We start from the raw sequence: 555535 nt of genomic DNA on the forward strand, positions 1-555535 counted from the left end.
CAGGAAGAGAGGGCTCAGCTGGGAGGTCATCAGGATGGCTGAGTCCACCACACTGGGTGGTGAGGAAAGGCAGGGGTTTGGGGTGGGTTGGGAACAGGGAGCCCTGCTGGGAGCAGTGCGGGGTTGGGGTTGGGAGGAATGGTCTCACACAGGTGAGAGCTAGAGTGGGGCTCCCTGGGCAGGCAGGAAGAGCCAGCAGGGCCCTGTCCCAGCAGATGTGGGGCTTTGAGGGCAGAACTGAGACCCAGGGAAACAAGCTCCCTCCTGTCCCAGTGTGCTTCTGCATCTGGGAAACAAAGCAGAAGGTATACACATTCGTGTCTATTGGTGCTATCAGTAGCTGATGAAACAAAAAATAAAAGTGTAAAGTTACAGCAAGATAAGGACCATCAGTAGTGGTACACTAGGGTGGATGGGGAAGGGGAGAGAGAAGTGTGTCCACTTGGAGTGTGGACCCCAGCCAGGGATACGGTCGATTAAGCCTGCTTAAGACATTTCCACAGCTTAAGGAGTTAAGAGGATTCCTTCAAAGGAGGGAAAAGGTGGGCCAGAGTGAAGACCAATTACTCATATCCTCTATCCAATTTGCATTTGTAATTGTTTTGTTCTGATTTTTAAAAAATCCAAAGTTGTTTTAAAATATTTTAGCAAATCATGATAGACAAATGTTGGAAGTTTGGTTTGGAGTGTTACATCTACAGAGCCCCGCCCCCACACGGCGCCTCACCTTCTTTCTTGCTCACCCCTCAGGAACCCCAGGGCTTGAGGAGATCCTATAAGACTCCCTTGAACAGGCACTGTTCTGGAGTGTTGAAGTGACTTACCAAGGCTGGAAAGGGATGGAGCTAGGATTGGACCCAGGCAAGAAGGGAGGCTGTTCTTAGCCTGAAAGGGAACCAGTGGTTTTCCCTGACAGCAGTCCCAAGGGGGAGGGCATCAGGCGTCTCATCCTTGTGGTCCCCTGGCACTCAGAGCAGCACGAGGGTGTGTAACAAAACAAGTCGCCCATCTGAACCCTGCTGTGTTCAAGACATTCCAGTGCTCTAGAAAGATAAATGTACTGACCCTGCCAGCCTGCCAGGAGCTTCCTGTTTACCACCTTCTCCCACTTCTCTCCACCTGCCATCAGGATCACACAATTTACTGTTCTAATTACAGGCTGTTTCCCTTTCAAAAGCCTTTTCACCCTCAGAAAGAAAAGCTGCCTTTAGGACAAGATGCCTCCTCTCTTCTGGTCATGTCTGGCACAAAGCACAAGGGCAGGACTCCAAATGAACTACCCGACAGGGTCCTGGGGCCACTCAACAAGTCATTGACCTGCAGGTTGCTGCCTGGCTGCAGGATAGGGCCCTTTCTAGCACCATGGAGTGTATAGCTCCATGGCTGCTTCTTCCCTCCTCCACCTCCAGGTCCAGGGCAGGGGGGAGCTCCATAGAAATAGGGAGCCAGGACCCCCAGCAAGGGAAACACAAGACAAAGAAAATCCAAGCCAGGTTACATTCCATTCTCTGAAACAGAAGTGTTCAATGGAAATAGGATTTTCTAGCAGCCACAATAAAAAAAGAAACATGGAACAGGTAATATTGATTTTAATAGTATGCATACATCTAAAACATTATCATCTTAACACATAGTTAGTACAAAACTTATCAGAAAGCTATTTTATACTCTTTCTGTGTGTGTGTTAAGTCTCCAAAATATGGTGTGTATTTTACACACTGACAGCACATCTCAATTCAGATGAACCAGATGAAGTATACTTGATGCTATATCAGAGAACAAAATAGATAGCGTCTCACAAAGTGTATGTTCTAGTGCAGGTAGAAATGCCATATGAACATAGATGCAGGTATAGATGTAGATGCACAAGTATGTGTAGATACAGATATAGATCAGCAGATGATTCCTGCTAGGAAGGAAAACTGACTAGAACAGCCAAGTAGGGAGCGAGGAAGATGTGAGAGGTGGCATTTGAGCATAGTCTGAATAGTCTGAAGGGAACAAAGTGACATCAAGTACAAAGGCCCTGAGACAGAAAAAAATAATGCATGGTGTATTCAAGGTGGTCAGTTGGCAGAAACAGAGCAAGTCAGTGAGTAGGCAGGAGATGAATCTGTGGAGGTCAGCAGGGCTGGGTCAGTTAGGGTCTTGTAGGTTAGGGAAGGACCCTTGGCTCCATTTTGAATGAGACTGGAAACCACTGCAGGGTTTTGAGCAGAGGCATGATGTGGTCTGGATTACATTTTGCAGCAGGTACTATGGCTGCTGAGTAGACAGTAGACTGGAGGGGTTAAGGACAAGGGAGAGAGAGGGTGATGGCAGCAGAAGGCATAAGATCTGGCTGGTGGTTTGGAGATAGATCCACAGGATTTGGGGATGAACTGGATATTTATGAGAAAGGGCAAAGCAAAGACTGACTCCAAGATTTTTAGCCCAGCCTCAGAAAGGAGGGAGCAGCTCCTTGCTGATATGGGAAGACTGTGGGAAGAGCAGGTTTGGAAGAGGGAGAGTGTGCATCACCAGGAAGGAGCTCAATTCGGGCCATGTTGAATTTGCAATGCCTACTGAACACCCAAGTAGAGATGTCAGAGAGCTGACATAACTCTGGAGGTTGGGGAGAAAGGAGAGCTGGACAAGTGCATCTGTGAGTCATCACGTTAGAGCTGGCATTGAGCCCTGAGGTTTCCTCTGGGTAGGTTCTGTATGATTCTTGTAGGAATCTCAATGGAATAGAAGTTCCACAAGTGAGAGCAAAGGGCCAGTAAAACCTTGGCTTACCTGCAGGAAGCACTGAAGTAAATGAGGCCAGCTAGATGATGATTCCTTGTTGGGCTGAAATAGCTAAGCCTTTCTGCAAAGGCCCTGAGACAGAAAAGGTCACTCAGCCACTGGTACAGGCTGCTCTGGGAAGGGCAAGGCTTTAGGTGAGCTCTCTGTGACTTAGGCCAACCTTGAACGTGTTGACAGCCAAAGGTCATGTGCTGAGTTGCACAGAAAGTCCATCCTCAGAGTGGGGAGGATTGCCGGGCAGAGTAGTGCCTTGGAAACAATGAGTTGATTCTGCAGGTGGGAACACAGACACAGAGAGGTGAAGTGACATGGGCAAAGTTACCCAGGGCAGCATCCTTCTCTGCTCCAGTGCCAGGGGAGTCTGCTGATATCCATGCCAGGAAGCACCCAGCCTTGGGGTTGGCACTGGGCAGGCACAGGTGAATCCTCATGGCCCCCAGGAGAATGGAATTTTGTCTGTGCCTTTTCAAATAAAAGAATGTCTTTTCATAGCTAATATACACACCAGGTAAGAATTCAAATCACAGTAGTAACATTATGATTACAACTAGGATTTATCGAGGAAGCAACTAAGTGCTTTACCAACATTATTTCATGCAATCCTTATAAGAGCTCTAGGAACAGAGCATTACTCTTATTCCTATTTTACAGACGAGGATGCTGAGGTGAGAGTGGGGAAGACTCCTTCCCAGGCTTCCCTGGCTAAGTGTTGAGCCCTGGCAGCCTGAAACAAAGCCCACTTGCTACCAAAGAGTACAGACAGCTTATCTCCCTGCAAGTCTTCCACAGACATTACCAGCTGCCGACCTCCTGCTCTCTGCGCACATTGCAACACATCCCACACCTTTTTCCCTGGAGTTTGTCCCACACAAAGGAAGCATGAGTTCATATCAGCTTGCCCCTTTGTTTCTCTTACCAGCACATACCCCACTTGTGAGAAAACTGAGGTTCAGACAGCAAGGCTAGTCACTCAGGGTTGCAGAGCTGAGGCTCGGGGCTGAGCTTCTGGAGCTGGATTCTCTGCCTTCCTCACTTCCCCAAGCAGCCTCCAAAGCCACCAGACTCCCTCACTTTTCCTCCACCAGCCAGCCTCCTGCTCCCAGTCCTTCTCCCTCCCCCATCCCCTGTTCATTTTTTCCCTTTTAGGGCATTAAGCACAGAAGTATTAAAAGGGATTGTTCAGGCCAGTTAATTAGCTCAGAAGAGGCCTCTGCAGCAGCCCAGGTCACGGCCATCCACCTCTCTTTATTAGCCGAATTGATGGAGACAGCAGGGCCCAGATGGGAATAAATTGAATCCGATGGCAAAGAGGCTCTTGTGCAAGCTATTAACGGGGAGAGAGCAGGCCTCACACTTTATTCACCAGCTTTTTTATAACACTTTTCTCCTGCTACTGCCAGACACTTCCAGATGCCCACTTAACAAGGCCCCCCATGGGGGGAGCAGCTGGGTTTCAGGAGAGCTCCACCTGTGCCCTAACGTCCAGCCATGGGTTGCAGGGCAGCAAGGGATGCCAGCCCCAATGAATAAGTGAGGGACATGTTAGCCTCCAAGGAGAGAGGCCTTGCCACAAAACCAGAGTTCCTGAACCCCACCTGACTAAGATTGCAAAGGGCCAGGGAGCCAGTATCCCTTGTCCTTGGGGGGAGAGGTGCAGCTTTGGCACACACACGCACCCTCACCTTGCCTTCCTGGCATCATGCTCAGGAGGGATCTTTGTCCTGGCATCTCTGTGACAGGTGACAGAATTGGGGCCCAGAGAGGGTGAGAGACTTGTCCAGGTGGCACAGCTGGGAAAGATGGAGCAGGGCACTAACAGCCACTGGCATGTGGGTCAGGCCTTCCTCTTCCCTAACAGCCGAGGGAGTGGAGTGCTGACTGTCACCCCCATGCTGCAGAGGAGAAAACTGCTCTCGGAGAAGCTAGAGGACTGAGCAGTCACTCAGCAGCAGGGGTAGCGCCGGTTCCCCGCTGACCCGGGCGCGGCTCCGGGCAGGCCTTTCAGCACCCTGGACAGGGCTTGAGAAGCCGCCGAGCCCAAGTGCAATTTACCTTTCAGGATAACACGCTTCAGAGGGTAGCTGTCCTCTGCCCACAGCTCCTACGCCCCCGCCTCCCGCCCACCACACACACACTACTGCCACGACCGCCTCACTTTTCTAGAACGTGCCAGCAGGTTTCTGCCTCAGAAGCAGATCTTCCTTTGCAGCCACAGCTGCCTAAATGCACCCACTCCCTCCCTCTACTGTTGGACAACCCCTCCCCCAGGTGAGAGAGAACAGAAGAGAGGGTCACATCCAGGGATTCTGGACTTTCTCCCAGGAAAGCAGCTGGAGGTGCTCCTCCTGGGAACTGGGCCAGCAGGGTTAATTGCTCATACAATTTCAGCTTGCACAGGGGCCTCATTCATTACCGAGAAGCATTTCCTTGGGAGTGTTTACAAACCACCTGGAAAACCAGCAACAAAGAACCAACTCCCCACATTTTCCAACCAGCTTCCCACAGAAGACAGAACCAAGGATTGAGGGCAGATGGAGTCCAGAACTGACTGGGGGGGGGGAGTTTCTGCTCCAAAGACAGCAGACCCCAATAGGGACTGAGGGCTGCCTAGAGGACAGGAGCATCTTGATTTCCTCAACCAGGGGCTGCATTTTGGATGACAGTTTGGATGAGACAGAAAAATGGTGCTTGTCCAGTTCAGCTGTGGTGGGGTAGAGGAGCAGAACAATAGCAGAGAGGCAAGCAGGGGGCTGAGATAAGCCCAAGGGAATAGGACTACTTAGACATTAGAAGCCACTGAGGCACACAGGACACTCCCCTCCCACCAGAACTTGTCACGGCCATTCTATAGGACATCATCCTGTCTTCACACTGGTCTGATCAAACTCAGCAGGTACATCAACACATGTCTAAACTCCACTGGATCAAGAAACAGGAAAGAAAAGGGTAAGGAGAGTATGAGAAGGAATGGGGGAGGGCCTCAGTCCCTGCTGGTGAAGGGTATGTTGCAGAACCACTCTGAATCATGACTGGCCATTATTCTCATCCCTGAAACTCACTCCCACATCCCCCAAAACTTATGTGACCCAGGAAATGCATCTAAGAAAGCTCACAATAGCATCGTTCTTAAACAGAAAAAAAAATCTTGGAAGCGATCCATACATCCACCCACATTAGAATGGACAAATAAATAATGGTATATTCAACCAATAGAATTCCATACAACACTGAAGATGATTGATCTGTAGGTACACACATCAATGTGAAAGAATCTCAGAAACAATATCACCCAAGAGAATGAAGTCACAGAAAAATGCACAAGTCTGATTTCATTTATATGAAGTTTTTTTTTTTAAAGTAAAGCCCAAACAATACGCTGTTTAGTGTGTATTCATAAGTGGTGAGCTCTACAAAACACAGGGGTGATGATTACAGACACTTGAATATGTGATATATTTCATAATAAAAATTTTTTAATAAGAAAAAATATAAACCTGGGGGTGGTTTGAAGAAGAGTCAGTATCAGAGGAGAGAGGAGCAGAGGAGAGGAAATGACAGAGAGACAGAGCCCACAAATCACAAGGTGCATACACACACACACACACACACACCACACACACACACACACACCTACAGCCAGACATCCTTAGAAGCTGAGACATGGCCTGATCCCTCTTCTCTCTCACCTGCCTTCAATCTACTTCCTGCCAGAATTAGTGTCTCAAGAACTGCCACCTCTACACACCATTTCCCAAGCCAATCCTCAGTGTGTAGTGTCCAGGCATTCCCACCTACCCTAACCATATGCAGTGGCTTCAACTCCGTGTCAGCCCCCAGCCCCATGATCATCTTCCCCCTTCCCCTTCTTGCTTCCTCAGTCCTCCTCTCAGATGCTGCTGTGCCCTGCACCTTCTCCTGCATGAAACCCTTTTAACTATGGATGTCTACCTTAGCTGGGCCAGCAGTCTATTCATACCTGTTCAGCATCCCAATATTGGCACACTTAACAATATTTAAAGAAGACCGTCTGTGCAGCCTTCACTGATGGATGGTGTCACTATCTCCATGGTGTCACATGACTCCATGGACAATGCACCACAGCAGGTAGGACCAGAGCCTCTCACTGTGCCCTCTTTAGCATCAGAACCCCAGCAAGGAAAGGAAACCACAATATCTTCAGAAGGCCAGGCTGAAGGGCAGGAGTCCCAGGGAAATCTTCCACCCCCACACTACCTCAGCCAGTGACTCTTGAGCCTCTGGGACTTCAGGGTCACTCCTTCTACTGCCCTTCCCTGTGCCAGTGCTTGCCCATTGCCCTTTGAGCTATGGCATAGGAGCCCAAGCCAGCATACACAGCTATGTAGTAAATGACATATGACACTAGAGTCCAGCCAGCTTTGGCCTGCCTCTGCTCTTCTCCAAAATGCAACTTAATTGGCAAAAATGTGCCCCATTCAGGGATCCCAGAGAAGCACATTGGTTGTGCACATCCTCAGGGAGCCTGAGGTATCCTTACTCTACCTAGCCGCCAGCTTCTCCCCATGTGACCTGAAAGTCCTGCCCAGGAGGTCCACACAAGTGGGTCAGCCACCAATCTCGAGTCGCCAGCAATGTCCAGCCTCAGGGCTACAATCAAGAATGCCTGTTGATTGGTCCAGGTGGTTCTCAGGACAATCCTCATCCAATGTTCAGGGTACATTAGGCTAGACTTGACTGTGTAGCAGAGGGCCTCACTTCTCAAGGATGGTCAGGGCCTCTCCCAGCTATCTACCTCCACTCCACTGCACCTGCAGAGCAGAGTCTGGGGCCTTTTCCCCACCTGTTTGCTTCTGCAAGCAACTTCCCAGCACTCCAGTGGCCCTGACACTTGAAAAATTATCAAGATACAACATAGATTAGTGCACAAATCTTAAGGCTTTACTCAAATAGAAACTTACATGTATGTACATTTGCATAACTACAGCCCAGATCGATATTTAGAATCTTCTGGGCCCTAGGAGCTGCCCATGCTTCCCTTCCCACATCTTATCTGTTTCTGAACATGATATAATGATTTATCCTGTATGCTCTTTAGTATCTGGATTATTATTGCCCATCATTCCTTCTAAGACTTTCTGTGTCATCTGCAACAGTAGGTCAATCTCTGTCACTGCTGTGCAGCAGGCATTGCATTATTCCATCACAATCAACTTCTCCATCTTGCTGTTTATGAACATTTGGGTTGCTTTTATTTAGTGGCTTTTATGAATAATGCTGCTGAGAATATTTTTGTCCATGTTACTGGTGAAAAAAATGCATTCGCGCCTTTTGGGCATATTCCTATGGGTAGAATTGGCATGTCATATAACCATATATATCATTTTAGAAGGAAATGCCAAAGAGTTTTGCACAGTGGTTGTATCATTTTACACTCTCACTAACAATGGAAGATTCCAGTTGCCCCTTATTTTTGTCAACACTTGGTATTGTAATTTTTTTTACTGAGATAAAATTCACGTACCATACAATTCATTATTTTGAAATATACAATTCAATGTTTTTTTAGAATATTTACAAAGCTGTTAAATTTTCACTACCGTCTACTTGGAAAACATTTCATCACTCCAAACAGAAACTCTGTACGTATTAGTAGTCATATCACATTGCCCCCTTCCCTAGCCCTTAAGATAGCTAATTTCTTTTGTGCCTCAATCCTGAATATTTTATATAAATTAAATAATAAAATATAGATCATTTTTTAAAAATATTTTATTTATTTATTCATGAGAGACAGAGAGAGAGGCAGAGACACAGGCAGAGGGAGAAGCAGGCTTCCTTCAAGGAGCCCGATGCAGAATTCGACCTCGGATCCTGGAATAATGCCCTGAGCCAAAGGCAGATAGATGCTCAACTGCTGAGCCACCCAGGCCTCCCAATATAGAGCCATTTTTAACTGACTACTTTCATAAATGTTTTTGAGTTTTATCCATGTATCATGAAGCGCGTGCATTAGCACTTCATTCCTTTTTCTTATGGCTACAGAATATTTCACTGTGTGGATATAACACATTTTGTTTATCCGTTCATGAGGTAATGGACATTTGTTTTTGTTTGTTTCGTTTGTTTGTTTGTTTGTTTTGGTAATGGACATTTGAACTGTTTCCAATGTTAGGCAAGTGAATGATGCTGCTGTGAACATTTATGCACAAGTCTTTGTGTGGACATGCATTTTTGATTCTCTCAAGTATATATACAAAAGTGGAAATTCCAGATCATATTGTAGCTCTACGTTTAACTTTCTGACGAATTTCCAAACTTTTCCACAGAAGCTGCACCATTTTATTCCCACTAGCACTATATGGGATTTCCAATTTTTCCACATCTTCACCAACATTTGTTGTCTGTCTTTTGAATTACAGCCATATTGTTGGGTATGAAGAAGTATTTCGTTGTAGTTTTTATTTGCATTTCCCTTATGGCTAATGATATTGAGTATCTTTTCATGTGCTTACTGGCTATTTGTGCATCATCTTTGGAGAAATGTCTATTCAAGCCCTTTGCTCATTTTTAAACTGGGTTATTTGTCTTTTTTGATATTTTTAAAATAGATTCTAGATACATACTCCCTATCAAATATGATTTGTAAATACTCCCATTATATGGGTTGTCTTTCCACTTTCTTCACAATGTCATTTGAAGCACAAAATTTAAAAATTTCAATGAAATCCAATTTATCTGTTTTTTCATTGGTTGCCTTTGCTTTAGTCATCATTGCCAAATCTAAGACCACAAATATTTACATCTATGTTTTCTTGTAATAGGCTTCCAGTTTTGCCTTCTATTTTTTAGATCTTTCATCCACTTTGAGATAATTTTTGCTTATGTTGTAAGGTAGGGATCCAATTTTATTGTTTTGCATGTAGACATCCAGTTGTCCTAGGATGGTTTGTTGAAAAAAATGGACTTGGCACTTTTGTTGAAAATCAGTTGGCCTTAGATGTAAGAATTCATTTCTGGACTCTCAATTCTATTCCAGTGGTCTATATGTCTGTTCTTATGCCAGAACCACACTATCTTAACTACTGTAGCTTTGTAGAGAGTTTTGTAATCGGGGTGTTGTGAGCCTTCCAAATTTGCTCTGCTTTTCCAGGATTGTTTTGGCTATTATGATTTCCTTGGATTTATATATGAATCTGTGGTGACTGACTAATTATATGTGTAAAATTGACTAGGCTGTGATACCCATGGTACCCAGTTTTTGTCAAACACCAAACTAGGTGTTGCTGTAAAGGTATTTTTTAGATGTAATCAACATTAAGATAAGTAAAGCAAACTATCTGCCATAATCTGGATAGATGTCATCCAATAAGATTGAGGCCTTAAGAATAAAAGACCAAGGTCCTCCAAAGTAAAAGGAATTCTGCTTCCAGACTGCCTTCAGGCTCTAGATACAACATCAACTCATCCTTGGGTCTCCAGCCTGTGGGCCTACCCTGCAGAATTCAGACTTGTCAGCTCACACAATCACATTAGCCATTTCCTTAACATAAAATCTGTCTCAATAGATAGGTAGGAAATAGATAGATGGATAGATACATGATAGATAGATAGATAGATAGATAGATAGATAGATAGATAGACAGATAGATAGATATTAATCCTATTGTTTCTGTTTTTCTATTTCTTGGAGATGCCTGACTACAATTTTTGGATCAGCTTGCTAATTTCTTAGGATCTTCATAGAAGGATTCTGTTGAATCTGTTGAATCAGTAGGACAATTTGGGAAACATTGCTATCTTAACAATATCTTTAACAATATTAAATTTTCCAATCCATGAACATGGGATGTTTTTCATTTTATTTTGATCTTTTTTAGTTTCTTTCAATGACATTTTATAGTTTTTAATGTACAGGTCTTGCACTTCTTTTGTTAAACTTATTCCTGAGTATTTTATTATTTTTAATGTTATTATAAATGGAATTGTTTTCTTAATTTATTTTTGAATTGTTTATTCTAGTGTGTAAAAATATATTTAATCTTTGTATATTGATTTCATATCTTATAATATAGCTAAACTTGTTTATTAGCTCTAATAGTCATTTTGTGGATTCCTTAAGGTTTTCTATATGCAATATCATGTTGTTCTATACATCTAAGAATAGTCATTTTGTGGATTCCTTAAGGTTTTCTATATGCAATATCATGTTGTTCTATACATCTAAGAATAGTCATTTTGTGGATTCCTTAAGGTTTTCTATATGCAATATCATGTTGTTCTATACATCTAAGAATAGCTTTACTTCTTCCTTCACAAACTAGATGTTCTTTCTTGCTTGCTTGCTTGTTTTCTGTCTTTCTGTCTTTCTTTCATTCTTCCTTTTCTTTAATTTCTTTGGCTAGAACCTCTAACACAGAGTCAAGGTGGTAAGTGTAGACACACCCTTTTAGTTCTAACCATTGTTCTGGGTGTGGCAGTTTCTCATTATAATTTTAATTTTAATTTCCTTGATTGTTATTCTTGATAGACATGGTCTAAACATGCACCATTTTAGTTTTGTAGTTTTTATTTGCATGGTCTATGTTTAGACCATGTCTATCCTTGATGAATATTTTATCTCATGTTCCCATTGGATAAAAGATTTAAGCATGCACATCAATATATGTACACTAATATATGCATATCAATATATCTTCTGATATCTATATAAAGCCTGATTTATGTCATTTTATGAGATAATTCTAATATTATCTCTCTGCACTTTCACAGATTGTGAAGGCATCCTAGGCATACCACTCACTGAGGCCTCTAGGTGATACTGTGTTAATAGCATGATCCATGGGGGCTTTCCTGAGGGAAGCTGAGTTCTCTGCAGTGGAGAGGGACTATGGAATCATCCCAACTCTCTCATCTGAGCTTTCTCTTGTGAGATGGATGGCTGTATGAACTTGAATTGCCCAGACTAGGGTCCAGCTCCAGCCCAACTCCCAACATGCCCTCATCAAATTTCAGTCTCCCTATATGGAAAACAGGACTAAGATGCTGCCCACCTCTGGAAATAACACTGACAATTGGAAGTTTTGTAGCACAGCTGCTTGGCAAACTAGTACTCAGCTGTTGGCTGTGCCCTACAAGCCAGCCACAACAGGGTCTCCAATCCCACATACTCTTGCAGTGGGATAGCAAAACTCTTCCTTTCAGGGGGTGGAGTCTGTGTTCCCTTACCTGGATCTGGGAGGTCAATGACTATAGCAGAATGGTATTGTGATATCTGAGGCTGGTTCATAAGGGGCAGTTCAGTGTTCACCTAGCCCTCTTAAGACATTCATTCTGAAAACCTATCCACCTTGCCAGAAAGAGGCAGGTACCACACAGAGCCTCACCAAGGTCCCAGCTGACAGCCAGTGTCAACCACCAGACATAGCAGGAAGTGAACCTAAGATGACTCCACCCCAGCCCCCATATGACTCCCACCATGTAGGAGACCCTGAACCTGGGCAAGAACCATCCAGAGGAGCCCATCTGTCCACTGAACCAGGAGAGATCATGATAAAATGATTTTTGTTCTTTTTAATATTTTATTTATTTTAGAGAGAGAGAGAGAGCATGAGGAAGAGTAAGAGGTAAAGGGAGAGAAACAAACTCGCTGCTGAGCAGGGAACCTGATGCAAGGCTCTATCCCAGAACCCTGAGATCATGACCTGAGCCAAAGGCAGACACTTAACCTACTGTGCCACCCAGTTGCTCCTGATTTTATTTTTTTAAGCTGTTGTGAACTGAATGTTTATGTCCCTCCCAAATTCATACGGTAAAGCCCAAACCCCTAATATGGTGATATATGGAAGTGGGGCCTTTCGAAGGTGTTTAGTTTAGGAGAGATCATGAGGGTGGTCCCCCATGATAGGATTAGTGTCCTTATAAGAGGAAGAGACTAGAGCTCTCTTTCTGTCTTTGCTGTGTGAGGACACAGTAAGGAGGTGGCCATCTACAGGCCAGGAAGTGAGTCCTCTCTAGAAACCAGATCTGCCCACACCTTGATCTTGGATTCTGGATATCCAAAACTGTGAGATATAAATTTCTGTTGTGTAAGCCACCCAATCTAAGCAATTTATTATAGCAGCCTGAACTGACTAAGATATAAGCCATTAAACATTGGTGTGGTTCACAGATATCCAGAACATTATAGGCTAGATATGGGAGTATTGGAGTGTGCCGAGTGGGTAGGGTTTATAATTTTATTTATACCACTTGCAAACGCCAATTGGGCAAGAGACTGAGCCTCAGTTTTCTCATCTGATCAATAAGTGTTGGATTGTGATGGTAGGTGATAGAGGGGGTGGTATGAGCAGCAGCTACTTCATACGGATTAAAAGTGGTATGTGAAAGTTCTGTGAAATCAGTGAGAGTCAGCCAAGCTGAGGGGACCAAGCACAAGTAAGCTCACCACAGAGAAGGGAGGTGAAACAACACAGCCTTTTGGGCAGGAGCCTCAGCTCAGAGAGGAGACTGGATGGCCCAGCCTAGCCCAGGGAGGTGGGAAGAGGGGACTATCAGGCCAACCTGAGCCACACACAGACTGCCCATCCCCTTGGCTGCCTCCTAGCCTTCCTCCTGGCACGGGGAGGGGGCACACCTGCCCCAACCTGAGGCATAAGACATGGTAAGGGGCCTGTAGCTGGCCCCTGCTCTGTCCAGGCCCCCATCCTGACCCATGCCCCCCAAAATCAGAGGCTTGGGTCAGTTTGAGAAGCTCTGAAGCAGGGGCTTGGACAGAACATCTTTCTTGGGACTTCCTGTCAAAAACCCAGTGACACAGGTGGTCCCAACAGGGGCCTGGAGGAGCAGAGAATATTTCTAAACCTGCAAGTAATTTACTATGTTTATTAAGTGGTTATTGTAGGTTAAATAACCAACACTGCCTTATTAAAAATACTTGAAGATGATAATCACCCAAGTCTACTGTTTGCTCCCAGCAGCAGGAAGCTAGCTGTCCTGCTGGGAGCATCTTTAATAATGACTCGGCACAGAGCAGCATCCAGCAAGCGACTTCAGGAATCTCTGTCTCTGTTCTGACAGCTTTATGCTCCATAAATACTCAGAGATTATTAAAAACATATTTATTTAAGATGAACAGCTCTTCTGCAGATACAAATCTAAACTGATAAGGCTCATAAGCCCACTTACAATAATTAATGATAGTATTTAAACACCCAAACAGCTTTGCTTAAACTTGAGGCCCCAGGCTCTGCAGGGCAAGAGGAGGCTGGCTGAGGGCAGGGAATATCTGGAGGCCAACAGACCTGGGGAGACCAAGCACAGCTCCTAAAGGCCCTCCTCCCTTGCCCCCTGACCATCTCATCTCTCAGGGCCTTGGTTCCCTCATCTGAAATACAGGCCCTTCAGCTCTCAAACTCCAACAGTGGGAAATAAAGGCCACCTCCACAAAGGTTTAAATGAGAACACAAGGGATTAAAACCTAAATTTAGGGACTCTCCAGACTCATCCCCAAGGTGGGGTCCCACTCCACCTCCCCACTTTCATCCCACCCATCTGCCTCCAGGTAAGACTGTACACCCATACCTCTCCTCCCTAGAACAAATCCCCCACCACCACACACCTTGCCCAGGGTATACAGAGCACCCTTCAGATCCTAGCAAAAACCATCTCTCCCAAGAAGCCTTCCTGGGCACTTCACCCTACCATCCTCTTCCTGCACCCCTAGCCCACCCCACTTTCTCATCATGGCTCCTTATGACCATTTGAAAATGATAGTACAGTTAGTTTTGCCCCATCCCCTGTACTGGGAGCTCTGGAAGCACAGATGGGGTCTGTTGTGCTCACCACTTCATGCAATCACCCAGGGCGGGCAGAGTCAACACTCAAGCAAAGCTCACTGCACAAATGTAGGGCCAAGGCTGATGAGCACACAGAAGAGCAGCTTTGTTAGCAGGGACATACGATGACTGCCTGTGCCAGGCCTAGAAGGGTTTTTAGACTCATGTTCTGTTCTTGCCTTTCTCTCTCTTAATGACCATGGCTTTGCAAGATGCACTAAAATCTGTTAGGGTACGTTAGCCCTCTTTTCTCAGCCTATTTTTCAAAATAGGCCTCCCTATTTAAACAATTTTATTCTTGTAGATAGATTTTAGAATAACTTTGTTATGTTCGTCAAAAATTCTGCTGCAATTTTTATTGTGATTGGTTGTTCTGGGTGTTTTGGGTTTTTTTTGGTTTTGTTTTGTTTGGAATTTGGACCTCCAGAGTGGAGGGTTTGTATTAACCGCGTTCTCAATTTATAGCTAATTAATATTGTTGGGCCTGAAGACATTCCTCCCTTTCAGGTTATTTCCCTTTTCCCCTTACCCTTCGTTACCCAAAGGTAACCTGCCTGTGTTCAATGGGTGTTGTACATGTGCTTTCAAAATGAGCATTGCTCTTTTGTGTGTATTTTTAATTTACGTAAATAGTGCTATGTTTAAACTTCATGCTGTCTTTCCCCACTCAGCACTATTTTTAAGATTGTTCCATGTTGTCAGGGGGCCAGTTCATCTGTTGTGACTTTCCCCCATGCCCCTGCCTACTGCCTGCAGGCATGCATGCCCCGTATGTATGATACTGTACAGTGAGTACGTACACAAACCACAATAGATTCTAGTCTCTTATCGGTTTCAGATGTTGCAAATACCTTCTCCTGGTCCACTGCCTGTCTATGAACTTTCTTCAGGGTCTTTCAATGAACAGAAATCTTCAATGCCAACGTTAATATATTCACTCATTTTTTAAAGTCTTACAGTCTGTGCTTTTAGAATTGTGTTTAAGACCCACTCAGCCCTCAATCACAAAGATATACACCTTTGAACTTACATATCTGAAGATAACTGATTTTTTTTAATGTTAAGTGATGCCACCCAGGCCTAAAGTCCAGATGAAGAAGAACAGTGTTTTTAGTTGAAGTTATTGAAGGAATAAAGGATCCTGTAGTTACCCCACTTGCAACTACAGGCCGCGGACAGCCCAGCTGAGGCCAAGAGAATGGCCATGTCCCGAGGTAGCCCCTCACAACTTTGCTCAAATAAGTGCCCATCTTGAAGGAGGCCAGGCACCCCCAAGGTGATGGGGACATCGTGGGGACACAGAATTTGCTTGGCCTTTAACAGGGAGACAGACAACATTTAGAAATAACAAACACAAGGGAGATCCCTGGGTGGCTCAGCAGTTCAGTGCCTGCCTTTGGCCCAGGGCATGATCCTGGAGTCCCAAGATCGAGTCCCACGTCGGGCTCCTGGCATGGAGCCTGCTTCTCCCTCTGCCTGTGTCTCTGCCCCTTTCTCTCTCTCTCTCTCTCTCTCTCTCTCTCTCAATGTCTATCATGAGTAAATAAATAAAATCTTTTAAAAAAATAACAAACACGAGAAGTGTAGCTTCAAATTGCGTTCTCCATCTCGACCGAGGCATATACTGCATATACTGCATATACTGCAGTCTGCCTATATAAACAGCCTCTGAACTCTGCACTTAAGATGTATGCACTTTCTTACACATGTATAATTCCTCCATAAAAAAAGAAATTTAAGAGCTCTCCCCCACCAAAAGGGGTCAGCAACAAGGAAGACAAGTTAACAGAGACTTCCAGATGAAAACAGAATAAGAGACCCTCAGATGCCAAAGCTATAAATGACGCAGATCCCAAAAGGTCTAAGGCGTCCTAACCAGAGGCAGCTGATACAGGGGTGGGGGATTCAGGCCAACCTGGACTCCAGTCCTAACTCTGCCACTCACAAGTGTGATCTCAGGGAAGCTATGTAACCCCTAGAGCCTTAATGTCCCCATCCACATAATGGGCTGGCACCATCTCTGTCGCAGGTGACTGGGCTGAGAGTCTTTCGAGGCAGTAAGATGAGCTGGGGATTCCTTCTTAAACTGTGACATTTCTGCCACAACAGACCCTCCTTTTTCCCCTGACACCCGATGTCACTGGCTACCCTGCCTCACCATAGGGAACAGTTCCTGGTGTTAAGGCAGGTGTTGAGAAACATACCACATCAGCTTCATCTACAGAGGAAGCGCTCAATAAATATCTGATCAGTCCCTTTCCAGGAATAGCCTCCCCAGATGCACAGACGTAGGGTCTTGTTTGCATACTGGGCCAGGCATGACTGGGGACATCTGAGAGAGGCTGTGAGAGCTGGAACGTGAGGGCCCCACCAGCAGAGGCAGCCCCCCTCACTCAAATATTGCCCCAGGCAACAGAAAGCAGTTCCCAGAGCAAAAGACCATCTTTCACAAGTAGCTGAAATACAGATTTTATGAGAAATATCCCTATTTTAAAATTTTTGGCAAATCATTGAAATTGTTTATAACACCACAGACTAAACAAAAGTCATGTCTGGGTTGCCAGATTGCCACGTTCAAGCATGTCTCTACCACCTCTATGTTACAAGGGACACACAGAGAGGATGGCCAACTGGGCTGGGGTTATATAGTGAGCAAGTCGGTAGAGACCTGGAACCTAAAAGCTATCAGTCTATCTATCCCTCCACGCGTCATCCATCCATCCATCATTCACCATCCATCCATCCATCATCTGCCAACCATTTATCATTTATCCATCATCCACCATCAACCACCATCATTCATCCCTCCTTTCCCCCCTCCCTCCAATCAACCATTCATGCATCCATCCATCATCTCTACATACATACATGCATCAACCATTTATTCATTCAGATATTTGTTGAGTGTCTACTGTATGCCAGGTTCCTTGATCGAAGCAGAGCACACAACAATGAACAAATAAACAGATGAAAACAAGCAAATCCTTCTACCTAAGCTACTATATTATGGGGGGAGCTGACATACAAACATTAATTTATAACGTATATCAGGAGGTGACAGGGCTGCAGAAAAAAATAAAGCAGGGAAGAAGTAGAGAGTGGTTGGATGGAGTTGCAATTTTCAATAGGTTGGCCAAGGAAGGCCTTGCTGAGAGGTGGCATTAGAGGGAAGACCTATAGGAAGTAAGGGAGAGGCTGGCAGGGGAAATATCAAAGGTGAGTCCTACAGCTCCACTATGGGGGAAATGGTAAGGAGGCCAGGTAGGGAGAGACAGCAGGGTGGGGGTCGGGGCAGAGGAGAAGGCAGGCATTGTGAGCATGGCTTTCAATAGAGGCAGGACCTGCTCTAAGATGTGACCAGGATATCTGTGCAAGGGGAGATGGGCTAGAAGGCAGTAGGAGGGAGAAGGAGCTCAGGGAAGGAGGATATTGTAGGACAACAGGTGAGAGATAGCAGTGGCTGAGAAGATGGTGGAGCAGCAGAGGTGGGGGAATTAGTCTAGGTAGACCAACCAGGTGAAGGTGGCCAGGTGTGGGGTAGTGAAGGCATGAGCGGCATCAGGAAGGCCCCAAGCCTTCAGGCCAGAGCCAAAGGTAGAGCAGGGTGGGCACTCAGCCCTGCCGTATGAAGGTAGAGATGCCAACCTGGTGTCCCAAGTAGAGCTGTGCAGGCAGCAAGTGGCATTCAGGGAGGAGTTATGTCAGATTCCCTGGGCTTCCCCCTGGGCCAGCACACAGTGGTGCCGAATTCAGCTATCTCCCCTGGAGGCCAGGGCCACAGCTCACCCTTCTTTTCAGGTCAGCCAGCATCAATTCTTTCCCCATGCTAGGCTGAGGTCAGCCTCCCTCAGACCCACTCCTCACCCAATGAGCTTCTTGCTACAGGACGCACAGACAAGGAGCCGTTAAGGGATAAAGGCTGCTCAGGGAGCTCTTGGGAAGCCAGAGCAGGGGGAAGTTCTCACTCCCCACCTCAGGATGTCCAGCTTCAGCAAATAAAAATACAGACCTTCAAATTTCACATTAACAATGAATAATTGGATGGGATATTTCACTAAAAAAATTGCTCTTTGTTGATCTGAAATTCAAATTTAACTCAGAGTCCTTTGTCTGGCAACTCGATCCATAACCCTCAAGGGACAGGCCACACAGAGGCCAGAGGCTGGTGGCTTTGAAGCCTCTCTGTGCTCAGTCCCTCCCAGGGGCTGTGCATGAATCATCGGGTCCTCACAAGGACCTGGGATGGAGGCATCATTTTTCTCCTTTGAAGATAAGGGAGTTGAGTCTTAGAGAGAGGGCAAAATCTGTGAGGGATTCATGGAGGTGAGGAATAGGAGAGGGACCTGGATACAGAGTACCTGGCTCCAAAGTCCATGGCTGGCAGCTTACCTGGGGCTTAGAGATCTCAATCCTCTCCCCAGTGTTGGAGGTGAATGGAAGTCCAGTCATGCACCCAGACACAGACTCACAGGGCACTGGAAAGTGCAAAGGGTTGTCCAGGGGTTGGTCAACACCAAAAAGGATCAGTAGGGACAATGAGAAGGCATTTGAGAACTATGGGTGCCTCCCCTAGAAACATGACATGGAGAAGACCAGTGTGGATCTCTGAAGATCTCTGAAACTACATTTGTTATTTCCCCTTATAGCTCCCATCAACACTTCTAATGTCATTATGTTCTTAACTCTGTTCCCACCAGCCCCCAGACTGTCATCATTGCACATGACAGTAGACACTACCCTTTACTTTACTCAGGGTAGAGTAAAGATGGCCCTGATCCTTACCCCTTCCTTCTACCCTGCCCTCTACAATGTGATTGTGTAGCTCCTCCCATCAGTTTACCCCACCCCTTTAACTAATAGAATATACCGGAAATAACACTGGGCCTGTTCTAAGAAAAGGCTTCAAGAGGCTTTGCATGTTTCTAATATCAGTCTTGGAAGTCTGTAACCAGAATGAAGGCCACTGGAAGGGTAAGAGGCCCCATGAAGAACATCTCCACCATCACAGCTGAGGCCTCAGATATGTGAGTGAGTCCAGCAAAAACAGATCACCCAAATTGCCAAGCCACAGAGTTGTGAGCTAAATAAATGATGGCAGTTAGAAGCCACAGAGTTTTGGGGTAGTTTGTTATGCAGCAAAAGCTAGCTGATACAGCCTCCACCTTCTCTCTGTTCCTTAGGTTCAAAACTTTAGACTCCTCTTTGACTGCCAAGAGCCCCTCACTCCATCTCTCTGCTACCAGGCCTCTCCTTCCCACTCCACACTGAGGGCCCTCCTTTACCTGGGCTAGCCAAGATCACACAGCTAGCACTGAGCCGACTAGGATTCAATGCCCCACACTCTGTTTCAGAGCTACCCTCTTTTTTTTTTTTAAGATTTTATTTATTTATTCATGAAAGACAGAGAGAGAGAGAGAGGCAGAGACACAGGCAGAGGGAGAAGCAGGCTCCATCCTGGGAGACTGATGTGGGACTCAATCCCGGGTCTCCAGGATCAGGCCCTGGGCTGAAGGCAGGCGCTAAACCGCTGAGCCACTGGGGCTGCCGCAGAGCCACCCTCCTAAATGTCCCCTGAACATCCACTACACAGCAGCATTGTCAGGTTAACATGTCCTTAGGTTCCCCACAAGACCCTGAGCTCTGCCAACCAGGTAGAGGGCTTGCCTTGGTCATCTCTACTGCCCCAGGAGCAAGACTGAGACCGGCTGTGTACGGAGGGGGAGGGGGCTCTAAGGAATAATTGTTAAAGATACAAATGATACATCCAGATGGAGTAGTGGTTAAGGGCAGGAGCTCTGCAACGAGCTGCCTATGTTTAGATCCGGGCTCTGTGTCTTGGGCAGGTAACTAATCCCAATGCCTTGTTTTCCCTATCTATAAAATGGGGAGACCAGTGCCTTCATCACAGAGTCATTTGTAAATAGTGAATGAAGTGAATACTCAGAACAGTTGGTGCTTAATAGACAACCCCGTGGATGGTGAGGGGCCTTGTGCAAGCTCACACAGCAGTGGCAGAGGCACGTGGCTGGTCATGTTCCCCACTCATCCTTATTTCATCCATAGGGACATCTTGAAATGTGGGTCCTGCTTCTGGATCCCTGAATCAGGTCTCTGTGTCAAGGGCCCTCTCCCTCCTCCTGTGGCGTCAGCCCTCCCCCGATCCTGGTCCACTGCTGGGACTGGGCCATCCTCCCCTGCTCCCTCAGCCTGTCTGCTCCCCTCTGACATCCTTCCTCCCTCCAGTTCTCGCCTCCTCCCAGGAAATGTCACTGCGACAACATTGATAAATATTAATAAAGGCAGCCGAGGAGATAGGGCGCAAACAAGCCAAATAAATAAGCACATTTTAAAATACTGTGCTTGACAGTTGACTTCCCCTGACTGAGGATCTGTGTGTGTGTGTGTGTGTGTGTGTGTGTGTGCGCGCGCGTGCGCACACACGCACACTTGCCCAGGCATGTGCACATGCACACATGTGTGCACATTCATGCACAAGCTTCATGTCCTCACACATCAACTCACAGACTGCTAACTCCTTCTAGGTCATCCGTGGGGACCAGTGGAAACTGTTTCTTCCACAGATGGGGAGCCTGAGGCCCCAAGAGGGATGGGCTTGCCCAGGATGCTCAGCAGGACAGTGACAGGTGGGGAGCTTCCATCCAGGCCAGCTTCATGTGTGCTGAAGTCCCCGCTTGGCCTGGTGTCTATAAACAGAGAACAGCTGTTAGCAAATGCATTAAGGGATTTCATGTTTACTCTGCTCTTATCTGAGGCAATAACTGTGGGTTTAGGGGAGATAGCCCAGGTCTGTTGCACAGGCCTGCCTGGCAGCAGGGCGTCTGCGCTGGCTTCTGCACACATGCTTGAGCCGCCTGCAGCATCCCAGCAGGGTATTTTCAAGGAAGGACAGTTCCCAGTAGGGCTCAAGCCCGGATTATCTTTCTCGTGGGACCTGCAAGCAGGCTCCCCTATGTTTGGGAGGAAGCCTGGAGCCTTGGAGAAGTCCTTTCTCCTTTAGCCTGTGAGGTTTCTTAAAAGGCCCCAAAGCTAACAGCCTCTGTGTGGATTCTGTGATTACCATTCTACCCCCGAGGACGAGGAAATCCAGACCCATCTATATCTAGTTCACAGAAGATACTAGGCTTTTGACTCCTCCACCCACAGTGGCTCAAGGAGAGGCAGGGCAGGGAAGGGGGTCACCTCTGGCTGATATTGATGAGCACCAGGTGCCAAGCTCCTCAGGAAACTCATTCACAAAAACCCTACGACCCAGGCCTTATTATAACCACCACCCCCCAACTAACAGGAAGGAGCCCGGGACTCAGAGAGCCCCAGGGACCCAGCCAGCAGCAGCAGGGAGCCCAGCAAGGATGCCAGGTGTTACTGCCCTGTGTTCAGGGGCGCCTCGGAGCACCAGGACTGCCCACTTGCCCACTTACCACCCCAACTGAACGGGGTGGAGCAGCACCACTGTCAATAGATCATGTTTTCAGAAGACCCTGCCTCCAGGAGTCTAGGTCCCCGGGGATGGGGACGCTGGTGCTCAGGCTTCCTGGGCAGGAGCAGCTGCCCTTTGCCGTTGGGTAGGAGGCCAGGCCTGTGTGGGCCTCAGCAAGTCCCATGGTCCCAAGGGCCCCAGGGTGCCAGCCAGCAGAGCTGTGGGGACAGGACATGCAGGGAGTGGGGCGGGTAGGGCAGCAGCCTCTGCTGGATACCCTGGTGCCTTCTCCCTGGATCCCCCTGAGGCAAAGGCTCTCATAGCACCTCTCCCCAGACTCAGCTCCCTCCTGCCCTGCCCCTACCTTGAGTCAGCCTCCAGGCCACCCCCTTCCCCTTCCCCTCCACCATCCCCCCAGCAGGCTCCTGGCCATGGTGGAGTCTCCCTACCATATACAGTGCCCACTCTCACTCACCCTCATGCCTGCTCCCACCTGCCCTTGGGCTGGAAGCTGCCCCTGTCCCTCCCAATCCCTCCACTGACCTGGGCGGGACCCCAGACCTAACCTCCATTATCTTTTTTTTTTTTTCAATTTTCTTTATTTTTTTCTTCCTAGATTTTTTTTTTGGAGTTTGATTTGCCAACATACAGCATAACACCCAGTGCTCATCCCATCAAGTGCCCCCTCAGTGCCCATCTCCCAGTCACCCCATCCCCCCACCCATCCCCTTCCATTACCCCTTGTTCGTTTCCCAGAGTTAGGAATCTCTCATGTTGTCTCTCATATTTCCCACTCATTTTCTCTCCTTTCCCCTTTATTCCCTTTCACTATTTCTTATATTCCCCGAATGAATGAGACCTTATAATGTTTGTCCTTCTCCGATTGACTTATTTCACTCAGCATAATACCCTCCAGTTCCATCCACGTTGAAGCAAATGGTGGGTATTTGTCGTTTCTAATGGCTGAGTAATATTCCATTGTATACATAAACCACATCTTCTTTATCCATCATCTTTCTGTGGACACCGAGGCTCCTTCCACAGTTTGGCTATTGTGGACATTGCTGCTAGAAACATCGGGGTGCAGGTGTCCTGACGTTTCATTGCATCTGTATCTTTGGGGTAAATCCCCAACAGTGCAATTGCTGGGTCTTAGGACAGGTCTATTTTTAACTCTTTAAGGAACCTCCACACAGTTTTCCAGAGTGGCTGCACCAGTTCCCATTCCCACCAACAGTGTAAGAGGGTTCTCCTTCATCCACATCCTCTCCAACATTTGTTGTTTCCCGCCTTGTTGATTTTCCCCATTCTCACTGGGGTGAGGTGGTATCTCATTGTGGTTTTGATTTGTATTTCCCTGATGGCAAGTGATGCGGAGCATTTTCTCATGTGCATGTTGGCCATGTCTGTGTCTTCCTCTGTGAGATTTCTGTCCATGTCTTTTGCCCATTTCATGATTGGATTGTGTGTTTCTTTGGTGTTGAGTTTAATAAGTTCTTTATAGATCTTGGAAACTAGCCCTTTATCTGATAGGTCATTGTAAATATCTTCTCTCATTCTGTAGGTTGTCTTGAGTTTTGTGGACTGTTTCTTTTGCTGTGCAAAAGCTTTTTATCCTGATTTTATTTAAATTCTAGTTAACATATAGTGTAGTATTAGTTTCAAGGGTAGAACCTAGTGATTTGTCAGTTGCATGTAACAACCAGTATTCGTTACATCACGTGCCCTCCTTAATGCCCATGACCCAGTTACCCCCTTCCCCTGCCCCTCTCTCCTCCAGCAACCATAAGAGACTCTTAACTATGGGGAACAAACTGAGTTAAACAAACTGAGTTAAACAAACAATAACTTTAATTTTCACAAACCCCCTTCACCTGGGTGGTACTGCTCTGGGTGTGCAGATGTGGGCACAGTTTCCTGGAAGGGGAGTGGTGTGTTCTGAGGCGGCAGCCCCAGTGAGTCCAGGGAGCTGGGATGGCAAGAGCTGGGGGCAGGGTGGGCCAGGTCTGGACCAGTGCTGCAGGACCCTGCAAGTGAGGACACCCTGAAGCCCCTCCCCAGGAGTGCCCCCTGCCCTGCCCTTCACCTCTGTTGAGCTCCAAAATGGCCCACCTTTCCTCACAAAGACCCACCTCTGGGCGGCTGGGTTTGGCTCGCTGTGGAGAAATGTAAGGCAGCTTCCTCCTGGCTTCACCTGCCAGTCGGGCCACTGACTGTGCATAGGCTGTCCTGAGGGGCGGGGGCATGGGCCGCTGACAGGGAAGAGGCACAGGGACAACACAGCACCTGGTCCTCTTCTCAGGATGGCAGAGGGTGGGTCCTGGAAGAATGGCCCAGGGCTGCTCCCAGTTGCCCTGTCCGGCCCAAGGAGCACATCCCCACCCGAGCACCAGTCACTGGGGGTTCCTCCCTGCAGTTCCGAGGGCCACAGAGCCTGCAAGCCGGTGTCCCCAGGCCCATGATCCCCAGTGGCACCCTGCTTTCAGCTGTGGTGCACAGTCAACTCATGGGCTGCTGAGGGCCCCTTCTCCTCCATGGAAATAAGACTTTCCTTCTTATTTTTTTTAAGATTTTATTTATTTATTCACAAGAGACACACAGAGAGAGACAGAGACACAGGCAGAGGGAGAAGCAGGCTCCCTGAGGTGGAACTCCATCCCAGGACCCCAGGATCACGCCCTGGGCTGAAAGCAGGTGCTCCACCCCTGAGCCCCACCCCAGGCGTCCAGTAACAGTTTCCTTTCTTTACTTCTTTTTTTATTTCCTGATCTGGGAGGTGATTTTTTTTTTTTTTTATAATAAGGAGGTTATTTTGGAAGAACAAACAGCAGTGTGAGCCCCTACTCTGACCTCGCTGGGACCCCTAGCAGGCCCCCTACCCTCCTTCATGTTCCTTGTCCATGAAGAAGGGCAGTGGCACCCAAGGTCCCTGTAGCTCCCCTCCTGGAGCACCCCCTAGGCCTCCAGACAGGTCCATCCCCCCATATGTTCCTTTATTATTCCTTTGTGCCACCAATGACTTTGGGGCCCTGGGGCAGCTTTCCTAGGAAGGAGCCTTGCAGGGGTGTTGTATGGGTGCTTTGCTGGAGGAGGCCAGCTAGAGGAGGGGAGCGAGGGACGGAAAGGGAGGGGGAAGCTGGGAGGGACAGGTTTCAGCTACATCTGCCTTTGCCGGATCCACTGAGCAAATGAGCCTGAGTAGCCCCAGAGCCGTCCCAGGTGGGGAAGGTAGCAGGATTGGAGTTTTGAACCCACACCCCATGTCAGCTCATCATTGACTGCAGACCATTCACCCCTCACAGGGAGGAGTGCAGTCACAACCCCCCAGGGACCCTCGGCAAGGGGGTCCCTGTCAGGCCCTGAGTGATGGAAGAAGGGGAAAAGGGGCAGCAGCGAGCTCCCTAGCAGCCACCATCCACATGCCCAGGGTTAGGCATGGAGCACCACCAGCATCCACTGCTGAGCATCCCCATGCCTGGGTCTGCCCATCACCAGGCCTCGGGGAACACACATGTTCCGAGGACTGAGATGGCAATAGGCACAGAAAGGGAGGTGACCCCAGCTCTGGCATTGAATGCCGGTTGGCCAACTCCGCAGAGAAGGCCTGGCCCCATCCACTCGGCTCCTGATGGCATGGTCCACACAGACTCCCAGCCCCCTCCCTAGAGCTGAGAGCCACAACGCCCAACTCACTGCCCCCAGGTGCCTGCACCCCGGTCCACCTTGGGGGAGCAAGGACTCCGTCATGCATCCGGGACGCCTTTGGCAAAAGGAAGGCACACAAAAGACACCCAGAGAGGATGCTGCAAAGCTCAACTGTCACTGATGCCAGGGTGGCCAGGACTGGGGAGGCCGGGCTCAGGGGAGCTGCTTGGGCTGCTCCAGGGCTGGGCCCCAGCAGCTGGTGGCTGGCAAGTCTGACCCCTCTGGGCTCGTCTTTGCCCCCAAACCCAGGCCCGAGGATGCTCCAAACATCCAGCTGTGCTGGGTTCTGCAGGATGAACCAAAAGCCCAGGTACCTCCCTGACCCCTCCAGCCATCCCACCCCTGCTCCTCTTCAGCCCCAGCAAGGACCCTGCCTTTCGGGTCTCCCCAGCCCTGACCCTGCAGCTGCCTCTTGGTCTCCCCACCTCCCAACAGTCCCCTCTGTAACATGGCTAGAAGAGAAAAGGGGCCCACAACCCTTCAGAGGAACACAGCTCAGCCCTCCAGAGGAGCCCCCAAACCCTCCCTACTCCCAGCGCCCACCACCTCCCTCCCCAGCCTTGGTCCTGTCACCAGGCACAGAGCCTGTGCACTTCCCTGGCAGAGGGGAGGAGGCCTAGAGCCTGCCGCCCCTCCTCCTTCAGTGCCCTTCTGGAAGTCTGCAGACACCCAAGATACAGTACTCCCCAGAAGGTATGCTCCACAGGTAGGGTCTTGGTTTGTCTGTGTTACTGTTTGTTTAGCGGCTGCTTTCTGCTCCTCAACCCCCCAGAACACGAGCTCCAAGCAGGTGAGGAGCATCCCCTGTGGCTACCCCAGGGCCCAGCTTTGCATCCAACGCAGAGAAGGGGCTGCAAAGGTGAGGGTGGCCTGAAGGGTCTGCCCTTTGGGGTCAGAGCCCCCTCCATCCAGGCCCCTCTGGTGTTACATGACCCAGTGTGTCATCGGGGTCCACATAGCAACCCTCGTCTCCAGTCTCATGAAGCTGTGTTGTGGCTAGGATGTGGAGGAGGGGCTCCAGGCTTGCCAAGGGTCCGGTCTAGGTGGGCCAGGATGAAGCAGGAGCTCGTAGGAGGGGCTGGCTGAGCAGGAGGCCATGGCCTCTGGGGGGGGGTGGTGCTACCCATCATCAGAGGACCCAGGGGAGAGGATGGAGCTGGAGAGGTACAAGATGGCGTGGGGCCACGACTGAGAAGGACAGGCCTGCCATTCCTATAATGAACCTGGTGGGGGAGTGCTCTGCGCCAGGGGCACATCCAGTGCTACACACACACGCACACATAGGTACCAATTCAGGCCACAAACACACACATGTAGATGCACACACCCAAGGCACAGACACACATAGAAATAATGCAGGAAGCAGGATACATGCCATAAAAGCGTGTCCTCAGAGACACACAATTTAGACACAAACACATAGACACACATAAGGTACACATGTACTCGTGCTCACAAAACACACAGAAATAAATAATATACAGGCACATGCCTGCATGATACCAAGGACATAAAAGCACACACACGTGCAAATGCGCATATAAAACCTGGCCACAAACCGAGGCCGCTCCAGACACACACTCCTGCACCACGTGTACTGTGTGCAGTCTCCCTCCATCTCTTGCCCTTTGTCTCCCTCGCTGCCCCCCAACTCCACTTATACACTGGCTCACCATTGTCATGAGACAGCCCAGAATAGAGGGTCCCCCACCTCTGGCTCCCCCTCCCCTTCCCCAATTAGCCCTGGAAACAGGGGCTGCTGGAACTGCTGGAAGAGCCAATTCAGCCTGGGCCCCGGGCGTGCCTGGAGCTAAGAAGCACCTGTCACTTCGAGGATCCCTCTCAGCTCACTGACATCTCCCGCCCCAGCACAGCCCAGAACGTCCACGGAGCCAGCGCCACCACAGAGAGAGAGGCAGGAATGCTCCCTGCAGGAGCCTGTCCCAGCCCTCCCATAGCCCAGAAGTCCTCCCCACAACTGTCCATCCACCTAGCAAATATTTACTGGACACCTACTGTGTGACAGGCACTCACCAGGCTCTGGGGACGAGATGGGGAGCAGAGACAGACAGCCCAGCCCTCATGAAGCTGATGCTTTAGTGCCAGACAGACAAGCTCATCAAATCATCACAAGATTGATGGTCAGATTGTAGCTCCGCCTGGAGTGACCCCAGCCTCGGAGAAGTCAGGGTCGCTTTCCCTGGGTCTGAAGCATCTCACTCACCTGGGTGAGGCAGGATGAAGAAGATTCTGGGAGGAGGTCACGGGGAGTACACAGGCCTTGACCTGGTCTGGAAGGAGTGAGAAAACTGGGCAGCCACATCTTTCCCTCCTTGGCACTTAGAGCTGCCGGCTAGGCGGGTGCCTTGGGTCACAGCCCCGTCCTCTGAGACCCTCACCACCAGACCACATGGCTCTGGTCCTTCATGATCCGGAATGCTGCACAGCAGTTCTGGGAGCTGGGATGGAGGCTTTGAGCTGGGAGAGTCATTGCAAAGATGTGGAAACTGAGACCCCAAATCCCCAGCACCAAGGCACCAGGTCATAGTAAGGGAAAGAAGCATCCAAGAAACAGCCAGTTAGCCAGAGTACCTTCTAGAGAAGCTGGTCCAGTCTTCTGGTGCAGTTGGGGAAACTAAGGACACACCCACTCTCCCTACCCAGAGGACAGGTGGGCAACAAGGGCAGAAATGAGGCTGGCCTTGTGGGACTGAAGGGGTCCCAGTGGGGCACATATGTGGGTGCATGTATTCACACGTGTGGAGGGCCAGGGACGTGAGGCTGGCATTGAACATGGACGGTGCCTGTTCTAATTGGTCAGCCCTCATACCACAGACCTGGTTGATGTTTAGCAAAGCACCCCGGTCTCAAATCAGACAGCGGGCCCAGGTGAGGCTCTAGGAAGCATCTGGTAGCTGGGCTAGCTGGGACAAGGAGCCGTAGCCACAGCAGTCCAGGCACAGAGCATGTGTGGGCTGCCATGTTTAGGGCCAGTGCTGAAGTGGACAAGGACAGCAGGAGTCATCGTGTGAGGAGCTTCCTGAGTGGACTTCCAGGAAAGAGCCACTGCTGGGCTTCTGTGCACCCAGAGCAGGTAGGAGAGGCCGTGGCAGAGAGGTCCTGATGATACATGGCCCAAATTCCCTCTTGAGTGCACAGTGCTGGTCAGCAGACCCTGTCCTGTAGAATCAGAGGGCCCAGGTCCCCTGGAACAGGCTGGAAATTCAACCATGGGGGCAGGGCTGCTGCACAGTCGTATGGGAGCAGTGCTGGGAGGAAGGGGCTGCCACTTGCCTTGTCAGGAGGGACAGAGCCTTCTCCTAGGAACCCCTTGTTCTCTAGAGGGCACTGCTTGTTCACTGAGCATAAATAACAATATAGCAGCTAGCTTTCCCTGCATAACAAACCACCCCAAAACTGTCTTAAAACAATAGCCATTTCTTATTTAGCATTCCATTCTGCAGGTCAGCTGGGGGCTGGTCTGACCTAGATCTTCCACACTTTCCCAAGTACCTGTGATCAGTTCAAGAGTGGCTCACTGCCATGTCTTGATGGCAGCAGTTCTGTTGGCCATTGCACCTTGCCTCTCCACTTGGCTTCTTATTCTCTGGCTGCAGGTTAGCCCAGGCTCATCCCTAGGACAGTCTTGGGTTCAAGGGTAGCAAGAGGGAGCAAGCTCCAGCATGCAGGTGATTTTCCAGTGTCTGCCAGTGACGCATTTGCTGATGTCCCATTGGCCGAACAAGTGATGTGACTTGCCCCCAGGGCAGAGGTGGAGAAGTAGACCCTAGCTGGACAAGAGGAACCACAGGGTCCCATTGTGAAAGGGAGCAGGACTTGTGGCCATTTCTAAAATCAATCAATCAATCAATCAGGGGACCACACCAGAAGACATAGATGGGATGAGGTGGCCCCTTTCAGACCACCTAGGGGCTGCAGCCAGATGCCCAGAGGGGTGGGGCTGGCAGTGCACGTGGGGGAGACATCCCAGGTATGGCACAGGAGGAAGCAGCAGGGACTGTGGCTCGGTTGGCTGGCAGCCCTATTGGGCACCACCCTACGCTGTCACGTGAGAACACGGGCCCTGTGCTCCCTGACCTCCCATGTTTCAAGAGAACTCAGATATCTACGTGTTTATGTGAAATCTAATGAATCATTGTCAAGCAATTAAAATTTTCAGGATACTACAGAGTGTATTCATACACAGAAATACTTATGTAACAACAACACAGAGCAAAGGATTGATACACCAGCCCTGCAAATGGAGCTCACAAATGTGACTTTTAGTGAGAGGACACAACACCTGCACCCCAGCACCTCTCGCCAGAGGGCTCGGGCTAGTGGCTGGCTCCATGCAGCAAGCATTTTCCTGGGGCCCTACCGAGGTGCAGGCAACGTCCCCTCTCTCAATCTGCATGGGTGTCCCCCAAGGGAAATACATGTGGAGTGTCGGTGCACATGCTACAAGGAACTTCGACCTGAATAAAAACTAAAAAGCAAAGCCCATTCCACCAGGGAGACGAAGCCAAATCTGCAGACTGGCCGCGACCCAGGGAGCCGCCCACCCTTCTGCTCCAGGGGCGTGGCAGGGTGGAGGGCTTGCCGGAGCCGGGCATGGGAGCTACACACGGTAGCATCTGGTGGTGAGAGGTGTGGGACAGAGGAACTGTGCCCGAAGGGTTACCATGTGCCCACCCTTCTTGCACGTGCCTTCTATTTATTAACTCATTTAGGCCAGACTTTGCAACAACCTGGTGAGGAAGGATCTATCATCATCATCATCATCATCATCATCATCCCATTTTACAGAGGAGGAAACCGAGGGGAGGAATGGGGAGGTGAGGCTGTGGCATCCAGGCTATGGCCCTGAAACCCTGTTGCATTTTGTCTCTCGAGTCATGGGCTGACATATGCTATCTTGTGGGGGCTGACATGGCCTAAAGGGGGCAGCTCCCAAATGGCCCCCACAGTGAAGGGTGCGGGGGGGTGCAGATGGTGGGTGGCATCAGGCCGGCCCAGGTGCAGGACACCCCTACAGTCTGGCTCTGGTATTTGGCAGGCCACAGTGCTGTCGGAGTGGCCTGATGCTGGGGACAGAGAGTGGGGAGCATTCTGCTCATTGCAGGTGGTCTCTGAGGCTCCTCTGAGGCTGCTCTATACCAGCCAGGGATGTTCCTCACACACCTGGCCACTGTAACCCGGGTGAGGCATCTGGGTTGGAGGGACTGAAGGGATGCAGACATCAGTATTCATCAGTACTGGCTCCCAGCTCAGTCAGCCCTGGCGGCCCTGGGTCTCGGGGTATGAGAGGCACACTCAGGCCTGGCAGGATGAGAAGGCCCAGACTCTGCTCCCACCCATAGTGACCACGTTCAGGGGTGCCTAAGGGACATAAGTGGTGATGGACATGGCCAGAGCTGGTCTCCCTTGCAGTTGCCCTCCCAGCAGGTTGGAAGCATTGTTCTGACGGTGTTAGGGACACAGGATAAGACAAGGCAAGGTACAGAGGCCCGGAGAGCAGGTGGAAGGCCAAGGTCAGTGTGGCAGGAACAGCTGGGTTAAATATCAAGAAAGCTCCCAAATCTCTGGCAGCCTGCACTTGGGGCCTCGCCCAGCAAGGCCTCCTGGGAGGTGGGCATCAGGGTGTGGCCTGAGCTCTGTGCAGCTCGATTTCCAGTACAGGCGTCCCTGTACCAAGAAGCAGGACAGCTGAAGCTGTCCCTCTGGCTCTTCTGCAATGAGGCTATGCACAATGGGGCTTCACCTGCTTTCTGGGTCTTAGGCAGCCCTGAGCAGGCATCGCCCCTCGTGGCTCCCACAGGTATTCATTCTAGCGTTCCCCAAACCCAGCCCCACCCAGCACAAGGTCTGGTCCATACTTCTTGCAGGGAGGCAAGGGTCTGCTGGCCTGGGGCATTGTGCAAATTGTGGGGTCCAGTGGGTCCCAGGCAAGGGACAGAGTCTTCCTGGGGTAGTAAGAGGCTCAGAGGTCAATGTGCAGGGTAGGAGAAGCCGGGGTTATAGCAAGGGTGCCAGGGAGACCAACGTACCAACTGCAGGCCGCCTGGCAGGGATAGAGAAAACCTCTGGCAGGGCCATCGTCTGGCACCTGGTAAGGATCCAAGCATCTCCCACACCCCCTCCCCCTGGGAGGGACCAGACAGGCGGAGAAAGACAAAGCACTTTTGTTCGTGGTCATGTTCATCAGGAAGCCAAAGTTACCCTGGTTCCACCTGAACAAAGCAGAGAGGGCCAGGAACCTCCCACGGGGAGCCCACCGGGGTGCCACCCCTGTGCCTGGAGTCTCCATTTGTCACCTACACAGCTTCATGACAGCTCATCAAGCTCAGGCAGACACACGGGAGTTCAGAGGCTGCACATCCCGCAGGCACATCCCTCAAGGGGCCCTTGATCTGCCCCCAGGCCAGCCAGGCTTGCTGTCCCAGAGCGCCAGAGCAGGGAGCCCTCCCTGTGCCCACCCCTCCCAGCAGCCTGCGGGGAGCCGGCGCGGAGAAGCCCACTCTGAGTTTGGGAGAAAATGACGAGCAGAGGAAATTAGGTCAGCTTCTCCAGGAGGAAGAAAAGAAACCAGAATCCTCGGGACCGCGAAGGGGCGAGGGCGGGCACCGCGTGGCAGAGACGGCGGGTAATGGGAAAACTTTCTTCAATTATGTGAAGAAGAGCGAGTGCGCGTCAGCCGGGCTACAGGCGAGCAGGAACCGATAACGGATGACTGGGAGAGGCGGCCGCTTAATGGGTTTTTCCCTCCATCAGTTAACCCGAGCCAGTGGCCCCAGTGACAGCGAGGGGCGAGGCGCTGGGGGAAGGGCACCGGCTCAAGGGCCCCTCTGTGCTCTTTTCCTGTCCTGTGCCTGGTGACAAGGGTCTCAGGGACAGGGTGTCGGGCTCTCGTGGTCAGTTCACCCACCTGGGAGGGGCCACAGGGCTTGGCAGGAGGGGCTGCCCGGGCACCCTGGCTCCCTACCTGAGGGCACCTGCCCGTGGCCACACACAGACGTGACCACTCACATCCAAGTCACACGTGCACCAACTGTCGTACACAGACGCCCAGACCCAGACATGTACAGACACACAGCTGGGCAGGCAAAGCACAACTGCTCATGCGCTCTTGTGGACACGCACACACTCACTCCCAGAGATTCACACATCCAGACACCAAGCACATACACACATGTTCACAAAACACACTCCGACATGCTGCTCACCAAACACTCAGACGTAGGCACAGAGATGCACTCAAATGCACATGAACACACAAGGATACAAATCACACATGTGCACACACACATACACAGATGCTCACACTCAGAAACACATACACTTACACACTCATACACTCACCACACACTCAACATTCATAAATACACACACAAATCATGCTGCAGACACACACCCCGAATAATGCCCCTCAGGCAGACACAGTGACCAAGCCCCACTCCACACAGGCAGGTCTGCAAAGCCACACACACTGTGGCCCCTGCTCACACCCACCCAATATCATAGTCTTATAGTGTGCTTCTTCCTCACCACCTGCCCCCCACCTCGCCTGGCCCTCTTGTCTGGGATAGGCTCCCTCCCTCCCCATCAACCTCATCTCACCCCCACCCATCCAAGACTCATCCCAAGGGAAAGAAAACCCCGCTCAGCACAGCTCTGACTCCAACAGGCCACCCTCCCATTCACTGAACCTCTGCGGCCCTGGGCAGTCTTGATCTCGGGGCATCCCACCCACCCTGAGCCCACATTGACTTCCATTCCTCATTCGCCCATTTAGCACATGTGTCCTGAGGACCTATCAGGTTCCAGGACTGTATTCTATTCAGGATGCTGCAAACAGCATGGGCCAAGCTCCCACTTCATGAGACTTGCATTCTATGAGGAAGACAAGCCATGTGCAGGAGCTGAGATATTGAAGCGGAGCCTAAGTATGTACAAAGAGATAATTACCACGCAAAAGCAAAACACAGCAGGTGAGGCAGGGACCCCACAGGGTGGGGGTTATCGGGTGCTCATGAAAGGGCTCCCTGAGAACAAGGCAAGGGGCTCCGGGCAGATGGAACACCAGTGCAGAGACCAAGGGGATCAACCCAGGAACACTGGGGTGTCAGCTAGAGATATGGCCAAAGGAACAGATCACACACCACGGGAGGCAGAACGGGCCGTTCTGAGGGCCTGGCACCAGGAGACCACCCGGAGGCTCTGGTAGTGACCTGGCCAAAAGCCAGGCATGCAGGCAAGAGAAGTGGCCGGGTTCTGGGTATACTTCATGCTGGAGCCAAGAGGTTTCCCTGATGGATGGGCATGAGAGCAGAAGGCAGCAAATAGAAGGGAGCTGGCTATGGCCATTGTCTGAGACAAGGAAACCTGAGATGGGGACAGAGGACAGGAGTCCCCCCTAAGACACTGTGGTAGGTGGGACAGTGCCCCCTGCAAAGATATCTCAATCCCCACAATATGTCACCTAACCTGGCAAAAGGGACTTTGCAGGCATGATGAAGTGAAGGGCACTGAGATGAGGAGATTATTCTGGATTATCCAGGGGGGCTTAATGTCATCACTTGACTTACAATGTCATCCTTGTAAGGAGGCATAAGGAAGCAAGAGGGTCAAAGAAGGAGAGAGAAAGGCAGATTGGAAGCTGCTTCACTGGCTTTGAAGGAAGGTGGCCCAACAGCCAAGGAATGCAGGGCCCTCTGGAAGCTGAAAAGGCAAAGAAACCAATTTTCCTCTAGAGTCGCAGAAGGAACATCATCCTATTGACACCTTGATGCTAGGACTTGGACCCCCAGAATTGCAGGGAAGGGACGCATCGCTGAAGCCATGATGTTTGAGGTTATTTGTTACAGCAGCAGGAGGAGACCAACACGGACTCAGGGATGGTAAGAGACAGCGGGTACTGGACTATGTCCAGTAGGGGATGGTAAGCAGGACCTGTACCCACAAGTGTGGGGTTCTGTGGAGGAGGCCCAGCGGAAGTTGTAAATTTGAAAGGAAAGACCTCCTCAGGGTGGCTGGAGGGGCTGTTGGAAGCCCTGGTGCTGGGTGAGGCCCCGGAAACCTGTGTAATAGACACGGGAAGGGGACGAAGCCTGAGCACGCACCCCAGGGTGAAGAGGTCAGAGAGGAATGAAACCAGAGGAGGAGGCCGACAAGAAGGGTTTCTCCTGTAAGCCAAGTGGAGAAAGTGCTTCAAAAAGCAAGAGGAGATTAGAGGAAGTGTGGTTTATCCATCCGTGCAGCAGAAACCACTCAGCAACAGAGAAGAATGCACCACTGATAACAAGCGCAGCGTGGGTGAGCCTCAAAACCACCACGCTAGCGAGACAAGCCCTTATGCTAGGGGACGTGTGCTGTACGGTTCCACTTACAGTCACTCTGGCAAGTGCAAAATGTCCTGGAGTGACAGGAAGCAGACCAGGAGTTGCCTGGGGCTGTGGCTGGGGGCGCATGAGGGGATGTTGGGGGCCGATGCCGGTGTTCTATAGCTTGAGTGTGGCGGTGGTCACATGGTGAATGCCTCTGTAAAAACTCACTGACTCGCACACTTCAGTGAATGCAATGTATTACATGTAAATTATACTTTTATAAAGCTATCTTTAAAAAAAAAAATCAGCAAAGGGCACGATCCACTTCAACTTCTACTGATAGATGAAGTAGGATGAGGCTAAGAATCCCTGACCCTATGCCACCATTTGGTGAATACAAGCCAGACAGAGGTGGGTTGTGATTGTCCAAAGCCATCAGGACAGTCTGTCACTGGGACCAGCAGTTGGCCCAAGCACAGGCCCGTGACCCAGCTATGGGCAGTGCTCTGTGGGGAAGTCACCCAGGGGTTTCTACAAGAGCATCTCTCCTAGTATAAGATTTGGCAATGCAGGAAAGTCTTTTGTTCCCACCTTTTCCTGCCCCGGTGGGGATGCAGTCAGGTGACCATGGATGCTTACTGCAGCAGGCACCTTCCGACCACAGTAAGAGAGCAGGAGAATTTGGGGGATTCTCACACCCAGTCTGGTTTTCTAGATCCCCAGGACAACCTCAGACTGGTTACTCTCCATTCTGCGACTTCTACACACCCATTTTTTGCCCAGGAGGCCAACCCCCACACATCCCGATCAGCCCAGCTGCTTCCCAGTGTCTCTGGCAACCAAAAAAAAAATTCTAATATTGTCTAAAATGGGGGGACCCTAAAAGTTCTGTGTTTGACTACTGAATCTGGCAACTAGAAAAAAAAGGGCAAAAGAACATGTCAGAAAAGCTGAAAATAGTTAAGCTAAAAATGGAACACGTGAACTTCCCAAAACCTTGAAATACATAAAAAGCAAATAAGATGTTAAGGGGAACAAAAAGCAGAAACCAGAAAAGAAGTTGCCAGAAGCAAGCCTGAAATTGCTAATTACAACAATACGTGTTTAGCTTCTTGTTTTACAGTAAGTCTAAAGCAAACCTGATTAAAGAGTCCACCTTTTCATATCGAGTAAAACAAAATCAAGCTAAATATTGTTCATGAGAGACATTTCCAAGCAAAGTTACAAAAGATAAATATATACCAGGGTATAAAATTAAGAGGAAAGCATGGGTCAGATATTAATTTCAGATGTAGCCACAGAGGAGACAAAAAGCATTACACTGACAAGGAACACCAAACTGTCATGAAATTGTATGCACCAAATTACGTCTCATTTAAATATAGAAAGTAAAATCTCATGAAAATACGAGAGAGTTTGGTGAATATACTAATTGAGAACTATAATTCATTTCTCACAATCTTGATAGACCAAGTAGGCAGAAAGGAAGAAGGCAGTAAAGATTCTGAATAATATTATTAACAATGCATGTGGGTGTGTTTGAAGGGGAGGGGTATGTATTATAAAATTTGAACCTCACAAACAGAAAACTTGTCTTCCTTTACAACATCCCTCGAATAAACTGGCCAGATATGTCACCATCAAAGTATCTAAATAAATACTTTTAACAGAAAACAAAAGCAGAGGAACTGTAAGGATAACATTCTCTGGCCTCAATGCAACATGACCAAAGATTTCATTTTTAACCACAGAAGTTTCCAGAAAGATCTTTCAGAAAGTTTAAGGACAACTTGAACAAATAGAGACATGTGCCTTATCCTTGTTTGGCAAGATTTAATCTTCATATGGTATTTATATAAATTCCACCCAGACTGACCTCTCAAGATGATACAATTCAACTTGAAGTCCAAATGAGATTTTTATCTTTTTGACTTTGAAGAAATCATTGCAAAATGGACCAGGAAAATTTAGTTCATGAATGGACAGGGAAATGTTGAAAAGAAGTCAACTGAGGAGGTGCTTGTTCTCAGATATTAAAATCCATCATAAAGCCATAATCCATAAACGTGTGCCATTGATGCAGAGCCATTAAGCCCATGGAATGGGTCAGAGCATGAGGACACAGCCAGGTGCTCACACGATGCTCCCACATGACAAAGGGTCTTTCTAGGCAATGAGAAACAGTGGGTCAAGGCAATAATAAAATGAAATAAATTCCAGGAAAAAAGGCAAACTAACTTAAAGACAAACCATAAAATATCAATGAGTGTCTATAAATCTTGGGGTGGAAAATGCTGTACCTAAGCATGACATCCAGAGCAAAAATCACAAAAGATTCACAGATTTGACTACAAACATCTTTAACTTCTGTATGTTTTAGTTTAAACAGATGAAACAAAACAAAATGAAAAAGAAAACAAAATGAAAAGGAGGTGATGAATTTGGGGAAAGGACTACAATCTATTGTATCCAGGTAAGGGGTTAATATTCTTAACATATAAATAATCAAGGAAATATTAACATACAAATAGAAAAATGAGCAGAGTATGAACAGTTTGCAATAGGAAAAATAGAAATACCAAAAGGCATTTGAAAAAACTGTCAGCCTCATTAGTATTCAAGTACATGCAAATTCAAGCAACCAGCTATCATTTTTCACCTATAAAATTGGCACTTTATTATTACTATCATTATATTCAATGTTAGCAAGGGTATGGAAATATGGGCATTTGTACTTTCTTGGTGGAAACATAAAGTGGTAGAATTTTTTAGAGGGCAATTTCATTTTCCATATCCGAGCCCATTTTGCATACCTTTTGACCCACCCATTCTTCTTGGAGAAATTTGTCCTAAAAAAATAATTAACTACAAAGCTGTTGATTGCAGTGCTTTTTGAATGGCAAATAAGTAGCCTAAATGTCAACTAATAGGCAATCATTGGTTATATAAAGTCATGTATTTTCATACAGCGGAATTCTATGCCACCATCAATAATGATATCATACAGTACGGACACCATAACTGTATTGTGAAGTGAAAAGAGTGATTAATAAAAAGCACATACCAATAATTTCCTTGTTTTTGTAAAGAAAATAAGAAAAGATGTACGCTAAAATATTAACACCAATTATCCATGGCTGGTGAGATTGTGAGCAATGTTTACTTGCTACATTGTGGTTATTTTAATTTTAACATTTTCCTACAGTAAACATACATTAATTGCTAAATAAAAATAAATGTTTAAAGAGCAACAGGGGCAACAGGGGCTTGGATAAATTATAATACAATCACAGTCACAGTCAATGGCCAGGAATATTTTTGTGGCAGAATTATATTCGTTGATATGAAAAGATGGTCATCGTACATCATTCAATGAAAATAGAACATTACAAAACAGTGTGTGTGCTATAATCTCATTTTGTTTAAAAATAGAAAATGTGTCTATTTATATGCATAGAAAAACGGCAGAAGATTATAAAATGAAATATTAGGAATAAAAAAAGAAATATTAGGAATAAAAAAAGAAATATTAGGAATAGTTATCTCTGGTGGGTACAGTGGAGTGAGTCTGTTTTTGGCTCTGTGGATCTCTGCATTTTCTAAGTTTTCTGCAGCAAAAATGTATTAATTTTATTATTAAAAATTACATCCATCAAGGGATCCCTAGGTGGCTCAGCGGTTTAGTGCCTGACCAGGGCGTGATCCTGGAGTCCCGGGATCGAGTCCCACATTGGGCTCCCTGCATGGAGCCTGCTTCATGCCTGTGTCTGTGCCTGTGTCTCTGCCTCTCTCTCTCTCTCTCTCTCTCTCTCATGAATAAATAAAATCTTTTTTAAAAAATTTAAAAAATTTAAAAAATAAAAATTACATTATTTTAAAGAAAATGTTCACACCCTCACATCCCATAATTCTATGATTTTTGTCCCAAGGAAATAGCCCATGCTTATACTTGTTTCCTCAAGCCAGCAGCTCTCACCTAGGAGGATAGTGCCCCCCAGGAGAGTTGGCAGTGCCTGGGACATTTCTGGTTTTCACACTGGGGAATGGGAATGCTAGTGGCTCTTAGTGGATGGAGGCCAGGGATGTGGCTAAACATCCTACAATGCGCAAGATGGTCCCTACAGCAAAGAACAGTCAGGCCCCAGATGTCAATCGTGCTGAGGTTGGGAGACCTGCCTTATACCATTATTTCTTTTTTACTACTTAAAAGAAAAAATATTCCCCACCACCCCATCTTGAATCTTTCAAAGAGGGTCACATTCAGAAAAGCCCAGAAGCTAAAGGCACCTAAAAAGCCCGTCCAAGCTTGTCCTCTATGCACAAAGGAGCTTCAAAGGCTCTGGTTCATAACCCAGGAACACTTCTCAGAATCACCAACCCTTCCATCCTGCACAGACTGCAAAGCCTCCACAGCCAGCTCCCCCGTGGCTCCCAGTGGCTCCTAGTGGCTTTCCAGACCTCACCCCACCCCTTCAGCTCTCTGCCAAAGTGGCCCCCTTTTCCCAGCATCTCTGGCTCTACTCCCTTCTGTTCATGCCTGGGATCCTTCACCACACAGACAGAACAGGGAAGCAAAGACAATACTTTTTTTTTTTTTACAGGAGGGCAGGAGGCACTTACTGTGCATGCCAAATAACACATCAGGAGATATATAACCCAATGAATAAGAAAGAAATTAAGCTTTGCTAATATTTATTATATGGATTGACTTTAGGATATGTATATAATTTATACATAAATGAACATATATTGGGGGTGCTGTGCTCAAAAAAAATAGTTTCTGGCGAGCTGTGCAACTCAAATCATTTGAAGGTGACTGGCATGGAGGAACAGGAAAAGGAGGACCTGTGCTCTTTTGGGGGTAGCCTGAGATAGAAGGAAGAATACAAAACAACAATAACTCTTGTCCCCATCACAGTGTGATTTTCGGAGTAATTCTGAAATGTTTACCACCTAGCAAAAGCTCGTTCGTATGCATAAATTCTTCTTGCTTTGTGATTCAGAAACTCTTTCCTCTTACCCCAAAGCCATCCTGCAACTGAGACCATAGCACAGGGATGTTCATCTTCCGTTCTGGGCCATGGCTTGTCCCTTCCCCAGGCTGTGTATGGGATGAGGGAAAGTGGCTTCTGAATGTAGCAATGGACAAATCTAATTTTTGCTCATCATTTTATTCCTAGTGCCTAACACCGCAACAGCCACGTAGGCATTCAATACATATTTGTTAATTGGATGGATAGATGGGTAGACATACAGGTGGCTGGATAGATGGAACAATGGGTAGATACACAAAGGGAAGAATGGGTAGATGGTGAGCAGATGGACAAATGAATGGATGGATGGACAGATGAATAGCGGGGTAGATGAACAGACAGATGAGTGAGTGGATGAATGAATAGACAGATGGATAGACAGGCAGACAGAGAAATAGATGGATAGATGATGAATAAATGGATGGATGGATAGATGGATAGATAGATGGATGGATGGATGGATGGTCAGGCAAACAAACAGATGGACAGTTGGGTAGGTGATTGTGTAAATGGAAAGGATGGATGGAAGCCAGTTATTGTCCTGAGATTTGATTTAAACTGCTGTGCAATCAGCCGTTCTTCTATCGTCTACTCCTGGAGTGTACCATTGGACCAGAGAAAAAGTTGGTGGCTCCTGTCAGAAGCAGACCCACCTCAAATCCTTAATGGCTAACATAGCCAACAACAGCTGTTGCAAGGAACCAGAGCATGAGGTTGATGAGATTAGCAATCAAATACTCTTTGAGCCTCAGTATTTCTGCCTATAAAATGGGACTAGTACCATTACTTCTAGGATTGTCAGGAGCATTCAGTGATATAAATACAGCCCCTAAGGGACGCCTGGGTAGCTTAGTGGTTGAGCATCTGCCTTCAGTTCAGGTGGTGATCCACGGGGTCCTGGACATATAGTAGGCCCACCACAGTAAATGGTTCCTATAAGTACAGGCTGTGAGAAATTAAAGGAGGTCTCTAGCCGCAGAGGTGTGTAGAGGTCTCCCTCTGGTCTCCCAGAGGAAGTGACGCCTGAAGGATTAGTAGGGATTTCCAGGAATGTGAGGTATGTGAGGGGAGGCTGCCCCAGGCAGAAGGAGAGCCTTTGGGAGAGGGGGAGGGAGCACAGTAGAGGATGCTGCCAGAGAAGTCTGCAGGGGTTCTTGCCAGGCACCGAGGTTAGGTGGTTAAATTCTGCATCTATTCCACCCCTATGAATAATCTAATCCATCACAGTGTCCCTTTCTCTTGCCAGTGACTGGTTTAGGATGGGATGTGTGACCCTAATCTGACCAGTGAGACTTTAAAAATTTATGGGAGGATAGAGATATTGCTGGAAAAGACTTCCCCACTCTTAAGAGGTACATACATGTGAAACAGTATCTCCCTGCTTGGTTGTTGTTGGGTCTGGCCATCCACCTGGGACCACAGAAGATCCACCCAGAGGAAGGGAAGACCTGAACCCTCAATCACTTTGCTGGGCTGCTGAACTAAGCAGCCTGAAACCAGCTCAACCCCTAAATTTCTTTCCACCGATAATAAATTCCAACACTGTTTGAGCCACAGAAGCTGGATGTCCTGTTACTTGCAGCCGAGACATGCTATCTGCTACAGCAGACTCAGGAGTCAGGACTTGAACCTGCAATGTCTTCCTGCAACTTCCTCATCACCAGTCCCAAGGAATGTCTCGTTCTTCTCAAACCCCAAAGCATTAGCCGTGGCCCATACCTCCATCCCTCCAGCCGACGGGAACAGACACACAGGTTCTGTGTAGAGCTGAAGCCCTCCCCGCTAGCATGCAGAGCTATCTGTAAGCTGTGGCCACGTTTTCTCTTTGTCTATCATCTGGTCACGGGAGACTCACCATGAAGATATAAATTACCTCCTCCTGGGTCGAATTTTGGACTTGTTTCCTGAAGATAGCACCCTCTTGCAAGGAAACTTGCTCATGGGAGGTTGCTACAGGGTTTCGAAGAAGGGAAGAATGTGTCTCTGTAGACAGGGAGAACCAGCTGTTTTCAGACAGCTCTTCTGGGTTCAATAAGATGCCCCGTTCCAATTCTCAGTACTCCTTTCCTTTTCAATCAGTGCCTCAACATTTATGTAACAGATCTGTCATGGCTGTTCATTCAATTTGTGCTGTGATTCTGCAACCCCATGATCAAATCTGGAGTCTTATTTTCAGCTACCTCAGCCCGTGGCTACAAAGGAAAAGAGGTTGTTTTAGGGATGTGGCTGGAGCTCTCCAATCCTGTGACTGTCTCGCGCTGAGATTTTAAAGCCCTGATCTCATCAAGCTCTCTCTGGAAACCTCCCTGAAGAGCCAGAGGCAACCAGCCAGTTGTAGCATTCTTGTGGTCGTCACTCCCATACGCCAGGCCTCACTCAGGACTTCATCCCAGGAAGCCACATCCGTTACCTGTGGGTGACATGATGGTCCATTTGTTGACTTCAAGGTTGCCTTCTCCATGTCTAACAGAAGGCAAGTTCCATGAAAACAGAGACCCTTTCCGTCATTTCTGCCCTAAAATAGTACCAGCTACAGAGTAGGCACTAAACCAGTGCAGAAACCTCCTCCTAGCCAGTCTATGGAGGAACAGAAATGTATGGGCTCATATATCCAGGACAGCATAAAGGAGCTGGCCTCGAGCATAACCAGACCCCAACCCCAAGAAGCACAAGCTGTGCTCTCTGCCCACTTAGCTCACCACCAGGACTGACATAAGGACAGCGTGGCCTGAGGAGCCGGGGGTCCTCCTGACAGGGGGCACTTGCTTCCACACGTAAGATTTCAGAGGGACTTGGACTGGCCCACCTTGAGCCCGAGATACTCCTGGACCCCACCATGTAGTGAGGTCATGTCCAAACCAGACCCCCACCTCTGAGGCTAGGGCTGTGGTCCCACCTCATGGGATGCGGTGGGGGTGGCTCCCAAGGAAGGGTTTCTGTTTGAGTAGAAGAGAAGAGGGGGTACTGAGCATGCACATGTGAACACACAGGCACACATGCATATGCCATGCACTCACACACACACACACACACACACACACACACACACATGCAGACACACAAAGAAACAGATACCTTTTACTCAAAAGAAAGAATTGGAAATAATTTAGCTATTCCTCAGTTAGGGAATTGTTAGAAAATTATAGCATGTTCTTTAAAAGGATGTGAGAAAGATACATTGAGATTTAGAAAGATCTCAGAAGCATATTGTCAATTGAAAAAAATCAAATTATAGAATAATAATATAATGTGATCCCATTTATTTTTTAAACCACAATTATATATGTATATATATGTGCATTTAAAAAAAGGTCAGGACAAAAACAGATATTTTAAAAAATGATTAAGTCAGGGAGAGGAATACAAACTGGCAGAGGGAAGGATAAGAGGACTTTCATCTTTTATTCTAAAACTTCTCTGTTGCTTGATTTGGCACAATGAGCAGGATTCAGGTATTGTTTTTACCCACAGAACCATTTTCCAGGCACACATGGTGCATCTGAGCACCTCCTTTTCTCCAGATTCCTGCTCTCCTTGCCCATCTTCCCCCGTAACCCACATCTTTCAGCCACGATTGACCATATCAAGGGAACGGAGCATATTTCTTCTGTCACTGCACTGCCTACAGAGAGCTCTGGGTTTGCTGTTCTTCCTGCTGAAAGCAGACAATTGGGCCTTTTCCTGGCTCTTAAAATCAATAGCAAGAAGACAGGATTGCAACTTTCACCTGGTGTGGCCCCGGCGATTTATGAGGCCACCCCTGGTTTTCTAGGGACCTGGGGAGGAAAGACCCTCCAGTGACCCACAACTTGTCCAGCCCCAGGGTAGTGGTGCCCACTGGGTGCAGTGGGAGGAGGGTGTGTGGGGATCTACCTCCTTGGGAGGGGAAAAGGAGGGAGGCCAGTTACTCTTCTGAAGCTCTGACAGTACATGGGACTAATTAGAGACCAGAGGCTTGGCCCTAACCCCCAACTTCACCACAGGTGAGAGCCTAACAGGATGAGGGCTACACCCTCACTGAACATGCACAGAAACCAAGAACCAGGGAGGGAAGAGAATTGCCCCAATCACAGCGCTGATACAAACAAAGCCCATGAGTGATCCTTTTAAAGCCTCCCTAGGACCATGGACACTCTGTACCCTCCCCTGGTGGTCTGGCTTCCATCTGACCTGCTCCACACCCTCCCACCCCCATCTAGCCACAGCAGCCTCTCATACTGGCACTGCCAGGAACACTCTCCTTATACCCTCCTGGATGTTCCTCTGCCTTCCAATTCCCAGCCCCCAGAGGCCTCCCTGACCAGCCAACCAGATGTACCCCCTTCCTGCTCTGTGGCACTTCTACCAATTTTCCTCCCAGCACTCACCTCTTGGATGTCTTCTTGCTCACTCAGTTGCTAGATCGTGATGTCAGTTCCCTGAGAATAGGGGCCTCATCTGTCGTACCCACTTCTCACTCCTGTACCCAGAACAGAGGCCAGCACACAGTATGTGTTGCATCAGTGTTGGGGGGCTGATGAGTGACCTCAGTCCGCTGTAGCTCATCAACCTCACCGACTGAGCAGGACCAGGTGCCCAGCTTGCTGTAACCTACACAGAAAGCCAAGGCTCAGAGAGGTGAGCAACCTACTGAAGGTCCCGAGTCCCAGGCTATCTTGAGCACCTGCAGGAGTCACAGTGGTGCCTCTCTGAGTGTGGACTCTGGGCCCAGGCTGCTTGGGTCCACATCTCAGTTTCACTTCCAGCTGGCCATGTGACCTTTGGAAATTTCATTCAGCTTCTCATCTGTGAGATGAGCTTGACAACACTCACCCCAGAGGGCTGATGTGACAGTCAAAGGTTGATACACATTAAGTGTGTGCGTGGTAACTAGGACAGGCCAGTTACGACTTGCTCTGTGCAGGCAGAGTGAGGTAGGCGACAGTGAGAACTGGGTGGCTTTGACTGCAAGGTCCTTGCTCTTCTCCAGATGGGCAGAAAGCAAGGGCTTGGTATGGAGTCATGCATGTTGGCGTGAAAACTCTTGGGGAGAGAGTGGCCAAAGTGGGGCTGGATTAGGTCACCGAGAGTTTGACTTTCACCCTGAGTCAGGTGGTGATGGGCAGCAACCAGTGGAGTTAAGCAGGTCAGGTGTGTGCTTTTCAGAGATTCCTCAAGGGGCAGAATTTGAGGGAACACAGTGGAGGCAAGAGGTGCAGTCAGACGAATAGCCTGGTCCCCCATCTCCTGTATAGCCTTTTCCCCATTTGGGAAACCCTCTCCAACATTCTACAGAGTATTCTTCTCTTGACTTATCTGCTTAACTACATAACCACACCCTATCCTTCCTCCCTTCCTACTGAACTGGGATGGGCATAACACAGGACCAAACCAGGACAATCAGGGCCCTAGGAGAGGACGCTTGCCATTTCCTCCTGCCCAGCATCCTTCTACCTTCCCTATCAACAGCTTCCATTCTCCTTGGAGGACCTCCTTTTTCACTCACAGCCAGTGATCCAGGTGCAGCTCAATTTCAGCTCCTTCTGTCTTCTTGGTCAGAAGCTTGTTTGAAGATGGGTACAAGACCCAAACTTGTTTCCAAGAATGTTTCTCAATCAGCTGAGTAGGAGAAGCTCTCCTCCTGCTCTGTTGTGAGTCTGGAATGGCCAACAGCCAACTTGGCCGTGAACCAAGAGAAGATGAGTAGAGCTGAGCTGTGGAAGGAGACAGATGACTAACATCTTCTGTGCATCAGAATATCTTTGCAGCCTGACGCCTGAAAGATCTACCCTTGGACTTTAAGTAACTCAGACCAATATAAAATAATTATTTGAGTAGTTTTGAGTTGAGTTTCTGTTGCTTGTCACCAAATAACATCTGATCAATAACACTCCAAAGTGGTTGCTCTAGACCAGGCTCCTGAAGCTTGAAATTCCAGACTATTCAAATGAGTCTATGGGGTTCTGATGGTGCTTCAGTATTCCCAGATCACTTATAAATAAGTAGAGATGCCTCAGTCCCCACTAGTCAAAGCTTTGGTTGGGGATCTCTAAACAGTGCAGGAGCTCCACACAGGGTTTGGCTATCAGCCACCTGGGAGCAAGTTGCTCAGAAGGAAAAAGACCAGCAGAGAGGAGGGGAAGGAGGAGGAAGAGTGTGCCTGGGTTCTCACCCAAACAAAGATCACACCAGCCTGAGCTGGGCAGCCTTAGAATCCAGGACACGTAGCTCAGCAGGTGCCCCCTCTAACCATTGCATGTTCTAGGCCTCACAGATGCATGGAGACTAGCATCTCATCCCACCTCCCTTTGTCGTTAGGTGAGAAAAGTTAGGCTCAGAAAGGAGATAGGACTTCTCAAGTCACACAGCAAGCTGGCATCAGACCTATGGCCTGATGCCACACCTGTCCCCTATCCCACACTCTTGGCCAACTCCCCACCCACCCTTGAAAGTGAGCTGAGGATCTTTCTTCTTTTCTCTTCAAACATTCCCTCTCCCATTTTCCCTCCAGCCCCAGGACTTAAAGGAGGCTTTTCCACTGTGCCCCTCAGGACCAACCTGCAGTGGCCAGTGTCACACTTGACCTGAACACTTCTTTTCACTCACCTCAGCCTGGGCACTCAGGACCCAACATGAGGTCTAGGACCCAAGAGCCCACAGATTGCAAACTTCAACATAGTGGGCAGGAAAGTGTCCTGTATCAGCTAGCTTTTGCTACACAATAAGCCACCCAAAACTAAGTAGCTTAAAACAACAATTATTTATTTAGATCATGATTTTGTGGGTCAGCAATTTGGGCCAGCCTTGGCCAGATGTTCTTTGGTCTAGGCTGGGCTCAGTGGGCCATAGCTGGACTTGCTCATTCATCTGCAATAATAGGACACTGGCCTACAGCAACTGGACTGAGGATGGCTTCTGCTTCACCTGTGTCTCTTCCTCCAGCTAGAAAGCCTGGGCCTAGTCACATGGCAGCTGGACAGCTCCAAGAGCCACAGTGGAAGTGTGCAGGGCCTCTTGAGACAGCTGGGAACTGGAACACTATCGCTTCTGCCACATTCTACTGGCCAAAGCAGGCCCCAGGCCAGCCCAGAGTCCGGGGTGGAGAAATGGATTCATTCTAACCCTGCATCACATCACAAAGGTACAAGGATCTAAAGAAGGGAATAACTGTGGATACTTTTTAAAGCAATCTACCACAAATTCTAAATATTTGGTGAACATAAAGGACGTGCTTTCTACATCTACATCAGGACTTTAACAAACCATTTTCAGTTTCATTTTGAACAAAAACATGACTGAGGGCCAGAACCTGCTTGAGGCTGCCAGCTTGAGCCCTCTGCAAGACAAAGTTAATGAATGTTTTTGAGCAAAAAAATGAATGAAAGCACTTCCCACTTTAAAAGTGGCTTGGAGACTTCTGGTACCAGCAACTTGGCAGACAGCAGAATCTGAAAATCCCCCTGCTGCAAACACACAGAAATAGTAGATAAAATATAACAAATATTTCTTCAAAGGCAAAGGGAATTGCTAGAAAAGGGGATGAGATCTAGGAAACTGAAAACCAGCACCCCAAGCAGAGGAAAAGAAGCAGACACAGAGACTATGTCAATGGGGAGGTGCCAGTGTGTGAAGGATGATTTGTTGTCAGGGGAGCAGGGGCCCAAATTCTGATTTTCCTGCAGCAAGAATGGGAGTCTTGGCCTATGGGGTTGACATTGAGACCCCTTAAAGTAAGACACTGAATATAAAAGCAGACAATGTATGCTTTTATATATATAAATGCAGCTGTATATATAGAACTCTGACCCACAATCTTCAGCAGCCAGCCCAGAAAGCCAACCCATCATCTACCAGCCCAGGGGGCTAGACTCTTCACTACAAGTCAGATTTGTGGGAATTCAGACGAGAATCTCTAGCAAACAGTCCAGGAAGCTAAACAATAACTCCTGTAATAACCAGCCCCAAATAGGCAGGACTTGACTAATAGCTGACAACTACACTAATTTTGTCCCCACTTCCAACTTAGGACCAACCAAAGAAAGCCAAAAATGCTCCCCTAAACAATCACAAGGATGTCTCCCTCTGGCTAGCCTGCTTCCAGCTTCCTCAGGCCAGCAGTCTCCATGAGGGCATGCCTGAAGCCCTCTCTTCTCCCATTATAATAAGCTTTCCCACTCTTCTTCCAGCCTTTAAGGCTTTGCCAAAACACATATGATGGTGGCTGACTCCCTTGATATGGGAAGCTCTGAATAAACAACTTTTGCTTTTTCTCATTTGGTTGGTCTTCATTTATTCCCACAAAGGAAAAAAAAAAACCTTCATAAAGGCTGAATAATTTCCAGATATTTATTTCCAAATATGTAACCCAAGTAACTATCTTCCAGCAACGTAAGAATGTTTACATTAGAAAACAACTATTAACATATTTATTCTCAAGAGACTAAAGGAAGAGCTGTAAGATCATCTGAATATATGTGGAATTATCCATTTACAACAAAGATGCTTAACAAAACAAGAATAAAATGGAATTCCTTAGTATCATACTAAATAGGTGTGGAAAACCTACTATAAACTTATGATTAGTGATAAAATATTAGAAGCATCCAATAAAAGTCAGGAACATGACCCACTATCACCACATCTAGTCAACATTGTACTAAAAGTCTTAGCTTATGCAGTAAGACAAGAAAAACAATTCAGTGCATAAGGATTGAAAAAGAAGAAGAGAAAATTTTATCATGCACAAATTATAAGATCATCTATACTGAAAGTCCTACAGAACATACAAACAACCTAATACAACTAACAAAGAGTTGAGCAAAATTGCTGGATACAAGGTCAAAATACAAAAACAAGCTGAATCTCTAGACTATAACAACTAACTAACCAGATATTTTAATTTTAAAAAGACACCAGTAACTCTAACAATACATTTATAAGATTCAGAATAAACCTAAAAAAAAGATGTGCATAATCTTTGTGGAGAAAATTATAAGACTATATTGAAAAACATAAAAGAAAACCAAAGTAAATTAGACAGATATGCCATGTGCATGGGTGAGAAGACTCAGTATCATAAAAATGACAACTCTCCCAAATTGATCTATAAATTTCATCTCAAATCCCAATAGAAAATTTTATAGAACATGACAAACTAATCCAAAAATTTATGTGGATGAAGAAAGGACTATGAAAAGCTAAGACATTCCTTAGCAAAAAGGTAGGGGAACCCATCAAGATAGTTATTAAGATTGACCACAAGGCTTTAGTAACTAAAGCAGTGTGATGATGGTACAATAAAGAAATACACCAAAGGGACAGGACAGGGAGCCCAGATGCAGACTCAGACACAGAAGGGAGGAACCAGCACTGCAGATCAGTGAGGAAGGTAACAGAAAACAAAAATAGTTGTCCCTGCAAAATAAATAAATAAATAGATGTTAATCCTTTGTTCAAATCATACAATATGAAAAAAAAAAGACAGATACATTACAAAATTAAAAGGTGAATAAAACTATAAGTCTTATCAAAAAATAGAAAAAATCTGTATGACTTTTGTCGGAGAAAGATTTATTGAATAAGACACAAAATCACAAACTACAAAGGGAAAGACTGAGAACCTTGCATACATTAAAATTTAAAGCCTGCTGTAAAACAAAAGACACAACAAACAAAATTTTTTAAAAAAAACAAGCTACAAACTGGGAAAAATATTTGCTATGCATAGAAACTGACAAAAGATTATTATTCAGAATATGTAAAGAACTGCTACAAATCAGAAAGAAAATGCCAAACAACCCAGGAAAAGAATGAGCAAAAATTAGGAGGGAGTAATTCACAGGAGAAATAAGTGGGGTGGCCAGTTAACATATGGAAAGATTCTCCATGTCAGCAGTAACCAAGGAGTTATAAACTAAACAGAATTTCATTTCATTCCATGCATATTTATTGAGAACCTATTACAGACCAGAGATTTTTGTGACATTTAAAAGCCTGGAATCCCCAGACAGGACTGTCTTCTATGTAAACCTAGATCAGATGTTAGAATAGATCTATGGGATGTGTAAGCTTCAAGGTCAAAGATCTGCAGCACATAAATAAGATCAGGGCCAAATGATAGATGCCACGTCCCAAATCCAGACCTTTAAGTGCGAGTTTGGGGCTTCTTTGCTTGAAGGGATAAGACAGGGGGTGCGAGGACCTTAACAAAATTTTGAATTATGAGTCCAGCACCCCAGACTTCAGTAACTGGGACGGTTGAGGTCAGGTAGAAACTTACACTTCCAGAGCTGGGGTCATGATACTCTGCTGGTCATAAGCAGGTGACCCAGCCTGAGAATCACCTCCTCAATGTTCCAGAGCCTCCCTCCCTGGAGGTGGGAAGCCTGTTTCTGGACTTAGCTGGACGGTGCCACAGACTCACTATCAAATCATTCACTTAGTGAGAGCACAGCTGGGATAACGGTCCCTGTGGCCTGATGGTCCTATCTCTGTTAAAATAAATAAGTAAATAAATATCTGGAAACATCAATTTTTGGCGGTAATAGAAAATAGAACTCTCTTAGAGTGAAGTTGGAGCGTAAATTGGTGCCTACCTTTTAGGAATAACTAGGTGGAGTTACTGATACCCCTACATACCCCTACTCCATGATCCAGAAATTCATCTTTAACTCCCATATATGTAACAAGAAGACAAGCACAAAAATTATCATGGCAGCTTTGTTTATTATAGAGAAAAATGAGGAGCATTCTCACAATATTTATCCACCAACCAGATAATGGAGTGTGGACTGTGGTCTATTCATCCAATGGGACATTATTCAGCACTTAAAATTAGGGAACCACAGTTAAATCTAAAACACATGTTTAGCAAAAGAAAGAGAGATGCAGAATTTCACATATAGTATATTATCGATTATGAAATCTTAAAAGATGCAAGGCAATACTATATATTATTTAGAACTGTGTGAACATATGTAATAAAAGAATAAAGATGTGCCTGGTAAGGAGAAACACCAAATTCAGAATAGTGGTCTCTGCTAAGGAGAGAGAGACAGTAGGACAGGAAAGAGCCACTCAGGAAGCTCTAACTACATTGGAGAGGTTTTACTCCCTTAAACCACACACTCGTGGACACATACACACAAACTGAAGTACAGAGAGCCAGAACACTGGCAAATCATGTTCTTTACCAGTGTTTGCTCGATGCTTTTCTATGTGCATCAATGCCTATAATTTAAAATATCATAAGTCAATTGTGAATGTATATGAGACCCAATAGGTGAAGTATCTACGTCCTATGGTGACATATCCGAGGGTGGATACCTGGTCCCTGGTGTGCTGGCAACACTGTGGTCCAGAACCATGCTCATCCAACTGCCTCCACGAGAGACCTACAGTCATCATTAGGACAAAGGGGACAAGAGGTTATATGGCCAAATTAGCTCATCAGACCCTGGATTTTCCTTACTACAGGACTTCTCAGAGCCTTTAACAAGCTCATAAAGATGATGAATCTCTAAGAATGGGGAGCATCTATCAAACCTGTTAATATCAAACCCATTTCTGGCAGAACACAGTGTAGAAAACACTGGTCATGGACGAGCATGTTCTCACGTTTTCCAAACACCCAGCCCTAGGGCCTTCTGTGTGCTGGGATCCAGAACTCTGCCGTTACAAGTCATAAAGCTGTCAGGTTTCCAGCCTATTCCCAGCAAATCCAAAATCCCTCCAGCAGTGAATGGGTAAACAAATTGTGGTACAAGGGAATGCTACTCAGCAACCAAAGGTGTGAGCTGCTAATAAGAGCAGCCACATGGGTGAATCTCAAAATAACCACGCTAAGTGAAAGCACCAGACAAAGCAGGGCTCATGCTGTCTTGTTACATTTCTATAAAATGTTAGGAAATTCAAACAAATCTATAGTGGCCCAAAGCAGATCAATGGTTGCTTGTGGGTGGGGGGAGGGGCAGAGGGAAGGATGACAAAATAACAAAGGGGCATATGGAAACTTTGAGGCTGATGGACATGCTTATTTTCTTGATAGGAGTGATAGTTTCACATATATATTATGCCAAAACTAATCAAATTTACAGTTTAATTATGCACAGTTCTTGTATGGCAATTATACTTCAATAAAACTGTTTTTAAATGGATTAATTTAGGGCCTGGCAAAGAGAAGGAAGTCCCTTTGATTTGGGGCCATGGGAGACCAATTTGTCTAAACTTCTGCATTTCCTAGGATGGTGCCTTACTCATCTTAGTTACTCAGTGAATAGCTGTTAGATGAATGAATGGATAAACAGGGGAATAAAGGAATGAATAAATCAATGGATTAGCCAAGATCTGAACAAAAAACAGCAGACTGACTCTCAGATAAGGGCCTGCTTTGAGCCTAGATAGGACAGGGGTGAGGGTGGGGTGCAAGAATTCTGGGGCTGAGGTCTGCCCCGGAGAACAACGGTTCAGGGTGCAGTGAGGTCTGGGTTGCAGGGAACCATGAGTGAGGAGGATAAGCACAGACCCCCAAGCAAAGCCAAGAGCTGGGCCTATAGACAGGAAGGATGCAAAGCTGCACTGGATGGAGTCCTACGGGTGGGACCTGGTTATACAATGCTGTGGGTACCTGTTAAGGACTGAATGTCTGTGCCCCTAGATTCATATGGGAAGCCCCAACCTCTAATTTGATGGTATTTGGAGATGGGACATTTTGGAGATAATTAGGATTGTTGAGGCATGAGGGTAGAGGCCCCATGAAAGGATTAGTGTCCTCATAAGAAGTGACACCACAGTTTGCTCACTCTCCACCACATGAGGACAGAACTAGAAGGTAGACTTCTATAAGCCAGGAATAGAGTCCTCACCAGAAAACAAATTTCCCAGCACCCTGATCTTGGACTCCCAGCCTCCAGAACTGTGAGGAATCAATCAATGTCTCTGGTTTTAGACCCCACTCCATGGCATTTAATGATAACAGCCTGAGCAGACTGATTCAGCACCTGACGGTTTTGCCTGCCCAGCATCCTGCCGGTAACAGTACCCCGAGTTCTCAGGGAAAATCAGTCCCCTGGTTTCATTTCATATAGTATGAAAGAAGTGGAGGTCCCTCCCCAGCCCTGCCCCATCCCCTCTCCAAGGAGAAGCAGGTGATCTAGGCCTGAACTTTCAGACTCACACAACTGGTTCAATGATGAACACAGAGACCCAGTGTTGATCAATGAGAGTTAGGCTGGTATTGAGGGGTCCTGCTTTTCCCTGGGTTTGTAAGTTAGTAGAATGGAAGCCATGGCCATTAGGACCCAAAGTGAGGTAAGCTTACTTGAGAGTGAAGCTACACAGAGGGAAGGATAAAGGAAGAATATGAAGAGACTCATTAATTCTGTAAGTGCCAGCCTGGACCAAACACACCTGACAAAACCTCTCAACACTCTCCAGCTAAAAGCGCTAATCACATCTGCCCTTTGCTTAAGCAAAGTCAGATTTCTTTCCCTTGCAGCCAGAGGAGTCCTGTCTGACACAGGACACCTAGCCAGAACTTGCAGTGCGGTATAGTTGAGTTACCTTGGAGCAGCAAGGCCATTCCCCATAGCATTCACCTGCATGTGCTTTCTATGTGAGAGTCCAACCCGTCTCTGACTTTGGGCTTCACCAAGGTGCAGAATAACTATCCCCATTTCAGTGATAGGAAGGTTAAGGCCCAGAGAAGCAACATATGTTCAGACTTAGTTTGCTCCCATTCAAAGCAACAGGTACCCTCCAATAAGTATCTTCCATGACGTGATCTGCTGTTCATTTCCTGAGGGCTAAGCCTCCTTTGCACCTGTCAGAACCTCCTTCCTCCTTGACTCTGTAAGTTCCCTCTCTGCACTTCCTGACCACACTGAGGAGTATACTCACACCCCACAGCCCCTATATGAGTTTCTATCCTAGACCTTTCCCAGACCTTCAAGTGCTGACTGATGCCCAGATCCCAGACCCCCACTTGTCTCAGAGGTAGGGCCCACCCCACACAGTTAGGCAGAGCTTGCATAGCTCACTCAACTATATATGGAAGACGGTGGCCTCCCTTCAGGGTCAGCCCGGGCTCACAGAATCAGGCGGTCTTGAAGAGCAACCCATATGCATCTTCCCTGGACCCCCATCCAGGTTTGGACAGATGAGACTAAACCAGCTGTGTGGCTGCTGGTGGCAGATTTAGTCTTTCCTAATGGACTTACATCCTTGGGGAATTAAGTGCAGGATGCGCTTAATAAAGTCATTATTTTGCCATCCAGCTGTGCAGGATAGGAAGATGACAGGGAGAAGCGGGACTTAGGCTGAGAGGTCTCCAGAGCAGGGATAGAAAACTGGGTTGGCTAATTGCCAGAGCCACAGACTCTTCAAACCTCCAAATGGAATGGGGCCCAGGCTACAGAAGGGGATCTTCAGAGCACAGGACTCATTAAATGGAGCAGGGACAGACAATGAGGAGCTAGGAAGCAGGTCTTCCCCAAATATCCTCACTCAATATAGCTAGATTCCTGTTCTGATATCCGAGCAGGTCTCTGTGGCTTGAAATGAAATGGGAAGAAGAAACAGTCACTGTGGCAAAGAATGCGTAACTATGGCACCCACTTTCTATGCTTCCAATTGCTGTTGTCTAACCACTGTGTGTGGGGAAACCAAACTGATTATAATTGTATGTAACGTAAGAGTCAAAAATCACTCAAAGAGGTGATAGCAGTGAAAATGGCTAAGTAAGGACATCCAACATTTCTCTCCTACCTAAAAACAATGAGAAATCTGGCAAAAATGGTCAGAATCAACACTTTGGAATTCTGGAAATTAACCAAAGACATGCAGGAATCTGCAGAGGTTTAATCAAGAAAAAAAGGCTAACTCTCAATAAAAACAATGAGTTTTGTGCTATTTTAGCTTATCCTAGCCCGTCTTTTCCTCCCCATAGCTCCATGATACCTTAGAATCCAAGAACCCACAATCATGGTTAAAACCAGCAGCCTGGAAGCCATGGAGGCAGCAGAATAAGATGTGGGCTCTTTTAAAGCCCCAGTCCCAGACAACTGTCACTATTTGGCTTATCTGACAGTTCCCTGGAAGACCCCACTTGCAAAAGAGTCTTTATTCAAACTGACTTGGAACTCACCCAATGTGAAAAACCTGTCTCCTGGAATTATTTGTCAAAAACCCATCAATGGTGATTGTCAAGCATTGTGGATGCCTGGATAACAGGGAAAACAATATATTAACCAAAGAGCTTAAAAGGAAAAGCTGAGGGGCACCTATGTGGCTTGGCCCATTGAGTGTAGGACTCTTCAGTTCAGTTCAGGTCAGAGTTCAGGGTCATGAGATCCAGCTCCAAGTTGGGCTCCACACTCAGTGGGGACTCTGCTTGACAATCTCCCTCTTCTTCTGTCCTTCCCTTCACACAGTCTCTCTAAAATAAATAAATCTTTCTTTCTTTCTTTCTTTCTTTCTTTCTTTCTTTCTTTCTTTCTTTCCTTCTTTCTTTCTTTCTTTCTTTCTTTTTTAAGTAAAAGCTGACAAATGAAATGTCCATAAGGACACAAAACCTACAGAGTACTGGAATTCCAGTACTGGAATTCTAGGAGGCCATGAAAGTGTGTAGGATTGTATGGATACTCAGGGCTAAAAACTTGCTCAGAAAAGACCCTGAAGAGGCCCTAAACTCTTACCTCTGGCTAACTTAGAGAATCTGCACAAGCAGGAAGTGAAGGCTAAGATGGAGTTATAAACTGCCTGGGTAAGCATTGAAATGAAGGCATGCCCCAAAACATACACACACACACACACACACACACACACACACACACAGCCCCTCAGGAAAAAATACAGGATGTGATGGTTCCAAGAAAATAGAAAATCTCTGTCCAAACATTAGATGACCATTCAGGTAACCCAACGGACAAATCAGTGACCACACATGACAAAGAATACAAATGTTACAGAATTAGTTTTGAAAATCACAAATAACATTTTTAAAAAGCCACCAGAAATAAAGAAAAGACAATAGAAAATAAAAGGAAAGAAAAGAAAACTGTGAGGCACCTGGGTGGTTCAGTTGATTAAGTGGCTGCCTTCAGCTCAGGTCATGATACCAGGGTCCTGGGACCAAGTCCCACATTGGACTCCCTGCTCTGTGGGGAGCCTGCTTCTCTCTCTCCCTCTACAGGCCACTCCCCCTATTTGTGCTGTCCTTCAAATAAATAAATAAAATCTTTAAAAAAGAAAAGAAACTATGGTGGAGGGAGAATATGATTTCCAAAGAATATATATTTCCATATATATATATATTCAATATATAAATATATAGAGCTGCCATAAAACAAAGAACAAAATTCCAGAAATAAATCCTACCTTATCAGTAATTATATTAAATATAAATGGATTAAACACTCCAATTAAGGGGCAGAGGTTGACAGAATGAATTTTTTAAAAAACATGATTCAACTATAAGCTATCTACTAGAGACATACTTTAGATTCAAAGCCACAAATAGGGGATCCCTGGGTGGCGCAGCGGTTTGGCGCCTGCCTTTGGCCCAGGGCACGATCCTGGAGACCCAGGATCGAATCCCACGTCAGGCTCCCGGTGCATGGAGCCTGCTTCTCCCTCTGCCTATGTCTCTGCCTCTCTCTCTCTCTCTGTGACTATCATAAATAATAAATAAAAGAAAAAAAATTTTTAAAAAAAGCCACAAATAGGTTGAAAGAATGGCAACCCCTACCTCACACCATATGCAAAAAAATTAATTCAAAATAGATAAGACCTAAATGTAAGAGCTAAAACTATGAAACTCCTAGAAGAGAACATAAGGATAAATTTTTGTGATCTTGAATTAGCCAATGCTTTCTTAAATATCATACCTAAGACACAAGCAATCAAAGAAAAATAGATTAATTGGACTTTGTCAAATTTTTAAGAGGAAGAAAGAGAAAAGACAACCCATAAAATTGGAAAAAATATTTGCAAATCATATATCTGATAAAGTTCTAGTGTCCAGAATATATAAATTCAACAATAAAAACACAAATAGCTCAATTAAAAATGGGCAAAGAATTTGAAAAGACATTTTTTCAAAGAAGATATACACCCAGCAGGTTTCTCTTTAGGTCTCATGGCACTTAGGTGTGCGTGTCACAAGCTACCCAGGTGCAAAGAAGACGGGAAAATAAAGTGCTCCTCTTTTTTAGCCCCTATTGTAGACCACTAAAAAGGTGTTTGGGAATGGGATTTATAAGGGTTTTCCTATGTATAAGGAAAAACCTATCCAGTTTTCTACTTGTGTGTCTTTCTTACTACTCATACAGAACACTTCACTTCTACTCACCAGAGGTGTGTGTGGTTTTCCTCACACTAAGCAGTTCTCTGTGACACCAGCTGGGTGCCCAACAATTTAACTCAATTCTGACATATATGCCTGGAGACAGCATCACACCCATCAGGTTAAGGATTCAGTCCTACAAGACTCCAACCCCCAATTCAGATGCCAGTCACAAGCCGAGACTATCATCTGTGTTTCTGATCAAACAACAGAGATTGGAAGTTCCAATGACCCCCTCCTTTGGTTTTAGTAATTTGCTGAAATGACTCACAAAACTCAGGGAAAAATTTACTTATACTTATCAGTTATTAAAGGATATGATATAGTATACAGATGAACAGCCAGATAAAGAGATACATAGGATGAGGTCTGGAAGGGTCCTGAGCACAGAAGTTTCTATCCCCATGGACTTGGGGTATGTCAACTTCCTGGTGTGTGTGTGTTCACCAAACTAGAAACTCTCTGAATCTTATACTATTGGGATTTTTATGGGATTTTTCTCACACAGGCATTATCAAATATTAACTCTATTTCCCGCCCTTCTCCCCTCTCTGGAGGTTGGGGAATGGGGCTGAAAATGCCAAACTTTTAATCATGGCCTGATCTTTCCAAAGATCAGCCCCAATCCAGAAGCCATCCAGGAGCCCACCTGGAATCACATTAAGTAGAACAAAAGATGCTCCTAGTGCTCTTATCACTTGGGAATTCACAATAGTTTTAGGATACCTGTGTCTGGGATGGGATCAAAGACCAAGTACTAGAACAAGAAATCTTCCTAATGTTCTTATCACATGGGAAATTACAAGTGTTTTAGGAACCCAGTGCCAGATCCAGGGGCAGAGACCAATATTAATTTTTTCTATGATCTCACAGCCAACTTACTGTCTGTCTGCAAGCATAACAAAAATCTAAAACAATAGATGCCAAAATGTCAACAGGGCCTATTTCTAGGCATTGAATATTATCTTTTTGTGCTCTGTCTTTTCTAAAAGTAACTTGGGATGATGAATGATCCATGCTGGCTTCTTAAATATAGATAAGACTAACTTGAACACCTATTCTATGTTCTATGGAAACCCACAGCTCCATCAACATTACTGTCAGGATGTCTGTAATTACTGAGGAGTTTATGTTCTTGTACTCACCTCTAGGACTAACTTCTTGTTCCCACTGAATTAGTTCTATTTATGGATTATCTCTATCTATGCATATTGCGGCTATGCTGTGTTTCATGGAGCAGAGGAAGGACCGAGCCCTTTCTTCAGTTTTCACACTCACGTGTATATAGAAATATACAAATACACATGCTGCACAGTATTGTGTATTTTAGTGAATTCTAGGGAGATTTCAACTTCAAATTAAATACCTATTCTGACACAGAGACACGGAGAGTGGAGGATAGTCACTGCCGATATCCTGATCAACTCTGACTGTATATATCCTGGTACTATCTCAGGCTTTGACCATACCTACACTGCCTCACATCCTGAAAGGTGCTCACCTTCTGACCATTCATAGCAGCAAGAGTTGTGACAACTTTCTGATTCAGATCCTAGGACAAAGACCATAAGAGCTGACCACATAGGCTGTTCATTAATGGAAAGATCCAGATTCACCCCAGCTAGCCAAATATGCACCAACTCTCTGCTGGCTACTCTCTCCTTCCCAGGAAACCAAAGAGAGACCCCTTGGGGAGTGAAACCAATGTCCCCAATCCCACTGTCAATGCATTTTGGAAATAATCACTGGTGCCATTGGCCCAAGGGCTAAAGCCACCAAAAAATCACCCACAAAATGCAACAGCAAAACACTTCCATAAAATGCAATGTTTCCTTTCTGTCAAGCTTTCCTCATCCTTCTTGGGACACTGGTGCTCATGACTTCTGCCCTCACTTTCTGAAATGTTGACCTTGCTTTTGTTCTCCTAAGGATGGCAAGTCCAGTAAAATTTTGATCAAATCCAAGTTTGGCCCAGGAATTCAGGGATGGTTCAATATTAATAGCATCACATCAATAATTCAAAAAACATAAAAATCAATGCAATCATCTAGATAAAGAGTTTGCAAGCTCATTTTATAAAGGCCCAGATAATAAATATCTTAGGCTTTATAAGCCACATACAACTTTATTGTATATTATATTTTAGTTTTGTTTTTTATGAGAAAATACACCTATTTTAAATTAAAAGCTAATGTCATTCTTAATGTTGAAACACACTAGTAGAGGCATTTCCACTGTACACAAATGAATCAAGGATGTCTGCTATTATAATATTACTTTAAACTGATCTAGAAGTTCTAGTCAGTTAAATAAGACATGAAAAAATAAATTTTAACAATTAGAAAAGATGTAACTAAGTTATTTCTCATAGTAACAAATCCATAACTACTAGAAATATCACAAAGTTTCAGTAAGAATAGTCATACAAAATAAACATATAATAAAGTTACAAAATACAATAGAAAAAACTCCCCAAACCATAAATTATCTAGAAATAACTTTTTCACAAAATGTACATGAGCTCAGGGTACCTGGATGGCTCAGTCAGTTAAGTGTCTGCCTTTGGCTGAGGTGGTGATCTCGGGGTCCTGGGATTGAGCCCCATGTCTTAGGTATGGGGGGGGGTCCCTGCTCAGTAGGGAGTTTGCTTCTCCCTCTCACTCTCCCTCTGTCCCTTCTCATCCATGCATGCTCTCTCTTTCTAAATAAATATTTTTTTAAATATACATAAGCTATAACAATAAAACTGCAGAGCTATAGTGGGCATATAAAAGAAACCATCCCATACTCCACAAAGGGAGGGATATTTTATAATTGTCAGTATCCCCACAAATTAATTTCTAGAATAAATTCCATTTCTATCAAAATCAAACTTTTAACAAAGTAATCTGCAAGTATATTTTTTGGAATAAGTAAATTAGGATAGCCAAAATATTTTAGATCTTAAAAAAAAACCTGTCATGAGAGGATCTCTATTATGAAATAATAAATAAGAGTGTGACACATAGAAAGAATATGAGGAACAATAAAAGAACACAGAAGAACATAATAGAAAGTCCCCAAAAATGGACCTTGTTAAAGATAGAAATTTACTATATGCTAAATATGACACTTGAATTCAGCAGGGAAAGAACAAATTATTGATCAACTGGCTATATTGATCAACTATAGAACAACTGGCTAATAATATGAAGGAAAAAATAAATGACCTGTTCACCTCGTGCTATACAGCAACATACATGTATTCTGGATGGATAAAGGAGTCAGTTGCATACTAGTTCCACAAAGGGGACTGATGTAATTCATCTCTCATCTTCCCTCACCAATTTCTATGTATAGAATCAAAGGAATATGGGCCCAGGGAAGTCAACATCCACTCCAGAATCTACCCACATGCTAGGAACAGCCACCACATTAAAATCATACCTTGTTGTTCCCATCATCTCTTCTCAAAATGGACTGTAGCTTCCTCAGGGAAGCACAACTCCATCTACCCTCCCAAGGGTCACACTGCCTCATACACTAGACACCACTTCCTAGCATGTAATGGAATCCCCATCCAACCCAATACTCTGGTTCCAACCAATCCTTCCGACTGTACTTGTTTCTGCTCTCTTATGCAGATCCCCCAAGTACTCTATGCTTGATCCAAATCAAGCTTCTTTCTCTTCTCCACATGTGCTCATTTATCCTGCCTCTGAGCTTTGGCTTATGCTATGAGCCCGTTCCACTTAGAATACCCTCCTCCCTTCCATTGGCCATCAAGATATTGCCTGTTGCCTGCTCTGTGCTGCATTTTCCATGAATTTTTTTCTGGATCCTCATACCTGAGGAGACTATTCCCAAATTCACCCCCATGGCATTTGTTTTGGGCAGGATTCTGTAGGATGTAAGTGACAGAATCTTAGCTCAGAATGGCTTCAGCAAAACCAGGAATTTACCGGCTCAAGAAACTGAATCCTTCAGGCATGGCTTGATCTAGGTGTTTGAACAACTAGGAGTTTGAACATCATCAGGAGTATCACCATCACTTTTCTGAGTTGGCTGCATTCTCAGGTAAGTCCTATATACCAAGTGGTGGCAAATGTGACTTGTCCCAATCCTACATTCTTACCACAAAAAGAAACTTCTCTTTCTTGACATCTGCTATAAATATTCCCAAATTGCCTCACACCAGCCTGGCTGAAGTCACATGTCCTCACTTGAACCCATCGCCATGGGAATGGAAGGGAATAGAATTCTCTGATTATCTAAGCCCAGGTATTGTGCCCCCATTGGGACACTTGAAGGTGGAAACAACCCCACCTGTACAAAAACTGAGAGTAGAGACCTTGTGATTTTCTACAGGAAAATCAAGATGCCGTGCCTAAGAAGAAAGGAAAATTGGTTCAAAACAAGAAAAAAACAAGATCATGCAATCCAACATGTTGGTCACTCCCCTCATATGGCACATTCTATTTTGTTTAATCATTAAGACCTTAATTGTATCCTGTCTTTACTGCCTGCCAGACTGGGAACTGTTTAGGCCAGAGAATGCTTGACTCTTCTGTGTTACTCATTGCCTAACAGTTTCTTCTTAGAAGAAATAATCAGTGGATGGGGATCAGACTAAACCAGACCAGACCAGACTTGATAGACCAGACTAGAGCAGATCAGACTAGACTAGACCAGACCAGATAAGCCCAGACCAGACCAGCCAGACTAGACTAGATCAGACCAGATCAGCCCAGACAGACCAGACCAGACCAGACCAGATCAGCCCAGACAGACCAGACCAGACTAGTCTAGAGCAAACTAGACCAGATCAGACCAGACCAGACTAGATCAGACCAGTCTAGAGCAAATTAGACCAGATCAGACCAGACTAGACCAGACTAGAAGAAACAGACCAGAGTTGATAGACCAGACCAGACTAGACCAGAACAGACCAGACCAGACTAGACCAAACCAGGCTAGAATAGACCAGACCAGAATTGATAGACCAGACTAGACTAGACCAGACCAGATCAGACTAGAACTCCTTCCGGATCTAGTCTAGAACTCCTTCAGCCCTTAGGGCCTGTGCTAAGATGAAATATCTGAGGACCAGATTGGACCCTGAAAACAGATACTCAAGAGGTCAGAGGTAGTCCAAAGGTCAGACAGAGATCCAACTGTAGATTGTTTTAATTTGACCCACATAAGGCTGTTGTCCTCCTCTTTGTCATCACTGAACTACTGCTAATATTGAGAAATTAGATATTACCCAGAAGTCTAGATTTCCAGCCTCTCGATAGATAGGAAGTCATGGCCGAATGGAGCCTGCATTGCCCTGTGATAAGAATCAGCCTCAGCTGCCCCTTGGATGGACTCCACTCTCCATTTCAACACAGCCCCGCTGCTCCCAGCTATCTGGGAACATCAGACCTTGCTCTGTCTCCCCTGCCCCCATGGCCTGTGAGATGATGCTTCCTGTTGAAATCAGAAGATGAATGAGGATCCTGGTCATTCCACTTTTACCTTTCCCACTGTGATGTCTAGACCAGTGCAGACGGAACGTCAGAGACAAGAGCAGAAGTACATGTCACAGGGGCCAGTGTGAGTCCAGAATCCAGGCCAAGGCCCCAAGGAAAGGCTCAGGGGCCAGGGCAAGCCCAGGGCTAGACTCCACTTGCCCCTGCCCGGCTGGGCCTTGGGACCACCTTTATCCTCCTCAAGGATGTGAAGCCAATGTTGTAACCACATGTCCAATCCCCTCTCTGCTCAGAGACCCTGATTCTCTGCTTCTCACTGAGCAAGACCACGAGCTGAGGAGTATATCGGACAAAATGGGGCTTTCACCCACCAATGAGCTCCTTGCAGAAAGGACCACGGTTGGCCAACAGTCGCTTCAGCAAACGCCCCTCACCGTTGAAGGAACAAAGCCCATTTTCTCCCACAAATGGCACCTGCTTGCTCACCCAAGACCCTGGGTCGTGGAGGTGCAGGACTCCTCCCTCCCTGATGCTGGGCAGTTGCTATGTGTGTAGTGGGGACTTTTCTGCTAGGCTCCCTGCAACCAAAGCCTCCCCACTGGACATGCTGACAGTCATCCCTATTCCTTACATCCCAGAACTGTCACCTTACCCCATGGCCCTCAGCATCGCAATCACCAGTCACGTGGCCATTGGGAGAGCCTTGAGTCCTTTCTATCTCTTATTTCCAACCTTGCTGGTGACGGGAATCTCATTTAACCTTCAGGACATTCCAGAGGGCAGGTGCTACCACTGCCATGTGAGCAGGTGCGAAAGCAGCCTGAGAGGAGCTAAGTGTCCAGGGCATGCAGCCAAGAGGGGCAAGGCTTCAGCCTTTTTTCTGACTGGCCTGCAGGCACCAGAGAGCACTCAGTCCCACAGACCCCTGGCCTCGTTAGAGAAGTTAGTTCATCTCTCCTTTAAGGAGGCCATTCAGTTGAGCATCAGAAATATGAGAGCCATGTGTATGATTTCAAATTTTCTAGTATTGAAAATGTTTTTTCATTGCTTTTATTTTTAAAATAAAATATGTCTTTATTTATTTATTTTTAAGATTTTATGTCTTTATTTATTTATTTTTAAGATTTTATTTACTTATTAAGAGACACAGAGTCAGAGACACAGGCAGAGGGAGAAGCAGGTTCCCCACAGGGAGCCCAATGCAAGATTCAATCATGACCTGAGCCAAAGGCAGAAGCTCAACCCCTGAGCCACCCAGGTGCCCCTAGTAGCCACAGTTTTAAAAAGTGGGGGGATCCCTGGGTGGCGCAGCAGTTTGGCACCTGCCTTTGGCCCAGGGCGCGATCCTGGAGACCCGGAATCGAATCCCATGTCGGGCTCCCAGTGCCTGGAGCCTGCTTCTCCCTCTGCCTGTGTCTCTGCCTCTGTGTGTGTGTGTGTGTGTGTGTGTGTGTGTGTGTGTGTGTGTGTGACTATCATAAATAAATAAAAAATTTTTTAAAAAGTGGACAGGCGAAATTAATTTTCAGAATCTATTTGATTCGACTGAATGTATCTAAAATACCAGCACTTCACTATGCAATCCCTACCAAAATGACCAAGATATTTTTTAAAAAATTTTTTATTTATTTATTCATGAGAGACACAGAGAGGCAGAGACACAGGCAGAGGGAGAAGCAGGCTCCATGCAGGGAGCGTGACGTGGGACTCGATCCAAGGCCCCTAGAACCACGCCCTGGGCTGAAGGCAGCGCTAAACCACTGGGCCGCCCGGGCTGCTCCAATGACCAATATATTTTACATTCTTTTCGTGATACCAGGTCATTGAATCCCAGCGGGTATGGACACTCACGGCAGGTCTCACTTTGGACTGGGTGCGTCTCCAGTTCTCAGCAGCCAAATGTGCTGGAGGCTGACCCAGAGCCCACCATGGGTGCCCGGCAGGTGCTAGGCGGGCGCACCTGGAGGGGGCACTGGCCGAGGATGCACAGTGGCCTGTGTTACCTGTAGCCTGGTCCCCATGGGACAAAGTGGGCACTGGGGGACTACAGGTTCTCCCTCTCTGCTTTCTCGTTCAGCCGCTTTTCTAAGGCTTTGTGATAGCAAGCACTAATTATTCTACAGCTGTAAGATTCTAGGTTCAGAGAGGCTGGGATCAAGCACAGCCTTTGATGAGCGGCTTTTTCTTTGGGTTTCCTCAGGCACCACCCATCCTCCCTCCCAACAGGTACCTACATTTGCATACAGTTGAGCTCTTTTACTACCTGGGCTCCAGCTTCCTTCAGGAGCTTTCTGCTGACGGGAGCAATTCCTTTTTCTTAAAGGAGCAATACAGATTTCTCTCTTCTAACACTTGGAATTCTGTGGACGCCCTTGATGTTTGTTTTTGCAGAAGGACAGAGTGATTTCCCTCAGGGCATGGAGCAGCTGTGGAAGTGACCAAGAATCTGGACCACTCCTGGCCTTTTGTTTCTAAACTGACCTGTCAAGAGAGTGAGGTACCCTGAGGACACTAGGGTGGGAGCTGGGGCTGGGCAGGAGCTCAGAGCAGCTCAGGCTTCTTTGTAGGCGGAGGGGACCTCTCTTCACCCCACTGCCATGCTCAGCCCCAGGCCACTGCCTGAAGTGCTGGACAAGGAGAACAAATTTCCAGTTGGCCACGAGAGCCCCAGAAGCAGCAAGGCCTCATAGGACACACTGTCAGGCCAGCCCCTTTCTCTGTGCAGACCAGAGACTGGAGGCGAGTTTGTCTGCTTCAGGCCTTGAATCCACCCTCCACACCCCACGCCGAACCCCTTAATGATGCTCCCCACACTTCCATCCTGTAGCTCCTAGCCGGAGGATGCATGCCAGGGCCATAGTCCTCGGTCAGTTCCCTTTGATCGTGTTCTTGCCGGGTTCCTGAGCCCTCTCCCAGGCCTGTCCATGCACTTCCCTGTAAAATTCCATTTTAGGAAAACCCTGCTGAGCCAGCTTCACCTGAACCTCCCAGAACCCTGAGTCAGCCTCATCAGAACACTTCCTCGCCCAGCCCCCCATCTGATGGGGTTCCTCTTCCCGAACCCCTCACCAGGCCCCCTCTGCCACCCCAGTGGCCCGACTTCAGCAAGAATCCCCACTTTACCCCCATGCTTCCTCTTCCCTGTTTCCCACCGCCCTGCTCCTCCGCTGTAACTCCCCAGCGGCCTGCGCTCTCCTGCTGCAAAGTCTCACTGCAGCGGCCCCCATGCCTGTCCCCATGCTCCTCACTAAAGCCTGCCTTACCATCTTTCACAAGTGCCATCAGACATTTTTAACATGACCTCAATACTCTGAGGAACAATAGCCCTGAAATTCTCCTGGATTGCTTAAATCTAGGGGCAGGAATGCACCGCTGCTGAAACAGATGCTCATCAGCATCCACCTAACCCGCTCCGGTACCTGAGAAGCACACACTGCCCTGGTGCCCCCAGGCTGCTCTGAGTGCCAAGACAGGGGTCTGAGCCAGGACAAGTGGCTCCTGGGGACCAGGCCCCAAGCTCCCCCCACCCCACCCCCCGCAGAGAGCCTTGCCAGCTCTCCTTGCCCTTCTCTGGCCTCGCCCACACACCACACACACCAGTCCCTGTCCCATCTGTCCCGGCCTCTCTCACACACTTACAACTGCTAACTCGGCCTCCTGTTGACTGCCTCCTTCCTATCCAGCCAACCACCCAGTGTGTCCTAGAAGCAAGGTGGAGGGGAGACCAAGGAACATGATTTTTGATGGAGGGCTCTTAGAAGAATGGGAGACACATAGGACAGGCAGGGACACACAGGGACAGGCAAGGAAGAAACCAGCACTGGGGTCTCAGCTGGAGCCCGACCCCAGTGGAGCTTGAGCTCTGGAACAGAACTGAGGCATGGAGATCTTCTTACCCCTAGGGCTGGACTTCTGCACCCCACGTGGTCCAAGTCATTGGCCAGGGGGCTGCTGAATAGGGGGTGTGGGGTGTGATATATCCCCAAACAAGCAGCTGCCACTAGCCCCAGGGCCATTCTCCTGAGGTGGGGGAGGGCTGCTCTGAATTATCAGCGACACACCATGCTACCTCATCACCCACCCCTGCCTGGTCCCCTGCAATGGTGGACCCCACTGAGCCCCTTCCTTAACTCCCCCACCTACATAGAACCCAAATGTGACCTTGGCCGCTTGTGTCCTCTGAACCCATCTGGACTCCAGGCCTGCTATGGGGTCCACTGAATGCTCTTCTGTTTTCTAAGGAGGAAGGGCAGACTGGGGACAAGCCTCAGACAGACGAGAGGATGGGGATAGGCAAATGAAGGGTGCAGGCAGCAGTCACTGGGATTGCTGAGCACATGGTTAAGTGTTTGACCCCACTGGCACTGGAATCCCTGTGTCGCAGGAAGCCAGGTGGCCTGAACCACAAAGGTTACAGAGATCTAGCAGGGATTTTGGTGTTGAGAAGTGCCAAGGGCAGGGAGGAAAAGCTGAAACCTGCCTGAGAACAGTCCCAGCATTGTCTGATTTGCACCTGAAGTCAGACTCGAGGCCATGGGGGACACACTGGGCCCACACATCCCGAGGGACGGCACATCTGGCCCGTGTCTGCGAGCCCGGAGCAGAGCAACACTTGGCACTGTAGCTGGTGAGGTCGTGTGCAAGGCGAGACCAGTGATGACCTAAATATGAAAAAAAATCAAAGAAAAGTCAACATTTCTATCGGGCAGTGACTAAACCAGCTAGATTTAGTGGGGAAAAGGTACTGACCTTTTCCAGAGGTGTTTCTCTCAACAATGTTCTATATTATGGTTTGAATTAAGTTGCTTGAAAAAAGTCATAATGACTGAATTAGTCATCAGTGTCATTTTGGTTGCAAGCAACAAAATCCCCACTTGAACTTGCTGGGGCAAAATGCGGCTGTTAAATTGAGGACATTGTGCTAAGTGAAATCAGCCAGTCACAAAGGACAAATGCTGTGTGATTCCACTTACAGGAAGTCTGTAAGATTTCTAAAGACAGAAAGTAGGATGGGGGGAAAAGGTGGGGGTACAGGGTCTGGGGGAGGGAAATGGGGAGTTAGTGTTTCAGGGGAGAAATTCAGTTTGAAGAGATAAAGAGTTCTGGGGATGGACGATGAGGATGGGCACACAACATGAACATACTTAATGCCGCTGAACTGAAAGCTTAAAAATGGTTAAAATATTCTATTTGATGTCATGTGGTTTTTTTTATCACAATTTTTTGAATTACGTTTTAAAATATATTCTATTTAAAAATAAAATAAAATAAAATATATTCTATTTAAAATGACAGTTATTAGAAAGATCCAGGTATCAGGACACCTGGGTGGCTCAGTGGTTGAGCCTCTGCCTTTGGCTCTGCCATGATCCCGGGGTCCTAGGACTGAGTCTCGCATCGGGCTCCCCACAGGGAGCCTGATTCTCCCTCTGCCTGTCTCTGCCTCTCTCTGTGTCTCTCATGAATAAATAAAATCTTATAAAAAAAGAAATATCCAGGTATCTCATAAAAAGAGGGATGGGGAAACATTAGGAACCGGGGCACCTTACCACTCCCCACCTATTTCGCAGGCAGATGCCTGTCTGGTTGGTGGCTTCTCCCTCGCTGCAGGCCAGCTTCTCCCACAATGTGAGAAGCGAGGCCACTGGCGGCTTCTGCTGTTTCTGCTGATCTCGGTTGGAAAACTTCCCAGGGCAGCTCCTGGTTGGCCAGGCTCAGGCCCACGACCCATTGTGACACCCACCGTGGCCAGTATGCTGGGCTCATATAAAAATGTGGCTGCCCCTTTGTAGCAGAGGGCGCTGAAGGCAACAGCGACAGTGACAAAACCAGTCGGGCTAATGGAAACAGGCACACAGCAGGTACATAGGATTTGTGTTTCTTTCAGCCTCGCTCCACGACGTGAGTCGACTTAAGTGTTCAGAACGAAGGACATCGGAGTGTCTGTCCAATGAGGCTTGAGCTGCAAGGGGCGTGCTCATTCTCACCACGGGGCTGCTGTCGGGGAAGCCAGAAGCCCACCTACCCCGGGGGTCCGTGTGTGGAGTGCTGGTGCCACAGCGGGCACGGTGACAGCACCACCCACCCTCTCCCTTCCTGTTCTCTCATCTGCAGAGTTACAGTCTATCAGCAGGTGTCCGCTCACTCTCCCCCAGGGACAGCAGGGCCTCTGGAGTGTTCGTGAAGTCAGGGTGAGACAGCCCCCAGCCCTGTGCCTGCCTCCACCAAGCGTTGTACCCGTACCCTGTAGTTAAATAATGATTAGCAGGTTATTTGTGCCACGGCAAGCTCCCCACTAGAACTGAAGCCCTGGGTTTGTCTAGTTCATCTCTGTAGCCCATGGCCTCTGGGAACTTTATAAATACCTGCCAGGTGCTAAAATGTTTCTGCCCTCCTCCGCCTCCACTCAATATTTTTATGACCAACACAGGTCCCTTTCTCAGATGAAGGGCACCCCCCAGCACAAATCCAGCCTGCAGACCCACTTAATTAATGTCTTATAAAAATGTGAACAAGTGGCCAACATTTAAAAATCAGAATCATCCACTTCTTTTGAAATATCCAAAGATTTACCCACCCCCCTGGGGGGTAACATTCGCACATGGCAACAGTTGCCTGGAGACAGCACAGGTTTCCCCCATTTAGTCAGTGTTTACCACAATCTCCACCATTCCCTATAGTCCCCCCCACCCAATCCTTCATCTGTGTCACCTCCTGGCCCCTGTAGACAACTGAGTTTGTAGGTCCTAAATTCAGGCGCCATCCCCTGTTAAATCCATTGTGTGTGTGTGTGTTGGGGTGTGAGTGTAAGTGGGTGTGTGTGTGTTGGAGTGTGTGTGTGTTTTCGTGGGTGAGTAAGAGAAGCACTCACACATCAAACTGCTATCCCCACTGAGCCCCAGTCTACTGAATTTGTGATTTCATTTTACAACTTAGCACTCACCAGACAGCCAAGATCTGAGAAGGGAGGGTGTGCTGGTGGGTGAGAAAAAACAAAGCTGGGCATGCATCAGGGGCTTGTTTTGGCGACCTTGATGGAGGGCGTGACATCTTCACCCTTGACTGCTCCCTGCTCCCCACCTCGTGCTCCTGATCTCATCTCCTGCAGGGCCATCCTTTGCTCTGCAACTGCTTGTCTCTGCTTCCTCCATTCACCTCCCTGGCGCCCAGAGCTCTGAGCATGAGCCTCCCCCCGCCCCCGGCCACCCCACCCCCAGCCCTGGCCTCAGTTTCCCCGGCTAGAGCATGAGAGGAGTGACCTCGCTGGTTCCTGGGGTGAGCCATCCATCTCAAAAACATCCCCAGGCATGGGAAGCCTTTGGGGAGAAACTATCTAACCAGTACATTTAAAGTCTGCAGTTCTGGAGAGCCAGGAACAGGAGCAGATGGCTCCTCTCTCAGCAATTCTCTGCCCGCCCCCCAGGACGCCCAACCCTGGGTTCTGACACACCAGGGGGCCTCCAATTATCTCCAGAGAGTTTGCAAAATTGGAAGAGGCGAATTCCTGGTGCAATCTGACTTCTAGTTCACTCGGATTAAAAAATGCAAGCATTTGCCCTTCCTCTGTGGGTGGGCTGGGGCCTCGGCTGAGGTGGTCTGCCCCTTTCGGGCCCAGCCAGGGTGCCACGGGAGTGGGAGTCGGGGGGAGACGAGGGCAACCCTGCCTTCTCATCTCAGGCGTGCGTGGGCCTGACCTGGGGAGGCCGGAGTGCTCCTTGGGTGCTGCAGCCCCACCCTACATCTTGGGGCTTCTTGGATCATGTGGGAGTCCAAGTCACCTGCTCAGCCAGCCCTTGGCCCACAGTGCTTTTGATTCTCTTTTAGGGATCACTCTCTGTCTGCAGAGAGAGTCACTCCAGTTACCTGCCTAATTATCTGTCTCCCACAAGGTGTCTGGGTATCTCTGGGTATCTCTATGGCCCCAGAGTCCAACACAGATCCTCTTGAATGGCCCGCAGCCGGCATTGAGAGCTGGCCCTGGATGCTCTCTTCCAGACTCTTCCAGGCTCTGCCCACCTGCCATTACACCACTGCCAGTGAAGGTCCTGGCTAAAATGACCATCTGCTGCCTGCTTGGTACATGCTTGACCCTGCGCTCACCCTCTCCCACCAGGTGATGGTAACTCCCCACACCTGCTGGAGCCCCCGCCAAACCTACGTCCTCTACTGCCAATGACCTCCTCTCAGTTCCCAGAATCCTGAGAGCAGCTGAGGAGCTGCCCTGATGGGAGGATGGGGTCAGGAGGACAGGCGACTGTGCACTCAGGAACGGGGAACCAGGACAAGGTGAAGGCTGCCTGGCAAGGTGGGAACCCCAGCAAAGCAGCCAAAGAGAGGGGTGATGCCAGCAGTGGACACCTGCTCTGGGGGCCCACTGTCAGTGCTCATGGCCCAGGTGGAATGTCCCCCGCCCAGTGCCTGACCCATGCCTGTTCAGGGAGACTGTTCCATACTCCTGACCACAGTGACCAAATGAGGGAGCCCTGCTTAGGACTCATGTGGTGGTTATTGGGAATGAGATACCTTTTCTCTTTTGGAAGACTATCACCCCAAAGTTACAGTCGTTCCCTTGGTGACTACATGGGGAAAGCCTACCTGAGAATGAATCCGACATAGAAGAAAGAAGAGCCAGGAGGTGGAGAGACATCATTTGAGCACCTGGATCCAGCCATGTCCAAAGCCAAATATCATCCTGGTGTTTTAGTTACTTTAGCCAGTAAGTTTTCATTTTTTCTAGAGCTAGTTTAAACGTTCTGTCACAATCCAAACAGCCCTGAAAAAAAAAAGTCTGATCAATAGGTAAATGCAAATCAAAACTATGAAGAATACAGGGCGCCTGGTTGGCTCAGTGGTGGAGCGTCTGCCTTCGGCTCAGGGCTTGATCCCAGGGTCCTGGGATCGAGTCCTGCATCAGGCTCCCCGTAGGGAGCCTGCTTCTCCCTCTGCCTGTCTCTGCCTCTCTCTGTGTCTCTCATGAATAAATAAAATCAATATTAAAAAAAAAAACTAGTGGTGAAAAAGAATAGTGGTGAACATAGAAATCTCATGTGATCTGGCAATTCTACTTCTGAGTTTAGACGCCCAAAAATTGAATGCTGGGACTCAGATATTTGTAAGCTCATGTATACAGCAAATTGTTTACAATAGCCAAAAGTGGCATTATTCACAAAAGCCACTGTCAAGGAGGGATGAATGGACAAAGACAATGCAGTCTATACAGATAATAGTATGTTATTCGGCCTTCAAAAGGAAGGAAATTCTGACACGTGCTGCAACACGGCTTAGCCCTGGGGATGCTGCTTTCAGGGAAAGGACGACTGCTGTAGGATCCCACTTACATGCGGCCCGTAGAGCAGATTCCCAGAGATAGAAAGCAGAATGGTGGTTGCCTGGGGCTGGAGGGGACAGAGGAAGAGGGGTTCATGTTTATGGGTTCTGTGTTTCCATTTTGCAAGATGAAAAAAGTTCTGGAATTGGTTACACAACAGTGTGAATGTACTTAACTATACACTTGAAAATGGTTAAGCTGGTAATTTTATGCTGTGTATATTTTACAATTAAACATTCTGAAACGACAATAATTAGACAGTATATCTTTTTTGAGATAAACCTAAGGATAAAAAGAACCATATAAGATAAAATAAAAATAATATAAACAAATTTACAGAGGAAAAAAAATTGTGCACCGTGGGGCTGCAGGATGGGGAAGCTGGAGTCTGTGTCTATCGGCTCCAGTCCTTTGTTGATAGAAGGCAGCTCCAGGGGCACAGAATCCATAAACTTCCAGGTTGCTAAGCTCCTCTGGCCCAGGAGAGGGACCTCAGGCGGAGGAGCAGAGAGATGCAGGTACTAGAGCGGGTTAGCAGTTGGCTGCACGTGTGCGGGACCGGGCACCCCAGGCCCTAGCCCACGCAGAAAGTGGGATGAGGGCGGGAGCTGGGTTCACACCAGGCACGGTGCTAGAGCATTCCCAAGGCATTCCCAAGAGGCAACGGCGTCTCTCCCTGCTGCCCAGCTGAGGAGCCACGCTCAGGGAGGTTGAATGACTTTCCCAAGGTCACACAGCCAGGAAGTCAGAGGCTCAGCATCTGAGCTCAGCCTCCATGCTGTGCTCCCCCAGTGGCTAAAGGCTCTGGTTGTGGCAAGAAGGACCAGGGATGCCCCATCAGCGCTGCTCTGGCATTGTTTTGACTACAGCCTCATGGCACCGCCAGAGTGACCCCAGGACTGACGCACATGGCTCACAGGCATGCCCACCAGTTAAAGGAGCTGGGCTACCCACAAGGAGATGGGTTTCAAGAAAGGGCAACTCCGGGACTGTCATTTTTGTTCTTTGAAGCGAGGGATCAGAAAGTAACTCAGCAAGGGTGGTGCAAACCACCGCCCTCTACAAGGGCACAGACCCCACACACTTCTGACAAGGGTCAATTGGCCATCCCGTGGTGGCCGTGGCAGCCCATCCCGGCTCATCAGGCTGACGGGGCTCCCCGAGCAGCAGTGCTTTGTCTTTAATTAAAGCGTGCCAAGCTTGGGGTGTGGCCAGGGAGGTCAGTGCCTCTGAGGCTCCCAGGCAGGCTGCAATTAAGTCTCTCTCCTGTCTTCTCTTGAGGCTCTTGGAGACAAAGGGAGCCACAAGCAGCATTGGGTGGTAGCATGAGGGACAGGGAGGGGGCAGCTCAGTGTCACCCACTCCTATCCAAGTCAGGGCTGAGTGTTGTGCCCCAGCCCCAGGGAACAGAAGGGCCAGCCCCCATCCTAGCACTCAGGGATGCAGAGGTCCTGGGGCCTGGCAGGAGTTCAGATGGCCTTAACCAGAAGCCCACACCAAGAGCTCAGCCTCAGGGCTGGCATGGCCAATGGCTGTCCTGGAGTGAAGGCTAGGGTCTGCTAAGTTGAGAGAGGGGGGACCCACTCTCCTCAGCCTCAGCTCGGGTATTCAGGGTGAACGTTGACTGTAGTGTTGGGCGGGGCCAGAGGCCATGCTTGGAGAGCCTGGTCCTCTACCCGCTGCCCCCTGGACCCAGTGGGAGCAGGTGTTCTGAGGCTTCACTCAATGCCCCCCACATCGACTCCCTGGCCGGCCTCAGGCCCCTGCTGCAGCTGAAAACACGATCTGGTCCTCCTCACGCTGAAATGAGACAAGACTTCATTTCTTCATTTAGTTCTGAAAAAAAAAAAGTCCTTGAGCATACATTTCTTTTCAGTTCATTGCACACACATTCACACACACACACAAGCATACACATACTCCACACACACACACACACATACACACTGGCCTCGGGGCCTTTGTATGTGCCGTGCCCTCCCCCTGGAGCTCTTTCCTCTGACACTTTGTCTCAGATCTGCTAAAGTGTTAGCTCCTTTAGAAAATCTTCCATGATCATCCTCCCTCAGGACAAGGTAAGGTCTCCCTTAATAAGCTCCAACAGTGCCAGGCACCAATTCTTCCAGCATTTCATAATAATAGTCAACATTTTTAGGCACTCACGACTTAGCAGGTACTGGGGTAAGTTCCTTACAAGGATCATCTAACTGATTAACTCCTCACAATGAACATTACTGTGGCAGATTGTGTCTTCCAACGGTGGTCACATCAACATACCCCGTCTTACAACATGACATTCATTTGCAACCCCCCAAACAGTTGAGCAATAGAACACAACAGAAGTGACTCTGTGTCTTTCAAAGCTAGGTCCTAAAAGGCAATGTGGCTTATATGGCTTCCACCTGGCGCTCTCTCTCCCTCAGACTCTCACCCTTGGAACCCGGCCACCTTGTCACAAGGAAGCTCAGGCCATATGGAGGAGGAGAAGTGGCAGGGAGGCATTCTGGCTAAAAGCCCCAGCTAGGCCAGCACCAAGCACCCAGGGAGTTCTTACAAATTATTTTGGCTCCGATACCGGGAGCTCTGCCCCCAGACAGCACATACTTTGGGACCAAGTTGGAGGAATGAGCAAAATGGCAAGAGTGCCTAGCATGGGGAGAGCCTGGGCCTGCCTGAGGGCTGCTGGGTCTCAGGACAAGTTTCTCAGGTACAGGAAGGGACAGGGTCAAAGTCGTGGCAGTGGACAGGATACACACAGCCTGAGGAGTGGAGGAGGAGGAAGGTGCAGGAGAGGTGAACAGGCTTGATTGCCAGACTTGTGTCTGAGACGCTGGGATCTGTCGGGGATTTATGGAAGATCTCTCACTGGGAGGGTCTGAGGCCATCATGACTGAGAATGTTGAAGGTGAGACTTTTATTGGGATGTAACATTTTTAACGGGATCAAACCATCAAATAAAGGACATGAAACATTAATTGGGGAATGTCAAGCATCCGGTTGAGGAGCTTCTGGGCAGCGTTTCTGCCAAGAATCCTGGAGAGCACACAATGTCTGGTTCACACAAAGCGCCCCTCAAACATGCCTGCAGACTCCTTAGCACTGCTAAGAGGTGGGCCTGTGCCCCACTCGGATGGACCTGGGATCGACTCGAACAATAGAGGTCCAGGTCTTCCTGAGTCCCGGTCAGGAGAGGCTTGGAGCACTGGCTGTCGGAGTCCCGAGGCTCGATGTAAGATTCTTACTACCTGAGGCCACCGTGCGGGGTTGGGAGGGGCTGGGGGGTAGGGACTCCAGGCCACGGGAAGCAGCCCCACAGGCAGCCCCGGTCTGCAAGTGTGTCCCGCCAAGACGTGTATGTGAAGAAGCCTCCAGGTGAGTCACTCCAGCTCCTAACTTTCCAGCTGAGGCCAGACATCATGGAGCATGTGCCCTTCCTGCTTCAGATCCAGACTCTGGGAGCAGGATAAGGATGGATTTGCACTCCTAAGGTTGGGGCAGTTTGTTCTGCAGTGATAGCAACCCAAAAAGGACAGTTGCAGTCCTCAGTCAGGTACTAAGCCTGCTTAGGAAGAGACAACAGGAGCCCCAATCCTCCGCCCTACCCCCCAACTTTCTTCCTCTGGTACTGACCCTCCCTGGGGAGGGGGACAGAGCTGGGCTGACTTTTGCCTGGGGACAGCAGAGAAGGAGGCAATTAGCATCTTCGTTCTTCCTCCTAGGGTCACCACGGGCATAGACCCTCCAGGATCAGCCAGGAGTCCGGGAGCTAGGTCCCCAGCGCACAGTTCCAGACTCGGCCCGCTGTGGCATTCAGTCAGAGTCTTCTGGGAGCCCCGGTGGTGGTCCCTGCATGGATGCTCCCTGACTCAAGCTAGCACTGGCCCCATTCACAGAGGAGGAAGCTGAGGCTCAGAGAGGGATGTGACATGCCCAAGGCCACTAGGCTGGACATGGTGGGGCTGAGATCATAGCCCTGTCCTGCCTCCACTGGCCTCACTGGTGCCCTCAGAAGAGTAGCTGCTTGTGCATGTGGCCCTGCCCCGCCATGGCCTCTTGGCTCCCTCACCACCCCCAGCCCCTCCCTCCCTCCCCTCCTCTCCTGCTGCCCCAAACCCATCACCTTCACAGCAGCTACTTCTGCTGCCTGGCGCTCTCCTCCTCGCCTGCAAAGCACATCTTTCAAGATTCCTCCCATCTAGGGAGACTTCTTGGCCTGCAGGTCGGGTCAGGTCATAGCAGGGACCATCTCCCACTCTGGGTTCTTAGTAGTTTGTGTACATTTGTGTGTCCCCCCCCCAAAAAAAAACCCTCCCCAGCCCAGGCTTTCCTTGAAGGCAGGGTTGGAACCTTGTGTCCACCTTGGTGTCTATAGCCCAGCCTGGTGCTTGGCTCAAGCAGGCAATAGGGAGAATGAGCCAGAGGCCCCAGTGGACCACTGGCCAGACACTGGGGTCAGACACTGCCTGCAAGACTCAGCAGGAGCTGAGGCCATCACAGATGTAGCTTGCAGGACCTCAGAGGTACAACACAGATTTCAGAGTGAGAAAGAAAGTCAGGGGCTCCTGGGATGTCACTAATCAATGTAAATGATGTCACTAACATGCCAGGAGTGGTGACAATACATGGATGTATGGAAGGACCACATAGAAACAAGCAGGCAGGATGGCAGTGTGAGAGGCCATGGAGCTGTCTGCAGAGGGTGCTGGCAGCCAGTGGGAAGGGGACATGACCCCAAGGGGATGGGGCTTAGCCTGTCATCTCTGGGCCAGGATTGAGGCCAGCAGGGAGGGGTGGTCACTTGGGGTGTCTGCAGAGCACACGAAGCTCCAGCTTCCAGCCTGCTACCCACCAGCCTGCGGGCAACCGAGTGAGGGATCATGTCCCCTTGGCCCGGAGGTCACCTGGACCTCCAGCACATCACCTGGAGGTGAGTGCTCTGACCCGCACCAGGGCCACTCACAGCAGCAGCCCCATGAAGTCGCTGCTCCTGCTCGGCACACAAGTCTACACAAACCGGGACTCAGGAGAAAAATCAAGACACCGAGGGGGTAATAGAGTGAGTTTGGAGACCACCCGTTCCCCAGAGCCTCACTGCCCTCAGGGAAGGTGGGAGGACAGGAACCTGCCCACCTGGCCAGGCACCTGGTGTGGAGGCAGGACAGCTTCCCCAGGGACCCAGGGCTCAGGAGCGATGAGGACCCTGTGAGCTGTGGGCACATTCCCTCTGCAGTTCTGGGCACCCCCAGCTCACAGAAGCATCGAGAGGCCTCTGTTCTCAGAAGGCCCGTCAGGTTAAGGACTGCAGGTCCCAGGGCCACGGAGCTACCCCCCTAGGCCCTAACAGGGTGCTAAGTGCCAGCCCGGCCCCTTGGCTCCCATGGTTCAAGAGAAGCCAGAAATTGGGACTTGTGTGAAATATGCAGATGTCTAAACCTTAGCCCTAAATGGCAGACAAATGAGACATCGGGGCTGGGGAATAGGAAGGGGATGATGGTGTCCAGCCCCACAGCCTCGGGCCAAGGAGGATGACCATCCAAGTGGGGGTGGGAGCTCAGGGGCTAAAGCAAGGACAGCAATCCCAATGGGGGGCAGGAGACCCCCCAAGTCAGGGGACAGCCCCGCACACAGCTATAGTAGCCTTCAGGGCTGGCACAGGCTGAGCTGGGTGCCTGCGATGCCTCACTTAATGAGGTAAGTGCTGTCAATGGCCCCATTTGGCAGATGAGCAAGCAGAGGCACAAAAAGCCAATTGCTCAGTGTTCCGGGGACAGGCAGCTTTTCCTGAGTAGGTAGCCAGCGGCTCTCGGGAACCAAACAGGTGACTCCCCTACAGCAAACAGGCAGCCCTTTGCACGCGTGTGGATGTGTGTGCGAGCATGTGCACACGCTTTGGGGAATGGCTACTTCCTGAGTCCCCATGGGAGACGCCTGGTCTGAAAGGAGGGCCTTGGGTTTGGACACAGAGGAGCAGAGAGCCCACCACACAGCCCTGGGTGATGCAGGAGACCCCTCAGCTTCTGGGATTCCTACGACATGGAGAAGGGGGAGCCTTCCTCCTTTGTCCCAGCCAGATGCAATTTGGCGTTTTAAAAAATGACGTTTGTTTCTTGAGTCGGGTGGCAGCATACACGCGTCACTGGGTTCAACAGCGGCAGGTCTGTGGTCGCCCCCACCCTGCAGCTCCAGGCCTTAGGGTTCCGCAGCAGGCTGGTGGAGGCTGGAGAGGGAGCCCGCGCCTTGGGTGCAAGCTCGGAGGGCAGACGTGGGCCCAGTGTGGGCGCGTCAGCCAGAGCCTATGGAAGCCACAGCCCGGCGCCAGCAGGGCATGGTGGTAGGACCCACCCAGATTATGGGGCATCGGATTTGCCTGGCTTCAGCTCTTTCAATAAAATAAAGATTTTGGCGGGGGAGGGGGGCGGATTATGAAAGGAATTCCTATTCAACACAGCAAATCTGAAAAGCATAGGGAGAAAAATAAAACGTTAATTGCCCAAAATAACACCAACCAAAACACACTGTCCATGGTTTGGCATATTTCCCACCAGTTTTCTGTTTTGTTAATTTTTACAGTCTAGATAAGACAAGATATATAATTATATAATCAGCTTTTTTTTTTTTCAGGTAAACTCTCATTAGTAGTCTCCCTGTCATAATAAATAATTTGTCGGCATCCATTTGGAAGGATAGTGTAGTAGTGTTCCTGCCACATGAACTACTGCGCTTTATCTCGACAATCCCCTTTAATTGGACAGTTACGTTGCTTCTTATTTTTTGCATTCGTAAATGGCACCAAGATGAACACAACTTTCAAAAGATTTTTCTTTTCTCATTGTCTTTCAAATTAAAAAAAAGCAAAAAACCTTGAGTATGGTAAACTCTAAGAGAGCATGTGGAAGACAGCAAGTGTGCCTTCCGTCCCTGATCCCCACTTCCTTGGGGGCCACTGGTACCCCACTGGTACCCCAGGGTCTGTTCCTGCAATGGAACAGCCATGACCGTGCTCCCTCGGTTTTCCCTACAAATGGCAGCATGCAGCTTGCTTTGTCCACTCAGCAGCATACGTTGCAGACTGCCCCTTACTGGTACACGAAGACCGGCCCCATGGTCACAGGGCGTCCAGGGAGCCAGTGGCCCACTGTGCTGCTACACTAGCTCTCCAGAGAAGATAAAAGTCTCCGACGTGCAGCATTTGCCAATGTCTGTGGTGTAAATACGTCCACTGTGGCGACATCAAGCTACCAACAGTCTAACAGTTGGCTGGCAGATTTTCCCAAGTATCTAACAATTGTCTCTCAAGAGCCCAAATAGGCTGGCTCTGACACACCCGACGTACAGGCTTTTTTGCTATTCAGAAATTATTGCCATATGATTGATCCTCAGATGTGGAATTTCTGGGGCCAAAGTACAGACATTCTTAGGGTGTTGATCCATTTACCAAATTAACACCCGGGAAGGTGAGCCTACCTGCCATAGTTGCACATGCCCGTTCAGGTGGACCTGCACTCACTCATCTGGGCTTAGTCTCTGGGCTTTAATCCTTGCTAGCTGGATGTGAAGTCTCAGTGTCTTCCTGTGGCTTTAATTTGGGGGTGGTGGCCAAGAAGACCTGGCTGTGGGTGGCCTTTGACCCTATACCTCACATCGGAATGGGCGGCGGGGCAGTCTCTGCAGAGACTCAGGGGTCAGATGCCAATGACTTTGACAGTCAGGCCTGCCCTTGGACCACAAACAGGACAATAAAGCCCCTGGTGGGGTCTCTGCTGAACGTGGAAGGGCTGTGGAAGGGTGCTAGCATGAGGAGCCATGGGGGCCACAGCACCCAGGCAGAGCCATGCGGTGTTGCTCCTGCACTCACCCTGAGGGACAATAGAGGTCAGGAGGATCCGCACCCCTGGAATGTCTCCTCCCTGGTGCCTAGTTGGCCGTCCTGGGTAGGACAGGATGCCACCTCAAGCCTCCTCAGGCCCATGAGAGAACAGACTGGCTCATAGGCCCGGGGAGCCGAAATAACGCCAAGAGCTAGCTGCTCGTCCTTTCTCAGTGGGTTTGGGCAAAGGAGGGGGCCTCTCCCCTGTCCGAGCTCCAGGAATGAGGCAGTGAAAGCGCTTCTCTGTCCCAAGAGTTCCACGGAAATACCAGGTGGAGAGTCTGGACCTGGCTCCGTCGTGATATCAGCCCTGCCTCATGACCATAGGCAGAGGCACAGACGTGCTGATTCCAGCCCCGAGCCACAGACAGACCCTCACTTGGAATCATCCTGCCTGAGCCCAGGCACTGTCAGGGGGATGGACCGGCATCCCACATGAGCACTGACCCAGGAAGGTGGCCCCCCAAGGCAAAGTCGGCTTCAAGGCTTCGTTCGGTCTGGAGGAAGGCCAGGCCTCAATGGAGGGGGAGGTGTCTGGGACCCATCCCCCTTTGCCTTCAGTGGGGGCATCTCCACTCCACTTGGATGGGGGCTGTCAGAGGCTGCATCGGCAGGCTCCCCACCCAGGCAGGAGGAGGGTTGTGTCTGCAGGAGGCTCTGTCTTCCCAAGACCTTCCCCAAAGCCCCTAGCAAACTTCCTTAGGCCTCCGAGCTGGGGCCATGCCTGTCCTGACCCATCACCAGCAAAGAGATGGCACCTGGCGTAACCAACCAGGACAGAATTCTCTGCCACCGAGGCAGGAGGAGTCAGGCTCCTCCCCTCTGTGGAGCCCCGTGGAGGGCCAGCCCAGCTCTGGGGGAGCAGGAGAGTGTGGGGCCACTGCCAGCCTACATGTGCCCCAGGTCCCCAGGGCATTGTGAGGGCAGTGATCCAGTGAGGAAGAGCAGCATCCCCCGTGGAGCACACAGCAGACTTCCCAGGAGGGCCCCCTCCCCGTGGGGCCTGCAGTAGAGAGGGAGGAAGCAGGAGCCAGCAAAGGGGGATGCTGAGCTGCCATGAGGCACAGGGACAGCCAGGGTGACCCCTGGGGACCCGGAGTCAGAGTGGCCCCCAGAGCCATCCCGTGTCGGGAGGTGGCCAGGTCCTGATGCGCCTGCTTGGGTCAGTGACAGGAGGAGGGCAAGCCTGGAGGTAGCATCTGAGTGACACGGAGGGCACCTGCCGACAGCCCCCAGTGGCTGGGAGCATGTCCTGCAAGGAGGAAGTCTGTCTCAACTTTGGGTGGCTGGCTTGTAGCCTACCCCACTCCTGAGGGTCAAGGTGCTTGGATGGCATCCCTGACATCAGTGCAGCTGTGGGGCTTCCAGGAGCTTTCCAGCACCCCCAAACCCGGGGCAACACCCACATGCCTCCCCCACTGCCTCCATCTTCTGCACCAGCCCCACGTTCCTTCTGCTCACAACCCCTGCAGCCTGTAGGCTCCCAGAAACCAGAAAGCCCCTCCAGGGACACCCTCCCAGGGGCCCACCTGTCTCAGGCCTGCCTTTGGGCAGATGTGGACTTTGTACTCGGACAAAATCAAGTCCCCATCCCAGGGGAGGGAGTGCCTCCTCCCCTCTGCAAGCCCGGCCCTCCTCTACAGCAGGGTAAGACAGGGCTGCTCCCCAGGGCTGGAACAGTTGGCCTAGTGCTGGCCGCCAACTCTGGCACCTGCTCTGATGGCCCAGTGCCCGGGTCACCGGTAGTCACACAGAGGGGCCAGCTCCCTGCCCCGGCCCACAGCAGATGGTCCACTGGGGTAGGCATCCTCCACACCCCCGTGGCCTCTGCAGGTGCACCCGACCCAAGGTCCTGGGGGCCCCAAGAAACTGCTTCAGCATCATGTGCTTGACCAGAGGGGGACCGTGTACCCTGCAGCCCTCAGCCTGGCACAGGAGATGCTGGCAGCGCCTGGGAGGAGCTGGGTTTCAGATCAGAAAGCAGGCTGAGGAGGGCAGCTGCCTGTGGGCTGGTTGCTAGGGAAACCATCAGAGGAGAATTTCTAGGCGTATTGATCAGTGGCAGGAAAGGCCCCAGGAGAGCCGCTGCCTGCAGTGAGCAGAGCGGGGCGGGGCACTCGGGAAGGCTGCCCCGGAGCCAGCGGGTCGGGGGGCTTCAGGGCCGAGCAGCTCTTCCGGGGTGAACTGGCCGAGGGACTGTCCCGCTGGCGTCTCCCCTGGGGACAACCCTGGGTGCAGGGGGGCAGCCTGAGCCCGCGGAAGGCACGTGCTTACAGCGGTGCCCTAACTTGGGCATCGGTCATGGTCATCGCCAAGCCAGGCTCAGGGCTGAGCACGCTCTAAGCCTGCGCGGAGACTGCGGAAGACACCCGAGCTAACACACACACACTACTCGGTGCAGGGGGCTTTCACACCCGCTCTACAGGAGGGAGCTGGTGGGGTGTCTCGGGGACCCGATCGAGCCAGGCCCTGCGGAAGGAGGGGAAGGGAGTGCGCATCACGGAGCACGTGACAAGCAGGGTGCCCTCTGGCGCGGGAGGCAGGGCACCGCCAGGCTCCTCTGCTATCCGTCCAGGTGTCTGGGGGGCCCCAGGGACACGATCCAGCAGTGTACCCAGCACCCCGCACCTGCCCGTCTCTGCCTCCCCTGTCATGGGGCAGCCACTTTCTCCACCTAATGACCAAGGGAACGCCACCAATAGCTCCAGGCCCACAACCCTCCCCAACAGGCCCGGAAGAAGTTGTCCCCATGTCCGACCACCCCCCTCCACAGCCAGGAGGATGGTGTGTCCTGACCAACTCAAACTGGGAGCAGGCAAGGCCGGTACCTGGCAGATGGGGACGACCCCAGGGCGCTGGCCTCCTTCCCCCAGGAGGTGTCTTAACTACAGTTTACAGAGTGCTGTCACCCCCATGATCAGCGGGACCCCAGACTCAGCACCCGCTACCCCCCGGGCACCACCTTTGCCTCCCACTGCTCCCTGGGCCTGCAAGAACCACCCCCCCACCCCCCGCCGCCACTGTGGTTCTTCCCGCTCAAGTCTCCAGGTACATGCAGAGTAACTGCCCAGGTTCACGACAACCCCCCAACTCCCAGGCCCTGCGGGGGTCTTGGAGCTGCCTTCAACCCCAGCTCTGAGGCGCGGCTCAGCCAAGCAGGGCCGGGCGCTATGTTTCCTTAACCAGAGCTAGTCATTCAGTGATGGACACATGACCCTGCCAGGGCCAGTCACAATTCTGGAGCTTGTGGGGGCCTCTCTCTCTCTCTTTCTCTCTCTCTCTCTCCCCCTCGTCACAGGTCAGGGCCTGGGGAGAGCTGCTCAGGAGGAGACCCAACACAGAGGGAAGCAGAATGGAGGGATGGAGAGAGAGACTCGTGGACAGCACACCCCCAGCCTACTTACTCCCCATCTGCCATGGAAGCCCACAAACACCACTTGTCCCAGTGTCCTCTCTTCGATGAAGCCTCCATCAATACCTGGTGGAGCTCATCACTCAAGGCTTCCCTCATGCTCCCTGCAATGTTTCCTCCAACCTGTTCGTGCCCATCTGTGCTGATGGGTCATAGGCTCTCCAGGCAGGGACCATGTCCTCTGCATCTGTGAAGCTGTGTGACCTTGGGAAGTGGCTGTGCCTCTCTGAGCCTCCTCATTTAAAAGACTCATGATAAAGCCGTACTGACCATTTGTGGACAACATGTAGCCCGGGGCTGGGTTTAGTTAAACTTACCCGTCTAACAAGCTACTGTCTGGCACCTTGCATGCGCCAGGCACCATTCTCTCTGGGTGGGAGAAAACCTCATAGGTCTTGCCTCTGTGGAGCTTCCAGTTCAGAGGAAGCCAGAGAAAATAAGCAAGTGCACATGCAGAGAAAGATGGGGGCAGACAGTGGTGAGTGCTGCTCAGACAAGAGCACAGGGAATGTTCTAGAACAGCAGAGTCCCGTAGAACCTTCTATGATGATGGGCATGTTCTCTGACTGCTAAATGTGACTGTTGACTAAGTGTGATGTGTCCAGTGAGACTGGTGACCTGTGTTTCTCATCTTATTGAATTTTAAGTAATTTAAATCTGTAAAGAGACGGTTTGGTCAGTTAAAAGATTTTGAAACAACTTGGGTATGTAAATCTACCTTTTCAACAGTACATTTTAGCAAATCTAAGTGCAGATCAACTATTTCCAAAGAAAATGTAGCTTCTGAAGTGACTCATGCAAAAAGCACAAAATATACACCGGGTTTCTAAGGCTTAGTCCAATTAAAAGAATGTAAGAACACTTCATTAACATTTTTATATTGATTACATATCGAATGGTAATATTTTGGACATAGTGGGTTAACTAAAATACATCAAAGATAAGTATAAATAGGGACGCCAGGTGACACAGCGGTTGAGCGTCTGCCTTGGCTCTGGGCGTGATCCCGGGGTCCTGGGATGGAATCCCGCATTGGACTCCCTGCATGGAGCCTGCTTTTCCCTCTGCCTGGGTCTCTGCCTCTCTCTCTGTGTCTCTCAGGAATAAATAAATAAAATCTTTAAAATAAATAAGTAAATAAATAAATATAAATAAAATACACAGGTAAAGATAAATTAATTTTTTAATGTGGTTATGGTAAACTTAATATGTGGCTTGCATGATCTTTCTCTCTTTCTTTTTTAAAGATTTTATTTATTTATTCATGAGAGACACAGAGAGGCAGAGACACAGGCAGAGGGAGAAGCAGGCTCCATGCAGGGAGCTCGATGTGAGACTCGATCCCAGGACCCCAGGATCGTGCCCTGGGACAAAGGCGGGCACCAAGCCGCTGAGCCACCCAGGCATCCCCAGGATCTTTCTCTTGATGGTGCTTTTCTATAGCACTCTTAGAGAGGGACAGTGTTTAGACTGACAGTCAGAGGGACACCTGGGTGGCTCAGTGGTTGAGTGTCTGCCTTTGGCTCAGGTCATGATCCCAGGGTCCTGGGATTGAGTCCTGCATCGGGCTCTCTTCAGGGAGCTGCTTCTCTCTCTGTCTGTATCTCTGCCTTCCTCTCTGTGTCTCTCATGAATTGAAAAAATATAAATATTGATGGTCAGAGAAGGCCTCTCTAAGAAGGTGACTATGGAGCTGAGAATCAAGGGAGTGGAAGGAGCCAGCCATGTAGAGACAACTAAAACAGCAAGTGCAAAGGCCCTGAGGTAGCAGGTACTCAGCATGTTTGAGGGATAGTTGCCTAGAAACAAGTGAGGAAGAAGGAGATCCTAGAGGGAGAGAAGGACTCAGGTTCTGAGAGTAACACTCTTAGATGGGTGGGTCGGCCCCAGAATGTGTGGCCTAGACAGAATGTGTGGCCTATTTTCCAAAGGCAGCCATGCTACCGTCTCCCATCTCAGATGTTCTTCTGCAGTAGGACACGGCCACTCCTCCATGTGTCTCCTTCCCTTGACACTGATATGCCTGTGCATATTCTTCAACCAATAGAATACAAGAAAAGTCTGCTATTACGCACCTCCCGGGGCCAGGAGCACCCTCACTGCCCTCGGCCACCATGCTGTGAGGAAGCCCATGCCCCACAGAGGGGCCAGGGAGGCACTCCGGCTGAGCTCAGACCTGACAGAGCAGAAATGAGCCGTATCCCCCAGCGCCTGCCCAAAGTCCTGACGCGCAGAACCCGGGATTACAGCAAAATGGTGGTGATGTTCCTCCACCAGGCTCAGGTGGTTTGTTACCCATCTGGATTCTCCAGAACACGGGACACAGCCAGGCGTTTCAGCAGGATGTAAGCTTCTTTGGAAGCTTTTAAGCATGCAAGAAACATGATCGGACTTCCAATGCGTAAAAGGCTCCTCTGGCTGCTGTGCTGAGAATGGCAGGGGAGGGACAAGCGCAGAGCAGAGAGGCCAGTGGGAGGCATAGGCCTGGGATGTGCTTTGGGACATGTGCTCTGCCCCAACCCCACCACAGAGACTAAGAGCATCACAAGGAGGCTGTGACTGTCCAAGATCACACGACTGGTGGCTGGCTGGGAGGGATGTGAACCTGGGCAATCTGACTCCAGAGTCCACCACATGAGCCACTGTGCTATGCCACCTGCCAGCATGGAGACAGAGCACTGCAAACAGAGCCCGAGGTCAGGGCTCGAAAGCCAGCACCAGCTGGGGGATGCCGGCCCCAGTCCCATGCTGGATGAGCACTACTGGGAACCACGGGGCCAGGCCTCCCTCTATCTACTCTCCATTTGTGTGGAGGATCCCTGCTACATTTCAACCTTGGCCCCACCCAGATCTCATAGAAGGTTCTCTCCCAGGAAGGCAGACTTCAGCAACCAACCATTCTCATCAACCTTCGGCTCATCACTTCCCATGTCTGGGCCTCAGTTTCCCCCATGTGAAATGGGAAAGGGCTAGAAGAGACATTCTAAAATCCTTCTCAATAAATAAATAAATAAATAAATAAATAAATAAAATAAAATAAAATAAAATAAAATAAAATAAAATAAAATAAAATAAAATAAAATCCTTCTCAGCTCCAATGCTTACAGAGGCAGGAGACGTGAGATCTGGGCTGCTCACCAGGACCCTGATGGCTGCAATGGACAGAGACGCCCATTCCACCTGGCATAAGCAGAGAAGGAGGAATAGAACTGCTCACATAACTGAAAGTCCAAGGAGAACCTTCAGGTGTGGTTAGATCCAGACAGCTGCCCAGTTGCATTAGAAACTCATCCTTGGGATCCCTGGGTGGCGCAGCGGTTTGGCGCCTGCCTTTGGCCCAGGGCGCGATCCTGGAGACCCGGGATCGAATCCCATGTCAGGCTCCCGGTGCATGGAGCCTGCTTCTCCCTCCGCCTGTGTCTCTGCCTCTCTCTCTCTCTCTCTCTGTGACTATCATAAATAAATAAAAATTAAAAAAAAAAAAAAAAGAAACTCATCCTTCTGTCTGTCTCCATTGTCCTCAGGGCTGGCTTATCTCAGGCAGGGTCTGCAGGGTCTGCAGGGCCTAGAAGTTTAAGGTTCTGAGCCCAGGCGCCCCACAGGGCTTTGGCTGGTGCTTCATGGCTCCCGTGTCCCCTTAGAGACCAACCAACACCCCCTCCTAGGGACTAAGGTGCTCTTGCTGGCCAGCTGGGTCATGTGGCCTGGTCAACAAGGAGATGGAGGCTTGCACCCCATCACTCAGGGCGGGGGAGCAGTTTTGAAAGGCAAAGGAGTGGACAGGCATCAGCTACATAGGCCCCCATCCCTCCTTAGTTATCAAGGGACTGAGGAGGAATTTGAGATGCTGTGTGGGGTCATGCAGCCCAAAGTGGCCTCCTGGCCATCCAACCCTGGGCACAGCAAGATGGCCCTGCCCTGGAACCTGCCACCCCAGCCACAAGTGCTCAGGCCTGCACACAGTAGGATCAAAGACGCCCGGTGTGGGGCCTCCTGCTCCACAGAAGCTGCCCAGATCTGTCTCCCGGGCCCCACTAAAGAGATTATGGGCCCGTCTTTTAGCAGAAACCCCAGGCCCCTGGGCTAGCTCTGCTAATCCCAACAAGGATAACAGGCCCCTAATTAATTCTCCGAATCTGATGGCAGCGCGAACACCAGCCAGTCCACCCGCCTTAATGAGTTTAATCGACTGGACTTGATGATTTTATTCGAAACCTAGGGCTGTAAATTAAGCTCTTAAAAATGCACTTGAACTTGATTGGCAGTGGTAATCCCAACAAAGTCTGTTTAATCCTCGGGCTGCCTGGGCAGGAGCAGTCTGTGCACAATCATGGGCGCCCGCGTACCTGCTGCATGAACACCGGCTCCCTCCTACCTCAACTCTGAGCCCAGCTGCATTGCCTTCTACCTCCAGGCCCTGGAGGGGGCCCAGGTGTCAGGGAGCCCCTGCTCGGCCCCTACTGCCTGCAGGTGAGCTCTGACATGCTCCTCAAACCCCAGGCTGCCCCTCTGCTGGGAAACCTCCCCCACCTTCTCCACCAGAGCCCACTGCCCTCCCACTCCTGGGTCTACGGTTGCTTCCTCCGCTCCCCATCCAGACTGCCTGCTCTAGTGGCATCCCGCCCCCTCTACGTGCCCCAGCCCCAGGTTAGGGGCTACGTGCTGAGTGCCATGTACAGATGGCCATACACTCCTGTCCTGCTGTGGGAGATGGGCTGCACAGCTAGCCATGGGCCCCTTACCCCTCACCCCATGCCCACACCCTGGGCACTGTGACTGGGCAGGGCCTCCATCAAAGGTTGGGGTCCATCTCCCTGACTCCCCCTGTGAACCTGGCCTGGCCTGTGACTTGCTTTGGCCAGTAGGATGCAGTGGGCATGACATCATGCCCATGTCAAGCCTACTGTCTCTTAGAGCTTATCTCTGAGGACCAGCCCAGGCCAGCCTGCCAGAGAACGGGAGGCCCTGTGGAACAGTCACCCTTTGGAGGCCATCCCACACCAGCCATCCCAGCTGACTCAGCAACTGACCACTGGTATTTAAGCAAGCTCAGCCCAGGTCACAGCAGCACACACCAGCACCAGCCAGCTCGGCTTGCTGACCTTTGCACAGAGTCAATGCTATTGTTGAGAGCCCCGTGTTTAGGGGTGGTGGGCCCCACAGCAGCAGCGCTTCCCTGGCCATGTGCAGGTTCCCTGCACAGGGGGAGAGCCCCCCACTTCCTGAGCAGAGCAAGGGCACCTCCTCACGCTCACTCATACCAGCTGTCCCAGTTCGGGTTCCGAAAGGTTAGACCAGGATCCCATGTGAGTTGTTTGCATGGGGGCCGAGCCCAGGATGCCCCGCTGCCCTGGAGAAATAAGGCGGGGAGGGGACCCTCGTGCAGAAGGGTCCAGGACCAAAGAGGTGTCCACTGTGGGCAGCGGGGCTCAGGCCTGCTGGGGACACTGGCCATGTGTGGGACACACGCAGAGTCCATGCCCCAGCACGTCCAGCCTGCTGAGGAGAAGGGCTGGACAGGCTCTGGTGGCACACCTCCCTGGCTGGCCTCGCTCTTTGCACAGCTGAGGTGGGCCGCCTTTGGCCTCTAAGGCTGCACATGTTTAGGGGCACCCCACCTCAGCGTACCCTCTGCCAGAGCCAGGTCAGCCCCAGGGCCCAGCCTTACTGGTGCTCCTGTCCCTGCCCTGCTCTCAACTTACAAGCATCCCTTTCTTCACTGCCTGCCCTGGAGCTGGCCCTGGGTACACAGGCCACTCTAACCTCCAATCTTCCCTCCCTCCAGAAGGCACTGGGGCCTGGGTTCAGATCAAGCTACCTTCTTCCCCAAGACTGGCCCCACAGATCCAGAGGTGGGAAGGCTTTGAATGAGAAACATACACACATGTGCACACACATACACCCACATGCTTGTGTGTGCTTACGTTGGTACCGACACACACCCGTGTACACACAGTTCAAACAACCATGTACTCCGGTCCCTGGACCACTCATCCTGTAGTTGTCTGTTCATATCGTTCCAAGTGTGTTTTCCTATCAGGTTGGCAAGCCTCCAAGTGTTTGCCACACAATCTGCTGGCAACAACACGGGAGCAGACACTGCTTACGGACCAGCGGCCAGGAGGGCCTGACAGGGCAACCTCTTCACTGGGGGCATGTGTCCCTGCCATCCAAATAACCCTGCCCTTTGACCCAGCAATCCCACCTTTGGATTTTACCGGGCCAATGGACCTGCCCACGTATGCTGTGACGTCTGGGCAAGGTCCCACGCTGCACTGTTATGACCGCGAAGGAACAGCCCAATGTGTCCATCCTTCTTTTTCAACCATGTCAATGTATTATCTCTTTTTTAAAAAAATAACACAGTAATGGATGCTGTGGAGAATGAGTGAGCGAGTGTGTGTTGGTCAAGCAAGGAGGGAATCGCTGTGAACAACGCCCACCCACTGTATCCCCATTCCTGCCAGGCCCCATGCTGCCCCTCCTGTGGGGTGTCAGCACCTGCCGGCCCCCCTGCACACTCACCCCGGGGGCACCCCGAGCTCCCCCTGCCGGGGCAGCTCCTCATCCCAAGCCCTAGGGTGACTCAGAGGTACGTCCAGTGCTGACCAAGCAGCACAACCGCCTGCAGCCCGCAGGGCTCCCAGCACCACCCTCCTGCCTGTGAGCCAAGGAGGCCAGCAGTTTTGATGAAATTTTCAAACTCCATGCATCTTTCAGGAGGCGGCCGGGGAGAAGGAAGCATATCAGAGAGAGGAGCTCCCCGGACGCTCCCATGCCCGGTCCCCAGGGGCAGGGGTGGAGGCGGAAGCAGATCAGCCAAAGCAGACCAACAGGTGCCACCACTTACACCCAGTCTGCTGGTCTTCACCCCGTGGAGGGCAAGGGCAAGGCCTCTCCCCCGCCCTGTGTGCTGGCAGGTTACCCCTGTCCCAGGGTCCCGCAGAGTCGGTCCCTGACCCTTTCTGACAATGTGGGCCTGGCTGAGTTCCCACCTCTGTTCATCTTTATCTGGCCAAGTGGGGCCTGCTCAGGAGGTGTGGCTGCCCTCCTTCTGTCCATTTCTTATCTTCTCTCTCTGTTCACCTTTTCCTACCTCCCTCTTGGCTTGGTGTGAGGCCCTGGGCAGGACACTCCAGGTCCCTCTGCTCTGGAACGCCCAGGTGCCTGGGCACCAGCATGTGAGGGCCAGGTGCTTCCCAGGCCACGTGCAGGTTCCCTGCACAGGGGAAGAGCCCCCCACCTCCTGAGCAGAGCAGGGGCAGCAGGGCCAGCACCCACCTCCTCACGCTCACTCATACCAGCTGTCCCAGTTTGGGTTCCGAAAGGTTAGACCAGGATCCCATGTGAGTTGTTTGCATGGGGGCCGAGCCCAGGATGCCCCGCTGCCCTGGAGAAATAAGGCGGGGAGGGGAGGCTCGTGCAGAAGGGTCCATGACCAAAGAGGTGTCCACTGTGGGCAGCGGGGCTCAGGCCTGCTGGGGACACTGGCCATGCGTGGGACACACGCAGAGTCCATGCCCTGGCATGTCCAGCCTGATGAGGAGAGCTCGGCAGGCTCTGGTGGCCTTTGAGAGGCAAGGGTAAAGCTGATAGGCTGGGGACCTGACATCATCTGCATCACCCTCTCCTAAAGCATTAGGTCACTGTGCCCCTCATCAAGGAGGAGCGTCGGGTGGCTGCCCATGTGAGAGTGCCAGGCAGTGGAGGCAGGGGCGCCCCTTCCTGAGAACACTCCGGCCATCCATTAGCCTTCTTGCCTGGCAGCCTCCCAGGCTCTCCCTCCCGCCGGGGACGTGCTGAGCCCAAGCTGGTGGCACAGGAGGGCCCCAGCCCTGCTGGAGGACATGCCAGCTCAGCGCCCTGCAAGCCTCTCTGAGCACTGGCCGTGTGACAGCACTGAAGCCCTCACAGCCCGCAAGACTCACCCTACCACCTCTCGCCGGGGACAAACCTAGGCCTAAGGAGCCCAAGTTCTTAGGCACAAGTTCTCCCAGCTTGTAAGAGCAGAGCCAGGGCTGAAACCCGGCCAGTGTGGACGTGCGATGGCACACCGGGCCCACTTGGCGGGGACCCCAGGCAGCCTGGCTGCTGCCCTCCCCTGACCCCAACAGGAGGTGTGACCCCTGCCCCCACCCAGCACTCTGCCCACACGGATGCCAGCGTCTGGGACCCCATCCAAGCCCCCACCTCATCATGACCGCCTCCTGCACCTCCGGCCACGTCGCTGGGCTGAGGGGCCCCCGCAGCGGGCTGAGCAGACCGTCCTGAGCAGCCTCAGCTGGAAGCGGCTGGAAGGCCTCCTGTCCTGAGTAGCAGCCCCAGCGTGCTCCAAGCGTGGCCCAGCGGCAGCGTCCCTGTCGTCCACGGGTCACCCACAGCCCAGGCCCCACACCCACCCGCAGGCCCCCCGCTGCAGGCTCGCACCTGCAAGTTCTGGCCTCCTGCGCCGCCTTCCCCGCCGTCTGTCTATCTGTCTGTCAGAAAAGCAGGACAGCCGTCATTCTGGGCATTCCGCAGGGTCCACCCTCGAAGGGAGGGACGTGGGGGTCGCAGGGATGACGGCACGGCCCTCGTACGCCCGCCCCACACCGGCGCACAGGGCCGTCCTGCGGCCCAGCCGTGTCACACACCGCGCTGGAGCCCACGCGGCCGGTGGGAGAGAGTGGAGGGCTCTGATGGTCTCTGGAAATTTGCCCCTTTGTGGGTGTGAGCTTCAGAAGGAAGACAGTGGGCTTTACCACGACCCTGCTGTCGCTTCACCGCTGTCCACTGTCTGCCTCCTTACTCGAGCGGACCACGTTCCTTCTGTCCAGCCGGTGGGTTTGCTCTGAGGACGTGCTTGCTTTTGCGTTATCCGGAGGGGAGGGGACAGATCCAAGTGCCGCTCCCCCCCCCCCCCCCCCCCGCAGGTCTCACGTTCCTCTTACCTCAGAACGACTTCGCCCCGACTTCCCATTTCCAATCTCCAGTTTCATCTTCTTCAAAAACTATCTCGTGGGTATCAGCTTTCTACTTGTTCGGCTCCTTTGTGTCCCAGCCTCTGCTGGGCATCTCCTTGGTCTCTTGCTTCTCATCTCTTTGTCCTAAATCTCATTTTCGTGGCTTTTATTTTATTATTTTTTACATTCTAAAGTTCTCGTCTTTGAAGTCTCTCATTTCAAAAGCTTGTGTCGTCTGTAATAGCGATCTGCATTCTTTCAGTGGTCCACTTCCCTCTTTACTGCAATGGCAAGGGGCTGAGCCCACGGGGCACCCTGGCCCAGCCTCTGCCCATGCCCTGACCTCTGGGTGCGTCTTCCTTCAAAAGGTCACAGCGAGATTTTCTCAAAATGGGACACCCTGGGCTTCATTTTCAACATATTCGAAACAATAGAATAGAAAAGGGGAAGGACCTAAATATCATTGTTAGAAACAACTTCCAGGAGAGGACGATGCAGCCATGAAGAATGAGGTCAGTCCAGTTGCCCTAAGGTGGGGAAATGCCCAAGATATACCGTTAAAGCAAGTTGCACAATAATATTTGTGTGGTCCGTTATGTTAAAAATTTTAAAAAGTGTGTGTGTGTGTTTGTGTGCATAGAAAAAAAGGAGAGACTCACGCCACCCTAAGATCACTGGTTGTCTATAATCACGGTGAGAGGGGTACATTTTAATGTTTGGTTCTATATGTGTCTTTATTGTTTAAATATTCAAGGACAAGTACACATTTATTATTTTGTAATTAAAATTTTGGGGTTTTTAGTAGAATATCAGTGAAAATGTCTAGAATCAAGGTCATCCAAAACAGTTTTCAAACAATGTCTGTTGAAAAGTTCAAAAGTGTCAAGGCACTTCGTGGGCAGCCCCAGCTCATCTGGAGCATGAGGCACCAGGGGAAGAGGGGGTGCCCAGCCATCTCTCGAACTGATTGAGATTTTTAAGTGGAAGTGACTGAAAGTCTAAGTTGGTCTAATAGGTCCTGACAGACAGATGTGAGCAAGACCCCCTGAGAAAAGCAAGGAGGAAACTTGGCCGAAGTGGTCTCCTACCTGCCATGTCGCAGCCCCAGGAAACCCAAGAGCCAAACCCCCAGCCCAGGTCCAGAAATGGTCTCTGCAGGCCTTCACAGGCTGGTCACCAGCAAAGGGGCACAGGTGGCCAAGAGTGGCCTCTGCCACCAACCACTCCACCCTCGAACTGGGCACATATTCCCCGAAATGCCAAAGGTTCTTCTGTTGGCAAAGAAAGAAGGAAACTGCTGGGGAGTAGAGTGTCACCACTGGCAACACCAGCTGCTTACAAGTCTTCAGAGTTTACAAAGCACTTCATAGTTTATAAAGCTTCACAGTTTACAAACCACTCTGTGGTTTGGGAATAAAAACACTTTGTCCCCTGGAAAGCACCATGGAGTTTGAAAAGCAAGCTCATCTCTTCTATTGACTCCCAGGCCTGGGAGAAGCACCCTTGAAGCTCAGAGCATCTACTGCACCCACACCTCTTCTCTGAGCAAAATAGCTGCATTCTTTCCTCATTCCTCATGTATGTGTCTGCCACCTTCCCTGGTCACTCAACCAAGTGGCCACCTTCCCTGGTCGCTCAACCCTGCTCCTTAGGCCACAACGTTTCGACAAAACACGGGCACCCAGGCAGGCTGTAAGGTGAGCAGGGCCCAGGGAGGAGCTCCGTGGTGGACAGGCTTGGACTAATTAGAGCCCGTCTGTTGCAGAGCCTGGGTATGACCCAAATGGGCCCCCGGGCCAAGGCCAAGGGTGGAGAGGGAGGGGACAGGGACATAGGCCACGAGAGCAAGGAGCACAGTCAGGGGCAGAGGCCCACCTAACTCGGTATGCAGGCAGTGTCTGGGAATCCAGGCTGCTGGGTCCAGATCCTGGCCCCACTGTTCCCTGGGTATGGCACACACTCAGGGCCACTCAACTATCCATCATCATGTTTGCTATTTTTCTAAGGGACCAGCTGGTACAAGAGCCACAGGTGCTGCCAGACATCCTCCCAGCAGCTGGAGTCCCGCCAGAGGGATGGGACTGGTCTGAGATAACACTTCAAGCTGCCAGTCTATTAGGCATGAACTCCAGGATCCTGGCTCCCAGTCTGGTCCCATCAGCAGATCAGCCAGCCACCACTCCATCCTGCTGGGCAGCAGGCAGGCTGAGGGTGGTGGGTTATCCGATGATCCAGAGTGAAGACCCTGACTATCCTGGAAGGTCCCTCGGTTGCAAATCTGGGGGGAAATGGTAACTTACAGAAGTGTAAGGGAATGTTCACAGAATCAAAGGAACGCAGAGAGTGCAGACCTTAGGCAGGACCAGGCTCAGGCCAGCTCTGGGGTCTCTAAGTGGGACAATTCAGGGTGAAGGTGTCAGGATGAATCAAACCGTCCCGGCCACCCCGAGGCTGAGGATCCTATGAAGGATGTCCTCTTTCCCCACCTGACGTGTCGGCAGCAGGACAGAGGTTCTGGAACGTCAGCTTGAGACAGATAAAAGCTGGGGTGGAGAACCCAGTTTCTGAATATTCTTTGTCTCAAGCCCTCCTTCCCAGTCTTGACCTCAAGGCAGCCACGGGTCTGCAACGTGGAGGTGACCATCTGGGACAATGGGAGGAAGGTAAAGGCAGATGACCCACCAGGGCAGCCTGGAAGCAATCAGTTCCACCCTACCCCAAACCGGAAGCATTGGCCCACACCCACCCACCAGCGGCCTCCAGTCCTCTGGGGAGTGGGGAAAAGAATGGGTAAGGCAGGAAGTCCCAGGTGAACCCCTTTGAGCAAGATTCCACTTCCAGAGGATCTGATCAGCCTCGCTGATGAGACACTGAGGGCCCGACCCAACTATACACAGATGGGGAAGGTGAGTTGTCAAGTTGAGATCTTCAGAGGAGTGAGTAGATGCCATCAGGTGGCCCCCACACTCCCAGCCCATGGCTTACCCTGCACAGAAAAACCTATGCCTAGAGCCCAGTGGGATGCCCTAAATGCCAGACAGACCAATACAAGTGTTGGAAATCCTTTTCCCTAATCCTTTACCCAACATGAGAATCAGGAAGATGCCACACCCACCTCAGGAAGCACCACCGAGAACAACTGGAATGGTCTGGAAGCTTTGTTTTGCCAGCCTTCCAACAGCCCCACTAGGCCTCTGTGTGGGTTCCATCACCTGCCCACCCACTGTGAACCCGTCACCCACAGACGCCCCTGGACAGGCACACACCCACACCCAGCTGGGCTCCCAACCGTCCTTCTGGCTGTGTGACTTCAGGCAAGCGGTACCCTCTTGGAGCCTCATTTCCTCATCTGTGAATGAGCATCAGGATCTCCACCTTGAAGGAAGTTTCGGGAGCTCGTTTGTGAGACATGGGCACCGCATCATTGCACCAGCCTGGCTCCCTTCCTTCTTCCCCTTGGTCCTCGTGGACAGTTTCAGACACAAGGCTTTCTTTCTTTTTTTTTTTTTTAAGATTTTATTTATTTATTCATGAGGTACACACAGAGAGGCAGAGACCCAGGCTCCCTGCAGGGAGCCTGATGTGGGACTCGATCCCAGGACCCCAGGATCATGCCCTGAGTCAAAGGCAGACACTCAACTGCTGAGCCACCCAGGCATCCCAACATGGGGCTATTATCAAAAGTGGACTCTGCATCCCCTCTCCCCAAGGCCTGTGTAGTAGTTTTCTATGCCATAGGACAAATTACCAGAAAAGTAATGACTTAAGATAACACCCTTCACTATCTCACAGCTTCTGTGGGTCAGGTGCTGGGCACAGGTCAGCTGGTCCCCTGCTCACTGTTTCCCAACTTGAAATCAAGCTGCCAGGGCTGCAAGCTTGTCTCATCGGAGGTCAAGTTCTCCAACAAGCTCCCCAGTTCATCACGGGATTCCTTTCCTTGAGGTCATAGGATAGAGGCCCCCATTTTCTTGCTGGCTGTCAGTGGGGGACCCCTCTCAGATTTTGGAGGCCATTCTCAGGTCCTGACCATGCAGCCCTCCAGCAGTATGGTGGCAACTGTCCTCAGCCTACAGGAGCTCCTGTCTTGGGGCTGCTGTGACTCGATCTAGGAGAATACACTGTGATGGCAGGGGTGACTCCCACCGCTGCCTTTGCCATATACTGTAACCTCATCAAGGGGTGCTTATCCCATCTTATCCACAGGTCCCGTCCATTCTCAAGGGAAGGAGATTATCCAGGGGGTGTGCCCCCAGGGACAGGAATCTTAGGGCCATGTCACAATCCTGCCCACCTCAGCCTGCAGATGCTGCAGCATTCCTAAGGGTTTCCAATCAAGAGCCTTGAACTCTTCATTAATTATGAATTTTGCCTAGCAACTATTGCCAAGCAACAACTTTTCAGAAAAAGATATTCAGAGAATTTGGCTGTTGCTTCATGAGGGATAAGGGAATGTGGGTCAGTGGGTACTCAGCCCTGCCCTGCATGTGGGCAGCCCTCCGGCCAGGAAAGGCTGGGTGTTAAAGAGGCTGGTTGGTGCAGTGACCAGCTGTGTGACCTGGGAAGGTCACATCACCCCCTGGATGCCAGGTTCTCATGAGTCAGACTGGATCACATCTGAGCTACCATCCTTGGAAGGTTCAGGGAAGCCAAGACGCTTGGCTCGAGCACACACAACACTGCTGAAGCCCTGAAATGCTAAGGCTGTGTCAGGAAGCGCTCTCAGAGGGTTTCCCCAACTGCATCAGGAGAGTGTGACTTGGTGCTACCATGAATGTTCTTCTACCCAGCATTCACTCAGGGCCTGCTCTGTGCCTGCCCCTGTGCCCAAATCTCACTCTTCTATGGGTTGCTACTGAGCACTTGTGGGTGTTGGGCATCAGGGCCCGACCCCCTTCAGGGGAGGGGAAGTCAGCAATCAAAACAAACAGGCAACTGTATGGTATGTCACATGGTGAACATTCAGGGAAGGTAAATAAAGATGTGAAGGAGGAGAGGGGCTTCTCAGGGGGGTAGGGGGGGCCAAGGATGTGCTCACTAAAGGAGAGATGTTTGAGTAAATACCAGAAAGAGGTGAGGAAGCAGTATAAGCATCTAGGAAAAGTGTCACTGGCAGAGGGAACAGCAAAGGCAAAGGCCCTGGGGTGCAAGCCTGGCCCTGCCTGAAGGGGCCAGAGGCAAGTTGGGGAGGCAGACGTGCCCACAACCCCGTGCAATAAGGGCATCTGTGGAAGGAGCCACAGGAAACCCTTCAGGGAGAGAAAAGCCACATGAGAAGGAGCCAGCCCTCTAGCCTGGGCTGCGTCTTGCTTGTGAGGCAGCAGCCCCGCTGGTCCCTGCTGCCAGTCCTGCCCTCTCCAAGCTGTGGTCAAAGGCAGCCCAGTGAACTCCCCAGACTCACACTATGCCCTCCCTGCTACATTCCCAGGTGAAAATTTGTATGTGGCTTCCTTGGACCTCTGGCTGACATCCCAGACCCTCCTGGGGCCAGGGGACTCTGGACACTGCTCTTTGCGTCTGACGGCGAGAAAGGAGGCACCCCCTCCCATGACGACTACCCCACGGGGATCCTGCCAAGGAGACAAGGGTGTAGGAGGATAGTTGTTCACTGAGGATGGAGTAGAGCCCAGAAACAGACCTGCATGTCTACGGACACTTGACTTATAGTCAAGGGGACATTGCAGATCGCTGGGGAAGGACAGCCTGTTAGAAACTAGAGCATGACCGTTGGGGAACAACGTGAAAACCACAAATAGGGTTAGATCCTGGCCTCGGGCCCTGCCCAAGACCAACCCCAGGGAATCGAAGGCTTAAATGTGAAATACCTGGGAAATGGTGCCAGATAATGTCTTCTTGACTGGGGTTAGGAGTGGTCCTGTCAATGAACAGGCAAAAGGAAAAAATAAAGTCAATTATATTAAAAGGGAGAATTTCTGTTCATCAAAATTCCATTTTATATATTTTTTAATTTTATTTATTCATTCATGAAAGACAGAGAGAGAGGCAGAGACACAGGCAGAGGGAGAAGCAGGCTCCATGCAGGGAGCCCGACGTGGGACTCGATCCCAAGACTCCAGGATCACACCCTGGGCCTAAGGCAGGCGCTAACCACTGAGCCACCCAGGGATCCCCAAAATCCCATTAAAAAATGAAACAATCGGGGCGTCGGGGATCTCTGTGTGTTAAGCAGCCAACCCTTGATTCTGGCTCATGTCCTTGATCTCAGGGAGGTGGGGCTCCATGCTCAGTGGGGGAGCCTGCTGGGGATTCTCTCTCTCCCTCTCCTGCCCCTCTCCCCTCTCTTGCTCATTATCTCTCTAAAAATAAATTAATGAATCTTTTTTAAAAAGTGAAATGATCAGTCACAAACTGTAACATGTACCCACAAAGGGTTCATATCCAAAATATGTGAAGGACTCTGGCGGTCAATAAAGAAAGCATGACAGAAAAATGGGCAAAAGACATGAATAGACATTTCACACCAAGGAAATCTAAATGGTTAATAAACCTTATTAGTAACCTTGGCAATTTGAGTGAAAAGTACAGTGAGAGCCATTTCGCACCCACCAAATGAGCAAAAATAGAAGCGGACAAAACCAAGAGCTGGTGGGAGCGGAGGAACAGGGACGCGCACGGCTGGTGGGTGAGGGCATTGCCTCCGTCCCTTCAGCAAACGGGCTGCTACTGTCTAGACACGTCCACCCCGCAACACTGCTCGCCAGCACCTGCTCTCCTGGGAAAAAACCCATGAGCACAAGGGGCTGTTCGGGAGTTTCACAGCAGCCCTGTCCCAGCGGCCCCGGAGCAAGCAGCCAGGTGTCCGTGGGTATGTGGGTCGGGGTCCGCTCACGCCGCGGGGCACTCTGGCGCGGCAACAATAAGCATCGCCTGTCCCGGGACTGGCCTGCGGGAACCGCGATCACACTGGAGGAGCCCCAGCTGCACATCGGCACCACTGAATCTCGAAAACTTGGTGTGAAGAGAGGAGCAAGTATGACTCCACTTATATAAATTAAAAAATGGACAAACCCAACAATATATTGCTTCAGGATGAAACCATCAATAAAAACCAATAAATATTCAGCATAAATTACAGGAGAGAAGTTACTTTGGGGGATTGGGGTTCACAGGGACTTCCTGGGGACTAGCTGTCACTTTTGGTCACCTGAGATGGGGGACACGGGGATTTGTTGTGTTATAAATGTACATGGACACATACATTTTCACACACTCTGATGTGTACAAGATGTTACATAATTTCATAAGACACAGTTCAGAAGAAAGATTATTGTAACGTGCACTTACTATACTGTTTGAGAGCATTTGACTCTGCTAGAGAAGGACAGAAACACACATGGGAAGGGTGGCATTTGAGATGGCATTGGAGAGTGAAGCACAGATAAGGTAGTGACCCTTATCTGTGACATGTGACATGAAACATGCCAGAGAACACGAGAGCACGTGTGTGCTGAACATAGTTAAAAAGGGACAAAAGGACTAAGAGGGGCAAAGTGTGCGTAACACACCACATGCAACATTGAACTTTCATGATACATTCAAAACGTGAGTCACTTCATTTTTGTGAGGTCTTAAATTGGTCACTCACTGGGACACCCATTCGGGACCCTCTTGTCCTCTTCCAGATAAAATCCAAGTGTGTGTCCTTGGCCCCAGGCACCTTCTGTCTGTGGGATCCCTGACTGCCTTCAACTCTGCTCCTTGTAACGCACCATCCACTGGATGGAGGCCCGGACGAGGGACACAGCATGCCAGGATGCAGGGTGTATGGGCCTCCACTCTTTACACCTACCCGAAGTGTCTCACCTCCCCATCACTATCCTGTTACTTCTCACTCTGGGATTTTAGTTTATTTAACAAGCCATGTGCTCTGAGCATCTGATATGGCCCACACACCTCTGTCAGTAAACTTTGGGGATGCATGCCCATTCTACAGACTTCCACACAATACCTACTAAACTAAAAGTGGGGGGCACCTAGGTGGCTCAGTGGTTGAGCATCTGCCTTTGGCTCAGGTCGTGATCCTGGGGTCCTGAGATCAAGTCCCACGTTGGGCTCCCTGGAGGGAGCCTGTTTCTCCCTCTGCCTGTGTCTCTGCCTCTCTCTCTGTGTCTCTCATGAATAAATAAATAAGTAAAAATCTTTATAAGTAAATAAACAAACAAACAAAGAGTGGACAGGGAGCTGGGCAGGGTGCCAGATTGCTAAATGAGTAGTAACTTCTCAAGAGTATGTTGGGAAAAAGAGGCAAGTCCATGAAAGGGTCCAAGGAATAAATCAAGTTACCCCAGAAGGGGAGGTTGAGAAAGGGGAAGCTCCCAAGACGTCAAGAAGAAAGAGTCAGCCACGGAGGGAAGCTCAGGGCATGTGGCTCCTAGGACGTGAAGGGGAGACCAGATGATCAATTTAAGTGTGGCATGACAAGAATGAGAAAGGGAAAATATTTTGAAGAATCAAAATGTAAGAAAGACCTGTCAAAATCCTACTGTGACATTTGAGGAGAATAAAATTCATATTTTTTAAATTCTCTGGTTTGTGTAGCAATTCAAACAGAGCTAAAAGAGTGGTGTCTACCAGAGACTTCCTTGGGGGCCAGCCTTGATGAATGGGCAGGAATGGCGCGTAATTATCTTGCCGTTCCTTGGTGTGTAAACAGCCCTTCCAAAGCAGTGCAGGAGGAAGCTGAGAGAGCCAAAGAACCTCCAACACTTCACTACTGTCTCTCGTTCATTTTCCTTCTCTCTGAGGAAAGAGTCTGTTGGGGGTCTGCTATGCACGTACTCCTGAGTGAGAGGTGGTAAGAGAAAATAAACAAATGCATAAATTGTTTGAAGCTAATCTGTTGTGATGAAATATCCATATTTAAAATATCACAGAATTTTTACAGAAAAAGTAGAGCACTCTAAAGATCCATCAGAAAGAGAATGGTTAAATGGTTATGATATACAACCTTGCCAAAAAAATACTATACAGCTATCAAAAAGGATGGGGCAGGGGCGCCTAGGTGGCTCAGTTGGTTAAGCATCTGCCTTTGGCTCACATCATGATCCCAGGGCCCTGGGATCGAGCCCTGAGTGGGGCTCCCTGCTTGGTGGGGAGTCTGCTTCTCCCACTCCCTGTAACCCCCCTGCCACTCAAGCTCACTTTCTCCCTCAAATTAATAAATAAAATCTTAGGAAAAAAAAAGGATGGGGTAGGAAGTTACCCCTAATAAACACTAACTGAAAAAAGCCAGCGTTCAGAGTGAGGGTGGTGGTTGGATCCTGCAGGGAGCAAATGCTGTGACAGGACAGTGCTGAAGTGTTGCGGAGACTGCCTGCAAGAGGAAGTGGGGAAGCAGGATTGGTTGGAGACCTCAGTCTCCAAGCAGACCCAGTGGTCTTGCGGTTCAATGGGAGCTCCAGAGCAAAACTGACTGCTGGAGGAGCCCTGCATGGGGCACAAGTCAGCAGGTGCCAATCCTCTATCTTGATGGTTACTGGCTAGGACTGTTCTAGCAAGACCATGATCTTCCCTTAGAAATGGAGGCAAGTTCAGGGCTGCCTGGGTGGCTCAGTCCATTAAGAATCCAAGCCTTGATTTTGGCTCAGGTCATGATCTCAGGGTCATGAGATCAAGCCCCATGTTGGGCTCTTGCACTGGGCCTGGAGCCTGCTTAAGATATTCTCTCTCTCCCTCTCCCTCTGCCCAACCCCCAAAAGAACTTGAGGCAAATCCTGATGGAGGTCATAGCCCATCACTCTCAGCCACCCACCATGCTCCTCCTAGGGGGTAGTGAGCTATTTCTAGAAGAAGAATCTGTAGGGCACAACTCCATGTCTTCCCAAGTAGCATGATCACATTTTATGTAGGACGAAGAGTTCACAAAGGTATGCAATCTCAGGGTAAAATTACTCTGTGTGCATAGACGATTATCTGAAATGATACATGCCCAACAGCTAATAGGGGGGACATCTGGGAAATGGAAAAGTGGCAGAAGATAGTGAGAAAATGTCACTTTTTTCTTTTACTTTATGTTTCTGTAATGTTTAAAATATTTCTCTATATACTAATCTTATATTTATCAAATACTTGAGGGATTTTGGTAAAGGTGATGGATTGACCATGAGTTTCTTTCTGCTTTCATCCAAGATCATACTAAGGGAATTTTAAATGTTTTAAAACTTAAACCACAAAGGCATAAGAAACATAAGAAGGAATGTCAGTAGATATTGTTTCACTTTTTGAGAAATGTGAAAAAGGACACCTGACTTAATAGATTGAACAGGTCTCAACCTCAAGGGCGAGCTAAGAAAGACATAGACAGCAAGTGAGCCCATTTTTCCTGCACACATCCCGAGATAGCACCAACAAAGAAAGGGATGAGGAGCCAAGAAGACAACAGAAGAATGGGTTGAATGTCTTCCTCCATTACAGCCAATCTCTTACCCCACCCATGCCCCAACACCCTACCCTGGCAGAAGCAAACCTCCAAGCATGAGACTACAGACTTCTATTAGTGTATTGACTGGGAGAGACGAGAGAGATCCAAAGTTGAATACAGAGCAAATACTTGAAAGTCTGGATACTTAACAATTGACATTCCCCCCCACCCAAAACTTCTCCTCTGTCCACATACAACACCAGCAGAGGCTATTCACCTCCTCTTTCTACCAGTAGAAGAGCAGAGAGTTCTCCTCCAGACATTTGGCAGTCTTCCAATAAAATAGCTTCTGTTGCTTGCAGTTAGCCAAAAAGTAAGCCCACCAATCAAAAAACCCAGCCCATGAGTACAGAACATCCAATTATCTCTTGATTATGAATGGAAAACTAAGGATGACCAGATGTATGCAGAAAGCCCCAACATGAAAATTGGAGAACAAAAAAAAAATTTGAAAAAACTAAAGATAAAGCAGGAAATAGATGGAAACTTTTTCAAAAGACTAATTAATATTCTTATAGAGATGAGAAATTCTACGACCATAATACAAGAACAGTATTCTCTATCCCTTTAAAAGAACAGAGGGGTGCCTTGGTGGCACAGTCCTTTGAGTGTCTGGCTGTTGGTTTTGGCTCGGATCGTGATCTCAGGATCATGAGATCGAGCCCCACAATGAGCTCTTCACTCAGTGTGGGATCTGCTTAAGATTCTCTCTCCCTCTGCCCCTCCCCACTGCTTCTGCTCTCATGCTTGCTCTCTTACTCTAAAAATAAATAAATAAATAAATCTTTAGGGGAAAAAAACAATACAAAATGTTGGTGAGGATGTGAAGTAATGGAAACTCTCATTCATTGCCCCTGGGCATGTAAAATGGGAGACCTTTTTGGAAGACTGGCAGTTTCTTACAAAGCTAACCCTACTCTTACCATATGATCTAGCAATCATGCTTCTAGGTATTTACCCAATGGAGTTGAAAGCATACATCCACACAGAAACTACTGCCATGTTTATAACAGCTTTACTCATAATTGCCAAAGACTGGAAGCATCCAAGATGTCTGTCGATAGGTGCATGGATAAACAAATGTGGAATATTCATACAATAGGATATTATCCAGTGATAAAAAAGAAATGAGCTGTCAAGTCACAAAAATAAATGGAAGAATCTTAAATGCATATCACTAAGTGAAAGACACCAGTATGAAAAGGCTATGACTTTATGATCTCGACTTTATGATATTCTGGAAAAGGCAAAACTATACAGACAGTAACACTATAGAGACAGTAAAACTATAGACACAGTGGAAAGATCAGCGGATGTAATAGCACCTTTTCAGGTCAATGAAATTCTGCATGATGCTGTAATGGGGGATCCATGACATTATGCATTGTCATTGCATATGCATTATGCATTGTCAAAACCCATTGAATGTACAACAGTAGGTACAAACTATGAACTTCAGTTAATTATAAAATTTAGTTAATTATAATATAATTTAGTTAATTATAATGTTAGTATTGATTCATTCATTTTAACCACACTAATGCCAGATGTTTAATAATAGGAGAAACCATGTGAGGGAGAGGAATAGTATATGGGAACTCCTTATATAATCTACTCATTTTTCTGTAAATCTAAAATTGTTCTAAAAATAAAGTCCAATAACTTTTTAAATGATATATATGAAAAACCTCAACCTCACAAACTATGTAAAAATGAACTTAAAATAGATTATGAACTCAAATGTAAACTATAAACGTTTAGAAAAAAAAAGAGAAAATCTTCAGGATCTAGGGCTTTGCCAAGAGTTCTTAGACTTGACACCAAAAGTATGATCCATAAAAGAAAATGTTGATAAATTAGAATTCATCCAAATTAAAAACTTTTGCTTGCAAAATTCCATATTACCAAGATGAAAAGACAAGAGACAGCCTGGGAGAGATATTTGCAAACTACATACCCAGCACAGGGCCAATATCTAGAACTCTCAAAACTTATCAAAAAAAATACAATCCAATTAGAAAATGGACAAAAGACACGAACAGATAATTCACCAAGGAAGATATATGGATGACGAATGAGAACATAAAAAGATGTTCAACATCATAAGCCACTAAGGAAATGCAAGTTCAAAACATTATAAAATATGCTATATACTTCTCAAAATGGCTGAAATTCAAAATAGTGTTGACACCAAATGCTGGTGAGGATGCAGGGAAATTGTATTGCTCATACATTGCTTGTTGGAATGTAAAATAATACAACCGCTGGAAAACTGTCAGTTTCTTATAAAACTTAACACGTAACTACCATACCACACAACAATTGCACTTTTGGGCATTTCTCAGAGAGAAATGAAAACTTAGGTTCCTACAACACTCAGTACAGAATAATCATAGCAACTTTATTTGTTATAGCCCCAAACTGAAACAACTCAGATGTCATTCAACAGGTCATGGTGCATCCACAGCATGGAATCCTACTTGGCAATCAAGAAACAAAATATTGATTCAGGCAACAACTTGGATGAGTTTCTGGGGAAGTGTGCTGAGGAAAGAAGCCAATCACAAAGGTTACATACTGATCCCACATACAGCATGTAATGAGATGGAATGTACATTCACATAAAATGTCCTATACGTTCTTGAAATAACAAAAAACAGAAACACAGAACAGACAAGTAATTGCCAGGGATCAGAGATAAAGGGAGGGGGGAAGGAGAGATGGGTGTGGTTATAAAGGATAGTATGAGGGATCCTTGTGATGGAAGGTTCTGCATAGTGACTGTATGAATGTCAATATCCTGATTGTGATATCTGTGCTATATACCGTTGGTAGAAACTTGGTCGATTGTATCCAGGATCTCTCTACATTCTTTCTTATAACTGCATGTGAGTACAATTATCTCAAAATTGAATGATTAATTAAAAATACAAAAATGTAATAGCTGGGTTTTTAAAATGTACATAAGGATTGGAAGATAAAGTTGAAGAAATATACTAAGAAAGCAGAACAAAAGAAAAGGGAGATGGAAAATATGAGGGAAAAAATAAGTCTTAGTAAATTTGTCCAGATGGTCCCTCACTTACTAATAGGAGGCCCAGGAAGACAAAACAGAATATGCAGAGAAATAAAGATTATTTGGATGCCAGAACTGGGAAAGCCAAGCAGAATTAAGCCAACTCATTTGCAGAGTTCCAAAAATTCTGCAGAATTGGGGACACCAGATACCTTGGAAATGGGGTCTGGCCACTTGGATCCCACAGCTCCTCACCCAACCTGTCCAGCTAGGGGAAACTCTGTGCCCCATCCAAAGAAGACAGGAGATTGTCTCTCTGCAGAAAGTGAACCAGGGGATCCCTGGGGTGAGGGAGCTCAGCCCTTCAGGGGCAGAAGTAAGGGTCCTTACTGAAAAAGTAGGGAACATGAGGAAGTCTCCACATGGGGTCATGAGACCCAGCCCCCTTCTCCGTAATAGCTCACAGAACGGCTTCATCAGGAGGACAGCACTAGGTTCCTCTCCAGAGGAAAAGCTTGGCCCTGCGGGGTCACTACCAGAGGACCACTCAATCACAAACCTCACCCCCAACACACAGTTTCATCTTTATGATGTTAATTGTATTAAAGTATAATCAATGCATGGTGATATGCACTCATGATAAGCATCCACCAGGTGGAAACAACTGAGCACACACAAGACCAGTACAAGCCTAAGAAATGGAACATATCAACATCCCAGAGGCCCCCTCACCCTCTCCCAGCCTCTACTCCATTTCAAAGATAACCACTATCCCGACTTGTGGCGGCATAAATTCATTTTGCCTGTTTTTACACGTCATGTGAATGAAATCATGTGTGTGTGCTGCTTCATGTCAGGCTGCTTTTATTGAATATCATGGTTTTGAGAGTCGCCTATACCAATGTGTGTATAGGTTGTTCATTCTCACTGTTGCTGAATATCCCGTTGGGGGAATATACTGCTTTATTCTATTGTACTACTGATGAGCATTTGGGTACTTTCCCATCTCCCCTCTTACAAATTCTCATTATGTGTTTAATCAGTTTTTAGTGCCTCCCTTTTAAATATGAATAGACAGACAAGGATCACCCAGAGAAAGCCTCTAACACGGAATATAGAGAGTAAAATAAAGGGTCTCAGAGGTCCCTTGATGCAGGCAGCAGAGCAAAACTTCAAAGGAAAATTAAAATGAATATCTTCAGAGAGATAAAGGAAGATCTGTAAAGGAAACATAGATGCCTTAATAAGGAGAATTCAGAGAACAATTTCTAAGTAGATCTTAGAAATTAAACATGTGGGAACATAAGTTTAAAAATCCAATAGGATGATTGGAAGACAAAGTTGAGGGAATCTTCCAGAGAATGAGATAAAATGATAAAAGGGAAGAAATCATGAGAAAAATCAGAGAGTCTATTCAGGATGTCCAATGTCTGAATAATAGGAATTTGGGGAAACTAAGGAGAGAAAAAATTATCCAAGAAAATAATAAAAGAGAACATTCCAGAATGGAATAACACATTAGCTTCCACATTGAGAGTCCTCGCGAAGGACCCAAGGAATGAAAGAAGACCCAAGCTTACGCTCATCACCTTCACTGTAGGCAAGAGACACTGTAAACGTGTCCCAAGGACCAAAACAGGTCCGGTGCTGCTAACCAAGAAAGAACACCCTGCAAATCTGAACAAATAGGCATTTATTTGGGCAATTAGAATTGTAATTCCGGAGACACAATTCAAGTGGCAAGCTGACTGGGGTTCTGAGGAAGACACACAGGAGGCAGGGTTATAAAGACAAAGGTGATGAGTGCAGGTCTCATTCAGGTCCTCTATGCCCAGTAGAGATTGAAACCAGGTGACCTGCGATTGGTTGGATTAACATGAAAATGAGGTGTTGAAACTTCTTGAGTCTCATTGGCTCCTTTATTTTTTTTTAAACATTTTATTTACTTATTCATGAGAGACACAGAGAAAGAGAGGCAGAGACACAGGCAGAAGGAGAAACAGGCTCCCTTCGGGGAGCCTGATGTGGGACTCGATCCTGGGTCTCTCAGGATCAAGCCCTGGGCCAAAGGCGGTGCTAAACCACTGTCATTGGATCCTTTAAAGTGAAGAGTGCAAAGGATTCAGATGTCCTGGTGTGAAGGGGCTTAAGTCCATACTGAGAGTTTGTGGCTGGCAAAAGTTCACAGTTTATTTGATGAGGAGATACATAAATTTCTCCTTCCCCATGGCCTTGTGGCCCTATTTTAAAAGCTTGCAGGCTAGCCTTCCGTGCACAACAACCCAGAGGGGCGGGACGCCCAGGGCACCCACCTGCTCCACAGCAAGTCTGGAGGCTGGCAGACAAGGATTGGGTGGCCTTGAATGCTGTAGAAAGACGTACTCCTACTGAAGAATCAATAACCAGCTGAGTGGGGATCCCTAGGTGGCTCAGCGGTTTGGCGCCTGCCTTTGGCCTAGGGTGTGATCCTGGAGTCCCAGGATCGAGTCCCGCGTCGGGCTCCCTGCATGGAGCCTGCTTCTCCCTCTGCCTGGGTCTCTGCCTCTCTCTCTGTGTCTCTCATGAATAAATAATTTTTTTTTTAAGAGTTGAAATGGTTACCCCAGGGGCATGGACTCAAGGAGGACAGGGAACAAAATTTCTGTTTCTAGCCTGAGAATGCTACAACTTGAGTTTATAAGCTCCACACATTTTGTGATATTAGAAATTAAGTACAGAGAAAAGTCTCTGTTGTCTCTATCCACAATTTAATAAAACTAGGTGTAACTAATATTGAGGCCCTTTGTCTGGAAATGTTAAAGCTCTCCCTGAAGCAGCATCTGGCTGAAAGATGAAATCCAAATCCAAATTTAGAATATCCAAGAGTCCTTAACCCTACCCAGGAGCTGGTGTTCCTCAAAGGAAAATTCACCACCTTACATGTTTATGGGAATAAACAAGATGCAATGGAAATGACTGAACTAAATACCCCCACAATCCTGATAGCAATGTCATTGCCTGTGCCTTGTTAACACACCAAGTATTTGTCCTCAGAGCCTTGGAAGGGCAGCACAAGCCGGGCATGGGTGCCAGGTCACCCTCAGCAGGACGAGTCTGTGCACAGGGCCAGTCTTGCTGCGTGTGGGGCAGCAGGAGGGGCAGCATTTTTCCACCTGGGGGCACACAGAGATGCTCCCCCACTTCCTGGCCCTGGGCGATCCAGCTGCAGAGAGCAGACACCCTAGGTGACCCCGGGAGCCGTCCCATCCAGCTAGCCGAGCACCTTCTCAGTCTGGCCCCCGCGTTCAACAGATTGGAGGACGTGCAACCATCAGAGTTCTTGACTGCGAGCAAGAGAAGCTCCACACACAGACAGGCAGGCCTAGCTCACAGGCTCTCGGAAGCCTGGAGAACAGGAGAGCCAGGGGAAAGGGGGCACCAGGCAGGAAAAGCCGCACGAGGACCCCAGCCGCAGTCACACCAGAGGCCGGGGAGGCAGGGAGGCCACAGGCTGGCCCAAAGCAGTGGGCACCCGCCCCGCACTGCCCCCACTGTGCCGACAAGTGGCCTGGGCCCAAGCGTCTCCAGGACAGGGGCCGGCACCCAGGCCCGGCTGTGCAGGTAGCCGGGAGATGGAGCCTCACCCTTCAGCTCTGGAAAGGATGACCCCAGACTAGGAGGGGGAGCCGGCCGGCCGGTGGCGGGGAAGGAGAGCAGTGAGCACCCCAGGCCCCCGCTGGCCCCGGCACAGGCGCCGGAGGACAGACAGCTCAGGGCTCGAACACCAGGGGCAGGGCACCTGCAGACGCTGCTGTCAGCACAGCACACCACCCAGCTTGGAAGGTCGGGCTGTTCCGATCTGGGGTGTCCCGGGGAGACACCCACCTGCTCGCACCTGACAGAGGGCCCCATGCTACCTTGGGGAAGCCGGCTTCTAGCACAAACATCCATTCTTTGGTGATAGTCTCCCAAATGCTCCCAAGCGTGAGCAGAAAACAGCCTCCTGATTCTCCCGCACGGTAGGGGCCACACGGCCCGACAGCTGGTAAGGATGCGGACACCTTGGCTCCATGGGCTCCCCGGGCTCCACGGGCCCGTCCTCGGGCTTGGGGCCAAGGGCCGAGGGCCGGAGCAGGGCTGCTTGCCCCAGCGGGACAGGCATTGCTGAGTACCCCTGCCCCCTGCCCTCTGAGGTGACGGTGCCACCGTGAGCAGGCCCGAGCACCAGGCACCCTAAGAAGCACCGCACCCTCTCTGCCCTCTGTGCCTGGAGGCTGAGGTCTGCGATCTGGGTGGGCAGGGCTGCTCACTCTGAGGCCCCTCCCTGGCTTGCAGGTGGCGCCCTCCTCCCAGTGTCCTCACGTGCTCTCTTTCTGTGTTCCTGTCCTGGCTCCTCTCTTTATAAGGACACCAGTGAGGTTGGACCAGGCCCCACCCGTAGGATCTCCTTGCAATTTAATATATCTTTGAAATCCTATCTGCAAGCAGTCACATTCTGGGGCGCAGGGTATTAGGGCTTCAACAGATGGATTTGGGGAACAATTCAGCCCAAAACACTGCCGCACAAGCAGGATGGCCAAGGTTTAGCGAATCCAAACGTGGGACTTCCAGGTAAATCTGAATTTCAGGTAAGCACCAAAAGATTACCTGTGGTTTATCCACAGTTCAAACCTGCCCAGGTACCCCACACGTTATCTGGCAACCCCATGCTTCACAGACCCCAAGACTCTGCGGCTGAAAATCACTAGCATTCCTGACTGCCCACAGGCCCGGAGGGTAGCCGTCAGCTGCGAGGCTGCTGGCTACAGGTGCATCTTGGAGGGCTGTGGCCGGGGCAGCCGAGCCCTGTTCCATCTGGCCCCTCGGGCCCTGGCAGAGAGGCCAAGGTTTATTCTCTCGATCCATGAGAAAGCGAACCCCGCAAGGCGTCTTGAGGCCCAGCCTCCCAACCGGCCACGTGGTGAGGATGAGACCAAGTGGCTGGGAGGTCCAGCCTCACTGGGCAGGTGGCCCCAGAGACCAGGATGGGGAAAGCCAACTAACCCACCGAAGAATTACCAGACTGCACTGTTGAGCTTCTAGAATCCAGGGGTCATGACCAGCCCCGCCCCCCAAACCCCCCAACCCCAGGGTGACAGCCATAGGTTCCTCACACTGAGCCCACCTCGAAGGATCTTTGAGCCCCACCTGCAAAGAGCTTGGGGAAATTTCTTCTGCTGACTCCAATCCAGTCCACTGTGGGAGGCATTTGGAGAGCCCGTTGCTAGGGGAAGTATTTTAACCGGCAGGAATTCAAAAGTCAAGAGTGACTGCCTATCCGCCTTCAAGGACCCCCATCTGAGAGGTTTAATGGGCCCTTGTCGGGCCTGCAGGAATTCACCCCTGGAATGAAGTGGCTCTGTGGCTCTGTGGCTGCTTCCTGATGCAGGCTTCCCCTCTTACCCTACTTCCACGCAGGACGGCCGGCTTCGTCCCCTTGTGCCAGTGTCTGAGCAGGACCCCGGCAGTCCATGGGTCTCGGGTGAAAGCAGAAGGGGACAGTCTCAACTAGTGGGCGATTCGGGAGGAAGGCTCTGACCTCCACCTGCTGGTGCCCACAGCGGCTCTGGGCAGAGAGGCCCCTGTCACAGCTATATGGTCCCAGGCTGCTGACAGAAATCAGAGCTTCTACAGGTGAACCAGAGCCAGGGGACTGTTGGGACTGTTGGGAATGCCCTGAGATTTTGAGGAAGGCCAGCAAGAAACCCTGATGGTTTGTAAGGAACTGTCAGAGGCTGGGGCAGGGGTAGGGGCAATAACACTGCTGGGCCATGTTCCACACCCTGGTTCAGATGGCCTGCACAACTAACCATGATCCGCCAGATGGCCAGGCTCCAAGTGGGACCACTGGGGAGGCCTCTTGCCTCCCCCACAATGTTTCACAAGTGGGTGGGATGTTAGCAAGAGCAGAAGCAGGAGAGAACTGGAAATACCTGGGTGAGGTGGGGGGCAGGCCCCTCCACCCCATGGAAGCACAAGCCCCTCTGAGGCAGGGTTGGGGTCAGGGCTTATGGGACTCAAGCCAAGGGCAAAAATGCAGCTCACAAATAAGGCAGTCAGAGGTTGAGGACCCTGCCCCTGTGCCGACTTGTTGCACAAACAGGAACCATTCCAGGGATCTCAAGAGGAAGGTTTTAAATAAGAGGAATGGAGTCCTCACGCCATCCCTAGAAAGGCTGAGAGGGGGCCCCCACCAGGAAGGTCATCATCCAGAACATTCAGCTGTAACTGATACAAGGGTTAGGAAGACATTGGATATAAAACCCAGAACAAAAAGGTGAAGAGCAGATACTCAAGACAGCCCGAAAGAGAACACCACGTTCGAGAAAAGCTCACTGACCTGATGGCCAACCTTCTACACACAGCGACAGGGGATATAAAACAATGAGTTGAATCTCCACAGTGTTGAGAGGAAATAACTCACCAGAGTCATGCACCTGGCAAAACGACCTTTCAAGAAACAGGGGGAACGAAATAAAGATAATTTCAGAAGAAAAAAAGAGAGTTTTTACTTTGTTACATGGGCAACAAATGAACAAAAGGACAAATTGTACCCTGTGAAAATTTAAAACTTCTCTGCATCAAAGGTTGCTATCAACAGAGTAATAGGCAATCCACAGAACAGGACAAAACATTTGCAAATCACATATCTGATAAGGAACAGATTAATATTTGGAATGTACAGAGAAAGTACTACAAACAACAACAAAAACCGAACCACCCAAATCAAAAATGGGCAGAGGACCTGAACAGACATTTCTCCCAAACAGATGTACAAGTGACCAAGAAGCATGTGAGAAGTTGCTCAATGTCCCTCGGCCTCAGGGAACTGCCCTTCAAAACCACCATGAGCTCTCACCCCACTGGGAGTCTCCCATCAGAAGGAAAAACAGCAACCCGGAAAATACGGAAGGTGAGCAAGGTCATGGAGGAACTGGAGTGCTCGTGCTTTGCTGATGGGAATATACAACGGTGCAGCCACAGCAGGAGAATATTCCGGCAATTCCTCAAATAGTCAAACAGGAAGTCACCTCATGACTCAGCAGTCATGACCCAAGAGAAATGAAAGCATCTGTCCACACAAAACTGGCACACAAAAGGTCACAGCAGCAGTACGGAAGAGTGAAAACAACGTGTCCATCAACTGAGGGACGGATCCGTGGTATGTGGTCTGCCCATGCACTGGAATATTAGTCAGCTCTGAAAAAGAGGGAGGTGCTGACACACACACGCTACAACATAGATGAGCCGTGGAGATGTAATGCGGAGGGGAAGTAGCCAGGCACAAAAAGCCACATGTTGTACAATTCCACTTACAGGAAACACCTGGAATAGACATCTCTGGAGACAGGTAGTAGATGAGTAGAGCCAGAAGCTGGGGGAACAATGCAGGGAGCAGGAGGGTGAAGCAAAGGGAGGTGGGGTTTCTTCAGAGCTGATGAAAATGTTCTAAAATCGACTGCAGTGACAGCCATACAATTGGGTTAATATACTAAACAGCACTGAATTGAATACCCTAAAAGGTGAACTATACAGTGTGTGACCTGCAGCTCACTGAAGCCATGTAGAAGACAAAAAGTAGAGTATTTCCTTACTTCCGCAGTTCTCAACCCAAAGTCACACGTGCTTCACTCACACAGGGCCACCTTGTGCTGTTGTGCAGATGTGCACTGCACAACTCCATGAGGCACCATGAGCATAGACTGCATACATAGACTCAAGCCATCCATCACACAGAAAACCAGGAAGCCCTCTGGTTAGCAGAAATCGTTCTCCTCAGAGAACACTTTATTTTTTTTTAATTCTTTTTTTTTAATTTATTTATGATAGTCACACAGAGAGAGAGAGAGAGGCAGAGACACAGGCAGAGGGAGAAGCAGGCTCCATGCACCGGGAGCCCGACGTGGGATTCGATCCCGGGTCTCCAGGATCACGCCCTGGGCCAAAGGCAGATGTTAAACCGCTGCGCCACCCAGGGATCCCCAGAGAACGCTTTAGAAGCAATTGGCGTTAAGACAGACACCCCCCCCCCGACACTATCCATAGAAAATTGAATTGTCCAATAGAAATATGATGTGTGCCAGAAATGCTATTTAAAATTCTCTAGTGGGGGATCCCTGGGTGGTGCAGTGGTTTGGCTCCTGCCTTTGGCCCAGGGCGCAATCCTGGAGACCCGGGATTGAATCCCACATCGGGCTCCCGCTGCATGGAGCCTGCTTCTCCCTCTGCCTATGTCTCTGCCTCTCTCTCTCTCTCTCTTTCTCTCTCTGTGACTATCATAAAAAAAAAAAAAACTTTAAAAAAAAATAAAATTCTCTAGTCGTCATACTTTAAAAAGTTAAAAGGCACAAGTAAAATTAAATTTAATAATATATTTTGCTTAACCCTATCTATCCGATATATTGTCACTTCAACATGTAATCCACATAAGCAATTTCAGTGAGATATTTTGCAGCAAGTATGTACTCATGGCCCATCTCAGCTCCAGCTGGCCGCATTCAGAGCCCTCAGTAACCCCATGTGACCAGGGTCTAAGGCATCAAACAGCTCAGCTCCATACTCTAAGTCCCAATGGCATACTGATTTGAACAGAACCAGGGAAAAAAGAAGAATTTGTTGGCCAAGGTAGCCAAAGCCCAGAGGAGATTGGTCTTCCGGCATAGCTGGATCCAGGGATGTAATCTCTGTGTCCCCCTCCTCCCTGCCCTCTCCTTCTCTCTTCTCTGTCTCTCCCACCTCTACCTCCCTTCTAGCTCTATCGTCTTTTGGCTCTACAGTCCTCTGAGCGGGCTTCACATTCAGGCTCAGGAAGTGTCCTTCCCACCCACCCCTTCTCCCCAGCCCTGGAAGCTCTTGGTTTACAAACTCACCCCATGTCAAAGAGCATGTCTGCTTTTCAACAGCTTTGGGGAGAGAAAAATGGACTCCCTTGGTGGGACAGGAAGAAGTGAGGCTCTGATTGGCTGGTTGGTGTCCTGTGTCACTCAGGGGGTGTGACCAAACCCCCTGCTACATCTGCACCGAGGACCCGGCAGTGCCCTCCCTCGAGACCAAGGACGGGAGGTGACAGGCAAAGCCCTCACATCTCCACTCTGCACGCCAGCCTGGAGTGGTCTCTGGGGCTGAAAATGTACACAGCTCCGCTCAGGTATTTTTGTTAATGTAGCTTCTTAATTGTCCGTAGCTTACCCAATCTTGCTCCCAAGCTTCCACCCTACTGGGAAGCAGGAACAAAACCTTCAACTTGGAAAAAACCAACCAACCAGCCAACCTTCAATTTAGTGATATTTAAATGACCTCTTCTGTTTTAATACAGTCTCTTTTAGAAAAATGTTAAATCCAGGTCACAGTTCACCTTCCTAACAGGGGTCTTGCTTCCTTTTCTTCCTTCTTCCCAAGATGGCACTGGGGTCTCAGGCAGAGCTGTTGGGCTTCCTGCCACTAGGGAAGAGAAGCATTTCTACAGACCTCCACTGGCAGTGCTTCAGCCATGCAGGGCCACCTTGTGCAGTTGTGCAGGTTGTGCGCGGTACAACTCCATGAGCACCATTAGCAGGCCCTACAGTGTGTGTGATTCTCCGTGGAGTTGTGTGGGCAGCAGCCCCAACCCCACGCACCTGTGCTTCTCAGCCTCCATCCCTAATGAACCCCTGACCTTCTGGACATGAGCTGCTCCTCTGTGGAGACTCTGGAAGTTGTTCTGCTTTCCCGGCTTCCAGCGCTGCCCATGTGGCAGGGGCGACTGAGTCCTGTCTGCATCATGACTTAGTGATGGCCCGTGAGGCAGTGAAGAGGCTTAGACGTGACCCTCCCGATGCCCATTGCCTCACGACGGCCTGGTACAGCAGGTGGGCGCTGCAGCCCCACGTGGAGGGACAGTCCTTTGCTTCAGGTAACCTGCGGGGCATGAAACGCACCCGTTGCACCCGCCTGAGCCTTGGTAGGCGGCCTGCTGCCCTGGCAGGGGCCTGCTGGGCTGGTCCCCCGCGGTCCGGATGAAGACTGAGGCCGAGGGCGACCGAGCCGCACCGCGACGGCACAGCACCAGGAGCCAGACCCAGGGCTCCCGGCCAGCAAGGCCTCTTCCTCCCCCTTGTGCGGACTGATCACTTGGAGAGGAATTTGTGCCTGAAAACCATTGTTTAGGTCATTTGTCCCAGCCAGAGAAGAAAGGCCGTCCTGACTCTGCTTGGACGAGTCACTGCTTCTGTGCCCTCCCCTCTGGTCTGGGGCCCAGAGCACGTCCAGAGAATGCTGAGAACGCCACACACCTGCCCAGAGCACACCTGCCCAGAGCACACCTGCTGGGAGCAGATGCTCGGGGGGTGTGTGCTCTCAGCATGTGGAGGTCCTGGGGGGACTTCCTGGGGGGTAGCATGGAAGCCAGGGGGAAGGGGGAGGAAAGCTCCCTGCAGGTCACTCAGACTGCACATCTCAAAGCCGTGAGATGGGCCCCCAGGCACTGTGACCTCTGAGGCCGGGCACACCTGACACGAGAGGAGCCTGCGGAGTCCTCCCGGGGACTTCATCTGGGACCCAGAGCAGGGCCAGACAGAAAAGGGGTGAGGTGGAGGGCGCGGGAGGCCCACTGCCCCAGCAGGAGGGGTAGCGGGCCCGATGGGGGGGCGCCCACCCTGGGGAGAAGTGGGGTTGGCCTGCCGCTACCCCACCCTGGGGGGCAGCTGGCAAGAGACCCAGGAGGCACAGGGTGCAGGCCCGCTAGGAGGAGGAGCCGGATGGGCCCCAAGGGGCTGGAGCCCACAGGCACCTGTCGGAGCCCCGGCGCGCACCCCGCAGCTTCTCAGACTGGACCTTCTGCCGGCAAGGACTACTCTGGAGTTTCTATTATTTTTACTTTCATCATATTATTTCTACAGTCACCTTCTCCTTAGGGCAAGTGACCGTGGTTACCTCCTTAGGATAGTGCCATCAAGTTTCCCTTTCAATAACTTCAAGTTAAAACAGGAAGACTGTATTTAAAAAAAAAAAAATTCCAGGGGATCCCTGGGTGCCTCAGAGGTTTGGTGCCTGCTTTCGGCCCAGGGCGCAGTCCTGGAGTCCCGGGATCAAGTCCTGCGTGAGGCTCCCAGTATGGACCTTGCTTCTCCCTCTGCCTGTGTCTCTGCCACTCTTTCTCTCTATGTCTATCGTGAATAAATAAATAAAATCTTTAAAATAAATAAATAAATAAATAAATAAATAAATAAATAAATAAATAAAAAATTCCAGGGTCCCCTGGGTGGCTCTGTCGGTTAAGTGTCTGTTTGGGCTCAGGTCATAGTCCCAGGGTCCTGGGATCAAGCGCCGCATCGGGCTCCCTGCTCAGCGGGGTCTGCTTCTCCCTCTGCCCCTCCCCCTGCTCATGCTCTCTCACTCTCTCAGATAAGTAAATACAATCTTAAAAAACAAAAAATTCCAAGTAGATGGAAGGACTGAGTTCATAACCAAGGGAAGGAAGCCACTAAGGGGGTGGGATGCCTGGGAGCCATGGCAGGACAGGGCAGGCTGGGACTGGGCTCCCGATCACGCCCTAAGGTGACTGGCACTCCTGGCAGGTGCTCTGGGAGGTGAGGGGCCCTGCCGACCTGGAACCCCAACCCTGACCCACCACACTTCTAGATCAAGAACAGGTGTGTGGCCGCTCAGGGCAAGGGAGCCCATTGCACCCGCCCCTCATGCACACCCCTCAATGTCCTGGGACAGATGCCCTGAGTCTCCAGGAGAAATGGCTTCAAGACAGACGGAGCCTGTAGACCGAGCAAAGGCGATGTGAAACCAAGCGGGTTCCTGGGGTCTGCATTCAAACAAAGCATCTGTGAAGATGCGGCTTTGAGACAATTGAGGAAATTGGAATATGCAAATACTAATTTTGTTAGCGTGATAATGACACGATGGTTATATAAAGAAAAAATGTGTATTTTTAAATATTTATTTATTTATTTGAGAGAGAGCATGAGCAGGAGGGATGGAGGGAGCAGAAGAGAATCCCCAGCAGGCTCCCCACTGGGCGCAGAGCCCAATGCGGGGCTGAAACCGAGAGTCAGATGCTCAACCAACTGAACTACCCAGGCGCCCCTGTCTTCATCTGTTTAAAAAAAAAAGCTCATGAACAAAGAAGAGAGATGCTTTGAAAGCTGACCCACCATTAGCTTCCCCGTGGATGGACCTGGTGGGGATGATGCTGAGTAAAGTCAGCCATCGGAGGGGAAACAAGCATCACATGGTGTCACTCATATGGGAATATAAGAAATAGTGAAAGGGATTATGGGGAAAGGAGAGGAAATGAGTGGGAAATATCAGAGAGTGAGACAAACATGGGAGACTCCTAACTGGGAACTCTGGGAACGAACAAGGGGTAGTGGAAGGGGAGGTGGGCAGGGTTGGGGTGACTGGGTGATGGGCACTGAGGGGGGCACTGGACGGGATGAGCACTGGGGGTTATGCTATCTGTTGGCAAATGGAACTCCAATAAAATAATAGACAAAAAGAAAAACAAAAGAAAGCTGGCTTGGGAGAGGCTTCCCCCAGCAGCGAGGACGTGCAAGTGGGGCTCCTGGCGGAGCTTGGCTGGCCTGCGGGGCTCAGGGACACTGCTGCCCTCAGGGCCCGGCTCTGCAGGACAGGCTTGCCTGAGACAGCTGTGCGCCGCGAGCCAGGGGGCTTCTGCAAGTGGGAGACGAGACAGGCAGCAGGACACGTGGGGCCCTGAGAGGGTCCCACCAGCGGGAGGGGTGCAAGGGCGTCAGATGAGGACAGAGGCCGGGGCATGACCACCAGCTCCGCAGCTGATGGAGTGCCTGGGACCACCAGGCCCAAGGAAGGGGCACAGCTCCCCAGCTCCCGAGCATTCTGCGGCCCTCCTATCCACACAATAAAGCTCAGACTCTTTTTCAAAATTGCTTTTTATGATTTTTAGAGGTGGACACATGACATAAAGTGTACCTTGACCATTTTAAGGGCGCAGCAGGGTGGCACCAAGTACATTCGTACAGTTGCACAACCTTCCCCGCCATTACTCTCCAGCACCTGCTCATCCCCCAAGCTGAAACTCCAGCCCCACTCAACAGCTCCTCATTCCCCTCCCCTGCCCCCCAAGCCATCACCCTGTCCCCTGTGGCTCTGGGCACCTCATCTAACTGGAATCACACGATGTGTTGAAGGCCACCTGGGGCGCTTCCCCTCATCGTTCATGTGCTGTGAATGATGCTGCTGGAAGTGCGTGTGCAAATCTCTTTGCGAGTCCCTGCTTCCGGTTCACTGTACACTCCCACCTGCATAGAGGTCCCATTTCTCCATGCCCGGGCCAACACTGGCAGGCTCAGCCTCCTAGGCCCCCACTTCAGCCTCACCTGATAGACCTGCGGACGGATGATTGGACAGCTGAAGAAAAAGGTGTGGGGTGTGGGTTGTCAGCAGAAGGAGGTGGATGGAGATGATGTGGATGGGGTACACTGGTAGGTGGGTAGGCTGTGGGGGCAGTGATGGACAGGTAGGTGGTCGTATGTATGGGTGAGTGGGGGAGTGAAGACTGCAGGGGGCATGGGTGGAAGAGGGATGACATCACTAGAATGCAGTAACCCAGGAAGCTCTGGCCACCCCCACCCCAGCCTGGGGTCCCCACTCCAGCCCTCTTGTGAAAATGCTCCTGAGTTAGGGATCAGAATGCACCATCATCCAATATGTGCTTGGGGTCGATCACCCCTTGTGACCAGAGATGTGTAACTGCCTCCCTGTCACTCCACACCCTCGGACCTGGCCCCACCTGGAGGGTCTCCCTGGGATAAGGGGCAGCCTCGGACCAGATCTCCCCCTCCACCAAGGTCACACAGGCAGCAGAAGCTGGGTGAGCAGGCAGGACTCAGGCATTTCCAGTGGGCAGTCAGCAGTTAATTATGGGCCCCTGGGAAGAGACTGGATAATCCTAGAAATGCTCCAGGTGCTTCTGACAACCCATCCAAACCCTCAGGTGTCCTGCACGCAGGCACAGCCAGAACTTACAAGCTACAGGAGGGACACCTGGGTGGCTCTGCGGTTGACCATCTGCCTTCGGCTCAGGTCGTGATCCCGGGGTCCTGGGATCAAGTCCTGCATTGAGCTCCCTGCCAGAAGCCTGCTTCTCCCTCTGCCTGTGTCTCTGCTTTTCTTTCTCTGTGTCTGTGAGGAATAAATAAATACAATCTTAAAAAAAAAAAACAACTATACAAGACTCCTTCCTCCTCGAATCTGCAGTTCTATAGAGTTTGCAAACCCTTGAGGAGTAAAGGGACTGACTCCTCTTCCCACTGGGCATGTGACCTAAGCCTGGCTAACCAGAGCTCCTCGTCCCTCAGGCCAGAATGATTCAAGTAGAGACCTGTGTGCTACAGTTGGCTAATGAAATCCCTACCTGGGCATGTGCTGACCAACAGGGTTCTCTTTACACTGTGTCGCTAAGTTTGTAAAAGCCTACAGCTGTGGGCAGCCATTGGTGCCTCCCACTTGGCAAAAGCCTGCCAGAGAATGAACCCATACAGATAACAGAGAAGAAAGATTCCTTAAGACCTCATGGAGCTCCTGGATCCAGCCATGCCTGAAGCCAGATACACCCTAGGACTTTTCTATTACATGAACCCACCAGTTCCCTTTCATTGCTCAAGCCAGCATAGGTTAGGTTAAGTTTAGGTTAAGTCATTTATAAGGGAGAGGGCCACCCAGAGGAAAACATCTGCTGGGTTATTTGTCCGAGTAGTTTTCAGCCAGAAGCAGCAATGATGGCTAGGATGTTGATTTCTCAAGCTACATAGTAAGACCCCAAATGAGTTGATAGGCTGAGTTTGAACCCTTGCTCTGGCAGTGACAGCCCTGTGTCTGCCGGCAGGTGACTGACCCACCTGTCTCTGCCCCCGGGTCCCCCCTTCTCAGATGGGGCTGGGTGCTATCAGCCCCTGTGAGGCAGTACACTCCGGGCTGTTCTCCCCAAATGCCTGAGTCCACCGCAACTGAGCTTGTTTTGTGTTAAAACCCTGTGCCCAAGGCAGGCTGGCTAGAGCTTCTGCCCTCCAGAACCCTCAGTGCAGGGGAACTAGATGCCCAGCCTACACATGCCCACAGCCACTTCACTGACATCCAGGGACCAGAACGAGCCACATGCCTACACCTTGCCCATTTTCAGAGGCCACATGCGCCCATAAAGCAACACCATCCGACAGGATCCCAAGTGTCCAGGGAGGCCCCATGGGAGCCCCTTGGGGACCTTCGAAGGAGCACCCCAAGTAGACTCTGGCCTCCTCCAGCTACTGATTCTCTAACCCAGAGGCTGCCAAGTGAAAACCAGAGCATGAGCCCCCCACCATCCACGGCAGCCCTGTTGACATGCCTTGCTCTGCGCAGCCGGCAAGCCCCGGTATTAATAGCTGGTGGTTTTAATACCCTGGATGAGCCAACGTGTGCGGCAATCAGAAGGTGCCTGCCTGCCCCCGCCCTGTGCTCGCTGTGTAATTATGCGTGATCGCGGCGCAGTGAGCGCTGATTGCGACTCAGAGGCCATCGCCTGCTTTCGGGCTGGTAGGGCTGAGCCCCTGGCAGCCTAGCGAGGGTAATTGAGGCAGGGCTGATTGTGCCGGAAAGCCGGAGGGGACTGAGCCATGAGGACGGGCCACGTCACACCCCAAACAGGACGCATTTGCTAAATTTGTTTCCGATGCAATTTCATGGTGATTACACTGATTTCTCTTTAGTAATTGAGCCTGGCGCTGAGCTCAATGCCTGCAGCCCGGCTGTCAGGACAGGCCCGCTATGGAGCAGGAGGTATTGATTATGATTTATGGACCACTGTCAGAGCCCTCAGAAGACACCATGCCGGAAGGCTGCGGAGCGCAGCCTGGCTCCTTGGGAAACCCCCTCCCCACGTGCTGTGGCCAGTTTGTCCGCAAGGCTCTGTGACCCCCACCGTGTGGCTCTGGGCAGCACCTGCGTGCCCGCCCCCCCAGCTCCCCGTCCACTGCGGTGAGAAGCTACCTCTCACAGGCGCAAGCCCGCTCATACACGCGCGAGGCTTGCACAGCGGCTGAGCTACAGGTGCCCACTCGGCAGACACGTCCTCTGGGGACACCTGTCCCACCCAGAGACAGGCCCCTCGTCCGGTTACCGGAGCCAAGCCCCACGCCCGCCTCTGGGGTCGGAACGCCACCCGTAGTGGGCCACGGAGGACATGGGCCTAGAGAGGGGCCTATGCAGAGCCACAGGCCAACACCTTTTTCATCAGGAAAATATCTGCCCAACTCTTCATGGGAACTGCCACGTGGAGCCGGGTGATCGCAAGCCTAGCACACGGGGCAGGGGTGGGGGTGGGGCGCAGCGGGAGAACCTCTGAGAGATGGCGTGGGGCCCTGGGGACAGCTGGCTCTTGGTGGCCTTCAGTCCCCGCCTAGGGTTCCAGCGTGCCTCGGGGACCCAGACACCAGGCACAGCAACCCCGCCCAGGGCAGCAAACCACCAGGGTCTGGCGAAGCGGCGGCGGAGAACCTGCACCTGCACCTGCACCTGCAATTTGTTGTGGGGTGAGGCCGGCATGAAGCTCCTGGAAGGCCGCTGGTACCTGGCCCGGCAGGCAAGGGGCCCGGCCTCAGCCAGGAGCTGCCACCTGAGCGCACGAGGTGCCCGCGTTTCTGTGGGCCCCGCCCCAACTCCTCCTAGCAAAGGACACACAGAGCCAGGACGTTTAGCAAAAAATGTTTAATCTCTCCTTAATGTGTGTGTGTATTTACAAGTACTAAATCTGAAGAACAGTAAAATAGGAAATCGCCGTATATTTACACACCCCGTGGGCTGAGCGCCCCGCCCCGTCAGCCACGCTGCCCCCGGGGAGCAAGAGCCCGGTGGGCAGCTCGGGCGGCCGGGTGATCGCTCTTCTTTTGGGTGGGGGCTCTGTGGCGTTATGGGACAGCTAATTGTGGGCTTCGTCTTAAAAATATCTTTCTCTCTTTCTAAATATATCTACTCTAGCTTGTGTAGCACCAACGACGTGAGCCATCAGATCCAGAACGGGGGAGCCGGGCCTCAGCCAGGCCAAACCAGAGGGCGGGAGGGATGCTAGGGGCCTGCCGTTAGGGGGATCCAGGTCCCTCTTCCCCTCAGCCCCCAGCCCCGGCTCGTCAGGCCCTGGGTCAGGGAGGGCAGGGTAAGCTCGAGGTATATGGAGAGACGGGGCTCCCGGACGGAGGTTGGGCTGTCTGAGGGCACTCCTGAGACCATGCAGATCGGGGTGGGGGGGTGGCCTGTAGCAGTGGCAATAGCAGCAGTGTCCGGGACAGGCTGGGAGCCCTTGCATCCCACACTGGCCTGGATCCCCCAAGCCCTGGGGCTGCACAGGGGCCTTGGGAACCATGGCACTCCCCTCAGTGTGCAGAGCAGGGCTGCAATCCCAGGCTCCTGCCAGGGCCCCCACACCAGTGCAGGAGCTTGGGGCACCACGGGAGGATGCGCAGAGGCAGAGGTGCCGGTAGGATACTACAGACTCGGAGGGCGTGGGGAGTAGTGACAAGGAGAAGGCAGGGCCTAACTGCAGGACCCAGCAGGAAGGAAGGTGCGGGAGCTGCTGCCTGGCCGGGGCAGGCTGAGGGTCAGCTCCCTGGGCTTGCGTGTAAACAGGTACTGCTAAAGTGCTTGGCCTCCCCCTGCCACCACGGCCCTGCCCGCCCACAGTTCAGGTGACACGGGCAGGTGGACGGGCCCCTGCCCTGGAACTCGCAGCCTTGCTCAGGCCAGCACAGGGGCTCAGCTCTGCGGGGACCAAAGAGGGCAGAGGAAGGGGCTGGAACTGATTCTCAAGAGGGGCCGGGGGGCTGAGGAGCCCCAAGCCAACCATCACAGAACTGGAAGAACGAGGGCTTAGAGCAGAAGCCAGTGCCCTGGGAAGACTTTCCGGGGAGGGAGGGGAAACAGGGGCTTGCCCCCAGGCCCGGCCCAGCAACGTCAGAGGGGCCAGGGGACCACCCAGGGACGCGCATCCAGCCGAGGCAAGCGGCCACCCAGACAGCCGGGTCTCCAGACGGGCCGGCCTCCGCTCAGCTGCCCCCGCTCGAGGCCACAGGGGCTGCGCTGGGCCAGGCCAGCTTGAGCTCTGACGGGGCACCCATGGCAGTGGGAAGCCTGAGCCCAGCCTGGCGCCTGTGGGGACCCCCCGGCCCCGCAACCCCCTGCCCAGGTCAGCCCCGTTCCAGGAGCTGCCCACGCCGGGAATGCTGGGATATCATGGCGCCCCCGGCCCGGTCTCTGAGGTGTGGCTCACGCTGCTTAGGAGGGGGGACCCCCAGACGGGCAGCCCACGGGCACGGGGCCGGCCACAGTTAGCTGTCCCTTAAAGTCCGTAGGAATCTTTAGTACCGTCGAAAAAGTGGACTTGTAAAGGGGCCGGGCCCGCTTGTTTGCTTTCATGAGTGACTGATTAATTAAAAAACATAAAAAAGGGGGTCTAACAACCTCTAGTATTTAACACTTGCAGTTTTAAAAAGATCAAGTCAGACTAGACGCTAGCACGGTCATGCAGGAATGCACAGCCCTGCGCCCTGGACGCTCTGGGGCCGGCGACAAGTTTGCTCCTTCTTACGTCAAAACAAAACCAGGGTGACCCGCAGGTCGAGGGGCGGAGGCCTTGGGGTGCTCCACTCAGGGGAGCCCCAGCCACATTCCCCACGACCATTTGGTATTGCTTCCCCACTGCCTTAATTTCCCTTATTCTACACTGTAAAATCTCTCCTCCTCCAGGTAACTGTACAGACCCCACTGGGGCTGGAGACTGAGGCTAGAGCCACATATATATATATACATATATATGTACAGAGTTTTTTTAATTAAAAATTTGTTCTTTCTTGCTCACTGAGGGTGGGGGGGCAGAGCCAACCTCCAGGCCCTCTGGTCACTGCGTCCTACTCCCAGGGGCCCCGCCACAGCCCCAGCTGCCCACACGGAGCGCAGCAGGGTGCCTCTGTTCCCCTAAAAAAACTCCAAACCAGTCCCCCAGACCTCCCACCGCTCTTGAGGGGCCGGCATGCTGCAGAGATGCCAGACTGGAAGCTGCTAAAGGTGGACATGGAGAGCAGGGGACACAGACAGGGATGAGGGAGGAGGGGATCAGGGGCTGCTCCCAGACCCGCAGGGCCGGACAGCCCCGCCCGCCCAGGGCCCGGAGCCAAGAGTGGCGCTGTGCAGGGGGGAATAAATAACGGGAACGTGCGCTCGTGACCCGGAGCCCCGGCCCCAGCGGCTCCCAGACGCATAGCCCTGAGGACAGGAAAGGAGTCACCGAGTCCTTCTGGAAGTCGCATGAGGGCTCTGAGTGAACCGTTCTGCAGCCCCTCCACGGGAGGGAGCTGGGGCCTCTCTGGGCGAGGCTGATGTGGTGCTCCGGCCTCAGCCGCGGCCGCGGAGAGCACGCGGTGAATCGGAGGATGGTGGTGGCCATGCGGCAGCGAGTGGGGGGTGCCGGATGTGGCAGGCAGCAGTGGGAAGGCCGACTCCAGCTCCCCTTGGTGGGCCCCGGGCCTTCAGCCTCCCTCGGGGCTGCCATCGGGCCCCGGGCCCCGCAATCCGCCCAGCAAGCCGGGAACAGCTGGTGCCCTCCTGGCCCCTTGTGCTGGCCCCCCCGACCATGGCAGCACAGCCTCAAGGAGATGGACTGGGCTAGCCAGCCCTTCCCGGAGGGCTCCAGCCTGCCCCCCAGGGCCTTGGCGGTCACCCCATTCTTCCGAGAAGCTCCCAGTCACACCTGGGCTCCTGCAGCCCTGTGCTGAGCAGCTGGGCATGGAAGGTGCCGCAGGGGCGTGGTCACCCACACCAAGAACGAGGACCCCCGCCAGGTGGGAGGAGGAGGGAGAGGGCCGGGAGGACGCTGAACCGCACGGCCGGCCCCAAGCGCGCTGGCACGAGGCACAGTTGGGGCGAGGCTGCCTCCGGGGCCTCCCAGCTCTGGCTGCTGGACGGAGGCCGGCCCTGTGGGCCCTCTTACGCAACTCCCTCTGGGCGGTGATGGCCGAGGGTCTCAGCTGCTCAGGGCCATCGTGTCCACCACCTGCTCCAGCTTGCTCCGGAGCCGCTGCCGCCGAGCCTGCTCATCCTTCTCCAGGGCTGTCAGGATCTGCAGAGGTGGGTGGGGCGTCAATGGCCTGGCCAGGGCCCCCTGCTCCCGTGGGACCAGCGCACAGAAGCTCGGGGGGTGCCCAGTGAGCGTGTCACATGGCCTTGACCAGTGGGGACCCTGGGGCCAGGGTGAGGTTCCACCCCTACGGTTCCCAGCTGAGGGACCTGGGTTGAGCCTAGACCCCGGGATCCTGGTGTGGAGGAGGAGTCCCCCAGGTCACCTTTCTACCTCATCCCCAGAGTCCCAACCCCTAACAGGGCTTTCGTTATGCCAGCCCCTTGAGTTGGTTCCCTCAGCACAGCATCTCGTAGGTCCATCAGGGTGGGCCTGGCCTGCTGGGGCACAGACCCCACCCCTCACAGTCTGCTCTGTCCCCCCCTCAGCTGCCATCAGCCCAGCACAAGGCCCCGCAGCCACGCCCGCTTCTCTGCATCCTGATGCACAGCGCTCCCCAGGAAGGACTGCCAGGCTCCCCTCGACGCTCCCTGGACAGCCCAGAGTAGGCAGGCTTCAGTGCCCAACCTGCAGGTCACTCGGCCTCCTCAGGGCCCGGTCATCTGTCCATGGCCCGTCCCTGGCTCAGTCCCAGGGCTCTGGACTCCCCTCTGGGGCTGCCTCCTCCAATCAGGGGCACAGGTCCTGCTCTCAGCTGCTGCCCCTGCGCCCTGGCTGGGAGCCTAAGACGCTCCTGCTCTCAGATCTTCCCCATTAGACTTGAACAGCTGGAGCCCTTGCCCCTCAGACCTGTGCCGACGGCGGCCCGCCCCACTTCCTGTCACTCAGCCACAGGTCTGGGGACAGGCCCGCAGCTCGTCAGATGGGCAAGACCAGCCCCGGAGCCCCACGGCCCAGCCACAGCCCCCACCGGCCCCTGCCTTACTCTCGTCCCCTGGCAGCTGGCAATCCAATCACGGCTCTAAACCTCAACGGCCTGTCTCACTCGGGGAACAGCCCACATTCCTCAAGGCCCACACAGCCCATGACGACCCTGCCTCAGCCTCCCCTACTCCTCTCTCCTCCGATTCAGCCTTGCAGCCTCCACGGTCCTGCCACAGGGCCCAATCTGGCCTCAAGACCCTGGCACCGGCCAGGCCCAGCCTGCTGCTCTGGCCCTTTGTATCCAATCTAGGGTGTATGTCCACCTCCTTCCCCAGTCAGCTCAGGGAGCCCCAGCTCCGCATAGACACCAAGGAGGCCTCCTGAGGCCTCGCTCCAAGTCTGCAGGGAAAGCGCTAAAGGCTGAGGAAAGGCTTGGTGCCCTGCCCTGGATATATCTACCCAGACTGACAAACCCCGTAGCAGCCCTCAGCGAATGGTCACTCACCGGGCCATGGTCTCCGCCTTGGAAAGATACTGCCACCCACTCCCCCACACCCCACAATGACCACAAGCACAACCCCTGACCTGCTGCAGCCCTGCCCGACCCTCCCAGGCTGGCAGGGAGTCCCAACAGCATCCCCTCCCTGCCCCAGCGAGCAAGGTGGCCAGTCACGGTGCAGAGTGGAAACGGCAGCGCCTGACCAGCCTGAGACATGGGAGGGGACTGCCAAGGGGGCTTTAGGGAGGGAGCCTGCCTGGCAACACCTGGCAGGGGTCTGCCTCTGGGGAGACGCTTACCTCATCCTTGTACTTGGTGATGTAGGAGTAGATCTCATGCAAGGCGCTCATGCTGTTGAACTGGCTCAGGTGCAGCCGCGACTGCTCGGCCAGGTAGGCGCTCATGTCCTGGTCACTAATGGCAGGCATCTTGGCGATGTCAGCGTAGTACCTACACAGGGCAGGCGGCGGGGGGCTATGAGCTGGGTCCTGGCCCTTGGCCAGCCTGCCTGCCCGCCCCACCCCGCACCGCCTACCTCTCCACCCAGCTCTTGTAATTGGGGATGTCCTTAGCATAGAGTAGTTTGTTGGAGGGCGAGTCCTTGCCCAACTTGTGCTCGGACGTGGAACAGGAGTCCATGAAAGTCTGGGCCACCACTGACAAGCAGGCGTCCGTGATACTGCTCTTGTGGATGTCGAACACGAACTGCGGGTTCTTGATCACGTTCACCCAGAAGCGCAGAGGCAAGCTGCGGGCAGGTGGGTCCCGATGCACAGTCAGACGGGGCCTCGGCAGCCCTTCTCGAGGGTAAGGGAAGGGGCCGCACAGGGCTCCTGCAGCCCTCTTGGCTCTAACCTTCACAGTGGTCATGGATTTCCATGCATGTGGGGAAACTGAGGCCCAGAGCAAGCCAGCACTCTCGGCGAGTGCATCCCTGCCACCCAGTGCCTCCTGGAGAGCAGTCCCTGCACATAGGCATGCATGGCTGATGTGTACAGACCCAGAACTATTCCCTCACCTTTGGGTGCCCACTGCACATGGCCACGGTCCTCCTAGGCCTGCGTGCCTGATGCCATCAGGGATCACACGCTCCTGGGCTGGCTTACCCCCAGGCATGCACACACCCGTGCAGGCACACTCCTGGGCTAACTCACACCTAGACAGGCTTGCCCCCGGGGCAGGGCACACCTGGGCTGGCTCACCCCTGCTCCTACCCAGGCAGGCCCTGGAAGCAAGACCAGGAAGGGGTCCAGGAGACACAGCCCCACAGAGAGCAGACTTCTTCATCCAAAATGCCACCTCCAGGACAGCCACCAGCCAATTATGCACTAGCTACCAGCCATACGTGGCTAAGTTTAAACAGAATCAAATGAAGTTAAAAATCTAGATTTTTAGTTGCACTAATCCTATGTCAAACGCTCAGCCACACAGCACTGCCTACCACTGCTGCCTGGATAGCACAGATCTAGAACATTCCATCATCACAGAACATCCCCCTGGACAATGCAGACCTATATGGTGCTGTCTCCTCTCCAGTGCCCCACAGAACCCCCCTCAAGGAGCACAGGTGCAGCAGGAGGCCCAGGGTGGACCCCAAGGGCCAGGGCTGTACTGCTTGCTTGGGAAGCAGCACCAGCATGTAGACGTCAAGGTCCCAGAGAGCTAAGGTCTCCCAAGGACAAGGGAGGAAGATGCCAGAGGCCAAAGGCACAGAAGCTTCTCTGGGAATAGGGCAAATAGTGCTGAGGACACACAGGCTCAGGGAGATAAGAGCCAGGCTGGACAGTGGCCTCTGGCCCTGCGGGGCAAAGGGGTAAGGGCTGCAGGGGCGCTCGCTCCCACTGCTCTCCTCAGCACTGCAGCCAGCCAGCACGGGCCCATCCCCGAGCCTGCCGCTCACACACAAGCCCGCGTTCTCATACCTGCACACAGCCGCGCCCGCCCAAATATACACACACGAATACACGCAGCCACCTCCCAGGCCTCAGGCAGGCCCCGCAAGCTGGAGCAGAGCACGAGCCTACACGTGGGGCAGGAGAGCAACAGATGCCCCCGAGACCACGAGTCGGGAAGGCCCTCCGGAAGAGGAGCTGGCCTCGGCATGGGGGTGGTGAATCCAGGGGCCTCTGTCCCCCTGTCCTAACCTATGAGGACCCGTCCCTGCAGGCCAGCGGGATCTGGTGCTGGTAGCCCGTGGCTGCTGCTCCCGGGTAGCCTCCACATTGCCCGCCCCTGGACCTACCAGTTGCTCTTCCAGGTGTGACGCACATCTGAATCATGGATCTGGTGCTGGTCAGCCTGCTCATCCAGGAAGTCGAACATGTACTTGATGGCCAGCGGCAGGGCCGAGCCACGGTGCGCTGTGCTGAAGATAGTCTCGAACAGGTCGTCCACAAACTTCTGCAGAGTGCCCTGTGGGCAGGCAAGGGCACAGAGCTCTAGGGGGCCCCCAGGCTGCCCCTCCCCTCCTGGTGGGCCGGGCAGCTGCACGCCACAGACCAAGGGTGAGGATGAGGGCTTTGCTGCCCCTCAGCTTTCAGAGGCCAGGGCCCGGCCATCCCCTCACCCCGCCACCCGCTCCCTCACTCCAGGGCCTACTTTGGTGGCCAGCAGCCGCGTCAGATAGATCTCTGAGACCATCTTGCTGCCTCGGTCGCCCTCCCGCTGGTCCAGGTGGTCGTGATTCTTCACCAGGTGCCACAGCTTGGTGCCACTCTCCAGGTCGGGCGTGATCATGGGTGTGCGTGAGCGTAGGCTGTCGGGGCTGCTGGCTGTGCGCAGCATGCTCTCTGGGGGCACCCTGCACATCAGTGGGGGGCCCTCCGTGCCCAGCACCCATGCCCATCCTGGTCTGGGCCTGTTTCTTCATCTGAAAACTGGAGCCAACAGCCCCACCTCCCCAGGTTGTTGGGGACAGTGACATCAGGGGGATGGCCAAATGGACCATAAAGTAACACAAGGGGAGAGCCATTACCAAGGCACAAGCCACAAAGCAGCCCCCTCCCAGCCTGCAGCAGGGAGCACCGGGAGGCGCCCCATCCAAGCCCGAGGGCCCTGCTGTCCCCATTCAGCCCCTCACCGTATCTGCTGAGGGACTTGGTGAAGGTGGACGAGTTGGAGATGTTGTAGGCGGACGTCTGCTTGGGCACCAGGGCCACGGAGGACCCATCTGTCACCTGTGGGCAGAGGACCAGGAGATGTGTGCCCTGTCATCCAGGACCCAGATGGCACTGCTTCCTGCATCTGACCCTGGAGGCCAGTCACCGCACCCCTGAGCCTCACACTCCCCACCAGTGCAGCTCCAGGGCTGCGCGGGGCCCAAACACTGGCTCCCGCACTGCCCCAGGGCCCTAAGGAGAGAGGCCTGAGCCGTGGCCAGAGGGTCAGGACGTCTGGAGGTCACCTGGTAGTGAGCCAGTGTGTTCAGCCTCTTCCAATCGTTGTCGATCTTGGTGGTAACATCCTCATCCTGCAGAATGATGCGTGCCATGCGGCCCTGGCGCCACTCTGTGGGGGAGGGGAGCGCTGGAGGGGCAGCCACCTGGGCAGGTGCCACCCACCATCGCCCCCTCCCCCAGATCCTGGCCTCTCACCTTGGGAGCCCAAGGACAGGCTCTGAGGGGGCAGGGCCTCCTTGTGGACACTTAGTGAGAGGCCCTGAACAGCACAAGGGAGAGACAAGGCTCTCCCTCCTCACAGTCCCCCTCCCTGGGCTCCGAGTGGGAGGCACATACCCCTGCAATTAAGCCCCACGTCCCTGCTGCTGCCTATGGCCCCTCTGGCAGCCCTCCACCTGTTGCGCCCGCTCCACCATGGGAGCCTACCTCTCCCATGGATGCCTGGCCTTCCAGAGCTCTAGGCCCACCTCCTCAGCTTGGCTTTTAGGTCAACATGGTGCCCCAGGCCTGCTTCTCCAGCCACAGCTACCATGGGATCCCCGGGCCCTCCACCTCCCCCTCCTGACCTGGCCCTTCTAGTTCTGCAGGTGCCCCTACCTGTCAGGCCCACGAGCCAGAGGGTACCTGCTCCAGCTCCAACGGCCTACCCCCTCCTATGGTATATGGACACTACCACCTGCCTCTCCCTCGAATAGGGCAGCAGCCTCTGAACTCTACTTCCTGCTTCTTCCATCCAGCCTGGCTGGGAGAAGCTTTCCAAAGCCCAGCCCAGACCACATCCCTTCCCTCCTGCCCCCTGTGGCCTCCAGCACCCCCTGGACCTATACCCCACACTGGCTCGGTGCCTTTGGCCCCAGACACTGGCCCTGATGACACTGGCCCTTTGGCACGTGTAGGCCACTCTGAGCCCCTGCGGCAGTGGCGATGCTGCCAACAAGCATCTGGGCTCACCCAGGTCCATGTCCCCAGCCTTTGGCCGCTGGGAGTAGGGTACCCCCTTGTACACGGCATCCAGCAGCTTCTCCTTGACCTGCGTCACTGTGTCACAGTTCAGTCCTTTCACGGGCACCTCGGGCGCATTCTCATTCTCAGGGTTCACGCAGTTTAGGGTCTACAGGTAGGAGGGGCACAGCGTCACACCCCACCTCTCTCGGCACGCTGTGCCAGGGAGCACGGGCAGGATGGGGCCGGCCAGGAGGGCAGGGACCACACTCACCAGGGTCTTGTAGTCGATTTGCTGCCGGATAAGCTTGTCCTCACTCAGGGAGTAGCGGGCCTCGCCCGTGATGGCGTCAATGGGGCCCTTCTCCATCTGCTGCTTGATGGCGCAGTAAAGCATGAAGAGAGGCTCCCCTGCACACTCCTGTAGGCGGGTGGGCGTGGGGTTGTGTCCAGGACACCCTGGAGCTTCCGCCGCGACCCTCTGCCCCTGTGCTTCCAGGGCATCTGTACGCTCAGTTCCCACAAGGAGAGATGAGCAGTTTTTCCAAAGTCTTTTTAGGAGGCAAATAGAACCCAGATTCTAGAGCCCCATGAAGACTGTGCAAGAGAGTAAGTTAGACAGCAAACTGGCTGTCCCTACGAACCTCAAGGTGAAAATCCTAGCGTGGCCTCAGCCAGGTCACCCAGGAGCACATGAAGGAAAACACAGTGTGGCCAAGCCAGGCCTGTGTTGAACAAGACCAAGACTCCTCCCTGAAGCCTCCCCAGTTCAGGCTCAGCGGGCCCACCCCCGGCCCCCGGCCCCCGGCCCCACCCCCCACCTGTGCTCCAGCAGCCCGCTCACCAGAGCCTGACCCAAGCAGCCAGCACCGCACACACATGAAGCCCAGGCTCCCGGTCCCATCCCATAGCCTGAGGCATGGTGGACTCTGCAGCTCCACACCATGCAGACGGCGATCGTCGGGTGTCTGGGCCCGCCCAGCCAGGACCCAGCCCTGCAGGCAGAGGATCACCTGTCCTTCCAACACTTGAGAGCACAAAGCCAGTGCAATCATGGGTGCAGACACAGGGACCCAGAGCAGCAGCCCACCAGCACCATGGGACACAGGAGCCCGTGGCCAAGACAACCTGAGGTAGACCCCAGCACTCAGCAAAAGCTTGCTAGGCCCCAGACTCTGACCACTCGCCTGCTGGTTCCCCACACTGCAGTCACCAAGGCCATCTCCTACTCCTCCAACAACCAAGTGGGGCCCCACCTCAGGGCCTTTGTACTGGCTTGTCCCTACAACCAGAAATTCTGCCTCAGGTCTTCCTTGTGGACAGAAGCAGCCCAGGCCAGTGTCAGGCACCCCTCCTTGTGGTGGGTATGGGCATGGCCACCTCCCCCACGTGGCCCTGAGCCATTTCCTCCTGCTCAGCATGTTCCCTCACAAGCAAACAAGAATCAGGAGGAGGAATGCTCTGAGTAAACGTGGCCTCCCTCTCCCTCTCCCTCTGCTCATGACCCCCATGTCACCACCCCAGGAGCCAAAAGCACAATCCCCAGGCTGCAGCACACCCAGCTGCCAGCAGCGACCATGTCTGGAGGCCTCAGCACCACCCATGCTACACAGCACAGCTCACCCAACCCAGGTTCTAGACCAGATGTCAAAATGAGTCCCCTTTCTCTGGGTGTACAAAATCAGGGCCAGACGGGGAGGAACCAGACGGGGCTGGACACCACTGTCTGGGCTCTCTAACCCTTGGCTCACAGAACGCATTGGTAGGAGCACCTAAGTACCCCATGTGGTCTGCACACGACCATGTTTCTGTAAGAATGGAACAACTCCATCACCGGCCACCAGTTCTGCACAACGGTGACGTACTTTACGGGCTACGCACCCATGCCCAGGATTCTGAGACTGCCACCATCCCCTCCCGGCCTGGCCCCCCTGGGCAAGCCTGGCTCAGCTCCCCTGCTGCCCCAATGCTGGAGCTTGCAGGTGCCTCAGGGGCCTTCCTGGCTCGGGCTAGCTAACTCCTTCCCTTCCTTCATATCTCTGCTAAATCCTCTCATGCCTTGACCCCTGCCCCTTCTCACCTGCTCTCGTATCACATCTATGCCTCTACCCAGTCAGGGCAAGACTCTGCCCTAGGCACCCCCAAAAGTCCACCACTATCCCAAACACAGTCGGGACCCTGGCAACTGAGGTCCATAGCCAAGCAGCAAGCACAATAAAACTCAGCCCCAGGCCACCTGCGCTAGCCCCTACTCTCAGCCACCAGGCCATCTGCAGAGCATCAATCACACACCAGGGGCCAGGTGGGAGCACACACGAACTGTGCACACTGGGCTACGCTGGGTCCCCACCACCTCCCACCCCTCAGGACTGTGGGCTTAACTGCTAAGTCTTCAGATTTTAAGGGAAGCCAGATATTTGGGTCTGAATCATCTCATGTCTAATGTGCAAGAGGCCAGCCCAACTACTTACATCCCAAACAAAACCACCTAAACCCCTATCTAGCCTCCACCGAACCTGAGGCTGGCCATGGGTTTCCAGGACTCATCTTTTGAGGGTGGGGGCCTGTCCAGGCAACTGCGGAGGAGACCCAGGCAACCACCCTCTCCCCACAACAGGGGCCAACAGAAGCCCCCTAGGAGCCTCCCCAGGCTGGCCAGCACAGGGTACTGGACACACAGAAGCCCCTGCCCAGGTGTCCCCTCCCTTTTTGGCTCTGGGCCATGGGCTCAGCTACAGAGATGTGGGCCTGGGTTCAAACTCCAGCTCAGCCAGATGCTGGCCTTGGGCCCTCAAATGGCTCACTGCAGTGCTGGGGTGTCCACTCTTATCTTGGAGCTGGGTGAGGCATGGACAGCCTCCGGGAGGAGGAGGAAAGAGGCTAATGGACGCACATCCTGGGGGAGTTTGTGCTGAGACCCCTGAGACCTGGTCCCCAACCATGCCACTCTGGGCTGAAGAGCCCCCAGCTGCCTGTCCCACTCTCTTCTCCTACCTCCCCTGAACCCATCCACCTGCCTGACCCCCACCTCAGACATTCCCTCCTCCTCTGCAGCCTCCTACCTTTAGGAACTTATACAAAAGGAAGGTGAACCAGTTGGTCAGCATCTTCTCCGCCACTGACTCAGTCCTGGGGGTACAACAGGGATGGGGAGAGCTTAACTCTGCCGCCACACCAGCCCACTGTGCCCACCCTACCCCCCACCTGGCTCGCTGAAGGTCAGGCTCCGTAAGGCACCCAGGTGTCCGGCTGCTGGGGGCTGCCGTGGAGAACCCAGCCCTTGGCCCCAGAGGGGTCACCAATGCCCCAGGGTGGGGTTCTTGTGCCTAACGTGCCAGCTAGGGCCCCATGGTCTGCAGGCAGGACGCCCAGGCTCACCGCCGCAGCAGCAGCTTGGGGTGGTTCTTGCTCTCTAGGTTCTTCTCGATGAGGTCGGATAGCAGCTGCTTGAGCACCCCCGTGGCGTACTCCATCTCACCCTGCAGGGCCGTCATGATGAGCGAGGCCACGTTCCCACGGTCTCGCATAGAGAAGCTGCGCTGGGCCTCGAGTGTGCGGATGAAGGTCAGCAGGAAGTGCTTCTTGGTGAGCAGCTGCCCAAACAGTGTCAGTGACTTCTCCACGTTGGCCTGCACCTGGGGGAGGGACAGGCCACAGGCTCGCTCAGACCCGGAGGCTCCCCATGAGAGGCAGGAGAGGAAAGCCCTCTGGCTGAGGGGCTGAGGGCAGGGCCAGAGAGTAGGCCTTGAAGGCGGCTGACATGTTGCCTTACCGGGTCCCTGGGCCTCAACTGTCCTCAGCAGAAGGCACGTGGCCTGGCAGCGACTTGAGAAGCCTGCCATGGGCAGGGATCAGGGCCTACCAGTGTCAGCAGAAGGAGTGTAACTAGGGCCACCCTCTGCAGCCGGACCTCGGGACCGCTACTGCCTGCAGCCTCACTCTAGTGTCTAGGAGAAAGCCGAAATCAATGGCCCATCTGCTGGGTGCCAGCAAAGCCTGGCCATGGTCTCACTCGACACGCAGGACAGAAACCACCTTTCCCACTTCACAGAGGACAGTGAAGTCCAGAAGAGAAAGAGGCTTGTTCAGAACCCCATGACAGGGAAGTGGGGAAGGGGGCGGTATGCAGGCATGGCTGGTCCCGGGCTCCGATTCTCTCTCTCCTCCACACCAAGGCTTGTCAAAACAGGCAATTCCCCACCAGGCTACACCAGAGACTGCCAGTGACACTGCTCCCACCCCAGGCAGGCAGGTGACAAGACCCAAGTAGAACACACAGTCGCAACTAAGAGAACAGTCGTGCCAACACAGAGGACAGCCACACCAGGAAAAGGGCCTGATGGAGCATGTGGGCCCTTAATGGGCAGCCACGCAGGAGGAGGAGCTCATGAGCAGCCCAAGGCAGCCCTGAGCCTGAGCCTGAGCCTGAGCCAGTGACAGGAAGGCCCCATTCCACTGCAGCTCAAGACGGGCCATCCTGATGAGCTGCAACAGGGAGTGGGCTCCCCACATCCAGAATGCGCAGAGATGGGACGTCCTCAGACAAACGGCATGCCCGAGCCAACTCAGCCCCTGCCTGTTCCTAGCGGGGAACTGGGCTCCTGGCCTGTCCCTGGGGGCTCCTAGAGGACTTGGCCAGCCATCTTACCCTCGGTGAGCTCACACCAAGGGCCTGAGTACTGTCAACACCTACACAAATCCGAAACCCAGCTCTCTGAGGGCCACTGTGCTGCCTCAGCCACACACCCCGCACTGCCATGAAAACCCCTACTGGGCACCCACACCTCCCAGCAGGCGGAGCAGTAGTCCCTCACCCACTGGAGCTCAGCATCTAGAACCAGCCAGGAGATGGGCCAGAAAACACACACAGGTGGTACACAATGCATTTGAGGCCTTGATAAAACAGAGGCAGGCCCTAGGGAGCCCAGGCCCTAGCCAAGGTGGCTGGCTGGGATGAAGCCCGGCCCCGACCCCAGGCCCCCACCAGGCTCATCCCCTGCCACTGCCGAAGCCCACCGGGAACTGAGGGCCTTGCCTCCCAGAGCCCCTCCCAACAGGTCTGGACCATCTCTCGGGGCCCCAGGCTGCCCACCCGTACCCAGGAGCCCCAGGAGCGGGCCAAGGTACCAGTGAGCCCCTGCCGACAGCCCACCTCCATCTCCTTGAGCACTGGATGGTCCTCGATCCCAGGGAAGAGCACTCGCATTGCATACGTCCGGTAGTCGAGAAACGGGATGCCGGCACCATCCAGGTCATTGGTCAGCTCATGGATGTCTGTCTGCAGCTCCGCAAAGGCTGCAGCCAGAGGAGGTGTCAAGGCAAGTGCCCTCCCACCCACCCTCCCAATCTCCCCCAACCCCCTGCCATCACAGCCAGGCTCCCACTCTGGCTCTGCCACTCACTGGATAGGTAACGTAGGTTTTCCTTAAGGAAACCCCGCAGTTTTCCCAGTCCTAACACGTGTATAAAACCTCTGTCTCTGACGTGTCACAAGATTCATCAAGACGACAGCAGACAAGGTGCTGTGCCTAAGCCCACGCTGAGAGGGACTCCCTGCACCTAACACTGGCACCTGGGGGCAAGGAAACTACAGGAGCCAGCTCCCTCCCCCACCCTGGGGTGCACACCACCCGCCCCAGCTCCCTTGCCTCAGCTGCTGGGAAGAGAAGGGACATGGCCAGGTACAGGGCAGTAGGCTCTCCCCAAGCCCCTGAGCCCTGTACGCTGACAGCCGTCACATGCAGAGCTCAGACCAGTGGGCCCTCTGCACCGCCCACCCTGCTCGGGGCAGCTCTGCTTCTTTCAGAAACAAAAGCAGGCAAGGCAGGGCAGGGACAGGCCTCATCAGAACATTCCAGAGCTGTGAGGTGTCCGCCCTGCGGCAGCCCGAGGGAAGCACTATCTGATCAGGAGCCAGAGGTAGTCTACGCGGGCTCCAGGGGATGGCTGGCAGGTTTCATTAAGAGCAGGGACCTTCATCTCTGGGGCACCGCTGCCAGGTGTCTGGTTATCGCTGCCTAGCCACCCCTGGAGCACCCAGCAGCCTCTGCATCCACACTGCACTGGCAGCTGAAGGCCTCCTGGTACCAGCCTCAGCACACAGTTGTCCTCAACCTGAGGTTCTCCCCGCCCAGAGAAGTGCCCATCCAGGCCACCTGCCTCCCACTCAAGCCTCACACACCTGCTTGTGTCCCATGAGATGGGGGGTGGGGGTGGGGGGGGGTGGTAGGACTGAGAGGGATGCACACCTTTCGGTTCTCAGACAGGTGAGGGTCCTGACCGAACGAGACCCTCTAGCCCCAGTGGAGTTACTAAGAGCCCACTGCCAGACCTGCTGCAGTCACCCCCAGGGCCTCATGCCCCACCTACTACCCACCTCCCTTTCGTTATGCCCCAAATAGGAACATTCCTCCACCAGCCTCCCAGAGCTGTGGCCAGCACCTGCAAAAGGTCTGAGGTTGCCCCGGCACCTAAGACAAGTCCTTCACCCGGCAATTACCATTAGCGAGGCTCTCTCCACCTCTGTAACAGCTCCAGGTCCTCCAATGAGGCGGCAAGCCGGGAGCCACGAGAAAGTGGGGGCCATCCCAGGCTGGCCCAGGGTCCAGCCACCCAGCCAGAGAGGCCAGCCAGGTCTGAGGGTAGCATCACAGACCAGGGCTATGGTCTGTGCCCAGAGCCCACCCCCTCAGACAGCCACTGTGCAGCCCAGGGCCGCATCCTAGGCCAGCAGGGCTCCCTGGAGGCCCCAACCTGTGTGCCCACCTCTGCTGCCAGCACTCAATCCCCACGCATCCACCCTGCAGCAGTGCCCTTGGCACACGGGCAGGAATGGCAGCATGTGCTCTGTGGGGGACAAGCCTGGCCTTGGGACACGCTGGACACCTGTTCCAGCTTGGGGCCCACCACTGGCCCTTCCCGCGGACGCAGGGGCCCACAGCTCACATTTTTCCGAAATCTGCAGCCCCTCTGCCAGAACCCGTCCTGTTCTCTAGGGTACCCCCTCCTGCCCCCCAGGATCTGCCCACTCTCAACTTGGGGCTCCTGGGGAAGCAGGCCCCAGGGAAGGGAGGCACGTGGGCGGGAGTGGCATTGGCTGAGCTTGCCCACTGTGCTGGCCCTGTCACCACAGGGAGGGACCCCTGAAGACGCAGCAGAGGGTCTGGCCCGGCTGTGCTGGAAGCCAGCTGCACGCCAGACCTTTCTTGCACCAAACCCCACACAACACCTCCCTACTGAAAGCCCTCTGAGCTGACCTCCACCGTTCACATAGTACAGTCACAAAGGACACGTGCCCCGTTTAGGAGGCTGGAACGTGGCAGCACTCCTGAGACAGCCCCTCAAGGCCCACAGCCCAGTACCAGCTGAGGTCTGTATGTACCTAGGACCTAAGGAAAGGTGCCCCCCCAACCCCCGGGTGCCATGCCCAGCCCTGTGGATGGAATCCACTGTGCCCAACCTACGGGTGAGGAATCTGAGACACAAGGAGGTTGCGTGCCTGTCCGAGTCCTGCAGTCAAGCAGAGTCACAAACACAAGCTCTGCAGCTCGAGTCTGTGTCTCAAGTAGCACCCATGGAGGCTGTGCTCGCCCCAGGGCCCTCATCTGCCCACCTGCCCACCGGAGTCTATGCGTGCCACAGTCATGAACATGGAACACTGAGCGGAGTCAACGAGGACAACGGGACCTGGCTGGCACGTGGTGGCAGTCACAGCGAGCCCTGTCCCCTATGCCCTGCCCCTGCCACCAAGCGCCTGCAGCTCTGAGGACACACCTTCCTTGCACTCCAGGGCCACGCGGGACTCCAGGTTGTCCATCTGCAGCTGCAGCCGCTTGAGGGTGCGGTCGGCATCCCGAGACTTGCGCTTATAGGCGATGAGCACAGCTACGATGACCAGCAGCAGGAGGCCTCCACCTCCGCCAATGCCAACGATGGCAGGGAGTGTCAGTAGGCTGTCTGAGTACACCTGCAGCATCCCTGGTGAGAATTCAAAGCCGCCAGCCCGGACCTGTGGGTGGGGGTGCAGGCCACTCAGGAGGCCCCTTGCCCACTCAGAACACTGGAGGCCCCTGGTACCAGGCCCTGGGAGCACCCCACAGCACCTGCCCCAGCCCGGAGAGGTCAGAGGGTGGGGATGCAGGGATTCAGGGCCAGTGTCGGGCCCACCAGCGGGCACCAGGGCTGGGCTCCTTCTGAGCCAGAGGAAAGACTGGGCCTCCGCCACAGAGTTGAGGTCACCCTGGGAGGGGCAGGGGCAGTGGGTCAAAGGCAGGTGGGGTCCAGGAGAGCAGAGCTCGGGCAAGAGCGTGGATGCGAGGGCCGTGGACGCACCGTGACCTTGTGCTGCCCTGTGAGGTTGGGTGACTCGCAGAGCAGCTGCGTCTCTGACACAGTGAGGGCGCAGGGTGTGGAGCCGATGAGCACCGTGTAGTTGAGCCGTGAATTGCCAGGCGCGGGCGGCAGGAGGTTCCGGCCCTGTGGGGGTGGGGGTGAGCCAGAGAGCCCTTCTGCCCCATAAGCCCCCACCCTGCACCCCCACTCAGCACACAGGGGCCCACCTTGAGGATGAGCGGGGAGCTGGGCTTCAGTTCCAGGAGGCCGGTGGGGCTGAGCGGCTCCAGCACAGGGTCAGGGTAATAGACGAAAGAGGAGGCATTGAGCACCAGCAGGGCCCGCACGTCATCCATGACGAAGCCCAGCTCGTCTGGCCGCTCCCCCAGCTCTGGCGGGCTGCGGCTCGGGTTGTCCACTGATGGGGCGCGGCACACCATGGTGGTGTCATTGTACACCAGGCAGCTCTGAGGACGCAGGCACGCACGCTGGGTCAGCCACTCCCCACATGGAATCGGGCCCCAGCAGGGTCCAGGGGCTGCAGCCTTACCTGCACGTGGGGTCCCCCCCAGCCAGACGGGGCGGCCTCCCTCCCTGGGGTCCATGCCCCCCGAGGCAGCATGAGCCGCTAGGGTTCCGCAAGGACTCACGTTCTCCCTCTCAACGCCTCCGTACTTGGCCCGGATACGAGGTTCACGGATGGTGGCCAAGTTGGTGCCCGTGACCGTCAGCAGAGTCCCTCCGCTAGAAGATGGGGAAGGGGGCCGTGGTGGGGAGCTCAGCCGGGGCCCAGCAGACACTCGCCAGTCAGCGCCCCCTAGGACGGCTCACAGGTTAATGTCCCCACGCCAACCTATGGCACCGACCACATCTCCAAGCAAACACAGCACCTTACCGTGCAGAGCACAGCACCTGTGGTTTATGGGGTTTATGGGGTGATCTGTTTCCGTGACTGACGCGAAAACCAGGTTGCTGCGTCCAGGGCACAGTAGTGGTCTCGGTCTTCACTCACTGCCCCCACCCCCAGAGACAGAGCGGGTTTGGCCACCCCCTGCCCAGTCCCAAGAAGCAGAAAGGAGGTGGGTGAAGGAGCTCCCTCAGAGCAGGTGCCACAGGACAGATGGGATTGTTGGGGCTCAGGCCGGGCTACGCAGTAGGGAGTGGGGGGCCCACCTGTTGATGCTCCACTCAGGATCAATCTTGAGGATGGTGGGGTCTTCCGTATAGTTGTACTTCACCTCCGGGTTGGTGAGCTGAGCACGGTTGATGTTGATGACAATGGGAGCGCTGCCAGGGCTCTGCCCAGGGGGTGTCAGACACCGGATCTCTCTGGAATTCCTCCTGTGGGGGGGGGAGGGGGAGGGGGGCGCAGACCAGTGAGGTTCACCCACCAGGAGGGGGGCACTAAGCATCTAGGCTCTGTCACAGACAGGTGTTTGGGCAGGCGAATGGACCTGCCCAGGCCTCACCTGCCCACCTGTAAAATGGAGCCACAATGGAACCTGCTCCAGGAAGCCGATGAGTGGGACAGCCACCTTCCATCAGCCCTCCCGAGGGGCTAGGTACAGGACTCCCAGGAGGCCCAGCTCAGCACTCTCCCTAAGGTGAGTGAGGTGCATGTCCTCGGCCCCCCACCCTCCATTCAGTCTCCTGATCCGAAAATGGAGCCAACCCCGGCCACGAGGAGGTGGAATGGACTGGCCACGGCAGAGGGGGCACTCGGTCACACCCACTAAGCAGCCAGCCAGACACTGCTGCACCTGGGACCCTGTCCCCTCAGCTCAGCCGGGAGGCCCCACAGCCGCCAGGCCTGCTCCTGCAGCAAGGCTGCAAACACCAATAATTAGTCTGATAGCGGATAATTACTGCAGGAAAATATTTAAAGGACCGTTCCATTATCATCCCTAATCTAAAATTATCCACTTCAAGCCTCAGGGCTTTTGTCAAGATTTCTTTTCTCTCTCTTAAGAAAATTTTTAAAATACTTCTTGTGCTCCCAGGGGATCCCCCTCGCCCCCAAAACAGAGCAGTCAGGCCGCCACCCCTCAGCCCAGGCCCCGCCTGCCCTGCCCTTCCCACTCCAGGAGGTAGCCCGTCTCCATGGTAACACTCTCCGCCTCTGGTTTCCATAGCAATCACCCCAGCCAGGCTCTCCACACCCCCTTGTTTCCTGGGCAACCGGAGGGGTATGCAGCCCGAACCAACCGCCAGGCGGTGAAGGTGGGCCTTGCCTGGCCCCCACACCCCACATGCACCCCCTACCAGGAGAAGGAGCAAGGCCTGCCGCCAACAGACACAGCCACATCACTGCCCGCGTTCAGGTGGCTGCCCTCGATGCCAATCCACGTGCCTCCCGAGAGAGGCCCTCGTGCAGGGCTCACCCGATAGAAGGTTGGAGTCTGTGGGAAGAAGGGACCTGAGCTGCAGGGAAGGCCTACTCTTCTGGCCAGAGGCCTGCTTGCACCCCAGGCGTGCCCGGAGCCACATGTTCCCAGCTCCCCCTCACCACCCACAGGCAGGGCCCCTAGTGTGCAGGAGGGACCTGGAACTGGGCCCTGGGGACCAGAACGGAGGTGCTGCTAGGCAAGGGGACCCCGGAGGACCTGGAGCCCGATCCAGCCCCTGCACAGCCACCCCCTTAGCCACCTGGGAGGATGGGCAGGGAGAGGCTTACCACAAAGGTGAAGCGCTTGGGGGACAAGGCCCGGTAGTGGGGGGAGCAGTCTCGCACACACACCTCCACCAGGGCGTCGTGAGCCCGCACCGTGCTGGCATCCCCGATCTCACAGACGATCCTGTGGAGCACCCGGGGGGCCTCAGTGGGCTGTGGGATCCAGCCCGGGGGTCGGGGCGGCCCTGCCCACCCACACCATGAAGGCCACACTCACTGCTCGGCACTGATGTACTCGTTCTCCACGGGGCTGCACAGCACCTTGCCCACACGCACACCCAGCCGCACATCTTCGAAGCGCAGGCCCAGGTTCTCACCGGTGATGGTGAGCCGCGTGCCTCCCTGCCGCGGGCCCGTCTCAGGGAACAGCTGCAGCAGAGAGGCCGAGGCTGGGACCCAGGCGCAGGCTGCCATGGGCCGGGCAGGGCAGGGTGTGGGCGCGGCCTGGGGTCAGCACCCTGCTGGGGGCGCGCCGGGAGGGCTGCCCACCTTAAGGATCTTGGGGTCGGTGCAGCGGCTGCTGCCATGGCGGGCGTGCATCCAGGCAGCGGGCGAGTCGGCGGGGCAGTGGGGGCGCAGGGAGCAGCGGCGCTCGGCCACACACCAGCCGCACTCGAAGCGTGGGTCGGCCTTGAGGCAGAGGCCGCAGCTCTCCCTCAGGGCTGGGCACTTGTACAGGTGGGCTGCGGGGAGGGACACGGTCAGCTCGGTGTGCCCTCGGCACCCCCCACCCCCAGGTATCCCATCCTGCTCACCCTGGATGTTCTGAGGGTTGTCAATGACGAAGTTGCCGTTCCACACCACTGACAGGTTCACAGGCAGGTCGCTGACATCATTGCCCTCGTAGGAATACTGTGGGCCATGGGCAGGTGGGTAGGCAGGTCACACGCACAGCCTGGACTCTAGGATCTCAGGGCCTGCCCGACCCTCCCGGCTACCCTGGAACTGGCCCACAGGAGTGGGTTTGGCAGGACCAAATGGCATTTCCAACCTGGAGCTGGAAATCCCAGAGCCGCCCGCCCACCCGCCCACCCACCGCCAGCAGAGATGGCTGGGCTGTCACACCCAGTTCTGCCTCCACCTACCAGTCTCCAAACACACACAGGGTGTCCCTCCTGGTGGCCAGAATCCCCACCCTCCAGCCAAGAGGCACATGAGGTGCGTGCTCCAGGGTAACCCCCGCGTCCCCTGGAGTCCACCCCATCAGGGTACCAGAACTTTCCAGCTGGCCCCCCTGGCTATCTCTCAGAGACCCTCTATAAACCTGCTGTGTTTGCGGAATCGGTTCCATAATCCCTACCCCAGGACCGCCCTGCACCCTGGGCACAGGCCGGCAGAAAGCAGCAGCAGGGAAGGCTCTACCCCGCAGCCCCCCAGGCTGGGCTGGGCTCGGGACAATACCCCTCCCCCGGGGAGCCCAGGCCCAGCATGCCCAGCTGTGTCCCACTTTCTGCAGCTGAAGACCTCCACTCCATCCCAGAGTAATTCATCACTATTTTATCTACAGGAATTTAATTGGATCCTATCAAATTCCCTGGTACTCCCTCTTCCCTTTCAGTGTAGTCACAGGAAAGACAAATGTGGGCTGGGGGGCAGCGGGGGTGCGAGATGGAGGGACAGAGGCTTGGGGATGGCAGAAAACAGGGCAGTAGAGACACAGCCAGCCGGCCAGAGAGGGTGGAAGTAGCCGGGCCATGGGTCAGAAAAAAGCCAGTGGAAGGTATGACAGAGTGAGGACAGAGGATGGGAAGCACAGGCCAGGTAGGAAGGGCCTGGCCACGTGACCAACCCACCCCCAGGAGGTTGCTGTGACCCCCAGTCCATCATCCTGCCGGACACATTATGTGCTGGCCAAGGAGCCACCACCACCAGCCTCCAACCAGAGGCCACTCCCCGGGGATTCCCCAATGACACTCTTCTTGAATGACGAGAATCCAGGCTCACCAGCCATCATGGAGCCAGACAGGGCAGAGGTCGGGTCCAGTCTTAGGGCCACAAACCAGACACCAGCCACCCACCAACCCCCCACCACCAAGAAAGAAACTGGGTCTACGACGAGCACCGTCACTAAACTCACTGGACTTGACTAAAGGCTTCTGAACTGTTACCCTATCAAGACTCCAGACTCCACGTGTGGCTGCTTCCTGGCCCTGGGGCGACACTGCCAGCTACCGGTCACTGCACTGGCCACTGCGAACAGTTTCTGAGTCGGGCCACAGAGTGCACAGAAACGGCTGAGTGCTTAGGCACCACGGCCCTCCTAGAAGTATGGGCTGAGGATGGCACAGCCTGGCAGCCTTATCACAGGACCCCCCCACACAACCACGTGGGCACATCCCACCCCTTCTAAGTCACCCTCTCCCACGTCTGAGATGTGTTCCCACCGGACGCTTGGCTGGCTCTTGGCGCATCCCCTCTCCCGCACCCCCAAGCACGCCTGAGGGTGCCTCCCCAGCCCACTTTCTCTGTGCTGAGAGCAGAAAGCAGACCCTAAGGCTGTGAGGGTGATAGGCTCAGTCAGGTGCTCGGGGCTCCTGGCAGCAACCCCTGCCTCACCGAGGAGTTCTGGCACTGCAGGCTGGAGCTGTTGAAGCGCAGGGCAGTGACACGTGCTGGGCTTCCCGGGATGTGGAAGAGGCACTCGTAGCCACGCTGGCCGGACTGGGGCTGTGGCAAGTTGCGAGCAGCCAGGGTGATGGGCTTCACCACGCCCACTGGCACATAGATCTGGGTAGAGGGCAGGATCTGCGGACAGTCCTGGGGGCGACAAGGCTTGAGCTGAAGGGCTGGGTGCCACGAGCATGGCACGCCCTACCTCAGCCCAGACCCGTCTCTGCACAGAGCCTGCAAGTACCACCATGCCCGTTTTACACATAGGCCAACCCAGGGAAGAGCTGGCCAGGCTGGAAACGGGAGGCCTGGGTCCTGCACTTGCCAGGCCCTGGCTGCATACTGGTGGCCCTCTCCCCTGTGCACCCGAGCGCCCTCGCGGTACTCCAGCAGCCTGTCATTCAGCCACCGAGGGGGCCCCATCTGGCCCACAGCTGAAAAGGCCCTTGGGGCAGAAGTAGCTGAGCAGGCGGGAGGTGGGGCTGCGAGCTCTCAGCTGGGGGCCCGAGGAGCATGTAAAAATAGCCAGAGCTGGGCAAGAAAACAGCCCGGGCCCCCAGGGCCAGCATCTCAGCAACGGGGGTCTGATGCAATGGCCCAGCTCCCTTGCAGCACAGCCTGCAGCAGCCGTGACACAAGGCCCCACAGGAACGATGCCGAGCTGGGCTTTAAATAGAGATGCTGAAAACAGGCTGTAATCCCCAGGCCCCAGGACAGCTCCCCAGGTGGGCCGGCCCCACTCTATGGAGCTGGTGGGGGCCTGAGGAGGGAGCCTGGGCTCCAGGAGGGCTCGGTGCAGCCCGGCAGGTGACCACGAGCTGCTGGGTCGGCAGGGACGCCCCCACCGGGGGGAGAGGCGGGTGATGAGGACAGGTACGCAGGGCCGCCATGCCCAGGTTCAGGGGCCCACGCCTATACCAGAGCTGCCCTGGCCAGCTCCCAGCTGCCCCTGGGGACCCCCAGCACCCCTGGCTCCCACTGCCCCCCAGCCTCACACCTCCCTCTACAGACACCACCTCTGCCGCCCAGGAGGCCCCGCTCTCTCTCTGGAGCTGGAACCTCTGTGCCCACATCAGGCTGGAGTGAGGGGGCCGCCCCACACAATCCACACCAGAACCAGGGATGGGAAAAAGGAATCGACAGTGGAGCTCAAGGCCTCCTGAGCAATGGGCCTGGCCAAGTTTGGGCCTGTCACGCTTAGGAAGTCCCCATAAAACCTGGGATGACAGGGGATCCCTGGGTAGCTCAGCGGTTTAGCACCTGCTTTCGGCCCAGGGCGTGACCCTGGAGTCTCAGGATCGAGACCCACATCAGGCTGCCTGCATGGAGCCTGCTTCTCCCTCTGCCTGTGCCTCTGCTTCTCTCTCTCTCTCTGTCTCTCATGAATAAATAAATAAATATCTTTAAAAAAAAAAAAAAAAACCTGGGATGACAGCTCAAGAGGGCCTATCTGTGGGGTACAGGAGGGACTCCTCCCCAGCAACGTCCCTGGATCCCAGGACCACCCCCCGTCCAGCCCTTGTCAGACAAACTCCGCAGCAGTCTATGCTGTTCCACCGAAGCCCGCAGTGGCACTCCCCAAGGTCCCTGACCTCAGCGTCACTCCCAACATCCTGCTGCCCCACGGCCCCTGCCTGTCCTCACGACACCTTTGCCCAGATCCTCACGTGGGCCACATTCCAGTATGGCAGGAAAGCCCGTTGCCCACCCCCCACCTTGCTTCTCACAGCACCTGCTCAGAATCCGCCCCACAATGCCCAAGGTCCCTGCCTACTCTGGGCCTGCCGGATGGCTACCTCATCCCATGAGGTCTGGACGGTGACAGTGGAGGTCGATCAGGAGAGGCTCTGTGAGGAATGGCCTGAAGCAGGCTGCATGGCCTCTGCCAGCCGCCCCAGGCCCCAGAGTCAGCAGGACTCACACCCCCCTGCCCTGTCCAACCAACAGGCCTCTGTCTGCTGCAGAAGGGTGGGCCCTGGCTTCCAGGCTCGGCTCTGTGCCCTCGGGCTGCACCCAGGGAGCCCGGCAGCTCCACCCCCTGCCTGGCAGGTGCTCAGGCCAGCCTGTTCTGGTTCTGAGAGCCTCCGGTTCTAGGAAAAGTAGCCTGGCTGTTCATAAAGTCAGCGCCTCACCCAGGCTCCAAAATAATTACTACCTAATTACTATCAATTACTACACAGGGCCTCTACTGACTCCCAGAACCAACCAGCCACCCTGCCAGTCAGTCTGATGGGTTCCCTCATCCACACGGATTCTGGGCACCGGGACTTGCATGCCAGCCCAGCCAGATACCTCATGCTGCAGGCGTCACAGTGGGTGGACAGTCCCCTCCCTGTATCATCCCTAGGGCATCCTTTTGCAGCCCCATCTAGAGGCCCCAGTCTGAGGCCTTCCCTGAGGTCAGAGAGCAGATCCAGTGACCACAAACAAACACTACTGGCTGGCCTCGGAGAACGTCCTCACACACGGGGCCCTGAGGTCAGCATCCAGCCACCCATGGGAGCTGCGGAGTTCTGCTGTGCCTCTGAAACCCTGAGCTCTCCAGGATGGCCTTACCTCAGACACATTGACACGGCCCTCCAGAAAGGCGCAGTCGGCGGCATTGTGCGTGCACACGTGACGGTACTTGCACCAGTGGCAGGGGAAGGAGCCATTGACACAGGACAGGCAGCTGCAGGGAGAGGGCAGGGTGGTGAAACTGAGACGACCTGTGCCTCCACCCAGTGGCCACACGGGACCCTGCTACTCCTGCAGCAGATCACAGAGCTGCCTCAGGGCCTTTGCTCAGGTGGCTCCTCCGCCTGCTCAGAGAGGCCTGCCCGTGCTTCCCTTCTTCCTTGCTGCTTTTCCCCAGACTCTGAACACCTCCCAATCCCCCTCACCATCTGCTGATACAACCTCCCGACAACAGATATCTAAAGCCCGTGCCGTCCACTGAGGTGACCGCTGGCCACACCGAGCTCCATGTGACAATTAGCACCAGGAAACGCATTAGTGCAGGTATGGAACCGCACATCTGTACACTAAGTTCTAATCTCAACTAACTTAGGTTTAAGTTTAGGAGGCGATCCCGCAGAGCTGGAGCTGTTGTAGAAGTCTGCGTCCCTGACCAGAATGCAAGCTCCACGTGGCAGACACCTGTCTGGTTCACTCCCACACATCCCCAGGGCCCGCATAGGGCCCTTGCCATGCTCTGGCTGTGCAATCTCCTACGGCTGGTACCTCCTCCTCTCTGCAGCCCCCGTGGCACCCACTTCCCCTGGAGAAAACCCTTCTGACTTCTCTCTAAGACCTCCAACCTGCAGGCCACCCTGCTTCTCCAGAGACCCTCAAGCCTTCAGCTCTCAAGTGCTGCCCCTGATCCCCAAACACCAGTGCGCCTGGAGCAGAGAGGTGAAGCCCAGTAACGTCGACACTCAGGTCCTCAGTGGGCACCCTGACCCAGGATGGAGTCGGTCTACAAATCAACAAGTGAAGGCACAGGGGAAAATCAGGTGCCTCCAGCTCTGTGGCTGAACCATTCTGCCTGTGTGGGGCTCCTCGCCACCCTGCACCCCTCCTTGGCCTTCCAGGTGGGTCCCCTCCAGGTCTCCCTGCCCCAGCGGATGCTATCGACCACAACCAGAGAGGACCTGGACCCCTCTACCTGTCCCAAAGCAGCAGGTACCTGTGTCAAGCGGCCCGTCCCTTCCCATGGCTTGGCCATCTCCCGCAGCTTCCCTCATGCTCCGTCTCACTCTGGGGCCTACAGGCCACTCCCCGTGCCCCAGCAGCTTGCAGGAGGCTGGTGAGACTCTCTTCTTTTGAATCAGGAACCTCCCCTGCCCCCTCTGACCGCCCCAGCCTCAGGCTACCCTCCAACTGCCCCGGGAAGCCAGGCCCCTGCTGGCCTTCCACTGGGTGAGTGGCTCTTGCACGGCCTTGCCTCCCACCCTGACCACCTGGCCTCACAGCACCCCCCTGGCCTGCTGGGAGTGTTGGTGCAGGAGAACCAGGACACTCACGACTGGTGGACACTGCAGTTGTAGAAGACGAAGTCCACGGACGCGAACTTCTTGCCCGTCTCCTTAGACTTTAGGTAAAGCTTGACCACCCGCTGGTCACCTACAGAAGCAGCGCAGGCCTGAGTCACCAGGGCCCCCCAGGGCCACTGAACCCAGGACAGCCAGCCCAGAACAGGGACAAGCCTCGCCAAGGACCTTCTCCACCACCACCTACACAGCCCCTCGCTGCATCCATGCCCTGTAGACCCTGTGGGCCTCTGAGCACACTGGGCCAGCACCTGCGGTCCCTGCCCCTGGACACCTGCTCCTTCCCCTGCCACTCTACAGTCAACATGTGATGCCCATTCGCTGACCCCAACAGGATGGCTCCAGGTGCTGCCCTGGCCCATGGGGACACTCACCCTGGCCTCGTGTGATGGGTGCCACCTCCCGAGCGGAAGGTGAGCGGCAGTGGATCCGACCGTCCTCCAGGATGCTCTCAGACTCGGTGAAGTCCTCAAAGGAGCAGTTGACACCAGCCGAAAGGTCAGGCACGTTCCAGGCCTGCAGCACGAGCTGGGGCCCCCAGAGCAGAAGGCCTCTGTGAGCAGGGACCCGTCCCCCACTCCTGCCACCCCCATCCCCCACCCCCTACCAGAGCAGCCTAGCTCACCGGAACCTGAGACATAGTGACTGAAACGTTGCGAGGCTGTACCATCAGCTGCACGCACTGCAGCAGGTCCGAGGCGAAGCGCTGGGGCTCATCTGCCCGCTCGCAGGCGTCTTGCCGTGAGCAGCTGTGGGTAGCAGGTGCTATGGCTGGGCATGGGTGAGGCAGCCAGGGGGGCACCCCAAGCCCACCAGCTCCTGCTCAGCAGGCTTGTCATCATGCGCTTAGGGGAAGCCCACCAGCTTTACCCTGTACCCATCCTTACTGGGGCAAAGGGGGGCTTGCGATCACTTAGCCAGTCACGGGAAACTCCCAAATACAGGGAACCTTACACAGGTGAGACCCAGAGACGCTTTCAAACGGGAGCCGTGACTGCCCAAGATGTACGGTGTAGCCACCTGGGTTCCCCCAGGTCAGAGGCTGCCAGGCAGGGGTGTCAGGGCCCTCCAGCCCACCCCAACACCCCGTCCAGACTCACATGCTGTGCAGGACACACCAGCCACAATGGGGGTCCCGTGACCCCAGGCACAGCTCGCATGACGTATATTGCACGCAGCTCTCCACAGGCACACGAGTCACCTAGCAGGATGGGGACCTTTGCATCAGGCCCCTGCAAGGCCCACCCCAGAGACTCCTCCAGCCTCACCTCCTTACCACCACAGCATGTCCCCTGAACCCAGCCCTGTTCCCATACATGAAGGGAGCCTCCATCTCAGGCCTTTCTCTAGCATGGCCTGTTCAGAGGCTGGTCCTGTGACCCTGACTTGGCTAAGTAAGGCCAAACAGGCCAGGCCTCTCTCCTGGGAGGCAGTGGCCAGGAAGCCGGCAAGTCAGTGCAGGTGAACTAACCAGAGGAGAACTCACAGCTCCAGCCACAGTCACTGTCCCATCTGTCTGGACTCAGAGTTCCCCAAGGGAGCATGGGCTTATCAACCCCAACCCTGAGCACAGTCAGGCTGGGCTCTGCTCCCCCTCACCTTGCCTGCTTGGCCCTGAGGTCCTCAGTGGGCTAGAATACCCTGATGGCTGAGAGAGAGGCAGAGGAGAAGCGAGGGCTGGCCAGGAACGGGGGCCTGGCCTTACCAAACCCATGCTGACCTGCCCCCCCCGCCTACCCCTTGGCTATCACGGGGTCGCCAGGCTGGGAAAGGCCAAGGCTGGCTCCGAGCAGGCTGGACGAGGAGAACACAAATGGATGGCCTGATGAGGGAGGACCAGGCCAGGCACCAGCCCCACAGACACGGCCGCCTGAAGCCCCCACTGGGCAGATGAGGCCAGTGCCATGCAGGGCCTCAGCCCGAGGACTCAGCACCCTAGAGGTACAGGCTCAGCCCGCAAATGACATCAATGCTCTCATAAAATTTATTCAAGTATCTGTTCCTGTGGACACGCAATTATTCAGAGAGGGGGCGGGAATTCCAAGCCTGACTGGGGAAAATCTGGAGCTGGTATGGACGCAGTGGGCAGCAACGGCCAGGCCTGACTCCCTGATGACCCCCCACAACCTGCCCCAAGTGTCCTGCAGCGGGTCACCCACCTGCTTCTCCGTCATAGCATAGAGGTACTGGCGGTCGGGGCTGAGGACCAGGTCGCGCAGGATGGGGCTGTTCTCTTGGGCCACCACACTCTCGTAAGCCAGGGCCGGCCGGCCACCAGGGTTCGCCAGGTCCACCAGGATCTGCGGCAGCGAGGGCCTAATTGGGGCTGTGCCAATGCCTTTCTGCCCCAGCCCTGAGGGCAGGGGTCTGGACCCCTCCGCTGGTGGACCCCCAAGCCCTGCCCAGAACCAGGCTGAGGCTTCCGCCCACCCCAAGGAGGATGAGTAGGACAGAACTGTGGCCGGTAGGCAGGTCCTGATCCAGCCCCCCTTCACCAGTTGACAGAGCCACGGGGACAAGCATGAGCCACCACCCATCACCCGCTGTATAGCCAAGACCAGCACACAGGCTGTGGGAGCTGCTGGCAGGTGGCCCACCTCTTCTGGGGGCCAGGCTGGATGTCTCAGAGCAAGGGATGTTTGTGCAGGGATGGGACGGAAGGAGGAGGCGACGGGGCCTTTGGAGAACTTGAGATGTCCAGCATGGCTGAGACGTGAAACCGGGAGACTCCAGGGCAGGGACACACCACGGGGGGAAGGGGCCAGGCCAAGGTCCCGGAGAGGGGTCCACCCACCCCCACAAGCAGACGGGAGGGCAGGGTCTCAGCGGCACAGGAATATACTCCAGATCCCAAACAAAGCGGGCGTTAATTAGCCAGCTCTTCTCTGCAGCTCGCGAGGCTGCAAGTATTTTTAGTTGCTTTCACCAAACAAACGTATTTAATTAACAGAGAGACCCAGGGGGCTTTCCAGAGATGGGACTCGTGGGGCGGCGTCTCCCAGCCCGCCAGCCAGCACGCTCCCTGGGCACGAGGTAGCGCGCTCAGCGGGCCCACCCCTCGCCCCTCCGGGCTGGGAGCCAGTGGCCAGCGCACGGCTACCCGCTGGGGGCGGCGCCCGGGCCAGCGCCCCTCCTCGCGGCCAGCGCCGGGCGGGCAGGTCTGGCTGGCGGGCGGCCAGGGTGGGGCGCTGTGTCCCTGGGCCTGCGGCGGAGAGGGAGGGCCGCATTCCTGAGGCCGAGGCCACCCCCCGCACCCCCCACATCCGCTCAGCTGCCTCCCGGCCAGGGCCAGGCGGCGGCTTAAGTCAAACCAGACCCGGAAGCACCGAGCGGGAGCCGCATCTGGGGAGGGAGGTGAGGGAGGCGGCCGCAGGCAAGGCCTGGAGCTGCCGGGGGTGGGGGCGCAGGGATGCCAGGCCAGGGGCCACAGCGCCCCAACCTGTACTCAGCCGGCCCTGCTGGGGGGCAGCCAGGGTGCGCAGCCTTCGCTCACAGGAAGCCCATAGTCGGCCCCTCCGCGGGCAGGCCTGGCCCACAGCAGCCTTGGCAGAGGTCGGGGAGGCCACCGGGACAGCCGCGGGACCTGCACTGCCTGGGCCCAAGCCCCAGCTCACATGACCCCAGCTCTGCAAACAAGCTGGGGTCCGGCTCCCTGCCTCAGGTTCCCTGCCCGTGAAATGGTGACGACAGATACCAGTCCCCACGCCAGAGCTGTTCTGAGAGTAAGGACAGAGCCGGTGTGCCAAGATGAGGGGACCCAGGGGGGCTGGGCCCCAAGGCAATCCTCAAGCCCCAGCAGTCACCCGCCCCCCAGGCCCGGCAAGGCCAGCCTGGACAAAGGCCAGGAAGCAGGGGACAAGGTCAGGATGGCAGGGCAGAGCCAGAGTGCAGGCCAGGGCACCAGACTGATCGCCAGACCCAGTCTCAACTCAGCTGATTCAAATCAGGACTCTGATTTCCCCCAGGGCCCTGCCTCTGGCCCCCATCCCCTCCCTGCAGGCACCTCTCCCCATCCACCACGCCCTGATGGGTTGCCCTCACAACCAGATATCCAGGTCTGCCCCAAAGGCCCTAACAGCCAGGCCTGACTAGACCTCAGCCCTTTGCATTCCAGGGTGCCCAAGAAGTGTCTGCTGAACAAGGACACTTGAGGGCCCCAGGCTCTCCTTCCCCAACCACCAGGGGCCCCACAGTACTCAATCTGACCACTCACCGTGGCCAGACCTGCCTTCCCCTTTCTGCTGAGGGCCGAGGCACAGGCTGGGGTGCCCACGAGCCAGTAGGGCGCTGGGAAACACTACAGGGAAGGGCACATCCAGGGGGCAGACCAGTTCTGAGGCACGGGAGGGGGCAGGCAGAGAGCGGCCTTCTCCCAGGGTCTTGGGGAAAGCAAGAGGGGAAGCAGGCCAGACGCAGACTCTGGAATACCCTACCCCTGGGCCAGCAGCATGCCGACTCTGACAGGTGGCCCCCAACAGCTGTGGTGGGGAGCACGCACGTCCAGCTGTCCATCCACCATGCATCCATCTGTCCATCCACCATGCATCCATCTGTCCACCACCTGCCCACCACTGGGCAGCCCCAACCCTTAGGCACACACAGGCAGGCCCCAAGGAGACAGGACATTTCTGGAGGACACGGGGTAAGCGTGGGGCGGGGGGAGGGGGGGGGTAATGCCAGCAGGCCAGTAGGTGCACATGATGTGGGGGACCGGCCCCATGCTGGGCAGCCAGTAGCCACAGTCCAGGCCCAACAGGGCCCCTATGTGCTCACATGTGCCAGTCGGATGGGGTGGAAATTGTTTCACCCACGAATGACCAGTGCTAGGTCCCAGCTGGTTCAGGCCGCAGGGCCCACGCAGCACAGAGAGGGAAACTGAGCCTTGCAGGGGCCTGCCAGAGGAACCCCAGGCCCCGGGGGGTGGCAGTCACTACCTGCACCTGGGGACAGAGAGTCGGCTCCAAAAGAGGGAGGGATGCAGCAGGCCTCCAGGAAGGCATTCCAGGGAGAAGGGGCGTGCAGGGCAGGCACGGGGCCAGGCTGCTGGCAGGCTGGCAGGACACATACTGCTGGCAGTGCACGTGCCGACGCCACTCCCCCAGGCACAGCTGTCCAGTCAAGGGCCACCCACCTGGGGATGGCCCACCCTGGGGCAGCTGGGCCTGGAGAGCACACAGATACTCCTGGCATACCCTGGTATCTACCCTCCCGCCTCCAGCTGTCACCTGTGCTCTGCAAACCTTGCCCCGAAGACCACTAAAACCTTCCACAACTAGCCATGACCACCTTCCCTCCCCCAATTCCACCACAGAAAAGCCTTAGGACCCAGACCCAGCTCTGCCTCTCTGCTGTGGTGCCTTCCTGACACCTGCTGAGAAAGCACTGTTCCTCCCCCTGCTCAGATGGCCACAGTGGAGGTGTCCAGCCTCCTGGGACACACTGCCTGGACTACACCAGACCCAGGCCCCCATTCACCCCTGGCTCTGACCCAAAGAGAAAGAGCCACCCCCACCCTGCCCCAGCCCTCTGGCTCCATCCACTTCTCCAACACCGGGGTCCTTCCCCTTGTCCCTCTCTAAGGGAGGGAGTCCCCTGCATTCTGAGCTGCGGCACAAGGGCTGTCAGTGCCCCCAGCAAACTCCTGGTGCCAGGGCCTGGGATAGCAGCAGGCAAATGCTGTAGACCACACACCTACCCCCACCATGAGGCATTACCTATCCCTCCCACGGACAGGCCAGGGAGCAGGTTCATCCCTTCACCCCAGCCAGCAGGTCTTGGGGGCCCAGGACACACCAGGTGATGGGGGGGGGGGGATCCTGCAAAGAGAGCCTGGTGCAGGGCCAAGGGGAGGAGGCCAGCAGCAGGTGGGCAGCCCCTGGCCCCGGAGGCCCCAGCCTCAGGCTGGCCCAGCCAGCTGCCCCCGCACCCATCACCGCGTGGCTCTCGCCAACTGCTGCGGCCCGACCAGGTCAGCTGTCCATCCAGCCCAGAGCCAACAAAGAGCCCATTCTCTGGGCTGAGGGCGGGCAGGGGCACCGGGAGGATGTCTGGGCCATGCAGGCTGCTTGCCAAGGCCGGCACGCGCCCTAGCCACCCAGAGGCAAGGGGCTGCCCAACTTGGTTCCAACCAGAGTGGGGAGAGTCCCCTCCTCTGTCCACCTCAAGGTAACAGCCCTCCGTCCCCGTGTCCCTAACTGTGGAGTGGGGGTTCACTGACTGAACCAGATGGCAATAGGACAGGATCCTGAGCGATGCAATGGGTATGAGATGGGGTGGGGAGAACAGCAGCCAGTGATCTGGCTATGGGGCTGGGACCCCATGGGCGTCCCCCTCCTCCAGTACAGCTGCCAACGTCTCCCCAGCCCCCTAGGCAGCAAAGTGGTCCTGGGAGGGGCTGCACGAGGGGGCAGGAGCGCAGCCTCTCCCCTCCTTCCTGGCCAGGGGCCTGTGGCTGAGGCCCTGGCCAACCCAGCTCCTTGGCCCATCCTCACCCCCTCATAGGCTGCCACAGGATCCCCCCTGCTCTGGCTGGGAGCAAGTTCCAGACCCCTTCCTGGGACCACTCTCAGAAAGGCCAGAAGGAACCCAATACTGGAAAAGCAATTAACTATTTCCTGTTGGCAGTACTTGAGTAATTAAAACATGATGTGCAGGAGGCCCAATGGCTGTAATCGGGCCAAACACACCTGGGAAGATTGCGGGAGGGTCCTAGGAATCTTGTCTCTTCCAACCCCAGCCTCAGCACAGAGAAAAGCAGACACCAACAACCCAGGAACACTGTGGTCCTTCTTGACCTTTGGTCTGTCTCCTCCTCTGCCAATAGAAATCCATCTCACAGGCTGTGTGAGAGTTCAGAAGCTCATGGTTCCAACAGTAGGGGAGGGAGGAGCTGCTTGGAGGCTCTGTGGAAACCAGGCCCCCAAAGCCAGACGCCATCACCACCACCACGGGGCAGAGGTGCCTAGCTGCATCCCACTGCCACGAAGATCACACAAAATGGAGCCACAAGGCAACAGAGATCACACAGCTTCCACCTCACATCTCTAGCTGGGACTCTCCCAGAATGCCCACTACAGCCTGAGATTTCACAAGCCCCGAGCCCGATAGGGATGCGGACACAGGCAGTGGTGACCATCCAGCTGGTGCCATCTCAAACCCGAGAACAATCCACTGCCCACCTTCCCATGCATGGTCCATGTTACTCAGGCTAATCCCACCCACTGGGTCCCCAACATGTGCAGGTGGTGCATGTTAGCCCCTTCTACTTTCCTGAAGCCACCACAGCCCTCTGGCTCCCTGCCCCTACCCAGGCCAGACCTCTGAAGCTCCTCCCAGAGTCCTGCAGGACATCTCCTGGCCCCACGACGCTGACCACCACAGGGTCACCTACCACGTGCTCGTCCACCGCAGGTAAGGGGCGCTCAACACAGTACGTGTTGCTCCTCCCAACTCATACTCCCTCAGTTCCCAACAAGCACCAGAGCACCTCTGAGCTTTGGCCCTGTTGTGCCTTCCTTCCAGAACATCCTTCCTGGCAGACTCCTCAGCTGGGCTGTTCTAGTCTTTGTACGTATCTTGCTGTGATGCCAGGAGTTCTGACCTCCTGGCCCCTGAGGGGAAGGGCGGGGGTCCTGGAGGTCAGGGTCCTGTCTGCCCACAAGGAGGGGAGCTATGCAGTGCAGACAGTAATCCTGGGCAGAGGTGGCCACTGGCTGCCTGTCCCTGAGAGTGTCACTCTTGTTCAAATGGCTTAGGTGCCCCCGCTCAGGCTAAGGCCTGATGAGCCAGCCTCTGCAGGGAGGCAGGCCTATGGCACTGGGCCTGGAGGAGGACCCTCCATGCAGGCCTCAGGGCATCTGCTGCCGCCATCAGGTGGAAAAAAACCAATTCTCCTGAGGCACTGGATCCAGGACAAAGGGCTAGGATGTAATGAACAGACCCATGAGGGAATGAGACATCCCTGTGCCCCTCTGGAGATGCCCACCATGGCCAGCCTGGTTCTCTCTACCCAGGAGAACCAGAAAAAAGCATAGCATGTTTTCTGGCGGACATACACACCCATAGGGCACCATGCAATACTACCCGAAGGTTCCAGGGACCATGCCCTCGGCAGGCCAGGGGCAGTGTACCCCTGGAGCCCCCCAGGCCCGGCAGCTAAGACACACAGGAAGCAGGCAGCTGGAACCCCTCCACTCTCCACTAACGACTCCCTGGGGGACGGAACCCCACCAGACCCAGTAACCTGCCACGAGCACGGCCGTCTGTGATCAACCACTCTGTCACGGATACCACACTTGATCCTGGAAGTGGCGACACAAGCAGCCCTAGAGAGTCAGGCCAAAAGATGAGGGAGGCCCAGCAGCCCCGCTCCCGGTAGAAACCCAGCAGAGGCAGCCCTGTGTACACGGCAGCAGCCCCGCCACAGACCCCGGGCACGATGTCGTGACATAGAACCAACCAGCTGCCCCCAACAGCAAGCATGAGCCTCACAAATAGCCACGAAAAAGGAAGACAGACAATGACATGCTGTATGACCCATGAAAAGCCCCCAAACCAACAAAACAGCCCTAGGGGTGGAGATCACCCAGTGATCCTCACAGAAAGGGAGACCCTTCCAAGGAACAGGGCACCGAGGCACTTGGTGTGACATGCCCCGGCTGCACAGTCACAGCTGTATACTTCCTGTGGGTACGCCACATTCCAGAGTGGACACCAGTCATATGCTAGCCACACGCAGGACGCTGGGGACCTCTCCTCCCCTGCCCCCTGCCCCAGCCCTCACCGTGCTACAGGGACCTGCTGCATATGCCCAGGCTGGGGGTCAGCAGGACAAGAACACCTGCAGGCACCCACTCACCAGTGGTGCAGCTGCCCCCCGGAGCCTCTGTGGCGAGTCACTAGGAGTCAAGGGCATCCCTCCCTGTCAACACACACAAGATGCAAATTCACAGGGCCCCAAGCAGGAGATCGGGAAGGGCCAGCACTCCGTGTGGCTGTGGGGTTAGGGTCTAGGGGCCTGGTCCTGCCCGTCATCCCTCTTGGAGCCAACAGCCTGCCCCCCCCCACCCGCCCCACTGTGCTCCTCAGTCCACCTCCTGCACAGACCTGGGCTCGGGGAGCAGGGACCCCTGCTGGATGCACATGGCAGGCTCTCACCCAGGATGGAGAGACCCTCCCTGCTACAGGGACCCTGAGAAGAGGCTGCCAGCTGCCCTAAACAGGTCTTGGAAACACTACGGGACTTTCAGGATCTCTGAATTTTAGTATCCCGTGAGGACTGGAGGTGCTGGGGGGAATGGGAAAAGCGTCCAAAGGGCAGTTTCTAGAGCTGTGAGGGCCACTGGCAGTGCAGGCCCAGAGCAGCACATAGCTGGTGCTCAGCAGCCACCAACACAGCTGTGATGCCAGAGAACCAGGTAAGAGCAGGTAGGTCCAGGGGCCCAGACACAGCCAAGGCCTGCACGCACAGGGATAGGGGCCTACCCAGGCCCCACCGCCAGGCCACAGCGCACTGCAGCCACAGCCCTGTTTCTCCTCCATACAAAGATCACCACACAGGAAGGAATGTCAACCTCCCTTGGGCCTCCCCAAGAGGCACAGCCCACCCAACGTCAAGGGATGAAAACCGAGGGCCCCAGGAAGGACCTTCGCCACAACAGGCCTCCCTGCCAGCCAGACTCCCAAAAAGCCCATCCCAGTCCAAGCCCCACTGGGTGGTTGTCCCCTGGGTCCTACCCCAAGGCCCAGAATCCTGTGAGCCAGTGATGCCACAGCCCAGATCCCCATGGTCATAAACTGGTAGCCCAAGCAACCTCGGTTGGCCTGTACTACTTTCTAAAAACGCGTCATTAGCTGCCAAGCTTAACAATAAGAGATTTCACACAAAATATGGATTTCCAGATTCTCTTGAAAAACCAGATGCTCAGGCAGACGGGGCCCACTTTCCCCCTGGCATGGCCACCAGAGAGACAAGGCTGTGTTCCTAGCCCTGAGCCCGGGAGCAGGGACAGTAACAGGGCTGGCCTAGGGGTGTCCCTCACCTGGCCCAGAGAGCAGAGACTGTCCCCACCTCTGCTTTGCAGAAAAGGAGAGTCTTCTTAGGCCTGCGGGCTAGGGCAGGGCAGGGAGGACACCCCCTGGCAGGAATCCAGAGTAGGTCCTCTCTACACCCACTAGAAGGACACAGGCTGACTCAAAGGAACTGCAACCAGGGGTCACCCAGGGGAACTCCTGCCAGGGTCTGGGGGTCCCTGGTGGCCACTTGGGGAGGAAGGAGGTGGTGGTACATGCAGGACTAGACTCTGGGGGGGTCAGCCCAGGAGGACGGGCTCCTCTGCCCGCGGGGAGGGAGGGAGGCAGGTGGTGGGCAGGGCCTCTAGAGAAGGCCAGGGGAGCTGGGGAGCACCCCAGCCAGCCCTGAACAGCTGAACTTGGCAGGTCTTAAATTAATCGGCTACAATTTTGCACAACAATGTTCTCCTTCTGGGGCGGGCGGGGGGGGGGGGGGGGTTGCTGGCAGAGGGCCAACCAGGTCCCCAAAGAGCTCAAGACCAATCAGGCCTGGGGAAGGCGGGGGCATGGGTCAGCGGCAGGCAGGGGTCCCCAGGGCCCAGGGAGCAAGCACTGGGCTGGGCTGGGCCCAAGCCACTCTGGCCCTCAGCCTGGGTCAGGATGACATGGTGGGAAGGGGGAGGACAAAGCAGGAAAGGGCAGAGCCAGGGGCTGGGCCCCCTGTGCCGGCAGGGAGCGGGTGGCTTCACATGGGTCAAGGCTGGAGGCCTAGCGTGGGGGTCTGGGGGAGGTTCGGAGTGGGACCCTTCCCCCAGCCCCTCCTCTGCTTTGGTCCTCCAACTGCAAACATGCCCCAGGGTGTGACACAAGGTTCAAGGGTGTTCCCGGAAATGGGCAGGCAGAGAAAGGTGGCCACTGGCTGATATGCTGGGCAGGGGAAGACGGGCCCCTGAAGGCTGGCAGCTCAGGGCAGGAGCACGAGCGAGGAGCTCCTGGAGGAGGGGCTGCCCTGGGTTTGGGCTTCCTCAGAAAAACACGAAGGACCCACAGGACAAGGAGGAGACTCCAGTCAGGAGTGAGGACCCTGGAGCCAGTAAGCCTGGGCACATGCTGGAGCCACCGTATGCCTCAGTTTCCCCTTCTGTCAAACAGACGACAGAGTGGCTGTGAAGACTGTGAGAGGCACCGCGACACCTGAAAGTTAACTGCTCTGCTGAACCAAGTGCACATCAGGCTCTGGACCTGCTGGCGCAGCCTCTCGTCCTTCACACTATGCTTGGGGAATGGGCTCAGAGGGGCCCAAGAGCCAGCTCCAGGATCACAGAGCTGGTGAGGGGAAGCTGAGACCACACCTGAACTCACTCATCTGTATGGGACCAGGGTGTGGACGTTCAGCCACGTGACAGATTCCTGAACCCCCTGCTCTACTTGGGCAGGTGTGTGCAGAGACGGGTCCAGGGGACGAGGCCGAGGCACGCCTCTGTGGGAGAGCCTCAAAACTCACAGGGATCTAATTCCCCAACGAGTGGACTCTCCCACCACCAGACCAGCAGCAGCTCCTGGGCACAGCTGACCCCCCTACACCCTACCAAGGTACAGTCCACTCACTTGCAGAACAGAGCCCAGCCCAGACAGGTCCAGGGGTGGAAGGAGCCAGCACCCAGGATGAGGTTCCGGGAGGTAGGTGCAGGGGTGGGTGGGGGAGGGACAAGCAGAGATTTTCTGACGGATGGGCCTCAGCCCGGCTCCCCCTCCACACAATGGGACTAGGGCAGAGAGGAAGGAGAGCAGGAGCAGCTAGACTCAGAGCTCCCACCCAGAGAGTGGCCCTGGGGCAGGGGAGTGAGAGTAGAGCTGGGGTGAGGGTAGGGGGCTGGACTAACCCATTCTCCCAACCTCTCTGGGTAGCTTGTGGGCACAGACAGCACCTGAGCGGCCGCCTGCCAACCACCAGCCGTCAAATGGGCCACTCCCAGCCCCAGGAGCCCAGCCTCCTCCTGGGTGACAGGTTCTAGGGGGCCCCACAGGAGTGTCTCCAAGTGGGCTTCACTCCACAGCCCTGCCCCCGGGCAGACTCTCCCTGCAGCAGCATGGGCCCCTGTCAGGCCCATGCCACCTGATACCACCCCCACCCAGCAGGGGCCCCCTAGCTCCAAGTAACCAACCAGGGGTGGAGAGAGGGGGTGCATGCCCCACCCCCACCCCCGGGAAGGGACCGAGCAGACACCCAGGCTGCTGAGAATATCCCTGACACTATGGTAAGGAAAGGTGGGCCACAGCAGAGGCCCAGCTCTGAGGGCACAGGAGCTTGCCCGAGGCCAGCGGGGTCTGAGCTGACCTGCCACCCAGCCACACTGGCCAGCAGGGTGCCTGAGTTGGACAGAACCCCAAAGCACCTTGGGGCACCTCCTGTGATGGCCTACGGTCAGCATCTGGACACCACTGCCCCAGGACACCCCAGCCTACAACCCACACATCTGGATTCATGTCACAGATGAGAACGCTGAGGTAGGGGGGTCCCTTCCCAGAGGTCACAGAGCCAGTGAACAGTGGGGCACGACCGCCAACCACCAGGGTACCCACCACAGCAGACATAGGAAGACCCCGTCCTGCACAAGCCAGCACAGAAGCAGAGCACAGGCAAGGCCCTTGCTGGCCCCAGGCCTGCCCCCACCCACGGGTACATGCTGGGCGGGGAGCTGTGTCAGCACCGGGCCTGGGGACAGCTGTTATTTCATCTGCCAGGCCCCACCCCTGGCCCGCTCTGGGGCTCCCCAGCACCCCCACCCCATGGTCACCCCAGGAACTTCCTCCCCCACAGCCCAGCCCTGCCCTAGGCCCACCCACCCATCAAGTGGGGCTGGACCCACAGGCAGCCACCCTCAGAGCCCCCTCCAGGAAGCACCCCACCCCCACCCCGTGGCTGCTCCCTGGCAGCCAGGCTTGCTGGGCAGGGAGGGAAGGCAGGCACCACACAGACCCGCACCCCACAGCACCCCACCTCTCACCCCAAGGAACCCTCATCTCTCCCCTGCACCTGCCAGTGGCAAGCGTGGGTGGGGGACGCTCCCCTTGCCCTGCCCTTGGCCTGGCCGTCTGTGCAGGGCGGGGGCCTCTCTCCAGGGTGGAGTGCTGCCTCAGCAGACACTGGATCCCCCAGAGGGGATGGGGGCTGCACAGGCCTGCCCTGCCCCCCCCACCCGCAGCCTTCCTAGGAGGTCACTGTGTGCCCTTACAGAGCAGGGTCTGCCTCTCTGGGCGCCCGGGCGCCCAGGCCCCTACATTCCTGACACCCCGCCAGGGTCTTTACACCCACCGAACACCGAAGCGGCCCCAGAGAGGCCCCCACCCCCCGGGATCGCCAGGCCCAGCGCTGGATCTGGGCCACATGGTTCACAGCCCCTGGGCTGTGCCCGCCACCCCCCAGCATAGCCCCAGGCCTGACCTTGCGGATGTGGCCGCTGCGCGTGCCGGCAAACACCACAGTGCGGCCCCGGTAGTCGTAGGCGGCCACAGCGGTCAGGCCATCATCCTTGTCCACGAAGAGGGGAGTGCCCTCGATCGTGACCGTGCCCCCCAGGGGCTGGTTGAAGTCCTGGCCACAGAAATCGTCATCGATCTGCAGGGGCTGTGAGAAGGAAAAGGGTGAGACCCTGGCCCGAGGGCAGGAGGCTTTGTGGCCCGGACCGGCCAGTGGCCTCAGCTAACTGGGGGGCGGTGGGGGGGGCATGGAGGGGCAGGGGCTCCTGGAGGGTCCTCAGAGGGGCCAGGCTCAGGTGTGGCCTGCACAGATGGGGGAGGAGATCCCTGGACAGAAAAGCCAAGAGCCAAGGATTGCAGGACTCCTGGGGCCTGGTGCACATGCCTGGATGGGGGAGTGTCTCCCAGGCAGCCACCAAGCACCAGCCCCCCACCCAAACTATGGTGGGAGGGGGAGACAGGAAAGGAAGCAGCCCAGGGGGAGAACAGGGAAGGAGAGCAGCCAGCTTGGGGACCAGGCCCATGGCACCGGAGACGGCTGCTTGAGAAGGTGGCCACGAGAGAGCTGGGGGTACGGGCAGGACTTATTCAACAGAGGAAACAGGGCTCAAACCTAAGAGGCAAAGAGAGAGGCTGCTGGCTAGGAAGCAATACCGAAGGAACATGAAGCGATCAATAGGTGAGGTTCCAGAGGTCGGGAGGGCCTGAGGGAGGGCAGGCTCCAGGGAACAAGGGGGCAGCTGGTGCCCCTGAAGCACACTCAGTCTCTGGGGTTTGCAGACGGAGCAAGGGAGGCCGAACTGGAGCTGGCTGAGGGCCCCAAGTGGCCCTGGACTGGCACCCAGCCGGGGGGAGGGGATGAACCTAGCCATGGGCACAGAGCACGCATGGCATATGGTGTAACCTCCAGGCCTCAGTTTATCCAGCTGTACACAGAGATCGTACACCTTCCCTGACAGGGGGCGACGGACAATGCACGGGCCTAGCCCATTGGGGCCACACCACAGAGGACAGCCCCACCCAGCGGTGGTCATGACAGGGAACCCTTGCCCCACCCCCACGTCCTGAAAACCAACCAGTGTCACTCTCAATATAGAGATGGGACAACTGAGGCCAGAGGGCCACACTTTCTGGAGGCCACCCAGCAGGTCCTAGGCAGCAAAAGCAGAGGGGCTGAAGCCTGGCTCACACCTGGGGAATTCACCTCAAAGTGCCCCCAGTCCCTTACTATGTCTGTGATCTTCCTCGGAATAACAACAGACCCTACTGCCTGAAGCCAGGCATAAAATGTTCCCCAAAAAGCAACTGGCCCTAGGCTGGCCCCTTTGGGGCCTAGAGACGAGAGTTGTAGCTGCTGGCCAGCAAGCACCCAGCAGCCACGCCCTCGGGCTGTCCCAGTGTCAGGGCTGGTGCCATTGGTGCTATGACCTGGTACCAGGTGAGATCAGAGGCCTGGAGAGCACTTGCTCTCCAGGTGTCCAGGGCCAGGCGCCCAGGGCAAGGGTGAGCAGGGCTTCTCCACTGTGGACTGAGTGAGGAAACGGGCCTGGGACCCACCCTATCTCAGTGTGGCCCCAGCTCTGCCTCCTACTGGCTTTGTGACCCTGGGCAAGTCACCTCACCTTACTGAGCATGGAGTGACCTCACTATAAGATAGAGACAAGCCAGGGTGGTGAGCACCTGGTGGAGGGCCAGGCTTGTGGGCAATCCTCTGCCCACAAGGGCTCAAGGACAGCTGGGCATGGTCCCATCGCCCTGCCTTCAAAGACGCGGGATGGCTACAGGCATGGGAACGGGCTCCCAAGCCGACCCCCCAGAAGCAGCCCTGACCCTCCAGGAGGTGCAGCCAAGGACAGCCCCAGGCAAGGGTGAGCACCACAGGGTGTCACTGCTGCAGACTGGAAGAGTGGAGATGGGGGATGGGGGGGCAGAGCAGCTCCCCCCGTGGCGCCTACTCACTGAGTTGATGCAGCCCAGCTCCTTGTTGAGCAGCCAGGGCAGCGAGAGCTTGCCCTCACCGCGGTAGCAGGACTGGATGCGCTCCTTGATCTTCTCCTTGATGGCCCTGAGCGTGAAGAGGCACAGCACGGACTCCTTGGGCGGCTTCACGCGGTTCTTCTGGCCCTGCGCGAACACGGTGAACAGCACGTCCTCGTCCTCGGCCAGGCCCAGCTGGCGGGCCAGGGCACGGCCGGGCCGGCTCAGGTAGGCATCCTGCACCAGGCGGTACTCCACACCCGCCTGCTCACAGCCGATGGGGAACTCAACGTACGAGTAGAACTTGGGGTCGTCCACACACAGCCGCACGATCTTGGAGGTGAAGAAGTGCTCCCCGGCGGCATCGGGCGAGGTGAGCTGCGTGTCCAGCTGCAGGGTGAGGTAGTAGACGAACTGCTCGCTGCGGAAACTGTACACGTAGTAGATGTCGAAGGCTGGGAACTTGGACAGCGTGTCCGAGGGGATCTTGAGCTGCGACGACACGAACTCGTCTTGGTACACGAAGCCAAACATGTCGGCGTCCTCCTCGTTGGCCATGAGTCGGCGGCTAGACAGCGTGGGAAAGTACTCGGACTTGCCGTCAATGGGCGTGCCCACAAAGAGCTTGGCCTGGCCCTGGCCCAGCGGCCCAGCAATCAGCACGCCGGCCATGCTGCCCGCCTCGCGCACGCTGGACAGGTAGTGCTCCTTGCGGTGGTGCGGCTCGCCCAGCTTGAACAGGTCGTCCAGCCGCAGGAACTGGCAGATGCCCTGTGAGGCGCTGCCGCAGGCCAGCAGGCGGTTGGCGGCATAGTCCAGGAGCAGCAGCTTGTTGACGTTGTCGGTGCTGCCCAGACCGTGCGGGCACGACTGCACGCTGGGGGGCGGGTAGCACTTCTCGTTGTCCTCCACGGGCCCCGTCACGTGTGCCCGCAGCAGCGTGAGGTTCCCCGACAGCTTGTAGATGCGGTTCACTGCGCCCACGTACACCTCGCCGGTCTGCTCGTGGACCACCAGGTGGGTCAGGCCCCAGTCACTGGCCAAGAAGGTGCGGAAGGTGGGCTGCTGCCCCCCGTCTGCCCGGGGCGCCCCCGCTGCCCCCTGCGCGCCCCTGAGCAGCAGCAGCAGCAGTAGCAGCAGCAGCAGCAGCGGAGGCGGCGGCGGCGGCGGGAGCACCCGCAGGCTCAGGCGTGGCAGTGGCATGACGGGCTGGGGCCTCGGGCCGAGGCGCTCAGGTCCTATAGAGGTGTGCGTCACGGGGCCGGGAGCTGCAGCCCTGGGAAGGAGAACGGGCCCACATGTGGGGACTGCCCTGCGCTCGGAAGACGCACCCACGAGACAGGGACCATCTCACGAGCTCTCCGTGGTGCCCGGCCCATGCTGGGATCCCCTGCTCCACCTCCAGGGACATGACTTAATCTGTCAGGAGAAGCCCCGAGGTTCTGAGAGGACCCCCTCCCCAAACTGAGGACCTGCGGGCAGGGAGAGGTACCCCAGGGGTCACCAGGACCAAGCCCGCGAGCACCACGAGTAGCACGGGACAGCCTCTGGTGTCCAGACGGCTCACGCTGACCATCACCAGGCACAGGACAGAAATGGACTCAGGAGCAGGGAGGCAGGTGATGGAGGTCCAGGCTGTAGACTGGGAGCCCAGCTGACACCCCAACCTGGAGGCCATAACCTCCCGACTCAGAGCCTCCCATGCCCCAGGACAAACCCCCCCTTAGCTCCAAGCTCCTAGGGTGAGTGAGCACTCCCTCCTCGGCCCATGTGGGGACACATGCCTCCCTGAAGGGACCCTACTCCTAGCCGCCCCCCCCGCCCCCCGCAGACCCATCACCACACAGGAACCAATTCTCAGAGAGGGCGGGAGGCAGTCTGGGTCACCTTGGCCCTGGAGCCACTTGCTGGCTGACCCTGGCCCAGCCCCTTTCTGGACCTTGAGCCCTGCACTCCAAAGAAAGATCCAGAAGCCAAACCATGTACACCTTCCATCCACTGTCCCCACCCCCCAGCCAATCACTACCCAGCCCCAGGCCATCCATCAGCACAGCACTGCCCCCTCCCAGGCTCTGGCTCCCAGCCTCTCAGCTCCCCTTCTCCACCCTCAACCCCACTGGAGGAAACAGGAAGCCCTCCCAAGAGGAAGGGGGATGGCTCCCTGAACCCCACCCCTCACCAGTGGTCCTCTCTCCCAGCTCTGAAAAGGCCAGAGACTGTCCTCTACCTGCCAGTGGCTCCTCTCCTGCCCTTGGCTCAGGTTCCTTTCCTGGCATCTTTCACCTTCACACAGGGCTCCAGGGATCCCCTTGCACACTCCCTGGGCCACACTATCTACCAAGGTGCACGAGCTTCACCCACTAAGTCCGCCCCAAGCTGCCTACCCCTCTCCCACCTGGACAACCACAGCACTTGGCCTCACCCACCATGCCCACCAACAGCCCAGGCCCCACACACTAGCCTGGGCCACTTTTCCGGACTGCACATGAGGTCACTGGCCCTTAAATCCTGCCATGGAACCCCCCTTCTTCTGGAAAAGTCTTGTCTCCCCCCAGCTCAGCGGCTGGCACTCAGATGCGCAGTTACACCGAGGCTCTGTTAGCCAGGTGGCCCTGACAGGAGTTACTCTTCTTTCCCAGCCTTGATTTCCATCTAGAAAATGAGGATAACAAGAGCTCCTCTCTCATGGACTAAAGGAGGAAGGTCAGGGCGTGCCTCTTGGTGTCAGGAGTGAGTGGCCCACCCTGGCGCTGCCAGATGCTGGGGCCTCACCCCACCCCTGGTTGGAGACCAACCACAGCGACATGGATGCTGATGCCGGGAGGTGCCAGCCAGGGCTGCACATGCTCTTTGCTCCCAGACGCCGTCCCTCACATGGACTGGCAGGTCCATTCTGCAGGTGGGGAAGCAGAGGCCCAGAAAATAGGTGCATTCTGCCAATCCAGGACGGGAGCTGGCCGCAGGGCAACGGGCTACCGGAGAGGGCCCACTGGTCTCTGGGCAGCCATGTCTGCCGCTGTCGAAGGCCAGGCCTCTGGACTTGCTGTTCCCTCCACCGGACTGCTCTTCCCTTGCCTGCCTACAACCCCTGCCCAGGTCTCAGCTGTCTGCCCTGACCAGCTGGCTGAAGGCAGCAGGCCCTTCCTCTCAGCCAGTTACTCCGTTTCAGTTTGCAGCACAGAACTTGCTAATGGTTCTGTTACTTATTGTTCCCAAACCTGGACTCACCGCACAAGAACGGCGGTTCCGTGAAAGCAGGGCCTGGTTCTCCGCACTCCCCCAAAGCCAACTCCAGGGCCCAGTACTCGTGAATGAGTAAACGAACAGGTCCAGCAGGGCCTGCTCCTTCACCTCATCCTCACTCTCCCACACTCTCTGCCGGAGTGCACACTCACACCCACCCGCTCAGCGGAGGAAGCAGAGGCTCCGGAAAGCCAGGAGCCGTAGCCAGGATCCCACAGCAAAAGGACCAGGTTCTGCTGTCCGGCAGGACCCTCCCAGCTGGTTGTTGCTGTGTCTCCCTGAGGATCCCCGCCCAGGCATCACCCCGCCGCCCCCCACAGCCACCCATGCTGGCAGCCAGGAGGGGAGTCCCCAGTCCCTCCTCCTCCCCAGCTCAGGAGCCAGAGAACAGGCTCCTCACAGTGTCAGCAGGGCCTGGGCTGAAAGCTCAGTGCATGTGAACTCCAAAGAAAACATGAATCACTCACCGTTTATCAGTTCAAAGCAGGCCTGCAATTACCAGGGGCTGGGCTCTCCCCTCCTCCGGGATAATTATACACGTCTTAATGCAATTACGGGCCCTACTTTTTACATTAGACAGGAGAGACCCAGCTGAAGAAGCTACTATCCAAACTCCAGGCTGGCCATGGGCCCACACCCTCTCCCCCCCAACAGGGGCTGCTGGGAAGGAACTGGCTGGGGCGGTGGAACTGCCAGCTAGGGAAGGGGGATTCCAAGTCCAGGGCTGGGTCCCTCACGCCCACCATCTCACAAGAGCCAGCGGACGCGTTCAGGTCACCTCCCCTATCTTACAGAGCCCAGCGCTTACACAGACCCAAGGTCACCCAGCAGGACAGGAGAAAATCCCACACTCCTACAGGAACATGAATGGCCCGCTGACCTTCTGGGGCTCGTGTCCCCCAGATCTCTGGTCCGCCCAGGAAAAAGTACATTCGTTCCAAGGCCGTGCCTCGGTGCTGGGGAGGACCGCGCTGAACTGAGGGATGGGAGCAGAATGATGCTGGGAGGGAGCAGAACTGGCCACTGTGGTCTGGGGATGCTCCTCCAAGGGGCCTTTCCACCTGTTCCAAGAGGACCAGGCAACCTGGGAGCTGGTGTGGAGGAGCTATCTCAGGTGTCAGAGCAGCAAGAGCCCAAGGGGGCACTGGAGCCTGCTGGACCATGCAGAGGGCGCCGTGGGCTATGCAGGGGCCTGGTGTGAACTGGCTGGGTAGGGAGAAGCTACACTGGTCCTGGGTGTGCCAACCAGGGGCTAGCCAGGCAGAGAGAGGGCAGGACGGAGGCAGATGGGGCCACCGCACAGTGGGCTCCACTCCTTAACGGGATGGGCTTGGCTGCCCAGCAGAGCGTGCAGAGAGCAACATCCCCTTCCCTCTCCAGGGCCCGGCAGCCAACAGCACTCCCTACCCTGAGAAACAAAGGCCCTCAGAGCCCTCTTCACAGAGGGACAGCCCGATCTCCATGCCTTCCCACTCTGGATCATTCTGGGACTTGGGCAGGTTGGGACATGGGGGGCAGGGCGAGACAGGGCCATCCTGCCCCCGGGTACCCCATTTAGCAACCAGGGCAGAGAGCTGCACTGTCACCAACCTACCCCCAAAAGGGGCCCTCGGACGTGGTCTCAAGCCGTCCTGCTCTCCCACCAGGCAAGTCCTAGGGCACTGGGGTCCGGAAGCACTGGAGTCCTACTCAGGAAAGGTGCCCACCACTCAGGCCTCCCCTGGGGTGCCCTTCCCTCCTGGCCAGCTGCTCTAGACTCAGGGACCTTCCTGACGGATCAGAATGTACAGGTGATAATCTGGGGGGTGCAGAAGCCCAGCCAAGGGCTGCCTGCTTTGTCCACGGTGCTTCGTTTGTCCCCCACCCCCAAGCACACACCTCAGCCGCAGAGGCTTGCCAGACCTCCACCTCCACCTCCACCTCCACCTCCACCTCCACCTCCACCGTCCCTCTGCCTGAAACGCCCTTCCTAGGCCTCCCTGTGCCACCCTCCCGGGCTGATTTGCACCCTGGCTCCGAAAGGGAATCGCTGGGTTTCTCGCCTGCCTCTGGCATGAGGCCGGGTGCTCCTCCAGGGCTGGGCAGAGTCTCGGCTGCCGGGCACGGCACCCGGTGTCTCCTGCACACCCCGCACCGGCAGGGAGCAGGGAAGACCTGGGGCTTGCTCCGGGGCCAGCAGGGCCAGGGCTGAGCCCCACCCCCAGGCCCAAGAACCGGGCGCCGCTCGGAAAGGGGCGGAGCCAAGCCGCGGGGCAGCGGGCAGGGGCCGGGGCCGGGGCCGCGTCCCCCCGCACACACCCCCCTTTCTTTCAAGGGGCGTGGCCCCAGCGCCCCAAAGACGAGCCCGGAGCGGTCCCCAGCTCCAGGCGGCCGCTGGAGCGCCCTGCAGCACCGCCTCCAGCACCGCCTCCCCGGCCGCACCGCGCGGATCCCGGCGGCGAGGGCCTCCCCGAGCCCCGCGGCCCTTCCCAGGCGCGCCCCGAGCGGCCCCCCCGGCTGCGCCGCGCACAGGCCCGGGACGGTCCAGGACGCCTCGGCGGCCTCGGGGGCGGGGGGCGGCGGGCGGCGGGCGGCGGGCGGCGGGCGGGCCTGGGGGGGCTCGCGGGGCCCGGCGGCCTCCGGCGGCACAGCCCGCACCCGCGGCGCCCGGCCGGCTCGCACCCGCGCCCTGAGGGCCCCGCGGCTCGCCCTGCCCGGCCCCGCTCCGCCCCGCTCCGCCCCGCTCGGCCCCGCTCGGCCCGGCCCGGCCCCGCCGGCGGCCGCAGGTCGAGGTCGCAGTCGCGGGCGCCCGGGCCCCCCCGCCGGGGCCGCCGCAAACTTTCTCCGCCGCCCGGAGGGGGCAGCGCCGCCCCCGCCCCGCCCCGCCCCCGCCCGGAGCGCTGCCGCCCGCGGGGCTCGGCCCGCCCGGGAGAGAGGCCGGCGGCGGGGCCGGGGCCGCGGTCCGATCCCACCCGGGGAGACGCACGGCCGCGCCCGGACACGGGGGCCGCAGGGACACGCAGGGCCGCGCACACGCGCCGCAGGCCCCCGCCCCCCGCGCCCCGCGCCCGCCCCGCCCCGCCCCGCCCCCCGCGCCCCGCGCCCCGCGCCCCCCGCGCCCCGCGCCCCCCGCGCCCCGCGCCCCGCCCGGCCCGCGCCGCGCCGCGGGGAAAGTTGCGCCCCTACTCACGGGCTGCCCCGGGGCGCGCCCCGCCGCCGGCCATCGCCGCGCCCCGCCGCCCCGCCGCCGCCCGCCCCGCCGCGGGGCCGCCGAAGCCGCGCAGGCCGCCCAGGCCGAGCTGCCCCCCGGGCTCCGCACCGTGGCCGCGCCGCCACTGCCCAGCATGAATGGGCGCCGCGCGCCGCGGCTGCGGACCGGCCTCGCTCTCGCCGCCCGCGGAGCGCCCGCCGCGCGCATGCGCTGCCCGGGGCCGGGGGCGGGGCCTGCGGGGGCGGGGCGGGCGCAGGGGGCGGGGCCGCCGGCAGCCTCCAGAGGGCGCTGTGCCCCGCGCCGCGCGCCGGCCCGGGCCCACCGCGCGTCTTCAAAGGGCGATCCCCGGCCCGCCTTAAGGGCTCCGCGCGGGGGCCGCGGCGGAGCGCCCCGGGGAGCCGCGATGTCGGGGCGGTCCTGAGCCCGTGTCCCCGGGGATAGGGCTGCCGTCCGGGTGCGCGGCCTCGGAACGGGGCCTCCGCTCCCGGACGGGTAAACTGAGGCCCGCCCGAGCAAGGCAGGTGCCCTGTCCCGGGTCGGCGGCGCTGCGGGTGCGCCCTGGGCCCTCCGCGACCGCGCGTGAGGCGGGCCGGGCGCCCCCTGCTGGCCGGGCCAGGCCCCGCACACGCCCCCCGCGGCGCGGCCGCAGCCGGGTCCCGACCTGGGGGCGCGGAGGTCGCCAACCCCGCGGACCCCGGGCCGTGCGGCGGGGCGGGGGGGCGTCTCCCGGGACTGTGCTTGCGCAGCGCTGGGCCCCGCGGACGCGGCCCGGGGAGGGCGGGAGGCGCGGCGGGGGCGGGGGCGGGGGCGGGGGCCGTGCACCGAGGCCCGAGGCCGGGCCGGCCACCGAGGGGCCCTAAGGGCGCGCGAGCCCCGCGTCACCCTCCTGGGGCGCTGCTGGGAGGAGCACGCGGCCGGCAGCCGGCAGGGCCTGGGGCGCTCGCCTGCCCCCTCCGCGCAGCCCGCTCCCAGCTGGAGCCCGTCCCTCCCCCGCCTCCGGCGCTCGGGAACCGGGGAGCGCCCCCCGCGGCCGGCCCTGGAGGCGGGGCCGCTGTCGCTGCTCTGGGGTCCGCCTCCTGCTGAGGCCTGGACGACCTCGGGCCGCTCCAGCAGCGCGCTGAGACCGGGGGTCGCTCAGCAGGGCACCTGGCGCGCCAGCACCAGAAGAAACAGTCTCCGCACGGAGTGAGGGCGCGGGGCAGCTCCCCCACCCGCACCCACGCTGGCTGCCGCCGCGCCGGCCCGCCTACCTGGTAGCCACAGCGGTGCTTCGCGTGGCTTTAACTGGCGTGTTCTCGACGGCCGCCAGCACCTTCAAGATCCTGTGCACTGTCTAACCCAGCAAGCGCTAACGGGGCGCCCGCAACACGGGGTTCTGCTACGTGTGACAGACAGGTAAACTGAGGCGGGAGAGGTGAAGTGACTCGCCGGGGTTCCCCAGCTTGCAGGAGGCAGACAAGGCCCGGAGAGCATTCCGTCCTGACAGCCTTCCCGGCCGCACAGACCTGGGTGCAGGCCCTGGCAGGTTGACACGCAGCAGTCCTGTCTGCTCTGAGAGCCTCCCCTTCTTGCTGCATGGAATGGATGTGGGCAGAGCTGCAGTGAGGCATGAGGATGAACACTGCACCAGGCCTGAGAAAATGTCTATTCCTGCTTTGTGTTGTGTGCCCGCCGGCTTCAGGGCCATCCCCAGCTCTCTGGCTGCTCTGTTGCCAGCCTGTCCTCCCCAGGGCCACTGGGGAAGGCCCTGCTCAAGGGTCTTCTCACTGTGCTCCATAGTTCCCCAAGATCCATGGCCTCTCCTTTGGGGAGCAGCCCCCATGTCCAAATGTTTCCAGAGAAGCTCAAGAAGGCCACTGGGCTCCGGGTGGCAGCCAAGCTCATGGTTAACCCTGCACCTCCCCCCAACACACCCCACAGTTGCCCAACCAGGAACCCCAGCGCTCGCCCTGACACTGCATCCCCGCCCCCACGCCCCCTGCTTCCTGCAGCCCCGTGGAGTGGATTCTCTCCAGTGTTATTCCAGATCACACCACTTCCTTCCGTCCCACTCCACCCCGTTCCTGCTCATGTCACCTTTCTGTCTACTCCCCAAACCATGGCACAAGATCTGTTCAAGATGGAAATCCGATTATGTAACGCAGGTGGATTGGGCCGGACCTTCTGTTCCGGGTGGATCCCAGGCCCCAGAGCCCTGAAGAAAACTGCAATACTTTCAAAAACCTGCAATACTTTCAGAAAACGATAGGGTGAGGAAACAATTTCTTTAACAAGATGTCGAAAAGAAATAAATAAAGGAATATTTCGATCAGTTTGACCACCTTAAAATCGGTCATTTTTGTTACTAAAGGTTACGAGAGAGGAAATGGCAAGGCGAGCCAGGATGTAGGAAACGTTCTTTGCAAACCCAAGTACATACTTGACAAAAGCTGTGGACCTAGGATATAAAAGGAACCCCCAAGAGTCCGTAAAGCAAAAGGCAACTATCCGCAGGAACGTAGGGAGAGGACCCCCACAGGCAGTTTGTTGGAGCGACAACGGCAAGTAACTGTTGCTGGGACGAGCCCTGGGGTTCCACACCCTGGGGCTCCCGGGGGCCTTGGCCACACCCCTGCAGAAGCCCAGCTCTGAGCTAAGGCCCGGACCCTCCAGTGCAGACGGGAGGAGGGGAGGCAGAGTGGGAGTGCCCCAGGGGCTGTAGTCGTTGCTCCTCATCCCACATCACGTGGGGGGATGAGTCCGCAGGGCTGCTGGGCTCTACCTCTCTGGGTTTCCTCTGTAGGTTTTGTTTCTGTTTGCCAATGCAGTTCAAGAGCGCGTGGAGTTGTTGGATAGTGGGGCACAATTTGTGAGAACGTGGTTCTGATCTGGGGCGTTCGGTGAGGAGGCCCTCTCGGTACCTTCCAGCGTCCCTGTCACTGGACCACCTCCAGGGGCTGCTTCTGCATTTTGGCAGCTCAGAGCTTCATACAAGGGTAGACTCAAGAGTGCCTTCCCTCCCTGAGCCAGGCCCCCACAGCTGATGGGTGAGGAGGAGTCTCGGGGAGCACAGTGGGTCCCTTGAGGTATGACCACTGATACCCGGCCCTGAGTCACCCTGACTCCTGACTGTCCCTCACCCCTACCTCAGAAACCAAATATTTCTTTATTTTGATAGATAGTTAGATGATAGATGATAGATAGATAGATAGATAGATAGATAGATAGATAGATGACAGATAATTTTTAAAAATTTTAGGGGTAGCTAGGTGGTTCAGTTGGTTGAGCATCAGACTCTTGGTTGTGGATCTCAGGGTCATAGGATCAAGCCCCACATCAGGCTTAGTGGGGTGTCTGCTGGAGATTCTCTCTCTCTCTTTCTCTCTCTCTCCCTGCCCTTTCTACCCCCAAATGAATAAATACGTCTTTAAAAAAAATTTTTTTTAAGTAGGCTCCATGCCCAACATGGGGCTTGAACTCAAGACTCTGAGATCAAGAGTCACATGCTCTACCAACTGAGCCAGCCAGGTGCCCCCAAATATTTCTAACCCAACCATTTCTTACCTCCCCCATTCCTGCCATCTTCTGCCTTGAGCATATGGGGACCCTCTGGGTCAATAGTTCCTACCCGGCCCCTCCCCACTTGGCTCTCCATGCTGTGGCCCAGAGGGATCTCAGGGAGGAGAGATGGTAGGAACTTTTCTCTGCTCAGAACCTCAAGGAGATTCCTTCCACACCCAGAACACCTTGCCCCCCATCCCCATGGTCTGTGCAGGTATACAGGTGTATATGCATACATGCATACATACTGGGGGCAGGCACAGAGCAAGTGCCCCCTGGGGGTTCCTTGACACCTGGAGGGCACCCACCCTGCCCTGGCCCCGAGCATGCAGCACTGTGGGTCATCTTGCTGTGGGTAGGTGCTATCAGACTCGGCCCACTGGCAGCTGCTGTGGGCTCAGGGGGTGAGCAGCAGTTGCTGTCATATTTATTCTGGGAAGCCTTTTCTGGCCACTGGGTATAGAGGGGACTGGGAGCCCAGTATGGATGTGTGGAAGTCTGTCAAGGGACCAGAGAAAAAATGATGCCCGTGGAGGGGGAGCACAGAGCCATCTCCACACTCTATGCCTTTGGCCCCCTAGACAAGAGAGGGTTCAGCCCCAGGACAGACATTCTGAAGAGAAGCCTGCTGGGAGCCAACTGTAGCCTCCTTGGGCTCACCCAGCCCACTCCCCTCCCACCCTGCCTTCAGCAGTCAGGCTCTGTATAGCAGGAGGCAGACCCCCAACTGGGCTTAAGCTCCAAGAGACACGTGTTGGCTCAGGTGAGCATCCTTTGAGCATGTGTAGGTCCTAGGCACAGCATGGCCATTGGGCCCTGGAGCTCTCTCCCCATGTGCGGGCTCTGCTGGCTACCAGCCTGGTTCACACCCACCACACAGGCCTTCTGAGCTGTAGCCTCAGCAGCTCTAGGCACCTCCCATAGTTTCAAGAAAATTTCCAGAATTGGGCCTCAGTGAAATGAGCTCATCATGTGGCTCCTTCGAACCAGTCATTGTGGGCTGGTGGTAGAATATGGCAGGGGGAGGCTGGTATCAGGGACCCCTCCTGAGCTGGGGGCCACGCTGGGAAATCCCTGTGTAGTTATCAAAATAAGCAGGCCTGGGTGCAGGGCAGGCGAGACATTCAGAACCCTGACTGCTTCTCCCTGTGTGCCTGGCATTGTTGCCGTGCTGAGAGTTTTATTCCAAAGATGTCTTCATGCCTCCGGCCACTCCCCATGCTGTGCCCTTGACCAAGAGTGCCCCTACCTGCCCCGTTCATGGCCCAAGCTCCCTTGTCCCTCCTCCAGGAAACCCCCTGCCCACACTTCCTGTCCCTGTGTGACAGCCATGACCAGTTTGGGTTCAGGTCTGTCACCAGCCCTCCCCCTGCCCCTGGCTTTGGGGATGCAACCAGGTCACTGTGCACTACTTTGCACAGAAGACACAATGGCAGAGCCCCTGCCCACCGCTTTGCAGACATGTCCCAAGAGCACTGGAGGGGTTGGTTCAGCATCACCTTGTTCTGGGATTCAGGTGTATTCTGAGGGCCGAGTCGGTGATGGGTGTGAACAGTGAGCAGGCTGAGTCTGGGAACTGGTGAGGGCTGGGTGGGTGGTGAGCTGGAGTGCAGCTATAGGGCAAGCACTGAGTGAACAAGACCACCAGCAACAAGAGTCCAGCCAGCAGCCCTTCTGTTTGAGATCTCTGACTAGGTCTGTATCCCACAGCACATGCCACCCTCCAGGAAGCCCAGACTGGGTGCTTGTCCCTCTGGGGGCTCACGGCCAGGTGGCAGATGATGTCCGAAGCATGGTATTCCCTCCAGGGCTCTGGCCTCTGGAAAAGCCATCCTGCTGCCATCTCTGTAGTGCTAAGAGGCCCTGTACTCTGTAGCCCCAAGAATCAGGCCCCTGGGGATCAGGGAAGCAGCCCAGGTTTTCTTGTTGCATTAAAAAGCCCTGGGCTGAAGGGGAGAAGCTGGCCTGCCTTCCCTGACACACACCCAGCAGCAATGGGGCAGTTCCCTCTTTGCCTGCCTGTGTGGGGCCAGAGGAGGCCAGTTATGAAACCAAATATAGAGATACGACCCAGGGTATCAGCACATGCCGCCCAAAGGTATAGGACCCAATCAAAAGTTACCATTATACCAAGTACCAGGGAACTCTCAGCTTGCTAGAGAATACACAGTCAACAGATGCCAGCACCAGAGTGACAATGGATGCTGGAATTGTCTGAGAAGAATTGAAATTAACACTATAAAGAACCAAATTGATATTTCATACTTTAAAAAAGTACAATAATTAGATTAAAAGGGATAATGGATGGCTGCACAGCAGAACAGGAGGGAAAGAGGAAAGAATCAGTGAACTTGAAGATAGAACAATAGCAATGATCCCGTCCAAAAAAACAGAGAGAATAGACTGGGGTGGAGGCTCAGAGCCTCAGGAACCTGTGCAAAATAACAAAATATCTCATATCTGTGCCATCAAATTCCCAGAAGGAGAGGAGACAAGGAGGTGGGCTGGGGAGACTGAAAAAAAATTAGGTAAATAATGGCTGAAAATCTCCAAATTTGGCAGAAGACATAAACCTACAGATTCAAGAAGCTGAACAAACCCCAAATGGTATAACTCAAAGAAACGTGTGACAAAACCCATCATCAGCAACCTTCCAAAAACTGAAGACAACAATCCTTGAAAGCAGCAACAGAGAAACGAAGGCCTTCCTGTTGAAGCCAGTTTGTGTACGGAAGATTCCTCATCAGGAACCCTGGAGGCTGGAAGGACATTTTGAAGGGCTAAAAGAGAACTGTCATGTGTGAACTCTGTAACTTGTGAAAATACCACCCAGGGATGAGAAGACGTCAAGATGCTCTCACACGAAGGAAAAGCATGAGAAAGTGTCAGCAACAGGCCTTCCCTGAAAGAAAGGCTGAAGAAAGCTCTCTAAAGAGAGAGAAAATGATAAAAGGAGGATTCTTGGAGCATCAGGAAGGAAGGAAGAACAATGGACTTCCTCTCTGTAGCTTTCTGAATTACATTGGATAGTTGAAGCAAAAATTATGCCAGTGTCTCATGTCTCAGAGTAGTTACAGGGAGCACCTCAGTAATTTCATTACACATGGCAGAGGGGAAGGGGATGTAAATGGGAAGTCAGATTTCTACACATCACTCAAGCTGGTAAGAACCAGTAGGCTGTGGTGAGGACATATATAGAATGTAATCCTTAGAGCAACCACTACAAATCATGCAAACAGACACACTCAAAAACACTATAGATAAACCAAAATGGAATTATAAAATGTGTTCAAGTAACCCACAGGAAGGCAGAAAAAAAGAAAAACAGAAAGAAAAAACACAGGGAATAAACAAAACAAAAAGTAAAATGGCAGACTTGCCGTAACAAAATATTATTAGTAGTATTACATAATACATTATTATATTAGTAAAATATTACTCCATGTACATAACATCTTTGAAGTGGCAAGATCATGGAAATGGAAAACAAATCAGAGTTTTGATGGGGTGAGGGATGGGGGGAAGCAGGAGGAGATCTTTACGGTGAGGGACGGGTCTGTATCTTGGTCTCAGCCTTGGTTATCCATGAGAAAGGACACAGGTACTGTGTGGCGGTTTCCATCTTGTCCTATAGTTACAGAGGATGTAAGCCCTGAAGCAAGCTGGGAGAAGGTACCTCATTGTACTATCTTACCAAATTTTTGAGAGGTTATGATTATTATAGATCATAATTATTTCAAAAGAAAAACTAAAGGGACACCTGGGCAGCTCAGTGGTTAAGCGACTGCCTTCAGCTCAGGTCATGATCCCAGGGTCCTGGGATGGAGCCCAGCATTGGGCCCCCTGTTCAGCAGGGAGCCTGCTTCTCCCTCTCCCTCTGTGCCTACTTATGCTCTCTCTGTCTCTCTCAAATAAATAAATAAAATCTTAAAGATAAAATAAAAATGTCCTGCAGTCACATCCCCAGTTAGGTTCATTATACCACTAATTCCCCCGATGTTTTCTAAGTTATTTCCCAACCCACTCCACCCCCCTGCTTCCCTCCAGAATGGAAGCCCCATGAAGACTAGGGCCTCATCTTTCTTTCTTTGTTCTTTTTTTTTTTTTTTTTAGGATTTATTTATTTATCTTAGAGAGAGGTCAGAGAGAGAGAGCAGGCATGTCCGTGTGCAGGGAGAGGCAGAGGGAGAGTCCCAAGCCGACTCTGTGATCTCCAGCCCTAGGCAGGGCTCAATCCCATGACCCTGAGATCATGACCTGAGCTGAAACCAAGAGTCACACACCCAACCGACTGAGTCCCCCAGGCATGGCGACCTAGCTTTCTCAGGATGAGTGTGCAAGGCAGGCATTCTGTAAGGGCTTGTGGGCTGTACTTGCTCTCTGTTGCTGTAACGGGTCACCCTAAAAATCTCATGGCTTCAAGCAGCAATCATTCGTTCTCTCTCATGGCTTCTGTGGGGGAACTGTGGGGGAACTGAGGCTGTGGCAGGACTGGCTGGTCTCTGCTGCAGTGTCTGAGGGCCTGGCAGGAAGGCATCGTCCTCCTGGCCATTGGATCCCAGACCCGTCTCCAGAGAGTTCTCTCGGAAGCTCCCGGCTGTGCCCAGGCCCACGTATAGCTCTGGGGCTGCGCGCTGGCTGTCCTGTGGATACGGTCAAGGTCATAGGTGGGAGTGGAGATGAGAAGAATTGTTGGAATTTCTGGGGAGCCTTTTTGAACCAACCCTCTGAGACACCCCTCCTGGGAGAACTCTCCCCTTGGGGGAAGGGCCCTATGGCAGCTGGAGGCTCCATCCAAAAGTGTGCACGCTTTGGAGGCAGTCCCCTCCCCTGCCCCAGGACTCTGCTCCCATCAGTGTTTACCCCTTGATGTCTTTTCTGGGTCGTGGGGCAAATGGTAGCGGCTCCCAGAGCCACTGTGCGGACCAGAGAAAACATATAGGCATCCCTGTGCAGAGGGATCTCCCTGAGGCACCTTGTTCACCCTCAACACCACCAGGCAGGGAGGGGCTGTTACTGTCCCCTTTTCACAGATGAGGAAATTGAGGCACAAAGAATTAAAGTGAGGTACCCCAGGGGGCATGCTGAGCAGGCTGCAGTCCGTTCTTCTGACCCCTGCACACCAGCATCTGCAGCAGCCCTGGCCATACTGCTCACCCCCTCGCCACCCCGGCCCCTTCCTGTGCTTTATGCTGTGTCACAGGGAATCTTTGTGATTTCCCACTTACCATGAGCTCTGCACATGATGCTGATTCCTTCTGTCCCCATGATGTCACCCTGCTGACCTTACCCAGCTAGCCCCCACACGGGATCTTCCTCTTCTGGGAAGGCCACCTTGAAGCACCCCCACCCCCACCCCTACTGGTCTGGTCTGGAGCAGCCTTGGACTCAGCACTGGACATCATCAGACATAAACAATGGACAGAACCAGATTTGACAAAAATCTAGCTTTGCTTCATCCAAAGGGACATTCACTGACTTGCTTCTCTGAAAGGTCCAAGGAGGTCTATCTTCAGGCATAGCTAGATCCAGGGCCCAGTAATATCTGCCTTCCTCTGTGTGCTTTCTCAAGTATGCTCTTCCAACCTGTCGGCCAAGATGGCCCTGGCAGCTTACTGGACCTACCAGGGCCATGAGACTCACTCCTCACTCTCTACTGCACACTATAAGGTGGGGGTTGGCTGTAGGGTGGCTAGGGACAGGTGGTTAGATGGGGTCAACCTCTCCCGTGCAGCAGCTGCTGGTGCTTCCAGCAGCCTTTACTGTTCATGAGGTCTGGCCTCTTTGCCTTTTTTTTTTTTTAATAATTCAAAGAGGCCTTTTAGTTATTAAAATATATGCTCATGACTTAGAAAAAAAAAATCCGAGAAGTGCACAAAAGGATACACAATGAAAAGTCAGTCTCCCTCTGGAGCATCCCAGCTCCTGCTGTGGGAGAGAGACTGTTATAGTTTTCCTGTGTCCTAGCAGACACCTCACACTGTTACAAGCAAATGCAAACACCTGGATATTCTTGCCTGTTTTCCCAAAAGATACAAACTGTATACACCCTGCCCTGAACCTCAGTTGTTTCTGGATTGTTTTCTTTCCTCTTGCTAGCCGACTTGTGGGATTATTCCACGAAGGCTATCTAGAGATACCTTCCTCTGTCTCTGTCCCGTCATCTAGCACTCTGGCAGGCACTCCTGGGGTTCCCTCAGTGAGTCACACTTTTGTATATCCCCTCCCCATAAGCGTATGACTTGCTTCTAATGGATAGGATCGAGCAAAGGTGAAGGGTTGTCTCTTTCACGATCCTATTAGGTCACATTGGAGACTCCCTTGCCGGCTTTGAAGAACTGAGACCATGATGAGGCGGGCCTGGGACAGTCACATGCTAGGGGATGGCCGTGGCCTCCAGCCTCCAGCCACAAGGGAATGAGTTCTGCCAACAGCCGGTGAGCTTGGTGGGAGGCCAGCCTGACCGCCCCCAACTGTAGCCTCATGAGACCCTCCCTGTGCAGGGCACCGGCTCAGCTGTGCCAGGGCTTCTGACCCAGGGGCGTGGGAGATGGTGTGCAGCCAGCTGGAAGCTGCTGGGCTGGTGGTTAATTTGTTAGGAAGCTAATAGCAGGGTGTGCTCCTCTCAATCCAGACGTCTGAGAAATTCTCCGTGTCCTCATGGGGAGCTCTAGTTTGTTCTTCATTGTGGGGCAGTATTTTGTTGTTTGATTAAACTGCAACCTGCCCATTCTGCTGTCTATGGATTTTGAGACCCTTTTAACTCCTTGGCTACTATGAACACAGTGGTCTGAGGATCCCTCCATGTTCCATTTAGACCATATACATATTCATTCCCCTGGATATCGATCTAGGAGTCAACTTGCTGCATGGATGTTTAACTTTATGAGAAACTGCCAAACCATTTTCCAAAGTGGTTTAAATACACTCCTCACAGCACTGTACGTGGGTCCCAGAGGTTGCTTATGCTCATCCACACCTGGTGGTGTCTGTCCTCAGAACAGCTACTGGATGGGTATGCAGAGGTATTTCTTTGTGGTTTTGTCTTGCATTTCCCTGATGAGTCATAAGGATGTAGGGCATTTTTTCATATGTTTATTGGCCTCCCCTGAGAGCTTCCTGATATTACTTTGTCTGCTCTAATTTATTCTCTGCCCATAAACCCTAAGCTGGAGCTGGAGGGAAAGAGAAACTCTCTTTACAAGGCTAGACTCGCTGGGGCAAATCATGAAGCCCAAGAACGAAGGTGACAAAGAGAGGAGAATGGTGCTAAGGGACTGAACTGAAGGAGAGCAAGCAGGTCCCAGTCACTGTGTAAACGCTCAAGTCACTGTGTAAACGCTGAAGATCCAGCCACACCAGATGCTTCCTCCTGCACTTGTCAATCCGACGAGCCAACACACTCTTCTTGCCTAGGTCAGTTTGAGCTAGGGCTCTGTCACTGGTGTGAGCAGGGGCTGAGGCAGCTACAGTCCAGGTTCCAGTCTGCCCAGGCTCTGGCCCTCAGGGACACTAACATTCTTTTTTTTTTTTTTTAAGATTTTATTTATTCATTTATGAGAGAGCCAGAGAGAGAGAGAGGCAGCGACACAGGCAGAGGGAGAAGCAGGCTCCATCCACGCAGGAAGCCCGACACGGGACTAGATCCCAGGTCTCCAGGATCACACCGGGGCTAAAGGTGGCGCTAAACCGCTGAGCCACGGGGGCTGCCCAACACTGACGTTCTTGAGGCCAACCAAGCTTGGAGAGTAAGTGCAGAGGGATGGGGGGCTCTGAATTCCAGGGCTCGACTAGCCCTCCCTGCTGTGGTCTGCACCCCACTTCATTATTGAGTGTGTTTTGAGGCTGAATAACCATGTAATTGGTTTATCTGTTCCACAGTCGAATTTCAGCAAATATGTTTTTCATAATTAGGTGATGTTTACTTAACGGGAATAACCAGCCCATTAAATTTAATGAGGCAGGTTATCAGGTATGAAGTAGAAGTGTTTTTCCTTAAGAGCGACCTGGATTTGGCCGTTCCTGGGGGGGCCAGGGAGGGGCAGGCAGCTGCCTTGTCTGGGTGTGGGAAGCCCCAGGGAGTAGGGGTGCAGGTATCCTGTCCTCACAGGAAACAGGAACCCCCCACCCCTGGTGTTCCCAGCACCCTTACTTTTTTCCCATTGCATGACATCCTATAATCATTGATTTTACCTTCTCTGGCTCTCCCACCCCCAGATCTCCAAGCTCTAGAGGGCAGGGTTTCCCCTTCCCCTTACTGCTGTATCTCCAGCATCTAGAAGATGACTGCACATAGTAGGCATTCAATGCAAACATTAGCTGTTCAAAATATAAATAAGGGAGACCTCTCAGCAAAGCCCTCTCTGACTCCACAGCCCGAGTACCCTGGGCCCGGAGCTCCCAGAGGAGCTCATCACAAGTGACCTCCAATAACATTTGGAATTATAACAACTCCTACTAACTCCTCCTGCTAGACTTATAAGCTCATGGGGGCATGCGCCAGGTATTGCCGTCATTTTCACAGCATGTAGGGTATAATAGCGTTAATATTAATTCTAGAAGCCTGTTCCGAGGCAGAGAGGAGCCTGTGGGGTGTTAATGTGAGTGTCCCTGGGGTCAACACTTCTGGGTGAGGGCAAGAAGCAGAGGGCAGGCCTAGCCAGGCTGCCAGGCACTGTCGATGAGGCCATGCCAAGGTCTCAGGGCAGAACGCTTTTCCAGCTTGCTCCAGGTTGGGGCGTGGGAGCTGGGCCTCCATACCCGCAGCAACAAGCAGTAGCTGGATACAGTGCCTGGCCCTGCTGGGGTGTGCCTTCGGTGAGGTGGCTCCCCAGCAAAAGTGCTTCCCAGAGGGAGGACTCGGGAGGGAGGCCCACACCTGGCCCTAAAGGGGACCTGGGCAGTAGGTCCTCTGCCCTCACATTTAGAGAGCATTAACCGTGGGACCCCTGTCGTCCCAACCCCCTTAGGGGATGGCGTCTAGGACTTTCTCCCTTTTACACGCGAGAAAAGAGAGGCCCGGGCTTGCAGTGGGTGCCGGGTCCGCGTAGCTCGGATGCCATGCCCTGCATCTTACACTGTGCCATGGGCTGGGCGCTCCAAGAGACCGTGCAAGGGCCAGAACGAACATCCTCAGACACAGGGCCCACTCCCACCTGGCTTCCTGACCACGCTTCCTTAGAGCCCTTGCTCTGCCATCAGCAACACGGGGTGTGCGTGCTCCCAGTCTCCAGTGACGACGGTGGACTTGGCTCCTCCTCCTCTTCGCTCAGGCAGTCCTGCTTCAGCTATTCGGCCTGCGCCAGGTGCACGCACACGCAGGATTTCCAAGGCAGACGGGCGTCCACCATCCCTGGTAGTGCCTGAACTGTCCCCCTCCGTTGTGTATGTTCTCTTTGTCCGGAAGTCTACCTGTATGACAGTAACACAACTGTTCCAGCCTTCTCAGGGTTTGCTGGTATGTTTGTTTCTCTGCTTCTATTTTTTTAAATATTTTTTTTATTTTTAGATTTTATTCATTTATTTATGAGAGACACACAGGGAGAGGCAGAGACCCAGGCAGAGAGAGAAGCAGACTCCATGCAGGGAGCCCGATGTGGGACTCGATCCCAGGACCCCGGGATCATGCCCTGAGCTGAAGGCAGATGCTCAACCGCTGAGCCACCCAGGCACCCCTCTCTGCTTCTATTTCCAACCAGCCTGTACCCTTATTACTAAGGCGGGGTCTCTCGTAAACAACACACAGGTGGATTATGTGTTGTGTGCGTGTGTTGGGGGGGTGGTTTTTGTTTTTTTGTGAATTTGCACACTTTAAAAGGCCTCTGATGCATTTCACCAAATGTGTTCTCTAGAGAGGTCATGTGAGTTGCCTCCTTCAGTGATGGCCTCAGTGGAGGGCCCTGTCCACATCTACAGTACCACTCTGCCTTCCCTGTGCACATTGGATATTTCTTCTATGCCCTGCTCTCACACCCACCTCAGCCATCTAGAATGATGTGGGATGTACAGCCACACCTGTACCCACTTGTGGGTGGATGAGGTGGTGGCGTGTGGCTGAGACAGGGCAAGTGTATGAATTCTGCCCCAGGGCTCACAGCCACCTCAGGGATGACACCAACTCAGACCCTGCGTTGGCACTGCTGGGCGTCTTCAGGTCAATAAGACTTTGGAAGGAATGAACTCCAGCCATTTATTTTGCCGGGGTCCACACTCCCCATCTGGGGGGTCAGGTGAGGGGAAAGGTGGAGGACTGGCCGCTTTAGCTGGGTTGCTTGAACAAGTAGAGTTGAGCCTCTGGACAGATGTCCCCAGGCCTGGCCCAGCACACGGCCAGGACTCCTGCTCCAAAAAAAGGTAGTGTCAGCACCATGCTCTGTGTAATCTTGGCCAAGTTACTCATACTGTCTGTGCCATGGTTTCCTCATCTGGAGAGTAGGTGTAGTAATGGCCCTACTTCACAGAGTGTGTGACTCTAAACGAATTTGCATTTACGAAGGGGGCGGGAGAGGACCTGGCATGTGGTGAATATCCCATAGGCTGAGGATTGACACCCCTCTGGAAGCTGTCCATCCAGCTGTGCCCGTAAAAGCCAGACACACGCACAGTATGTGTGCATACCTATCTGCGCCCACTACACACCCACCCAAGCACGGGGCACAGGGACACCTGCAGACACATGTACTTGCTCAGCAGCCCCCTCATGCTGAAGCCCTTCTTGTGGGCCGGGGTCTCAGAGCCACCCCTCCAGAGCAGGTGGCCAGGCCTTGCTGTCCAGTTCCAGCTAGTTCCAGCCAGTTCCAGGCTCAGCTAATGGGTGGCATGGGTGAGGATGGAGGATGGGAGCAGGGACAGGCCATGAGCGGCCACTTCTCAGGGCAGCCATGCCCCTCAGAGGCTCTAGTTCACAAGAGCAGGGCCCCTGAGCTGCCAGCACCCCCTGGGTGACCCTGCCTCTTCCCTTTGTCCCTGCAGTCCTGGGTGATATGAGCTTCCCTCCGTTTCTGGGCTATCATACCAGTCCATTTAGGTTTTTGGCTTCTCCATCTTCTTTGTAGTCAATACTCTATATTCAGTTCCTTATGTTTAGATAATCAGAATGCTCTCAAGTTTCTTGGTTGGACCCTGGAAGTCACAGCTAACATCATATTTAATCCCCTAGCAACCAGGTGGGATGGGTATTAACATTCCCTCTCAACAGCCATGTGGCTGGGACTTGAGCCCAGGAATGTCTGCCTCCAGGTCCATACAATGTTGGACACACCTCTCACCCAGGAATGCTCTCTCAGGCTTGACTTCCTACCACATATGGCCACATGGAAGGACTGGAGATACAGGTCCACACAGGTGACCCACAAATGCACACACATGCACGCACACAGAGCCTACCTTGAGCACATGCCCCTCCCCTTCACACTCCAATACAATGATATAGTGGCTCTGAACAAATACCCCCTAGTCCCCAGAAGTAGGGAAGAAGTAGACATCACACAGAGGAGCTTGGTTCCGACTTGGGGGAAATTGGAGAAATGGGCTGAAATCCAGGTAGAGAGAGCCAAGGAGCATTAATTAGCAGGTGGGGACAATGGCTGGTTGCCTGTGCAAACACAGTGCACATGTATAGACCATGGCATACACATACATGTGTACAGATACAGACGGGCAGATGTACACAGACCTCTGCACACACAGAAAAGTATCTATTTACATATTCACAGATGCACAGGTGCACACAGACCTGTGCAGACACATGTACATACACACAGGTATCTATATATACATGCACAGACAGGTACATGCACACAGACCAGTGTGTGCAAACACAGCTGCCCTCAGCCAACTCCCAGGTAGAAGGATGGAATCTGAGAGAGATTCCTGTGGGATTGAGAAGTTAAACAAAGCCCTGGATGCCACAGGCTTCTGCGGGAGTCTCAGAAAGGTCTCAGCACTTCCGGCTTAAGGACAGCTCTGATATCGCTGAACATCAACAATCCAGGTGACCTGTGACACCTCCTCCTCCCCCACCATGCTGGCCTGACAAAGGGCCAGCCCTTCCTTGGGCTGCTGGGGGAGGCTGGGATGAGGCTTGGGCCAGGGCACCCTGCCACATACTAGGGCTGCTCACCTCTGTGTGCTTTCTGAATGCTTCCTTGTGTGGAAGGAAGCAGCTTTGGCAAGCTGACCCAGAACTTGGAGAGAGGGCATCTCCCAAAGCTCCTTTCCTCTCAGCCAATATGTAGCTTGGCCGAATAAAGCTGCCTTGTGCTACCTGCCCAGACAATTGGACACTGCCAAGCCTCAACCCCGACTTGAGCTTTGTGTAAGAGAATTCGGAGATGAGTGGAGAGGCCTGGGCTGCAAAGCCTGAGTCAAGATCCAGACATTCAGCTCCAGATGGCTAGGGGCTCTCCAAAGGAACTTTCATAGGAAATCCAAGGTCATTAGCAGAGCAGTTAGTGGATCGGAAGCCCCACCTCACACTCCGCCTGCTGTCTCCCTCACAAAGCACTGAGCCAGGCTGGGTGCAGCTCTGGTGTGGTCAAGGCGCCTCAGTTGGGTATCTGTCAAAGGTCAAGGACTGGTGGGCTGGTGTGTGGACACCACCTGAGCAGAGCCTGTCACAAAGCATTGTCTTCTGCCCTTCTCAATTCCTGCATCCCTCATTTCAGTCCCCGGAATCACCAGCACTCAAGCCAGGAATCCAGAAGTCATCCTCCATCCTCCCCTACACCACTCAAGTGCTAATCTCAGCTCCTATGCCTCACCTTGGTCTGTCCTCTGACCTGGCCCACCAGCCTCCCATTTATCATGCCCTTGAATACCTGCAGGGCTCTCCCTGGTACTTAGTCTTGCTCCACATGAGCCTCCCCTCCCTGAGAGCCATGGCAGTGTCCCTCAGAGGGACCCCCGATGCTGTGGCCTGGCATCCCCACTACCCCACTCAGTCCTTACCCTGCTCTCTGTAAAGCCCAGCTGTGCATGCTCTGTGTCCCCTGAGCCCTGCATGTAGGGTCCCACTCACACAGCCTCTGGCTTGCCCAGAAAGTCCTCCATTTGGCTTCTCACTGGAGCTCAGATAGAGCCTGTCGGGAAGCTGGCCGGTTCTCTCTGTTCCATCCCTAGAAAGAACTGCATTCCCCTCCTTTCATCTCATACCTGCTCTGGGCTGGCCTTTTGCCATTGCAGTATAAGTGTGGGTTTCCACATCTGTCTCCCCTGCTAGGCTGGGTGTTCCCCACGTGGAGCAGCCTGTTTCATTCAGCCTGCATCGCCATGGTCCAGCCCAGGTACTTACAGGGAGGAGGCAGCAAGGGGCTGTATGCCAGTCAAGAGAATGACTGAAAACAAAGACATCTGCTTTATTTGTTTTTGGACAGTAGCACATATTCTATTTCTTGAACACATGGCAGCCCCAAGCACAGAGGCATCCATAGGCACCCAGGAGAAAGTAGTTGTGGCCTAGAGGGCCGCAGACTGTGGTCCCATAACTGGTTCCTTCTTCAGGGCTCCAAGTCACTGCCAGGGCCAGGGTTAAGGGCCGTTCCTCACCCCTACAAAGGAGAACAGGTCAGGGTTCAGTCACAGCCCGCTCTGTCAGGAACCCTGTGCCCATCCCCTCCTCCAGGAGGAGCCCCAGCTCTTGGGATGCCCCAGGAGTGGGAGTGTTTAATGGAAAGGGTGCCCTGTAGCCGGTCCCTGAGACCTGGGACTGAGGCTCTTCATTGCCATGCCCAGTGCCCACTCAACATGTGCCTAGAGCAGCCCACTAACATGGATCCCGCATTCATCTGCCTCTCCACCCCACTGTTCCAGACAGGCAGGCCTCAGTCCAATGCTGCTTTGCCCCACCAAGGTCTCCCCTGTTTTCTTACTTAACCACCCAGAGTTTTCTAAGTAAAACCAGTCAGAAAGCATGTTCTGGTATGTGAGAGCCCACACACGACAATCAGGCTATTTGTTGCTAGAAACTGCCTCCAAGGTGCAGTGTCCATGTGCCTGTGCTTGGAAGGCCCCACACAGGTGCCGGCAGGAGCTCGCGGGAGGTGCCTCCCGCCCCGCCTCTGACCAGGTGGGCCTGCACCTCTGCTTTTCTGCCAGAGAGGAGGCCTTCTGCCACCTGGCACTTCTAGAAGCAAATCACCATCAGAGGTGCTCCAGGCCCCACTCTGGCTCCAACAGAAGCCTTCCGAGGCAGAGGCTGGCAGAGGGCAGCAGCACTTGTTGCATCTCAGCCACAGGGTACAACGTGTGCGTTTGGGCTCTGAGGCCCTGCAGGAGTTGGTGAACACGGTTCTTCCGCGGGAACGCTGCAGACGCAGCACAGTGGGAGCAGGGCTGGCCTCTGCTGCTGCCAGTTGCTCAGTCTCCAATTTAGGCTTTAATAACGCCAGGGGGGTGGGGGCCAGGGAGGAGGGAGCCAGGCCTGGCAGTGCCCCAGGGCCTCTCAGGCATGCTAGAGCTACAAAGAACACACTGGAGTTAAATGCAATCTGTCTTCCTTCGTAATCACATTTTTGCCTCAGTGCAATGAAGATATATTGGCGAGATGTGTTTGTTAAAGATATAGTCTGCTGGGGGTGGGGCTGAAAACCCTGGCTGTGGGACCTGAAGGAAGAGAAGGGGAGGGTGGCCAGGGCTCTGCAGGGTGCAAGAGGGTTCTGTGGGGGAATCAAAGGGGCCATGGCAGGACCCCAGGTCTCTCCCTCCGTACAAAGTTAGGTGCATGGTGTGCAAACACAGGCAATGGTCCGCTGATCCTGCAGGGCAAGGGTTCTCCTGCAAGCCTGCACAAACACCTTGGTAGACGTAAAGGGGTGCAGGAAGGCCATCTGTTCCCCCCTGGGGGAACTGTGCAGAGCAACTGGCCCAGCTCTGGTCCGTGCTCAGGGACTGTTGGCAGTACCTTTCCTGCTTAATGTGAGCTTTCCATGCTCCACAGCGGGGAGGAAACATGATCTCTGACCCAGGCTTCGTGCCCCACCTGGTGCCCTGCAGAGCTGCTGGGCTCTGAGCTGTCCCACAGCCCACTGAGGGCAGGGGCGGTGCTGCCCGGCCTTGAAGCCCAGACGGCACACTGCACCTGTGCTGTGCATGAGATGTGGCCAGTGCTGCAGCAGCTTCACCTCACAGGGCCCATGCTGACAGAAAAGTGAGGAGGGTTCTGCTGAGGCCAGGCTATCGAGGAGGAGACTGCCAGAGCTAGCCAGGGGGCACCTGACCTCTGACCTTGGCCTTTCCACCACCACCACCTCTAGCAGCTTGCTTCCTACTCAGGCTAAAGGGGTTTTTCCATAGGAAGAAGGCCACATCCTACAGCCCTCTGAACCAACATGCCAGCCCTCTGGTGGGGTCCAAGCCAAGTGCCCTAAGTGAATGATGAGGAGGGGCCAGGTCTGGCCTGGAGCAGTGGACTGCTGAGCTTGGGAAGGGGGTAGAATTCTCTAGAAAAGGAACAGGAACTGGGGGAAGGGGGAGGGCAGGACTGGGAGCTGGCTGGGAGGGTGAGGGAAGGAGGGCAAGACCTTGGGACCAAGTTTTAGGAGAGGCCCACTGCCAACCTCAGACATCTAGGACATCCCACTGCTGCCCTGCAGGAGCACTGGGGAGTGTGTGAGACGTGGGACCGCTCACCAGAGGCTGGGCACCAGCATGCCTGTCCAGACCAGCACAGAGGGGGTGGGCTGAGAGGTACCCTGCGCTCCCTCACCCAGGCAGGCAGGCCACACCCACTCTTCCATCTCCTTGAACCCAGAGGCTCTTCTCCTTCTAGGGCTGTCCCTGCCCTACCTGCACCATGGGCCCTCCTCTGAGCTCCCACCCCCAACTCCTCAAAGGTGACAAGTGGGTGGCACATAGCCTGTCCTTTGAATGTGGGGCCCAGGGCTACTTTCAGAGCTGCTCCCACACCTAGAGCTTACTCAGAGCTGCTCCTGGACCCAGCCTAATGTGGCCCAGTGCCCGAGGCCTTTTCTCCTAACCCAGATATCTGAGAGCGGTCATGGGATCGGTCATGGGATCAGCAAGCAGAACTCTCAACCAGGAAGTGACAGAGGAAATTGAAGGCCTGAGTCTGTGACTGCAAAAGGCAGCAGCCTTGAGGTTAGCATGTCTGATTTAGCACACAAAGACAGGAAGAGGGAGTCCAGCACTCACACCCTGCCCCCAGGCACCCAGCAGCCCAGGCAGGAGGGCAGGGTGAGGTCTTACCTTGTGGGCAGCACTCACGCAGTGCTGGTAAGCCTTGACCAGGTCCGAGCACAGGAGCACTTCTTGGAGGTGGTCGCGATAGCAGTGGAGGATCTGTGCCTGCAGCCCTGAACACACGGGCTCTATCCTACGGGGCCTGCAGGGACAGAGAGCAGCCAGGCCTGGGATTCGCTCCCAGTAGGTAGAGGCATCAGCTCATTCACTCAACACCACAGGCTAGGCATCTGCAGCCATCAGTGTCCAGTTATCCCCCAGAGAGAACCAGGGGACACAGGGGGTCAAATGCTGTCACACAGCAGCAGACGCCAAAGGGACTGGTATCCACACTGGCTCTAGCCCTAAGGGTAGAGGGGCTGAGGTGGCCAGCTGGAAGCCTACTGTGCCCTCACCTGCTGCCTCATAGGACTCTTCCTGCCTAAAGGGTACACCCGACTGTGACCACGTGACCATACAGAATGCATCTTCTCACGTGAAGTTGTTAATCTGATTTCAAAACCTAATATGTGCACAGTGAGGAAAATTGCAAAAGTACAGAAAAGTCTAAAAAAATATGTAACATTTTTAGAACCTTACTTCTTAGAGATAACCTCTGCAGTATTTGGGGGATGCTTTACTCTTTTTCTTTGTTTATTGAAGCAGGTTCAGAACCTACAAAAAAATGAGTATGTTTTCTTTTCTAAAATATGAAACTAGGGCAGCCCAGGTGGCTCAGCAGTTGAGCGTCTGCCTCTGGCCCAGGGCATGATCCCAGGGTCCTGGGATGGAGTCCCACGTCGGGATCCCTGCAGGGAGCCTGCTTCTCCCTCTGCCTGTGTCTCTTCCTCTCTCTGTCTCTCATGAATAAATAAATAAAATCTCTTAAAAAATAAAATAAAATATGAAACATAAACCAAGTAAAATATGCTAAAGTGGGTCACCACCATCCATGGGCTACTCCAACTAGTTTGTCTTCCCTTGCCTCTCCCTTTCTTCTTGCTCTCCCGCACATAAGCACACGCTCCCGCCACACGCCAGGCATCGCCCTACTCATGGACTCCTAGCAGCCCTGTGCAGTATGTGCTATGATTTTCCATCCCTTGCTGCAAATCAAGAAACTGAGATACAGAGGATAAAGTAACCGACCCAACATCACATGCTGCGAAGTGGGAAGGGGGAAGATATATTTGTTTACGTAGGCTTGGTCGCACTGTTTCCATAGATTGGTTTTCAGGCCAGGTCCATGTGGGAACCTTCGCTGCCATCGATGGAATCACAATACCTGATGTGGCCTTTCAGAATACACACTACCCATGGTCAGGGCACTCGGTGGGAGCCGTAAAAATGCAGAAAGCCACTCCTGAATGTTCACAGCAGCGAGACCATCACTATGATGCTTGACACAGCTCTGCCTCCGTCACACACAGCAGGGAGACTTTCAGGTTCATAATTCTCCCAGCCGAGTGCCTCTATATTTTAGAAATCCAGCCATGCAGTAGGTGCTGGAATGCAGCAGCACCATTATTATTTTAAAATAACTCAAACAAATGGAGTTCATCAGTTAAGAATGGCAAGCAATGGAATGCTCAGTGGCTTAGCAGATAAGATACCCAGTATTTACTGGTCTGGAGGTGGCACTTCTGCCATTGCTGAACCACTGATGCCACACCAGGCCTGGGTCCCTCTTCCTTCCCCTGTGCCATCCCTGTGTGTTGGCTACCATCATCCTCAGGCCTGCTTGTCTCACGCACGTAAAGTGAATAGGAGAAGGAGCCTTCCCATTCTTGGGAAGGAGGTTAGCAGAAAGGACAGCTCTGGAGGCCACACTGGCCTGGCTCTACTCCAACAATGTGTGATTCCATTAGGTTTTGAGGATGAGGCCATGGAGCCGATGCTGGTCTCTACTACCATGTTATTCTAGACCTTGAGATCATAGTCTTGGTTCAGGTCTACATGGCATGGATGAGGTCTTAGAGATTTCATACTTAGGATATGTGGAGTTATGTTTCAGCACTAGCCTCCAATCTCCACACAGGGGAGACAGATAGGCTCCTAGAATTCACTCCATTCCTCTCTGGACCCTGGGACCCCCTTTACTGGGTTCCATCTGCCAATGCCCATAGCTGGGGTCACAGGGGTACCCACCTGACTCCCCCCAATGCTTGTAGGATGTCTCTCCATTCTTATTTAAAAACTCTGACATGGTGGCATCTAATTGTGGGCCTTTCAAAATGGATTTTCAGCCTTTTGCTGAGCATTTCATCCTGGGCAAATTCTCTCTACAACTATGCTAAATGCTTAGCTTCCAATTGTTCTAATCTTCTCCCTTAGGACACCAGGAACACACAGATTTTTGCTTTCTGCCCTCCATCTCATCTATCTTCCCCTCTTTGTTTTACTCTCTGGTTCTCTGTTCTGCGGAGGAATAGCTTTTCCCTTCCCTTCCCTTCTTGGTTCCAGACCTGCCCTTGGCAGGCTAAAGCCCATGAGGCCACCTCTTTTTGTGGCTCTTTCCTGGTCCTCTGTTGCTGTAGCTCCTGAGGGCATAGCCTTTGTCGCACCCCCTTTTGTATCTCCTGAGGTGGCACCCCCTCCTCCCAGCATGTGACCCATGAGTGCCATTCCCGGCTGCAGCCCAGCAGCTGGTAGTTGCTCTGCAGGCATCCACGGTTGGGGGAAGCACCAAGCTCTGTGGAGGCAGAGCTGTAGCTGTAAGTCTGTACAAAGCCTACAGGTCTATAGGGAAACAAGACAGGTGGTGTCAGAGGGGCCTGGGCCAGGTGGAATGGCTGAGTTGTCCTGGACCTCAGTTCGGACTCCACAAGGCCTTGCCTTCCCCAGATCTGCCACAGGGACCCTGGCTTTCACTCTGCAGGCCCTAAGAAGGTAGAGTAGGTGTTTTCTTCTTGTCCCTTTTCATCTGTCCCCACGACCTTTGGTTTCACATCCCTGGATGAAGGTCCCTGTGCATTTGAGGGTAAACATCACAGAACCCCCAATGAGCTTTAAGTTCAGGAGAAACTGGGCCATGGCAAAATCCATCCCATCCACACCAGTATCACCTCTGGGACTCCAGAAGCTTCTCTCCTCTGGGATTCATCAGGAACAATATGAGGAGACAGAATGGCAGGCAAATGTCAACTGGAAGAAATTTCACCCGTTTGCCTACTAAATGGCTCTGAATGGGATAGGAGGATAGGGAGAGTACGACTCTCCAAATAAAAGGCTTTCTCTGAAGCAAGGCAGGGCAGGGCCTAGGGTCCGGTCATTCATGAAATCAGGTGCATTCTATCCAAGCACAGCTCCACCCTGCCCCAGTCCACAGCAATCCTGTTTACACTGCATACAATTCAGTGTAACACTGAGAAACATTCAGTCTCATGAACAGCTGCTTTTCGAATGCACAAAAAAATGTATCCACAGCGTGCTATAAACTTTCCAGGGGTTGAGATGAGCCCTGCTCCCTTATCTGAGGGATGTTCACTGCCACATGTTTAGACCTTATGATCCACATGGCTTTGAGGGTATCAACATCACCCAGGTCAGAAGGCTGAAAGCACACTACTGAGGAAGGTAGCTCACCTCTCTGACCCTTACTTTCCTCATCTGCAAATGGGAACAACATCTGCTCTGGGCTGATGAAGGCCAGACAGGCATGTGCACGACAGTGTGTAGTAAAGTACTGCTCTCACCAACAACCTGGCTGCCAGTGGTCAGGCTGGGGTAAGAGGAGGACTAAAGAAGGGACGCTGTGTAGCACTGGGTGCTATGTAGCACTGAATGGAGAGTGAAGATGAGGTGGCTTTGGCAGCTGAGACCCCAGATGTCGGCTCCAAGGGTGGGGGGCACCTTGTCTGAACATGTCCCTCTTCTAAGCTCTAGTATTTTCCAGACCCTGTTCAGATGTCTCTTAGGCCTTGCGGGTGCCTCCTTCCTCAGGAATCTTACTCTACTGATCACAGTGTTATCTTTTCCTAGCATCCAGCAGACCCCTGAGCATGGCGCCCTATGGACCAGTGGGGAAAACACAGGGCTCACCCCAAACCTTAGGCAAGGCTCTGGCTTTGTCATTCCCACTGTGTGATCAGGGGTCAGATGGGGAGGAGTGCCCCACTGTGCAGAGCTGCCCAAGACTTGGCACAGGGGTTAGTTCTCAATACCAGCAAGACTTCTGGTGAGGTGGTGTCACAAACACTGAGGAAATGGGCTGAATGCTCCTTCCTCTGCACAAAGGGCTTCCACACCTCCCCTGAGGGCTGGTGTGATGGCTGCAGGTAAGACACACCATAAGCAGACAGCAGAGACCACCCGGTCCCTCAGATAACAGGCCCCATGGGACTGACCAGGGACAAAGCACAGATACTGGGGGTGAAGGCCTCAGAAAGGCCAACAATGTACCAATGACTTCTGTACATTCAGCATTGTGCAGCCCCCCATCCCCCCACCCCCCATGCTGCCCATGAACCAGAGTTCTACCTCCTTGGTGATAATAACAGGTTCCCATAAAAGCAGTGATAAAGAACATTAGAAAAAGGCAAAGTATTACCCAGGAATGAAAACACACCCTTCCTTCCCATCCAGTGATACCATAGTCAGGCCAACGAGGCCAGCAGTGAAGAGATGCCCTTCCTCAGATGCTCCCTTCTGCTGCTCAGCTCCCTGTCTGAAAAGCGGGAGTTGCTCTCACCACCAGGCACCACACATTGGGAACCCTTCCACCTCTGGGTTGCCCACTCCCCTCCCCTCCCTCTCTGGGCACACAGGCCCCTTAGACCTTTACCTTTGCTGTGCAACCCCTCAGCTAGCTCACCTATCACTCCCACCAAACCCTGAACTGCTCCTCCTCCCACTGCCAATCCCCAAGGTCTGTTCCACAGTTTTACCCTATGGATCTCTAGATTTCAGAATCCAAAAGGCCCCTGGAGCCCTCACCCAAGCATCCCATATTGTCCCAACTCCCCATTTTCCTCAATGGAATTCACCATCTAGTACCAAGGAACCCATTCCCCCTCTCTAGTTTCCTGCCTTGATGAGTGGCAGGCATGGTTATCCCTCCAGCCACCCAACTCCGTCAAAAAACTAAAGTTGTTCTAGATGTTTCCTCCGCCTTCATTCTAGATATCTTCTCCTGCCTTCATCTTAATGTTTCCCTTTTGACTCTAACTAAACCAGCCCCACCTTTGTGCATTCAAACTGGAAATTGAAGATGTCCATTCCACATCCCAAACAGCTCAGAAACTCATTCTCCCATTCCTGGTAACCTAATTTACCCTCCTCTGGGCATACCTAGATGGCACTCACTGCTCTCCCTGCCAACCATCCTTGGCTGAGGTGAGGTCTTTTATCCCCCTCAGATGCTCCATTGGGCCCCTGGCTCCTGTTTGTAGAAGTGCTACCTGCCCCTCTCCTGCCTCCCCTGCCCCTCCTGTTGCTCCAAATCCGAGTGATTCTCATGGCAAACTCTCCTAGGCCTTCTCATTGGCCATAATGATCCTTCGAGAGGGTCCTCTGCTCTCCCTGAGCTCCCATGGCCTCTCCTTTGCCTCACCAGCTTCCCTCCTCCATGCCACTCCCTCTCATCTCAGGGCCTTCTTCCCCGTGTCTCTACCACAATCCATCAGTGCCTTGTGGGCACAGAGCACATCTCTACCTTGGCATCCCCAACTTCAAACACCTTTCTGCAGGGGTCTCTATCTGTAGGGCTCTCTGTCAGCAATGCCTTCTCACCCCCAGCACCTGAGTGGTCTCCCCTACCGGCCTTTCTCCCTTATGCCTTCACCATTCTACTTTGTCCACCAATACTCTCATTTTCCCAAAAAGTTGAAAAACATCTCAAATCCAAATCACCTGTGCCTCTCCCTGCCCTATCAACCTATTCTCCTTTCCAAGAAGCATTGCCCAGGGCTCCCAGTCCCAGTGCTCACCCTTAGTCCCCAGGTCAGCCTCATCAGGCTCGTCTTGTTTGGGGCGATCACCACAGCCCTGTTTTGGTCAACAGCACCATCTATGCCCAGAGGCTGGGAGGCCCCAATCTGACTCTGCTCCACTAGCCCCTCTCTCTCTGCTCGCTGAGAGCTCCAGCTGTGCCCCCTCTTCTTCCCACAGCACTCGGGCTCACAGTCCACACTCCATGCCGGAGTTCTGGGGCTGTGGGCACACTGACGGCTGAGCAGCCCAGATGGACCAAGCAGGCCTGGTTCTCGTTCTAGCACCCTCTTCCTCCTGCTTTCTTACCTTGGGCGACAGCATAAACACTGGCCGGACTGGCTAGATGCCCATTCATCCCTGACTTCCCCATAACTCACTTCCACCTCCCCACCACACTGAAGCTGCCCCAGGCTTTGTCTCCCAGAAGGCCCTCATCCATTCCCTAGTACGCTCATGATTACAACAGCTGCTTAAACTCCTCCTTACCTCTGGCCTATCCTCCTTACTGCAATTGGTGATTTTTCTAGAACATAAAGTAGGCCATATTTCTAAAAATCCACACCAGTTTAAAAACCCATTTCTTGGGTGATTAGAGCTCACTGGAACCTGCGAAGCATTACCTCATTTAGTCACCAGAGAACTTTACATAAGGTGGGAATCAAACTTTTCCTTAGTTTATCTTAAATGGAGAAACTGGTTCAAAGAGACGTAGCAGTTTGCTCACACTAACATCTGACAAGCAGGACCAGCAATCAGGTCTGAACTTGACTCTAGGCCTGCTGTCCCACTACATGCCCATGGCCTTTGAGTGGCCTCCACATACCCTGGTACTGCCATCTGTCATCCTTGTCTAGCCATGCAGTTGATATCACTACGCACTAGCCTGAATGCCCTAAAAGGGCAGGCTGTGTCTCTAGCACCTCACAGGCTGAGTGAGGGGATTAGTCTCAGGCCTAGGTGGCCCGCTGGCCTCTTGGCTTTGGTCTCATTTCCCCCAAGACACAGGTGAACCATGGGGAAGTACCTGGAACATGGCCTGCAGACCCAGGTGCTCCTGTCTGTGTTCCTTCTCTGGTCTCGCTCCCACAATCCGCGGGGTGAAGCTTTAGTAGCCTTCACTCGCTGTAGGAACCTCCCTGATACATTCTAATTGCACACACACCCCTGGATTCTTACACATCTACCTGCCTGTCTCCACACAGGCCTTGGAGAGCCCAGGGTGGGCTCAGAGCTGTGCTAGGAAAGCTGGTGACTGGCTATACCCTGAAGGGAGGGCCTACCAGGAGCATCAGGAGGGGAGGAAACTCAGCTTTATGAAGCAGCAAGTGTGCCATGCATTCATCTACTATTATACCCTGTTCACAGAGCAAGGCTATCAGACGAAGTGGATGCATCCACTGGAGCTTCCAGCAGCTCCATGTCATTCTACATGGCTGGCCAGGGAGGCAGGGTTTGGTCCACAGCACTGAGCCTGGGCTAGCACAGCCCCACAGCCTCATGGGCCTGGTGAAAGTTCCAGGGCTGAAATCTGCAGAGAGAAAAGGAACTGGGCCTCCAACAGCCATGGTCATGGCCCAGATGGAAACAGACCCTCATGTCATCTGAACTTCTCCATTCACAACTAGGGACTTTTTAGCTTCCTGTACATGAGCTTTGGCTGAGGTGAGCTAGAGTAGGGTATCTATCACTTATAGCTGAGAATGTTGTCTAGAGAATACAATGTGGTGAGACTGGAGTCAAGGGCTCCCAAGATCAATCTGTGCAGGTCAGTGGATTGGAGAGTCTCCTGCCAAAATTCACATCCTTCTCAGTGCCTCAGAATGCAAGCTTAATGGACAACAGGGTTGTTGCAGATATAGTTAGGATGAGGTCATTCTGAGTGAGAGAGGACCCCTAACCCAGTATGACCGGTGTCCCTGTGAGTAGAGACACAAGACACACAGGGAGATGAAGGCCATGTGATGAAGCGAAAGGCCCAGGGCTGGAACTGTGCCCCAGAGTGACACCAAGGCTTGCCGGCAACACCAGAAGCCAGGAGGAGAGCACAAAAGCTGGTCCTGTTTAAAGGCTCCCAAGTTTGGTGCTTTGTCATAGTGGCTCCAGGAAATGCTTGCAGTCAGTCCTGCAGGAAAGGGGTCTGACCCTGTCTCCAGAGGCAGAGCTGGGAGTGCTGAATGGTGGTGGTGGTGGCGGTGGGGGGTGAGGGATTAGTGGGAGGCAGGTGAATCACTGGTTACTATCTAACCAGCAGCAACATGGGCTGTGGGCCGTGGGCCCCTCTGCAGCAGAGGGCTCCCTGGCCACAGCAGCCACGTTTCAGTGAGTATCTACCAAGTGACCGGTGCTGTCTGTGGTCTACACAGTATCTCACTTTTACCATCCCTGTGAGGTCACCCCCAGTTAGAGAAGCACTGGGTAGTTCTGACTTGCTTTACCTAATTGACAAGTGGGGGAGCTCTCATTCATGACCAGGTCTGCCGAGCTCCTCCCCATGCTCCTGGGCTAAGGAGCAGGCTAAGGAGCATTGTCTGCAATGACAAAGGGTATACTTCTATTCCGGTGACATGTACAGTACAGGTGGAAAATGTGGCCTCATCTGAGATTACATCTAGGCAGGCCTGTGGTCGCGGTCCTTCTGAAACCAATACCTGCTGGGGCCTACTGAGCACCAGGTCCTAAGCATAGCCACAACTAATCATTCTATGACATGGAGCCAGGATAAGAGCCTGGTGTGTTTGGCTCCACAGGCCTGCTCTCCATGCTGTGTCCATTTTAGTTCTACTTTGCCTTTGGAAAGTTCCAAAAAATCCACCCCCCCCAACAAAGAAAACAACTAAGGGTACATATAGCAACAGAAGACACTAGCCCCAAACTACCAGGTTGGCAGGGCTCTGGGATGGAGCTAGAAGTTGGCGACTCAAAGCAGGGAGCGGGGGAGGGCTGGCAAGAGGGAGGGTTACGAAGCTTGAAGCTCGTACCCACAGGAAAAAAAGGGAGAGAGGGAGATGAGGAATGCTGGTGACACAGAACCGAGCCAACTGGAAATGGGGGTGGGGAACAAGGAAAGGAGACAAACAGCCCCACCAGGGAAGCCGGTGCTGGGTGGGGCAGGGGCATCGTCTCCTGTCCTGGGTGCTTGTGCCAGTGGGTGGCTGAGTCACCTCCATGCAGAGCTGACAGGGGGCGGGGGGCTGTCTCGTGAACAGACCCAGTTGGCACTTCTGCATGAGCACACGCGGCGTCCTCACATGCGCAGTCCCAAAACTCCGTGTGCTCTTATTTAATAAATGAAATCTCATCAACTTATCCTTCTTCCATTATCACTGCTGACATCAATCTGATAATATTGGCCTGGTGTGGAATTGGGCTATTATATGTCCTCCTGATATTTAATTTCAGAGAAACAACAGCAGGGGGTGAATATATGGAGCAGGCTTTTTATTACAGGCAGCAGTAAGGAGATTCCAAGTGAATTAGACATTCATCTTCGTCAGGTCCAATCTAGCTGCTCAGGAGTGGTTTTTGTTTTAACCATGGTTGGGGCTGAGGTGCTGACAAGACCAGCTGGTTACCAAGGACTTGGTTAACTGGCTGCTATCGACGATGTGCCATTCAGCCTGGGGAAGTGGAGCCCAAAGATCCGGCCATCGATCAACCTGCCACGTGGGATCACTATCAGCAGCTCGCTGCTGGCCTCTGACTGCCCCCATCCCTCAGGCAGCTATTCCGAGAGCCAGGGCCTGTCAGGATGGCCCTTCTGCAGAGAGCCAAGGGAGCATGCTGCTCCCACGGGGAAGGGAAACACAAATTGGCCCCTGGCTGCCACTTAGTGAAGGAGAGGCTGCCTGTGACAGGATCCTTCCTAGGATGGTCACTTTACCTGCAAGTGCAGGCACACACAGTGGGGAAAGGGAAAGGGCCACTCCCTGCTTTGCTCCTCTATTGAAAGAACAATAGAGGATGCGCCTTTCCCCCAAGAACCCCCTCCTGGGCCACTGGACATGTGGGATGGACACGGGTTGGTGCCTTCTGCGTGTCTGCAATTAGAGAGGATCCGGCAGGGCCGCAGTGTCTGAGGAAGGCCACACAGAGACCACTTGTGGTTGAAGAGCTTTCTGGTGCTGTTTCTGCCCCGAGAGACCCACAGCACTGTCCCTCAGTGGCCGTGGCCCTGGTGTGGGGGGTCTGCACAGTCAGGACACAGTGCACAGTCGGCAGTGATCCCGACTGCTGGAGGCTTTCAGGACACACCTCCTGCCAGCAGGACGCCCACCAGAGGGGGAGCCAGCTTCAGGTAGTGCGTGGAGGACCTTCAGGACCCCCAGGCCTAGACAGCCCGCCCTTCCCCAGCCTTTGCTCTCTGAGCCCTTGCCACCTCTCACCCAGGCAGCTTCAGTCGTGTCCTGGCTGCCTGACCTCCCTCCCTCCGGTCTGCCTCTCCAGCCTACCTCCCTGCCCGTAGTCTCTGGAGGCCCAGGAATTCCCACGGAAGGAAGGCCAACCTTGTGGGCCTGCCCTTCCAGCTCTGTGCTCAGCCCTGCCATACATACCCATGATCGAGGCTCTCAGAACCTGCCCAGGCTAACCTCATGGCATGACTTCATTGGGAACTAAGATCATTCTCACATGAGCCACCAGCATTCACTGGCCACCCGCCTCTACTGCCCCACTTCTCCCTCCTCTCACGAAGCCTTCAGCCCTGTTGACTGTCCCCAGTAAACAAAGGGCACTTCCTTCCATCAAGGATGTGGGCCTACAATAACTAGATCCTCAAGGGACAAAGACTTGGCCCTGCCCCCAGAGACCCCCACTTGCCTATGTCTATAAGGCCCAGAGGCAGGGTCAGCCCCTCCCTGTGACACCTAAGCCACCTGTGCCCTCTTAATGGTGCAGCCTTGAGAGAAGGTCAGCCTCCTGCTGCTTGAAGACCCTGGGGCAGGCCCTTTCTAGGGAGCAATGAGTCATGTGAAGACCCCCCCCCTCCCATTTCTGGTTGCTTCCAGTTCTACAATAGCACTTGCCCCTTAGGAGATGAGAATACCACAGCTAGTGGAGGGGACACATTCCCACCAAAGAACTGCAAGGGGTTAAGTGAGGTACATGCCAGGAAGGGACAATGTGCCATGGGGAGATAGAGTGCTAACTGGCAAGTCAGCTGGACAGCCGGCAGAGTCTGTCATGTTGTACCTGCACAGGGCGTGCTGCAGAGAAAGGGATCCAGAGCACAGACTTAGTATGCATGGCCTGCCCACCCATCCCTGGCAGTCTGTCTCCAAGGCATTGAGGGACACAGTGGGGAGAGGGTGTAGCACCTGGGAAGGTATATGGTGCTGTTCTTCACAAGCCAGGACTGAGGTGGGAGATGCTGCTATGGAGACAGGTTCCCTGAGCTCACAGGAGGAGTCCAGGCAATGTCCTTGACCACAGAGCCCAGGGGAGCCAGCCAGTGAAAGAAGAAGTAGGAATCTCTGGTGGTGGCCGACCAGCCAAGGTGTCCCTGGGGCTGAGACACTGGACTATCTGGTCAAGTCTTAGTTGGTTGGCGTAAGTAAGAAGTATGATGAGAGATTTGACCAGAGTTAGCCTGAGAGCACACAGACAAGTCACAGCCCTGCCCAATTCCCAGATCTGAGCCCCTTCCAGAAGAGTTGCAGGCTACAGTGTACTGACCAGGGGAACCATGTGGGATTTGGAAGACCAGAGAAAAGGTGAAGCCTCTGCAGTGGTGGGTGTGGTGGGGTAGGAGACCTGCAGCAGCTCCTGGCCAGCTCCTTACAAACACCTACTTGGCTCATGGAGGAGGCAACGGCCAGATGGAGCCTCTCAGAGATTCCAGAGAATTCTAACAGCTTCCCCACAGCTCTTGCTTGACTTCCAAGTCTGTCCTCTGACCTCCAGCAGCAGTCCAACCTCTTGCTCTCTCCCAAAGGTGGTGTTAGCCTCTGGATCCCATATGGAGCCCTTTATACCCAGAACACACATACCTGCTTGCTTTCCCAAGTGGATGCTGAAGGATGTGAATCTCTTTTTCTTGGGCCCCTTCCTACGCTGTCCCTTTGTCCACCAGCCCACCGGCCCCTCTCAGGTGCCCACCACCTGGCTTCACTCCAGGTCCCCAACTTATCTTTGTCATAGATGTTGCTGTCACAAGTTTGCTTGTCTGTCTGTCCACCCATCATCCACTCATGTGTGCATCAGCATGAGCACTGTTTCTGTGAGGCATGCACCACGAGGGGCAGCGTGGGGGCTCCCTGCTTTCACACAGCCCGTGAAAGAAACACCTGGACTGTACACATAGAGCTATAAACTGACACGGAATACAAATGTCACTGACAGGATGCAGCCCTGGGGTTACCCCTGTTGGATGAGGGGGACCAGAGGAAAGAGAGGCTGCCTAGAGGAGGCAAATGAGGCTCCCACTTGGGTCTGCAAGGTGGAGGGTGGCATTCTGCTTTCCCTGGCTCCCAGATCTTTTAGGAGCCTGTTCTCACTTCTCTGTGTCCTCTGTCCTAGGTCTGACTCCCTACCGCCTGTCCCCAGACTATGCTGGCTTCCAAGCATCTCCCTAGTCCCTCTGTTCCACCTTCCCCTCTGTTCAGTATGACTCACAAGCAATCACGCCAGTCTCCAGCTTGGCTCCTATTGATAGAACCCAGAGCCTGTCCTATGGTACTCAAAGCCCTTCACGATCTGCCCTACTTCCCTGTGGGGACTCTTGCCACCCTCTGGCCATTGCCTCTGTTCTAACATGGGAGACCTGCTGCTGTCTCCTGAACACACTGGTTCTCTTGGGCCTCTGGGTCTGAGCACACATGACTTGGCTCTGTCAACATCAGGCCCCTGGTCATCAGGCTGCCTGGCAGATCCATCCGCCTGCATGGCCCAGGCCCATCCCTATCTGCTGCAAAGCCCATGGCCTGTCAGGAAGACCAAGGTTCTTTTGTGTTGGGATGGCAGTGCCATAAATACTGGTTGGGGGCCTACCATACGTCCATGCCACCTGCAGGCTGCCCACATGATCCACAGTATGTAGAGTTGTCACGGGCCATGCTTCTGTTTCTTCTCTGGCCTGTAAACTCCTCTCAGTGCTCACTGAATCCTGGTCCTTGCCAGTGCTACGCATAACAGGTGCTAAATAGTCAGACGTAAGAGAATGCACTGCAGGCCATGTCTCCCCTGTACCTTGGCTCTCACCCTTCCTTCTCCGGAATACCCTCTACTCTCATCCCTCAAGCCACTACACAAGCCCCACTTCTGCAGGGACCTAGTTGAGGCATCTCCCCGTCAGCCCCCAGCAGACCCATAGTACACTTCATACTAACACATGGGTGCTTGTGTCAATGAGGTCCTATGCGAACATGCTACCCACCTCCTTCCTCTCCTGTCCCTCTGCCTGAAATAAAGCATTCCCAATCCAGTGTGACCTCTGCTTCAGGGCCCTGCTCACTTTACAAGGATGTTGGCATTGACCATGATCTGTGAGAGAGATGAGCAGCTGTGGTTAGACCTATGCAGAGCTGTCTCCCTATGGGAGTGGGAGTACCTTCAGGCAGGAATCACAGCTTACTACCTGTGTTTGCAAAGGTCCTCACCTAATACTGAGTGGGAAGCAGATATTCCATAAATCAGTTGAGGTAGCTAGGGTACCAATAATGAAGTCTCTGGGGCTCCATCTTACAGGTTCTCAGGGCAGAGACCATATCGTCCTGACCTGTTAGATGTCTGCATCGTCCGGCCTGGTACCAACGTAGCCCAGCAGGCAGGCCTTGGGCCACCTACTCTGAACCTCTTTAAAGAGATGAGCCTGTCCTGGGCCATGCTGCATCACTTTCCAGCTAGCCCCTCATCTTGCTGCTCAGGCACACATTTCCCGTTGCCAGCCTGGGCCACAGCACCCTGCCCACCTGTCCTCTGTGACTCCTTCTTACCCCCCACAACCTGAGGGGAAGCCTTCCAAGGGCCTGGCCATCACTGCTCCTTGAAGCCGGAGTTCCTGCCATATCCCCTAGCCCTGTGAGTGGGATCTGCATCTTTGTAGCAGCCAGGTGCTTAGCACTGACTGGGGGCTGGATGGACCACACAGTTCCCCCTGTCTGTCCAGAGCTTGGCCATGGCTGCCTTCCATGGCCACCAGTAGAATCAGAGTGGCCATGTGGGCTGTATAACACCCCCACCCAAGCACCAAGAATACCAGCACTTCTCCCTTCAGCCTGTTGCCTGAGTGCAGGAAAGGATTTGCAGTGCTGTATGCTCTGGTGAGAGGGCTCTGGTTGCACAAGTGACACAGAGACAGGCAGGTGAGGACTGACCCCGGACCCAGTCAGGTGAATCTCAGACAGAAACACCTTCTGGTGATGTAAGCAAGGCTGGGTGGCTCAGCGCTCTGGCCACACCTGCTCCTGCCCCTGAGGGTCTGGCCAATCCCTTCCCCACTGTGCTTCCCTGCATCCCCTCTCTGCAGTGAAAACCAAACTGAATTATTGAGCTCATATCACACTGCCCAACATGCATCTGGGCTACTTACTGTCACCAGCCACCTTTACCCCAGACACCTGGCCTGGGCCTTAGGAACACCCTCCAGGCCTCCTGCTGACCTCCTGTGTTCAGGCCATGCAGGCCACATTCTCCCTCAGGCCGCCACTGGAAGTGCCTCCCACCTGGGGGCCTCCTCCCTCCTACTGCCCTCCTCCAGCAGAACAGCCCACAAGTAGGCTATGTGGGAAAAGGTAAATGGTAACTCTGAACCTTACTGCCTTCACTCACTCATACACAGTTCTTTTCATTGCTATCTTTTAAACTGTAGAAATGTTTCATCAGCTGAAATCTTCCACATAATCTCAATGAATACACAGATTAATATAGGGGCATTTGGCAGTGCTCCCTCCGAGTCCTTCCCCTCCATGGGTTTCCCCAAGCACATTCAGAAACTAAATCGCACAGATAATCACAGGTCTCTCCTTTGGCCAACTGTGAGTATTCTGAGGAGCTTCCAGACACCAGGCCTGATTCACTATGAGGGGGATAAGAAGGATGGTGGCCCTACCTGGCAGTGATAGCAGAGGGAGCAAAGGGGCTCTCCAAGGATGTCACCTTTCTCTGCACCTCAAATGTCACCATGGACAAGAAGGGGGATATTGGCAGTGTGTTCTTCATGCACCCAGAGAAATCAGTAGTCTTTTTCTCTAAAGAAACATCTTAGCTTTGAACCAGAGCTGATTTGCCTTGGTGGGATCAGAGCTGGCCCAGGGTTGCTGGAATCCAGCAAGACCTCGGACACCACCTGATCCAAGGCAAGGAAGCCAAAACCAGCAAGTGGAGGGACACAGGTACATCCCGCAGCCATGTAGTGGTAGGAAGAGGGCTATGCCTCTATGTCCTAACTCCCTTCACCCAGAGGTTGCTGAAGGACCGGGCCGTTTTTCAAATAACAAAGGATGGGGGCATCGCCTCTGCCAGTCTTCCTCTGCCCTCTCAGCAGAAGTTGGAGGAAGGGGGTGAAGAGGGGCCACCGGGCAGTAGTGGCGGCGGTGTGCCACTGGGGCACTGAGTGGGGATGCAGGAGTGGCGGGTAGAAAGGCCGTCAGAATGGTAGGGAGGTTGGTAAGACTGAGCACAAAGCTCAGTGAGCAAGCATGTTGGTATATATGTATAGGATAATAGAAGCCTGGCCTCTTGCTGAGAAAGAACTTCTAAACATGGAGAGGCTACCAACAACCCTAGGTATTTGAATGGGAAGTATTAATATGAACTTTATATATACAGACAGGTAAGTAAATCATACAGATGTAGGCATATGCATACTCACATACATACAAGCACCTACATAGGCTTGTGTCTAATACAGGTGTTCCTAGTTCTATCCACTGAGAGCACCCAGAAGCACAGACACTGCAGTATCAATGAGCAAACTCAGCACCCAGATCCTGGTTTCTAAATACCATTCTCCAGGAAAAGCAACGAGGCTCCTGGGAGAAGTAGCTGATTTCAGGGCTGGGACTGGGAAAGAACAAGACAGTCATCTTGTGCTAGAAAAATCAAGAAATGCTCAGAGAATGAAGAGATATGTTAAAATGACAAGAATCTGTTTGAAGGGCCAAATCTAAGATGTTTTGAACATCAAATTAATAAGAATATACATTAAAACCTAATGAGTAATTGTGAATCCTTGACTCTTGACAAACATGAACAAGTGGGTATCTAACTAAGTGGGAGAGAAGGGAAAACTTCCTTTAATAGAGTGTCAATTCATAAATGTAGGAGAAACAATGGAAATAATCATTTGGCAACCATTATTGTGGTGGCTGATTCTGGTGTGAGTTGTCCTTGGCAACTAAAGTTGATGGGTGGAGTTCTTATGGAGATAGGGATATTAGCATACAACGGGGCATCTTCCCACAAAATACTAGCCAAATATAAATGGAAAGGATAGCCTTTGCAAGAGAGGCACCAGGTCAATGTGACATAGTGGTAAGTCAACATCACTAGCGGTAGGAAGAAAGGCACCTTGAAGGGGCACAGCACTATTTTGAGGTCTTCTTGCCAAGAAAGCACAGTTTGAATCTGGGTCACGAGGAAGCACTGGGTGGACCCAGGTCGGAGTCACCCTACAGAACAAAAGGCCCCTGGGCAGCCCCAGTGGTGCAGCAGTTTAGCGCTGCCTGAGGCCCGGGGTGTGATCCTAGAGACCTGGGATCGAGTCCCACATCGGGCTTCCTGCATGGAGCCTGCTTCTCCCTCTGCCTGTGTCTCTGCCTCTCTCTCTCTCATTCTGAATAAATAAATAAATAAATCTTAAAAAAAAAAAAAAAAAAAGCCTGTACTCTTTAAGACTGTCAAGGTCCTGACTGACAGGGAAAGACTAAGAAACTGTTCCACACTGAAGGATACCATGACACATGATAAGTAGGCACAGCACCAACTCTTGGGCAGGATCCTGGACTAGAAAGAAAAAGGTATAGTAGGGCAGCAGGTGAAATGTGCATGTGGTCTAGGGTTAGTCAATGTGGTGTCCTGTGGTGGCCATGGAAGACGTGTCCTTGGGAGGCACCCAATGGACTAGAGTCCTCAGGGCCAGCAGGTCACCATGTCAGAAGAAGATAATATCATTATCTAGAGAGAAAAGTGAGGATGCAAACCTTAACATGTAAACAGTTGGGGAAACTGGGTTAAGGAGATACAGGAATTCTCTGCATTGTTCTTACAACCTTTCTACAGGTCTACAATCATTTTAAAATAAAACCACAAAAAGGATGGTGATTTGAGAGGACTGAATGCATTTGAAAGGATGCAGGTAATCCCCACAAAGAGCCCACTAGACTTTCTATTTTTTCCTAGTTGGGAATGGGATAAGGGAAGTTTGGCAAAGTGTTTCTAAATTTATCTGAAAAAACAAATTGGAAAAAGATCATCAAGGAAGAAGAACTTGTTCTGCTGGATATTATTTTATTATTTTAAATCACACCCAGGGCGTGATACTGGGAACCTGGGATCGAGTCCCACTTCGAGCTCCCTGCATGGAGCCTGCTTCTCCCTCTGCTTGTGTCTCTGCCTCTCTCTCTCTGTATCTCTCATTAATAAATAAATAAATAAATAAATAAATAAATAAATAAATAAAATCTTTAAAAGAATAAAAAAGAAAATAAAAAGGAATAATAACGAGAAAATGGGCAAAGGTCATAAGGGAGTAATCCATAATAGGAATACAAATGGCCAGTAACATATAAAAGGGTTTAACCTCACTAATACCTGAAGACAGGAGGAGCTTTAAAAGGGAGAGTATTGTGTGGTTTGGTTTCGAGATTGGCAAAGATGTTTTTTAGAAACATTGTTAAAATTCTGTGCTTGCAAAGTCTCAGGAAAGGTACACTTTCCTCTAGCATCACTAAAGTGAAAATTGGTACAACACATCCATTGTTCTGAATGCCAGTTGGTACAATGTATACACACACACACACACACACACACACACACACACACGTGCGCATCTTTTGACCCAGTAATTCTGTCTAGAAGGATTTAAACAAGTACACACGGAGAGAAAAGGCTGTGTGCCATAGTATTCATTGCATTGGGGAAAAAACTGGAAAATGCCCAAGGATCCATCAAAAAGGGATTGGTGATTTAAGTTCTGATATGACATACAGACAAATGATATGATAATTAAAAATGAAGATTTAAATCTATACTGAGTGACAGAGAAGTAAGTTCATGGCATGTGGATGAGGGGAAATGGAAGATACTAGAGTAGTGTGTTTCTCAAGAGCTCATGATCCCATTTATATGCAAGACACAATGTGTCTATGTTCTTGTAAGTACAAAATGATGTCACCAAAGCATAAGCATGGAGTTTGTATTTCTTAAACTTTCTCTATATTTTGCTACATTGTTTGATTTTTTTTTTTTTACAACATTCAGGTATCACTTTTCTAATCAGAAAACATGACTATTTTTCACTTTGAAAAACTGAAGATATATATTCACTTGAATATTTTTATCGCTGACTATTTGAAGATGCTACAGTAAAAAGCTTATCAAACAGTGCATACAAAACCTACAAGTAAGTACTAAGCACAGGTCCTGTTCATCTCTTACAGGATTATGTATTTGTACACATATGCACATCCACAAATTAAGAGGATGAAGATGGATGGACATGAAATGCGGAGTAAAGGAATACTTTCACACAGTAGGAATTAAATACTTATTGAATTAGAAGGAGTGAACAAAGGTTGTACTTATTCTCTGTAATTCTTTTTTTTTTTATTCTCTGTAATTCTAAAGTAGAAGTCCCAAATCAATTTCCTCAGAAACAGAGTCAATGGAATGTGTATATTCTGCTGCATTTGTTAAAAGATCAGTCATGTTATTTTAGCTTCCCATCTTGTTCTATCACTGCCCAGGTATGTGAGAGATAAAATTCACACTTTCTACACCGTCACAAGTCACGGCTGTCACAAGCCAGTGGCTGCATGGCAAGAAGCCATCTCAAGGCATTTTCCTCCCCTTCTCCTGGCGTATGTTCATCTTCCCGCCCCCCTCCCACGCACACACATGCACTTGCAGACCAAGAGATGAGCTGGATGCACACATGCACACACAGACTGAGAGATGGGCTGGAACAACAGGCTGAAATGAGCATGAAATCGGGTAGAGATGAATGTAATTTCCTGCACTCGGGTTTAAAAACTATCAGCTGAACAACGATAGGAGGGGAGAGCTGTAGTTTAACAGACTTAATATACTACCTCTAGAGTTCTTCCTAAAACGCACATCTGATCACGTCGTTTCAAAGCTCAGGCACTTCTGATGGCTTCCCAAGGCATCAAAATAAAGCCCAAGCTGCTGGCACTCAAAATTCCACTGTTTGGCCCCAGCTGTGTTCCCCAGCCACACCTCCCTCTGAGTGGTTGATTCTGGAGGGCTGGTTGCAGCTGGTGTGGGCTGCAATCTGACTCTCCTGCTCATCAGCTCTATCACCTTGGGCAAGCCCATTCACTTCAAGGACTCTCAATTTTATTGTCTATAGAATAGGGATAATAAATGAGATAACACATTCAGAGTGCCTCCCAGTTTGTCTGGACCACAGGAAGCGTCTGATAAATACAAGTGCCCTCCCACCTGTCATCCTCTTCTGTGCACAGAAATATTTCCAGGGGCACGAAAGAACAAGAGGAACAAAAGGAAAAACAAGACAATAGGCATTGCAGGGAGAACAGGGACAATCACAACAGCTTTTCGAGGATTCAAGCAGGGAGGCAGCAAGTGCCTCACCCCTAGTGGCATGCATGCAGAGCTTTCTGGGAGAACCCGAGTGGGGAGTGGCAGGAGCTAGCATGTAGGCAGTCCTAGGACAAGAGGACCCTGAGGGCCTGCAGACAAACCAGCAGGGCTGACCTCTCCTTTCATGCCCTGCTGTGGTTACCTAGTGGCATGGCTCCCAGGCAGAATAATTCTCCTGACTAAGCACTGGGGTGTCTTAGGTATGAGGATTTTATATGAGAGGCATTTCATTTAAAAACCTTATTGGCATGGGTCTTTCAATGTGGCTGATGGCACAAAAAAAACTGCAACTTGGAAGTCTGAGCTGGATGTTAGATTCTAACAGAGTAGACAGCAGTAATAAATAAGATGAACTACCATTGATTGAATCCTCATTATGTGCCAGGCCCTCTGTCTACTACTTTATATATAAGCTCTCATGTGATCTACATGCCAGCTCACTGGTTGTTCTCTTATCCCCATTTTACAGCTGGGGAAACACGTGGAGAGACAGACTAACTCGTGTAGTGTCAGTGCTGGCATACAGATGGTGTGGTATGGGGATGGTGGGGGCTTTGCTGTCAGGCGGGTGCCTGTACTCCCTTCCCTACAGTGCTGGCCATGAGGAGGGTCATTTTGCTAATCGGCTTCCTTGTCCCCAGGCCAACAGTCACAAGCCCATGGCCCCTTGCCAATCTTCCTTGATGGAAAGGGATTCTGTTGCAGCCTGCACTTTTACAAATCGGGAAAGCGAGGGTACACTGATCCAGATAGGAAGAGCTGTTTCTCTGGGTTCCTGGGGTCATAACTTGTTTTGGCTGTCTGAGCAGCAAGATAATCTGCAGCCTGCCCTCTCTGTATAGCCTGGAATGAGGAATCCCTCATTTTCTCAGTCACGTGGCTCTGAGAGAGACAGCTTTAGGATTCTAAACTTAAGGATGCTCAGCTGGGCCCAGGCACCAGGGGTTATTGGAATTCTAGCTACCCCAGCAAGAGACTGAAAGAGCCCCTGCAATACCACCTCCCTGCACATCCCCCCTCAGTCCCTTTCAAGCTTATGTGCCTCATCTTCTACCCACAGTTGTCACCTGAGGATGCAAGTGCTATAGGGCCACCCAACTTGCTCTGTGACAGAAATGTGATGAGAGACCACTGATCCACAACGCAGCCCATGTACATGCTCAGAACCTTTATACAAGATAGAGCCCACTGCCACGTACTGAGCACCTGCTCAGAGTGTAATTCAATCTTCACACAAATGAAGACACTGAACTAAAGCATATAGAGTGGTTTTCCTGAGGTCACCCAGATCAGACTCCAGAGCCTATGCAGTCCTCAAGGCCAGCACCATAAGGTGCCATATCCTTATAGTGGCACCACCCCGCCTCCCACTAGACAAGCTGCAGATGTGCACTGGTCCTCAGGGTGGCACCCTGCTAACTCCATCTCGCATCCCAACCTGTACCACACTGCACTGTCCAGGCTGCTTCTTTGTGGTGCTTAGGAGCCCAGGCTCTTTAATTTTGCAAGCAAGTTGAGTTCAGGGCCAGCTTGGATTCTGTTGTACTTCAGCCAATAAAGTGGAGGGCTCCGTGGTTAAGGCAGAAATCCCAGTGGACTAGAGCCAGAAGACTTAGATTGGTCCCTAATCAACTAACTGGTTTCTGATCTTGGCAAAGGCACTTAATTTCACTTATGGCTTTCTCATGTTTGAAGTAGGGGAAGAAAACAACGTTTTGCAAGAACAATGGTTTCAGAGTTCTCTACCTGCATGACCCAGGGCAAATTCCTTCGTTTATGTAACTGTCCGGGTAAACTGTTAACGGGATGAGACCCATCCACACCAGGCCATCTTGTGTTTGAGAAGGGGGGTTACAGGTGGGGGCTATAGGTGGAGACATGGGGCACAGGGCCAGTGTTCTAGAGAGCTGGGCACCTGCAAAGTATTGGCAAGGACACTAAGAAGGGAGGGAGGCAGATAAACAGTGAGGGGAGACAGAGACCAACAGTGGCCTGTGGCAGAAATACAATGTGGGCCATATATAGGATTTAAAATCTTCCAGTAGCCACATTTTAAAAAAGTAAAAAGAAACAGATGAAATTAATTTTAATGTTATTTTATTTAACCAAATTTAACCAAATATTATTTGCTTATTTAACCAAATATTATCATGTTGACATGTAAGCAGCATGTTGCGATGTTTTATGTTTTTTTTTTTTTTTTTTTTTGTATTAGGTCTTTGAAATCCAAAATAATAGCCACATATAGCTTGTGGTGGCAGTAGCTGAACAGTTGAGGACTAACAATTTGGGGGGCCTTATTTGTGCCAAGATTTGTCTAGGTGGTCTGTAAATGTCATCTCATATTCTCCTCCTCCTCTGGCTTTCAAGGGCATTATCACCACCCCTCCACACAGATGAGGAAACAGATTCAGACTAGGTGAACCACCTATCCCAGAACCCAGGGTTAGGAAGTCACAGGAGGAGGATCCGAACCCAGCCTTGCCTGTCCCTGGGGACACCCTGGGGACTCTGTAACCAGAGGGGACAGAAGAGGCTACTCCAGGGTTGTGGAAGCCACACAGTCCTAGCTGGCTTTTCAGATATGTGCAGCAGTTTGTTTTGGGAGTGTCTTATGTAAACCACCTTTCATAAGTCAAGTATATAAATACCTGTACAGGAGTGGCCAAGGCCTTCCATCTCTGTGAATTCCTGGGCCATGAACCAGCAACTTCCTGCTACATCAGCACCAAGCAAAAGCAGGAGCTCAGCTCTCCCCATCCGACCCAGCATTGTTCTTCCCTTTTTTTGAATCGCATATTGATGCTGGCATTTTACCTCCAAACAATTCAGTTTAATCCACGTTAGAGATTTGCTATGCTGTATAATCACCTTTCATAATTTTTTCTTAATTCCTCAAGATGCATTTCTACTTTTGAACAAATAAATGCAGCTTCACTACTCATTTTTGCTGTACAGGAAGCGTCATAAATTTTACATCCATGACTAGCTGCAAGCTTTGTATTATGAACAACCTATTTTTCCCTTTATATCTTCGAATAGACTTTTGGCCTTTGCTTAAATAGGCATTTAGACTAAGCTGCACATGGTTTTGAGCTGATGTAGCAAGAATCTGTACAGTAACAAAACCTGAATGCAAAGAGCCTTTAGTCACAACTATTACCACCCCACACTCTTGCACCATGGCAACCAGGCCAGGCTGCACTCCTGTGCGTCACTTGTGTAGTGCTGTCCCTATCTCTGGAACATCAGTCTGGGACTTTGAGCCTAGTCATTCCATGAGCCGGGGACTCGAGGACTAATCAGAGTGAGCCTAAGACTTAGGACCTAGTCAACAAGTGAGCCTGGGACTTGAGGACTAGTCACTGAGTAAACTTAGGACCTAAGATCCAGTTAACAGGTAAGCCTGGGACTCGAGGACTCATCATCAAGTAAACCTAGAACTTAAGAACTAGTCATCCAAAAAAAAAAAAAAAAGAACTAGTCATCCTGTGAGCCTGGAACTTGAGGACTAGTCATCGTGTAAGCCAGGGACTTATGAACTAGTTGCTGTGTGAACCCTGTAACCACAAACTAGGCGGGGTATGAGCCTAGAACATGAGGGCTAGATGCTGTGTGAGCTCTATAACCACAGACTAGGTGGGGTATGAGCTTAGAACATGAGGACTAGTCCCTATGTGAGCCCTAACGACAGATAAGGTGGGGTATGAGCCTAGGACTTGAATACTAGTCACTGTGTACTGGGATTCAAAGACTAGTCACTGCAAGGCTGGGTCAGGTCAGGTAAGGCTGCATGCCCTAGGAGCGTTCCTAGTTCAAGATCACCCAAGTGGCCTCAATGCTTACTCTCTAGGGGGAGGAAGGTTCTCAAAAGCCAGGAGAGGCACAGAGGAAGGGAGGCCACACCTGAGATGACTGGCCCCTTTATATCCTGCCAACACTGCCATCCTGCTTACCAGAAACCAAAGTGCAGGGTGACAAGTTTGCTGAAGGCACTGGTTGAGTGTCCCACACAATTCAAGGCAGAGCAGGTGATCTGTAGTCATACATGCATCCCAGAGCTGCAAAGCAAGATGCATGCTCTTTCCAAAATGACCCCCAAATCTGACTAGGGGTGTCTTTGTAACCTGGAGCTATATGGTATAAAAATTGTTTTCTCATCTAGGATTGACGTGACCACTGCTTCAGTCCTTTCATTTTAAAAGTCTGTTTCTAATCCACATTTAGAAATTCCTACCTGTTTGAGGTAGGAAATAATTTGCTTGACCCAAGGAAAAGATAAAGAAGGGGAGAGCAATGTTATAGCAGCTCCCAGCTCTGACTCCTAGGAGAGCCTGACAGCACGCATTATGACAGTGACACTGTGCACGGAGCAGTGCCAGCATCGTCAGGGCTAATGACCCCAGAGGCAACTGCTATTAGCCAATTCACTAATTAGGGGCCTGTTTGTAGAGCTAATGGGAAGGGTAATCATTTGTTAGCTTAAGTAAAACTCTCGGGCATTCCTGACAACTGTCATCATGGAAAAGTCTGGAAGGCAATTCATCTATCCCTGTGAAATTCAAAGAAAGAATCTAGAAAGCCAGAGTCATCTTTGACAACACAAAAGTGAACATACCCTCCTTAAGGAATGTGCTGGTAGGAATTTCCTGATTTGGCTCCTAATAGATCCTTTTTAGCAGCAAATAAATATGTGTATGTACAGACGCAGGCACATTTCCACGTTTGCATTCCAGTGGTCTGATTTCTGTGGGTTCAATCCAACTTCCCTCAGACTCTGAGCCTGGGGAAACAGTAATGGCTAATGCCATTGACAGGAGAATAGTTCTGGAATCCCAACACAGAATGTAGCAATCTTATGAGACTCCGTGTGAGTGTATGAGTGAGAAAGCGTATATGTTACCATGTATATGAGCAAGCATGGGAGTCTGTGAGAGCATGTGCTAGTGTGTATATATGTATGTGTGTGTACATGAATAAGTGAATGTATGTCGGCATGTATGTGAGCAAGGATGTGAATGTGTGAGTACCTGTGTGCTAGCATGTATGTAAGTCTGAGTAGGTTTGTATGTGTATACATGCATGAGTGTGTTAGCATGTGCATGGGTGAGTGTGTTAGCATACCTGTGAGCAAGTGTCACTGAGTATATGAGAGTGTGTATTAGTATGTGTCAGCATGTATGTAAGTATGTATGAGTGCATGAATGTGTGTCGGCATGTATGTGAATAAGTGTGTGAGTAGAAAGAGGGAGTATTTGGATGCTGCAAGTAGTTTTACTTAGCTTGTGCATTAAAAAATAAAAAACAGGCAAATTTTCTAAAAGATGATTTTATTCACTCTTGTATAACTTTTTAAAAAGCACGAATTGTGACTAAAGAATATTATTGGTCTTCCTGGGGGTATTTTAGGGACAGACTAACCCAGTCTAACCTCCCCCACCCTCCCCGACCCCCCGCCCATTAATCCTAGACTAACCCAGTCTAGGATTTAGGGATTGGGCTTGCAAATGTGGGACCTGGGAGAACGAACTCTTCATAATTGTTATCACCATCAGGAGACAATTTAATCTGCCACCTGAAGCTTCCTGAACCTTTTTGCCTTGGTCCTGCTGGATGCAGGGTGCACCCCCACATGTATGACAGGAGAGGCTAAGAAGTAACAGCCCCTAAGCAGGAGAAGTACAGTGAGAGGCTGCATCTGGTTGGAGGGCAGAGCATAAATTCTGGAGGAGGCCTTAGAAACTGTGGGTCCCCCTTGTGCCCTGCTACAGATGAGGAACTGAGAGCCAGAAGGGGAGGTGACTTCTCAGGGTCATGGATACACCCACTAGACAGCACAGGTGTGAACCCAGTCTCCTGACAGTACTCCAGCCTGACATCCTGCTCACTTGGCAGTCACCCAGATGCTGACCCCATCCCACCCAGATGTTGTTCCTTTCAGAGATGGTGAAAAGTGGCTCTTCACACAGGGGGGTCCAGGCCCTCTGAGGACAGGAGCTCATAACTGTGGTTGTCACAGGTTGGCTGCTGAATTAAATGCCAGGTGGGCAGCTCTTCATGGCCAAAGCTGCTCTGCATGCCTCCCTGCGCCAGGTCTGTGTGTGCCTACTTATGGCAACCTGGTGCCACCTGGCCATGGGACACACGGGCTACTTTGCAGCTCTAGCATGGCAGCACAAAGGTCTGTGTCCACCTGAAGAGCCCAGGCCAGGCCCACAGACCTCAGGATGCTGTGCTCCCTCCCACAGGGCACTGGTCACCTTGGGGAGGGGTCCAGGGAGGAGAAGGGCCACTGCTTCTCTAGGGCCATTGCTGCAATTCAGAAGCTGGGATGGATTTACTGGCATTCCCTGGGGCTTTTCTGGGGAAGTGATTAATTTGTTGGCTAGCGTGCATTCACTCTGGAAGTGGGTCTGACTGCAGAGCTCATAACAATCACTTGGGAGCTTGCTTAAAACGCAGAGTCCATGATTCCCAGTTTGGGACGAGGCCCTAGACTCGGCATTCCATGGATTTTGAAGCAAGCACTCTATGGACTGCCCTAACCCCGGATTCTGGCACATTGGTGCCAACAGATCTGTAGGGCACCGCATCATCGAGGCTACTAAAGGGCTCTCAGGACAGGAAGGTGCAGCGAAGGCCCTGACCTGAAGCAGCTCTCCCCTCTGGACATCAGCATAGAACATCTTGCCAGGGCCTCTGTCAACCTATAAACACGCACCTCGGTGGTCCTGGGCTCTGTCTCGCTACAGGATAACACCCATATACCCAGGCTATGGCCAGAAAGCTTGGGCTTTCTGAATTCTGGCCTTGCCACTTCCCACACAACTACCTCAGGCAGGTCAGCCAGGCTGGTCCCATATCCTTATTATAAAAACAAGGTAAAAGTGTCCCCCGGTGTCAGGCAGGTGTCAGAGCTCTATGAGACAGGGTAAGTCCTATTCTTCCTGTGGTGGTGTCTGTCCTGGTCCCCCATTCCCCCAGGGGCCTATAAGCTGGTACTGACTAGATCCTTTTTCTTCTGGTCATCAGGTTGGAGCAGACTACAGAGAATGGGAGCTCTGAGAGCTCTGGAGATAGGAATGGGGTAGGGGGCAGCGAGGTTAGAACCATAAGGAGAGTGGAGCACATTAGACAAATCAACCTGAAATATTCTGGGGGACAGACTGAGGGGGGCTCCTGGTCAAAGTTCACCTAATCCTCAAGCTGCCTTGAGCCCTGAGCCAGCCATAAGGGCCACTCGGTGAGGTGCTTGTGTCCTTGTGACTAGTCCTTCTAAAAGGATCCAAACAAGTAAACCTCCACATATCAGCCTAACTAACTAACCAAGACCGAGGGAGGCTGACAACAAGACAGGGGTTCAGCTCTGAAAAAGAAAGCCAAAGTAGTAAGTGGGTCCTGAGATGGACCCAGGATGGAAATGAAAGGCACATCTGCAATATCCACTTCCATACGCAGAACCTCAATTGAGCTGGTTTAAGCATCAACTGTCTCTAGTAACTGGGAAATCCCTGGGTGACTTCACAAGGGGCAAAGGGCCTTTCCATGGGAAGGGCATATAGGAGCCCTAGTCTAGCAGGGGTGAGGCCAGGCAGGGCCTTGGGTGCTGGGTACAGATGATGGGAAGCAAATCCTCATGTTGTCTTGTGCCCTGCTCTGTGGAGATCTGCCCCATGCAGCAAGAATGGAGCCTGCTCCCTAGGACTTCCTGATGACAAGGTGGCCCAGTCTGGGCATGTGAGATGAACCAGGCAGCAGTAGAAGGTACAGTGAGGGGCAGGACTGAGTGGAAAGAGGCACACTATGGGTTGATTTTTGTCTTGCTTCCAAAGGAGACGGAGCTGTGGATGACAGAGGGGAAAGGGGATGGACAGAGGTTTGCTTCCTCAGCCCTCATTACAGCCCTTTGGGCACTGGACAGTGCCCCCTTTAACAGGGGAGAGGACTGTACCTCAGAGAGGGGACGACTGGCCAAGCTTCAACCAACAAGTGAGAAGCATGACCAGGATTTAACTCCAGTCTCTCTGCTTCAAAGCCCCCATCTTTTTCTTATTCCTAGCCACCTCCCAGAAGACAGAACAGATCCTAGCCCAAAAGTACAGAAGGTCTTTGTGGGCAGAAGGGTGACTGGTGAGGACCAAGCTCCTCTCAATACCTGCCCTTGAGAACACCAAGAGAACCTGGGATCTGGACCACCAGACTACCATTGGTGACCTTTACAGAATCCTGGAGAATGAGGAACACTGCAATACTGGAAAGGAACAGTCTTCCATTTCACGGTTTTCAAAAGGGTGTATTTCATAAAATGTAGGTGAGCCCAAATAAGATTCTAGTGTGGCCCAGTAAGAGGCTGGTTTCTGAGCACTTAGAAAATGGAGAGGTGATTAGTAGGAACAGACAAGACAATTGGAAACATATCATTCCATATTCTTTTCTCTTCCCTGTGACAGGGATCCTGGCTGGGAGACCAGGGCCATCCAGTGGCCCACCAGCCCCAGCCTTGACCTATATCCGTCTAGTGGGAAAGGAGGAATGATGCAGGCTGGATGCCCAGGAAGCTATGTTAGGAACTGGTTGTATCGCTGACCCACATAGACAAGGTGAGCTTTGAAGGAGGTCTCTACTGATCTTCTGTCTTGAGCCTTATGCAACTTACCATTTTTACCAATGACTTAGCCAAAGAGAAGACTTGGCAGTTTTATGGAAGACAGAGTTGATGGGCTGATGAAGATGTCAGATAATAGAATCCACATATCCAAATCATCAGTCTAAGGACTGGACTAAATCTACCCCAAATGAAGTTTGTTGGGGATCAACATGAGGCCCTGAACCCAATACCAGAGCATTAGGAACCATGCACGGAGATGAGCTTGCCTGAAGTTTCCGATGAATGATCAGTGAGGTGAGGCCAACAGGACAGTGGCCAATCAAGCTAATGTGGTGCCGCAGCCCAGGGGGAGTGTGCTGCGGACAGAGCCCCTATTTCTAGACCAGGGAGGTTATGGCTGCATTGCCTGTGGGCTGGTCAGCGTGCTCTGGCTCCCAGAGCCTGCTGCTAACAGGGAGCACAGGGAGTGGGGATGGAGACCAGGTGTGTGCCTTTCAGGAACTGGGCATTAGTGCAAGAAGATAACACTGTAATGTTTTACAAAGGGATGGAAAAGTGTCCTCTGAATATCTGTGGGGCTGGGATGCAGAGGAACCTTCACTGAGAACTACAAAGTCCCAAGGACAGATCTAGGAAGCACCCAGGACACAGCCCTGAGCTCCATGAGAGAGCTTCTCTAATAGGACCACAAGAGATGAAACAGAAACTTAGTAAAGACAGGCACTGGTGACTGAGCTCACCTTCATAGAGACAGTAGAACTCCCAGGGGCAAGGCTCCGCCTGTATCTGGGATTGGATTAGAGGACCCTGAGGGCCCTATGGTTTCAGGGATGCCACCAGGCAGAGTGACTCAGAACCTCATCTCATTTGTGTGTGTTGGCAGGGGCGGGGGGAGGTAAGGATGAGATGGAGGAAACAGAGGGACCGATGGTTCTGGAATACTATAGCAAGTTCATAGGAACCATGGCCCAGTGCAGACACCCTCAACTTCCTGGACACACTGGATGTTAGAGAAGGCTCTGCAGCATGGATCTCAATTCCCTTAGATCTGACTATAGCAGAAACAAAAGCCCTTTCTTATACAAAACAAAAAAACAAAAAAACAAAACAAAACAAAACAAAAAACAAAACAAAACAAAAAACCCACAAAAACAAGCAACCAATGGCTACAGGTCAAATTGGGCCTCTCAGGGTCCATTTCAGTCTGGATTGGATCTATAGCCCTGGAATGAGCATAAGTCAAGGCCAGCTGGTATACCATGTATACCATTTCTCTGAAGGTGAACCCTTCAGGGCAGGCCCTCCTGTTGGTAGGGGCAGAGACAGAGAACTGATGGCAATGGGTGGAGAGCTCAGCCACTCAGAACCTGCCATCATCCCTGCCATGAGCTTCCTTCCTAGGGCCTAGAAACTGTCAGGATCTTGAAACCTAACCATTTGAGATACCAGCCTCCACTGAACTCTAAGGTCTGTTAAAATGAGTATGCTTTTACAGAGTGCCACAGGGGAAAGAAATCTTTCTGGAACAACCACCCTGGTCCTGGAAGAACCAGATACCAGGAAATGGTATCTATCCTCTACCAGCCTCTGCCACAGTGGGTCCTGCTGGCAGCCTCTGGTGTAGTTCGGCAGAGCCCAGAGACATTGTTGGCTTGTAGAAGGAGGGCAGCGTGGTTGACAATGATCAGATCTCAGGGGAATTCTTTAGTTCAGCCACATTTTACCACTTACAATTTCTTGACCTTTTACCAGGGCTCCCTTCTTGGGCTTGATTGGCCAATGAATGTGCATGCCCAAGTGCTGCATGTCTAAGAGTGGGTCCAGGATAGGGCAAGATGGTGCTGTCACACCAAGGCCTATCCTCAAGTTAGATAGAAAGGCCTGCTTCCAACACGACTGCTCCTTCCCAGGCAGAAGTGACCATGATGAAACCCAAGCAAATGCTTTTTCTTAAGAACTGGAACAGGGGAGGCAACAGGACTAGGGAAAATAAATCTAATGACAAGAATGCTAAGCCCTAACCTCTTTACCAATTGGAAAAAAAAAAAAAAAAACAAACAGAAACACAATGATTCCTCCACTGTAATAACATTTAATCCCCAGAAGCTAATCTAAATGTAACACTAAAAAGAAAACAAAAGTGGCACAAAGGAAGAGAGCCCCAACCGGGTTATTGGGGACGTGGGCTTTACTCCCAAGGCGAGTCTGCTAATAGAGCTGGGAATGAAATGCCATTTTTGTCTTTGTCAAGGGGAGGGGATTAACAAACTGTCGTCTCTAAGTCCAGTTTCTTGAGTCATGGATCTCTGAGCAGTAAGAAAGTACAGGGCAGAGGCTGGCTGCCCCTGGAGGCTACCCTTGCCCTGGAGCCATGGCTACCATTCAGAGCCTGCCAAGTGGGGTCAGCCTGGGAGTCGGCTCTAGGAGCTTTAAACACAACAGGTTCATCATTGAGCCCACCGCCCCCATGGTCCTCAGACAGGTTCCCTTGCCCCGTTTTGCTCAGGTGCTGGGGCGACTAGGGAGCCCCTCACCTGCCTACAGCACTGTGGATGGTAAATAAACTTTCTATGTGCTCATGCTTATGTCAAGCCATGGTCAGGAACCTCCCTGCCTCCTGGCTCCTCATCCACTCCCACTGGGACACAGAGTCTCGCAGGGATGGACCAGGGCCAGGCATGGGTATCTGCATAGCCTCTTCTCGTTGCTCGGTGCTGCTCCAGTGTCAGACAGTCCATCATTGATCGGCCAGCCCGAAGTCCCAGTTACCTCTATCACAGTATCTCCTTTTATCCTCACAGCACTTTGTAGAATCATCTCATTTCATTGCTAACTGATCATCCCACTGCCCTGAGTGAGGGAACTCTCTGCAAGGCTCGCAGCTGTGCCCTGCCTGGGCTGGGCCTGCATGGGGCCCCTCGGTATGCATCTGCTGAATGGGTGAGTCATCACGGCTTGTAGTACTGCGAGGAAGCGATGGCTTCCTAAGCAGGCTTCCTGCCTCCCACCTCAACACCATTACTGTTTCATCTCCCAGAAGCTGCCAGTTATCCTTCTAAAACACAAATTGGATCATATCAATTCCTTGCTTAAAAGCTTTTTTATGGCTTGCCACTGCCTGTAGGGTGAATTCCAAATTCTTTCGTATGTATGGAAGGCCCTTTATGGCCCTTTACATCAGGACTAGCCTGCTTTTCTAGCCGCATCAGAGCAGCTCATCCCTACCCCCTTGGAATCTACTTCACACCCAATGCCAGTGCCTTACCTTCTTCTAACACCCCACGAGGAAATGACCTACTTTGAGTCTGCTCACACAGACCCTTGACAGCAGAGCCTGCATGGACCCAGCATACATGTGAATTCCCCTCTGAAGCCCTAAGGTGCTGGAGGAGTAATTGTTCCATCACCTCTGCTCCCAGGGTGCTTTTTCCATACACTGCTGTAACAGCTACCATATGTTACAGTGGGTTTCCACTCACTAAATATAGAGTGAGGGCTTATGGACCCAGGGGATACAAAGATGAATAAAACAAGGCTCCTGAGCAGCCTAGGTGGCTCAGCGGTTTAGCGCAGCCTTCAGCCCAGGGTGTGATCTTGGAGATCCGGGATCGAGTCCCACATCGGGCTCCCTGCATGGAGCCTGCTTCTCCCTCTGCCTGTGTCTCTGCCTGCCTCTCTCTCTCTCTCTCTCTCTCTCTGTGTGTGTGTGTGTGTGTCTTATGAATAAATAAATAAAATCTTAAAACAAACTGCAAGAAGTTTGTAATCGTAGAATGTGATGCTTGAACACAGAAGTGTCAAACACTGCGCCAAGTAGCACCCCAGGAAGTGTTCCAATGGGCCTGTAGGTTCCATGGGGGCACATCAGAGACACAGCTAACTGATTTGGGATGGGCAGGGGAACATGTTGGAGACACGTGCAGAGGCGGGGGCTGCTCTCTGGGGAGGTGGGCAGGCTGCAGACAGGGAGGTACGTGCACTCTTGCTGGAGGCAAAGACCACGTCTTGTCTATTATGCGCACATTGTATCCAGTACTGGCCTCAGCGGAGGCTCCACATCACCATTACCTAATCCTCTCTTTAAAGAGAAGTGATTATCCAAATTTTTATAACCAAGAAGTTATGGGCAAATTCAACTAGCCCTCCGGCCCCGACTCTCTTCTGTGGATGGTGGCCCACAGAAGCAGAGCAGGGGCTATGGAATGAGTCACTAGAAGTGGGGACGGTACCATGCCCTGGGCAAGGGTCAAGCACAAACCACTAGAAAGTCTCCTTGGGAGAAACCCGACGGCCAGCTGCCTGCCAGCCAGGGGAGGCCGACAGAACGCTGATGCAGAGGAAGTGGCCCTTCTGTTGTTTGTGGATCAGATGTAGAAGAGGGCTGGCTTATACCACATTCCGGGTATAGAGTAATACTTGTTTTTCCTTAAACATCTCCAGAGGAGGATAAAGGCTGAACAGCTTCCTTCCCTCCATTATGTTATGATCACTCACTGCAAGTCAGGAAGTCCTTCTCTAGATCTAACTTAAATTTTCAAGCTGTAGTTCAAGGCCCTAGACCTGGGACCAGTCAGTGTCTCCTCCTAAGAGGAATACAGGTACATCCTCTGGCTAGCCTTCTCTGGCCCTGCCTTTCAGCTTCTCAGCCCTTTAACCACTGTGGTCCTTCCCCTGCTCAGGGGGCCTCCCCAGCCTCTCTGCTGCAAACCTGCACATCACAGCAGGAAGTGCCGCTGCCCAGTGCTTGATGGTATATGTGACACGGAGAAGGCACAACAGAAAACCACTGGCTAATTTCTAGGTTTCCTTTGCTCAGTAACATTTCAATGTTGTTCCACATGGAACCCTTGGCTATACCTGCCAGCAAAAAGCTATGCTGTCTGCTTCAAGCTCCATCTTCCATCATCTACCGCTAATGCATCAGATGGCACATCAGCCCAAACCTATCGAGGAGCACCTGTAAGATCCCATGGCAGTGGGCCGGGCCCTCATGAAAGCAGTGATGGGGCACCTGGAAGGGAAGAAGCCCACTTTCCCCCAGATGCCTGGCCTTCCAGGAGCTGGGCTTCTGATCCTAGAGCTTCAGAATGGCCATTCTGTCTTCACCCAGAATGGCAGCTCATCTGCGCCTCACATGCTCAGTCAGGCATCACATCAGATTTCTTCTGAACAGGAGCCACAGCTAAAGGACATTTAAAAACCACAGATCCAGTCCAACAGTCTCCATCTTTGACAGAGGGGAAGTTCAAGGAAAGGGCACCAGGCAAGTTAGAGGCCAGGCCTCAATCAGAAAACAACATACACACATAATCGTGCACACACAGACACACGTACTCACATACTCAAACATATGCACACACATGGACATGCATTTACACACGTGTAGACACTCACGCTCACATATACATGCCCTCCCACATAGTCACACATGTATATACACATGTACACGTGCGTGCATACACACACAAACATGCAATCAGGAACACTGTTTCAGGGTCAGCTTTTGACTTTGTGTGGTCCCTGCCAGCTGTCAGCTTGGGATCTGGTTCCCAACTGTATTGGGAATCTACCTCTCCCTTGTCTCAAATCATCGATTCTTCTCTCGCAATGTGTCTATATTCTTACTAATCTTTAATCACACAAGCTATACATCAGTATATGTTTTTTTTTTCCACAAAAAGACAAGGCCACAGTCCCTTCTGATCCTTTTTACAATGCTGAATCCCCTTGAACTGCCCAGGGGTAACCACTATTTTCTGTTTGGAGTGTATCCTTCTGGACTTTCTTCTCTATATCCCCATAAATTGCACATACCTACAGAGAAAGTGCAGATAGAGTGCCAGCGTATATGTGTCAAGTGTGCACACACATAGTAAACCACAACCTGCTTTTTACTCTACAAGATCTCCCAAGCATCCTCTCGTGCTAGCACACACAGGTCCAGCCCGTTTTTTAACCACTGTTTGCTACTCCAGAATCAGATTATGCTTATCCACCGCCCTATTCACAGGCAGTGAGGCTACTTCTAATCTCTCACTCTTGGGAAACAGGGCTCTATGTCCCCTTGCCCATGGCTATTTGTGCACACACATGAAGGTCTCTGCAGGGCATGTCTCCAGGAGGAGGGCTGTGGAGTCCCAGTGTCTCCCCTTTTGTGGCTCCAGATCCTGACAATTGTTAAATCACTCTATGCACCGAGGACTATACCCTCTTTGGCTACCACTTCATTCTTTCTCTAAAATAAGAGTTTCTATACAGTAGTACCTACTATTTATTGAGTGCTTCTTTACCATGTGCTTAACAAATTGTTTCATGATGCCCTCAGAACAACCTTCAGAAGCAAGGAACATGTATCTCAGAGCAGTTTTGTCATCTGATGCATGCTACACATCAGGCAGAGCAGCTGGGAATTCACTCACCTGTTTGACCTTAAAGCCCTGCACTATGCCAACCACCACCTCCACCCCACTGGACATGGGGCCCTCCTGTGCATGCAGAAGCCTTCACAGAGAAGGTGGCAGACACTCAACAATTTGTTTTTAAATCCCATCCCTAAAGTCTACACAATGGGCCTCAGATCACCCATCCACCCACCCAATACAACACATGCTTGGTGAATATCTATCACAGCTAAGTCCTGGGCTGGACAGCGGGGATACAGAGAAAAATAAGATATTGGATTGATCTCTGGGGAAGAGACAAATGGTAAACAGAAAAGTTGCTTAAGTTGGATTTTGAAAAGTGAGCATACTCTGCAAGGAAAAAAGAGGAGGCATTCTGGACAGAAAATAGGATCTATAACGATAACTCAGTAGACTTTGCATTCTGAAATCAGGAACCGAGCAGAGTCAGAGACTAGAAAACTCAGCCTTTGAAGTCATCTGATACAGAGCTGGTAAATAGATTTTACTTTGAATGCCAATCCTGTTGAGAATAATTCCAGAGTGAGATTGCTGGGATCTCCTGGTGATGTGTGCTGGGGGCACAAGAAGCTGACCGCTTCCTCTCCCCAGTGAAACCACTGAGGCTCTTCAAAGGTGGCCCACACTCACTTCCAGAACCAGCCTAGGGCTTTGCCTTAGGGAGCACAACCACCCCATATCTTTTGTTTGGACTTTCCATTCCCACACGCCACACAAACACAATCTCTGTTGATGAATTCTCTCCAAGTATCTTTTGCTACAAAAGAATCAGAACTGAGACTAAATACCTACAAAAAGTCCTGGTCAGGGGACAGAAGGACACACACACACACACACACACTGAAATTACAGTACTAGTGTGGGGTAGGAGGAAGTCTGAGTCAGCTACTCAGGAGCAGCTAATCAGGAGCAGCTAATCCCCTTGTCCTGCAAATTCCTGAAAGGGAAGGCTCTAGGTAGAGCAGAAAAGAGCTAAATTCCTATAGGCCTGGGTTCAAAGGCAACTCTGCCCCGTGTGGCTTGTGTGTTGAGTACCTCTCTGGATTACCACATTGCACTGACAAACAGGCATCATCATTTTTCCTGCTTTACTGACTAGTGAACTGAGCCTGAGAGATAAGCTGACTCAGTTTCTAGGCCTGCCATGCAGGACAATAATGGCATCTGCCTCAAAAGCTCCTTGTGAAAAGGAGACCCCGGGTGCCACGTAAGTGCCTAGCACAACAGCTGCATGCGGGATTTTAAAGAAATGTATTAACTGAACTTTGACTTGTTATATGAATTATTAAATGAGTTTTGATGTGTAGCCTCTCAAAGAGCCATGCACACCACTTAAGCCACATATTGTGGTAAATTTCTGAATAGAAAATGTTCCTTTTAAAAAGTTATGTAAGATAGGGGGATCCCTAGGTGGCTCAGCGGTTTGGCGCCTGCCTTTGGCCCAGGGCATGATCCTGGGGTCCCAGGATCGAGTCCCGCGTCGGGCTCCCGGCATGGAGCCTGCTTCTCCCTCCTCCTGTGTCTCTGCCTCTCTCTCTCTCTCTGTGTCTATCATAAGTAAAAAATACATAAATAAATCTTTTAAAAAAAAGTTACGTAAGATAGGGAAGTGAGAGAGAGAACAACTGCTGAAATCAGGCGAATTTGAAAGTTATGATTGTTGGATCAATTAGGACAGAATGCTATTTTATTTGGGGTTCAAATAAATGACCATTGTTTTCATACGTAATCAATCTGTCATTAGCTCAATAAATAGAGCACCTGAGATTATCCTCTCAGGTAAACCCAACCCCTCCCCCACAGGTGGCTTAATAAGCTCCAGCTTCCCTTGGAAGGTGAACGCTACCATACAGTTCAGCCCCAGCAAGTTCCAAGTCGCCTTGTCCACAGTAATCAGGCCTCTCCGGATCAAAGTCCTTTTAGCACAATGACTCAGTTTCAGGAAACAGTTGATAACCTTCTTCCTTCAACTCAATTGTTCTAACCTCTTTGAGAGGTGGCCCTCTGTGGGGCCAAGGAGGACTCTACAAGTTTCCTGACAGGGGAGAAGTCAAGACAGGCTCTGAATGAATCCCACGGGAAGAGGACTGAAGGTTGTCATAAAAAATACATGTGACACAATAAATGCAGGATGTTCCCTGGGGTCTTAATCTCTTCCTTCAGAAAACCTGAACAATCCAGCCTGCTGTGTTGTTGGGAGGTAGAGGGGCATGTGCGTGTGTGTGTCTGTGCTTGCATACATACTTAAGAAATTCACTTCTACTCGCAAAACACAATTCTTCTAAAACAAGGGTGAATACTGGCCTCACCAATGACATTCCTCTTTAGTCTTGAATTCTCCACTGATCCTCTGATGGGCATCTTCTGAAGCCCTGCATATATGGTGGGCTTAGCAGGCCTCAGGAAAGCTTGGCAAGCCCAAGAAACGTTGGGAGGGCCCGTGCCATCAATGTCTGATGTTACTGAGTGTTTGACTGACTTTGCTCTGGTACTTTACCTGGCATGGCCATTTTCTATTTGACAAACTAATCATTCCTCAAAAGCTCAGTCTCTGCTTCCTGCTATAGTGGAGTGGCTTGGGGGAAGAACTACACTCTCCTCTGAGAAAGAAATTTTAAAAGTTGAAATTTAGGGACATCTAGGTGGCTCAGTAGTTGGGCATCTGCTTCAGCTCAGGGCATTATCCAGGGTTCAGGGACTGAGTCCTGCATCAGGCTGGCATCAGGTTCCCTGTGGGGGGCCTGCTTCTCCCTCTGTCTATGTCTCTGCCTCTTTCTCTCTGTCTCTCAAAATAAATAAAATCCTAAAAAAAAAAAAAAAAGTTGAAATTTAAAGTCTGTTTCTAGCATCTGAGGACCAAGACAAAGTAGGTCTTGAGGGCCAAGATTATGAAGTGAAAGGAACTATATAGAGAGCTAAGTATTCACTTCTGGAGTCACCTGTCCCCACTGACTTTCCTGGCAATCCTCAGTGTAGGAAGAGAGGCTGAGAGTCAGGCAAACAGCTTCAGCTAAAGGGTAGAGAAGCCTCAGGGCTTCTAGCAAACTCATAGGAGTATAGAGAGATGACATTGTTTTGGTGCTCAAGGCTGCCAAGGCAGCTAGCTAGGCCTTGAGTGACCAGGATTCTGGAGAGAAGGGAACTAAAGTACAGTGAGCCAACACTCAGTGGTTTTCCTCTTTTAAGGCGTTTGTCACATTCTTGAGCTATTCAAGGCAAGAGGCTAAGGAGCCAAGTAAAAGCCAAGTGGAAAGGCAAAGTGGAATCTCCAGAAGTCTTACAGAGCTGAGGAAGCAAACATAGAGGGGTTCTGAGCTCACCAAGAAAGGAAGTGCCCTGGAAAGCCATGTCCTAGGAAGAAGGGTAAACCAGAAGTAGCCTGAACTTTATCAAACCTGCAGCAAGCCTCCAGTAAGCTCAGTCCCTCAGGTGGCCAGGAGGAAATAAGGTGGAGCACTCTGAGGGAGAAGATACACCCAGAACCTCTGTATAATCTCTGTAAAATGCCTGGCATTCAATCAAGAATTAAGAGGCACACAAAGAAACAGGACCAAGAGGGGAAAAAAAAAAAAAAGGCAACAGAAACAGACCCTCAGATGACTTCAAAATAACTGTAACTAAGAGGTTCAAGAAAACAGATGGCAAAACCCAGAACCTCACCAGAGACTGGGAATCAAACAAACAAAACAATGGAACTTCTGGATTGACAAAAATGCAACAATTGAATAAAGAAATAGGTTTAAGAGAGACTTGACACATTAAAAGGGTTAGTGAAGTGAATGGTCAATAAAAAAATCACAGGCAACAGCATGATTAAAAGTGATGAAAAACAGAAAAAAAGGGCACAGAGACAAGTGAGACACAGTAATATATGTAACTGAAATGCCAGAAAGGAGGAAAGACAAAATAGGGCAGAGAGTTTTATTTGAAGAGATAATGGCTGAGAAATTTCTAAAAGAAAAGGACATCAACCCCCAAACATGTGAACCCCAAGCAGGAAAAAAAATGGACTCCTAGCCACATGACAGACTGCTAAAAAAAAGCCAAAGACAAAGAAAAGCTAAACATCAGAGAAAAAAAAGTAATTACCAAAAATGAGTAATAACAATATCAAGAGCCGACTTCTCCAGGGAAAAGCAGATATCAAATCAGAATGTGAAGATACTTTCAAGGAGCTCAAAGAGAGGATTGCTATATTCTTCAAAACTGAAGGTGAAATGGATTTCCAGACAATTAAAAATAGAGACTTTATAATTAGCAAAACTACACTAAAAGAACTACTATGGAAGTTCTGTTAGAAGTGATCTTAGGAAGAAACCATAAATCCACGTCAGTAACAATACACATCATCTGAATAGGACTGACCAACTGAACCTGACTGACAAACACAGAATACGACACCACTGGCAGACACCACTCTTTTCAAATATACACAGAAGGCTTACCAAACAGATCATGTGCACGGTCATAAAGCAAGGTCTCAAAATTTTAGAGGATTTACAGTACGCTCTTCAACCAGAGTTAAACTGAAAATCAATTATTCAAAAAGTAACTAGAGGGGAGCCAGCCTGGCTCAGTCAGTCGAGCATGGGATTCTTCTTTTTTTTTTTTTTTAATCTATAAACTTTATTTTTAATTTTTTTGGTAAGGTTTTGTTTTGTTTTTTTTTTTGGAGTTCAATTTGCCAACATATAGCATAACATCCAGTGCTCATCCCATCAAGTGCCCCTTCAGTGCCCATCACCCAGTCACCCCCACCCCCCGCCCACCTCCCTTTCCACCACCCTTTGTTCCCAGAGTTAGGAGTCTCTCATGTTCTGTCTCCCTTTCTGATATTCCTCACTCATTTTTTCTCCTCTTGCACTGTTGGTGGGAATGTGAACTGGTGCAGAGCATGCGATTCTTGACCTTAGGGTCAAGAGTTCAAGCCCCAGTTGGGGGTAGAGATTACTTAATAAATAAAAGTTACTTTTAAAAAAGAAGTAACTGGAATAATTACCAAATGTTTGGCAATTAAGCAATATGTCTTGAAATAACTCTTGAGTCGAAGAAAAAAATCACAATAAAAATCAGAAAAATTTTGAATTGAACTATAATGAAAACATATATCAAAACTTTAGGGTATAGCTAGGGCTGTGTTTATAGAGAAGTCAATACCTTAAATGCATATATTAGGAAAGAAAGAAAGCTGAAATGGTAGGATATGAGTGAAATCTCTTATCATGGTTACAAAGTCCTGTGTGGACTGGCTTCTGCTGACTTCTTAGAGCTTCATCCTAGTCTCTCTCTTCTCATTCATTCTTTTCTAGTCACACAGGCCTTTCAATTCCTTGAATATGCTAAATCACTTCCTATCCCCCCTCCACCCCCCCACCCCCGCCTTTGCACAGTGGAAGCTTCTCTTTGAAGCACTCTTTCCCCTTCCTTCCTCTGGCCAAAGCATCCTCATCCTGCAGGAGTCCATTTATATGTCACTTCCTTAGAAAAGCTTTCCCAAACATCTGAGTTAGGGTCCGCAGACATGTCCTTTTCAATTCAACACTCTCTTTCATGGCTCATTACTGTAATGAATCATTGTTTGGGCAATTGCTTTTTATGTAATTAATTTAAAAATATTGTTTGTCATTCTCCAAATGACAAGCTTCTTGCTGATGGGAACCGGAGCTGTCTTGTATACCATCCTATCACCAGTGCCTAGCATGGTGCCTGACAAACAGTAGACACTCTATACATGTATGTAAGTGAATAAATGAATGCATGGACATCTAGTTAGCCACCTAAATAACCATTCAGTTTACTCTAAGTTGTTAAAAGATGCTCACTGTCTTGGAAGGGAGCTATTACGGCTATCAGCAGTTGGCATTTATTTCTGTGGCATTTACGATGCAATTTATAATCATTTGCTAATCCAAGAAATCTCCCAATCAAGGATTCCGCCCTCTATCCCTGACGGTTAAGTAAAATAATTTCTAACTCTGCAGTGCTTCCTGTTTACTCTGTTTGGGCAAAGGCAATGTTTTTTTGTTTTTGTTTTTGTTTTTTAGTAAACTCTATTCAATCTGTGCCACACCACACTAAGCTGAGTGCTGTGAGAGTGATTCAAATGACTGCCATTATTAATAACGGTCACACCACCACCAACTGTTGACATCTGAGGTCTACTTTCTATGTGTTATCTCACTCAAAGCATTAGAGGAATATCAGTTGTTTTGCACATGAGGAAATCAAAGTGGTGAAGTGACTTGCCCAAGGTCACAGGACCGGCCAATAAGAGGCAGGGCAAGGTTCGATTCTAGGTCTGCCTGACTCCAGAGCCCAGGCAGGCTCCCAGGGCCATCCTGATGCCCATCTCACATTCAGAGGGGGCCCCAGAGGGACAGCAAACATGCAAAGACAAATAGAGAAGAACAGGGGCTCTGAAGCAATCTAAGCGGAGCTTGACCCCAGCCTGGGGTGTAATTATGGGCCAGGTAAGGGGCAGCTCAGTTCTCCAGCCTCAGGTCTTCATCTGTGAAATGCCAGTGATAGAAAATGAGAGCATAAAGCTGAAGTGCCTTGCAGAGCACATACATGCCATCTCCCCTTTGTCTTTAGAAGACATGAGGATGAGAAATGATGTGACAGCAAAGTCAAATTCACTAATCTAGGGGGCTGAAGGTCAGCAGTCCCTACTCTAAGGATGGTGGCCGACCTGTCAGGTGGCAACATAGCGTGGTCACTGACAGTAAAGCTACCTGGCTTCTCCCCAGAGCTTCTTCCCCACAGTGGGCTGTTCCATGATCCAGGTAAAGAGGGAGAGGGGCAACAGATCCAGCATCACTACCCCACAGAGAGATACAGGGGATACGCCCAGGCAAGGGGTTTCACTGCAGTTTTGTCCACTTCCAGGGATCACATTACTGAGTGGTTATCACCCCATAACGTCTGGGGTATGCTTCTCAACCTCTCCCTCTCACTGAGCATGATTCTGGGTATTTCTCAGCCCTGGACGAGCCAGCTGGGCCCTTGTCTGTGAGGGCAGCTGGAATAGACCTTGGGGTCTGTGCAGCTTGCAGCACTTGCTCACACTCAGAACCCCCTGTGGGATCCCAATCGGCAGATGCAAGACCTTTACAGTCTGTACCTGCCTGTTGGAAAGTTCTTTCTCTAAGTATCCTTGGATACTTAGACTTGAAATCCCAAGAAAATTGTTTGCTCTTCCCCAAAGCTGCTCTGTAGTCTATTCTAGCAGTATGGTCTCCTAGCTTCAGAGGCCCCATGCTGTACCCCAGATCTGTACTGAGTCCATCTGTCCTGCTGCCCTCCCTGTCTCCTCGCATGATTTTCAGAGCAACTGTCTTTACAAGCACTTTGTTACCTCCTAGTCACCAAACCTCCCTCTGATGATTTGTTCTTGAGGTGCCAAATACCACCCCTCACCGTTCTGCACTGTGACAGGTTTGCCTGGGGAATCACCCTGATTTATGCCTGGGAGAGAGAGGCCCTTGAGGGAGGGAACTGGTCCAGTCTGCAGAGACCACCATCACACAAAGGACCCAGAGCACAAGGCTCAGCTCTCCCTTCCATGGGCCCCACTGCAGTCCCTCTTGTGGCATCTCCATGAAGTAGGGTTCAACTGTAATGTACACACTGTATGCACCGGCCATTCCTTAATGTTCTGGCTCTGAGGCCTCCTCATAGCACAGGAGCATGACAGGGGACTGGACACTGGCACTCAGCACCATGTGACCTAAGCCAACTGTCAGTGTCCATGAGTCCCAGTCCTCCTGGGAGTAAAATGGGAGCCACCAGGAGCATGTCAGCATGCAAGAGGTACACGGCTCAGGACCAGACATATGGAGGTGCCCTCAGGCAACAGGTCACTCTGAAAACCACCTCCACAATTTGGGGGTGGGGGCAGCAGGGCAGCAGCACCCCCTTTTGTGACTCCCTCGGGAGCCTGATGGCCAATCCGTGGCCCAGCCCACAGTACATCGTGCCTGAAATAAGTCTGCCACAGGCCCACTCCCACCATGGAGCCAGGGAAGAGCTGAGTGCCCATTTGGCCCAATACAGATGACCAATGGCTGCCTCATATCCAGGGAGAGACCTAGGAGCAGATGGTTGTCTATGTTATTAGAGACATTTGAAATCAGGCAGGTGGTGGCAGGTTTCAAGCCATGTGTGGTGATTCTTACAAATACAGGTTAAGTTTACAAAAAATCATAAATTCTTACTTTATTGTACCCTCCATTTTCGAAGCTGCCTCATGGAATTGCTGTGAAGACAGTTTATACATCTCGGCATTCTATAAAGAGAAAAACAGAACTGGTTACCAAAGACTGAAATTTCCCTCTGGCTCCCTCAACCACGCTAAAAATCGACAGATGCTAATTTCTTGACCAGCATCAAAGCAGATCAGTGATTGATCCCAGTCTGGGTCTAGCTCCCACCCACCGTGGGGGCCAACAGTGGCTACAGAATCCTAGAGTAGCGAAGGATGGAAGGACATGTGGGTCCTCTGGTACAGGGGTCAGCAACCTATCACTTATAAGCAAAACCTGGCCTGCCACCTGATTTTGTAAACAAAGTTTTAGTGTAACACAGCCACACTCATGATCTGTTTATGCATTGTCAACGACTGCTTCTATGCTACAATAGCAGAGATGCATAGTTTGTTAAACAGAGACTGATATATTTAGTATCTTCAAAGAAAAAATATACTGAGACTTGATCTGATCCAACCCCTATTTTATAGGTGGACTCTGCTTCCCAGAGGGTGAAGCAGCTTGCACAAAGCCTCGCAGCAAGCAGCTGTGTCAAGACCAGAGCCCAGGTGTCTGATTCCCAGCTGGGTGTGTACTTTGCGGCTGGCCAGGATCACCATGCTCACTGCACAGTGGCTGCCTGTCCAGAGCTGCATGGCGGTTCCAAAGGCATGCACCGCCATCCTTTCTGAGCTTACCCAGTAGGTATGCACATACAGAACCAGACTGGCGTAGAGGATGGCCCGGGCTTGTGGTAAGAAAAAGCTGAGCTGAGCCCTGCGGCCATGACATGGTGACTCTGGTAAGTTACTATCCTCTATGCCTCAGGGGCCCAGAACCTACCACTCTGCACCTGTTTCCAGAAGAGACCAATATAAACACACCTGATCATCCGACCTGCCAGCATACTCCTGGTGGGGCTCCTTGAGGCACTCTGTGAAGAATGAAACCCCAGAAGACAGCCCAAGACTGAGAGTCAGACTTTCCCAGTGAGAGTGATAAGATAGCGTAGGTGCCATGTAAAGCCTGCCTACTTTTGCAGACCTGGGCTAGACCCCTCACAGATCCTGTGTGGGAGAGGTGGCTGCCCCTCTTGTACAAGTGGGTAAATGGAAGCTGTAGGAAGTTCGAGAGGCAGGTAAAGGGACCCTGAAGCCACAGAGCTGTGCCCCTGTACATGCCTGTCAGACTCCAAACCTGGCTCTCCCCACTTCACCATGCACAGAGATAGCCTGGCCCCAAAGCAACAATTTAATCCTTAGACAAAATGGAAAAGGTGGTAGGTATCCAGATCAGAGCCAAGCGGGGGAAGCACCCTACCCCCATGGCACCCCACCATCCATCTGCAAAGAAGGTAACCAAGACAGGCACAGGAAGTACCTCCCCTATGGACCTGCAGGGTATCAAAGGCAGAGTGAGTGGGAATCTAGCCCTTACTCCCATCCTAGTGCCTGCCTCAGGGAAGAGCCAAGTGGGAGGGACCACGGAAGGATGTGTACCTGAGGGAACACCTGGGGCCCATCCCAGCAGGAGCCTGGGTGCCTGAATACCGCTCTGGGCAGTGCTGGGGAGAGAGCCCAGTGCTGGGCCTTCCACGCCCCCCAACTGCTGAGTGAGCCTGGCAGTTCCTCACTTCTGAACCAGGGAGATAGCCCATGCCTCTCTCTGATGGCCATCAGGCACAGTAGATAGGAAATGTGAACACTCTCAGCACACAACAGGCTCAAAATAAATTGGGTTCTCCTCCCCCTGGCCCCCAAAGCCAGAACTGCTCTGGCTCCTACAGGTCTGTGCTGACTCCAAGCTGCCCCATGTTTTCTCTCTAGAGCCCTGATGTTCCAGCCAAGAAGATTATGATGTTGCCTCAACTAGTCTGACATTTGACCAACATTGACCGTCCTGGGTGTGGGAGTTAGGATACAGACATGGATTGGCTCAGGGCTTCTCCCACTCCATGCAGATGCTCTTCTGTGACATCCCTGATGGGGATCATTTAAACTCAGTTGACCCTTCCATCCATGGGCCCTCACACAAGACTGCATGGCCCACATTTTCATTTTCCCTGGGCATCTGTGGTCTGTGTTCTTTGGGTGACACACTTACTTCCTGGAGCTTATTTCCTCATGGTAAGACAGGGCTCCCACTCTGTCGTAGGGTGACTGAGAGAAGGAGTTGAGTGTGCCAGGCTCACAGTATCCTGTCCACTGCAGCCACGGTCATGGTACCACTTTCTGAAGCTGGCACAGGCCTTACTAAGCTCCCTCAGCCACCCCAGTCAGTTTCTGCCGCAAGACAGTCTCTTGGCTCAGGCTGCCTTCTCCTCTTTGGAGACATGTCAGGTCACTGTCTTCTAGGCCTGTAGCCTGTGAGTATTCCTTTCCAAGGTGGGGTGCTGGGACCCCTCATGCCTCTGTGCTGCCTCCACATCTCCACACACATAGTCTGGCCAGGGCAAGCTCAGCAAGCAGCTAAGTTACCTATGGACTCAGGCTGAACATGTGGTTGGTGAGATTTGTCACAGGAAATGGCCAGAGACCAAGAAGTGGTTGTGATTACCCCATTGCAGAATGACTCAGAGGAATTCCCCTTCCTGTCGCACCCACTCTCCCGGCCAAGTCATCCATGTCACCTGCCTGAGCAGACCCTGGGACCACGCACCATAGAGCGCCCCTGTGTGGTGCCCCTGTGTGGCTTCTGTGGCACACGGAGGTCCTGATCTGTGCCTGGGGAAAGCTGAGCGCACTCCTTGGGTCCAGCAGGCCTTCCTGAGGCTGCTGGAATATACTCAGACCCTCTGCCAGGAGAAGCAGGATATTCTGCAGATCTCCAGACCATATCATCCTTGCGGGCCACCCATGCTCATACAGAACCCGCTGAGTGCCAACAGATTCTAAGACAAGCTTGCCTGCCCCCCAGCCTTATGGGGCTTCCAGACAACACAACGTCACAATTACAATGGGATGTTCAGCTAACTGTCCCATGTGCTGTGGGAGCACCAGAGAGGAAAGTCTGGCAGAGACCATCAGACTGGTTTCTTGGGAGCTGGCACCTGAACCAAGGCCTAATTTTTTTATATATATTAAATGATGTTTTTGAAAAAATAATACTTACTCATGGTTTAAAAGGGCAAATGCACAAAGGGCAGAGGATAGGATATTCCTATCCAGAGACCACTGGCCAACATGGTACCAGTGCTCCCCTCCTGCACTGTGCCCTGTGAGCAAGTTCACCCACACATACCCACAGCACCACGCTGGACACAACACCACTCCTCATTTCTTCACTTCTCAGACACTTCATCCATTATACCCACTGAAGAGTATTCTATAGTAGGTTCCACGATCACAAGCAATGCTGAGATGCACATCATGGCATCCTCACCTTTGTACACGTGAGCATATCTGAAGGGTACATGCTAGTAGTCAATCTCCTGGGTCAAAGGGTATATCCACTTTTAATAAACTTAGTCTTACATGATGAGCATAAATGATCCAATAATGAGAGAGAGAGGGAGGGATCCACCTGTTAGATGCTATAGTTGTACCAGAAGCAAGGGGAGGGGCTAGAGACAAAGACAGCTCGGGAGCTGGGCATGTGGAAGCCTGGACCTCAGCCCATGGGTTTTACTTTTTTACATGAGGGAGTAGCAGGGGAGACGTGTGTTTCAGAGAACATTCTGGCAGTTGTGTGGACAATGGAGTGCAGTACCAGCAGACCACCTGGAGACGCCTGCAGCACAGTCCCACAGGGATTGGGGAGACTCGGGTGCTGTGCCTATAAGGAGCCCTGTCACCCATTTATATATGTTGCAGGGAGATCGCTCCAAATGCACTGTACTGAATCCCCACATGTCAACTGGTACCCAGTGATCGTGAACTATTATCTCTGGGTGATTTTTCCTCCCCATTAGATTCTTCAGATTCCTGATTTTGGAGTCTTTTCCTCCACCCTATAAATAGCCGCCCCTCCTCCTCCAGCTGCTCCATATGCACATCTGAAACCAGAAGACCTGATCTCCATTAATTAAATCTGCCATTAAAAATTAAATAACGTGAGTAAGAAGGTGTGAGTGTTATCTCTATGGGTTTCAAAAGTCACAGTGTTTCTTCAATTACTTCCCAGGCAGTGTTCATATTTCATACTGTCTGATTTCTCCAAGGGCCTGGATTTGCAAGATCAAAAGAGAGTGTGATGGTGAGGGGAGGCACAGTGAGAAGGCTCAGAAGGGGACGACAAGGAAACATGTCATGGGCCACAGAAGTGGTCCTGTTGCCTCCACTGTGGAGCCATGAGGAACCAGAGCAGGGCAGGGTGCAGGAATGGGAAGCCTGTACTTCCTCACTAGCTGAGCAGTGGGACGAGGTGTAGCAGTCCTGGAACAGAAGACAACAGAGGTCACTGGATGGCCTGCAAGGGGAGTGGATATCAGGCCTGAAAACCCCTGCAGGCACCATGCAGACATGCACCCGAGGAAAACGCATTCATAAGTTGTCTACTAGGTATGTGGGCCTCTGCTGGATGTCATGGGAGAGAATCTACGTGGCATTTCTGTTGGAGAGGAAAGACTGAAATAAGTTCTAAGGACCATTTCAGGAATAAGTGAGGCAGCTGGGGCAGCAAGGATGGGAATGGGCCCTGGAGTCAGCCCCTACAGTGTGTATGCCCATGGGCCAGCGTCCAGACCTCTGTGCCTGCTTCTCGTCTGTAAAATGAGAACAATAACAGAGACTCCTTCACATGGCTGTGTGGGAACTGGTATAGATGCCAATGAGATAATGCATATAAAATGCTTAGAACAGTGCCTGGCACAGAATAAATGCTCAGTAAGTGTTTTGAGAATTTAATAGCCAAGTGCTATTAACCAACAAACATATCTGGAGGAGAGATCTGAGGATAGTAAAAGAGTGAGACAGAAGTTTGCTTGAGGATGTAAAGTCCTCAAAGGGAAGGGTTCTCCCTTGTTTTGCTCACTGATTTATCCCCTAGAGCCTCCAACAGTGCCTAGTACGCAGTAAGCCCTCAGTAAGAATTTGTCACATGAGTAGAAGTAGAGGTCAGTACCACTAGGAAAGATATAAAAACACAAGTGGGACGTGGTCATGTGTTCAGTCAGTGGGGACAGGTTGCGGAGCTGCTGCCCTTGCAGGCAGCCTGCGGACACCAAGGAGAGTGTCATACAATCAAATGGGGACAGGTCACTCACAAGATTCAACAGGATCACTTGGGCCCGGTGCTGGAGCAGCGAATTCCACACAGGCTGGCCCCTTCATGCTCAAAGCAGCACTTGAGGTAGCAATGTCCACCCCCCTGCCACATGAAGCAATGTCCACCCCTCTGCCACCCTGGGGGCCAGAATCTCAAGATTCCAGCAGGACCTGAAGACAGGTCTATCAGCCTCCACCTCAGTGCCTTGGCCTTCCCTCCATGCCCCGCTGTCCCCTGGGGAGAAATTTAACAAACCAAAGGCCATGCAGGCAGGACTCAAAGCCACCATGAGGTGACATACAAAAAAATGTGAAGTGTAGGATGCTGGCTGTCCAGAGCAGGGGGAAACTGCCAGCAATATTAGTGCAGGCCATGGAAGGGCCCGGAGGTGAAGGCTCAAGAAAAATCCCAGAATCTGAGAGGAACAGTAAGGACAGGAGAACCCCATGCCAAGGTGCTGTCCACATGCCTGAGGGCCGGTCATCCAGGGAGACGTTGAGTTCACCAGCCTAATTACCAAAAGCTTATCAGAGCTCACAAGAATGCTACATTTTAAGGGGAGTGAAAAAAATTACTATATTCAGGATTTAAAGAAGCTCTGACTTGAAAATAATAAAAAACACAGAAGAAATGCATGTGTCTTTTGTGAAGAGTCAGTCAACATAAAAATCCCTAATCTCAGGACATGTGATTGGCAACACAGTTGGCAAAGGAATGGAAATTCAGTTTTGTAAATGGCTAAACAGCTGGTTCCTGGCTACTTATGAAGTCGCACAACTACATCTTTGTCTCTTTCCCTCTTCCTGGGTACTACCAGCTCCTACCCTGTTGTCTTGTGGAGAAATGACCTCTCTCCAGACTTGCTCTGGCACCTACTGTAGAGGGGGGTGTGCAGACGACAATCTTTCCCTCCGCTGCTTGCACTCAGCAACATCCATCTGAGATCCTTCCTTCCATGGTCTCCTCACCGCCAGGCCCACCATTGGAACTGTCATAGCCATTTATGGTCAGACCACACTCAAGGCCTCCCATCCTTCAGGACAGATCTATCTGGGATCCTCCCTGGGATCCCCCAAATTCCTCCCTGCATCCCATGGGACCAACCTACCTAGGATCCTCCCTCCATCACCCAGAATGCCCATAAACCTAGGGTTCCAATCTCAGCTGAACCTTCCACACAACTTGTAATTCTCCACATCAGCTATCCAGACCTTACCTTGGTACCCGCCCTGATTTCCTACTGTGGGCATATGACTGTGTCTTGACTTCAGAGACCAGTGAGGCTGCTGATGGGCACCAACAGGCACATCTCCCCCAGGACCAGACATGCCTCTGTCTCTGTCCCTGACTTTTCACCCCCAAAGAAGAGGCCCTTGTCCGTCCAGGCTTCTGGGTTCCAGCATTGGAAGATGACTCCCTCTCCCTGAGCCTGTTACATCCTGGTCCCATGGGGGAAAATGCCGACCCATCTTTCAGGGGTGTTTTGAGGGTGCAGTAAACAATGGGTACAAGCTTGCCCAGCGTGTCAGGATTCATGTGTTTCTTCCACTCATTCAACCACTATTTACTGAGTGCCTACCATTGCCCAAGCTTTGCTGTCAATCAGAGGGCACAGCAGTGAACAGGAGAGATAAAGTCCTTGCCTTCACAGAGCTAACAGTCTGGATACAGAAAGACAAGAAAATAATTCTACGCAGAAGTGCCATAAAGAGACGCAGCCAGTGAAGGGGATGAGGAGCAACAAGGTGGGGTAGGAGCTACTTTTAAAAGGTTGGTCCAGGCCCCTCTGCCAGGGTAATTTAGGGTAGATGTGAAGAAGGAAAGAAGATTCAGGGGGAGGTCCTAAGATGGGACTACAGACTACACTTGGTGTGTTCTTGGGAAGGCAGCGAGAGCGTGGCTGGAAGATGTTCAAGAGAAGAACAGATGCAGGGAGAGGACAAGTTGGCAGGGAGCCACTGGGAGGGTTTGATCAGGGGATGATGTGATCTGATTTCCACTCTGGAAGGATCACCGGCTGCCATGTTAGAGAGAGGCTACTGGGAACAGAGAGTGGAAGCAGTGCCCTTTGGGAGCTGGTGGATCATTTCCTGAAGACGTGACAAACAAAACCCCACATGGTGGTGGAGAGTCAGCCCTGTGGATGTGAGGGACGGGCTCAGGGCAGTGGTTGGAGCCTAAGCGAGGACTCCGGTAGCTTTGCTACAGAGCCTCCTCAGTAAGTCTTAGCTGAGCACTGAAATCCTCCTCTGCCCTCATCAGAGCTGCATCCCGTCAATCACAAACTCTACTCCCAGTTCCTCTTTCCCTCCATGGGGCACTCTGCTTCCCAAACACTCCTCCTCTTAAAAATCTCTTGCGCTTTCTCATTAAGTGCACCTCCTCCATTTCCTGCACCGACCACCAGCACTACCTGCTCAACATCTGGATGAGGACCTGTCAATGATCACTGCTTGCTTCCTCCTGGGGCCCCGGATCCAGCAGGCAACCAGACGCAGGAAGCTCCGCCTCCCACTTGTCTCTTGAGGCCTCTCCTCACTTCCCTTCATTCCTTACTATCTAATGAGGATGTCCTCCACCACACTGGTCCTCCTGCAGCTACTTTCACCCCTTTAGCTTATCCTCTGCACTGCTGCGGGAGCAGTCCTTAACTGTGCCTCTCAGCCGAACACTTTCCACGTCCCCTCCAGTCTGCAGAGAGGTCTCCAACTTTCCCTTTGAGACTGCCCTCCGCACCTTGGCACTGCCCTGGTGGGCTCTGCCCTTCCGCTGCGGTGACTTGTGATCTTCCAAACCGCCACCGTGCATTCTGTATGGTTTCTTCTGCAATTCTTCCCTGCTCTCCTGAGAAACTCTGAGTCCTGCTTTGTGACCCAACAGTGGTCTGCTGGGCAATGTCATTCCTCTCCCACCTCTCAGGCAAAACTGATGTTTCCCTTCTCGGTGCTCTGTACAAGGCTTTTTGGCAGCATTTCCTGCAGCATGCTGCAATCCTCTGCTAACATGCCTGTTTCCCCAACTTGGACTGGGAACCACATGAGCCTGGGGTCAGCTTTTTTACTTTATTGATCCATACTTGAAGAATGAACAAAGGTCTTGTTATTCAGTTCACTCTGGACTTTGCATGTCTACAGACTCTGCCTGCCTGATGCCTCTGCTCTACCCTCATCATCTGTGGCCTAAGATGGCCAATGATTCTCTACCTGGTTGGCCTGCAGCCCTGGGCCTAGCTTCCTGGATCTGCCTTCCTCATGGCTGCAGGAACAGTCCTGAAGCAACACCCCATTATGTTGCACCCCATCTGTGCCCTTCTCTTCCTCCACCAGGGCACCTCCATCCTGCCCTTTCAGGCACCTCTCATTCCCTGGACATATCCATGTCCTCTTTCCTAACACACATGGCTGGCTGCTATCTGAACCTTGCAAAGGTGTGCAAAACTGCTAATTAGTGTTGTGACAGTGGGTTTAGGTGAGACCCGCCTAGAAGTATTTGCATTTGTGAAAAGTTAGAGAGAAAAGATCCCTGTCACTTTCTGTTGTACTATAATGAAGAGTCTAAGGCTCAGAGCTGAGTTTTCTGGACTATGCCTCTTCTGTGTGTGTAGCTAAGCCTCCTAGCATTTCAGTTGCTTCTGGGGTGTGTGTGTAACTAGGGGTGAAAAAACAGAGCCTTAGGCATCTACATACACACAACACACACATATGCAGTGCAAAGCTCTAGATAGATGTAAAGCTGTGTTAATCAGCAATAACTGTACAGGCTTTTTAGAATTTTGATTTACACTGAATACTAAACATTAGCCACCAGACCTCTGGGTGAGTGCTGATTGTCACTTAAGAACTTCTATTTCAAAAAAAAATTTTTTTTCAAAGTATAGTTGAGCAGCAATATTATATTGGTTTCAGGTGTACAACATAGTGACTTGACATTTATATACAGTACAAGATGCTCACCATGATAATTCTAGTCACCATCTGTCACCACACAAAGTTGCTACAATATTATTGACTATATTCTCTATGCTGCACTTTCCATCCTGATCACTTACTCTGTAACTAACTGGAAGTTTGTACTTTTTACTGCCCTTCCCCTACTTTGCATCCCCGGCCCCACTCTCCTCTGGCAGCCATCAGTTCTCTGTATTTATAGTACTTTTCTCCAAGACCTATTTTTCATTGTGTGGAGCCAACATGTGTCTGGGGGAGAAGACTCACATACCTCTGGAGTCCCTGATAATTTACTAGATGACCCAGACTGGAAAGGACCAGAGCAGCACTCTCCAAAGGACACACACAAACAAGGTGCCCTATGGTTCCCTGGAAGGGCCACAGTCCCACAGGAATATGTCAGGAGTGTGCAGGGCTGACTCAGCTGTGTGGCTCCTCACAAAGCAGCTGGATGAGCTGCAGCAGAAGGGGCCAGTCAGAGGTGCAGGGTCAGCTCCTGTTTTTGAGAGTCTGAAGGGAAGATTCCACATTACAGTATAGGAAGGGACCAGAAAAAAAGAATTCAGAGGAGTGAAATTATTCAGGAAAAACTACATGGCACAAGTATGATATACAGTTAAAGGCAAAAGGATCAAAGCCCCATTTAAAGTGGTATGTGAAAAAGATGTTTTAAAAAATGTCTACAGTCTGTGGAAGGTTGGGCATCTACCCAGACCCCAGGCCTGTATGGGAAGCCCAGAGACAGACTGAGGCCAGGCCGTAGGTATTGAAGGAGAAAGGGAAGCAGAGAGCTTTAAATGGCTGCAAAATACAGAACGGCACTTAACCTAGATGGACAGAAGCCACGTGAGGGTAGACAAGGAGGGAATTCAGTGGTGTGCTTGCAGTAAACAGGACTGACAAGGTAATCTAGTGGCGTAATCACTCCATTGGCAGGATATGGAAGGAGGCAGGGCTGTCCAGCCGGGCCGTGCTGCTGCTCCAACACAAAAGCTGGGCACTCAGCCATGCCTTGGTGCTGCTGGTTAGTTGGTTTTTACACTGGCAGAAACATATCTGGCTAAGTGGCTATCTAAAGAGTTTGAAAACAAAATGCAGAGCACGGCAGGAAATTAAGAGGAATTAAAAAAAGGAACAGTAATTTTAATTCCATTTCTGTGACTTACTGGTGGAGCTGACCCTGAGTAAAATCAGAGTCTGGATATTGTGAATTGCTCATTCTCTGCAACAGAGAGTAGCAAAGAAAAACTCTCAAACACAACCCCAGGGCGGTGACCCTCCTGGGGCTGGGAATTCTGTGGGGGGAAAAATAGGTGATGGGATGATGTGGGGGCAGACTCTTTCGGGACCTAGCACATCAGGCCTTCAGGTGTAGCACATTTTGGCCACAGCAGCATTGACCAGATGTTTCCCTTATTTGTGCTGATCCCCAAAGTTCCACGTCCAGTGAACTGCAGGGGCAGGGCTCCTGTCAGGCACCGCACTCAGCACTCGTCAGAGACTCTGCTCTCCCAGCTGCAGGCTGCTACAGGCTTCTGAGAGCAGGCCTTTAATCCCTCTCCGAAGACTTCCAAGAGAAAGAAGCTCTCCCAGGTGGGCCGTGACAAGTCTGCACCCCTTGCTCTCAGCTTACCCTCCACCTGGTCAGTCTGAGGCTGCATGGCAGGATTCAGCCTTGCTAATCAGAGGGTGGCTCATGAACCAGCAGCAGTGGCAGCATCACCTGGGAGCTTATTAGGAACACAGAATACCTCAGGCCCTGCCCCAGACCTGCTCTTTAGCAAGCTCCCAGGTGTGCTGCATGTGAAGCTTGAGAAGCACAGGTGGGCCTCTTGTGGGCTTTGTGTCAATAGTATTGTTATTATTTTTTAATCGAATGTCCTTGCTTGGGTCCCGCTCTCCTTAGTTCAGCCCAGTCCTTATATGTCTCTGTGGTTTTATACCTGCAACACCAGAGACTGAATTCTCACTGGGTTTCTGAAGGTAGCTATGCTGGGGCCCTTGGCTTGGTGTTTACACTCTAGGCCAGCAATCCTCAACTCTGGCAGTACATTAGAATTACTACAGCAACTTTATTATAAGAATAAAGCCTGGGCCCATCCCCAGAAGAGTCTGATGACTGGTCTGGGGTGGCACCTAGGCATAAGCATTTTTTAAAAGATTTATTTACTTATTTGAAAGAGAGAGAGCGAGCACGTGAGAGCATGGACCTACACGCATAGGAGGGGCGGGAAGGAGCAGAGGGAGAGAGAATCCTAAAGCAGACTCCCTGCTGAGCACAGAGCCTGACACGGGACTTGATCCCAGGACCTTGGGATTATGACCTGAGCTGGTGCTTAACCGAATGAGCCACCCAGGCATCCCAGCATCAGTATTTTAAAGAAGCTCTCCCAAGGGATTCTCATGTGCCACTAAGGTTGGCAATCTCTGTTCTAAGGCCAGGGAAACCTGAGCTGAAAACATGAGATTCAAGCCTTACCAATTCTGTGCCTTAGGCATGTAACTTAACCTCTGTACTTTGGCTTCATCAACTACCAAATGAGGATGGTAACTACTTAGTAGGTCTGGTGCCTCCCTCAAAGGAATACGATAAGGATGAAGGGAGACAATGCAGGAGGAGAATGTGGTAACAATGCCTGGTGATGCAAGAAGCACTCAATAAATGTCAGTGGTTATTGGTGCCATTTCACTCTGGTGGTCTTATACGAGACACTGGCCCTTCAGGTATCATGGTGCCACTGAGTCTTCTGTTACCAGCACCCAATCCTTCCTCACATGACATGGTTTCAAATGTTTCCCAAATACTACGGGCACTCTTTGGAAAGAGCCTCAGTTGATCTATATTCCAGAATGGAATATAAATCCAAGATAAGTTTGCCTCTTTTCTCATACAGATTATACCTGCATGAACAGACTCTAGACTAGATTAGCTTTCAGGATGATTCCATTTGAGTCAATTCCTGTTGGTGGTCTCTTTGGCACTCATTCCTTTTCTCGTTCTCCCCAGTTCCCAATCTCCCTTGGGCAATGCATATAGTTTTAGGGAAGTTGACCACAACCCCAGATCTGGGGGTGGCAGTATGTGATCAAGGTCAGGCCAACCAGTGCATGCCAGTGGCTTAGCCACAGGGCTGGTGAGTGACCTAAGTTAGTCCTGTCAGAATGAGTGAAACTTGTGGCGATGCCGGGAATTCTGACATTCGGCTGGCATCTCTTGCTCTGGATGGTCAGAGGCGGAAACCCCAAGGAAGTCAGGGAGAAATGGGCAGAGTTTGTGGATGAAGCCCATCATAGAGGCTGCACTACTCTGGGTCTTCTGTTGTTATGGGTTGAGCTAGTTAGAGTCTGGCTTTATGTTTCTTGAAGCTGGAAGTATGCGTACATCATGACCACTCTGCCACTGCTAAGCTATATCAGCACCTATTCTGAGCCAAGTGCTATACTGGGAAACTTACAAACAATATCTCATTTGCCAAGGTCACAGAGGTGCTAAGCAAAATGGTCTGGAAATTAGAATCTGGTCTTTCTGAGTTTAATGTCAACAGAAACTCCCAGGTCTTTTCCATACATGTTGCTACAAAGTACTTGTGCAATATATTTCCTGGAGCCAAGTAAAAAGAGCCCAACATTTTTTTTTTTTTTTTGAGCCCAACATTTATACTGGCCAAATTCCATGTAAAAATTTAACAAACGTTCAATTTCGTGAATACAATTTGGTGACATCTTCAGTGACTGATTTACCTCTGTGTTGGTGAGGACACTGTTGGTTGCAGGTAGTAGAAAATTAGACTCAAAGTGGTCTGGACTCTAAGGGGAATTGCTGGCTTATGTAACTGTAGTCCAGTGGGGCTTTAAGTAAGAATCAAATGGCTGGACATGGTTACCAAGAACTTGGTTACCTCTACCTCTGCCTTCTTTAGGTTGGCTTTGTCCTAAGCCTGGTTCTCCTCATGGTTGCAAGGTGGCTGCTGGCAGCTTCTAGGGACCCCGTGCTTCCTTGTTGACATAGGGCTGGAAAATAGAATATCTAGTATGTGACGGAAGGGTGCTCTCACTAACGGGAAAAGCAAAGGGCAAGAAAAGACACTATGCTTTCTGAAGTCCACAGATTCCTTTGATCTGAATCAAGCATGAAGGCCAGGATGATGAGATGTGAAGATCAAGTTAGGCCAATCAGGGAACACCTTAGACTTGGCACTGAGTTCACTTCACTCAGAAATGCATGGGCTATATGGACAGGAAAGGGAGGCATCCGAATGGAAATCCAGACACTGACACCAAAAGGAAGGAAAAATAGATTTGGGGCAGCCCCAAAGAGTACATGTTTTTGCCCATCATTCAACACAGTCACTATTCATCCAAGCTTTTGTTAATGTGCATATCTGGTAAGTGGGCATTCTAGGTCTTTAAATCACTAATAAAAAGGTTGACTAAGGTGAGAATGAGGAGAACTCTCAGGGCAGATGCTGGTGTTGACCTGTTTCTTAGCAGCTTTCCAATATGGTAATCTAACCTATAACAAAGCAACCTGACCATCTTAACATGTAGCCACCTGACTCAAAACAACTTCATCAGCCCTCACCAAATGCTGCACAGAAGTACAGTTACAGAAAATCTAAGCCACTTCCACAGTCTCCTAGTTCAGATGTTCAGATGACAAGGAAACCATGTCAGCCTGAGACCCCTAGAGTATAGCCTGAGTGTTGATGATGCTTGGAGCCCTGTTTGCAAATCCAGCTGCCCACTGGACCCAAATGCCCTGTGGATCCTCAACATATACACACCCGATGTGCTACTTCCTGTTGTTTTTAAATATTTATTAAGGTGTAATTCACATAACAGAAAATTAACTATCTTCAAGTGAACATTTCAGTACACTTCTGTACAATCATAATATTGCAAACCATCATGTGTATGAACATGCACGTACATGTATTTGTTTGAGTCCCTGTTTTCAGTGCTTTGGGGTATACACCTAGGAGTAGAACTGGAGTATATGGTAATTCTGTATTTAACTTTTTGAGGAATTGCCAAACTTTTCCATAGTAGCTGAACTGTTTTGCATTCTCACCAACAATGTACAAGGGCTTCAATTTCTCCACATCATCACTAATACTATCCTCTTAAAAAAAAAAATTAGAGGGATCCCTGGGTGGTGCAGCGGTTTGGCGCCTGCCTTTGGCACAGGGCGCGATCCTGGAGACCCCGGATCGAATCCCACGTCGGGCTCCCGGTACATGGAGCCTGCTTCTCCCTCTGCCTGTGTCTCTGCCTCTCTCTCTCTCTCTGTGTGTGTGTGTGTGTGTGACTATCATAAATAAATAAAAATTTTAAAAAAATTAAGAGCCATCCTAGTGGGTGTGAGGTGGTATCTCCTTGTTTTGATTTGCATTTCCCTAATGACTAATGACACTGGACATCTTTTCATGTGCCTGCTGGCCATTTGTGACCGGCAGGTGTCCTGGCCCCTGCCTGTGACTTCTGCATCTGTATTTAATTGGGTTGTCTTTCTGTTGTTGAGTTGTGAGAGTTTCCCCAATTTCCTTTTAACTCAGTTATTCCAGGGAGAGTTGTTCTACCTTAGAAATAACAGCAAATGCCTGCTTTCTTCTCCTTCCTTTCTCCCACAGGCCCTACTTCAGGTCCTCCATGTCTCTTCCCATGACAATCATTAACAGCCTTGTATCTTTTCTCCCCATTTTCAAGTTTCTCCCACCTTCCTTCTAAATTCTATAGCACAAATTTCATCTTGTTACTACTCCTTTACTACAACACTTCCCAGCTCTTAGTGCCTTCTGGGACAAAACCTGACCATCATGGCATGGTGGCAAAACCCCCCTTGGCCTCCTTGCCAGTCTCTCAAGTCCATCTGCAGCAACTGTGCCCCATGGAATACCCACGAAGCTCAGCATTGCTCCTGTGGCTCGTATCTGGTTCTGCTCTGGCCAGTGTGGGCCCCTGCCTGGACAACAGTCCCCTCTATTCTCTGCAGGTTCCCCATCCCACCCTATCGAATCTGATTCCAATTTCATCTCCTTGGAGACGATGTCTGGACTCCTCGAGTCCATGTGAGCCGACCCTCAGTTGGTGGTCCAACAGCATCCTTTTATCATGTTCTGTAATGTCATGTATGGGGCCTGCACAGCCAGGCTGCCCTTCCTGGAAACACTGCCCCCTTGGGAGGCTCTCTCAGGATGGATGCCAACTAGAGTAAGGGTGGGCCTGTCCTAAGGGTGGAATGCTGCCTGGAGCACACAGAGAAGGTAGGCTCCTTGGGTACACCTAGGAGAAGAGTGGACAGGATGGAGCAGGAGAGAATAGAAACATACCATTAAAAAGAGGACAAATGGTCATGAGGCCAAACAAGAGGTGGTATGGTCCTGCAGAGGCCCCAGCTCCCAACACTTTCTTGCACCAAAGCTGTGGGCAGGTTGTCTGAGCAGAGGTCTTGCCTGGCAAGCACAGAGATCTCGCCTGGCAAGCACAGGTCTCGCCTGGCAAACACAGTGTCTCACCTGGCAAGCACAGTGACACACAACCTGCACAGATGTGTCACGCTGTGAGGGGAACTGTGCCCTCCCAGATTCATATATCAAAGCCCTAACCCCCCTCCCCCGCCCCGAACCTCAGAATATGACCTTATTTGGAAATAACACTATTGTGGATGTGGTGAGTTAGGATGAGGTCACACTGAAGCAACAAGCAGACCAAGCAAAGTCCCACTCGAGAGGAGCGTGTGGGCCAGGGAAGGCGGTGGCTGCCACACACACACACAAAGGCAGTCAGGCATGGCAGGGCAATGGAGAGCCAAGGTGGTGGGGGGGGCTGGCGTTGTGCCTCACGGGGCAGGGAGAGTCATCTCTGAGCAGTTCAACTGTCCTAGAGTCCTCCATGGAGAGAACACGAACAATGAAAGGTAAGAAGGGAAGAAAGGGAAAAAAACAGAACAAAAAGGAAAAGGAGAAGAGAAAAAGAAAGGAAGGTATGGGAGCCTGGTGTCCTGGGCATGGAGGACAGCAGAAGGGACACGTGGAGCAGAGCACATGGGGCTGTGCTTTCCTCTCCATGACAGGGAGGTCACCTGCGGACGACAATGCAGCTGGGGGCAGAGTCAGGGAGCCAAAGAGCAGAAGGAAGACCAATAGCGGAGGCTAGCACAAAATTCAGGTGCAAGGTACAGTGGCCACTTAGGGGCCACTTGCGGTTTTTCTTCTCCTCCTAAACTAGGAGCTTCCAGAGAACAAGGATTACGCCCAGAACAGGTAGCCATGAAGTATTTGCTAAACAAAAGACATAATTCTTTAAAGGGAGGTGGTCACAGGGAACCCAAACAGCTGTTAACAAGGTGTGCCCTAGCCATAAGTATGCCAATCTAACAAAAAGTTTGCTGGGAAGCCAGTAAATTTCTGGGCCATGTTTTAGAATCTCTTCTTTCTTTGGAAGAATTAAGGTTCAGCTGGCTGTCCTGAGTCTGAAGACCTCCGTGCACCCCCCATTCCCATCTTGAGATTTCTTTGGAAGCCCATGGTGTTGTACCTTGGCACTCTGCCTCCCACCCTCCTCCCAGGGCAACATAGGCACTGCTTCCCAAGGCACCCATGTTCCTTCTGCTTCTCTAATCCTTTTTGGCTCAGCACAGTTTCTCTCGTTTCTTCCTCAAACTTCTGAGAGATAAAACTGTCAGCAAGTCAAGTTGGGAGCTCTGCTTTTAGCTAGCAGATGCAGGGCCCATCAGTTAGGCTCTGCCTGTCTGCATCTCTGTGATCTGTGATGGCATCAGGAGGAGAATCTTATCTTAGGCAAAGTAATTGCATCCACCAGGAATAAGGAGTTTCAGAATCCACCAGGAGCGGAAATACACTGGCCTTGTTTCTGAACACTGGGTGGGATTACAACACAACTGGCCCACTGATTGTGAGTGGTGATCACAACACCATTAGCATCCTGGTGGAGGCAGAAAGCCAAAATCCTCAATCAGGTGGTCAGTGGTGCGGCAGACAGTTGTTGCTTTGCCACTCGGGATTGCTCACTCTCGTTCCTCCGAGTCTCTGCAGCTTCCCCCACTCAGCCTGGGGTCTGCAGGTGATGCTGCTGGGGCCGTGAGGGTGGCACCTCCCTGGCCACAGGGATGGGTGTGGGGAGGCCCCACACTCTCACCCCAGGGGCAATCAGGGTCACACACCTCCATCAGGGCCCGTCTGTCTCCACGCATGGGAAAGTGACCCACTCCCGTGGGTGCTGCAATGATACGGGCCTGAAGCTGGAAGGGCCATCTGGTGGAACATGAGAATAGAATGTTCTTGGGGAAGCAGAGCTGACTGGGCGTCTCACAACAGGAGGCAAGAAGTGCCTAAAGCCAGGTCTATCCCTGAGCTTTCTGGTGGTCTCCTATCCCTCTCCTTGCTCTTTAAAATTAAGCATTTAGATCATGTTTTTTAAAATTACTTGTAATGAAGAGACCTCACTGGTGAAACCTATTTTTACAAAAGGGCCTACACGAGAAGATAAGCCTCCTGCAAAAGAGTGAGCAGCCTCAAGGGCCTGTGGAGGAACCATGAAGGGCCTGCCCGTGCCGGGTGATGGAGGGGAGCTCTGCCCACACGGCACGCCACCCCAGGTCATGCTGGGGCAACAGGCTAGACCTGGGCACATAAGTGTCCTTCCACAGCTGCAGACTGCCAACTGGACACTCACTTCAGGGCGGCTGAACTGATGTGCACGATGGGCACCACATCAGACACATCCAAGAGAAGCCTGCTGGCGTGCTGAGGATGATGCAGCCATACCAACTCAAAGTCTTCTGGGAATGTGGCAATCTGGCCAGGAGTAATGCTCTGAGGGGTTAAGACACTATACAAACCTTTGCAGAGATGAGGGGGTGAGAGGCTACTCCATATTCTAAAGAACGGTCATTCTCACACTGAGGGCCTCTCTGGGGTAGCTGGGCCAGTCCTGAGAAGCATGGCAGGGAGCACCTTCCCAGTGAGATGGGTCTCCTCTTCCTGGTGGGGTGGGGGCTCTAGAGCTCTGCAGAGCCATGCTCAATGCAGGGCGTGGAGCCGGGGTGTTATTGCTGAACCCCCACACCTCTGCCATGGTCTGCTGTAGGTTCCAAGACAGTCCTTTCCGTTCTTAACTTTGAAGAGGAGTGTGGACGTGTGTGTGGGCTAAAGCTAATACAGGGACACTTTCTATGCTCATAATTACACAAATACATAACTGAGAATTGTAAAAAAAAAAAAAAATACCTGTTTAAGATCCCACACTATCCTCAAACACCTGACAACTCCAGCGGGAGAGATATGCAGCAGAGGTGAATATCTTTAGTGCAAGGTTAAGGACAGGAAATTCTAGAAGTAAAAGAAAGAATTGTACAAGAGGGGCCAGTGCAAAGGGGTGGGGAGGTACTGAGAAAGTAGCACTTAAGTGGTTCCTACCTCACAGTCAAGCATACTGCACTCCCCTGGGGCCAAAACCACTGGCTCTGGAATCAGAGGGACCTGGTTAGAGCTGCAGCCCTACTGCTTGCTGCCTGCATGACCACATATGAATAAGCAACCTGTCTGAGCTGCACCATCCTCACCAGCAAGTATAGACAATGGTACTGCCTACCTCGCAATGGGGTGTGGCAGTGAGGATTCCCTTGGGAATGCATGCCTGGCACAGTCCTTGGCACATATCTAGTGCTCATAAATTAGTAACCATGTCTGTTAACAGGTAACTTCACAGTTGTGAAGAAAAGGGACCCCCCCCCCAAAAAAAAAGGGAATCCCAGAAGGTATCAGCAAGCAGCAAAATAAGACAGACTTTAACGTTTTCTTAAATGTCCCTTCTCCTAGGGGCAGAACAGGGAGCTCCCCTTCCGAGATGGATGTCTGAAGGACAGTTGAGGGGCATGGGAGCTGGCTGGCAGCTGGGGGGACACGGAGCAGAGGGGTGCTCCATGCTGGGCTCTATAGCTCTGACACTCCTCTCCCACAGCTGACAAACTGTGGGAACTCAAGTAAAGGCAATCACTGCAAAACCAACAAAGTAGAGTAGTCTAGAGAAAGGCTTTTACAGGGTGTTCTCCAAACATATGCTATCTTTCCTGGAACCCTGTAAGTTTCTGTGTTCTCTATCCCACAGACAGAGACACAGGGTCATGGGGGTATCACCAAGGCCACAAGGCCACAATCCTACTTGGTAGAAACACCAGAATCCTGAGTGGAATCCTGAGTCCACTCAGGGTTTCTGTGCTGGAGAGCCTAAGCTGAACCTAAGACACTGGTTAGCTGGGGGAAGGGACGGGAGGGACATTTCAGGCAGAGCAAATGGCATGCCAAAGGCCCTAGGGAGACAGAGTAAAAGAAAGAACAGCTAGAGGTTCTCAAAACCAACTGCAAACGATCTCATCAAATTCTATCAGCCAGAGATGCCCGGGAACATCATCTCCTTTTTATAGAAGAGAAAACATTCAGAGATGAAGAAAGTGTCCAAGGTCACAGAGCCAGTGAGTAGAAGAGGCAAGATATAAACCCAGGTCTGTCTGACTCTTCAAACCATCAAATGGCTACACTTTCTCTCCATCAGATAACAAAGTAAAAACGCCCTGTAGTTAAAAAGCCAGTAAAGAATAAACAGGACCAAACCAGGGGGAAAAAGCAGGCCTGCTCTGCTTATGGAGATGACCTAGTTAAAAGAGGAGCACCCCTCTCCAGCACATTAACCCTTAGCACCACTGCTGTATATATCCAAGAGGAGAAAAGCACTCGAGAGTTGCTATCTGAAGCCTGCGACACTCCTGTGAAGGCAGTCTGCTCTGGCTGGCCTGCTTAGAGACGCCGAGGGGCCGAGGATTAATGGCTCCGAAGCACTGCCGGCCTCTCCTCTGCCTCTCCTCCCTGAACAGAGACAACAGCCCCGTTGGAAGGATGCGGCAGGTCAGTTCCAGGTGAGAGTGAGTGCTACTGTTCCTCCCATGTGTGCTGTGTTCCTCCAGCCCTCTTTCAGCTCCTGTCCCCATCTCCAGGACACGGCCACGCAGAGGGACTGTGCTGACCAAGCTTCTGGGGAGAGAACCATCCTAAATGGCAGCCTGGGCCACAGCAGTAGGAAGGTGCTAATAGGGACAAATATCCACCTGGATGGATATGAGGAAAGTGAGCTGGCCCAAGGGTTTATCACTAGGGAAGAAGTTTCATGTGGTGGACAGAAGCCACCAGGGAGAGATACCCACCACATGCATCAACTCTCTCTTCTGGAGTCTTCCATTCTCCTCTGTGCCACAGCTGGCTGGACTAGAACTACCATACACTAACTGGTCTGTGGCCCCTTCCAGGTCCAACTGGCACAGCCTGCCTCTCCAGAAGTAGGGGCCTAAAGGAACAGGGTTTGTACCAAATGGCCCTGAACTCCTTGCTCTAGCTAGTAGGACAAAAGGGAAGCCAATCCCCGGCCTGGTGAGTGGCGATGGCAGTCACACAGGAAGGAGTCATTAGGGTGGCTTTGGGCCACAGCGAACCAAAGCCTGGGAGAGAAACACTTGAGCTCAGAGCAAACACAGAGCAGGGCTTGTGAGAAGCGGCCAGGAAGGAGCAAACCCAGTCCAGCACAGAGGGAAGCAGAGACCCCAGACGGAGCAGCCAAGGGTCCTGCCAATTTCCTGGTTCTAGCTTGAGATAAACTCATTTTCTCAAGAAAAGCTAGGCAAATCTAACTAAAGCACTTCAACAAAGTCCCAAGTAGCAGAGACTAGAGAACACATGCCCTCCAGGGTCCAGGGGGGTAAAGCTGGAAGTTGCCTGAGGCAAGGAAAAATAAAATTGCTCTGAAATTACCTATTTTATCTTAAAAGGTAACTTGAATTTTCCATGCTATCCCATAATATCAGTGTTTGCTTTAATATAAGAATGGCATTTCTCTCTCCAAAACTTCACATAAAGTTGATATTCCAGGAAGATGTGCCCTTTCCAGTCTATAGTCCCCAGCCTTCATCCTGGCAAGGGAGTGGACAGCCCCGGGGGACACACCCATCCTGGGTGGGACCAGCTAGCTTCTGGCCTTTCGCCTGCACACTGCCAACCAGAAAACTCCCTAACGTATAAATTCCTGTTCTCAGGCACCTCTGAGGCCTGAGGTCTCACCTTCTGGCCTACCCTGAGTGAGGGTGATCACATTATTACACACACATGACCATGAGTACCCTAGGAAGGCTTTCACTCATTCCTCACATACACGACAAGGCAGGATGCCAGAGGCCAGAGGCAGCAGTGGCAGGTGGGGTCAGCGAATAGGGCAAAGGGACAAGTCTGGTGCCGACAGGAGTCACACTCTCCTGCCACCGAGCTCTGCTTCAATGCCTAACGAGACCTACGCCAAAGAACACACTGAAGGATTTCTAAGGATATGCTTGCTCTCCAAATGATGGGTGGTTTGTCCTATTAATCAAGGCAGGGGGCTTCACACAGCAATGTAACTCCTATTTCTACTGGCCCAGATGACATTTCCACTTAAATATCTTGTGAATTGAACACCAGCGTGTGCAAACGGGATGTCATATCCTCTCTCCCGCCAAAAGGGTTTGTCCTCCCGTCCTTCCCCCTGCTGCCAACAGTCCAGAATGATGGATGTAGTGAACGCTGCTGGTGAGATGCAGCCAGGCAGGAGTGGCCATTCCTATCTGTCATTCCGATACCTCCCCCCCCTTCCCGCCCCCACCAAGCTCTTCCTTCCCAACAGCTCTGGGAGGAACTTTCCCTTTCACTAACTCCCTGTGCCCTCCGGCAAGTCACCTCACCTCTCCAGGTTGTAGCAAAAGGAGGCAATTAGATCACATTGATTTGAAGGTTCTTTCCAGCTTGAAGAATCTATGATTGTAGCTATGCAATCATTAACAAGAATGAGAAAGGTTTATAGAAGCTGATGAAGAAAGAACTCTAAGATGTATTATTAAGGTGGAAAAAAGCAAGCTGCAGAACAATATAGTATGATTCCATTTGGGTAAAATATATGTTTAAATATGCATTAAGATTGATCTACAGGAGACACAGGAAAATGTGAAAGAGTGGCTACTCTCTGGCACAGGATGAGGGGCCAGCAGAAAAGGGGCGCTCAGTTCTGCTCAGTCTCAGATGTTTCCTCAGGTGTCCAGAGGATATTTATTTATTTATTTATTTTAAAGATGTTATTTATTTATTCATGAGAGACAGAGAGAGAGGCAGAGACACAGGCAGAGGGAGAAGCAGGCTCCCTGCAGGGAGCCCGACGAGGGACTTGATCCCGGGACCCCAGGACCATGCCCTGAGCTAAAGGCAGGCACTAAACCACTGAGCCACCCAGGGATCCCCTGCACAGGACTTTTAAATTAAATAAGTAAATGAGCAGAAAGCACCTACTGTTCCCCATATCTCTGTAGCCCCTTTGGACATGGGCTCATGTTGGAATGGCAGTTCCGATGTCTCACCTGCCTGGTAGCTGTGCGGCCCTGCCACATACATCTTATGGCACAACAAGTGAAAGCCCTTAGCTGGACATGCATCTTATCAAGACTATTCCAGGTTTGGCATCCCCAAAACCCATCAGCTCTTTCTGTACATTCACTGCTGCTCCCTTGGCAGTGGTGGTGGTGAGCCTGCAAAAGTCACCATCTCCTGTCCACTCACTGGCACCTGGACATCCAGGGCAGGTTCCCTCTCAACCCCCTACCAGGAATGGGTCACTTCTCCCACAGCTTTAAGGCACCTATTTGGGGGTAGCCTCTCACCCCACCCAGCCTAAGAATGAGGCTGCACAGGGTGCTGGGAGTCACCACATCTTCCCTCTGCTGAAAGAGAGTCTGATGGGTCCCTCAGTACCCCAAAAGCTGTGCTTTAAACCACTTTCCCTTAGGGGAGTTCAGTGCCTGTCCCCAGGCAGACCTCCCTGCTGGCTCTGGAGGGGCCTTCCTGGGGCAGGCTCCCCATTGACCCCACCCCTCCCAATTTGGAGCCCAGCTATCCCAGCACTGGCATTGTCTTAGTGTTTGGAATAATAAAGAACCTGCACTCATTGGATCAATGGCCCTGCTAGCAACTCCTGAGCAAGGAATGGGAACTATTAGGCATGCTTGACGTCTGCCTTGCCCTCCAAAGCATGCTGGAGCAGCTCTGCCAATGGAGGCAGCACCACCAGCCACGGGCTAGATGAGCTGAGGAATATGAATTAACTACTCAGGGCAATGAGATACCTCAATGGTGTAGTGCAGAGGGAAGAAACCTCCTTTACCCGGGGATACAAATGATTACACACTGCTCTATTCAAGGCTCAGAGATCACTCAATTACACACAAATCAGCTGAAGAGACTTGCAGGCAATAAGCTGTAGGGGGGTGGGCTGGGGGAGGGAGAAGATCTCTCCAATCAGCAGAGCAGCACCTTCCCCTAAGACAAGCAACACAGAAGCTGAAAATGTCAGGGGCGAGGAAGGGGTGCTCTGTGTGACATGGCAGGAAACGAATTCATGCGGAAGCCTCAAATCTAAGACAAACTCTGATGGCTCCTGAGGAGGGTGAAGACCAGTATCACAAAGGTTTCTAGAACTCACATCTCCTATGAAAATGAGAATGAGGGGCTGGGGTCTGGAGAAGGTAGATTACACAGAGGAGGCTAGGGGTATGAATGCCATCTTTGCCATCTCAAAGGCTGGATTTGGATAGGGACAGACCTTGTACTTCCAGAAGTAGAACCATTCAACGAATTTCCCAGGATGCCCAACATAGACAAGTTCTAATTATCAGAGCTCTCGAGCAAAGAAATGAATTATGTTCTGAAGTTGTGAACACCCTATGTTGGGAATGATCATTGGCATGCTGAGCATTCTACAGAAGAATATTCTGGACTTTCAGAGACTGGGCTGAATGACTGCTGTGGGTCAGAATCACAGCCTGGCTATGTTTTCATGGTGTTCAGGCCAGGTTTTATACTCTCTTTGTATACTGTAGTCCAACTGAAGAATGGCTGGCTCACATTGACAGACCTTCCAGGAGGGTGCAAAAACAGGGCTCCATTTTGGAGTGCAGCTTGTCCAGGCTGGCCTCTAGAAGGTTGTGATGGCAGTCCTCCAGAGAACACGTGAGCTGTGACAGGGCAGGGGGCACTGGCTGGGCACCCTGTTGCCTGGCTCAGAGCAGGGGCAGCCCAGGCCCAGGCCTCCTATGTCCAAACCATAGGCATCAGAGAATGTCTCCGGGGGTGCTCCAGCACAGCCACAAGCACAGATGCTTCCCAAATGCCCCAAGGCCTAGATTTCATGGTCCCAAGATACAGGGCAACCTAGGGACGAATGCTTGGGAGCTAGGGCAGCACTGTCACTTCCACACCCTTGGCCCCAAGTGTCCCTTCCTTTCCTGTGTATTCACAGCAGTTCAGGACAAGAGCTGAAAGCCTCTCCTTAATCCGTCTAATTCAACCCTTCAAACCTAACCACTAAATCTGATCACATTAATCTCAAACACATTTCATGTCAAGCTATCTCTCACTGCCCTCTCCCAGAGCCCCATCCAGCCAACTGCTCAAACACCTGAACTATACAAGGCCCATCTACTCTGTCCTCCTGCAGCCAGACTTGCCCTATTGGCTTCGTCTACTGACATGGCCACTGCCATATCACTCCTTCAGAGCCACAGCCCAACTGCCTCCCATCAGCCACCAAAGCCTGCTCACCAGGCCTCTCCTCTGGCTGGCCTCGCCCTGGCAGCTCTCCCACTGGGCTCTCTGCCCTGTGCACATGCAAGTTCATTTCCACCCCAGGGCCTTTTCAGTTAGCTCTTCCTTCTGTGGAAGACCATTCCCAAGTTCTGGTCCCAGGTCCACTCCCCCAGACCTTTCTATGAATGTCACCTTCTCCTCATTCAGTTCTCAGCTCAAAGGTCTCTTTCTTAGGGTAGCCTGCAAAGACCTCGCTGATTCAACACTCCCCAGCTCTTCCTAATACCACATCCCCATGGTCCTCAACTTACCAGTGCCTGACATTCTGTCTCCTGGAGAATGGGACACTGACTTTTTTATGGCTAACTCCCCAGGACCCAGAACAGTGCTTGGTAATAGCAGCTGCTAAATAAGCTAACCCCATTCCATTCTCTGTCCCCCTATCCCGGCCAAATTGCAATCCTGTTTGATACTTCCTAAAAAGCTCCTTACCTCCAACTATAATAAGCCCTTTCCCATCTCCATAGCCCTTGCCAACTCCCCAGTAACCCCCGTCCAGAGTGAGACACTACTCTTTATGGAGAGGGGTCATAGCCGTGAGATAGGTTAGGGATAGAAAAAGGCTGGCTGAAAACCACTGGTTGGAAGTACATCTGGAAAAATCAAAATGCCAAAAGAGATGTAATTTATTAAGTTATACAACACATTGTAACATCTTATAACGTGGACTTAAAAGGGTTCTCAGAAGGACAAACATTATATGGTTTCATTCATACGGGGAATATAAAAAGTAGTGAAAGGGATTATAGGGGAAAGGAGAGAAAATGAGTGGGAAATATCAGGGTAACACACATGAGAGACTCCTAACTCTGGGAAATGAACAAGGGGAAGGGGAGGTGGGCCGAGGGATGGGGTGACTGGATGATGGGCACTGAGGGGGGCACTTGACGGGATGAGCACTGGGGGTTATACTATATGTTGGCAAATCCAACTCCAACAAAAAATATACAAAAAAAGATATAGTACATAACCTCTGAAATTAGCTTTTTTTCAGTTAACATCATGCCTTCAAGTTCATGCAGGGTAGTTGCATATCAATAATTTCTTTGTTGTGGGACTGAGAAGCATCTTATGGTGTAGACTACTGCAGTCTGTTTAACCATGTACCCAATAATGGACTACTAAGTCGTTTCCAGTTTTGGCTTCTGTGAACAAAGCTGTCATGTATTTTGTTTATCTCTTTTGAGACTTTCTATTTAACTCAAGGGTTACTTAGAAGTATGCTATTTAAATTCCATGTGTTTGAAGATATCTCTCTTGTCTTTCTTTGATAGACACTAGTCTGTTTCCATTCTGATTATAAAACATACTGTATATGGTTTCCGTTCTTTTAAGTTAGTAAAGTTTGTTTTATAACTCAAGATACAAAAAAAAGGAAAAAATATAACTCAAGATACATTATTTTTTTAATAATAAATTTATTTTTTAATGGTGTTCAATTTGCCAACATACAGAATAACACCCAGTGCTCATCACGTCAAGTGCCCCCCTCAGTGCCCGTCACCCATTCCCCCCCACCCCCCACCCTCCTCCCCTTCTGCCACCCCTAGTTCGTTTCCCAGAGTTAGGAGTCTTTATGCTCTGTCTCCCTTTCTGATATTTCCTACCCATTTCTTCTCCCTTCCCTTCTATTCCCTTTCACTATTATTTACATTCCCCAAATAAATGAGAACATATAATGTTTGTCCTTCTCCGATTGACTTATTTCACTCAGCATAATACCCTCCAGTTCCACCCACGTCGAAGCAAATGGTGGGTATTTGTCATTTCTAATTGCTGAGTAATATTCCATTGTATCCATAAACCACATCTTCTTTATCCATTCATCTTTCGATGGACACCGAGGCTCCTTCCACAGTTTGGCTATTGTGGACATAGCTGCTAGAAACATCGGGGTGCAGGTGTCCCGGCGTTTCATTGCATCTGTATCTTTGGGGTAAATCCCCAGCAGTGCAATTGCTGGGTCGTAGGGCAGGTCTATTTTTAACGCTTTGAGGAACCTCCACACAGTTTTCCAGAGCAACACACACATGAGAAAATGCTCTGCATCACTTGCCATCAGGGAAATACAAATCAAAACCACAATGAGATACCACCTTACACCAGTGAGAATGGGGAAAATTAACAAGGCAGGAAACCACAAATGTTGGAGAGGATGTGGAGAAAGGGGAACCCTCTTGCACTGTTGGTGGGAATGTGAAATGGTGCAGCCACTCAAGATACATTATTAATAAAATTTCTATGAACATCTGTGTAAAGTTTTTATATGAAAATAAATTTTTTTCTTTCTCTGGGAAACAAACAAACAAACAAACAAACAAACATAAAAGGTTCTCAGAGAACATCTAACCCAGTGGCTTTCAAACTTGGACTAAGGAGCTGCAGTCCAATGGACTTTTCCTTAGAAGCCTGATACATTACAAAATTGCAGGGGCACTGCTTTGTATGCGGTGGAAGGGCGAGGGCCTCTCTCACCTCCTCTCCCCATCCTGCCACTCCGGGGGGCCTCAAGGAGCCAGTGCTATCGTGTTGTAGGTGGGCTGCTATGACCCCCTTGCAGCCCTGTAGGACCACAGTAGTCAACGAGGGAAGCCACTGCTGCTCGCAAGGGGCGAGTGCATGCCTTGGGCACTGCCCAAACTTCAGCCCTTGCTCAGCTATTAATATTTCTCCAAACTGCTGACAACTCACAGCTCCGCTGCTGGCAGCAGGGTTTCTCCCAGTCACACAGAAAAATCCACCATTTTCCAAGCAGCTGGCAAATGATTTAGGGAAGCCCCAGCAATGAGCCAAGCCCCCTCTTGGGGTCACCACAAAGTCCCTCTGGCCTGCCCTGGCTACATGGGCTGGGCAGGATACAGAAGAAACAGCAACTGTGATGAGCTGTGGCCTTGACCCAGAGTCTGCCCATGCTGTCTGTTTGCCCAGTGAACAGTCAAACCCAGGGTTGGCTGATCCAGCCACTCTGTTGGTCCCTCCTCCTGACCGGCAAACCCACACACGTGAGCGGGTCTGACCAGCAGCTCTCCCTGCACTGCCTTATTCGGACCCAGCTGGAGACTGCAGGCCAGACACCGGCCATTTGCTGCGGTTGCTGTGGCAACGGGCTCCTTCCTATAAATGACGTTCCTAACACACTCAGGGCGGCAGTCCCTCAACTGTGGAGAGGCTACTGGAAGGAGGTGCAGAAAGGCAGAGGGAAGGAACACCGTGGTGGTGGGGTGTGGAGAACCCTGCTGCAAGGGTCCCAGCCAGGAACAGATGGGAAACTGGGGTCCCAGGTGGCACACAGGTGCAGAGACAGGTGGGACAGTCACAGTCTGCTCAGGGAGACCAGCACTGCAGGACTCTGGGAGAGCTGAGCAATGAATTCCTGAACAGCCAAGGCCCAAAGCAGGTCACCTCTTCAAAGCTGGAATACAGCTGCGGCAGTGACTGGTGTCTGGGTCCTACCGTACCTCATCCTCTGAGAAGATGGAGGCAGAGCGTACTGGCTCCCTTCTCAATGACACTCCAAAAACTGGCACAGTGGCCTTTCAGACACCCTGATCCTGCCACAATGACCTCCAGGATGAAGCTCACACCCCTTTGTGCCCTCGCAGCCTTGCTCTGGGCCCCTAACTTCCCCCATCATGCCTCCTGCTCTCCAGAGCTGCTTCATGTCACTGTGCCTTGACGGGGCTAATTCCCAGACTTTCTTTACAGTTAATTCTGACAAGACGTCCTTCAGGAAGCCTTCACTGGCCTGCAGAGCCAGTCAGTAACTGGACTTTTATTTCCTCCACAGTGATGTGTGCCCCTCCATGCCATGGAATGTGCTGGTTACCAGTCCCTTGCTTCTAGAGGACAGCCAGCCCCCTGCAAGCTATGCAGCCTATTTTTCTTGTGTCCACATCAGGGTACAGAGCAGACCCAGAGCCCTGCCACGGAGCTGAGCTATCGTGCCTCCCCACGGCTGGGCACTGTGTAGTGATGAGGGGCTGACGTGTCCGCTTCCTTCCTGGGATGGAATCCCAACTGATCTAGGAGGTAACTTTCAGGCACACAGGACCAGTTTCAACTCAGGCCCTGTGCTAAGGCATTTCCCGGGGGAAAGAACACAGCCCTGCCCTGAGCAGGGCAGAACAGGCACAACTCCTGCGATGCACTTTATAGAAAGCCTACCTACTAGGTCTCCAGCACCCTGCTACATTTACCCAGTACATGAGGCTTGTCTTCTGTCCTCAGGTAAAAACCTGGGTGGCCACATGGCTTTCCTACTAACTTTCATCACTATTTGTCCTAGGCAACTGAAGTGTCTAGCCCCAGTCTTCCCCAGGGTTCTTCTACTCCCCCCTCAGCCCTGCCTAGCAGTCCTGACCCCCACTTAAACGGGAGTTCATGAAAGGAGCAAAAGCCAAGGACAACTGAGTACTGCATTGGCAAGTGTATCAACGGCCTACCTCCCAACACACACCTCCAGCAGACCCTGGCCCTGTGTCCAGCCCCTGCCAGTGTGTGCGAACGCTTCTGGCACCCCCTGTATGTCCTCCTCAGCCCCTAGGAGTCCAGAGGCTCCAGGCACCCCCTGGATGTCCTCCTCAGCCCCGAGGAGCCCAGAGGCTCTCCACATGGACTGTGGCATCCAGGGGGTCCTACTGCACACAAGAGGCACAGCTCCAAAGAAGCCTGCATGCAGCAGGGTAGGGCATGGTGGGGACAGGTCTCTGATTAATTTCAGCAATATTAATTGGAACTCAGCCATTGGCACAGTACCTGGTACAGAAGAGTAACTCAGTATCTGCTGAATGAGGAATGGTTAAGTGGATAAATACAATTAGGTGCAACAGTAGGGGAATTCTTAATTATGCCTTAGCTCGTATGTTAGATAACAGAAGGTACCAGGGGCTCCTTATCAGATAGGATTAGATTCAGCTACAGTCAACAGAATGCCTACAGGAATGCTGGCTCATGCCATGAGGAAGGCCTTTTCTATCTTACAAAGGAAGCCAGTGCTGGAACGACCCTAGTCTGTAGGGGCTTGGGCCCCTCTCCCTTCCTGCACTAGCATCCTGTGTGGCCTGTCATCACCTGAGGAAAGGCTGCTGGAGCTCTACCACAGGCAGGCAAGAAGGGAGGAGAGGAATCCAGCTGAATGGTCACAGGGCCACCCTCCGCCGCAGACAGGCTAGGACTTCTAACAGCAGCCGTCAGAATGGATCTTGGCTTGGCAAACTAGCGCTTCCTGACCAGCCTCACACTTGGTCGTGCTTAGGCAGCTTCATGCTTCTGTGCTTGTGATTTTCGTTCAGCTCCAAAGGTGCCCCAGCTTGGGGGTACCGTCAACTGCCTGGCTGCCTGTCCAGGCACCTCTAGCTAAGTGACTGGTCCAAAGTGGCCCACTGCACAGGGTATTCAGGAGGCCCCTGGCAAGCTAGTACCCTGTGGACATCACTAATGTTTTGGTCAGAGTCTAGAGTCCTTGGAAATCCAGAATATAGGACCACTGGGATTGAATGGCCAAGAGTTAGGCCTGGTTTCAGGCCTCAGTTCAGCCCATAGCAACCCAGTGAATTTTTTCTGGGAGCCATTCTGTTGGGGCCTCACACAGGGACAGCAGTAGTGAGCTAGAGCCTCTTGTATGCAGGCCGCCTTTGATCTTCTAGAACTCCCAACTGACCCTGGGACATCACCAGAACATCCACAGTGATTGGTACAAATGATGGCACTCAACTCAAGAAGACAAACAAGCAATTCCTGAGTGAAAGGAAAGATACCAGTAATGGTAGTGATAGCATTCAAATTTACCACGCATTAGGCACTCATTATGGGTTGGGTTGTTAATTCTCAGGACTATGCTGTAAGGTAGGAATTGTTAACAGACCTACTCTATAGATTGGAAAAAAAAAAAAAAAAAAAAGACCCTGACAAGAGTAAAATGCTTGCCTGAGGTTACATGGTCACAAAGAGGCATTGCCTGGATGCCATTTTAAAGCAAACAGACTGCTGCATCTGGCTGCTTCTCAGGTGGATGGTTTCCCCTTCTCTGAGGCTGATCCACATACAGCATAATGACCAGGAGTGAGTATAAGTGGATACCAAATCGGAGACTAAATACAAAGGGTTTTCGTTAAACATTACGGAGGATAAATCCTCCTCATGCTACAGAAATAAGAACTATTCTCAGACGAGTTCTAGTTGATAGCCTATTGAGCCAAAGAATGGCCAATGCAAGCAAAAAGGAAACTGTAGGGCTGATGAGGGGAGGGACTGGGGCAGGGCTGGGAGAGGGGCTGTGGCACCACTGAGTGAGACTGAATCCTGTGACAGGGGTGCTGTCCTGGGAAGAAGGGGGTGAGAGGCTCCTGAAGCCCCTGCTGGCACCTAGGTTCCAAGTGGCAGTGCAGGAAGGGTTCTAAGCGTGTGTGAGGCTGGCACACAAGTGGTACAATGGCTCTTGTTCAGTTCCTGACCTCCTTTGCCATCCAGAGCCATGGGCTCCCTATGCAAATGCCAGAAGGTGTGCTAGGCAGCAGCGAGCAGGCAGGCAGCAGAGCTCGGAGCAGAAGAGACAGGGAAAATGGAGTGAGAATGAGAATGAGTCCAGGGTGGCAAGGGGCAGGTAAAAGGGGATCTCACATACCACCATGCTCCCTGAAGGGAAATACAAAAAGTAGACTGTGGTCTCAAAACAGCCCTTGGGGGTAGAGGGTGCCGGCAGGGGGGAGGGTGGGACAGAAAAGCATGGGACTCAGTAACTGGAGAAAGGGCGCTTCTGGGGAGCAACCAGCACCCCAGAGTCTAAAAGGGCTTTCCTACCCTATCTACAAGTAGAGACCTCAAAATGTGTCTGAGGATCCCTGGGGGTGCCCTGAGATCCTCTGGGGATCCACGAGATCTTCTGGTGTGCAGCCAGATCATCTTCATATGCTTCAACTGAACAATAGATCACAACAGATTGAATACGGAAGTAGATGTGAGAATCCAGCTGCCTTTCCATTAAAACAGACATTGAGAATGGCAAAATTTTAAAAACAATGCCACACCCCTCACTAAACGTTTAAAAGCTTTTTTTCATTAAAAATGTTATGTATATTAACATGTAATAAGCAATTATTTTTAAGTGCACAAATAAACTATTTCAAAATGTGCTGTTTCAATTTTTAATATGGTTGACATTGATAGTTATCACCCATATAAACAAAAGCTCTTTGCGGTCCTCAATAATTTTTATGAGTGTAAGGAGGTCCCAAACCAAACAGCTTGAGAACTGCTGTCCTTCATATTCTTGGAACCATCCCGAGGCATGTGGGCTGGTCCTCTATTCCCACTCCACCAAGAAATGTGGGACCTGGAGACATTCAGGGCAGCACGTGAAATAGGGAGGAAGATAAAGATGATGCGGCCCTTTACATGGATTGTTTATTCTCCTTGGGGGACAGGCTGGGGCTCTGACTGCCCAGCATCCATTTCCCTGTCTCAACCCCAGTTACCACTCTGTACCAGAGACACCTGTTGCCACTGGATGTGGTCTTGGGATATTTCAACCAGGGGCCTGTGTGACCAGAGCAAGGCCGCTGACATCCCCACTGAACTCAGAACCTTGAACAAGGCACACGCCATTGGAGAGCAGCTGACATTTACCATCTCTGCCAGTGCCTCCCTCCCTGTGGCTAACTTCTTACTTTGGGACTGCCCTGGTTCTACAACATGCCCAAGTCTTGTGTTTCTCTTCCTGCTCATTCTGGGAGGCCAGGAGGTCTTTCAGCAAACTCCTTCTTGCGTGTGTCAGCCAGTCTGCCTTAGCTGTATAACCACTACCCTGCTGGCTGCCCCCTCATACTCTGCGCCCAGCCCAGCATTCACCATCTCGAACCATCCAACATGCCACGCTGCCTCATGCTTCCATGCTTCTGCATCCTCTGGGCCTGACATGCAGACTTCTCTGCCCAGCCCCCTTTGAGCCAAAGCCAACACACCCTCCACATTACCCTCCTGGGCTCCTACCACAGCCTCCACCTCACACCTCATGTTACCTGTAAGACTTAGTACTCCTGGCAGGGGCACTGCTGGATCTCCTTGATACCCCTTAGTGTAGCATGGATGTCCAATAAATGTTTGCTTCTAAATGGCTACACACCCTAAGCACTGAATCTTCCAGACAAACAAGCTCAGGCGCTGCCTCTTTCAGGAAGGGTTCTGGACACCGCCTCCTGTGGGCTACCTTGTGACCTCCTACTGACTGTGGCTGCCCTCCTCACGTGCTGTTGCAATCATCTGTTCATCTCTCCCCACAGGTGGTGAACTTGAGGGCAGTGCCCAGGGCTTACTCATGGCGACTTACTCCCATCGCAGCACCTGGCCCTGTGCCTGGAAGCACAAAGGCTGCTGAGCTCAGGTGATCTGTAGAATCATCCTATCCCCTTGAGCCAGGGGCTGGGGAGCATGGATGCTGCAGCTTCTGCACCTACTGCCAAGTGGGTATAACACAGCTCCTAACAGAGTTAGGGGGGCTCCACCTGCTTGGAAGTTGGTAGGTGTGTAGGCAGGCAAGTAGGACCACAAACACCTTTCCCGAGCCTCCAAAGGACCAAGCTGCATGGGAACAAGTTGCAAAGCCTAGGATCACCCAGCCCTCCCTCCCAGCCCCATCCAGTCTGCACATGTCTGATCATTTGCAGACCAACCAGTGATGCTCCATACAAGGACAAGCTGAGAATGCTCATTTCACTCACTTCTAAAAGAAACTACTTGAGTATGATTGATTAAAAGGCTCTGGAAGAGGCAAGATATCTCAGCAGTCCCAAAGCATAACACGGTATATCTACCAAACTGTGTGAGACAGGGGCATGCTGCCTGATTTTGAACAAGGGCACAGAACCTAACAGACTTCTTCAAAAGACTGCCCAGAAGTCCACTTGTTTGAAAGTCCAACATGACAGTGTGAGCAATCCTTGGTAACAGAGGCAGGGCTGTGATGTTTCTCCTCGGGCATACAGTTTTGTTTATTTCTAGAAAAGTCTTTTAATAAAGGAGGTTCTATTTTCAAAACAAAACAGGCCATCAGTGATGGTGTTTAAATTCAGGTGTTTTAATAAATACACTTGAAGGGTACTAGAGCAAGCTTTTAGGGAAATCAATACAATAGGCAGCTCTCCCACCCTTGACTCTGGTCGCTCGCATCTGAGCCCTTGCCTGACTGCTAGCACCACTAAGGGTGCTTCATCCTCTCACCCTTGGTTTCACTCAGAATTCAATCCCTGCCGGCCTTTCGTCCCAGGATTTCATGTCCAGAAAGCATGGCCTTTGGCTTCTTTCTTGCAATTCTCTCCTTCCCCATCTCCTGCTGACATCAGCCCTCCTAGGTTCTGACTCCCTCTCTGGGGCCTCTTCTCCCCTTTGGGCAGCCAGAAAGAACAACAATGGCAAGGCAACAATCCCTGCCTGTTCTGTGAGTGTTGTGAGGTGGCAACTTCCCTGCCACCCAAGGAGAAAATTTCTTTCCCTTTAGAGGCTGCTGGCAATGGATGAGGTGCTGCTGGGGTTTAAATCTTTATACACCACCTTCCTTATCTTTATTATCTTCACCATCTTTACGTTACTCTCTGAAATAGTCCATATCCTTTACTGTAAACAATTACATTCTGAACAAGAATTTTTATGCAAAGTATTTTTCAAACTGTGGTTCAACTGATTGTGTAATAGAGGTTTTAAAATTAATTTCCACAGAGGTGCTGGAATCTTCAAAAGAGTCTAGACCAAGATGTAGATCCCAGGGATCTTAGCAAAATGGGGCTCTCAGTTCTCTCTGCCAAGAAGTGGAGGCAGTCAAACAGTGAGGGAGCTGGGCTGGGCTGGGGTTCAAAGGAAAGAGAAGGAAATCTCAGTGCTCCCAGTACCCAGAGGTCACAGCTCTGATCAAATAACAGTTTCCCAAAGGAGCTGATGGGTTTGCCACACTGCCATGCAACAAGGTGTTCAAAACTCACTGCTGTATGATGAACCGTGTTGGCTAGGATTATTAGAAGGACTCCTGGCTCTGTCTAATCTGGAGGCTCCTCTTTCCATAAGGGGGGTGATCCTGGGGTCAGGAGCATGGAGCTGGGCCTGCAAACATGTCCCCCAGTGTCAGCTTTCCCATATTTGCCCCGTGATGGCAGCCTCCCTCATGGTCTCAGTCAGCAGGTGCTCACCAAGCAACCTGTCTAGCACACAAACCAAAGGAGGAAATGGGAAAGACAGATACACGGGCTCCCCTGGGGATCTCCACGGGGCTGGGGGTGGGGGAAGGCACATGGGCAGTGCTGTGGCCAGACTTTTGCTCCCCAAAGAACTCTGACTTCTGAGTAATCTGACTTTTCTATTCAAAATTTGGACTACAGTGGGACACAGAAATGTGGTGCTTTGTATTAAGTTTCCTAGCTCCTTGATATTTTGTGGTTCAAGACTTTTTGGTAAAGAGAAAATCAAAAAGGAAAAGAGTTGAACAAAAGGTAAAAGCTGCTCAACCACACTTTCTAATCATCCATTTCTGCACCCACCTCTTTCATGGACCCTCTGCTACCCAAAATAATTTGAAACGAATCCAATTCCTATTGTCAATTCTCAGTGAGAATCTACTAAGAGGCTGAGCCTACTTTAGTTTCTCCTTTCCTTGACACAGATGAATTTTCTTCATGGTTTGTCAACTCCTATGGATGCCAATTTCTAATTTTATTTATTTTATTTTTTTTAGATTTTATTTATTTATTCATGAGAATACACAGAGAGGAGAAAGAGACAGGCAGAGGGAGAAGCAGGCTCCATGCAGGGAGCCCGACGTGGGACCCGATCCCAGGTCCCCAGGATCAGGCCCCGGGCCGAAGACAGCGCCAAACCGCTGAGCCACCCAGGCTGCCCCCAATTTCTAATTTTAGAACAGTTGCCAAATGTTGGTAGATAGCTGGTTTGGTGGGGATAATGTAGCTCAGTGTATACATAAATTATTACCTACATTAAAAATGATTCCCTCCTTTACGGCAAAAATTACTGAGTCAATTCAATTTTAGAGGACATAAAAGTTTCTTGCTAAGTGTGTATTTACTAAAGGTTGTAAAAGACTCTCCAGGAAAGGATTCCATTTTTGCAGGATGTTACCTCATCTATAGGAGAGGGACTCCGCCTGCTATGAACACCTCTGTCTGGCAGCTCCAAAGTGCTTTTGCATAGCTCATGCCATTTCACAGACAAAACCCGAGACTAGCAGCTGGAAAGTGAGCAAGCTAGGACTCAAATCCAGGGGTGTCTTACTCGGGGCATGTGTTCTTTTCCACCAAAGCATTTCTTAAAAAACTTGATACGAAGACCAGTAACAGATTCAAATTAAGTATTTTACTTCTTTTAAAAAAGCAATGCCCAGATGAGCAAAGACATGAACTCTACTGGAAGAGAAGAGAAAATAAATCTGTAACCCATCAAAGTATATTTGCTCTCCAAGCTGTGCAAACGTAAACAGGAAATGTCACAAGTAGTGAAGAAATCTACACAGGTTTTAGCATAAGCCTAATGTTTGGGGGCTTTAAAAAGGTCTTTCTTAGAAGGTTCTATTTTCATATCCACAAATACAGCCTGACATATGTAGAGACAGCTAATGAGCAATGTCTCATAAATAAAACAGGCCTGGAGTCAGAAAACTAGAGCCCGTGGGTCATGCTGGGCCAGGTGACATTCTGTAATGTGGAAGAAGGACAGTAGGTGACAGCCACAGTCAGCACACTGGTCTGAAAGGTTCTGAAAGTGTCTTAGAAGATTCAATACATACATACACACATACGTAAAAATAAATTTTAAAAGGTTGCTTGCCTCCATGAGTAGCACACCTCCATGAGTAGCACATCCTGGTGCAGCACAGTACAATGGCCCTCAGGGAGGCAGGGAGCTGTCTGGAGGAACAGGAATGCCCCTAAGAGACAGTGGCCAGTATGATCAGATCCGGTCCTGGCTCTTCCAGAAACCCTGGGCACGTGATGTTGCCTCAAAAAGGTTCAAGTTGCTCTTGTATAAAATAGAGGTGATATCAGTTCCTTACAGGTTGCTGGGAGGAAAATAGAAGACTATTTCTTTTTTACTTCTTCTTAATTATTTGAGAGTGAACACGTGTGTGTATGAGCAGGGGGAGGGGCAGAGGCAGCAGGAGAAGGAAAGAATCCCAAGCAGAGTCTGCACTGAGTGCAGAGTCTGCTGAGGGGCTCGATCTCATAACTCCAAGATCATGACCTGAGCTGAAATCAAGAGCCAGCCAGCCAGCCAGCCATCAAGATGACTGAGCCACCCAGGCGCCCCCACAAAAAGACCATTTCTGACGTGTGTCTACAATAGTGCCCAGCAACAGTATGTGTCAAATGCATTGTAGCTATCAATAATTATCATTGCCAACAATCGATGTGTTAAAGGAAGTAATTCATTAGTATCTGAATCTATGAATTGAAGAGTTGAGGCATGGTCAAAGTTCACATCACAGTAACTCTGTGATCAAGGGCCAAGACTCACCTCTGCCAGTGGACTGTCCTCAGCACTTTGCTCTTTTTTTTTTAAAGATTTTATTTATTTATTTATGAGAGATACAGAGAGAGAGGCAGAGACACAGGTAGAGAGAGAGGCAGAGAGAGAGAGAGAGGCAGGTCCTGACGTGGGTCTCGATCCCGTGTCTCCAGGATCATACCCTGAGCCAAAGGCAGGCACCAAACCACTGAGCCACCCAGGCGTCCCAGCACTTTGCTCTTGATGAAGCACCTGCAGCACTGATTCCATCCTGACAACAGCTCTATGGGGTACTTTCATGCATGAACTCAGTGCACATGCACACCACCACCACTAACTACTACTAGCTTATAGGAGACATGGCTGAGCGGAAACCCCGGTTGAAATCTAGGGATGCTCCTCTTCCCACTCACTAACCCATACTGCGTCCTGGGTCAGGAAGGTGCATGCCATGTCATGTCCCTTCTTGCTACCATGCAGACACCATGGTGGGGAGCTCAGGGCTCTGAGGAACACAGGGACAGGGATCCCAAGGGAGGATGGGGCCCTCCTGCCCTGACAGGTACCTCCCTCCTCACAGGAGTGGGCTGGCAGCCAACTGAAGGTAGGAGGGGCACCTGGAGATGGGCAATGTGGAGAAACACCAAATACAAGTGTTTCAGAATCCACCAGCGGCTCCCTATACCATTCAGAATTAAAGCCCCCACTCCAATGCATACTCCAGTCTAGCCACACATCCACTGCTTCCCTTAGGCATCCCACAGCCATTTATAGTCGAGGCCGCCCTTCCAGAAGATGTCACACTGTCCACACCTCTCAACCTTGACATGGTCTGCTCCTCTTCCCTGGAATATCTGTGAGGTCTCTGAGCCCTCACAACCTACCTTACATACAGATGACCAACAGACTCAGGAACAGACTCTCAGCCTCAACATGAATTCCAAAAAAATGCAAATAAGATAACAGACATATTTTGCTCATGAAAGTGACAAAGATAGAAGCAGTGCTATGCAGGCCCTTCCCCACACTGCTGGGGAGGTTGGGATCGATAAAACCCTTGGGCAAATTGGCAATGTGCCTCAGCATTTTTAATGAGTGTCTCTTGTCATAAGGAAACATCATTACAGAGAGACACATATTAAAGGATTTTTACTACAGCATTGTTAATAAGAGTAAAAAACTAGTGACCATCAGCAGGAAAGTACCTACAAAGGTATCTCCAAAGAATAAAATATTATGCAGATTTTTAAAAGTATGATAGATCATTACAAATTGCCAAGGAAAGATGTCCATGATAAAACATCTGCTCGTATATATTCTAACAGTAGTTAAATATACACTTAAATATAAATAAATACAGACAGAAAGATACACAGTGAGGGAAGGGGGGGAAAAGAGGGAGGGATAGAGGGATGAGATACACAAAACAACAGATTATAAGCTGCCTCTCAAATCAAGAATCTCCTACAGGAAGCCTTCCTGGATTGCCTCAGGCTCTTTGGTGCCTCTGTCCCTGGACTCCTCTAAGAGCACTTTTCTTTTTTATTTTTTTAAAGATTTTATTTATTTATTCATAGACACACAGAGAGAGGCAGAGACACAGGCAGAGGGAGAGGGAGAGGCAGGCTCCATGCAGGGAGCCCAATGTGGGACTCGATCCCGGGTCTACCAGGATCACACCCCAGGCTGCAGGTGGCGCCAAACCGCTGCGCCACTGGGGCTGCCCTTAGAGCACTTTTCAAACTCTGTGTCACTGAGTGACACATCCAGGTCCCCATCAGACCGAGAGGCCAGCCTGAAACAAGCAGGATCTGAGTCTTATTTTTGATATCGTATCTGCAGCTCCCAACACACAGCCTGACACAGGGTAAGGGGGAGAGTGGATTGGATGGCTAAAAGGAAAAGAATTTCCTAGTGCATAGCTCTTCCCTGGGTGAGCCCTGGTCAGGCCCTGCTACCCTAGGTGAGGCACTCTTGTCAGGAGCTGGGGTGCTGGCTCTCTGCCTGGAGGCAGAACTACTTTCTCATCCAAGCCAGAAATATCTAGGCCTGCTTCACTGCTGAGTCTGAGTCCCTTGAGGCCATGCTGGTGGCCAATCAGCATGACCAATTCAGGAGGCAAGGCTGCAGATGTGAACATCTGGAGGTGCCAGGGTCCTAGGGCTTCAGCTAGTGCAGCATCCCCCTGAGGCCTGTTGCCAGAAGGCAGACCCCTGCTGGCCTAAGGCAGGCAGGCAGGGAGTGGCTGGGCGCAGAGTGTGTAGTGCATATACAAGCATCATCTTCACCCAAATACATTTGCCACCGGCCTCATAAAGTTCTCAATTCCCTTAGGCGCATGTAAAATTAGTTCAGGTACAAAACTTCACCCTTTCTGCAGAATGGCCCTGAGGGGGCGATTCAAAGGGATGGCCTTTTAAGGGGTAGGGAGGGCTCAGCACACTGAGACCCCCTCCAGTGAGGTGGGATAGGGCACAGCACTCCTATGGGGATCTCAGCAGAGATCTGCTGGATGGGGCTCTCGTTCCTCCAAGCTGTTCCCTGGGTTGTAGAGGAAAAGATCTTTCCTGACCCTGCTCCTACTTCTAAGGTGAGAATGGCACAAGGGAGTGGCAGCCTGCCCTGGGTGTCCTTCCCTTGGCATGGTCAGCCTCCTGCTCTTGAGCAGAGTCCTGACCACCATGCCTCTCTATCCTGAGTGAGATATCACAGTGTTGGTGTCTAGCCCCCTGAGTGGTTTGACTATGCTCTGCCTCCGGGATGAGTATGGGTCAGGGAGGATCTACCCTGCCACCTGCTACACCACACCATTTCTCTGGCCACCATTCTCTCCTCTGTCTCTCCAAAATAAATGGGATTATGCAATGTGGCAACTGCCTTTCTAAGAATTTTCTTCCTAGAAAGGGGGGCAGGGGGTCTGTCAACCATCACAGTGACTCTCTTCAGACTCCAGGTGCATCCTGCCTGGTACCCTTCACATGTGGGCAGTGTCTCTTTGACCATAGGGCAGTGCTGATGGTGGCTTCTCTCTTTCCTTTTTCTTCTTCTCCTTTTTAACATCCTTTTGTTTCCATTCATCCTCCTAGAAATCTTATTTCTGATATGTAGGGAGAGAGTCTGGGTGCAGGCTTACTCCTCCCATGTGATTTTATTGCATGCCTCAGAGATATTGCAGGTTCAGTTCCAGACTGATTATGACAGGAGAGTCAAAGAAATTTTTTGGCTTCCAAGGGCAATATGAAAGTTATGTTTATATTATACAGTACTCTATTAAGCATGCAACAGCATTATGTCTAAAAAAAAGTACATACCTTAATTTAAAAATACTTTATTGCTAAAAAATACTAACCTTCTAAGCTTTTGGCAACTCATCACTGAGCAGAGATCACCATGACAAATACAATAATAAAAAGGTTGAGATATTGTGAGAATTACCAAAATGTAACACAGCGACACAAAGTGAGCAAATGCTTTTGGAAAAATGGTGCCCATGGACTTGCTCAATGCAGGGTTGCCACCGATTTTTGATTGGTAAAGAACACAATATCAGCAAAGTCCAATAAAATGAGGTAGCATCTGTATTTTTAAAAGTTTCAAACCTATACAGCTTGGTGAATAGTTTCAATGCCCATGTACCCTTCAGCTAGATTCCTCACTTGCTAGGGTCCTGACATATCTACACATCTATACATTGTCTATGTCTCCATCATAGGCTCCACATACACGTTTTGGCTAAAGCTCTTTGAAAGTTAGCTGCAGCCATCATGACATTTCACCCCTAAATACTTCAGCTGCATCTCCAAAGAACAAGGATATTGATATTCTGTGTCCGTAAACACAAACAACTATCACACTTGGGACATTTCACATCTAATATAATACATTTGAGTTTCTCCAACATTCCCAAGAACATCCCCACTCCCCCAACCCAGGTTTCAGTCAAGGATCACACACTGTGTTTGGTTGATATGGCTCTTCATTCTCCTTTCATCCAAACTGGTCCCCACCCTCTCATTCATCTTTCAGGACACTGATATTTTTTAAGATTTCTGGGTTGTTCTGGAGAATGTCCTTCAATTTGGATTTGAATGACTGTATCCTCATGATTAGACCGAGGCTAACATTCTCAGTAGAGAAACAACACAGGTGATACGGTGGCCTTCTTAGCATGTCGCATTACTGGGGATAAGAAGCTAAGGTGGTGACCACTAGACTTCTCCATGGTGGAACAGGAGATATTTTCTAGAGATGGTCTCACCAATGTGTCCTGTCTGCATGCTCTGTTTATAAAGTGACTGGAAAGTCCTCCTACACTGTGGTGGGGTTGACATCCCTTCCCCAGACCACGGGTGGAACTCTGTGACTGCTTCAATCAATAACATATGTCAAATGGACATTATATGACTTTGGAGGCTAGATGGCAAAATGCCTTGCCTTCCCCCATCCTCTCTGGGGACCTAGTCACCATGCTGTGGGAAGCTGAAAACAGCCCACACTAAGAGACCACATGTGAAGTTTCTGCCAAGCTAAGGTCCCAACTGATCATCAACATCAACTGCCAGATGTATGAGTGATTCTAGCCCTCAGCTGTGCAGTCACCCTTGACCATCAAGTCACCCCCAGCCTTCACATCTTCCCAGATGAGGCCCAAGACACTGTGTAGCAGAGACAAGCAATTCCTGTGCTCTATCTGAACTTGATTCCCAGAATCCATGATCATAACAGAGTGGTTGTTTTATGCCACTAAGTTTTGAGGTGATTTTTTTACTTAGGAATATCTATCTGCAACCATATCCTTTTCCTTCTATAATTGATAAGTAATCTCAGAAGTGATGCTGTAAGACCATGTGATTACCCTATTTCTCAAGAGGCTTTTATCCAATAGTTGTAGATCAGTTCATGAATTTTGCCTGAATTATTATTAAAACAGTGGCAAAACTGATTACCATTCCTTCTATATTTATTAGTTGTGATTCTTGTAAAGGCAGTTTTCCTTATCTTCCTTTTCGTTCTAAACACTTTTATATCACTATGCACTGAGATTCTTTTTTTTTTTTTTAAGATTTTATTTATTTATTCATGAGAGACACAGAGAAAGACAGGCAGAGGGAGAAGCAGGCTCCCTGTGGGGAGCCCAATGTGGGACTCAATCCCAGGACCCTGGGACCAGACCTGAGCCAAAAGCTGATGCTCAACCCCTGAGCCACCCAGGCATCCCTAGATTCTTTTTTTTTTTTTTAAATTCAGTGTGTTATATACTCCACTTCTGTCATTACTCATTTTGTTTATTCAAACAAGGTATTCCAAATTTGGCTGTGGGACTTCTTCCAGGATAGCTCCTCTGTCCTATGTAGATTCATGTGCCCTCATTATTTTTTGAACACATCCTTACTTTGTCACAAAATAAGATGTCCCAGGCTCAACTTGTCAACCTCCTGCTCTGTTCTTGATGAGCCTGTTTTCAGGGGGCCCTGGCTCCTTTCAGTTAGAAATGGTTATTTAGAAATCAAGATCTAGGAAAACAGAGTGTTTCCTGAAGGGTCTTAATCTGAGGGGTTCCTTCAGAGCTAGGAAGAATGCATTTCTTTAAAACCATGAGTTTGTGTTGATGCCTCTAATTCCAAAGCAATACCACAGGGTTCTTCCTCTTCTCCCACTATTCCATGTTTGCAACTCCCTCTTGTCTGAGGACAGCTCTAGTTCCTCACAACATTAGTGCTCATAATGCAAGTAAAATAGTTTGGAATTGCCACATCAGTTCTACTGATGAAAACAAACCTACTATGTGAAGTTCAAAATTTCTCTTCTTAGAATACACTTCACTGAGGATGTACAAAGTACTTTATTAAAAAATTACCTAAATTTATGTGTAATTAAAAGTTTCATTCTGAGATAATTATAGATTTATAGACAGTAGAAATAATACAGAAAAATTCATGTACCCTTCTCCCAGTTCCTTCAGTGTGAATATCCTATATACTCCAGGACAGTACCTCAACCAGGAAAGTGAGACTGATATAATCCAGTAGTCTTATTCAGGTTTCACCAGCTTTATATGCACTCATCTGTGCATACTTAGTTCTATGCAATTCTATCACACATATACGTTCACGTAATAATCACCATTATTGAAATACAAGACAGTGCCACCATCTCCAGGCCGCCCCCCCCACCAATGCTCCATATTTATTATCATACTCACCCTCTTCCCCTCTAAGTCCAATCCTTTCCCTGACCCCTGAGACCATTTCCCATCTCTATAATTTAGTCATTTCAAAAATATTGTAGAAATGGAATCACACAATATTTAACCAACTGAAGTGGGCTTTTCTTTCTCAACATCATTCCCTGGAAATTCATCCAAGATTCATCTTTGTAGCAATAGTGCATTCCTTTTTATTGCCAAATAGTATTCTATGTATGGATATACCACCTTTGTTTACAACTCACCTATTGAAGAGCATTTGGGTTGTCTCCAGCTTTTGGCTATCATGAATAAAGCTTCTATGAACATACACTTTGTGTAAATGTTGTTTTTGCTTCTCTGGGATGAATGCCAAAGAATGCAATCACTGGGATTTATGTTAACTGCACACTTAGTTTTATAAGAAACTGCCAAACTATTTCCAGAGCAGTTGTACTATTTTACATTCCCACCAGCAATACATGAGTGACCTAGTTTTTCCACATCCTTTTCAGCATTTGGTGTTGTTCCTATTTTTAATTTTAGCTATCTTGATAGGTATGTGGCAATATCAAATTGTGGGTTTAATTTGCATATCTCTAGAGGCCAGTGATGCTAAATGTCTTTTCATGTGTTTATCTGCCATCTGTATATTCCCTTGGTTAATTTTCCTAACTGGATTGTTTGTTTGTATGTATTTATGTATGTATGTATTTAACTGGGGAGTTGTGTGTATGTATGTATGTATGTATGTATGTATGTATGTATGTATTTAACTGGGGAGTTGTGAAAGTTCCTTATATATTATAGATACCAGTCCCGAGTTTGATATATGGTTTGCAAATATTATCTCCTAGTCAGTAAGTTCCCCTTTCATCTTCTTTACAGAATCTTTTATAGAATAAAAGCTTTAAATTTTCATGAGGTCCATTGTATCAGTTTTTTCTTTTATGGAGCATGCTTTTGGTGGTTTTAATTTCAGTTTGCAGATATCATTAGCATATAGCAATCTGTAATGCAATTGATTTTTGTATGTTGATCTTGCATTTTGTGACCTTACTAAAGTCATTTATTCGTTCTAGGACACTTTTGTTTGTTTGTTTAGCGTTCCTTAGACTTTTCTGTGTAGATGACCATGTCAATACACACATAGGGACAGCTTCTTTTTTCCTTTCCAATTCATAAGGCTTTTAGTTTCTTTTTCTTGTCTTACTGCAGTGGCTAGTGTCTGACCAGTCGTTTAACTCCAGGCTGTGTTTAAGTAAACATGTAAGGGCAAATATCCTTCCTTGCCTTGTTCCTGATCTCAGGGAGAAGACATTTAGTACTTCATCATTACATAAGACATTAGATACAGGTTTTTTGGGACATGCTCTTTAACGAGTTAAGGTAGCTCCTTTCTATTCCTAATTTTCTGAGCGTCTTTATCATAAATGGGTATTGATTTCTGTCACACACTTCCCTGTATTAATATGATCATGTGATCTTTTTTGTTGTTCCTTAGCTTGTTGATATGGTAGATTTCATTGACTGATTTTCAAACATTGACCCAGGTTTGCATGCCTGGAATAAATCCCACTTTATATAAACATGGTGTATCTATTTAAAAAGTTGTTTTTATATATTACTAGATTTAGTTAGCAAATACTTTATTGAGGATTTTAGTGACTAAGTTCACAAGAGATGTTGGTTAGTAGTTTCCTTTTGTCTTTAACTGGTATGGTAATACTGTTTGTCAAGATAATATTAGCCTCATAAAGTAAATTCGGAAGTTTCCCTAATCTTGTATTTTTTGGAAGAGATTGTATAAAATTGGCTTTAATTCTTTAACTGATTAGTAGAAACCTCCAGAGAAACCATTTGTGCATGGAGTTTTTTCCTAGTTTCAAAATCATGAAGTCAATTTCTTCAGTGGCTACAGGACTATTCAGGTTATCAATTTCATCTTGGTTGTTTCAGTAGTTTGTGGTTTTCTAGGAATTGGCCCTTTATGCCAATGAACATAAAGTTGTATCACCTTATTCTCTTCTAATGGCCGTGGAGTCTGCAGGGATGTAACCTATCTCTCTGATATTGGTGATTTGTGACTTCTCTACTTTTGTCAATCTTCCTAGAGGTTTACTAATTTTATTAATTGTTTTATAAAAAACAGCTTTTTATTAATTCTCTCCATTGTATTTCTGTTTCAGTTATATTGATTTCTGTTCTTATCTTTATTATTTCCTTTCTTCTGTTTGCTTTGGCTTTATTTCATTCTTCTTTTTCTAGTTTCTTGAGATAAAAACTTTAATTTGCAACTGTCCCTCTTTTGTAATGTAAGCATTTACTGCTACAAATTTCCCTTTTAGCCTCCTTGAGTGGTATCCTGAAAATTCTGATATGCTAATTTCAATTCTTTAAATTTATTAAGGTTTGTTTTATGACCTCGGATATAGTCTATCTTGTTTCCATATGTGCCTGAAAAAGTATGTATTCTGTGATTGTTGGAGTAGTCTTGATTGTTTGGAGTAGTCTTTCTGTATGTTGTTGGAGTAGTCTTTCGATCCTACTGATTGGTTATATCACTTAGGAATGTTACACCCTTGATGATTTTCTGTTTGGTACTTTTATCAGTTGCTGAGAAGAGGGTGTGATGTCCTCCCAGCTATTATTTGAGACTTGTGCGTTTCTCCTTCAGCACTACAGTTTTTGCTTCATGTTAAGACTCTATTCTTCAGGGCATATACATTTAGGATCATCAAATCTTCCTGACAAATTGATCCTTTTATCTTTATATCATGTCCTTCCTTGTGTCCAGAAGTACTTTATCTGATATCAATATAGCCACTCCAGCGTTTTTTGGATTGATGTTTACATATCTTTTTTCCCCACCCTTTTACTTTCAACCTCTCTCACTGCATTTGAACTGAATTTGTAACATACAGCCGTGTGTTTGTGTGTGTCTGTGCATGTATGCATGTGTGCATGTGTGTGTATGTGTTTAGTCTGGCAACCTCTGCCTTTAAGATTATTATTGCCATGTTAAAGCTTAAGTCTACTGAAAGCTTAAGTAGTACTACAAAAGCTACTTAAAGCTTAAGTAATTGTCATGTTAAACCTTAAGTCATTTTATTATGTTTTCTGCTTATTCCCTGTTTCTCATTCTCCATTTCTCTTTTCTTGTCTTCCTGTGGGTTAAACATTTCATAGGATTCCATGTTGATTTTCTAATAGTGCTTTTGAGTATATTGCTTCATAAAATGTTCTTAGTGGTTACACTGTATATTACAATATACATATGTAACTTACCATATTCGACTGGTATCAAGACTTTACCATTTAGGGTAACTATTTATGGAAACTTTAGGTTAGAACTATTTAGGGTTTTTTTTATCCTTTCTATTTTTTAACACCTTTGCTTCGAGCATATTTTTTCTAAATATATTTGCCTCACATTAGATGGTATTATATTTTTTGTTTTAACCATCAAATATGATTTTAAAAACTCAGGAGAAAAAGGAAGATCTATTGTATTTATCCATAGTTTTGCTTTTTCCATTGTTCACTCTTTCTTGTTCATGTTCCAAAATTATCATTTGATTTCTATTTGAAGAACTTATTTTAGCCATTCTTTTTTTTTTAAGATTTTATTTTTAAGCAATCTCTAGACTCAGTGTGGGGCTTGATCTCACAACCTAGAGACCAAGAGTCACATACTCTACCAATTGACCCAGCCACTCACTTCAACCATTCTTTAAGGATAGGTTAGCTAGCAACAAACTCTAATTTTCTGTAGTCTGAGAGTATCTTTATTGCCTCTTCATTCTAAAGGATAGTTTTGCCAGGTATAGAATTCATGGTTATAGATTTTTCTCTTTCAGTATCTGAAAAATGTGCCACTTCCTTCTGGCCTCCATGGGTTTAAATGAGACTCCACTGTCATTCAAATTAGAGTTAACTTGTAAGGAATATGTTGGTTTTCTCTGATTGCTTTCAAGATTCTTTTGTCCTCAGTTTTCAGAAGTTTCATTATTATGGGTCTAGGTGTGTATTTCTTTAGACTTATCTTCTTTGGAATTTGCTCAGCTGCTTGAATCAGAGCCTTTATTGTACTTTTATGGTCTGCATGGTTCATCTGAGGCCACAGGGGCTCTTGTGATCCCTGCTAGGGTTGCTGGTAGGGACAGAAAGTGCCTCTCCAGGCTGTGGGGACAAAAAGCACTTCCTTGCCAGTCACTTGTTGCGGTGGGAATCCCTCCTGCCAGTGTCAGGCCTCCTAGTGCCTACAGGTGGTGGGAGTCTCTGACCTACAGTACACAAAGACTACTGCTCCAGCATGTGTGGCAGGATGCCTCCTGCTGGTGACAGCAGGTCATCAGTATTCCTGGGTGGGAGATAGGATTCTCTGGCCCATAGGACAAAGAGTGCTTTCCAGACCAGTACTTCTTAGCTACCTGGGGTCTCCAGGTGAAAAGAGAATCTGTGACTGGACAAATTCAGGCACCTAGGGGACTGCAGGCCAGGCTGGACAAAGAGTGCTCCCAATCTGGGCCACTTGTGGCAGGATTCCCCCTGTTGGTGCTGTTGAGCCACTGGGGTCTCTGGGTAGGAGAAGGGGGGGGGGGTCTCTGGCCCACAGGGGAAAAAAGTGCTTCCTGGGGCCACTTGTCAGCAGTGCTCCTGCTTGGTCTCCCTTGCTGGTGCCACTGGGCCTACCCAGTATGGCTGGCAGGGCTTCCTCTCAATCTGGTGAGGCAATCAGCCTATCTAGGCAATTGTTTGCCACAGGTTGGGAGCTGAAGATACTGGCCGGGGATTATTCTCTGTCAGTGGGTGGGATGGTCAGGAGGCACCCATGCTGCTATGTTGTTCTTCCAGTCCCAGGGTCCCTAGCCAGTATCCCTTCCTCTTCCTACCTTTCAGACTTCTCCTATAGTTGCCTCTCAGTTTATTTAAGGATAAGTAATTGTACTCGGTGAGAAAGAGCAAGGAGAAATGAGTCTAGCCATCTTGCCCACATGAGAAGTCCACCCAAAGTAATACTATTCTTCTGTGTGGAGTGGCAATGTCTGATACAGAGCTAGGTTCATTTATATCCGTTTGTACTAATTTTTAACACCATCGCCATTTAATTTTTGAGTAAGTAACACATTAACGTGGTTTACAAGTCAACTATACATAAAAGGCACATTCAGAGATGTCCCATTTGCTTCCTTGTCTTCCCAGCCTGTTTCCACTCACTCACTGTGGGTAACAATCTCATTAGTTTCTGGTTTATCCTTCCTGAGTTTCTTTTTAAAAACTAAGTACATTCATACATTTCTATCTTTTTTTCTTATTTCAGCAGAGGCCTGACTGTGGCCTCAGAATCTTAGTCAGCAGTTGATCACTATTCCCCAGGACTTAAAATTTTCACAATCTAGATGTTCCTCCTATCAAAAGCTTTTCAGATGCCTCCTTGATTCCATTTAAACCCATTCCCTCCATTCTGCTCACATTTCTCAATTTGTTGAGTCATTTGTCTGCTTTCCTTCTTTAAATTTTATTGATCCAGCTTTCCTCATAATTCTTATTCTCCCTTCAATCACCAACATATTTGAGTCCATCTAAAAGAAAACAAGGGTGTTTAACTTAATGGAATAAATGTATTGTTAGAGTTTGCTATAAAATGAACTCCTGTGAAGTGACTGCCATTTTCCAATGCAGTATATTCCGGTAAACTTGGGGAAAAGTGGTCACAGGGTATAATTAATACCATATTTAAAAGAGTTGCCCATGTTTTTAAGATACAACCGTTCAAAATCTTTGGGATGCAGCAAAAGCAGTCCTGAGGGGGAAATACATTGCAATACAAGCATCCATCCAAAAACTGGAAAGAACTCAAATACAAAAGCTAACCTTACACCTAAAGGAGCTAGAGAAAAAACAGCAAATAGATCCTACACCCAGCAGAAGAAGAGAGTTAATAAAGATTCGAGCAGAACTCAACGAAATCGAGACCAGAAGAACTGTGGAACAGATCAACAAAACCAGGAGTTGGTTCTTTGAAAGAATTAATAAGATAGATAAACCATTAGCCAGCCTTGTTAAAAGGAAGAGAGAAGACTCAAATTAATAAAATCATGAATGAGAAAGGAGAGGTCACTACCAACACCAAGGAAATACAAACGATTTTAAAAACATATTATGAACAGCTATACGCCAATAAATTAGGAAATCTAGAAGACATGGATGCATTTCTGGAAAGCCACAAACTACCAAAACTGGAACAGGAAGAAATAGAAAACCTGAACAGGCCAATAACCAGGGAGGAAATTGAAGCAGTCATCAGAAACCTCCCAAGACACAAAAGTCCAGGGCCAGATGGCTTCCCTGGGGAATTCTATCAAACGTTTAAAGAAGAAACCATACCTATTCTACTAAAGCTGTTTGGAAAGATAGAAAGAGATGGAGTACTTCCAAATTCGTTCTATGAGGCCAGCATCACCTTAATTCCAAAACCAGACAAAGACCCCACCAAAAAGGAGAATTACAGACCAATATCCCTGATGAACATGGATGCAAAAATTCTCAACAAGATACTAGCCAATAGGATCCAACAACGCATTAAGAAAATTATTCACCATGACCAAGTAGGATTTATCCCCGGGACACAAGGCTGGTTCAACACTCGTAAAACCATCAATGTGATTCATCATATCAGCAAGAGAAAAACCAAGAACCATATGATCCTCTCATTAGATGCAGAGAAAGCATTTGACAAAATACAGCATCCATTCCTGATCAAAACTCTTCAGAGTGTTGGGATAGAGGGAACATCCCTCAGCATCCTAAAAGCCATCTACGAAAAGCCCACAGCAAATATCATTCTCAATGGGGAAGCACTGGGGGCCTTTCCCCTAAGATCAGGAACAAGACAGGGATGTGCACTCTCATCACTGCTATTCAACATAGTACTGGAAGTCCTAGCCTCAGCAATCAGACAACAAAAAGACATTAAAGGCATTCGAATTGGCAAAGAAGAAGTCAACCTCTCCCTCTTCGCTGATGACATGATACTCTACATAGAAAACCCAAAAGCCTCCACCCCAAGATTGCTAGAACTCATACAGCAATTTGGCAGCGTGGCAGGATACAAAATCAATGCCCAGAAGTCAGTGGCATTTCTATACACTAACAATGAGACTGAAGAAAGAGAAATTAAGGAGTCAATCCCATTTACAATTGCATCCAAAAGCATAAGATACCTAGGAATAAACCTAACCAAAGAGGTAAAGGATCTATACCCTAAAAACTATAGAACACTTCTGAAAGAAATTGAGGAAGACACAAAGAGATGGAAAAATATTCCATGCTCATGGATTGGCAGAATTAATATTGTGAAAATGTCAATGTTACCCAGGGCAATTTACACGTTTAATGCAATCCCTATCAAAATACCATGGACTTTCTTCAGAGAGTTAGAACAAATTATTTTAAGATTTGTGTGGAATCAGAAAAGACCCTGAATAGCCAGGGGAATATTGAAAAAGAAAACCATAGCTGGGGGCATCACAATGCCAGATTTCAGGTTATACTACAAAGCTGTGGTCATCAAGACAGTGTGGGACTGGCACAAAAACAGACACGTAGATCAATGGAACAGAATAGAGAACCCAGATGTGGACCCTCAACTTTATGGTCAACTAATATTCGATAAAGGAGGAAAGACTCTCCACTGGAAGAAAGACAGTCTCTTCAATAGATGGTGCTGGGAAAATTGGACATCCACATGCAGAAGAATGAAACTAGACCACTCCCTTGCACCATACACAAAGACAAACTCAAAATGGATGAAAGATCTAAATGTGAGACAAGATTCCATCAAAATCCTAGAGGAGAACACAGGCAACACCCTTTTTGAACTCGGCCACAGTAACTTCTTGCAAGATACATCCACGAAGGCAAAAGAAACAAAAGCAAAAATGAACTATTGGGACTTCATCAAGATAAGAAGCTTTTGCACAGCAAAGGATACAGTCAACAAAACTAAAAGACAACCTACAGAATGGGAGAAGAGATTGGCAAATGACGTATCAGATAAAGGGCTAGTTTCCAAGATCTATAAAGAACTTATTAAACTCAACAGCAAAGAAACAAACAATCCAATCATGAAATGGGCAAAAGACATGAACAGAAATCTCACAGAGGAAGACATGGACATGGCCAACATGCACATGAGAAAATGCTCTGCATCACTTGCCATCAGGGAAATACAAATCAAAATCACAATGAGATACCACCTCACACCAGTGAGAATGGAGAAAATTAACAAGGCAGGAAACCACAAATGTTGGAGAGGATGTGGAGAAAGGGGAACCCTCTTACACTGTTGGTGGGAATGTGAACTGGTGCAGCCACTCTGGAAAACTGTGTGGAGGTTCCTCAAAGTCTTAAAAATAGACCTGCCCTACGACCCAGCAATTGCACTGCTGGGGATTTACGCCAAAGATGCAGATGCAATGAAACGCCGGGACACCTGCACCCCGATGTTTCTAGCAGCAATGTCCACAATAGCCAAACTGTGGAAGGAGCCTCAGTGTCCATCGAAAGATGAATGGATCAAGAAGATGTGGTTTATGGATACAATGGAATATTACTCAGCCAGTAGAAATGACAAATACCCACCATTTGCTTCAACATGGATTGAACTGGAGGGTATTATGCTGAGTGAAATAAGTCAATCGGAGAAGGACAAACAGTGTATGTTCTCATTCATTTGGGGAATATAAATAATAGTGAAAGGGAATAGCAGGGAAGGGAGAAGAAATGTGTGGGAAATATCAGAAAGGGAGACAGAACATAAAGACTCCTGACTCTGGGAAACGAACTAGGGGTGGTGGAAGGGGAGGAGGGTGGTGGGTGGGGGTGAATGGGTGACGGGCACTGAGGGGGGCACTTGACGTGATGAGCACTGGGTGTTATTCTGTATGTTGGCAAATTGAACACCATTAAAAAATAAATTTATTATTAAAAAAAAGATCACAGGGATCCCTGGGTGGCGCAGCGGTTTGGCGCCTGCCTTTGGCCCAGGGCGCGATCCTGGAGACCCGGGATCGAATCCCACATCGGGCTCCCGGTGCATGGAGCCTGCTTCTCCCTCCGCTTGTGTCTCTGCCTCTCTCTCTCTCTCTGTGACTATCATAAATAAATAAAAATTAAAAAAATTTATTAAAAAAAAAAAAAGATCACATAATTATGAGGGAAGTGAGATAGTTTCAATAAAACACTGCTGACAAAACATAAAATGTTAACAATTATATTTCACCATACTTCTTTAAATGTCACAAAATACAAATACCAAAAATGACAACACAACACTGTCACAGTTCTGGCAGACTAATCTGTTACCTCATATACAGTTCCCATGTATGGGCAAACATCCCCGGAGTCTTGGCAATTTAGCTGTTTCTTCTCACTAGACTCAGAAGCCTTCACATTAACTCTACTCCCAGATACCTTTGCTGCGGCTTTTGTATCATTTGAACCCACCGGGCCCTTTCCAAGCACCTCCCTCTCACGATGCCAGTCATGTGTGCTTCTGGACACTGGAGTTGGTGGAAACTTGATTAGAAAGCAGGTTTCCCTCAAAGGTGGCTGGGAGCTCTCTTTCATTTGCTCAACAGGCACACAACAAACATTTACTGAGTATCCACAAAGGAGCAGGATGCACAAGCTATTACTTAAAAGTGCCCAAACAGTGACTGGCACAGAGTAGGTATCCTGCAAGTACCATCATTCTGGGTTAGGCAAAGTCACCAGCTAATAACTAACAATCAGGAGTGAATTAGAAGATTCTATACATTCTATTACTCTATTCCTCACTGGTGTTCTCCTCAGAAGCTACTACATATCCAAAATATTTGCTGAGTCTGACCATTTTAACCGGAGACAATGACGAAATGACCAATATTCCTCCTGGGAGAAGAGCAGAAAGCACAGGATCCTATAGGTTTACGTTGTGATATTTTTATGGTTATATGGTGCATGAATTCTTTATATCCCAAGGCATTTCAAATAAAATATGGAACACTGTTTTTGAGAAGCCCTTTCACAAGCCGTTTAACATGGGTAAATAACCTGGCTGCCCTGTGCCTGAGTTTAAAATCTGGGATCATAGGCTTCTACTAACACTGAAACACTTCAAAACTGATTCTGGCTTATTTAAACCTGCATAAAGCATGATGCCATCAAGAGGCTTCACTGCAAGCCCTGGAGGCCTTTAAATACTATAAAAACTGGAATGCTTTCCCTGTGTCATCACTGGCGCTCTCGATGTCTGAGGGAAGGGTCTGATGTGGCTTTTAGATACAGTCTGAGCCATGTGCCTACACTGTCCCCTAATATGTCCACAGGTGTTTAGTGAAGGGTCTGAGTTGCAATGATGAGAAGGTCGGAAGCCCTTCCCTCCAAAGGGCTGGCTCCCTGTGGGGAAAAGGCCATCAGGCTCCCTCAGAACCAGTACTAGGGTGGGAGGAACTGTTTCACAGAGTACCCTACTCCTCCCCTTTTCTTCTGCTCTAGATTCTGGATAATTGGAGCTGTGGTGTGTAAGAATCACTTCCTGACCAGGGGCTCAAATTAGGGCAAGAGATGGACCAATGTCAGACTGCAGTGGCCAACAGAGGGGCTAGGGAACACTGCGCTCTGCCATGAGTATCCAGAGAGGCTTCCTGGAGCAGGAAATGGTTGAGTTGTCTTAAAGAGGATACAGGAACCAACCAGATGGAATACAGGACATGTGGGGGAAGCATGCTGCAAAAAGGCCCAAGAAGGAGCACTGAGTATAGCCCAAAGCTCCTGCAGGCCAGTTTTGCTGGTGGGAGAGCATGAGTGGGGCTGTGGGAACTGTGAGCAGATGGCAGCCCAGGGCCCAATGCCTGGGACTGTGGAGTTCAAACCCTAAGGAGAGGTGGGGATCATTACTTTGAGCAGGGGATTGACAGGATCAATAAGAAATCTGGACTCTGGGGACTGCCACTAAAAGCAAGGAGAACTTTAGGGATGAATGCTCTCACAATGTGTTAGTGGGGCTCTCATAATGAGGACAGTTTTTAACTATTTAGGAAGCATAGGAATGGGCTAAATTTGGAAAATCCAGAGTCCAGCAGACCTCACATTTCCCAGTGTGGAGGGTGAGGGGGCCCCTTGCTGCATACTCCCAGGGGAGGGTGGCAGTGTGTGAAGACATGTGCCCCGAGGGGATAGTGAGCCCTAAACACGGAAGCGCTGCCACATGTGGCCTTGGGCAGTTCTCAGACCCCTGCATGGCCCACCCTGTACTCTTGGCACCCACCCTGCATGAGCTCTGTGCCCTTTGGCTCTGTGAGGTTTTCCTTCTGAATCAATGACCCACTTTTGTTCCTAAGGCTTCTTTCAGGTTCAACTTGACTGTGAGCACTCTCACCGATCTGAGTATAGGAACAAAGCTGCAGTTACTCACTATACCTATGGCAAGTGCTAATGTCAACTAAAGAGCTTAATTCCACAGGCTGCCTTGAGAGGAACAGGACAGAGCAGCCATGAGCTGCTAGGACAAACACTTCACAAGTGCAGGACGTGGCATCAAAGGGTCTAGAGAGGACAGTCTGGCACACAACAGGCAGGGTAACATGGCTGCTTCTGCTTGGCTGGGGCCATTTCCACTTCTGAAGGCACATCTTCCTACCCTTTAAAAAGATAAACAAATCACAGATTGAACAGTGGAGGCCAGACTAAAGATTCTGGAATCAGCTGACCCTCCATGTAAAGCCCACTTCCATCATTTATGAGGCTGTGTGGTCTCATACAAACTACTCATAGTCCTCCAGGTCCTGAATCATCACTGATCTGATGGGAATGACTGCATCCCCTTATAAAGCCTCAGATGAAGGGCCTGGTTCTTAGGCACTTGACAAAGAGCTTTGTATGGCATGGGAAAGCTGGTGCAGGAGGGCAACAAGGTCATGGCTCTCTGGGAGAAGCCATCCCACCCATTTAGTGGTGATGGCTGCCAGGGAGTGCAGAGCCAGCAAAGCAGGATGGACAGCTGAGGTCTTATCATCGCACTCCAGCCAGACCCAGCCCTGCAGATTAGGTTCCTCTGGCTGACCAACTTGAACTAGTGCTCAGTTGAACTGGCATCTTGCACCCCGAATCAATAGCAATAGTCAGGATGGGAACTGAGTGCACAGGAGGTCTCTCTGACCTCAGACAATGAAGTATTCCTTCCTCAGCACTCACTCTGCCAACACCACTGGTGATATCAGTGAGGCATGCAGTGAAAAATGGACCTGAAAGAAGGAACAGATGCAGCAAGGCAGGGAGAGAAAGGGAAAAAGACAAACCTTGTACTTAATGCACTTGAGCAATCACTAGGTTTTGTTCTGGCGACGCGGGAAGAGCAAGCAGCACTGTGGCCTTGTACCGTTTCCAGCACGGTTTCTCATCCAGAGATGACATGGCTTAGGTAGCCTCTATGCAATCTCTCAATAGAGACATGCTGCAGCCTAAAACACTTTGCAACGCACAATGTTTCCATGTGCTGGGAAATGGGGGTACACAGAAGTGCTCATATGGCCGTGGCTTTTTATGACTAGTTGCATCCAGGCAAGCGGCAAGAAGAGCTGACTCGGTATTATAGACTTCTGTCACTCCTCTCCAGAAGGAGAGATAGCAGGCCCAACCAAAAAAATACATGCCCAACCTGACAAACACGCTAAGATGTGACTTTAGAACAAAGGAAGGAAGAACCAAGGCTAGGACTGCGTGGGAAATTAGCAGTACCTTTCCTCAGGCACACTACTGCCCAGGGAAAGAGTCAGTGGTGATAGGGGCAGCATCTCAGGGCTGTCTCATCTGGCACCTAGGCTTTAGAAGACAGGGATGAAGACTTGGGCTCTCCAAAGAAACAAGGTGCTGGACCTAAGTCTAGCCTCCAGGGAGTAGGTGTTGTGTGATCTCAGAGTTCCTAACCGCTCAGGAAATGGAAAGTCTAAACCTGGGAGTGCCTGGGGTCCTTGCACTGGAATAAAGATTCTAATGAATTCCAGGCATTAAAACAGCATTTCTCCAATAGTGGTCTAGGAAGCACCCATGTTAGCATCACCTGTATGTGCTCCTTAACGTGTTGGAGCTGCAGGCCCCACCTGGTCTATGACTCCCCAGGTACCTTGGGTGACCATGAGGCCCACAATGTTGTTCTACGACGGGGTCTCCCGGCTCAGCACTGTCAACATAATTCCTTGTTGTGGGGTCGTCCTGAGCACTATAGGGTGGTTAGCAGCATCTCTGACCTCTACCCCCTAGTGCCAATAGCACCCTGCCCCAGTCATGACAGGCAATAGGTCTAGACATCACCAAATATCCTCTGGATGCCAAAATCACCCCTGTCACAAAGCATTCCTCTATTAGAAAAGGAAGCTAATGAGGGATAGGAGCCTTTGAAAACTCATTTCTGAGAAATACAATCATAAATTATCTCAATAAGGGAGAAAGGGAAGGAGAGCTGTCCTCAGGGCCAACACATCTAAAGATCATGACATGCCCCTGTTTGTTACTCCTTCGAGAGGCATGTCAGATTTCCTGGGGAGGGAGGGCAGGGAGTGCAAGAGTGTAGAGGGGATTCCTGCCATGTGTATGTGGGAGTGGGAGCCCTGGGAGACCCTGATCTATGGGGTCACCACATCTCGCAGGTCAGGGAGGGCACAGGATCCACTAGGAACACTAAGGAATGGCCCAGGCTGCAAGAACAAGGTCTGGAAAGCTAAGGCCCAGGCAAACTGAGACATCTGGAAAATATTAAGGACAAAAAAAGGGCTTTTAAAATTGGATCAGGAGCTATAGGAACAAGAAGGGATAGGCCCATATTGGGGTGAAAGGTGTTCAGTTAATAGATGACAGAGAGAAAGAACTATAAACTCCCATTTTCTATCAAGGAGAACAATCTTCAGACTGAAAAGGGTAAATCAAACACTGATATGAGGGAATTGAAACGTGAGACGGAGAAGAGATTGTGAGAGAACATCTAGTCACACTAAATGAATTCAAATCTCCTGATCAGATGAATCACATCTCAGCTCTGAATTAACGTACAGAAGAGACACGCTCGTTGCTGGCAATCTCAAGAACTCAGAGAAAATGAGAAGATGCCTGAGACGAGACAACGTCCAATTTAGCAAAGGGGAGAAAAGGTGGATTTTTGCAAATGACAGATTGGTGAGCTAGACACAGATCCCTGAGAGAATTCTATGGTCTAAGTATTTGGAAATGGAAGTCACGGCCATCAGAAGGAAGCCCAGGCTGGTAGGAAACAAGACATCCAGACACAGTGCTTTTGTCATAAAGTCATTACATTGCCTAGAACGATGGAGACACCACCCAAAGTGATGGGGGACACTGTCTAGGAGTGATGGGACACTGCCTACAGTGACAGAGATACTCACTGTCCAGAGTGATGGGGACATTATCCAGAGTGATGGGGTCACTGCCTACCGTGATGGAGATACTCACTGTCCAGAGTGATGGGGACACTGCCTAGAGTGTAGGGGCATATGGACCAGAGTGAAAGAGACACTGTCCAGAGTGACAGGGACACCACCCAGTGTGAATGGGGCCACTGCCTAGAGTGTAGGGACAGATGGACCAGAGCGACAGGAACACTGTCCAGAGCGATAGGCACACCACCCAGAGTGATGCGGACACTGCCCAAAGTGATGGGGCCACTGCCTAGAATGTATGGACAGATGGAACAGAGTGACAGAGACACTGCCCAGAGTAACAGGGACACCACCCAGTGTGATGGGGCCACTGCCTAGAGTGTAGGGACAGATGGACCAGAGTGATAGAGACACTGCCCAGAGTAACAGGGACACCACCCAGTGTGATGGGGCCACTGCCTAGAGTGTAGGGACAGATGGACCAGAGTGATAGAGACACTGCCCAGAATGATACACACACCACCCAGACTGATGGGGACACTGCCCACAGTGTAGGGACACCACCCAGACTGATGGGGACACTGCCCAGAGTGATGGAGACACTGCCCACAGTGTAGGGACACCACCCAGACTGATGGGGACACTGCCCACAGTGAATTCTACTCAGTGAGATTCTGCCCCATGCTATACCTGTGGGAGGACCAAATGTAGAAGGGACCTGGAATAGCACTCCCATTCTTCAAAGTCTGAAGAGTGAGGACAGATGGCTGACCACAGAGTGTGACACCTTCCTTCTGACTCAGCATCGTTATCCATGACTTAAGGGAAGGAGTGGCAGCACACTGATCAGATCTGCTGATGACATGAGGTTCAGAGGGAGACCCAATATATTGGATGGGTAACAGGATCTAAATACATCTCAAAAGCTAAGGACAGACTTGTCCACTCAATAGGATGAACATTAACAGGGATAGGGTTAAGGTTCTGTCCCTGGGTCCCAAACCTGCAGCCATATGCATGCAGAACAAGGCAGTGTGTAGAGAGCCCCACAGCACGCACAAAGCCCAAGGGAGCTGAGCCCAAGTGAGACAGCCAAAAGCAGCTCAGACAGTGCTTCCAGGGGTAATGTTCCTCTGGGAGGGTCTGTGGGGGTGACAGCTCAGTCCTATCCCACCCCTATCCCTAGCGCTTTCGTATGCTGGCTTCAGTTCCAGGGCTCATAGGGACAGGGACATGCTAAAACTGACCAAAAGAACGGTTAGATTGCCCCCACCACCACCAATGTGAGGAAAGCCTGAGAGAACCAGGGTGACAGCTTCACTGAGGAAGGACAGGAGGGAGGCTAGTCCTCACCTCTCTGGCATACCACACAGGTTCATCCTATTTGGCTCTGTGACAGCTGCTACTCCAGAGGGTGTGAACAGAACCAGGGGGTTGTAGTTACATGCAGGACACTTGAGCTGACTCCAAAATGATGAACAACTCCAGCTGTCCATTAACAGCATGGATCATCTGAGAAGGAGGGGGCACGGCTAACATCTACGCACGGTATGACAGGCACATTCACGAGTCGTCTCATTCAGTCCTTAGCAACAATCCAATAAGGTTGTTCCTCATTCCCTGAAGAATGAGGAACCCAGGCTCACAGAAGTCAACTGATTTGCCTGAGGTCACATAGTTAGCAAGAGCTGAGGTAAGCAGTCAGACCCCAGGGTGAACCCCAATCCCATGCTTTTCCAACTTGCAGTGTCCAGTCAGGGGCTAACTTAATCAGCAGCTGGGGAAACAAATAGGAGAACATCCTATGTCAGGTAAGAGTCCCTCCAGGCTAGAAAATCAATAGTGATTATAGTGCATAAATGAGCCTTCTTAAAGCAATGAACATGATCACTTAATTAGTAATGAAAAAGTACAAATTCAAAAGACCAATTTTTGCCCATTAAATTAACAAACTTAAAAACCAATGAAAATGGGGAAGGGCAAGCTTTAAGTTTACCACCTAATAAGAAAACAAAAACTCAGGGACACCTGGGTGGCTCAGTCAGTTGAGCATTTGCCTTCAGCTCAGGTCACGATCTCAGGTCCTGGGGATCGAGCCCCACATCTGCTCCACAGGGAGTCTGCTTCTCCCTCTGCCCCTCCCTCTGCTCATGCTCCCTCGCTCCCTCTCTCTCTCTCAAAATTTATTTAAAATCTTTAAAAAAAAGAAAACAAAAAAATCATATGAAGAGGCAGTTCTCAAAAGAAGAACTACAAGAGAAGGTGCTTGGCCATATTAATAATTAAAGAAATGTAAACATTTTAGAGGTTGATAAAAGGCTGTGATGGTATATGTGTGTGTGTGGGGGGGACTCTCAAATCATTTTGTTGATATATATTTCTGAAGAGAAATTTGGATGTCTACATTAAATTTAATTGTGAAAAGAACCCCAAATGTCCATTAACAGGAAAATGGTTACATAAATAATGGTTAAATACATAAATAATGCTGATCCCTGCCATGTGGGTAGATCTGATGGACAAAGAGAAGTGATATGCAAAGTTGTCTAAGATGTATTATTAGGTGCAGGAGGCAAGTTAGCAAAGAATAAACTAAGGACCCCAACTGTAAAAACCAAACCAGGTCTGTGTTCTTCACAGAAATAAGGCTGACAATCCCAGGGGATGGTTAGAAGCACATTTACCAGGGTTCTTTGGAGAGTTGGGACCACAATTTGCATGCTTTCATAGTGCTTGGACTTCTCACAAATATCCATTACGTTTGTAATTAATTTTAAAAAGAAAGAGGAAAACAGCCCATGTTGCTGAAGGAAGGGAGGGTGGTGTCATTATATACTGCAAACGGGAGTGCACCCTGCTACTACCCCCACTGTATGGCAGTCTAGCAAGATGTAATCCCAAGCCTGAAGGATGGACAGTCGATGGCCTAGCAACTACAATTCTAAATAGTTTTCCTAAGAAAAAAGCTGAATTCAGGCAGCTTAAAGGATAAGCTTTTTTTTTTCTAATAGGAAAAGCCTAGAGCAACATAACAATGCAGTGATAGGAAAGAGTAGATTATGGAAGAGTAGATTATGGGACATTCATAATAAGGAGTAGTACATAACTAATTAAGTGTAGAAACAGATTTGATGGGGAAATGGTTCATTATAGATTTGAGTTTTAAAATGACTCCTAAAGAACATCATGGTTATGTTCTCATTTTTGCAAATACAGCCAGGGTGAAGGGTAGTGATCTCCTCCTCCACAGAGTCAAAAATCCATATATGATTTTCAACTACCCCAAAATTTAACTACTAGTAGCCTACTGTTGACCAGAAGTCTTACCAGCAACACGGATAGTCGATCAATACATATTTTGTATGTTATATGTTATATACTCACAATAAAGCTAAGGAAAAGATAATGTTGAGAAAATCATTAAGAAAATACATTTACAGTACTGTATAGTAAAAAATCTGTGTATTAGGGGACCCATGAAGTTCAAACCCATATTGTTCAAGGGTCAACCGTATTATAACATGGCCAATATAACCGTAACAGAAACAGGTTTTGGCAGTGTCCACCAAGAGGCTAATGATCGTTACTTCTCTAGCTGGGGGGTCTGACTTGGTAAATCTGATTTTATCCTTTGGGCTTATCTGAAAATTCTGGTTTTTCTACTGTCAACATGTGCTACTTAAGAAATGATATAAGCAGGGCACCTAGTTGGCTCAGTGGGTTAAGCACCTGACTGTAGATTTCACCTCAGGTCCTGATCTTAAGGTCATGAGACTGAGCCTTGTGTCAGGCCCTGTGCTGGGCTTGGAGCCTGCTTAAGATCCCCCCACCCCTCTGTCTTTCTCTCTCTATCTCTCGCCCTCTGCCCCACCCCACTCTCAAAAGAGAGAGAGAGAGAGAGAGAAGTATGAGGGAATGCTGCCCCACAGCTGGATAAGGGTGCCAAGCACCAAGGCAGGATTTTTATAATGGACAGGTATGGCTTCCCTACCAGCACCAAGCACAGGGGTGGCTCAAAGGGTTATACTCCAAGAACCACCTCCACCAACTTCCATGCACCTAAGTCCAAAGTGCTGCTGACTTCTCCGGGCTGTCATCTGTTCTGAGCTGCCATGTTAGGCATCTATGTCTCTCAGGCACTGAGTTTGCTCTGGGGACAATACAGTGAGCTAGGTTAGGTGGCAGCCCTGTACAGAAGGAGCAGCAGGAAATGATAAAGAAGGTCTCTGGGGTGATCCTAATGTCATGAGAAAGGCCACATGGCCAGAGAGCATGCCAGGCTCAGGAATCCCAGCTTTCTTCTGAATGCCTCAAGGAGTCATTGATGGGCTTTAGAAATGTTCCTTCTGCAACAAGGAGATACCAGATCACAGGTGGAGGGTCTGGTTAAAAGGACACCAGTGGAGAGATGATGGTTTCAGTTCAACACAGAGATGACCAAGGGGTGACCATTGTGGCAAGAGAACAAAGGAAGAACAGGAGCTATTAGCTTGGTAACAGGATAGGACCGGGTCATCAGGGCAGTGGGAACAGCAGAGCGCCAACAGGGAGAGATCAAAGGGTAACCCCAGATTTGTCTGCAGCATCCCACCATCATCATGGCCAAGGGCTGAAGGAAAGGCCCAAAGGAATTCCCTCGGTCAAACTGAGCTGATCAAAGCTGGAAAAAGATGAGTAGAGAAGGAAAGGAAAGGAAAGTGAGAGGCCAAAGAGTGTCTATTTAATTGGAATTATTTGTTTAACTGGGTCTTTTCCAGCAGGGATAGGTGGTAACCTGCATACATGATGGACAGGCACTTCTGCTCTTCAATCCATAAGGACCTATTTAGGAGACTAAATTTGCTGGGAGAAAACCAACAGACAATAACCACATCACAGGAAGTGCTGCATGCAGCATTAACATGCAGCTGCTGCCAGGCACAGTGCAGAAACCACTTCAGGAGGAGATACTGAGCTTAAAAGGACCCTAGCAACAGTAATGGAGGGAGTGACATAAATCTGCAGCCATGAACAGCAATTTAACCACTGAGGTTAGCCCTCTCCCCACATGATCATTTCACCTCCTAATGAAGTAGGCGGTTGGTTCTTCCCTTCTCTGGATCAGGTTCTACACCACGAAGGAGAAAGATGGGAATATAAACCTAAGGAGTTTTTGCAACAAGTCACTGGCATAAAAGAGGGGATAGGGTCTATTCTGAGTGACAAAAGACTTAGTCTTAAAAGACTAAGAACTTGGACAGCCCGGGTGGCTCAGCGGTTTAGCGCCACCTTCAGCCCAGGGCGTGATCCTGGAGACCCAGTATCGAGTCCCATGTCAAGCTCCCTACATAGAGCTGCTTCTCTCTCTGCCTGTGTCTCTGCCTCTCTCTCTGTCTCTCATGAATAAATAAAATATTTTTTTAAAAAAGACTAAGAACCGGGATCCCTGGGTGGCGCAGTGGTTTGGCGCTTGCCTTTGGCCCAGGGCGTGATCCTGGAGACCCGGGATCGAATCCCACATCAGGCTCCCGGTGCATGGAGCCTGCTTCTCCCTCTGCCTATGTCTCTGCCTCTCTCTCTCTCTCTCTGTGACTATCATAAATAAATAAAAAATTAAAAAAAAAAAAGACTAAGAACCAATTATAATGTGGCAACTCCAGTGGATCCTGACTTACACCAGCAACACACACACACACACACACACACACACACACCCCACTGGGAAAAGGTATTTTTGGGGAAATCAATGTTAATTCTCTGAAGCAAGATAACAATATTGTAGTTATATAAGAAAATGTCCATACTTTTCAAAAACACATACTGAAGTATGTAGAGGGAAATGTCATGGTCACTGAGATTTGCTTCAAAGCAAAGAACAAAGAGAAAAATAAATAAATATGAGAAAATGTGGCAAAATTGTTAAGTTTGGGGGACAGGGACAGAGAGGTTCATTATAGTATTTTAGTCCTCTGCTTAGTGTAAATTCCATCATAGATCTTAGATCTTTTGTTTTAAAGTTTATTTATTTGAGAGACAGAGAGAGAGTGCATGCATGAGTGTGAGCAGGGGGGAGGGGCGAGGGAGAAAATCCCAAGCCAACTCCTCACTGAGTGCGGAACCTGACATGGGGCTGGATCTCACAACCCTGAGACCTTGACCTGAGCTGAAACCAAGAGTTGGAAGCTTAAGCAACTGAGCCACCCAGGCACCTCCACTGTAGATCATTTCAATGCAATTTCAAACAGTACTCTGAGCGGCGGACGGATGAACAATCAATCCCTGCATTTAGCCTGCCTGGGCCCATGGACAGCAAACGGACTGCTATGATCCCAAATCCTTCATGTGACAACTGCTGCCAGTTTCAAAGCCTGTTTCTTTGCCTATACAATGGGAATGGTAACAGTTCCTACCTCGTGGGACTGTTTTGCAAATGTGATGAATGAGAACACGTGATGCACTTGGGATACACCTGGCACTTTGACAACAACAATTCAAACAAGATCAGTTGCCATTTTATCAGTCAGCTTCCTGGGTCACTGTGTAGGTCAAAAGGAGGCAATTCAGATGAGGTGTTTGGCTAGTGCTTTGCATATGGGGGAATACTCAGCAAATGTTAGCTACTGAGCACCAAGAAAACCAGCTTCAGAGACAGAGAGTTTATTAGCAATACTCTTATCAATTCATTTAATTCTCAATACTATCCTGCAAGATAAGAACTACTATTCCTGTTTTACAGACATGGATTCAGAAGACTTGTCTAAATCTTGGACCTGGAGTAGAATGGCTGTGAAACCTTGCACCATACCTTAACCTCTCTGAGCATCCTTATTTTCCTTTATGATAAACAGCACCCCCCAAACCTAAGTGACATAACTCAGGCACTGTACATAGCAAAGAGGAGTCGTGCAGCCTGTTCAGCAGGGCCCTGGCACAGACATCTATCCCAGGGAAGCCTGACCTCAAGGCCCAGGAAAGCCACAGCCTCTCCACATGTCCCACAGAGTAGTCTCTGCTCCCCCCTCACCTCAGAGGTTACTATGAGATAAAAGAGAGAACTTCTGAGAAGATGGGACCTGTAGCAAACAGACCAGAAGTAGCGTACAGAGTAGATGCAGGGAATGCAGGACCATGAGGCAGTGGCAGTGGAGGTGACAGGGGTGGGGGGTGGAGGTGGTGGCGGGACCCAAGATTCGAAAGCATCTACCTCCAGAGCCTGTGGTTAACCCTTACTCTTACCCTACGGTGGAAAAACTGTAAGACTCATGGACACAGCTGCAAGGAACCTGAGTCCTAGTTATACTATTAATTAGCTATGTGACCTCTGGGGACAATAGGAACAACAGCAGTTATATTATTAGATCTGGCTGGTAGCAGTAATAGCAGGTACTAAGATATATATTACAATGGACTAGGTCCTATGTCATGTCCTTTATTATCTTGAAAATGTAATTACTACTGTCCCCATTGTAAAGATGAAAACTCCCAAGGCTCCAGGGCTTAAGTGACTTGATCTTGCCTATAAAGCCAGCAGGTGGTAAAGTTGTAATTCAAACCCAGGTCCCTTTAGATCTAAAAACCCAGTGCTTGCAGCCATACAAGTGATTCTCAAACCACTTAGCTGCCTTGGGGCCCTTTTCTTATCTGTGAAAATAATTGGGTTGGATCAATGGTTCTCTATTTCTTTGTTTCCTCATCAAAAGAACTGGGTCCTACCAGCACAGGTACAAAAAGCCCATTCTCTCTAAGAAAGGCTGTCCTAAACCTCTAAGTAGTATGTTCTTTCACTTATCACTTACAGTACCCTGTTAAGAACACACAAAATGGCCATTTTTATGCTGCTACCATTATGAAGAAGCAGTACTGGTTGGGTTACAGGTGTGTGGGTGTCCTTCTCTAGCCACTAGGGAAGAACGTCTGGACTCAACAATCTTCACAAGTCCTTTGGGCTCAGAGCAGTTGCTCAGCAGGTAAAGAACTGCTCCTCACAATGATCAGTGGTGGGCTCCTTCCCAAACAGGCCACTTTCTTGCCACATTGCTTTCAGGTCACTGTTATCTGTTCCCTCCTCTGAATACTCTGGCAGCTTCTCTCTGGGGGGCATGTCACACTGGGAATACTTGCCATGCCTCAGTCTTGCATCCTAAGTGGTGAGCCTCTCTCTGGCTCTCTGGTACCGATGTCAAGCCTGCTCCCCACCAAGCAGGAAAAGCAAGTTTCCACCAAGCAAGTCTCCCCACACTCAGGAAAAATGCCTGTGGTTAGCAGTTCCTCTAATAAGACATACTGCTCACTCAACACTGAGCTGGAAGTCACTCCACCTCTGGAGCCACAAGGCCATTCCTCTAAGAACACTCCTCTGGGGTGAAGGTAGCCCTTCCTGTTGCATGCCTTCTGACCCCCGTTGGGACCCATCTTCCACTGGACCCATCAGGGACACATTACGAATTCTCCTCCCATAAATACGAGAGAGTCACTCCCTCTTAAGTCAGTAATGTTCTCCCTTTGATGAAAGTTCTTGAAAGAATGGTCTACACCCGTTTCCTCCACTTCTCTCATTCACTGCGGCCCTAACTCCACACACAACTCAGCTTTGTTCTACATGGCAATACTGGAAAGGCTCTCTCAGGATAACTTACATGTCCTTCAAGAGGCAATTAAGGGGCCTCTCCTCTAGCCCTCCGTGGCCTGTAGCATTTGGCATTGTTAACCACATTCTCTGGAACTTTTCTTCCTGAGCCGATTTGGGAGGCAGCGTGGCGTGGTGGGAAGAGCAGAGACTTCAGAGCTCTGACTTCATCCATCAGCTACATGGTTTCTGGCAGCTCATTTAACCTGATTCCCAGTTTCTTCATTTGTAAAATGTATAACATAATCTACCTTGCAGGGTTGCTGCAAGGATTAGCAATAATTTATGTAAAAGAGCCTGGGACATAGCAGATGCTCATAACATCATGGTGGCTGTCATCTTGAGGGACACAGAACTCCATGTCTGACACTTTCAGTTATCTGTTGGCCATCTCTACCTTGTATGTGCAGGTCTAGAATTAAACTCACAACCTTCCCCAAGTGTCGTGGCTTACTTGAATTTTTTTCTTTCTCCTTAATGGCACCATTATTCTTCTGGATATTCAAGTGCAACTCTTTCTCCAGCTGACAGCTCTTCGAGAACTCCCAACATTATCCCAAAGGAAGGCTAACTGGTTAGCCAGTCATCTGGGGTCCTTCATGATGTGATCCCAATCTATTTTTATAGCTTCCCAACCCACCGCCAATGGTCACATGGAAGCACCTGGGTGGGGGTCTCTGTCCCAAATCCCTACATTCTTCATGTCCTGCTCTGTGGGCTGCCCGCTCCATACTGCTCATTCTCCAAACACAGCTTCCACCAAGAAGCTTTCCTCCCTCTCCCGGAACCCCCACTGCGTCACTGTTTCCTGCTTGCGCATACATACTTTCTTTATTCTTGCAAACATCTACTGGGCACCTATTCTGTACCAGACACTGCATCCCCAGCCCTTGGTGATGAATCACCCTCAATGAATCAGACCAGGGAGGACTCTGAGCTTCCAGGCCTTTATAGTCTGGAAGGAGAAACAGTCACAGATGCCAACAGCCACACAATAGCATAGTGAGTGCTAGAACACACAAGGGGCACAGGGCCTAGGGAAGTGCAGAGAGAGAGAGAGAGAGAGAGAGAGGTAGCTGAAATGGCTGGTACCTAAAGGCAGATCTGCCTTCCTCAGCTATATCCGACTTTGTATCAAGTAGAACATGCTAACAGAAAAGTTCAAAACCTCTCAGCATGGCTTGATGAATTCTCATCACTGAACCCACCTGTGTAACTAGCACCCACATCAAGAAAGGGAGTTTTACCCCGCCCTACAAGCCCCCACCCCCCACATATTCTCTTCCTCATTACTTCCCCCAATGGTAGCAATTATCCCACTTCCTAACACCACAGATCAGTTCCACTGTGTTCAAACTTCATGTAATACAACATCCATGCAATGTATATGTATTCTATGGCTGGCCCTTCTGTGTGGTGTTCTGTTGATGTGAGTCACCAATATTGCTGCCTGTGGCCACAACCAGTTCATTCTCATGCCCGACTGGGCCTCCACAGTAACGACTACTGTGATTTATCTATTCCCCTGTTGACAGTTGGGGTGATTGTGAATGATCCTGCAGGGAACATTCTACAGTTTTTGTTTGGTTTTTCAGTGAACCTATGGACACATTTCTGTTGGGCACAGAATTGCCAAGTCATAGGGTAAGCCTGTGTTCAGTTTTAACAGACAATGGGTAATAGTTTTCTATGGTGGCTTCACCAATTTACCTCCCTGCCAGCAGTATGGAGGGCCTGGGCTAACCACAGCCTTGCCAGCACCTGGCAGTGTCCACTATTCCCACATCACCCATTCTACTGAGTACATATGGTGCTGCCTTATGGCTGCAACTATATTTCCTCGACATGTGTGAGGCCAGGCCCTTTCCATGTGTTCCTGACCAGTGGGCTACCTTCTCTTTGTAAAGCAGAATCCTCCACATTTAACTCCTCTTCCTTTGCGTCATAGAGCAGCTCCTATTTTCCTGAACAGACTCCGACTGACACCCCCAGGGACACCAGGCAGGGGGCTGTTTAGTGCTGTCACTGAGAAAGCTGCAGGCTTGGCAGGATCACATGACAGTTGTTCCTTAAAAAAAGAAAGCCAGAGTAGAAGCAAAGAGAAAAAAACAAGAAAAGGGCTGACTGTTCACATATCAATGTTGGGATGGCATATGCATCCAACAGGGGCAGGAACAGACATTTACATTCTGGGGGAAAGAGCCTGAGATCCAGGAAGAACACACATATTTCTCAGGTTCTCCCTTTCTCCCTGCCTCCAGTCTGTGAAGCTACACCCCCAAAATGCACTCCTCACGTTGTAGTTGCTGAGTTTGAGAAAAGTGAGACCATTTTTACAGGGCTGGCAGGTCTGCTGGCAGGAAGCTGGCACTCAGGCATCCTCCTACCTGGGATCCCATTCCTCACATCTCCTTCCCCTCCCAAACTGTGCTGTGAATTCCCTGAGGTAGGAATCACAACTGTCAGAACCATCTCTGTGCACTTAGCAGAATTAAATGAATTTGGAATTAATAAATGGCTATGCATTTATTAAAGAAAAGGAAAAGGATGGAAATGACATGAAACTGAAAACTCCTACATCAGATACTCATACACTAATGACCACTCATCCTCCAAAGGACTGGTAGGTTAGTCTTAAAATTCCTGTTTCAAAGATAAGACAGCTGAAGCTTTGGAACTTAAACTATTTGTTCAGGATCAGAAGGCTGGTAAATTATCGAGGGCTGGCCTAGGACTCTATGACTGGCTTGTTCCCCACCACCTCCCTGACCTGGCCCCATGGCTGAGGGCAGAAGACACACTCTTGGCCAGCCAGAGTGGTCAGCTTAATGGCTGCTGGGTTCAGAACCAGCTGGCCCCCAGGCTACCACCATAAGACAGAAGACGTGCTGGTTCAGGCGGGGCACAAGTCACCCTTAGCGGAAAGATAACTGAATCCAGGGGGAGCGCTGGAGAGGCCCACTCCCAGTTCTTTTGTTTCCTACAGGAAAACACAAAGGGCAGCTGAGCAAAGACTCTGGGAGGCCAGTGAGGATGGCAAAAGGTTCAGCAGCCACAGCTCTGACAGTCAAGGTGGTAGACAGCTTCACCTTCTGGACCCTACGCCCAACATACTGAAATGGAAGATGGCGCTGTTCTCTAACACTGAGAAACACCCAGTTGTGAGCACACATGGTTTCCATATTGCTTTGCACAGAGCCCTCTTCTACCCCTCTGCATACTGAATGACAGACAGACACTATGGCAGGCATCCAAGAAAAGCCCCGTGAAGCCTGGAGTGGAGGTTTCCACATCCCAGAGAGCAATCCGACCACTAATGATAATATCCATCTCAGCACACATACATCTGTGCACGTATACACACATTCACCCATTAAACCAAACCTGAAGCATTAGGACTTGAAAGAGGATTGCCAATAACCACTGTACACTACAGAGAGGAGCTAGCACTTGCCAGGCACCTGCACATGCCAACACCTTCCAGGCATCACCTCCTCTAATGACCCCATCATCACCTCAGGGTGCTGACCCCATCATACCCCCATTTTGTAGACAAGGAAACTGAGACATGAGGAGGGACAGCATGGCTGCAGAAGGCAGTGATACATTGCTGCATGCGGGCCCAGGCCCACTGTGAACACATGCTGCCCCTGCTTCACAGCCTGTGTCAACACCACATCTGGGATTTGCTTCCAGGTGCCATAAGACCCTCACTAGGCCCTAGTGCCCCCAGCAGCTCACTGCTCTCTGTGATGAAAGGAAAAACACTCATTTAGATCTTGCAGTGTGGGCATGAGGAACAATTACTCAGAAAGATTATAAAGCATAGGAGCCTTACAAAATATGATTTCCACACTCAAGAATAATCATCTAGGGAATAAATACTGTGGTACAAAGGGGTCAAGATGTCTCCTTCCCTTGAAAATGAGTCTGGATTCTGCACAGGATTTCCCTGCCGATCACAATGGGCCAGCACTCGGAAACCGTGTCCTACAAGCAGAAGGGCAGCAGGGTTCCAGCTGAGAGGCTGGTGCACAAAGCATGGCACTTCCTCAATCCCAGGCCTCTGTGTTCCCCATTCCAACCTTTTCTGGCCCCTGGCCACACTCCCAACTATTTTGGGTGGTCAAGGATGATTCAGCAGCTGTTCCAAGTTTCCCCCTAAACAGGTTTCCACCATCAATTTCTAAACTTAAGAGGAAATGGGGGAAAAAAAAGAAAAGAAAAGAGCCTGCTGATTGGAAGGCCCTTAAGCTGTGTGTACAGAAGCTGAAAATGTCAAGGTCTGAGAGTATTCAACAAATGAAAGCAGAATTATATAAAAGCAACAGCTAATAAAAAAGATTGTCGGATGCTGTGTTCTTCATCTTCTCAGCCATTACGGGAATAAAATTATCCACGGAGAAGATGGAAAATCTTTCTCAAGACTGGTGCAATTAAGCCTTAGAACTGTGCCTCTTTACGCCCCCTCTCCAGTGCCCCTTTTACCCCATGACCCCCACCCCTGTCTGCCTCACCAATCTCTAGTTCCTGGGATTTGGGAGGTGCTTTCCTTTTGTATATTATCACCAGCAAAATGCTAGTATTTCAGAGCCAGACAGGTGATCATGTTTTTGCACCTCCTTCTGGAAGCATTCAGTAACTTCACAATCATGTGAAGTTAAAATGAGGAAAACCTCATTTTAGAAAAATATGCCCACATCTGCATATGTAAGGAGTTTGGCTTCCCTGTAGGATGAGCGAACAAGCGAGTGGGGAAGAACAGATGAGAAGGAAGGGTTCATCCAGGAGAATTTCCTTTCCTTCAGCAAAGCAGAAAACAGGGCTGAAGGGGGAGAATTACAGTAGGGATGAGAAAAGAGAGTGACAAGGGGAAAACAGATTCAAGACAGGAAAAATGCTGGAAGGCTGCTGCCCTTCACCCCAAGCAGACACATACACACATGCTTCTAGGAGCCAAACCCAGAGAAAGAAATGCAAGAGAAGCGCAGCAGGAGACCACAGAATTGCACACATAACAACACACACACACAAAATCTGCGCTTATGAACATATGGGCAACCATGATAATTAAGAGCTATGGCTGGTGGAATGTTTTTACCCTTTTCCAGGGTCTCAAATCATAATCCTTGGCATTACAGCTACAGTCAAACCTGGGCAGGAGGCCGTCCCAGGAAACCCCTCCTTGTTAAGGCCCCCTCCGTCAGTGGCTCAGGGGGTCCCACTGGCCTTCCGGACTACGCTGCAACCGGCGGTGCTGTGCACTCACATCAGAATTCTGGATGTCCCCTAAACATCCTGCAGGAGGCAGGCAGGAGGCAGACAGGAGCATCCCCAGAGCGAGGGGGAGCATCCCTCTTGTCCCCAACAGCCTGGAAATCCAGAAATCCACATTTCCGCCAGCCTCCAGTGTGCCATGCCACAGGAGAAAACCCCTATGGAAATCAAGCCCCTCAAGCAAACTGTCAATTTCAAAGCTCCAAAAGCATGACAAATGATTCTCGAAGATTTGCCTGCAATAAGCTGATGGCTCAGGTTGCCTGGCATGCTGTCTCAGGCAGGAGGAAGAACAATATTTTTAAACCTCCCAGCCATCTCCTTCCACAGTTTAAGCCATTTCTTTGAAAAATCTGTCATGATCAACAAATTAACCACCCCCCCAAAAAAGTAAGCAAGTTACCAAATGAATTTTCAAGAGTCGTAGGTGTTAACAAAAAAAAGTAACAATGAGACGTCTTTGAATCTCATTCATTTCAAAGGCTTATCCCTAGAAAAGTAGGGAGTGTGTAGCCACGGTGCACTTTGATCTGCCCAACTCCCGGAAGAAAATCAGTAATACAACTTTAATATATTTGTGCAGCAGGACTTCACGTTATTATTATTTTTATCCAATGCAGCTTAACTAAAGTAAGAAAGGTAGGCTAGGTCTCAGCACCGCCCTGTGGTGAAAGTGAATTTTTTCTAAAACTGAACTATAGCACAGCCAGCAGCATTCACAAAAGGCGGGCAAATTAAAAACCAATTATCTCTGTGAATACAATTTATGGAAAGGGCAAGGGTGTGGTGCTCGCCACAAACAGGAGGGCAGGTCCACAGGGGGCTGGCTGCTGGGGTGAACAGGGAACTGGGAGTGCAGGCTCCTCTCTCCCCTACAGCCACAGCCACGAAGGACTCTGGTTCCAAAGGCAGCTGACACAAGCCTTACCTTCTTCTCAAGGCGCCCCAGCTGCTCCTTGTAGAAGGTGTCACGGCGGCTCAGCTCTGCCTCCCGGCTCTCCAGCTCCCTGGCCTAGTGGGGAGAGAACAAAGCTCGAATTAGCCAGCAGCAGCTGGGCTGAGCTGTGGGGAGGAACAGGGGGGGAGAGGGGGCACGGGGGCTCTGTTCACAGAGACATCGGCCATGCAAGCAGCAGTGACCAGGAGCCGCAAACCTATGTTAGGCCAGGTCACGTATGTACCGTGAGGTGTTTAGTCTTCACCAGAGAACCTCAAGCTGCACAGCTGCTAGAGTCATTTCACAGAAGACCGGTGATGTCTACCAAGTGCTTCCTATGTGCCAAGTACTGGCCCAAGTGCTTCCCACAGACTTTCTCACTTGAACCTCACAATACCCCTAAAAGGTAGACAGGATTATTATGATGTCCTTGTAGGAGAAGAAATGGAGAGGCTATGTAACTGTCCCGGCTCACAGCTGTGAGGGAGGAACTGGGATTTGAACCCCAGCAGGTGCAGGGCCAGACTGCAGAGCTGCACGGCCTCACGGCCACACAGCCCAGAAGGACCAGAACTGTTCCTTGGCCACAGAGTCCTCACCCCTGGCACCAGACCGTGCCACTGACTCACACATGAGCCCCCGGAGGCAGGGATGCTAGAATATCCTTCTTCTGGCAAGGCAAACTCCCTGCTCCAGGGGTCAGGGATCCAAAAGGTAAGCGGTGTCAGAAGCCCAGAACCCTCGAGCTGGAGAGGACGGCTGCTCCCTCACCTACCTGAAGGGGAACAGACTGGCTGGTGCACGTGGCTGAGGACCCTGCCTCAAGGTTACAGTTTGGCCAAGGGGCTTGTTTGGCTAACCAGGGCAAGCAACCTGGAGCCAGCACACCTGGGCTTGAAACTGCCCCACCCTTAACTAGCTCGGTGACTGTTCCAGCTCACTCAGGTACAATAGACAAGCCTGCAGCAGAAGTGCCTGCCCACACGCTGTGTGCAAGGTTAGGGAAACCCCTGCAGAAAAGGGGGGGTGGGGATCACAGCAGGTTGCATCACCAAGGGATACCTGCATCACAGCCGTGTCCTCTTGTCTGGGACATCCACGGTCCTGGAGCCTCTCAGGACCTCTGTGGGATAAGGACCCAGGGCCTGCCCCCACCCAGGATCTGAGACCCCCAGAGGGCTGGCTCAGAGAAGCAATGCAATCTGATTGCTGTCTGCCCCCTGCAAGGGCCTCATTTCAGGCTCCTGTGTCACTAAATTATCATGACCCTAAGAGCACAGAGCTAGTCAACAATGTAAGTCTCAGTGACTCCAAGTCCTGAGCTGCTTCCTTCAAACCACACTATGGTGTCAGCACATGGGTTTGAACTGTTCAAAAAGACTGAGCAGGAGAAGGATCAATGTTCTGAAAGCCCATTTCCTTGGCAATGCTACTGCCTTGACATGAAAACTTTATAAAGCCCAGCAGGGGCCAGTGATGAGGAGCCAAGCGCAGAGTGGTGACAGCCCGTGGGAAAGGCTTGGACCCCTGGGTTGACTGGCCCATAAGCTTAAGCAATTTGCTCTCCTTTTCCTGGGCATGTCCGCTTACCTGCAGAATGGAGAAGAGAGCAGAAACTTGGCTCCTGAGACTGCTGCAGAATATCTAAACATGCCAAGAAGGCTTCTGGAATGCCTTTGGAATGCCAACACTTCAGGAAAGCTAAATACAAACAGTGATACTGAATGCTGGGGATTTCTCACAGGATTTTTCAAAGCATGATGCCGAGGCAGTGTCCCAGGAATGGGCGCATGGCTAATCTGTGCTGGGCCCTCCGCAGCCATCTGGGCCCTAACCATCAGCAGTCCCTGATACAATCAGAGGAGAAGCTGGTCTGACAATGAAGCAGACAGTACAGGAATACCTCCCAGGGCTCCAGACTTGCCATTTTCTGGCCAAGAGTCCCAGCCAACCGTAAAGCTGACATCTGAAAGCAAAATTGCCATGAGGCTCTTCTGCTGCCATTCACTTGAGGCCAGTGGGGCAGTAGATGAGGAGGTTCTTCCAAGCGTCTGTCTGTCCTCCCTCCTGCCGACACATCAGGATGCTTCCTCTGGGCAGTGGCTCCAGGAACAGTCAGCTCATGGTTCCCGGGCCTGTGCCAGCATGGACATCTATTGCAGAAATGGGATGGAGAGCTAAGGCTCCAGGCAAAGCTCCCTAACCACTGACACTTCCTCAGGCCACAGAGAGACTATTCACACACAAGAAGAAATGCTAAGAATATGGAGGTCTCCTTTTATAGCCATGTCAATTTGTAACACCACTAAGCTAATGCCAAGTAAGGAAGTGATTAACTGTTTAGAGAGCTATGAGTCTGTTTCACCCACCGCAACGGAAGTTCTGTGAGAGGAAGGCCTGGTTTGCCTCAGCACATCCCCAAAGGCATAGCCTCCATCACAGCAAGCCAGCAAGGTGGCAGGCTCATTGCCTCCACCTCACCTACTAACAGGCACCACCTACCTGCTCTGTTCATCTCTGAGATTTATAATGAAATCCAGTGAGTAACAATGGACAGGAGGTAACACATGAAAAGGGGTTGTGGCAAATGAATGTGATACAAACACTTGGCTGTCAATGCCCGGCTGGGTGCAAGGACTCCAGGACACTATTATGATGAATGGAAGGTGGGCCTCAGACAACACTGGCCACTCTGCATAGCTGCCACGGTCCAATACGTGCCTCCCAGCACTCACAAGAGGCCACTCACAGCAGCACCTCGCAGCATGACCATGGAATTAAGGAGGCACAGGCAGGTTTCAGTGACTGATCCAGTAATTTATCAGAACATTGTTGAGTGCCTACCATATGACAGACACTATCGCAAAGGGGTTGCAGATACAAAAGGGAAATGAGAAAGAGTTTCTGTTCTCATGGAACTTAGATCCCAGTAGGAGAGACAAATGTGTGTGTAGAAAAATAAGATAATTTTAGAGAGGGATGTGTGCTGGGGAGGCCACGGGCAGAATAACTTGTGGGGTAGCGGGTTGTTATTTTCTCTAAGGAGATTACCAAGTCAGTCTTCTGGGAAAAAAATACTGAGTAAAGTATGCTGTCTCCAATACAAAGGCAAAATATCACCATTAAGAAGATCTACTTGGTGGATTATACTCTTTGAATGGGGAATGAAAAGAATCTTCAGTGATTTAGTCAAGGACTTCCTCCAGTCAAGAGAGCACAGTGAGTTCATACTTTGATGCATCTTCCCAGCTCTAAACACATAGCAAGAACAGATAAAATGTAAGAACAGGAGAGCAAAAAGACATGGGTAGGTTCAAAAACAAGATTAAAATGCCCAACAGAACAGGAATGTAAAACAGTAGGTGAGGCTGGAGCCACAGACCTGCTGGGCTCTGGGTCTGGAGTCAGCAGAGGCAGCTGGAACAAAGCCTGCTCTACAGAGCAGGGGAACTGGAGTCGGGCTTGCCACGCAGAACCTAGGGCTCCCCAGAATAAGAAGCTGATGTAAAACATTCCTGAAGGGCTGAGGTTCAGCCCAGAGGCCAAAGCTCCAGTCCACTCAGCCCCAGGCCACAAATGAATCAAGCTGCCCTGCTCAGGTCCCAGCTCTGCAGCACCACTAGTACTATCATGGAGAGGGGCCTCAGAAGGCCACAATAACACCTGTCTCTGAATTTGGGTGGCAGGTGTAGACCACTAGAAAAATACTAGGCAGGGAGAAACAAAATTGATAGAGAAAGCAAAGCAAAATAAGACAAAAATCAAAATGATTTGAAAACTCAAAACGGGCCTGCAAACCAAATCCCAAATATGTGAATAAATGTGATGCTTAGAAAAGCTACCAAAAAAATCAGCAACTGGAATATGAATTCACTCCTGAAGAAATTAATTTTATGGGACATCATGACAAAGGATTTTAAAAACTTTTTATTATGTAAAAATTTAAGCATAAGACATAATAATTTAATAAAATGTCAGACAGCCATCACTAAACTTCAAAATTTATAAGCTAAAGGAAATCCTGTTTCACCTATATTCCCCACCCCCTCCCTACCTGAAATTTCTTACAGCAGATCATCTGTACATACTTCAATATATTTCTCTAAAAGATAAGGACGTTTATTTTCCAAAACCAAACTATAGTCCCATTGCATACTCCTCCATATTAATTAATTCCTTAACATCATCAAATAGTCAGCCAGTGTTTAAATTTCCAATTGATAAGAATTTTAAAAGTGAATGTTAAAGGATATCAAAAGATACATGAACTCCTGGTTTAAAAGAAGGAATTACAAACCTGGAACAGATAAACCCCCAAACAGGTAAATATTATAAATGTAAATTTCTCCAAAATAAAAAAATAAAATGGTTAAGACAAACCCTAAATTAGGGCAGTAAGGCAGAAATTAGCAAATTAGAAAGTAGTACAGAAATATGATCCAGAATGTTGCAGCAGGAGATGAAGATAAAATGTATGAAAGAGGAACTGAAAAACTTGGAACTCCAACTGACAGACTCCAACCAGCATCTAAGAACTACCTCAGAAGAAGAGCTGAATGGGATGGCAAAGAGGAGGCAGGGGAGGAAGAGAAGGGAGGGAAAAGAGAGGAAGGAGGAAGAGGACTATTAAAGCAAAAGGCAAAGGTGGGTGGGGGAGAGGAGGGTAAAATGAGGTGGGGGAAGGGAACAAGATGTAGCAATGAGGAGAAAGTGGGGGGGGGGTTGAAGGAGATGAGGGGAAGAGGAGAAGAGGATATAAATAGAAAATCCCAAATAAAATTATAGGAATAAGTAAGTCAGCTGACTTACTTATATATATCACAATATATATGTGGTAGATAGCCTCTGAGATGGTCCCCAATGATGCTGTCCTGATAATCCTGTCTTTGTGTGATGCCCTACCCTTGAGTGTGGGCTGCACCTAGTGACAAACTTTTTGGGGTGGAGGGCAGAGGGAGAGAGAGAATCTTAAGCAGGCTCTATGCCCAGCACAAGCTGACCACCTGACCTGGGGCTCTGTCTCACAACCCCTGTGATCACGACCTGAGCCGAAATCAAAGTGACACTCAACCAACTGAGCCACTCAGGCGCCCCCTAGTGACAAACTTCTAATGAATAGAATATGGCAAAAAAGGGATAGAATGTCACTTTACAATTGCAAGAACAGTGATTTCTGTCTTGCTCACACTAAAGAAGGAAGCTTCCATATTGTGAGCTGCCCTATGGAGACATCCAAACAGTAAAGAACTGAGGGAGACCTCCAGCCAACAGTCAGTGAGGAACTAAATCCTGCCAACAGCTGCACAATGGAGCATGGAAACAAGAGCTGCCCTAACCTGAACCCTCAGATGAGACTGTAGCCCTGAGACAGAGACACCCAGGTAAGCTGTGCCCAGATCCCCAATCTACAGACATTGTGAGGGAGTAAATGTTTATTGTTTTTCATTGTTTTAAACCACTAAAGTTTGTAACTTCTCATTTAGGAATAGATAATAAATACAAAACATGAACTGATTAATCTCACCCTTAAAAGAAAATGATTCTCACTTTGGATGAAAGAAAGAAAAAGAAAATCTAACTATATGCCATTATAAAACACCCAAGCCCCCAGACTAATGATCTCATAGAAAAGAAAAACCTTCACTGGACATATATAATGCAGTGTCTAATGTTTTGTGTACACAAAAGGTTAAGCACTCAATCAAAAATGTAAACACATACACACACACATGCACACAAATAATGACCTACCATAAAGAGAAATACTCAATGCAGTCAGATGCAACAATGGTCCAGATGTTACAAGTAACACAGAGGGACTTTGTGAAGTAACTATGACTAATATGTTAAAGAATCTAGTAGAGAAAGGTAGACAAGATATGTGAACAGAAGAATTTCTACAGGGAGATGGGCACTCTCTGGCTTCCATTATTTATGATAAGAAATAAACTATTAATATTATTGAGGATCTCTTGCATGTGACGGATTGCTTCTATCCTGTTACTTTCAAGCTTCTCTCTTTGACTTTGGCATTCGACAGTTTGATTATGATGATCTAATTGTGAATCTCTTTGAGATTTCCTAGTGCACAGCCCCACCCATTCATCTGGCCTTCTAGATTCCCAAGAATATGTTGGAGCTTTTCAAAGCTTGAACATCTTGTTATCTAGCTTTTTTTTTTTTCAAATGCTGTTGGTATTTTGATAGCAATTGCATTAAATATGTAGACTGCTTTGGGTAGTGTGGACATTTTTTTTAATTTTTTTTTTTTTTTTATTTATGATAGTCAGAGAGAGAGAGAGAGGCAGAGACATAGGCAGAGGGAGAAGCAGGCTCCATGCACCGGGAGCCTGATGTGGGATTCGATCCCCGGTCTCCAGGATCGCGCCCTGGGCCGAAGGCAGGCGCCAAACCGCTGCACCACCCAGGGATCCCTAGTGTGGACATTTTAACAATATTTATTCTCCCAATCCAGGAGCATGGAATATCTTTACATTTGTTTGTATCATTTTCAATTTCTTTCATCAGTGTTTTATAGTTTTCAGAGTATAGATTTTTTCCCCCTTTTTGGTTAAGTTTATACCTAGATATTTTATTATTTTTGGTGCAATTTTAAATGGAGCTGTTTTCTTAATTTCTCTTTCTGCTGCTTCATTATTAGTTAATAGAAACACAGATTTCTATATATTGATTTTGTATCCTGTGACCTTACTGAATTTATTTATCAGTTCTAGCAGTTTTCTGGCAGAGTCTTTAGGACTTTCTATGTGGAATGTCATCTGCAAACAGTGAACGTTTTACTTCTTTACCAATTTGGATGCCTTTTATTTCCTTTACTTGTCTGATAGCTGCAGCTAGGACTTCCTATGTTAAATAAAAGTGGTGACAATGGACATCCTTGTCTTGTTCTTCATCTTAAAGTAAAAGTTCTCAGCTTTTTACCATTGAGTATGATCTTAGCTGTGGGTAGTTTTTCTTTTTTTAAGCTTTTGGGTTGCCCTATTTGCCCAAATTGTTATGCACCTCCTTAAGCAGCCATGGTGTTCAACAATTGCCTCTGGTTGTTTTTGAAAAATGCCTCCTAGGAAAAGGATGTTTCTGCTGGATAACCTCTGAGTCATGTCAAATAACAACAGCCTTGCAAGTAGATTCTTCCAGAAACCACCAGACGGGAAAAATAATGACAACTCTCTAGGCATGGGGCTTTAAAGAACTTCAATCCTTCTCTGCTCCATCCAGTGGTTGCCAGGCTGCTGTTTTTACCATGACTGTGGCTGTTGGTTTTCAAAGTTACTGCTTAGTTGGGGGAAAGAAGAATGAGAATAAGACTATTTAAAATCCCATGAAGATAACTGTTCTTACTGAGATTCATCATTTTTCTTGAACAAATGCTCCTGGATTGCTGTAAGCTTTGGTTAATTTTCAGAGTTCTGTAAAAAAAAAAAAAAAAAAAATTGACTCTGAGCATTTTCATTGTTTTTATGGAAGGAAGAATATTCAGAGGTCCTTATTCCACCATTTTCACCAACACTATACAAATCTATAAAATACAACCAAATGGAAATGCTAAAAATGAATTTCTAACATAGTATAGCATGAAATCATGGGTTTATTAGAAGACTGAACAGAGCAGAAGAATCAGTGAGTTTAGAAACAAGTCATTAGAAATTATACAAATTGAAACACAAAGAGATAAAGCATGAAAAATAAAATTGAACAGGGCACTCAAGATCTACAGGACAATATCAAATGGTATAGTGTATATTTAATTGGAGTCCTAGTAAGAAAAGAGGAAAATGGGGCAAAAGAATGAAGAGAAAAAGGCCAAGAACTTCCAAAGTTAATTAAAGACTACAAATACAAGATCTGAGAAGCTCAGAAAAACCTCAAGTAGAATGCTTTTGTAAAGTTCTTAAATAATTCCTGAAGTAATGGACTTTTTGAATAGTCTTAAGTTTGAAAAAACAAGTAATTTCTAGAGCAACCTCTAAAAAAGTAACAAAAGAGGTCACAAATACAGAGTCAACTGGGTGGATAAAATGGAATTCTTAAAATATACTGATTCATCTTTACCCTCTCCCTCAAAAAACCTACATGAAAATAGCAATGGAGGAATAAAACAGAACAAACAGAAATCAAACATCAGGATGGCAGATTTAAATTCAGTCATATCAATAACCATATTAAACAAACAGATTTAACACCCTCTATTAATTTCCTATTTGTGATTGTAAGAAATTACCAAAAACTTAGTGGCTTAATACACATCTATTCTCTACGTTTCTAGAGATCAGAAGTATCATACGAGTCTTACTTGGCTAAAATCATGGAGTTGGCAGGACTGTATCTTTCTGGATGCTCTAGGAAAGAATCTATTTCCTTGCCTTTCCAGGTTCTAGAGGCTGCCCCATTTCTTGACTCATGACCCCATGTTACCCTGACCTCTGCTACCATCATCACACCTCCTTCTCTGAATCTCCTACATTCCTTTTTCTTTGATAAAGGCCCTTGAGATTACATTGAACCCATCTGGGTAATATAAGATAATATCTCATCATATATCCTTATCTTAGTCACATCTGCAAAGTCCTTTTTACCATGCAAAGGAACATATTCATAGGTTTTGGAAATTAAGAGGGATCTTTGGAGGGATACTGTTCTGCCTACCATACTGACCAGTGAAAGGCAAAACCCTAACTATATGTTATTTAAAAAAAAAAAAACATCTCATGGGGCACCTGGGTGGCTCAGTGGTTGAGCGTCTGCCTTTGGCTTATGTTGTGATCTCGGGGTCCTGGGATCGAACCTCACATCAGGTTCCCCACGTGGAGCCTGCTTCTTCCTCTGCCTATGTCTCTGCCTCTCTCTCTGTGTCTCTCATGAATAAATAAAATCTTATTTTTTTAAATATTTTATTTATTTATTCATGAGAAGACACAGAGAGGCAGATAGAGGCAGAGACACAGGCAGAGGGAGAAGCAGGCTTCAAGCCGGGAGCCTGACGTGGGACTCGATCCTGGGTCTCCAGGATCATACCCTGGGCTGAAGGCGGCACTAAACCGCTGAGCCACCAGGGCGGCCCGAATAAATAAAATCTTAAAAAAAAAAAAAAAAACTTAAATATTAAGACACAAAGAGGTTTCAAAAAAGAATGGGAAAAAGATATATCATGCAAACACTAAGTACAAGAAAGCTGATGTAGTTATAATATTAAATAAGGGAGCATTCAAAAAGATATTACCAGATATAAAGAGGAACAGTTCATAATCAAAGGAGACAATTATTCAAGAAAAAAATAACAATTATAAATGTGTATCTAATAACAAAACTCTCAAACATAAAAATTTGACAGACTAAAGAATATAAACAAACCCATGGTTAAAGACTTTAACATCCCTCTCTTAAAATATTGATAGAACCAGATGATTTATCAACAAAGATAAGAACGACATGAATAATATTATCATCCAACATGACCTAATTGACATTATAGAATACTTGCAACAACTGTAGATACACACATTCTTCCTAAGTGGACATAGACCTTATTTTGGGCTACAAGAAATTTAAACAGATGAAATAAAACAAAGTATCCACTATGATCACAAAATTATTAAATTAGAAATTAAGAACAGCAAGATCCCCAGAAGAATCCTCAAATGTTTAGAAATTAAACCTATTACTCAAGAATCCATGACTCCTAACCAGGAGGAAATTTAGTCCTTTTCTTTAGACTTGGAAATGACAGAGATGATTGAATTAGCATAGGACTCCAAAATAGCTATGATAAATACTTTCAAGGATTTAAAGGAAAATGTGAACATAATGAGATAAGTGGGAACTATTAAAAAGAACCCAAGAGACATTTGTGAGCTGAAATGTAAAATCCTATAAAGGCTGAAAAACTGAATACTACCTCAGTGACCAATGCAACAATTTCAGTATCAACTAGTAACACATATATAATTGGATACCTGCGGAAAGGAGAAGGGGAGAAGGAAAGTATCTGAATATTTGAAGAACAATGAATGAAAAATTTCTGAATGAGTTAAAAACTATAAACTTACAGATCCATTAAGTTTATCTTATTTTTTTTTTAAGATTTTATTTATTTATTCATGAAACACAGAGAGACAGAGAGAGAGGCAGAGACACAGGCAGAGCAAGAAGCAGGCTCCACACAGGGAGCCTGACATGGGACTTGATCCTAGGTCTCCAAGATCACACCATGGGCTGAAGGCAGCACTAAACCACTGAGCCACTCGGGCTGCCCTCCATTAAGTTCAATTACCAAAATAACCAATAAATACAATGTGATAAATGCTTTAATAGAAATGTGTGAACTGTACACCTGTGATAAGCTTAATATAATTTCCCCGTTATTTACAAAATAAAGCAAATTTTTTAAAAACCTTACCTCAAATAATTTTGCTGCCCAGATGACTTCACACTGATTAGTTAATTCTATCAAATATTTAAGGAAGAAATCATACCATTTCTAAACTCTTCTAGCAATAGAAGAGGAGGAACACTGTCCATTTTATGAGACTATTAAATTATAACAGCAAACCAAACAAGGGCATTACAAGAAAAGAAATTTACAGATCAGCATTACTTAAGAAAAGAGATGTAAAAATCTTTAACCAAAATATAATTAGCAAATCAATGCCATTGATATGTAAAAAAAAATAATATCCCATGCTCAACCAGGATGTATGCCAGGAGTCCAAGGTTCCTTTAACATGTAAAAATCAATCAACATACTCACCACATTAACAAAAGGAGGAAAATCATGTGGTCATTTCAAATAGACTCAGGAAAAGCATTTGACAAAATAAATACCATTTATGAAAAAAACTTTGAATACACCAGTAACAGAAGGAAATTTCCTTAGCTTGATGAAGAGGCATGTATACAAAACCTAGAGATCATCATACTTATTGGTGAAATACTGAACACTTTTCCTCTAATATTGCAAAGAAGTTAATATAGACTTAGAAGATTTGAATACTAAGATTAACAAGATTGATCTAATAAACTTGAATATTTATATTCTTTTTAGAGTTGAGTGGAACACTTGTAAAAATCATCCTTCTAAAGACACACACACACACCACAAAAATAAATTAACAACATACAGACCACTTCTCTGATGAAATTATAATTACAAATCAATAATAAAAGACAGTTAAAAATGGGTTTAGTAATATGCCTTCCTAAATATAACTCATAGGCTAAGCAAAAATAACAATAGAAATTTCAAAATTAAAAAATTAAAGTTCTACATTTAAAACAAAAAGTGGGACATAGCTAATAAAGTATCTGAGAGGTAAGTTGATAGCCTTAAGTGCCTTCTTTAAAAAAAAAAAAAACTGAGACAAAAAATTTATTATTTCATGTATGAATAAAATGACTCAGATTAAGTGACTTGCTCCAGGTCACCCAGATGCAGGGTGATGAACATGGGTTTTCTGACTCCCAGTTCACCAACCACACAACATTTTGGGACCACATCCTCTCTTCCTGAACTGTGTGTTTTAATAATGTCAAATCACTGGCTGATCATCAAATTGGATGCTTCTAAGATCATGTATTAAAACAGTGCTTCTCAAATATTGAAAGCACACATGACTCACCTCTGATTTTGATAAAGATTCTGAATTACAGGTCTGAGATGAGCCCAATATTACACATTTCTACTAAGCTCCTAGGTCATGTTACTTTGAGTAACAAGGTACTACTAGATCACACCTGTAATAAGATAAATGATGATTATAATGGCACCTCAAAGATGTTCCAAGATCCATGATGGGTCTAAATTATGTACCACACCCCTCCTTTAAATTAATGATAATGTACTCTAATTCTAAAAGATGATCTAAGATAGTGGTTTAGGGGGCTGGCTTCAGAGGTAGAAAGAAACTAGACTTGAATACTAGATCCACTACTTCCTACCTAGTGACTTTGGTCCAGTCGGAACTTATCTAAATAAAATGGAGTTTCCCAACCTGTACAATGGGGAGATTAGCACCATCTACATCCCATGAGGCTGCTGTGAAGTCAAATGAGATTATGCACATAAAGCATTAAATGCAGTATACTGGTACACCATAGTTAAAAATAATAATAAATGGCAACCAAGAATGATTAGCATGACAGTAAAAGCGTTCTTATTAAATATCTAATCAAAAAAGAAAACACACCTCCCACTATTATAGATAACAGTTTTTTCATGTAAAAGGTAAATCTCAAAGACAAATATAATTTTGAGATGATCTGAGATAATCTGCACCTGAATTGATACCAAGGTGCTCTGAGATGTTATATGTCAACTTCCTGCTCACCTAAGCCACACATCAATGTTCCTTTTCCCTCATTAGTCCTGAATGTCTTCCTTCTTCATATGTCTATCTACAGTACCTGTCTTCCTTCTAAAAAATGGTTTTGGATTTTTCTATTGATACATATTTCACATACCATAAAACTCACCCTTCTAAAATCTACAATTCCATGGTTTTCAGTATATTCACTAGGCTGTGCAAACATCACCACTATCTAATTCCAAAACATTTTATCACCCCAGAAAACTCCATTTCCATTAGCAATCTTTCCCCATTTCCTCCATTCTCAGCTCCTAAATGTCCATCAATTGATGAATGGATTTTTAAAATGTGGTATATCCACACAATGGAATATTACTCAGGCATAAAATGATCAAAGTGCTGATATGTATAATAATATGAATTTTGAAAACTTTAAACCAATGAAAGAAGCCAGACACAAAAAGCCACATATTACATGAGTCCATTTTTATGAAATATCCAGAGTAGGCACATCCACAGACATAGAAAGCAGATTAGTGGCTCCCCAGGGCTCTGGGGAGGGGAGAATGTGGACTGACTAGTCACTCAGGAGTACAAGGTTTCTTCAAGGGATGATGAAAATGTTCTAAGCTTAGTTTGTGGTGATGGTTGCACAGCTCAGTGAATATACTAAAAACCACTGAATTGTGTATTTTAAGTGACTGATATTATGGTATATGAGTTATATATTAATAAAGATGCTAAAAATACAGAGGATTGGGCAGCCCTAGTGGCTCAGAGGTTTAGCACCGCCTTCAGCCCAGGGTGTGATCCTGGAGACCCAGGATCAAGTCCCACGTTGGGCTCCCTGCATGGAGCCTGCTTCTCCCTCTACCTGTGTCTCTGCCTCTATCTCTCTGTGTGTCTCTCGTGAATAAATAAATAAAATCTTTAAAATACAGAGGATCACAAAAAAAAAAACAATTATACTGAAATAAAGTTATCAAAATATTAAGAAAAAAAATCCTGAGGTCAGAAGACCAGTTTGAAGCTGATGCAGTAATCAGATGATGAGGACCTCAATGGAGACAGGTCATGGTGGGAAAGAGGACCCAACAGGAGACTGACTGATGAAATGCGAGGGAGGAGGAGGGAAACACGGCCCCTCCCTCAGGTTGCTGACCTGAAAATGGGAACCCCTACCTATATGGTGAAGATAGATACGACAACACACCTTGTATTTACATGTGTCATCTGTACATAGCTATGCATGTTTACATAGCCGCTACGGTATCTAGCACATTGATGTGCTTACATAAACTGCCAAGTCTCACCAGATGCCAACATGAGATGTGTATATACTTGTGTATGTATAGAGGTATGTTCCAAGACAAATTGTGTGTCTGCTTGTCTGTTTACTATCTTGTACCCCTTCTAGACTGTAAGTTCTTGGAGGCTGTGGGGGCTATGCTGCATTTACTGCTTTACCCCCAGTGTCATGCAGGAAATATTTGCTAAAAAAATAAAACAAAGGATAGTGGGAAGTTGATTTGGGGAAGGGAGAGATACTAACCTTTTTTAAAAAATGATTTTATTTATTTCTTTGAAAAAGAGTACATGAGTGGAGGGGGGGCAGGGGCAGAGGGAGAAGCAGACTTCCTGCTGAGCAGAGAGCCCAATGGAGGGCTCAATCCCAGGACCCTGAGATCATGACCTGAGCCAAAGGTAGGCACTTAACTGACTGAGCCATCCAGGCATTCCAAGAGATGCTAACCTTTAAGAATATACAGTACAGTGGGATGGTTAAGAGCCTTGGGTTCAAATTCTGACTCTAATAATTATTTGCCAAGAGGCAGCAGATGGGATGCTTGATCTGTCTGAACCCAGGTAGCTTCACAGGGTTGCCATAAGAGCTTGTTGCAATGTTGCCCTGATGTAGGGGTCCCAGGAATGCCTGTGTGTATCTGCTCTGGGTCTGAAGGAGAAACTTTCCCCAAAGAATCCAGCCCGGCCTTCCTTCCACAACCTAGCATATACAGGTGCACACTGTTCCACAAGCTCAGCACGGTTCAGGAGATGGGCTGCAGCTCACCATAGCAAGGCAGAACTGTAGGCATTGCTTCATTACTATCCCATGGCTCCCAGCCAGGCCAGAGCCCAGGAGGAGAATGGGCAGGGTCAGAGCTGCAGAGGCGCTGCTCACTCCAGAACCACGTCCAAGCTCCCAAGAGTCCGTGAGAAGGCCGGAAAGGCCACTTCTCTGGGATTACCATTCTCATGTTTGGAAACCACCTATTATGCCAGAAAAGAGATGGCAACACAGCAATGCACCATGGAGAGGGAGTGCTCAAAGCCACGTTTGTTCCTCATTACTCAATGCACATTTTCTAAGAGTCACTGATGCCTCACAGAAAACTTTGAAAAAACATTCTATTACAAGACCATCTGCCAAAATATCATAGGCTCTCTCTTGCAGCCCCCATTTCCTTTTATTACCAGGAAGAGCTGCATGAAAATGGTCTCATTCTGAAGGCTGGTGTCTGCTCAGGTTGCTTCTTTCCCAAACTCAACTCACAGGCTGCAGTGCTGAGACCCCGGTCTCTCCATCTCTAGCATGGTCATGGTGTCCACACCCGGAGAACAAGAGAACAGAGGATTAAGGTATGACAGATCATAGGACAGATGGCTTCTGAGGCAACCAAAGCTTGCTGACTCCATATAGCTCAAGTAAGGAAAGAACAAGACCATAGGGGAGGGGACAGTGGAAAATGCTTGATGCCAATTAACTCTGTACATGACATGTTTGATCTAGTAAGTACCACAAGCTCTGCAGCCTTACTTCCTCCTAGAGACACCTACATATCGTGTAAAAAGTACAATCTTGGTTATAACAAAAAGAAGGATCAGAGAAGTCTCATGAAACAAGCAGGGACAAATCAATAAAAGCAGCAGTGAGCATTTATTAACAGTTAATAAATAATTACTTAAGTGCTCCTTTAATTTACACAACAGCAAGTAAGGTAGAGAACTATTATTAAACCCACTTACAAGGAAAGAAAAATGAGGCACAGAGTAATCAGGTTACCCATCAGTACATGGGAGAGCTAAAATATGAAAGTAAATGGGCCTCATCTCCCAGAGTAATAAAGTCCTACCTGGTATAATCTTTCCAAGCAAGCCTGTCTTAAGATATCCCAGTATCACCTCTGCATTCTAATAGAGTCCTAGGGCACAGGAATGGTAAGGCTTGGAAACCGATACACAATTCTCTTATACACAATTACCCCCTTTGATACAAAATTCCCTTTAGTGGTGGAGTGGCAAGAGAAGGGGGTGGGCAGGAGGAAGCCCACTTCTGCACAGAGCAACAATGAACCACATGGCACCCTTCTACATGGTGAATGCCCCCAAACAACTGGCCAATCTCCTTTGGTTGGCCAAGGGGCCCTCCTGTCCTGGTCTTATCATTCAGCATTGCATTGGAGCACTCATATGTCCCTCTCAGGGATCATGAACCCCCTGAGGACAGCAAACTTTCATCTCCATATCTGAAGCTTTGAACTCAGTTAGGGTCACCAAGCATTTGCTGAATGGCTGGAAGAACCAGTCAAAAAAGGAAAGTCAAGCTAGTGGCCCAGGAACTGCAAGATCCTATTTTATTGAGTTAGGTAGTTTTGGTTTGGTCTGGTTGTAACTAAACCTGCCACCAGTATTTACAAAATTGGAAACTTTACATAAAAAACATTTTGACTTTCACAGGAAAAAATAGGAAATTGGGCGTCAGCCAAGTGTGTGGATGAAAGCTTCTGCTGTGGACAGGACCACTGACTTCCGTGGCCACACCTGCCACAGCCATCCTCTGTGACAGAGGATTCCCTGGAGCAAGCAGTGGAGCCCTTGGTCTCAGTAGCCCACCTGGTGCAGCCAACACCTCCCACCTCACAGATAACGTCTCCTGGCTCAGATGTTCTGCATAATCCCTGCTATGGCCTTTGCCTCTCCCCGAAAAGATCCCTTTTGTTTGTTCAGTCAGCCAGCCACAAGAATGTCCTAAGATGCTCACATAGCCAGATGATTCTCAGAGTGAATACTCTCATGAATGACACGCAACATGGGAATAGACGGATGAACACTAACAAGTTAATGTTATCCCGGATGCCGATGAAGGACTATGAGAACAAACAGTCTGGCAATTGGGTGACGACCAAGTAACAGAGTGACCACACATGGCCCCTCTGAGAGGTGACAACTGAGCTGAGAGCCAAACGACAGAGAAGGAGGCCCACAAAGATCCTGGGGCAGCTCCTTTCCAAAAGAGAAGACACACATGTGAAGGCTCCTATATAGGAATGAATGCAACACGCTCGAGGCATGGGAAGAACAGAACAGACAACAGGACACACAGACTGGAGGAGCAGTGGGTACGGGGAGAAAGCCAGAACAAGGCTGCCTGTGCAGGGCCTGGCAGGCCGTGCCAAGGAGTACACACTGTCTTCAAGGAACAGTGGGGAGTCACTGGAGAATTTTAAGCAGGAGAGTGATATAATCTTATTTATTTATTTATTTTTAAAATCCAGTTCATAAAAGCCAAACTGGAAGGCTGCTGCCCAAGAGGATGGCCTGATTATCTCTCTCCCCGCACCGTGCACTTGCAAGCGCAGGCACACAAAATATTAACTGTGGTTATGACAGCTGTATGCTACACAAAGGCGGCAAGGAGAAACCTTTATAGAGGAAATAATATGCAATTTTCTAGCTGAACACCTTTTAAAAAGTAATGATGGAGAATAAAATGTGAGCGAGGCAGGGCTGTCTTCTAGCACAGGGTAACAACATGCCACCTGAAATAAGCAAGAGTCGGGCTAGGCGAGCTTACCCTTGTATCAAAATCCATAGGCTGAAAAGACAGAGATGGGGGAGGGAGAAGGGGAGTCAGGATTCAACTCCGCTGCCTGCTGCTTCTCACTGTACTATAAATACTAGGAGTTCAGAGACGCTGCTCACCCGTGACATGAGACTGAACTATGGCTACTTGCAGAGAACAAGGCTTGATCTACATCCCCTGCTCCAGGTCACAGGGAATACACATACTAAGCATAGGCAGCCTTGCTCACAACTGTGGACTCCCCCACACCCAGAGGCTTCTTGAGCAATCCTTTCCAACCTGATGTGAATCTCAACCCTAGGATCAGGTGTGCTAAGGGGTTAGAAAGTATTCTGCAGAGGGCTATGAGGTGAATGAGTCTGAGAAGCAGCCTCTCGCTAGCAGCGAGACCTGTGGCTCAGGTGCAATCCTCAGCTTGGAACTGTGGCAGTGGGCAGTCAGCAATGCTTCCTGCCTCCCAGTGAGATCATGGGCTCTGTGCCACACTGTCCTCCCTCCATTGTAGGCACCTAGACTTGGACTAAAAAAACATCAAGTACACAGAATAACCATCCTGGAGCCAGTGTGAGGCTCACAGGGCTATGAGTCTGCTCCCCTGGCACTGCCCAGAGGCAGAGGTACAGAAGATGGCGGAAATCACGCTGATGACAAGTTATCGTCTGGGCTGTGGGAGCCGTTCAGAAGTCTGCTCCAACTCTGTGGGTCCATCTACAATCTCTGCCTGGGCTACCTCTGGCGATAAGGATATGAGAAACTGAGTAACACTCACCATTCCTCGAGCTGGTCTCGGCCACCTGGAAAAGCCTGCTCATTCCCCACAGTAGCACCAACCCTTCCACAGACACTCTAGACTTTCCTTTGGCATTCCAAAGAAATACCTCTTTTTCTCTACTGCGCCTGCCAGCCAGGCAGAAGCTTCGAGGGCCTGCCCACACGCTCTATTGTTTGACCGTCCAAGCCCCAGCCGACTCTTCTTCAGCACCCTCTAAAATTGCACCTTAGGGTCCTGGAGTCAGGGGAAGGTGCTGCCCAATTTCTAAGTGGAGCCAGATATGTGCACTCATCAGGGGCGGGTACCTTACTCAGGCTCCCACAGTCACTGTCCCACGAATCTGAACATTGAGGAAATGACACAGATTAGAGTGACTGATAAAACACATAGTGACAGCAGCTGGAACAGCCTGGAAGCCCCCACCCTGGCCCCACACCTCACACCCACCAGCAAGCCCCCAGCATCCCTCCCATGACTTCCCCCTTTGTTTATGATAGCCTGAGCTGGTTTCTATGGCTGCGGTCAAGGTCCTAACTGACTTCTATTCTCTTCCCATCCAAACAACTGTTTCTCCCATTGCACTTAGATATATTTTATAATTACTCTAATTACTGTTGCACTAAGTGATCCATAGCTATTGACCACCCTACAAATATAGGAGCTTCATGAGAGAAGCCTTGAGTCACTTCTGCTTGTCCAGCATGGTATCTGACCAGAGACAGAGAAGAAAGTATGTGAACTGGACTTATAGTTTCAAGTCAACAAAAGCATAACCTAGGCTACCTAAAATAATGCAATGATCTTCAGGAATCTTTTTAGGAGGTTACATATTTACTCTCCAGCAAATACCTCATCACCATTACTGCGGCTACCTACTAAGTGGATGCTGCATACGAGCCCTGTCAAACTCACACAGCCATGAGATGGCAGTGCTAGGGTTTAAATTCAGGTTCCTGTGCTTATGAAGTCCCCATTCTTCCCACCTCCCCACAATGCTTCTCAATAGGTCTTTATTAAAGAATAGGACAGGCAATGTGAATTCTTCCAACAAAGCTACTGCTGTTCAAAATACTGTTTAGAAACTCTTTGCATAATTAACATATTGATGCATATCTTTAATCATGGCAAGTCTTCGATCTTTAAGAAGATTCTGAGTTTCTGGAAATAGAAGGTTTCTATATCTGGGCCAGAGAAGGAGGCAGGGTATACTGATGGGGAGCAGATCCAGCCACAGAATACATGGAGTGCACTCAACCCCAGAAAGAAATGGACTTCCTCATGTGGCTCCTTAACTAGCAAGTCCTAGGAGTGAACACAGGGTTCCAACTCTGCTTAGAGCTGGAAGGGATGTCTGTGAATGTGAGCATACATGTGTGCATGTATACATTTACATGCATGTGTACACATGTGTGAGACCAACTGCTGATTACTTCCCATTCTACCTACAGCTACACCCTGGGGAAACTGTGTCACTGTCAGCCCTGTCTGTCCTACAAAGCTTTAGGAGGTAGGAAACATTCAGCACAATAGGAGGGCTTGGATCCACAAACTGCCTGACCCAAAGTGATGACCAGGAAGGCAAAATGCTACCAGGAAGATTCTCCTCACCCTCCCCAGATCAGCAGACCTTGGCTATGTGGAATCTCCTCTCACATGGTCCCTCTTTCCTCTGAGGGTCACTGTGGTGGCCCTAACTCAGCTGATGGTGATCATTCCTGGTCCCACACCAGCCTCCACCCTCTGCCTCCTCATGGGGTCAGGCCACCAGAACATCTTCCTTGAGGCCATTCCCAAGGATGCCACAAAGTAGGAAGAGTAAGTAAAGCACACTGAAATATGAGAATGGCAACAATTCCAAGAACCAAAAGACTCTCCAAAACATCCTGTGTCTTCCTCTTGAAAAAGGCAAGAAAGAACACTGCCTTTCCTTTATAAGGAGGCTCTGAGGACTTCCCAGCTCAGAGTCCTAGATGCTCAAACAGCAAGCAAGCAGCATGCATTTGCAGGAAGGATCCTGCTGGCTTTTATGTATATTCCACAAATACTCAGAAGCAGCTACGAGATGACTGGCACTGAGCTGGTGTGGATATGAGGAAGACAGAGCAGAGGGCCTGCACACAGGCAATCGGTAGCTGCTGCCACAAGGACATGAACCCTGGCCTTCAAGTATGGTCTCTTCGTTGTTGCTGGATGAGGCTAACAAAGAACAAGAAAAGATGGCATGTGTTTGGAGAGAGAAACAGACAGGAGATGGTCACTCAAGTGCCTACAGTGAACCACCAGACACATCAGGTGCATCATTGATACTCTGAGCCAGAGACCTATTTTGAAATCCCAACTCTGAACCTTACTATGTGATGGACCTTGAGAAAGTCACCTCGCCTCTCCATGCCTCAGTTTCTCTATCTACACTATGGTGAGGATTAACAAAATCATCTGTGAAAAGTAGGCACATGATAATTACCAATAATCCCAAGAAGTCCCTTTGTTATCTTCTTTCATCAACACCTGCTGGCCACATGTTTTATACACCTTTGAAAACCATTTATCATACTTTTTTATCACTTTCTGCAGGGAGGACCCAAACAAGGACAGCTCCAACACACACACACAGTGAGTCCCTTACAGCCCACAGCCAGCCTATCATGTGCTCAGGTCTCATCCCACTTCAATAGCATGCTCCATCCAGACAGTAAACAGTCTTCTCCTTTCAGGTGGGAGGGTGAGGTGGTACAGATATCTTAATTTTTCCTTCCTTAGGATTGGGAAAAAGACTCTCACCTTCCTTATGGAGATTCAGAGTGAGTTTGAAATGTACCTGCTGAGCACAATCGGCTTCTCAGCCCTGGTAGACAGGGCACATGTGCTGACCCAACAGGAAATGTGCACATCTCTCACAGTGCTAGAAGCCCACCCGGCGCAGGCCACCTACAGCCCTAAAGGACTTCTCTGCTGACCTCAGTGTGTCCTGCTGGGCCCGGCTCTGTACAACATGTCAGGAGGACTGCGATAAACCAGGCAAGGCCACTGCCCACCACTTAAGTTGGGGAGACAGAAACATGATGAACTGCAGCACAGCACTCAAAGTATTATCATGGAGGTATGTGAAGAGGAGAGATCACCCAACTCTACCTTAGAAGGGTCAAGACAATTCAGAGAGGAGGCAAGAGTGTAGCTGAAGACAGAGTCCAACAGACAGAGAAGCAGGCCAAATATATGCCACACAGCACAAAAGCAGGCATGGGCACATGAAAGAACTGTCATGTGAGCAAGGGTGCCGCTTGGCTGGAGCCCAGACAAGAGTGAGGAGGAGTGATGGGGAATAGAGCTAGTAGAGACTGGCAAGTCCAGAGCCCAAAGGGCCCCAGATGCTACGGAAAGGATCTCGGTTGTGGAGAGGAACTAAGGAGTTGTAATGAGGTGTATCCCTACTCTAGATGGCCTCTCCTCAAGGTCCCATGTCAGGTAGTGCTATGAGGAGACTGCAGAGGGAGGGCACAGGGTCAAAAGGCCATGCAGATGATTTGTGGTTTAGACAAGAGGATGAGGCCAGAAATCACACTGTGGTTGGAACAAGGCTTCCTTTGAAGAGAGATTAGGGGAGAGGAGAATGTGTCTATACCAAAGAGAAGCAAGAGCAGTTGGTGAGAAGCATGGTGAGTTCCATTCTGAACGAGCTGTGTGTATGCGGTCTCCAGTGAGAGGCATCCAGGAGCCAGCTGGGTGTGTGGGTTGGCCAAGACCTCAGCCAGCAACATAGGGGAGGGGGCCTGGCCTTCAGTATACAGGCAGCACGGAAGCTGCAGCACGGAGAGCCCATGGCTGGGGCAGACCCTTGGAGGGACCAAAGGCACTGAGAAGGTGCAACATCCACAGCCCTTCTTCCAATCTTCACACCCTAGTGGCGTCACTGGTCTGTGACACAGGCAGTGCGATGAAAACTGGCACAAACAGGAGGAGTTCCACCCCCGACACCATGAGCCTACTAGGCCACCTATCCTGCAGAAAACGAATGATAACTCTTGGACAAGATATAAAAAGTAACTGTCTGAAACCCTGGAGAAGAGCCACACACAAGCAGGAGTTCAAGGAGAGGCAGCACATAGGAGGAGGAAATGGTACTGAGAGATCACTGTTTTTAATGGGTTTTACCTAAGAGCAGCTCCCACTTGGTGCCATCTCGGGAGCCTAGGAATAGAGGAGGAAAGCAGAAATCTGAGTTCCAGAGAGTGAAGGAAGATAGGCCAGGAGGAGACACCCAAATCTTGCATATAAGTTCTGCCCACTTCTCTGGGTAACTCCTGAACTACACACATGTGAGGCAAAACTGCCATAGGCAGTAAAAACGGTCACCAGGAGACACAGCAGCTTTAACACCAACATTAGAGAAGGAGATGCACTGAATCTGTGATGTGCAGCTCCACTTCAAGAAGCTTACTTTAAACCCAAAGTAAGTAGAAGAAAGGAAATCATATAAATAGGAGTGTGAATCGATGAAATAGAAAGCAAAAAGTAGAAGAAAATCAACAAAGTCAAAAGTTGTTTTTTTTGGAAAGATCAACGAAATTGATGAGTCCCTAGCTAGACTGATCAAGACACAAAGGAGAACACAATCAATCTCTGGAAGGAAAGAGGGGATATGGCTGACAGGTACATTTGCGGGGGGCTCAGAAGACAGAGGGGAAATCATTGGGTAAGGCTTCTTGGGGAGCCTCTCCTGCCAGCCAGGCAAGGCCCGGACTGGAGGGGCTACAGCAGACATGAACATGGTTCTGACTGTCCACATCCTCTCCCAGACAGAACTTCCCCTCTTCTTGCCAAAGAGAACATGTGATTCAGGTAAGAACAATCCTGAGCAGAAGCACCTACAGAGTGGAGGTTAGGATGGTAGGATCCTGTCCCATCCACCAGGATGGGCCTGCTACACAGGAGTCTCTGCTTCCCAAACCCCCAGCAGCCTCTATCCAGGCCTGATTCCCCAGCTGCCCACCAGTATCCTTCTAACACCCACACTTCAAGTTGGGTAGAACCATTATCTATGGTTTCCAAACAAAGAATCCTAGTTGATATCAGGGGCTCAGGCACCCCAAGTTAGGACAAATGGCAGGTATGTGGAGGACACCACAGCCAGTGGAAAGGGACAAGCAACTTTTACAGGGAGAAAGGCACCAGAGGCTGTGCCAGTGTAGTGAGGACCTGTACCCAAACTTCACACCAGCCCCTTCCCCTTGAACCCAGCAGGGACCAAGAGCTGAGGCCTCCAGAGGTGATCAGGCCTAAGCTCTTGGTATAGCTGAGAAATTACCAGGGGGGAGGCATCAGCAATAAGAATTCCCTTGGGGAAGAGAGTCATCAAGATGCTCTAGGATAGAGAAGCTTCCTGGCAATCCAAGTGTTTCTCCGATGAAGGAGAATTCAGTGAGAGAGAAGGAGAAGGAAGCAGCTCTGTCTCTGGACCTGATACCTTAAGCTTCTCCCTTGTCCTGGCTTCTCAGTCCACCTTGGGAATTGGCGTACCTCCATGTAAGCCAACACGCATGGACTGAACTGTGGCTCCTGCCCAGCTCTACAGCTCAGTAGCTACTGCTGCTGCCCATGGGGAGTGAGGCTGTGAGCTCAGCCCAGCACACCAGACAGGAGACCCCAAATTCACACACTGCCGTGCTGAGTGGTCAGGAAGCTTTGCCAACTTATCTAATTAACTCGCCTATCTATCAGGGGCTGGAGGCAAAAGGTGTTCTCCCTCTTTAGCTGACTTAAGAGGAAAGGAGGCAGTGTCTTAATGAGTGACTTACTGGGGCACAGGAAAGGGGAAGGCAGACTCGATTCCTAGTTCAGCATTCTCCTCACCTTTTCCTGCCATTCATTCCATCGCCATGCCGTAAGTATGTACTCTGTGCCAGACCCCAAAGTATAAAACACATTCCCTGCTTTCAAGCTCACAGTTTAGCTAATAAGAATGGCAGATAAATAGCTAATTGCTCATTCATTCAATTTCATTCACCAGATAGGCAGAGTGTAACAAAAAGTTCAAATCCAGCCTCGGGTACTGGTTGTATAATCTCAGGCAAGTTACATAACCTATCAGAGCTTAGACTGTCCTGGGTGGAACTTGGGGTGGGAAGTGGGGGCTGCTAACTCCCACTGGTGGTGCTGCTGCTGGGTTCAGTGAGATGATGGACACCTGGCACACAGCAGGTGCTCGACATTTGTTCCCTTCTTCTATTCCTTCTAGATCAAAGCCTTAAATACTCTTTGCAGAGGCTCCTCCATTTTCTTTCCTCCATCTGTGAGCCAAGGGACAACAAGTACTGTGAGCAGCATACAGTAGGTCTTCAACAGGTAAGCTTGCTATTATTACCATCCCTAACATCTACTGAGTATACCTGAGGTATCAGGCACTGGACTACCCCTTGGAGTCAGAGGATAAAAGTCTTCCAACAAAAGTTCCCAAGTACTTATTGGGCCTATCATGTGCCAGTCACACTTGGTGCAAAGTTAGGGAAGAAGGGGCTTTGAGCAGGAATGTAAATACATGAATGATGATGCTGCTAACTAAGCCCAGACAGTAAAGAAAGAATAAGCCTTTATCCCAGCAAGGTCAGAGGGGCATGGGGTGGGGTATTACAGAGAATAGGCCAACCTCTGAGTTTTAGGGACCCATGAGCATCTCAAAGGAGAGGTCAAGTGGAGTACTGGTTATGTTGGCTAGAGCTGAGGGAAGTCATCTGTTTACATGGGACAAATGAAACCCCGGGGAAGACATGACATTTTCAGGGAAACCACAAAGGCTGAAAAGAGAAGAGGCTGGGGGTCCAACTTTTAAGGTGGGAAGGAGAGGAGGACCGTAGCAGAGGAGACAAAAGGACAAGTGACGAAGAGTGGTGAAAATCCCAGATGAGAGTGACATCTTCCTCAGGGGAAAGGGAGGGATCCTCAAAGTCCATACCCAAGGAAAGCCTTCCTTCAGCCTGGCTCCACTCTGGGTCAGTCCTCACACCGAAGCAAAACTCATCTCAAAACACAAATCTGATCATGTTTTTTCCCTGCATAAAAGCCTTCAGTCTCATCTGGTTCCTCTATTTCTCCCACATCTCCTGGGACACTGTATCCTCTTCCCCATTGGTTCCTTCCTCCTAACACCTGTTAACCCCACTTACCGTTCAAGTCTCATTGCCTCTGGGAAACCTTCCCTAATCCCTGAAGTCCAGGTGTCCTTCCCATGGAGCACCAAGAACTACCGGCTTCTCTCACCAAGGCAGTCACCGGCTGGATCCTGTCCTACCACTTCTGCAAAAACTGGCCCCAGGGTGGGAGTGGAGCTGTACCCACACCCTGGAAGAGGCCTTCCTAGTGGATTGCTATTGTCAATGGTGACAGACGTCTGTTTAGGAGTCAGAAGACATGGTTCTGAGTCTCTATTTTTTATTTACCAGATATAAGGCCCTGGATAAATGACAAGCTATCTCTCTGGGTCTCAGTTTCCCTACCTAAACCCAAGTTATAAGGATGCCTTCTTCATATCATCATTATGAAGACACAATTTTGTTTTTAAATATTCTATTTATTTATTCATGAGAGACACAGAGAGAGATAGAGAGAGGCAGAGACATAGGCAGAAAGAGAAGCAGGCTCCATGCAGGGAGCCTGATGTGGGATTCAATCCCGGAGACCCGGGATCATGCCCTGGGCTGAAGGCAGCGCTAAACCGCTGAGCCACCTGGGCTGCCCTGAAGGTACAATTTTTAATACATATAGAAAACCTGTGCTCGCTTCGGCAGCACATATACTAAAATTGGAACGATACAGAGAAGATTAGCATGGCCCCTGCGCAAGGATGACACGCAAATTCGTGAAGCGTTCCATATTTTTAGATACAACCGTTCAAAATCTTTGGGATGCAGCAAAAGCAGTCCTGAGGGGGAAATACATCGCAATACAAGCATACATTCAAAAACTGGAAAGATCTCAAATTCAAAAGCTCACCTTACACATAAAGGAACTAGAGAAAAAGCAACAAATAGACCCCACCCCCAGCAGAAGAAGAGAGTTAATTAAAATTCGAGCAGAACTCAATGATATCGAGACCAAAAGAACTGTGGAACAGATCAACAGAACCAGGAGTTGGTTCTTTGAAAGAATTAATAAGATAGATAAACCATTAGCCAACCTTATTAAAAAGAAGAGAGAGAAGACTCAAATTAATAAAATCATGAATGAGAAAGGGGACATCACTACCAACACCAAGGAAATACAAACGATTTTAAAAACATATTATGAACAGCTGTACGCCAATAAATTAGGAAATCTAGAAGAAATGGACGCATTCCTGGAAAGCCACAAACTACCAAAACTGGAGCAGGAAGAAATAGAAAACCTGAACAGGCCAATAACCAGGGAGGAAATTGAAGCAGTCATCAAAAACCTCCCAAGACACAAGAGTCCAGGGCCAGATGGCTTCCCAGGGGAATTCTATCAAACGTTTAAAGAAGAAATCATACCTATTCTACTAAAGCTGTTTGGAAAGATAGAAAGAGATGGAGTACTTCCAAATTCGTTCTATGAGGCCAGCATCACCTTAATTCCAAAACCAGACAAAGACCCCACCAAAAAGGAGAATTACAGACCAATATCCCTGATGAACATGGATGCAAAAATTCTCAACAAGATACTAGCTAATAGGATCCAACAACACATTAAGAAAATTATTCACCATGACCAAGTAGGATTTATCCCTGGGACACAAGGCTGGTTCAACACTCGTAAAACCATCAATGTGATTCATCATATCAGCAAGAGAAAAACCAAGAACCATATGATACTCTCATTAGATGCAGAGAAAGCATTTGACAAAATACAGCATCCATTCCTGATCAAAACCCTTCAGAGTGTTGGGATAGAGGGAACTTTCCTCGACATCTTAAAAGCCATCTACGAAAAGCCCACAGCAAATATCATTCTCAATGGGGAAGCACTGGGAGCCTTTCCCCTAAGATCAGGAACAAGACAGGGATGTCCACTCTCACCACTGCTGTTCAACATAGTTCTGGAAGTCCTCGCCTCAGCAATCAGACAACAAAAAGACATTAAAGGCATTCAAATTGGCAAAGAAGAAGTCAAACTCTCCCTCTTCGCCGATGACATGATACTCTACATAGAAAACCCAAAAGCCTCCACCCCCAGATTGCTAGAACTCATACAGCAATTTGGTAGCGTGGCAGGATACAAAATCAATGCCCAGAAATCAATGGCATTTCTATACACTAACAATGAGACTGAAGAAAGAGAAATTAAGGAGTCAATCCCATTTACAATTGCACCCAAAAGCATAAGATACTTAGGAATAAACCTAACCAAAGAGGTAAAAGATCTATACCCTAAAAACTATAGAACACTTCTGAAAGAAATTGAGGAAGACACAAAGAGATGGAAAAATATTCCATGCTCATGGATTGGCAGAATTAATATTGTAAAAATGTCAATGTTACCCAGGGCAATTTATACGTTTAATGCAATCCCTATCAAAATACCATGGACTTTCTTCAGAGAGTTAGAACAAATTATTTTAAGATTTGTGTGGAATCAGAAAAGACCCCGAATAGCCAGGGGAATTTTAAAAAAGAAAACCTTAGCTGGGGGCATCACAATGCCAGATTTCAGGTTGTATTACAAAGCTGTGGTCATCAAGACAGTGTGGTACTGGCACAAAAACAGACACATAGATCAATGGAACAGAATAGAGAACCCAGAAGTGGACCCTGAAATGTACGGCCATCTAATATTCGATAAAGGAGGAAAGACTATCCATTGGAAGAAAGACAGTCTCTTCAATAAATGGTGCTGGGAAAATTGGACATCCACATGCAGAAGAATGAAACTGGACCACTCTCTTTCACCATACACAAAGACAAACTCAAAATGGATGAGAGATCTAAATGTGAGACAAGATTCCATCAAAATCCTAGAGGAGAACACAGGCAACACCCTTTTTGAACTTGGCCACAGTAACTTCTTGCAAGATACATCCACGAAGGCAAAAGAAACAAAAGCAAAAATGATCTATTGGGACTTCATCAAGATAAGAAGCTTTTGCACAGCAAAGGATACAGTCAACAAAACTAAAAGACAACCTACAGAATGGGAGAAGATATTTGCAAATGACATATCAGATAAAGGGCTAGTTTCCAAAATCTATAAAGAACTTATTAAACTCAACACCAAAGAAACAAACAATCCAATCATGAAATGGGCAAAAGACATGAAGAGAAATCTCACAGAGGAAGACATGGACATGGCCAACATGCACATGAGAAAATGCTCTGCATCACTTGCCATCAGGGAAATATAAATCAAAACCACAATGAGATACCACCTCACACCAGTGAGAATGGGGAAAATTAACAAGGCAGGAAACAACAAATGTTGGAGAGGATGCGGAGAAAAGGGAACCCTCTTACACTGTTGGTGGGAATGTGAACTGGTGCAGCCACTCTGGAAAACTGTGTGGAGGTTCCTCAAAGAGTTAAAAATAGACCTGCCCTACGACCCAGCAATTGCACTGTTGGGGATTTACCCCAAAGATTCAGATGCAATGAAACGTCGGGACACCTGCACCCCGATGTTTCTATCAGCAATGGCCACAATAGCCAAACTGTGGAAGGAGCCTCGGTGTCCATCGAAAGATGAATGGATAAAGAAGATGTGGTTTATGTATACAATGGAATATTACTCAGCAATTAGAAACGACAAATACCCACCATTTGCTTCAACGTGGATGGAACTGGAGGGTATTATGCTGAGTGAAATAAGTCAATCGGAGAAGGACAAACAGTGTATGTTCTCATTCATTTGGGGAATATGAATAATAGTGAAAGGGAATATAAAGGAAGGGAAAAGAAATGTTGGGAAATAGCAGGAAGGGAGACAGAACATAAAGACTCCTAACTCGGGGAAACGAACTAGGGGTGGTGGAAGGGGAGGAGGGCGGGTGTTGGAGGGGAATGGGTGACGGGCACTGAGGTGGACACTTGACGGGATGAGCACTGGGTGTTTTTCTGTATGTTGGTAAATTAAACACCAATAAAAGTTAATTAAAAAAAAAAAAAAAAAAAAAAGAAAACCTAAACATAATGCTATACATGTACCAAAACTCACAGAAATATATACAATAAGGATAAATTTTACTATATGTAAATTATACCTCAATAATCTTAACTGTAAAAAAATTGATTATAATTCACCACATTATGGAATAAAGGAGAAAAAAACACAGTCGTCAAGAGACTCAGAAAAGTAACTAATAAAATTCAACAGGCACTCATGATAAAAGCTCAGAAACTTAGGCAAAGAAATCTGACAAAGAATATCTATAAAAACCTATCACTAACATCACACTTAATAATGAAATATTGATCATCTGCCTCCTAAGTCCAAAATTAAGAGAACACCCACTATAATAATTTCTATTCTAAATTGTAGTAGAGGTCCAGCTTGTGCAACAGGACAAGAAAATAAATCTTTAAAAATTCCACTCTGTGGAGTGGGTAGGAAAAATGAAATTGCCGCAACACACAGACAACAAGACTGTGTAAGGAAACTACACAATTCATGATCTAATAAGTGAATTTATCAAAGCTGCAGGACACAAAGTTTTAAAATTACATAAAAATCAATTGTATTTCCATATAATAACAATAGATTAAAAATTAGTAAAATAAAATGAAAAGCAATACCATGTCCATTAGCATTCAAAAAATATATAAAGGTAGCAAAAAGATATAAAGCTAACAAAAAATATGTAAGACCACTACACAGCACAGAAATCTATAAAACACTACTGAGACAGCCCAAGCAAATAGATATATATGGGAAGGATGGGGTGGGAAGGATGGGGTGGGAAAGGCTAGGCGGGAAAGAGGAGGAAGGGGGAGGGGAAATAAAGAGAGTGTAAGACTCAGGAATGTAAATATATCAGTTCTCTCCAAATTAATCTATAGATAGATATTAATCTAACAAACTGATTCTAAAATTGATACCGAAATGCAAAGAGCCTGGAAAAGCCAAGGTAATCTTGAAAGCAGCGAAACTGGAAGAGTAATGCATGAGGTAATCAGACACACTATAGAGCAACAATAATTAACAAAGAGTTTTATTAGCACAAGAAAAGAAACACAGGCCAACTGAACTGAATGGACCCAGAAAACAGCCCTTGAATATACAGTCAACTGATTAATGACAAAAGTCCTCCTGAAATCCAGTGAGGAAAGAATGATCTTTTTAATAAATGGATATCCCTACCTGATACCTCATACAAAATTTAATTCACATTGGATCAGAGACCTAAATGAAAAAGATTTTGTTAAAAAATTGAAATATAGTACCAGTGCAATCCCTATCAAAATTTCAGCTGCCTTTTCCCTGTTGCATAAATAGAAAAATACATCCTAAAATTCATATAGAATCTCAAGGGACTCCCCCCTAAATAGTCAAAATTGTCAGGAAAAAGAACAAAACTAGAAGATTCATACCTCTTGATTTCAAAACCTACTACAAAGCTCAGTAATCAAGACAGTGTGGTACTGACATAAGGATACTCACGTAAATTAATGGAACTGAATTCAGAGTCCAGAAATAAACTCTGTATTTATAGTCCATTGATTTCAACAAGAGTATAAAGACTACACAATGAGAAAAGAGATGATGCTAGTACAAGTGGATGTCCAAATGCCAAAGAAAGAAGGTGGACTCCAACCTCACACCATGTACAAAAATTAACTCAAAAGAGATCAAGGACCTAAATTTAAGAGTTAAAACTGGGCAACCCCGGTGGCTCAGTGCTTTAGTGCTATCTTCAGCCCAGGTCCTGATCCTTGAGTCCCAGAATCGAGTCCCACGTCCGGCTCCCTGCATGGAGCCTGCTTCTCCCTCTGCCTGTGCCTGTGCCTCTCTCTCTCTCTCTCTCTCTCTCTCTCTCTCTCTCGTCTCTCATGAATAAATAAATAAAATCTTAAAAAAAAAAGTTAAAACGACAAAACCCTTAGAAGAAAAAAGCATCAGGATAAATCTTCATGACTTTGAATTTAGCAATGGATTCTTAGATATGACACCAAAAGCACAAGTAACCAAAGAAAAAAATAGATAAGCTGAACTTCATCAAAACTTAAAACTTTTGTATTTCAAAGGACATCATCAAGAAGGAGAAAACACACACACAGCATGGGTGAAAATATTTGCAAATCATTTCTCTCACAAGGTATTATATCCAGAATATATAAAGAACTCTTACAACTCAAAAATGAAGAAGGCAAATAACCCAATCCCAAAACAAATCCAGCAAAGGATTCAAATAGATATTTCTTCAAAGAACATATATGAATGGCCAATAACTACATAAAAAGATGCTCGGGGAACCTGAGGGGCATAGTTGGTTAAGTGACCAACTCTTGGTTTTGGCTCATTTCATGATCTCAGGGTCTTAGGATTATGCTTGGTGTTTGGCTCCCCGCTGCTTCAGGATTCTCTCCCTCTGATCCTTCCCCCACTTGCTGGTGCTCACATGCTCTCTCTCTCTCCCTCAAATAAATAAATAAATTTTTAAAAAAGGATGCTCGGGGATCCCTGGGTGGCGCAGCGGTTTGGCGCCTGCCTTTGGCCCAGGGCGCGATCCTGGAGACCCGGGATCGAATCCCACATCAGGCTCCCGGTACATGGAGCCTGCTTCTCCCTCCGCCTGTGTCTCTGCCTCTCTCTCTCTCTATGACTATCATAAATAAAAAATAAAAAAAAAAAATTTAAAAAAGGATGCTCAACATCACTAATCATTAGAGTAATACAAATCAAAACCACAACACCCACTAGGATAGTTATAATCAAAAGAATGGACAATAACAAGCATTGACAAGAATGTGGAGAAACTGGAACCCTCATACATTATTGGTGGGAATGTGAAATGGTGCAGCTACTTTCGAAAACAGTCTGGTAGTTTCTCAAAATATTAAAGTTAAGAGTTACCACATAAGGGAATAATTCTACTAAAAAATAGCTATACAAGACATTTGAAAGCATATGTCCAATAGAACTTATTTATGAATTTTATAAACATTATTCCTAATAACCAGATAGTGGAAACAACAATGAATGGATAAATAAAATAGTGTATAGCAGTACAATGGAATATTATTCAGCCATAAAAGAGGAATGAAGCACTGATACCTGCTACATACAATATAGATGAACTTTGAAAAGATTATCTTCAGTGAAAGAAGGCAGACCCAAAGGCCATGTATTTTATACCGCTATTTGCATTAAATGTCCAAAATAGGCAAATCCATAGATACTGAAAATAGATGTATGGTTTGCAGGGGCTGGAGGCTGGGAGGGAATAGGGAGTTACTACTAATGGGTATGGGGTATCTGGGATGGTGTGAAAATGTTCTGGAATTAGTGGTGATTATTGCGAAATTCTATGAATATACTAAATACAATGAATTGTACACCTTTTAAAAGGGTGGATTTTATGGTATGTGAATTATATCTACATAAAGCTGTTGTTTTCTAAAGTGCTTCTAGAAGAAAACAGTAGACAGTGGAAACTAGCTTCATGGCCACAGTACAGGCAAAGAAATTCTAAATAGGAAACAAAAAGCACTAAATGCAAAGAAAAGGTTGACAAAAGGGACTTAACAAAAGAGATTATTAAGAGATTGAAGAGGCAGGCCCAGACTGGGAGAAGGTATTTGGATTATGTATTTTCAACAAAGGACGCAATTCAACAGACATAATGCAAATTGATTTAAAAAAGACAATCCAAAAAAAAAAAAAAAAAAGACAATCCAAATTATTTTAAATGAGCAAAAAAAAATTTGAACCAACACTTCACAAAAAAAGATATCTAAATGGCCAATAAACATTTGGAAAGGTACTAAGCTTCAACAATCATCAGGAAATGCAAATGTTCTCTACCAGAACAGTTCAAACTCAAGCAAATGACAATTAGAAATAAGGGTGAAGGTGTGGGGTAACTGGAACCATCATGCGTTATTGGGATAAAGTAAATTGATAACAACCACTGGAGAAAACTGGCAATTCCACTTCCAGGTAAATACTCAACAGAAACAAATGCGTATGTCTACCAAAACATATGTACAAAAATATTCACAATAGTATTATTCCTAAAAGTCCCAAGCTGGAAACAACCTAAACATCCATCATGTAGGCTGACTCAATAAACCGTGGCATGTTCTGAGAATGAAATGCTACATGGCAATGGAAAAGGAAAAACTCCTGCTAGATAGAGTATGGATGAACCTCACAAACATAATGTGCAGCCAGAGAAGCCACAAAGAAAAAAACATACTGTACACCTTCATGTATACAAAGTGCAAGAACAGGCAAGCCAATTCATGATGGCAGAAGTCAAGAGAGTAGTGGTGATGTTTGGGGAGTTTAAGAGAGGCCCCAAGGGAACTTTATGTGATGCTAGAAATCATTTCTATCTCAATCCAGGTAGAGATTATACCTATGTAAAAAATGTGTCGAACTGTTAACACCTGTGCATTTATTTTTATACCTCAATTAAAAATATATTATTTTAAAAATACCTTGGCTAGCCACTGTGGCCAAGGAGGCCACAGTAAGAAGCTGGAGTGCTCATTAGAACTAATGAGGGACTCATCAGAACTTCGTTGAGGAAGGGGGAAATGGGGTGGGGACAGTACAGTTGTGGCCTCCAGCTGCATGGTTCCCTCAAGGTATGTTCATTACATCAAGAACACACAGCTAGCAAGTGGTGGAGCTGGAATTTGAACCCAGGTCTGTCTCCAAAGCTGGCTCTTTCTACTAAGCTACATTGTCTCTTGTGACAAAAGGTGGCCCAGGCAGCTGTCCAACAAAAGGCTCCTTCAGTTCACTTTTCCTCAAATTTCCCTATTAGTGGAGAATTCTCCTTCAGAGTAAGGTTCACAGTGTCCTACAAACTCCTAAATGGCACAGCCAGAATTTCAAGCTGAGTATGCTGCACTTTGGTGTTCTCTATGTCAAAATGACTTCAGGGCTGGGAAGTCCCATCTTCTCTATGCACAGACATTCAAAAGCCAAATGTTCCCTGATACACATATGGGTGGGTGTCCATGTAGACACCTGTCTGCCACAAGAGGCCTCAATCAGGTGTGGCCATTCATGATGTCACTCAATTCACAGATGCTGAGGACTAAGGAGAGAAGTTTGGCAGACTGGGAAGGTGTGGCCAGCTGGCTCCCATGCCTCAATAACAGTCAGTGCCTGGCTACAGGCTGGGGCTTGACCCGGGGACGACAGGAGTAGTCGAGCGTACTACTGCATAATGCTACACGCAAAACCTCCATTTGGGAGGGACCCAAGGGGTAGATAGGTCTTTTCCTTTTTCTTGCCAATTTTTACCCAAGCTTGAACTGCCTTCACACAATGTCCAAAATTCTGGCCATGAGGCACTCTTTGCTATTAGATGGTGAGCTACCAAGCTGCTCAGGAATATACTCTGGCTGTATACCATTCTGAGACTGATGGACTCAGAGAATGATACCATGTCCTCCTGGGTGACTATAAGAATTCAGACCTATTGTCCCTGCACCTGGGCTCAATGTACTCTTTGATAGAAAAAAAAACTTTTGGAAAAAAGCCTGAAATCAGGAGCTTACAACCTCACATTTCCATCATGACTTGGTGTAACAGGTGCTCAGAGGATACGCTGGCTTTACCAAAGGGAGGCTGGAGTCTAGCACCCATAGACTGTCCTGGTTGGGGGCAGCCAGTGTTAATGGAGGCAACTGAGAGATGCAACAGAGCTACCCGTATCACACCAGAAGCTTCAAGCTGACCTGCTCACCTGACCTTAAAAGTCCATCCTCATACCTCCCAGCCTCCCTGTGGGTCTGGTGGCAGACACAGCAGGTAGGCAGATCACGGCTCCACAGACCAGTATCTATGTCAGCAGCTTACCTCAGGCCGTCTTAGACCCGTTGGCGATGCCACGAGGACTGCTGCAGGAGGGACTGGGTTGCCACGGAGAATGGAATCAGACAAGAGGGAGACATGAGGGACACCAGGGACCAGGGTTGCTGTCTGCTGACCCCCCTACCGAGCGAAGGTTTCTGGTAATGAGGTCTGCTGCCTTTCAGGAAGAGACCTCTGCATGGAGCAGTAGGTAGCAGTGGCCAATCCGCTCAGCATCTGTGGGCAGCAGAGTTCATCTTCTTAACTACTAAAATGTGAAGGCCACCATGTTGCCATGGTGATTTGTATTAGAGAACACTGTGGCCCACACGGATAGGCCATCATTTCATATGCCTTCATTTATTTCCTTTAAAAAAAATACATTTTAATATAGAGTCAAAACCAGTGCAGGTAATAAACATAATGAAAGGCAGGCCTGCTATCTCCAAGGGGATCCGGCTACCTCCAGGAGACTGATTTAGAACTTGCGAGCAGAATGCTCATGCATTCAGCAAAGTATTTGTAGAGTACAGAGCCCTGGAGAGAGGCTGGGCCAGGCTTTGTGGGAGACAAGAGTCAAATGCAGCAAAGCACCTGTTTACTGGGAAAGAGGAGTAGCTCATCCATAATAATGATAATAAAGGTACAAAGTACCGAGTTCTACCATTAGGGCTACTGAATGCACAAGAACTCAGAGGAAGAAAAGATTCCTTACAGTTAGAAAGATCAGGGAAAGCTACATAAAAGAAAAGGAGGAGGAGAGCACACATGAACACCTCCCACTACCAAGTGCCGTTTTACAGGTCCATCTCACTCACCCTAGTGAGGCATCAGGCTGATCATGCCCCTCTCAGTGGGGAGACAGAGGTGGGATGAGGTGAACTGCCTAAAGACAAAGCTGGATAGCAGCCAAGTCAGGATCCCAGCCCAGGCTTGTCTGACTCTCCTTGCTACATTTAATGACCTCCCAGTGTCGTTTAACCTAGACCTGGGAAGTCTAGCTGCATTTCAGAGAGGAAGTGGAGTGCAGGCACTGCAGGCTGATGGCAAAGTCCAGACCACCAGAGGCAGCACAGCACAGGGCATAGAGGAAAGAGGGGTCCAGGCAGCAGAGGCAGGAAGTTCACAAATGTTCAGACACAGCCAGATCTTAGGGTATCATGTGCCCCCTGTGGAGCTAGGAGGGGCAGAGGGTTTAGCAGAGAATGAAAGCAGGGCTATGAACAGCTAAGCTGGATGGCAGCTGACCAGACCCCTGGGCTGTGTGCCCTTCAGGGCAGATCATGTGTTTGGGGCCTCACTGAAGCCAGCACTCGCAGGCACTCGGCCTTCTCAAGATGACGGCACAGATGTGAAAACGCACAGTCAGCTGACAGGGAGAGGAAGCCAGGGCCTTTTTTTGGTAACTATCAATACACTAGAAGTGGCTTTCTGACATCTGCCAGGAAAGCTTTTCATTAAAAAAAAAAAAAAAAAAGAGGAAAATCTATCTGGCAAAACCCCAAGGCACTGGATTATAAAGAAAATACAACAAAACTGCATTCCTCCTTTCTATAGGGCCCTGCTGCCTTCTAGCCTTCAGTCCTTAGACAGGCAAGGGGAGTCTGGGTGACTCAGTCGGTTAAGTGTCCGACTCTTGATTTCAGCTCATCTTATGATCTCAGGGTCCTAGGATGGAGTTCTGGCATCAGGCTCCATGCTGGGGTAGGGGATGAGAGGGAGAGTCTGCCTAAGATTTCTCTCTCTCTCCCTCTGCCCCTCACCTCTCTCTTTCTCTCAAATAAATAAAAATCTTAAGAAATAAAAGTGAAAATAAAACAAGAGAAGCAAGACCATTTTGCAGAGGTACTGAGCACAGAGGTCAGGTACCTTACTGTGTTCTGCCCATAGTAGGTGGTAGGTGATTAAGTGAGAGAAGCCTCCTCACCCTTACAAAAGGACCCACAGCAGGGCTCCTTTAAATTATCAAGTTCCCTGGTGCATTTAAAGCAAGATTCCATTCATGGTCCCACCATAATAATGACAATAAAGGTACAAAGTCTGTTTACAAAACAGAGCTCAAGAATGAGCTGAGGGAAACTCCTCTGTCCCAGCCCCTCAGGACCACACCCAGCATCTTAAGGAGCTCCCAGGTTCTAGAAGCCCAAGCCTTTCTGAAGGGAAACAAGCTTCCCTAACCAATGATAAACTGGCTGAGCTTGAAAAAGCCATCAAAGGGCACATTGCTGTAAGAAAAATATGAGCTGTGAAAAATCCAGGCGGCCACACCAACAGGCCAAAAAATGGCTCCCTGGTCAGTACAACCACCTGGATGTTGGTTGTTTAGTCACGTCCAACATGACAAAGTCTCTATGCACCTGACTCTGTGCTGGGCTCTCATCGTTCTCCCAGCAAATCTGCTTCAAGCACACAGTTTACAGTGCTGCCAGGAGAAATATCACGAATTGCAGCAGTCTTTAAGTACCTCGAGGAACATCTGTCCTGCAGGTGGATACAGACACACAGTGCTTCAAGGGAGGATGGGGCAGAGAACACGGAAGAAGAGAAGTGAAGGAAGCGATCAGAGGAGCCCACAGAAGGAAGAGGACACTTGAGCTTGATATCACAGACCTCTTCTCCTGGATCAGAGGACTGGGGAAAGCATCTTCAAAGTAGAAGTCACATTCTATGCAAAGCACAGAGGGGTAGAACTGCGGATCTTCTGTGAGTAACAAGGACTTCCGTGCCTCAGCAGAGGTACAGGTCTCTCTCTTCCTTAGAGAAAAGCTGGGCAGAGGCCAGCAGAGACCCAGCAAAGCACCTGGACTACAAGACTACAGGGCTGGGACCTGATCAAGGAAATGAAGGAGAGCCTTGCACAGTCCTGGCCAAAGAAGTGGCAACATTATATGTGTGTTTCTAATGGATAATTCCAGGCAGAGTGGAGGATGAGTCCCAAGGGAACAAGGACTACTGAGAGATCCATTAGGGGCCACGAGCCCACAGAGCAGCAGCAAGAGCCAAGACTACAGAAGTGGTCGTGCAGAGAGAAGAGCATTGACTGAAGAGCATTCATTGAAGGTTAAGTGAATGGGACTCATAATCAGAATGAGGTGAAAGAGTGGGAGGAGTCGGGACGTGAAATGGGTTTCTAGCACCTGCTGTTAACCTACCTGCAGAACATCAGCAGAGCAGACTAGGGAGACAAGACAGAGACACGTGACCTGGACGTATGGGAAAACCAGGAGCTGCTGGCACACACAGTAGAGCTGAAACCAGGGGAAGATGGGAAACACCCAGAGAGATGTCTGACTACAAATGGGATAGGTCCCTGGGGAGCAGCGATATTTAAGGGTCAGGCAGGAAATAAAACAAGGCTTTGCTGAAACCATAACCCTGCAATAAAAGGGCTTTCATCACCAAGTTGCAGTTCTCCCAGGTTTGGGTGGAATTCATAAACCCTTTCTCTCTGCATTTCAGCAGAGACAAATTCCCTTAAGGAGGAGAGAGGTGGTGACAAAGAGCTTTTAAAACAAACTCATGTCTTCCCTCTGTTCTCTTAATACAGAGATCATTTCTATATATATTTCTTTCTTACCACCTATGATTTCAGGCCAATAACTCATCCTTGAAAAATGTACTTCAATCCAGAAATACAAAATCAAGAAAAGCCACACAACAATATTCTTGATGCAATAAGCCTAGGAAAATTAGTTATGTCTAATGCTGGATTCAGAACAATCCCTTTGGGAACTCCATCCCATACCCAGCAAATGCTGGGTTGGTTCTGCATTCTTCTCCACTTACTCTCCGGTCTGGGTGAGAACTCACTAAGATCTAGCACTATCAGCTTCCCAACAGCTCCTGTAACGGATGGGCATTTTGAGGTTTACTCTAGGCAGACATCCTCCTGGCCCAAACTGAACAGGCTCTAGGCCTCCAAGGCTGGCTCAAGGGCCCAGAACCAAGCAGGCAAGAACAGGCCCATGTCAGGCCAGTCATTGGGTGTCCAGGCCGCCCTGTGCAGGTCAGGGGAGTGGGCTCTCCAGTGCACAGTCCTGGCAATATGGCCTCTTTGTTTTCAATTGCAGAACCAAAACTACAGCCTTTCTCAAAGGGTATTTGTTATGATTCAAGGAGCTAGTGGGGGTGAGAGCACACAGTGGCAGCTAACAGTTACATTTCTTTCAGTCCTTCCCCTCACTGGAGATTACAGTGCAGGGGTAACTACGATTTCCGGAAAACTCACTAAAGTAAGGTGACCATTCATATACTGTTTTTTTCAAACCACAAACTGCTCTAGCATATTTTAAAATAATAGCACATATGTAATGTGTTTTTGACATTAATTCTGAACTGTCTTTCCCAAAGCTCATATGATCCTTAATAATAATCCTATATAGGGATCCCTGGGTGGCGCAGCGGTTTGGCGCCTGCCTTTGGCCCAGGGCGCGATCCTGGAGACCCGGGATCGAATCCCACGTCGGGCTCCCGGTGCATGGAGCCTGCTTCTCCCTCCGCCTGTGCCTCTGCCTCTCTCTCTCTCTCTCTCTGTGACTATCATAAATGAATAAAAAAAATTAAAAAAAAATAATAATAATCCTATATAGTCAACAAGTAGGAATAGCATCCTTATCAGCAGGATAACAAGGCCTCAGCTCAGAAATGGCCCAAGGTAACATAGTCAGAAAAGGCAAAATGGGGATCTGAATTCAAAACTTAATGTGTTTGTTTTTTTAAATTTTAGGATGTATAGACCCACTGCTTGGTACACATAAGAAATTTCACACAAAATATCTGATCTAAAATATAGTAAAACACTGGGACACCTGCACCCCAATGTTCATAGCAGCAACGTCCACAATAGCCAAACTGTGGGAGGAGCCATGATTTCCTTCAAGAGATGAATGGGTAAAGAAGATATGGTCTATACATACAACGGAGTATTACTCAGCCATCAGAAAGGATGAATACATACCATGTACTTCGACGTGGATGGAACTGGAAGGAATTATGCTGAGTGAAATAAGTCAATCAGAGAAAGATAATCATCAAATGGTTTTACTTATATGTGGAATATACAAAATAGTGGAAGGGATTATAAGGGAAAGGAGGGAAACTGAATGGGAAAAAAGAGAGGAAGACAAACCATGAGAGACTCCTAATTCTGGCAAACAAAAGGTTGCAGAAGGGGGGGGGGAATGGGGTGACTGGGTGACGGGCACTGAGGAGGGCACCTGATGGAATGAGCACTGGGTGCTATACCAAATGTTGGCAAATTGAATTTAAATAAAATATTTTTTAAAAATTTGAGCTAATTTCTGACTTTAAATCCGTATCTTTCTATAACACCACGTTAACTCCCTAAAAAGGGATTCATACTTAAAAACTTCCATTTTTTACAAACTCAGTCGGATTTATAGTGCAGAAGTCAAGCATTACATACAGATAATCACGGTAGGTTCCAAAATGGCTTAGAATTCCTGGAGGAAGATAAGCTACAAATACCGGCACTTCTGGGATGATGAGACAAAATATACTGGACATTTAAAGGTACATATAAACATCCCAAGGTGCCAACCAACAGGCAAAGAAACCGTCTTCCAGAAAATGTAACATCAAGTTAAAGCAAGAAATGAGACAACTCCAAAGGCATAAAATAAACAGGAAAACATTCTTTAGCTATACTAAAAGCCAGAACAAGATGATCCTGCCAATTTTTAATATGAGGTTAATAAGTGATCATGTGAAAATATTTGTAATGTTTTTTTTCCTCCAAATTCAAAGTCACATGTGGACTACAGACTCCAGTCAGGCCACACACGGAAGGGGAAGAAGGGAAACTAGATCTGTGTCTCCACATTTGCATTTGGGAGCTTCAGGAAAGTGGCCAAATCCATTCCAGGAAATCTGGTGTTTCTAAGATTTCATGGAGGGCTGAGAATATGCCTGAACAACCTGGCAAAGAGCCACTGTGATGTCTATATGTACAAAGAATGTCAGGGATACAAGACTGGGGAACTGCAGGTCTATAAACTTCATTGGAGGGTTTGTGGTTTTCCCTCCTAATACTTAAACCTATGTTCTTCCCCCAAGTGCCACCAGCAGGGTGGGGCTGGAAATAAAAACACTAAGTCCATTTGCAAATACCTGAAAGGAGAACCTTTCATGTTCTGGCATGGCTACGTGAAGAGCAAGTCCTGCCAGGTTGATTAATCTTCTGGGCTAGAATAATAGGCCTGCAGGTCATAAGCCCACATGGTCTCACTCTGGCAGGAAATTAGACTTTGTCCTCTCTTACATGGTCATCAATGACAAGGGTCAACCATGAGTTAAAGTCTCTCTAAGCAAGAAGTTACATGTCTGCAGACAGCATTCAGTTCATATCAGTAAGCTGCTGCCTTCTAGGGTACAGGGATTTCATAAACTGTAATGTCTAGGAATATATCCTTGGTCCAAATTTGTCCATAGCCTCATCCTATACCTTGTTGCCAGTCCACTGGAGTACCATAGATTAAACACCTAGATAAAAATTGGGGGCAGGGGAAAGACTGGAAAAGTGAATATCTGGGTGGCTCAGTGGTTGGGCATCTGCCTTTGGCTCAGGCTCAGGGTCCTGGGATTTAGTCTCACATCGGGCTCCCTATGGGAAGCCTGCTTTTCCCTCTGCCTGTGTCTCTGCCTCTCTCTCTGTGACTCTCAGGAATAAATAATAACATCTTGAAAAGAAAAGAAAGAAAAGAAAAGAAAAGAAAAGAAAAGAAAGAGAAGAGAGAGAAGAGAAGAGAAGAGAAGAGAAGAGAAGAGAAGAGAAGAGAAGAAAACCATGCACACAGGGAAAAAAATTGAATACCAGGCCCAAACAAGTAGCCTGCAAAGCCACTTTTTGCCAAAAGACATATTCTGTTTGGTTAGCAAAATGTAAACTAATTGCCAACACTTACAAGTTGAGAGGTTTCACACAAAACTATAGAAAAATCAGATCTGTCAAAAGTAAACCGGAATTCCTATAGGGCGACAATCAGCTGAAGCTGGAGACCTCCCCTCCTCTGGGCAGAGCACGCACACTTGGTTTGTCACAGTCTACACCATTCCCTATCACTTAACATACAAGGTCAATTCCACCCAATTAATTCTGCATGCTTCCAACGGCTTTGGAATTTGTTAGCTCTTGATTAGAATTATAATACTAGGTAGAAGTTCAAGCACTGGTCACATAAAAATAAGTGAATCAATACAGAGAACTACAAATAGTTCTGAGTGAAAAATTGCAAAAGGTAGTACTCTTTTTTCCCAATGTTTCTGATTATACATTAGGGCTCTGTACTGAGTCCTTTGCTCTTCTCACACATCCCCTAGACAATGCCATCTACTCCTGATCAATTAACCGTAGGCTGCGGGCTCACGCTCTCGGACTCTAACCTAAAGGTCCTGCCCACAGGACATCTGACGTATCTGGCTGCACAGGCTTCTCTGAAGTGTCTACACCGAGCCTGGGTTCTTACCCTACCCTCCTTCACTCAATCTACCTGCACCTTGTCTTGTGTCTATAGCTCAGGAAGTGCCCACTAGTTGCTCAGTAGCTTGAGAGCATCAACACTGAGCCACCCTCTTCTTGCTTTCATCTAATCTCAAGGTGAAGCTCTATATGCACTACTGAAGTTTAAATCTGTGGCACAATTATTGTAAACATGGCATCTGACTGTTTCTCTAAATTGATTTTTGCCTTCTAATCTATAATTACTGGAAAACTCCTACTCCCATTTTTACCAAGTTTAATTTCTGGTTTTTGATTTATCCATTCAAATTTAAAATACTTCTAATTTTAATGCTAAAAAATTCATTGTAATCAAATTTTGAAATAATAATATAATAATTTGTCCCCCTTTAAAATAAAATTTTAATTTGGAACAACTATTTATTTACCCCCCAAAACTGCAAAGACAACACAGAGCTCCTGTATTCTACTTACCCAGTTTCTCCTGATTACCATGGGCCCTTTTTCCCAACTAAGAAGGTAACTTTATTATTACTATCAATTAAACTCAAGACTATTTCAGTTTAACATTTTCCCAGTATTGTCCTTTTTCTGTTCCAGAGTCCAACTCAGAATATTACAACACATTTATATGTTCTCTCCTTTTACAGTTTGTTTCTATAGGGATGCCTGAGTGGCTCAGTTGGTTGAGAGTCCGACTCTTGGTTTTGGCCCAGGGCATGATCTCAGGGTTGTGAGATTGAGTCCTGAACTGGGCGCTGCACTCTGTGCAGAGTCTGCTTGGGATTCTTTCCCTCTTCCTCTCTCTCGTTCTCTCAAATAAATAAATAAAATCTTTAAAGTTTGTTTCTATTAACATCAAATAGTACATAAAGGCTTACTGATGTCTGGCTCACCTCTCCCCATTTCCCCAGAGACAACCTAGATGATTTCAGTTTCCAGTATTTGCTTCCATGCTTCTAACTCTGCCATCTACTGACATCAGTATGAAAGATGAAAATTAAGCTCCCTTACACACCCCTCCATAGGTACCTCCCCTGTCCCACAATCCCACTGAGGGCGATCACATTTGTATAGCTCAATGTTTACTGCTCGCAGTACAACTGTGTAAGTATTATCCATAGCTAAGCAGTAATATTTCCCTTCTAATATGTAACTATATTCTCTCTGGAATTAAATGTTTATTTCTTTATGGAACTGTAAAGGTACTGTCCTGTTGTCTTGTAGCTTCCAGTGTTGCTGCTGTCTGGACACTGATTCTTAACCCTTTGTGCTTAGCCTCTTTTCTTTTCCTCTTGAGTGATTATGCAGGACAGCCCCAGTAGTGTCTAGCTGGTTAGGAGTTGGTTGGAGTGTGGTGCTGATACTAAAACAGCCTCGATGATCTCCATCTCCCAGGGTTCACACCCTTGTGATAGCAATTCCCTCCCCTTGAACGTGGGCTGGACCTACTGACTCACTTCTAACAAAGACAGTATGGTGAAAGTGATGAGATGATGCTTCTGAGATTAAGTTACAGAAGATTGTGACTTCTGTCTTGCTCATACTCTCCCTTGCTCACGCTGATGAATCAGGCTGCCATGCTGTGAGCTGCCTTGTAGATGGACCAGGATGGCAGGAAACAGGTCCTTAATCAAATGGCCCTCAAGGAACTGAACCCTGCCAACAGCCACCTGAATGAGCATGAAACTGCATCTATGCCAGTTGAGCCTGCTTAGACTGTAGCTCTAACCAATACCTTGGGAGCTGCCTTGTGACATACCAGGGCCAAATGACCCGGGTAAGCCCACTGAAACTGTGAGATCTGGTGTTGCTGTTCTAAGCTAGAGTCAGCAAACCAAAGCCCTGAAATGGCTGCATGTGTTTTGCAAATAAAGTTTTATGGGAATACAGTCATAACCACTCATTTAGGGATAATCAATGGCTGCTTTTGCGCTATAAGAGTAAAGCTGAGAGACTGCAACAGAGACCACCATATGACCCACCAGACTAAAGTTTTTAAGAAGCTTGCCACTCCCTACTCAAAGGACTAAGTTTTGGAGTGATTTGTTATACAGCAATAGAAAATATGTCCTTCTCCCTGGAAACTTTTAGGATCAGTGTTGGTTCTTTATGTTCTAAAATTTCATAAAGATGTACCCTGCTACAGATCTATTTTCAAAGCTAATGGGCTGGGAACTAATGGCCCTCTCTGGAATCTGGAAGGCTCTTGTTCCTCAGTTCTGGGAAACTTTCTGTAATCAATTCATTAATAATTTCTTCCATTTTCCCTTTCTGGTACTGCTATTATTTGGGTGTTTGACCTCCTGAACTAAGCCTCTACTTTTTCCTGATATTTCTCTCATATTTTCCATCTCTTTGTCTTATTCTTTTAACAGCTCCTATTCTGATTCTATGAATACAATATTTCCTCTTGTCTGAGGGGATCTCTTTTTAAGCTGCAAAAAAGTTTTCTCCTGCTCCCCTGCACTGTTCACTTCCTGCACACCCCCCTCCTTTCTGCTTTAGACCATGGAGACTGAGTGTATTGCTCTTATATCTATCCTGGTTTATATTCTGGTCACGGTAGAGGGCTTATCACATGCCTGAGGATCTCCTGATAGGATCCACCCCTGGGATTTAAGAATGAAGAAATAACATATTCCTGCAAGGTCTGTCTCCGTGGGAGTGGTTTGCCATTGGTAGGGTGATGCGGTCAGGATGTTTTACTGAAGAACTTCCAACTTTCAATGCTCAAGGGGCTTTTCACTTGGGCTCTTCAACTTCTCATAATGGAGTCTTTTAATCTCCTTGTCTGGGAGGTTTCTGCCCATGTTCCTGGAGTCAAGCAGGGAAAAGAACTCTTGGGCACAGAGAGAAGGACTCACCTTGTCTTTTGCATGATGTCCCATTCTCAGTGATGCCTTCTGTCCCCGCAACCCAGAGTCCTCATATTTTAATCTCACCAGGGGATAACCTGAAGATGAACTGATGGCCTTCTGCAGGCAAAGAGGGAGTGCAAATGCCAGAGCACATGGGTCAGGAGGGATCTGGATGCTTCCTGAAAGACTTCAGCCTGTCCCTGCCTGCAGCCTGCCTACACAGGAGCCTGATCCCTCCGATTTCAAGGGCTCTGGGGTTCCTCCATGTTTCTGCACTCCAGGCCTGAGTTGTAGCTATCTCTAGTCTGCTCCGCCAACTACTCACCAATCACCTACCCTTCCCAACTATTGCAATCTTGTTGCCACCGCTTTCCTCTCCTAGTGTCTTTACTCTCACTTTAACTGGGTTTGGGGAAGGCACAATGGTAGAGGGTTGCATTTAATATGCCATTTATAACAGGCAGCTCAGATACCCTCGGTTCCCACAGCCCTATAATCACTGTGTTCTACAATGCTCTTTCCTTGTTCTCTCTTTAATCGTCCATTCCTCTGCAAGCCCACTGTCATCTCTCTAGGCCAGGCTCTCAGCTCTCTGATGTACAGCCAGTTTCCTTACTTCCTTGCCCTCTCCTCTCTCCCTCCCTCCAAGCCATGCTCCAATGGTTGTTTAAAAACCAAATCAGATCATGTCACTCCAACTGTCAGCTGTGGAATTATGCTTCCCCACCCTCCCAAATGTCCTATGTGGGAGTCCTAACCCCCATCCTCAGAATACCTCAACCTTAATTGAGATCAGGGTCTTTACAGAGGTAATTAAGTTAAAATGAGGTCATTAGGGCAGGCCCCAATGCAAAATGACTAGTGTCCTTATAAAAAGGAGGAATTTGGATATGAGACAGATACACATACAAGGATAATGCCATGTGAAAATGCACAAGGAAAAGAGAGCCATGTATAAGCCAAGGAATGACTGAGGCCATGAGAAGAGAGGCTTGGAACTGACCCTTCCCTAGCACCTTCACCATGCCAATGCATGACTTCAGACTTCTAGCCTGCAGAACCATGAGATAATACATTTCTGTTGCTCTAAGTCACCTAGTTTGTGATACTTTGTTACAGCAACCTTAGAAAACCAACATGCCAACTTAAAAGAATTTTATGATTTCTCCACTGCCCTCTGAAAAGACTTTCCCTCTGGCCTGAAATTCCTGTTTCTGTCCCCTGTTTCTACCAGGCTGTTTCTCAAACTTAGGGTCTCTGTTGAGACATCAGTGAATTCTGGATCTTTCCTGACAATTCCCCCATCTCTCTCTCCAATCCAACCCCAAGAAAAATCTGCTCCTGGGCTCAGTGTACTCTGTGCCTTTCTTATTTGTAACATTTACAATACACTGCAATTTCCTGACTTTCTCATATTCTTCCCCAGTATGAAAGCTTCAGGAAAGCAAAAACATGACTTTCCTGTTGACAGCTTAACCTCAGCACACAGGAGGCACAGGAGGAACTGGGTTGGAGAATGGATAAACAAATCAATATGAGAAAGAAAATAATTCTGTCAAAAAATATTCAATATTCAAACTGTAAAGATGTCAATATTCCCTCAAATTAAATTAAACAGGCTTCTTTTTTCAACTTGAAAACAAATTCCAAAATTTAACAGAGTAAATGTAATAAGAATGGTGAAGAAAATTTAGAAAACAATGGGGCAAATTTTGTCTTATCAGATATTAAAACATATTATAAAGCCATAGTAATTAAAACAGTGGGTCTCTTAGATAATGTTAACTAAAAAAAGTTTTTTAAAAAGGAGAATAGCATGTAGAGTATGTCAACATATGTATACAAAGGGTGAAAACAAATTTTAATTTTTGCTTGGATGTGCATTTAAACACACTTCTGGAATAATACACAGACTACACAGTACTAGTAGTTACCTGTGGAGGAGGGAAAGAGCTGGGTGGGTGGGTGAAAAAGTGGGAGTAGATTTTCCATTGTCTTTTTATGAGTTTTGAATTTTCAGCCATGGGAATTTGATTTATGAAAAGAAGGTTATTTCAAATCAATAGACCAATTGACCAGGAATGCCTAAATCAGCAAATGATATTGAGACAACTGTTAATCCATGGCAGGGGGCCAGGGGTGGTAGTTAGTCACCTACTGCATGTCATGGGCTAAAATAAACTTCAGGTAAACTGTAGAGTTATAGGTTAGCAATACAATCATAAAATTATGAGAAAACTATACTCACAGAGTAAATATTTTTCTAGACATGTTTCTTAGAGAATAATCTGAAAAAATATATATACTATGACCTTAACAGTGCGTATGGCTTTGACTTTGCTATTTTAAGAATTTAACCTATAGGAAATATTAGTTAAAGGAAGCAAAGAATATAGATACATATTTTACACAGTATGGTTTTAACACTGAAAATGGGAAATAAGTTAAATGTATAATAAGAAGAAATTGGTTAAATAAATTTATGCATATCCAATAATGAATAACGTATATCCTTTTAAGTATTATGTAGAATTATAGTTATTGATATTACATATTTATCAAATTATTTTTGACACAATATTTTGTTAAATGAAAAAGACAGTTTACAAAACAGCTATAAAGGAAGACTTAAAACTTCGGTGCTAGTTTACAAGGATGTGTACGAGGATGTTATCAGTGTTCCTTCTCTCTAGATAGTGGAATTTGAGTGTTTACCTATCCACTGAGTGCAGAGACAAGATTCCTTCAGTCATTCAATACCTTTTTTTTTTTTTTTTTCACATCACCACCAAGTTCCTGGCAAAAAAAAAAAAAAGAGATCCTGAGATGACTCAAATGTAAGACTTGCCCTTCAAGGAATTTGTGTTTTAGGGAATGGGGAGAAGCAGCAACACAAAGTGGGTAGCACTAACCAGGCCTGGGGTGGGGGGGGTCAGGGACGCTTCCTGATAGAGCATACATTTAGGCTGACCCTGAAACTTGTTCTGTTAACTGTGCAAAAATTGGAACATTTCAGGATATGAGAGCAACCAGTCAAGACATAAAGTAACTTGGAATGCTTGGGAACACCACACCTTTTAGTCTGGACCCATCAGGCACTGTGGCCCACACTAAGTGCAGCCCTGCTTAAATTCCCACAAAATTCAGCATACACCTACTTGCAGAAACTGGGCAGCTCTCGTGTATGAGTATCAGAGGTCCTCCCTGACCACAAGAGTCCAGGAGACCATGTGCTGGAAACCTAACGACAAAAAGGTGATGCAGGCCTAGCCCCTACCCTCAGGAGCATGCCAAGGCTGGCACGAGGGGCCAGGAGCAGAGTATGTGAGCACTCTGTAACGGAGCTCAATGCTTTTCAGGAAACAGAGAGAGAGAACATTTGCACCCTTGTGACTGCAGCCTGCTCCAAGGAAAAGCCAGCTGGGGAAAGGGAACAGAAGGGTAGCCATTAGGAAGGGTGAAATTGGTTTCAGATCCAACTGCAGCTGATCCTTGAAAGCAAACTAAGCAACTGACAACACAGACCTCAGCAGAGCTCAAGTTCTTTACTGGAACCATTTTGAGTTGTTTTAAGAAGAGCAAGGTTTTTAACAGGCTCCAGTCTTTCCTCCTTTACCTCTAAATCAATGAAAAGAAAGAAAAGCTACCCAAGAACCAATACTTGGAAGCTCCATTTGTCATGGGATGTTGAGGTCTCTCTGGCCTGGAGGTCTTAACAACTCATCCTCGGGCACAGAGCTCAGGCCTCACCCCTCAGCACCCTCTCAAGAAGGAGGCCAGGTGAACCCTTTGCACCTTGTCATGCTGCCAAGCTGGTCTCCTGTAGAACTTCGAGCCTGTCGTTTGGTTTCCCCCCTCCTCCCAGCCCTCCATTATAATTCTGTGCTTCAAACTGTGAAGCAAAAATTACAGATATTTTTTTCAAAAAAGAGAGAAAAAAACCTTATTAAATACACATTAGCAGCACACAGCACAAGGCTTGGGAAAAGATTATTCCTCTCTTGACAACATCCCCCTTTAATGAAGAGCACAAAGTTACCCAGTCGTTTCTCTCCCTCTTCCTTCCCAAGGCAGCGACATCACCCCAGAAAACCTAAAGTAGGAGGAGGTACAACATCTTGGCTGAGCTCAGCCACCCCGAAACAGGTCTGGAGCTTCTGGTGGAGCACATGTATTCAAGTAAAGTCCAGAATGATTCCCATCCATCCTTTATCCATAGCCATCCAGGGACTGGCCGGGGTGGGGGGAAGGTGGGGGATGGCTTCCATTTTTTATTCTAAATAGTCCTGGGGATTTTTAGGACTTTTTAATGAAAATACATTACCTTTTCAAAGCAGATATCCCTTCTGTATTTGAAAAAATACATTTACGTGCTCGCTTTAGCAGCACATGCACTAAGAAAATACATTTACCAGGAAAGGTCCTAAGGTGGGCAGTCAAAAGCCACGGAAGCCCACAGAACACCACATTTTCCAGCCACAAACAAGTGGGAACAATAAACTAGAACTAGACAAATTTGGGAGATTCTCTATCTCAAACCAGAGACTCAAAGTTTTTTTGAGTATCTCATAGAAACATCAACTTCCTGGAAAATTCAATGTCACATGTGAGAGAACCATCTATTTCCATGTCTGCCAATCCTTCTCTCCCTCACCAAACACCCCTCCTTCTCTTCCCCCGCCTTCTGACCATCATCAGCAATGCTAAGGAGTGAAATAAGGGACATGAGGCCTTCCCTACCAGAACAACCCAGACTCCTTCCACGTGCCCAGGCGGATGGCCAGTGCTCCGTCCATCCAGCTCAGCAGCCCCAGAGGCCTCCTCCCTTCTGGGCCCCACAGAGCCCCAGGGTGCTCTCCACAGAGACCTGGCAGGCCAGAAAGGACTGGCATCATATATTCAGGGTGCTAAATGAGAAAAATATGCAGCCAAGAATACTCTATCCAGCTAGGATGTCATTCAAAACAGAAAGTGAAATAAAAAGCTTTCAGGACAAACAGAAACTAAAAGAATTTGTGGCCAAGACACTGACACGCTACTCCTGGCTCTCCCACCCCTGAGTGTGAGGGGTCAGATGCAGCTCATTCACCTGAGCCTCAGCCTCTGAAATACACCAGGACTTGAGCAAAGACTAAGAAAGAGATGGAGGCAGAAGTCACTGGGAGCGCAACTTTCCCAGAGCTTCCCTTGGGCTCCAGGCACTCAGGCCAAATGCCGTGGCTGCTTGCTCCTGAATGCTCAGGACTGCTGGGAGGGCCGAGGAGAGCAGGAAAAGGCAGCAGTTGTACCTGAGCCCGACGGAAGGACCCAGTCAAAAGCCTCCAGGTACGTGTATGCTACAGAGTGGGAGCCCTCTCCAAGCCCTCCTATGTCCACTGAAGGCAGTAGGATTCTGATGTTCCCGTTATTCAAACAGGATGCTGAATCCTAACCCCAGGAGCAGGCTTCTGCCAGAGGCTTTCCCTGGAATAGACTGAAGCCAGCCTCCCCGCCTACAAGCCTGCTTTACTACACACACTCCACAGCATGTCAGATGATTAAGATTCTCGTTAAGAGGAGGACTTCTCAAAAAAAAAAAAAAAAAAAAAAAAAAAAACAACAGAGGAGGACTTCTCTGAAAAATAACATAAGTCATCACTACAGAGGTTCCCCAAGAAGATGACAAAGCATTCTGTTAGGAACATGTAGGCAGTTGCCCCAAGAAGTGAGGGTAGGGGAGCTGTGAGCAGGCGATGTGCCAGAGAGAAGGGGCATGCTCTTCAGGGCCAGAGAGAGTGCCACCTGCAAACCCACACCTACCACTCACAGCTACCGTGAGGTGTCACCTAGGCTCTCACCTCAACCCTGCTTCATGCTCTTCCTCCTATCTCCATGCACACACGTATTCTCCTAGCAAGAAAGTCTTTCTTGACATGAAACAGAAAAGTAATTAAACCATCTTGACTTCCCTCAAGAAAGTTCTCTCTGCACAAAGAGGAAAGGTACTTGAAGGTCAGGAGAGGAGCAGTTAAGTCTAATGAACACCTGGCCTGGCTGTCAAAAACTTGAGAGCCCTTCTCCTGGGTTTGCCACTCACCATGTAAGGCTGAAAACCATCACTGAACCTTCCCGGGTCTGGAGTTACCTCTCCTATATGATAGCATGACACCAACCAAAAAAACACACAGAACTTTCCTTTCCAAAAAGCCAAAAAAAAAAAAAAAAAAAAAAAAATCTGAAAACACTCGATGCCTAGAATCAAGTAGGGACTTTTAAGGATTAACCATTATCCTCTGCCTCTATGTTATACTACTCCGGAAAACATTCTGAGGAGATGGGCAAATTTGATATGCCCAATTCTTAAATTAGCCAGAAAGGAAACTTCTCCAGCTTCCTACAATACAAGCTAAAAAAGAAAAAGAATAAAGATTCACTGAATGCCGAATACCTGTCAAGTGCTTCATGCAGACTTCCTTATTTAATGCTTTCACTACCAGTGCGACAGGAATTGCTAACCTCGTTTATGCCACACAAAGCAGTGGCTAAAATCAGAATACCCTGTTGTAGAAAACACATACGAGGAAATGCAGAAGTGGGGTTCACACCCAGGTCCTCCTGTGCTTTGGTAATTCATGAGTCCACCACAAGACCCTGGTGAGCAGGAAACATGGCAGATACTCACTGCGGTGGCTCACGCCAGCAACAAGCTCAGACATGCTCACATAATCAGTCTAAACTCCTGCCTCTGCAGCCCTGCCACCCTTAGCACCTAAGGACAGGCACACCTCTCTACAGCTAAAAATGACCAGAAAAATAGTTTATTTATACTACATAATTATATCATAAGTATATAATAAGGAGCAAGACCAGAAGGCCAAATGGATCAGCTGATGTGCTTATGATATGTTTTCCACATTTCAATTTAATGTAACACACACTTGCTGATGTCCAATTTCCTGAACACTGTGGTATGGACTAGATTTACAAAGATCAATAAGACAATGCCCCTGCCTTTAAGACAAAAATGGGGAAACCAAGGTGAGCACAACTAATTGAATACAAGGCTTGTTGTGAAAAGTGCAGTAGTAAAAAGAATAAAGAGCTATAAATTCTTACTAGTAATACCAGAAGACAATGGAGAAATAGTTTCAAAGTACTAAGTTAAAGTTACTTTTCCCTAGAAGCCACAGAAGTTGTATAAACTAGCTGAGAAGTGGGATCCCTGGGTGGCGCAGCGGTTTGGCGCCTGCCTTTGGCCCAGGGCGCGATCCGGAAGACCCTGGATCGAATCCCACGTCGGGCTCCCGGTGCATGGAGCCTGCTTCTTCCTCTGCCTGTGTCTCTGCCTCTCTCTCTCTCTCTCTCTCTCTCTCTGTGACTTCATAAATAAATAAAAATTAAAAAAAAAAAAAAACTAGCTGAGAAGTTAAAGACATGAAGGGATAAAGTTTATAATGTCCAAACGTTTCCTGCAAGAATTATCTGATGAAGCACTCCAGCAAAATAAGTAATAAACCCAATAAAAAATAAGAAAGACACAGGGAGATTAAAATTACAGTAATTCTTTAATACATAATATAAATGTATAGAAATAAGTTTATGTAGGTAAATTATTGTTATTTAAAAATATGGTTAAGGGATGCCTGGTGGCTCAGCGATTGAGTGTCTTCCTTCAGCTCAGGGCACGATCCCAGGGTCCTGGGATAGAGTCCTGCATCAGGCTCCCCACAGGGAGCTTGCTTCTTCCCCTCTCTCTCTTTCTCTGTCTCCCATGAATAAATAAAGAAGAAAATAAAATAAAAATATGGTTAAGAACTGAAAATCAAGGGGGAAAAACACACACAAAACACAAAAACTATTAGAATCCCAAGAAGAAAGGAAAAAAAATCTGATACAGAAAAAATATTTGCAGAAATAATGGTTTAAATTTTCTCCACAGGGCAGGCCCGGTGGCGCAGCAGTTTAGCACCGCCTGCAGCCCAGGGCATGATCCTGGAGACCCTGGATCGAGTCCCACATCAGGCTCTCTGTATGATGCCTGCTTCTCCCTCTGCCTGTGTCTCTGCCTCTCTCTCTCTCTGTCACCTCTACAAATAAATAAATAAAATCTTTAAAAAAATAAGAAAAAAATAAATTTTCTCCATAGTTAGTAAAAGAAAATCCTACAGATTCAAGAAGCCAAGTGAATGCTAAGCAAGAGAATAAATCCAATGAAAACCACTGCCAGATATATTATAATCAAATCTTTTAAGACTAAAGATGAAGAAAAAAAGTCCTGAAAGTAGCCAAACAGAACTGTTCTATTACCTATGGGAGAATGATGCAAATAACATTGGATTTCTCAACAAAAATTATAGACTCCAGAAAGAAGTGGTACAACATTTTTCAAGTACTGGAAAAAACAAAAAACTGCTATCACATAAGTCTATATCCAGTGAAAATATCTGTCAGGAATGAAGGAGAAATAAAGACTTTATCAGTGAAGGAAAATGAAAAGAATATACCCCCAGCAGATCTGTTCTAATTGTCAAAGAAAGTTCTTCATACAGAAAGGAAATAATTTTACAAGAAATAAAAAGAGAAAACAAGTGAGGGAGGAAGGGACAGAAGGAGGGAAGGAGGAACTTGGAACATCAGGAATGAAGAAGTAACAAAAAGGGTTAAGTATAATAGACAATGCTTCCTGTCTTGAGTTTTATAAATTATGTTTGATAGTTGAAAGCAAAAAATTGTAATGCTGTCTGATGTAGTTCTCAATATGTACACAGGTAATATAATATGGAAGACAACCGTATCATTAAAGGGAGACATAAATGGTGGTAAAGTTTCTGTATACCACGTGAAGTGGTAAAATATTGATACTAGGAGATAGTGGTAAGTTAAGTAGAGTAACCATAGAGCAACCATTAAAACAAACAAAAACCCTAAAAAAACAAAGATATACTTAAAAACTCTTTAGCCAACTATACTTCAATTTTAAAAACTAAATGAAATTTCAAAGGTTTAAAAAATTCTTTAGATAAATTAAAATGAAATTATAAAAATTGTTCAAGTAACCTATAGGAAGCCACAAAGGGAGAAACAGGGACAAAAAAAAAAAACAGTAGGCACAAACAGAAAACAAACAAGAAAATGGTTAACTTTTTAATTTCATTAAATATAAATGATCTAAACACACCAATTAAAAGACTGTCAGAATGGATTAAAAATGATCCAACTAAATGCTAGCCAAAAAAATTTATGTAAGTAAATTAAAAGTTAAAGTATAGCACAGATATACCACACAAATACTAATAAAAATAAAACTGGGCAGGCTATGTTAATATCAGACAAAGTAGATTTCAGAGCAAAGAACACCTTACCAGATAAAAAGTGGGACAATACATACTAATAAAAGGGTCAATTCATTAAGAAGGCATAATAATTCTAAATATATACAACCAAAAAACAGGAGCTTCAAAATACATGGAGCAGATATAAGAGTACTGAATATATAAATAGGCAATTCTAGAAATATAGTTGGGGAGTTCAACACAACTCTCTCAGAAATTGATATAGCCACTCGACAGAAAATGAGCAAGAACACAGAACACCACCACCATATACCAATGGCATATACTTTAACATAGAACACTTCACCTAACAACAACAACAAAAATTATAGTTGAGCCCTTGAACAAGGATTAGGACTGCACAGGTCCACTTACATGAGGATTTTTTTTTATAGATACAGTAAAGTGCTATACATATATTTTCTCTTTCTTGTGCTTTTCTTAATAACATTTTTTCTTTAGCATACTTTATTGTAGGAACATAGCATATAATACATATACAAAATACATGTTAGTCAACTGTCTATGTTATCAGCAAGGCCTCCAGTCAACAACAGACTATTAGTAGTTAAGTTTTGGGGGAGCCAAAAGTTATAAACAGATTTTTGATTTGCAGAGGGTTGGTAGCCACCCTTTCCATTGTTCAAGGATCACCTGTAGTTTCAAGCACACATGGAGCACTCGCCAAGACAGATCATCTCTTCGGTCGTTAAATAAAACTTAACAAATTTAAATTAATTGAAATCATAGAAAATATATTCTCTCACCACAATATATTAAGTTAAATATCAATAATGGAAAAATAATAGGGAAATCTTCAAAATTGTGAAATTAAATACAACATTTGTAAAGAAACCATGGGACAAAGGGGGGGGAGTGCAAAGAAAATTTAAAAGATACATTTTTTATACTGAACCAAATGAAAGTAAAATAACACATCAAAATACGTAGGGGGCATGGAGATATTGAAGACTTATGCATTGTGGTGAGAACATAAAATGGTACAACCATAATGGAAAACAGTTTTGCAGTTTCTCAAGGTTAAACCATAAAACTACCATGTGATCTAGCATATCCATTTCTAGGCATGTATCCAAAAGAACTGAAAGCAGGGACTCAAATAGATAATTGCACAACCACGTTAATAACAGCATTATTCACAATAGCCAAGAGGCAGAAATAACCCAAATATCCACCAACAGCTGGATGAATAAGCAAAATATGCTCTATACATATAAAGGAATATTACTCAACCTTAAAAAAGAATAAAATTCTGATACACTGTAACTTGAAAACATGCTTAGTGAAATAAGTCAGATAAAAAGGACAAATACACTATGATTCCACTTATACAAAATACCTAGTATATGTAAATTCATAGAGACAGCAAAATAGGAGTTACCAGGGCTGAAGGAAAGGAAATGGTAGCTAGTGTCAGGAGACATTGTCTCTGTTTGAGATGATGAACAAGATCTGGAGAAAGAAGACGGTAATGGTTACACAACATGGTGAATGTATTTACTACCACTGAATTGATCTTAAAGTAGTTAAAATGGTGGGGCATCTGGGTGGCTCAGTCAGTTAAGCATCTGACTTTAGCTCAGGTCATGATCTCTGGGTCCTGGGATTGAGCCCCGCTTGAGCACTGTACTCACTGGGAGTCTGCTTGACGATTCTCTCCCTCCCTCTGCCCTTCCCCCTGCTTGTGTACTCTTGTGCTCTGTCAAATAAAATCTTTTAAAAATAGTAAATTTATGTTATGTATATTTTACTATATTTATAAAAAATATGTAGGCTACAGATGAAGTAGAGATGACAGGGAAATTTCTATCATTTGTGATAGGCAACACCCAATAATTGTGGTATTCATGCCATTGTACAATGCCCTTCCCTTGCTAGACTCTGGACTAGACTGAATGACTTGCCTCTAATAAAGAGTAAACAAAAAAAGTGATGAAATGTTACTTTCTTGATTAGTTATAAAAGACAGTGACTTGCATCTTGTTCTCATTCACTCTCTCTAGCTCTTCTCTCTTGCTTGCTTTACTGAAGCAAGCTGTCATATGTTATAACTGCCTTAATGGAAAAGCCCAGGTGCCAAAAACCTGAGGGCAGCCTCTGGCTAACAGCCTATCAGGAACTGAATCCTGCATGAGTGACCTTGGAAATGGATCCCCCTTGGGTCTAGCCTTAAGATACCTTAGCCAACAGCTTGATTGCAGTCTTGTAAGAAACTCTGAAGCACAGGACCCAGCTAAGTTGCATCAAGATTCCTGACCCAAAGAAACCGAGATAATATTGTTTTAATCTATTAAATTTGGCAATAATTCATAACTAACATAGTACTAAATGCTTATACTAAAATAAAAGAACGAAAAAAAAAAAATAAATAAAATAAAATAAAATAAAAGAACGACTTCAAATCAATAATCTAGGCTCTCACATCAAGATACTAAAAAAAGAAGCCAAAGTAAAGGAAGCAAAAGGAAAGAAACAGATAAAAGTAGAAGTCAATGAAATTGAAAACAGAAAAACTATCAAGCCAAAAGCTAGTTGTCTGAAAAAATTGATAAACCTCTAGTAAAACTGACAATGGAAAGGAGGGAAGAATAAATTACCAGTATCAAGAATGAAAGAGTAGATATCACTACAGACCCCACAGACGTTAAGAAGATAAGGGAATATAGGCATACCTCCGGAATTGTGGGTTCAATTCCAGACCACCCAGTAAAGTGAACATCACAATAAAGTGAGTCAGATGAATTTTTCCCAGTGCATATAAAAATTATGTTTATACTATATAGTAGTCTATTAAGTGTACAATAGCACTATGTCTAAAAAAAAACAACATAAAATTACTTTATTGATAAAAAATGCTAACCATCATCTGAGTTTTGACTGAATTGTACTCTTTTAGATGGTAGAGGGTCTTGCCTTGATGTTGATGGATGCTGACTATGGTGGAGGTTGCTGAAGACTGGGTGGCTGTGGCAATTTCTTAAAAGAAGACAGAGAAGTTTTCCATATCAATTGACTCTTCCCTTCTCTAATGAATTCTCTGTAATGTCGTTTGACAGCATTTTACCCACAGCAGACCTTTTCTCAAAATTGGAGTCAATCTTCCCACATCCCACCACTGCTTTATCAACTAAGCTGATGTAATAATCTAAATCCTTTGCTGTTATTTCAACAATCTTCACAACATCTTTACCAGAAGCAGAATCAATCTCAAAAACCACTTTCTTTGCTTATCCATAAGAAGCAACTCCTCATCCATTCAAGTTTTATCATGTGATTGCAGCAATTCAGGCTCCAGTTCTAATTCTAGTTCTCCTGCTATTTCCACCACATTTGTAGTTACTTCACTCCTCAAAGTCATCCATGAGGGTTGGACTCAATTTCTTCCAAACTCGTGTTCATACTGATATTTTGACCTCTTCCTATGAATCACAAGTGTTCTTCATGGCATCCAGAATGCTACATCCTTCCCAGTAAGTTTTCCATTCACTTTGCCCAAATCCATTAGAGGAATCATTATCTATGGTAGCTGCAGCCTTATACAATGTATTTCTGAAATAGTAAGACAGCTTCTTTCCTTAACCCTCATGAACCACCTCTGCTACCTTCAAACTTCTCTTCTGAAGCTTCCTCACTTCTCTCAACCTTCATATACTGAAGAGACTTAAGTCCTTGTTCCAGAGTAGGCTTTGGCTTGAAGAAATATTGTGGCTGGTTTGATCTTCTATCCTCAATACGGGGATCCCTGGGTGGTGCAACGGTTTAGCGCCTGGAGACCTGGGATCGAATCCCACATCAGGCTCCCGGTGCATGGAGCCTGCTTCTCCCTCTGCCTGTGTCTCTGCCTCTCTCTCTCTCTCTCTGTGTGACTATCATAAATAAATTAAAATTTAAAAAAAATAATAAATAAATAAAATCCTCAATATTAGCAACTGAACTTAGCATATTTATGTGTAAATATACATATACATGTGTGTATATACATATATATGTATACATATACACACACACACATATCATGACCAAGTGGGGTATCAGGCTTCCTGCATGGAGCCTGCTTCTCGCTCCGCTTATGTCTCTGCTTCTCTCTCTGTGTCTCTCATGAATAAATAAATAAGATCTTAAAAAAAAAAAAGGAAGAAATAAAAAAATTTCCCTATTTGCAGATGACACAATGAAGCAGAAAAATCTAAGGAATCTACAAAACAATTCAACAATTCATCTTGCTCACGGGATACAAGGCCAGCACATAAAAATCAATCTTGTTTTTACATATTAGCAATGAACAAATGGAGATCAAAATTTAAAACACAATGCCATTTACAACTCCCTCCCCGCCACATACACACAAACCCCCACACCTGAATACACAGAATCCTAACAACCATGCACAGGATGCGTATGCTGAAAACTTCAATACACCAAAGAATATTTAAAGAGATGTACTGTGTTCATGAGTTGGAAGACCTAATATTGTAAAGATCTAACTCTCTCAAAATGATCTATAAGCTTAATGCAATTCCTATCAAAATCTCAGTAGAACTTTTTGACGACATAGACAAACTAATTCTAAAAGGTCTATGGAAGGGCAAAGGAAATCAAAGGGCCAAAACAATTCTGAAAAAGAAGAATGAAGTTGAGAGAATCACAGTATCCAATTTTAAGACATTATATAGCTAACATAATCAAGGCAGTGTAGTATTGGCAGATGAATAAACACACAGATCGACAGAATAGAATAGAATCCAGAAACGGATCCACACAAACATGGTCAAACTGACTTCTGATTAAGGTTCAAAAGCAATTCAATGGAGCCAAGATAATCTTTTTACCACTGTTAGAACAAAGGAAGGGAAACCCAAACTCAACCTCATAGCTTATAGAAAAATGAATGCAAAAGAGATTACAGACCTAAATGTAAAACATAAAACTATAAACTTTTACGAGAAAACTTAAGAGGAGAAAAATCTTCATGACCTAGAGTTAGGCAAAAGAATTCTTAAACATGACATCAAAAGCATGAACCATAAAAGAAGAAAAACTGACAAACTGGACTTCATAAGAATTTAAAATGTTTGTTCTGCAAAGACACTGGTGAGAGAATGAAGAAATGCACAGACTGCAAGGAAATATTTGCAAATCACATATCTGATAAGGAGCTGTCTTCAGGATATATAAAGGACTCTGTAATCTAAATAGTAAGAATACAAACAATCCAATCAGAAAATGGACAAAAGATTTGAACAGACACTTCATTGAAAAGGATATATAGATGCTAAATAAATAAGCACATGAAAAAACATATATGCAATATCTTTAGCTATTAGGGAAGTGCAACTCAATGCCACAATAAGACAATAAGATACCACCTCACTTCTATTAGAATGGCTAATTTATACTGACCTTCTTTACTTTAAATACTTAAGTTACTTCAAATACTTACAGTACCAAGTGTGGTGAGAATACAGAAAAACTAGATCACTCACACATTGCTGGTAGAAATAGGAAATCGTACAGCCACTCTGTAAAATGGTTTGGCAGTATCTTAGAAACACATTTACCAAATGACCCAGCAATCCCACACCTGCAGCATTTACAGTAAAGACACAAAAGTCAGGTTTATAACAAAAAACTATACCTTTATATACATAGGTGGCAGCTTTATTTGTTGCAGCCAAAAACTAGAAACAATTGCCTTTCAAACAGTGAATGGGTAAACAAGTTGCTATGCCCAGACAATGGAATACTACTTGGCAATAAAAAGGACGAAGTTATTGATGTACACAGTAATCTGGCTGGAGCTCAAGGGCATTAAACTGAGTAAAATAAAAGTCAATCTAAAAAAATGACATGCCATATGATTCCATTTACATAACTTCTCAAAATGACAAAATTATGCTCATAGAGACGAAGTGTTGCTAGATTAGGGTTGAAGGGAGTTTCTCTGGGGTTGATGGAACAATTGTTTCCTTGATTGTGGTGGTCATTAAATGAAAAAAAATATGTATATGTATACATATGTACACATATGTATACATATGTGTATATGATAAACATATGTATGATAACATTTGACAGAACTCTATGCCAAATAAGTAATATGAATAAAAAACAATGAGTGCATGTGAAAACTGATGAGATCTGCACCAGGTCTGAGGTGTAGTTAATGCACTGTACAAAGTAAATTTCCTGGCTGGGACTGCTATACTATGGCAGTGTGTCATTGGCAGAATAATTACCTGTCAAAGATGTCCACACCCTAATCCCCAGAAATATGAATGAGATGAGATTATCCTGGATTATCCAGTAGGCCCAGTGTCAGCACATAAGCCCTTAAAATTGGAGAACTTTTTCTGGCTGGTGGTAGAACAGGGAATCAGGGACTGACTAAAAGCACAAGAAGGACTGGACACCTGCTGGCAGCTTGAAGAAGGAAGAGACACATGGAAGGCATGGGAAGCAGCTGAATTCTACCAACAATCAGAATCAGCTTAGAACAAATTATTGTCCCAAAACTCCAGTGAGAACTGCAGTCCCAGGTGACACCTTGATTTCAGTCCAGTAAGACTCTGAACAGAGAACTGAGGCATCCCACCCCAGACACCTGACCCATAGAGCTGTGAGAGGGTAAGTTAATGTTGTTTTATGTCAAGAAGTGGGTGGTAATTTGTTACAACAGTAAAAGGAAACTACTACAGAGTAGTTTTCAACTAGGGTGAATAGAGGACACACTGGGTAACATCTGGAGACAATTTTATTTTTCACATCTAGGGGAGAGCTACCAACATCTAATAAGTAGAGGCCAGGGCAGCTGCTAAGTATCACATAATGTACAAGACAGCCTCCCCCCCCACACACACACAAGGAAGTAACCGGCCCCAAATGTCAATAGTTCTGAGGCTGAGAAACCTTGCACTATGGTTATAAAAGATATCATCATTGGGGAAAGGACACATGGGAATCTCTGCATGATTTTTACAACTTATTTTTTTTAAGATTTTATTTATTTATTCATGAGAGACAGAGAGAGGGAAGCAGAGGCAGAGGGAGAAGCAGGGAGCCCAATGTGGGACTCGATCCCAGGACCCTAAGATCACAACCTGAGCCAAAGGCAGATGCTTAACCAACTGAGCCACCCAGGCGCCCCTATTTTTGCAACTTGCATTGAGCTTAAAATTGTTCCAAATTTTAAATATTTTTTAAAATAAGCCTAATCACAAGAATAACAGAAGGATAAACAGCTTCTAACACTACTAGGAGTAGATAACATAAATAAATCAAGTGTTTTGGAATCTTGGGCAAATATATAAACTAAGGGGAAGGAGTGAAGAGGAAGGAAAAATTGAGAAGTATAAGCCAGAGGAAGGACAATGGCATGGCAGATGAAAGTGCCAGAAAAGACCTTTTCTCAGAATGTGGTCAACATCCCAGGGCTGAGAAGGAAATATTGAGTGAGGAGTCCAGGAGAAGAGAGCCCTTCAGATTAGAAGGCCCCTCTTCCTCAGTGAGCTGCAACACAAAGGTGTCTGCTGAGAAGGAGGGATGCCTGGGTGGGGAAACGCTGTGGAAAAGCAGCTGTGGGCAAATAAAATAGGCATCAGTGAAGGTGGAGCAGTGGTGCTGCAAGGCTGGGTGGCACACATACATGAGCATGTGCTACCATTCTGCATGGCAGCCCCTTGTGTTCTCCAGCAGCACTCCATAGTTTGGGGGCAGAGAGCACCAGCAAGGCCCTGGGCAACAGGGGCATATCTAAGGAATGCAAGAGGAGGAGCTGAGACGTGACAGGGGTCTGTCCTGGGTAGGCAAATGAAACTAGAAGAGGACTAGCACAATAGGGAAGTTTTGAGAATGCAACGAAAGTGAAGAGACAGCTCAAGAGGAAAGAGAGAGAAAAAATTGCAAACCAGATGGTGAGTCTGTGGTCAAAGAGAACTTCATTCAAGACACTGAAGAGAGAATAATTCTGGGACATGGGGTCCAAGCAGAGCCAGCAGCTTTCTAATGTCAAATGAAGATGGGGATCATTGATGAGAAAAAAGCTGTAAGGCCAGGGGCATGAAATGGATTCTTACCCAGACTGTTTGTGGCTAGCACTTCCACTGGCGATCAGAGAACGTGCAGGCAGCTTTCAAGACTTCTCTTTGTACAAGGCATGGTGTCTCCCAAAGAGAGCAAGAAAAATATGCCTGTTGGGAATCCAAAGGGAAGTCCAGGTAGACTCTCCCTTGTCTTAGTCCATTCAGGCTGCTACAACAAAAATACCATAGATACAGTGGCTTATAAACAATAGAAATTTATTTCGAAATAAGTATCAAAGCTTCAGATCAGTGAACTAGAGGCTTGGAAGTCCGATGTCAAAGTGTTAGCAGATTCAGTGTCTGAAGAGGACCTACTTCCTGACTGCACAGACAGATGATTTCTTACTGAGACCTCATGTGGCAAGGGAGCCCTCTGGGGTCCCTTTTATCAGCACTAAAACCATTCATAGGGCTCTACTCTCACGCCCTAATCACCTCCCTGAAGGTCAAGGACAGGGCTTTGTGGAGGCCTCTGCTCTATTTGCCTGCCCAGCATCCACTTCCACTGCTGGGAAGAGCAGGTGATTGGGGATGGGGAGGCATTATTCCCCCTCCCAAAGTGGACAGGCACTCTTGGCCAGTCAAAGTGCTCCACCCTCCACCAGCAAGGATGTCTTGCTCAGGATATGAAATGACAGACTGGGGAACGCTGGAGCAGTGTCCCTCCTAATGCCATGCAAGGACTGACTGACTACCCTAAGAGCACCACCAACCAGACCCTGGTTCTAGCTATCTTCTTTCAACGCCTGCTTCTTCAGATTTCTCTTTGCCCTGGTGAGCTTCCCGATATCCTTCCAATATCCTTCCAATAAAGTCATGCTCTTTTGCTGGAGTTAGCCAGAGGAAGCTTTTGTTGCTGGAACAGAACTTAATAAAAAGCAGCAGCAGACTAGAATCCAATGGCTAGACTCCCTTTCTCTACAGCATGTGACATCAGCCTGGGCCTCACCCACCATCAATGTAAAGTGATGCCAGGTGGTCTGCAGTCAGAAAGCCAGAACAGGCACTAAAATCACCAGGGAAGTGGGCATCATCCAAAGACTGGGAGATACAGGGATCCCTGGGTGGCGCAGCAGTTTAGCGCCTGCCTTTGGCCCAGGGTGCGATCCTGGAGACCCGGGATCGAATCCCACGTCGGGCTCCCAGTGCATGGAGCCTGCTTCTCCCTCTGCCTATGTCTCTGCCTCTCTCTCTCTCTCTCTCTCTCTCTCTCTCTCTCTTTCTCTGTGTGTGTGTGACTATCATAAATAAATAAAAATTAAAAAAAAAAAAAAACAAAGACTGGGAGATACAGAAAGGCCTGGCATTGTAGAAATGCAAGGGCAAGAACAGAGCACAACAAACAGGCAGCCCCTTCATTATTCAATTACTCACTTTGTAAATCGAGAATTAATGTTCACGGGTTCTGGTGAGTGACATAATTACAATTTAAAAAGGGCAATTAATCATCAGCTTGTTGTTCACTCCCTTGCTGGGAGCTGCTTGCTGCATGAACACCAGTAAAGCCACAAAAGGATTAAACTGTACACAAATGAGTATGACCACCAAATTCCAGCCTCTTTTGGCCCCCTCTCCTTGCAACTCTTCCGACTAGGCTCAGCCACACGGGATCTCTACATCTGTTTCTCATTTCTCCTGTGACATTCCTCCACACTTCCCAAGGCTCCACCTTCTGAACAGTGCCCCCTCCCCTTTGCTTCTAGTGAAAACAACAGGGCTTCCTAACTCTGTGTGCTGCAAGGGAAGAAAAAAACCTGGGGTCTCCAGCTATCAGCTTTAAGGGGCTAGAAAAGAAAGAGTGGGAGGAACAGGTTGAAAGAGAGAAGGCAGGAAGAGGGCAAGAGCAGGAGAAAGTCAGGAGGAGGAAAGCGGGTGTAGTGACACTCAACACAGGCACCAGAACACTGACACCTGGCTCTGAAAGCAGGGCAGGCCAGCATCTTCTGAGGACCACCTCTTCTGTCCACTCAAGTCATCCTTCTCCAGTCTGACCCCCTGGCTGATGCCCAGCTGCTCAATTGGACTCCAGGAATCCAGCCACGAGCCAGAGGCATTTCTGGTTTCTTCTAACAGATTAGAACAAAGAGTTCTCCCAAAAGATGCACTTCCAGGGGAAGGACCTTTAAAGGAAAAACTTCAAGGATCTAGTTCCACTGCATGAAACTTGGGACCAGAATGAGTATTTGCGTCTTGATGCTACCACTGCTTCAGGCCAAATCAGAAAGTTACTACTTCTAATTCTTGAGCTCAAAAATGGCCATGCTAGCCTGAGACTTCTGAGAGCACAGGTATTTGTCTCAGCCTCTTCCCTAGGCATCCCTGTAAAATTTCCACAGCAGACCCTGTGCATGGCCATCCTGCAGCCATTCCCACAAGGCTGCTACCTTCCCTAGTTTTGTGGGAAGTGAACGCCTCTAATCTCAGGAAAAGCAGCTCTCTCTGCCAGCGTCGGGGGAAAGCTGGGACCAACCTAAACCAACCATGGTAATCCTGTTCTCTCTTGCCAGTGATTGGTCTGAGATGCCCGTATGTCCCAGTTCTTGCCAAGGAAACGTGTGTAAGTCACTAGGCAACTGTTCTGCCTAAAAGCAGACAGACCCATGCCCTTTCCCCTTCCTCCTTGAGACATTGGTGTAGGACTCAATCCCTGTGACCACAAGGAATGCTGGTATGAGGATTCAGTATCCAGGTTGAGAATGACCAGACTAGCCCAGGTTAAGAACAACCCTCTGAGGCAAGGGAGAACTTGGCAAAGAGTAAGGAATCATTTGTGTTAAGCAGCAGGAAAAGATAATACAGGAACACTTTCTTGTATATGCATACAAGAAACCAGCAACCTCTGGACAAACATATAAGTCTTACTAGCCCAAGGCAGGGAGCCAGGTGGCCAGAGGAATAGAGCGAAGAGGATTTTTTTTTTTTTTTTTTTGTATGCCTCTTGCACTCTTTTGGCTTTTGAGTCATATCAAGATATTACCTATTCAAAAATAAAACAAAAAGTAAAAAAAAAAAATAAATGAATAGAGAAAATAAAAGGGAGGAGGAATGTTCCGTTAGGTACATCCCTAACCTTCATTATTTGAGTGCCCCCTGGTGATTTTTGCAATATCTGTGCATCACCTTATTTAATATTTTTCTTAAAAATCTCCCTTTTTTACTTACATTTGTTTTAAAAATTTATATAACTAGCAAAAATGGAAGATCATTATCACTTGTCATTAATAGAAGCTACATGTAAAAATGAATACAATGAAAACAAGACATTCTTAAATTTTAAATGGCTAGATCTCCAAGTTTGACATGCACATCCCATTTTTTTAAAAAAAGAAATATTAGTGTTACAAACATTTAAGTATCATACTTTGTTTTTCAAATAACAAAAAGTTAAAATAAAACTGAAAAAATCCTAATCCCTGTATGATTCACTTATTACAGTATTAGTGATGTGAGCTCATTGGCAAGATCTAGGAGACATTCAAGACTCAATCAGGGAGAATATTTTCTCATACTCTCATCGATCAGGCCTCTATTGCACACTCTGATTCACTCAAAAGTCCAGTATATATTACAGGCTGAGCTGGATGCTGAAGGGAATTAAAGATAAATAAGACATTAACTTTTTCTTGCCCTAAGGAGTTTATAACTTAATGGGGCAGGTAAGATAAATATATAGTAGAAGTGCTTCATACCTACATTTATCATTATGAAATCAACTATCTAACCCAGCAAAAAACTAAACACTCAGAACAACTCAATGAAGAAAGAACAGTCTTTTCAACACATGGTGCTGGGACAAATGGACATCCAGACTTCTATCAAGAATGGAGATAGACTTCTTCCTTATACCATGCACAAAAATTAACTCCAAGTACATCACAGATTTAAATGTAAGAGTAAAAACTATAAACCTCTTTGAAGAAACATAAGTGTCAAAAAAACAAACAAACAAACAAACATAAGTGTCAATATTTGGGGCTTTGGGCTGGCCAAAGCCTTCTGAGATGTGACACCAAAAGCAAAAGGAACAAAGAAAAATAGGTACACTAGACTTCATCAAAATGTAAAACTTCTGTGTTTCAAAGGATACCATTCTGTGAAAAGATGCCCATAGAAAAATTTTGCAGCTCACCACTTACATAATGCATTACTATACAGAATATTCAAAAACTTCCTAACAACTGAACAATAAAAAGACAAATAAATCAATTAAAAATGAGCCAAGGATCTGAATAGACATCTCTCCAAAGAAGATGTACAAATGGCCAATAAGCACATGAAAAGATACTCAACACCATTAGCTATTAAGAAAACACAAATCAGAGTCACGGTGAGATAGCACTTCACACCCACTAGATGTCTATACTAAAGATGACATAATAACAAGTACTGGTGAAGATGTGGAGATGTGAAATGGTACAGGCTGCTACTCTGGTAAATAATCTGGCCACTCCTCAAAAGGTTAAACACAGAATTAGCATATGATCCAATAATACCAGTCCTAAGCATATACCCAAGAGAAATGAAAACATATGTCCACAGAAGAATCTGCACATAAATGTTTACAGCATCATTACTTATAATTGCTAAAAAGTAGAAACAGCCCAAATGTCCATCAACTGACTGATAGATATGTAACATGTGGCATAACCTCACAATACTATCTGGCAATAAGAAGAAATGAAGTACTGACACATGCCATCGCACAGATAATAAACCTTGAAAACATGATGCTTGAGAAGCCAGTCACAGAAAGACCACATATTGTATGATTGCACTTAAATGACTTATCTGGGACAGGTAAATCCACAGAGACAGAAATCTCCCAGGGCCAAGAGAGAGCTGATGGAAAGCCCATTAAGATCAGCTGACACCAGATCAGAGGCCCCGCCCCGGAGCCTCCAGGCCCTGCAGACGGAGAGCCCCGGAGCTACTGCGGGAGCTGACTCCAGAGTCCCAGAGCTGCCCCGGCCACTGTGGCTTCCTCCCGGGGCCTCACGGGGTGAACAACCCCCACTGAGCCCTGCACCAGGCAGGGGCAGAGCAGCTCCCCCAAGTGCTAACACCTGAGAACCAGCACAGCAGGCCCCTCCCCCAGAAGACCAGAGAGACGGACCAATTCCAAGGGAAGTCAAGGGACTTAAAGTATACAGAATCGGAAGATACTCCCCCCGTGGTTTTTTTGTTTGTTTGTTTGTTTGTTTGTTTGTTTTTGTTTTGTTTTGTGCTTTTTTTTTCTTTCTTTCTTCTTGATTTCTGATTGCTTCCCCCACCCCACCCTTTTTTTTTCTTTTTTCTCCTTTCTTTCTCTTTCTCTTTTTCTTCTCTTTCCCCCCCCTTTTTTTTTTCTTATTTCTCTTTTTTATTTTTCTCTTTTCTTTCCTTCTCTCTCTTTTTCTCCTTTTCCCAATACAACTTGTTTTTGGCCACTCTGCACTGAGCAAAATGACTAGAAGGAAACCCTCACCTCAAGAAAAAGAATCAGGAACAGCCCTCTCTCCCACAGGGTTACAAAATCTGGATTACAATTCAATGTCAGAAAGCCAATTCAGAAGCACTATTATACAGCCACTGGTGGCTCTAGAAAAAACCATAAAGGACTCAAGAGACTTCATGACTGCAGAATTTAGATCCAATCAGGCAGAAATTAAAAATCAATTAAATGAGATGCAATCCAAGCTAGAAGTCCTAACGACGAGGGTTAACGAGGTGGAAGAACGAGTGAGTGACATAGAAGACAAGTTGATGGCAAAGAGGGAAACTGAGGAAAAAAGAGACAGGCAATTAAAAGACCATGAGGATAGATTAAGGGAAATAAATGACAGCCTGAGGAAGAAAAACCTACGTTTAATTGGGGTTCCCGAGGGCGCCGAAAGGGCCAGAGGGCCAGAATACGTATTTGAAAAAATCCTAGCTGAAAACTTTCCGAATCTGGGAAGGGAAACAGGCATTCAGATCCAGGAAATAGAGAGATCCCCCCTAAAATCAACAAAAACCGTTCAACACCTCGACATTTAATAGTGAAGCTTGCAAATTCCAAAGATAAGGAGAAGATCCTTAAAGCAGCAAGAGAAAAAAAGTCCCTGACTTTTATGGGGAGGAATATTAGGGTAACAGCAGACCTCTCCACAGAGACCTGGCAGGCCAGAAAGGGCTGGCAGGATATATTCAGGGTCCTAAATGAAAAAAACATGCAACCAAGAATACTTTATCCAGCAAGGCTTTCATTCAAAATGGAAGGAGAGATAAAGAGCTTCCAAGACAGGCAGGAACTGAAAGAATATGTGACCTCCAAACCAGCTCTGCAAGAAATTTTAAGGGGGACTCTTAAAATTCCCCTTTAAGAAGAAGTTCAGTGGAACAATCCACAAAAACAAGGACTGAATAGATATGATGACACTAAACTCATATCTATCAATAGTAACTCTGAACGTGAATGGGCTTAATGACCCCTTCAAAAGGCGCAGGGTTTCAGACTGGATAAAAAAGCAGGACCCATCTATTTGCTGTCTACAAGAGACTCATTTTAGACAGAAGGACACCTACAACCTGAAAATAAAAGGTTGGAGAACCATTTACCATTCAAATGGTCCTCAAAAGAAAGCAGGGGTTGCCATCCTTATATCAGATAAATTAAAATTTACCCCGAAGACTATAGTGAGAGATGAAGAGGGACACTATCTCATACTCAAAGGATCTATCCAACAAGAGGACTTAACAATCCTCAATATATATGCCCCAAATGTGGGAGCTGCCAAATATTTAAATCAATTAATAACCAAACTGAAGAAATACTTTGATAATAATACACTTATACTTGGTGACTTCAATCTAGCTCTCTCTATACTAGATAGGTCTTCCAAGCACAACATCTCCAAAGAAACAAGAGCTTTAAATGATACACTGGACCAGATGGATTTCACAGATATCTACAGAACTTTACATCCAAACTCAACTGAATACACATTCTTCTCAAGTGCACATGGAACTTTCTCCAGAATAGACCACATACTGGGTCACAAATCGGGTCTGAACCGATACCAAAAGATCAGGATAGTCCCCTGCATATTCTCCGACCATAATGCCTTGAAATTAGAACTCAATCACAACAAGAAGTTTGGAAGGACCACAAACACGTGGAGGTTAAGGACCATCCTGCTAAAAGATGAAAAGGTCAACCAGGAAATTAAGGAAGAATTAAAAAGATTCATGGAAACTAATGAGAATGAAGATACAACCGTTCAAAATCTTTGGGATGCAGCAAAAGCAGTCCTGAGGGGGAAATACATCGCAATACAAGCATCCATTCAAAAACTGGAAAGAACTCAAATTCAAAAGCTCACCTTACACATAAAGGAACTAGAGAAAAAGCAACAAATAGACCCCACCCCCAGCAGAAGAAGACAGTTAATTAAAATTCGAGCAGAACTCAATGATATCGAGACCAAAAGAACTGTGGAACAGATCAACAGAACCAGGAGTTGGTTCTTTGAAAGAATTAATAAGATAGATAAACCATTAGCCAACCTTATTAAAAAGAAGAGAGAAGACTCAAATTAATAAAATCATGAATGAGAAAGGAGAGATCACTACCAACACCAAGGAAATACAAACGATTTTAAAAACATATTATGAACAGCTGTACGCCAATAAATTAGGAAATCTAGAAGAAATGGACGCATTCCGGGAAAGCCACAAACTACCAAAACTGAAGCAGGAAGAAATAGAAAACCTGAACAGGCCAATAACCAGGGAGGAAATTGAAGCAGTCATCAAAAACCTCCCAAGACACAAGAGTCCAGGGCCAGATGGCTTCCCAGGGGAATTCTATCAAACGTTTAAAGAAGAAACCACACCTATTCTACTAAAGCTGTTTGGAAAGATAGAAAGAGATGGAGTACTTCCAAATTCGTTCTATGAGGCCAGCATCACCTTAATTCCAAAACCAGACAAAGACCCCACCAAAAAGGAGAATTACAGACCAATATCCCTGATGAACATGGATGCAAAAATTCTCAACAAGATACTAGCTAATAGGATCCAACAACACATTAAGAAAATTATTCACCATGACCAAGTAGGATTTATCCCTGGGACACAAGGCTGGTTCAACACTCGTAAAACCATCAATGTGATTCATCATATCAGCAAGAGAAAAACCAAGAACCATATGATACTCTCATTAGATGCAGAGAAAGCATTTGACAAAATACAGCATCCATTCCTGATCAAAACCCTTCAGAGTGTTGGGATAGAGGGAACTTTCCTCGACATCTTAAAAGCCATTTACAAAAAGCCCACAGCAAATATCATTCTCAATGGGGAAGCACTGGGAGCCCTTCCCCTAAGATCAGGAACAAGACAGGGATGTCCACTCTCACCACTGCTGTTCAACATAGTTCTGGAAGTCTTCGCCTCAGCAATCAGACAACAAAAAGACATTAAAGGCATTCAAATTGGCAAAGAAGAAGTCAAACTCTCCCTCTTCGCCGATGACATGATACTCTACATAGAAAACCCAAAAGCCTCCACCCCAAGATTGCTAGAACTCATACAGCAATTTGGTAGCGTGGCAGGATACAAAATCAATGCCCAGAAATCAATGGCATTTCTATACACTAACAATGAGACTGAAGAAAGAGAAATTAAGGAGTCAATCCCATTTACAATTGCACCCAAAAGCATAAGATACCTAGGAATAAACCTAACCAAAGAGGTAAAAGATCTATACCCTAAAAACTACAGAACACTTCTGAAAGAAATTGAGGAAGACACAAAGAGATGGAAAAATATTCCATGCTCATGGATTGGCAGAATTAATATTGTAAAAATGTCAATGTTACCCAGGGCAATTTACACGTTTAATGCAATCCCTATCAAAATACCATGGACTTTCTTCAGAGAGCTAGAACAAATTATTTTAAGATTTGTGTGGAATCAGAAAAGACCCCGAATAGCCAGGGGAATTTTAAAAAAGAAAACCATATCTGGGGGCATCACAATGCCAGATTTCAGGTTGTACTACAAAGCTGTGGTCATCAAGACAGTGTGGTACTGGCACAAAAACAGGCACATAGATCAATGGAACAGAATAGAGAACCCAGAAGTGGACCCTGAAATGTATGGTCAACTAATATTTGATAAAGGAGGAAAGACTATCCACTGGAAGAAAGACAGTCTCTTCAATAAATGGTGCTGGGAAAATTGGACATCCACATGCAGAAGAATGAAACTGGACCACTCTCTTTCACCAGACACAAAGATAAACTCAAAATGGATGAGAGATCTAAATGTGAGACAAGAGTCCATCAAAATCCTAGAGGAGAACACAGGCAACACCCTTTTTGAGCTCGGCCACAGTAACTTCTTGCAAGATACATCCAAAAAGGCAAAAGAAACAAAAGCAAAAATGAACTATTGGGACTTCATCAAGATAAGAAGCTTTTGCACAGCAAAGGATACAGTCAACAAAACTAAAAGACAACCTACAGAATGGGAGAAGATATTTGCAAATGACGTATCAGATAAAGGGCTAGTTTCCAAAATCTATAAAGAACTTATTAAACTCAACACCAAAGAAGCAAACAATCCAATCATGAAATGGGCAAAAGACATGAAGAGGAATCTCACAGAGGAAGACATGGACATGGCCAACATGCACATGAGAAAATGCTCTGCATCACTTGCCATCAGGGAAATACAAATCAAAACCACAATGAGATACCACCTCACACCAGTGAGAATGGGGAAAATTAACAAGGCAGGAAACCACAAATGTTGGAGAGGATGCGGAGAAAAGGGAACCCTCTTACACTGTTGGTGGGAATGTGAACTGGTGCAGCCACTCTGGAAAACTGTGTGGAGGTTCCTCAAAGAGTTAAAAATAGACCTGCCCTACGACCCAGCAATTGCACTGTTGGGGATTTACCCCAAAGATTCAGATGCAATGAAACGTCGGGACACCTGCACCCCGATGTTTCTATCAGCAATGGCCGCAATAGCCAAACTGTGGAAGGAGCCTCGGTGTCCATCGAAAGATGAATGGATAAAGAAGATGTGGTTTATGTATACAATGGAATATTACTCAGCAATTAGAAACGACAAATACCCACCATTTGCTTCTACGTGGATGGAACTGGAGGGTATTATGCTGAGTGAAATAAGTCAATCGGAGAAGGACAAACAGTGTATGTTCTCATTCATTTGGGGAATATAAATAATAGTGAAAGGGAATATAAAGGAAGGGAAAAGAAATGTTGGGAAATATCAGGAAGGGAGACAGAACATAAAGACTCCTAACTCGGGGAAACGAACTAAGGGTGGTGGAAGGGGAGGAGGGCGGGTGTTGGAGGGGAATGGGTGATGGGCACTGAGGTGGACACTTGACGGGATGAGCACTGGGTGTTTTTCTGTATGTTGGTAAATTGAACACCAATAAAAATTAATTAAAAAAAAAAAAAAGATCAGCTGACACCGAGCAGAGAATTTCTTTTGGGGGTAATGAAAACGTCCTAATCTTAGATTGTGGTGATGGTTGCACGACCCCGTGAACATAGGAAAAAATCACTGAATTGGACATGTGAATTATATTTCACTAAAAGAGTTAAAACGAAATAAAACAAAGTTTTTAAATTTGAAAATGGAGAAACAGCGCCATTCTTCTTGATGAACAAATGCCTTGGAAAGGAGCTCACTGTGCCTGTTGCAGGGCTGCCACACCTGACCCAAGCGCACTGAGCCCTACCACGGAAAGTGGGCTGTGGGTGTTCCCATGGAGGCAGAAGACCTGCCTCCCAGAGTCCACATCAGTACCTGCGTGTCTCCTAGAGTGTGAATACCTCTCTAGTGTTGAAGACCAGTGCTTTTCCTACAACACAGTCCCAAAACACAAGCCAATTATTTCACCTGGTGCTGAGCTACAAAGAAACAGTGATTCACCTAACATGGTAGAAAAATAATGAGTACACTGGACTCTAAAACATAACCCAGTCTTCCTTCTTAAAGGGTATATGTGGGTAGTTTGCTGTGGGTAGTTTGCTGTACAAATTGACCTGGGGTCTGGATACCCTGGAAAATGAAATGCCACTAAATAAAAGATGGATACAACCAGTTGATAAGGAAACGTTATGGGGTTCAAAGGAGAAAAGAAGAAATGACATGTTCCCAGCAGGATGGTATGGGAAGAGTAAGACTGGCTTGGAAGGTGGAGTCTGAGCTACACTGGGAGAGTGGACAAGGCCAAGACAGGTGGGATGGCACAGAGGATGTTCTCGGCAGAGGCTCAGAGAAGGGAGATAGGGAGGGACAGCAGGACCCCAAGATTGGAGGCCAGGTTTCTTAACCCAGATCTGCTGCTTTCTAGCCTAGGGCAGGATGGTTAACCTCTCTGGCCCCAGTTTCCTGATCTATAAAATGGAAGTAACACCAAATTTAATTGAATCTAAAATACCATCAACTATAAGATGAACCATTATTCCATTTTCACCAAGAAAAAGAAAATGAGTTACAAGACATCACTGAATATAAAATGCATCCCTAATTCAAAGATGTTAAAAAATGAAAAAATGCTCACCTCAAAACTAATAAAATATGGTAATGATAAATACTTACAAGGTTGATGTGAGAAATGAGTAATTATATGTAAAAGAAATGTTCTTGGTGCTGTTATCAATATTAATTGAACAAAAATTTATTAGACAAGTACCCTCAGGCCCTGTGGATAAGACACATATGGTCCAGTCCCTACATATGTTATATCTATCCAAATGGCAAGAGTAAAGAGGGATGGGTGAAGATGAGAGATGTGTATGCATTTAAGCTCCAGTCACGGGGAGTCTTGGTTTGACTGGAATATAAACTGATGTTTCATCTTACTGGACCAAATAGCAAAGGGGAGATAAGTTCTGAAGTTAAGGAAGAATCAGATGTAATTAAAATGACCCATGAAAAATGTTTACATCCCCCTATGAAGTACATATACATTTTTACATTCAATTCTGTATGACTGTACGTATGTAGTACACATACAGCACACAACACAGTGTACAGATGCAAAATACAGTGAGGGGCCATGTTGTACAAAGAAAAACTTAATGCTAAAATCATACTACTCACTGTCAGCAAGATGTTCCAACTACAAGAGGAACAGAAGAACCAAGACAAGCAGAGCACAACAGATTCAGGTTCCCCCCATACTCAGTATAGGCAACACCCATAGGCAATAGCAGCCATGCTGACCACTGAGTTCTTCTATCTCAGGTTCTTCTATCACATTGGCTCTGTGATGCTAGGTCTGGGAGCTTGTAAATCACATTTGGGCTTGGCTGGCTGGCTCCTTAAAGAGTCTTTCCAACAAGGGACACTAGAAGGAAACAGCAAGGATGGAGGAGGATTTGCTGTTCCTTCTTCCTGGGTGCCTCTTCAGTCCTTCCGGTTCTTGGCACCACCACCCCAGCAATACTTACTCCCTGGCAACACACTACCTTTGTGGCAATAGTTAATTCTAGTTTGCAGATTTTCCAAAACCTGCAGCATGGACTTCATACACCCTACCACCAGAACAAAAAGCCCAATCAAGCAGTACCTTTCTTCAAAACTCCAAGTTTCCATGGGGCCCTTCCCTTCACTGCCTGAGTTTTAATAACTGCAACTTCTCCCTTTGATTCCCCAGCCCTGCAGATAGGAGTTGCTTCCTGCAGCTGCTACCTCCATAATACTTCAGTGTTCCCATCTGACCTTTTGATAACTTAGTTAATTGTATATGTGGTTATTGGTTCTTAATAAGCTCTCTCTGTTCAAATAATTGCAGTGGTTTCTGTCTCCTGGCTGGACCATAACTACTACAGCATCAGATTACCCTTCTCTTTCCATCTTCAATTCTCTCTCTCTCTCTCTCTCTCTCTCTCTCCAAGAAGAGGTAATGCAAGAGGAAAAAAAATTAGGCCAATAAACATGAAAAATATTCAACCTCCACTTGAAACCAAAGAAACAAAAATTAATACTAGGAGACATCAATTCTGCCTATCAGATCATCAAAGATGAAAAAGGCTGATAATCCCCAGTGCTGGCTGCATGCACTCTCATACACTGTTGTTAGGAATGTAAAAACTGGTATTATTTTATGGAGAGAAGTCCAACAGTATATGTCAAAAATCTTCAAAATCTGAGTCTTAAAAAATAAGACACTGCAGAAGTAGATACATTTTTTTCTATTCCTTCTGGTAATACACCTAAAAACTCTGTACATAATACATACAAGATATATATAAGAATAACCCAAAAGAGGGTCTGACAGGGGGCCCTGGGACCCAAAGAATGACATGGCAGGGAGTTTTAGAAGGTTTCTTTTTGTCTCATATATACTGAACTGAGTGCTCAAAGACACACCAATGGGAACCCAAAAGCCCCCCCAGAAAGCTTGCTTTTTCTAGCCCAAGGACTAGGCAAGACAAAAACTTTTAGATAGTAACAAGCCTATCCAGCCTAATACCACAGAAAACACTGCAGCCCCACCCCTACTGGGGAGCCTGAACTGCTACCGTCACACCAAGATGCCCTGAACCATCCCTGGTGAGGTGATGTCAGAGAAAACCAGGTGGAAAGGAAGATCCCTGACCCCTGTCCAGCAGTAGTGAGGCCTCCCTCCTGCACTCATGTAAGTGGAGATCACTTACAGGGCACTCTAGCCAGAGTGGTGTTACCAAAGGCCTAGTGGAAAGCTGCAACTTCCAGTTCCAGGAATCTACAAGATGACACAGAACTGTATCTATACATTTTACCAATGTCAAATTTCCCAGTTTTGATATTATATTACCTTTACTTAAGATGTAACCTTTGGGAGAAACTCCATAAAGGGTACATGGGGCCACTCTCTTTGCAACTTCCTATTAATCTATAATTACTTCAAAATAAAATGTAAATGCAAAAAAGTCATGGGAAACTCTGTGGGGAGGACATATCCTATAACTTGACCTGAGGTCATTGCTACAGGTCGTTACACATTGTATTTGTCAAGGTCATCAACCTGAACACTTAGTGTGTGTAGACTCTACTGTATTTAAATTATACCTCACTAAAAATTATTTAAAGTAATAACCTGTTCAAATACATAAATCCATATCAATACCAATTACACAGAAAGTAAGTTTTTTTTTATACAGGAGAATACCAATTCATAAATGCAGCAGAAATTACAGAAATACAAAATGATGATTTTGCAACCACCTGCACATTGATTCAGACAAGAATCATCAATGGAAAGGAAAATGGCAGAGTAAGTAGCTCCAACCTCTTATCTTCCCACAGAAACATTGAAAATCAAGCAGAAACTATCAGAACCAGCTATGTGAGAACCCTGAAAAACAGCCAAAAGTTTACAGCAACCAATAGAATGTAGAATTGAAAAAAAAAAAAAAGGTAATTTGGAAACAGTAGAAAAGCTCTGTGGCATTCTTACTTGTCCTTCCCCCTCCAAGGCTCAGTAGCAGTTTCTGTTGCCAATGTGGAACCCTAATCCCCAGTTACAGAGAAAGCAGACCTTACTTGTAAATTATTGTATATGATTTTTCTAACCTGTCTGGGGGCTCCCTGAAGGACTTATGCAAGGCACATTTCTCCTGTTTTCACCTACCTCAGCACTCAGGTTAAAAGAGGGGCAAGTGCTTCTGGGGAAAATAACAACAATTCAGACAGACAACAGACCACCTGGGAAGAAAAGTTAGGGGAGATTCTTTGAAACATTAAGACATACTTTAAAAATCCACACACATATATATAGGGGGCTTCTGGCTGGCTCAGTCAATGGAGCATGTGACTCCTGAACTCAGGATTGTAGGTGCAAGTCCCATGTTGAATGTACAGATTCAAAAAAAAGAAAAAAGAAAAAAGTGGGGCACCTGGGTGGTTAGTTGGTTAAGCATCCAATTCTTGATTTGGCTTAGGTGATGGTATTATGATCATGAGATTGAGCCCTGCATCAGAATCTGCTTAAATGGGGAATCTGCTTGAGATTCTCTCTCCCGTTCCCTCTGCCCCTCCCCCCTGTTCTTGTGCTCTAAAATAAATCCACCAATCTTTAAAAATAAATAAAATAAAATCTCTTTTTTAAAATTCCATATATACAGGAACATTTGGAAAGCTACCCATAGGCCAAGGGCAAATCAGATACTCAGACAAGATTTGAGAAGACCTCAACTTTTCACTTTGTGCTGACTTCTAGGCTCAATATAAGCCTAACTGTTGAGAGGGTGCCCAGCATAAGCCAGGCTGCCAAGGACTAAGAAAGTGTCTGGATTTTTGTTTTGTTTTTCCTTATTCTCTGGTGTGTTGTTGTTTAAGCCCCTGACATTAAAATAAGTTCTTACCAAAGTATTAGCTGACAGAAACTAAAGAAATAGAGATTTCAGTTACTATATGCAACAAGGAATATAGTCTTTACAAAAATAGTTTAGAAAAATCATTAAACAGGTAGATTGCTATGGCCTTAAAAAAAATTTGGGGGGGCAGCCCGGGTGACTCAGCGATTTAGCGCCACCTTTGACCCAGGATCAAGTTACACATCGGGCTGCTTCTCCCTCTGCCTGTATCTCTATCTCTGGCCCTCTCTCTCTCTCTCTCTCTCTCTCTCTCTCTTTGTGTCTCTCATGGATAAATAAAATCTTTAAAAAGATTTTTTTAAAAAAACTATAAACCGTGGGAAAAAAAGAATCTGATTCCAGAGCTACAACAGTATTATACTCCAATGTCCTGTGTTCAACAATAACAACTAATAAAAAGGCACACAAGGATACAGTAAGCAGGAAAGCATAGGCCATTCAAAGGAACAAAACTGATAAAAATGGTCCCCAAAAAAGCCCAGACATCAGACTTACTACACAAAAATCACTTAAACATGTTCAGAGAGAGAAGGGAAAACATGGATATGTAACAAGGGAAATCAAAAGAATGATACATAAACAAAATGAGAATGCCAATAAGGAGACAGAAACAATTATAAAAGAACCAACCAAAAATTTTGGTAGCTGAAATGAAAACTCACTAGAGGGTTCAATGCAGGTCTGAGCATGCAGAAGGAAGACTCAGCAAATGTTAAGATAGGGTAACAGGAAGTATTGAGTCTAAGGAGCAGAAAGAAAAAAGGTGGAAGGAAAGAAATAGCCTTCAGGAGCTTGGGAGAACTAACACTTGCATTATGGGAGTTTCCATGGGAGAAGAGAGAATGGAGCAGAAAGAATATCCGAAAAAACAATGGCTAAGACTCCCCAAATATGATGCAAGACATAAATGTACAAATCCAAAAAGCTCAACAAACTTCAGGTAGAATAAATTTTAAAATATCCACATGATGATCAAATTATTAAAGAAAAGATATTCAAGCAGCAAAAGAGAAAGTACTTATTATATACAAGGGAGCCTCAGAAAGATTAGCTGATTATTCTCTGAAACCATGGAAGTTAGAAGACAATAGGAAGACACATATAAAGTATTGGAAAACAACTTTCAACCAGGAATTCCATACCCTGCAAAACTGTCCTTCAAAAATGAAAGAGAAATTAAGACATGCCTACACAAACAAAATCTAAACCTGTTCATTATCACTACACTTGCCCCACAAGAAATACTACAAGGAATCCTTCAGGTTGAAATGAAAAACACCTAGAGAGTAACTTAAAGCTGTATTAAGAAATAAAGATCTCGGGGATCCCTGGGTGGCTCAGTGGTTTAGCGCCTGCCTTTGGCCCAGGGCGCAATCCTGGAGTCCCAGGATCGAGTCCCATGTCGGGCTCCCAGCATGGAGCCTGCTTCTCCCTCCTCCGGTGTCTCTGCCTCTCTCTCTCTCTCTCTATGTGGAAAGGGAAAGGGCAAGGGAAAGGGAAAGGAAAAAGGATTTATTCCCTACATGATTTAAAAGACAAATGCATAAAAAATAATTATAAGTTTGTTACTGGGCATAAATTAAAATATAAAAATATAATTTGGGAAAGCCATAACATAAATAGGGAGACAAAGTTGTATAAGACAAGTGCTTTTTAACTTTTCATTGTAATTAAACATATATAATATAAAATTTACCATTTTACCAGTTTTAAGTGTATAGTGGCATTAACTACATTTAAAATATTGTATAACCATCACCCTATCCATTTCCAGAACTTTTTCATCATCCTAAAGAAAAGTTCCTATCAATTAAACAGTTAACTCCTTCTGCCTGTCCTCCAGGCCTGGTAACCCTCTATTCTACTTTCTGTCTCTATAAATTAGGAGCAGAGTTTTTTTACACTACTGAATTTAAGTTGGTATCAATTCAATTAGATTGTTATAAATTTAGGATGCTAAATGCAATCTCCATGGCAACCACAAAGAAAAAATCTAAAGAATATACACAAAAAGAAATGAAACGGGAATCAAACTGGTTCACTACATAAAAAATCAAGTAAACAAAAAAGAAGGCATTAATGGGGGAAAATGAGGGTCAAAATGAACTATAAAGCATATGGAAGACAAAGAGCAAAATGGCAGGATTAGTTCTTCCTTCTCAGTAATTAAACGTAAATGTACACTCCAATCAAAAGGCAGAGACTAGCAGAAGAGATGAAGGCCATGATCCAACTATATGCTATCAACAAGAGAACTACTTTAAGTCCAAGACACATGGGTTGAAATTGAAAGATATTACACCCAGAAAAGTTGGATGGCCATAATAATGTCAGGAATAAACAGACTTTTAGTCAAAAATAGTCACAAGGAACAAATATGAGCATATTGATAAAAGAGTCAATTCATCAAGAAGAAATAGCAATTATAACATATATACATCAAATAGAGCCCCAAAGTATATGAAGCAAACATTGACAGAATAAAAGAGAGAAATACGCTGTCCTACAATAAGAGTCAGAGACTTCAATGCCTCACTTTCAATAGTGAATAAAACATTTAGACAGCATATCAATAAGAAAATAGAGGGCTTGAACAATGCTATAAACCAATTAGTCCTAACAGAACACTCGTAGAACAGAACTCTCTACCATAGACTGTATGTTAGGGCCACAAAACAAGTCTCAAGAAATTTTAAAAAATTGAAATCAGAGAAAGCATCTTCTCTAACCACAATGGAATGAAGCCAGAAATCAATAAGAAAAGGAAAACTTAAAAAAAAAAAAAAAAAAGAAAAGGAAAACTTAAAAATGTACAAATATGTGGAAAATAAACAATATAATCTTAACCTACAGATCAAAGAAAAAAACAGAAGCGAAATTACAAAATGCCTCAATATGGATGAAAATGAAAATAACACACCAAAATGTATAAAATGCAGTAAAGGTAGTGCTTCAAGAGAAATTTGTAATATAAATGCTTACATCTAAAAAAGAATATCTCAAATCAACAACCTAAGTTTATACACCTTGAGGAATTAGAAATAGAAGAGCAAACCAAAGTTGGCAAAGGGAAGGAGATAGTAAAGACTAGAAAATGGAGGAAAACAAAATAAAGAAAAAATCATAGATCATGAGTTAAACCAAAAGTTGGTTCTTTGAAAAGATTTTAAAAGTTGACAAACCTTTAGATAGACAAAGGGGAAAAAGTAGATACAAATAACTAAAAATGAGAAATGAAACTGGGGCTAAGTCTACAAAAATAAAAAGAATGTAAGAAAGTATTATAAACAATTATATGCCAACAAATTGGATAACCCAGAAGAAATGTACACAATTCTAGAAACACACAAATTGCTTAAACTGACTCAAAAATAAATAGAAAATCTCAAAGAACTATCATAAGTAAAGAGACTGAATCAGTAATCAAAAACCTCCCAACAAAGAAAAGTCCAGAACCAGATGGCTTCACTGGTAAATTCAACCAAACATATAAAGGTTTAATAGCAATCCTTTTTAAACTAATTCAAAAAGTGCAGAGGAGGGAACACTTCTTAACTCATTCTGTAAGATCAGCATGACATCAACAAGAAAAAAGCCAGATAATGACATCACAAGAAAAAAAAAAACACTATAGGCCATTACCTCTTATGAATAATAGCAAACCAAACCCAATATCATAGTATAAGGATTCTTATACTATGACCTATTGGATTTATACCAGGAATGCAAGACCAGTTCAACATGAGAAAATCAACCAATATATTACATCACATCAAAAGAATGAAGGGGGGAGGAACACGATCATCCCAATTAATGCAGAAAAGACAGGAATCTGTTAAAATCCAATGCCTTTTCATAATAAAAACTCTCAGAAAAATAAAAATAAAAGGAGACTTCTCACCATGATAAAGGCCATATGTAAAAAACCCACAGCTAATACCATGGTCAACTAGTGAAAGATCAAAAGCTTTCCCCCTAAAATCAGAAACAAAGTAAGAGTGCCCACTGTTACCACTGCTGTTCAAAATTGTAACTGTTAAGTTCTGGCCAGATCAACTAGGTAAGAAACAGAAATAGAAGGAATCCAGATTAGAAAGGAAGAAAACCATCTATTTGCAGATAACATGACTGTTTATATAGAAAATTCCAAATAATCCACAGGAAAGCTATTTAATAATTAATTAAGCTCAGCAAAGTTGCAGGGCACAACATCAACACTCAAACATCAGTCACAATTCTGTATACCAGCAATGAACAACCCAAAAGAAAATTAAGAAAGCAATTTCATTTATAATAGCATCTAAAAGAGTAAGTACCTAGGAATAAATTTAGGAAAGATATGAAAGACTTGTACATTGAAAACTATGAAACATCACTGAAATTAATGGAAAATGGACCTCAATAAATGGAAAACACTTCATGTTTATGGACTGGAAAAATATTGTTACCAGTGCTAACAGTACTTGAGTTTAAGAGCATCCTTCTAAAATTCATGTCCACCAAAACTTCAGAACATGGACTTACTGGGAAATGGGGCCTTTGCAGATGTAATTAGTTAAAATGAAGTCATATTGGATAAAGGTGGGTCCTAATCCAATATGACTGGTGTCCTTACAAAAGGAGAAAAATACAGACATAGAGACAGAGACGCAGAGGGAAGAACGTCATGTGAAGACAGAGGCAGAGGTTGAAGTTATACAGCTTCAAGCTGAGGAGCACCAAGGATTTTCCACCAAACACCAGAAATAAGAGAAAAGCACAGAACAGCTTCTTCCCTAGAGCTTTCAGATATAGCATGGCCCTAACATACCTTGCTTTCTGGTTCTGTAAGCCATCCTAGTTTGTGGTACTTTGTTTACAGCAGCCTTAGGAAACTAATAAACTACTCAAAGCAATCCATAGATTCAATATTCTATCAAAATTTCAACATCTTTTTTTTTCCTACTGGAGTCATCAATCCTCAAATTCATATGGAATTGCAGATGGTGAGGCAAACAGCCAAAACTACTCTGCAAAAGAAGGACAAAAATCACACTTCATTATTTCAAAACCTACCACAAAGCTACAGTCATCAAAACAGTGTGGTATAGGCATAAGGATAGATATAGACCAATGGAATAGAACTGAGAGTCCAGAAATAAACCCATATATGTATGGCCAACTAATTTTTGGGTGTTTTTTTTTTTTAATCTTTGAATGTCTTTATTTCATCCTCACTCTTGAACGTGGCCAACTGATTTTGAACAAAGGTAGTAAGACCATTCAATGGGGAAAGGATAATCCCTTCAGCTGATGGTGCTGGTACAGGTGCAAAAGATGGAGTTAAACTCCTACTTAGACCATATAAAAAATTAATTCAGGGATCCCTGGGTGGCGCAGCGGTTTAGCGCCTGCCTTTGGCCCAGGGCGTGATCCTGGAGACCTGGGATCGAATCCCACGTCGGGCTCCCGGTGCATGGAGCCTGCTTCTCCCTCTGCCTATGTCTCTGCCTCTCTCTCTCTGTGACTATCATAAATAAATAAAAGATTTAAAAAAAAATTAATTCAAAATTAATCAAGGACCTAAGTATAAGAGCTAAAACCATAAAACTCTTAGAAGAAAACAAGAGGTAAATCTTAGTTACCTGTTAATTGGAAATAGGTAAGTTGGACCACTGAAATGAAAAACTTCGTGCATCAAAGGACATTATCAAGAGAGTGAATATACAACCTACAGAATGGAAAAAAACATCTGCAAATCACATATATGGTAAGGAACTTGTGTGCAGACTATATAAAGAACTCTTATAAGCCAGTAATAAAAAGACAAATGACCCAACTGAAACATGGGCAAAGAATATAAAAGACATTTCTCCAAAGAAGATATATAAGTGCCCAAGAAGTACATGAAGAGATACGCAACATCACTAGCTATTAGAGAAAAAGGCAGAACAAAATCCACTTCACACCTATTAGGATGGCTATTAAAAAAAAAAAAAACATAACAAAAGAAAAAGATGAAAAAGAATAAATGTTGGCAAGGAAGTGGAGAAACTGGAACTCTCAGACACTGCTGGTAAGAGCAAAAAATGGCACAGCTACTTTGTTTTGTTTTTTAAAGATTTTATTTATTTATTCATGATAGACATAGAGCGAGAGAGGCAGAGATACAGGCAGAGGGAGAAGAATCAGGCTCCATGCCAGGAGCCTGACACGGGACTCGATCCCGGGACTCCAGGATTGCACCCTGGGCCAAAGGCAGGTGCCAAACAGCTGAGCCACCCAGAGATCCCCGGCACAGCTACTTTGAAAACAGTATAACAGTTCCTCAAAATACTAAAAATAAAATCTCCATATGATCACACCCAAAAGAACTGAAAGCAGGAACTTGAACAGTATTTGCAGCACATTCATACTCACAGCAGCATTATTCACAACAGCCAAAAGAGCGAAGCAACCTATGTCCATCAACAGATGCATGGATACACAAATGTGTTCTAGACATACAATGGGATATTATTTCTTAAAAAAAAAATAAGGAAATTCTGACACACTACAACATGACTGACCCTGGAAGACATCATACTAAGTGAAATCAGTCAGCCATAGGAAGATAAGTACTATATAATTCCACATATATGCGGTCCCCAGAGTAGCCAAATTCATGGAGACAGAAAAGTAGAATGATAGTGTGTAGTGGGTACAGAGTTTCTGTGTGAAATGATACATAGTGGTGATGGTTGCACAACACTCTGAATAATCTTAATGCCACTAAACTATACACTGGTTAAACTATACAATACAAATATTGTATATAAAATATATAATATTTTATACATCAAATAGTAAACTATACTATACAAAATTCGTATTTGATGAAATGAAGTATAATTTTAACCCTCATTTTGCCTTTTTCATAACATGCCTACTAATTTTTTTAAATTATATATGTGGCCTGCATTATTCTCCCATTAGGCAATTCTGACCACAAAGAAAACCCATCAAATTATTTAACATAGGGACTTCATAAGAAATATTATCTAATTAAAATCTAAAATGATTAGAAAAAAATAAGAGAAAGATAGCTAAAATAAATCTTAACTATATGGGAATAAACAGCTTTGAAGATAGCCATGGACTTAAAGAGGAAACCCAAACCAGAAAATTAAACGAGCAAAAACAAAACAAAACGTATGAACAATTTATGCCAAAACCTACGAGACATAGAATATGTTCTGTTACCTTCAATGCTTCATTATTAAGAAAATGCTAACAGAAAGGAACTTAATGTTTACCTAAGGAAAATTAGAAAAATAACTATAAAATAAACCAAAAGACAAGACTGACCATTATTAATAAAAAGCAAGCTGGCATTAATGAAATAGAAAAAAAAATAGTAAAAAAAAAAAAAAGCAATTCCCAAAATTATTTCTTTGAGAAAACCAATAAAAAAAAATACTACACATCAAATATACATCAACTATACAATGGTTAAAATGGCCATTTTTATGCTATATATATTTTACCACAATAAAACAATGATGAAAAACCATAAAGACTGTTACGAATGGAATGAGTAGAAAATTACTGGATGAGAAACTTTGGAAACAGGATGTTCCACTCCATCTGAAAGCATTACCCTGCAGATTACTTATTAATCTCAGAGGGGAAAAGGTACTTGTAAACCAGAGAAATCTGGTATACACCACCCTAACCAAGTAAACAAATCTAATGTTACCAATTAGACAAGGTGACATCCTGCATCTCCAGATATGGAACACTCAGAAGAACACAAGCATGTATGTAATCATCTTGACCAAAACACTGAACCAGAGTCCCATCACGGGGAAATGATCAGACACACACAAGCTGAGGAACATTTCACAAAACCACTGGCTTGGACCCTTCAACAGTGTCAACATCCTAAAAAGACTACACAATGCCTGGGCAACTGCTCTATGAGGACACTGGAGAGATGCAGAATCCTTGATTGGGCCCTGGGTTTTTCAAAGACGCCTATCAAGGATGTAATTGAGCCATCCAGGAAAACAGAAGATGGCCCACATATAAGACATAGTCTCTGAATGTTCTACCTTAGTTAGGGATGAAATGTTCTTGTTCTTAGGAGATGAGACACGTGCTAAAGTGCAGGGATAAGATGATAACACCTGTGAGTAACTCAAGCGACTCACTGGCGGTGACACTGGCCCATAACCCTGTGGTTTGGCAGGCAGGGAGAATCACTGTGAAAGAGTAATAAGGCTGACCAGCAGCTCATGGAAACTCCACAAATGGGCAGGCAGGCAGAGATCGGAGTCCCTAGAAGAAGCAGGTTGAGAGGAGGAGACAGGGATGCCAGAGGGCCAGCAGGAAGGTCTAGCCATTCTAGGGAGCTATTAGAAGGAAACAGCGAAGAATGAACTGTTCAATAGAGCACAGAGTAAGATGATGGATCCCAGAGCACAAAAGTCAAGACTGACTCGAGAGGCGCTCGCTGCTTATCCTTCACTGGCAATCAATCAGAAGGGAAGGAGCTTAACTTACAACATAAGTATACAGTTTAGACAGATGGAAGGACTTTCTGAAAGAACATATTCAGTCACCTAACAGAGGAGAAGGTTTACAGGGTAGTTTCAAAGCAGTCCCTCCTATAGGGCGCCTGCCAGAGGATGGTCTTGCTGGCCCCCTCCATCCTCCTCCCACACTTCAGGGACTCACTGCACATCCCTCCTTGCTCAAACACATACTTGAGCTGTGGCTTGGGAATTAAAGCCAGGTGTCAAAAATGAGTCAGCAATGAACTGGCTGCAGAGAGATACAAAACCCATGTTTTGAGTTAAAGAGAAAAAAGTCAACCACTTAGAGCAATTCCACATTCATCCCATGAGATCCCCTTTACAGAGACCTCCATTCTCCCAAGTCATTTCCTCATAAGCAGCAACCAATTCACCCTCTACTGTGCCTACTTTCAGACTGAATGGTCAACAAGACATAGTGTAACATGCTCTGATTTGCTCTGAGAAATGAGATGTAGTTCAACACCACTGTGATTTGTAATGCCATTTACATAATTAAACATACAGACAAGTGGCATGAGGAGGTGGATACAGTTAATGGAGTTACAGAAGAGCTAAAAATAGCAGACAGCTACAGGCTGGAGGGGACACTGGGGGTGGCACCTGCTGATGGGCACTGATGGCCATGAAAAGATTGTCAATTCGCCAAGGGTGTCTTTTCTATTTAGCTGAGGCCTTTTAATCAAGATTTTTAAAGCTCCCCATGGACATGGAGCAGCTGGTGGTGGCCTGTTTTACAGATGACAAACTTAAGGTTATCAACAGGGCCACAGAGGGCTTATGGGATTCCAGCTCGAAAACTTACTGGCAACCTGCAATCCTCTCAAAAGACTAGAGTAGGTTTATCCAAACTCGAGTTTGGAACCCCATGGGCCTTTGGACTCCCTTCAGCCTTCAGATCTGTATTGTTCAAAACACATGATGTCTTCTTTCTCCTCCAGCTTCTTCCTCCTCTTTTTAAAAGCCTGAACAGTTTCTGGCATTTAAAAATTCCCATAAAGTCCCATATCTCTAGCTGAGCACCCCTGGGCCCCCACACAGAGCCAGCAGGGCCATATGAGCCCCACAATGCCCCAGTCCTCACCATTCCCTGTTGTTTATGTTGCCAAATCTCACTTGCTTCTGGGCCTGCTTGGCTGTGGAAGGCATTTCCCTGTATAACTTTTGATCTAGGGGGCAGCCTGGGTGGCTCAGCGGTTTAGCGCTGCCTTTGACCGGGATCGAGTCCCATGTCAGGCTCCCTGCATGGAGCCTGCTTCTCCCTCTGCCTGGGTCTCTGCCTCTCTCTCTCTCTCTCTCTCTCTCTCTCTCACTTTGTGTCTCTCATGAATAAATAAATAAAATCTTAAAAAAAATAACTTTTGATCTAAACCTTTCTTAAAACTGGCTCAGGGTGCCTGGGTGGCTCAGTCAGTTAAGCACCTGCCTTCCGCTTGTCCTGGGTTCGGCCCCAGAAGCATCGGGCTCCCTGCTTCTCCCTCTCCCATTCCCCTCTCATCTAGCCTGTTCCATTCGTGGTGTTTCTCCCAAGATATCTCTGTGCTGTGTGACAGCAACATTTCCTATTTGATCTCCAAGAAATACTTCTGGCTCTGGTCTGAGTTTGGTGAAGGACCCTGTGTTCACTCTCTCCACTTTCCCAATGAGCTGTATACATCATAAACAAGGCAGCCCTGGCCTTCCAAGGTGCAGAAGCCTTTCACCTTTGAGACTATCCTTGCAGAGAAATACATTCCTACTTCGTTTTTATCCCCTGCTCACTACCACCTCATACCTGCTTTACTAATTTTAAAGATCTTTCCCTGGATCTTCTCCAGATAGGTTACATCTTTTTTTCTTGAGGCAATGTCCCCAAGCACTACCTATAGTTTTATGAAGGAAAACATAAATATATGATTTTTAAAGACTTTATTCCATGTGGAAACACACAGAAAGAGGTAGAAATGCATAATACCACCACTAGTCAGTTTACAGGTGTATAAGATACAAACCAAACACATGTAACATGATTCTTGCCTTCATTAACATGATATACACAGATTCCAGACAAAGTTAACTAAACCAAGAAGTTACGACTTGTAGAGAGGACCAGGGAGGCACACAGGAAGGATGCCGCACACCAAGTGAGTGAGCACCTGCTGCTTGCCTAGTATGCCACTGGGGTGCTCCACCCTATCCAACACTGCCCTTGGCCTACTGGATCACTTGGTGGCTTCCGAAGTCCCACCCACCTCACCTCCTACAGCTCTCCCCCACTCATGTGCATCAGCCTTCCTGGTCTCCATGCTCCTCCTCAGATTTGCCAAAGAAGCTCTACCTCCCCACTCGCTGTCCCTTCCACCAAGAGAACTCTTGCCCTAGATAAGTCTCATGGATCACTTCCTTACTTCTCTGCTCAAATGTCACCTCCCTATATATAAGAGAGTGCACCCAAAGGGGCCCCTTTAGGGGTGAAAAAATTTTTTGGAACTAGGCAGAGGTAATGGTTGCACAATAAAGCGAACATACAAAATGCCAGTGAATTAATGCTTTAAGATTTTGTGTTATGTGAATTTCATCTTGACAGCAAAGAAGAAAGCACAACTACCCTCACATTCTGTCCTCAGAAAACAAGCCTTGTTTTTCTTCATGATACTGATCATTTGACTTATTATCTGTTTACTGTGTGTCTCTCTGTATTTATATCCTATACACCTAAAATTCAAGCACAAACAGTGAGAACTTGCTTCGTCCACATCATATCCCAGTGCCTGGCACAGGCCACGGTGTACAGAAAGCACTGGACAGGTATTTGTTGAGTGAATAGGCAGATGAATGATTACTCAGTTAGTCCTTGTACCCTGTGGGGTGGCTGGGTATAACAGATGAGGAAACAGAAGCCTCCCCGGCCCTCCAGCCTATGGTGTGGGTGTAACAGCGTAGAGGGAGAGAAGTTTTCAGAAGGGATGCAACCCTGGAAAACCACTGAGACACAAATTCCACTTCCCCACTGACCCACATGCATAAGTCAGGGTGGAAAACCCTCTAGGGCCCAGGGGGTTGTGAGGAAGAGGTTAAAGCAGATGCCACCCTCACTCAGGATGCCAGGTGCTTCAAACAGCCTGTGGCTCTCCCAGCCATTCTTTGGGAGACAAAGGAGAAGTGTTTTAATAATGTTCATCTTTCTTCTTTTACAAAAACTATCGATTCTCAATAGTGGGCGTATTTAACAGAATCACCCAAGAGGCTCCTACTATCTCTATTTCCTCTCTCCACCTCCCTCCGCCCCAGATTCTCATGCATAATGGGGGTGGAGATAAGGCAGAGGGGTGGCCACCTGGGGAAGCTCTGCCCCACAGCACAAGTCTGGAGGTCTGTCCTGTGCAGCAGCTGTAATTTTCATCTGGCTCTCCAGCATCAGTAGAGACCACCTACTGTGACCAGGGGCTCACATTCTAGCTCTGCTGCTGGGCTTTGGGTAAGTGAGTGAAACTCCCATGCCTCAGAGTCATCTGCAAACCAGGGCTGAGACTGTCCCTACTTAGCAGGGGCATTGTAAGGGCGACTGAGAAATTACATGCAGAGCACCTAGGCCAGGACCAGGCATGAGGAGTGGCTGTATTTACACACACAGGCGTGGGGGTGCACATGCACAGAGACATACTACAGCATCTTTAACACCTAAGCATTTCACGATAATAAGGTACAAGTAATACTTGTTCCCATTTCATAAATTTAATGACAACAAATTTTTATACAATGAATTTCTGAATAAAAGGAACGACCAGTATTCTTTTTTTAGACTAATGGAATGTTCCATTTTTTTTTCAAGCCACACAAATATATCTGCATTTAATGAGATAGTTGTGCCTACCTGTCAGGCCTAAATAATCGGGCTGCCAAAAAAAGAGCTACAGTGACTCAAATACAGATATATTGCAGAATCCCTGAGGAGCTCAGCACAACTACTAGATTTCATGAAATGGTGTGAAAGACACTTCCTGATGCCATGCTGTGCAGCAGAGCCTCAGAGATGACCCCCTGGCCAGTGCTATCAACCCAGAGCCCAAGACAGATGCTCAGGGACTTTAGACACAGGCACTAGTTCGGGCCCTTAGACAGGCCAGCTAGGCTCATCTGAGCCCCAGGTCCCCCATACAGCCACGACGCTGAGCGAGACAGACTCGGCACCTGCTCTGTTTCCAGCTCTGATGATCTATAATTGTGTACCTCCCTCCCTCCTGAAGACAGAGCGGCTGCATGCCAGCCAGAACAGACCCTGTGGAGAGCTGTAAGAAGCATTTATACTCAGCTCTAGCTTCTTTTAACCCTCTCCCTCCTCAGGTTCTCTCCGGGTTCCATTTATGTACCTTGTGCCTTCTTTGGCTCTCCCTGGAACCAGGGCAGCTGGCTTGCTTTTCTCCAGGCTATTCTTCTCCATCTACCTGAGGGGCCCTGATTCTCTCTGCAGTCTCCTTTCCCCCAGATTCTAGAATGTGACCACTCACTTCCTCGCTGAGGTAATGACCCAGGAAAACACAGCAGTCTCACTTCCTCCTTGTGGCCATCTCCTGGTCTGCCATCAGCTTCTTAATCTGGGGACCCTTCCAAGGGACAGCCACAAAGGCCAAAGGGCTGAAGAAGCCTATCTTCATCTCCAGGTCTCCTAAATGCATCCTTACAGAAAAGGTGGAGGATGGACTCTATGGTGGCTAAAAACAAAAATGATCCCTAAGGAGAAAGACATCAGGGTTCCTAGCAGCAGTTACACAGGCAAAAATCAATCTCTCCTGAAAACCAATTAGGGTGAGCACAGAGGATTTTCACTTTGGCAGCTGAGCTGCTGAAAGCCACCTTCTTCTGAGAGCAAACGTCAGAAAGCTTGCTCCTAGACAGGCCAGCCTTCTCTCCCCAGCTCCCTGCTCGCCACAGCCAGTACCTTACACAGAGCTCAGCTGAGAGAGGTGCACCTGGGTGTACTGGCACTGACATTCACAGGGAGGTGTGACCCCTCCCCACAGACTGAGTATCTGGCCTCAGAGCTGAAGGAAAGGCTGTGCTGACCACAAGCCAGCTCACTGAGGACCCAGTGCATGTGAAGCACTGGGCGAGGCACACTGAGTGCGTTTACACTCTACCCTTGCAATGACCCTGTCCCTAATCACAGATGGAGAAACTGGTGCCTAGAGATACTTAACCAAGGCCATACAACTTAAGTAGCACAGATAAGGTTTTTTTGGATGTTTCTGCTACTCACTACCTCCCTCTGAAGGCACTCCAGACTCCAATCCAAAAGAACTGGAGCCATATCTACTGCAACTATTTGATGGATTAACACGGTACAGGTTCCTTGCTTTATCTACCTGTATGCCCAGACCAGGCTCACAGGGCTCTCTGTGCTGCTGAGAACTCTTTAAAGAAGCACATAGATAATCCTAGTAAGAACCCCCACCCCACCAACTCTTTCTGGAATCTGTACCCCACCTTCCAAGCAGTATTTTCCTAATAAAGGCTCAAGACAGGCCATATCTGTCCTCCTCATCCCTGCTGGTAAAACAGTCCTTAAGAGCTTCTCCAGGCTGCCCTATCTCAAATCTCTCAGGTGGCACCAACTTCCAGTGGGGCTTGGCACGTGCGTGCTGCAGCACTCAATACCCGCTGCCACCCAGACAGACTCACGCTGGAGCGCTACAGTCCACAGAGCAGAAAGAACAAAGCCTATGGCCCCTCACTTCACCCACCACTGTGGAAAGGCAGCCAATGAAGGCTCTGGGCAGTGTGCCTGTATGCCAGAGAGAAGCTAGGGGAGGCAGGGGGTGGCAGTGATAAAAAGATGAGGTGGAAAAGAGGGGCAGGACCATGAGGATCTGAAAGAAGAATGCCAAGGCCCCAGTAAGGCTAAGACAACTCAGCAAGCTCTTCTAGATGCTGTTTCCACCCAGGCTCTTCCAGTGTTTATGCAGGACTCCACGCCAGTGTCAGCCTGGGCTAGTGCTCTGCAAGCCGGAGCTACAGGAGGCATGCAGGCGGGCTGCAGCATGCTCACTAGAATATCACCAGGATGATGTGCACCAGGCCAAGACTCCCTGCCTACCCCTCCTCTGCCACCTTCAGGAGGCAAAAGGATGGCACAGCTCTTGCTGCCCGCACCTTGGCTTCTCAGCAAAAACGAGCAAGAAAGTCCATTTAGATGCCTACTGGGGGTTCCTTAAACCCAACAAGCTATTTACCACGCAAAGTTCAAGTCACCACTATGTTAGCTCATTTTTCTGTGTCTCTTCTCCAGGCCTTGAAATATCTCCCTGGCTGTCAAAACCATGGCAGTCCATCCACCCATAGCAAAGTCAGAATCTGCTTGTTTTGCAAAAGGGAGCCAAGGAAAAGGCACATGAGGGTGCCACCAGCTCCTAAGGAAGCGCTTTTAGAAGGAGTCCTACTGTCTCTCCTCCCATCTGCCAGCTAGGGAAGAAGACCACAGACCCGGCTCTTAATTTGGCCTTGACCTCAGGTATTTGGCAAGGAAAGGCAATGGCACTTACTAGCTCTGGGAACAAAGGAACCTGTGGATGAGGAGTGAACGCTCAGGCCTGGCCCAGCCCAGCATAAAACCCCAACATTTCTCATTCTTCATCTAATCCCAACTGTGCCTCCTTTACATTTCTCTGGATCTAAGTCAAGCTATCAGCAACTTTCTGGATGAAGAATAGAACACTGTAGGAAGAGAGGGGAGCTCTCCCCGAGGCGGCCCCACTGAAGGGGCTGGATGGCAGGATGATGTGTCCCTACTAGCCAACCCCATCCAGTGATCTGCACCAGTCCCAGGGCAGCCACAACAAAGGAAGGCCTCAGACCACAAAAACAAAAACCTGGGTCCCCCCAACAAAAGGTGAAGGGGCAATGGGAGACTGGGCCCAGAATAATAGGCCTTTCTAGCCTTCTCAGCTAGATCCCAGCCCTCAAATGGAGCATGTCAGGGGAAGGGACATGCCCACCCCCGCCTGCCTACAAAGGCCTGCTCCAAACCCCAGTCCTACAGGCTGACGAGTGGCCCAGGACTGCCACCTAGTGGGCCAACACGCAGGGATTCCAGAATGACGACCTCCATTTCATTCACAAAGCGCAGCAGGATCCTAACTGTGGTAACTAGCGACACCATTCCCACGGGACCCGTATCAGGATGAGTCAGAAGGAGTTGGCTGGGGTTCTTCTCAGAGCCTCCTTCCCAACCTTCCTAAACCCCAGGGCCTGCCCCCAGGGAGTGCAGAAAATGCAGTGCCCCAGGCAGGGACACAGGAGAGGCCAACCCCTGCCCCCAAACACAAACCTGATGAACTCCTTAGAACAGAAAATCTTTTACGTGGCCATCAAATGAGTAAGTGCTACTGGGCATTACAAAGTATCCCTGAGTGGGGAGAGCAAGGGGCCTTGGAGAGGAGGGCCTGCTACATGGCAGAGGGTGGTGAGTGAGATTCCAACGTCACGAGTTGAGGGGACAGGCACTGAGGCATGCCAAGCCGCCCTCTAAGCACTTTTCCTACACCACCTCAAGAAGCTTTCACAACAATGTGGCAACCAGGCACAGCCATCATCCCCTTCACAGAAGGGACATGGAGAGATTAAATGACGTTACCCAGGAACACAGCTGGGAAACAGGAGCTGATCCCACATAACCTGGCTCCTCGAGCCATGCTGTGCCACGACTCCTAATCCAACTGCTGGACACAACCACAAACTGAACATTCTCCACCTGAAAATCCTGAAACCCCAGCTTTCTTCTGGCCAGAGCCCAGCAAAGGAGGAGAATCCCGCAACTCTAGGGGAGCGGAGGCAAGGATCAAGTTAGCACAACACAAGCCAATTCTCCTTAAGGAGAAAAAGCAGCTGTGTTCAAAGCAGCGCTATCAGAGTCAGGAGGAAAACACCAGCCCCCAAGCAGCCCTGTAAGACCAGACAAAAGATAAAACAAGCATTCCCTTCCTCCAGTCCTGTGGTGACTCCAGGGAAAACCAGAGGGCAAGAAAGATGAGAATGCCCTCTGCTGTTATCTCACTCTCCCATCCTTCCAGAGCCTCTGGAGGTCAAGAAGGTCATGCTGGGGTCAGCAGAGAGAACCAACTGCCTCTGGTCAGCTGCGTCTTCCTTTCGAGGAGGGCAAAGCCTGGGCCCATTACTGTGCCACCTCGGAGTCCCTGGAGGAATTTCAGAGATTCCTCATTAGCATAGGAGAGCTGCCTGCCCACCTGTTAGAAGAACTTTCTGCTTATGGTGACAGATGGGACAGTGCTAATGGGCTGGCTTTAACTGGGATGCAAGGAAGTTCAGGCTCATTGCAAAGGGAATTAGCATTAAAGGTGGGTGGGTCTGCTCAATCAGAGGAGGGCTTGGGAAGAAGGTGGGGGAACTCACTCAGGGACCTCACATTCCAGAGGTGGCCATGTTCAAGCAGGGCCAGACCCAACAGCGAGTCTTAGGCACCAGCAGCCAGGCTGGTTTAGACTCTACCTCAGTCCTCCTCCTCATCTTGCTCCACAACTTCCAGGTGGGAGTCCCCAGCCCTGAAGGACTTCTAACTCCATTTGATCTGCTGGAAAACACCATCCCTCTGTGAGGTCTGGCCAGGGCCCAACTGTGAACAGATGGCCAGCAAAGAGCTGTGTGCCCTGCCACATTCAGCATCCTGATGGATTATCTTCAAAACAACAGCGATACATGTCTGAGGTCTCAGCAGAAGCCCCTCAGGCCAGCTTCCTGGAAGGCTAGCTGACCACTAGGAAGAAGAAAGCAAAGACAGCTCAACTCTGATGTATTAGGTCCCCTTACTCCTTAGAAATACGTCCCTTGACTTTCTGGGCTGAGCTGTACCTTCTCTATAGCCTTTTACTGCTCCACGTGGATGACTGAGCAGTTTCCACAAGTCAAAATATTTTACAAATGACTGTACGAAGCATAGGTTGGGAAAGACCTTTCCGCTTTGGACATTCTCTCTTGGAGGTATCTGAAGGCCTTAGGAGAGATACGTCCAACCAGCACCCAGATATGCAAAGCCCTCGACAGAGATCAGGCCAAAGGCAGACATGGAGGGAGTCTTTGAGGGAGAATGAGGAGGCCACAGATAACAGTGGCAGATCTCCACTGTCCCCCAACAACCATTCTTCTCTTCCTCTAGGCTAGTAGTGTTTCAGCGGGGCTCCCAGCTAGACTATATTTCCTAGGCAACCAGCAGCTAGGCGCAGCCATGTGACTGCTTTCTGACAATAAGATATGTCCAGAAACAGCATCCAGGTCTTGCCCTTAAGTAGGCATGTGCCCGCTCGGCCCCTTCACTTTCCCATGGGCTGGGAAGCACAAGAACCCGAGGAAGCACCTCGAACCCATAGGTGCTGAGGCTGGCGGAGCCCCCACCAGCTGGGGACCATCCACACACCTCTAGACTGTTACTGGAGGAGGAATAAACGTATTTGGGGGCTTGTTACAGCAGCTCAGTCTCTGCCCTGACATTAGGACCACCTGCAGACAGCACATCCACCTAGGAAGGGATAAAGGCAGGGGGGGGCAGAAAAAATGCATTCCTCTAGGCATCCCCTTGTCAGCAAAGGGCACCTCAAACCAGAAGCTCAAGAAATCAGACCTGACACCTTATTCTTCTTCATCCACATACCTCAATTGCCACTTCTTTGTGCAATTCTCCCCAGCAGCTTTCAGCCACTGTCCTGATCTCTGTCCTTTGTCTAGATCACTATGACCTCACACAGGACTCCTGGGTGGCTTCCTGCTGATCTCCTGCCCCTGTCCTCACCTACTCTAAGCACACTTGTGAGAACTTCCAGAGGCTCCCTCCTGTCTCTGACCTAAATTTCCCACCATGCCTACAGGACCCTTCACCATCACCCCACCTCCTGCTCCTCTGCCTCCCTGAACTCCCTCCCACCCCAGGCCCTTGACATGCACCTCGCTCTGAGCACAGTGTCCTTCTCCTTGTCCTTTTTCATTTCTCTAGGTCTTTGCTCAGAGGTCTGCTCCTCAGAGAAGACTCTGCAGACTTCCATGCAAATTAAATTAGGTCCCTACTGGTTCTCTCTCTCTAAATACCTTGTTCTTTAGCAGCATCACACTTCTCTCTGTTTGTAGTTCAATATTTCTTCATTGAATGTCTTTCTCTCCAACTGGACTGTAGGCTCCACCAGGGCCTCAACTGTGTCACGGCTGACCCAACCCAGCACAGGCAACAGCACCCAGTGAATGTGTATTGAGTGGACAGACAGAGCTTGCAGAAAGGGAGGCAGAGAGGTTAACAGAAGTAAAAGTTTAAAGGCAGGGGTGCTCTTCAGCATCCAATACCCCATGGAGCAAACATAAAGAAAGTCATTTGATTTCTTGGAAAAAAGACATAGTTTCTGAGAACAATATACTCAAGGAAAGTGAAGACCAAATCATAATGAGTTGGAGAAGCAAGATTACGATTTTACTGCTGGTTTCAAAACAAGATAATAAAGGAAAGGGAGAGCAAGGCCGCACCCAGAGGGGCTGCTGGGAAGAGGTGCTGGTTTCAGATACGGAGGAACTGAGCATGGAGAGCGGGAATGGAAGGAACCAGAGCAAGCTCCAAGGGGACAGGAGGATGAGGCCCAGGCCACAGATAGTAAGGCCCCTTGTAAGAGGATGGGGAAGAGAAGGTGGTGAGGCAGGGACAGAGAAAGCTGAGTTGGGCCAAACAGGTGAGTGGGTCAGTGCCTGGGACAGGTGCAGTGCAGAACACCCCAGCAGCCACCTGGAAAGGGCAAAAGGGGGATGAGCCAGCAGCAGTGAGGACCCTCAGCCCAGTGCAGGACTTCCAGGGGCAGCCCCAGACTCAGAGAAGCATGTGGAGGGGTGTACCCACAGCTACAGTCTGGCAAGCAGGGCATGGAGGAAGGACACGAGGATAAAGGGAAGGAGGTATTGGCTGTAAGTAGTGTCAGTACCAACCCTTCACGGCAGGGAGATGGGGGTGAAGACAAGGGGCAGCCAAGAATAGGTTCCAGGAAAAACAGGGGGCGGGGTAGTTAAGAAGCAGGTGTCTTATGTAGGACACACCAACAGAACAAAAGAGAGAAAGAAGATTGAGACACATGATCTGGAAACTGGCAGCAAATCATGCTTTTTAGCCTTAGGCCACAAGAAAATGTTAAGGTAAGATTTTTATTGTGGACCTACTACAATGCAGACATTTTCCTAGATGCTAAACCATTATCTCATCTAAACTCCACACAAAGCCTGTGAGAGCCTCCATTTTACAGCTGGGGAAACTAAAGGTGAACAAAGCTCTTCCACACAGTAAGCAGCGGAGAGTTTCTCTTACACTGCCTACAAGACCACCTCAATGACATGCCAACCCCGACACACCACGCCTGGCCACATCAAGACCCTGGGCTTCTGAGTGAGTCATTTTTCTCCAGGATTTCAGATGTCAATCAGGAAAACTGATGCGTCAGTAGCAGCTCTTAAGAAAAAATAAGGAGAGGAGATAAAGGGGAGAAAAAAAGACTCTAAAAGCTGAGAGCATCTCAGAAGAGAAGCCAATAGTCCCAGTGGCCCCATGCAGCCATAAAGAGGCTTCCCCAGGAATTAAGGCCAAAGGGAAAAACTCAGGCCAAACTACCCAGGCTGCAAAGAAGACTCCTTGGTCCCACCTTATGTCCCCCACCCCCGCCAAGGCTGCTCCTAGTAGTGCCAGCAGAGCTTGTCTCAAGCAGCAGTGGATTAAAAACAAAAACCTGAGGTGGCAGAGCCCACTCCTCTGGAGCAAAGATTAAGGAAGCACTGCAGAGAATCAAGAAGGGGAAAAGCAAAAAAAGAAAAAAAGAAGAAGAAGGAAGAAGGAAGAAGGAAGAAGGAGGAGGAGGAGAAGGAGAAGAGGAGAAGAAGAAGAAGAAGAAGAAAAAGAAGAAGAAGAAGAAGAAGAAGAAGAAGAAGAAGAAGAAGAAGAAGAAGAAGAAGAAGAAGAAGAAGAAGAAAGAAGAAAGAAAGAAAGAAAGAAAGAAAGAAAGAAAGAAAGAAAGAAAAAAGAAGAAGAAAGAGAAGAAGAAAGAAAGCCTGCCACACACCCAGCTGCTGAGAGTTAACAGTGTTACTCATTTCTCATCAAAAACCTCTCAGGAAGAGGTTAAGCACACAATAGGCTATCGAAGGCGCCAGCCTGGGTGGCTGCTTGAAATTCCACACATGTGCCAAGGCAATGTATTTCTATTAATGCCCAGTGTGTGTCAGCGTGAAGATAAGGTGCCAACATCGTGTCCGAGCAGTCAACTAGAGAATGGGCCCCATGTTCAACATTGTCTGACACTCGGGAGCCCCAAGAACAGACAGAGGCTCTTTAGCCGATCTAGCCGATCCTGCTCTGCATGCTCTAGCATACCTCCCGTGGTGGCCGAAAACAGTGCAGGTGCAGAGGCAAGAGAGGAGACTACTGAGGTGGCGGCAGTGGGGGGTGGGGGAGACAACGTGCTAGGGCGTCAGGGAGCACTGTTGGCCTCACAGGAAGAGACCAAGGGCACAAGAGTGCACAGAACCAGCAGGACTAACGGGAATGGGTACTGAGGGAGGCAGCCCTGCCTGCACTGTGCGAGCCTGCTGGGGGGACGAGGGGAGGGGGGCAAAGAGCACACCAGACCCCTCCTCCTTCCTCGTAGGGTCAGCCCAGGGGCCCCAGAGCTGTGTGGCTGGGCACACATAGTACAAAGGCCTTGTACCAGGAGCTGCTCTGCTTGGCAGGCACTCCCCCTTAGCCGCCCTCACCAACCACCCCAGTCCTAGCAGAGAACAGGGCCTCCAGAGAAAGCCTGCGGGAACTCTGTGAGGCAGGAGGAAGTGCCGCCAAGAGTGGAGGTGCGCTGGCTTCCCTAAGAATGCCTGCAAGTGGGCTCCTCCCCTCAGCCTCCCAGGAGCCCAGGGCTCACTAAAACACTCCAGACTACCAGAAGCTCAAACTAACCTGGGGAGACTAGTGAAAATGCCTGGTGGGATGTGGAAGGTGTGCTTTAGAATAAAGGAGTGCAAGTCTGGAGGAGCGCAGCAAGTACTTCCGACAGATGATTGCCCGCTCTGGTGAGGAAGGCCAGAAAGTCAGCACCCAGGGATCGCTATGCCACCTGTCCTCTGTAGCATCCCTGCTCTGCAACCATGGAGTCAGCCCCTACTCCACCCTTAGTCAGCTGCTGAAATTCTCTTCCCCTGCAGGCAAAGTCAAGAATATATGGACTGCCTTCCGCCTACCAGCTGGCGTGCTGGGTACTTGGCCTCCATCATATCACTAAAGCATCCTTACAACTCTTGATGTTTGCCATTCAACACACGAGGAAACTGAGGCTTGTGGAGGTTATGGGAAATGTCTAAGATCACAGTGGGAGTACTTTGTGAATTTGTGTCCAGGTCTAACAAGTACAGAAGCAGTGCTCCTTCTACACGGCCATGTGAGAAAACATGCCACTTAGCACCTGACCAGCATTCAGCTCCTTCTTTAAAAACAAACCTGATTTTGGGGGGCAGTCAGGTGCCCAGCTAAAATTGCTCACTATCCCAGTTTCACTCTTAGCCAGAGGTAATGCCATGAAATAGTTGTGTTGGTGAGACTCCCTGAAGACAGTGTCCCTCCTACAGAAAATAAAACCTGAGTAGGCAAAGGCTTTTGGGCCTTCCCTCTTCCTGCCTGGAAAACGAAGAGATATCTGGAGGCACAGTAGCCATCCTGAGGCCATGAGGAGAGCTGCACTGAGAACAGTGGATCAAAAAGAAAGGAGGTCAATGGATCTCTCCTGATGTCCTGAGCCACCGGTCCCGCCTGAGCTGTCTGCCACAGACTTATTCATAAAATAAACACACCTCCACTGTTTAAGCCACTGCCACCTGGGCTTCTGTTATAGCCCAAACTGCTCCTGATTGGTGCACATGCTGCTCTGTCCAAGAGCACTCACCTGTAGCCCTGACATATGAGATGGGGATCTCCCTCAGCCACTGAGTAGACACAAGATTAAGGGGAAAATGTCCGAGACTTTTCTCCTGTCCTACTTGCTGATGTCTGTCAGCCAAGTAATCCCTTTTCAATTCTTTACCTTGTCAGTCGCCAGCAGTGGTATCTACCCAAAGGGACAAACACAATCTACTTAATTGAAAAATCTAAAACTTTTTTTTTTTTTTCAGAAAAAAGGAAAGGGAAAACGGTAGCTCCCCAAAGACTATGTGAATAAACCACATAAACAGACTTAAAATAAACCATGACCCTCCCCTCTCCACAGCCCTACCGGCATCCTAGAGGCATGCATGGAAGTAGGCAGGCACCAGCCCAATCTCACTCAAGCAGGACAGAAAAAGAAAACATACTGCTGCCAAGATCAATCAGGGATGGAGGGCCCGCCCCACTCAATCCACAGGCATGAAGCAAGCAGCAGGGGTGGCAGGCACTACTTCTAAGAAGAGGAATGGAATGGGTACCGAGCAGGCACAAACAGCATGTAATGCTGCTGAGCACCACCATCCCTGATGGCCTGCGTCCTCTCAGAGGCCAGGGTGCCAGCATATGCTCTCTGACTCCATCACCAGTTCCGAAGTCAGGTTTCCCTACAATTTTAGGCTTACCAAGTACACAAGACCTGCTCAAAACACAAAAGCCCTACACTCTCAGCCAGGTCCTGATCTTTTCATAAGACACAAAGCAGTAGGTCAGTAAGTTGCCACCTGCTGTGGTGATGCACGTCAGATGGCTCAGGTCGCCACCCCACGACCACACCCCTGCTGCTGAGTTATTCCAAGGAAGTCTGTGGCTCAGACCCCTTGGGACCCATCAGGCACACAGAGGCCAAGGAGCCTAGCTGAGGTCGGCAGCAGAGTCCCTCAAGAGGCTTAAGAGAAAAAGCTTCTTTCACAATTCTCTCTAGATCCCAGCCCCAGCTGTCAGCCTCTTTAGCTTATCCCTGGTGCTGAGACATTTTCGTAGACATGCGATCTGCTAATTAGAAGCAATGACACCAGGAATGGAACCGTAATCAGCCATTTGCCTAACAAAGTTAGCAGCTAATGAGGATTTCCAGCTTCTGTCAGCACACAGCAGAGGTCACCTGAGCTGTGCACCAGAGCCAGGAAGGGACAACTAAAGGCATCTGCAGATCCGTGAAACGGTGAAGAGGAGGAAGCTGCACAAAATCCTAATCAACCCAGGCTGTGAAACCCACTTGGAATTCCAACTTCTTAAATAAGAGAACTAAATGCACATCTTTCACTACCCCAAAGTGTGGGGATCTCCCTTCCTACAGGAGGGCCATTCTGGAACAGATTCTGAAATCCCTGCATTTTCATCTGAGAAGTCCACAGAGCAACAGCTTTCTTTAGAGAGAAGGAGTCCACACATCTTCCACCTTCTACTAATATTCAAACAGCTAGAGACTGCTGCTTACCACCTTCTTGCTCAGCTGGCACTGCCCCAGTGACTTTGTCCAGACGAGCCCCCCAGACCCTGTGGCACCTCTCCATCCCACCTCACTACACATGCCCTCACCCTAGTCCTCCATCTCCTCACTGCCAGGGTAACCCCCATCTTCCTGGTGGTTCAAAATGTGTAAAACAGCTGAGGAGAAAAACAGGACTTTTGCACCTCAAGGACATCATCACCATGTATCTAATGAGGTGGAGAGGAAACAGGAGCCTAACAAGCTTCCCAGGGGCAATGCCAGGAGCTCAACCCTCAGGTCTATTGGGCTCACTGGGGGGCATCACCCAGGGACCTGGAAGCAGCTAGACCGTAGTCGCCCTCCCATGCATGGGCCAACGAGTAAGTCTAAATGCCTTGATAAGATTTTTCTACTCCTGCCACATGCCTCAAATATCACACGGGCTACTGCTATGAGGAACTAGGGCTCTGCTCTCACACAGCACACATTATTGCCTGGAGTCTGACGGGTGCCACCTATCACTCATGTCCTGGAGCTGGCACTGCCCCCTCTGGCAACAGCTTCTTACCACCTGCCCCCCCCCCAAAATGCCACACCCAGCTCGTCTGACCTTTCTTCCTAGGGCATGGTACCAGTAGAGATTTCCTGCTTTCCTCTGAGGCCAAGAAGTCTGGCAAAGGCATATATATAGGTAGTGAGCCACATCGAGGCCAGAATCCCTCAGACACTCGGTACACGTTTCAAACAGCACAGCCTCTGCCCTCGAGTACTGCAGGGAACCACATCACCAGTGGGAACACTGCACATCCCTCAGGGCCCAAACAGTGAAAGGGGCAGAACCACTGTGGATACCTGGCTCCCAACATCAGTCCAGGAGCCAGCCTTGGGCCTACTGTACCGGCATCAGGTGGGGGCTATTCAAAATACAGATTCCAGGGTCACAGAGACAAAGTCCAATACAGCTGTTTCTGGCCTAAGATCCAATTTTGTGTATCTGTGCCAAGTTCCCAGGTGATCCTGACACAGAGCAGGCAGAGAGATGAACCAAGAGCTAAGTGCCACAGGTGAATAGCTACCATGGACAAGGCTGAATGGGAGGGCCCTCAATACCATGCTACACAGGTGGAAAGCCCCAAGCCATCTGCCCACAAACAAGGTGATTCTGTGAGCACCCCACCACCACCACCACCTCCACATTACTGCAGCCTGTCTCTCCAGAGGGCTGGGCAGGAGCCTGCAGGACCGATTTGTTCTAGGAATCAGTTCACATTGACCCCATGTCATGAGTCCATCGATGGAAGCAGAGAAGAGGAGAAGTTATAACTTGCCCAACAATGCACAACCCTGTCAACGCCCATTTCTACCCCAGGAAGGAAACAGCACAGAGGAGTGAAGGAACCTCAGTGATGGGCTCATCTGGGCATAGTTCTGTCAGCTTCTAGCCCTATTCCTGGAGCTCCTGGGTGCCAGGCATTTCACACCAACAGCCTCATGGGTCGATCCTCACAACCATTCACAAGCATCATGATCCAGACCTAATGCGCTAGGGGCCCTCCCTGGACTTGGGTGCCAGGCTCTTAGTCCCTGTCTGTTTTTTATGCCCTCCCCTACCCCCAGGTTGTATAAAATATATGAAAAATAAAACCAAAGTTTCTTTTATGGTGTGTAATCAATTAAAAATAAGGTTGAACCATTTTTCATACAAGCCTATCTTGTTTTCCTAGCTCTAAAAATTATCCTACCATATGGCTGTAAGGCCAGATAATTTTAACTTCAACCTTAATAAGGAAAGTAGGAACCCAGGAGGCCTCAGTACCCCTTCCAAATAATTATTCCAATTCTCTAAGAAACTGAATGTACTCACCCTTGCTCTTTGAGTAAATGTGGCTGTAAAAGAGGCGTGGCGGTGGTCAGCTGCGTGGAATGTCCTTTGCACCTTGTCCACCTTGTAGAAGGTCTGGCCCAATACAACACTAGCCATATGCGCCCGGGCATTCAGAGAGGAGCAAAATCACTCATTTTACTTTGCCTTCTCATCTCCCCTGGGGTGTGAAGCGTACTTTAAAGTGTTAACAACCAAAGGAAAGTGTGAAATAAATGTGGCATCGGTTATAAGCCTCCTTACCTATATTGTTTGAAAGCGGCAGGAAAAGTGACTGAGATCCCCTCCATGGACCCCTGATTTACAGGTGCACAGGGCCAGTGGACACCTGAAAGCCCAGCAGAAGACAGAGAGAAGCCCATGGTACGCCAGGGGTTATACTGAGCACCACCCGGCAGCTGCCTGCAGCTAAAAAAGCTGCAAAGAAGCACCCCCAGGACAAAGTCTGATGGGAAAGCAAAGCAGCACAGATAAACCCTGCAGTGCTCAGATCCCAAGCCCACTGAAAAGAAGGTATGGGTCCTACCTTCACAGAGTATGAGCCAACCCTGCTCAAGTATAGACTAGATTTACCCAGCCTCCCACACTAATGGCCTGTCAAAAGAAGAAGATGGCCAGTTCTGGGCATAAGCGCTATTCTCCTCAGCCTCTACTGTTCTTCTACACATGATCTCCAGTATCAATAAAAAATTACAAGGTAGGGGCGTCTCGGCAGCTCAGGCCAGTTAAGTGTCTGCCTTCGGCTTATGATCCCAGAGTCCTGAGTTTGAGTTCCACGTTAGGCTATCCACTCAGCAGGGAGCCTGTTACTCCCCCTGCCCCTCCCCCCTAGCTCATGCTCACTCCTGCATGTGCTCTCTCTCAAAAGTAAATAAATAAAATCTTTTTTAAAAATTACAAGGCACATAAAGCTGTAGGAAAATGGAACCCACTATCAAAAGAGTAAATAATCAACTGAACCAAACTCAGAGATGACCCAGATATTGGAATTATCAGAGACTTCAGACAATTATGATAAATAGGTTTAGAGGATCCACAGGAAAAGGTGGACAAATGATAGGAAATTACAGTAGAAAAATGGAAACCCTAAAAAAAATGCTAAATGTAAAAAAGAATGAGGAATTAAAGTAGAAGTTCATGACTCTTCCCCAACTGCCCACTGGGCTGTCTCCAGAAAAGTCCTCATTTTACCCTCAGAAGACTGAGGCAATCAGGTACCACGGTGCCGTGAAACTTCTCACAGGAATAAACACCACTGAGAAACTAGGATCCCTGCCAGCTCCACTCCCTCCCCCATCCCCAGCTGCTGAAGCATCTGGTAATTCAGAGACCCAAACAATTACAATCTCTGGACCTGTTATCTAGTCCAGGGGTTAGCAAACTACAGCTTACCAGTCAAATCCAACCTATCACCTCTTTTGGTATGGCCTCTGAGCGAAGAATGTGTTTTTACATTTTTTCAGAGCTGTAAAAACAACAACAAAGGATGTGTGACAGAGACCATATGTGGCCTACAAAATCTAAAATATTTACTATCTGGCTCTTTACAGAGAAAGTTTGTCAACCCCTGATCTAATCTAGAAAAGAAAAAAAAAACAGTAAAGTTTTGAGAAGCAAAGAAAGAGGCTATGGATGGCAGACCCATTTTGGGTTTTTCTTTTCTGGTTATGGCTTTTACCAACCATCTAGGTGCTGACAAATCCATCTCCACAGGAATTCAAGGTCTTGGTCTGTAGCTCAAATTGGAGGAGGCATAAGGACAAGGCCATCAGAGTCTCAGGTCACTAATATTCTAAAACAGCCATGCCAAGCAGCTGGCCCCAGGGGTCAGGCCTCCTCATTGCATGTCAAGCAGAGAACTCCCAGACCCCACAGGTGAGCAACCAGTCCCACCGTCTGCCTTCTTCCAGGCAAGTTAAACCCCAAGTCTGTAAGCCTCTGATCAGGACTCGTGTAAACTAGTTGTCTCCAAGATATCATTATAGTAAAAGGCTGTTTTGTTTTGTTTTTGTTTTTTTTTTAAAGATTTTATTTATTTGTTCACAAAAGACACACAGAGAGATAGAGGCAGAGACACAGGCAGAGGAAGAAGCAGGCTCCATGCAGGGAGCCTGACGTGGGACTCAATCCCGTCTCCAGGATCACACCCTGGGCTGAAGGCGGCGCTAAACCGCTGAGCTACCAGGGCCGCCCGGCTGTTTTGTTTTGTTTTGCTTTGTTTTAGAAGCAGAGTGTGTCAGGCACACTGTAAATTGCTATCCAGAGAGCACTGATGTGGGTATATGCTTCCACCTGTTCACAACAGGGCACTGCAAGGAGGCCTCCAGAGGCTGAACGAGGACTCCTGTGCAGACGTCTCCAGGGGCACCTGGGTGGCTGAGCCCGTGAAGCCTCTGACTTGGGCTCAGGCCGTGATCTCAGGGTCCTGGGATCCAGCCCCACTTGGGGCTCTCCACTCAGTGGGAAGTCTGCTTCTCCTTCTCCCTCTGCCCACTCATTCCTGCTCACTTGCTCTCTCTATATGTATTTCTCTCTCTCAAATAAATAAAGTCCTTAAAAAAAAGTCTCCAAAGTAGGAGACTCTGCCCCACGCCCCTCCTCCACTGGAGCTCTGGCTAGCTATGATTCCCTAGCCATCAGTGCACATCTATAATTTGCTGACTGCTACCTAGAAGTCCACAATGATCACACCACAGTTCCTCTCCTTGAGGAGCTTATAATCTGAAGAACGAGACTTATGAAGGTAAGAGGGGAGAGGTAGGAAGAAAGGCTAGAGCTGTAACCTATCTCACTCAGGATTTCAGAAAATTACAACTCTAAAACTTCCAAACCTATCACTTTCCTTAAATACTGACCACAGACTTCATAGAGCTAAGGTGGCAGCTTCTAGAGGGTCAGCACATTGAAAAGAAGGTGCAGGAGATCAAACCTCCCCTGCAGACTGGAGAGTGGAGCAGGACAGCCACTTTGATTGGGTGAGTCCTCAGGTCAGGTGGACACATCCAGGAGAGGGACTCGCTTACAGTGTCTAGCTGGTGGCAGGATTTGGCCCCCACTTCACCTGCCATTTTAGACCTTTCACCATGGCTACTGTCTGCTAAAAGAAAAGGTCTCTCTTCTTGTGTGTCTCTTTTGAGGAGTGAGAAAACCCTCCCTGGAAGGTCGCCATCAGACTTGCAGAATTTCATCCCAGGCCCACACCTGCCTGCCATACCCCACCCTCAGCAGAAGGCAGCCAAGCAGCTTGACCCCATGCGCCCTTGGCCTCTGCTCCTTCACCAGAAATATCCTTTCCCAGCCTTCTCCCCCTGGTGAGCCCCTCCTCAGTCTTCAAGAACCAGGCCATGGGTCACTTCCCCTCAGGAGACTTTCCTACCCTGCCAAGAAGGGGCTGTTGTCACTGCCTCCTTCCTCCTTGAGTGCCTTCCTTTCCCTTTGGTCTGAGACTGTAACACTATCCAGTCACTTCTGAGAATACTTACCTTCTCTAACGAACAGAGCTCCTCAAGGACAGAAGCTATTTCTCATTTATTTCCATTTATCAAGAAATGAACCCAGTGCCTACCATAACAGGCATGCAAAGAATATATAGAGAAAATAATAAAATAATTGCTCACCAAAAAAAATAAAATAAATGGAAATTTTTGCTTTCTGTCAGGTGTACTGCAATCTCATACCTGATGTGTCAGGAGTCCCAATAGGCAAGGTCATAAATCTCATTCTCCCCGAAAATGAAGCTCTGCCCATCAGAAGACTCAGCCCCAGAAACCGCTCTGTTCTTTCTCGTTTCTCTCCAGAACATCTGGGACTCCAAACGTCCTCCCCCAACTCAGAGGAAAGCATACGTCACTCCCACAGGCTCCACTGGCACCCAGGGCCTTCACCCCAATTACATCTGGGGCTGTATCAGGTTACAAGCAACAGGGAATACACATAAACATACTCAAAAAACAGCCCACTACTGCACTAGATAGGAAATGGCAACACTTCTGTCATCAGAAGCAGGTTATAAAAATTACTACCTTTCCTTGTCATTAGCTTTATTAACTTTGTCCAATAACGAGCTGAATCATTCCCTCATGCAGAATAGGGTTAGAAAATCAATACTGTCAAAGAGAGGGCAGAAGAGCACATTAAATATCAAACCGCACTCCGCACACTTGGGGAAAGGTCCCCCAGAAACGGCTACAGGTGCACAGGTGCAGGCCCAGACAGAGACGGCACCAAGGAGAGGCGGGCAGCTTCGTCTGCCTCGGGGTCCCACCTGGTTCCAGGGTTAGGACAATGTGCTGTGATCCCAAATACTAGGGCCTCAAGTGCCCTGCCCAGCAGGCTCCTTCAATTCATACCTACAGAAGGCTCCGATGAGGAAAGAAAGTTCCCTACGCTTGTGTTCGGGTCCTTTCTCCACTCTTTTCCTTTTATTTAAATCCTCCAAAGTACACATACTTTTGAAATTATCTCCACTAAAGGGTCCTGCCAGCCACAGCACCCCAAGTGGAAGGGATCTAGGTGAGTGCCTCATGCCCCCCGTGGACTTACAGAAGGGCCTGGTGCTGGCTTCCCTTCTCCTCCGTTCGCACTCACTGGTTGAAGCCTTTGAAACCAGGCTCATGGGTCTCTTGCATCTGCTACCACACTGAGTAACAGAAACCAACTCTGGCTAACTCAAGCAAAGGAGAGCTGACACAGGTCATCAGCAGATGATTCAATCCTCAAGAAGGCAGAAGGACCAGACGGAAACCGATGGGCACTGTGGAGGTGTGGGAGACAGCAAGATAGCCTCACTGGATGAAGATCCTGATGAGCAGGCCTCAGCTACAGTGCACTGTTCCACCCTGGCCTCCTCACTCACTCAGAACCAAAGTCCCCAGAAAGAGGGTTTAGACTAGCTGCCCTTGGGCCCTGGTTATGCTGTGGCAGGGAGAAAGAAAAGATGGCTTCCATAAAGGAAGATGGGCACTGGGATTGCAATTCCACCAACACAACACACAACAGGAGACAGGTAAGTTCCCAAAAGGAAACATGACACTGACCACATGGACAGGTGGATGCTGAACAGGCAAAAAATGGGAACACCCAGAAAAGTAGTTAATCAACATATTCAAAATGAAGGAGTCACTTACTTCACTGTTCCCTAGGAACTCAGGTTCAGAAGAGCATTATCCATCAAGAAATTGGGGAGGTAGGGTGGGATCAAATCAAGATGTATTTTCTTTACTCGAAAGTTACGCTTTGTTAAAAAAAAAAAAAGAAGAAGAAAACCCACACAGCTGTTGTGAAGGTCATTTAAGCCCCTTCCTCCTGTAAATGTTCACCTCCAAGAATAGTCTTGAGGAGGCAGGACCCAGCCTTCTCCTTCACAGGCGGAAGAAGGGAAGCTGTGAATTCCCTTTCATTGTAATTAACACGTTCCAGGTGAGAAGGAAGAAATACCACACCTGTAGGCTGCAATTTTCCACGGTAGGCAACTATCCCAGGTGGCCAGTTTGGTTTGCTCATAGCATATTGATTAACCCTTCACCTCCGGGGCCCTTTCAACTTGGTTGTCAGTCTCCCAGCAGAGGGGTGACAACCACCTGCCCCGCAGAGACTAACTGCCAGAGTCCCTAAAACCACATCCTTACCCGAGTTTCTCTCTGCACCAACGGTCTTTTCACCAGGATGCCACAGGGTTCTAAAAACACCAGTCAGATCCACATCATCATCATCCTCATGAACTCCAGTGACTCATCCGTGGTTTCAGAGTCACCATGGGCTATTTTGTGGGTCAAGTCTGCAAGGTGTCAGAGGTCTTCTATAAGGCTTCACACCTCGCTCCCCTCTCTCGCTGTGTCCTCTCACCACCTCCATACCCACCTATCTCCCAGCAGTGGCACCCTCAGCCTCGGGGCCCTATATCACTCAAGGCTGGGGTCAAAGCCATGTCTTCCATCAGCAGCTGACACCACTGCCTTTGCATCCTCAAGTACATCTTTGCCTCCATTTCATGTTTACTGAAACCGATGTGGGCTTTTTCTAAGTTTCTGGTTTAAGTCTGTCTTCCCCACTACAGTGAAAATTTCCCAAGGGCAAGGCTACACCAGTTCTATTTCCCAGAGAGCCTAGTTCAACCAGCATTTCTTATGTGCCTACCGAAGCTTCCAACACGCAAAGGACTTCCTCCTGGCCACCACCCAGGGCACAGTCCCAAGTGGTAATTCACCTCATCTCCAACTTCCTTCTGTGGAGCACAGGGTACACCAGGCCACCTACATAAGGCCCAGGGCTGCTGCTCATCTCCCAGCCCCTGGCCTCTGAGGCAGATGATAGTAGATGTTGCTGCAGACATTCTTCCCACCCCCATTTCTTGCTTTGATACCATGATTTATAGTAAGACCTAAATATTTAGTCTTTTATCTACTGTTCCTGGCACAGAGCTCCTAAAATTCTTGTAATTTCCTAAGTGATGAGAGAGATAAAGGTTTCTTTTTTACGTTAATAATATGACTTCTGGACTGCACCTAAGGATGAGGACTAGTTACCAAAGGAGCCAACCCCATGATTACAGGGTTGGAAGGCTCAGTCCTACCCCTGAGCTCCAGGGAGAGGAAAGGGACTGGAGGCTGAGTTCAATCACCAATGACCAATGATTTAATCAGTCATGCCTAGGTAATGAAGCCTCACCCCAGTTTCATTCCAAAACAACTGGATCTGAAGAGCTTCCAGGTTGGTGAACACACAGATGTTGTGGGGGCATGGCACACAGGACAGGGGAGCTCCATAACCTTTCCCCGTAGACCCTGCTCTATGTATCTCACCCATCTGGCTATTCCTGAGGTAAGTCCTTCTATAATCCTTTTAGTAAGTTTCTCTGAGTTCCATGAGCCACTCTAGCAAATCAGTCAAATGAGGGGATCATGGGAACCTCTAATTAACAACCGTCAGCCAAAAGCACAGGGGAAGACCTGGTCTTTGAATAGTGCCTGACGTGCAGGGAGGGGGCAATCATGTGCCCCATAGAGTCTGAGGACTGAGCTGATGACACCCCACTGGTGTCAGAGAATTTCTTGGACATGTGGGGGTCTTCCCACATGAAAATGGACTTGGGAGAACCATTACCATCAGTCCTCATTCTATCTGGATGCCCACTCCCCCCCCCCACCCAAGTGTGACCAGAGAAGAGTCCTAGCTCCAGTCAGTGAGGCCCTCTCTGCTCCCTTTGTGGAGGACTGGCTGAGCCATGGGGACCTGGTGTAGTTCAGGCCAGTGTGAGGTCAGAGGCCTTCTGCCAGGAGCTCATGGGAAAGTTCTCTCTTTTTTTTTTTTTAAATTTTTATTTATTTATGACAGTCACAGAGAGAGAGAGAGAGAGAGAGAGAGAGAGAGAGAGGCAGAGACATAGGCAGAGGGAGAAGCAGGCTCCATGCACCGGGAGCCCGACGTGGGATTCGATCCCAGGTCTCCAGGATCGTGCCCTGGGCCAAAGGCAGGCGCTAAACCGCTGCGCCACCCAGGGATCCCAGTTCTCTCTTCTCCTGATGGGTACATCTCCATCCACGTAAGACCTGGCAGGGTGTGGGGCAGCTATCATCGAACTGAGGAAATGTCTGGCCTGAGGACACACTGGCACACTGAAGATGGCAGAGTAGCAGGAGAACGGGAGTCCATGACGATGCTGGTGAACTGCTGAATTAGTCAACCCTGGCACATTCTAGACTTCTAGTATTGTGACATAATGCCTTCACTCGCAGCAGAAAGAATCCTAACTAATAGTGTCCGATCAATTAAACATATTAATAACAATAACAGCAATAACAGTGCACTTTTATAATCCACCAGGCACATGCTAAGCCCAGGACAGTTATGACCTCGCTTAATCCCTTGGGCCATCCTATGTGCAAACATCATGATCCCCAAGGCTCATAGACACTGGAGAATGGGCCCAAGCAAGAAAGCAGGGAGCTAGGACTTATATCCAGGCTGCCTACCTTTAAAAAACTGGGCTCTCCATCTCATTATTGCATGCCCTCAAGCCACTAGTGCTCTCCCTTCACAGCCTCCTGGCACACATACTGCTTACAACTGTGACTTTTCAGACAGAGGGACCAGACTGCTGAATGTATAAACCTAGCACTCCCGAGACTGAAAATACCAGCCAGAGGCAACAAAGCAAGTCAACGGCAGAGTTGGGGCTAGAAGAACTCAAGCCCCTGGTCCCCTGAAAGATACCCTTTCCACAGAGGTGAAACCAGGCCCCAGGGCTTCAGACAGATCAGGCTCTGGGGCCTGACCTCTGCCTCCCAGTGCTGCGGAAGCACAAAAGGCCAGCTCAGGGAGATGTGTACTCACCAGCTGGGCTGACTTCCGCTTCTCCTGGTCAACGCTGCCCTCTCCCCGCTGCAGGGATGCACTCCTGTGCTTTGTGGCTGCCTCTCTTTCCCTTGTCACCACCTGGAACAGTTCATCCTGGACCTTGGCCTGCTCCTGTTTATACCTGTGCCAGAAAAAAGATGGACGGAAGCAGATGCAGATGGCCTGACTGGCAGAACGTGGCCAAGACAAGGTTTGCATGTTCACTCCGCTGGCAGGGGATGGGGATCTGTGGGCCAAGAGATCTCTGAGGCCAGTGGGAGAGATCAGGCATGAGTGATATCCCCAGGGCAAGGGGGTAGAGTGACATATTCTCACCAGGACAATACGGATTAGGAACAAGGAGACCTGACCACCAGATGAGCAATCAGCCATATGGCAAATGAGACATTCTCGGGGCACAGGTGCAATCCTGGGCCAGCCACTCCTACACAGCGGACAGGCAAGGTGGGAAGCCCACTTCTTCTGCCTCCATTTGAAAGCATGAACAGTTCAGATGATGGCAGTCTTGTTTGGAACGTTTAACTCTTCATCCTGAATGTATTCCTACCATCTGACCTATTTCTGGGCATTCTGCCTAGCAAAATAATCCTGAAGACAGAAAAAGGTTGTTAGTACCAAGATGCTCTTACAAGAATTATTTACAATGATGTACAAAAACACGAACAACTTACATGTCCAACATCAAGGTCAAGTTAAAGGACATACGGTACAATTGAGCAATGGTATATGACATCATCATTAGACCAATATATTCTTAGATTTGTCAATAGGCTAAATCTAAAAAAATGAGAACCAATAAACAATACTAATAAAAGAGTTTATAAAGCCAGTTTGACAAATGAAATATAACTGTAAAATTATGTGAAAATTAGAAGATTTAAAATTATATGTAACTTTGAAAAAATAATCCTAAACTAGGTGTAAGAAGACATTTGAAAGAAATACTCAAAATATTAACAGGGGTTATTCTGAATCTATGGCTGATTTTTTCATTTTATATATTTCCTAAGTCTTTCATTAGCATGTGTTAGTTGAACATTTTAAAAATATTTAGAAGTACAAAAAAAAAATGGTTCAGGTTAGTTATTCTTGGAGAAGCCTCTTAGGATCAGAGAGGAGAAATGTGGATTTAGAATCTATGTGGATCTTAGAATGTGGATTTCAATCCATGACTATGGAACAGACCCAGCTCAGCTGACCTAATTGAGAGAGCCACTCAACAGTGGCTGACATTGGGCCCCCTAAGCCACTGCACTATGTCCTCTGTTACAGAAGCCAGTGTCCTAAAGGGTAAAGGAAAAAAAATAAATTAAAAAAAATTAAAAAGGGTATAGAGGAAGCCAGTCAATGACAACTACAGTGAACATTCACTGAGAACTCCCGGGTGCTAGGCTTAGTGCTTCGTATGCAGTAACATGTTTATTCAGGACAACACTCCCATCAAAGAGGTACTCCATTTATGCCCTTCTCCAGGAACCAGAGAAATGTAATGATTTTTCTGGGGTCACATAACTAGTGCAGGGCACAATCAGAAAACACATCTGCATTCCGAGGGCCTCTGTGCCTCAGGGGAGGGGACCCAGACCCCTTACTGAGCTCTTAAGAGGTGTAGCCAGCTCTCTGTGGGTGTGGCCCGTGCCAATGGGAAGTCACCAACACCCTGTAGCCAAGTCATCTAGGCAACCAGTTAGAATTATGGGGGCTCTGTTTCTTCTTCCTGTCTCTAAAAATATGCCTGTATGCATACACAGGCACAGAAGGTCCAGCCACTCAGCTACTTACTCTTAACTTTTTTTTTTTTTTAATGTGATACTCCTAGATTTTTAAAGTGAATTTTGGGAGGAAAAGGACAACTGGGTGATGGGCATTAAGGAGGGCACTTGATGTAATGAGCACTGGGTGTTGTATTGCAACTGATGAATCACTAAACTCGATCTCTGAAACTAATACTCTACTCTATGTTAATTAATTGAATTTAAATAAAATTTAAAAAATAAAGGAAAAAAATTAAAGTGAATTTTTAAGAACATCAGCAATCAACCCTCTCAGGTCACTTTTGGTATTCCTTCATTTTTAAACTAGGATCCGTGCCACCTATATCATAGGGTTCTTGTGCAATCTAAGTTAAGACAAACCTTTGGGCCTTCAGGCAAGGGGGAGGTATCTGGTGAGGAGAGAGTGTTTAGTCAGAACACAGGGCCAGAGGTGAGTGGACACTCGGGCTTACCTCTTAAGGAAATCCTCCTCCACCCCTGAGGACTTCTGGCCACCACTATACTCAGACCTGGGCACTCTGGAGTCTACAAAGGAATGAAAAGAAAAGGCCAGTCAGCAGCAGCCTAGGATCCATGAAGGCATGGCGGTCACCCAGGAAAGGGCTTAAGAGCGTACATCCCTGGATGGATGTGCCCCACAGACAGACACAGAACACATCTTTGATCCAGCCGGTCTGGAGAGGTGCAGCCCAAAGGCCCATCTGCTTCCTCATCCTGCACCAGGACAGTTCACTGTGTAGGGCAGGCAGCAGGCACAGCCACTTGAGTGCAGTGCTACCAATCCATCACTCCTCACTCTACAATCACCTGGAATCTAGGTCATCTCCCAAACACAAGCCTCAAAAGGCTGAGCATACCCACTGCTCTGCTTCATGCTCAAAGGACAGCCTCCAGGGTCTCTGTTTTAGGGGGGTTTGGTGGGGGTGTTTCCCTTAGTAGCCCACTCTACAGATTTCTAACCCTGAAAGTGGCAAACACCACATATTAATGGAAACTTAGCTATCAGTTGATCTGCATCACCTCTAATGTTACTGGGCTCTTAAGTTGTTATAAGGGTTCCCTTTTGATGGCCATGAACTCAGTGATTTTTGAGCAAACCCAGTCTACTCTAGTCTCTCCACCACTTGGTGACACTGAAGATTTTGCTACTCCCCTCTCCCCACAGCCTTTCAGCCAAACCACAACACTTTCCATGGCCTTGGCCAAACATCCTACCCCTCCATCACAGGTTTCTAAAGTAGCAGTGCCTAGAACTGCGCAAAAATAATGCAGAAGAACCAGGCTCTGTGAGACAGTATGTGAGGATTTGCTATTCCACTGCCAAGACCTTTTAAAGCACATTGAACTCAAAGGCTCCAGAACTCAACCCTTCAGGAAGGCACTTCCAAATGCAATCATCTATGTCTCAGGTTTTCAGACTACCTCTCACAGAAGGATGGGCACAGCAGTGCTCTGCCTGGCTAGGAGGGCATACCTAAGTGTTCCTGGGTAACACACCGGGTTCTCAAATGGGAATAAAAAAATAGTAAACCATCGCTGAGTTTTTACTTTGAGATATGCCCCCTGTTTTTATATGTTTACTTAAAACAGCTTTATTGAGATGTAATTTATCATATTTACTTTACCTTTTCCAACAATTTTCTTTTTTCATAGCTACGAAAGTAACGTAGAAAATGTGGCACTAATCCACACTCCCACCTTGTGTGTAGGATCCTGCCCATTTCCCTTCCCCCTGGTAACACTCATTAATGTGTGTCTTTCACTATTAGCAAAGTGGAAAATCTCATCACAGGTTAATGACCATTCATATGCATTTTCTATTGAGTTGTCAAAGATCTTTAAGAACTCTCTATATTAGGACTGCTAATACCCTGTCATGTTATAGTCCCCTAGTTTATCATTCATTCTTCATTTATTTTTTTCTAAATTGTCTAATTTATTATAGTTAGATTTCCCACTTTTCTTCTTAATTTAGGGTTTCTTCAGTTGATGGAGTGCTTAGAAAGTCTACATGTTTTACCCTTATGTACTATTATTGTACTCTTATGGCTTCAATTCTTACATTTAAATCTTTTCTTTCCTCTGACATTTATTTTGAGGTACGATGTGACATACGGATTTAATTTTAACTTTTTCTAATCTTGTTTCATCACTAAAATAAAAGCAAACACCAATTTTAAGAGTAAAAATATCTTAAAATTAGTCAACTTACAACAGCCCATTTATGCTGACTATTCTCCAGCACTCAGAAACTCAAATTCACAATCACTTAAACAGAAAAATAGTTATAACCACACCCAAATGACAAATGAACCACCATTCCTGCTCCTTAAACTGCTGAAACTTAACCAAAACTGAAACCAATTTTTCTTTCATCTCCCGAAGCTAAAGCTGACATATGCATGACAGATTTTGGCTTTATTTGCTTATTTCATCACTTTCTCCCTCTCACCAGTTAATTCAATTTATTCAAGTGCACTGGGTTAAGTGAGAGCCCTCTTCAACCCCCCTTCTTGTCAGTTGCTAGAGATACTGTGGGGAACCACCCCTCTTTTTAAAAGACAAGAGCATCTTATGAGGGTTCAAGAATCTCATTTGCCCCTTCACTGATCGATAGTCAAAAAGATCTCAGGGTGGGTCCAAACCCAGGTACCCATTGGTTGTGATACTCAGGAAGCCCTGGGGCAGACAATACAGTGGCAAGCTGGTAGAAGGCCTGGCTGGAGTTCCAGCCTTAAGGATGCATGCAGAGGTCTCTGGCCTCTGTAGAGGTCTGTAGCCTGGGCCCTGAGCAGCACCTCAAGAGCTCTCCTTTTCTTATACTCTGTATTCCAGAGATAGCAAATCATTCCTAGGGCCCCATATAGGCCAGACTATGCCACACCTCTGGGGACTGTACTTATGCTGTTCACCAAGCCTGAATTGCTCATCTACCATTGCTCTATCTTTCAAAATCCAGTTTAACCATCATTTCCTCTTGAAGCCCCTCCCTAAAATAATGAGTCACTCCTCTGTGCTACCCTAGCCATAGGCATGCTTCTAGTGTTGCTTCATCATGATACACATAACCTACAGGGTTATACATCTGGCTCCTTAACTAGAGCTGTGTGTACCATGAGGGAGGCATCCCTGTCTATGCATCGCTGTACACGATGCATAGGCACTTGTCCTGATCCCAGACCAGCAGATAGTAAATGCTGACTGGACAGGATACAACTTCTGCCTTCTACAGTCTTACAACCTAATAAGGAAGATTGGCAGAAAAGACAAGCTGTGGTTGATAGACAAAAGACCCAGATTCTTATAAACAAGTATTTATTGGCTAGAATAGCAGCTGCTCCAAGGACTATCCTTATTTGTAATATCTTAAAATATCTTATATCCTTTTTAAAATTATTTCATTAGGGGGATCCCTGGGTGGCTCAGCGGTTTGGCGCCTGTCTTTGGCCCAGGGCGTGATCCTGGGGTCCCGGGATCGAGTCCCGCGTTGGGCTCCTGGCATGGAGCCTGTTTCTCCCTCCTCCTGTGTCTCTGCCTCTCTCTCTCTCATAAATCAATCAATCAATCAATCAATAAGTAAATATTTTTAAAAATAAAATAAAACAAAATTGTTTCATTCCTTTATGTTTGCTGAAAGTCGCTGTTTGGAGAAAAGCACAAATTTCTTAATTTGTCATGGACCCCACAGAGAAGGGAACAAATGAAACTCTGAGCCCGGCATGGGTGCAAAAAGGAACCCCTGAAAGGTACGGGGTGGCAGGCCTTGCTAGAAGCTCACGGTGAACTGTCCCAGAAGCCAGGTCAGGATCACTTGATGTGAGGGCTCAGTTAAAGGTGCTGAGGTCAATGTCAAGTCATCAACTCAATTCCCCCAGGCTGGTCCAATTCACATAAATCCCTAATACTCTGGGAACCATACCAAACAGTAATGACAATGTGTCTCTTAGGGATCCTTAACAGCAACTTCTTACCTGAGTTACCAAGCCCTTTTACTTCATTTGTTACATACTGAGAAACTCAAACAGTCTGGCCCCAGTCACAAGTAGGCACTCTGACTAAATGTGGCTCTTTCATCATAGCAGACAGTGTCTATCACACAGGAAAGCCACACTCTCCTGAAAAGCAGTTATCAGAAAGGAGGTGCTTACATCACCCAGAAACAAACAGAAGCCACATTAGCTGTCAAATCTGTTCTGACAGGAAGGCTGTTTGTCATTCCTTTCACACCCCATTCCCACCCTCCACAGACTCCCTGCCATCTACCATACCTTTCTCTGGGCCTTTAGAGTTGCCAAATGTAGAAGATGGAGGGGCAGGAGGGGGAGCTGACTGCCCAGCTTTGCAAGGCTGGCTGGAATCCTTCATGCGGTTAACCACATTTTCAGACAGCTAAGGGAAGAATTGAGGGATGGGAAGAGAAGGACGGGGAAAAAGTTATATCACAGAAACCTCTAGAAATGAAGATACCCCTTTATCCATGACCCCGGTTGACAGAGCACATCACTTTCTCCAGACAAACTTCAACCATATAATTCCACTTAAAAGCCTCTCAAAGTGGCCCAATACCTAGCAGATTAGTGCCAAAGCCCTGTGTGGATTCAAGGTCGACCACAGCATGTCCCCACTGGCCCTCCAGCTGTTTCCTGCTGCTGCCCGCACATACCCTACACTCCACGGAATCACTTTCTTCACCTCCTCTGCATCCATTATGCTGTTCCTCAGCCAAGAACCACTAGCAGACATCCACCCCCAGGACATCCACCTGTTTAAAGCTTCCCCTTCATTTAAGAGTATCTCAGTGTCCCTCCTCCATGTGATCTTTCCTGACAGTACCCATCATAATACATGTGTCTCTTAGGGAAGTGTCATACATCCTACTGGCCTCATCCTAAAAAATCTGCAAATACCTTAAGGGCTGGGGCAACCTCCTCTCCGTATATTCCCAGCACCACACACAGGGTAGACATCACAACACTGCTTGACTCATTCCAACACAGTTCTCCCTAATGAAGACTGGGTAACCAACACTTTCATTCATTTCAGAGGAAGGGAAATAGGCATGAGGGTGTCATAAAACAGTTTACTGAAATGAAATAGCAAGCTAGGGATAAATCCAGAGTAAAACCCTTAAAAGTTCACTTCAGTAAATATTTATTAAGTATCTAATATGTGTAAGACATCATAAAGCACAGTGGAGGGGAAAACGTTAAAAATGACTTTAAGACAAAAGCCAGGATCAGCAACTCCACTTTCAGGTATCCTACCGAGAAAAGTGCTCCCACATATACACAGCAGAAATGGAATAGCAAGAAAAAAGGAAAAAACATTAATATGCAACAATAAGGAACTGGCTGAAGAAATGATGGTGTACACCTTCTATAAAATATTATGTAGCCATTAAGAAAGGATGAGGTAAAACGTGTACAACTGACATGGAGGGATGTATGGGATTTCCTCATGATTTTTTTAAAGTCATAGAATCCTTTATCTAGCTCAATTTTGTGAAAAGAGATATGCAATTTTAAAAATGCAGACAAACACAAATAAATATGTCAGTATTGTGCATGTGTACATTCACAAATGTGAACGTGCATCTGAATTTTCACATATATGCATATACACAGATATATGTATCTGGTCAGAAGCCAACATCTCTGCGGCTACATAGGAAACACAATAGTTATGTCGTCCTAGAAGTGGGATCCAAAGCAGCTGGGGCAGGACTTTCACTTTGGCACTTCTGTGTTTTAACTGTTTACCATGAACATTTTTTAGCAACAAAAGATTATAATAACAACTGCGTCCCTCTAGTACTTCAAATAAATGCAAATCAAATAGCTAATTAGTGATATAGGACAGGAGAACACCAAGCATACACTGCAGTGGAAGGGAACTGGGAATTCAAAAATAAACCTATATATCTCAACTGATTGACAAGGTATTGGTACAGCTGGATTTTGATATGCAAAAGAAGGAAGTTGAACAGCTACCTCACACCATATACAAAAGTTAACTCAAGAAGGATCAGAGACTTAAACGTAGGAGCTAAAACAACATAAGGGTAAATAAAAGAAAATATAGAGGTCAGTCTTTATGACCTTGGCTTTGACAGTGCATTTGTAAATACGACACCAAAAGCACAAGCAACCAAAGAAAAATAGATATTTTGGACTTCCATCCAAATTAAAAAGTTTTATGTACCAAACGATATAATTATAATAAAGCAAGTGAAAAGGCAACCTACAAAATGGTAGAAAATATCTGCAATATTTATATGACAATATATTGTCATACACGTGACAAGGGATATGTATTTAGAATATATGAAGAATCCCCACAATTCAATAATACAAAGAAAAATAACTCAATTTTTAAAATGAACAAAAAAATATCTGAACAGATATTTCTCTGAGAAAGATATACAAATGGCCAATAGGCAAATGAAAAGATGCTCAATAACATCATTTATTAGAGAAACGCAAATTCAAACAATGAGATACCACTTCATACCCACTAGGAAGGCTATAATCAAAAGTCAGAAAACAGTATGGAAGCTCCTCAAGAAGTTAAAATAGAACTCCCCTATGACTCAGCAATTGCATTCCTAGGTATTTGCCCCAATGTAGAGATCCGAAGTGGCACCTGCACCCCAATGTTCATAGCAGCAGTGTCCACAATAGCCAAACTGTGAAAAAAGCCCAGATGTCCATCAACAGATGATGGATAAAGATGTGGTATATAAATACAACGGAATGTTACTCAGCCATCAGAAAGGATGAAATCTTACCATTTATGTCAACATGGATGGAACTGGAGGGTATTATGCTGAGCAAAATAAATGAATCAAAGAAAGACAATTATCATATGGTTTCATTCATATGTGGAATATAAGAAAGAGCACAGAGGATCATAGAGGAAAGGAGGGAAAAATCAGAGAGGGAGAGACTCTTAACTATAGGAAACAAACTGAGGGTTGCTGGAGGGAAGGTGGATGGGGGAAATGGAGTAACTGGGTGATGGGCATTAAGGAGGGCATATGATATGATGGGCATTGGGTGTTATATGCAACTAATGAATTATTATTGAACTCTACACAGCAACTAACAATGTACTATAAATTATAAAGTTTAATTTTAGTTTAAATTTTTAAAAAAATCAGATAGTAACAAGTGTTGACAAGGATATGGAGAAATCAGAACCCCCATACATTGCAGATAGCAATATAAAGTTCCACAGCAATGTGGAAACAGTCTGGAAGTCCCTCAAAAGGTTGAGTAGAGAGTTACCATTTGATCTAACAATTCCACTCCCAGATATCAACTCAGAAGAAATGAAAATACATATCCACACAAAAATTTGTACATGAATGCTCCTATCAGCATTATCCATAATAGCCAAAAAGTGTGAAGAACCCAAATGTTCATCAGCTGATGAATGAATAAGTAAAATTTGGTCTATCTGCACAATGGAACATTATTTGGCTGTAAAAAAAGAATGAAATACTGATACATGCTACCAAATGAATGAACCTGAAGCCATCATGCTAAGGGAAATAAGCCAGCCACAAAAGGCAACATGTTGTATGACTCCACTTACTTGAAATGTCCAAAATAGGCAAACTTTTAAAGATAAAAAGTAGATTGGTGATTGCCCTGGGCTTGGTTAAAATGTTCTAAAAATTATTGTGATGATAACTACACATACCTGTGAAAATTCTAAAAATCACTGAATTATATGCTTTAAATAGCTAATTTGTATGGTTTGTGAATCGTATCTCAAAAAACTGCTACAAATAAAAAGAGAACCAAAGACAAAAATGAATAATCTAGATAGGATGTTACTCAGCAAAAACAGGATATCCCAAGAAAGGTACGCCTGTGTGGGTTCCTAAGGGTGAGAGCATGATTCAACAGAACAGATGCTACAGTGTATTGGGGAACAGGGGGCATCTCACACAGTGTAGGGCAGGGCACAGAGAAAAGAGGCACAAACAATCAGAGACCAGTGTGCACGCAGCTGGAAGTTTATTTTGGAAGGTGTGGGTTGTAAAGGTGGACTTAGATGAAGCCAGTACTTAGAGAAGCTTCAAAGTCAAGCAGAAAGGCTCCAACAATTGCAGGGCATTGCTGAAAGTTTCAGAACCAGGAAAAAATATATACTGTGTTCTTAGAGGATGATCAGCAGTGCTATAAGAGAGCACATGGAGTGGGAAGCAGGACCTCAGTCACGAAGTGACAAGGGCCTGTGGCATCAGCAGGCCTCAGTAAAGAACAAAGCAGAGTGCAAAGAAAAAGGAGTTGTGACGGGCACCTCATGGCTCAGTTAAGCATCTGCCTTCAGCTCAAGTCATAGCCCCGGGGTCCTGGACCTGGAACTGAGCCCCATGTCTACGTCAGGCTCTCTGCTCAGCAGGGAATCTGCTTCTCCCTCTGCCTCTGCCCCTCCCTCTCCACCCATGCTGTTTCTCACTTTCTCTCTCTCTCAAATAAATAAATAAAATCTTAAATGTATATATATATATTTTTGATCTGTAGTTAGTGGGAAAATATGAGAATGCCAGGAAAGGGAAATCTAGAAGAGACTATCTTGAAAAAGCAGCAAATGAGCTGGAATGTAAATATGAAATCTCAGATGAAAACAGGGAGAGAGCCCCAACCATCCATTGGCTCACTCCTCTATTAGGGCTGCAATAACTAAGACCTGAAATAAGTTAGAAAGCGGAGGGGTAGCTCTACAGCGCAGCACACCCATTTCTTGCTCAAATTAGCCACACAGAGGGCCAACGTGGGATACCACGCTGGGTGTAAGGTGATAGCATGGCTGACGTGGAATGTTCTGCAGGCAGGCGGCGCACACAACCCACAACTGTGGGCACTCAACAGTGAACACAGGCTGCAGGAAAAGATTTGGGTGTCCCAATGGTGTACTGGAACCAGAAGAGCTGATTTTTCAATTTCCAGGAATTCTGCAAGCTGGTTGACTTCAGACAGCAGCTTGAAATTGGCCATGATGGAGAGCATTTCCACCACAGAAACTGGGAAATAACTATACATCAGGGCCCTTTCTTGGGCAGAGATCTGGGTGTTAAACTTTTACCAACACACTGTGGGGCACCGCTCCCCTTCCTCCATCTACAAGTGGATTCTATGAGACGCCCCAGTCCTCTGACGGACAGGGGATGCAGGTATATGTCCTGAGGGAAGAGAGTCCTGGGTGGTCCTGGAATCCATATGGGTATGGATGAAGCATCAATGACATGGTGTGCATGAAGGGGCAGCTGTGGCTAGTAATACCTCAATCCTCTCTGTAGGAGGAAGGGCAGGTTCCACATGACCAGGAAGAGCATGCACTGCCCACAAAGAGCCGACCACGGCAGTGCAGCGACTAGCCAGGGCACCGTAACTACAATCCATTCTCCTTCATCAAGTATCTGCTTAGTAAGCATCCACTGTGTGACAGCAATGTTTGAGAAACCGTAGGTGAAAAGAAACAGCGACAAAACGGCAGTGAAAGAGACACGGTCCCTGTTTCATAGAGCTTACATTCTCATGGGAAGTGAGACAATAAACAAGTAAACAATTTTGCATCTTATTTCATCCAACCTAAGACACCACCAATTGTAAATCACACTGTGATTTTCATATAACCCAAAGAAAAAGACACCAATGAAATTAATTTTCCACCTATTATACAATATCCTATTCCAGAGATATTAAAACATGTGTCTTAAAGATCAGTGAAGCATGTTAGGTGACAAGTTCTAGGAAAGATTAAAATACAGAACTGCAGGGAGGGGGGGGGGGTGGTTCAGGAAGCCACAGGCACTGGGAAAGGCCCCTTAGAGGTGAGAACACTAATATTAATACTTCCACCCCAAATGAGGAGGTCCTGACCACACCTACATGTTGAGATCCCGGAGAAAATTATCTAGCCCCAAGCAGAGGCACCGAGTAAATGCAAAGCCTCTGAGAAGAATGGAGTCTGGAACATCCAAGTGCCTAACAGAAGGCCAGTGTGTGAGAAGGAGGATGGGACCAGACGACCAGGCTAAGGAGGCAGGCAAAGGCAAGACCACAAGCCCTGGCAGACCAGTATTAAGAAGCCAAAATTTGATCCAAAGACCCAGGAAACTATGAGGGGTTCTACACAGGTGAGTCAGAGGCTCTGATATCCTCAGCCCAGCCTGGGGGCATCCATTAAACCGCACTACTTGGTGAGTGAGGGGTTAAGGAAAACATTGGCAAGCTTCTTGCTGGCAGTAGAAGATTTGTAATATTTTTTAATGTTGCTACAAAATACAGCAAGTAATATTTTAATCAACAAATATACATATACACACAGTCGTCATGTGAGAATAAACACCATCTGGGCAATGCTCCCTATACCAACAGAACCAGAATGGGGGCCTCCGGAGCCAGATGGGTCTGGGAGCTCGGTGCCAAAGGCCCACTGGTCACTGTGCCATGAGAGGCAGCTAGACAGGGTCCTCTGTGGTCAAGAGACAGAGGGCCACATCCACAGCAGTGCCGGGAAGAGGAGCACTACCTGTGCTCCGCTGTGTGGCCTGGACTCAGTTCTTTGGCTTCTCTGAGCATCATGTCTCTCACCTACAAAATGAGGGCCTCTGGAAGCTGGACTGATTACAATCTATGGCTCAGGAGCTCAATGCTTTGGAGTCAGGCAGTTCTGGGTTTGAATTCCAACTAAGCCACTCACTAACTACATGACCTTGGGTGGGGGACTTCATATCCGTAAATCAGTTTCATCATCTGTGAGATGGAAATAATTAATGGTCCAGACTGTGGGGCTGTGGCGAGGATTAAACTGAACAATCCACACAAAGCAGTCGGCACGAAGTCAACCACCAATATCAGCTATTACAGGAAACAGCAAAGTGGTTTACAAATACTAATTATCACCCATACAAGGCACATACTGGGTGTGCAAAAATGCACAAACTTAATCAATAACAATAATGATGGTTAACAGCTGCCATGTACTATACACTGAGTAGTCCATGTGCAGCTCTGTGACCTTGAGCAGGCTTCTTCCCTCTTCTTCCATAATCGGCACAAAATTAAATTGAGCATATTCTTTTTAAAGCACTCACCATTCTGACAGTGAGTGGCTCAAACCTGAACCTGCGCTCAGCCTAGAGTGCCATGGGGACTGCAAGGAGGGGGCCTTGTCCTGCCTCCACTGCGGCACAGGTGCCTGATGCCTCCCCGAGTCTCCAGTGACAACCTCCTCCCCTCTCCAGCCCACCACCCTCCACCAGCTCTATGGTAGTGGGTGGACAGCCATAGACAGCCAAGTCAGACCTCTGTCGAGGGCATGCATGGACAGAGACTTCATAACTTCCATAGTAGCAAACATGGCTGGGAAACCAGGCCCCACCTCCTACTGATCATCACCCCATGATGGCAACCAAACGCTTCCCTTACCCAAAAGCACTGAATTTATAGGCAAGTTCCCAAAGAGGGGGCAAGAGGTCTGTGAGTTAAGTCATGCGGCCACCTCACAACTAGAAAGCTGGGGAGCAGGGTGCTGCTTCACAGAACACACATGGGTATTCCCCATTTCCGATGGAAGAATGATACCAGGAGTGAGTATTGTTCTGCGGCCACAATATACCGGAGCAGATCAGAGTCACAAGAACTACAAGTCATGATGCCTACTAATACCAACCGTGACATGCAGCCAGCACTCACTCTGCACAGACCACCTCTTTAATACTCAAAGTTTAATGCCTACTTTCCAGTTGAGGAAACCAAGGCACAAAGTAGTTAAAGCACTCACCCCCTATCAGGAAGTTCCCAGGGTGCAAGCTCCACCACACAGCAGGATGCCAGGCTCCTGAACCACTCTGTTGGTGGGCTGTGGAAGCAAAGGGATGCTGACCCTGACAAAAGCAGGGAAAAGGAACTCAGAGGCAGGAGGTCCTCCCCCCACCCCAAAAGGACAACTACCACAAAAGCAATGAAAGGCAGAGGAGCCAGGATTGCTAAGCCACAGAACGTTAGTCAGTCACAAAAGGGCAACTTCCTGCATTTTCCTGACGACCCTGTCTGAAGCCAGAATCCTGCCATCACTCCTTCTCTCCTTTCCTCAGCCTCATTTCTCCTAACTTGCTAGACACAGAACATAACGCACCTGTGACTACCCGCTTGCCATCATCCCACCAGAACACAAGCTCCATGGGACTGTTTTGCCCTTGCTGTATCTCTAGTGCCTAGCAAGTGCCAGGCACACTGGACATGCTCAAATATCTGTTAAACACATGAACTAGGAACGCCTGGGAGGTTCAGCGGTTGAGCATCTGCCTTCGGCCCAGGGTGTGATCCCAGGGTCCCGGGATCGACTCCCACATCGTGCTCCCTGCATGGAGCCTACTTCTCCCTCTGCTTAGGTCTCTGCCTCTGTGTCTCTCATGAATAAATGATTAAAATCTTAAAAAAAAAACCACACACATGAACTAAAGAAATATTTATTAAAGGCCCAGGTCCATAACACTAAGCTACTACAACAGAGTATGTCAAGATATAAAGGCCAAGAACTCTGTGCTCCAAGAGCTATGGTCAGATGGGGGCCCAGTAGGGCGAAGGCCCAGAGCTGCCAAGCCATCAGGCGACAGAAGTTGAGTTTGCACGCCCAGGAGCTCTCCAGAAGGAACCTAAGTGTCAGTGGGAAGGGAGGCAGCCTGAGATGGGCCTGAACAGATGACCACAGACAGGGCTAGGAGTCGAGGGGTGTTCTGGAAAGGAAGGACACACAGAAGGCACAGAGGGAGAAGTCTGAGGTTCGGCATGACCGAGGGCAGTTCCATGAAGGGAGTAAGACATGCAGGGCTGGCAGGCTCCACCCAGTGAGGGCCTTGAATGACAAGATAAGGAAAATGGAATTTTTTTTCAGCAATCAACTGGGAGCCGCTGATGCTTTCCAGGCAGGGCCTCAGTCACAATCTCCTCTTCATATAGAATACCCTGGCAAAGCAGCAAGAAGGGCTGAGGTGACAAAGAGCTAGAGCCAGGGTCGCTGCCACAAACAGTGCACATGAGGAGCAAGAGGGCTAGGAAGTGTAATCTCTGTAGGAGTTGGGGCAGTGTGGGTGTGGGGGTTGCAAAAGACTCCACACAAGTGAAGTAACCAGAGATCTGGCATCTGAATGAACAGGGCAAGTGAAAAAAGCAATTTACAAAGTGGTATATGCACTATGTTCTCATTTGGGCTATAAAAAGGAAGAGTGTGCTTGTATATGGAGGCTTGGAAAAAGCCTGAAAGGATTCATGAGAAATTATGAACATTTGGAATTTAAAAATAAGATGCATTTTGCAAGAAGTCTTAAAGGAAAAACAAGGGAAAGATGACAGCAAGACCCAGGCCCAGCTCACTGGAGAGGGAGGCACCCTCGCAGAGCAGAGAACCACTCTGTAATTGTGTGTGCCTCATTTGAAATCCATTCAGGGAGCTCTGTCCCCCAGGCAAATCAACACACTACACAGGATGCTGCAAAGAGGTTGCCTGTGGAGAAAGGAATGAGGGAATCCCTGGCATCAGTGCCCAGAGAGGGGATAGAATGCTCTCCTACTCCAGAATGGGGAAACAAAGCTCAGCCGGGGCAGAGGAACTCAGATGGAGGAGTGGGGATGGAGCTCCTGTTCAGAGATAACGTCATGTACAGCCTACCTAATATCCACTGAGCAAGTTCCATGGGCTTGCTAGACCCCGGGCTAAACGTACTTCCACTTTACAGATGAAGAAATTGGAGTCAGGGAGGTGAAACAACCCACCGAAGATCAAAGGAAGTCTTAAATGCCTGGGCCAAGACACGGATCCCAACCCTGGGCACCTAACAGTGATACTTGCACGAGTGAAGGCAGTAATACAGATCCACTCTGATGTGGCAAGTAACCATGTCCTCAGAATGGCCAATTCAAGAAAAATAAAACTGATGATACTTTATTGAGCCCTCAGGTAGGGTGAGGGGGAGCACATATGGACTCACAAAACAGCTTACTTAAATTAAGAGAATGGCAATGTGAAAATTAGCACTTTTTTAGTCTTAACATGTTACTCATCGAGACACATGTAAGAAGTAGCTTCCTAAGCATTACTCTTTACATTAGCAAATGCTTTGATGTTCACCAAATGAGTTCACAGCCCCAGCTCCCTTTCAGGCAGGAGAGGCGACATCCTCCTCAAGTAAAGATGGAGAAGGTATGGTGCAGAGAAGCAGCTCGCCCAAGGTTTTATTGTGAGTCCGCAGCAACCAGGCCTGCACAGCCATGGCCAAGACCATTCGGGACAACACTGAGGATCCGCTGGGTGCCAGGAGATAACCTGCAGTTCACCACCCTGTCCAAGCTGGGCCTAAGGCTTCTCCAGTCAGGCTAGGCACCTGAGGCAGTTTCCAGTAGAATGAGCTTGCAGGAAAGTCAGGTCTGTCAGAGGCTCCTGATGCCTTAGACACCCCAATCCCTGTGGAGGCATTGCCCAATCTTGTGGTTCTAAAAAGATTCCTCTCCTTGCCTAAAGCTGTTGCCTTGGAGATTTCGTTCACTAGTCTTTCAGCTTTCTATGAGCTGAAATTAGATCCACCGGCTGCTCACCACAGATTTAAATCCCAGAATGTCAGAACAAGAAGAGCCCTTGGAGACCTCCTACACCAAGCATGGCAAATACAAATGTCCACAGGCATGAGGCAAGTGACAAAATTAATAGAATGGGCCTGGTAGGGGAAAAAAAAAAAGTGCAAGGACAACATGGTGGGGACAGTGATGAGAGTCTAGGCCCCCTGAAGAGGGCAGCTACCTTGCACCTCCAGGAAAGTATCACCATATGGGAATGTGGACTAGACTTCCAGTTTTTCCCCCAAAGAGCTAAAAATTGGATTTACGTAAAGCCTCCAAGTTTCAAATGTTGGCAATCAATTCAGATCAATTAATACCACAAAGTTTCTGGACTTGTGGTTTGGAGTAAGAAAAACCAGCTCTGGGCTAGGTACTGGGGACAGAAAAACAAACAGATAGGACCTCCTACTCACAGGGCAGCAAGGGAGGAAGCAAGGAAGAGATTAGCTCTGCCCAAGCAGTAAGTACTGGGAAGTGAGCACCAAGTCCTCAAGACCCAGGACAGGGACAATCCAGAGTGAGTGAGTGACATCACTGAGGGTGACTTTCAGAAGCTAACACCTGAATAGGACCTGAGGATGACAAGGAATTTGGCCAGTCACAGGAAGAGAAAATAGTGCAAAGAACAGAACCACAGGCACAGAAGCACGAAGCAGTTCCGAGTGCAGCAGGAGCAGGTGTCTTCCCAGCCGACATGGGCAATGAAAGGCAGCAAGTAGCCCCCTTACACACAGGGCACATAAGCCAGGCCCCAGAATGTGCCTTTAACCCAAGGGAGTGACATAATTAGCTTTAACTCTGCACAATCACCGATGCACCCAGCTGGTAAGGGTGACTGCCTCAGAAGGCAAGTCAGATGAAACAAGTTGGAAGGGAGATGAACTTTTTCCCTATGTGCCTCCTTTGGAACTGCCTGAATTTTATTACCATTTGCCTGAAACCTGTTCAAAAGTAAAATTTATGGGTTTTTTTATTACCCTGCTAGCACTAGGAGGTATAGATTGGTGGGAGGCAAGTCTTTTGGGAAAAGAAACAATTTATCAGATGGTCAAGGGAAGATGGAATGGACCAGAAAAAGATAAAGGGTAAGCAAGGATAAAGAGAGGCAAAAACAAAGAAATAGAAGGGAAAATGCAAGATCTGTCATTAAATGTAGAGGAAAAAAAGGAACATGGGACCCAGTTTTCTGGCTGAGGGACTGGCTGGCTAGAGCCATCTGTAGCATAAGAAATAAGTGATTCTGAGGGAAGCAGAGGGGATGCAGATATATTCCAGTGGGTATAGTGAATTACACGCACCCATGGGATATGCAATGGGACACCTCTGGGTTAGATATTTAGAATCCAAAAGTCAACAGCTCACGAATGAGAATGAAAGAGAATGGCCACAGCCAGGTGCAGAAGGGAGAGGGCTCAACTAGGAAACATTCTGAAGTCTCCACCAGCGGCAGGGAAACAGTAAAGCCAGCAGGTTTGATCTGGAAACCAGAGCTGCTGCAGAAGAGCGTGCAGTGACCCCCCACCAAGAGGTGGGAAAGGTAGACTGGAAACCTGAAGAATCAAAGATGCTTCTGGTGAAGTATCTACCTCCCAAATGAGGGAACTGACCCAAGATGAACTTAGTAAGAGTTAGCATTAACAACTATCCTTATATTTACATGACTTTATAGGTTTCACTTTTACAGAGAAAGATCTTCAACACCATATTGTGACACAGTTAGGGAGCATTAACAGGATGGGATTTCATCTTACACACGAGTTATAGTCAAACATCAGAAAAAAAATGTAAGGTAGAAATCACCCTAACTCTTATACCATTTAAATGTCATTACTATCCACTATAGTACTATCAAGAGAAAATTTAAAGGATGTTCAAAAAACCCTTGATAGTTGCTAAATCTGCCCCTAAACTATAGCATGGTTGTATGCACAGCCCTTTACTGTCCTCAAACGCAGTGAGTTTGGGAACCCCTGAGCCAGATGAATAGAGGGCACTAAAGAAATGTCCACACACAGGTACCCGAGTCTTCATCTCGGGATACTTTAAGATGATCCTCTACTCCTCAGCAGCCGAAGGTGGAAAGGTAGAGAAACTTAAAGTGCTCTGCTTCCCTGCAGAATTGGCTCCACTTTGTTTCCTGGTATCTCTCACCATGTGTCGGATATAATGTTTCGGAAATATCAAAAAGAACAACATCAAAAAAAAAAAAAGAAGAAGAAGGACAACAACAACAACAACACCTGGGACAGCACCTCACCCAAGGAATGGCACACAATGTGTGACAGCAATGCTTGCTGGACCTGACATCCAGATCCACACACCATTCACAGGAAAGTGTAAGGAAGTTGGTCATTCATTTCCTGACTTTCCAAATTGGCAATTCCTATGGTGGCCCCATTAACTACAATTCCCCCATATAGTTAGCCAGATAGAGTGCTAAAGCTGGGGATGTCTGGGGAGGACTTATGATTCAACTCCTTCAAGGCACCTATGCTGAACAGGTCCACCTTGCATATAAGGAGAGAGACTTACTGGTTTGAGTGTCAGAGTCCAAGGTCAGGACTTTGAGACACTTTGCTCACCAGCTGCTTCTAAGCAATCAACTAAGATAAAGAGTGTAATATAAAGATTTATTTACTTGTAAGAGTGAGAGAGAGAGAGAACATGCATGCAGGAATGGAGGGAAGAGCAGACGGAGAGAATATTTCAAGCAGACTCCATGCCAAGAATGGAGTCCAAGGTAGGGCTTGATATCACAACACATGAGATCATGACCTGATCCAAAACAGAGTCAGACACCCAATCAACAGAGCCACCTGGGAATCCCATGAAGGATATGACATAAAACAATATGATAAGGAGCATCAACATTCATGTTGAGACTCAAGAAGCCTATCACTGTGCAATACCAATGTGAAAAGGAAGTTTGCTGCATACAACTAGGATAAGTTTGTATTAAAGCTTGGAAATATAACAAGCAGAAGAATAAAATTCTCATGTGCAAATGTCAAAGATCATAGTTAGGCAAAAGAAGGATCATCAGTTCATTAATCCAAGCATGTAATCTAACACACACGTATTAATGAGCCAGACTCTGAAATATAGTTTTTGCACTCCAAGAAACTACAAACAAAAAACAGAATATAGTAACAGAGAGGAAGACATAATTGAGAATATTAAAAGATAAAATCATCAACCTTATAAAAGGCAACTAAGAAAACCTTACAGCTAACATACTTAATAGTGGAACTCTGAATGTTTTCTATCTAAGGTCAGGAGCAAGGCAAAGGCATCACTGTCACCACCTCTATTCAATACTGTACTGAAGGTTCTAGGCAATGCAATAAAGGAAGAAAATCAAAGAAAGGGCATCCAGACTAGAAAGGAAGAAGGAAAATTTTCCTTATTTGCAGTCACCACAATCCTACCTATATAAAAATCACAAGGAATCCACAGGAAAATACTACTAAATATGTGACTTCAGCAAGGTTGCAGGATACAGGATCAAAACACAAAAATCAATTATATTTCTACATACTAGAAATGAAGACTTCAAAAATTAAATTAGGAAAAAAAATTAAATTAGGAAAATGATTACAGTCATAATAGCATCAAAAAGAATAAAATACTTAAAAATAAATTTAGGAAAAAAATGTAAGACTGCTCACTGAAAGTATAAAACACTGCTGAAACAAGTTTTTAAAAGATATAAATAGATTTCATATTCATAGATCAGAGGACTTCATTTTGCTAAAACAACAATTCCCCCCAAGTTAATCTACAAATTCAATACAAACCCCATCAAAATCCTCGTATGCTTTTTTTTTTTCACAGAAGTTGCCAACTGATCCTAAAATGTATATGGAAATGCAAAGAATTCAGAACATCCAAAACAATCTTAATAAAAAACAAACAACAAAAAAACCTGGTAGTTTTGTATTTCTCAGTTTTTTTTTTAATTTTTTTTTTTTAATTTATTTATGATAGTCACAGAGAGAGAGAGAGAGAGGCAGAGACACAGGCAGAGGGAGAAGCAGGCTCCATGCACCGGGAGCCCAACGTGGGATTCGATCCCGGGTCTCCAGGATCGCGCCCTGGGCCAAAGGCAGGCGCCAAACCGCTGCGCCACCCAGGGATCCCATATTTCTCAGTTTTGAAACTTACTACTAAGCTACAATAATGACAGTGTTGTATTAGCATAAAGATAGACATATAGCATACAGATTAACGGAACTGTCAACATAATTGAAAGTCCAGAAATAAATCCTTATGTTTACGGTCAACTGATATTCACAAAGGTCCCAAGTTAATTCAATGGGGAAAGGGCAGTCTTTTCAACTAGTTTGAAATAGTTTGAAAATAAATAAAGTTTTAAAATTTTAGACTTTTCATGCAAAAAAAGATGGATTTAGATCAAGATTCGATGAATTATAATGCTTGAACCAAATCTAACCCCACACTTGATTTTATAAGTAAAGTTTTATTAGAACATAGTCACACCCATTTGTTTATATACTGACTGTGGCTACCAGGACAGAGTTGAGCAGCAGTGAGAAAACCGTCTGGTCAGCAAAGTAGAAAGTATTTACCAACCAATCATTTACAGAAAAACTTTGCTAACCCCTGATTTAAAGCCTTACCTCCTAACATGTATAAAAATTAACTCAAAATGTATCATAGAACTAAACATAAAAGCCAAAACTACAAAGCTCTTAGGAAAAAATATAGGAAAAAAGATCCATAACCCTGGGTTAGGCAAAGATTTCTGAGCTATGACACCAAAAGGACAATTAATAAAATGATAAATTAAACTTCATCAAAATTACGAATGTTTGCACTTCAAAGACACCATTAAGAAAATGAAAAGACAAACCATATATTGGGAGAAAATATTTACAATGTATAATATGATAAAGGACCTGTATCCAGCAAAAGAAATCTTATAACTCAATAATAAAAAGACAACCCTAGGAAAAGTGGCAAAAGATTCAAATACATATTTCACCAAAGAAAATATATGGATGGCAAATAAGGCCATGAAAAGATGTTCAACATGATTAGATACTTGGGAAATAGAAATTCAAATCACAATGAAATACCATTTCCCACCCATACGAATGGCTATAATTAAAAAGATAAACAATAACAAGTGTTGGTGAGGATATGAAGAAAATGGAACCCTCATCTATTGCCAGTAGGAATGTAAAATAGTAGAACCACTTTAGAAAATAGTTTGACAGTTTCTTGAAAAGTTAAACCTAACAACTCACCAAGTTCGTAAAGTGAATGACCCAGCAATTCTACCCTTAGGTATCTATCCAAGAAAAAGGAAAACATATGTACACACACACGCATACACACACAGGAAAGAAGCTTGTATACAAGTGTTCACAGCAACATTATTCCTAACAGTGAAGACCCGGAAACAATTCAAATGTCCATAAACTCATGACTGGATAAACAAAATGTAGCACAGCCTGGCAATGAAACACTACTCACCCATAAAAAGGCACAAACTACTGATAACATGCTATATCAACAAGCCAACATCAAAAACATTATGCTAAGTGAAAGAAGCCAGACATAAAAGATGCAGGAGTGCATTTATATGAAATGTCCAGAAAAAAACAAATTTATAGCAACAGAAGGATTAGTGGTTACCTGGGGCTGGGTGTGGGAGTGGGGAGTGACTGCAAATAGGCACAAAGGGTCTTTTTAGGTATTGTGAACAAATGTTTTAAAATCCAATTGTGGTGGGACACCGGGGCGGCTCAGTGGTTGAGCATCCACCTTTGACTCAGGTCGTGATCCCGGGGTCCTGGGATGGAGTCCTGCATCAGGTTCCCCAGGAGTAGCCAGCTTCTCTCTCTGCCTGTGTCTCTGTCTCCCTCTGCGTCTCTCATGAATAAATAAAATATTTTTTTAAAAAAATCCAATTGTGGGGATCCCTGGGTGGCGCAGCGGTTTGGCGCCTGCCTTTGGCCCAGGGCGCGATCCTGGAGACCCGGGATCGAATCCCACGTTGGGCTCCTGGGGCATGGAGCCTGCTTCTCCCTCTGCCTGTGTCTCTGCCTCTCTCTCTCTCTCTGTGACTATCATAAATAAATAAAAAATTAAAAAAAAAAATTTAAAAAAAAATCCAATTGTGGTGACAGTTTCTCAACTCTAAATTTCTAAAAATCAAAAGGTTGAATTTTACGTGTAAAAGACATCTCAAAAACGCTATTAAAAAAAAAAAAGAGGGACAGTGAGAACCTGCGTGGTTCAGTGGTTGAGTGTCTGCCTTCAGCTCAGGGCATGATCCTGGGATCCAAGATAAGAGTCCCCACATTGGGCTCCCTGCGGGGAGCCTGCTTCTCCCACTGCCTGTGTCTCTGTCTCTCATGAATAAATAAATAAATCTTTTTTAAAAAAATAAATAAAAAGAAAAATCTCCATCACTGAATAATCTTTCCAAAGCGCCACTCCTAATTATAGACTTGCAATGTTGCCTCCAAGGAAACATATAGACAGCCTTCCCCGGCACTCAGAGTCCATCACCTGTTCAGCCTCAACATCCCAACCCCAGTGTGGCTGCCAAGTACATGGCCTGTGGAGCTGGAATGTCTAGCCTCCAGCTCTACCACTAACCAGCTGTGACCTTGGGTTACTTCACCTCCTTGAACCTGTGTCCTGAGATCTTCCCTATCCCCTGGAAGGGGAGAACAGCTCACAAGGTCAGCGAGGGGAAGGTCTGAGCTAGTGCTCAGAAAAACACAGCTCAGCCCACACTTCTCATGGCTGACTCTGGTGCATCTTCAGTGTCCCCTCCTCAGGGTGGCAGTGTCTGCCATCCCACCTCCAACGGGGAGTCCCCGTTACTTTGCACACTTTTGTTTCCTTCAGCACACTTGCAGTGCTTTTTTATTCTTTTGACTTTTTCTTCCTTTTAGTCTGTTCCTGCTACTGGGCTGAGGTTTCCATGAGGGCGAGGATCTTGTGCTTCATCCCTTAGTGTCTCTGCAAGGCAGGCCCAGTACCTAACAATGTGTTCGTATTTATTGAGGTGACAGGTTAAGTGGTGGCTAGTGGGGCAGTGCTCAGGCATAGGGCTTCTCTGGCAATGGCATGTTTGTGGACTATTTCTTGTGCATCTTTCTACATCCTCCTTGGTCCTCCCCTAAAGCAGTGGTCCAAACTTGCCTCATGGAAAACAATGGATAATGGTAAATGTGATGTAGCCCTGAGAGTGTAATGAGCCTGGGGACATAAGGATCATGCAGCAGGCCAGCAAGTGACTTGGAAAGAATGGCAGGCAGCTGAGCAGTTGGAAGGGGAAAAGGCTGGAGTACAGTGAGTCTACATGTTGAAAAGCAACCAACTTTATCTGCATTACCAAATATGGCTGTTTAGATGGGGCAAAGAGGAAAAGTAGGCACACACAGGACATTATGACCATGCATGCACCTTCTCTCATTGGAGGATGAGGTTAAATAGACTGGATAAAATGAAATCTTTATGTATTTCACACATGCTTGCTCTGAAAACTGCAGTTGAATATAATTGCAGCATTTTGCATTAATTAAATTTCTTTTACCTTCCTTGGAATTAGGGCTTGAACTCAATATGTAAATTTATGCAAATAAATTGCAAAGTAGCAAGGCCCTAGAACTGATTCTTAAGGAAACTAGAGCACTTTCCAAGATCAGGGCCTGGGGATTAAATATGAGTGTCTTTAAGAATATTTAACTTTCTCTGAAGAACCTGGGGCAGATACTCTTCTCTGGCATCTACCTTCTATTAAAGTAACTTCTCATTTGGCTCATCTAACGATCTCTACTGATTTTTACTTGCCTGCTTAAGGAGAAGGTGGACTCCCCAACCCTCAAGTAACTCTGCTAGTAGAAAAAACCCCTACACCAAACACTTCATTACCATCACTTCCTTTTTCAAATCTCCCTCCCCAAAACCAGGCACACAAGTGCAAGGAAGGAGGAGAGGAAGGAGAGGAAGGAGCTCTCATAGTATGGGGCCATATTCTGGGCAAGTCATTCTTCTCTCTGATGAATCTGCCCAGCATTCAGTCACCAAAGCTCCCTTCAGCTTCAACAGTCTCTGGGAGAAAACAAATGGGGTACCAGTACTGTCAGAACAGGCAGAGGCTGTGACACACAATTTTCAGGCTGCCTTGCCTAGTACTTAGGAAAGGAGCCTGGAGTAGTGAGAAAAGGCTGTTTCTTGCACTCAAAAGATCTGGACTCAAGTCCCATCAGCCAATCCCATCAGGTAACGCCCTGAACAAATTCTTTAACAGCTCTAAGCCTGACTCTCCATCTTTAACAAGAACTTCTACTTTGCAGAATTGTTAAGGGCACTAGAAACAAAATGTAGTAGTCTGATATGATGGCCCCCAAAATGATCTTCTGTCAACTCAGAGGAACTCACCTTCAAAAGGACCCCGTTGAATCTCAGGAGACCCTGACTGACCTAACCCTCCAAACTTCCCAAACACTGGATACCAGGTGACAAAGGTGAGAGCCCCCAAACAGAGCCAAGGGTGTTCTTCTAAATTCCAGTTCAGGCTCCTACTTCTCAACTTTCAAACATGGGCCATCTGCTCCCCATTTTGTCTTCTCTGGAGCCAGGTCAAGACTAGATAACATCTAGCAAGCACCCACGGTGCTAAGCACTAGACTAGACTAAGAACAGAGGCCATCACGAAACACAAGCATTTCTAAACACTTCCATATACACCTTCATCTTATCCTAGGCAGTACCTAGGATCATACAGCCTCCCCTAATTTTCTTAAAAATGTGGTCATTGAGACTCAAAAGAGAAGTTGTTCACCCAAGGCCACATAGCTAATAAGCATCTGCCCGGAAGTCAGACCTCCTGATGTCTTTTTCTAAGCTACTCTCTAATTAATTCGCCTATACTCAGCTCTGCATTTTGTTTGGACTTGGTCGCTGTTTCACTGGGCTTATCCATTTAGCCACCCAACAATCATTTACCAACCACAGAGTGCCAGGCACAAGGGCGTGAAGGGCAGCATTCAATCAACAGGCCCCGCTGGGGCCTGGGGTTGGCCTGCTTCAACCGCAGCCCTTCCTCTTGTTGACCTGGGCTGAGTTACCTCATCTCTCGGCGTCTAATTTGTCCTTAGTCTACAAAATGGGCAGACAGTGTTGTACCTCTCTCACCGGGCTGTTGAACGGTGAACGAGAGGTTGCCTGTGAAGGACTCTGGAACCCACGGCCCCCACTAAGCACTCCAACGTGAGCCGCTTTTGGACTTCTCCTAGGTTCTGGAGATGGAGTCTTGACTCAGAAATGAAGCTGAGCCTCAAGGAGCTTACACGTGTTGGGAAACGCAATAAACAATCAGGTTTCCAAGGTGACGCCTACTAGGAAAAACAATGCAACGGTGACGGTGACGAGCGAGGGGGCTACTTTGGATGGCGGCAGGGCTGGTCGCCGAAGAGTGCTCAGATGATCCTCCCCCGCCAACCAGAGGCGGACCCAGGAAAGGCTGGGGGAGTAAAAACCGCCAACGCAGAGGTGACCGCTGGGAGCCCACCAGGCCCGACCAGGCCACCTCGCAGGCGGAAGGCGGGTGGGCGCGGGGCGCGGGGGCGAGGGGCGGCCACGCGCGGCGCCTCGTCGGGCCCAGGCAGGTGGTTACTCCTCGTCTGGAACGCACCAGGCCTCCGCGGGGCGGGCGTGAGGGGAGCAAGGGGGCTCGTGATCGGATTCACATTTAACTGCTCCCGGGCCGCGGCGTCCTGGCCTGGAGGCGTCTGGGCACAGAGCTGCAGCGCGGAGAGCCAGGTCCGCCCCAGGGCAACGGCAGCCGACGGGGCCGCCCGCTCCCGCTCCCGCTCCCGCTCCCGCTCTCGGCCTCGGCCGGCGGGGGTGCGGCGGCGGCCCCGGGCAGCCCCCGACCCTCGGGCCCCGCCTCCAAGGCGGACGCACGGACGCGCACGGACGCTCGCCGCCGCGGCGCCGGGAGGGTCGACGAGCGAGGCGCGCCCGCCCGCTCCCGGCCCGACCCTCCCCGCAGGCCGGCCGCGCCCTCCACGCCCACCCGGCCCCGGCCGCGCTCGCTCTTCGCGCCGGCCGGCGGCCCGCTCACCCGGATGCCCTGCAGCACCCGGACCCGCTCCTCCTCGTCCATCCCGAAGGACACCCTGCGGGCCTCGCAGCTCTCGGTGCTCCCCATGGCAGGAGGAGGGCGGGCGGGCGGGCGGCCGCGCGACCCGGCTCCAGAGCAACCGGGCGGACGCCGGGCTGCGGCTCCCTGCGCGCCCCGCGCTGCCCGGGACTCGGCGTGCGGCACAAGCCAGCAAGACCCCGTCCTATTGGCCGCCGCTGCCAGCTCAGCCAATCCTGCGGCGCGTGCCTGAGGGGCATTGTGGGGCTTGTAGTCTGGACCGCCTGGGCCGCCCGTCGGATGCCCAGGGACCCCGCGGAGGCGTGGCGCCCGAGCGGTGGGAAGGGGAGGCGTGTCGGGGCGCAGCAGGCAGGGGAAGATCGCCCTTGAAGCAGAGCCAGGGGCGATGTTGAAAGGCCGGGAGCCCCCCGAGGAGTTGAGCCAGCCAGGCGAGGGCGACCTTGGTTCATTCAGCAAACTCCTTTTGAGCAGCGCTTACCGAGACGCAGCAAGCATTGAACCAGCCGTGGGCAACAACGAGACGTCCTGCCTTCGTGAGATTCAGACCTAATGGAAGGAACAAATGAAAAGACAAACAAGCAAGCACATAAACAAGCTTACTAACCACTGTGATAAGTGCCAGAAATGGAAAAGACTATCACAATGCCCCGTGAGAAACTAATAGGAGGGGGTCTCTAATGTGACAGACCAGAGCAACCTCTCTGAGAAAAAAGGATTTGAATTGAGACAGAAGGATAAGTAGGAGTTAGCCAGGAGAAGATGAGGGAAGCACTTGGCTGGGAACCAACCAGTGCAAAGGCCCTGAGACAGGGAAGACCTTGCCACATTTAAGAAATAGAGGGCTTAGCCACAGGACTGAGAAGTGCAAGGGAGCAGAAGAAAGCCAGAGGCAAGAAGGTGAGGGGAGCAGGAACGTCTCACATCACTAGGGCCTTATAGGCAGGTCAGAGTTTTATTCTATTTTTTTTTTAAGATTTTATTTATTCATGAAAGACACACACAGAGAGAGGCAGAGACACAGGCAGAGGGAGAAGCAGGCTCCATGCAGGGAGCGCGATGCAGGACTCAATCCTGGGACTACAGGATCACGCCCTAGGCCAAAGGCAGACGCTAAACCGCTGAGCCACCCAGGCGTCCCCAGAGTTTTATTCTAAGTACCCTGTTAAGACGGTGAATGCTCATAAGCATTGAGGAAACATTAGTCAGGGAGCATACATGTCATGCATTGAGGGCAGTGTATCAAGCACTGTGTTTATGCTTACACAGGATCATATGTGTAGTGGAGGAACACAAATGATTGTGATTTATAGCCATAGTGACATTGAATGAAGCCTCCTTTTGTTCAACCAAGTTGCTAAATGGCTTTGATTTACAAAGTGGGCCTGGAGCTGAGTTTGAAATCTTGAACTGAGAAACCCTAAGTTGCTACCTGAAATAGCAAGAGTCATTTGGAGCTGCTTTTGGGAACCTGGAAAAGAAGGAGTGAGGAGGAGAGAGTGAATGAGAGAGACCAATGAGAATTAGGAAGCCAATGAACATTCCAGAGGTAGGGCCAGAGGATTTTTATGAACAAGGATTTCTGCTAATTCCATTCAAAATACTTTGATTTGTAAATCTCTCTCCTTCCTTTCTGTCCTCCATTTCTTCCATATAAGCAGAGCGGGAGAAGGTGATTCTGGCTCAAGTGGCTTATTGGAAGGTGCCTCAAGAGAAAGAACGTAAGAGAACAGGATGAAGTGGGGTCAAAGCTGGAGACTGGCTTCCGCCTAATGCTAGGCAGGGCTGGGTGGGGGCAAGGCTCTGGAGAACAAATTAAATCCAGAATTAGCCTCATCCTACAACAAGGGGACAGGCCTTCTGTCCCCCATGTCAGTCAATTATTGGCAGCCCAGCACAATTCCCCAGTGAAGGGGGCATCTGTGAGTTGTCAATAGCCACAACCACAGACACTGGGGGATGGCCCCACCAGCTGGTAAAAAAAAAACCTGGGTGGGGAACTTTAAGCATCCACTACATGCTCCACATATTTTTGAAGGTCTCCCAAACACTCAAACTCCTATGGCTGTGGAGGGAGGCTTGTGAAAAGTTGAGAAAGGAATGGATTTCACTTCTGGGTCAGATGATGAAATAACACACTGAACTGATTCTGCAAAATGAGAGTCAGAACCACATGCCTGAGCTTGAGACTGTATGTGGCCTCCCCCGCCACCACTGTGTGCAACATCCCAGGAGAGAATCAGAATTGCACAAGACCTGGAGTGGGGGTTATGGTGTCAGCAGCCAAGCTTAAGTCTCATGACAACCCAATAAGTTCTGTACTCCTTTTTCACAGTTGAGAAAACTGACAAGCAAATGGGGGAAGATAACATGACATTATAATTCAAAGTAGGATGAGAGTTTGAATAAAGACAATAGCACTGGGATGCAAAGGAAAAGAAGGGAGGGGTGATTTATATTTTTTGAAGGCTTTCTTGGTGCCCGGTTCTATGACAGGAGCACCTTGTGGGCGGTTAATCCAGGATTAATTCATCTAGTCCTGGAAATCATCCAGAGAGAGTTACTGCCCCACTGTGAGGCTCAAGAAAGTGAAGCTCTGCGGGTGGGGGGCGGGGGGGGGAGGTATTTTAACAGGCCCACTAGATGCTGCTCAGTACCCACCCTATCCTTCCTTACAACAGAGGCCCAATTTCTTTCTGTGCAACAATGTGCCTGGTTAGAAAAATTTGCCCCGCACTGGCCAAACTTTGAAAAATCTGAGCTTTATAACAATTTGACAATTTGAGCTTATAACAATTTGAACTTAAATCCAACAGTCCATGTGTTAAAAGGCAGGGGCAGGGGAAAGCTTTACAAAAAGAATGCCAGCAAATCAATATAAGATTTAAAAATCACCATTTTGCAAGCCTCAGTAAATTAACTGAATCAGGCAAAACTCATCAATGGATACTAACACCATTGAGTGAAAGTGGTTGGAGAACAAGATACTCAGGTAACCTGCAAGTTTCACCAGAGATTTCTTAATTATTACAAAGGGAAAGCTGTATCACAATGATGAGACCTGGGAGTCACTGCCTTAACCATCTGGTCACATTTAGCATACCAAGAGGAGGACAACCTGACTTCATGTCTGTCCCCATGTGATGCAATAAGGAACACACAAAGATCCTGTGGGGTATTGTTGTCAAAAATGTGTGACCTGAATCTAATCGCAAGAAAACAATAATCAAGCAAATCCACGATGTGAAACCTCTTGCAAAACAACTGTCCTGGACTCTTCCAAAAGGTCCACATCACGAAAAACAAAACAAAGAAAAGGTAGCTTAAAAGAGATGAAAGAAGCAGAACAATGAACTGCATCTGAGAATCTTGATGAGATCCTGGATAAAAATGACAAAAGTGAAAACGACAGCAAAGACACGGTAAAAAAGGGAACGTGGTATGATTGGGAAAGTTTTAGATATGGAACAAGGTCCTAGGTGATATTATCAAATTAATGCTTATTTTCTTGTTCTTGGGAGATGCATGCTGAAGTGTTTGGGGGTGGAGTGTCATATTTATGCAACTTGCATTCAAATGTTTAAGAAAAAAATTCATGATAGGTGAATCCAGGTGAAATATGTATTAGAGTCCATTATATTATTCTTTCACACTTTCTATGATTTGAATTTTTCAGGATAATAAGTAAGAAGGAAAGAAAATTAAATTCTGCACTTGGGAAAAAATACTTCCCTCCTCAGGCTTTCTTGACTGTGACTTCATCTGGAGATGACCCTGTGATCTCACTCTAGCCAAGGAGGCACTTGAGCAATGTGGTACCTGGAGAACAGCACAGGGCCCGAGGAGAGCAGTGAGATATGATCATGTGAGATGAGTACAAGGTTGAAGTCTGCCTCTAACTAGACCTTTGCCCCAGCCATGTTATTGAGTACCTTTGCACTAAGTTTTCTGATAGATATGAGTGATGAGGAACATTGCACAGAATGCTTACCCAGAGCTCAGCCTTTAGTGAGTTAAGTCAGTGATAGCAATTTGTATCGAAAGATTTTGGTTTTGGAATTAATGCCTTGACAGCTAGTGTAGAGGGTGTGTTGGAGAGGGTCTTGTGTGAGCTAGCTTCTCTTAGATTGGGTTCTCCAGAGGCAAACAAGAGGAAGGGCAGGGCTGGTAGAGTAGAAAAGTAGGAGAAGTAATTTGCTTTGTCCATGTTAAAAGCCAAAAGGAAGTTTTTTCCATAAGCTCAGGAAAAAAGACAAGGATGTCTGCTTTCATCACTTCTACTCAGTATAGCACTGGAGGTTCTAACCAAGGCAAAAAGATATGAAAATGAAATAAAAGTCATCTATATTGGAAAAGAAGTATCTCTATTTGCAGACGACATGGTCTTATATATAGAAATTCCTAAGGAATACACACACATACACACACTCAACAGAGCTAATAAGCAAGTTCAGCAAGGTTGAATAGAAGGTCAATATACGAAAATCAGTTCTATTTCTAAACACTCACAATGAACAATCCAAAAATGAAATTAAGAAGATTTCACTTATGATAGCATCAAAAAGAATAAAACACTTAGCAATAAATTTAACCAAAGAAGTGCAAAACTTGTACCCTGAGAACTATAAAACATTGTTATCTGGGAAAGGGAATGGAAATTGACAGGATAACAAAATTTAAGGGTATTGGCTACATGACATATACATTTATCAAGACTCATCAAGCTGTAAACTTAACACCTAGGCATTTTATAACATATAAATTATACCTCAATAAAAGTCTAAAATATTTTGGGAGAGTTAACACCATAATGTTCCACGTCTCATCTGCGCAAAATGTAGGTGTGCGGGACTCGGCAATCCTGACTATCAGAGGCTCCACTATGCTTTAACCACGCCAGTCTGGAACACTGGCTTCTTTGGTCAACTCAGCAGGGCTTTAGTCAACTTAGCAAGGCAAGATCGGGCCTTATTTACGACTCAAAAGCAAAGAAACCAAATAACCCAATTTAAAAATGGGCAAAGGACCTCTTCTCCAAGGAAGATATAGAAAAGGTCAACAGATACATGAAAAGAATCTCAACATCACTAGTCGTTAAGGAAATGCAAATCTAAACCACAATGAGATATTACCTCATGGCCATCACCCAAAAGACAAGCAGTTAACAAATGCTGGTGAGGATGCTGAGAAGGGGAACCCATGTGCACTGTGGGTGGGAATATAAATAGGTTCAGCCGCTATAGAAAATAGTATGGAGAATTTTCAAAAAATTAAAAATAGAATTACCATATGATCCAGCATTTCCACTTTTTTTTCCTAATTCTTTATTTAAATTGAATTTAGTTAACATATACTGTACTATTGGTTTCAGGGGTAGAATTTAGTGATCCATCATTTGCGTATAACACCCATCATTTGCCCCCCTTAGTACCCATCACCCAGTTACCCCATCCCCTCACCCATCTCCCCTCCAGTAACCCTCAGTTTGTTTCCTAGAGTCAAACATCTTTTATGGTTTGCCTCTGTCTCTATTTTCATCTTATTTTATTTTTCCTTCCCTTCCCCTATGTTCGTCTGTTTAGTTTCTTAAATTCCACATGAGTGAAATCATATGATATTTGTCTTCCTCTGACTGACTTATTTTGCTTAGCATAATACCCTCTAGTTCCATCCACATCGTTGCAAATGGCAAGATTTCATTCTTTTGATGGCTGAATAATATTTCATTATATATTTATATATATACCTTCATTTTATATATATTTATATATAGGCATATATATAAATATATATATACCTTTCTTCATCTATATATATGTTTGTGTATATATATGTGTATATATATGTATGTGTGTATATATATATATATATACACGTATGAACAGCCTTATTCTTTATTCATTCACCTGTGGTTGGACATCTGGGCTCTTTCCATAGTTTTGCTATTTTGGACATTGCTGCTATAAACATTGGAGTGCAGGTGCCACTTCGAGTCACTATGTTTGTATCCTTTGGATAAACACCTAGTAGAGCAATTGCTGGGTCGTAGGGCAGGTCTATTTTTAACTTCTTGAGGAACCTCCATACTGTTTTCCAGAGCGGCTGCACCAGTTTGCATTCCTACCAACAGCATAAGAAGGTTCCCCTCTCTCTGCATCCTTGCCAACATCTGTTGTTCCCCAACTTGTTAATTTTAGCCATTCTGACCAGTGTGAGGTGGTATCTCATTGCGGTTTTGATTTGTATTTCCCTAATGCCGAGTGATGTTGAGCATTTTTCCATGGGTCTGTTGGCCAAATATGCCTTCTTTGGCAAAATGTCTGTTCCTGTCTTCTGCCTATTTCTTAACTAGATTTTTTGGGTTTGGGATGTTGAGTTTGATAAATTCTTTATAGATTTTGGATACCAGCTCTTTATCTGATAAGACATATCTTCTCCCATTCTGTAGGTTGCCTTTTAGTTTTGTTGACGGTTTCCTTTGCTGTGCAAAAGCTTTTTATCTTGATGAACTCCCAATAGGTCATTTTTGCTTTTTTTTTCTCTTACCTTGGAGACGTGTCTAGCAAGAAGTCGCTGCAGCTGAGGTCAAAGAGGTCAGCATTTCCACTTCTAGGAATATACCCAAAGGTAATGAAAACACTAACTTGAAAAAGTATCTGCAGCAATATTTACTATAGCCAAGAGATGAAAACAATCTAGGTGTCCATCATCAGATGAATAGGTAAAGAAGTCATAGTATATGTATATATGTGTATATATATATATATATACACACACACACACACACAATGGAATATTATTCAGCCATTAAAAATGGGAAAATCCTACCATTTACAACAACATGGATGGAACTTGAAGGTATTATGCTAAGTACAAAAAGTCAAAGAAAGACAAATTCTGTATGTTCTCACTTATAGGGAGAATCTTTAAAAAAAAAAAAACTCATAGAAAAAGAGATCAGAGTTGTGGTCAGCAGAGATGGAGGGTGGAGGAGAGGGGATTGGAGAAGGTGGTGAAAACCTACAAACTTCCAGTTTTAAAATAAATAAGTCCCAAGGATGTCATTTACAGTGTGATGCCTACAGCTAACATTACTATATGGCACAGGAAAGTCTTTCAGAGAGTAAACCCTAAGAGTTCTCATCACAAGGAGAAATTTTTTCTTTTATTTTTCTTTCTTTCCTTATTATTGTAACTGTATGAGAAAATGGATGTTAGCCGAACCTATTATGGTAATTATTTCACAATGTATGTTAAACCATCATGCTCTATGCCTTCAACTTCTGTAGCCACATATGTCAATTATTTCTCAATGAGACTGGGGAAAAAAAGAAAAAAAAGAGTGGGCCTCAGAGACTGGAGAAGTGGACCACTGCTTTCCCTGCCTCGGTGACTCCTCACTTTCATTCACATCCCACTGGCCACTCAGGCACGTGGGCCCCTTCAGACCTGTGAGGGCTTGGGAAGTGCTGTCTTCTCTGAGGTGGAGGATGGAGAGAGTGCTCTGTAAGCACAGCTGATGAATGAACACCATGTTGGTCACTTAGTGTTTTCTGGGAAGGTCCACGTAAGAGAAATGACTGATAATAAGTGACCAATTTCAGATGCTAAAATACCATACTGAGACAAAATCACACAGCCCATTTTGTGAATAGGTGGATCATAGTAACAGTGTACATCTGCTGCGGTACAGTAACCATATTCCGTAGATTGTCTGCCTTAAGAAGGTGTTTCCTGGGTGCTGAAATGATCACTCAGCGATGCTGACATGTATATACCTTTGAAGGCAAGTTGTTTTGGCTGCTCTTCTTTCTTCATTTCCTGGGGTCTGGGGCTGAAGTTTGGAAATCGCTGATGAAGAACGGAGCCCCAGTGAGAAAGGAGTGGGAGTTAAGGAGGCTCACACGCAGGCCTGAAGGAGGTGTTCCCCAGAGGACTGGGCAGCCCCACGGTCCGGGAGCCACCAGGAGGACTCATTGAAGGAGCAGGGTGCTACTGGTGGGGCAGCACCTCCCAGATTTCTGTGACTCTTTGCCTTTCTGAACCTCAGGCTTCTTATGCATGACTTGAGCCCCTCATACCCCCCTCATACCCACCATCCCCTCCCCCATAGGTCTGAAGAATGAGAAGCACCTGGATTTGGTGGCATGTGTACCACGGAGCCTGTTCAGGCTGGCTGCTGAGGACTTGGTTGAGAAGATTTTGAGCTAGGTGGGTTTTGAGAGGTGGAGGTAGGAGTAGGGGCAGGGCCAGCTTGGTTCAAGGAGGTAGGGTGGTTTGGCATGAAGGAAGGGGAAATGAGGGACATCCTATAGGAAATCTGGGGAAGGTGGTTATGGTTTAGAGTGGCAGATGAATAGATTTTGGTCTGTGCTATGTGATAGAACCCTCTCCTCCATCTCTGTGTAATCTTCAATAAGAGGTTTGCCTTGGTCATTAGTGCTTTTCAACTAGATTAGGTAGTTTTAGGCAAAAGTGTTTAGGTCTGGCTCCAAGCAGACTAGATGGACCTCCCCCAGATTCACCCTGGAACCATTATTAAGAATGCATCTCTTAGGGATCCCTGGGTGGCGCAGCGCGTTTGGCGCCTGCCTTTGGCCCAGGACGCGATCCTGGAGACCCGGGATCGAATCCCACGTCGGGCTCCCGGTGCATGGAGCCTGCTTCTCCCTCTGCCTGTGTCTCTGCCTCTCTCTCTGTGTGTGTGTGACTATCATAAATAAATAAAAATTAAAAAAAAAAAAGAATGCATCTCTTAGAGAATGGTTGGCCAATGGTGGACATAGGGAAGAATGTGACAGTGCCCAGAGAATAGGACATGGTGGGGAAAGTTTGGTTGAATCACGAGGATGGAAGCCTGAGTGCCAAGTATATAGTTCAACCCTTGAGGCCGTGGTCAGTAGAGAACTCTTGATTTTTGGAGCTGGGGAGGGATCTGATCCGAGCTGTGCTTCCGGAAGCTCTCTTTGACCCCAGAATGAAGGATGTCTTTGGAGTAGCCCTGGAAATGGTTGATGATGAGGCCCCTCCCTGAAATACAACCTGTTCAAAATACAGAGAGCACTACTCGATCTCTACTACCATCTGAATTTTGGGGAGATCTGCACCATCCTGATCCCTGCCTGACCCCTTGACAGCGTTGGTCAGGGGAAACTCCTTTTCCCAGCGCCATGTTTCCATAGGAAAGACACTCATTAGCATGACACTCTTGGTCCATCTATGATGGGTTGAATTTTGAGCAGGAATTTGGCATGTGATGCTTGTTGGTTTCGTCCTCTTCTATCTTTGTGATCGGCCTGCGTGCATGGAGCATGTGCTTCTCTGTGGGGACTTAGTAGTAAGGGTCTGGATCCACCAATGATTAAGGCTCTTCCCTCTCTCTGCTCAGCACGTGTCTGTCCCCACATGTCAAGATCTCATCAGCCTCAGTTCCAGGCATCTTCCAGCTACCACAGTTGCCTGGAAGAAGGACTCTCTCCCTCTTAGCTCAAGGGAAGTCTTTCTCAGAAGCTATTGGCAATCTTCTCCTAAAGTTGCATTGGCCAGTCATGGGTCACACCCCACTGTAAACCAGGCCCTGGCAGAGGAGATGGGATGGCCATTACTGCTTTAGCCCAGCAGGATCATTTCCTGGGCTGGACACATCACCTGCCAAAAACATAGCCCCACCCATAGCTTCATAAATATTCCTCTATTGAATCCTCTTCAAGTGCCCCATTTAAGCAGCCATCTGTTTCCTGCCAGGACTGGATTGTCATGAGGCTCCCGGGTGTACAGTGCAATGTGTGTTGTGTGGTACATCACTGTGAATGAGTGTGAGCATATTTGTGTGTGACCAGGGAAAGGAAGGGAGCAAACCCAGACAATGAAGCTGCTCCATCCATTGTTCCCAGGCCCTCACTCGCTTGGGCTTGGGTCCCCACTGGCTCTCCCAAAATCCAGGAAGCTCCTGGTGCAAAACAAAGCCTCCAGATGGAATGAATCAGCTGAAACACGTAAGTGGATCAAGCAGAAAGTCAGGATCAGCTTCCCGGCCCCAATTTACTATTCTACTTCTCTGAGTTTTCAGCTTCAGCTTCTGCCCTGGATTTAGCTGTTCAGCCCTGTGAAAGGCTGCTTAGTGAGCAGAACAGCCAGCTGGGCCAGGCAGGATCAGGCTCCCTGGAGCCTGGATTCTCTACAACCCAGCAGTCACGCTGCAGGAAGGTCACCCCCCTCCTGAGCAGAGCTGATGAGAGTGGGGAGACAAGGACCATAGATGGCCAAGGATTTCCGTGCAAAGAGAGAAGTTGACTCAACAAAGTGAGGTGGGCCACAGAACTCACAAAGGTCTCGAAAACTGCTTGGCCAGATTGCCATTTCTTTTCTAATTAGTCTCCCTTTATACATACCACACATACACACTCATACACAACTGTAATTTAAAAAGCAGGGCCAGTACCAGGTGGAGGTTGGGCTTCCTGGCCTGTTTCAAGCCCAGTCTCTGGCCCTGCTCCAGGAGGCATCTGATTGGAGCCTGGTGAGCTCCAGCATGCCACAAGCAGCTTGGGGTGTGGGCGACCAGAGCCAATCAAAAGCTCACAAAGTCTGGGCTACAGAGTGGTCTAGAGCACTGCCACGGCTCATGGATGCTGGGCAAGGCAGGTGGACTGGAGCTGGGCAAGTGCTGGGGACCAGAGCCACAGTGTGCTCAGGGACCTGCCCACTTGGACCTGCCCGTGCTGCCACTCAGGCCAGGAATGCCCCCCTTTTGCTCTTCCTCTGGTGTTACAAGGTGACCCAGTCGGGTGGAGGCCTGCAGCACAGGTGGCAAAAGAATCCAACTGAGGCAGAACAAAGAGATGGAAGTTTATTGAATACACTGAAAGGGAGCAGTGGGCAGGACAGCAAGTGATAGACTGTCTTCCAGGAAGCAGTAAGGGTATGGGGCACTATAGTTATGGGGAGGAGTGAGGAGGCATGGGTTCCTATGGAATTTTTGGGTTTTGGTACCTGTGCCAGGTTGCAAGTGGCCCATTGGTCAGCTGGGGCCTACGGCTATTCTGAGGTGGGTTGCCTAAAGAGCCTGTTTGCATTCAGCCAGCGGTCTCTGTGGGCCCTTCTACCTGACTGAGGCTCCCATTGCTCAAGCCTGTTGCCTAAAAGCAGCCTCTGCAGAAGTCAACCTCCCCAACCAGGCCACATCTTTCCACCTCACACTCCTGTATTTTATTTTCTTCCTTTCTGAAAAAAAAGATCACTGTCTGGATCTTTGTTGCTTATTTGTTTATGGTTGGTTTCTAGCCAATACTACCACACTGTTTGGGCATGCGCACGCCCGTGTCAGCACACACACACACACACACACACACACACACACACACACAAACACAAACATATACACACACACAGAGCTCCTAAGATAGAAGCTTTCGAGAAGAGGGACTGCCTCTGCTTCGTTCATCACTGAATTCCAGCACTTAGCACAGGGCCTGGCACAGGGTAGGTACTCAAGAAATCCTTGAGTGAGTGAATGAATGAATGAATGAACAAAAATGAGCTTCCCTACTGTGTGTGAGTTGCTTCACGATTAGAGAGGTGAGAAAGTGAATGATTAAGAGTAAAGATCTGTCTTTTAATCCCAGCTACCTGTGTGATCAGTAAGTGATGTCACCTCTCCATGCCACAATTTACCCATCTGTAAAACAGGGATAAGCACAGAATCTCCCTACAGGGTTGATGAGGGATTGTGTGAGTTAATACATATGATGAACACACAACGGTACCTGGCAAAGAGGAAACACTCAATTATCAGTAGTTATTATTATGCTATTCATCATCCCCAGAAACCTGCCAAAGGAGGCTCAGATAAGAGCTGTGACTTGTCTGAGGTCACACAGGTAGAAGGGGGAAGAGAGAGGATTTGAGCTGTGGTTCAAATATCTCAGAAGACATGGCCCTTTCTAGGATTGCACTTAGACTTGGCATACTACCCCTGGGAGTGTGGCCTATCTAGTCCTTAGATGTGGGATTTAGGAACTGGGATGAAGGCAGCCTGTTTATCAGCCCATGTGACAGTGGCAGTCAGGGTCTGAGGCCCAGGAAGACGTGAGGGCATGGGGAAGGGAAAGAAAGGCTGCTGCTCCAGGATGTTTGGCACCCTGCTAGCCCTGGCTACCAGCCCTGATAGGGAAGCCATCCTGGCACCCAGCCTGGGAGGAGCTGCCCTCCAGCTCCTGGCCCCTTTGGTGTTTCCTTCCATCTCTGCAGCTCAAATGCAGTCACAGAGCCATACCCCTCCCCGCCCTGGGACTCTTATAGTTCACGGTTTATGATGAATTTGTTAAAATGCACACACAAGGTTTAAGGAAGTAACAAGAGGTACAAATTGACACGATTCCTTGGAGAGCTCAGTGGTAATCCTAGTTGCCTATTTGGCAAAATGGTTTTCGAGGCTTTTGCATTAATTAGCGGGAGAGGGGCCCACCCCTGTGTCCCCAGGAGCTCTGAGCTGCCTCCTTCAGAGCAGCGTCACCTTCTCTGCATTCAAGCCTATTACTAAGTCCTGCTTAGAGCAGGGGCCACACCAGAGTGTGGCTGGGGGAGCTTTACCCTCCCTCCCAAAAATCTCTGTCACCTCTTCGCAGCCATGCTAAACAAAAGTAGAAAACTTGTGTTTGCATTGCAAACAAAGCTTCAAGACAGGCTGCTGAAAACTACCCCCCCCCCCAGGTGGCTTGCACAATTTTGTGCTTTTTTGCATCTTTGGAATTAAAATCTACATCCAATGCATGCCAGAGTCTCAAATGCTGCAGGAATTATCCATATTTACTGAGTGGCAGAGTGACTTGCAAATATAGTATCATGCAGGTGGTGATGTTGCAGTAGGGCTGGTGCCCAGAGGGCCTTGGAGCCCCCAGGGAGATAAGGAAGGGTCTTGGGAGCAATGGTCTGCAGAAGATGGAGAGGGGTTATGTTGGACAGAGTACCAGGGAGGACCAGGAGACAGTGGGACCTGAGAAAGGCATGTGAGCCAGGATGCCCAGTTGGCACCTGTCTAATCTTGCTGGGGGGACCTAGAAGTGGGAGCAAGCCTCCCACTGGACTCCTGATGCTATTTGTCACTGTCACGATAATAGCAATTCCAAAGGGTGAGGAGTGGTAAGTGTTTTTCTCCAGTGTTTCTAATGAGGAGCAGCTGAGCCGGCATGAGCTCTCCTCTCGTGCTCATCTCCACGGAGCTACCTGACCAGACAGGCCATCTCCGAGTCTTTCCTATGGAGATGGGAAGAAGTTCGGGGAATGTTTGGATGTGGTCTGGTTTAATCCTCAAACAACTTGATGTGGTAAGTATTATTATTGTTATTGTTCCCACTTCAGAGATGACAACTCTGGTCAGGAGGGAACCAAGCCGTCCACAGCACACAGCTATAATCGTGGGGACCAAGAGGAACCACCCCTTGGAGCTGGTTGGGAGGACACAGTGCCCTTTAGGAGCCCTGGGGGCAGTGGCCTCCTGATTTCACACTTGTCCGGGGAAGCAGATCCTGGCCTGGTGGTGGCTGTCCACTCCCTGGACACACCACCCACTAATGCCCTCCTCCCCACCCTTCTGATGGATCTTCATGACTAATACAAACCACACAACAATGAACCATTTCGTAGGAGTGTCCTTGTGCCCCTGTGCAAGGTTTCTAAAGAATAGATTCTTAAAAGTGGAACTGTAGGTGCAAGCCACAGATGCCACTAAGTCTGTATCAACACTTCTATCTACCACCAACGTATGAGAATGCTCGTTTCCCCACACCTTTGCCAATGCAGGTGTCACCGTTTAATTTTTGCCAGTGTGATGGAGAAAAACAGTGGTGTTTTTTTTTTGTTTGTTTTTAAGATTTATCTGTTTATTCGAGAGAGAGAGAGCATATAGGCAGAAGGGGAAGAGAGAAGGAGAGAGAGTCTCCAGCAGACTACATACTAAGCGTGGAGCCCAACACAGCGCTCAATCCTATGACCCTGAGATCACGACCAGAGCCAAAATCAAGAGTCTGACTCTTAACTCACTGTGCCACCCAGGCACACATCACTCAAATTGTTTTAATTTTGGTTACAATTCCCTAAATATTATATCTAAAGCATCTTTACATTTGTTTTTTGGTCATTGATATTTCTTTTATCTGTGAATTACTTTTTCATGTCCTCTGTCCACCTTATTTGTTTTGTTTGGGTCCTTTTATGATTGATTTATAGGAGCTCTGTCTATGCTCTAGGTGTTACTCTTTTTTTTCCAGATGTTTTAACTATTTTCTTCCAGCCTACCACTTGTCTTTTACTTTTATGCTATTTTTGACAAACTGGATTTTGTGTTCAGTCAAATCTCTAAGTCATGCCCTTTTCTGGTTTGTTGATTTTATGTATTAGAAGGGAATTATCTCCTACTAAGATTGTAAACTGTTTTGTTTTATGTTGACCTTTTAAAACCATTAATAATTTATTTTTATTATGCTATGGGATTATGCTATATAGGATTTTTTCCCACGTAGTTGGCTAATTGCTCTCCCCTTATCATTTATTCAATATTTCATTGTTTCACCACTAAAGTTGCTTTTATTTATTTTTAAAAAAGATTTACTTAATTTGAGAGAGAGAGAGAGAGAATGCATGCACATACACTGGGGGAGGGGTACTGGGAGAGGGTGAGAAAGAATCTCAAGCAGAACCCCCACTAAGCACAGACCCTGATGTGGAGCTCCATCCCATGACCCTGAGATCATGGGCTTGAGCTGAAATCAGGAGAACATTGGACTGACTGAGCCACCCAGGCACCCCACACCACTATATTTAAAAAGTCAACTTCATAGTAAACTATTTTTTCCATATGTACACAATATGTGTCTAGATTTGTCTCTGTATTCATTGGCTATTTATAAAGAATCTACCACTGATTTAATTGCTATAACTTTATAAGATATTTGGATATCTGACAAGGGAAATTATCCCTTGTTGTTTTTCTTTTTTTCAAATTTTCCTGACTACCTCTGGAAATTTTCCTTCCAAGGGAAAGAAACCATCTTATTATATGCCATTAATCATCTTACTGAGATTTTTATTGAGATGCTATTGAATTTATAGATTAATTTATGGGAGAACTGATATAACTAACTCTTATTGAAGGACATTCAGTAAACTTTGGTCACTTTCTTTATACAGTTTGTAGACATTTTTATTAAGTTTCTTTCTAGATATTTTATAGACTGTTGTTTTTAAGAATGGGTTCATTTCTCATTTCATTTTCTAATTGGTTTTTGCTAGTATGTAATTAAGCTATCGATTTTTCTGTGCTGATCTTATATCTGGCTATACTGCTTAACTCTCTTATTCGTTTGTCAATTGATTCTCTTGAGAATTTTCTAGGGAGGTGATCATTGGTCTGTACATAATCTTGGTTTTGTTCTTTTTCTCCCAATGTTAATAGCATTTTCCCCTTGTATTATAGTATTAGCTAGCATCTCCAATAAAAAGGTTGAATAGTGCAATAAGAGTAATACTGTTTCTTTTTTATTTTGTTATCAAGTATGATTACTGTAGAGTTTTAATGCCCTTTATCATATTACAAAAGAACCTAATTTGCTAGAAGCTTTGTGGGGTTTTTTTTATCATGAAAGTATGTATGTGGAATATTTTCAAAACTGTTTTTGTTCTCTATGAAAACAATTATGTGGTTTTTCTTGTACTCCAGTAAAGCAGTGTTTTAAATTGGCAGATTTTTTTCTAAAGTTTAACACAAGGGACACCTGGGTGACTCAGTGGTTGAGCACCTCCCTTCCACCCAAGGTGTGATCCTGGAGTCCTGGGATCGAGTCTCACATCGGGCTCCCTGGGTGGACCCTGCTTCTCCCTCTGCCTGTGTCTCTGCCTCCTCTGTGTCTCTCATTAATAAATAAATAAAATATTTTTTAAAAATTTAACACACACTTGAATTCCAGAGATGTCTTTTAATAGACTAATGGATTGAATTTGCTAATTTTTTAAAAATCAAGAACTCAATCAAGTTAATTTTAAAAGATAATACTACAAAAATGGTCTAATTTATTTTATTTTTTAAGATAAAAAAGAGCCACCCGAGCTGCCCCAAAATGGTCTAATTTCAAATTTAAAACAAGGAACACATTCAATTAATTAAATCATAACATTTACTTATTTTTTATATTTTTAACAATTAAGGGAGAGAAATAGAGAAGGAAAAAACATAAACACAGAAGTGAGAAAAGATACTTTTCACAGAAACACGTAGACACACACACACACACAAAAGAAACAAAACACGTAAAACTAAAGGAAAAAGAAAAGAAAGATCTAGAGATTCACAAATAAGCATATTTAGAAGAGATACATCCAGATAAGACAAAAAATAGGTAAATGGGTGCACACAGTGAGAGAGGGAGGGGTCAGGAGAAGTAAATTCAGACTAACAAGAACAAAATGACTCAGCCTGAGTGACCTTGCTGGGTAACGCTGAGCCCTCTATGTGGCCCTCCATTTTCCATCTTGTATGGGATTTTTTTTAAGGTTTTATTTATCAATGAGAGACACAGAGAGAGAGAGGCAAAGACACAAGCAGAGGGAGAAGCAGGCTGTGTGCAGGTTGCCGAACGTGGGATTTGATCCCAGGTCTCCAGCATCAGGCCCCGGTCTGAAGACGATGCTAAACCACTGAGCCACCCAGGCTGCCCTTGTATGGGATTTTATTTAGGAGTTTTGCATCTGCATTTATGACAGAGATCAGCATATACTTTGTTTTCCTAAACTGTCCTCTGTTGTCTCTTGGACCATCTATTTCATTGATCAACTGCACTGTTTTTGTTCAAATTTTATTAATTTCTTGTTTAGTGTTAATTCAATCACCCTACAGTCTAGGAATTTTAAAATTTTAAAAAGAAAATAGTTTCCTGAGTTGAAAGTTTAGTTCATTCATTGTCCATCTTTTTTTGGTTGTTTTCTAATGAATGCGTGCATGTAAGCCATACTTTTCCTTTGAGTGTCGGCTGGGCAGAAAAACACAGATTTTGTGATGGGGAGCTGCTGGTATTCAAACATAGATAGTTTGTACATTACAAATTTTTATTTTCCCTTTAATTCAAGAGCTATTAAAACGTCTTTGTTAACTTCTAATTTTATTTCATTTCAATCAGAGACCATCACCTAAATAATAGCATATTTTTAGAATTTATTAAGATTTCCTTTATGGCCTTAGATACAATTTTTCAGAATATTCCATTTGTAATTCAAAGAAAAGTATAATCTCTGTTAGTTGAGCAGAACGGTGTGTGTGTGTGTGTGTGTGTGTGTGTGTGTGTGATTAGCTCAAGCTCATTTGGCATTTTAGGTAAATTCTATGGAGAGTTTTGTCAAAATTCCCCAATCAGATGTTAGAATTTGGTTTGTTCTACTTGTAATTCTATCAGTTTTCTTCTCCAAGTATTTTGAAGCTATGCTTTAAGGACAATAAAAAAATGATCATTAGATACCCTGAAGATTGTTCCCCTTTTCAATATGCTTTTATTATAAATGCTTTGGCCTTGAATTCCATTTCATCTGAATTTAATATTACCATTTTTCTTTGTTTTATTAGCATTTTCATTCCTTCAATTTCATTTTTCCTGGATTGTTTCTTTTAGATATGTTTCCCAAGAAGAGTATACAGCTGGAGTTTATATTTTTATCCAACAAGGGTCTTTTTATTTTTCAATTAACAAGTTTAACCCAATCACATCTATTGTGATGACTGATCTTAGAGTTGTTCATTCCTTTTTGTGTGTTTGTTTTATGTGTATTATGCTTTTTAATTTTCTTTTCCCCTTTTCTTACACCTTGTTATGCCAACTGAATTTTCTTTGTTACGTTTTCTCACCTTTAAAAGACACTATCTGTAGGTGAGTTACTCCCACAAGAGGCCAAACAACAGTTCTACTTTCTTTTACTACATTGACCACTTCCTTGAATTTTTATTCCATGGTTAATTTATTTTGCTTTCCATTGAAGTATAACAGACATATGCATAACATGCCTAGATGTAAAGCATACAACTTGATTAATTTTTCCAAGGAAAACTCACTTGTGCAAATCCTATCCTGAGCAAAACACAGAACATTCCCAGTATTCACAAAGCCTTTGTGTTCTCCCATTCCTTCCCTCAGCCACAGGTAAGCCTATCACCGTAAGCCGATGTGCTCTGTTCCTCAACTTGTTATGTAACATCGCAGCATCTGTTCCTCTGTGTCTAACTCTTTTAGCCCATCATTACGCCTTTTTGACTCCACGGAAGCATAGAGCAGTGGTGGTTTCTATGACTATATCATAAGTTATCTGTTCTACTGTTGATGAACATTCGTCTGTCCCAGTTTGTGGGTGTTGCAGATAATGTTGCTATGAGCATCTTGGCACTTATCTTTTTGGTACAGAGATCTATGCATTCTTTATGTATTGTTAACCTTAAAAATAAGACCGGCTGCTATTTTACCAGCAAAAATGGGCTTATTCGGGGAAAAACAGAGCATTCCAATCTGAGCAAGCTACAGAGGTCCAAAAAATAAAGGAGAGGAAGACTTTTACAGAGAAAAGGGTAGAGTTGGCAGGGTCTGCCATAAGCAAAAAGTCCGTTGGAGTAAAGCTGGGAGTTCAAGGTAGTGGCTTTTCATTGGCTGAGTTGTGACTGTCTCTGGTTGGCTGGGCTGTTGCTGAGCGAGGGGGAAAACCCTTCTTCCATCCCCCGGCTAGGATAGTAAAGGAATAACAAGAAGTATAGCCTGGCAAGATCCCCAAGATTGGGTGGGTCTGCAATCAACAGGAAGCTGTAGGAGGTGAGCGCTCCACCTGCTGGTGTCTTACTCCATTTTAAACCAGGTTCTGGGGCAGCCTGGGTAGCTCAGCAGTTTAGCGCCTTCTTCAGCCCAGGGCATGATCCTGGAGACCCAGGATCGAGTCCTGTGTCTGGCTCCCTGCACGGAGCCTGCTTCTCCCTCTGCCTGTGTCTCTCATGAATAAATAAATAAAGTCTTTAAAAAAAAAACAGGTTCCATTTCAATAATTTTCACAGGAAACATACACGCCCACGAAAAGAATTGCTGGATCATAAACTATGCATATATTTAGTATTTGAGGATACTGTCAATTTTCCAAATGGTGCACCTGCATTGTTTTTTTTTTAATTTTTATTTATTTATGATAGCCACAGAGAGAGAGAGAGAGAGAGGCAGAGACACAGGCAGAGGAAGAAGCAGGCTCCATGCACCGGGAGCCCGACGTGGGATTCGATCCCGGGTCTTCAGGATCGCGCCCTGGGCCAAAGGCAGGCGCCAAACCGCTGCGCCACCCAGGGATCCCTGCACCTGCATTGTTATTTAAAATTTCCCACTTTAAACAACCAATACTTACTCTTCAAAAGCAGCATTTACTGTTTTATTTGATCATTTATTTGATGCAATGTTTATTGTATTCCACTCCTTTTGCATGTCTTCATTTTGCTTCTGGCTAGAATTCATTTTTCAGTATTTCGGGTTCTTTTAGAGAGTATCTGTGGGTCTTAAATGTTTGACTTCTTGCATGTCTGAAAATGTCTTAATTTTGTCCTCACAACGAAAGATAGATTTATAATAGCTAAGCTTGGTATACAGTGGTAGGTTCCAGGCAATTTCAATTGAGGACTTTGAAGATATTGCTCTATTACCATGTTGATCTCTTGAAAGTCTCTGTCAATCTCAGCATCATTATTTCTTCAGTTTGGAGAGCACTTCTTCTACTATTTCATAGAAAATTTCCTTCCTTCCATTCTCTCTACTCTCTAGAGTTCCTCTGTGATGGTTTTTGCACTTTTTCCATTTATCTTCTATGTCCTTTAACTTTTGTTCCATGTTATTACTTTGTATTCTTATTACATGTTCTGGGATAATTCCTCAGGTAGGTTTTTCTGCATTACTGATTTGACCTTCAGCTGTATTCATTCCATTTTCCATCCACCTATGAGCTTTGTTTTTTTCTAATTTATCAATCACATTTATAATATTTTTTTTACAAAGGCAATATCTTTGTAAAATTTCTCTGGAGTCATTACTTATACTTATTCAAATTTCCTGTCCTGCTTTCTCTATTCAATCTGATTCCTCAGATATATTTTTCATTAATTCTATTTGGTAATTCTCTTTCATAGTGTTATTATTTAGAGGACATGGTGAAAAGACTTTCTCATAACTCATGTTCAAATTCTCAAATCATCTCACAAATTTGCAATCAGATCCAAGCAGTTAGCAGCGCTGGTGCTAAAATGGAGATTGACCAGAGGTGTTCACTTTGGCTGTGTCTGGGAAGAATAGGGGCAGCCTTCAAGTCCTACATACCTCTTCTCTTCCACCAGCCTTTCTCTTCTGCTCCCCAGGCACCCCTTTCTCTAAAAGGGTAACTCATTGACTTTTTTTAACAGGTTGGTTGAGGGGGCTCCAATAGAGAATTAGTTGATGGGTCCTTGGGAGTCAAAGCTAGGTTGACTTGTTCTCCCTGGGGAGAGAAAGGAGAAAGCCAGAAAGTGTGAAAATTCCTCCAAAGTACAAAGGATTGAGCCAAGAAAATAATATCAGTTGACTGTTCCAATATGCAGAAAGTGTCTGAAAAGGAAAGCCAAGCCTAGGTAAAGAATCAGCTTTGACACAGATAAGTGTGGGAGGCAGGTAAGGAAGTCTGCCCCAGGTGTTCCTATGGATGGTATTGAGTGTTCATGGCTGTCCTTGCTGGGCCACTGGGGGACTAAGTGTGGCTGGGTTGTGCTGGCCCAGAGGTGAGGTGGATGAAAACTTCTAGCTCCAGCCCCACTCCTGCAGGACAAATCCTAAAATCACATTCATTAGACTCCTGAGTCTTCCTCTTTCTGCTTTTTCCTAAGAACCAGGCTTTATGTCTTTTGTTTCCCAGTGACTGGAATAAATACAGGATAATCCCAAATTCACACACTTTGTAAATGGAGAAAAGTCAAGATCTTCCTCCAAGCCCAGCTTTGATATTTTTGCAACTTAGAATTTCAGTCTCGTGTGTGTTATAAACATCTTCTCTGCCAGACCTAAGAAATGCACCCACACTCCCTGGCTGGTTGAGTTTTCTTCCCTGAGTCTATAGATATCTTTCATCACAACTTGACAAAAGAGAGGTGCTTGGAGGCCTGTTTTATAGGTTTTCTATTCTATGGGTTTGCCACCCATTACTATCATCTGTCAGATTCATAAAGCAGTAGAATGTACGTATTCCTGTTGGTTGATTTTATTTAGACACTAATCCTTATAGCCATTAAAAAAGGAAGAAAGGCAAAGGCAGGGAGGAGCACACTCAGACCTCCTCTTGGAAAATTCTCACACATGACAGTTTGAGGACAAGAAGCACAAATAATACTGCAAGATAAATAAACAGGGAAATAAAACCACCAGGATTCTAGTAATCATCAGTTACTGGTCTCCCAAATTAGATAGTGGAACTTGTAGAAACCAGTCACATCTTCAATAACTATTACTCTGCATCTTTAAACCAGCAGACACCTTTACAGTTGAGGAATAAAAGATTCTTGTAGGTGAAATGATTCCTGCAAGTGAATAGGAGCCAAATCGGAGAGTGCTGGCTCCAGTTTTATGAGGTCATTATGGAGCCCCTGGAAGAAGGAGGGAAAGAGCTGAGGCTCAGAGATGGAGCAGTGAGTGATTCCCCTGCCGTCCCCTATCCCGGGGGACACAGCCTGCTCAATCACCTCCTGGTCACATCCCCGAGACAGCTATTCCAGTGAAATGGTGTGGCTACACTTAGATATTTCACAGCTGGGAAGCAGCCAAGGCAACAGCAGAAAGGATGTGGCCTCAAACATATGGCCAGCCTCTTTCACTCTTTTCACTTTCTACAAGCAATGGGCATCTCTTCAGTTTCTATGTATTGAAAGGACATACACCTAATACTGCAAGAGTCGGGCCTTGAAAGAGAAGGAGGGGCTGAGACAAAAGAGATGATTCTGTGCAACCAACACCCCAAAGCCCCCCACCCCACAGCTACCCAGGGTTGAACTTCTCGCTGTGTTTCACCTCATTCCTACTACTCATGAGAGTCAAGCCATGCATCAGCATGCCCTCAGCGCTGATGACACAATGGTGAAAACACAGCAGCTCCCCATCCTCGTGGAGCTTCCAGTCTTGGTGGCCGAGGGCGCCGGGCATCCCTCAGAAGCTCACACAAAGACAGCATTGCAAACGGCGGGGAGTGCCAGGGCTCTGAGACTGCGGGCTAGTAGGGGCGCGTGTCTGAGCTGCGGCAAAGGGGAAGGGCCCTGAGCCCTGGGCCTGGCTCCCAGCCCTCGGCGAGGGGGTCCACCCGGTGCTGGTGGCTTGTCCCATGCCGGCCCCTCGCTCGCTCCTTTACCCATCTCTCTCCAGCGCCTCTCCCCTCCTCCACGCCACTCTCCCTACCTCCATTCTGCATCGCGGCCACTTACTCAGAAATGGGCTCCAGCGAGTCACAACTTCTCTCGGCCTCAGTTTCCTTGCCTGTAAAATGGGAATGATCAAAGCAGCTTGCGGGATCAGAGGGCCGTTGTGGGGTTTCCCGGGGCCGACACGCTGCAGAGCCGCCCGCGCCCTGTGCTCCCCACTCCCTGCCCCCAGCCGTCTTCTTCCCAACCGTCAGCACGCCTGGCTACCCAGAGCGGGGGTTCCCCGCTCCTGAAGAGGACGGTGTGCATCTCCTCTTTCCATCAGCGTGACTGCACCAGGCTTCTGTGCCGCAGCCTCTGCAGTTCGCGCCGCACACTCCTATCCCTTCCCCTCGGCGGACCCGTCAGGACCCCCGAGTTGACCGGGAGCGGCGGAATCGTGTGCTCAGGACGGGGGACAGGCCCGGCTCTCCGCGCAGGTGCTTCGGGCAAACAGCCGGGGATGCACCTGCGCCCAGCGGCCGGCGGGGAACCGGCCGGGCCGCTCGCTTCCCGGGGGCCCGCTGCCACCTGGCGGCCGGCCTGGGCAGTGCGCGCGGGGACCCGCCGCAGGGGGCGGCCGCAGGGGCGGGTGGGCCAGCCCCGAGCAGCGCAGTCCCGGGCCGCGAGCGGACGTCAGGGCGCTGAGCTCGCTAGGAGTCCGCTACGATCGTAGGCCCTGGGTCCAGCCCTAAGCAGCCAGAGACGACCGGGGGCTTCCGCGGAGGGCTAATCCCGCCCCTTAGCTCCAGGCGTCCCGGGGCTGGGGAGCCCGAGGCGGACTGCAGGCCTCGGAGGCGGCGGGAGGAGGCACCGAGGACCGGAGCGGAACAGAAGCGCAGCCGCCGGCAGGGAAGCTAGCCCCGCGCTGGCTGCTGCCGTCCCGTTTGCTCCAGCTGACGAAGACTCTGCATCGCAGGCTTCAAACCTTCCTGCTCAAATTGTCCAGTACATCCCAAGGGCCGTGCAGGGCTAGCGATTCCCACCTTGGCTCCAGGTCGACAGCTCTTTGAATGCATACAGGCGGGAGGGGCCCCAGCCTCGCAGGAGTCTGAGGCTGGCACGGTGGGGACAGCCCACCCGCCACTCTGCCCTTCTCTCCTAGACAGTTACCCTTTGTGCCCATTGATGCCCTTCCTTGGTGGTGGTGGGGAGACCAGAGGGATCCAGGGAGGGCACGCGGGCCTCTGTGAGAGCGGCTGTTTCCAATAAAAGAACAGCTCTGGATTCCAAACACCTTTTCCCAACAGGCTGGTGGCTCTTGCACAAATATGTCACCATCTCTTCCATAGTTGTGTATATTCAGGACTCTTTGGAGGGTTAGGCATTTCCAAGCCAAAGAAAGTGAGGGCCCATTTATATATTTTTCCGAAGAAGAAGAAGAAGAAGAAGAAGAAGAAGAAGAAGAAGAAGAAGAAGAAAGAAGAAGCAGCGCAGTGCCGACTTGCCTTACATTTATTTAACTTAGGGAAACTCAAAAGATAATAAGGCAAATCTGTTCCCAGGTGACTTAAGGGCTCTATTCATAGACAGGGGAGCAGCTGCATAATTTTAAGTTTCCGCCTGAGCAGACACTTCCATTACCCTCAGAACCTCCATGGCTGTCTTCTGGAAAGATCAGCTCCATCCAGGAGGGTAGGGGGGACAGGGGCGGCAAGCTCTTTCTTCCCTTGAGAGCCTCAGTCTGACCCTCTGCTGCCTCCATGCGTTGAGGCGGAGGGCAAGTCTCCCCTTTCAACCCTTTGCTCCGGTGATGAGTTGAATTCTACTCTGGTGGTGTCATTTAGCTCAGGGGAGCCACTCTGGATCTGTCCAAGAGCTTTTCTATATATGGGCTCTAGGGAAATAAACAGCACTGTCTCAACTACACAGAACACCTAGAATTCTGATCTGGGCAATGGTCCATTCATGGCCAGGACACAGTGGAAAAGAAAAGAGATCCCACCTAGAAAAGGAGGTACATTTTTATTATCAGAAAACTGATTTTCTTTCCCCATGATAGATTGGTTACAAAGACAGCCCTTTCCGCCCCTCCCTTTACCACCCCACCCCACCCCCCACCCCCGCCGGCCCTGTGCCCTCAATGATGTGTCTGTGCAGCGACTCCCATCAGGACAACCAATGTATTTCCTGCCCCTTGAATATGAGCTGACCCTTTGATCAACAGAATGCAGCAGAGGACAAAATGTTTTGGTTCTGAGCCTAGGTCTCAGAAGGCCTTGCATGCTTCTTCCTCTCTTGGGTCTCTGAGCTCTTTAGCATCTAGTCTGAAGGGTATGTCTACCTTCAACTACACACACACACACACACACACACACACACAATCCTGGGCTACACTCTTCATGGGCCAACTGAGGTCATTTGACCATGCCTGAGCCAGTCTATACAGCTAGGAGCATGGCAGAGAGTGGTTGGCTTTGACTTGGCTTAGGTATGAAATTCTGAAATAAACTAGAGCAAGGGGGAAGGTATCCCTCAGTTATCCAAAACCATCATGGCCCATATGTGGTATAGTAGCAATTATATCCCAAACACTTGGAAATGACAGCATATAGAAGAGATGGGACAAGTGCTTAGGAGCCAACCACATGTCCAAAGCTTATTTATATAAGCAAATGGATTGAATAATTGACAAATTCATCATTATGTTGCAGATTTTTAAAAAAGATTTTATTTATTTATTCATGAGATACAGAGAGAGAGAGAGAAAGGCAGAGACACAGGCAGAGGGAGAAGCAGGCTCCATGCAGGGACCCCGATGCGGGACTCAATCCCAGGACTCCAGGATCATGCCCTGAGCCAAAGGCAGACGCTCAACCACTGAGCCACCCAGGTGTCCCTATATTGAAGATTTTTAATATACTTCTCTTATAATTTGACATAGTAAAAAATCAAGAAATAAGTAAAGATGCTATGATGTGAATTACACAATCACAAGCTCCTATTTTGTCTACAACATGCTGAAAATGCCCATTCTTTTCAAATAGTCAAGGAGCTTTGGCAAACATTGCTGTCTAACTATGAAGAGAATCTTAACAAATTACGAAAAAGTAGAAATCAGAGAAGCCATATTTTTGGACCATGATATAATAAAACTGGAAATTTGTTACAAAGGGCAGGTTTAATAGTGATAAACATATCCATTTGGAAATGTTAAAACATGCCTCCTGAAAAATGCATGAAAGAGAAAATTAAAACAAAAATTACAAATCACTCAGAAACAAATTATAGTGAGAATGAGCAGAGTGAAACCTATGGAATGTTGCCAAGGCAGCACATAGAGGAAAATTCATAGTTTTAAACTATATTCATCAGTTGCAAGAGAAGAAAAAGGAACTGCTGCTAGAGATGAAGGAGGGGCAGTTTTACTCTCTACTCTCCCTGAAAAATTCACCAGAAGAACAAAACAAAATTCAATGTTAATTCTGGACATAGTGCTACAGAGGTAAATGACAAGAATGAAAGTCTCAGTTCTTCCCCTTACATTTGTGGCTTTGGGAACATTGTTTTCTTCTGCACCCTTGGTTTTCTCATCTGTGAGATGGAGTCAATAATGTCTCCTTTAGAGGGCTGTTGGGAGGAATCAGTGATGAATTTCCTTTTTTTTTAGATTTTATTTAGTTATTCATGAGAGACACACAGAGAGAGGCAGAGACACAGGCAGAGGGAGAAGCAGGCTCCCTGCAGGAGCCTGATGCAGGACTCGATCCCAGGACCCCAGGATCATGGCCTGAGCCAAAGGCAGATGCTCAACCAATGAGGCACCCAGGCATCCCTCAGTGATGAAATTTTAATCACATACCTACCGAGTGCTTGCCCTATGCCACATGCTATTCTAAACACTTTACATGTACTGGCTTGTTTAAAATCTGCAGCAACACTTTAAGGTTAGAGCTGTTATTAATCTCCTATGAGTGGCGCCTCAGCCAACTGACTAGTAGGTATGGGAACTGGGATCCAAAGCCACATTATTTTTTTAGAGCTTAACTAAAGCATGAATTTCCCTGAAAACAGTGCCATGGCTCTGAAAGCTCCATCCAATGAAGCCTTGATGGATCAACTAGATGTAAGGGCGTTAGCAGGATACAGAGTAAAACAAGCAGTACTGGGGAAGTGAGGGAGCAGGAAAAGAATGAATTATACTTGCCCTTAAGGGCCCAGCCCCTGGCCAAAGAGATCACCAGGGGCTGAGAGTGGGAGAAGCAGCAAAGGTAACTTGGTCATGGCACACACACAAAGGCTCCTATTATGGAGGCTTGGCTGTGAAGCCCTTGAATTTTGGAAACAAAGGTTAGATGCATCATTGGGGCCAAGGAGATAACAGATTTGGCACAAATTGTTGGGGATGGTATTGAGGACAATAAACCTAAATTGGAGCTGTGAGCAGCCCTTTCCCTGCTTCTTCCTATGGAGAGTATTTTTCAGCAGAAAAACAATTCTATAGAAAGAGAAGTAATACTTAGAAAGGCACCTGCAAGGTCCTCTGAGTAAATGGATAACATTGGACTTGGATTGCCCTTGGCCTACCTGGGAAAAGGATCTCAGGCCTCTCCTCTCTCAGTACTGTCTCCTTGGGAATTATAGAAGTAAGATAAATATGAAGTGTCCAATGTATGTCTGTTTTCTTTGCTGTTTCCCCATGATCTATGGGTCCACACCTGGCCTGGGAGAGCTGCGAGTTAGCACCAGGCCTTGCACTTACAGGGCTGGAATAACATCTTTAAAAATGGTGAGAAATCGAGGTGGCAACTTTCGTGCAATGTTGCCTGTGTGCATTTGGTCTCTCACCCGCAGCAGCAGCTGTACATATCCTGCACAGTAAGGGGGCATAAGCTGTGTACCTGGGTAGCTGTTGGGATCCCCAATAAAATGCAGAGGTGGTGCATGTTGCATAACATGTTCTGAGTCCATCTGTAAAGCTCTCTAAACACAGTATTAGACTAACACTGGTTGTGACTTGTTAATTTGATCACCACTCTGAACCCTTGACAACCACCGAGGTGCCATCAATGCATAAATGCTACCAAAAAGAGATGAGGAAAAAAGCATGGGAGCAAGTCGTAGATGAAAAGCACACATCACAGGTGAATCATGCAACAGGACAGAATTCACACGAGTCGTCCATGATTTCAAAGTAGTCAGAGAAAACATGAGTTTTTTAAAAGACAAGGAAAGGAAGCTCAAGAAAAAGGCACAAAATTTCAAAGAAGAGATAATAAGCCCAAAGAAGGTGATAAGATTATTAAAAGAAAGCTGGCAGGGCCCAGAAAATAAATTAAAAATAAAAATAAAGGTAACGTAGAGCACAAAAAAACACATTAAAAGCAGAAGATATATTCTATATACACGTAGTGGTATATAAAATAACACATACAGAGGACCCCTGGGGGGCTCAGCGGTTGAGCGTCTGCCTTTGGCTCAGGTCGTGATCCCAGGGTCCTGGGATCAAGTCCCGTGTCGGGCTCCCTGCATGGAGCCTGCTTCTCCCTCTGCTTGTGTCTCTGCCTCTCTCTGTGTGTCTTTCATGAATGAAGTCTTTAAAAAAAAAGTAACACATACAGAATAAACATGACTGAAAACAGTTTGGTAAATGGTAAATAAGCTACAAGAAACACAAACTAATAGAAATTAATGAAAAACAATAAAGTTATAACAATAATTATAGAGATAAATGTGAAAGCAAAGGAAACCAAACATAATTCTCTGAATAAAGAAAGTCAATGAATAAAATGGAAACGATATCTAAAGATGTAATAAAAGAAAATACCCAGATTTGCAGCTCAAAAGAACACAGCAAGACATAGCTGGATAATATTTCCTTTTCTTCTTCTTCTTTTTTTTTTTTTTAAGATTTTATTTATTTCTTCACGATAGACATAGAGAGGGAGGCAGAGACACAGGCAGAGGGAGAAGTAGGCTCCCTGTGGGAGAACGATGTGGGACTTGATCCCGACACTCCAGGATTGCGACCTGAGCTGAAGGCAGACTCTCAACTGCCAAGTCACCCAGGTGTTTCCCCCTCCCCCTTTTTAAGATGAGTTTCTGTACAGAAAAAAAACTAGTAGTCTTCAAGACCTGCACACAAATTCACCGATATAGTTCTCTTAAAGAGATGGTGCTAAATTCCCTTCCCATGAGCATGGGCTGGATTTAGCGACTCCTTTCTAGAAAATAGAATATGGCAGCCATGATGGAATGTCACTTCTGAGGTTAGGTTATAAAAAGATGTGGCTTCAAGCTTGGGTGCATGTGTACTCTTTTTCTTTGTCTTTAAATTACTCATTCTAAGGAAGTCACCTCCCATTAGACATTCAAGAAACCTCTAGAGAGGCCCTTGCGGTGAGGAAATGAATCTTGACAACAACCGCATGAGTGAATAAGCAGATTCTTCAGCTGCAGCCAATAGATGGATTGCAATTTCACAGACACCCTGACCCAGAATCATCCAGCTGATCGGTTCCCAGATTTCTGACCCACAGAAACTGTGAGGTAATAAGTATATGTTGCTTTCACGTGCTCAGTTTTGGGGGTTGTTTGTTCTGAAGAAATAAGAACTAATACATTATACAAGAAGGAAACCGCTGTTCTCAGAATTTTCTGCAACCCATACTTCATTCCTGAAGATAGCAAAAATCTACAAAGTTTAGGGGGGAGGAAAGCTCAAGACTTTTAGAGCTAAAAAAAAAAAAAAAGACTTTTAGAGCTAGCTGAATTGTTCATGGATGTAGGTAACAGGCAGACGTTCTTTAGCATGTAAACACTCAGGACAGACAGCAACCACGATCTTTTTTGGAAAAAAAGAATTACTTGGAATAATTCAAAACCAACAATGAAGAAGTGATTACAATTCTAAAATTCAGGAATACAAAAATAAAAATAAAAATAAAAAAATAAAATTCAGGAATACAGAAAAGAAGGCAAGAAGATCAATACTTAACATCAAATCCACTTAAATAAAAAAGATTGAGTTGTGAGAGGTAGAGCTACCACATAGAATACAAATGTCATAAAGCCCAACAACATAAAAATAATATCATTCATAGATTTCATGGGCAAGAAGACAGAGAGGTAGCAGAGAATGTAAGTGCTTCCATTTCTTCATTTTTCGTACCAGTCAGTAAAAACATACAGTTGAAAGTAGGAACTTGTTAGAAATTAATGACTTGTATGTTCATGATCATTCTTCTTTAAAGGGATCTTTGAGAAACTAATGCCTTCTCTGAAAAACAAACTCTGGAAATATCTGAAAAAATAATTCCTAAAAAAAATTTAGCTTTTTAAAAAATTCTTGTTTACATTTTACCTTAAAATTAACATAACAATCATTAAAAATTATCTATCTATATATACTTCTATGTGTTTTTTTTTTTTTTTACTTCTATGTGTTTAAATGTTTACAGAGATATCTGGAATGATGGTCATGACACACTACAAATAATTTTTTTTACTCTACTTTGGTATGATTCTCATCATTTATTTTTGTTTTATTCTTATTACTTTTATATGTTGCTTGAATTTTTTTGTGGGGGAAAAGCATATATTATTTTAACAAAGTTAAAATTAAAAAAAGAAATAAGAGAAATAAAAGAATTAAATGTATAAGTTAAGGAATAGGAAAAAATGAAAAATGAACTCCTATAAAACAGAAGTAAAAGCAGGGAATTAATGAATTAAGAAACAAAAAAGTGAATTTAATTTATAAAATTTAAAACTTTTTTTTAAAGATTTATTTATTTATTTTTATTTGTGATAGAGAGAGAGAAAGAGGCAGAGACACAGGAGGAGGGAGAAGCAGGCTCCATGCCGGGAGCCGGACGTGGGACTCAATCCCGGGACCCCAGGATCGCGCCTGGGCCAAAGGCAGGCGCCAAACCGCTGAGCCACCCAGGGATCCCAACTTTCTTTTTTTAAAATAGAAACCATAAATACCAAATTCCTATTTATTTAATCCATAAGTCTGAGATTTCTATCCTATTTTAAGAAATAATCTTCTAAAAAATAATTTATATGTTATACTTTTCCAATATTTGAACTTAATTGTATTTAAAAGTTTATATTCATTGCCTTCGCTTCATTATTTACTCCAAGTTTTTCCTATAGGCTTCATCTTGAATGTGTAAGACCATTCACCATGCATAGAAGTCCCTGTATTCCTCTGGTAATTCAGCCAGTGTTTTTAAAGCTCTGTCCAAAATTTGTGCAGCTCTTGATGCTGCTGTAGGATCTTTGTTTCCATAGGTATCTGTTTTATCATAGCATTCAGATGGAAGGTGCTTCCAAAAGACATTCACTCTCACTCTAAACATCAGAAATTACGTTATGGAACTATAAAGCAGGAATGAATAATACATCTCTAGCTTTAAAGGAACATTCATACCTTCTAGCCTTGGAAAACAGTGGATATTTAGCTAAGTTTGGGTTATCTATATCCAGGACTTCTGATTTAGTACCTGATAAATATAAAGACTGGGCATCTCAAGGACTGAATAGTACAACACGCTTTTTTCCTGTCACTTGTATTAAGAAGTTATCCATTACATCATGGTGGGTCCAAAGCTGTAATCCTGGCAAGCTAATTCGAAAAACACTGGAAAAGAATTGCTCCTCTCCGAAAAATTTTGGAAACTTGATATCTCCTTCCAGTAAAGGAAACTGCTTTCTGATATCTGCAACATCATTTCTAGGGTCTTCTCCAAGTGACCATAAGTAGTACTTCTCATTCTTTGAAATAAAGAATTCTTCATGCTTTTCTTCAGCTGCCCTCTGAACCAACTTATCAAAAGGTAAAGTTCTGCAGGTAGAGCTGCTGCATAAACTGATCCTGCAAAACGCCCTCAAGCTGGGGTACTGGGAGATGCTGCCAGGCGATGGTTTCTCACCAATTTAAAACTTTCTTTGAAAAAGATAAGTAAAATAGACAACATTACAGCAAAATTAAGAGGTAGAGAGAAGGCACTAATAATTTACATTAAATAGGAAGAAGAAAGAGATATCCCTCTTGGTGTTTTGTTTCTTCTTCATTTTTTCTTGTTGACCTCAAAAATAAAACTGCTAGTTATCAGCAAAAATGGGCTTATTTGGGAATAGCAGAGAATTACAGTTTGGGATAATCAAGCTATAGACAAAACCGTTGGCAAGTCCCTAGAACAAAAGGCGAGGGCTGAGGCTAATGGCTCTTCACTGGCTGAGCTATGACAGCTTCTCACTGTCTGGCTGCTGTTGGGGCAGGAGGAAAACCTTTCTTTCTTCTGCTGGGATAGTAAAGTAGTGGCTAAAGCAGTAATGGACTTGCATGATACCTGGTTGGGTCTGCAATGGAATACCAGTGGTTGGGCACTGGAGCTCCCCTACGGGCCTCCTCACTCCATTGTAGTGAGGCTTCCCTTGATGAATTTCCATACTCCACACTTTAATCTTTGCTCAGGCTGACAGGGCAGCCAGCTGTTTCCTGCCTGAAATCGTTCTTTGTTTTCCTTTTCTTCCCGGAGAGTCTCGGAACAGTAAGGCAACTGGGTCTTAGCCATCTGGTCCCTGCTCACTTCATCAGCATGAATTTTCACCTTAGCTCTGCCCACGTATGGATCCTCCAGCATTTCCCCAAAAAGCCTGGGCTGTGCCTGCTTCCGTGTGTCAGTTGGCCTGCCTCCCCCTGTCTGGATCCTCTTCCAACTCATTGTCTGGGCAACCTACTCTTCAGTTCACCGGATTCAGCTAAAGTATATTCCTCTCTTTAGAATGACTTCCCCATGTGTGCCCCTCATTTCTGACACCTCTTTCTGAAATGTTCTGAGGACAGACATTGCCATCCACTTCCTCATTCCCTAACACAGAGAAGAGCCCTAAATATTCAGTAGATGCTTGTGGAGCAAAGGAGTGAAATAGCTACACAGCTCCTGGGCAGCCCCTGAATGGGGTGGTCTATGCCCCATCTCCCAGATTTAGGGCTCTCTGGATGAATAGGAAGGGAAGGAAAGGGATTTGAGGCCCAGCCTGTCACACGGGGACAAGAGGGGAAACAAATGATGGTCATATATGCACTGGCAATTTGTGACATGCTTGATTCATTCATTCATTCATTCATTCATTCATTCATTCATTCGTGTGTGCCTACTGCAAGCAAAGTGCAGCAATGGGCTCTGGGGATAGAGCCACGAGCTAGAGTGCTGAGGTCCTTTCCTTATGGAGCTTACATGCTGGTGGTGGCGACAGGGGAGGGGGCACAGGCAACAAAGGAGTACGGTTTCCTGGTTGTAACTATGGAATATAATCACAAATAATAACAAATATGTAATGAAGGAACTAGAAATATGTACAGTGTGATGGAGCATACAGGAGGCTACTTCACTGTCAATGGACACTAAATGTTCTGTATGAGGCTACCATTTAAGCCAAGGCTGTTGACAAGAGGGAACTAGATTGGCTGAGAGAGGAGAACACACTAGGCTGAGGAGGCAGAAAATGCAAAGACCCTAAGGCAGAAATGGATTTGACTTACCTGAGACCCAGGGAGAAAGCCAGTGCGGCCAAAGCACCATGAGCCAAGGCAGTGTTGGGCGATGACATCTGACAGGGACCAGGAAAGCCTGCTGGGATTCATTCATTGGGGTTTCATTCGTTCATTGCAGTGCAGGGGGCTGTAGGCCACAGTGACCAAGTTCAGCCCTGAGATCTTCCACCCACTCAAATGATAAATACTGGATTCCTGTTCTGGTACAGAGGTGCCTCCAGAATTCTGCATAGTAGGGACTATGGGGTACCAAGCTAGGAAACTTCCCTTAAAATTGTGTTGTGGGGCACCTGGATGGTTCAGTTGGTTGAGCATCCAACTCTTGATTTTGGCTCAGTCATGATCTCAGAGTCGTGGGACTGAGCCCTGCATCGGGCCTCAAGCTCAGTGCAGAGTCTGCCCGAGATTGTCTCCCTCTGCCCCTCCCTACCCCTGCTTGTGCTCTCTCTAAATAAATAAATAAAATCTTTTTAAAAAACTGTGTTGCAATAGGAAACATGGTATTTTTATTTAGTTGTGAAATATAAAGGTAAAAAAAATAACCATCTTGGCCAACAGACACATGAAAAGATGTTCAGCGGGACGCCTGGGTGGCTCAGTGGTTGAGGCGTGATCCTGGGGTCCTGGGATCGAGTCCCGCATTGGGCTCTCCACAGGGAGCCTGCTTCTCCTTCTGCCTGTGTCTCTGCCTCTGTGTCACTCATGAATAAATGAATAAAATCTTTAAAAAAAAAAAGATGCTCATCATCACTTTTCATGAGGGAAACACAAATCAAAACCACAATGAGCTATCACCTCACACCTGTCCAAACGGCTAAAAAATCAACACAGAAACAACAGGTATTAATGAGGATATGGAGAAACAGCAACCCTTGTGCACTGTTGGTGGAAATGCAAACTGTTGCAGCCACTGCGGAAAAGAGTTTGGAGGTTCCTCAAAAAGTTAAAAATAGATCATAATGTATGATCCAGCAATCACACTACCCAAAGAATACAAAAACACTAATTCAAATGGATATATACACACCTATGTTTATAGCAGCATTATTTATGATAGCTATGGAAGCAGCCCGTGTCCACTGACTGATGAATGGGTAAAGAAGATGTGGTATATACACACAATAGAATATTATTCATCCATGAAAAGTATGAAATCTGGCTATTTGCAACAACATGTATGGACCCAGAGGATATAATGCTAAGTGAAATAAGTCAGTCAGAGAGACATATATCATATGATCTCACTTATATGTGGAATCCAGGAAACACAACAAATGAACAGAGGAAAATAAGAGAGAGACAAGCCAAGAAACAGACTCTTTAGGGAACACACTGATAGCCCCAGAGGAAAGGTGTGGGGATGGGTAAATAGATGAACACGGGGCGGTTTGTTTTTTTTTTTAAACAAGGTGGTTAATGAAGTGTTGAACCACTATATCATACACCTGAAACTAATAGAACACTGTGTATTGAGTAACTGGAATTAAGAAACCTAAAGTAAAAATAAATAAATAACCATCTTTCCTAAAGATGGCTTTATTTATTCAGTCTTTTACAAAAGATTCCATTTATTCATTCACGAAAGACACACAGAGAGAGGCAGACTTCCTGGGGGGCCCACCGTGGGACTCCGTCCTAGGACCCCGGGACCACGCCTGAGCCACCCGGGCATCTGTACGTATTCAGGAAGGTGAAGACACCTGCCGTCACCGCGGGCGCTGGCGGAGTCACTAGGCGTGGAGAGTCCTCCAAGAGGGCAGTCCGGGGCCGCCTCACGGAGGCTGCTCCATCCCAGGACGAGTGCACAGGACGGATATAAGGACGCAGGTCCGCACCCACCTTCCTGCGAAGGGCAGCGACCGCCCCAGCCCCCGCCCTCCGAGGCCAGGAAAGGCCTAGGTCGCGGGGGCGGGGCGTCGCGGGGGCGGGGCGGGGCATCTCGGGGGTGGGGCGTCGCGGGGGCGGGGCGTCTCGGGGGTGGGGCGTCTCGGGGGCGGGGCGTCGCGTCTCGGGGGCGGGGCGGGGCGTCTCGGGGGCGGGGCGGGGCGTCTCGGGGGCGGGGCGTCTCGGGGGCGGGGCGTCGCGTCTCGGGGGGGCGGGGCGGGGCGCGCGGCGTAGCGCAGCGGCCGCCTGGCGGTGGGTACCGGGCCTGTTGGGTGCTGCTGCTCCGCCCACCAGGCCCGGTCCCGGCGCTGCCGCCCGCCTCTCCGTCCCTGAACGGGCCCGGCCAGGCCGGGAGCGACACCGAGGCCCTGGCGCAGCCGCCGCCCCCGCCGCCGCCGCGGGCGCGCACGTCGCCGGGGCCAGCGAAGGTGGGCGGAGGCCCCAACCGCCGCCTGGGCAGCGTCCGCGCCGCGCCGATGTCTTCGCCGCCAGGCCGCCGGGCCCGCCTGTCGTCCCCCGGGGCCGGCCGCGCCTCCGCGGCTCGCGAGGCGCTGCGGCGCCGCCTCCTGGGCCTCATCGAGGGCAACCGAGTGATGATCTTCAGCAAGAGCTACTGCCCGCACAGCACGCGGGTAGGCGGCGCGGGGCCGGGCGGGGTCGGGGCGCGGCCGGGCGGGGTCGGGGGCCCGAGAGCTCCTCCCTCCCGGCCGCTGGGGCCGCGTGCGGGGAGGGGGTGACCCGGCGCCGGGACTGGCCCCGCCGCTGCCCGCCTCCTGGCTCCGCGCACCTGCTCTGGGGCCTCGGCCTTGGCGCTGGCCGCCGGGTCCTCCTTCCGGCCTCTTGAGGAGTTTATTTGGAGAGATCAGAGGTATTTCCAGAAAGGTTTTGCCTGGTAGAAGGATGGTGCGAGGGCGCCCGGGTGGCGCAGCGGTTTAGCGCCGCCTGTGGCCCGGGGCCTGACCCTGGAGACCCGGGATCGAGTCCCACGTCGGGCTCCCTGCGTGGAGCCTGCTTCTCCCTCTGCCTGCGTCTCTGCCTGTCATGAATAAGTAAATAAAATCTTTAAAAAAGAGGAAGAAGAAGGATGGTGTGAGGAGAGGCCACGACCTGAGAGGAAACTAGACCGGGATTCAGATCCCACTTCCCGCCTGAGTGACCCTGCCGGGGTGGCCCCGGGGCGCTGGTGGCTCCGTCTCGGAGGACGGCACCGCGATGGGTGACGGGGGCTGCCTCGCGCACTGCCTTGACTTTGGGGCTGCCGGAAGACAGCGTTACTTCACGGACACATTCGACCTTGGTGGAAACAGTGACCCGGTTAGAGACGAACCGTTGGAAGACAAACCCGTCTGCATGATAGGGACTTTCACTATTTTGAACTGTACATTATGGAAAGTTGAAATAACGATACATGGAACATGCAAAAACATGACCTTATCCGCTTAGGCTTGTCAAATTATAGGCTGTGTTTTCCAGACTTATTTTCAAGTTTACATTGCCCTGTACATTGTTTTAGAAAACATGTATGTCATGCATATACATCTTAAAGAATAATAAATAAAACACCAGCATTTTGGAAACCTTGGAAGCCTCTCCCCACGACCTTGAAAAATAAAACTGCCCGTTATCTCACCAGCAAAATGAGTTTATTCAGGAATAGCAGAGAATTATAATCCAGGACAAGCAAACTACTATAAAACCAGAGGCAAAACCATAGGATGTCTGCTGAACAGAAGACAGGGAGGCTGTTTTATAGAGGAAGTGGGTGGTGGTGCTGGGAGGGCTGTTATAGACAGAGGCCATTGGAGTAAACTGGGGGCTCCCAGCATCATGGCGCTTCACTGGCTGTGTTACGACAGTCTCTTGTTGCGGGGCTGTTCCCTGGGGGAGGAGATAAGCCATTCTCCTTTCTGCTGGGGTAGTGAAGTAGTATCTGAGCAAGGACCTTCTCTTCCTTGTTGGGTTTGCAGTTGAAGAGCATGATAGGGCATGAGAGCTATCCCTGATAAATCTCCCAACTACATTTTAGTGAGGTTTTCCCTTATTGATATTCATGTTGCATACTCCTCCCTCCCCCCAGGTTTAACCACTATCCAGAATTCCTTGCTTTTCTTTACAGTTTTATCAGATACATGTATGTCCTTAAATGATATTTTGTTCTTTTGGCTTGTTTTGGTACTTTATGTAAGTACAATCATACATATGTATTATTTTGCATTTTTTCTCAAGAATTATGTTTTAGAGATTCCTGCATGTTGGTACCTGTAGCTGTGGTTTGTTAATTTTCATACCTGTAATCGCTAGGATGAGTCATAACACAGTTTATTGGTTGTGCTGTGTCTAGTATTTTGTATTTGAAAACAATACAGCTGTGCCTTTTCTTGCACATATCTTCCGGTGCATGTAAGTAACACTTATCTTAGAGGAGATTTCTTGAAGCTGAATTGCTGGGCCATAGAGGATGCATGATTTCTACATTACCTAAGTGATGCCAAGACTTTTTTCCAAATGATTATACCAATTTACTCTCCCACTGGCAGTGCATAACAGTTCCTTTTGCTCTGCTTGCTTGCCAACAGTTGATACATTTAATTATTGCCATTCTGGCAGTTAGGAAATAGTAGTTTACTGTGGCTTTAATTTTGCATTTCCCTGAGGAAGTTGAACATATTCTCTTGTGTTTATAGGTCCTTTGGGTTTCCTCGTCTATGAAACGTTCACATCTTTTGCTTATTTCTCTATTACATTTTTAAATTTGTGCTGATTTGTAGGTGTTCTTTGTATAGTTTGTATACTAATCCTTGGATATATATATATATATATATATATATATATATATATATATATATAATCTTCCAGATTAGGCTTTTCTTTTCACTCTGATTATGGGATCTTTTTACTAACTGAAATTTGCCAAGTTTAATGTAGTTGAGTCTGTCACTTATTTTTTCCTTTGATAGCTTGTGCTTTTTACATCACATTTAAGAAACTGTTTCTGTGGAGATACTCTCCTGTTTTAGGTCCTGAAAGTTTTAGATTGTGCTTTTCACACTCACCTTCTTTATTCCACCTGTACTTGATGCTGATGGTGTGAGTGCGGAGCCAGTTTTTTGGTTTTTTTTTTTCTTTATAACTCATTAGTTACCTCTGCTTCATTTGTTGGAGAATCCGCCCATTCTGTGCTACTTTGAATGCTCACTCATCAACCATCCAGTTCTTATATATGCATTGGTCTGTTTCCAGGTGCTGCTTTCTTCCTCCTCCTCCTCCTCCTCCTCCTCCTCCTCCTCCTCCCCTTCTTCTTCTTCTTCTTCTTCTTCTTCTTCTTCTTCTTCTTCTTCTTCTTCTTCTTCTCCTTCCTCCTTCCTCCTCCTCCTCCTCATTTTATCCTATGGAGCTTATAAAAGGGCCAAGAGAGCAGGACTGTGCTTGTCTACTGCTATATTGCTGGAGCCTAGAACAGTGTCAGGCATGTAATGTGCACTGAATTAATAAATGGGCTTAGATAATTCTAGTTAAACCTTTCCTGATGCAGAAAATCTTAGAACAAATGATCCTCCACTCTGTGTTTTGTCAATACTTCCAATAATGTGGCCACTAGTTTCAGCCCCATTACATAATTGGACAGCTCCAATTATTATAATTTTTTGTTTTAAACTGAGGGAAAATTTGTCTCTCTGAAACATTTACTCAGTTTTGGAGTTGAGTGTTACTCCAGTGTGTAGAGTTAAGAATCCTGCTTCTTGGATGGCAGATCTTTTAGTATTTTCCCTTGTCTGGCCAAGTAGTCCACTTTATGTACTCATATCATCTATATGCACACATGATACTTCATTAATTTGATTGTGTAATAGCTTGACTGAACCTTCCAGATGTATCACCCCAAATTGAACACCATATTCCACATCTGTCCCTACCTGCACAGAGTCCAGTTGAGAGTTCTGTACCTTGACTAGGCCACTAATATCACTCAATAAGTGTTATGGGGGCCCAGTGTTGTAGGGACAAGAAAATGAATAAACTGTTGTCTTTCTTCCCAAGAACGCATAGTCCAGTGAGCAGTAATCAACTAGCTGTCTTGTCCTGGAAGAAGTGCCTATAGAAGGCAAGGGCTATGGGAATGAGAGACAAAGATAATTGCTTCTGTGGGGGATCAGAAAATTTCCGGGTAAACTGTTTAAGCTGTTCCTTGAGGGATACATTGAATATCTATAGTTAAGAAAAAATCTAGCTAAGGAATTAGTATAAGCAAAACTAGGAGATGATGAAATGAAAATAGTGTGGCTGGACAGAGGAAATACGATAGAAATCAGGAGAGTGGGCAGCCCAGGTGGCTCAGCGGTTTAGCGCCGCCTTGGGCCCAGGGCCTGATCCTGGAGACCCGGGATCGAGTCCCACATCAGGCTCCTTTCATGGAGCCTGCTTCTCCCTCTGCCTGTGTCTCTGCTTCTCTCTTTCCTCTCTGTGTATTCTCAGAAATAAATAAAATTTTTAAAAAATCAGGAGAGTAAATTGGAAAACAACTGGAAATTTATTTTCAAAGTGGTATTGACAAGACTTTAAAATGCTCACTGGTAAGTGTGGACTTGATATAGGCAGAGTCATCTGAGACTTTTGAGAAGAGATGTGAAGAAAAGTCTGTAATTTGAAATCTGGCAGTGATGTGAAGATACAACTAAGTGTGGAAACTGCTAGACTAGTCAGGAAGTTACCGTTCAAGTCAGATACAAGGTAGTGGCTCAAAGTACAGTGGAGAAACTACCCTGAGTTTTTAAACCCTTTCCCCATGTTAACTTTAAGCCATGTTTCCCCAGCCCTGAATGCATATGTTTGTGTATTAATGTTTTACACATTTGTTGTTAGCCTTTTGGGGGTAGTAAAATATATAGAACATAAACTTGACTATTTTAACCATTGTTGTGCAACCATTCCTGCCCTCTTTAATCATCCCCCACTGAGTTCCTCAATCCCTCTCCCATCAAGCCCTGGAAACCATTCTGCCTTCTCTCTCTATGAATTTGATTAATCTCATTACCTTATATAAGTGGAATCACTTGTGACTTGCTTATGTCACTGAGCACAGTGATCACAGTTCATGCCTGTTGTGGCCTGTGTCAGAATTTCTTTCTTGAATAATATTCCATTGTATGTGTGTATTTACCACATGTTGTATGTCAGTTCATCCACTGATGGATACCTGGGTCCCTTCTACCTTTTGGCCTTTGTGAATGTTGCTGTTGTGAACATGGGAGTACAAATATATGTTTGAGTCCCTCCTTTGAATTCTTTGGATATACCCAGAGGTGGGAATTGCTGGATCATATATGTGGTAGCTCCATATTTTTAATTTTTTGAGGGACCACCGTACTGTTTTCTGTAGTGGCTACACCATTTCATTTTTCCACCAACAGTGCATGAAGTTTCCAATTTCTCCAAATCCTCACCAACACTTGTTATTTTCTGGGGTTTTTTTGTTTTGTTTTGTTTTGATAGTAGTTATCTTAATGGATATGAAATGGCATCTCATTGTGGTTTTGATTTGCATTCCCTGATGGCTAGTGATGTTGACTGTTTTCATGTCTTCATTGGTCATTTGTTAATTAATGGTTGATATCTTTGCAGAAATGTCAATTCAAGTGCTTTGTCAGTTTTTAAAATTGGCTTATTTTCTGTTGTTGACTTTTAGGGATCCTAGAAGGATATTCTACAATCCCTTGTAAGATATGTGATTTGCAAGTAGAACTCTCCAGTTCTAGGGTTTTTACTCAGTTGATAGTGTCCTTTGATGCACAGAAGTTTTTAATTTTCTTGAGGTCCAGCTTGTCTGTTTTATGTTACCTGTGCCTTTAGTGATCTATCCAAAGAACCAATGCTGTAAAGCATTTGCCCTATGTTTTCTTCTAAGAGTTTTATAGTGTTAACTCTTAAATTTATGGTTTTGATCCATTTTGAGTTAATTTTGTATGTGGTATGAAGGGTCCCAATTTCATTCTTTTGCATGTTGTCCATCTGTCCAGTTTTCTCAGCACCATTTGTTGAAAAGACTGTCCTTTCCCCATTAAATGGTCTCAGCACCCTTGTCAAAAAATCATTTGAGGTTATTATATATGAAACTTTATTTCTGTAGTTCCTGTTCTCTTCTATTGATCTTTATGTCTGTCCTTATGCCAGCACCACACTGTTTTGGTTACTCTGGCTTTGTAACAGTTTCTGAAATCAGAAAGTGTCAACCTCCAACTTTGTTCTTTTTCAAGGTTTTTTTTTTTTTTTTTTGACTCTTCAAGATACTCGTGAAGTTCCATATGCATTTTTTTCCATATGCATTTTAGAATGGACTTGCCAATTTTTGCAAAATTTGTTTTTGGTAGTCCATGAACATGGGGTTTCCATTTATAGGTGTCTTTAATTCTTTTAATAACTTGTAGTCTTTAGTGTAGGAGTCTTTGTCTCCTTCCTGAGTTTATTCCTTTTTTTCCCCTAAGTTTATTACTAAGTATGCTTCTTTATGCTATTGCAAGTGGAATTTTTTACAGTGTTTATCGTTAATATATAGAAAAACAACTCTGTGTTGATTTCATATCCTACAACTTTGCTGAATTTGTTTATTAATAGGGTTTTTATGGTACAATCATTAGGGTTTTATACACATCAGATGTAATCAGTGAACAGAGAAAGTTTTACTTCTTTGATGCCTTTTATTTCTTTTTCTTGCCTTATTTTTCTAACTTGGAATTCCAGTACTATGTTGAATAGAAATGGTGAAAAGGTGAAAGGGGGCATCCTTGTTTTGTTCCTGCTCTCAGAGGAAATGCTTTCAGTCTTTCGCTATAAAATATGATATCTGTGGGCTTTTCATATATGATCTTTAGTATGTTGGGGTAGTTTTCTTTTATTCTTAGTTTTTTGAGTTTTTATCATAAAAACGTTGAATTTTCTTAAATGCTTTATATGCATTCATTGAGATGACCATGTAGTTTTTTTTCCTTTCATTCTGCTAATATGGTGTGTTTATATGTGGTGTTTTGCTAATTGATCTGTGTTTAAATGTTGAACCATCTACATTCTAGGAATAAATCCCACTTGATCATGTTATATAATCTTTTAAATATACTGTTGATTTTGTATTGCTAGCATTTTATTGAGGATATTTGTGTCACTATCCATCAGGGTCTGTGGTTGATCTGTAGTTTTCTTTTTTTTTTTTTTTTTTTTTAATTTTTATTTATTTATGATAGTCACAGAGAGAGAGAGAGAGAGAGAGAGAGAGAGAGAGGCAGAGACACAGGCAGAGGGAGAAGCAGGCTCCATGCACCGGGAGCCCGACGTGGGACTCGATCCCGGGTCTCCAGGATCGCGCCCTGGGCCAAAGGCAAGCGCCAAACCACTGCGCCACCCAGGGATCCCTGATCTGTAGTTTTCTTGTCGTATCTTTGTCTGGCTTTGGTATCAGAATAATTGTGGCCTTAGAGGACGAGTTTAGAAATGTACCCTCTTCAATTTTTTGGGAGAGTTTGAAGAGGATAGATGTTTATTCTTTGTATGTTTGCTAGAATTCACTAGTGAAGCCATCTAGTTCTGGGCTTTTCTTTGTTGAGTGGCTTTTGATTACAGAATCAGTCTCCGTACTAATTCCAGGTCTATTCACATTTATTCGTGATTCAGTCTTAGCAGGTTGTGTGTTTCTAGGAATTAACAAATTTCATTTATGATCCAATTTGTTAGTATACAGTTGTTCATTGTACTCTCTTGTGATGCATTTCTTTCTGTAAAAACAGTAGTAATGGTCCCACTTTCAATTCTGATGTTATTTATTTGAGTCTTCTCTGCTTTTTTTTTTTTTTAGTATAGCTCAAATTATGTCAATTTTGTAGATCTTCTGGAAGAACCAACTTGGTTTTGTTGATTTTCTCTATTGTTTTCTATCTCTGCTATAATCTTTGTCATTTCCTTTCTTTTGCTAATTTTAAGTTATGTGCTCTTTCTAGTTCTGTAAGGTGTGAAGTTAGGTTATTGATTTAAGATCTTTCCTCTTTTTTAATATAACTATTTACATTATTGATTTTCCTTTAATCACTACTTTCACTGCATTTCATGAATTTTGGTATGTTTTGTTTAGTATGTTTTATTTTCCTTTGTCAAGATATTCTCTAATTTCCCTTGTGACTTTCTCATTAACCAGTTGTTTAAGTGTGTTGTTTAATTTCCACGTGTTTGTAGATTTCCTAGTTTTCTTTCTGCTATTGATTTTTAGTTTTAGTTTCATTCTACTATGATCAAAAATGATACTTTTTATGATTTTATTTTTATTTATTTTTATTTTATTTTTTAAAAAGATTTTATTCATTTATTTGTTCATGAGAGACAGAGAGAGAGGCAGAGACATAGGCAAAGGGAGAAGCAGGCTCCCCGCAAGGAGCCTGATGTGGGACTCAATCCCAGGCCATGGGATCATGCTCTAAGCTGACCCTTGACTGCTGAACCACCCAGGCTCCCTATTTTTTTATTTTTTAAAAATACTTTATTTATCTGAGAGAAAGCAAGAGAGCGAGAGCACACAAGCAGTGGGGAAGGGCATAGGGAGAAGGAAAAGCTGACTCCCTGCTGAGCAGGGAGCCTGATGCAAGACTGGACCCCAGGACCCTAGGATCATGACCTGAGGCGAAGGCAAAGGCTTAACCGACTGACTGAGCCACCCAGGTGCCCTGATTTTATTTTTTGATTAAGACTTATTTTGTGGCCTACTATATGGGCTGTCCTGGAAAATGTTCCATGTGTACTAGAGATGTGTATTCTGCTTACGTTGGATAGTGTTCGTAATACATCTATGAAGTCCATTCAGTCTGTAGTGTTCTTCCAGTTGTTTGGTTCCGTATCAGCCTTTTGTCTGGTTGTTCTGACAGTGGTTTGATGACTGTGTCTTGGTGTGGGTCTCTTGGGGTTTTTCCTTCTTGGACTTTTTTGAGCTTATTGTGCTTGCATGTCCACATCTTTCCTCAAATTTGGGGAGTTTTTGGCCATGATTTCTTCAGATAAGCTCTACGATCTTTTCTTCTTGAACTCCCATAATGTATATATGTTGTACTACTTTATGATGTTCCTCAAATCTCATATTCTGTGTTCATTTTTCTTTGTTTTTTTTTTTTTCTTTTTGTGCCTCAGACTCAATAATTTCAAATTTCCTGTCTTCAGATTCACTGGTTCAGATTTCACTGGCCTGGTGAGAGTTTTCCATTCAGCCACTGTAGTGAATTCTTCAATTCAGTTATTGTATTTTTCAGTTTTAGAGTTCTAATGTGGTTATTTCTATCTTTTTGTTGATAATCTTATTTTGTTTCTATATCATTTTCCTGATTTCCTTTAGCTCTTTGTATTTTCTTCTTTGAGTGTATTTAAAATAGTCTTTTTACACTCTTTGTCTAGTAAATCTGAAGACTGTATTTGGAGATTTATTTTTTCCTTTGAAAGGGCCATGTTCTTTTATTTATTTATATGCATATGTTCTTTTGTTGAAAATTCAGCATATAAAACATCTACCTCTCATAGTCTTTGTAGACTGGCTTCATGCTGGGGAAGAATTTCACTAATCAGCATAGCATGAAGGTTTGAGGTCTTCCTGTCCTTCCTGGGCTTTTCACACATGGGTTCAGTTTTCCTGTATACAGGGCTGTTTTCAAGTGTGTTAAATTCCTTAAGGATTTCTCCCTTGCTTCTTCTTGGGACCTTAGCTGTTATGTTTTATTCTTCTACCTGTAATTGCTTGCAGATTTGAAGTCCATTTTCAGTTTTCACGAGCCATGCCCACAGTTTCTCCTGGCTTCGCTGAGTCTAAGGTCCCAGCCACTTTTGGCTATCTGTATAGTCTGTGTTAGACATCACAGAGACAAGTCCCTCAGGCAGCCCTCAGTTTAGAACACTGCAAATTTGGTCTCTGTGCTCTTTCTGTTTTGTGGAAGGGAACTGGGGTCCAAACTGCTGCTCAACCCTTACTGTGCCTTGGAGCATCAAAGAGTGGGTGAGGTAAGGGCCATTAAAAATGTCACAGAATTTTCTAATATTTTAAATGTGGCGTTTTCTTCGTTGGTCATGTACTTCATTGTTATAGATCTTTGACCAGTTTCCAGAGCTCCTATTAAGTTATCTTACTACAAGAGTGTTGAGCTTCTTGGATATGTAGATTACTGCTTTTCATCAAATGTGGGACATTTTTGACATTTCTTCAAAAAAATTTCTTCCCCCTTATTCTCTTTCCTTTTTCTCATATTCACACTATATGTTGACATGCTTAGTAGTGTCCCATATTTCTCTGAGACTGTCCATTTTTCCTCAGTCTTTTTTTCTCTGTGGCATCAGGTTGCACACTATCCATTAATCTATCCTCAAGTGTGCTAATTCTTTCTTCTGCCAGTTTAAATCTACTGTTGAAGCACTCTCGTGAACTTTTCATTTTAGTTATTGTGCTTTCCAACTCTATAATTTCCATTTGATTTTTAAAAAATAATTTCTGTTACCTTTCTTCATCTCCTTAACATAATTTTATTTAATTCTTTGAACATATTTGTCATGGCTGCTTTGTATAGTTACTATGACATGTGGGCCTTCTCAGAGGCTTTCTCTTGCCTGCTTTTCTTCTTGTCGATGGATCCACTTTCCTGTTTCTTTGAAGTGCCTAGTAGGTTTTTTTTTTTTTTTTAATTGGAACCAGGCCATTTTAGGTGGGATATTAGAGTAACTCCAGATACTGACTCCTCCCTCTCTGTGGCTTTCTTTTTTTATGATTAAAAAAATTAGAGAGGGAGAGCTCAGAGGGAGAGGCAGACTCCCCACTGAGCAGAGAGCAGGATGTGGGGCTCTATCCCAGGACCTTGACATCACGACCTGAGCCAAAGGCAGATGGTTAACCAGTGGGGAGCCACCTAGGCACCCCACTGCAGCTTGTTTTTGTTTGCTGGTTTATTTCTCTACAGTAAGTTGGCAGGATTATCTTAGGGAAGTTTATTTCCACTGAAAGATGGAGCCTCTGATGTCACTTCTCAGAGTGTGCCCTCTTGGATATGTGCACAGTCACCCTGGAGTGAGAGACATTTTAGCAGGGCTCCAGTTGACTATATTATGCTTTTCTTTGTCTTTTTTCTTTTTAATTTATTAAGTTTTCGTTTTAACTCCAGTTAGTTAGTATACAGTGTTTTTCAGTTTCAGATGTATGACACAGTGATTCAGCAATTCCATACAGTCTCGGAACAGGTGCAGTCCTTAATCCCCATCACCTGATTTGTGTTAGGTTTTCTGTCTCTTGGTATCATACCCAGATGTTAGGCCCTTCTGATTGAAGGCTAGTTGCTCTATTGTTCTTGACAATGTCCTGTGAATTTTGAAACAATTCACACCATACATGGACTATTCTTAACGATCTCTGTCCCGGTTTTCTCTGGTAAACTTGCTGGCTTGCAGTTTAGCCTGGTTAACCTAAGGAAGCTACCAGCCTTCTCTTTGTTGCTTACCACCAAAATCTCCACTGTTTCCAAGAGTGCCTTTAGATTTGACCTTCCCCACAGTCTATTTCAAATACAGGCATTTCTTTTGGATAGAACTCGGGAGCTCTTTGATCTTCTAGTTTACCTCTTGCCCCTGGGCAAAATCTCTGAGACCTTGCTTCAGAGCTCGGGGTAGGCCAGTGACCTGGTTCTCTTGGAGTGCCAACCCTGCTTTATGAACAGGGTTCTGGGTGGGGACTGTGACCTCTGGTCTTCTTGGCTTACCTCTCTCCGCCTGAACCCTCACTCTACAATGGTTTCAGCCTGGGGTAGAGCCTTTGCTCTGTGAGTGGGGGTTGGGTGGAAGAAGGGAGGAAAGGAGCCCCATGTCATTAGCCACACTCTCCAGGAAGGTAGCCTTTGCCACGGAGAGCTCTGGGGAGACTGAGAAGTAGTCTCTGGGGAGACTGCCTCTTCTGGTGCCGGCAACTGCAGGGCTTAGGGAGCCTCGTTTTCTTGTCCACACTCACCTAGGTGGGGCTCCTATCAAGCTGTCCGAGGGCAGAGGAGGGAGGAACAGGAACACTTTGTTCTTATTGCCATCTACCAGATCTTCTACCACATCTACCACATTTCATTTGCTGTGTGCCCTTTGGACAATTCCCAGAGACTTTAAATGGCTGGGTTTTTTGTTTTCTTTCTTTAATAATCTTCACCAGTTGTGGATGTTTCACCAGGGAGCAGGTGTGCCAGGCCCCCAGTGTCTCCATTTTGGAAGAGAAACAACCAGCTTTATCTTGGGGGCTGAGGGCACTGGAAGGTGTTAAGTAATGATGATGAGTGGGTTATAAAACACCTCTCTGTGGTTGTGACTTAGAGAACCGGATGTTTACTTTGGACACGTTTATGCCCCTTTTTCATAACTGTCGAATTTTTGTGAGAGTAAAACCCCAGGTAAATTTCTGTTACAGGTTAAAGAACTGTTTTCTTCTCTGGGAGTTGCATGTAATATCTTGGAACTGGATCAAGTTGGTAAGTAGAAAGGGTAGGTAGTATATACTTTTGTTGTAATAAACGTCAACAGGATTGACTACTTTCTATTTGCTTTGTTCAGTTCAGTTATCTCTTGTCTCTTTGGGTTGGGTGAGTTGTTTTTGTCTACATTCACCCAGGCAGAAGATAGAACTCTCTATGGCAAATAATTTGGTGTAGATTTTTTTTATTTATATACTTTTCATATTTGAGAGACATTAGCAGGAAGAAGATGTATAAACTGCTAACCCTGAAGTATATCAGGCATTTCATGTGTATCTGCCAACTTTCTGGCAAAATAGATGAAGTTGTATTAGTTGAAAAGAAGCTACTGCGTTTCCTCATTGTATTATGCAGGAGGTGGAACACATTAAGTTTTTACTTTATACTTTTTGATTTTTGTCATCATGTGTCCACCTATCTAATGTTAACCAACCATTTTACACACACATGTGATCTGCAAGGGTGCGAACAGGGTGGTGAACAGAAAAGAGTTTGATCTTTGCCTTCACCAGACTTCACCAACTCCTTTTAGCCTTGTATCCTAAACAAGCAAAATGTTCTTAAATCTTTGAGACTGCTACAGTGTATACCAAATAGGGCAGTCTTAAGTAGTCGTGGCCTTGTTTTATTTTTAGGGGTAGAGGAGACATTTTGGACTACGGATCATAAAGAGTTTTCAAATGTAATTGTAGGAAGTATTTTCTGAGTTATTACAGTTGAAGCAGTTTTATCCCGATATTTGCTCTTTAAAGAGGATTTTTACTTTTTGTCGTGGCATGGCCATTGAATGATATATTAAAATCTAATTTAGAAGGGTTCTTTTTAAATGAATTTGTAGATTTGTCTTTATCCTTTTAGGTTGCCTTTGAAAACGGGCATTTCCCCTTCCTGAGTAATCATTTCATGAAGTTATATAATATGTAAATACCGATCCTTATGGGTGTGTGCATGCGAGCATCTGGTGTTGTAACACTTCTGTTCAACTCCCAGAAGTTTCAAACCCTTTTGATGTTCTTATACATTTAAGTCTTTATTCTTCAGATGATGGAGCCAATGTCCAGGAAGTACTGTCAGAAATCACTAATCAGAGAACTGTACCCAATATTTTTGTGAATAAAGTGCATATGGGTGGATGTGACCGAACTTTCCAGGTAATAATATGTTTTTAACACCATTTGTTCAAGTTTGTTTTTAAATCTGCCTGAAGGGGGAGAAAATGACTGTTAAAAAGGAGTCTATTCATTTGTCTTTTGGAAGTTGAAAAAGCAGAGGATGGTTATCAGATAATCTTGAAAGTGGTAATAGGGCAGCCCAGCGGGGTCTCAGCGGGGGTTGCTCAGCGGTTTAGCACCGCCTTCAGCCCAGGGCGTGATCCTGGGGACCTGAGATCGAGTCCCACGTCGGGCTCCCTGCATGTAGCCTGCTTCTCCCTCTGCCTGTGTCTCTGCCTCTCTCTCTCTCTCTCTCTCTCTCTCTCTCTATGTGTGTCTCTCATGAATAAATAAATAAAATCTTTTAAAAAAAAAGTGGTAATAGATAAAATTGATGTTCCTTCTTAAGTTAGGTCCTTGTTTTATAACTACTTCCTTTTACTAAAATTCTGTTCCCTTGTATTTTGTATGTATGTGTGTAAATGGTAGTAATCAGTGATTTAATGCTTATATTTGAGTCTTTAACTTAAGATTATGTTTTCTTGGGAAAATAGATTGTCTGGATTTATGTTTATCTATGATCAACATCGTTATTTATTAGCAGCCTGCTTCATTAGTTCCAGAAGCTACACCCCAGCTCACGTGGTGGTATGTACCATAATTGGAGGCCTGTAAACACCTCAGGAAATGCTGGTCTTACCATTCCTAACCTGGAAAAGATGTCAGAAAAGATGCAGAGTTACCAATTCCATTTCATAGTGCACGACAGATGCTTAGGAGACATATTTTCCTAAGGGCACCTAAGAGTAAGGAGCCCAAAGGGATCCTAGAAAGACTGTGCCAGAAGCCTCCATGGGCATGCATCCTTCTGGGGCCACCTGGCATGTGCTGAGTCCAACAGTTATATAGTGTACCCACTCTGCTCTCCAGGATGAGCTAGTGCCACATGGTGTTTCCAAAGCCAGCTTCATGGGATAGAGCACCCATCTTAACATAAAGAAACTATTGCTACATCATGTATTGAATGCCTAAACTTGCCTGAGTTACATCTGATCATAAAGGGGGCCAAGTGAGCAGGAGACTATTGTGCAGAGTGGCCTTCTGACCATTCCTGAAAGAAAAAGGAAAATTTTGTGTTGTATAAGGAAGTTTACCAGGAAGCTGCAAAATTTAGGTCAGTTTATGAGAAACCATGTAAAATTTGATGTGCATGTCCAGCTGATGATGCATATGAATTGATTTCAAAATAAAGCCTGGCACAGGTGAGCAAAAGACAGAGGATCTTGAAAAATGGTACTTGGCTATTATACTCAGTTAACATATTTTGATGATAAGACCAAGGAAAAGCCTCGTTGGACATAGAAACTGTGACCTGTGGGTCATTTGACACATATCTAGCCATCAGGTGATAATGAACAAAAATATATGTACTTAGCATACATTGTATCTGTTGGAACCCTATCTGAATACCATCTAGATAAATTTACAGTCCAAACTTAGATGAATTAGGGACTGTTTCTAAGAGTTTTAGAAAAGCTATTACCATGGGCTGATTCAACATCAGGTACAAAGAAACAGATTAAAAACAGGTCATGCCTTCGTCTCTCCTTTGATCCATAGGCCCATCAGAGTGGCTTATTACAGAAGCTCCTTCAGGAAGATTCAGCATACGATTATGACCTCATTGTCATTGGGGGCGGTTCTGGTGGCCTTGCATGTGCTCAGGTATGAAAATAATGAAACCCAGAGATGATTTTCCTGGTGATTGCCATGAGTGCTTCTATAGCTACTTTAAAAAAGCGAATTTGGTGTTACGGACCAAGCTTTTATCGTATTAATAAAGAGAAGGGACTGTGTTCTTGCACAGTAGTTTCCTTTCAGGGAGAGAAAAATGGGGGGGTTGTCAGGAAAATGACAAAATCTTTATATGTTGCTTTTTTTTGTAGGAAGCTGCCATCTTGGGAAAGAAGGTTATGGTGCTAGACTTTGTAGTCCCATCGCCTCAGGGCACATCCTGGGGTAAGCAGTTTTTCTTTGTTATGACTCTTCCTTTTCTGCTCTTTAGACTTCTTTGGCTTTCCTCAATTTTGTTAATCCTCACTGTAGTCTCAAAGGGTGTAACAAGCCTGTGTCTAGGTGAGGAAAGTCTCCATGAGGTCACATAACTGACCTAAGAGCGCATAGTTCACAGGCAGTGATTTGGGAAGATAACATAAAAATAATGGAGGAAGATTTTGCAAAAAGAAAAGATTCCATGACTCCCGGATTCTAACACTCATGCCATAATGATTGTTGCCCATGGGCGCCAGTGTTTTCACTTAGTCGCAATCAGAGTGTACCGTGTGGTGCTCACCTAAGTTTGCCACAACATGGTTTTGTGTTTCTGCATCAGTTTCATAGCTGACTCTAACGGCTGCCTTGACTCAGTCAAGTCAGTGTGTGTGTGTGTGTGTGTGACATTGCCCAGGTCCAGTCACTAAAGTGCATGGGGAGCTTCCAGCTGTAGATGAGGACATTCACCTTAATAGAACACACAGATTTTGTGCTGGATGTTTCCTGTTGACGTGTCAAATCCATTCTTCATGTCTCTACCCTGCTCTATGCCCCAGAAAGCTGATGAATTGGCAGCCTTGCCCTCTAGCTTCCAGTTGGGCTCCACCAGTTAGTGGTCACAGGAAGAGAACCGAAGAAGGGAGGACAGTGGAGCTGGGGTCTTCATTCCCCCAGCTCCGTCCGTGCTGTCTCTGCAGGCATGAAAGGCCACCCCCCCACCGTGGGCTGTGCCAATTGCTCAGTATGCTTGCCCCTTCACGTGGGGTCGGTGGTGGCCCACTCACTGTTTTGTCCCTCCTCGCTCTTCCTGCCCACACCCCTGTAATCACTTCTCTCTAACCTCTCCTCAGTTTCCCAGCTTGCTTCCTCAGTATCCTCTGTTTCCTGCCAGAACTCTGACAAAACATGAGAATCAAGTTTTAAAATTCAAATTTACTCAGAAAATTTTATTTTAGAATTTCATATGTGAAAGCTAACATTTCCTTCCAATATATGTTCCTTCTAACAGTTGTATGTTAAACAATTCGTGTGTGTACCTGTCTTTGCTTTCTTCCTCTCTCTTCTTCTCCTGCCCTCTTCCCTCTTTCTCTCCTGTCTAGAAATATCCTACTTCTCTGGATTACCAGAAGAGAGACTGTGATCAATGCGGGAGTCTTTGGACTCATACCCTGCACAGGAGCACTCAGACATGGCCTGTTTCATGCTGTTCGAGATTGAGAGTAGATGTCAGCAGGCAGCTGGCAGTGGACCTAATGTTGGCTCAGAGGAGGAGTCAGTTACAGAGAATAAAGGCTGGAAGCTGAGATTCCAGCCCTTGGTCTGATATTTGTTTCCTTAATCAAATGAAATTTTGGATTCTCTCCCTAGAAAGCTTTTCGAGTGTACATCTGTATTTTTGCTCATCTTTGAGTTTCCTTCACAGACCTTCAGTTGAAAAGTTTGGCTTAATCATTTGCACGTTCTTGTGGGCTGTGATGTTGGCCTCACAACCATCTGATCGTGTCATTTCCACGTTTAACAACACCTTCTCTACACGTGTGTAGAACCATGTATACACCCACAGACACAGAGGAAACATTAAAACTGTTATCTTCTTTCTCAGGTCTTGGCGGTACTTGTGTAAATGTGGGTTGTATTCCTAAGAAGTTGATGCATCAAGCTGCTCTTTTGGGGCAGGCACTGAGGGATGCCAGGAAATTTGGCTGGGAGTATAGTCAACAAGGTAGGTAACAGTATATGGAAATACAGATTGGGCACCTGGGTGGCTCAGCCATTGAGCATCTGCCTTTGGCTCAGGTTGTGATCCGGGGATCCTGGGGTCGAGTCCCACATTGGGCTCTCCAGAGGGAGCCTGCTTCTCCCTCTGCCTGTGTCTCTGCCTTTTTCTCTGTGTTTCTCATGAATAAATAAATACAATCTAAAAAAAAAAAAAAACCTACAAAACAGATTGGGAGGAAAGAAGAAAGAATGAGTTTCTTAGAGAAAGACTTACTATTTTTATTTCTGTAGTCGAGTCTGAAATTGGTTTAGTGAATGCTCACTAGGACCCCACTTTGGCACAGAGGAGTCAGTCACCTGAAACCTGGCCCTGCTCTCAAGGGCTTTAGTGTCTTTGGCAGCCACAGCTGTTCCAGACTCTTTATAGAACATGAGAGAGGATAATTGCTATCTTCAGATTTTCTTCACATGTAAAGAAAATAGAATAGCCAGGGTCATCATTTGAATTTTATTCATTATTGCAATAACATATTCTATTTCACTGGTGGTTATATATGTCTTTGGTTAGTAAAAGATGGAAACCAAATTCATCCAATAAATATTTATTGGTTAGGCTCTGAAGATACAGATATGAGGAAAATACAGCCCCTGCCCTTAAGCAGCACACAGTGTGTTGGAAGAGAGGCAATTCTGTGCACTGTAATTCACAGTGAGGTTTTGAGCATTGCCTCAAGGAGCACTTAATGTATCCTTGGGAGTCCAAGGTGGGAGGTGATCCTTGAGCTGAATCTTGAAGGCCATTGAAGACAGGAAGCAGTGTGCTCTGAACTCTTGAGCTGTGAGAAAACATGTAGTCTTTGGGGGCTAGCAAATGGCTGGTGTGGAGAATGGGGTGGGATGCCGGAAGAAGCGAGATTACAGAAGCAGGTCGTGAAGGTTCTTAAATGCCATCAGAAGGAGTTATGATTGGCCCCAGAGGGATAAGAGAGTCATTGAGGAGTGTCAGCAGGGAAAGGAGCCTGAACCACAGTTCAGATTCTGGATCCCTCTGGTGGCACCTAGGAGGTTAGAAGGTTGAAGGTGGGGAGGGGGCAGGTCCAAAGATAGTCAGGTGAGGTGGAGTGCTGTCACCTAACCCAGAGGAGAAATGACCAGGCCTGGGCCAAGATTGAACTCTTATTGGAGAGTGTGAGGTGGATTTAAAGGTTTTAAGGCCTGGAATTGACAGGCTATAGATGTGGATGGGTGATTTTGTCTCTTTAGAATAACATATGTGGAATTTCTAAAAAACTTACAAAGACTTGTCTCCCCAGAGATTTTTGAATGAGGACATGTGTACAAGAGCATATCCTTACTGGTGATTTGGCCAGGCCCCCCAGGTCACAGGTGGGGTGGAGGGTGAAGGAAAGGAAGGAATCCAGGAAGAGGGACTGGGTACAATGCAGTGTATTTACTGAGCTGGAGGGCACACGCAGGTGGGAGTTAGTGGCCAGTTGTGGTGGAGTTCAGCATCAAGAACTGTGGCTGGACAGATGTCCCCAGACACTCAGCTCCATGGAGAGATTCCAGTCCAGCTGTAGTACCAACTGGCTGTAGATAAGATGAAGTCTTGGCACTTGGCAATTTAACTTCACTTTCAAGAATCCTTCTCCCTGAATCCTTCATCTTGTATGGATTTTACCCAGCAGAACATCCTGGTGGAGTTCACTCTCTGGGGATGGCTTGTGCTTGAGTGAGGTCTAGGCAGGGCTGGGGTGTTTGCAGCCCACATTGTAGGTGGTGGTTGAAGTCTTAGGAGTTGTTCAGAGGGGCTGGGGAGACCCTGTGGATGGAAGAGAAGACAAGACAGAGACAGGATCCTGAGAAATGTTAATCCTAAGAAGTGGGTAAGGAAGATGAGGAAAACCCAGGAGAGTTGTCTCACAGAAGCCAGGAGGGCCTAAAGTTTTCAGGAATAAGCCTTAAGAAGTCTCAGAGAACTGTCTGGAGGGAAATGGTGCCAAAAAGCCAAAGGGGATAGGGTTTGAATTAGGTATATTTTGGATTGGCAGGTAGCTAAGGTGTCTCTCTCTCTCTCTCTCTCTCTCTCTCTCTCTCTGTCTCTTTTAAAGTATGTATGTATGTTTGTATGTATGTATTTACTTATTTATTTATGAGGGAGGGAGGGAGGGAGAGAGAGAGAGAGAGAGAGAGAGAACAAGCAGGAGAAGGAACAAAGGGAGAGGGACAAGCAGGTTCCACACTGAGCACCAAGCCAGATTCGGGCCTCGATCCCCTGACCCTGAGTTCATGACTTGAGCTGAAATCAAGAGTCAGATGCTTAAATAACTGAGCCATCCAGGCGCCCAGAGGAGTCTCTTTTTAAAACTAAAAGCATTTATATCCTCTTTTAATAAGTCTAAAATACTCGAGGCCAAGTTAGGAGAAAACACTGAATGTCCCATAAAGGAGAAAGGCCACAAAGAGTGGAACTGTACACGCAGCCTGGGATTGGGACAGCCAGGCAGGGGTGTGTGTGCGTGACTCCTCATAGGAGGGTTCCCCACGAGCTGACGACTTCTTGTTGTGTCAGCCATGCCTGTGCTCACTGCCCCACACTGCTGGGGCTCTGCATGTTCAGGGAGGGGGGCAGCAGGCTGTATGCTCCCACCACTTTGCCTCACCCGAGGGGCCAGGTGATGTACTTAAACTCATCTATGTGCTCAGTATTCCTAAATACTTTCTCATTTCCTCATTTTGTAAAATCTTGTGTTAGATTCCTCAAAGTTCCGCATATATGAAAGGCTTCTTAGTTAATTTTGAGGTGCTATACTAAGAAATACCTAGCTAGCCATCTCATAAAATTTGGGGCTGAGCAGGTTTTAGGCATAGGCTTCATGGAATGGCCAAGGGAAGTCCATAGAATCTAAGAGGTAAGAGAAAGGACCTGAAAGCATGTTGAAATCTTAGTCTGGGAGAATGTTCTAGATACTTCTGTTCTTGACATTGGTAGAGAAATAATAGATTAAAATAACTTTAAAATGTATATAGAATTTCCAGATCAGAAATTAAATATAGAACATCTGGGTGGCTCAGTGGTTGAGCGTCTGCCTTTAATTCAGATTGTGATCCTGGGATCCTGGAATCGAGCCTCACATTGGGCTCCTCAGAGGGAGCCTGTTTTTCCCTCTGCCTGTGTCTCTGCCTCTCTCTGTGTCTCTCATGAATAATAAAACTAAAATCTTTTAAAGAAACAAATTAAATGAGAAATTCTTAAATAGGTAGGAAAAGATATATCAGGGAAATGCAAACCAAAGCAATGGCAGTTAATACCAGGTAGGGAGACTGTAAGGCAAAAAAAAAAAAAAAAAAGAACACACACACACACACACACACACACACACACACACATACACACAAGCACATTGAGGAATTAGTGATTTAGCACTCTCCCCAAAATAGGGGAGCCAGTTTATAAGGTGCCAATCCCTGGACTTGCCATGTCAGAATCTCCTGGGGGAGCTCGTCCTGACTCCATAGGTTTGTGACAGGTGCAAGGCTTTGTAGATTTCAGTCTGATTCCTAGGGGATCCCCATGTGCAGGATTTGGGAAACCCTGATGCAGAGTGTCTTTTACAATAAGAACCAGAAACAAAAGGACAAGTGAAGTATGAATTTAACTGACAAGGTCCCTGGGAGAAATGGTTCTTAGCAGGTTACAGGAGTAGCTTTTCCAGATTAGAGAGGAGGAGATATCTTAGGATCTGAAGGCATGTGCCATGGGGAGAGGCTCATCACTGCTAGGTCATTACCTCCTGGGATTGTGGCAGGGGGTTTAGGAAATGTAGTGCAACCACAGTGACCCTCTGGGCTGCAAGATCTTAGGAGCCTTTCGTGTACACTGGCATCCTGGAGGAGGTAATGGGACATCCAGGCCACAAACTCAGTGCACTGTGACCTCTTATTCTCTCCTGCACTGTAACTTCCCATGTTCCTGATGAGTGCTGAGGCCTTTCTTCAGAGTGCTAGGTGGGATGGGTGATGGGTCACGGTTCACCAGATGTGACCAGAGAATGAACGCTCAGTTAGCTGGGTTTGCCTTTGGCATCTCATCCAGTATGATGGGAACCCTGGGCTGGCCTCTATGTCTTATAAACACGGTGCTGCATGGAGGCTGGTTTCTCCTTCAGGAAGCAGCAACATCAAATGAGGTGAATGCTTGGAAATCAATCCCACCTAGAAAATACAGGGATGATGACGAATTGAATTCCATCACTTCCTCCTCCAATTGCAACAAGAAATGAGGAAACATTGTCATATAAATGCTGGGCAGTGGTGAGCAGTAACCACTCTTGTCAAGAAATGTAGGATCTTCACTGTCATAAAACCACCACCAAGTGAACCGAAAATGAATGGCCCATGCTGGTCTGGTCAGGTGCACATGTGGTGCTCACTGACCTGAGACCTGCTTCCCTTCACCTCTGGAATGCCGTGTACAGCAGGACTCACAGAGTGGGAGAGTGGCCTTGGGGTGCTTGCTCCTGAGTAGGGATGGTCTTCCTGCCTTGTGATGTTTTGGGCTGCTGTCCCTGTTGTTTGCTGCATGGATTTTTTCCCCTCTCTTTTCAGAATTCTACTTTTTGCTTAATGTTTTGTAATATAAAAGAGGAAGAAGTATAAAGCATAACTGGCTAAAAAAGATTTCAGTTGCTACTTGTCTTGTATTCACTTCTTGATTCTTAAAGCAATATATAGTATGGCTCACGTGTGGTTGTGTATGATGGAGCATTAAAAATAAAATTCATGAGGGCTCCTCGGAGGCTGAGTTGGTTAAGTGTCTGCCTTCAGTTTAGGTCATGATCAGAGGGTCCCCAGATCAAGCCCTGCATCTGACTCCCTGCCCCCCAGGGAGCCTGCTTCTCCCTCTCGCTCTGCCTGCCGCTCCCACTGTTTGTGCTCTTTGCCTCTCTGTCAAATAAATAAAATCTTAAAATAAAATTCACTTTATGCCTTCACTCTGGTTATTTATTTTCAGTAAAGCACACCTGGGAGACTATGACAGAAGCGATTCAAAACCACATCGGCTCTCTAAACTGGGGCTACAGGCTGTCCCTGAGGGAGAAGGCCGTGGCCTATGTCAATTCCTATGGAGAATTTGTCGAACATCATAAAATAAAGGTAATGTTTGTTTTGTCTTGTTTCTTGCTTTTCTTTACTACTGCTTGAGCTTGCCTTGATCTGAAATTCTGTATCACGTTATTATCACTGATGCATGCACACACATTGCCTTGCGTGCACCTACTTCTCCATTGTTGTTGATGCCACAGGTCCTACTAAATTGAAGGAATTGTCTTTTAAAGAGCTCTTCATTTAAAGTTATTTGTCTTTTGATTTTATTACTACCTTAAAGGAAAATGTTTAGACTAGATAGTTTAACATTTCAAAGACTAAAAAGGGAAAAATTGTAGCACTGTAATTGTTTTTTAAAATGAAACCTTGAGAGGGATGGGCTAAATGGAATGAGTAGTCACAGGGATGAAAGGTACAGCCTGGGGAATAGTCAGTGGTGTTGTAGTAGCCTCGTGTGGGTGCAGATGGCAACTACACATGTGGTGAGCAGAATGTAACATAGAGACTTGTTGAATCATTGTGTTGTGCACCTGAAACTGATGGAACATTGTATGTCAACTGTACTTCGATAAAAAAAGAGAATAATTTTAAAAATAAAAATAAAATGAAACCTTACCTAGAATTCCAACATGTCGTTCATAAGAGTATTAATAGAAGTGGTATGGAAATGAGTATATTCTTTAAGCTTTGTAATGTTTGCGTATTGTAAGAGCAATATGTCAGGAAAACGAGATTGTTTGATGAACACAACAATTTTATTTTATTTTATTTTTTTAATTTTTATTTATTTATGATAGTCACACACACAGAGAGAGAGAGAGAGAGAGAGAGGCAGAGACATAGGCAGAGGGAGAAGCAGGCTCCACGCACCGGGAGCCCAACGTGGGATTCGATCCCGGGTCTCCAGGATCTCCAGGATCGCACCCTGGGCCAAAGGCAGGTGCTAAACCGCTGCGCCACCCAGGGATCCCCGAACACAACAATTTTAAATTGGAATTATAAAAGACAATCAAATATAACTGTCAACACCTATTTATTTTTGAAATCGGCTTTCATAGCACAGTGTGCGATGATTTTGGGGAGATTTGAGGTTATTCTGTAGTCATTTACCATCTCTGGAAAGGTTTCAGGTGGTCTGTGGAAAGCTGCCCCTTTTGAAACTACATGTGGGCCAATCTGAATTACATTATTCACGTTGAAACATCATAGAAATATGAGTCAGGCAGTTTTATTTCTCAGACTGTGGTGTGGCCAGCACAGTTGAATAAGCCGGTCTTCGCAGCCATACCTGCCTCTTTTCTGCATTTCTGCGTTCAGTGATACCCAGTGTCTCCAGCTAGAAATCTCAGGCTTCTCCCTCCCAGCCCCATAGCCTGCCCTTGTTTGCCTCTTTCTGGACCCTTCTGAACAGGTGCCTGTATCCAGGCTGCCCTCCCTCCATCCCATTATTTAAACAACCTCTTGTTTAAATGTCTTCATTGATATTTTAATTTTTTTAAATGAAAATGTATTTATGAATCACCTGTGTGATTGAAAATACACGAACAATGAATAACCTTTCCTGGTTCCCCATAGCCAAAATCTTTAGAATGGCATATAAAGGTGTTAACATTTGGTGCTAATCTGTTTCCCTTCACTGTGACACATCCCCACCTTCCTTGCCACTTTCTGGTCACTTGCCATTCCCCAGCACCTGCTGCTTTTAGGCCTGTGTGCTTTTCTATGCCCTGTTCTCTCTGCAGGTTTTTTTTTTCATTCTTCTCAAATCATCTTACTTTCTTGTCTCCACTTATAATACCAGCACCTTTGAAGCTGTCCTCAGCTGGCTTTCCAGGCCCTATTCCATCTGCACTGGCCTCTTTTGGTTGATATTTTATAAAGACTTCTCTCTATGTTGGTGCTTATCATATTGCATTATTATCTTTGCACATCGCTCTTGTTGAGTGGGAAGCTCTGTAACTGGTTGTCCAGGGTGTCTGATACTCTGCAGCATTTGCAGAAAAAGTTGAAATTTACTTTTCTCTTTTCAAGGCAACCAATAGAAAAGGAGAGGAAACTTGCTATACTGCTGCAAAATTTGTCCTAGCGACAGGCCAAAGGCCACGGTATTTAGGAATCCAAGGAGATAAAGAGTACTGTATTACTAGGTAAGATTAAATGGGCTATTATACGTTGTGTTATGTTTGTGTGTCCAATTTATTTAGTCCCTGATATGATTTTGCAAAAGATTTGAATTGATGACAAATAAAAAGTGCAATGCAAGAAGCTAAGTGGTTAACGTAATGAAGCCCAGCAAAAATAAGGTTAGGTAAATAATAAGGTCAAATTCATGCACACATATATGCTGTCTGATTCTAGGTAATTGCTCAAGGAGGTCTGGGAAGTTGGCTCTAAACTTCATGGGAGGCCAAAGGAAAGAAGTAGAGTTTAGTGTCTATATGACAATGAACCAGTTGATCAGGAGAAACATAGCTGTTCTAATACTGAGATTTAATAATAATTATCCCTGAATGGTTATAGAGAGGACATTGTATAATGCAGCACAATGATTTTCAAACTTTCTTTACCAGATGTATGTTAAGAAAAGCATTTTTGTGACATGATTGTTAAGTGAACACACACTCAAACCGTATTTTTTCTTACCACATGTAATGTAGTTTAATATTTTCTATTCTATTACATTTTTAAAACACCTTCACTTGTGGTCTACTAATTTGATTTTGAAAAAAATGAGACATACTTCTTATTCTGTAGTGGACACTCTTACAAACTCCAAAGGCTCTTTCTGTTAATGTGTCTTCATTCAAACACCATGTTGCAATGCAGCCAACAAAAAAACCACTGTGCATCGAAATCTAAATGACTCATTTCATTTTTATTGCCTAGGTGTTCGTTTTGTTGTTTTTATTTTCCAGTGATGACCTTTTTTCTCTGCCTTATTGCCCTGGCAAAACGTTAGTGGTGGGTGCATCTTACGTTGCTCTGGAATGTGCAGGATTTCTCGCTGGCATTGGCTTAGATGTCACTATTATGGTGCGTTCGATCCTTCTTCGTGGGTTTGATCAAGAGATGGCAGAGAAAGTGGGTTCCTACATGGAACAACATGGTGTTAAGTTCTTAAGAAAATTTGTACCTGTCTTGGTAAGTCGGAAAGGCGTTAGGAATTCCTTTTATTTTTAGTTTTTTACACTCTTTTTTAGTTTTTTATTCTAGCTCTCCTTATTTCATCTCATGAAAGTAATTGGTCTGTACTCAGTAGGACACCTTAAAGATAGAGCTTCCACCTCCAGTCTATAAAACTGACCTTCCTGTGTCCCTCAGTCCTCCTCCTCCCACCCCCGAACCATGGGAAAGTGTCCTTATTCCTCTCAGTCCGTATGCTCTCACCTTCTCTCACTTTCTCAGGGACACCCTATCTTCAGTTAGAGCCATCCTTTCTGCTCTGTAATTCCCACTAGAGTCTCTCCTCTTTAAACAAATAAGCCTTCCCTTCCCCTCTCTGCCCTTTTGGCTGGGTCCGCATTATTCTTTTCCTGTTCATGAGGAAACTTCTAAACATGCTCCTTCTGGCTTCTAGCCTCCGTTTTCTACTTCAGCCAACTCTTGGCTGCTCCATCCCTGCTACTCCTTTGAAATTGCATTCCAGGGTCTTTGGCAAACTCCATGCTGTCAAATCCAGTGGTCATATCTCTGTCCTTATGTAGTGGGGCTTCTGGGCAGCATTCAATGAAATTGACTTTCTTTCCATTTGAATCATTCTCCTGTCTTGAGCTCCCTGGTCCCACATCCCCTCAACCTGTAAATGTCAGAGCACCTGCTCCCCCTTCTCCTCTCTGCACTTGTTACTGGCTGGTACCTTCTTTAGGCCCATATGTTATCTATCTAATGCTCGTGGCTCTCAGATCTGTATATCCTGCTCAGGCATCTCTCCTCAACTCCATACCCATTTATACATTTGGCTATGAGATATCTCTGTTGAATTCCTCATAAGCATTTCAGATTTATTAAGACAAAAATGAAATTCTTGATTTTCTTGCTAAATGTATTCCCCTGCTCATCTTTCTGGCCTATCTCAGTACTCAGTAAGTGGTATTATAGTCTATATGAATTATTGAGTCATCACCTGGAAAGCATCCCTCATTCGTCTTATTATGCTACCACCAACTAATCCATTAATTTATTTCTACCTCCAAATTATATCTTGTTACAGTCCCTTTTTCTCTATCTTTACTTAGCCAAAAAACCTATACACACACATGTGTACACCCTCTAACCCGTTTATTTCCTGTCACCTGTAGATATCATCATTATGTTTTTTATCCCTGCTAGGTTCAGCAGTTAGAGAAAGGTTCACCTGGAAAGCTGAAAGTAGTGGCTAAATCCACTGAAGGACCAGAAACTATTGAAGAAATATATAATACAGTAAGTTTTTATTTTATAAGCAGTAAGCGGTTGAACACACTCATAAACTAGCACAAATGAAGTTTATGGGAAAATTCTACCAGGCCTAACTTTTTTTCTTTTGATTCTTTGTAAAACTATGATAAATATGGTAGGTAGTTGAGCCATTGACATTTAGTAGTTTTCAGTCTATATGAAAAATATTGTAAGGAAATATGTGTGTATGGGCAATTAATTATACATAGAACAAAATCTGGAATATACCAGATATACCTGACTGTTTTCAGTACTTACTTCCAGGGCATTAGATATCTTCTACATTGGGCATTAGAATATTTTCAACAAAAATGGAAAAGAAGTAGAGTTTAGTGTATTATATACCTTATAATAAAAAACAACATTAAAAATCTTATTTTCAAAAACAGTATAAAATCTGCAAGCAATGTGAATAGTCCATGAACTCTATTGGGTGGCAACAGTTCTATTTTAAACTGATGATATTTAGATGTCAGCATTTCTTTTATAAACTATAAAGATGCATTTATGTTTTATATACTGTTAGATGCATGATTGTTTTTCATTAAAAAAAGGAATAATATGGGGAGGATCAACAAAGCCAAAAAATAAGAAAACAAAACAAATCAACCCCAGTTGATATTTTTATTATGATTACATTAGATATATTAATCAATTGGCAACTTTTTATTGCAATATTCAGTCTCCCAATCCGTGACTATGGATTATGCCCCTTAATTTAGGTTGTTCTTAATAATTCCTAACAAAGTTAATAAATTTCTTTATATGTAAATCAAGAACATCTTTTATTAGATTTATTCCTAGGTATTTAATGTATTTTTAGGTAGTCATAAATGATATTTTTTTGGGAAAATGTCATTATCTTTAACAATTTGTTGCTGGTGTGTAGAAATGTGACCAATTTGTGTGTTTTGATTTAATATTCCATAATGTTGCTAAGCTCTTACTTGAGAACTTCTTAGATTATTTTGAATTTTCTTTGTATGCCTTCATACTATTTGTGAATAACAGAAGTTTGTTTCCTCCTTTCTGTTTTTTTACTTTTTATTCCTTTTTTTTGTGTGTGTAAGTACACTAGCTGGGACCTCCATGAAATGGCAGTGGCAGACATTCTGGTCTTGTTCTCAGTATTGAAAGTTTTCAGTGTTTCATCATTAAACATCAGTGATGTTTTTTTGCAGGGTTTTGTTAGATATTCTTAATTAAGTTGAAGAATTTCTTTTTCTTGTTTGCCAAGGGTTGTTTGGTTACCTCTTTTTCATTTTTTAAAAATCATGAGTGGATATTTGATTGTAATGGTGTTTCTCTTGTAGCTGTTGATCAAAATTTTTTTTCCTTAATCTGTTAATGAATGTGTTCCTTAATCTGTTTATGAATGTGTTGAATGACATTGATTTTCTAATGTTCAATCAATTCTGTGTTCCTGGTATAAACCCAACTTGGTAATGGTTCTTTTTATATATTGTTGGATTTGGTTCTTTAGAAGTTTTGCATTAATATTCATGAATCATATTGGCTCATAATTTTCCTTTCATATATTCAACTTTTCAGATTGGGTATCAAGGTTGTTCTAGCTCATGAAAGAAGTTTGGAGTGTATTAACTCTTTATTCTCTGGAAACATTTTTGTAATGTTAGAACATTTTCTTTGTCTATTTGATAGAATTCACTGATGTAACTATCTGGGCCTAAAATTTTCCACAGATACATGTATTTAACCATTGATTGAATTTCTTTAACAGTCATAGGGTTTTTAAGGCTTTCTATTTCTTTGAGTTACTTTAGTTATTTTTTTCTAGGAATTAGTTCATTTCTTTTTTTTTTTTTTTTTAAATTTTTATTTATTTATTTATGATAGTCACACACACACAGAGAGAGAGAGAGAGAGAGAGAGGCAGAGACACAGGCAGAGGGAGAAGCAGGCTCCATGCACCAGGAGCCCGACGTGGGATTCGATCCGGGGTCTCCAGGATCGCGCCCTAGGCCAAAGGCAGGCGCCAAACCGCTGTGCCACCCAGGGATCCCGGAATTAGTTCATTTCATCTAAGTTATCGAATATACTGGTATAAAGTTATTCACAGTATCTAAATTTGTAAATTGTTTACTTTTATAATAAGACGTAATTTATATGTAGTGAAATGCACATGTCTTAGATGTACAGTTCAGTTGGTTTTGACAAATGCACATATTTGTGTAATCCATACTTATTTGAAGATAACAGAATACTTCTATGAGTTCAGAAAGCTCTCCTGTACCCCTTCCCACTCCCTGACCCCAAACAATCCTATTCTGATTCTGTCACTATAGACTAGTTTTGCCTATTCTAGATGTCACAGGAATGGAACTATATGATATGTACTCCTCATATTCATCCGTATTGTTGTGTGTATCTGTAGTTAGTTCTTCTTCTCGTATGAATTATATGAATATAAAATTGTATGAATATACCATAGTTTGTTCATTTTCCTGTGGATGGACACCTAGGCTGTTTGTAGTTTAGGCTATTGTGACTAAAACTGCTGTGAAGATTTCTTGCATAAGCCCTTGTGGACATGTATTTTAATTTCTCATGGATAAATACCTAGGAATGAAATTAAATGGTCATAAGATAGTTTCTATGATTAATTTTTTGAGAAACTGCCAGCTTCTAAATGAATGAATCATTTTATATTTCCACGAGCTGTGCATGGGAGTTTTGGTTGGCCCATGTCCTCAACATTTAGGCTTATCCAGCTTTTTCAGGTTAGCCATTCTAGTGCATGTGTAGTGGTATCTTATTATGGTTCTAATCTGAGTCTTCCGGATGACTAATGATGTTGAGCAACTTTTCATGTTTTTACTGGCCATTTATTATATTTTCCACTTATCTGTTCAAATCTTTGGTCCATGTTTTGTTGGGTTATTTGAATTTTATTCTTAAAGGGGTTTTATATCTATCTCAATACCAGTTTTCAGGTAGATCTATTCTGAATATTTTCTTCCTATCTATGACTTGCTTATTCATTTTTTATGGCATCTTTTGATGAGCAGTAGTTTTAAAATTTTTATGAAGTCTAGTTTATCAATTTCTTGCTTTATGGTTAATGCTTTGTACGTGCCCTAAGGAATCCTTTCATCCAAAGGTCATGTAACTATTTTCCTATATTTTCTTCTTGAAGCTATTTATAATTTTGTCTTGAAGCTACTTTATATTACAGTTCAGGCCTGTAATACATCTTGAATTAATTTTTGTTTATATATGAGGTAGGAGTATGGGTTCTTTTTCTTCCATACAGGTCAGTACCATTTGTTGAAAACACTTCCCTTTCTCCACCAAATTGCTTTCCTGCTTCTATTGAAGTCATTTGACCATTTAACTGTGGGTCTGTTTCTGCACTCTTTATCCCATTGATCATTTGTCTCCTTTCACCACATTGTTTTCATTATTGAAGCTTTATAGTAAATTTAGACCCATGGAGTAAGTCCTCCAGGTTTGTTTAAGGTCTTTTACATTTCCAGATAACTTAAAAATAGCTTGTCTCATCTGTAATACATGCTACTTGAAGTCTTAGTTTGTTCAATTAAGACAAGAATTTTTTAAAATGTATGGTTACTAGAAAGGAAGAAATAGAACTGTCTCTGTTCACAGGAGACATATTTTTTTTTTGCATCAAAAAAATGACAAAAACTAAATAAATGCTCCTAAACTAATAAGTGAGTGGAAATGTCACAAAATACAAGGCAATATTACAAAAATTATTGTGTTCTAGCAATGAAAAATTGGAATTCGAAATTTGTAAGAAAAATTACAATACCATTAAGTAAATCAAATACTTATGTATAAATAAAAATAAATAAAATAAAATAAAATAAAATAAAAACAACTTCTCAATTTCTACCAGAAAAAGTCCTACTGAGATTTTTATTGGAATTATATTGATTATATAAACCAGTTTGGAAGAACTGACCATCTTAACAATATTGAATTTTTGTGTGTGTTAACTTCATAGATCTTTTCATTTATGTATTCTTTATCTCTGCAATATTTTATCATTTTGCTCTAGAGTTCTTTCATGTATTTTGCTAAATTTGTCTAAATATTTCATGTTTTTAAGTTATTTATAAAGTGGTATTTTAAATTTTTAAATGTTCAGGGTTTACTTGGTCATACATAGAAATACAAATGATTTATGTACACTGACCTTATTATAGATTCTTGGGGTTAACATTGGCATATAAAGCCAGTTTTGTTCTTTTCAATCTGCCTGCCTTTTATAGCTTTTTCTTGCCTTGTTACACTGGTTAAGTCCTCCAGTAAAATGCTGAATAGAAATTGCTTGAGAGTGGGCATCCTTATCTTGCTCCCACCTGAGAGGTGAAGCATTCTGTCTTTCATCATTGCTGTACAGGATATAAGCTGTAGAGTTGGGGGGTTTTTTTTTTTCTTTCTTTTTTTTAACCAATGCCTTTTAACAGGTTGGGGATGTTTTATTTTGTTTTTAATCTGCTGAAAACTAAATTAAAATCCTCAAATGGTGTTAAATTTTGTCAAATTCTTTCCCCATATTTATTGGTTAATTATTAAATTCTTTTCTCCATTATTTGATTAGTATGATTAATTACATTGATTTTTTTGCATGTTGAACCACATTTTTATTTTGGGGACAAACCCCAGTTGGTCATGATAAATTATCCTTTTTTATATATTACTATATTTCATTTGCTAACATTTTGTTAAGGATTCTGTATCTATGTTCATGAGGAATATTGGGTCATAATTTTATTTCAATATCCTTTTTGATTTTTGTGTCAGTTGTTTATGCTGGCCTCATAAAAAGGACTTGGGAAGTGTTCCCTCCCTCTTTTTTTCTTTTTACAAAGAGTTTGTAGCCCATTAGTAGCATTTGTTTCTTAATTTTTGATAGACTTTACCAGTGAAGTGATTTGGTTTTGAGTTAATTTATGGGCAGTTTACAAATTGTGGATTCAGTTTCTCCAATAAGGATGGGGTGTGTTCCTCTGCTAGGGTTCCCATAAGGAAACACCACAGACTGACTTAGGCAACAGAATTTAATTTCTTACAGTTCTAGAGACTAGAGGCCAGATCAAGGTGCTAGCAGATTTGATTTCTTCTGAGGCCTCTTTCCTTGGCTTGTAGATGATGCCTTCTCACTGTGTCCTTATGTGGTTGTCCCTGTCTGTGTCGTCTGTGTCCCAACTGCCTCTTTTTATAAGGAGACCAGTCATATTAGATTAGGTCCCCCACCCTAATGGCCTCATGTTACCTTAATTACTTCTTTAATGGTCCTATCACCAAATACATTATATTCTAAGGTACTGGGGGAGTAGTACTTTACCATGTGAGTTTGGTAGGGGGACGTAATTTAGCACATAACATGGAATTATTCAGGTTTGCACAAATGTGACTTTGCTAAACTGTCTTTTAAGGAGTGTTTCCTTTAAGTTGTGAAATTTATTGGCATAGGGTGTTCATAGTATTCTGTTATTATCCTTTTAATGTCTGAAGGATTTATAGTGATGTTCCCTCTTTCATTCCTGATGTTGAAAATTTGTGTTTTTGATCTCACTCTAAATATAGGTTTTGTTGGCAATTGGTCGTGACTCCTGTACAAGGAAAATAGGTTTGGAGAAGATTGGTGTCAAAATCAATGAGAAGTAAGTACACATGGGATCATTGCACTGTTGCTGCACAAAGCAAAATATTTCTCTAGATCACCTCTTGGAAATTTTTATTTAATTACTAAAATGCACAATTTTAATGCTTTAAGTTTATTTCACAATAAGTACTGTGCCAGCTCTGCAGTAATCAGTTTTTTTCATTAATGAATCAGTAACTCTTTGATATGTACCTTAAAACACTGATACGTTAAGCAGTGATTTTAAAAAATAAATTGTGGAAATGTCTTCACCCACTGTCTTATTTAAGAGTGAATTTTTATGTTGTTGGTCAGGCAAGGAGAAAAATTTCAAAGCTCTAAGTTGGACACTGGGGGAAATCTGGAGCTATTCTTTGCATCTAAAAAATGAGTGTGGTTTCACTAACCAGAAAGGTGGTTTTTTTTGAGCTACAGAACCTTTATGATTTCAGCCATCGGTCTTATAGACATTATTGATGTGGCGCCTCACTTCTTAGAGGGAGCTCTTTGCTCTATGCGTTTAGTCATTTTCTCTTGGAAAAGTTAGTGTTAGTCATCCAGAAGTACAGAATGAATCATGATGGATTTGTTTCCTTTCCAAAATCTAATAGGAATGGCAAAATACCAGTAAATGATGTGGAACAGACCAATGTGCCCTATGTTTATGCTGTTGGGGATATTCTGGAGGGTAAACTTGAGCTCACACCTGTTGCCATACAGGCAGGCAAGCTGCTGGCTCGAAGACTTTTTGCGGGCCGTTTAGAAAAGGTGAGTTTCCTACTTTTGAGATGACATCTAGATCAAAATTGTGATTAAAAAGATCAGTACAACCAACACTTGTGTACTTGTTTTGTAAGTAAAGTGTTCATCACAGATAAATTAGTATTTACTAATGATTTTCAACAAATACTGAGTGTCTGCTGTATGCAAGATATCATGGTAGGTGATATACAAAGGATTGGCGTGGTTCTAGTGCCAAGGGGCTTCCCAGCTGAGTAGAGGATCATGAGTAAGTTAGGACAAGGGACAGTTAGTTGTAACCAGTTGGTCTGGTAAGGCATCTGGGATGGCGATGTTTATAGCAGCAATGTCCACAATAGCCAAACTGTGGAAGGAGCCTCGGTGTCCATCGAAAGATGAATGGATAAAGAAGATGTAGTTTATGTATACAATGGAATATTCCTCAGCCATTAGAAACGACAAATACCCACCATTTGCTTCGATGTGGATGGAACTGGAGGGTATTATGCCGAGTGAAATAAGTCAGTCAGAGAAGGGCAAACATTATATGGTCTCATTCATTTGGGGAATATAAAAAATAGTGAAAGGGAATAAAGGGGAAAGAAGAGAAAATGAGTGGGAAATATCAGAGAGGGAGACTGAACATGAGAGACTCCTAACTCTGGGAAACTACAGGGGGTGGTGGAAAGGGAGGTGGGCGGGGGCTGGGGGTGACTGGGTGATGGGCACTGAGGAGGGCACTTGATGGGATGAGCACTGGGTGTTATGTTATATGTTGGCAAATTGAACTGCAATAAAAAATAAATTAATTAAAAAAAAAAAAAAGGCATCCGGGATGGGCGGTCGCTGGCCCTGCCTGTGGTGTGTGAACCTGGTCAGGTTGTTTTAAGTCTCTGTGCCTCAGTTTCACCTCTGCCAGGTGTGAAGGTGATGCCATCTCCTGCACCTTTCATTGTCTTCAAAGATGTGAGACTGGCTTTGTAGGATGAGTAATCAAAACTGAGCACAGGGCTTTTCTGGTAAGTCTATAATGCAGACACAAGCACAGAGCTCAGTGGGGCTTGGTTCGTTCCAGGACTGTGAGCAGTCTGTTAGAGTTCCCAACTGGGGATATCATGCTGTACTCCATAAGAGCACTGTGGACATGTGGAAGTTTTGCCAGATGAAGGGCCTGTGTAGGGGTGAGGAATGCCAAATGATTTGTCTACAAAGAATTGTTCCTTCTATGATACTTAGAGCATTTGGGGTGTGTGCAAGCATAATACTTGGGGATAAAGGATTCAACTGGGAATGAGACTATAAAATTCACTTGGTGCCAGCCCATCAAAAATCTCTTATGCCACAGTAAAGAATTAGAATGGCCTTCTCCAGGCAGTGGGAACTATTGAAGACCTTTATTTCTTCCATCTTTCTATTTAGAAAGATGTCAAACCACAGGAAAAATAATAATAATAATCACCCATGTTACCCTTTCAACCACATTCCCCAGTTATTAATGTTTTGCCATTTGGCTCTCTCTCCTTTTCTGAATATGTATGTGTACCATGCATGTACTTCTTTTCCCAGAGCTTTTTGAGGTAAGTGACAGGCATCAATGACATTTGCCCCTATATACTTCAGCAGGCATCTCCTGAGAACGAAGATCTTCTTCCATAACCACAGTTTCATTGTTCTATCTGAGAAATTCAATAAAAATGTGATACTATTCAATTTCCTCAGATTTCTGTTAAGTGTGTGCACATGCACGGGTTTGATCCACATGGTACATTTAGCTCTTCTGACTCTTAAGTCTCTCTTTTTTTTTAAAGATTTAATTTATTTATTCATTAGAGACACAGAGAGAGAGAAAGAGAGAGGCAGAGACACAGGCAGAGGGAGAAGCAGGCTCCATTCCAGCAGGGAGCCTGACGTGGGACTGGATCCCGGGTCTCCAGGACCACACCCTGGGCCAAAGGCAGCGCTAAACCACTGAACCACCGGGGCTGCCCTTAAGTCTCTTTTAATCTGAAATGGGTCCCCTGCTTGTTTTATTTTTGTGTGACTTTGATTTTTGGTGAGTCCAGGCTACTTTCCTTGTGGAATGTCTCCTATTCTGGGTTTCTCTGATTGTTTTGCATGATTAGGTCCAGGTGACATGTTTTAAGTACATAGTCTTCATAAAGGATGCTGCATTCTGCTTATTTTATTACCATAGGTGCCTTGTAAGGTCATGAAGGAAGACCTTGAACATATATGGAGGCATTGGCGGGGGCAGGTGGCATCAAAGGGTGGGCCCAGGGTGCTGAACATACAGTAGGGAAATGCAGTTAGCACATCAGGGTGCATGGAGGCAGAGTAGTTGCCTAATGCTTTAAGAAGTGAATCAAGGTGGCAGTGGGGCAGAGAGATATGAAGATGCAGCAGTGTGTTTAGGGTATGAAGAAAGAAAGATCTTAAATGTATAGAACTAGTAGGAAGGCTATGGGGAGGGCTAGATGAAGTCAACTTCAGGTGGGGAGATGGCTTAAGATGTGGAGAAAATGTTTTAGGTGAAAGGAAGGAACATTGAGGAATTTCCTATTGATTATTCTTAATTGATAGGGAATGAAGACAGAGGCATCTGTTGAGAATGAGGCTTCCTCTCTAATAAGCCATGGGTCAGAGGGTCAGCTGCTGGTCAGTACAGCAGACCCTTGAACATCTTGGGTTTGAACTGTGTGGGTCCAGTTACATGTAGATTCAATAAACACGATACAGTGTTATAAATGTATTCTCTCTTCTTTATGATTTTCTTAGTAACATTTTCTTTTCTCTATTTTATTGTGAGAATATAATATACAATATGTATAACTTAAAAATATGTGTTAAATCAACTGTTTCCAGTCAGTGGTGGGCCATTAGGTTTTTTTGGCAGGTCAAAAGTTGTATATGGATATTTGACTGCATGGGGGGTCAGCACCCCAACCCCCACATTGTTCAAGGGTCAACTGTAAAAGGATTGATGAGTATTTGTGGGCCTAACAGAAGTCAGAAAATACTAAGGTGATCCCTATGGTTATGTGATTTTTTTTTTTTTCTAGCCATGTTGGAAAAAAGAAAAATCCTTGGCTTCCCTATGATTTGCAGGTTAGCAAATGTGACGTGGTATTAGAGCATCTAAGTTCAAGATTCTAGGCTGATGTATGTTGTACATAATCCACATCATTGATGTAGGGATACCTGGTGGTGCCTGGCTTTGTTTTTCTTTGGGGTAACAACAAATGGAAACTCCCACTAGGCAGACTGAGAGTTTCTTACAAGGATCCTACAATTTAGGGAGTTGAAACACGTAGTAACTTCGAACAAGAGCCAAGCTAGGGCTGGGCCATCCTTCTTTTAGAGCTAGAACTGTGTCGAGTACGGCTGACCTGGGCCCTGGTACACAAAGCGGTTTGCAAGGGGTTCTTCGGTTAGTCTGACGTGACCACAGCTCCACAGGTGCATTTCTTCTGGTTCCGCTACCACTGGGGGATTTTTCCTCTGCTTCTAGCTCAATTTCCTATAAATGGGAGAATTTGATTGATGTAGTTCACCTTTTTCTGCATAGATGTCTGGCCAGCTTGTGCATTAGCTGTCTGTGGGTTAGAGGTCACCCTTGACGTAATCACCTACACCCTGGTGGCAGGTTTGGGGGACATGTGGGCAGTGGCAGCCCTTCTGGGGCTGTGGATGGGCAGGCCTGGTGAACCTCCTCTCTGGGTGCCCCCTCCACCCTTTCTCTGCTCCCGCCTGCTGCCGTTTTAGTGATGCTTGCCCCCGTGTGCTCCAGTTCTCCAGGCCATCACAAAGACCCTCCCTTCTAGCCAAGGGTGCCACCTGTGCTCACACTCACTTTCCCACGGGCAGGTGCATAGAGCTGCCAGAAGCCTCAAATAGGGTCAGGGCCTCAGCCTCCCGGCGTGTCCGCTCATGCTCTGCCTTAGCCTGATACAGGCTTTGTGGGAGTTCTGTCAGAACCCCAGGACTTAGGAGATCCTGGCCCCTCTGTTAGCCCCCTACTACACATGTCATCTCCCCTTGGTGGTCCAGGGCAGACACCCGGCCCAGCACTGTTAAACTGCTTCTTTGCACATCTCTGTGGCACACAGTTATGTGAATGGCCAAGAGTGGTCTCAGCTTCCAATGAAATGGCATAGTTCTTGGTCACCTAGTAGAAGTACTTCAGGAGAGCAGGGTCTGGAATCATGGAGATGGAAAGAAAACATTTTAGAGAGTGTCTGTTGAGGCAAAAAGGGGCACCATCTCTGCCTCTGCTGCTCAGTTTTAGAATGGAAGTCAGGGGCAGCCCGGGTGGCTCAGCAGTTTAGCGCCACCTTCGGCCTGGGGTGTGATCCTGGGCACCTAGGATTGAGTCCCGCATTGGGCTCCCCGCACAGGAGCCTGTTTCTCCCTTTGCCTGTGTCTCTGCCTCTCTGTGTGTGTGTGTCTCTCATGAATAAATAAATAAAATCTTAAAAAAAAAAAAAAAAAGAATGGAAGTCAGGCTGGGGCTCTGGGAGAGCTGGTCCTGCTGTGGGCCACTCACTGCCCAGGGTGTGGTCTCTGCCCTGGAGTTGGGCTCACCCCATACTTTGAGCATAACTACAAATTTCCCTAAAGCAGTAAAATGGAAGAATCAGTCACGCTGAACCAGACTTATTTTCTTTTTATAAATATACTTAAATGTAGAGTTTTACTGTGAAAAGTGTCACAAAATAAGCAGATGTAATTTGTTTATCTTTCAGTGTGATTATGTAAATGTTCCAACTACAGTGTTTACTCCTTTGGAATATGGCTGCTGTGGATTATCTGAAGAGAAAGCTATTGAAATGTATAAAAAAGAGAATCTCGAAGTAAGATTGTGTTTTGCTGCTTACTTTTTCATTTCTCATTAACTGGCTTTGCAGACACTTTTTGTTTTGTAAGTTACTGTAATGGTTAGATTGTAGGAAATCCTATTCCTATTTTAGGAAAATTGGAAATTAAGTGATTTAAGCCCTATCTCTTTAGCTAATAATAATAATACAGTTGGGGAAAGGGGAACAAATGATGTATGCACTAGGACTTTTGAGTTACAAGTGGTAAATGTCTAGTTGAGTAAGCTTATATAAGAAGGTGCTTATAAGACTTTCTGGAATTCAGGAGTATATCAAGGCTTTAGGAAAGGATGAGAACCAGGAACTGCAAAACCATCTCAGTTCATGTATGCGTGCAGCTCATTCTTCTGTTTCTGCACACAGACTTTGCCTCTGGAATGCAATTAGCAGCCAAAATAGGCCCTTTTTTCTACAAACGAGTTTATCTAATAATTCTGGTCTTAGGAGGACTTGCTACCTCTCAGTCTCAATTCTAAATTATGGAAGAGGATATCTGATTGGTCCGAGCTGGATCAGCCATCCACCCACTTCCATTCAGCATGGCCAGAGCCAGGCTCCTGTCACATCAACATGGTCCTGGGGAGCCTGCATTGTTAAGGGGCTCAGGGTGGGGAGGGTGGGCAGTTCCCAAGGTTGTCACCCTGTTGCGGGCTGTGGGCTGTCAGATTCCCAAAAAGATTTCCTTTGCACACATTTATTTCCACCTCTCTTTTACCCCTGTCCCATCTCTTCTCGTATTACATTATAAGTATTGTCTTACATTATAATTTGATGGGTAGTTTAAGTGGCTTTTTCTGCACACCCTTCCAACATAGGAGGGATAGAGAGAAATAAAAAGAGTTGGAGGGTTATTAGTACTTGATGTTTTCAGCACAAGAGGATTGCATTCCTCTCCCTTGACGTCACGTCAATTACTGGCATTTTCTTGAAATCATAGTACTAGTTAAATGGCCTGATGACTAACTGAAGCTCTTATTTTACATTCCAGTAGTGGGAAAACGCATAATTAAAACTTTATGATGTTATTTTAGATGATTGTTTTCGATGAGAAATGTTTTAGAGGACATGACTTGATCAGGGTTTACAATTAATTCTTTGTAATAATGAGCCATTTTTTTTTTTCTCCTGCAGTGATGAACTTTTACTTGAGTTTTGGAAAATTGATGGTAACAGTTATGGATTTAACACTTAGTTCTAAATCTTTTGAAATTAATGAGAAATTAAGATAGAAAGGCAGGGCACATGAGAGGAAGCCTGTAGAAAACTATACCCCAGACATAGGAATATCTTTATAGGAAAAAGTCCCCTAGGTTTGTAACTAGTCCCCTAGGATTACTTTAGGGTCTTCTTCCTAAGCCTCACTGCAGATCAACTAACCTTTTCTTATATATTGTTATAATGATATATTTATTGTGTTTAACAGGAGCAGAAATTTGATTTATTGTTATTTTTAAAAATTCCTATTATAAAGAGATTTGAGGAAGCCTCTCAAAAATACATATATAATATTTTTTCAAAGTGAAGAAATCAAGGTGGGAAGAAAATGTGGGTAGGAAAAATTATGATTGGTGTTAGAAGAGAGGCGAATTTGGCGGTTCACAGAATTCATGCCGTAAAGTCACATAGATTTGCTTTAGAATTAACCTAAAAATCTTCCTCCATGTGTCCTACTACCTGGAGGAGGGAGAACTGAGAGAGATTTCCCAAGTTTCTACAAAAGGGGCATGGAGATACAGTGAAAAATGGCCTTAAAATATCCCCTTAGTGAATATGATGATGGGTTTTATAGAATTGTTTCTTATTAGATCCTGAAGTGCAGTCCTGCAGCATAATACCACAGCACAGTATAATAAAAAGGTAGTTCCTGAAGGGGCTGAAATGTAGGGCTGTGCTGATTTGCTGCTCACTGCTGGCCTGACTTAATATAAAATTGTTGAGTATCTAGCACCAAGGTTTTAAAACTTGTTTTAATATGAATTCCTTTGTGAATCTAATGAGATTTTGGGTACCCAGTAAGACCCTCTCTCCATGCTGGTGCAACTGAAAGCTATCCTTAATCCCTCCTTGTTGGTCAACATCAATGGTCAGCTTACCAGGAAGTGCTATCACTTTTACCCCCAGAGTATGTTATGTGTGTACCTACTTATTTCCATCCCTGCCCTCCTCGTCCCATGTCCACCATCATCTCTTGCCTGTAGCCTTCCTCCTCGTCTCCCTTGCATTCGCTCTTAGCCCGCTCCCATCTGGTCATCACACATCAGCCAGAGGAACTTTTAAAAATACACACCAGTTATGCCACTTCCCAGCATAAAGCTTTTCAGTGATTTCCCAGGGCTCAGTACGATCTGAACTCCTCACTGTTTGTGAGAAGAGGCATCGTGTAATCAAGCCATTCATGCTGCTGTATGCCCTGCTTATAGTAGTCCAGTCACGCTGGTCTAATGTTCGTTCTAAAAACTCCCCATGTTCTTTCCTGTGGCACAGTCTGTGGACTTGTAGTTTGCTTGTTACTATGATATGGAAAAGGCCAGGCTAAACAGCCCTGTCAACACTTGGAGAAATGTCACCCAAAGGAGACAGATAAAAAGAAACTGTGTGTTCTTCCCTGGTGCAGTGATTCCATACCTGATACTGCCCTTAGGAGAAGAAATTGAGATGAGAAAGAGACACCAGGATTTCTTCTGAGTAAACAATCCCAGGCTCTCTTCCTGGTGAATACATGTTCCATGGAAGCGGGGAGCAGGAGAGTAACACCTGCACAGATTGTTAAGGTCACATTTGAGAATCAAACCACTGAACTACCCTGAACTACCAAATACGTTGGAATCAAAAGAAGAAGATGACTGAGAAGAAAGTTAGTTACATAAGAAAAGTTGAGAGAAAGATGATAGGGGCTCTGGGGTGGCCCAGTCAGTTAAATGTCCGACTCCTAATTTTTGCTCAGGTCATCATCTTAGAGTCATGAGATCAAGCTCAGCATGGAGCTTAAGATTTCCTCTCTCTCTCCCTCTTCCTCTGCCCCTCCCCTTCTGACTTTCCCTCTCTAAAAAAAAGAGGAGGAAGAGGAAGAAGAAGAAAAGGAAGAGGAGAAAGGGGATGAAGAAGAAAAAGAGGGAAAAAAAGGAAGGGGATGAAAAAGAGAAGAGGAGGAAGAGGAAAAGAAGGAGAAGAGGAAGGAGGAGAAGGAGGGGAAGGAGGAAGGGTAGGCAAGGATGGTCCAATATAAATCCAATATAAATATAACTCATACCCTGCAGTGAAAAATCTAACAAGTGGCACAGAAGTGGTATTCTGAGATATAGTAGAAGAAAACACCTAATATTAAAAAATAACTTACCATTTTCTAAAAGAAACCAGTGACACAGACACGTTCTAGTTAAGCTAGTTATTCATAAGGGCAATGAACCAGCCTGGCCCCAGGCTTTTTCATAATAACATTCAGTGCCAAAGACAATAGAATGATGTCAATAAACTTCTGAGGGAAAGGGATCTGCCTTTAAAAATAATCTCTGAAGGATAGAGGGATAGTAAAGGAGACAAAATAGTGACATTTTGGTGAAAAAAACCCAAATGAGTGATAAGTAACCCAACGGATTAAAAAAAAAAGATTATAAGCTGGTAAGGGAAAAGTCAAGAAACCAACTTGGCTTTACATCAGAGTCCACAAAGGCTCAAAAATTGGTAACACCATGTACGTCTGGAGGTGAGGTAGGCCAGCTGACAATCAAGCAGACCAAAGATCCTTTAAGAAACAGTGAGAGTGTCACCTCTTGACACTCTCCGTACACTGGCAAATATTTAGAAGGTTATTTTCTGGAGATGGTTAAAACAAAAGACCTCTTGACTAGGGAGCAGTGTTATCAAGTGAAGGTGGGATTCAGCACAATACTCAAGTTAAGCAAATATATACTGAATCTTTACCCTTCTTCCACTGAGTTCCCAGAACTCTGGCAACTGGCCCTTTCCCCTTCTCTGGCCAGAGGTTGGTTAGAGTCTGATTTCTCAGGGGACTCTGACAAGCCCCAAAACACCTAAAGATACTGATAAAGGGTCCCCAAATAAACTTCAAGATTAGATAATGGGACAGTGAAATTCAAATTCAATAAGCTATGAAAATGAACTTTCAAACTTTGGAAAAACAACATTGAGGCATAATTTACATATAACAAGATGAAGATTTTGTGTGTGTGTGTGTGTGTGTGTGTAGTTTTATGAGTTGAAACACTTGTGAAAACCATCATTAGAATCAAGATTAAGAACAGTTTCATCACCCTCCCCAAATTAAACATATTTTAAATTCCCAACATTTAAAAATAAATAAACAAACAAACAAACAAATAAATCCCCAACATTTAATATGAGCAGACAATCGAAGGACTCAAAAGAAACAGACTGTGTACATGTGCAAGAAATAATGTATTTACACTCATGAACAGAAAATAGGACGTACTTTCAGAAGGAACATTTAGAGAAACAACAGATACCTGTTGGAAATGCAAAATATGGTATCAGAAATTAAAAACCCATTGGATGAGCATTTATCCCAGAGAAATGAAGACTTAGTTTCATTTCTATGTATACATGAATGGGAACACTACCCAACAATAAAGATGGATGAACAGGCGTGATATTATGGAAAATGGTGAAGTAGGAAGCTCCAGGAATCTATCCCTTCACTAAGACAACAAACTGAGCTGGCAGGAAGTGTTTGAAGCAGTTCTTCTAGAACTCTGGAATCTAGCTGAGTATTTTCAGCGCCCAGAGGAGAGCTAGAGGAGGAGGCTGGAAGACTCTGGTGGATTTCCATGTTTCGGTAATGGCCAGTGTCCCACGGACCCAGCACTGTGGTGAGCAGTTGGCAGGTTGGTGGTCTCTGTTCCTGGTGCAGCTTGCTGGTGCCAGACTGGGCAGCAAGGACTTTGTCCTCCAGAAATTGGGGCAGTGTTTTGACTGCCAATCCCTGCTTCTGATTGCTGAGAAATTGGCACCAGCCTCCATAAGCTTAAGTGGCTTCCCTGCTGCGATGAGACTTCAAGAGAGAATATTCTCTTCTCCCCCCATTTTAGAAGTTGGACATTAAAGGACATCGTTGTCAGGTCCCTGGGTGACCTCAGAGACAATGGACAGAAACCGCAACAGTGAATACACAGTATGCAGAAACAGCTTGGAAAAGTCAGATGACTCCAGCTCTCAACAAACAAAAAAACAGCAATCTCTGAGGTGGAAATGGGTCATTTCCAGGGTTACCATATTATAATAATCAAGACAAACAACAACAGAGAATATATATTGGTTTGCTAGGTCTACTGTAATAAAGTGCCACAAATTGGGGCCTTAGACCACAGCATTCTGCTGTCTCACAGTTCTAGGGGCTAAAAGTCCAACATCAAGGTGTTGACAGGGTTGTTTCCATGTGGTTTCTGTGAGGAAGAATCTGTCCCATTCCTCTCTCCTAGTTTTTGGTGTTTCGCTGGCAATCTTTGTCATTCCATGGCTTGGAGATTTTACTTTATCCTCACGTGGGATTCTCTGTTAGTGTATCAGAGTATCCAAAATTTTCTCTCTTTGTAGGACAACATTCATATTGGGTTATGAGAACCACCCTACTCTAGAATGACCTTATATTAACTAATTGCATATACAATGATCTTATTTCTAAAGAAGGTCACATATTAAGATACTGTGGGTTAGGACTTCAACATATGAATTTTGGGAAGACACAGTTCAACTCATAGCAGCATACAAAGGAAAAGGAAAGTATGACCTATTTGCAGGAAAAAAAGAATTTGACAGAAATCATTCCAGAAGAAGCGCAGACTTCGGAATTATTAGACAAAGACATTAAATCAACTATTAAATCAATGTAAAATGTATTCAGTGAGCTAAAGGAAATTGTGGACAAATAACTAAAGGAAATCAGGAAAACAGTATCTGAACAAAATATCATTAAAGAAAAATTGTGAAAAGGAACCAAAAAGGATTATATATAATAACTAAATGGTATTTATTCCCAGAATGCAAGAATGGTTCAACATATGAAAATCAGTCAATGTAGTATATCATATAATAGAATAAGGGGAAAAAAACCCACATGATCATCTCCATGCAAAAAAAGCATTTGACAAAATTTAGCACTCGTGATAAAAAAAAAAAAAACAATAAACTAGGAATTAAAAGGGAACCTTCTTAACATGAATAAGGCCATAAATGAAAGATGTTTTTAAATATTTAAATTCATGTTAGTTAACATATAGTATAGTATTGCTTTCAGGAGTAGAATTTAATGATTCATCAGTTGCATGTAAACCCAGTGCTCACCCAACAAGTGCCCTCCTTAGTGCCCATTACCCACTTAGCCCATCCCTGCTCCAACAACCCTGAGTGTTCTCTATATTTAAGTCTTCTATGGTTTGCCTCCTCTGTTTTCATCTTACTTTATTTTTCCTTCCCTTCCCCATGTTCGTCTGTTTTGTTTCTTAAATTCCACATACAAGTAAAATCATATGATATTTGTCTTTCTCTGACTTATTCTCTGTAGCATAATACTCTCTAGTTCCATCCATGTCATTGCAAATGGTAAGGTTTCATTCTTTCTGATCACTGAGTAATAGTCCACTATATATATTTACCACATCTTTATTCATTCGTCGGTTGATGGACATTTTTTCCATTTTTCCATCAACTATGGCTTTTTCCATAGTTTGGCTACTCTGGACATTGCTGCTATAAATATTTGGGTGCATGTGCCACTTTAAATCAGCATTTTTTTTTTTTTTTTATCTTTTGGATAAATCCCCAGCAGTGCAATTGCTGGGTCATAGGGCAGCTCTATTATTAACTCTTTGAGGAACCTCCACACAGTTTTCCAGAGTGGCTGCACCAGTTCACATTCCCACCAACAGTGCAAGAGGGTTCCTCTTTCTCCACATCCTCGCCAACATCTGTTGTTTCCTGTCTTGTTAATTTTCACCATTCTCAACTGTCTTGAGGTGGTATCCATTGTGGTTTTGATTTCCCTGATGCTGAGTGATATTGAGCATCTTTTCACATGTCTGTTAGCTATCTGGATGTCTTCTTGGGAAAAGTGTCTATATATGTGAAAGACAGGCTTTTATTTTCTCAGTTCTAGAGGCTAGAAATCTGAGACCAGGAGTGTCAGTAGAGGTGGCTCTTTCTGTGGGCCATGACCAAAGGGTATCTCAGCCCCCTCCTTGGTTTGTAGACGGCTGTCTTTTACCTATATGTTCACATCACCTTCCCTCTGAGCATCTGTGTCCTAATTTTCTTTTCTTGTAAGGACACAGTCATATTGGGTTAGGGATACCCTAATGACTTCATTTTAATTACCTCTTTAATGACCCTATCCAAATATGGTTACATTCTGGAATATTAGGAGTTAGGATTTCAAAGTACAAATTTATTTTGAGAGTGTGACATAGTTCAGCCCATAATAGAACTAAATGAATCTTAGCAAAGTTGCAGGGCATGAAAACACACAAAAATCAGTTGTATTTCTATGTACTTGCAATGAGCTCTCCAAAAAGGAAATTTAAAAACAATCACAACAGCATGAGGAATACTTAGGAATAAATTCAGTAAATCTAACCAAGATGGTTAAGCCTTGAAACATTGTTAAAAGAAATAAAGGGGGGAAAAAAGGAAAGCAAGACCTAAGTAATTGGAAAGACTTTGGGATAAATCAGGGTGGGTGCAGGAAAAATTAAGTCTATGGCAAAACAAGATAGTCTTTAATTCCATAGAAAATTAAAAGTTCATGAGAGTAAAATAACCATAGTTTACTATGTGACTCAGATCTGAATAGTTTCATTAAAAAATAGCTTTACTGAGGCATAAGACATAAACCATAACCACTTACAGTGTGCAGTTTAGTGGATTTTAGTATCTTCTCAGAGTTGTATGACCAGTACCACAATCACTTTGAGAACATTTTCATCATCCCAGAAAGAAACCTGGCACCTGTTAGCAGTTGCTCCTTGTTTTCCTCTATCCCCTCTTTAGATCTGCTTATTGTGGGCATTTCCTGTAAGTGGCATCATTTAGTACGTGGTCCTTTGTGACCGGCTTCTTTCTCCTCACGTAAGCTAGTTTCCAAGATTCATCCTTGTTGAGGCATGTGCCACAATATTCATTTCTTTTTTTTGCTGATTAATAATCCCTTATATAGATAATACCACATTTTATTCCATTCACCAGTTGACAGACATGTGGACTACTACCACTTCTGAGCTGTCGAGAGTAAAGCTGCCATATGCATCCCTGCACAAGTTCTTGTGTGGGCAGAATGCTATCCATTTTCCTGAGTCTATATCTAAGAGTAGAATTACTGAGTCACAGGGAGATTCTGTGCTGAAGTTTTTGAGGAACAGGTAGGCTGTTCTTCAAGGCAGAAGACATTTTACCTTCTTGGCAACAATGTGTGAGGGTTCCGGTGTCTTCACATTTTCACTGACACTTGTTATTGTCTGTCTTTTTTGATTATAGTTATCTATAGTGGGTTGAATGGTGACTCCCAAAAAGATACGTCCACAGCCTAGCCCATGGAACCAGTGAATGTGACCTTATTTGGAAAAAGGGTCTTTCTTTGCAGGTAGAATTAAGAATCTTGAGATGAGATTGTCCTGGATTTTCTGGTCCTATACCCGAGGACAAGTGTCCTTATAACAGAAGATAAGGCCATGTGAAAACAAAAGCAGAGATTGAAGTTTTCACCCCAAGCCAAGGAACACCCAGAGATAACGGAAGCTAAAGGGCAAGGAATTCTCCTTTTAGAACCTTTGGAAGGAGCCTGGCTGTGCAGACACCTTGATTTCAGATTTCTGGCCTTCAGAACTGCAAGATTATAAACTTTTGCTTTAAGCCACCAGGTTTGTGGCAATGTGTTGGAGCAGCTCTGGGAAACTGCTACATCTCTTTTTGGTTTCCGTTTACATTTCCCTGGTGACTAATGATATTGGGTGTCTTTTCCTGGCTTTAGAGGCTAGTTGTACACCTTTTTTGGGACAAATATCTATTTAAGCTCCTTTGCCGTTTTAAAGATTGAGTTGTCTTTTTTATTGAGTTCTAAGAGTACTTCACATTCTGTATAGCTGGGTGGCATAGAGCAAGTCAGAAACAGGCTTGCGGTTTGGAAAATCTTGTTTGAAACCTGAATTTTCACCATTTCTTAACTTGTCTTTTAGGAAATACTATCTTGAGGTAAAGAAACCTTTATCTTCTATTCCTAGCAGCCACAGAGATTGAAAAGTTTGTATTAAAATATGTGAAAGACTTTCTCTTCCATTAAATACAAGTTCAATCTAATGATTTTAATTACAAATAATCGTGTTCTCTGTTATCTTTTAAATAAAAATTCCAGGGTGCCTGGGTGGCTCCGTCAGTTAAGGCCTGCCTTTTGCTCAGGTCATGATCTCAGGGTCCTGAGATCGAGCCCCACATCAGGCTCCCTGCTCAGCAGGAGTCTTCTTTTCCCTCTGCCCCTGCTTGTGCTCTTGTGCATGCACTCTCTCTGTCAAATAAATAAATAAAATCTAAATAAATAAATAAAATTTCATTTTTATTACCTATGCACCAACAATTGATGCTTCCCTAACATGTAAAATGTTTATTTCTAGATGGTAGTTTTTTGTTTTGTTTTGTTTTTACTTTCTTTGTAACTTTCCGCACTGCATAATTCTTATAACCTTGTATTTTTATAAAAACAATAAAGACATAATTCAAAACATAAAATACATAATCCTATTAAAGAACAAAGAATCAGTATTTAAATCCTTCCACTGTGGATTTTAGTTTGGAATTCATTTCTTATCCTGGCAGCAGACATTAATCCCTTGCCTTCTGTGTGGAGCATTTAGGAGGAACAGGCTGAGGAAATGTAACCCCCATGAGTGGAGCATGTGTTGCACTTTGTCCATGTTCATTCCTCGCTGACCAGGCCAGATCGAGGCACCTTAGAGGATGCACTCAGAGAGCTGGAGTGAGGGCTCTCAAGTAGCAGAGGTAGTGTTCTTAATATCCTTGAATGGCCGGGACTATTTTATTTCTTCTGCTTCTCTTAGATTTGGTGTGACTACGAACCTTGTAGGCAGGTTGTAAATTCATTGAAGCCAAATCTAAGTCTTTGTGCACCTTCTCCAGTGACATAGGGCCTACTGCATTGCCCTGGAGAGTAGTACTCTAGAAATATTTGAAAATTGAATTAATAAGGAGATTTCTTGGACTAACAGCAGAACAGTAAGAAAGGTCAACACACTTGTGCAGGGGTATTTTGGGAGCGGTGGCCCAGATGCTTCCAGTAGACCCATAAAGTCGAGATCATGAAACTTAAAAGTTGTGACAACTGCTCTAGAGATTATCATCTTTATATAATTAAAGAGTGTATCAGGGAGTGGTTTTCTTTTTTCTTTTTTTTTTTTAAGATTTTATTTATTTATGAGAGAGAGAGAGAGAGAGAGAGAGAGGTGCAGAGACACAGGCAGAGGGAGAAGCAGGCTTCATGTAGGGAGCCTGATGTGGGACTCAATCCCAGGTCTCCAGGATTACGTCCTGGGCTGAAGGCGATGCTAAACTGCTGAGCCACCTGGGCTGCCCTCAGGGAGTGGTTTTCACAGACATTAATCTTGGCCTATTTCTCCTTTGTCTTGCAGGTGTATCATACTTTGTTCTGGCCTCTTGAATGGACAGTGGCCGGCAGAGACAACAATACTTGTTACGCAAAGATAATTTGCAATAAATTGGACAACGTATGTAATAAGATTAGAATTTAAAAAACTGTCATTTTAAACTGTTGCTTTTAATCCAGTATTTGGGTTTGAATCATCTCTTTAAAGACGGCTTTCAGGGCAAAACAGACGTCCTTCAAATTGTTACCCAGTCCATGTGTTTGTGGAAGTTGAACAAGTAACAGATTGTAATTGAGGCTCACTGATATCTTCTCAAAAAAAAAAATAATAATAATTGAAAGTTGTCTCCTCTCAAGCTATCTGACCTGGCAGTGTAGAACCAGATGATCTGTGAAAGTTTGGGTCATCAACTAGTAAAACATAGAGTGTGTGTGTGCATTTTGAAAATTGACCGAATGTGTGTTAAAGAGCCTTTAGAACGAAATGCTTGCATGAAGTGAAAGTAGTTAATTAACTGGTTCCTAATGAAGGCTTTCGTTAAAGAAGAATCAGTGGGGTGGAGAGCTGGTGGGCAGAGGCTCTCTGCCTTTCCTGTTGTTAAGGTGAGCATGAAATTGATAACAGGCGCCTTCATTATCGTAGTTGAAAGCATAGCTTATTTATGACTTGTTTTGGAAAGAACACAGTGTAGAAAGCAGTAGGGCCTGGTTCATCCCTTTTTAAGAATTCGTGACCTGGGAGATGAACTGTAAAACTAGGTAAGTATGAACAGCCATAACTGATACTTGTATAAAGTTTAGAGTGGTGGTCATCTTTCTGAATCCACCGAATTTTAAGTGTAACAGGAAACAGGTGTCACAGGCTCATGGCCAGTTAGCACGTGCCTCATTGCCTGAGCAGTGAAGGCACCCAGAGCCCTAGAACATAGTTCCTTGGTTCTTGCACAGCTATGCCAGGCAGTGGAGGGGATATTGGTCAGACGCCCCGGAAACGCTGCAGGGCTGTGTCACGTTCCCAGCTGTGCTCTCTGCCGGTGGCCCTGGCTGCATGGTGCTCATTCTGACTGCAAACAACGGAAGCCATCCAAGCTTACCGTTGTGCCAGCTGCAGGTGGCTCTTCCACAGGGAACCCATGGAGATGGTCTCCCTGCACGGCTGCCCCCTGCTGTGAGCAGCATTAGGCTGATTGGTAGAGCCAGGATGTTTCTATCCTCTCAACAGGGGTGTGGACCCTTGGGCCTGAGGCGTAATTTCAAGGACTGCCCACTCCTCTTGGGACACCTGCTCTGTCCCTTGCCACTCCCCGAACTCACCCTCCACGGCCCTTGCACACCTGCTTAGAAGTACATATTTTCATCAGAGGTCCTTTGTTTCCCTGGGCCGCCCCGCTTCCCCACTTTGCTCCACAGTACCCATCTCAGAGATTCCGGTTCAGGAACCTTCCTCGGTGCCCAGAACTCCTGCTCTTCACCCGGGGCTCCTGTCTCCTCCTGTGACGGCCAGCCCTCTGAAACATGCTGCTCCCAGAGCCCTCCGCGAGTGCCCACCTGTAGATGTGCCCGAGGTTGGGCATGCTTTGTTTTCCCTCCAGAATCAGGTGGCACAGGCCTCCCATCTGCCCTCCTGCCTTCCATCTGTTGAGCACTTTCACTGTTGAACATCAGATTGAAGACTAGAGCCTGATGAAAAAAACCTGGACAGCCTAAAACGCAGTGTTACTCTGGAAATACACTCTGGATCTAGGCTCCCCAACCCCCACCCCTGTCTCGGTGGGTCAGCTCCTCCCCTGCGCCTGGTCCCTCCCCAGTAAAAGCTCCCTCTGGCTACACCTGATCGCTGCCTACTTACCTTAGGAGCCCAGGCAGCTTGCTTCCTGGGCCAGGAGCCACGGCAGTACCCGACCCTGATGCCTTAGACTTATTCCAGCCTTGGACTTTAATTCAGATTTGTTATGTTGTTGTTTAGCAAGATCTCAGCATAATTTGGAAATTTACATCATACTAATGAACTTCTTCATGCGGTGGGTAAATTGCTTGTTCTAGTAAATTTGAGTGCAAATTAACTCTGGATATGCATTTACTGGCTCATTTAACAGATTCTTACAGTGGTTTGGCTTTGTGATAATGTTCTCTGCTCTGTTCAGCATTAGAGTTCTTTTTCTGTAGTAGCTGCTGTAAATGTTAACTGTGAACTTGCAATAAATAGATTCCTGTTCAGATCATTAACCCACGGGGCTTCTCTTTCTTATGTTTGCATATTCAAGTATCGGGTGATAGGATTCCATGTTCTCGGACCCAATGCCGGTGAGGTTACCCAAGGGTTTGCTGCCGCAATGAAATGTGGGCTCACAAAGCAGCTACTTGATGATACCATTGGAATTCATCCCACCTGTAGTGAGGTACGGAGATAGCTTTATTTTTATTGATGTCAGTTGGTGTTCTTTGAAAAACTGTCCTAGGGCTGCCTAGCAGTTGAGCATCTGCCTTCAGCTTAGGGCATGATCCCGGGGTCCTGAGATGAGTCCCACATCGGGCTCCCCGCAGGGAGCCTGCTTCTCCCTCTGCCTGTGTCTCTGCCTCTCTCCGTGTCTATCATGAATAGATAAATAATTAAAAAAAAAAAAAGATTTCGTATGAGTAACTGCTTCGTATATTTTAAAGGTTAACCTAGGTGTAATACAATGTGTTTTCTTAAAGCAAAGGCTTAAATATTGATGGCTAAATCTAAATTTGTGTGGTTTTCTTCCTTTCGAACAGGTGTTTACGACTCTGGAGATCACAAAGTCGTCGGGACTAGACATCACTCAGAGGGGCTGCTGAGGCTAGCACTGCTGCTGTCTGGGTTTCCTTGTCATTTCCTGCTCTCAGGGACAAGAGGGCCCCCGGGTAAAGTGAGTCGGTGCTCCTGCACCTGCTCTCCTGCATGGGGACCAGTGCTGGACTTTTGTCCCAGCACAGAGATGAGGAAGACGAGGAGGCAGGACAGCAGTGGGCATGTGCCCCGCGGGCTCGGCTGGCTGGAGAGGCAGGCAGGCTGCCTCCTTGACGCCTTAGCTCGGAACCGCTGTGAGGTGAGCTAAGGCCGATGTCCTCCATGCCAGGCCAGCTGCCCCTGAAGGACCTTGCGGGCGCACAGTCAGCCAAGTTAACTATTCTGGTTGCTAGTGTTTTTATCCTCTTGCTTCATTGTTTCTCCAAAAGTGGCTGCTCAGTGATGAAAACTGGCCACACAGTGGGGCCCTCCGGAGTGGGGGCCCGGGCTTGGTGTGTCCCCGAAGTGTGTCCCGGCAGTGCCCTTGGGAGCTGACCGCAAAGCCCGGAGCACAGGTGGGAAAAGCGGCCCGGGGGCCCAGCTAGTCAGCTGGCTGCCTCGTGCCCCTCCCTCCCCTGATTCGCAGTGGCAACAGCCCCCAGGGCCTCTCTCTCTTTTAGTACCTCATGTCAGATACATGCTTGAATTCCTTCTCCACGTTGATCTTCAGAGCAATATTAAAAAGTTTTCAATGCTGAATTATGTGAAATCTAACTAACTTAAAACTGTTGAAAATGATTCAGTCCGTATCAGTCAAGTTCAGTAAGCGACCAGGTGATAGGAGAGTCCGTTTGAATCTGCACACCTGTCAGCATCCATCAGGCCCTTGAAATGGGGGCCCACCCAAGGGCCTTTTGGAAGATCTGTTTTCTTAAGGAGCATACCATAGAGCTGCCCAGTGCAAGGAAGGCAGCCTAGTGCTCTCTGGAACAGGACGTTAGCCACTAACCTACTGTTGTAGGTGTTGTGCCCAAGATTGCGAATCCGAGAAACCACCAAGGAGCCGACACCGATGCAAACACACGAGGGTTTATTTACAAGCTTGAGCTTGGGTCCAAGTGCACCCGACACAGCGGAGCAGGGACTTGGACCCCGAGGCTAAGAGGCTTAGCAGCTTTATGGGGGCCAGTGGGATTGTAACATACGCAGAAAGTTGCACAGTCATGTCGGTCCACACGGAGGTGGCCAGTTGAATCACGATTCACCCTATAGTGACCATTTGAACTGGCCTATCACTCTGGTCGGAATCAGCGCGCAGTTTTGGCGGGCACAAGGCGGGGTTACATTGTTATGAGCCGATTTCCGATTAGGGTGTGCCCAGCGGCTCGACTGGGGGGGGGGCAGCGCCTTAAGCAATAAGCAGGTCGCGGGGGTCATACAGGAGATGGCAGGTGCAGTACAAAATGGAGTTAGTCCTGCTCTGCTTGTCCAGGGGTGGGGGATTTTTGTTAAATTTCCTGGGTCCCACGGTAGGGTTGGGTAGTTCTGTGTCAGAATTTCTAGGCATATGTCTCAAATGAAAAATTTTAAGATGTTAAGCAGTTGGGGAATATCTATAGATGAGGCTTTTGCTCCCCTCTTTGAAGGCAGGGAGTGGAGCAGGGCTGGGGTGGGGTTGGGGACCTAAGGACCTGACAGAGGATTGATTCAGTTAGTAAGTTGCCTTTTTATTGGGGAAAGAAAGATACAAACGTAATTGTCTAAAAAGCAAGGCTGGTTGTAGCAGTTGCTATAACCTGGGTAGAACAGCACGGTGAAAACCTGGAAGATGCTATTAATTTCCACTGGACATGGGGTGGGGGTGGTTAATTGATCAGAAGTTAGTGAAAACAGCAGTATTTGAACTGAACCATGAGGGAGGAATAGGATTTCAAAGATTTGAAGCAGTCTGGAGAGGCTCTGAATGATCCTTTGAATGGGTTCAACTAAAATTCTACATAAAATAATTTTTAAAACTTGTTACTGTGTTGCTGAGCACCACAAACAGACAATCAAGGGTTTATAGGACCCCAAATGAAATGAAACTGGGAAGCCTAGAAGTGGGTTTTGCTTTGCACTCAGCATAACGCAGAAAACCTTAAAGCCCAGGCCTGCCCGGGTGAAGTTTCAAACAGGAAACCTTTGTGTAAAGCTGGGACCCCAATGGGCTGTATCCCCAGGGGGAGGGGGGGGGTGTAAAACACTCTGCTTCTCAGAAAGAAGCAGCAAAGAAACTTGGCTGTGTTCTTAGGAGGAAGGAAATAATCCACCCAAAGAATTTTAACCACTGTCCGGGCTGTAGGCCACTGGGGGGAAAAATTGCAAGGAAAAATCAACATCCTGTATTATAGTAGAGATTTGAATATTCCTCAGTAATTAGATCAAGAAAAGTCAGTAAATTACTCAACTGTCGAGAAGAATGAGATCTTGCCATTTGCAATGATGTGGGTGGAACTAGAGAGTATTCTAAGCAAAATATGTTAGCCAGAGAAAGACATACCATATGATTTCACTCATATGTGGAATTTAAGAAACAAAGCAGGTGAACATAGGGGAAGGGAAGGAAAAATAAGATGAAAACAGAGAAGGAGGCAAATGAGATTTTTAACTATAGGAAACACACTGAGGGTTGCTGGAGGATATGTGGGTTGGCAAATGGGGTAACTGGGTGATGGGCATTAAGGAGGGTATGTGATGTAATGAGCACTGAGTGTTGAATCACTAAATTCTACCTCTGAAACGTACTATATGTTAACTAACAAGAATTTAAATTAAAAAGTCAGTAAAAATATAGATTTGAATAATACAATTGACAAGTGCAATTTAATGAACTGAAGAAGAAGATCGCATTCAACATGACAACTTATGTCAAGCACATGTGGAATATTTATGAAATTTGCCTATGCTAGCTTTGACCAGTTTCACAAGACTGGTGTCATACAGGAATGGGCAAAAAAGACTTCTGTGGGACTAACACTAGGAATGCAGAGACCTGAAAATCCATACAGTATGATAGAAAGTAGAGCATGGAGCTAGTGCGTGGTGAGGGAGGTTTTAGGGGGGAGATCAAGCTTGAAAAGGCTAGGTTAGAGCCAGGAACCAGTCAACAAGAAGCGAGGAGAAAAAAAAAAAAACAAGCGAGGAATTCTGGAAAAAATTTTTCTGGAAAAATCCTCGACTTGGAAGAATGATAGACTTGGGAATGCCTGGTCCTGTGATGTATGACATAGGATAAATGACAGAATAAGTTGTTTAACTTTTATTCATTTATTTTTTTTTATTCATTTATTAAGTATGCACAGTATTGCCTGTTTCACTTAAAACAATTGAACACATTAAGTTCCCAGCATACTGCCTCTTGGTATAGGATATCTTGGCTTCTGTGATGATGAGTAGCCCTAGTAAGGAGAGTTCTAGACACACAACAATATGGCCAATAGATAGGCTGATGGGAGAAATACTGACAAATCAGTGCTTTGGTAGCCTCCAAGTTGGACTCCTCAGCTGCAGGTAGTCATATCCTTGTGTTCTCTCCTCCCACATTGTACCCGGGTTGGTCTCTGTGACCAGTAGCATTGGGCAGATTTGATGGTATGCACTTCTAAGATTAGGTCATAAAAGGATTGCAGCTTAAGTTCTGGTCTCATGCGTTGTCTTGGATCACTTACTCTGGAAGAAGGCGGCTGCCATGCCATGAAGACTCTCAGGAAGCCCATGAAGAGGCCCAGAGGGTGAGGAACTGATGTTTCCAGCCAACAGCAAGTAACTAAGGTCTGCCAGCATCCACATGAAAGAGTGTGGAAGTGAATATTTCCCAGGCAAGTTTTCCTGTAGCTAGCAACTTGACTGAAATTTCATTAGAGATTTTGGGCCAGTGACTTTAGGCCACCCCCAGAGTCCTGACCCTCAGAAACTGCGAGATAATAAAGAACTGTTTTTTTTTAATATACTAAGTTTTGGAGTAATTTGTTACATAGCAATAGATATCTAATATGGCCACCAAGGAAAATTAAAAATAATACATATCTGACCATATAATTAAAATGTTGTGGGGATTTTTTTTTCCCTAGGACAGACAAAATAAAGCTCATACAGATTTGAGATTTCAACAAAAAAGGATTGGAGCTCAAATTTAGCACTGAACTTCTCATCATGGAGAAAGTAACCCTAAACAGGAAAGCTCAAGAGGCCTCAGTGGAGTGCCTTCTGAGTTGGTGGTCTTGGGCTTTGGCTATGGTGGGTCCCTGCTAAACTTCCATGGAGCATCCATGATTGTCAAAGCTCACATTAAAAAACCAAAAATCCCACAAAGTCCTGGGGAAACCTATTCATTATACAAAGTTGGGTTCATCAAATTTAGCAAAGGAGAGCAGTACCTTGGGGTGTCTTCTCAAATGGGAGCTAGGGAAGAGTACCGAGAGGATTTGGAGGCCAGAGTTAGTTAAGGTGTAGTTACACAACAGAGATTAGTAAGTGGGTCTGGGCAGCAGTTGGCCAGAACTTGTAATTGAGGCTAGCTGCTGGAATAGTGTCAGTGGTCTTATCTTTAGAATTTGGGATGAGATGCCTGGGTGGCTCAATTAAGCATCCAACTCTTTTTTTTTTTTAATTTATTTATGATAGTCACACAGAGAGAGAGAGAGGCAGAGACACAGGCAGAGGGAGAAGCAGGCTCCATGCACCGGGAGCCCGACGTGGGATTCGATCCTGGGTCTCCAGGATCGCGCCCCGGGCCAAAGGCAGGCGCCAAACCGCTGCGCCACCCAGGGATCCCAAGCATCCAACTCTTAATTTTGGCTCAGGTCATGATCTCAGGGTCTGAGATTAAGCCTCACATTGGCCTCCGCATTCAGCACAAAGTCTGCTTGAGATTCTCTCTCTCCCTCTCCCCCTGCCCCTCGTACTCACACATGTGAGCTCTCTTAATCTAAAATAAAATCTTAAAAAAAAAAAAAAAAAAACGGGATATATGAGATCATACTGAGCTCCTGTTACTGTAGTCTTCTCTTGGAACTCCTACTCTAAGTAAGCTAGAGTTAAAACAGTCCAAGCTTAGATGACTTGACTGATGTGGTTTAGAATACCTTATCTGTTTTGGAGTAGTAGTACAGTCAAATTGTGGTTTATTTCCCAATGAAGAACCATCCAGTGCTTTTAAGCATGGTGTGACAAAGAAACCTGTTAGGAATTTAATGCAAGAGATCACTAAGTATGCTTCCACCCATGCTACCAGTTGTAATATCCCACCATAAACAAATTGGAAGAAATATGAAATGACTACAATCAACCATGGATCAACAGTGCAGGACTATGATCCTTAAGAGAAGGGAAACATGAGATGACCCCTCCAATTAACCCAAATTTCTGCAGGGAAGTTTTCAGACTGTAAACAAGGGAGAATCCAAATAGCCTGGCTATCTTGCAAGGTGGGGGTTGGAGTTCAGGGAGGTTGAGGTAGCTAGAAGTTGCAGGTTTGGAGCTATGTAGAAAAGGGCTCCAGAAATCTGCAATGGGATCCCCTTGAGTCTTTGCTGAACATTAAGCTAGCCACACATCCTCAAGAGTAAAATCTTAGAAGGTAAGGCAAGAAATAATGGGGAGTTGTAAGTTTGCCACAGGTCTTAGAAGATGAGGAAAAATTCTAATTGACAGAGGAGAGTCCTCAGTAATACCCCCAGGCATTAAGTGGAGATCCATTAATGAATGGGGTCATGCCTTAGGAATAGATTGAACTGTCCCAGGAGAGAAGTCTACTGTAGACCTACCCTGACTGTATAAAAATAGGCCTTAATGGGATCAAGATGATCTGGAAGTCACTGCCTGCCCTGCAAAAGAGAGCACAACACTAGAACAACAAAATACTCCACAATATAAAAATAATGTCCAATAGCCAGTCAAAAATTAGTAGACATGCCAAGAAGCAGGAAAATATGACCCATAATGAAAATCAATGGAGATAGACCCAGAAATGACTACCTGATTGAACTAACACCCAAGCATATTAAAACTACTATTAAAACTATGCATAAGTATTTAAAGGGAAGCATGAAAATAATGGGGGCGGGGGAAGGAAGATATTTAAAAGAAATAAAATAGCTTGTAGGGATGGAAAATACCTGTTTCAGGGATTCCCATCACCGTTAGCTAATTTGGTGATTTGCTGGAAAGACTTGTATGAGAATGTAAAGTTATGCCTGAGGTTTACTGCAATAAATAAATAAATATATATATATATATATATATATATATATATATATATATATATATATATATATATAGTTCAGGAACAGAAAACAGGCAAGTGTTAGAAGTCACATGAAAGCTTCTGAGTCTTGTCTCTGTTGAGACTCATACAAATGTGCTTTTCCTCACAATGGTGAATTGCAGACTCACAATGTATCTCCATCCATGGAAGCCCACTCAAGTCTTGAAATTCAGAGCTCTTAAAGGGGACTAGTCACATAGATATGTGAGCAGCAATGGTGTGGACCCCAATTCAGGCATCAAGTGCATATCATATATCTTCATGTTTACTTTAAACACTTATAGCCTGTTTAATCTACAGCTACTGCTTCAGTTATATATCAGAACATAACTAGTAACTATGTGAATATCCAGGAATTTAGTTCTCAGGGCTTGGCCAGACAGAGATCACTGCCCTGGCTACAGATGAGTAAGAAGTGAGTAAAATAGATCTATGCATTAACTGTTTTCTCACAATACCAGATTAAGATATTCCATTGGAAAGGATCAACAGCAGGTTAAATTCCATAGAAGAAAAAATTAATGACTTAAAAAATTAATGACTTAAAGTTTTGGATAGAAACTATCCAAACTGAAGGACAGAAAATAAGAGTGGAAAATAATAAAAGAACTTAGACTTGGTGAACTCTAGAACAATATCAAGTGATTTAATGTATATAATTAGAGTCCCAGAAAGGGAAAGGAGGCAAGGGCAGGGATGGATTTTATAGGTTCAATGAAAATACCCACAGATTCAAGTCTCATAAACCTAAAACTTAGCACTAAAGGGCTTTTTACCTCAGTTTTTTTAATCCAGTACATCATGCCTGGCCTTCAACAATAACGAAATTATAAGACATACTAAAGGACAACAAAGTTTGAAGATATAGAGCATCAGACTCCAATATGCCAGAGGTGTTGTAATTACCACACCAGGACTTTAAGACAACTGGGATGAATATGCTAGGGGCTCTAATGGAAAAAGTGGACAGTGTGCAAGAACAGAGGAATAATATAAGCAGAGAGAGAGAAACTTAAGAATCAAAAAGAAATGCTAGAAATCAAAAACACTAACAAATGAGGAATGCCTGCCTTTGTTGGGATCCTCAGTAAACTGGACATGGCCAAGGGAAGAACCAGTGAGCTTGACGGCACGTTGATAGAAACATCCCAAACTGAAACACAAAGAGATGAAAGAATGAGAACACACACACAGAATCTAAGAATGGTGGGACAATTTCTAAAGGTGCAACATAATTTAAATAACAAAAAGAAAATAAAGTGAGAATGGACCGGAAGAAACATTTGAAGTAGTCATGGATGAAATTTCCAAAGTCAGTTACAGCAGATGCCAGACCACAGATCCCAGGAAGGTCAGAGAATACCATGGAAGATAAGCATCCCATAAACTACACCTGGGAAAATAATATTCAAACCATAGGAAATCAAGGAGAAAATCTTGAAATAAGCTGGGACGAGGGGAGCCCATATCTGTAGAGAAACAAGGATAAGAATTATAGCAGCCTTTTTGTCAGAAACTATAAAAGCAAGAAGAGAGTGGAGTGAAATATTTCAGACATTGAAAGGGAAAACCCACCAACTTGATATTTTGTTTCAAAATTATTCTTCAAATATGAAGGAGAAATAAAGACTTCCTCAGACAATGTCTGAAGTGGCATAGTATTATTTGAAAGTTAAAAATCTATATTGGAAACTCTACAGCAATCACTAAATTTCAAAAAGAAGTATAATATGTGAAGGCAATCATGTAAAATGCTCAACTAAAACTAAGGGAAACAAAAAGGGCAAAAAGAAAAAAAATGAATGCCACGGAACAGTTAGAAATATGGTTGATATTAATCCAAGTATATTAGCACTAAAAATGTGAATGGCACAAGCACATGAATTGTAATAGAGTCTGACTCCACTTTTTGATATTTGCTGATGGCATCTAGTGTCACCCCTTTGTCGTTCCCTTCTGCTCTCATCTGGGCAGGCTGGTAAGAAAACCCAGGTGTTCTCCTCTTTGTTCCCAATGGGAAATTCAAACCCCAGCCCATGAATGGGAATCCTCGCTCTAGTCTACACCTTAACCACCATAAAAATCCCAGTCTAATCTCCTTACCTTGCTTTCTCAAGCTATTTTTGGACCAGCAGAGAAGTCTTCCCTGCTCTCCCAGAAAGCCTCATTATGTGAGGAATAAACCTTCTAATACCCTCTTGGACTGTGCACATGTCCTGGTCATTAATCATCAGTCTTGATCTCTGAACCACATTTTGGGTGAGGGTCTGTCCTGTGTCTCTGAGGTAGCCATGATAATTGGCACAGGGAGCAGGGTGTCTAGACAAGGACTCCCACCACTGGAGAGTTCTTTTATTTTGGCTTGTTAACTGGGTTTGCTCTCTGCTGGTGAGCTACTGTACTTTGAGTTGCTGCTTGCTGCTAAGTTTGCACTTCGAGCTGTGTTGCTTTGTGCTGCATTTGCTTAGTTCTACCGAACTAAGTTCGGTACTCTTAGTTCTACTCTGTGAAAGATTTAACTGGCCTAAGTCAGAAGTTTTGATAATTCATATTTAGGGACAGAAGTATGGGATTGGGACTCTCCTTAAAGTGGTCCTGGGTCATGTGTCATGAGTTGGATCTGTGTATCTCGGATTGAATCATGTGTCTGAAGCATAAGCCATAACTGATTCTAGAATCAGAATAATGACATCAGACAATGTACCTGCAATTGAGGTACATGCTATAAAATACCTGCCTAGTACTCCTCAAAACTGTCAAGGTCATGAAAAACAAGGAAAGTCTGAGAAACTATCACAGCCAAGAGGAGCCACCTAAGGGGACATGACAAGTAAATTTAATGTGGTATCCTAGATGGGATTTTGGAATAGAAAAAGATTTTAGGTAAAAACTAAAGAAATGTGAATAAAGTATGGACTTTAGTTAATAATAATGTATCAGTATTGGTTGATGAATTGTACCATGTGCCATACCAATAAGGCAACTGGGTGAGGGGGTATATTGGAACTCTACATTATCCTCCTTCTCTTCCTTCTTTGTAAATCTAAACTGTTTAAAAATAGAAAACTTTTTCTAAATGAGAAAGATCCCACAGACATTTAAAAAATAGTAGACTATCCTGATCAGTGCTACCCCAGTATATTCAACAAGTTTGAGAAAAAAAATGGACAAGTACCTAAAAAGACACAAATTACCAAAACCGATTCAAGAAGAAATAGAAAATCTGAAGAGCACTACATTCATCAACTAAATAGAATTTATAACTTAAAGCCTTCCCACAGTGAAAAATCAAGGACTAGATGGTTTTGCCATCAAATTCTATCAAACATTTAAGGAAGAAAAAAACAAATTCTACACAAATGTTTTATAAATAGAAAAGGAGGAAGACTTGCAAACACATTTTATGAGTCCAGAATAACCCTACTACCAAACACTGACAAATATTTCAAAGAAAAATATAGCTATACACCAATATTACCCATGAAAGTCAGCTCAACCTTCCTAACAAAATACCATCAAATTGAACCCTGCAACATATAAAATGGATGATACATCATGACCAAGTTTGCTGCAAGAATCCAGGATTGAGGGTAGCTCAGGTGGCTCAGCTGTTTAGTGTCACCTTCAGCCCAGGGCCTCCAGGATCCTGGAGACCCCTGCATGGAGCCTGCTTCTCCCTCTGCCTGTGTCCCTGCCATGCTCTCTGTCTCTCATGAATAAATAAATAAAATCTTAAAAAAAAAAAAGAATTCAGGATTGGTTCAAGTTATGGGCTGGGGGAGGAGAAAACAGTATAGTTATTTCAGTGTTTAGTTCTAACAACAAAGCATTGTGAATTGAAAATAAGATTATAAAAAAAATAAAAATAAAAATAAATGAAAATAAGATTATAACAGTATATAAATATGAAACACTTTGAGATAGATCTAATGAAACCTATGTAAGATCTATAGACCCAAACTGTAAAACATTTCTGAGAAATTAAAAACTTAAATAAAAGAAAATATACCATGTTCACCATTAGAAAACTCAGTATTAAGTTACTCCTTTCTCCTTGCATTGATTTTTAGATTCCGTGCAACTCCAGTAAAAAATCCTAGTAGATCTGCTGGCAAAAAAAAAAAAAAAATCAGGTCACCTGGGTGGGTCAGTCAGTTGAGTGTCTGGTTCTCAGTTTTGACTTAGGTCATCTCAGGGTCATGGGATTCATACCCTGCATTGACTCCAAGCTCAGCATGGACTCTGCTTGGGATTCTCTCTCCCTCTCCCGCTGCCCCTCCACCACCCCTCCCCATAAATAAATAAATAAATAAATAAATAAATAAATAAATAAATATCTCTTTAAAAATTCCCTTTTCTTTCATCTGAGAATGTCTTTATTTCACCTCCATTCCTGATGGATATTTTTGCTGGGTATAGAATTCTGGTTCTTTCAGCATTTTAGAAATGTTGTGCTTTTGGGGTTCTAATGGCAAATCTGTCATAGTTTGAATTGTTGTTCCTCTATAGGTAATGTGTTGATTTTCTCTGGCTGCTTTTAAGGCCTTTTGTTTTTAGTTTTTATCAGTTTGATTATGATGCATTTAGGTGTGGATTTCTTTGGTAGATTGTTTTGTTCACAAAATTTCTTTAATACATAAATTTATGTTTTTTTTGTTAAATTTGGTAAGTTTTCAGCCATTTTTCTTTATTTTTTAAAAAATATTTATTTATTTATTCATGAGAGTTGGGGGGGGGGGCAGAGACACAGACAGAGGGAGAAGCAGGCTCCACGCAGGGAGCCCGACGTGGGACTCGATCCCAGGTCTCCAGGATCATGCCCTGGACTGAAGGTGGTGCTAAACCGTTGAGCCACCTGGGCTGCCCTGCCATTTTTCTTTAAATATGTTTTTATCCCTGCACTCATCTTCCTCTCCTCTGGAATTCTGATGACATAAATGTTTGGTCTCTTATAATTACCCCCACAGTTCCATGGGGTTCTGTTCATTTTTTAAAATCCTTTTTCTCCCCTCTCGGTTGTTTAGAGTGGGTAATTTCTGTTGATCTCTCTTCAAGCTTACCATGTTCCCTGTTGTCTCTATTTTGCTACTGAGTCCAATAATTTCTTATTGCATTTTTTAGTTCTAAAGTTTCCACTTATTCTTTATGTATTTTGTTTCTTTCTTGAGACTTACTACCTTTTATTCACCTCAAGAGTGTTCCTGTTGCTGGAGATTTTTATAACATCTGTTTTCACAGCTCTATCAGCTATGACTACCTGTGTTACCTCAGCATTGGCATGTATTTATTGCCTCTTCTCATGCAAATAGAGATTTTACTGGTTTTTCATGTACCAAATTATTTTGTATTGTATCTCAGATATTTTGGGTATTATATGTTTCTTGGTGTTCTTGAAATGTTACATAGAGAGTTGACATTTTTGTTTTATCAGGCAGTTGAGCTGATCCTGTTCAGTTCACAAGTTTGAGCAGCCATTCCATTTTGTGGTTTCAGTGTTGGTTCTTCTTTCATAGTGCCTGTACCCAGTAATCACACTATGACTGGGCTCCCCTGTAATTCAGTTCTCAACATCAGTAGTATGTTATAGGGTCATATCCATGAAGATACAGTGTGGGGATTGAGCCCAGAGGTTAACAAACAATTTTATGGTGTCACTTCCCCATATTCCTCCCCCTCCATGATCTCAGCAATATTTTTTGGTTCTCTGGGCACCACAGTTGGAGATTTATTTCCCACACTCTGCCACACACTTTATGAAATTGTGTCCACATCAGCGGCCCAGTGGTTCCTTTCCCTCAGAGTTTTAGGTACCTGTCTTCCCTGTTGTTCTAACACCAGCAGAGGGCAGAGAGAAGAGAGAAGAAAACCCACTCTCTCTGAGCGTTAGGAAACTCTCATCCTCACTCCTGAAGCCAGAAGTAGAAAGGTTTCAACTAGCTCATTCTCCTCATCAATACCTCGGCTTAGCATTTCAGGATATATTGAGTCCAAATTGGGGGCTACCAAATAGAAAATAGATGGTAAACTAACTGCCAATTTGGTGTTCCAATTCTTTTTTATTTTCTCCCCCAATTCTGCTACTATTTACTTTCCACAGGCCTCATTGCTATTCTGCATCCTGTCCAGATTTTATAGCTGGCAGAGACAGGATGGAATGTGCCTACTTTTTCTTATGCCAAACTAGAACCTCCCAGAAGTCTTAAAAAAAAAAAAACTGTGAAAAAACAAATACGCCAATAAAAAGAAAAATTGGCAGAGGACCTGAATATTTTTCAAAAAAAAAAAAAAAAGAGATACAGATGGCCAATAGACCCATGAAAAGATGTTCAGTATCCCTAATCATCAAGGATATGCAAATAAAAACCAAAATGAGATATAACCTTACACCTGTCAGAATAGCTGGTATCAAAAAGACAAGAAATAACTAGTGCTGGTGATGATGTGGGGAAAGGGAACCCTGTGCACCATTGATTGGAATGTAAATTGGTGCAGCCACTGGGGGAAACTGTACAGAGATTCCTCAAAAGATGAAAAATAGAAATACTATATGATCCAATAATTTCACTAATAGGTATTCACCCAAAGAAAACAAAATACTAATTTGGAAAGACACATGACCCCCCATGTTTGTAACAGCATTATTAATTACAATAGCCAAGATATGGAGGCAGCCCAAGTGTCCATGGACAGACGAATGGGTAAAGCAGATGTGAGGGGTGTATATATATAAATCCCCTCCACCATCACAAAGAATGAAATCTTGCCATTTGCAACAACATGGATGGACCTAGACGGTATTATTCTAAGTGAAATAAGTCAGACAGAGAAAGACAAATACTATATGGTTTCACTTATATGTAGAATATAAAAAACCAAACAAATGAACAAACAGAAAGAAACCCATGGGGATGCCTGGGTGGCTCAGCAGTTGAGAATCTGCCTTCTGCTCAGGGCATGATCCTAGGATCTGGGGACCAAGTCCCACATCAGCTCCCTGTGAGGATCCTGCTCCTCCCTCTGCCTATGTCTCCATCTCTGCCTCTCTCTGTATGTCTCTCAGGAATAAATAAATGGAATCTTAAAAAAAGAAAAAGAAAGAGAAAACCCCCTGAATATAGAGAACAAACTGATGGTTACCAGAGGGTAGGAAGGTAAAAGGAGTTTGGACAAAATGGGTGAAGGGAAGTGGGAGATACAGCCTTCCAGTAATGGAATGAGTAAGTCATGGGATGAAAGCCACAGCATAGGGAATAGAGTCAATGGTACTGTACCAGCATTGTATGGGGACAAATGGGGCTACACTTGTGATGAGAAGAGTACAACATGTGGAGTCAGTCGAATTACCATGTTGTACACCTGAAACTAATTTACATGATGTGTTAACTATACCCCAATGGAAAAAAAACAAAATAGAAAACAGGGGTGCCTGAGAGGCACAGTTGGTTAAGTGCCCTACTCTTGGCTTAGGCTCAGGTTATGATCTCAGGGTCATAAGATTGGTCCCTGTGTCAGGCTCCAACCTGAGCACTGAGTCTGCTTGGGTTTCTCTCCCCCTGTCCTCCTGCTTGCTCTGTCTCAAGTAAATAAATAAATAAATAAATCTTAAAAAAATAAAGTTCGTGCAGATTAAATAGACTTCTGTATCATGTCTAAAAGATAAATAAATACAAATAAAAATAAATTGTGAAAAACTGAATGTACAATTTGTATGAAGATGCAGTGGATTTCCAGATAGCCTAAACTACATTTGAAAATAGAGATTTATTTCTTTATTACTTTATTTCTTTACTTACTATAACACTGCAGTAGCCAAGACAGTGTGGTATTGGCATAAGAATGTATAATAGATCATTGTAACAGAAACACAGTCCAGAAATAGACCCACATATATTGGTCAGTTTCTTTGACAGATGTACTGAGGTAAATCTATGACAAAATGATAACCTTTTCAACAAAATGAAAGATATTGCTGGAACAATTGGACATATCCATAAGGGGAAAAGATGAACGTTGGCCTTCTCAAATCACAAAAAAAAAAAATCAACTAAAATGGCCTGTAATAAAAGTCAAAAAACTTCTAGAAGAAATCATAGGTGAAAATTCATGATCTTCAGGTAGGCGAAGACTTCTTCACTTTCAAAAAGTATGAACAATAAAAGAAAATATAGGTAAATTGTACTTGATCCAAATTTAAAACCTCTTTGAGAGACTGCATTTGAACCACCAGTTAGGAGAAAAATATTTGCAATGCACATATCAAACAGAAGACTTGGGGGAGAGGGGCAAGATGGCGGAGGAGTAGGGTCTCCAGGTCACCTGTCCTCAGCAAATTACCTAGAAAACCATCCAATCATCCTGAAAACCTACGAATTCGGCCTGAGATTTAAAGAGAGACCAGCTGGAACGCTACAGTGAGAAGAGTTCGCGCTTCTATCAAGGTAGGAAGACGGGGAAATAGAAATAAAGAAACAAAAGGCCTCCAAGGGGGAGGGGACCCGCGAGGAGCCGGGCTGAGGCCGGGGCGAGTGTCCCCAGGACAGGAGAGCCCCGTCCCGGAGGAGCAGGAGCTGCACCGACCTTCCCCGCGAAAAGGGGCTCCCCGGGAATTGGAGCAGGATCCCCAGAAAGGCGGGGACGCCCTCGGGCTCCCTGGGACAGTAACAGAGGAACCGCGCCCCGGAGAGTGCGCCGAGCTCCCTAAGGGCTGCAGCGCTCGGCGGGACCCGGAGCAGCTCGGAGGGGCTCGGGCGGCGGCTCCGCGGAGGGGGCTGCGCGGCTCCGGGAACAGCTCGGCGGCGGCGGCTCGGGCGGGGGAAGAAGCTCCGCGGAGGGGGCTGCGCGGCTCCGGGAACAGCTCGGAGGGGCTCGGGCGGCGGCTCCGCGGAGGGGGCTGCGCGGCTCCGGGAACAGCTCAGCGGCGGCGGCTCGCGCAGAGGAAGAAGCTCCGCGCGGAGGGGGCTGCGCGGCTCCGGGAACAGCTCGGAGAGGCTCGGGCGGCGGCTCCGCGGAGGGGGCTGCGGGGCTCCGGGAACAGCTCGGAGAGGCTCGGGCGGCGGCTCCGCGGAGGGGGCTGCACCGCCGGGAGCGCGAATCCAACTGCGCAGGCCCCGGAGCACAGGGCGCCAGGACACAGCCCAGGATCCGGCCTCCCCCGGGACAGGCAGAGGCCGGGAGGGCCCAGGACAGCAAGGACGCTCCTGCCTGGAACTGAGCAGATCAGCGGCCCCGCCCCGGAGCCCCCAGGCCCTGCAGACGGAGAGCCCCGGAGCTACTGCGGGGGCTGGATCCAGGGTCCCAGAGCTGCCCCCGCCACTGTGGCTTCCTCCCGGGGCCTCACGGGGTCAACAACCCCCACCGAGCCCTGCACCAGGCAGGGGCAGAGCAGCTCCCCCAAGTGCCAACACCTGAGAATCAGCACAGCAGGCCCCTCCCCCAGAAGACCAGCGAGACGGACCAGTTCCAAGGGAAGTCAAGGGACTTAAACTACACAGAATCGGAAGATACTCCCCCGTGGTTTTTTTTGTTTTTTGTTTTTTTTGTTTTTTTTGTTTTTGTTTTGTTTTGTTTTGCGCTTTTTTTTTCTCTCTTTCTTCTTGATTTCTGATTGCTTCCCCCACCCCCCCTTTTTTCTTTTTTCTCCTTTCTTTCTTTTTCTTTCTTTTTCTTCTCTTTTTCCCCTATTTTTTTCTTCTTTCTCTTTTTTCTTTTTCTCTTTTCTTTCCTTCTCTCTCTTTTTCTCCTTTTCCCAATACAACTTGTTTTTGGCCACTCTGCACTGAGCAAAATGACTAGAAGGAAAACCCCTCAAAAAAAAGAATCAGAAACAGCCCACTCTCCCACAGAGTTACAAAATATGGATTACAATTCAATGTCAGAAAGCCAATTCAGAAGCACTATTTTACAGCTACTGGTGGCTCTAGAAAAAACCATAAAGGACTCAAGAGACTTCATGACTGCAGAATTTAGATCTAATCAGGCAGAAATTAAAAATCAATTAAATGAGATGCAATCCAAGCTAGAAGTCCTAACGACGAGGCTTGACGAGGTGGAAGAACGAGTGAGTGACATAGAAGACAAGTTGATGGCAAAGAGGGAAACTGAGGAAAAAAGAGACAGGCAATTGAAAGACCATGAGGATAGATTAAGGGAAATAAATGATAGCCTGAGGAAGAAAAACCTACGTTTAATTGGGGTTCCCGAGGGCGCGGAAAGGGACAGAGGGCCAGAATATGTAATTGAACAAATCCTAGCTGAAAACTTTCCGAATCTGGGAAGGGAAACAGGCATTCAGATCCAGGAAATAGAGAGATCCCCCCCTAAAATCAACAAAAACCGTTCAACACCTCGACATTTAATAGTGAAGCTTGCAAATTCCAAAGATAAGGAGAAGATCCTTAAAGCAGCAAGAGAAAAAAAGTCCCTGACTTTTATGGGGAGGAATATTAGGGTAACAGCAGACCTCTCCACAGAGACCTGGCAGGCCAGAAAGGGCTGGCAGGATATATTCAGGGTCCTAAATGAAAAAAACATGCAACCAAGAATACTTTATCCAGCAAGGCTTTCATTCAAAATGGAAGGAGAGATAAAGAGCTTCCAAGACAGGCAGGAACTGAAAGAATATGTGACCTCCAAACCAGCTCTGCAAGAAATTTTAAGGGGGACTCTTAAAATTCCCCTTTAAGAAGAAGTTCAGTGGAACAATCCACAAAAACAAGGACTGAATAGATATGATGACACTAAACTCATATCTATCAATAGTAACTCTGAATGTGAACGGGCTTAATGACCCCATCAAAAGGCGCAGGGTTTCAGACTGGATAAAAAAGCAGGACCCATCTATTTGCTGTCTACAAGAGACTCATTTTAGACAGAAGGACACTTACAACCTGAAAATAAAAGGTTGGAGAACCATTTACCATTCAAATGGTCCTCAAAAGAAAGCAGGGGTTGCCATCCTTATATCAAATAAATTAAAATTTACCCCGAAGACTATAGTGAGAGATGAAGAGGGACACTATCTCATACTCAAAGGATCTATCCAACAAGAGGACTTAACACTCCTCAATATATATGCCCCGAATGTGGGAGCTGCCAAATATTTAAACCAATTAATAACCAAACTCAAGAAATACCTTGATAATAATACACTTATACTTGGTGACTTCAATCTAGCTCTTTCTACCCTGGATAGGTCTTCTAAGCATAATATCTCCAAAGAAACGAGAGCTTTAAATGATACACTGGACCAGATGGATTTCACAGATATCTACAGAACTTTACATCCAAACTCAGCTGAATACACATTCTTCTCAAGTGCACATGGAACTTTCTCCAGAATAGACCACATACTGGGTCACAAATCGGGTCTGAACAGATACCAAAAGATCGGGATAGTCCCCTGTATATTCTCAGACCATAATGCCTTGAAATTAGAACTTAATCACAACAAGAAATATGGAAGGACCACAAACACGTGGAGGTTAAGGACCATCCTGCTAAAAGATGAAAAGGTCAACCAGGAAATTAAGGAAGAATTAAAAAGATTCATGGAAACTAATGAAAATGAAGATACAACCGTTCAAAATCTTTGGGATGCAGCAAAAGCAGTCCTGAGGGGGAAATACATCGCAATACAAGCATACATTCAAAAACAGGAAAGATCTCAAATACAAAAGCTCACCTTACACATAAAGGAACTAGAGAAAAAGCAACAAATAGACCCCACCCCCAGCAGAAGAAGAGAGTTAATTAAAATTCGAGCAGAACTCAATGATATCGAGACCAAAAGAACTGTGGAACAGATCAACAGAACCAGGAGTTGGTTCTTTGAAAGAATTAATAAGATAGATAAACCATTAGCCAACCTTATTAAAAAGAAGAGAGAGAAGACTCAAATTAATAAAATCATGAATGAGAAAGGGGACATCACTACCAACACCAAGGAAATACAAACGATTTTAAAAACATATTATGAACAGCTGTACGCCAATAAATTAGGAAATCTAGAAGAAATGGACGCATTCCTGGAAAGCCACAAACTACCAAAACTGGAGCAGGAAGAAATAGAAAACCTGAACAGGCCAATAACCAGGGAGGAAATTGAAGCAGTCATCAAAAACCTCCCAAGACACAAGAGTCCAGGGCCAGATGGCTTCCCAGGGGAATTCTATCAAACGTTTAAAGAAGAAATCATACCTATTCTACTAAAGCTGTTTGGAAAGATAGAAAGAGATGGAGTACTTCCAAATTCGTTCTATGAGGCCAGCATCACCTTAATTCCGAAACCAGACAAAGACCCCACCAAAAAGGAGAATTACAGACCAATATCCCTGATGAACATGGATGCAAAAATTCTCAACAAGATACTAGCCAATAGGATCCAACAACACATTAAGAAAATTATTCACCATGACCAAGTAGGATTTATCCCTGGGACACAAGGCTGGTTCAACACTCGTAAAACCATCAATGTGATTCATCATATCAGCAAGAGAAAAACCAAGAACCATATGATACTCTCATTAGATGCAGAGAAAGCATTTGACAAAATACAGCATCCATTCCTGATCAAAACCCTTCAGAGTGTTGGGATAGAGGGAACTTTCCTCGACATCTTAAAAGCCATCTACGAAAAGCCCACAGCAAATATCATTCTCAATGGGGAAGCACTGGGAGCCTTTCCCCTAAGATCAGGAACAAGACAGGGATGTCCACTCTCACCACTGCTGTTCAACATAGTTCTGGAAGTCCTCGCCTCAGCAATCAGACAACAAAAAGACATTAAAGGCATTCAAATTGGCAAAGAAGAAGTCAAACTCTCCCTCTTCGCCGATGACATGATACTCTACATAGAAAACCCAAAAGCCTCCACTCCCAGATTGCTAGAACTCATACAGCAATTTGGTAGTGTGGCAGGATACAAAATCAATGCCCAGAAATCAATGGCATTTCTATACACTAACAATGAGACTGAAGAAAGAGAAATTAAGGAGTCAATCCCATTTACAATTGCACCCAAAAGCATAAGATACCTAGGAATAAACCTAACCAAAGAGGTAAAAGATCTATACCCTAAAAACTATAGAACACTTCTGAAAGAAATTGAGGAAGACACAAAGAGATGGAAAAATATTCCATGCTCATGGATTGGCAGAATTAATATTGTAAAAATGTCAATGTTACCCAGGGCAATTTATACGTTTAATGCAATCCCTATCAAAATACCATGGACTTTCTTCAGAGAGTTAGAACAAATTATTTTAAGATTTGTGTGGAATCAGAAAAGACCCCGAATAGCCAGGGGAATTTTAAAAAAGAAAACCTTAGCTGGGGGCATCACAATGCCAGATTTCAGGTTGTATTACAAAGCTGTGGTCATCAAGACAGTGTGGTACTGGCACAAAAACAGACACATAGATCAATGGAACAGAATAGAGAACCCAGAAGTGGACCCTGAAATGTACGGCCATCTAATATTCGATAAAGGAGGAAAGACTATCCATTGGAAGAAAGACAGTCTCTTCAATAAATGGTGCTGGGAAAATTGGACATCCACATGCAGAAGAATGAAACTGGACCACTCTCTTTCACCATACACAAAGATAAACTCAAAATGGATGAGAGATCTAAATGTGAGACAAGATTCCATCAAAATCCTAGAGGAGAACACAGGCAACACCCTTTTTGAACTTGGCCACAGTAACTTCTTGCAAGATACATCCACGAAGGCAAAAGAAACAAAAGCAAAAATGAACTATTGGGACTTCATCAAGATAAGAAGCTTTTGCACAGCAAAGGATACAGTCAACAAAACTAAAAGACAATCTACAGAATGGGAGAAGATATTTGCAAATGACATATCAGATAAAGGGCTAGTTTCCAAAATCTATAAAGAACTTATTAAACTCAACACCAAAGAAACAAACAATCCAATCATGAAATGGGCAAAAGACATGAAGAGAAATCTCACAGAGGAAGACATGGACATGGCCAACATGCACATGAGAAAATGCTCTGCATCACTTGCCATCAGGGAAATACAAATCAAAACCACAATGAGATACCACCTCACACCAGTGAGAATGGGGAAAATTAACAAGGCAGGAAACAACAAATGTTGGAGAGGATGCGGAGAAAAGGGAACCCTCTTACTCTGTTGGTGGGAATGTGAACTGGTGCAGCCACTCTGGAAAACTGTGTGGAGGTTCCTCAAAGAGTTAAAAATAGACCTGCCCTACGACCCAGCAATTGCACTGTTGGGGATTTACCCCAAAGATTCAGATGCAATGAAACGTCGGGATACCTGCACCCCGATGTTTCTATCAGCAATGGCCACAATAGCCAAACTGTGGAAGGAGCCTCGGTGTCCATCGAAAGATGAATGGATAAAGAAGATGTGGTTTATGTATACAATGGAATATTACTCAGCAATTAGAAACGACAAATACCCACCATTTGCTTCAACGTGGATGGAACTGGAGGGTATTATGCTGAGTGAAATAAGTCAATCGGAGAAGGACAAACAGTGTATGTTCTCATTCATTTGGGGAATATGAATAATAGTGCAAGGGAATATATAGGAAGGGAAAAGAAATGTTGGGAAATATCAGGAAGGGAGACAGAACATAAAGACTCCTAACTCGGGGAAACGAACTAGGGGTGGTGGAAGGGGAGGAGGGCGGGTGTTGGAGGGGAATGGGTGACGGGCACTGAGGTGGTCACTTGACGGGATGAGCACTGGGTGTTTTTCTGTATGTTGGTAAATTAAACACCAATAAAAGTTAATTAAAAAAAAAAAAAACAAACAGAAGACTTGTGTTCGGAATATATAGTTTCCTTACTAGTCAGTAAGAACAGAAACAACCCAATAAAAATGGACAAAATATTTGAGCAGAATTTCTTCACACTTGGTAACAAAAGTACACACTTGACCAAGAAAAGCAATGTAAAAACATTAACATCATCAGGGGAGGGAAATACAAGTGAAAAACATAGCAAGAAACTATTGCACATTCAGTAGGAGGGATAAAATTTATACTGACAAAACCAAATGTTGGTGAGGATGTGGAGCAACAGGAACTCTCATACATTTTTGGTAGGAATGTGGAATGGTTGAACTACTTTGGAAAACAGTTTGGCAGTTCCTAAGTTAGTCACATACTTACCATATATTCCAGCAATTGATTCTTCTCTTGGGTGTTGCACAAAAACTCACATATGATTATTTATAGCAACTTTATTCATCGTGGCATAAAATTGTAAAAAACACAAATGTTCATTGAAAGATGAATAGATGAACAAATTGTGATATATTCATTCAATAAAATGCTATTCAACAATAAAAACACTGTATGAATCATTGACAAATGCAACAGCATAGATAAGTTTCAAGATCATTATTTTTGAGCAAAAAAAAAAAAAAAAAGCCAGGCCAAAAAAAAATACACATTACTTGTGTATGTTTGTACTTATGTATGAAATTCTAGAAAAGGCCAATCTACTCCATAGTGATAAAAAGTGATCATTGGTTGCCGGGGGTTAGGATTAGTGACTGGGAAGGGGACTTCTCAGAGTAAGGGGAAAGTTCCAGATCTTGACTGTGATGGTGGCTACAGGACTGCATGAATTCATCATCTCATTGATCAGTCATAAGTCAAACGAATACTTAAATGGGTGCAAATTTACACTATGTAAATTACACTTCAAAATTGATTTTCATTCAATGGTTAAATGAATGAATTTGGTAGGCATGGGTTGGGTGAGAAGATTGAATGTACAAGAGGAATTGAGGGCATCTCAAACATTTCTGGCTGAAATGGCTGAGAAGAAGATGAATCAAGAGAGATAAGGATCCAGGTAGAGGGGTGTGTGTGTATGTGTGTGTGTGTGCATGCATGAGGTAGAGGGGTGTGCATGTGTGTGTGTGTGTGCACGCATGATTCTGAGTCGGTATCTGTGACTCAGTACCTCAGAACTTGCCCATTTACAGACTGGCAATTTTATGAACCACCTTGATCATAGGGTATGTCATTAGCACTAACGAACCGCCCCGAGGTTTGGCTATTTCTTCCCCAGTGTGAGCAGCATCTAGGATGGGCCAGGTGATAGCAGCGTCCAGGCCTACTGGCATCATGACTCCTATTTGCACTACCCATGTAGAGCTCCTATGGCTTGAACCCGGCTGCCTCTACCCCAGCTCACCCAGATTTCTTCAGTCCTTCCACATTCCCCCGCCAGATGCAAAGATGATGCGTGACTGCCACAGTTGGGGAGCCATGAATTTGGTTTCAATTCTCTTTTGTCAGATCACCTGCCAAGGAAGTGGGGGAGAAACTGAAATCTACTGTGGCTCGCCCAGGAAGAAGTTCCTACCTCGGGGACAAATGCAGGATGGCAGTTTTGTACTTGTTTGCTCAGTGATGTAAATCTTCGGGTGAGATCACGGCTGGATGTTGGCAAAGCTGTGCGGATCGGGGGGCTGTGCAAATAAACGCACTCAGTGCACTCATTCATGGCAAACATGCTGTGACTCTATCGTCCCAAATTGCCTTCTTCCAACCCAACTGCTTCCTCCTGCAAGTTCTCTGTGTGACATTAATGACCATTGACGATGGAGTCAGCTCCTCCCTGGAGGCTGTCTGACTATACTCGGTGGGGAATGTTCTCTGCACCGTTTAACTTGCCTTCATCCCCTTCTAAAGGCAGAAGCCCCCATCGCGGAAGGCTGTGATGCCTTTGTGAGGTGGTGTGTGTGCATGACTCCTGCCGCTTAAACCGAGCACCGAGCTCGGCGAACTCAGCTCCGGGTCACTGGCAGCCACGGACCTGCCAGGGGAAGGGGAAGGGAGCTTGTGAGCACCACGGGTGAAATCACACTTGCTCATCCAGCCTGCCGGGGGCGCACTGTGGCTGCCACCCAGCGTTGCCTGGGAGTTACAGACGGTGCCTGCACTCACAGAGTTTGCAAGTGAGCCGAAATCCTAGACACAGATAAGTAGTCAAGTATACAGATTACTTTTGTCACCTACAGGGAAGCGGGTGACTATTGGATTTTACAGTAAGCTAGACCAATGCTTGGGTCATATGTTTATTGAACCTAATCACCTCGATGACAAGGACAGACGAGGAACCCCTGTCCATGGGGGAGTGATCTTGGGATCTTTATACCTAAGCTTGTCGAGTTCAAACACACTCCTTCTGCACTACATCAAGGCAGCGGGGAAGAAGGTTAATAATATAAA

At 47.4% G+C, this 555535-nt stretch overlaps 3 protein-coding genes, 1 non-coding gene and 1 pseudogene across 7 annotated transcripts; 2 read left to right on the plus strand and 3 right to left on the minus strand.

Annotated features, from left to right (window-relative positions):
- Window positions 1-122607: 122607 nt before the first annotated feature.
- Window positions 122608-171410, minus strand: PLXNA1 (plexin A1). Of its 4 annotated transcripts, none has more exons than XM_041761476.1 (32): window positions 171329-171410; window positions 164770-166063; window positions 162776-162958; window positions 151479-151619; window positions 150420-150520; window positions 149945-150068; window positions 149694-149847; window positions 149293-149392; window positions 147845-147959; window positions 145235-145435; window positions 143434-143530; window positions 143168-143361; window positions 142896-143047; window positions 142682-142802; window positions 142270-142406; window positions 141181-141348; window positions 140658-140751; window positions 140235-140474; window positions 140008-140151; window positions 139450-139684; window positions 136829-136971; window positions 135055-135311; window positions 134739-134805; window positions 131951-132097; window positions 131686-131845; window positions 130740-130843; window positions 130416-130512; window positions 129935-130125; window positions 129579-129748; window positions 127872-128084; window positions 127636-127786; window positions 122608-126015 (listed from the first exon to the last, which is right to left on the minus strand). In XM_041761476.1, exons 2-32 carry the CDS (start codon window positions 165988-165990, stop codon window positions 125920-125922), a joined length of 5718 nt encoding a protein of 1905 aa, XP_041617410.1. In that variant the 5' UTR covers window positions 165991-166063; window positions 171329-171410; the 3' UTR covers window positions 122608-125919. The 4 variants fall into 4 exon arrangements, with proteins under 4 accessions (XP_041617410.1, XP_041617407.1, XP_041617409.1 ...); XM_041761473.1 differs by lacking the exon at window positions 171329-171410 and adding an exon at window positions 171200-171252; XM_041761475.1 differs by lacking the exon at window positions 171329-171410 and adding an exon at window positions 169625-169919.
- Window positions 171411-188095: 16685 nt separating this feature from the next.
- CHCHD6 (coiled-coil-helix-coiled-coil-helix domain containing 6) lies at window positions 188096-445642 on the minus strand. The gene is made up of 8 exons (XM_041761570.1): window positions 445488-445642; window positions 425015-425135; window positions 421199-421271; window positions 418948-419092; window positions 306727-306810; window positions 233893-233963; window positions 190964-191099; window positions 188096-188307 (listed from the first exon to the last, which is right to left on the minus strand). The coding sequence occupies exons 1-8, from the start codon at window positions 445572-445574 to the stop codon at window positions 188302-188304; spliced, it is 723 nt and encodes a 240-aa protein (XP_041617504.1). The 5' UTR covers window positions 445575-445642; the 3' UTR covers window positions 188096-188301.
- LOC121496419 lies at window positions 332460-332566 on the plus strand. The gene has a single exon (XR_005989225.1). It is a non-coding gene; the product is annotated as a U6 spliceosomal RNA (small nuclear RNA).
- A 30424-nt stretch (window positions 445643-476066) lies between the features above and the next one.
- Window positions 476067-478551, minus strand: LOC121495154 (annotated as a pseudogene).
- A 185-nt stretch (window positions 478552-478736) lies between these two features.
- Window positions 478737-532750, plus strand: TXNRD3 (thioredoxin reductase 3). The gene is made up of 17 exons (XM_041762429.1): window positions 478737-478741; window positions 480291-481011; window positions 492819-492879; window positions 493924-494033; window positions 495654-495758; window positions 495980-496052; window positions 497689-497808; window positions 502819-502961; window positions 504945-505060; window positions 505829-506054; window positions 507243-507335; window positions 512928-513004; window positions 513597-513753; window positions 518469-518576; window positions 529265-529360; window positions 531504-531638; window positions 531997-532750. Exons 1-17 carry the CDS (start codon window positions 478737-478739, stop codon window positions 532057-532059), a joined length of 2409 nt encoding a protein of 802 aa, XP_041618363.1. The 3' UTR covers window positions 532060-532750.
- The last annotated feature ends 22785 nt before the right edge of the window (window positions 532751-555535 follow it).

Source organism: Vulpes lagopus, chromosome 7 (genome assembly GCF_018345385.1).
Source record: "Vulpes lagopus strain Blue_001 chromosome 7, ASM1834538v1, whole genome shotgun sequence".
Taxonomy (NCBI): domain Eukaryota; kingdom Metazoa; phylum Chordata; class Mammalia; order Carnivora; family Canidae; genus Vulpes; species Vulpes lagopus.

What these genes read in the sequence shown, in the direction of transcription:
- PLXNA1 (XM_041761476.1), bottom strand. Translation starts at nt 165,990, where the DNA reads ATGCCACTGCCACGCCTGAGCCTGCGGGTGCTCCCGCCGCCGCCGCCG. An exon ending in AACTGCAGTGTCCACCAGTC is followed by an intron (nt 147,960 to 149,292) that starts GTGAGTGTCCTG and finishes CTCTCCCTGCAG; the next exon opens with CTGCCTGTCCTGTGTCAATG. An exon ending in AGGCCTTGCTCCTTCTCCTG is followed by an intron (nt 141,349 to 142,269) that starts GTAGGGGGTGCA and finishes CCCCCCCCACAG; the next exon opens with GAGGAATTCCAGAGAGATCC.
- CHCHD6 (XM_041761570.1), bottom strand. Translation starts at nt 445,574, where the DNA reads ATGGGGAGCACCGAGAGCTGCGAGGCCCGCAGGGTGTCCTTCGGGATG. An exon ending in GAGGAGGATTTCCTTAAGAG is followed by an intron (nt 419,093 to 421,198) that starts GTAAGCCCGAGT and finishes TTTCTGGCACAG; the next exon opens with GTATAAACAGGAGCAGGCCA. An exon ending in AAAATGGAGGGTACAATAAA is followed by an intron (nt 191,100 to 233,892) that starts GTAAGAATTTAT and finishes CTGTCCCTGCAG; the next exon opens with GCCCCGTAGGATAGAGCCCG.
- TXNRD3 (XM_041762429.1), top strand. An exon ending in ACTGCCCGCACAGCACGCGG is followed by an intron (nt 481,012 to 492,818) that starts GTAGGCGGCGCG and finishes TTTCTGTTACAG; the next exon opens with GTTAAAGAACTGTTTTCTTC. An exon ending in GTGGCCTTGCATGTGCTCAG is followed by an intron (nt 495,759 to 495,979) that starts GTATGAAAATAA and finishes TTTTTTTTGTAG; the next exon opens with GAAGCTGCCATCTTGGGAAA.